Consider the following 493,020-nt stretch of genomic DNA (forward strand, 5'->3'; position numbering starts at 1 on the left):
CCCGTTGAGGAGAAGGTTTGGAGCATATTCCACCACGCTGCTCCAATGCGGGTTGGTGGAATACACATTTGGCAGAATTTCGTTGAAATTAGACACATGTAGGTTTCCTCACGATGTTTTCCTTCACCGCCGAGCACGAGATGAATTATAAACAAATTAAGCACATGTAAATTCAGTGGTGCCTGCCTGGGTTTGAACCCGAAATCATCGGTTAAGATGCACGCGTTCTAACCACTGGGCCATCTCGGCTCTGCCACTTCAAAATTCCTCGTAAGAGTCTACTGGAATAAAGCATTATATTGATTTGAGTATGTTAATAAGGGTGTCACAATAATGTAATCGTAAAACAAGGATGATCACACATCAGATCAAACTTGACACAATAGAAAAATACACCAGATCAACACGTTTGATGTTAGACGTCGACTAACATACAACTTTTATGCTACGCCCCCGATTGTAGTCCGAACCAACTTCGACTACTGCTCACAAAAACTCAGTTTAATCGCAACTGAACGCCATTTCGACTTATTTATATCGGTTACGATTCTATTCCGATCTAACTTTGACCGAATCGCAACTAAATCGTTGTGTTAGTAGAATAGAAGAAATTGGCTTAGCTTATCTATAAAAACGGCAAAAACGTTTTTTGTTTGGCATTAATATTTATTTTATACTGTTTTTGAGATTTTTTAAAATTCCAACTGTCTAACTATCACGGTTCATGAGATACGGCCCGCTGACAGGCGGACAGACAGACGGACGGACAACAGAGTCTTAGGAATGGGGTGCCTTTTTAACTCTTTGGGTATGGAACCCTAAAAAAATGGTAAAACGGCTACGATAATGTTTCGATTCTATTGCCATGAAGTACAAATTTGTTTGTAGAACTGTTGCCTTGGATATAAAAAAATAAAAATGCAGATAAAACAAAATAAATACTAACATAATACGGGTGAAACTGAATTGATATTTAGTTTCCTCGCTTTCAATATACAAGTTTTCACTACAAAGACGATACCTGCTCTTGATCGAATGTGTAATCTTGCACAAGTTTGCATAACGCTATCCGTCTAGCGTCTATTGAAATATTTCCTAATAATAACTAATGATGTTCGGCATGAAATTTATTACGATTGCCTTATTTATTCAAAATTGTTTTACAAAAATAGCATTGAATTATGAATTATATATCAAACTAGCTGAAGCTGCGGTTTAATCGAGCGAAGTTTATAAGACACAAACTTCCAACCCCTGTTTTACCCCGTTAGGGGTGGAGTTAGGAGATGTCTACAACCTATAAGGTACCTTCCTGCCAAATATCAAGTTTGTACGTGTTATAGTTTCTGAGATTTCGTGATTAATCAGTGAGTGGTATTTCCCTTTTATACATATAAACATTCTACTGAATTTTGAAAATTTTAAAATGACAATCAAATTAAAGTCTTAATTATATACAGATAAAAATTAAAAATATTTACTGTACAAATCATGACCGCGTGAAACGGTAGCGACCCCGTTGATTCGAAATACTTAGTATCGTTCCAATATGGAGGGAGCTGAGATGGCCCAGGGGTTAGAAGAGCTGAGATAGCCCAGTGGTTAGAACGCGTGCATCTTAACCGATGATTGCGGGTCAAACCCAGGCAAGCGCCACTGAATTTTCATGTGCTTAATTTGTGTTTATAATTCATCTCGTGCTCGGCGGTGAAGGAGAACATCGTGAGGAAACACATGCAGCTGCATGTGCCTAATTTCAACGAAATTCTGCCACAAATGTATCCACCAACGCGCATTGGAGCAACGTGATAGAATATGATTCAAACCTTCACCTCAAAGGGGTCATCCCTTTTTTACCTATTTAGTGGGAAATTTACAAGCTGTTAATGTAAGGTTATGAATGGTGTGCCAACTACTGGGACACATGTCAAGATTAGCGGCGTATTTAAATGGATTGTTACTGCGGCAATGTGATGGTGGCTTTACTGGGGTGCTTTTGCCAGTCTGGTTACTTTTTTTTCGTCTACTTTAAGATTGTTTGGAAGAATTCGTTGTGTTAGTTTATTTTTTTTATGGCTTTGGTTGACGGACGAGCATATGAACCACCACAGCATGATGGTAAGTGGTCACCACCGCCCATAGACAAAGGCGCTGTAAGAAATATTAACCATTCCTTACATCACCTATGCGCCACCAACCTAGGGAACTAAGATGTTACGTCCCTTGTGCCTGTGATTACACTGGCTCATTCACCCTTCTAACCGGAACACAACAATATAGAGTACTGTTATTTGGCGGTAGAATATCTGATGACTGGGTGGTACCTACCCAGACGGGCTTGCACAAAGCCCTACCAAGTGAAAAGGTCACCTTAGACATGCTTGTATGTGAGAATACGGAATGTCGAAATGTTTAAATGACAATTGTTATTATTGTACAGTACAGTACTCTATAGTCATAGTAATTGGTGCTGATAAGCGACGCGATGAAATATCAAGAATAATGATCTCTTTACTGTTAATCTTTGTAATATATGACAAGTTTTATATCAATGTCTAATTGAAATAATATCTAAGCCAACATATATGTATATAACTTATACCAGAGTTGGCCACGTTTTTTCGGAGGTTTTATTATATAATATTACTAGCTGTGCCCGCGACTTCGAGCGCGTTTGAATTTAATAGAAAAGCCGTGACTTTATTATTATTTTACATATAATTCTAAAATAATATAATTACATCAGCTATCCGCCAGTGAAAGTCCCGTCGAAATCGGGCCAGCCGTTCCAGAGATTAGCCGGAACAAACATACAGACAGACAGACAGACAGACAAAAATTTGAAAAAATGTTACTTAGGTATATGTACCGTGTATACATACATATTTATGTAGTAAAACGAGGTTATTTTAATATTAATATAACAACATTAATATAACAAAATATCCCCATGAAACTAATGCAATCAGGATCGTGAGAATATTTTATTGAAATAAATGTTGTAATAATTTTATAATAACATGGAGTGGAACTGTTATGTCAATATTTAACCTTTTAATAATACATGTAGGTTACGTAATTAATGGCAGCCGCTTTCAGAAACACAATCCATATCGAAGTACGATCGATTGCAAGAGCAGTGAGGCCGTCGGAATGAAGAACATTTTCAAAAATATATTATTCTTAATATCAGTTGCTGTTTCTGAGGCCAGCTTTAATGAACAGTATAGAGGTATATTGTTTTAAATTAAATTTATTCATTTACATAAGGATTATTAACATTAAGTCCTTATATATAAAAATATGAATTAAAAATTGTTACTGTATGAATCATGATGGCGTGGAATGGTGGCACGAATACTAGCAGCATTTCCCCGTTGAATCGCAATTCCGATCCTCTTTGCGAAAATAAAAGAGGTATTATATTTTTCGTTTTTAATTCAATGTAGATTTAAAATAAGGCCTTAAAATATTGTTTTGTATAAAACTGTATAATAATGATTATGATGATATCCGAAACGACTTCGGCCACGGCGGCTATTCTCAAAAAAGACCAACCAACTACGCAGGACATATAATAGTGTACACTCACTCTCATTATCCGATGGGACGGCAAATCTAACCCGGCTGGAAAGAGTTCAGGCGCAGGACTATTGGGTATACGTAGGCATCAGAGCAGACACGTGCAACTCCCACACTCCGGGCTGTTACTGAGTACATTTTGATTGAAGAAACCGATAAATTTTTATCCGCCTGAACTGCGGTCTTAAGCCAAGTACCTCGGGTTCTGCGGCCTCGTATCTGGTATACATTTACGAAGCTGTCAAGATAATGCTTGTTGACTTCCAGGCAGGATATATTACATACATATATAATTGTATTTAACTAACATGACTGTGTTTTTAGATGTTGAAAAAGAGTAACTACTGAGTTTCTTGCTGGTTCTTCTCGGTAGAATCTACATTCCGAACCGGTGGTAGCTTCACTTAATATAGTAAAAACTACTACAACACATGATGATTCAAAAGTGCTTTTATGACGTGTTTTTGATCTCGTTTTATAGATAGCGCCACGTCTTTTGCCCAGTCGTGGGACGTTCATGGACAGTATAATAATAATAAGCAATATATGATCTTTCAGTTCCGTATGCAGCGTCAGATCGATGGGAAACCTACATATTCAACGATAAAGAATATTTAATACAAAATTTACCAGTGAACTGGGAGAACGCGAAGATTCTATGCCGGTGAGTATATATCATGTGAGAAATTGGTTTTAATTAAAAATAAAACGATGTTTAGTAGGTTCTCTTAAAATATTTATTTACATGAATGAACATGATGTTTTTTTTTATGTAATAGGTAGACCGGCAAATGGGCCACCTGATGTTAAGTGGTCACCACTGCCCATCCCAGAAATATTAATCTGTTACTTCGCCAATGCGCCACCAACCTTGGGAACTAAGATGTTATGTCTCTTGTGCCTGTAGTTACACCGGCTTGATTGATACTTGGCGTGACCACTTACCAACATGGCCCATATGTTCGTCCGCCAAACTATACAATAAAAAAAATAAAAAACGTTCAACCGAAATACGTATCCCCGGGCAACCGCCAGCATGCGCCGCCATCTTGTTTTATGTGTAATATTAATAACGTAAACCGATTTTTGTCCCAGTGATTATGACGATACGATAGCTGAACATAAAAAGTCGGTTATGGTCTCATTTTGAAGAGCTCAAGCCTACAGATGTGTAGATAATGTGAGGAGGATTCTTGATTGCAATTTACTTTTTTTTTCTGTCATAGTTGGCAAACTAAAGGCTCATTTTCTAGGCTTTTTACCCTATATTACCACTAATATCACACTATTCATAAAATATAGAACTAACCTATTTTAGTGGACCCCCGGAAATCCGATAAACGTTTTGCAAGGCAGTGCAGATTATAGAGTACTGCCTAAGACCTCCTATAGTCCGGAGTTTTTTACAAAAGAGTACCTGTAAATCGACAAATTACAGATCCAATGATAAGATTCTGTATGTTATACTATGAAGTACCAATCATATTGTTACAATTTAAAAAATAATTAATTTTAGATACTGGAAAAAGTTACTGACCGGTTAGAGTATAAGAAAAAAAAACGTAGACAAAGTTAAAGTAAATTGTTATCGACAGACTCCAATTCTAACTTAACTAATTTATACTATTTTAAAAAAAAATCCAAATGTAAATGAGTGACTTGCAGCTTACATTGAAATTGAATCAAAACAAAACCTGTCATAGGTCTTGAAATTCATAAAAGAATATTTTGAATAAACGGGAAGTTTCGCGGGCGACCCACTAGTTTATGAATTAATAATGAACAACTTGACAATCAACCGAGCGTTGCTGACTGACGGTTGTCAGTATGCGCCGCCATTTTGAATCAAGATCGTTGGTGCGGTGAATGATGACGTCTTGCCCGGTGCACATGCAGATTAAAAATATATATATATCTGTGGTAACTTTTACACGAATGCGAATTTTTTTGAAATAACTTTGTATAAAATAAAAATAAATTGAGATCATTTAGAATCTTTACTTTGAATAAAAAGCTCCTATTGTGTAATAATCAAATCGTTCCTTTGTCTACTTTCGTCTTTTCACATTTTATAATTTTATACGACTACGTCATTATTTCACGCATATGTTGTTTTGAATGCCGGCTCTGCACTAGAAACAGTGCATTTACTCATTCACATATGGCTGACAGAGCAATGTTCTTCGTGCGGAACTTGTTAGGAAATTTAAAAAAATACTGTTGAATGTTTCTTATTTTCAGTGGTCACCACAATGGAACGTTAGCGGTGTTAGATACGAGAGAAAAAGCTGAATTTATGGCTGAAGCATTATCCGAACTACAGTTTTGTAAGTTTATTATTAGCCTACATAACATGCACACTAATTTATCTATATTAATATTATAAATGCGAAAGTAACTGTCTGTCTGTTGCTCTTTCACAGCCAAACCACTGAACCGAATTAGATGAAATTTGTTATGAATGAAGCCTGAAGTCCAAGGAATGACGTAGGCTTATTTTTTAATGCCTTAAACCTGACCTGAAAATATTTTCAGTTTCAGCTAATTTGATTAGATTTTTTCATGGTACACGGTCCATTTTTAAGTATGATACCCTATAATTCCACATTATTCATAAATTATACTAGAACTAATCTAATCTATATATACAGTGGACCCCCAATCCGACAAACGTTTTGCAGGGCAGTGCATATTATAGAAGACTGCCTTAGACCTCTTATAGTCCTCCTAGAGTATAGGATTTTTTACAAAAGAGTACCTGCAAACCGACAAATTACAGATCCAATGATAAGATTCTATATATTATACTCTGAAGTACCAATCATACCTCATTAACTTATTTAACCAACATGACTGTATTTTTAGATGTTAAAAAAGAGTAAATAATGAGTTTCTTGCCGGTTATTCTCGGTAGAATCTACATTCCGAACCGATGGTAGCTTCACTTATTATAGTTTGTTAAATGACAATTCAAAAGTGCTTATAAAAGCCTACTTGAATAAAGTATATTTAGATTTTTTGATTATGGCTGCACCGCTATCACATGTAGTCAAATTCAAACTAAGCAATCAGAATCAAAACAAAAAAACGCGTCAAGCACAATAACGGCGCGTACAAGTTGTAACCTATTCATCATCCTCCTGCCCTTATCCCAATTTTACTCGGGGTCGGCGCAGCATGTCTTCTTCTTCCATACTTCTCTGTCGGACGTCATCTCACAAGTAACATTCTTTCTAACCATATCGTCTTTCACACAATCCATCCATCGTTTCTTGGGTCGTCCCCTACCTCTATATCCATCCACAACCAGTCTCAAAACCATTCTCACAACATGGTCCTATTCAATCATGGCATTATCTACATTAGCGAAGATTGTCCAAAAAATATTCAATAATAATAGATATGTCGGCATACATGGGGTACCGGATTAGCCAGGCGCTGGTTACCGGGAGTCCACCGTACTATCGTTTTTCATTTAAAGTAGATTAACCAATTCTTTTTCAATACCTGATAAAATACAGGTCATGGAAACGTTTGCCAAGAATATTGTGAAATTTCAGCAATAGAATCTATATGGGTTGGAGCGAGACGTGATTCAGCTGAAGACCCTGAAGGTTACCGGTGGAGTCATGGCGTGGAGTTAAGGAGGACGGCTGGTGACGTACTACCGAATGAAAATGATGAAATTACAAAACACTATCCAATGGTAAGTATATATTTCTCTGGACGACATTCATATCTGAGAGACAATTATGAGGTCATGGTTCAGTCTTGTTTTGAAGGTCATATTTGGCAACGCAGAAGCTGGTATATTGTGGTAGATAGATAGTGTGGTATACATTTAATGCTGGCAGGTTAAACTTGTAGCAGTCCAATCTGCTCACCATGGTTGTCCGTATTGGCGGTTTCTCGCTATAGTAGAAGTGTGAAGAGGGATCAGGATAAAGCCAAGAAGAAACAGGGGTGAAGCAGTAAAAATATACTGAATCAATATAAATAGCTTTTCCATGGCTACAATTTGAAAAGAGATAAACGCTCTATCTCTGAATTTGGATTAATTTACATTTAGGGACAAATATTCAGCTCAATTAGCTTTTGTCCATAGAAAAAAACAATTTCGGTATATATACGCGTACGCATACGTTTAGCTTTCTGCGTCTATTTCGTTACAGCTTTCACGGAAATCAGGCATAAAGTAACGGCCGTCGATGACCGCTTGTGTTCAGCGCTGTTCCGCCGCGTTCAGCGCTGTACGTCATACGCCTCAACAAGTCGCGACTTGCACAGAGTTATACATTTAGTTTACCATTATGACGTAATCACCTCGCACCCAAATGACGTACAGACGGGCGTGGTTACTTGAAGTAATTTATTTTATTATGTAAAACGTTTCAGCGTTTCGTTATGACGATCTTTCAAAATCTTACGATGCGGACCTGACAGATGTGGAACCAAAATCGTTTAACTAAAGGCGAATTGAGCTGCATGTAATTAGTTCCTTTATGTAAATTTTTATGCTTTTTTTATTTAAATCAACTGTTTATTGATCTTGCATTTGCTTGTGTCCTAATTTAATTTTGTATTAATTTGTCATTTGATTTCTTTTTTTTTTGTTTTTTGTACATACTAAATATTACCTAAACGTAATATTTTTTTTAAAGAGTTTCACTACTCTAAATGAGTAAAATAAAAAATGTTCCACAATCTTATCTCGAGATTCAAAGATCATAGATTTATCAATGAGATAAAATATAGTTGCGGTTAAAACTATATTTGAAAACCTGAATAAATGTAAAATATTGCTTAACGCAATGATATAAGTTTCGAAGCGAAATTCAACGAAAATAATATTACGTACTTTTGAGAAAATTGGCTTTCTATCGTTCACGCTCGTGTTGCCCGCGATAATAGGATGTGCGCTTTTCAGACGAAATATTTAACGTACTTTCCATTTTTATCCAACAACAACACAACTAAAGGGACGTTAATGCTTTTTATAAGTTAGTAAGACTAGCCCTTCTGAAAGGTTCCCCATGAAAATCATTTATTCCACTGCTAAAATTGACTACTTAGTATTATTGTGTTACAGTTTGAACGGTGAAATTAAAGGCACAAGGGACATAACATCTTAGTTCCCAAAGTTAATAGCACATTGGGGATATAAGGAATTGGTAATATTTCTTACAGCGGGTGGCCCATTTCCCTGATTTACGGTCTTCTACGTGTATTTATTTGGTCAACCCATACCCCTTATCTGTGTATATATAAATATATTGTTTTCTTTTTCTTTATGTTAAATATTAACATTAACAGCCTTTAAATTTCCCACTGCTGGGCTAAGGCCTCCTCTCCCTTTGAGGAGAAGGTATGGAGCGTATTCCACCACGCTGCTCCAATGCGGATTGGTGGAATTCACAAGTGGCAGAAATTCGTTGAAATTAGCCACAAGCAGGTTTCCTCACGATGTTTTCCTTCACCGCCGAGCACGAGATGCATTGTAAACACAATTTAAGCACATGAAAACTCTGGTGCTTGCCTGGGTTTGAACCTGCAATCATCGGTTAAGATTCACGCGTTCTAACCACTGGGCCATCTCGGCTCCTTCTTTATGTTACAGTTAGAAATCAACTGAAATCAACTGGACGTATCGATATGAAACTGACAAATCGGCGTACGAAATCGTCCGTAGATAGTTATAAAGGATTCATTTGTTTTTTTTTTTTGAATGTCGTTGACCCGGCCTTACTTTTTCGCCCAGCGAAGTGCTAGGTATGACAGTTTTTTAGCTGAGATAGTAGGTATACATCCCTAATCGCCCGCAGTTTCGATCTAGTTTTAGGGATTGGTTATCAGCTGTTGGACAAAAAGCCATGTGATTTTTAATTAAAAAAAAAAAGTTAAAATATATTTTTTTTATATTTTAGTGGTTAAATCGAACCCATGTCCCAGTACCGGAGGGGGGAGCGGATTGTGTTGCGGTTGAGAGGGTCCACCATGACAAGCCTGTGTTCCTCGACTTACCTTGTCATTTGGAGAGGCCATTTGCTTGTGAAAGAGGTAGAGAGTATATTCATTATTTTATTTCATCAGGTCAATTATTACTGTCATCTTGTATATTGATATATACAGCCACTTGATGGTATGAGACCATAGACAGCCCATAGACTGCCCATAGACAGACCATTGCCAATGGCGCTGTAAGAAATATTAAACATTTTTTACACAGCCAATACGTCACCAACCTCGGGAAGATTTTATGTTCATTGTGCTCATACCTACGTTACACTGGCTCACTCGCCCTTTAAGCCGGAACACAACATTATTGAGTACTATTGATTGGCAGTAGAATATCTGATTAGTTGGACCTACCCAAACGTTGGGCTTGCTCAAAGCCCTACCAACAACTGAATTTAATTCATACTAAATTTTTAATATTAAAATTGAACACTCTAAACATTAACAATTCTACAATATTATTGATTAAAATTATATCGTAACAGAGAAACTTTAGAACTAATTAACTTAGCTGTATGCACAATGAAATTGGACCTTACTCATTATTGAAAAGACGATAACAATTTTCAAATTTCGAACAGTTACCTCCTTCTAATTCCATTTTCTTTTTTATCAATTACAATAAGGCTCATGAATAGCTACCAAAATATAAACAAGGCGCGAATTTTAAATTTCGAACAGTTACCTCCTTCTAATTCCATTTTCTTTTTTATTAATGACAATAAGGCTCATGATTAGCTACCAAAATGTAAACAAGGCGCGAATTTTAAATTTCGAACAGTTACCTCCTTCTAAATCCATTTTCTTTTCTATCAATTACAATAATAGCTACCAAAATGTAAACAAGGCGCGAATTTTAAATTTCGAACAGTTACCTCCTTCTAATTCCATTTACTTTTTTATTAATAACACCTTATTGTTATTGTTACTCACGAATAACGGTAAAAGGTCAATTCTACTAAAAAAATCATTTTATAGCAGTCGAATCGAAATGGAATCATTGCCTTTCTATTCTACTAACACAACGATCAGTTGCGGTTCGATCCAAGTTGGATCGGAATATAATTAGGATCGTATCGTAATATCATTAAGTGCTTAAATATATACATACATACATACATACATACATAATCAGCCTGTAAATTGCCCACTGTTGGGCTAAGGCCTCCTCTCCCGTTGAGGAGAAGGTATGGAGCATATTCCACCACGCTGCTCCAATGCGGGTTGGTGGAATACACATGTGGCAGAATTTCGTTGAAATTAGACACATGCATGTTTCCTCACGATGTTTTCCTTCACCGCCGAGCACGAGATGAATTATAAACACAAATTAAGCACATGAAAATTCAGTGGTGCCTGCCTGGGTTTGAACCCGAAATCATCGGTTAAGATGCACGCGTTCTAACCACTGGGCCATCTCGGCTCTCGGACTTAAATATATACAAATATGAATTAAAAATAGTTACTGTATAAATCTTGACCGCGTGGAATGGTGGCAAGAATGCTAGAGCATTTCCCCGTTGAATCGCAATTCAGATCCTCTGGGCTAAAAACGAACCAGCCCTCCTGTCACCAGTGGAGGCAATAAGGCGAGGTGTTATACTTTTGATGAAGCTTCTTGCACCATTACTCCAAGGGCCAAGTGTTTCGAAAGCAAATGTATCGTAATCGAAGCTAAATTGATCCTGAGTTACAATACAGTTGGAGCGGATTAGAATCTATAAAGAATTATAACCGTTATACGTTAGTAGAATTGGCTTCCTGAACTATTTTGTTTTTGCCTAATTAATATAAAGACTATTTGTTGCCCGCGGCTCCGCTCAAGTTTTAGGGGTTGGTCAGGTGCTAGGTGTTATATTATTAGAACTAGCCGAACCTGCGCCTTTATCCGCGCGAAATTTATAAAACACAAACTTCCAACCCCCGTTTAACCCCCTTAAGGGTGGACTTTCGTAAAATCAATCAATGTCTACACCCTATAAGGAACCTACCTGCTAAGATTTCGTGATTAATCAATGAGTGGTAACTCCCCTTTAAATAAATAGATATTTTGAACAGTGTAATATTATCAATGTTTTTGTTGCTTATAGACGCTCGAATCGAAGTGAAAGTGCAGAACTTGAAGATGGTGAGGTGTCGTACCGGCCTCTACCACCTGTTTGACGGTCGGATGGACTGGCACCAAGCGGCTGCGTACTGTCTCATGAAGAAAATGTCGTGAGTATAAATCATTTAAAATATTATTATTAATCTTATATATTAATAGAGTAAGCCGATTGTCCCAGTGATTATGGGACCATAGCTGCATATAAAAATCCGTTATGGTGTCATTTTGAAGAGCTCCAGCCGTAGATGTGCAGAAAAATGAAGAGGACTCTTGATTGCAATTTACTAAATTGTTACATTTTAACAAAGAATTAATTTTAGAGAGTGGAAAAAGTTTACTGTCCGGTTAGAGGTTACGTCTGTATAAGAAAAAAAATGAAAAACGTAAACAAAGTTAAAGTAAATTGTTATCGACAAACTCCAATTATAACTGAACTAATGTATACTTTGACATTAAAAATTTCATTTAAAACGGTTTCATAATTTGGCGCGAACTATGAAATGAAATCAGAACAAAACCTGGCATAGGTTTCGAAATTCCTAAAAAATCTTTTGAATAAACGCGAAGTTTCGCGGGAGACCCACTAGTAAAACACAAACATAAAATACACAAACAATACTAAAAATAGAAACAAAAGTGTGGAATGTGAATAAATAAAATATTATTATTATTATTATTTAAATACGAAAGTACGGTTAGGTTACTTTTTAACTTTGACGAAACCGATTAGTGTTCAATATCGAATCGATGTTATATTACTCTGAATCAAAAAAATCAAAATCAAAATATACTTTATTCAAGTAGGCTTTTACAAGCTCTTTTGAATCGTAATTTAACAAACTATTTAAAGTAAAGCTACCACCGGTTCGTAATGTAGATTCTACCGGTTAGAACCGGCAAGAAACTCAGTAGTTACTCTTTTTCAACATCTAAATAAATTAATAAAATGTATAAAATATAAAATAAAATGTATGAATTATTTTTGTACAGGTTGGCCAACATCTCGACGATGAAGTGTTTGAAAAAATTGGGTTTAACGATGCTGAAATCAAGACCGAGTGAGTCAAAAATTATATATTTACTACAAGTGTTCGGTCATCGATTCGAAACTTTATGATATCATTTTAAAGTTTTTTTTAATACTAATATATTCGAAATGTTCTAGTATAAGTTTTTTTTTTTTTTATGTATTATTTTTATTTCACTAGGTATCGAAAGTGCATGGGTAGGAGCCAAAGGTTCATTGGGACATTGGACTTGGACGGATACTGGATTAAGCATATTCAATCCGGGACTGTTTAGCGACGCCCAACCTTGGCCGCCACTGAGGTTTTGGATATTATCATTTTATTATATTATGTTTTCGTTAAATGACTTATAACGTAATTATATGATGTATATTAAATACTAGTTTTCAATGGAATTTCTTATACATAAGAGTTATTTAGGATAGATGATACTAGATGTATGACTGAAGTTGGCAATAGTGACCAATCTGGAGCGCCAATGTTTGGGGGTCATTATTATATAACCTAGTATATTTTTTTTCGTTTTTCGTATTAAATCTTATAGAGGAGGCTTAGGTAAATGTAGCACGTCATGTCATCCAACGCATGCAGGTTTCTTTCACGATGTTTTCCTTCAACTCAAAACACGCATATGAACGTCCAATAGTAGATGTGTTTAGACAATTTATCCATCTCGAGTCTAAAATAAATTGCAAGACGTATTTTAAACGGTTTTTTTTTTTTAATTTTAGTCATATTTAAATAACTAGATATTCCTCATATGGGGACAGGGGTTATATTAACATTAGTTTTATTTATCGTATGCAATAATATAACGGTTTTACATAACAATAAAACCGATATTGTGTGCCGAGAGGAAAACATACAGCATTGCTGTGAAGAAGAAGTCGAAAAAGCGATTCGCCAGAATTCTCCCCGGGATTCATGTAGAAATGCAGAAAAACACTTTTTGCATTAATAAATTTAATGGTCTGAATAGTGAATAGTTCTACAATTGTCCGAGGAATGCCCGCCTGAACTTACTTTTCTACTAACTAAACTACGACATCCTTTTTTTATATCAACAACAAGACCATATTTATTTTGTTACAAACATAATAACTATTAATGGCTTATAATAATAAAAAAATAATATAAAATTATTTTTGATCTTAATTAAAAATCGAAATATATTGTAATTAGCTTAATTATTTATCAATTTCTTTATTAAAAATATAACGGACAAATTAAATTTACACATTTCTTGACAAAAAGAAATCATATTTATATTTCAATATTATTAAAACAAATTTTATGACAAAAATAGATCATATTTATATTTCTAAATTATTTAAACAGTATTAGTTAATAATTGCCATAACCAAAACTTCTATTCAATCTTAATTTATTTAATTCCTTACTTATTATAATAAATCTGTCCGGAAATCGTAGGCTCAACGCCATAGGTACAAAACAAATGTTAATGACTTGCTTGATACTTCTACATTCCAAAATAAGAAATTTAACTTAGTATTATCTAAGATTGATTCTAAAATATGAAAAACAATTTATTAATCAATCCCTTTTAGTTACACTGTATTCAGCAACACGTGGTTTTTTTTTATTATCATGATGATCGTTATTTGACTTGACGGACAGTTCTAGTTTTCGTTTACGATAAGTTTTTAAAATAGAAATTAATTTAGGCAATGATTCAGGCGTATAACGCAATAGGCCTGAGCGAATATATTCCGGATGAATAAATACCTGCGAATAAATACCTGTAACCACAGCATCAACCACCAGTAATTGATTATTTCACAGGGACAGATCATCAATAAAACAAAGCGGTTGTCTTCAAGTCGACAGACACGCGACACGGACTCCAGTGTTTTTAGAAGCGCGCTGCGAGAGAAAAACGCAGTTTATATGTTACGAAGGTAAATAATTTTTCATTTGTTCTTTTTTGGTTCGAAAAATAAGATAATTATCGACACAAGACATTAACTCTTAGCTTTTATGGTTAGCGACGCAATTATATCGTGAGGAAAAGTTATATTTTTACAGTGCCAGTGACTATGTAGGGCTGTGATACTGCACAAGACAGCCTAAATAAGACCGTGGTACGATACACCAAAAAAAACAGAATTTTCCTGCCATAATTATATGTACCTAGAGTTAACTTTTTTAACGATTATCGGCACAACTAATTATAAGTTAAGTTTAATTAAACATCATTTAACTCTAGTGCTGTGTCTATCTATCTTTGGAAGTGATTTTAACTACGGAACGTCAAGTTTTGTCGTTAAAGGTACTTTGCAATGAATGTCGTAAAACGGTATACTTGTATTTGTAACATTATTACAATATTAAAAACCATTTAAATAAACAACGATCTTAATTATTTGCAGTATGTTCTTTTAAGCATTTTTTTCGTACTTTTCAGGTTTACCGACATTAAAAACAGCACTAGCGACACCTAGTGACGACAATTATTACTACATTCTAGTAAGACAACTATTTTATTGGCAACATGCCTTTGAAAATTGTCAAAAGATGAATGGATCCCTCGCAAGCATTGATAGTAACGATATTATGATACAATTGCTACTAGCGATGGGAGAAAATAAGGATGAACGTAAGTGATCAAAATCTTGTTTAGCGCCACCTAGTATTGAATAGAAACATTAATTTAAAGTTTTCTAATAATTAATTAAATAATATTATTATTATTTTATTACTAATAAACATTATTTCATTATATATATCAGACGCGGCTTTACACGGGTATAATAAGGATCTACATAAAATGTTTGTGTCATACTATACATCTCTATTGGTCGGCATATTCGACAACTTCAATAATCGTCGTAATATTTACTACATACGTATTGATTCACATATAATTATGTATGTGTATTAGAATAAAGGCTGTATGCCTACAGCCTAAAACTACTAAAACCATATATATCATATACTAGTCAACTTAAATCGTATGTACGATTTGGTAGTTTTTGGGTTTATCGCGTACAGATACGGCAGGAGGACTTAATATTTTAATATATGATATGATGAATAGTGACAGTGATCAAGAGCCGAGATGGCCCAGTGGTTAGAACGCGTGCATCTTAACCGATGATTTCGGGATTAAACCCAGGCAAGCACCACTGAATTTCCATGTGCTTAATTTGTGTTTATAATTGATCTCGTGCTCGGCGGTGAAGGAGAACATCGTGAGGCATGTGTCTAATTTCAACGAAATTCTGCCACATTTGTATTGCACCAACCCGCATTGGAGCAGCGTGGTGGAATATGCTCCAAACCTCCTCAAAGGAAGAGGAGGCCTTAGCCCAGCAGTGGGAAATTTACAGGCTGTTAATGTAATGTTATGTTATAATAGTGATTATGAAATGGATAATAAGAATAATTATTATTGACAAAAAAAATCTATAACGAATTCTTCGTATTAATTATCTACTAGGTTATATAGTTTTCCTTACTCGTAAATATTATGCAAGCAGAACATGTATGAAGCGATATTTCATTGCAAATTGCAACGGTGACAGGAGTTTTTGTTGCGTATTATTAATCATAAACTTAAAACGATTCTTGCTTTTTACCCGACTTTAGAACGAACCGTATGTTTGAATGTGCGATTTTCAAATATTACGCCATCATTACTTTATGTATAGATTAATTTAATTTAAAAAAATAACACCTATTTTTTAATAAAGTTAAATAAATACTCTTTTTTTATTTAAGTCTAAGCGCACGTCGCATAAATACATGTTTTGTCTAACTCTACGCTGAATTGTATGTTATTCTTTACTTGGTGGTAGGGCTATGTGCAAACTCGTCTGGGTAGGTACCACCCACTCATCATATATTCTACCATCAAGCACCAATATTTTGTATATTTGTGTTCCGGTTTGAAGGATGAGTGAGCCAGTTGAACAGGCACAAAGGACAGGAGGAATAAGGAATGATCAAAATTTCTTACATCGTTAATGTCTAAGGGCGGTGGTGACTACTTACCACTGAGTGGCCCATTTGCGTGTCCCAAATAAATATTTAAAAAAAACATATTATGTTGTAAACGATCAATGTTGTTTCAAAATCAACATATACTTTATTCAAGTATGCATTTTTACGAGCACTTTTGAATCGTCATTTAACAAAATATATTAAGTGAAGCTACCACCGGTTCAGAATGCAGATTCTACCGAGAAGAGCCGGAAAGAAACCCAGTAGTATCTCTTTCTTTTTTTTTATTTTCTTTTACTTTCAACATTTAAAAATATAAAGTCATGTTAGTTAAATACAATGATATACCTATGCAAATAATACATCCAACCTGGAAGTCAACAAGTATTTAACAAATAACCTAATTATGAGTTATATTTATTCATTTTTCATTATTTTAGCTGTGGAACATATTTGGATATCCGGTCGCCTGAATATGACTAAAGACATCGCTATTGATGCGATAACGTATTCGTGGTATAATCCCGCTAATAACAAAAGGATACTGGACCCCAAAAGTTTTGGTGATTCTTCGATAGGATTGTATGTAAGTTAGATAATTTCAAATGTGATATACATTTTTTTAATTAAGGTTCGTAGCAAATAATTTTCCCGAAACGCAATTATAGTTACAGTTGTATGTACAAGACTGGTTTGTAAAATACGATGTTCTTATCGTATTGGATTAAAATTTCTGAAATTAAGAGAGAAACTACAGGTTTTTCTTTGAACAATATTTAATTTTTATTCTTTCTTTTCTAACGACTATAAGTCTTCTAAAGCCTTACTTTTATCAAAATCGGTCTGTTTTTTTTCATATTTTGTAACTTAAAACCGTTACCGAATTTGTAACTATTTTTTTAATTTATTTTTCTGTGTGGCAAAATTTATGTACCTCCCTTTGGCTATAGTTTAAATCTGAAGATATATTATTAAGTATTTTATACACCTTTTACAAATTTAACTAAAGATCCATTTTTGAGCTACAGGTCATTTTTTTGTCACTAGATGCCGCCGTGGCTGGATGGAGATTTCACCATGGATAGCTCCTGTTTGAATCTTGATAGACAAGACCACTTGAATGGTTTAGTTTACGGATTGCCTTGTGACACACCGCAGTATTCAGTATGTATGATAGGTGGGTTTACAAATTATCTAAATTAATTATATATATCTTTCATGTTGAATCTTGTTTGTATATGCACTGATTTTAATAAATATTTTTACGGTGCGTTCGGTACAGGTCACGAATCCCATATGAATTTTTATTGGTGTTAGACTTTATTCAATTTTTGTTTCGGCAATTTTTATAGTAGTATTTTTAATGTGATTTTTTTTGAAGAAATAGTATTATAATGTCGATAATAAGTGGCTGAAGTGAGAAACTCCTTTGCCAGTTTGTCATTTTGAAGTAATTAAAAAATATAATCATATTGTTTTATTCATATTATTATATTGTTTAATTTCTATGTGAATACAAATGTAACTTATCAAAATGAATCAAAACTTTACTATAATGCTGTTGTTGCTGAAGACGTCTGGTAGTTTATAATTATATAATACTAGCATGCCACTGCAGGCTGAGTATAAGCTAGTTCATATTAATAATAAAAATTATATTATAAATATTGTATTTTATGACATATAACCTAAAAAAATATCTAATTTCAGAGAAATCTTCATCAAAAGTACATCAATCGAGTGAGAGTTATAGCTCGGAATCTCAATAACACTAATATTTTAACACCATTTACAGATAATAATTAATATTGATGCTTTATTGATATATAACATTTTTTTTTATAAATTATATTTTCTAGTGTGTTTTTTAACTATTTTAAATAAAATCATATTTATGAAATAGTGTTTTATTTAACAGAGAATTAACAAAAACTTTATATTAAAAATGCTATGATGAACTAGATTAACAAACTAAATTACAGACAATATTTTAATCAATATTCTTACAATATTGAAGAACATATATTTTTTATTAATTGTACAGTTACAAAATTGAATTCAGAACCATTAAATGAATTTTTATCCATTGAGAGATAATGATTTTAACTCGAATATTAAATACTCTGCGAGTTGAACCTCGATAAGTCAAAATCTCAAAAATTCTAAATTATATTTTGTACTTTACCTATAAAGTCACAAATAACATAATTATGTTTGATTTTACAACCTTTGCAACTTGACATTTTAGAACTAGTTACCTCGATTACTCAAAGAAACAAAATAAGTTACCAACTTTAATTTGCCGACAATGTCTGTTAAAGTTATTTAGAAAACAGTGTACGAAAATAAATAAGTTTATTACTTATTAAGTATATTACTCAATGAATAAAAATAAATCTAAACCTCTACAAGTCGAATATTTCCTTAACAATTTCATACACATCGACACACCTCTACAACACAAATTATTTGACATATCCCTGGAAATCCAACTTACAGAAATTCTACTGTATATGTAAACTTAATATACCTATAAATATTATAGATAAATTACTTAAAACTATACAAAATTTGTTCAGGGGGTTATTCAATAAACAGTGCTATCTTCCTCTTTCAAATCACAATTCAATGATAACAGAAAGAGAGCATTCAGTGTTCTAAACACCCTAAGCAACTATTCATTTCTTAAATTATTAACTGTTTAACATTACACAATATGGTTTTAAGATAGTAGTGAGATGTCATTTCATTAAATTAATTGTCTCGATCCATTGCGAATTAACTTTGCTTAGTTGTTTGCAGTTTTCGTTAACCGATGTTATGTTTTTTCTAAAAGATCGCAGATGTTCTAAATACACTCGTAAGCTGCTGTTTAGCGCTCGTACTGATTCTATTTCTTGCATTAGTTCTGTTGTTACTTTCTAAAAGAAATATTGGAATATATTTAAAAATTCGCAGTACCATACATAGAACTTTAGTTTTGTTTTTTTTTTACCTCAAGTTTAGAAGATGTCACTGATGCACTAGACATGTTTATTATAATATTTATAACGGTTTTAATATAACTATTTGACTAGAAGGATTTACTAAAAGGTTACACTCAAAGTAGTAGGTACTTTTATTAAAATTGATTTTTGTTTATATTTGAAATTCAGACGTTAATAACTTTAAAGTTTAAACTTTGATTAATTATTTCACGGCTCTGAATACAAGTATTTTTACCTTTTACATTAAAGCAATGTTGCCAGGATAAAATATTAATTTGCATTATTATTCGGTTAGCAAAATTAAATTCGATTGTCGAATATAATAAAGATAAAGAAATATTTATATCAAATTTTGGCTGCAAAAGCTCTAACATAATATTTAGATATAAAATTTGGTAAATCTTAAAATAAAAATCATAAAAATGTAAGTTGTTTATTTTGACTGAACTGATCGCTATTCACCCACTACAAGAACGGGAGTCAAGTCAAAAGTTTCACGTGTTCTCCGGGGCAAGGAAGCAACAAGGTAGGTAAAAAGATAAATAAAAATTCTACATTTGATTAATATTACTTGGTGAAAAGGCTTTGTGAGAGCGTTTCTAAGTAGTTACCACCCAGGAATTATATAGTCTACCGCTAAACAGCAATACTTTGTATTGTTGTGTTCTGGTTTGAAGAATGAGTGAGCCGGAGTAACTATTGGCACAAGGGACTGATGACAATTCATTATTGAAGAGAAGGAAATTTGAGATGAAAGTTTATATAGAACTCGAAGTAAAATGAGAGTATGAGCAAAGGTTATACTCGTATACATATTACACAAGAAAATTATAGAAATAAAGACGGTGCGTTTAGAATATTGATTCCGATAGGATATCCTATCGGGTACACGACTAGTTTATACAATTTTTATTTTTTCAAGAATTTTGGCAACATTATCATATAAATATATTCTAATTATAAAATACTTACTTATAATATATGTACCATTTAAATTACTCATTAATTTATTGATTTATTACAAAAATATTTTTGACTGCCAAAAACAATTCTAAATTTTTTCTTTATTTTAAAAGTATAGTCAGTAAAACGTTTGATGAAAAAATCACTATTTTTACTGCAGTATTCATGTGTGTCTATGTCTTATGTGGTTTAACATATCGACTTTTAAAGCAATATTAAAACGCATGCGCAGTTCCGCAACGCCATCTGAAGAAAAAAATCTTCACCTAGTAGAAGAAACGCCGCCATTTTGACATTTGTTTGGCTTTGTGTGTTTTCAATATATTAATTATCATTTAATTACATGATTAGAGTGAAGCGTATATTCACTTCCGTCATTTAATTGCTTTAATAAAATATTTGACAATTAAAACTGTACGCATCAGTGAGAGTCTTTTTCGGTTACTGGCGCATAAATCAATAATGTGTTAGCGCCGCTTTTTTCTTTTTCGCGAGAGTTATTTTATAGTTATTTCGTTAGTGCAGTGCTTATATTAATAGTGATTATTTAATTAATACTCATCAGAAAATTTCGAACGAGTGTTTCGTAAGAAAATAATTGAAAAAATATATAAAATTGTCGTAAAAAAAGGCGCGAAGTTGTTTGCCGCGCCGAATTTTTTGGGTTGAAATTTTCTATTTAAACAAAGAATATTTCTTACGTATCTGTCAATAAGATCTGTGTATAGAATAAACACATTGTAATGCATAAATATAAACTGTTACATCATTTAAATGTCTGGAGTAAAACTTAACTTTCTAATCGTATAGAGTTCATGTAAGTATTTGTAACACTTACGTATTACTTTATATTTTATATTTATATATAAAATGTGACTAGCTCTTGTAGCTTCTGAAGGAATTTTTGTAATGTTTATTATGTAAATTGTTTTTTTTTGTTATTGTTGTATCAATCAAAATATTATCATTGATACATGTTATAAAATTCCAGGTTAAATGCCCCATAATCTTGCGATGCGGTTAAGAAGTAGGAAAAGGGAGCGACCGCTCTCAGCGACAAAGTCTCAAAGATCGAAAACTTTAAAAGCAAAATCTCTTAACAAGCCTCTACTGAAAAACAAGTCAACTTGGGAAAAGGTTTTGAGTGGGGAAAATGGTCTATCATCTGGACCATCCCTGCATTGTATTACACGATCTCAGAAAAATCTAGAACTCAAAACAAGGCCAGTTAGAACGAAAATCGTCAAAAAGATGGAAAAACCCGTGGAGATAAAGAAGTCTAAGTCGAAGGAGGAATCGTGTGCTAAAAAGCCAATCTTTCAAACTGTTGTTCGTAATACGAATAAAGACATTGTAACATCAACGACTAAGCCTAAAATGCAGAATGATAAGGTTACAACCACATCAAAGAACAAATTAAAAGATGTACGTACAACGAAAAGTGTTCAACTACGTCAAAGTTCTCTGAACAGGGAGTTGAGAAAGACAGAATCTGTGTCATCAGCATTGAGCTCACCAAGAAAGACCAGAAGAATGGATAAGCCTGATAAATCAGCTTCATTAAACAGCTCTCCCATACGTAAAGTTCGTCAATTGGGTGTACCTTCAATGAAAATGAGCAAGATAGCGGTGAGCTCAACTAATGAAAGTCCCAAAAAAAAAATTAGATCCAAAGCTCCAGTGGTACCAGAACAATCCAATTCCTATCCAGATGACAATGACATCACAATGTATGAGCCACATACAACTACATTTGTCGATTTCTCAGTTCCGAAAAATGAAGACTCCGACTCAGATGGCCAAGTAGAATCATCCGAACTTTGTCTTCCAAATGACTGCCTTAATGATTTGATGGCTATTGCGGAATGTGCAAGACTAATGACCAATAAAGTACCGACAGAGGATGAGGATATTGACCTGCTTGCCGATAAAGCAGCCAAGGTGATGACCACTGAGAAGGATGATATGAAAGGGAATAAGATAGCTATTGACAAGAAGATGAAGCGTCGTAAGTCTAGCAATGACCTTGAAATGTATCAACCTACTTCAACTACGGATGATTTGGACGTTTGTGGGGATTTTCTAAACTCTGGGGATAAGTATGTTAAGGTAATTATAATTTTTACACACAATTATGGTGAAAAAAGGAGATGTCTTAGAGTATTTTTTTTCGTTTATGATTCAATTTTGGTGATTCTTATGGTATTGGGCTCGGTTGAGCTCCAAAATGGGATTTTTAATTTCATTGATATAGGATGTTATCTATTCAGTACTTAAAATATACATATAAATAATAAAAAAATTTAATCTGGATGTTTTCTACATTGCAGCCTGACTTTGTGTCTATGCTAGAGAAAGATGTCTATGTTCGAGATCCAGAATGTGAAATATCATCAACTTGCGGTGATACCCAGGGCACTGCAATAGAGAGCCTTGAAGCTTTGTCAGCAAGGAACCCTAGTACTGGATTTTTGGCTGAAATAAGCCAGAGTCTCGCTGCTGAAGCTGCAGGATGGGTGAGTCCAATAAAAAACAATATGAATATATATATTATAAGAACAAAAATTTTTGTTACATTATGATTTGTCTTCTTTAAAATGTCAAGTACCTGATGATAGAAAAAGAGAAAATGTTGTCTATATCCACCAGATATAAGGTAATAACTTTTGAGAAAAAAACTGTTCTTTTAGAATATTATTTATTAATTTTTGAGGTTGCCTTAGTTGTGCCATTATATAATTTCGACTATGTCATATAGTCAGGAGAAGTTTACTGGGTGATGCAATTAATAACTATTAGCCACTGGCATCGCAAGTGGTAGTGACCACCATTAGATGGCCCTTTAACCTAACAATTATAATTTAAAAATAATAATACAAATTAGTCGTCAAAAGTACAACTATATTTTTTCTCCACAGGGTGCATCCGACGTTGTGGTGGATGAAAATTCTTTGAATTGTCACGATGAACCTGCTCCAGACATTGAGGTATGTATTATAGATAATTTATGTCACATTTATGTCTCATCTTTCCAACATAATATAAAATAGGACAAAATTATTTAACGTTTTACAGCGGCTCTTAATGCTCATAGACCAATGATATGCCATAACAATCTCTTTCAGACATTTTGAGACTATTTAATCACTTTTTTTTCAGTACATATTAGGTAGATACGTGCATGTGGCAGATTTTCATCTAATTTTTATTTAATTATTATATATTATATTATTTAAATTTAATTATCTGGATAAATCAATATAGTAATATGTAATTAGTGTTCCAGTAGTTATCCACGCTGCCATTTCTTTTATTTATAATTTAATTCTATTTATAGGAGGAAGCAGCGGCTGTGATATCTTCCTGCAGCGTCCGAGCTGAATGCGAGCAGATATCTTCCTGGGCGGATGCTTTCGATCCATACCTCTTCATTAAACAGGTGAGACCTCACTCCTCACGTCGATTCCATAAGAATATTACTTCAATTAGGTAGAATTAAGGCCTTAAGGCTTGTACGAGCACTTTTGAATTGTCATTTTACACAATTGTATTAAATGTAAAGCTATCACTGGTTTCGTTGGGGAAATCCATTTTTTTTATACATACATTTCATAGATATACCGTACTAATGTAATACCGCAAACTACCATTGGTTAAGTTCTATTAACGAAAGTAACTCCGTGTAGTGTAGTGAATAATGTATGCAATGTGTGCGCGTGCGCAGCTGCCGCCGCTGGAGTCGGTGTGCTGCGGCGCGGGGGCGCTGCGCGCGCGCTGCCCGGCGCTGCCGCTCAAGACGCGCACCAGCCCGGACTTCAGCCTCGTGAGTCCTCCGCGCTTATATACCTCGCAGTGTTCATCTCTTGGTCGAAATACACATAATCACATCATTGAAACTTTGAGAAAAATATAAATAAATTTGCGAGCTTCGAACATTTTTTTTTTCTATTCTTATGATTTTTTTATTGATAACACTCAAACTCGACTACAGCTACCGAACAAAAAAATAAAGATAAAATCTGTTGACATTGTTGCCTACAAGGATATTCTAATATGTACATGATTATTAGAATATCGTTTTGTATTTTAGAGACTATATACGCGCAAACCAATACTTGCTCGTACACAAACGCATGCGCATATAAAAATTACGCACACGACCATTAATACACGCATACATCAACCCACACACGCACATCCATATAAACGAGCCTGTATACAGCATATTAATATATTAATGTAATGTCTCATTTCAGGTGTTAGATTTGGACGAAACATTGGTGCACTGCTCGTTACAAGAACTACCGGACGCCAGCTTTCACTTCCCGGTTCTGTTCCAGGACTGTCGCTATACGGTATGTTACACAAATACTTACTAGAAATAAACTAATATTATAAATTTGTTTGTTTGTATGTAGGGGGTTATAATAGAGATTTTATTTTATGTAATAGGTAGACGGACAGGCAGGGTAACCTGATGGTAAGTGGTCACCACTGCTCATAGACATTGACGCTGTAAGAAATATCAACCATTCCTTACATTACACTTGTCCCTTGTGCCTGTTACGTTGGCTCACTTACACTTTAAACCGGAACACAACAATACTTAGCATTGCTGTTTGCTGGTAGAATCTGATGTGGGTGGTACCTACCGAGACAGGCTTGCACCAATCCCTGCCATCAAGTAAAACCAATGATCCAATTCAATTCAATTTTACTGGTAGAATGCTACATTATTCCTGAGAGCTGGAAGTTATAAAATGTAATGATATCAAAAAATTGCAACATTTCATCCGGTGGCCATTTTTGACTTCTAGTTCATATACATCACAATAAAGTGTTCATTAGTGAGCTATTTATAGACATGGTCATAAATAAGGAATATTTCCAGGTGTTCGTCCGCACCCGGCCTCATTTCGCCGAGTTTCTGTCGCGTGTATCTCGCCTGTACGAGGTAATCCTGTTCACGGCCAGCAAGCGAGTGTACGCCGATCGTTTGCTCAACCTGCTGGACCCCGCGCGACGCTGGATCAAATACCGGTGAGCTCACACTTTATTAGCCAATCGCAACGCGCCTTACTGAAATGACCAATACTGATTGTAGACGATTGACCAATCGTAGCGCACGACGATTCCGTTTTAGTAAACGGTAACCAATGGTGTTGTTTGAATTATACGATGGGAATGTGTTGGATTGGGTCGTGATATAGAAAATTACATGTGATGTGACAGAATATTGTCCAATAGCAACGCAAGGAAGTCACGTGATACCAAGCGGTAGCCAATAGCGATGCGAAATGAATGTGATAGGACTATGCTTAATGGACACGCTTAATGTATAGGCGCGCATTTTTGAATATGCCCTGACGTATTTTTTTTTAATTTAAATAACATGTCAATTCAAGGTCAATGATTTTACTCCTGCCATTGAAATAGCCTATGTAACCTTACTAAGTATTTTTTTAGCTCATAAAAATGTTTGTTGATGTTTGTATTCTTTTTACTTCATTCGAATGTTAATTGGTCCCTTTGTTCCAGATTATTCCGCGAGCACTGTCTTCTCGTGAACGGGAACTATGTCAAAGATCTCTCGATACTCGGCAGGGACCTACGAAAGACCGTCATAGTTGATAACAGCCCTCAGGTAGGACAAGGATTATTACTTTTTTACAAACAACTATTTAACAATAGATGACTGTACTAATCGAAGTGGTCACCAACTTTGGAAACTAAGATATTATGTTACCTGGGTTAGGGCTTTGTGTCTGGGCGAGTACCACCCATTCAACATGCTTCTACTGCCAATCAACAATACTTAGTAATTTTGTGTTCGCGTTTGATGAATGATGAAGCGAGCCAGTGTAACTACAGGCGTGAATTTAATTTTCTTCTAGTTAAATATAAAAACATACAAGTATTTAATCTAAGTTTAATTCCCAGGCGTTTGGTTATCAACTGGAGAATGGCATACCAATCGATAGCTGGTTCGTGGACCGCAGTGACAACGAACTGCTGAAGCTGCTCCCGTTCCTAGAAAACCTGGCTACTGTAAGTATAATATATATGTTATATGTCGTATGGTTATTGTGAAATCGATATCTATACTTCTATGATATTAATATTATGAATGCAGAAATAACTCTGTCATGGCTAAAATGATCTAATTCTCATGATATTTAGTAAGTAGCAAGTTTGAATCACAGGGAAGGATATATGCTTTTTAATTTACACATTCAAGGCGACTACAGTTATATATCGAACCGAAAAGGGTTTGATATTATGAAAGTTCTGAAATGTTTATGTTGAAAATGTTGAAATGAGTACATAGGACCCCTGGCATATATAGACCCCATAATAGACCCCACGCAGGCGAAGCCCACGTAAAACAAGTCCTTTATATACCTATGCTAAGAATTAGTTAGAGCAATTTTAATTTCTACTTCAATAGCAGCAATAACTTTGAAGAACAGCTTTCTACCTAATTAGTCTTTAATAACATAAACAACCACATAATATTTGGAATGTGTCAAAGATTATTATAAATGATTCATGTCCTGATATGATGAACGTCTGGGTAGGTAGCACCCATACATCATAACCATTTTTTTTTATGATATAGGTAGGCGTACGAGCAAATAAGCCACCTGATCTTAAGTGGTCACCACCGCCCATAGACAATGGTGTTATAAGAAATATTAACCTTTCCTCACACCGCCAGTGCGTCACCAACCTTGGGAACAAAGATTCGCCCTTCAAACGATCACAACAATACTAGGTACTGCTCGTCAGCGGTAGAATATCTGATGAGTGGGTGGTAACATAATATCTTAGTCACCATCAAACTGCAATAATTAGAATTGTTATTAATAGGTTTTGATTTGAAGGGTGAACTGATCCAGTCTAACAAGGGACATATCAGTTTTTAATGAGAATTATATGAGAAATGATGAATATTTCTTACAGTACTATTTTTATGGGCAGTAGTGATCGTTTATTTGATGATTTGGTGACCCATGTTAAAATCCGGCAAAAAATGTAAAAAGTCTTAAAAATGTAAGTAATTCATTATTAATTTGCTAGATATCGTGAGCAACATTTGTTCGTTGGTGTTTTAGGGGTCGTCAGGTGTTAGATATTAAAAAAGCCTATGTCACTGTTCAGCCTACGTTTAGGTGTAACAGACAGACAGACAAACAGACAGTCAGTTACTTTTGCACTTATAATATTAGCATAGATTAGTATAGATTGGTTATCAGTCGATTGCCATGTTCTAAGAAGAGTTGGGATGTTATCAGTCGTATATCAAATATGTTTCTTTGAAATTGATTACAGAAGGACGACGTACGACCATATATCCGTGATAAATACAAACTATTCAGCTATCTGCCTCCGGACTAAGATTCTACGCAATAATTGTTTGAAATCGTTCTTAAATTGTACGCGCAATAACACTATATTAACTTGAAGCCCTATCTACTATCACAGAGTTTAATCACACTGGAGGCTTTTGAAATTAAACCAATTTAATGTTTTTTTTTTTTTTTTAGTTTTTATATGTGAAACTATTTTAAAGATTAATTGTTAGTGCAACGATTCTGTGTGTATTTTTTGTTGTTCTTATTTCAAATGTCACAAGGATTTTTTTTTTAAATTTATAATTGGAAACAATCTGCATTCAAGTTAGTATAGTGTTAACTGTTTTCTGTCTACCAGATGTTTTTTTTTTTAAATATGTATGAAACGCTGGGCCGTTTTCAGTTCTTTTTTTTATAATTGGTTTACATTTATGCTTAAGGATGGAAATTTGTTTTTTTTTTTTTTAATTTTTTAAGTTTTATTAATGTATAGAATACATTATATTGTATTTTTTTTTATTATTTTAATAGGTTTTGGAGAAATTTAAATGTTTCTGTTTTTTTTTTATTCGCGTATAATAATTCTAAATCGGTATTAATTCACAAATCGTAATTATGTAAGAAAAATAAATAAATTATTATTATAATATTATAGATTAATTTATTTAAAATTGGCAGTCTAATAATTATATTATGTATAAGAAAAATAATACATAAAGTATTATATATTATGTAAACTAGATTATAAGCTTTCTTTTAATCTGTGATTATTGCTTTTTTTTTTTTAATTATGCTAAGCAAAGAAAAATATATTCAGTACCGATTTGTAAATACATTTGTGCATTTCTTTCTAACTATAATATATAATGTATGATAGAAAAGGATGATGATTATATATAGGGGTTTAATAGTGACTTTCGTAGTTGACAATATGTTTGAAAACTACCATCAAGTCACATATACACATTAAGTCTAGTAAAAAAAATTATATGATGTTGTTTCAGCTTAAGGCATTGATATAATAACTACTCCTCTCGTTTTGTTTATATGTAAGAAGTCGAAAATAATAATGTAATCTTTTTACATGGCAACACTTAATACTAACAGTATTCCAATTTGAATTGAAAATCGAATTAGATCGGAATTTTGTCTTCATGACCAAAAAAACTGATTAAGCTTAATACACGAAAATTAATTCGATGTTTCTTTAAAGTCGGAAGCGACAGTAAATAGTAATTTCATTTTGTCTATAAGTTTTTCTGTCGTAAAATTATTAGCATTGTAATATTGTGTAAGACTAATAAATAAGACAGAATTCACTTTTTGGAAGACTTGTGCCTGGTTAAGGTTTAAAAAAAAATCAAAAGTCACCAGGAAAATGTTTATTTAAAAAAAAAGTTGGAAACAAGAGAGTACTTATAAAATAACAATGTGTTATCTAAACGGTTTGACGTCATATCTACAAATTAAAACTTAATTATATTTGTTTGAAAAATTACATACCCTGCTAGTCTTCTTTGCTTCTGCCTATCCTTGGAGGGCGTGGTCTCCACACGCCTATTCCAACAGTTGCGACATACGTGACCAGACCACTGCCACATCAGCATACTAATCCCATATAAATTAAAATATATATGTATTATAAGTGACAGATATATACCTGCCATCTCTTTCTCTCATACATTGTATTAAACTATAGCAATATATATTTGAAATAATATTCTAGAACGAAATGACAACAAATGACGTATTTACATTTTTAATCTGTTAATTTTGAACAAATCAAACGAATACTCACCCATGGACGTAAATAATATGTATGTAATTGAAATTTTGTTATTTATTAATCAGATATCTTTAATTGTTTAGTTTATAATTGTGCGAGTAGCTATAGATCGGTCATATGTACAATTGTTATGTAGTTTTAAATGTTACGATATATGAAAACTCATTCGTATTTGAAATTACCTTTTTTTTATGGGGATCGAGTACAAGTCAACGATGAGAATGTATTCAGCCGATGATTTAAGTGTTTTTTGGATTTTGTTGAAATTATTTGTATGACTATGTATATCTTAAATAAATTGATAGTTACCGTCGATCGTTGAGGAAGTCGTCGAAACGATCGGTCGAAATCGAAACCGTCGTTAGAACTGAACTCCGTAGGATAACAGGAATTGATTCTAAATCCGCATTGCAAGGTTAGTCAAACGATCATTCCAAGTTAAATTAAACCTTATAATTGACGCTAACTTCGTCTGTTAAAAAGATTGCTATTGTGATTACAAGTGGGTTAAAATATCATATATTTTAGTCTTTTTATTTGTGCAAACAGAAAGACTAAAATATATGATAATATATTATATATGATATAGTACAACCATATTGAGTTGAATATAAAAACACTTGTGCATATGACTGTACTGAATGTCTATTCTTTTAATTTCTTGACGAGTGTACTCGAAGTTACTTAGGTGCTATAATTTTAATTGTAATCATTTTGTGTTGTTTTGTTATGTTATGTAATTTGTCATTTAATTCGTGTAAACGATTATTTAATATTTTTAATTAAATGTCCTGTACAGTAAGTAACAAAAACTATTCCGATTAAAAGTTTTACTTAATATAAACAGTTACAAGAAAGACGTTATGATTATAAAATAGGCTTTAAAGATGATTACCTATGATTATTATTATATGTAATCCTCCGAAATAAATTGAACAGATATACAGACTATATAAAATAACATCTAAAAATAATCTAATTATAGATTAAAAAGAATAACACATTCTGTATAAAATATCCCTTGGACAAACATACGCATAAATAAAAAAAAATTACAAATTGTTTCTACTTTCTTGCAATGGATAAAGATTTGTTACATACTGTATAGTTCACTTTTTGGACATATTGGACTATCACATATATAGCCTGGACTTTGTTTCACAATATACTGAAAATCAGTTCATTGTTTTATACTAAGTATATATATCATATTTAAATAACAGAGTTCATGTTATATGTTAAGATATAATATATAAAATTAATTATTATATAGTTTGTTTAAAAATCATCGATTAATCGCCACAGATTAATAATACTACAATAGATTATAAATAAAAAGTGAAATAGATCTTGCATTCAGTGTATAGTGTTATGTTGCAAATGTTTTGTCGATAAATATTTTATTTATGAATTTTATCGATCATAGATAAATTATAACTTCATTTTAAGTGAAGATGTGTTCTGTGTTTGCTAAAAATTCCGAATAATTTATCGTCTTTACTACAAATTATAAAAAAAAAAGATGCCTGTCTGTCTTAAGGCTATAAACGCGAAAAGTAATAATATACTTTTGAATACTGTAATGAATATATTGATTCTTCTTAAATACACAACATAGTAAATAATAGTACTGTGGAGTGAATTGAAGTGTACTTAAATTTTATTTAGTTTAAAATAAATAGTAATCTTAAACCATAAAGTAAGAAATAAGTCGATTTAAATTATGAAATATTTTTTTATATCTTATCTATATTTTCATCGTAATATCGAAAACTACTTTTTAACGCACACAGAACCTTGTAAATAAACATTAAAAGTATAGTAGATATGAATTATCTATGATCGATATAAATTCAAATATTTTACATAGAGTATTATTTTCAACAAAAAAAAAAACCAATGGTCTCTTGAATTCGATCGCCGCCTATTTCTTATTTTATCACTAGCTAGTATATAAGTATAGGTATTATACAGCCTTTGATGAAACGACTTTATTTACAATAATAAATATTAAAAACTTTTTTTTAAGTGGACCTCATTTTTTTATGTTGTCAGATTTCCAGGTCAAGTTTGTTTTCTATGAGTAACGTTGAAATGAAACGGTACTGTCGCAGAGCAAGTGACTTATGAATTAAATTGTAACAATAATAGACATTAGTTTAATTCCCGCCATTTTGCTCCGAATGACAGCGTATGTTAAATTGTTTTTGGTAGAATTCTACATTTCATTATTTCGCTCATATGATAAAAATCTGTTTGGTAAATAAATAAATGTCTCTTTCTCGCTAATAAACGTTGTATATTTCCGCCTCTCTCGCACTTTTTGCAAATGAGAGGTGTATATAAAGACGTGAGAGAGCGTGAACAGTTCTTTTTTTTTTTAATTAAGATTTTTATCATAGGCTGTTGTATTGTAAAGTTAGATAGTTTTCAAAAAGTAAGGAATTTCTTAATACTTTGCCTTTGAGTAAACTAAACTAAAATAAAACATTATATGTTTTTCATATATTCATATAAATCAATTAGAAATATAAGTATATTTCAATTTTCTTTTTTTTTTTAATACAGAGGGAATAATAGTTGGGGTTGCTAGTTACATAAATAAATGTGACAACGGTGAAAGAAGTTAAGATGACCTGTGTCAAAAATACTAGAGCTGGAGTTGTCAGATTAATAAATAATTAAGCAATAATAATAATAATAATAATATTTTCATCATTATCATTCATTTAATTTGAATTATACATAGATAAATGTTTGTACAAGAAATTCCTTTCTTTTGTAATATAGATAGATATTAGATACGAATAACATATTTCTATTAGATAAGTGAATTGAAGTCTTTATTAGCTAGCATCAGTGATAGTTACGAGACGGTCCGTTTGTTAATTTGTAATGTAATCTTATGTAATCTATTAAAATATCTAATTATTTCGGCGTTTTAATTTACCATATGGTAACTTTGTTGTCAGATAAAAAAAAGTGATTAAATATAATTTATTTTAAAGTTATACATACATTGACTACCTTCTTGGTGTAGCTTACATAGCCTATAGAACCCTGCGTCAGGCCAGTAATTAAAATTTTCGTTGGATAAATTGATGTAGACTGAGAAGGCTGATTTTTAGACATTGCTTAGTGAAGATTTAGATAAGCTTAACACTTCTAGTAGTATACATTAAATAATTAGGTATACTTTATTCTAACCATAACAGGAAAAAGTCAAATAAACAGAATTTGACAGCAAATTGATGCGATATCATTGGTCGAGGGTTTGATTAATCTATGATATTCACTATGGATTTGCGAAAAAATTGACTTTTGAACGTCGATGAAACTTATCGGAATTTTGGAAGTAAAATTGAAGTGGAATTACGAGTAAGTTAAGTGGAAGAGTGTTGTATGTTAAATAAAGACATTAATCATAAACTCTCAGTAGTTCACCATATAGCTGAGTTATTGGCAAATCACATGAAATACGTAAATCTGTTTGTTTATCTTTTTACCTACTTCCATTGGAATAGGCTATATATGTTTGATGAATACATATATATATATATATAATGATTCAATAGTCGCTACAGCATATGAGAGCCGGCTTTGAGATTCAGAGCAGGGAGGCTTTAAGAGTTTTATTGTTATTTAGATAGGACATGATCGAATTTTGTATGGATAGGAAAAATATATGTTTGTACAAATGTTTATTGTCTAAATTTGTTAATTTATGTAGTTAATTCAAACGAGGTAATTGTAAGGAAGTATTTATCTTGTAGAGATTTAGTTGCATTCTAATTTGTTTTTGAGTTAGGGGTTTGAAATAATTAAAAATTTCAGTTTAAAGCGGTATTGAAAACTAAACCAAAATCAGAATATACTTTATTCAAGTAGGCTTTTACAAGCACTTTTGAATCGTCGTTCTATACAACTGTATTAAACGCAAATCTACCACCAAAATGTGATGTCTACCGATAAGAACCGTCAAGAAACTCAGTATTTACTATTTTTCAACATTTAAAAATACAAAGTCATGTTAGTTAAATACAATTATATATGTATATATATAATTCATCTTGTTACCCTCCAAAATGGCGCGTACAGAGTTATAAAATTTAACATTTTTTGGTGACTAGAGTTAGTGATGGTCTAGATGTCTATGGGGGGTGGTGACCACTTACCATCAGGTAGCCCAGGTCTGTCCGTCTATCTTTCTCCTTACTCATAGATCTCTGGCAACTGTCTCTGACGCCATTTTGAAAAGGCATCTTTAATCATTGTTGTGCCTCAGAAGTAAGCTTCGGTAAATGTAGTGCGAAGAGTATAAAATGATTACGTGATGTAGTGTCCTCTTTTATTATAATATAAATAGTTAATAATAAAAAATACTTATGTTGTCGCTACGATTTTTGAAGCGGGCAACATTAAAAAAAGAGAAAGTTGGATATCCGTCTTCTTCTGTTAATCAAATTTGCAGTGTTGGCAACCTCGAAAATTGTTCCGTAGTCTCTCACCCTTCTAATTCCATTATATTGTGTATGATATAAAATAATACAGATATTTTGAAAATAAATAAAGTATATTATCATTACGACATGTTAGATAGACAATTAATTAAAATAATCAAAAATCGGACATTGTTATTTGTTAAAACAATGACTTGTTCAGTCGTAATTATCTGCTTATCAATAAGAAGTAGAAAACAATATGCGTATCAACATTTTATTAAACAAAAGTAATACTAAATTAATCTTTGGCTTAAATTATCAATTTTATTGCTTCCTTTAATAAAATAAGACTGCATTATTTATTGAAATCGATAACATTTTTTATGTTAATAACATCTGATTATGTTACTGTCATAATTATTTATGGACAGATTATAAACATAATAATGGCGGCATTTTAAAATAGACATTTGATTCGTTTTGATTTTTTTTGTATCATTGCATATTTATTGAACTATGCAGCAAGCAAAGATAATTATTAAATGAGCACAGATAATATAAAAAAGAGCCGCATACTTCTTGCAAATTTGTTATTCCATTTTTGAACATAAATTGACGTATATTTTTATTCAAATCTGTATCTTTTCATATTATATTTTCTGTTACATTTACCAAGGGTTTGTATTTATCTAACGTTAATTGCAAAATTTTCAGGTGTCTCAAAATGTTACGATAATTTGAAATACAGGATTGCTGGCCTGCTGGGTATCTTACCATTGCTTAATTAGAACAAAATGATTAAAAGAAATTAAATTTGAAAGTAAATTTTTCTTTTTAAGCTAAACAAATATTTTGAAAATAATGGCAATCTACATCTACCTACATATTTAACTTAACTTTACTTACTTTGATTACAAATTTGCAATTTTTACTGTTATTTTTTGCAAAGGTTTCTTTTGGTTGATGTTTGGACTATAATTTCAAGTACCTAACAGTTGCAGTTTAGGCAAAATAAATAGTAATTTTTTTATTGTAAGCTTTTTATTTTTATTTTTTTTTATTTTTTATGTCAGTCAACACAAAATGTTTACAGGCTAAGGTTAGTTAGAAGACTCCCATAAGCTCTACGTACATTGTTGATGCGAATTACGTGCGGCTATACCTATGCGAAACTTAATCTGTACTCCTATAATACTATTATAAATGCGAAAGTCACTCTGTCTGTCTGTCTGTTACTCTCTCACGGCCAAACCACAAAACCGAATTTGGTAGAATTTCGTATGACGCAAGTTTGAACCCTAAAGAAGGATATATACAACTACTATTTGTGAAGGCGCGGAGGACAACAAGTGTTAATGTTTTTTAAGAATATAAATTGTGTTTTCATGATAATTGAAAAGCTATGATCATTTCCAATTCCCAAAAAGTACTCTTGTAATTATGAGATCAAGAATATTATTAAATCTCTCTAGACTATTATCTAAATGACTGATTAATATAGTCGACGTAACGAAAACTAATGTTATTTTGATACCGATCGACGAATACAAAGTTATCGTTAAAATTACAAATATAAATTAGACAGATGTTGTTATGTACGTGAAGTTACACGTACATAACATTTGTGGTTACAATCTATCACAAAATCTCAGATAGTATCGCTTTGCAATCAGATTTCATCAATTGTTTTTTTTTAATACACTTTTGGTCATTTAACAAATATACTCGTATATTGTACATTGGTAAACAACGATTTTTATAAATAATCTTGATGTAATTTTACAATACGCGTCTCGTAATGATAATATCAGGTACATTCAACCTAAATAACGTTTTCTATAGTAAATATTATTTTTATGAAGCATGCCATGATGTGACCACCCATTTGTAAGTTATCTGTTACATTACATTAGCAGCGTGTAAGGCCTCCTCTCCCTTTGAGAAGAAGGTTTGGATCATATTCCACCACGCTGCTCCAATGCGGGTTGGTGGAATACACATGTGGCAGAATTTCGTCGAAATTAGACACGTACCCCGTACCACCGAACACCTAAAAGGACAATCGTAACGCTCAGCCATCGCTGCCGCAGTCAGTGTCACAAGTCCGTGCGGGCTGTAACTTCAAAGTTAAGGCTCTGGGGTAGAGGGGGGTGGTATTTTTAGAATCAGGATACAAAATTCTATCATGCAATGATGTTAACACCTAGGCCGTTACGCTCGACTTTTTATGGAGTGCAGTTGCACAAGTTGCAGCGTGACGTCTATATCTGTCATGTCGATCAGATGCACATTGCATGTAGCCTAGTGGGCCGATCGTGACCTAGGCTCTGTTAGGCATATACGTGAGTTGGGATACCTATTGGACGCGTCAGATTTTACGTCAATGATACCAAAAAATATTGCATAATTATTTTTATTTTAAAAAAGTTCTTTTTTTTTAATTTTGTTTTTCTTCAAGTTTTCGGAGCTTGCACCGGTAACGACTTATCTTTTCATCGTTTCTTCGTTTTGTCATGATGGAGATAACAAATTTTTAATAAATTTCCTAGGCCCGTGCGAACGTCGCCTCACTCGGAAAAAGAATGAAGTGACAAGTGACAGTGCGACATGAAAAAATAAGATAAAAAATAAAATTAAAAATTAAAAACGATTATGAATCGATTCTCTAAACGTGCGGACAATGCCTGTGAGTTAAAAGGACTACAAGGACTACTTAGTTAATTGTATCTTCGAATGAAGCGACTCAAATAATAATGATCGAACTTCACTTCAAGAAGTTCATTTGATCAAATAAAATATTTCATAATTATTTTTGTTTTAAAAGTAAAACAAATAAAGCATTGAAATGATAATAAAACTTAAAGACCACACAGGTGACATACTATATGAAACGAACATCTCAAACAGAACGAAGTAATTTATGGTGATGAACAGCTTATAGATAGTACTGATTCGTGTCTGAGGGATCCAATTCGGGATATCATCACCGGTGCTATCTTGGTGACGTGGGAGTGCACTTCGGATGGTTGGTCTGCTTCGTATGCTTTCGTGCAGTCGTGGGACTTGGTGGGATCAGTGACCTGAAAATAAAAAAGTCACATTCATTTCGTTAGAACTTACAAGATGTTCTGGAGGGTTGGGGCACACGACAAACTCTTTGCTCAGAAGTTTCAACAGTAATAAGGAACTTGGACGGATCGTTGATATGAGTTTGTAGCAATGATTAGAATTATACTCACTTCTCCGCGGCCTGTTCATTTACAAATTTCACAAGAAATAAAGTATGAAATTCAGTTATTAAAAAGGTGCTCCATCCTTCATAGGAACGCGCTGGATAAGTTTGAGAATATAGAAAATAATTAGTTTAAATGTTGGATACTTACGTAGAGACCGGACTATGATGTTGAAGTCTTTGCTTTGAAGGAGCTTGGTCACAGTGTTACTCTGGTCGAACTTGTTCATGCAGAGTGGCTGTCTGTGAGCTTATGAATTTTTCAGAGCATTCAGGAACGTTATATAGTTTCCTGGTGGCAGTTCCCGCATAAAAAAAACAGGACAATTCAAACGCAAAAATGACGCCAACTGAGATAAAAGAGCAATTAGGCAATGATCCTGATTAAAAATAAATAAATTATTTTTACGTGTCGTCGAACAGTAATCAATTAATATTATCGCGTCGACTGTTATGCCACAATTTCATGGTTTTCCAGGAATCCTGACGTCAGTGAAATTTCAGCGTATATGTATGGCTAATTAATTGAATGTTTTCACTCAGGTTGTTTTTAAAATGGAGTAGAGTTTATACCTACTGTGCGCTCATACTCCGAACGTACAAAGTGCATACGTTCTGTCATGCTAATTGTTTCGAACTCCGTACAAGATGAACTTGCACGCCAACCATCAGGTGCTCCGTGTCTTGGCCGCACCATCGAGCTACTGATACGACCGCGGCGCACGTGACTCTCCAACGCCGCCTGGAGTTCGTGGTCACACAATAGAATGAGGTGCAATGACTGTGCTATCTTCGAAGAAAAAAAACCATGTATTCTATACTCAGGCGTATCAACAGCGACTTGGGCCCGTCGGAGAGCACGTCGCAACTTACGAAAAGTTGCGCTCGCAACGCCTTGTTCAACTTTCCGGAATACCTACAGCCTGAAAGTTCTGCGGAGATTGTTTTCGCAATAAGGTCATCGAACGCATAACGAAACGCGCAGCGATGTATCATTCTTAATTAACTTCATGACGCAGGACTACAGCAAGGCATGTGCCTCGCTGCAATTCGGTCAAATTCCTGATGATGTCATTGTGGTTAATTAAACCACATCTAGCGATCATTTAATTTACCGTTATCCTTATCGTACGACGGGAAGATAACATTTTCCTTTACCCACGTTCAGTCGTTCGGCTAACAGGGAAATTACGCCACAGTTCCTGTGGGTTCATGCCTCATCCAGAAGCAAGCCAGAAGGCTAGCGGCCATCGTTTATAGTGAAAAAATTCAAGAGCATTCTGAGTCAAATGCATCCTGATGTATCAGGTTGTCATTGCAATGGCGAAATTCCTACTCTCACCTAAAACTGCATCTAGGAATTATGGATCGTTTGGTCTTGTGTTCCAGACTGTAGATGTGTGTGCGTGCGTGTGTATGTAGATATCTGTATAGTAAGAGACCTTAATTTTTTTTACGGAGAACCCCTCTATCTCACGAGTAAGACAAGAAGCGAGATCTTAATTAACAGCTGTTACAGTTCGATTCTGTAAGAATTAACTTCGTATTTCACTGTTAACAATGTTGACAACCGATTTTCGGTGATACGTCATTTTGTTCCGTTTATCGTATAAATATTACAATTATTACGGTAAATGTTGGACATCATACTGAAATTTCTCGCTCGTGTTCTCCAGTGAGCTTCGAGATTCTTCTTACAGAATATTTTTAATATATAAACTACCTATATTGTCTAATTAATGCGACAAATGTAAATTGAAACAGACTGAGTAAATGATAATTTTGTATAAATATTAATTAATTATTCTTTCAAATATCATTCTACCTAAAACAACGGATTACAATGAAACGTCACGATTTTTTATCTAACTAATACTTTAAGCCGGATTAAAACTATTCAGTTTTACATAACGAAAAATTACTATTTTTATGATTAGTTCATTGAAATTCTGTATTGAATTGTAATTTTTTTTTAAAACAAACCAGTATCGTCTTTGGTGTTGCTAGTTTATACGCTTTCAAATGATCCAAGGTCCAGTCAATGAACTTGAGTGATTGGCAGTTTTTTGTCTTATTTCCGTGCTACATAGAACACGTTTTCAGATACGAATTATTTCCTTTTTGGTGTTGCCAGTTTATAAAGCTGCTGGGAAGATATAGATCAAAAACTAAGGTGATTATCGGGCTTCGGAAAACACTAAATCCTCTTCCAGATGAGTGTGGGATGATATGGTGCATGGTTGATTTTACAAGAAAAATCAAGAGATAAATTACGTGACCGAATGCCCTGGAGCGACAAACGAATGGAGCCCCTCATTATTTTACAAATATTAATACCCTGACCGTAGAACCTTGTCCCTCTCCGTGAAAGATAAAAAAAAATCAAAATATACTTTATTCAAGTAGACTTTTACAAGCACTTATGAATCATCATTTAACAAACTATATTAAATGAAGCTACCATCGGTTCGGAATGTAGATTCTACCGAGAAGAACCGGCAATAAGCTCAGTAGTTACTCTTTTTCAACATTTAAAAATAGTCATGTTAGTTAATTACAATTATATATGCATTTAATATATCCTGCCTGGAAGTCAACAAGTATTAACTCCACGCTTTTTTATCATCTGTATAATCTTTGAATAATATGCCGTCTTTACTAATGTATTTTTACAAATGATTTGAATTTATGAAACGGCAAAGTTAAAACTTATTACAAGTTATACAATTATGTTTTATACGGAACAGTATAGTGGGGGGGACTGTGAACGGTTGAAACAATTTAGCTTTTATCGCTTATAATTTTGTTATTTATTACCAAGTGACGATTTTGACACGTGAAATTCAAAGGTATAATTTCAACTACGATATGGTTGTATCATTATAGCTCCCGGATTAATATTTTTAGAAATATATGAAATTTGAGATAATTGTTTCAACCGTCCCAATGGCAGGGGCGGTTGAAACAGCGTTTGAGGGCAGTTTAAACAGGTAGAAATAATACAATAAATACTAATGAAATATTGTTTATCTATCATTAATAGGTATTAATTATTATTATTATGAATAATATTATTAAAATCATGATCTTCAATCTTGACTGATCTTCAAGATTTTACACAATTATGTTTCATTTTCCACCAAGACCAGAATGCTTTAATTATAACATAGAGGTAAGATTTAGTGGAAGTGCGTCTTGGTAAATTCCAACCTCTAATTCTAACCTCAATTATTAAGCCTTTGTGTTGTTTTCATTAAAAAAAAAAAACACACGTTTGACCGGACTACATTGCTTTTTTTAATAATAATAAAAATTGCTTTGAATTTAAAATTCTTAAAACAGATTAATACTAAATATGTACGAATAATTATGAAAAAATATTACTGTACAAATCATTTCCCCGTTGAATCGAAATTCTTATTCTCTGAGTTAAAAACGAACCAGCCCTCCCTTCACCAGTGAAGTTATACTTTTAATTAAGATTTTTGTACCACTACAAGGAATTGAAAAGGTATTACATGGCTACGTTAAAAACGTGCTACAACTGTACTAATCCTTATTTCTAGAGTTAGTTTATATTACAATTATTTTCATTATTAATTTAAATAACTTAGGGTTAACTTAAAATACCTCGCTTCTTCACTTAGGAAAAGTTGGAAGTACTTTCTTGGTATCCTAAGATGGATAATATGTAATGAACTCAGAAAACCGGAGGGATCGTTTCGTAAGCTGACAGCTTATAGCTAAATTTAAATTTAGAATATCAAATTATCATTGTTATCTAATGAGAAATAATGTCAACTATCTACGTGGCATTTTTATAACATTATATCTGAGTCTGATTTAAATTTGATTATAATTATTTTGTAAGTGTAATACGATAGTTATTATACAGAAAAGGAGTCACTTAAAGTATCTAAATCTCTTACAAGCAGGTTGTAAAAAGTTTTTATTGCCAGGTTAAAAAAACTAATAATTTGTTTAATCGTGATTAAATTGAAATAGATTTCTTAAATATTAATTTACTATAATAAATTAGTTAATTAACAATTAATAAAGGGTCTCGCAAAGATGATTACCATTTACATCATATACCAATGGAAGTAGGAAATAAGATAAACAAACCGTAATTTAAGTATTTCATACGATAAGCTAATAACTCGGCTATATTGTGCACTACTAAGAGTTTACGATTAATATATCTTTATTTATAATACAACACTATTAAACTTAACTACTTATTTCCACTTTAATTTTACTTCCAAAATTCCGATAAAAGCTTTTTTCCTCTTATGGTTGGTTCCCAAGTCGTATCGGTTCCACAGAGTAGTTGTGCGTGGCCGAAAAATGTGATCAGGCCCGTCTTAATCCAGAGTACAGACGGATGACAACACCCAGGCGCTGTGCGTTGGGGGAGCGCATAGTCAATGACCAAGTGTTGGACCATCGAAATTCAACCACTGTTTCTTTTTGTCGTGACGGAAGACCGCGAGAACAGTTCCGTCCATATTCACGAAATCACTCCCACGAATTGAAAGCAAGTGAGAGGAAAAATGTAACACATCCGAAAAAAAATGTTCGAAATATAAATTTTCAAACTATATATATATATATGTCTATATTTTTCTTAAACTTTCAGTAATTATATTACAATTTATGTAGCTTTCAATGTATGATCGTCACATAGCTAAATTTTAAAACTTTTAAATTATTGAAGTTATCACAAAACTGTTTTTACAGCACGTACGTATTGAAATAACGATTAAAATGGCATAACAATCTAAAAATAAGAAATAAACACATAGCGACTTTTGCCCCAGTGATTATGGGACGTTAGCTGCACATAGAAGATCAGTTATGGTCTAATTTTAAAGAGTTCAAGCCATAGATGTGCAGAAAATGTAAAGAGGATTCTTGATTGCAATTTCCTAAATTGTTACAATTTAAAAAAGAATTAATTTTAGAGAGCTCCCTTACATCACGCTGTCATGTAACATTGCACGTGCCCCGTATGCCCTTCACATTCACATTAGCAGCCTGTAAATTTCCCACTGCTGGGCTAAGGCCTCCTCTCCCTTTGAGGAGAAGGTTTAGGGCATATTCCACCACGCTTCTCCAATGCGGGTTGCTGGAATACGCATGTGGCAGAATTTCGATGAAATTAGACACATGCTGGTTCTGGTATAAGATGCACGCGTTCAAACCACTGGGCCATCTCGGCTCATTATATAAGAATGGTTGGTACTTTTGACCAGACGATCGGAATTGCGATTCAACGGGAAAATACTGCATTTCCGCCAACATTTCAAGCTGACATGCTCCCCCCTACAGTTTTATAAATATTATGAAATTGATAAGAATTGTTTTGTTCAAAAAAACAAAACGCATAATGACTAATTTTATTTCGAACTATATTTCGCAAATGGGAATGCCATTGACTTGTATATTGTAATAAAATAATATACATATATCGATAATAATTAATCTTTAGTAGCGAATACCTTCCTCGTGTTTTATCTGTGCTATTGTTTACCTACAGATAATAGAAAGATTCTTATTCCAAAGATATAGATCATATTTTTCTATATCAATTTTTTTTTTAAATCATTCTTTATTAAATGTATATATAATTAAATGAAAGATGTTGTATGTGTATAGAAATATATATATTTTTTATTATATCAGGTAATTATTATATATAAAACCTTTTTAATGTTGTTTTTAATGAACATAATAATGGGAATTAAATTTAATTGGCTGTATTTTTCGTACCTTCTATTGTATTGTATGATAATAATTAAAAAAAAGTGAAATTCCCCATTCTAGTTAATCACTTTAATTAAATTTTTCATATAAATTAACTCATTAATATTGTTTATATTTCCTCAAAGTGCGTTTGAAAACGAGCTTAAATATTGCTTTAGACTTGAGCATATAGACATATCCAGGAGCACGTTATAGTTTAATCATTATATATATAAGATTAGGAAGCTAAATTAAAATTAGTTTCTTTGGTATTCAGTGAAGTGTAGTGATAGTGCTTAAATATATTTTTTTTTAAAATGTCAGGTAAATTACACAGATCATATTGAAATTATTATTTTAAAAATTTCCAAATTTTAATCTAACTTAAGTATTATATTATTTTATTAATTATACATATTGAGTTATTAGATCTGATCAGTAACTGGAATTAATAATATTTGAAACACTTAAAATGTAATTGTAATATCGACCGTGTTTCTAAACTTATACGCTAACTATAAAACTATAAATTCAGTACGGGATTAACTTTAAAAAAAAAACAAATACATTGGTATTTTTTTAATAATGTCAACGTCGAGAAAAGATTATAGATACAGTATTTTTTTTTAATTTTATAATTGTTACAAATAAATGTTTTTGTACGACTATCTTCAGCCAAAAAATATTAAAAAGCTTATACTTCAGCAAAGGTGATTTTTATATTTGGCGCTCGACCTTGAACTAGTCTATGGGATGATTAATGTCTACGGTTAGTAGGATAGTGTAACAATAATGAATACGTAGAATGTATTAAGAAATAAATAATTTAAAAGTCATTTCTAATATAATTTAGCGATACTATTACTGATAATGAAAATAAGGTGCCTCGGAGACAGGAAACCTGCCTTCAATTTGACATATTTGTAATTTAATAAATTTATAGTAAAATAAACATTTTTAATTTTTTTTTTTAAATATTTTAATAGGAGAAAATAAACTTTGGAGTGTATCAGACTGATCATTCTGTTAAATTATACAATTTTATTTGATATATTTTATATGATAAAAGGTTTTCGTGATAATATCTACAAATTAGGTATTTCTTGACACAATTCTAAGTATAATAATATAATATTCATTATTTATAAAAAAAAAGACGAGTAAACGTAAATGTAAATAAAACCTATTTTATGTTTTTAAAAAAATAATTAAATATAAGTTTATTAAATTAAAAAAATAAGTTATTACAAAATATATAAAATAACAACAAAAAAAATATTCGACCTAAATATATAATTTACCTTATCTAAATATAGAACTTACGGGGCTGGGTAAAACATATGTTTGTTTTAATACAATTCAAAATATACCTTTTTGCATGTAAAATACAAAAATGAAAAAAAAAAAATCATGTCGTGTATTTGAAATACAAAATATATTAAATGTTAACCATTTGTTTATGTAAATGTTGAATACGTTACAAGTACTATATAATTCTACAATTCTACAATTTTGGAGTTGTTACAATTTTATATAATTAATGTACCTAACGGAATCATGACTTTTTATTAGGTAATTTTGAAATTCTATTTTCTCCTTTTTTGATCATTTCTATAAAAGCTTCCTTTAAAAATGTTTTTTACTTCTAATTGGACATTTTTTTAAATCATTTCAATTAATACGCTGAGTTTCTTTCGCCGGTTCTTCTCAGGTCCGAGGTGTTAATTTCCGAACCGGTGGTAGATTTTTGACTATCAACTATTATTGACAATAAGTCACGTATCAACGTAATCACTTCCATATTGAATAAAGATTTTTGATTTGACTTTGTCCCTATATCGTTTTAATGACTTAACCATACTTAAAGACTTAACCATACTTTAAGAGCCGAGATGGCCCAGTGGTTAGAACGCGTGCATCTTAACCTATGATTTCGGGTTCAAACCCAGGCAGGCACCACTGAATTTTCATGTGCTTAATTTGTGTTTATAATTCATCTCGTGCTCGGCGGTGAAGGGAAACATCGTGAGGAAACCTGCATGTGTCTAATTTCAACGAAATTCTGCCACATGTGTATTCCACCAACCCGCATTGGAGCAGCGTGGTGGAATATGCTCCATACCTTCTCCTCAACGGGAGAGGAGGCCTTAGCCCAGCAGTGGGAAATTTACAGGCTGATTATGTTTATTATGTTATAACCATACTTAAATAGACTTGACCAGCACCGAAGAGCTTTGAGCTTAGATAGACAACGGCCTGGTATTTTTTTATAGATTTTATTATATAGGTAGGCGGACGGGCAAATGGACCACCAGATGGTATGTGGTCATCACCGCCCATCGACATTAGAGCAATAAGAAATATTAAACATTCCTATTATGAACTACGATGCTACGTCCCTTATGCCTGTAGTTATACTGGCTTACTCACACACTCACTTACGCAGTGTTTTGTTGATCTCCCCTCTTCCCAAAAAAGTTTGTCCAATCCTTGACCATCAAGGCAACCGCCCCTAACGGGTGATATCGAGTTTATTGAGCCCCATACACCCTGGGTTAGGACGGGTTAAAATTAAATGTCATTATGAAATATTTACACAATTTTTTTGTTGTCTGTACTGTTAACCCTTGAGTAGTTCCTTTACTTGGAGCCAATCATAGTCATAGAATCAGGTCAAACTAACGGCCTGTTAACGTCCCAGCTTACTCTACAACGCTGCTCCAATGCTGGTTGGTATATTTTAGACACTCATGGTAGATTCTCATCTACCACATGCAAGGTTTCCTCGCGATGTTTTCCTTTACCGACGAGCATGAGATGAATTATATTCAAGGAGCTTGCCCGAGCTTGAACTCAGAATCATCGGTTAAGGTTCACGTCTTCTAAAAACTGAGCCTTTCCTTCTAAAAATCCGTTTTCATCCTAGATGAACTATCATGCAAAGTTTCAAATCCGTAAGATAATCAGAAGCGTCATTAATCCCACCTAAAAGAACTAACAAACATTACAAGTGAAATAAAAAAAAAAACATTAAATCAATTTATTATTTTAGGTGAACATAGAGGAAATTATATTAAGGTATTTTTACAGTTTTTAAAGACAGAAACGCAAAACGATTTTTTTAACAACATCATAGTCTATTTCGGTCATACTGATAAATGTCTAGACATTTTATTTTTGACCAATAAAATGCAATCTTTATGATTAATTTATTTTGATGCAATTGGTTTGCTACATTTTTAGGTTATCTGTGACGTATCATATAGGTTAACCAAGATTATTTGAAAAAAAACTGTTATTTTGTTTATGTTAATTTTATTGTTTTTATTAAATAATTCATTTTTAATCATAGCTTAAATACTCGCGATAAGTATAGTTAGTTTTTGACTAATCTAAATGACTTATTATAGATTTTTTTTACGTTATCTGTGATCACTGTCATAAGCTTAAAGTTAAAGCAATAAAATAAAAAACTGTTAGAGATTTTGTTTTTTCTTGTATTTTTTTAAATATTTTTTTTTTTTTCGTTTTATAAATGTCGACTTTTGCTTGATACCCACAACTAACTAAACTAATGATGCTTTCAATGACCAAAAACATTTTTATTTTAAATTTCATTTTGCATATTAGATTTATTACACATATTATTGTGTAATAAATCTTAGACTGATTTTTACCTATTCCTTCAAACAAACTACACGTATATTGTTATAACAGTGGTTTTATTTTTCTAGGTTAAGAGCGTTGAACTATATATATATATATATATATATTCGTATAATTTTCATGCTTATAGCTTGGCTATTTTAGTCTTGCTTGGAAGAGCTGAGATTGCTTCAAACCCGAGCAAGCACCTGGGTTGCAGTAGAATTTACAGATGCTTAATTTGTGATTATAATTACATCTTTAGCTCATCATGCATGTTTCGGACGAAATAAAACAAAAAATGATAGGCTAGGGCTACTCGTAACAGTATCTTTATTTATAATACAACACTATTCCAGTAAACTCAATGACTAAACTATTTAGGTATATTCAGTTAAAATAATTTCGTCGAAGTTCAAACCGCAAGATCTGCAAATCCATAGTGAATATAGATTAATCAAGCTCTCGACCAATGACATCGTGTCAATTAGATGTCAAGTCATATATTTTGCTTTTCACCTCTTTTAAATGAAAAAAAAAACCCCTCATTCGTTTATTTAATTCTCATAATGGGTTCATTGATACCGAAAAAAAAAAACAAATATTGTTTATTAAACTTATAATATGCATAAATATTTTATTTTTACATAACTTCAGCTGATAATCTTCACATCGATGCATTCGTCACCCTCCATGTCTAAATCCCTAAGCGTCTCAGAACCTGAAAAATAAATTAAAATTATAAACGCACTATCTTAATCTATCCGAAGGATAGTTTACGTTTACGTTTTATTATAAATCAAATCATTATTATCAGTTTCCTATGTTGACTTGGGTCTGGGTGTTTGTGGTACCGTCGTTACTTCTGATTTTCCATAACAAAAGTGCTTTAGCTACTTACATTGGGATCAGAGTAATGTATGTGATGTTGTCGAATATTTATTATTATTATTTATTAATGCATGATTGAGCAGGTTACTACTTGTACGCGTCACTATTGTCCTCGAAGCGTCTTTTGTTTTGATACTGATCGCTTAGTTTGAATATGACTACATGTGATAGCGGTTTAGCTATAATGAAGTATGATTGATACTTCAGAGTATAACATATAGAACTTAATCGAAAAATAAAGAATTTCATTTGTTCTCAATTCTAATCATATGGTTTATCTTATTAATTATTTATTATATAATAGTTTAAAGAATGTATTATAATTCTTATTTTTAATTATTATGCTTATGTTTAATTCATATTTTCAATAATTACATTGTGTAATATGATAATGCATGGTGAGACTACCTGTAAGTAGTAGAACTTTTGCCTTGATAATTTTGAAATGTAATTTTTTATTTTTTATTTTGGATGTGATATTGTATCTACTGTTGGTTGTCCTAATGAAAATAAAATAAAACTTTTCATCGGATATGTCATTTGTCGGATTATATGGTACTCTTTTGTAAAAAAAACCGGACTATAGGGTCTTAGGCAGTACTCTGTAGTCGGACAATTCAATAGTCCGATACCTCCCTGGAAAACTACTGTATAATGCTAATAATATAGGTAGGTAGAGGGGCCAAAAGGTCAAGCTGATGATCAGATGGTCAGTGGTGACTGTAGCCCATAAACATTGGCCATGTAGGAAATATTAACAAATGCTTTCAATACCAATGTGCCATCAACCTTGGGAAATAAGATTTAAAAAAAATTTAATAACATCTATTATTTTATTAGTCTGTATTAAAATATTTTTTAATTATTATTAATGGTAATTATTTACTACCAACGGGGTTCAATATTAACTATCAATCAAAAATATACCAAAAAAAAATTAAAAATCACAATTGATTCAACCATTTCAGAAGGGTTCAGTAACATAAAACCCTACAAAAGATTTATATATATACATACATACATTAGCAGCCTGTAAATTTCCCACTGCTGGGCTACAGCCTCCTTTCCCTCTGAGGAGAAGGTTTGGAGCACATTCCACCAGGATGCTCCAATGCGGGTTGGTGGAATACACATGTTTTAGAATTTCGTTGAAATTAGACATATGCGGTTACGATACACGCATTCTAACCACTGGGCCATCTTGGGTTATTAAATATATATATATATAAAGAAAATCATTCCACAGAATAAATTCAACTGAGTATACATATGGACCTTTTTTTTGGCACCAATATTATTAATAATCAATAAATATTATTAAATACCTTAAGCTATATTTGTATTGTTGAATTTTTACTTTTGAAGTTCAACAACATTATTTTCTTTCAGACATACTTGACCATGACCCACGGGCAGATAAGGGTTACATTGCTTATATATTGAAATTATTAGAGATTTCATTAATATAATTCTTTTTTTTTATGATATCGGTAGGTAGACGAGCAAATGGACCAACTGCTGGTAAGTGGTCACCACCGCCCATAGACAATGGTGTTGTAAGAAATATTAACCATTCCTTACATCACCAATGCGCCACCAACCTTGGGAATTAAGATGTTACGTCCCTTGTGCCTGTAGTTACACTAGCTCACTCACTCTTCAAACCACACACACACTGACACAACAATACTGAGTGGTGCTGTTTGGCGGTAGAACATCTGATGAGTGGATGGTACCTACCCAGACAGGCTTGCACAAAGCCCTACCACCAAGCAACTTCTAAGTTCTGTAAAATGATCAACCAAAATTGCTCGTAAAAATCTACTTGAATAAAGTATATTTTGATTTCATGGATGGTAGCACACCTATTTCTTCATGATATTTAATATGTAATAATGTGCAAGATTCACAACATCTTCTCCGAGTACTTGCTTCAGTGGCCATTTCAATGGTGGTTCATCATTTACCATAAGATGGCTCATTCGTCTGCCTACCTTTTTCAAATAAAATTAAATAATAAACCTCTCCTATGTATATTTACCTGTGATGATGTCACCGTCGAATTCAAATTTCAACTTCCTTAATGGCAATTCAAGGTGCTCAGCACACTTAGCCAATGCCAAAGTCAGCTTATCATCTTGTTCAATATAAACCTCAAACGGCCGTTTAGATTTCGAATATTGGAATTTTATTTTAATTCCCGTACAATTTTTTTTTAATGTTTTTGTTGTCGTTGTGACATTATTGTAAACAATACCGCCATCAATGAACTTAGCTATATTATAATCTATACAGTCAGGTGTGTGATCTGGTTTTAATATTATATCATTATATGTGAACAATAGTTTGTCTATGCTAACATTTTCTTTTTTGGCGAAGTGTTCAAAAATCTGTGTTAATTTCTGAAACTTCCTAATTTTAAATTTATATATGTCTATGCTCTGCCAGTAAACCTTAACAGATAACTCTTCATTTTCTTCTACGATTGTATCATCCAGAACTACTTCTATGGTATTCTGCTTTGAACTAAATAATGCTACATCTTCCAGAGCATCTGGATATTCCTCAGTGTTGCCAATACTATAAATAGGAATTTGGCTCACTGGACTAGGTAGGTGGTTGTTTCTGCCTCTACCAGTGCTGGCACTGCCTCTTCTTCCTTTGCCTCTACTTCTACCCGTGCCTTGACTTCTAGGTGAGCTTCTGTTTACACCTCTTTTACCACTAGATCTTGTTTTTCTAGCAGTTTGAGTAATTGTAGTAGTTTCGTTTATAATTTCTTCTAAACTACTATCACTAATTTCGGAAGACTCAAATTGCTTTGATTTTCGAGCTCGTTTACTTGGTCTTCCCTTATGTTTGGCTTTATTTTGAGTTTGTCGTCTTACAGAACTAATATCGGGTTCTACATTTGAAACAGGTATGTTTATTGGTTTGTCAATGATTTCCCTTAAAAAACTGTCATCAAGGGATGATTTGTTCGTTTCTGCAAGATTGGCGTCTTTAGGATCTTCGATTTGAAAGTTTCTACGTATTTTGTCTAGCCTTTTCCCAATATTACCGTAAATATCATCAGAATCCGATGATGACATTTTGAATTCACAAATTCTTTTTTCAAAACACACCTCACAAGTTCGTTTCAGTTTTTTTGGAATGCTAATAATTTTGATTAAATAAAAATTCTTTAAAGTAATGTTTTTGATAAATTTTAAAGTTAAAACATTTTTTACGGTTAATTATTAATTACAGTTAGCTTTAATTATAAAAATATTGATTTTATATTAATAAACTCACGCAAAAATTAAAAATTCGTGGTTATTTACAATGTCTAACTGTTGCCCTTTTGACGTTTGTCAGTGCTATCGGTATCCGGTGTTACTAGATTGTGTTAAATACAAATCCCGCCTGAAGCTTTCACAATATTCGAAAATTTATTTAATTTAAATCATTTTAGGCTTGTTAAAAATTATTATAAAGTGAAGTAACAATTTGGTATTGAAAGAGATACTTATTTTGCTATAAAGCATTTATATCTTGATGAATAATGGTTAACCCACGCGCGTTACGACTATTAATATTAATCTTTTACATTTTATACTTACAAAGCTGCGTCAAAAATATTTTATCTCATTTTATTTTGATGTTTCAAGTTTCTAAGTAAAATTTGGCTTTATTGTGCAACATAGCCTTTTCAAAGGGCAGATAATAAAATATACATATATTATCTGTAACTTATTAAAAAATATATTTGTTTAAAAGTAAAATTAAATATCAAACCGAAGTCAGATAACGTTTAAATGTCCTGATAACAATCATAATTAACTCATTACACTTACTTAAATTTCTAATTTATAATCACGATATATACATTAGAATGAATATTAAAATAATTGTGATATTATAATATACTTATTTTTTTTATTTAATAACTTCTATTAACTATTTTAAAGGTTCAGTTTAAATGCAAGAGGAAGATCATATTTTCCGTATTTATTTTTAGGTTAAAACAACAAATCTCTTCAGTAGGCACTAAACAAAAAAAAATCGCTTGTCAAAGAAATATAAATAGTCTTTTAACTATTTTGCATTTGCCTAGTTATATATAAAGATTACGACTGTAATGCTTACCGATTACCGGTAATTTTAAGTGGAAAAATATGCAGTTTGTTTATGGTGATTGAGAATTGAGATTAATTAAATTGTAAGTTTTGATTAGAAACATGTGCGTAATTGATCGATATCGAAAATAAATATCTAATGCACTGATAAAAAATGTTAATAAAATTTTATTAAGTAGATCAAAAGTGTACCGCAGTGCGATTAAAATTACTGATTTTTTTTTAGTTATCTGTGTAGATCATAAAATAATACAATATAATAAACTATATGTTAATAACCATATATAGACTATATTTTATAGGTGTATTTAAAGGAGGTGTGTGGCAGTGCAATAAAACGACTGATTTGTAGAGAGCAGTATTGTGGAATGCAATGGATAAATGAATGAAAATGAGTGTTTATTTAGATAAATGTTTCGGGTATATATACAAAAGTTTCGGTAGCAAAAACGACCAATTCCAGAGTCTCTAATGTTTCAAATACGCAGTTTTTTTGTGCATAAATGTGTTATGCGCTTGGAGTAGCCTGTGGAGTTATTTACGACGTAATGATGGCGTGTAGATGTTGTATACGCTTGGAGTGGCTATCTAGTGGCTAGCGTCGTAACGACAAACAGATGTGCTGCATGTATATTTATAAAACATTTATATAATATGTTAATCAGTGTCAAGCCCACTCAGTGTGTAACTTTTTTTAAATAGCTAACAAAATTGTAGACACATATCTAGAAATTAGATAAGATAAAAGTGGATTTCCTGTGACGGGCTTAGATTTATAGATAAGTCGAAACTTTGAAAAAGTTTTTTTTTTTTACATATTATAAATTAACTTGAGACAATAGACATCGTAGATGGATCCCATTTAATGATATATGTACAGAATACATAAATAAATTTGTATGTAATTATTTACATACTTATGTATAATAATTTATTAAAAAAGTATATTTTTTATTGATGGAAATGAACGACAACGCTATGACAGTCCTTTTACATTCCGAAGCAATCGTAACTTAATAAAATAAAAAATAAAATTAACCTTGTAAATTTACTGTAAGAGCCTACCTGAATAGAGTATATCTTTTTAAAACATATATATATACATACAAAAACAATATGTCAAGTGTAATTAGTTATACATTAATTAAATTAATTTCTTCAAACAACACCGCCTTCAATACAGAAAACGCATTGAAAGATAATTTAAATACACGTGTTTTTCAAATTCTGTTAATTCAATTTTGATCGTAATCTATATCATGATTTCTTTGTTTTTCTCGTGATTGTAATACGATAAAAAAAAAAAGATTTTGAATCATGTTAAGGTTTTAGTTTCTTGGCTAGATTGCAAAAGAGATAAGAGTTTAATTTTTTTTTATATTATTCTAGAATTAGGTTTCTTTGAGTAAGTCTTAATAAATTTATCACAAAAAATATTAACTAAAATACTTATATCAATTTCGTTTGCGAATATTATTTACAAAACAGTATAACAGTGAAACGCGCCAAATACGCGCTATCTCCCGCCAAAATTTAATAAATGTTAAACCAATCCGACAGCTCGGCGTAGTGACATTCGTAAAGTTAGACCAAATCTCATACTATGTATTATTATCACAAGTTTTATTTAGTCTGTTATATCTGCCTACCGAGTCCCCCGACATAAAATAGTATTCTGGGGTACTCTTTGCAAAGAAAATTAGATTTACACATATACAATATTTCTACTTTTTACTAATACGATATATTTCTAACAATATTATTCTGACATTTCACGCTCGCCTTCTACGGTGACTTTCGAGTTTCTTATTGCAGAATATCTCTACAGAGCATGCACATAATGGGACTCCTTTACTCTTGCCTAACTTCCTAAAATATATTTCGTCTACAACAAGAAACGATGTTTTTCTTTACTATATTACGAAGGAAAATCATCAGCACTTTCAAATAAGAGATGTTTTGGCTGTAACAATTTGAAACCTTATTTCCCATTTTGCCTGTCCAGACCCTGCTTCGGCTAGGGGCTAGTTGCCAATCACCGTAATAAACAATACACAACTATGTGAAGTCAGTCAAAAATCCAAAAAAATGGTCCATGGGCATTTTCTGCCTCGCACAGCCACTCTGTGGTACTTCGCCTTGGAAACCTTTACGAGCAACGGCTTTACGAGCTTTCTGAGAGACGAGAGTGTATACACTACCAACTTTCTAACTTCGGGCTGTTACTGAGAATTTTTCGACGGAAAAACCAATGAATTTTTATCAGCCCGACCTGGGATTTGAACATCGAGGTCTGTGGCCTAATAAAAAACGACTAGACCAACGAGGCAATCTTTACTCCCCTTGTGGCTGGAAGATGTTAGACGTTATAATTTTCCTTGTGTGTTATATGATATATGACATCTTAGGTTTAAGCGCTGAAAGTACAAACTCTCTGAACTCCTAATTATCCATAAACTAATCCAGTAGTTTCCGACCGCAAGTTGCATGTTTTTGATACTTTTATACAGAATAAAAAGTATAAGTGATATTCTTGATTCTATATTGACTATATTCACAGATATGTGACAAATTTAATTCAGATTTGTTCAGCCGATCTGTCTTATATGACATGCGTTGAAAATAGTTTATTACCAAACTAGCGACCCGCCCCGACTTCGCTCGGGTGCAATGCTGATAATGAAAGATGTCACAGAATGTCTTACAACGTTCACAGATTTTTTGTTGTTAGACAATACAAACCGCTATGACCCTGCGTTTTAAATATTCGAAAATATTAATTTATATTATATGCTGTAAAGGGCCATATTGGTTTATATTAAATGCTCAATATATTTAAGTACTAATTTAGATAAGGGTAACTGCTGTATTGCTTAAAATCGCTTCGAAAATAAGCCATTATTTCTCGTAAAAAGTAAAGGATAAAAAATGGTTATTGTGGGTTATCAATCTATCTATTGAAAACAAAACGCACCAAAATCCGTTGTGTAATTTTAAAGATCTATGTACACAAGGACAGCGGTAAGCGACTTTGTTTTATACTATGAAATAATAGTAAATTTATTAAGTTTATAATAATGATTTATTAAAAGTAAATCCTTTTTAGAGTTTTATCTACGGCAATAAATTAATTAACTGTGTTTCGCAACATTAAACTACTTATCAGTGTTTTTTTTTTCGTTGAAGCTTAATAAATTCTCGAATTCTTCATAATCTAGAATTATAATTAATACTCAAAATATTCATATTACATATAATCTTCATTTTAATTCGTAAATGTGATAAGTTTATTTTTTCTAATAATCGATATTATCTTATACGTAACAAGATAACTTGATGGTAGGGCTCTATGCAAGCCCGTCTGTGTATGTACCGCCTACTCATCAGATATTTGACTACGAAACAGCAATACTTTGTAGTATTGTGTTCCGTTTTGAAGGGGAGTCAGTTTAACTACACCAGAGAGATAAAATCTTAGTTACCCAGGTTGATGGCGAATTAACGACGCAAAGATGCCACTTATACTGCCATTGTGTATGTGTGTTGGTGACCACATACCATGTGGCCCAAAAACACGTGAGACTGAACCGATTACGGGTTCAAACCCCAAGCACCGCTGAACTTTAATATGCTTAATTTATACTTGTAATCGTTTCATGCTCGGTGAGGGAAAGCATGGGTAAAAAATCAAGGGGTTGGCTGGAAGACTATCCAATCCGTAATTAAGCAGCGTGGTGGACTAAGCTCTAAACCTTCTCAATAAGAGACACCTAAGCCAAGCTGCGAAACAATCTATGCTATTATTATAAATTCAAAAGATACTCTATCTGTTGCTTATTCAAGGCAAAGCCACTGAACCGAATTTGATGGAATTTGGTTTGCAAGCTATTAACTCCAAGGAACGACAATGGACCATTTCATGCCTACAACCTGACAAACGACCCACAAAACGCGAGAGAACCCACGAACGAAAACTCGTTATAGATAAAAATAGATTTCGATATGTTTTTTAATATTAATTAAGAACAGTTTATTAACAGCCATTTTTAAATATAAGATACAAATAAAAACATATGTAACATGACATACTTAAATCGACCTTATCATGTTATTTACCGGTAATTACATTAAAATTATGAATTTAACATTATTGTCCTACCTTCTACATATGTTTTTTTTTAAATATCGATTTCAATTTAATCGTTATCGGAATCGATATCGATAGATCGTAATACGATTATAATTTTTTTTGCATTTGCAATATTTATCGGACGAATCTTATTTAGTTATCGATAAATTAATATTGATTGTATCGCAAGCTTCGTTCAACGGTGCTTTGTCGTTACAATCACAAATGAAAAATTTAAGAAATAATTGAAGTCACATGCTTTGCTTTGTGCAAGCTCGTCTTATTGTTGTGTTCCGGTTTGAAGAGTGTGTGAGACATTTAACTACAGGCACAAGGGACATAACATCTTGGTTCTTAGGGTTATGGGCCTATATCTATGGGCGATGACCACTTATCATCTGGTGGCCCATTTTTCATAAAAAAAGATAAATCATACGAGGAACATAACTGGCATTCAATAAAATTGTAATCCTGACATTTTGATTTTGACGCTGCCTGGAAACAAAAACACGCAGACTTCAGACTCCCGAACTCGGTCAAATAATATAAAGATCTCTCTGTCCAAAGTCATAATAACACGTCTGCGAAAATTAGTCAGAACGATTTAAAAAATAATCTCAATAATATAACATTACATGCGCCTCGGGAACAAAGAGGACAGTGGCTCACTTAGCGTTCAAATTTGAGCACAAGAATACTGAATATTGTCGTTCGTTGGTAGAATACGTCAGCCAGACTTGCACAAAGTCATATCAATAAGTTAATTTTTCAACATGAGTTTAATTGAATCTTAGATTTTAAACGCTAGAAGCGCTAACTCTCTGAATTTCCAATTACCATCATTACATACATTACATTAGCAGCCTGTAAATTTCCCACTGCTGGGCTAAGGCCTCCTCTCCCTTTGAGGAGAAGGTTTTGGAGCATATTCCACCACGCTTCTCCTTTGCTTGGTGGAATACACATGTGGGAGAATTTCGTTGAAATTAGACACATGCAGGTTTCCTCACGATGTTTTCCTTCACCGCCGAGCACGAGATGAATTATAAACACAAATTAAGCAAATGAAAATTCAGTGGTTTGCCTGGGTTTGAACCCGAAATCATCGGTTAAGATGTACGCGTTCTAACCACTGGGCCATCTCGGTTAGTCAACTATCATCATAATGGTCTAATGACGTAGATGTAGGTAAAATAATAGTTCACTCATAGTCCACTAGTTTCCGACCGCAACTTGCATGTATTAAATACATTTTTCCCGAAAAAGTAACCTATGTGCTATTCTTGATTCTGTAATGACTAAAATCTATCATTTTGTCAAATTTCATCTAGATCCGTGCAGCCGATCAGGCGTGATTGGCCAACAAACATCCATACAAACTTTGCATTTACGACCTCCGTGGTCGAGTAGTGTGTACACCGGTTTTCACGGGTACGCCACTCCGGGGTCCCGGGTTCGATTCCCGGCCGATGTAGAAAAAGGTAATTAGTTTTCTACGTTGTCTTGGGTCTGGGTGTTTGTGGTACCGTCGTTACTTCTGATTTTCCATAACACAAGTGATTTAGCTACTTACATCTGACTAATGTATGTGATGTTGTCCAATATTTTTTTTTATTATTATTATTTATAATAACTCCAAAACCAAAATCAAAATAATCTTTATTCAAGTAGGCTCAATAAAAACACTTTTGTATAGTCATGTTAGTGTTGAATTAAATGTAAACCTACCACCGGTTCGGAAAGTGCATTATATCGAGAAGAACCGGCAAGAAATTTAGCAGTTGCTCTTTGATATTAATACATATATCTAAGAATTATGATTCATTAATATATTCCAAAGACAGGAGAAGTAAAGAAGAATAAAGAGCATTGACCTTGAATTCAGATGACGCGATATCATTGGCCGACATTTTGGATAATCTATGGTATTTGTTACGTATTCGTGAAAAAATGGCGTTTGTGAAATTGCTATCGAAACTTTGACAGTAAAATAAAGTCGATAAAGATAGTTAAGTGGGATTGTGTTGTATTATAAATATACATATATATTATTTAGATCAATACTTATCAGAAAATTGCATTGTACGTGTGAATCTATTTATTATTTATCTCTTTAGTACTAAGAAACGATATTGAAATTTGTAATTAGTGAATAATTGCTATGTCTTCAGTGAATCGATTAAAGATAATTGATGATTGATAATTATATTTTGATGTTCGAGATATGACGCCGAAAGACGGCGTTCCTTTGCATAAATATAGATAAAAAATCAAATACGGATAATCCTATTTAATACGCAATTTGATTGAAAATATACAGTAGTTTTGTAGGTGACCGTCTAATTACTCATCAGCTGTCGGAACTTTGCTGATGAGGATTCCATTTAAATGAAAATGTAACAGTCTGTAGATGTAGGGCCGGAAACGGGGAAAGTTACAGGGGCTTCAGCCCCGAGGACTCCACAACAAAGTAGTTTCTGTATTATATTATATATGTATAAGAAAAAGAACATCAAAACGTTCACATTTCTATAGTATTTTTTCATATCATTTCCATTTTGTTATTTTTATTTGTTGTTTCGCCTATTACAATAATATTTCGGAGCACTTACTTTGTATTGTACCAGGGCCTTAACCTATAAATACGGCCCTCTGCAAATGTCCTACTGCTGGACTAAGATCTCTTTTGAGGAGACTTTTTAAAGTTTATTTTTATTTTATATATGTATTCCTTAAAATATAAATCTTGGTACTTGATGATAGGACTTTGTGCATTCTCGTCTAGGTAGTTACTTGTGCCTGTAGAAACACTGGCTCACTCACCCTTGAAACCAGAACACACCAAAACTAAGTATTGCTGTTTGGTGGTAGAATTTGTGATGTGAGGATGGTACCCAGACTGACTTGTATAAAGCTCTACCAACAAGTAAAACATAATATTAAGATTAAACCAAATCTTGTTTGCAAAGAGTTTTTATTGCTGTGAACTTTTTGGTTTGTCTAATTAATGATTCTTGTCTTTACAGTAATAATTCTACCATTTGTTTTCGTGCTGTTTGTTGTCGCCAACGGGGATTTTGCAGGCGTCGATCCGAATAGCCTACAATGCGATCCTCGGGGACAAGTAAGTGGTCTGAGTTTGGTGTTAATGTAGGTTTTGTAGTTAGTTTTATGGTCACATGAAGGATTTTTTTTCTCTAACTTCCTATATAATATTTCCAAAAATTAATTTAGTATTCCAATAACAAAATCAAGGAAAACTTTATTTTTTTATTTTTACCAAACACGTCTGTCTAAATTTTGACTCTCTACGCCATCACCTAATTTACCTTTACAGAGAGCTGAGAAGAGAAATTATAGAAATATCCTCCCCTATCGCCTTTTAGGAATATACCCAATTTGTTAATAGAAATATTGATTTTATAGTAGATTATATCTTTGATACGTGAGTATTCTGGGCCATTAAGTTCGTTCAAAGTATGTCCAAACATAGAATTGATTCTTAAAAAAACACCCTCCCTGTGACTCTGTCAAAAGCATGGCCGAAAGTAAAGAATTGATTCTCGTTCGGAATATGTCCCATTAATAAATAATTAAACATAATGATTGTTTATGGAATTAACTCAATATCCATGATAAGATTGAATCCAATAAGCATATTAGCTTGTAAGGATTATACCGGATACTCCATAATATTTTCGTTTGAATTAAATTTTATAGTGAGAAAACTTGTTTTAACTTGTTTTAATTTAAACATAGTTCAAAACTGGATCATAGATGATAAAAAAGCGTGAAGTACTTGTTGACTTCCAGGCAGGATATATTACACACATATATCATTGTATTTAATTAACATGACTTTATTTTAAAATGTTATAAAAATAGTAACTACTGAGTTTCTTGCCGGTTCTTCTTGGTAGAATCTACATTCCGAACTGGTGGTAGCTTGACTTGATATAGTTTGTTAAATGACGATTCAAAAGTGCTTGTAAAAGCCTACTTGAATAAAGTATATTTTGATTTTGAATACACTCAACTCGGAATATCCTTCTACTAAATTCACGTACTATAAACCATTGGGCTATAATATGAAGAAAAAAAAATTATGTTGAGTTTCGCCGATTCTTCTCAGGTCCGAGGTGTTTATTTCCGAACCAGTGGTAAATTTTTGACTATCAATAAGCGAGCTTAACACTGCTATATTGAATAAAGATTTGAAGACAAAACATTTTTGACTTGGATTTTAATCTTTGACCGATTTCTGTGTATGTATGTAGGTATTTGATTATAACAATTTATACCTGTATTTATTTCTAGATATTCCTGCTCCTTCCACATTTTACGGATTGTTCCAAGTTCTACATGTGCACACATGGTGAAGAAGTTGAGTTCACCTGTAGCGGTGGGCTTATTTTTGACTTCGTTTTACAAGTAAGTCAAACCAGGTTTAAAACTTCTTATTTAACACTTCTTATTAGACGATATGATAAGAAAATATGTATGTTACTAAGAATAGTTGGAAGAATTACATTTCACTCAAGTTTAAAAAAATAAAACTAAGTTTAAATTGAAAAGAAACTTAGTTTTTATAAAGCTGAAGATTTTATTCGAACGCGCTAATATCTGGCACTATTAGACATATTTAAGACAACATTTTTGCTTTGAATAGCCCGTTTATTGAGAAACGTTGCAAGACTATATAACATCGGACTATTTTTACGGTTAACATTGAGCTGATCTTTAGTCCTTTTATTATCATATAGTGTATTTGAAGCGTCAATAGCGCAATGGTTTACGGGCCGCCTAGCCATGTAAAAAATCGCAGGTTCGCCGCCCCCTTCGGCTATTGTCGTCCCCACTCCTAAAACAAGTGATAAACTTAAAAGGAGGGGTAAATAGGAATATTAGTAATTCCTTCATTAATTTGGGGCATTACTTTTTTTTTTTTTTAATTGTTTATTTTAGAATTTTAATCGTTCGTGATAATTTTTTCATAACCATTTGTTTCTATATTATATATTATGTTATTATTTCGTTACGACATCTTTAAATGAAATTTATAATGGTTATTTTTTATTGTCTAGACTTGTAACTGGTCTTGGGCCACAAAGTGCAATCTCCGCACGCAACCGGAGGAAGATGACATCGAGGGATCTGGAGAGGAGGAATTTGATTGGTTAATGGACAAATCCAACGATGGTACACATTTTTTTCTACATTATCATTATTATTATCTATACCTCTGTTTGTAATATTAAAATAACCGCTTTTTACTAAATACATATATGTATATACGGTACATATACCAAAATAACATATTTTACAATTTTTGTCTGTCTGTTTGTTCCGGCTAATCTCTGGAACGGCTGGACCGATTTTGTCAGGACTTTCACTGGCAGATAGCTGAAGTAATAAAGAGTAACTTAGGCTACTTTTGTTTTAGAATTATTTATTAAATAATAATGAAGTCACGCTGCAATGTCCAAATACTGTCCAATATCGCGCGCAGCCCTCTCGACGCCGTCACTTCCGGTGCCTCCCACCGTCGACTTACTGTCACAAAAGCTGCCCAATACAAAATTAATAAGTTATAGTAAAATCTGCGAACCGAACAATAACATTTTTGTTAAATTAAAACACGCACGAAGTCGTGAGCACAGTTAGTTTATAATATATATATATATAGGCGGAAAGGCAAATGGGCCACCTAACGAGAAGTGTTCACCGCCCCTGTTAGACAATGGCGCAGTAAGAAATATACACCCTTCCTTACCTTGAGAACTATAATCTCATGTCCCTTATGTCGTTACTAGTGGAACACAAGAATACTAAGTATTGCTGTTTGGTGGTAGAATATCTGATGAGTGGATGGTACCTATTCAGACGGGTTTACATATTTTCCAAATATTTATTCCATGCTTGCCTTCAATATTGCAAATAGGGCACACATTATTTCTCTTCAATCAAGTATAGACTATTCTAATAGCAGAAGTAGTAAAGATAAAAAATCAATATTGATATATGCCGGAATGTTCCTGAATTAGAAAGTTGGGAATGTCATATTCCCGTGCCTTGGATAGCGTATAAATCAGTATACAGTAAGCTTGGATCTCGAAATTAACTATTCTTTGAAGATGGCCGCCATAATCGAATTTCTATCAGGATGCCTTCTTTTCCCTTTATATATTTAAAGTCGCATCCGCTGTGCCTGCTGGGCTAAGGCATCCTAACCTCTTGAGGCTCATCTGTTTGGGATGTATTCCACCACGTTGTATAAATAACAGCTAATGCACACGTGGCATACTTTTATCCAACACGTACGGATCTCTTCACGTCGTTTTCCTGCACATAAAATCCTGCAAAGATGTTCACTTTTGTTAAAAATAAATGTGAATTTGTTTTTCAGGCTCTGTTAATGGTTTAACAGCAGAAACTATCGTCAACAGCGTGAGGCCTTTGAGCATCGAAACACCTGGAAAAAAGTCGAATTTCAACACCGTATTGAACTGTTACCGAGCTGATTCCGCCGCGAGACTTGTTCCCTACAAGTAAGTATATTATCGAAATATAGTAGCAATGTGTAAATGGCACCTAGGTAAAAATTTCGTCTCAAAAATAACGTTTGTAGTTTTCTGCCCATCCAATACTGTAATGCCAAAAGTGTCTTATTGCTTGGCAATGATGCCGTTTCAATCAGTATGCTTGGAGTTTATTTTAACCCTGTTCCAAGGAAGGTTCGATTATCGGACGTGGAAAAACCGTCTAAAAATGCCCCATTCAAGGGCACAATACGTCCTATCAAATAGAAGTTTTGGAGTTGACGTCTTCAGCAGAAGACCTTAACCTTACTTTAGAAGGAAACATGTCAGATTGTTAGGTAAAGACATCAACAGCAGAAGGTTTTCAATTTATTTCCACGCTGTTCCCATACGGTTAAGGGATATACGAACCCATATGTTTGAATTTCGTCCGAAATATGAATGTTTACGTGTTTTTTTATGTCATTTATTATATTTCATATCATCTAGGTAAGCTCACACTTTCACAGACAGTTCTTGTCAGGTATGGTCGTGGTCGAGAGTAAGCCAAACGGTAAAAGAGTGGTGTGCCCAAAACGAATGCTCTATTTCTCTGAACTGCTCAAGTCTTCGAGTTAAATAAACGCCATCTTGATAATAGTGGTTTTTTTTACAGAGGTGACTGCCAACGGTACTGGCGTTGCATGAATGGCGTACCACAATCAGCATACTGTTCAGATGGATTGTACTTCAACGATAAATCTCAACAGTGCGACTTTGAAGCAAACGTCAAATGTGAGGTGGTAGGTGAAGACGAATTAAAGAGCGAGTTTATTGTTTACAAGTAGAAGGGAAGATACTGATACTAAAGGATGGGATTATGAACTAGAAAAGACCGAGGCATTATTAAATAAGAAAATGCTCTAGGAAGATTTTTATAATTTTTTTAACTGGCAATACTGACAGTTACTTTTTATTCTGTATTATAATTATTTATTTATTTTTATTAAAACAGTTTAATGTAGTTTAAATAAGAAATTATAAAGTCCATTTCATGTATAAATTTCTGTGAGCACATAAATATAAGGTTCTTTTGTAACATAAAAAAAAATATATTTATCTGTACTTAATGTAAATAGTGAACGTTTTATTAAAAGTGTTACCAGCTTTTTAAATAATCATAGCGTTATGTTAATTGTTTTTATAATAAAAATTGTTTAAAAAAAGGAACTTTATTATTTATTCCAATATTGGTGTGATTGTATGAAATTGCAATTATAAAGGGGTTATATGTGGCACAAATCATATATACTCTATTCCAGCCATAATAGGAAAAAAGTCAAATAAACAACATTTGACAGCAAATTGACGCGATATCATTGGTCGAGAGCTTGATTAATCTATGATATTCACTATGGATTTGCGAAAAAATGGCGATTTGGACGTCGACGAAACTGTTATTGGAATTTTGGAAGTAAAATTAAAGTGGAAATAACTGGTTAGTAATAGTGTCGTATTATAAATAAAGATATATTAATCATAAACTCTTAGTAGTGCACAATATAGCTGAGTTATTAGCAAATCGCATGAAATACGTAAATCTAAGATCAGTCTCGTGAACAAGACATTCGTAGATAATGTCGAAATATCGAGCTCCACCAAATAAAAATAAAAAAAACATGGTAAATATCACGTTTTAAATACTGTTAGTAATAAAAATAACCATGTCAATTTAAAATCTTATATAAATCAAAGATTTGTTTATCTTATTCCCTACTTCCATTGGATTAGGCTGTGCTGTGTCCTTGATTAATATATCTTTATTTATAACACGAACCTTTTCCACTTACCATTTATTTTTACTTCAAAAATTGCTATAACGATTTCGAGCTATTCAAAATGCAATTTAATCACGAATTCATAAGCAATACAAAATGTCAACCGATGATATAAAATCGATATGTTATTTTCGGTAGTGAAAAATATTTAAACATTTTGATATTGAGGCATAAAAGCGCATTATTAATTTATTATGTTAAAATTAGAAGTAGTAATTTTTAGTCTGTATATCACGTGACCTAAAACACGAGCCGCCACGGTGTGGCGTCTGAGATGCTAAAACTGACATTTCTATATCATTTGACACTTTGATAAACAACTTTTAGCGATTGTAATTCATTATTTTCCCAAAAAACATCAAATATTTATAGCTATGTTAACGTTGAATTAGTACCGGTCGTATATACAAGACTGTTGTTTTTGACAATCTGACGTCATCAAAATGACTGACATCGTTTTTGAGGGAATAAGAAAGGTTTAAAATTTAATTTAATTTTATGGCAAGAAAGCGTGTTTATCTTGCCGAAATATATTTTTTGTGGCTTTTATTAGGAAAATCAACATTTTGAAGTACTTTTTCAAACACGGTAGAATCTCCTATTCAATGTCAAAGTTAATTATTTGTCTAAAGGTGTCCTGTTGGTAGTTTATACTAGGCGTAATTCAAGAGTGTCGATTGTTCATATGTGACTCAAGAACAATCGGTTGATGTAAAATAACGATTCGTTTAAAACAAGAACCGGATAGAAAAAAAGGAAAGATAATTAAAAAAAAACAATGTGTTAAAAACTTTTTAATATGATTAAACATGTCTTTCTAATTCCTCCGAAATAAAAGGCATCCAAAATGCAAATTTTAAGATTATTTAGTTTCAATCTGCATGGAAGGGATTGGGGTCGGGCTTAGATTTTTTCTCGAAGGGGTAGTAAGGATGGTCCTGCCAAAAGCTCGGCCATACCAGTCTGTAGTCCTTATTAAAATTACCTGAAAAAAAAAACATCAAAAACGATTCATATAATATATATTTTATTTTCGTCAACAACCACAACATACAACATTAAAAACTAAATCGTCTATGGTTTGGCCAAAAATAACACTGTAAATTGTACATATATTCGTTTTAAAGCAAGTTTAATTGATGGTCCTTCGAGCCGGATAACAGCAGTGCATACGCTACTCAAACCAATTGATAATAAGTACTACACTTAGGCTGTACGAAGTTTCTACATTTATATTATATATATTTCATAAACCCTTTATTAGGGCTTTATGTGAGTCCTTTTAGGTAGGTACCATACACTTATTAGATGTTTTACCGTCAAACAGTAACGCTTATAGTATTGCTCTTTTTAGTTTGAAGGATGAGTAAGCCAGTGTAATTACAATCACAAGGCGATGTAAAAAATGGTTAATATTTCTAACAGCGCAACGTCTAGACCGCCCGTCTTACGAACAGGTGGTCCATTTGCCTCATCCCTAGCTATAACATTACCCTAAATGAATTGACATAGTTGTATTGTCTTACTTAGCATGTCCATTTCATCCGGAGATAGTTCAAAATCGAAAATGTCGACATTTTTCTCGATTCTATCCTTGTGTGTCGATTTCGGGATTGGTACAACGCCTCTTTGGGTCTACAACAAATGAACAGTAAATATACTTAAATTATAATATTATTAGCTGTGTGCGCGACTGAAAACTGAAAAATGTTATTGTTGTAGCCAAAGTTACTCCTTATTACATCAGCTATAGCCAGTGAAAGTCCCGTCAAAATCGATCCAGCCGTTCCAGAGATTAGCCGAAACAATCATACAGATGTCCAGATGTGATCCAAGATGACCAACGCTTTAAATATGATAATCTTGACCGATGATTGCTGGATCAAACGCAGATAAACACCACTTCATTTCCATGTGCTTATTTGGGCTTTTAGAAGGAACACATCGTGAGGAAACCTACAAGTGTCTAATTTCAATGAAATTCTGCCACGTGTGTATCCAACAAATTGCATTGGTCAGCGTTGTGGCTGTACCAATATTCTCCGCAAACGGAGAAGGCTTTAAGTCAGCTATTATATTTCTAAGCTTTTTTGAACAATTCAAACTAGGCAAGAACAAAGGCATTTGTAACTATGATTTTGTTGTCATTGGCAGTATACATACGCATACTATGAATGTTCCATATTAAATATTATGTTAGTTAGATAAGTTTATTTTTATTATTTTCATGTATTTCTAATGCATATTTTATAATATACATTCCACATAAACTTTAACAGTAACGAATTTCATACATCTCCGTCCGCGACTTATTGGTAAAAAAGGGATCCAAAGTTATTGCTTCGTGTTAAGTGTTAATATATATATACTTTATTGCACAACATTTAAAAACTAGATTCATTGTTTATTTTTACGCCCCCAACTTGTATTTTAAATTCTTGCTTGGTATACTTACAAGGTATCTTAAAACAATTTGTGGTACAGTCTTGCGATACTTCTCGGCCAGAGAATTGAGCAAGGGATCATGGACCCTCGGAGGGGGAGGAATGGAACTGTTTGAGAATAGAGATCCAAACGGCGAATACGCCATGACCGTTATACCATTATCCTTTGCGAACTTTATAAGTTTGTTTTGAGCAAAATTTAGATTGACCTGGAACAAAATATAGTAATTTAATCAATGTATTAAAATATATATTGTTGGAATAAACATCTTAGCCGAGCAACATCTGCGTCATGTCAAACAAATACACTTTAAAAAAAAAAAAAAGGCGGGAGTTGTTTTTGGCGGCAGACAGATTGGATCGCAATTATCATATTGACAGTGTATTGTTGATGGTTATTTGTCTTGTAGATTAAATGTTTTTTTTTCTTTTGTGGTAGATTGATTGTTATTGTAAATTAAAGGTCATTGTTGTAAAGGTTAGCCTATTTGTTTATTTTTTTCTTTTAGTAATTCCTATTTCTGGTTCTAAAAATATATATATATATATATATATATCTTTCATAGGAGTCTGAACTCCGAAGCACGGGTAGGTCGCTCTGCGAAAATCGACCGTGTTAAAAGTAAATTGACTAGACATTTAGGCTTTGTAAGAGGATTATAAAGTTTATAGCCCATTGAATGAATATGGCATGAGAAAAAGTAAAATGATAAAATAAAAGTCAGGTTTAATAATCATTATTTTTTCAGCGAAGGATTGATATTGATTATTAAAAAAAAAAAAACAAAAGCGCTTGACAAATAGAGAAAAATAGTACTGAACTTTTTGTATTTGACTTATATTTAGATAAGCAATTCTAATTTCAAATAAATTTCAATTTATTTTAGTGTAACCGCAGTCCACAACTAGTATATAAATAATTTACCTCAACTTGCAACACGGCTGGTTTTACCTCGGAGTGAGCCAATAATCTTTCAATTTGACTAATATTAAAGTTGCTTATGCCTATTGACTTGGCTAAGCCTTGACGTTTCGCTTCTTCCATATCCTTCCAAGTGTCCAAGTAGTCAATCACATCAAATTCCTCTGAATTCGGCTGAAAACAAAAAAACAAGAAAAAACAAGAAGCATAGAATAGTCTAAAATCCATTAAAAATAATTATATTCCTTTTTTAAATTTAAATTATTCAAACATTTCCAATAACTGTCAATTTCTGTCAATATCATTTCGACAATTAAATTTCAATGACAGAGTTACCAAACGAAAATACGGAACGCTGATCGTTCGCAAATTGCTCCATCTTCTGCCATTAACCAATGACCGTTCAGATTCAAGTTGTAGAACTCGGAGAGATTAATGTCATACCTTAAAAGCAATTGGGAAATGAATCAAAAATAAGTCCACATAGGGCGTATTGAGTTGATGCAGAGATTTCTTCAGTGCTGATATGACGTTTCTCTGGTCGTGCATGTCCAACTAAAAAGGTAAACATAAAATGAGGATCTATCTAACATTTATCGTTCATCAAAATCATTTACAAACTTAACCAGCTCTATAGCCGATCATGAATCACTACACTAAAAGTAAGTTAATGATAAATAGAATTATTTTTATGTAAAATATTTATCGTGATTTGAAGGTAAGACCGAATCCCATGACGCTATCTTATGACGTTATATCCCATCTCTGCTCCCTCGTATAGAGTACGTGGTGCATGTGTTGTATACTTCGTTGCTATATATTATTAAAGCAATAGGAAAATATATATTTATTTTAATAACAATATTCTGTTTTATTTACTTTAGTCCAATTTTATTAATTTATTTTATTTTTGAATGATATAATTCTATGTTTCACAGATGCTTTTACTTTTTACGTCTGCGGTGCAAGCTTATCTGGGTAGGTACCACCCACTCAGCATAAATTCTACCGCCAAACAGCAGTACTCAGTATTGTTATGTTCCGGCTTAAAGGGTGACTAAACAAGTGTAACTACAGGCACAAGGGACATTACATGTTAGTTCCCACTGGTGGCGCATCAGCGATGTAAGAAATGGTTAATATTTCTTACAGCGCCATTGTCTATGGGCGGTGGCGACCGGTGACTTACCATCAGGTGTCCCATTTGCTCGTCCGTCTACATACAACAAAAAAAAAAAAATCAAGAGCGTCCAGTTACAGAAACATTTTTAACATGAACCGATCATTATGATTTTGATTACATTAGTTTTGGTAAGAAAAGGACATCCACGAAATTATGGTGAAATCTAGATAATATATATTACTTACTTTGGTTACGATGAAAATGTTCTCCCTGGGGACATCTGATTTCCGAATCGCCACCCCAATTTGATCCTGATTTCCATAGATGTATGCTGTGTCTATTAACCTAAAACAAATACATGTTATGGCTTTTCACTCTCCTATTGGATAATTTGTAGTGCTATATTCATTAAATCGCAAATTCAAGCTTTCTATGCGTTGAAAGGCTCAAAACTAATACGATTTTGGTAATTTTTTTTTAACGTAATACGAAGATTACTTTTAAAAATCTTTTATTGACTATATTCAGAGATGACACGTAATTGAAAATTGTGCAAGAGATATTTCCTAATCAAAGAAAATGTATTGAATTCAAAAATTTAAACCACTCTGCAAATACAACCGTGTTCTCCATCAAAGCTCGTGCAAATTACATAGATTAATTCATCCTGGCCAATAATGGTTTAAGTAGCGATTAAGAAATACAAGAGAATGATTATATTTTAGTAAATAATTCAAATCTCTAAATATCCGTGTATAGATTTATGCGCAAGGCGCGCCCCTCCATATCAAATATTGACGTTCATTAGTACTTACTTGGTGGTAGGGCTTTATGCAAGCCCGTCTGGGTAGGTACCACCCACTCATCAGATATTCTACCGCCAAATAACAGTACACTGTATTGTTGTGTTCCGGTTAGAAGGGTGAGTGAGCCAGTGTAATCACAGGCACAAGGGACATAACATCTTAGTTCCCAAGGTTGGTGGCGCATAGGTGATGTAAGGAATGGTTAATATTTCTTACAGCGCCTTTGTCTATGGGCGGTGGTGACCACTTACCATCAGGTGGCCCATATGCTCGTCCGCCAACCAATGCCATAAAAAAAAAAAGAAGTATTGCGTGATGCCCGTGCCTACACGATGTGCATGAAGGCCTAATGACAATCATAAGACCATTAATATATGAATGAAGACAGACTTCTCCGTATTTTTTATTTATTTAATAACATCCACGGGGTCAGTGTTGCCTGTGCCTTTAATTTTTTCATGTTTTTATTTGTTTGTAGCAGTTTAAAATGTTCTTATTTTATAAATATTAGCTTATCTTCGCTGGGGTTCGAGCTCGCCGTTTTTCTCGAATACCGTGGCCACACTGACTTGATTTTATATTTTTATTTTACAATATGTTTCACTATGATTTCACTGTAAATCAGCAGATCCAGTTCTTCGCTGAATCATAGACAGAACTTCTCCCTCTGGACCCATTTTAGTTTGAAGAAACTACTGAAGTCGGTTTTTTTTTGTTCAAATTTAAGGTTATATATATTTATTATGAATCTAATGATATCGAAAGAGCAATTCTGAAAATCCGGTATGCTCTACCAGGAACAGTCACAACTTACCTATACCCTGCGTTAAGAGCCCATGTGACTGGAATTTCTATTTCACGAGGTTCCACTTTCTTCTGGCCGTGCTGTAACAAGTTATTGAGTAGATTTACATAACAATTTTCAATATTATAAATTTAAATGGGTATATATAAATGAATATAGCTGCAGCACAAATCAAAATCCTTTCGAATTAAAATAATTCCAATTCCAGATTCGGAATAGAAAATACCCTGATCTGAGGAGTACCAAAGAAACTCAGATTTTTTTCCGTTCGTACGTATTGTTGTTATTTTGTACCGGTTTTAAGGGCGAGTAAGGCCGGGTAACTAAAGATATAAGGGACATAATATATTAGTACCCAAGAGTGATGGCACATTGGTGATATGAGGAATTATTAATATATTTCAGGCCGAATGTCTATGGGCACTTACCATCAGGTGGTCCATCTGTTAGTCTGCCTACGGGTACGATATATAAAATAGTTTTTAATTGTAAGAGTAATTTCCTGTAAATGTTTAACTTTTAGGCTAAAGACTCCATTGTTTTCTTTTAAGATAAGTTAGTAGAGAAGGTTTGGTTGTAATATTTGTTAATATTAATATTTGTCAGGCTGCAGGGGGGCAAAAATTAACAAACGCCGTGGGCTGATGGTTGCCTCGCCGAAGATGGTCTTGGACAAGGATGAGCCGCCCAAAGAGGTCCTTTAAATTGATTACTGGGCGAGATCACCAGAATACTGCTAGCATCAGAGGGGTTGTTGTGCATAAGATGGAGCTGATTTTAATAATTATTTCTACAGTTAAAATTACTTACTTCGTCAAACCCTAAGAATGTGCCAAGTCCAATAGCTGGTATAGTGTTGCCATCGTTCAAAAGTATCCTTGGCGCTTTCCCGCCATCTGTTTGTTGGCACCGCTGCAAAAAATACTAATTAGAATTCACAACAGTAGCTAATTAATTGTGATTCGTCAAGTTTTCCTATCGTATTACGTCGATATTTTAATTGTGTAATATTTTTCCTAACTGTCTCGTTCATAGAGGTTTTCTGTCAACAAATTTTCAGTAGCATCCCGAAGTTTCTGAGTAGTAACGCTTGATTTTGGCCGGAGAGCTATTCTGGAAGAACACTCGCGGACTATCGTGAAATTTCAGAATATGTTATTCGATATTGACTTTAATAATTGTAACGCTTAAACGACACCCGTATCAAAATAGCGTATCATTGTAAATCACTTGTTGTCATTTCACGAGTGATATACGAAGTGAGTTCTTTCAGATCTCTTTCCGGTCGTATCGGAATGCCGTCCCATCGGATTATGGAAGTTATGGCACAGAGACTGTGTCTAATTCATTTTTATGTGCGAATGTTTATTTCGTCTCACATAACTCGATAACAAATTATTATTTCGACTTATAATCAATTTAATTCCGTTATGTTCCATAGTTAAATAATTTTTCATTAATTTTTTATCGCTATAGCAAATTAATAATTATAAAAACGCGCGCCTTACATTAATGTTACATCGTCTCGCAAAATGGTACCAACGGACAGCCAACTCTAGCACGGCGCGCGCTCATTGGTCAAATCAAATAGCGCGCGCTTCAACGGTTCCTGTTACATGCTTCCGTCCCTTTCACGAAACCACTTCCACAGATAGCGGGAAAGCGAGAGGGAGGATTATACACGTCAAAAAATTAAGTAACAACGTCGAAATATTCTTTTTTTTATGTTAGCTCTTACTAGAGCTCACTAATTGGGTTCAAACCCAACATAAAAGTTGAATGGTACGTTACGTACGTGATGGTAGATTGTGTTTGCGTATGTACATAAATTTGTTGCTTATTTCTCTTTAATATTTCGTTTTTTTTTTGTTGTTTTCTGATAGTCATCTGTTAATGTTTAATGTCCTTTTTTAGTTTTTGTATTTTTACTCTTTTATTCCTTATGTTTGCGATGTATGTTTGTCCTGAAAAAACGTTTTCTGATTCTGATAGAGTTTGGTACGTAATTAAACTGTTGATCTTCCGTAATTGCTTAACTTAAAGTACAGTTGCTACGAGCTACAATATATTTCCAAAATTGGTTAATTTTATCATTTCTGATTATTATTATTAATATGATTTCGTATTTAGCCATCGATGCCATGAATGTACATGACAGGGAAGATCCAGTTAAAATTTCGAATGTTTATTGATTTAAAATTACTAATAATGTGTTCTGTAACATGAACATTAGAGGAGAAAAATGTCAGCTGAAAATAAACGGGAGCAGAGCACACTGACCAGATCGACTGATGATTTAAAGAAGATCGCGGATTCGTTGGAATCAGAGGTACCTAGTTCAGAGCTGATTACCATAAATTGACCTTTGAAAGCAGACGGATGAAGAGTTCGGTAAGATGTTTTTGAATCCAATACTAGCACTGGTTTGGAATGTAGATTCTACAGATAACAAATATCATAAAACTCGTCAGTAACTCATTTCCTTCAATTAAGTTACGTTACGCAAAATAAATACGTTAAAATGTATTTATAATAAAAAAAATCTATAATAATCTAAGCCATTAGTTAGTAGCCACGTTTATTTATTATTATTATCAGACGACCTCCGTGGCCGAGCACGTGTGTACACCGATTTCCATGGGTACGCCACTCCGAGTCGATATAGAAAAAGTTCATTAGTTTTCTATTTTGTCTTGGTCTGAGTGTTTGTGGTAACGACGTTACTTCTGATTTTTCATAACACAGTGCTTTACATTGGGATCAGAGTAATGTATGTGATGTTGTCCAATATTTAATTATTATTTATTTATTTTATATTACAACGATGATTTGTAGCTATCACTGCTTTTCGTGTGATATCCTCTAAGGCGGTCTCTGAATCTCAGCGTTGTACTTTTGGGGGCCATTGTATGGTCGCCGAGTTTCAACATAAGTCTCTTTTCAAATATATTTTTCTGTAGCAGTGTGTGTCCCAAATAAAGTTACTTCAATTTCATTGTTTTTATCCTACCTGACAACCTACAAATATTGATTCCACGCCTACATTCCTTATTTATTATTGACTAGCGACCCGTCCCGGCTTCGCACGGGTTCAGTCAAATTTATTTTTACTGGTTTATAGACCTTATTAAAAAACATGTTTTCAAATTCGTTAATTGATATATATATATATATATTAACCGCCTAATGCATGCAACCTTGAAGCGTAATATATTTAAAAAAGTAAATGGACGAGCGCCTGTCACTGAGTTTACTTTTTGTCGCGGATTTTGGGTGGTTCGGACATACAACTTCAATGTCATAATATGCGGTTTTTATTGGTTTTTGTTATTAATTTATAATAAATCACGATATTGTTGATTCTTATTTGTAATAATTGTCATAAAATCAGATAGTTATTAGACTGTATTTTTTAAAAATAAACTTTCATTTGTGATCGCTATTAATATTTAAATGAACATTAGAGAATTTCTTGCCGGTACTTCCCGTTTAAATCGATTGTTACCCCCGGTACAAGTATTACGAGATATTTTTTTTACCCATGTTAAACTAAAATCGTTGTTATTTTTTTCACTACGATATTTTTTCCAGCAAATAATATTTGTATTAAATAAAAGTTGAATATTTACATATTATAGGTACTAAAAAACAAATCGTATGGAAACCAAACGGCTTAAAATAGAATGGCTACTTGTTTATCGTACTTACAAAAACGGAGGTCACAAATTGTGAGAAAACTATTCCACTGCGGTGTGACAAAGCTATTATACCAATGGCTCCATTTACATTCCGAACCGGTTCTAGCTTTTTATCATTGCATAGTGTAAAACAAACTTACTAACCAGTGTCTGTCCCTGTGTATGCTTAGATCTTTAAAATTACGCAACGGATATTGATGCGTTTTTTTTTAAATAGATAAAGTGATTCAAGAGGAAGGTTTATATGTATAATACATGCACAATATAGTAGAGAAACACTGATAATTTTAGAGGTTTCTAATGTGATGTCGCAAATAAACACATTTTTTTTTGCGCTTCCATTGCAAACGCTGGCTGAACCCTACAATATAGATCAAAATAATGTACTACAGTATTTTACACCATCAAAAGATCTACGAAAAAGTGAGCAATAGTATATGTCTATCTCTTAGGAATAACCCACAATAATATTTTTACTTTTTACGAGAAATAATGGCTTATTTTCGAAGCGATTTTAAGTAATAAAGCATTAATCTTTATCTAATTAAAGACCTTAAATACATTGTGCATTGAATATAGATCAATATGGCCCTTTGCAGCATATAATTTAAATGAATATTTTCGAAGATATAACAGTTTTAAAATGCAGGGACAGGTTTGTATTGTCTAATGACTGAAAAACTGTGAACGTTGTATATAAAGACACTGTAGAAGCCGGTGCTGCTCGCTAGTATTTAATATAATCCTGTTAAATTACGAAGTGCTTATAAAAATTCGTATGAAATATTTGGGTTTGGTTGAGTAAAATACCTGACCTAACCTTCGATAATTTTCCGTTATAGGTAGAAATACGTTACATTGCCGACATTTATTTATAATTGATTTCATGTTTACGAGAAAGTCGAAATTCGAAAGTGAAATATCAATTCGATATACCATATATATTTACTATAAAGGTTGTAAGATTTAAAATACGTAGTAACACGTTGGGTACGGGACCTTAGGCGAGTCACATTACGGAGCCTTTTAAACCTTTTCCACCTTCCAACAAATATATTGTATTATTATTATTAATTAGATTTTATTGTTATCATGAAGGTATATCTAATGAAGATATATTTGGTTTCAACAAATTTCTTAAAAATGCTCGTTTAAATTTCCCAACTTTTTTTTATTCTCCTTGCCTTAGCTTGAGCCTTAGGCAGTTGCGTATACAGCCTAACGGATAACTCGGCCCTGGATACACGCTAAATAGCGGTTCAAACATTTTTCTATATTTCACGAGTGAGTAACAGAGTTGTCTGTCACAACTGTGAGTATATCTTTGTATTAAATAAATGAGTTACACTTACCCCATTTATGATAAAACTTGCCAAAATTATAGAGAAATAAAACATTATTACACTCTCCAACTCAACTCCACCGGTTATAAGATACGATAATGCTTAGCAATAGCTTGGTTATTAACGATTTCAACATTATAATGTTGCCAATTTATATATTTTTACGCTAATAAAAAAAAAACGGACTAATTATAAGAAGTGATCTAGATGTAATCTCCTTGTACTTACATTCAGGTAGATAAATTATATAGATTAATGTTAATACATCTATTTTAACATTGTCTTGTTTCTTTTTTTTTTAATAACACGAGCCGTCTTCCTTGTGCCTGTAATTACTCATTCGCCCTTCAAATTGGAACAAAACAAGTACTACAATAACCAAATCAAGTAAACAACTTCTAGACAAGTATATTTTGTTTTATTTTTTTCTTATTAAATATGTCTTTAAAAATTAACCAAGAATGAATATATACTTACCATGACTAAGGAAAATGTTTCGTACGTAGCAACACCTAATCTAAACCGCAGATATATATCAATTATGTTTAGAAAAAGACAGCGTAATGCGGGACAGCTCCAAGATGAATCATTATTATTTTGCATACATGTCAACGTAAGATTTATTGAATTAGGTATTTCTTATATGGCGCACGTGGACATGGAGATGTTGATGAAGATGGCGAGATCTGTCCGTTACTAGTTATGATACCGATACTCTGAAGGAAATTGGGGGCATGATTCTGAAGAAGTCGGAAGGGGCTGATCCTGTTTAACAGACACGCTCAAGGCGTCGACACGGTCCTCCTTAGGTATGGAACTATTACAAAATCTGACTAAGAATCCCGCTGTCTTCCTCTCACCAGTTCCTCTCAGGTCAGGTACTTCCGTACTCGCAGTAGTATTTAATCCGATTATGAATAAGTATATGTAATTCTTCTATAATAAAATATTCTTTAATCAATGAGGCTCATAAAATCAATTTTAAATCGTCATGTTAGAGGATTGAATGAAATGCAAAGCTACCACTGGCTAAATATAGGATTTTGAGTTTTAGTTTATCTATATATTTTGTTATATAAAAGCGAAATATCATATACTGATTAATCACGAACTCTCAGAAACTATAACAACTACAAACTTGAAATTTGGCAGGTAGGTTCCTTATAGGTGTACATATCCGTTAAGAAAGGATTTTACGAAACTCTTTGTTTGAAAACACAAACTTTGTAAGAAAGTGCTGTGTTTTTAAAGTCAGAGACTACGGGTAAACATAAATTGGTATTATTAAATTTTATCTATTGCAATTTCTAAATAATCTAATATTCGTATCTGAAAGAAACCGAAAGAGTCGGAAAATCCGAAACAATTTCAGGTCCGCAACCGTATGTGAATTTGGTAAAATATTATACACATATCCGGATCCGAATATTAGATATCCATAACATCCCTGATTTGTATTATTCCTTAAATAAATGCGCTTGGTTCAGTATTGTATCTTACCGTCCATTATGTTTACATTTCTTAGTCCATTTTGTTTCTATTTGAAGTATTAATCAGTCAATCTTGATAATCTTCATTGTTCTTAAGATTATATTTAATATACAACGAAACGGTCGCTAAACACTTATCAGTTAATAAAACTTTAAGATCTATGTAACCAGGGCCGGACCGTAAGTTTAGACATATCTGAACGTAGACCTGAATTAATTGAATGGGTTTGATTAATTGCAGGACTCGCAGGGCTGCAAATTATAGGATCTGTTTAATTTAATAAAGTTATGGATTCTTTTTATTTATTTATTTTTTTTATTTATTTATTTGATCACCAACAAAGTACACACTGATACATGACAGCACACAGTTCATAAAATAAAAAATAAAAGAAGTGGTACCTCAATTACAGGTGATAACTGCATGAACAGTAAGGCAACATATACATTAAAGCACAAAAAAAAAACAAATAAAAGACTAATCAAAATTTCAAGTTACAAAACAAAAAAAAACAAAACCATGAATAAAAAATTAATAAACTAAAATAAAATCTTTCGCATTATCGTCTATTTTTGACTTTGACTTGACTTAGCTGGGGGCCCCTTGAATCCACGGGGCCCTCGACTGAAGCCCAAAAAGCCATATGGTAGATCCGGCCTTGTATGTGACAATATTTTCGATTGAGTTCAATTTAAAAAAAAACACAGGTCGTTGACCTTTACGCGTCGGACATTGGATTCTAAGAAACACTTTTTTTGCATAGCTTCGTTCAAGTTTGTTTTTCGATACCGATAAAAGGTCAATGGAAATTTACCAGTATGGCAGCTTTTAAGTAACGAATGTAGACTATCATATGAATATATATTTTTGTACTACATATTTTTAAAATCATATTATAGACGAAGAGGCCTAGATATATAAATTTTTAAAACGCGTTTATGCGTCTCCCCTTACACGAATTTACTGTGGTGTTGAGCTCATTAAAAACATTTTTAAATCCTAGGAGGAGTCACAGGATATCTTAGGAGTGTTTTGTGATTTATTTAAGGTCTTCGATTGTGTGCAACACGAAACTTTGGTCGGGAAGCTACGACATTACGGCATTAGCGATACAGCACTCAATCTTCTTATTTCGTATCTGAGCAATTAGATTCAAAGGGCTTACGTAAATGGTAAGAGATCTCTCGGTACTCCAGTTACTGTGGGGTTCCCTCAAGGATCTATTCTTGGTCCATTTTTCTTCCTCATTTAGATACATGACCTGCCATATCTTTTAGGTAACAATCACGAGATAGTATTGATTGCTGATGATAATTATTTAATTTTTAAAATAAAAAGACGTCTTTCAATATATGAAGATGTAAACAATGCTCTCTCTTAAATATCAAATTGGTTTAGTGTTAATAATTTACTGATAAATAGTAGAAAGACACAATGTATTAAATTCACTACTACTAAAGTAAGATGTGTCAAAACGTATCTATGTACTTTTAAATGGGGAACCATTAGATATTTTAGAAAAAACAAAGTTCCTTGGTATCACAATAGACTCTAAGCTTCAATTGGTCCACATAAATAGATTGGCAAATAAAACTTTTAAAAAAAATTAGACTATTGACTGATGTTGACACGGCTTGCCTAGTATATTTTAGTAATTTCCACAATATAATGTCTTATGGTATTCTACTCTGGGGTAATGCAGCCGATATTAATAACATTTTTGTATTACAGAAGACGGCTATTCGTGCAATCTATTATATTGACCCAAATGGTTAATTAAGATGTAAATTTAAAGAAATTAAAATATAGACTGTCGCTTCTAAATTTTTTTTAAATAGTTTTATGTAAGTACGCAAAAACATAAATGATTTTTTTAGAAATGATGACGTACATAGTATTAATTATGGATTTATACATACATATATTATATATAAATAATACATACATTATACATACATGACTGCATTTATAGATGTTGAAAAAGACAACAACTACTGAGTTTCTTGCCGGTTCTTCTCGGTAGAATCTACATTCGGAACCGGTGGTAGCTTTACTTTAAATGGTTTAATATATAGTGTTAAATATTATATGTTAATAGTGTTAAATGACGATTCAAAAGCGCTTGTAAAAAACTACTTGAATAAAGTATAGTTGATTTGCACAAAACTGTCATCGGAACTTTGGAAGTAAAATTAAATTTAATTTATATAGCGTAACAGTTTTGTATTATACTTTAAGATATATTAATCATAAAACTCTTAGTAGTGCACGATATAGCTGAGTTATTAGCAATTCACATGAAATACGTAATTCTAAGGTTTATCTTTATTTATGGAATAGGCTATAGAATAAAATATGATTTATTGTCCATACAGTTATAAATAAATAATAAAATCAATGTTATGTACAAAAGGCGATCCTATAGCTTAGAGCCATATATCTACCAGACCTTTGGTTAAAGGATATATAAAACACATATAATGTAAGCAATAAATTAAAAAAAAAAAAAACAAATTGACGAGATTCATTCGAAACAGTTTTTATATATTTTTTAAAATTAATTTTATTTTCAAAATATACATTTCTCATTATCATTTGGTATTAGTTTAAAGCAATCATTGTTTTTTAGTAATTTAAAAAAAAAAAAAGGGAATTTTCAATTGGTTAATAATTGTATATATCTTGAATCTTCATGGTGGTCCCTATTTTCAGTACTGACATTATAACTAAGTTAGATTTGCAGTAATTTTAAAACAGTCCCAAATTCGAACACGTTGATCGGCAATCACAGCGTAGAGCGCTCCTTAGCCCAGTGGTCCGATAACTTGCAGAAGATGGCGGGACTTGACTGGATGAGGTACCAATCCACCAGTGGTGTACGAATGACTGATGTTAATGGCAAAATAATGTAATCGTTAAATCTTCAAAGTTAATCGATATCGAGATTTGCACCATTCTTCCATTTCCTCAAACTGAGCGGTATTTCAGTTATATCGACGTTGACCTTATCGAACGGATAATTGTTAAAGTTCTGCCAGAAAACAGGACGAACGGTACGATAATTGTTGTCGAACTCTCGCAGCGTGGCAACATCAGCATCATCGATTTGGAAGTCGAAAATTGAAGCGTTTTCCACGACCCTGGTCTTGGTGAGGGTCTTTGGTATGCTGCATATGCCGCGTTGGTACTGAAATTGAACATTGATTTTTATTTTGATGTTGATTTTAATGGTAGGGCCTTTGTGCAAGCCTTTCTGGGTAGGTAGCACCCACTCATCAGATATTCTACCGCCAAACAGCAGTACTCAGTATTGTTGTGTTCCGGTTTGAAGGGTGAGTCTGCCAGTGTAACTACAGGCACAAGGGACATAACATTTTAGTTCCCGAGGTTGGCGCATAGGTGATGTAAGGAATGGTTCATATTTCTTACAGCGCCATTGTCTATGGGTGGTAGTGACCACTTACCATCAGGTGATCTATTTGCTCGTCCGCCTACCGAAATCATAAAAAATAGTAGCAGCAATACTTAGTACTGTTGTGTTCAGGTTTGAAGGTTGAAGAGTTTAATTTCAGGCACACATATAACATTTAAGTTCCCAAGATTGGTGGTGCATTGGCTATATAAGGGGCTGGTTGAAATATCTCACAGAACCAATATCAGGTGACCCATTTGACTGCCTAGTTATTTTCCGTTGCCGTTAAACGTCTCTTGTGTGCGGCTGTTTGTTTTAAAATAAATTAACGCCATTAAGATACTTACAAGATATCTCAAAGCGACCTGTTGCACGGTTTTTCCATATTTCTTTGCGATGTCTAACATGATAGGGTCGTCGTGTCTGATCGCTGGGCAGGTGGTATCCAATCTGCTTGGTACCATCCTACCAAATGGTGTGTAGGCTACCACCAGTATGTTGTTCTTCTGGCAGTAATCGACCAGTTCCTTCTGACCGAGGTTAAGGTTTATCTGAAATGTAATTAATCGTTTTTTTTAATTATTAATGTAATTATTTCTAATAGTTACAAAGGAGAGCAATGAATCTTCTTTTTACTTGAGATTTGAGAACTTTTCAACGGGCTGCTCTTCTGTAAGATGAGTACAAATACTGCAGAGTTACTGTGCGGTGCTTTAAAAGGCTTCGAGGTCTGTGCCTTCATCAGGCCTCACAAGACCAATAAGTGTTTATAATCAAATATCAGGTTATCGTTAAAATAATTATTACTGGGGCAACATGGTACCGATCAACGATCTAAGGGGTTCCTTTTACCTCAACTTGATTGACCACTGGAACTACTTGACAGTTAGCCAGAAGACGTGTCAATTGTTCCACATTGAAGTTTGAAACACCAATCGCTTTGACTAAGCCTTGCTTTAACACGGATTCGAATCCACTCCACGTGTCCAGGTAGTCGATTTTTTCATCTACACCTTCCGCCTAAAAAAACAATTTTCTTGATTTTAATAATTTATGATGATAATGTCGTTCAGGCCGATTTCGGAAATGGTGGCCAATCTCAATGGAGACCAGCTAAAGTGTGTTCGCTACCACAAGTACACTCTAGTCTCTAGCTCTTATAATCTGCTGGGACCGCAACGACTCCTAATCCGACTCGACCGGAAAGGGTTCAAGCGCAGGACCGAGCGGCTTTTCGTGTTTCCCGAGACACTAATCACACACATCCAAAACCAATAACTTTTTGTGACCCAATCTGTGGTTCGAACCTTCATAGCCACTGGACTAACGATAGATAGTACAATTTTTTAATGATCTTTATTGATGTATGTCTGAAAAGGATTTTAAAGCTAAATAACCTTTTAAATGCGAAAGTGTATCTTGTTACTCTTTGACATCTTAACTACTCAAAATTGCAAAATACAGTACAGAAAGGGTATGTCGATTCTTCTGTTTTGCAAATTTCGTATCATCTTCCTCTGCATACAAAATTATGGTGTACATAATTATTGTAATGTTCTCGTGACTGATTAAGGTGTTGATCATTCACCAGACAATAATACGACTGTGTAAGATATATCACAGTGCCTAGATTTGTTGCGAACTGTGAGAGTGAGACCACATATTGCGTTTAATCTGTGGTCTTACTCTTACAGTTCAATTCGATAGCAATCATAATAAATTGAACATAATTTAGGCAAAGGATTAACTACTTTATGCCAACTTTAGCTTCAAGCAGCTACAATTTTGTGTGTGCTAACCCATTTTGGTGGAAATTAGTGGAAAATATACTAACAGATACGGATATCGGCCAATGCATCAGCACCAAGTCCAGGTAATTCAGACCCATTCGTCTTAAAGATGCTTTCACGGATTTCTCAACATCTTCAGGACGATGTTCGCTGTTCCAAACCTGTAAAAAATGTTCTACATAAGTCTTTTTTATTATTTAGTTTATTTTTTTTTTTATTTTTATCTCGACAGGTTCATTCTCCGTGGCTTTTGAAGGATTACAATTTTTACGTCTTAAAAAAACCTAAAGAAAAGTCTACTACAGCATGTGCCTTGTGAGCAAACATAGTATTACTGTTTTTATTTATTTAACTTTGCCGTTTCATAAATTTAAATCATTTTTAAAAAATACATTGGTAAAGAAGGCATATTATTCGATACAAGATTATATTGATGATAAAAAAGCGTGGAGTCAATTATTGTTGACTTCCAGGCAGGAGACACAACATAAATATATAATTGTATTTAACTAACATGACTGTATTTTTAGATGTTGAAAAAGAGTAACTACTTATTTTCTTTCCGGTTCTTCTCGGTAGAATCTACATTCCGAAACGGTGGTAACTTCACTTAATTCAAAAGTGCTTGTAAAAGCCTACTTGAATAAAGTATATTTTGATTTAATTTATTCCAGATTAGCAAGTCCTTTACGCATAAACAGCAGATTAAATGCTGGTTTCTATATCAGAAATGATTAAGAAATTAATTTTGAAAATGGGATTATTTTGTAAAATTTAGGCGTTGCGTTGTATATCATTCAGACATATGAAAATTTAAAGGAAATAAATTTCACCCGTGCACAACCGGGGCTTGTTACTAGTGAAGTATAATATATAAAGTAACCAAGTATTAATGTCTCTCTGCGGCTGCTTTTCTACTTTTGATAAGGTTTAGAGCTTATTCCACAACGCTGCTCCAATGGTTCTTGGTAGGATCACGTAGAAGAACAGACACATGCAGCTTTCTTAAAATTAAGCCCATTAAAATTCATTGTTGACTTGCCTCGATTTGAACCCGCAATCTTCGGTTAAGAATTACGGTGTCTAACTGTTTATACAACTCGATTCTTCAATAAAGTCATAGTAAATACACCTATTATCATATATAAATACATATAATAAAATTGGAGTGTCTGTTTGTAATATTAAAATGACCCGTTTTTACTAAATGCATATGTATGTATACACGGTACATATACCAAAATATATTTTTTTACAATTTTTGTCTGTCTGTCTGTCTGTTCGTTCCGGCTAATCTCTGGAACGGCTGAACCGATTTCGACGGGACTTTCACTGGCAGATAGCGGATGTAATAAAGAGTAACTTAGGTACTAACCTACTTTTATTTTAGGATTATATATAGAATAAAAATACACACGCTACAATATCCAAATGACTTAAATTCAAACAACGCGCACGAAGTCGCGGGCAGAGCTAGTATGACAAATACGGAAAGGATGATTAGTAGTCAATCACTGCCCCATAGAGTACTCTTTAAACATTTTCCATATTCATTACAAAGTGCAGTGATTGTGTGCTAATTCAAAAGTAATTACAGGAAAACGCTCGTTAGATGATAATTTACACGTCTATCTGACTTCGGATTTGAATTACAACTTCATTACGATTCAGTAAATAAATTTAAAACTTTAAACGTCGCTAATTTGAAGAATCACTCGATACCTGACGACCTCCGTGGTCGAGTAGTGTGTACACCGGTTTTCATGGGTGCGCCGCTCCGAGGTCCCGGGTTCGATTCCCGGTCGAGTCGATGTAGAAAAATTTCATGTTTCTATGTTGTCTTGGGTCTGGGTGTATGTGGTACCGTCGTTACTTCTGATTTTCCATAACACAAGTGCTTTAGCTGCTTACATTGGGATCAGAGTAATGTATGTGATGTTGTCCAATATTTATTTATATTTATTTATACCTGTTCCAGCTTGGTGTGTAGATTGAGGGTCTACAAAAAACGTTTATTTCATGTAAACCTGTTTAGGCGCCAAACAATTTTTTTTCTAAGTGTGTATGCTGTTCGCCCTAATGGCCTCTAAAGCGTCACCAGACGGGGAGGCGAGTTAAAATACTGAAGCCTAGATGTTGACAACGCACTCAAAGGCTTAGAGTACGCGCGTCCTAAGGGTGCCTCCTGTGAGGCCGGACCTCGGCTTAGGACGACATCGGTTTTGGAAGGGAGGAATGACGTTTGCATTCATCATCGCCTAGTCGTCGACGAGTCGGTAAATAAAAGGGACCTCGACCCCGACGGTGGGGTCGGTGTGTATTATCTGTGTCTCCTAATATATTTATGTTGTCGGCAGTGTCTGTCGACGCTGTTGTGAAGACGTGCTTAGGACGCCTACAGATCAGATAGGGGTATTCCGCAACGTGACGCTTAATCCCCTACCTCTTTCTATATCTGTTTCCTTCCTCTACCCTAAGGTTGACTGGAATCGATCGCTGTTTAACGATAAGGCCGCCTCATGTGCATCTTTCTTAAATGTGATTCAACTTTATGTTTACTGGTGTACAATAAAGAGTATTTTGATTTGATTTTTAATATTACATATATCTACGTGACCCTGCAACGTAGCAGTGTCCCGCAAAATTGTACGTGATGCGAAAACACGTTGCACGCTCCTGATCCGAGAGTGAGCCAAGTGTGCTCGCTTCGTAGTCGCGCCAGTATGTAGTACTGCATTCAACGTGCCTCTCAATGTGTCCCGTAGGGTTACTTTTCATCGATCTCGGAATAAGAAACACAACACTTATCACCCCAATCTCCTCGGACGACATTTCTATAAACACTGACCAGTGATCTACAAGATGTTCCGCGGCATTTGTCTCGGGTACATTCCAAGTTGTTTTGGGGATGTCCCGCAACGTGTTGCTCCAATTGGTTCCTCGTGTAACCGGCTTAAAGCTTCAAGTCGGCGTTTTTTCTATATCTTCAACAATCATCCTTCTAATAAAAGTCGTATTTGTATATTACACATTCTATATTTGCCGTTCGGAATTTAGGCTACTTGTAAATAGTCATATTATCTTATAAATTCAGCTATTTTATTATTAAATTATCATAATTTGCATATATGTATTAAATAAGTATTCTGTCTGCAAGTCAAAAAGACAAAATTATGATTTAAGTCAAGAAATAGTTTTAATTGAAGCATCAATAGCGCAACAGTCGCCTGATCCCTTGGGCTATAGCCTTCCCTGTTTCTAACACAAGCTTTAAGCTTAATTAAATAAGAAAGAGTAGGGGGGGGGGGTAAATAGTTATTCCTTCCAAGGGGGCATTGATAAAATTCTTTAAAAAAAAATTAAACTAACCTTAGTAGTGATAAACAAATCTTCCCTCTTAACAACACCTTCCTGTATTTTCTGCTTCACGACGCTACCAACCTCCGGTTCTACTCTGTAGAGATGGGCTGTGTCGATGTGTCGATAGCCGACATCGATTGCATAGGACAATGCATCGACAAGTTTTGGCGCATCTTCCACTATGAATTCTCCCTGGAATTTATGAATAAATAAATAACTCTGATATTGTATACAATAAAGAAACTTTACACTTATCGATGAACAAATCCATATCCAGAAAATACGTTGACCTGAGAACTGGAGAGAAAAAATCTGCGATTTTTGTTTGTCAATTTGTAATCGTTTAAATAGATTCAATATCACGAAGAATTAGCCATTCAATATCACAGATATAGTCTTCAATGTCATTTGCGCTGTCTTTGTAAAGTTACGACATTGCCTTTTTTAAATAGGAAAAAATTATTAAAATATTTGGCGTTATGCACCACCAGAAGTTATAATTTGTCTCGTCTTGTCCTCGTAAAATTATGGTTTCGGTCTTGCACTGATCGTTTGAAGGTAAAATAGCAAAGTCTAGTGTTCAATTAAACTTATTATATCATTTTTACACATAAGTTTTTCGACTTATGCAGGACACATAACTACATAGGTGAGCTGGACTAGGAGTTTTCGAATAAAGAGGGGTTCCGTATACGAACATCCACTACAGGGTGGTGGAAGGATGCGTGGCATACCCATCAATTCTACCCTTCATCATCTTCAAGATATATCGAATAGAATTTTCCCACGGAAAAAAAAGAACAATGGAATCGAAACGAATCGAAACAAAGAGAACTTATTATAGATGCGTTCTATTTTAGTTTAAATGGTAGCGTGCAACTTTACAAGGCCTAGACAAGGTTTATAAGTAGGGGGGGATTAGTATTAAAGTACTCACCTTTTCATTTAATCCGAGCCAAGTTCCATAACCCAACGCTGGAATTTCCAGACCATTGTTGAGTTTAAAGTTTGGAATTACGACCTGGAATAAAAAAGCAATAGGTTATGTTATACACGATGTCCTTGACTGTTTCCCCCTTTTGGGTTATATGTGATCGTTTTATTGTTTCCTGAGTTCTTCAAAATCGTAATAAATTTTATTCATCTAGGCTCATAATCACCATATTACAGTGTTTACTTAAATCTCAAGCTACTACCGGTCCGAAATGTAGATTATACCGTAAATAACCGACAAGAAACTCAGTAGCTGATCTTTTCTATCTTTACACCTTTAAAACAATTACATTTATTATTTACTGAGAATACCTTTCAAGGTTTAAGTCTAAAGTGAAATTATCAGTGAAATTGGATAACGCAAACTAAATAATTATACCATTTAATGTACACAAACTTTGTATCAGTGATAAGGCTTTATTTCAAACGTCATTATCAACAAACAACGACACAATATGACAAACACCTTCAACGTGGAAAGAATACTTAAACGTCGTTTATATATACGAGAAATAAAAATGAATCCAAAATTGATCCTTGTGAAACACCCGTTCTCGATTGAAGTAGGCTAAAGATAACAAAATAATAAAAAGCAACATCTAGTTAGGCACAATCTTTGATTTCGTTCGATTATGTTGTTATAAATTTTAACGAACTACAAAACAAGATATATATTAAAGGATGTATTATATATCAATAAGCATGTGAACTAATCGTGACATATTGTTATATATTTTGTACATATATTGATTTCTTAAGCCACGGAGATGCTGACGTCATCCTAACTACTATAAAACGCAGGACTTGTAATATGCACCCCGTGTAACTTACGTTGTGAGTAAACTTTATCAGTGATGTTATGGATGTGTCATTTCGGATCTCGATATGGATACGGATATATAAATAATATTTTTCCCGGTTTCAAATACGGTTACGTATACGAAATTATTTCGGATAATCCGATTGTTTCGAATAGTTTCGGTTACGGATATAAGATTGTTTAGAAATTTTAAAAGAAAAAATAAAATTAATTTGACTTTATTTCTAGGCTATTATTTAGTATATACAGGATTATTGATAATTCGACGTATTCCCGTTAGGAGGTAATAGGGGTGATTATTTGGAATATTAACATGCATACCATGATGAAAAAGTGAAGCATTTTTGAGTTACCACGTTTTTTAGTTTTTTTTCAAAATAAGTCAAAAATTCAACTTCAAAAATGTATGCACATAGTATCTGTATAGTAGTAGGTATAATACCAGAAAAAACGAATAGCTTTAAAATACAATTAGCTACTCTCTTTAAGTATAACAAACTATTTGCAAAAATCAAAATTATAATTAAAAAAAAAAATTATCGGTTTCGGTTACAGTTACGGATACACTATTATTTCAGATATCCGATAGATCCGGTTACCGTTACGGAGCTCCGTAACATCCCTGATCTCTATAAACGTAAATCTTCCGTCTGTGTGTGTGTTTTGTATATTTGAGTGGGTAAATGAAGGGTTTTGGATCGGACCCGGTAGGTGCTGTAATAAGTAAATACAATTCTTAATTCACCCCGACTAAGTCAGGACAGTCACCTAGTATATATTAATACGCAAACTTACTAATAAAATATTAATATGCGAACACTTTTAGGAAAATACGAGGACGTTTTTCCGAACCGATACGACTTGGGAACCTTCAAGAAAAGAGCGTACTCTTTCCTGCAAGCCCCCCGGTGTTGCAGATGTCCATGGGCGGTGGTAGTCACTTTCCATCAGGTGAGCCTCCTGCACGTTTGCCACATATGACATTAAAAAAAAAAATATATGAAATTTGGCACGGTTATGTTTACGCGAAGAAGCGTGCAAAAAAGCTAATATTTTTACAAAATTTTCAATTGAAATACATTTTATTAAAACAAAAACCTTTACACACAAATATATACTTATTTAATATAAAACATTCATAGTTTACGTTCAGACTGCCAATGTCAACACACTTCATGACAAAGTTTGAACTCAAAGACGTTTTTCTTTTACATTTGGATTTTTTTATTATAATAACCACAGGATATTAAATACCTGAGCCTCATTTAGTATCTATCAATCAATCTTATATTTTTAACAGACGATCGAATTTCAACCAATGAGCGAAGAGTATTAAAATAAATTTGACCAATTCATATTTATTACCGAGCCTACCGTCAACGGTTTTTAATTCTTTCATTGCATTAAATTAAAAGACAATATTTTTTTACTTAAAGAACAATTCGATTTAAAGTTTTATATTTATGTATACAGGACTATTGCCTCTAGCCACTAGAAGGCCGCAGATCTCTAAGTCCTGGTTTTAAACCGCAGGTCAGGTTGATTGAGTTACTAATAGCCCGTGGGCCGAGTTATATAATAATATTATATACTGACATATTCTCCGAAACGTGCAGCTTCTTCTGGTTTTATGTATATTGGTTTAGAAGATTTTTGTTGTTAGGCGTTACAACGTATTATATATTAGTAGTTTATTTTTTCTTTTGCGAAAATCTTTATTTCAAATAGTTGAACTATTTAACAAGCTTCTAAACTGTATAATTCCCGTGACAGAAATCTGTTAAAATAGATTATATCAAAATGTATCAACTTTGTTTTGACATGAAGACATACGTGATTAAACGTATCATGTCGCCGATATTAAAATAACCTATAAATAATTTTAAATAGAACAATATTACGATTCGCATTCATAGATATATTGATGATAATATGGTTTTAAATTGTAATGATCTTGTTGATGAATTTGTTCATGAATAGCTATAAATAAACACTAACCTTTGACATGATTGGCGCGTCAACTGCGCTTGCGTACTGTCTGATTACTGAAATACACTAATACAGAACAACACAGTGATACCAGTTTAAAAATTCAAATTTCCCGTCGATAAGCATTCCCCCAATTTTATTTAATTAATTCGCCATTATCAATTCTTTACCGTTGATAAGAGTAAATAAAAAAATAAATCGTTCTACAATGTTAGTATTTTTTAATAATTCTTTTAAATAGAACTCACTTAAATCAATAAAATTAGTAGTGAATTTTGTCTCAAAATATACTTTATAAATGTTCGCTCTTACAAGCACTTTTGAATTTTCATTTTAAATCAGCGTTGCAGAACTATCGATAGTCTGACTATCGATAGTTGACCTCGACCTATTCAGGATATCGATAGTACTATCGATAGTATCGTATTGATCAATACTATGGATACTATCGATAGTATCGATAGCTCTCCGTGAGCAATACTATCGATAGTGGCAATACTATCGATAGTATTGACACGTGACAATACTGTCGATAGTATCGCTTACACCTTAACTATCGATAGTCTATCGATAGTGGACTATCGATATGCAACACTATTTTAAATAATTATAGAAAATATAAACCTACCACCGGTTCGGATCTTAGATATTAATAACAATTCTTTATAACAATAGTTTTGATATGTTATGTCGGTTAATATAGCGTGTGTCATTTCAATGATAATATTATTAGAGATGTGCCGTACATAACATTGGCCGACTTCAACCAGCCGACTAACCGACTAGTCGGTCGAATAATCGACTAGGGTTGATTTTTGCTTTGCACAGGTCAGAGCGGTGTCTTGTCTAGAAAATTAAATGTTTAATATATATAATTAAATATTATTTTTTTAGACAATTAAAGTATTCACTTTTCACATTCACAAGTTTAAGATATTAAAATGTATTAATGTCAAAAAGAAAGTCTCAATGAATTATTTTTGACAAATTGGATAATGATTAATTTAAAGTCAAGTGATAACTGATACTTTATCTAATATTCATTTATCAAGAAAAATATATGTATACGTAATAAAAGAATTTAGTTAGTCGGCACTATTTGCCGAATAGTCGCCGACTACGAATGCGGCCGAATAGTCGGCTAATTATTATTTTTTCTAATGTAATCTATGTATATGTTCCAAGTTACAGAAACACGTAAATATAAATAGAATTAAAATTAAATAATAATATCCTTGTGAAATAAAAAAAAATCATGAAATGTATGTTAACGTACCTAATTTTTACATTGCATTACGAAACAACTACTCTTAAAATATAATACAAAACTCACAATGAGATAACATGTTTCTCCGCACAGAATCTGCATCTGGCATAGATCTCTCTATCAAGTTTCATCTGAATGATTTGTCAATTTAAAGCAGCTTGTCGACTACTGTGTTCCCTTGAGGTAGCCGATCCCACAAACAAGACGTTCCAACAGTATAATCGATTTAAAGTCAGGTTATGTACAATAACTCTCCTTAAATGAGCAAAGGGGGGATTTCGAGAAGTTGTTTTAGCGCACACGTAGCAGATTTTTATAAGGCAAATAGAGGTTCCTAGTGAGGTTCTTTTAGAGATGAAAATTCAAATTTAACAAATTAAAACTCAGTGATGCTTGATTAAGTTCCATCTAAGTATAACAAGCTTTACTTGGGTCTTATTTTCCACTGAATATAATAGGCGCCATTCATTTATTACGTAAAACGATTTAGGGGGGTCGACTATTTCTTATGTTTTCTTACAAGGGGGTGGGAAGGAGTCTCGATGGTTCTTACGTAAAAAACAAGCGAAAATAGTCTTACGTAATAAATGAATGGCTCCATATACGAAAGTTTTTGTTCCAAGTATCAATCGTTATTGTAGAGAACACGATAACATAAAAACTTGTATTGTATTCATTTTAAAATTTAAATAACAATTATATATTGTTATTAATTGATAAGTTCTTTAAAATATAATTAAATAACATTAATATATAGGGAACACGAGATAATATATGTTATATAGTTGCTTATTTATTTAACATTATTTGGTAGGGCTTCGTGCAAGCGTGTTTGGGTAGGTACCACTAAGTCATTATTCTACCGGCAAACAGCAATACTTGGTACTGTTGTGTTTCGGTTTGAACGGTGAGACATAGCATCTTGGTTCATAATATTAAACCCAAGGTTAACATTTCTTATGGCGCCAATGTCTGTGGATATTAGATGCATGAAATAGGATTACGAATTAGGAATGTAAAAAGACGTACGAGTTTTCAAGAACTGTCTGTGTTTACATATTAGACATCATATAATTTTATATAAAAAATTCAAGTTATTATTTTAAGTTTATCAACAACAATAGTTTTATAATAATTATTAATTTGTATAACAAGTGTGTACACACATCTTTATTTTTTTAATAATTTGTTTGAAATCTATAATAGATGGCGTTACTGAAATTACTACTTGCGCCATCTAGTGTATCATTGTACTACTTTTTTTAAACTAGATGTGTTTTAATAATATTACAATAGATGGCGCTATATGTTCTATTGTTAAAACTTTTCGACGCAGGATGTCATTATATTGTCCATAAATATCATTATTATTATCAGTCATTAATTGTCTTTTGTAAAAATTAAATTAATAGTTCACTATGTTTCTTGATGATTTATCGTTTTAAAAATAAACAGCTACGTAAAGAAACACATTGTTTACGTTTTTCCCTTTCGTTTGCAAAAGTATGTGATGTTAATAAAATACAATTAGTCATTTATACAATAAATAACAAAGAAAACTTCAGAAATACCTTCAAATCAATACTACCAGAATATTTAATAACAAATCGTTCCTAAATCATTTAACACAATCATATTATTTTGTAAATGTGTGCTATTCGACACTAGATGGCGCTACATGTACCACATTACAATTGTTAATTGGTTATGAGATTGTGTCTTGGCGAGATCGTGATAAGTGATATGATCTTAGTTTTTATGCCTTTATTATCGCTTCATATAACTTTTTCAAGCAATTATCTGCTGATGTATGTAATTTGCGATCAATTATTGTTAGTAATGTAAACGTCTCGTGTTGATTTGATAGACAATCATTGTACTTTTTTCTAATTTAGACATTGTTATTTCGATTTCGTTTAATAAAAATTTTATTACTGATATTTACTTTATATGTATTATCTAATGTTTTTAAAGAATAGTCATAGGTATTAAAATATTAGTTATTAAGGAAATGTTCGGTAAATTATATTTTGTCCGAATAATCTACGATCTTTGTTCAAACAAATTTGAAGTTTAAAAATAATAATCTATCCATGTAACTTATAAAAATATGTATTTATTTATTGTTTCGAGGACTTAAAGAAAATGCGATGAAAAATAAAACGAATATAATTAAAAAAAACACAAATTATAGAAAAAGTCTTCCATGTTCTTTTATATGTCATTCAAAATATTCATACGAATTCTAAGATACTAAATAGTAAGTTTTATTTAAAACCAAAATAATATTGCACAATAAAGTATTACAGGAAACATAATATGTAGATATACTAAGAATATCTTACAAAAAAATATCACTTCTAACAATTCGTAGCATAGGTACTAGCACCATTTTAAATATTTTTATTGGCAGATGTACACGACGCTAGAAAATTCCGAACAATATTATTGCCAGTAAAAATATTTGGAACATAGACCGATTCAAATTACTTTTACGTCTGAAATAATAATTGATACAGTTCTCCTGAATTCAGAGAAGTGACTTGTAAAAAAGTTTAATTAAAAACGTTCCATCCAGTCTTAAATTGTTTTTAAGAGCAATTTTGTTTTATAAGATTCTTTTTTCACAAAGGTAAGGTATGCTTCGTTTGAATTCGTGGAGTTTGACTGTATAGTATCTTTAAGCCTTTGAGTTCGTGAGGAATATAGTACTGATTGAAGTGCTTATGTCGTAATGTTGCATGTTTTAATAATCAGTTTTTTTTTTTATAGAAAATACATAATATAAATAAAATCTATAATAAGTATTTAGATTAGGCTCAGTGTGAGATACATCAGCTTTAATTACAAAAAAAAAATTCAACTACTTTTTATTAAAATCTCTATATGAAACATTCTAGGATTAAGCGTTTAGTAATTTTAAAATTAATATCTTTATTTGCAGATCAATTGTTCCAACTACATCATTCATCGAATTCTCCTCAAGAAGAATTGAATTAGAGAAGGAGAAATGAAAAAGTATTCCTTTCACGTATTATAGACAACACTAACACTAAAATGTAAATAAAAAATTAAACTATTTTCTTAAAAAGAACATTTTGTTTAACTGTCGTAAGGTATCCACTTTGAAAAGGTATTAAGTCACTTCATGTACAAAATGTTGAAATTCTAATCTTACCAAAAAATGTTTGATTGACGAATAATTAATCAATCAAAATTATTTTCAAGTAAACTTGCCATTATGAACGTGGCAGGTCTCAGGAGATATTGTGACTAATTAAAAAAGCACCCACCCTTATCCGCTAACAGGGGGTCGGAGACGGTATAATTGTTTTAAAGAATTTAATGAAAAAATCGTAAGGGTGTTTTTCATTCTAGCAAAATCTAACACGCCTGGTTATGTCTGTATAACGTTAAAATTTATCTATTCTAATATTATAAACGCGAAAGTAACTCTGTCGTTGGTCTCACGGCAACAGTGATTTGCACTGAACCGAATTTGATGAGATTTCGTAAACAAGTTTGAACTCCAAGGAATGACTTTTACTTGGTGGTAGGGCTCTGTGCAAGCCCGTCTGGGTAGTTACCATCCACTCATTAGATATTCTACCGCCACATAACAGTACTCTGTTTTGTTGTGTTCCGGTTAGAAGGGTGAGCCAGAGTAATCACTGGCACAAGGGACATAACATCTTAGTTCCCAAGGTTGGTGGCGCATAGGTGATGTAAGGAATGGTCAATATTGCTTACAGTGCCTTTGTCTATGGGCGGTGGTGACCACTTACCATCAGGTGGCCCATATGCTAAAGACAGCACTATATATGCTTAGCACCTGACGACCGATCCTTAAAACGCGAACGAAACCGCCGGTGATAACTAGATTTAAATATATATTTTGATCATGTTTTATTTATGAATGAACCGTAACATAAATTGACATTACGGACTCTTAGAGATCTTATTAAGCTTTGAAAATAATCAACGTATCTCTTACGCTTAACGCAGCGTTTGTTAAGGCATTTCGACTGCTTTTTCGTCGCTTAACTTTCAAAGTATCAATGAATATGACTTTTGTTATGGATATCTACGGCTTTCTAGAATGTTCAATATAAGTATTACTGAAATGGGATGAGTAGTTTGTTAGATTCTCATACAACAACAAGGCTTACCCCTCTATGTTATATATCTATATATTAATAAAGATTATTATATGATATAGATATAATTTATACCCTATAGAATTAATGTCTAATGTAGCTTTTACCAGTTAAGAAAATTTTAGAATTGGTTCATTAGTTCATGAAATTACCCCCCCACAAAACACAATCAAAATGGACCTCTTTTTAAAATTGTGTATAGAATGAAACGTTGATTTTGAGCGAATTCGAATGTAAATAGACAAGTTTATCTTGCGTGTTTTAGTAATCTATGTGTTATTCCAGACTACAATCTATCGTTCTACAAAATTTCATTCGAATCCGTTCAGCCGTTCTAGCGTGATTGAGTTACAAACACCCATACAAATTTTCCCATTTAGAATATTAGTAAGAACATTTTGACATGTCTCGTTTGACTCATATAGGCTAAAAATATGATAACCCTTAAAACAATACAATAAACATGTTATATATCAAAAAATAATGTTTGTTTTTATTCGAATTTAACGCGTTCACGCATCCGTCGCCTATATAATAATGTTTGTAAACAATTCCCCGATACGAGTCACGCGCAATCATAAAAACTTTGATTATTCCATATCAGAAAAATTCAAACGGAAAAAATGCACAGAGTCTCAAATCAATTAGTGTTCATCTATCTATATTTCTGGGCAGAATCTACATTTGCAACCGGTGCTAACTTCAAACTAAGCCAATGTAATTACGATTCAAAATAATGCGTTTTTAAATATCAATTTTTCTAGATAATAAACTTTATTGAGCTTAAATAAAGTTCATAAATAAACTTAAAAGTACTTATTTAATCAATGTTAATTACTTAAATAAGGTATATTAATGGTTTTGATTGATTATTAAGCATTTATGTAACCTGACTTGTATACTTATTAAATATAACTTGGTGGCAGACTTTGTGCAAGCCTGTTTGGGTTCTACTAGCAGTACTCAGTATCGTTGTGTTCCGGTTTGAAGGGTGGTGTAATTACAGGCACAAGGGACATAACACTTTGGTTCCCAAGGTCGGTGGCGCATTGGCGCCAATGTCTATGGGCGGAGGTGGTTATCACCAGGTTGCCGGGAACCCTGATATTGGAATGGTGGGTGCTGATTCTTCTCGGTATCTACATAATAAACTTTATTTATTTTTAAATGTTGTTTATTTTTAAGTGTCAGCTGTTACTACTGCTCGGCTAAGACATTCTGGGAATTTCCTCGTTTGGAGTTTAATCCACCACGCTGCTCCAATTCGAATCGTTGGACACAAACGTGGCAGAAATATCACGAGACACATGAAACTGGCACGAAATTAATTATAAACAAGAATTAAACTCGGGTTCGAATCTACAAACTTCGTTTATAATTCAAGCAGCTTAACCACTAGGCTATCATCAGTTGACCTTTTTGAATTTGATTTGCTTTTATTAATGTACACCTACCTAATTCGGAGAGAGCTACTGATATTTAAATGATTGCAAAATTTTAATTATCTGTGCACGTTTATTAATTATTTAATCTATGTTTTATTATCTGTATTTAAAGGCGGGAAATTGTATAAAGATAACGTACTTGGAAGATATTATGTTTTATTTTATATCGGCTTATTAATTAGGCGGTATTTTTTTAATAAAATTTGAAAACCGAATGCGCGTATCGTTAAAGAAAAATGTTTTTGACGCAAACGGCTTTGAAATTATATTGCATTTTTTAATTAATTTTTTATTGTCGATGTATTAACTACTTAAAAAAAGCTTAGATAGAGTTCACCATCGAATCACCTGACAACATAAATAAACTGTTAACCTGGGTCATTAATAGTTTATTGATGTTTAATATTACGATTATCATATTAAAAAAAAGAAAGTTTTTTTTTTCTATATAACCTACCCTACATACATAAATAAAATATTTTATTTATATTTAATTTTCTCTATAGAAGCTTTAAGATAAGATATTTTTGTATATTCTATAATTTAAAATTATTTTACATTTATTTTATTTACTTATTTAATACAAACATTGTTTATTAAATTAGTACGTACCTATTGATTGTACTTCAATAGGCAAAGATTGAACCAATTTTTTAAAATGTTAATATTGGCTGTACATATAAATACTTTGATCACTCTATTATTAAAAAAAAATAGAATGTCAAAATAAATAACACGTAATTTATCCTAGCCGATGACATGTTATCTCGTTAATATTATAAATGTGCATGGTTGTGTGTTTAAATGTTTGTTTCAATCACGCTTGAACGGTTGAATGGATTCTAAGCTAGAATAGAAGGATATTATGTCATGGGAATGGAATATATTATATAACAGATAATATATAATAAGATAAAAATGTCATAATAGTATCTAGGCATATAGTTCCAAGATATTTATAACCAAGATAATAATAATTAATTTATATAGGTATATTCATACGGTTAATAATATTTTGTTATTATTGGGTACTTCAAAATGATCATTTACATTATAGTTGATACTTACCTGTAGTTAATCTGTAATAATTAATTTATTGTTATAATTCCGTTGTATTACTAATAAAAATAGTTACATATTGATAGTTACTTAATTTTTTAAAATAAATAACACGTAATTTAATCCAAAACATCAAACCTATTTTTTTTAAGGCTGAATATATTAACACCGTTGATTATGATATTTTTTAATCGATAATGACAGATTGTGATTAGATATTGATTGAGTATCTATTTAAAGTTCATGCAGACACAAATTAAGACATTTTGTACAACATATAGAGATTTAATACTGTAAAATTTAATATACCTAATTATATATCGAGATTTAATATTATATCAGTTAATAATTATAATTAAAATATAAAGTTTTCTGTATTTTTAGCTAGTTTAGTCTTTTTATGTTGAACACGGAACTAATATAAGTAGTTACATACTAATTTATAACGTATAAATTACTTAACTACTTATTTATTTTCATAAAGTTGAAATTTTCCGGGCGCTTTGCAAATATAGGTACGAACTCGTTCTGTACCGTAGGCAACACAAATATATTCTTTCAGACACACATTTAAAGTTTTAAGCAATTTAATTTAAATTATTTTGTACAAGTTAGGTATCATTTTTATTTTTAATCTCATCTAAACGTAATATTCCTACTTAAGTGTACGTTTATCTTTTCGCTTTTAAGAGTTTTAAATAAAAATAAAAGTATATAGTTACCTACCTACCCCTATTCAGTGAGTTTAGAGATATACTTACAATAATATAAAATTTAATACCTACCTAATAATTACTTTTACAATTAAATTACTTATAACATAAATTAAATTAGTTAGCTAATATTACAAGATCAAACTACACTTATATTCCAATAGCTACCTATATAATAAATATAGCTATATCAATTACAGATTAAAAAAATATAATAAAAACATATTCCATCAAAATGAAGACAGACACAAACGTTGACAGTATATATCTATATAAAAATAAAAATATAAAAGTCACTAAATTAAGACGGACACACATCATACAGCCCGTCAATCCACAATGACGAAACGACATTTAAAACGTACAAACAAACAAACATTACAATATAATAAACGTAACCGAAAAATAAAACAGTTAATTTCTGAATATAAAATAGGCAAGGAAAAAATCGCTCCGCCTCTCAAGCGGGTCCGTGAAGCCACGCCTTTAGGTGGTGGGGGTGAAGTCTTATTCGCCAGTCTATACTGGCTTTCGCAGTTCACACAACGTTTCATAATAAAACCTCTTTTGATTGAACTGTCAAAAATTGTCACAATAATTAAAAACTCTTTCGTATTACGTTTGAAAAGTTGTCACCTAAGTTTTTAATCTGTGCGGTTCCCGCGCTTTTTTTATGACAGTTTAAAATGCGAGACTGTGCGTGTGTGAGTGGGTTTTTTACGTACTGCCTTTAAAAAAGGTTTTTTATTATGTCGTGCTAGTGATATTTGCTGGATTATTTTGTGAGGTATGTTTATAATATTTAATAAATAAATGTAAATACTATGCAATAATTGATAGATAAATTTCTATATGGATTGATAATTTCTATGTACATTAGTAATTTGTGCCCAATATATTATTAATAATAAAGAATTTGTGTATTATGCTTTTAATAAAAAAATAAAACAAAAATTAAAAAACCCAAATTTAAGAAAAAAAGTGACAAATTCTAGAAATATTATTTTAAAGTTTTATAGCGACTGAAATAAACATTTATATTAAACTATGGCAATTAAAATAATATACAATTACCTCTTTAAACGGTTACTACAACCGATCATTTAAAACATCGCCGGATTTACGCCCTTAACACGAGTACACTTGCAATAAACACGAATAATAGCTAACCTACTTGGAAAAATCTAATTGAATTGAATAATTTAAATAAACGTAATATTTTAATTAAATTTGTGCATAAATATGTATAGAAAAAAAAAATTATTCAACAAATAAAAAACCCATACATTTTTTTTTTAATATGATAATGTTATAAATTCTTGTTAAGTACGTTTACCTAAAATAAAATAAATGTATTTTTAACAAAACGCCATCATAATTTAATTTATGATTTTTTTAATACTCAAATTCTGATATAAGATATTAAATCACGATTATAAAAACGCATTAGTTTAAAATGGTTTGATGACGTTTGTAACGAAATACCACTTGATCGATTCTCTGATAATAGTTAGTCTTGGTTATCTATGGTACAGTCATAAGCGTAGCCAGATACGCGTAGGTGCACTAGCTCTTCAGGAAATCCGGTTTTCGTCAAAAAAAAAAAAATACGTTAAAGTGAAATCCGATTTCCGTCAAACAAAAAAAAAAATACGTTAAAGTGCCCACGAAAAACCTATCACGAATAAATTAATAAACGTTTTAAAATATGACGAAATGATTTGTTTAGTCAATATATTTATAGGCGTTAAATGGATACGGTAGGTAGCAGGACTACTGCGTTTTTTTTTTAAATAATATCTAAGTAAGATTCACTACCTAAATTTATTACGATTTGATTTTGTTGTTTATATTCTCTTGTAAACATTTTCCATTAAACAAGCGTTTGGTAGTGTTTGGCGGTTTTACGTTAAGATACCAGAGATTATGCTTAAGTTTAATTAAATCAGTTAAAAACTTATAAGATCATTATAGTATAAACTGGCGCTTTCTGTCTGTACGCTTCGATCTTTTAAACTACGCAACGTATTTTAATGCAGTACTCATCACCAAACAGAGTTATTCAAGAGGTTTATATGCATGCAGAGAAAAGTCCAGAATTCCGACTTTTCTAGCCGGATAAAATTTTATGTTGTTCTTTAATCTAACGGTTATAAGATCCTTATAGTACCCGTGCGAAGCCGGGACGTCTAGCTAGTTTCAATAAGATATTATAAAATAAAATGCATATATTATTTGCTGATTTTTGATTGAAATAATCTTGATAGAGTCAGAAAAAAGTCTTAATATATGAAAACTCTTAATAAGAAAATAAATAAACTGAGTGTTTAGAAAAGTCGGTATTACTAGTTTATACCAGTAATATCGACGGTCAGGGGAAACCATAGAGATCCAAATTACGGAACATTCGATATTTAAAAAAAAAAAAAAAAGCAACTGTAGAAGAAAGACTACCTAGTGTGTAGGGTAGAAAATGGTACACCGTTTTGATACAGTTGATATAATTGTCAATTTTGTATTTAGAAATTGTCAGCGTCACTTCCGTGCCTAGGAAAGGACGTAATGCCATTGCTTCTGTACCTGTTTTAAGATAATACAATTGTAATGTTTTATCCGTATATTTAACCGGGACTCTTGTTAGTGTAACATCAGACAGATTTTAAAGAAATTCTGCCACATGCGTAGGTAACCCGTATCTTAGCAGCGTAGCGCTAAGCTCCAAGTCTTCCCAAAGGAGATATCCAGTGAGACATAAGCTCTGTCAGAAGACCCGATAACTTTCTATCGGCACACTTGGGTTTGAGACCAGAACCTCGAGATCTGTGGCTCTATGTCTAGCCAGCCAATTAAAAGTTCAGTATAAACCAGTATGAACCGGTCTGAATGAGTATAAACTGGAATAACTAAACTTCTTACCAATTAACGAATCGAAAATATTTTTGAATATTGATACCGACGGCTTGAACTTAAATAGTGCGATTTAAAATAATATTTTAACACTTGTATCACTTGAAGATATTTAGACAAAATCGAGCAAAGCATTTAAAATTAATCATTACCAATAATGTATGTGTTTGTTTAAGAACACGTGTTCTTTCGTTACGAATAATGGGCGAACCTTGTTCAAATTTACTTTTGTTCAATTGTTAGTTATGTGGAATTAAATAGTGGCTCGGAAACATCCCACAGCTGGACATTATCACTATCTTGCGATCCAGGTTATGTTACGTTTTTCGTAAACTTGTATATATAAAAAAAAATCACACAAAAATTTCCGTAAAAATGTCAGTAAGCGGAATAATATAACAAAAAGGGTTGAGTTAATGCTTATTGACTTCCAGACATGAGACATAACATACATATATAATTGTATTTAACTAACATGACTGTATTCTTAGATGTTGAAAAAGACTAACTACTGAGTTTCTTGCCGGCTCTTCTCTTTTCTACATTCCGAACCGGTGGTTGCTTTACTTTAAATAGTTTGTTGATTGACGATTCAAAAGTGCTTGTAAAAGTCTACTTGAATAAAGTATATTTTGATTTTGTTTTCTTTGAATAAACTTTGATATAATATCAACTTCTTCTTCTTCTTCTTCGAGTGCCACTCAGACTAGCGAAGGTTGGCAGTCAGCTTTGAATACTCATCATAATATCAACAAATTGTACAATCCCGTCTGAGTACCATACATTCATTACATATTTTACCGCAGAACAGTAATACATTGTATTGTTATTTAATAAGTCGAGATGGCCCAGTGGTTAGAACGCGTGCATCTTAACCGAGGATTTCGGGTTCAAGCCCAGGCAGGCACCACTGAATTTTCATGTGCTTAATTTGTGTTTATAATTAATCTCGTGCTCGGCAGTGAAGGAAAACATCGTGAGGAAACCTGCATGTGTCTAATTTCAACGAAATTCTACTACATGTGTATTCCACCAACCCGCATTGGAGCAGCGTGGTGGAATATGCTCGAAACCTTCTCCTCCAAGGGAGAGGAGGCCTTAGCCCAGCAGTGGGAAATTTACAGGCCGCTAATGTATAAGCAATACAAGCAATACTCACGTTTAAGGGGTTGGTCGTCAGGCGTAAAAGCCTGCGTCTTTTCTTGCAGTTCAAGCTTACTTCGTAGCTTTTATCAAAATCAGTTCAGTGTTCAGTTAGTATAGATGATAAAATTCAGCACATTTCAAATGTAGAATATTTTTGGGTTTATGTGTTTGTCAATTAAATTTATTATAAAATAATTTGTTTGCAGAAGTAATATGTTAAAATGATAATCGGTCATTAGTTTTTTCGTATTTAATAAAGATTGCGTTTCAGAGCAGCCTTCAGCGAGAACAAAAGAAACTCGTATAGTTGCTGTTTTCAAATAACTTAGCTATATAGCCTATTTTATCCAAAACGTATTCTTTTAAATAATAATTAATAATAAGATTTATCGCCATAGCATTGAATGACTACACATATATAAATCATTGTTTAAGTACTAACGTAAATATATAATTTATGAGTTATTTGTTTTTAACACAGATTATAAATATCTACAATCTTTTTTAATTATAATAATTTAAGCGAGTAACGCCATTAAACCAAATATTAATTATATTTTTTTATTTAAAAACATTAATTTGTATCGCTGTGTTTGTTACTGACTAACCACGAGTTAAACAGGGAGTATATTTACAATTATAAGGAATATTTAATTATTGATGATTAAAAAAACTGTTACAGTCTCTAAGGGCTAAATTCTTTCAGCTTAGTAGAATCAAAATGAACACATTTAAATAGTCATATTACAAGAAATAATACTTTAATACTAGCACCGGTTTCTAATGTAGATTCTAGCGATGAAACCGATAAGAAACTAAGTTGTTCTATTTCATATTTTAACTCGGAGTTAAATAACTCCACGAGAAAGGAAAATCAATTCTTCTAGTCAGCCTCTGGGCGGCACACACTGGCTGTTCAGCCTGCATTCCTAAATGAGGCCTTGATCGATGTCGTGTATTCCTATGACACATAACCCCGTTACGTTTTACTAAATTAAGACAAACAAACATAATTATATATATATATGTTTAACGATATATTAATTGTTTTACGTAATTCTTTGTATATTAAATTGATTTATTAGACTCTTTTGTTTTGTCAATAATTATAATTCAACATCTGTTTAAACATGATAATAACATTTCTTGTTTAACATATAAATTAAAATTATTATAATACGCGTAAACGAATAACGTTGATTTTAGTTAAAAATTATGAGATTATTTCTTTGTAGTCTTACTTGTCCTGTGTCCCCTAAGAGGGCGTCCACAGATGTCTTCCATCGCGATCGGTCTTGAGCTTCACGCTTCACCTCGCTCCTCGTTGTTCCGATGCTCGTCGCCTCTGCCAACACGGTGCTTCACCAGGTTTAACGGGGACGGCCACGCTTTTTTTTCCCTTGGGGAGCAGTCCAACGCTTTTTTTTAATGCCTGACTGAAACTCCTAGACCAATATGTATAAAACTATAATTTATACCAGAAGACGGAGCGCTTTGGTTGGTTTTAGTACAAAATATTATTATATTCGTAGCTAGCTGCGATTCGTAGTATCACTAGGTTTAGACTATTTACATGACAAGCGTTAATTTCATATATTCTCTTATGTACTAAACTTATATATATATATATATTGAATAGTGAGAGTTATTTGTTAGCGGTTCTCGTTAAACATTTGAACTGTTGGTTTATATGTGCCGTTGAGATGTTTTGAAGCTTCCAACGAGCTGTTCCAATGCGAGTTGGTAGAACGTGTGGTCTGATCTTCACAAATACGCTCTCACGTTGCTTTCCTTTACAAAACACTTGTAAATGGTAATTAGCTGATGTTCGATCAGGTTTGTGTTGCAACTCCTCAATCTCAAACTCAAATTCCTTTTTTTTTTTTTTTTCAATAAAAAAAAAAGCATTAACACTTACTGATGGTCAAACTAAACACTGCCACCGGTTCGGAAAGGAAATACCCTGACCTGAGACGAACCGCGAAAGAAACTCAGCGGATCGTTTTTTGTCGTAAATATGTATTGCATATGAGATACAACACTCGTCACAAGATATAAATACTATTGTATATTTTTTGGTAGCTGGACTTTGTGTAAGTCGGTCTGGGTAGATACCCAGATATTCGACAAACAGCAAAACTTAGTATTATTACTGCGTTCTAATTTCATGGGATATTGTCGCTGTACTCCACTTACCATCAGATGGTCCATTTGACACCTAACTATGTCATAGTTAAAAAATAATGAAGCTCATTAAGAGAGAATTTTAGGAAATTTTATTTGTACGAATTTCCGGAAAACCCGGTTCTTCTCGGTAGAGTCCGAATTTGAACCGCTCACTCAGCCTTTACTCACTTTCTGACGGTAGAATTACTGATCAGTGTTTGGTTTCTACCCAGGCGGCCTTCACAAAGCACTCCACCAAATAACATCAATTTATATGATGATGTTATCCTGACCGCTTGCGGCCACGGCGGACAATCTCAAGAAAGACCAGCGAACTACGCAGGCCATATTGTAGTGAATACCGCTGAACCGTTTTTGATGAAATTTGCTATGGAGATAGTTTGAGTCCCGGGAAGGATACAGGCCAGTTTTTTAATTCAGTTCAGTGAGTATTTATATAAAACTAGCTAGTGAGTTTGCACGAGAAGAATACAGGTCTACATAGTTTATATTTAAGGATTATTATACGAACGCATTTAAAAAACGTACAAACATATTTTTTATTTATATAGATAACGGGAAAAACCAATAATTAGCCCCGTTTTCATTCATTTAACGTTATAATGATAATATGACGTTATTACGACTTCAACGTCACGTTTTCAGAAACGTCGCGTCGTCAAATACAATGTATCGAATCCAAGAAACTGTAAACGCACTATCTGCCTGTCTATTATAATAACAATAATATACAGATACATCTATGTCATACATATGTATATAATTATATGCTTATATTTGCTGGACGTTGAAAAATAATTATTTATCAATTAAAAAAATATATATAAATTTGACACCTTGATCTGTATAATTTTAGGGCTAAAATTTAAAAAAAAAACTCGATGAATTATTGTCGCGCGTACTTCACAGTTATTTTTCTTTTCCGAACCGGTGATAGGTTTTATGGGTGTCTATGAATTCAATAGCACATTAGTTGATTTTTCAACGAATTATATTAATAAACATTTTATTTTAATAATATTCGAGGCATTCCTTAATTAAATTTTTATTGAGTATTGTTTTAAAGATATAATATTATAGCAAGTGCAGTTTAACAATACAATTCATATAATTTTTAATCACGCACTGGGTCACCTTTAAGGAGTATACATTTTATTTAGATCTTGCAGCAATTTGTAGTCTATTCGAAAATGACAAAAGATTCGTAAGGTATATAAAACGAAAATTAGAATCGGTAACAATCAGACAAACCTACTGTGTTATTATAAAATGATATTACGTTACGGAGATTGAAATTCTAAGCCACTAAAATATAATTAGACAAACCATATAATTAGATAAAAAAATATAATTTTAATGAAATACAAACTTATAATTAGCTAAAATTACATGTTTTAGAACTACAATATAATTATGTGGAATTAATTAGGTTTATTTTTTTATCTATTATTAATTTTTATATTTCTTTTTTTTATTGCGACGAGGCAAAGGTATTGTTTCATTTGTACGTAAAAAAAGTTTTTATATATTTTTTATGATGTTTCCTCCTTTCCTTTGTAAGTGATTGCTTGTAACAATAAGTACTTCTCACTCGGCTTTTATGTTTTTCTTATTGTTTTCTTGTGTTGGTTGTACGCTTGAATACATTTAAAGCCACTGACTTTTATTATGAATGAATGTGATTGATTTCAAAACAAAAATTTAATTTTCATAGAGATGATATAAAATTAAAAATTTACATTTCGTATAAATTACTTTTGTTTATGATACACATTTTAAATTTAAATTAATTTGATAGCTTTATTAATAGTGACGATTTGTTTCATAATAAAATAATAATAATGACAAATCGTTTTTAATAATAGTTTAATTGTGTTTCACTAGATGGCGCTAAAAGGTCTGGGTTCTTTATAACGATACGTTTGACGTTACATTTCACATTTTTGTATACAGCCAACATTAAATCTTTAAAAAAAAAGTATGTAAGTATTCACCTGACATTGACGAAATGTTATTCTTCGTTAGCTTTAGAGGAAGTAATAAATTTAAATAGAGTAAAAACTATGAGACTGTTTTTATTACTGATGGATTCAAATGGTTGTTTTCTTACAAATTAATGTAATTATATATGAATCATCAACTGTACGTCCTAAAATATTTAGTAAAAAATACAACCTAGTTTTTCCAATGTTCGTCTAGGCTGTATGTTGTAATACCTTTGCGCTTTCCATAAGAAGAGGACTAAACAAAAATATATATTTGTCTGTTTTTTACATCGCATTTGAATCATAAAGTTTTAAAGTTCTAAATATATTTAAGACTCTTAATTTACATTTCTGTGACTAAATTTTAAATTACAACTACAAATTAATCACTATGTTAAATTAATAAACATGAAGTTAAAAAATTACTGTACTGATAAAGAACTTAACGTTTAAATTACTAACGATCATTCGATGATAAAAAACCTACTTATGGGTGAAAAATGTTAACCGGTAAAATAAATCGTTTTAAATAATTATTAAACAAAAATAAACAAGTTTAATCAGTTGCAACCTTATTTAAAACTCAAGTTTTATTTTAGCTGTATGGTATTAACAAACATTTTAGAAATTACAGTTTATAAATCAAACAAATTTGATACGCAACGAGTTTTCAATAATTTAGTTTAAATTCTTTAAAAAAATAACAGTAGGTATTTTTTTAAAGAATTTTTGGCGTCCTTCCATGAATATGAGCTTCAGTCATTAGAGATTCTAGTCTGTTCTTATAGAATCTAGAAAGTGACAGCTTTAATGAAACTTGTAAAATGACATTTCAAAGTATGTTATTTTTAATTTTGACGTATGAAAATAATAACCTCGAAGTTTTATATATTTAAGTGTGAGGGAGATAGAAAATCAGCCCAGATAATAAATTATAATTAAGTTAGTGATGTGATTGTACAATGCGGGTTACATTTAGAGGTTATTTGTAACAAGATCGAGGGTTTAATTCGTTTATAACAATAACTGTTGCGTACGTCAGTACCTCCCTGCTTGAAGTGCTTTAGTATTTAATTCAGTTTTATTATAGAAACGAGGGCCATAATTAACTTCCTAGTTATTAGTGATGTTAGAAATAGTTAAAACATATCACAGAGCGAATGTCTATATGCAGTGGTGACCACTTACCATAAACTGACCGATTTCACCGTCGATCTATGTAAAAAAATATATCCAAAGCTTATTTCGTTATATTTGTCTTTTTAAAAGGCTCAGAACTTTAAATTGAAATAAAAAACGGAAAAATATGTTTAATCTCCATGATATTTAATTAATTCGATAGATTATTTTATAGCGTTTGTGATTCAGTATAATTTCGTGACGTGACATGAGGCCGCTGTGGCACGTACATGGCGTAATCTGGACGTCTTTAGTATACACGTTGTCAGCACAGAAATGATAATCCAATGGTGCTCGCCTGGGTTTGAACCCGCAATCATCGTTTAAGATGTACGCGCTCTAACCACTGGTCCATCTCGGCTCAGTACTTTACCCCCTCCCAAATATTAGTAACCGGTTAATAAGACATAAAATATTAAGTTTTTCTGTCAATATATTGTCTACAAATTATCCAACAACCCGCATTGGAGCAGTGTGGTGGAATATGCTCCAAACCTTCTCCTCAAAGACAGAGGAGGCCTTAGCCCAGCAGTGGGAAATTTGCAGGCTGTTAATGTAATGTGTATTATCAACAGACATGAGGCTAAGAAGCACCGGAAAGATCCGGAAGTTCCGGAAAGCACGTAGAGCCGTTCGTCCTGCCTCTTGTGTACACAATTGTGCCAAATAATATATCGTAAGTTAGTCTTGTTGAGTTTGAACACGGCGATTTGAATCGGTGAAGAGATCATCATTAAATTTTATAGCAATATATCTTCAATAAATATGCTTAATTTTATATATACTATAAATTAATTCGTTCGTCGTTCTTGATGTTAAAAAACAAAATAACAGTATCGATATATCTCACGATAAAACTTTATAAATCTATCAATTAAGATCTACCTGTTTATATGTATATAAAATAATATTGTACATTTGTCTGTGCGTTTTTTTACAAAGTAATCGTTGTAGTAAAGCCTAAGTTTTGATTTTGATATGTTTATTTTTAAGGCTGTGTTTTTGTGTTGTATTTTATGCTAAGGAGGAGAATGCAGGAGATATCTTTATTACAAATAAAACTATCTTTGAATTTTTCTTGCATTTAAATTGTTCATCAGCTATGACTGCGTCTAGTGGTTAAATATAAGGCTGCTGATCTCGGTGTCGTCGGTTCAAAACCCGATGAAAAATTGGAAGTTTGGAAATTCCAAGTGGGTACACTTCCGTGCCTCGGAAAGTACGTAAATCGGTTGCGTGAATTACATCCGGTCGAGTCGGATTTGCCATCGGATTATGAAAATAACGGAATGGATGGTGCGCCTGGGTTTTCCCAAAATTGCACGTGTCCTGTAGTCGGCTGATCTCGCATGAAATTCTCAGGAAGGTATCAATTTAATTCTAATCGTCATTTTGAGTTTTTATTTTATTTATTTAATTTAACAACGTCGACGCTTACAGTTGTCCGTGCCTTTTTTACATTCTGCTTAAAAACGTTTTGGCGTTTTATATTTTATATTATTACTGAACATCAGCAGATCTTCGATGGACTTTGAGCTAGTCATCTTCTTGGAATATATTAAGTCATATTAAGTTAGGTCGGCTTATTCCGTTACGCTACTTTAAGGGGGGTTAGGGGTAACACATATGTGGTAGATTTTAATCCAATACACCGTTATAATGTATTGATTCATTCAACATAAGATGAATTATAAATACACGAGTACATGAAAATTAAGTGTTGTTTGTCCGGATTTGAATCCACAACTTTCGGTTATCTGAGTTAATCAATGAGTTTCTTGCCGGTTCTTATCGGTAGATTTCACATTCTGATTGTAGATTTGCGTTTAATACAGTTGTGTAGAATGGCGATTCAAAAGTGCTTGTAAAAGCCTACTTGAATAAAGTATATTTTCATTTTATTTCAACACTGGACTGTCTCCGACGACGACCTCCGTGGTCGAGTAGTGTGTACACCGATTTTCATGGGTACGCCACTCCGAGGTACCGGGTTCGATGTACAAAAAATTCATTAGTTTTCTATGTTGCCTTGGGTCAGAGTTTGTGGTACCGTCGTTACTTCTGATTTTCCATAACACAAGTGCTTTAGCTACTTACATTGGGATCAGAGTAATGTATGTGATGTTGTCCGATATTTATTTATTAATGTTATTAATATCATCTCGTATGTCGCGCAGATGTAAGAAACCCACGTAAATACAATACAATAGTTATTAAAACTGTTAATAAGTTTATTTAAGTTACGATGAATTACTCATTAGCGTTATTAAGTTACGATAGTACTGAATCTCTTATTAAGTAACTAGCTGAACCTGTGACTTTACCTGTACGAACTTTACTTGTAAGAAATAAAACTCTACCCATAGAATACAAAACGTAACCCTCAGTTTTATTCCGAATTAAAAATGTAGCCTATTTCCTTCCCGGGACTCGAACTAACTTCATACGAAATTTCATCTAAATCGGTTCAGCAGTTCAAGCGTGAGATAATATATATATATATATATTCATATATATAATTATAAAACCAACAAACTTGTAATTTGGCGGGTATGTATGCGGATTTTATGAAACTCTAAGCGGCTAAAACGGGGGTTGGAACTTTGTGGTTTATAAATTTCGTGCGAGTAAAGCCGCAGGTTCAACTAGTATTAGTATAGATTAGTTTGAGATATAAAATGCCACACTCGTTGACAACCTCCTGCGTTTATCTACGAGTATAAACAGTTTTTTAAATAACCACCGAAAATTTGTGGTCACTGCCTATAGACATTCGTACCGTGAGAAATACGTCGAACTAATGTTATATATGTTACTATAAAAGCTCGCACTAAGGTAAATCTTAAGATTTTCCAGTAAAACCTAAGATTTACCGACATGAGTTGGTAAATGTAAGTATTTATTATAAAGGGACGACTTTTTCGGACTTTTACCATTCCAACCTAACCTAACCTGACATGTAAATCCTAAGATTTACCAAGTGAATGATGGTAAAAGTTCGAATCTCAAAGTTTTATGGACATTTACCATTCATAATCGGTCAATCTTAGGTTTTACTGGAAAATCTTAAGATTTACCGTAGTTCGAGCTTTTACAGTAACATATACATCATTAAATTTATTTATGGAAAATCAATGATATCTAACTTCAAGCTAAACAAGTTTACCATCAAAACAATATTATAACTGATCAAATCGTACAGTATGACTTAATAAAAAAATATATATATATCACCACGAGCGCTATCACGGATCGAAGCTAGTTTAAAGTTTCTATATCAATTCAATAAATCTATATAAAACCGATTTTTCACGCGTTAAAACCGAAACTTAATTTATACTTTAATTAAACGATAACACGAAACTATATTTTATTACCGGTTTGAAGATATATATGTATATATGTTTTTTATCGGTTTTCGGAACTCGTTTTCTGTAATGGTGCTAAAACATCGATTAGTGAATTTACTTATTTACATTTATTAAATTTATATTTTATTGTGTAGAGTTTGAATTTGATTTGGATGAACTGTTGCGTGATCGAATCAGAAACGAGGAGATCCGTAGATGAACAAAGGTAACCGTCGTAGCGAAGCGAGTCAGCGAGCTGAAGTGGCAATGGGCAGGGCATTGCTCGAAGGACTGATGGCCGATGGAGCAAAAAGTTCTCGAGTGGAGACCACGTACCGGCAAGCGCAGCGTAGGGTGTCCCCCCGCGAGATGGATGGACGATCTGGTCAAGTCCGCGGGTTATCGCTGGATGCAGTCCGCTACTCACCGGTCAAGGTGGAAATCATTGGGAGAGGCCTATGTTCAGCAGTGGACGTCTTACGGTTGATATGATGATGATTATGAACTGTTGCATTGGCTCAGACACCCTTCAAACCGGAACACATTGATATCGCTGTTTGGCGATTGAATGTATGTTGTGTAGGTACCCAAACGGTCCTGTACGAAGCCCTATCAACAATGCCATGGGCAAAAAAGCCCTCTGATTATGAGGCATCTATTATCTATTACATACAATAAAATTGAAGTGTCTGTTTGTAATATTAAAATAACCGCTTTTTACTAAATACACGGTACATATACCAAAATAACATTTTTTACAATTCTTGTCCGTCTGTCTGTTTGTTCCGGCTAATCTCTGGGACGGCTGGACCGATTTTGATGGGATTTTCACTGGCAGATAGCTGATGTAATAAGTACTAATTAAGGCTACTTTTATTTGAATTAGAATTATATATAAAATGATTGCCCAGTGGTTAGAACCGATGATTTCGGGTTCAAATCCAATCAAATGCTTAATTTGTGTTTATAATTCATCTCGTGCTCGGCGGTGAAGGAAAACATCGTGAGGAAACCTGCATGTGTCTAATTTCAACGCAATTCTGCCACATGTGTATTCCACCAACCCGCATTGGAGCAGTGGTGTAATATGCTCCAAACCTTCTCCTCAAAGGGAGAGGAGGCCTTAGCCCACCAGTGGGCACCAGGCTGTTAATGTAATGTAAATGTCAATTTTGAAAATTAAGATATTATGTTCCTTGTCAGTTACACTGGCTTACTTTTCAAACCATAACACAACAATACTGATTGCATTGCGGTAGCATATGTTGGGTACGAATAGTAAAAACAATCCATCAAATTTGATAAAACTTTTTAGTATCAGACGCACAGATAAAACTAATTTACGATTCACGTTTAATTTTCTTAAAATAACTATTAAAGATTTAACAACATTTTGATGTCGGTTTGTTTATCATTTCAGATTTATTTATGATTTTCGTTGGTTTGTTTTATAATATGTCTAAATGAATGTATTTACATTTAAAATCTTGTATAATTTATATTTATATGTAAATATATAATAAATTACAATTATTTTAAACAAATGATTCGATATACAAGTCCTTTTTTTTTAATTTGGTACATTTGCCACGTTTAAGCACGACTTCCGTTTGCCTCAAACTACATGAGGATCTCTTATAACGTTTGTAGTTTGTAACACAATAGTGCGTTTGTCCAACACTGGGCGTATTTATACATACGTAAAATAATAGTTCGATACTATATTTATTAAATAAATTAAATTTACTATTTCTTAGATTTAAGTTTTCGCATCTGTTAATTTCAAATGCACTCCTATGGTTATTTTTTTTTTTGAGCCGAGATGGCCCAGTTTTTAGAACGCGTGCAACTTAACCGATGATTTCGGGTTCAAGTCCAGGCAAGCACCGCTGGATTTTCATGTGCTTAATTTGTGTTTATAATTAATCTCGTGCTCGGCGGTGAAGGAAAACATCGTGAGGAAACCTGCACGTGTCTAATTTCAACGAAATTCTGCCACATGTGTATTCTACCAACACGCATTGGAGCAGCGTGGTGGAATATGCTCCAAACCTTCTCCTCGAAAGGAGAGGAGGCCTTAGCCCAGCAGTGGGAAATTTACAGGCTGCTAATGTAATGTAATGTAATGGTTATATTTTTCTGCTATACATACAATCTCGTCTAAATAGCTGCGTGGGATTTTGGTGATGTTCGCGCTGATACCTGCGACGCCAGCGAGTCCAGCTGACTGTGGAAGAGATTTACTCGTAGCAGCTCAAAATACTGCCTATACATTTCCTCCCTCACATGGAACGACAATCCAACACAAAACAGACGTATGATTTAAGTGCTCAAATCGTAAGCACTGCAGAGTTCTGCTTAATTTGGATTTATCTCGTCCTCTCTTTTGGAATATAGAAAGGCGGACTGGCCAATGTTTCACTTGGCAAGTTGTCTCCACCGGCCATAGACATTGGAGCTGTAAGAACAATTCCTTACACAACAAACCAACCAACCAACCTTGGGAACTAAGATGTTATGTCCCTTGTGCCTGTAGCAATTTGAAGACCTCCACGGTAGAGTAGTGTGTACACCGGTTTTCATGGGTACGCTGTAATAATAATAATAATAATACTTATAAAATAAATACTGTTATGATACTTACAATGACATTACTGTAATAATGAAGTAAGTACTCAATATAGAATATTGATATAAAAATTGTTAAAAAATCAATGAAGCGTCTCGTTAACGGACGGACATATACGGATATTTATAATTTTTTCTATGTTATAGGGTTAAGTTTTACTTATATATAATGTATGTGATTATTATATCTTTATTTAAAACTTGTCAAGACATATACATTGATCGTACACGTATATAATAAATAAATAAATAAGATATCGTCAAACTAAGAGCAGGTAATAATTACGTTGCAAACGTTACATCTAGAAACGTTGATATCATACGTTATACGCAGAAACGTGGCATTAAATGTTAGCATTTTAGCATTAACAGCCTGTAAATTTCCCACTGCTGGGCTAAAGGCCTCCTCTCCCTTTGAGGAGAAGGTGTGGAGCATATTCCACCACGCTGCTCCAATGCGGGTTGACGGAATACACATGTGCTGAATTTCGTTGAAATTAGACACATGCAGGTTTCCTCACGATGTTTTCCTTCACCGCCGAGCACGAGATGAATTATAAACACAAATTAAGCACATGAAAATTCAGTGGTGCCTGCCTGGGTTTGAACCCGAAATCATCGGTTAAGACGCACGCGTTCTAACCACTGGGCCTTCTCGGCTTTATTAAATGTTACATAAATAAAATTATCCCTTAAATGATGACATAAATGTTACGTATGAGAACGTAAATATAATAATCGGTACATTTGAAATAATCTTAATATCAAGTCTCATTGCACTTAAACTGGAAGTTGTGTTAAGTTGCGTTTGTATGTTAACACTTAACTCAAAAACTCTCTCATTAAAGCCTATGTAGGTACCCACTCATCATGTATTCTGTCGCCAAGTATTGTTGTGTTCCGATGTGAAGAGGCACCGGTAACCTAGAAGCTATGTGTTAACCGGTTGTCATGGTATGGGCTTATGAGGAGGAATGAGGACCATGTTGTGAGTAAGGTCTTAAGCATGGACGTGGGTGGATATAGAGGAAGAGGATGTTACTTGTGAGATGACGTCAGATAGAGAAGTATGGAAGAAGAAGACATGCTGCGCCGAAGCCAAATATAATTGCGATAAGTGATATTGTGATGTGTTTCGGTTTGAAGCGTGAGTGACTCAGTACTAGAGACACAAGGGAAGTTATATCATAGTTCCTATGGTTATCGGTGCACTGACAACGCAAGGAATGGTTAACATGTCTTACGGTACCTAAGTCTATGGGCAGTGTTGACCACATACCACCAGGTGGTACTGTTTACCATATATAGTACAAATAAGCAAATGCCTGTTTATCGCAAAATTAAACATTTGAACGTAATAATATATTAAAGTTAATTTCACCTAAAGGATTTATAAAATTTTAATAAATTCCCCCCCGAGTCATAATTCAAGCTATAATATATCTTATCGCTCGCGATCAAACGTCGGCTTGTAAGTAATTTTTCCACGCAACCGTATGACCACAGTGACGTTAATTAATACAATGCAAATCATTAAAAAACACACTCAGACACCTTGAAATAGAGTCCAAAGTCGTTCGTATTCGTTTATAATGAGGAATGACCCCACATAAAGTAATTTTTTTTTCGACTTCGCGACAAAGGTGTTGAAATTGATGTTTTTCAGTAATTTTTAATTAACAATATTATTATGTTTTAAGAAAGAAGTAAACTAGTTAAGATATATACACGGCAACAACCTGTTCATTTCCCACCGCTGGGCTAAGGCCTACTCTCCCTCTTGAGGAGAAGATTTGGAGCATATTCCACCACACTACTATACACATGTGGAATTAGACATGACATGCAGGTTTCCTCACGATGTTTTCATGTATTCAATAACACAATGAAATAAATAACTAACGTTCGTGCATAATTCGATTAGAAGAAATTAAAAAGCCGTGGGAATTAAAATAATAACAAAAAATAATATATAAAACTGTAGACAATAGAAAGAGATAGACAGAGAGTGACAGAGAGGGAAAGGTTGCCTGTGAAATATCGCTTTCTTCCTTACGCGATGATTTCTGTCAATTCGCTCTACTGTGAAACGTAAAAGAACTTCGTTCAAATCCACGATTCAAGTGACAAGAATGTCTTGTCAGAATTAATTATTATTGGGATTCGAATCTAAGACCTCTAGTCATAAGACTATCGAGGTACATGTATATATTTATCAGGTAAATAGCTTGTAATATTATATAAGGTAAAAATAATAAAATTTTATGTTCGATCCTATTGACACCTTTAACAACGATATTGAATAAAAAAAAAAACATTATCATTCAATATTGAGTGTTAATGTGTATGTCCGGCATTCATTTTTTCTAATAAACGTCATTTTGATTGATATTATGCGCGGATATTTATTTTATTACTAGTTATTGTTATAAAAGCCGAGATGGTTTAGTGGTAACACGTGTATCTTTATTTATTATTTATGTAATGTGTAGGCGGACCGGCAAATGGGCCACCAGATGGTAAGTGGTCACCGCTGCCCATAATATTTCTAACAGCGTCATGTCTATACATTGGTCAGTGTGATACATGCACCGCCAACCTTGGGAACTAAGATGTTTTAACCCTTGTGCCTGTAGTTACACTGGCTCACTCACCCTTCAAACCGGAATACAAAAATACCAAGTATTACTGCTTGGCGGTAGAATATCTGATGAGTGAGTGGTACCTACCCAGACGGGTTTGCACAAAGCCCTACCACCAAATAATGTGTTGTACAGATTCAAATCACCGAATTTTCATGTGTTTAATTCGTATTTGGTAGTGAAGAACATCGTGAGGAAACCTGCTCGTGTTGATAATATACAGCATTGATGCAGCGTGGTGTTCACTTCAAATGTTCTCAAGAAGGGAAGCTGTCCTCACTATAGGAGATTTAGGTTTTATTTTCGTCTTAAACTAAATTATTCAGTCTTTTTTGCGTGATTTAGTGACAAGCATACAAACTACATATTTATAATATTACTCGAACATAATATTATATCTAATATATTCAAATCTCGAGATGACTAAAAATAAAATATATAAATATTCTTTATGGATTTACGAAAAAAAGGCGTTTTGATCGTCGACGAAACTGTTATCGGAAGTTTGATTGTAAAATTAAAGTGGATATAAGTGGTTAATTGTCTTATAATCTTATTAATATTAATCAAGAACTGTTAGAACACGAAATCGCATGAAATACGTAAATCTAAGTTTTGTTTATCTTCCGGTGGTAACTTGCTTGTAACATTCAGGAGTGCTCGTAATAGTCCACTTGAATAAAGTAAATTTTGATCGCGAGTCTTCTAGTTTGAGATCGTGTTACAAGTCTTGACCGATTGGTTTCGTGGACATACTATATGTGTTCTGTAAATACGAGGCTTCCTGTTATATATGTTAATGGCACTGAAGTGAATGTGGTAACAGATTCCATTCATCATCATCACCCTCCTGCCTTTATCCCAATTTTACTCGGGGTCGGCGCAGCATGTCTTCTTCTTCCATACTTCTCTGTCGGGCGTCATCTCACAAGTAACATTCTTTCTAACCATATCGTCTTTCACACAATCCATCCATCGTTTCTTCGTCCCCTACCTCTATATCCAGCCACATCCATGCTCAAGGCCTTCCTCACAACATGGTCCTCCTTCAAACAGATTCCATCATAAAACAAAATGATATATGTCCAGTGTACGTTTGATTAGAGCTGAAAAAGGAATACACAAAATTTGGACCCGATGGGGACTGACTGGGGAGGAGGGGGGACTGTGGTAGTTATAACTAAAAATCAAAATTTTTACGCAAATAGAGTCATGCAATTATACGTACTTTAAGGTCAAAATATAAAGCTCGCTTATAACATTTCGGAATTTAGATTCCTTCGCGATCAACCAGATACACCGAAACTTCATCGACAAAAACGTTTCACCGAAACGTTGCACGAAAATTCGACTTTTAAAAACACTCATTCCAACCAAGTACCAGTTAAGCAACAAATTATTATTCAACATAGACAGACCAACGTTGCATTTAATATATATATAACGATTAATCATACGCCATTAAAATTAATAATCTGTGCAAAATCGATATAAATGAGATTTATACATTATATATAATAATTGTAAACATACTTGACACTTATACAAGATAAATATGTTGTTATAAACGAATAACATATATTATAACAATTAATATTTAACACTTATGATATAGCGGTAATTTATAGATTTTAAAACGGCTTCAAATCCGGAAAACAACCTAGTGAACTTAGTGACTTAGTGTAAGCCTGGGTACCACACACTCATCATTCTACCACCGAACAAAACATTAGATTTCCAAGATTGGCGGTGCGTAAGGTACTTTTTTATATTAGCGGTCGGTCAAAGGGCTACCTGATGTTAAGTGGTCACCACAGCTAGACATTAGCGCTGAAAGGAGTATTACCAATGCGCCACCAACCTTAGGAGCTAAGAGGTTATTTGGCGGTAGAATATCTGATGACTGGTTCGTACCTACCCACATGGTACTAAACCCTACCAACAATTAATAGATATAGTCTATCTTGCAATTACAATGTTAATAGGTGGGCACCACTTACCAACTCGTGACATATTTGCCCGTATGCCTAAATTTAAAGTTGTCAGCTGAAACGTTGGACTTTTTTTTTTAAAAGTAAGTTATGTTACTTGTTAAATTATTCAAGTTTCGAAATTGTCGTTAGACATAAATTCAAAATTATTTTAAGCGTCAATAGCGCAATGATTTACGGGCCGCCTAGAGATATAAAAAGTCGCAGGATCGATCCTGACCCCTTTGGGCTATAGTCGTCCCCACTCCTAACACAAGTGATAAGCTTAAAAGGAGGGGTAAATAGGGATAATAGTAATTCCTTAATCAATTCGGGACATATTTAGCATTCTTTAAAAATGTTACATAAATAAATTAATCAACTTCGAAATTCTGGGACAGAAGAAACCTAAGAATTGTACCCAGGTCTTCGGAATTTGCACCATTTTGTGACATCTAGTCTTAAAGGCACTACGAAGAATTTTTTAGTTTGATATTTGAACGATGGTTCATGTAAACGGAATGTAGAACAAAAACTATTATGAAACAGCAGGAAGGTATAACTTTTATCTTTGATAGATCAATATTTAAGATATGCAAGTACACGGTTTCATTGTATATACTAACAAGAAATCAACAGTGACTTCTATTCATACACGATTTAAGAATATTTTTACAACTCTGACGTTGAAAAGAAATGCTTTGAACGAAATACTTAGTACAGAAGAAATTTTTAAAAAATTATGTCTAGACTGTCAAAGGTGTTGGTTACTAAGTATGTTGAAGTATGACGTTCAGCGATTGTCAAGCGTAGCTGTCACGCCAAGACAATAAAGTTGGCACGTCTGTATTAGTTATTCTGTAGTGCGACTCTATATGTTTATATAAATAATTAAAGGTGAAAATTTATACAGATAAAAAAATAAATTTATAATAGTCAGATGTTTGGCAAATGCCCTTAAGTTGTGAGCCTAAAAAAATCGATTTATTTAATAACATAATGCATAGTTCTCATAACAATGAAATAATTTAAAATACAAGTAAACCCGTATTAAAACCTTAGTAATAAAATACACACCTCACCTTTGTTTGAACAAAGAGAAATAAATATTGCAAATTAATATGATAACGATCATCTTTACCTATTATGAGGTAAATAAAAAACAACACAAGGATCGCCCTGTATATAAACGACATCAAACCTTTGCCTTACTATGTATTAAATAAAAATAAATTACAACATATATATTTTTTTAAATTACAATTAACATACGAGGAAAATAAAAATACTTTACAAGGGTCGGTCTGTTTATAAATGATATCAGATGAGACTCTATGACTGAGAACATTAGCATTATTGTAGATTATATTAAAATAAAGTATCATATTATGTTGTAATAATGTATATTTTTTTAAATTAAAAGCAATATTTAAAAAAAAAACAAAGATCGGTATGCTTATAAATTACATCAGACTGTATGAGTGAAAACCTTTGCCTTACAATGAAAAAAAAAGTTTAAATTATACTAGTAAATAAAAAAGGTTATATAGGTATTTCAAGCAGCTCAAATTTTTAGAACCTTTAAATCATCGGTAGATTTATTTTATAAAAAAAAGACTGTAATTCCTAAGAGTGAATAAATCAATTTGAATTTGGAAACGTGTTGGATTTTAATACAAGAAATCATTTTTTTTTTATTATTTGATTGTCAATGACAATCACCGCCGAGCTTAAATAATGAAAGCTATGTAGTTTTAATATTATATTATGTACAGTGACAATAAATTGATTGGAGTAAAGTTAAAAAAATATCCAAAACATTTCCACATATACTGTGAGGTCCTAAATAAAACTATTTAACACTATATGTATTGTCAAGTATAAAAGTTTTTAACCGACTACATTCATAAAAAATGTTTATAAGTATATATTAACAGAATTATCGCGCAAATTCGTGTATAAAAATAATTGTTTAACTTTTATGGTCGTATAATATTATACGGAACGTACACTCCCTGCTTAACGTCCGTAGTCGTTAATGCGTCGTCATCTGCTCACTATAAAGAATCTAAAAAAAATGTGATCTGTCATCTTGACATTTGTTCGCGCTTCTTGGCGGGAAATGTAAAATGGTAACACGATGGTTTTATGACATTTTTATAGATGACTATTTATAAAGTTATTTATTATTATTTTTGCATTGAATTTAAATATATGTTTAGATTATTTTATTGCGATTAACTATTACATAAGCACATATAAATACACAGTGCTTTTTTTTTTTAATACGGCACGCATTCTTTCATTTTTGCCTTATGTATAACATACTATTACATAACCTAGTTAAATATAACGAAATGAAAATGTTTTTACGTAAAGTTTTCTATTTAATTTGTTTATAAGAATAATATTTAATTGGAAATTAATGGTAAGCGTACTTAATGTCACGTCTTAATCATATAAACATATAATTGTAAGGCTCATGACATATATACATACTACTGGGGAATTATAATTGATTCTGTTATTTATTTTGGGTTTTATAAATAAATAAATATACTATAGAGAAAAATTATAAAAAAAAAACTTTGATACTTGACACAATAATTTATGTAATTATTAGGTAAGTGGTCACCATCGCCGATAGACATAACTATAACTTACATCTTCAATGCATCACCAACGAGTGTTATGGGCTTGTGTGCCAAACTGACACAAAAATATTAAGTATTGGTGTTTGGTAGCAGAATGTGTCATCAAGTTAATTAATCAGGATAATCTTTCATAGATTGAATCAAGCATTTCAACTCTTATATTTGGTAGAGTGAATTAAAAAATAATATATTAAAAACCGAATTACGGGAACACGCTATTTAACGCGTATAATATAAATCTTATAATTGCATTATAGTTAATGTCGCATATCACTTTATGTCATTGAACGAGATTGTACTGCGTTGAATTTCGAGATTGTTCTTATATAGTATCTAAACTAATGGCCGTTAATACCTTCTCATAAAGCAGAAGTAATTTGCAAAAAATGGGTTATTGTTAATTGCTCAGATATTTTAAGAGCATCTTTTAAAATTTCCAATTCTAAATCAAACTGTTCGCCATCGAAATTTATGACTTAAAAGATGAATGATTTATAATATTGATAGCACAATTACGGATGCTGCGGGAATCAAAATTCGCCATAACATTATAAATCGGTAACACCTGAAAATTGCGAGATCGTGATATTGAAATAAAACAACCAATTTTCATTATAAATCGCAACTCTATTGCAACGGAATAAAGTTCAAAATAATAAACGAGAAACTTTATCGCAAGTTCAGTGACGACAAAATTATATTTTCACTTTTAAAAATCTTACTGTTCTATGAATAAGGTTTATTATCCTTTGTGCTCGTTCGGTATGTATGGTTGTGTGTGTAAACGAAATGCTCGATTCGAGAGGCGCGTGCGCAACGTGTGTGGTCGACGCGTTAAGGGAAGTATGCTCCACTTGCTTAATCATTTCTTGGTATTTTGTCGCGGATTCGATACTTTGCGATTTAAATTTTTAAATGAGTTTTAAATATTAAGGATGCGGTTATTCGCCGGTTTTGATGGTTTTATAATGAGAGTATTTTGAATTAAATGATCATAAATATATATACTAAACAAATTCTTTATCAACGCACCACTTTTGGGGTAATTTTAATTGAGCAAATTTTTAGAGATCCGCATAATGATAAATTGACCACGTTTTGAGATTAAGAATTGGTAAACGTGATATGTGCGTGTGTGCCTGTGTGTGTATTATGTGTGTACTTATCGAAATAAGTAAATGTATTGTATTCACAGACCAAGACTCATCTGGTCTAATTCATATATTGTGACTCTTTTCACTTTATGACTTTGAGATATTTTTTTAATCTATTTAAAGGTTAAGGACTCATCAAGTACATTGTGTATTTTTATGCTGATCTTTGTAATTTAATAGTTTTATAATTATCGATCAGTTCGAAAAGGTTAACAAGTATTACCGAATTATTACTTGTCAGATAATATTAGATGATTTTACATTTAGGTCTGAACTAGATCTAAATTTATAGTAATTTAAACGACAGATCTTCATGAGAGCATCTTCATTCCGGACAAGTCGAAACTTTAAATTTAACACAATTGACGGTACGAAAGAATTTCGAACACCTGAATAAATTTATCTCAAGAAGAGCTACAAGTTAAAGAAAAAGTTGTTATACTAGCAGAACAACTGACCTGGTTTAATCAAACGAAGTCTACTTGATACTTGGTAGGATTAATACATTTTCATAGGCTTTAACCCAATGATTGCATAGGATGATAATATCAATGGAAAAACAATGTTCTACTTTTAAGTCACGCCGACTGTCTAAAGACGACCAAACGAGTCAATTCTCAAAAAAATTAAAAGAGGTATTTACAAAATATGACAAAAACTTGATGAAACAATTCAAATAATTCGTTTTCTTCGTAGCGAATGGCACCTCAAAACAAGAACTGTCTTGCTTCATTAAAGAATAAAATGTCAATTATAATATTGTGTGTGCTAGTACCCACATGACTAGAAAAAGTAAAATAGATAAACACTTCAGCTTATTCTGTAAAGACTGTAACGTTAGATTAAATCTAATCTTCGTAGACGAATCCAAAGTACTTATAATAGCTTATGTGAATAAGATATATATTTAATTTTAATTTTGAGGCTTCGATGGTCGAACAAAATAATCGCTTCAATAAATTGCAAAAGCAAAAAAACACATAAATTTAATTAATCATGACATGTTTCGACCACAGATAATTATAACAATGTAATCCAAGTAGAGCATGTATCATGTGTGTCCACTATAACTCGTTTTGTCTCTGGTAACCGCAATGGTTGCCACAACCATAGTGGTTAACTTGTTAGGATTTCATAAACAATATCTCGGTAACATTTTAAAATAATTTTACGATTTCCGATTCATCTTTTCACTTGCATTTTGTTTGTTGCTTTTTTTTTTAATAAGAAAGAATCTTTCAAATTAGCCACTTAAGCCTTTGAGCCACTTTGGTAAGTTTTTTTTGTCACCTTTGCCCTTCAATTTATGATCTATAAAGAAGTTAAATTATTTCTTTTTATAGAGCATAAATTCAAGAATCTTTATATAATGTTTGTCGTTAGTCCGCAAACTAACTGTCAGTTCTCGTTGTTTATAATTATTTCCGGAAAAGAGAATTGCAAGTGTTAACTAAAACTCGAAATATAAATACTGTTCGAAGACTATCTATTTGAGTGCAGCATAATTACTTACGGAGTTTAATTAATTGAGTTTAAATTGTCTCCTTCTCGCTTCTTATACGACTTATGAAAGTTGATTCTATAATTCACACGTTTATAATTATTTAAATCCGACTTACAATAATATAAAGTATTATTGCTTATCAGTAAATATGTATGAAAAAAAAATACGTGTGCGTCCCGGGACGCCCGACAGAAGTGATAACTTAAACTGTCTCAAATACGGTTTGCGCTGTTGGTGAGAGTGAGAAAGGAGCCCGTCCTCCGCTACCGTACGCGCAAGAGAAAGGAAACCCAGACAGAATGGCGCCGTAACGCGTTACGTAACAAAGCGGTTTACCCTTCCATAAGAATTTACCACTTGAAAACCTGACTTTTACGTATTATGTATATTATAAAATAAAAAATGTGTTTACTTAAATATATTATCTAATAATTTATTATTGTCTTCCATTAGATGGCGTAACGAAATCAGCAAAGATGGCGGCGGTTTCTTCCGCTCATTTACAAGATCAAATCAAAATCCAAGACCACAGCGATGATGACCAGGATCCGTACTCGCCCAACACAAGAGACACCATCAGCCCTGACTATCACGATGAGGAAAAGCAAGAGGAAAGACCCTTACATACGTCCTCTTTTTCCATTCACAATGTCTTAAAGAAAGAAAGAGAAACGAATAGTCCCGAAAATGTTTTCTCAACAGATAAATTATTGCAGAATACTCCGAATTTCGAGGAAACTTCGAGGAATTCGGAAAGCGTCAGTCCGAGGATAGATGATGAACATACTGACAGGGCGGATATAAGCGTGGATGATAATTCATGCTGCAGCGATGATACGGTGCTATCAGTTGGAAACGAGGCTCCTGTGTCGAGTTATCACAGCGAGAAGTCTCAAGACACACAAGGACTGACTTCGTTTAAACACATACAGACGCACTTGAACGCGATATCACAGTTGAGCCAAAACTTAAACATTAACCAACCGATCCTTCTTCGACCGAACCCAATAACACCAAATCCTCTAATGTTTCTGAACCAACCGTTGCTATTCCAAAACCCATTGATGAATCAGGTCGATCTAAAATCTGGCATACCAAGAATGGCATTACCGCAAAACAGCTTAAACTTAAACCAGCAGTTCAATATGAATTTCGTGAGAAAGAGTCAGGAGTCCTTGAACAGAGTTGACGAGAATCGCCGACAGAATCATAACGTGTCCCCCAAATCGCCAGATAATGTATCCGAGAGGGACTTTATCAATCAGAACTGTTTGAAATTTAGTATAGACAATATATTAAAAGCTGATTTTGGTAGACGGATTACTGATCCGTTGACGAAGAGAAAAACTATCAAGTCGAGACAGTTTGAAGTAAAAGCTTCACCTGTGAAGGAAACTTCGCCAGCTAAGGAGGTCGAGGCAAGGGTACCAGAAGTTAAGCCAGGTGATAAAGGTGCAATAGATCTATCTAAAGGCGATGACAGTGGAAGCAACGCTTCATCAACTCCAGGTAAATAAATCTTTATATATACACTCAGGTATCGTCGTCAGCTTCGCTCGCGTTTTAGGGATATGTCTGGAGGGGTAATTAGTATAAATTAATTACCCGTCCCATCATAAGGGTGAAATAAGAATTGTATTAATATAATTTAATTTGTTTGGTACATATAAATACATTTTTACACACGAAAAAATTCATCAAAATCGTTTCAGACGTTTCTGAGGAGTTGAGTGACATACATACGTACAGAACAGTGATATATATATGTCCCTCGAGGTGGTTAATGGGGGGTGACTGTTTGTGTGCTATAGGTTAAGTCTTCTAAATTTCGTGCAGGTAAAGCCAGAGGTTCAGCTAGTATATGTTGTATAAGCCACTGTGATCTTTACATCTTTGTAAATTTCATAATTGATCACAGGTACAGCAAGCGACGGTCCGATGGTGTGGCCCGCGTGGGTTTACTGCACAAGGTACAGCGATCGACCCAGTTCGGGTGAGTTTTTGATATTGTTTACTTAATTATAACTTTGTTATGTATACGTTCACCTGACGTTTGTTTAGGATCGGTTGGTAGACAAAAAAATAAGGCCTGATAACCACTAACCGCAGACATTAGCATTGTAAGGTAAATTAATAATTTCAGCGCCACCAATCTTGGGAAGATGTTATGTCTTCTGTGTCTGTAGTTACAGTGGGTCACTCACCCTTTACCGCAACATAACAATACCGAGTTTGGTGGTAGAGTATGAGTGGGTGGTACTTACCGAGACGATCTTGCACAGAACCCTACCGAGTAGCTGGTAATCTGCGAATTATTAAGTGTTAATTCACTTGGATTTCAGCCCCCGCTTGTAACGCAAAGTGCTATCAAGGCCTCTGTCCACTGCACAGCTCAAGCGATACTATTAAAAATCTATGCTCTATAATAACCTTGACGGTATTTTGTACTTATCATAATTATTTACCCAATAGAATACAAAAAAAATACTTAAAACTGGTAGTTTAATATTTTTAATTAATCTCGTACTCAGCGGTTACGGAAAACATCGTGAGGAAACCTGCATGTGTCATTTGAAATTCTGACAGCTGTCAAGTCAAGTTGACAAAACAAATGTAAATCATAATTAAATTAAGCATATCCCTTGTCAGGGTTACAAAAAAAAGGACAAACTAACTTAACTTACCGCTTACATCCTCTCTCCTACGCGAATCCGTCTGGTCATAAATGGGTTGATAATTTCAACAATTAATTCGCTTACTATAGCTATATATAGCGTTATGTCATGTGAAAAGCTACCCTAATGTTTAATGTAGTAAGAAGGATCATAATTTGATAAGTGTCGTCAAGGGATGTTTCCCGAGATACAAGGGGCGTGTCAGTTTATTTAGGGGTTGTTTAGGGACTGTGAAATTGATAAGGTTTTCATAAGCTATGCGATTTTATGAAGGGATGATTTTTATTTAATAGGATATATTATCTGGTTATTTATTTAATCTTGTGATGACATGTGTTTTAATAAATAAATTAATAAATAAATATTGGACATCACATACATTACTCTGATCCCAATGTAAGTAGCTAAAGAACTCGTGTTATGGAAAATCAAAAGTAACGACGGTACCACAAACACCCAGACCCAAAACAACATAGAAAACTAATGAACTTTTTCTACATCGACTCGGCCGGAAATCGAACCCGGGACCTCGGAGTGGCGTACTCATGAAAACCGGTGTACACATTACTCGACCACGGAGGTCGTCAAAAATTGTCGTATTTTTTTTTTTTGGAACATATATTTATATGTATGTTTATATATACATTAAACTCATTGATATATAAAATATTTTTTTAATTACAATATATAATTATTGTCATATAAAAAAATTATTACTAATAAGTTATGCTGAGATGACCCAGTGGATAGATTCATGTCATCCATCTTGATCAATGATTGCGCGTTCAAACTCAGGCAGGCACAACTGAATATTCATACTCATTTCGTATTTATAATTCATCTCGTGCTCGATGAAGGAAAACATCGTGAGGGAACCTGGATATGTCTCATTTAAATGGAATTCTTCCAATTTTATAACCATCAATCCACATTGAAGCAGAGTGGTAGAATTAGCTCCAAACCTTCTCTTAATACATATAATTGAACTATAATACATTCATATACATACATACATACATACATACATACATACATACATACATACATACATACATACATACATACATACATACATACATACATACATACATACATACATACATACATACATACATACATACATACATACATACATACATACATACATACATACATACATACATACATACATACATACATACATACATACATACATACATACACATACATACATACATACATACATATAATAAATACATATACGGAAAGTGAAATCAGTCCGCATGTTTTCCACCGCTGGGAAAATGCATCATAATGGATGTAAAAAGAATTAACTTACTCGAATTATAAATAATACATTACATTAACATTAACAGCCTGTAAATTTCCCACTGCTGGGCTAAGGCCTCCTGTCCCTTTGAGAAGGGTTTGGAGCATATTCCACCACGCTGCTCCAATGCGGGATGGTGGAATAAACATGTGGCAGAATTTCGTAGAAATTAGACATATGCAGGTTTCCTCATGATGTTTTCCTTCACCGCCGATCACGAGATGAATTATAAACACAAATTAAGCACATGAAAATTCAGTGGTGCCTGCCTGGGTTTGAACCCGAAATCGTCGGTTAAGATGCACGCAAAATACATATTACACGGAAATGTATAAATTTGTTTTTAAGTTAATGAGATAAGGTTTAACTAAAACAAACAAACGTAAAAATCTAATCAAATTAGGGACTATTAGACAAAAGTACTTATAAATATTAAATGTAGCCGCACGGAGGGTTTCAGACTTTTCTAGTGATGTGCATGTTCCTTATCGATATTTTCTAATTTAATTTTAAATTTCGATAAAATTATTTACTTAATTACCATCGTTGATGCGTGCATAATGTATTATTTAAATTGTAAACGATTTATTACTAAACTTCTGAGATTTATTCTGGTAGATCTACATTCAAAACTCTGGAGGTGGTCAGTTTTAAGTACTCTAGATTGTGTTGTCATCAGCAAACGATTTTGCTAAAGTTAAGCTTGTCTGGAATTGGTTTAAAATATATTCATAAGATTCGATTCACACACAAACATCTAAGTTAAATCTCTGTAATATTCAAGAATAATATAAATATTTACAATAAAAAAAAAAACTGTATAAATAAGGCTCGATGGCAAGAATACTAGAATTCCTCATTGAATCGCAATTCTGATCGTCTGCACGAGAAATGAGAACTGTCACCAGTGGAGGCAATTAGGCGAGGTGCTGTACTTTGAATGAAGGTTTTTGCACTACTTCTCCTAAGTCCAAATCACGTGGGTGTCACCAGACTGTCACTGTCACCAGTATAAATAAGAATCAGTATTGTATTGCGTCTATTTATTAGCACTGTACTCGAACGACTATATACAATATATAAGTAATTAAAACGTATCGATGGACATCACATACGAAGAGTTTGACGACCTCCGTGGTCGAGTAGCGTGTACACCGGTTTTCATGGGTACGTCACTCCGAGGTCCCGGGTTCGATTCCCGGGCGAGTCGATGTAGAAAAAGTTCATTAGTTTTCTATCTCGTCTCGGGTCTGGGTGTTTGTGGTGCCGTCGTTACTTCTGATTTTCCATAACACAAGTGCTTTAGCTACTTACATTGGGATCAGAGTAATGTATGTGATGCTGTCCGATATTTATATGATATTATATTAAGTTTACATTGCATCATTATTAGAGCCTGTGCACACGGCACAGTCTCAACTGCAAATAATTAGGAAACTTTGGTCAGATTTTCATACAAATCTTAATACATTTCCATATGCCCTTACAAACATTCTATAGCTATGTTGTAACAAACAGTACAACTATCAATTAACGAAGAATAACTTCGCTACCGTAAATGGTATAAAAAAACGACGAGCCGTGACGCGTTTCTGCGCAGCAGGTCTATGGGAAACGGTGAAAAAGTGGCCATTATCGTACGTGAACCTCACCCTTCTTAGGTAATCTTGTTTAACATTCATGTTCTATTAAGTTACTAACACATGAACGCGAGTAAACTTAAGTTAGTATATATTTTTTTTATCGTGCTTAGATCGATCGAGGTTTAAACGCATGTTAGGTTTGAATGCAAGCACTGATTTATCATGTGCTCAATTATTTTTTTGTAACTCATTATCCATGTGCCTAATTTCATTGAAATTCTAGTGTTTGTCACCAATCCGTATGGGAGCAGCATGGTGGAATAATCTCCGTACATTCTCAACGATGGAGGAGAGTCCTTGCAGTGGCAGGCTCTTACTCGACTTCAATTACGGCCTTATGTTATCTTGTCCGTGATATATATTTGATAATCCCATAGCCGGTCTTAAATATGTTTTTGCTGGTACTATTCATTGGAAACCGGTGACGATTCAAACGCGCTTTTTTTTTATTAAATATAAATTGTAATTATAATTGTAATTGTAATTGTAATTATATATATATTGTCCATAGACATCGAAGCCGTAATATACTGTAAGCATTCACACCACACAAGTGCACTACCAGGTCGTAACACTGACTCACTCACCATTCGAACCTGATCGCTGTTTGGCGGTAGAATTTATGATAGGTACTTACCCAGAGCTTAGACAATGCCCTCCACTTTTATCTTTTCCTATCCTTCTAAATCTAACATACAAACATAGATATACATTTTCAAGTCCTATACTAGTCTTATTGAATAAAATTTTATCATAAACAATATTTACCGACATATTTTACATAAACGCGATATCAGAGTCGCCGAAGCTGTACTCTCTCTGATCGAGTACGGAGCAGGGTCCGCTGGATTGCAGTAAATAGGATCAAAAAAAGTTACTAAGTCAGTTAAAAAGTCAGTGTGGGCCACGTCATCCAAAAAGACAAGCTCGAAGTCCAGCGAAGATCTGCTGATGTTCAGTAATAATATAAAAACGCTAAAATTTATAAAAGTTAAATGTAAAAAAGGCACGAGCAACTGGGAGCCGTGGATGTTGTAATTTAAAAAAAAAAGCAATACTTACCTTTAACATGAAATGGAAATAATAAAGTTTTTTATATGTTTGTATTATTTAATAATGGCCTCGCCATTTACTTGTGACTATGCATGAGCTATGTGATATCATTTAATAAAATACAATGTATTTCATACAAGTGACATGCTCCGGCTTTGCATGGATTCAATTTATTTATAAATGAAATTATATGATATGATTTATGCACTCGGGAATAACGTAACCTTATTTCAAAGAAAAACATTTTTGAATTGGATATCTTTATTTCAAGATCTTACTCCCTACATACAAGCAATGTAATGCTATAACATTATATTATTAGAATAGATTTTTTACATTTTTTTTACATTAACAGCCTGTAAATTTCCCACTGCTGGGCTGAGGCCTCCTCTCCCTTCGAGGAGAAGGTTTGGAGCATATTCCACCACGCTTCTCCAATGCGGTTTGGTGGAATACACATGTGAAAGAAAATAAAAAATGTTTATTGTGTTACATACAATACTTAATCTATAACAGGTTCGGAACCAAAACCTAGTAAGTTACTAGTAAGGACTAGTACGTGAGTTAAAATTAAAAAAAAATATTTATAATATAAGTTTTATGAAAAAAGTAAGATAAGATTATTTATTTAATTGGAGAACATACAGCTGTTGATGAACAAAAATAACAAATACTTAATAACTATTAGGCCAATAACAGTTCTCACATATTACATCAAAGAGACTGAGAATTGGAAAATAAATGAAAAAAAAAACAAAAATGATAACAAAAATACATATAAAATTAAGTGTCTGTAATAAAAAAAGCCAGTGAGACCACAAGTTAAAAATTACTATGTCTTTGCAAAACGGTTCTGTCATGTATCGCTTTATAATGCTTTCTGCAGAAAACCTCAAAATCTTCACAAACTTCGACAAGCTCATTAAGACTAGCAGACGCTCTTATCAGAAAAGAATTCTGCCTATAATTTGTCTTAGCCGTTGGGACATTAAGTACGGGCTGACGACGTCGATTTATGGTTTTAGGTTAGTCTGCAGTCAATGCGGCTATTTAATAAATAACAATAACATTATAGGTACTAAAATGAAACAAAGTATCCGAACATATTAGAAAAGCTACCTCTAAATTTACTTTTAAAACTCGTCTACGTGAGCACATATTGTCAGAAAGCCCCTAACTCATGACTTCTGTTATGAACTATTATTATATATAACGGGGCGAGATTACTTTGATTGTTGATTTGGATAATTAATTATTAGTTAGCAATAATGTTTGATGGCTGATTTATTTTTAAACGCGGGTCACCCCGAATGGAGTTGTAAGTGTCATGGCAACGCGAGTCGTTATGTTTTGACAAGCGACTCGAATGCGACGGTTGCTTGCAAACCCATTTGCTCTTAATCGAGTTGAATCATTGTAATCCTTTGATATTTGTGGTGTACGATTATTGAATCAATTAATACAGTAATTAGACGATATTAAATATGTTTTATTTTGTGAATATCTCCATTGCACGTCATAGTCTTCCAAATCTCGGATCAATCCCCGAAACCAACTGTACGGCATCCTGCTCTAGGTCAATATTTATTTTGTAGAAACTATATTGAAATGTATGTATATGTTTTTTTTAATGTATTTTAATATAAGTATGTGCATATATTGTTAATTCATTTTTAATTACCGCCTTCATGGTTTTCTGTTTGACCTAAAGGTTTACTGGCAGAGAATGCCTTCAGGTTTTAGGTCCGCCTTTTGTCCCATTTGGTGGTCAATAAAGTATTTAAATAAATAAAATCATTCTCAAAACGCGTTATATCCTCCCGTATAACTTTTATGTATATCTATTAGTTTATCCAGACAGATATAATATACTTCTCCTTAAATAAATTCTATAGAAAGAGTAACAATATCTCATAATCAACACGAACGCCATTGCGTGTTTTTTTTTTAAACTAACAAACGTTTACAACAATTGCGAAAATGATTTCTTTATTTCCCGATGTCCTCGCGTGACGTTGCCTTAAATCGTATAAATATAAAAAAAAAAACTTAATAAATCAATTAATCCATTAATAATTCAATTAAATAAACAAGAATTGCGTCCGTTTTAATTAAGACTTGAATTACAAATGCGTTTTGAATTATTTATAAATTCGCTACGTGTTATTTACTTAATACTGTTTTGAATTTATTAATAACGTTTTATAATATAATAATTGTATTTCTATGTCCGTTGTTATGTATAAATATATAAAATGATCTAATAAATGTTTCAACATTACTTAACATACTTGGTGGTAGGGCTTTGTGCAAGCCCCTCTGGGTAGGTACCACCCACTCATCAGATGTTCTACCGTCAAACAGCAGTATTCAGTATTGTTGTGTTCCGGTTTGAAGGGTGAGTGAGCCAGTGTAACTACAGGCAGAAGGGACGTAACATCTTAGTTCCCAAGGTTGGTGGCGCATTGGTGGTGTAAGGAATGGTTAATATTTCTTACAACGCCATTGTCTATGGGCGGCGGTGACCACTTAGCATCAAGTGGACAATTTGCACGTTCGCCTACCGATATCATAAAAAAAAACAGCACTGTTAATATTTATATTGGGTTACAATATTAAACAAAACGAATATGTACGGTAAATAAAAATAAAAAAAAACACTTGTGACACGGATATTAATTACCACTAAGATCCGACAAGAAACTTAGAAGTAACTTAAGTATTCCAATCGGCAATCTATACTAATATTATACATGCGAAAATAACTGTGTGTCTGTGGCTCTTTTACTACCAAACAACTGAGCCGATTTTGATAAAACTCGGTATTAAGCAAGCTTGAACTCTAAAGAAGAACATAGGTTTATACAACTTTTTCATGACTAACACCAGACGTCCAACCCCTAATACAGACGACGGCTGCTTATATATAAATATACTTATAAATTCAGTTACGAAACAATTAACATACACAGTGCCTTATTATAAATATATATATATATATATATATATATATATATAAAATATTTTCGTATATCTGTTTGAGATTAAAATACTTCACTATGACAGACAGACAGTACAATATCTATACGATTTATTTCATTATTATAAGCGTATGAGTTAGACGTTTAGTATATGTATGTATTTCTTGTGATTTTGAATTATTGAAAAGTAAATAAAATGATGTAAAGTTTGTTTGTCTTTATTGTTAAATAAATAATAGTATGTGTACCGATTATGTACTACAGCCTCAAATGTATATTGAATCGTAAACCGTGACGAAAACGATTGATTAAATTAACAGGATTTACAATTCAAAACAAAAAAAAAAGTCTTACATCCATAAATACAACATTAACAATAGTAACGGTTGTAGATTTCCCACTGCTGGGCTAAGAATCTCCCTCTGAGGGGAAAGCTTTGGAGCATGTTGCACGATGTTTCCCTTCACCGCCGAGCACGAGATGAATTATTAACACAAATTAAGCACCTGAAAATTTAGTGGTGCTTGCCTGGGTTTGAACACGCAGTCATCGGTTAAGATGCGTTCTAAACACTGGGCCGTCTCGGCTTGTCCACTATAAATGATTTTAACAAAAAAAAAATATCGATAAATATTACATCGATATTTTCTCTCCCCTCACTATGAACGTATGTTATCCCGCCACAAGCTAATGTTTAAACATCGCAGCACCCTCTTATGAAATTAAATTGTGTTAATTATTTAAACAATCACTACAGTGTCTCATTTTGTTGTTTTAGAAATGTATTGACAGGTTCTTTTATTAATAGACATGGAATGTTTAGAAAGACAGGTCTCCTAACATAAGTACTGATAGTACAAACGTTCACTTAGCATATTCCAATGGAAGTAGGAAAAAAGATAAACAAACGTTAGATTCACGTATTTCATGCGATTTGCTAATAACTCGGCTATTTTGTGCACAACTAATAATTTATGATTAATATATCTTTATTTATAATACAACACTATTACACTTAACTACCTATTTCCACTTAAATTTCACTTCCAAAGTCCAAATCGCCATTTCGCCATAGTGAATATCATAGATTAATCAAGCTCTCGACCAATGATATCGCGTCAATTTGCTGTCAAATGTTGTTTATTTAGCCTTTTCTCCTGTTATGATTGGGATAGAGTATGTGTCTGGTCAATTATTACGATTAAGTTGGGTTTTCCGTGAGGAACAGTCGAAGTTGAAACGTATCGCTACTGTCATCAGATAGTAGAAATGTCCCTGCATTTTAAATCCGTAATATCTTCGAAAATATTCATTTAATTTACATGCTGTTAAGGATCGTATTTATCTATATTAAATGGTCAATGTATTTAAGGTACTCAATGGGATAAGAATCAATGATGTATTGCTTAAAATCTCTGCGTAAATAAGTCGTTATTTCTCGTAAATAATAAAGGATAAAAAATTGTTATTGTGAGTTATCCCTATATACCGAAAACAGGGACAGACAGTCAGCACGAAGCGACTTTGTTTTATACTATGTAGTGATTACTTACTTGGTTTGTCAAAATGAAACTACGACTGATTCAGAAGAGGCCACACAGGCGTGGGTAAAATGGCAAAAGGTACGAATTTTAAATGTTAAATTTCTAATATTTGGTCAGGAGGCGATCCATCCAAAGGAGTAGCTACTAAGTGATTCGAATACGCTTCGTTGTGAAGTTTACTTGAATAAAATACATTTGATTTGATTTGATTATTAGAAAGGCACTAATTGTAACATAAAATTGAATCTTGAATGAACGTAGCGGCTTTAAACACACGTTCAAGACATTGGAATTGTTTCATGTGCCTAATCTGTGTTCATAATTCATCTCGTGCTCAGCACTGAACGAACATTTTTAACATGTGTCGAAATTCATTGAAATTCTGCCCGTTGCTTAAACATAAAACTCCATACCTCACCAAGAGAATATGATTCCGTTGCCCAGCAGTGGGACATTAAAAGTTAAAAACACTGCTAATATAAAATTACTACACACTTTATCGAAACTTGCCCTATAATTTGTCTTAATTAACACAATAATGAAAAGTCAGTGTTAATTATACGTACGTACGTATTGTTAAATCATAATGGTGGGCTACGATCGTTTTTATATAGGTGTGAAATCGTTACGAGAATGTGATCGTGCTTTGTTAAAGCTATGCTATGATATAAACATGTATGTATTACATTACATACATTAGCAGCCTGTAAATTTCCCACTGCTGGGCTAAGGCCTCGTCTCCCTTTGAGGAGAAGGTCTGGAGCATATTCCACCACGCTGCTCCAATGCGGGTTGGTGGAATACACATGTGGCAAAAATGTTGAACAAATTATTGACATTGAATTTGGAATAACTTTATTTGTGTCATACAGCTACAGGAAATAATATTCATAAAAAAAAAAACAGCAAAAGACAATAGCTCTGGTAGAATTAAACGGATTTTAATACGTAAAGTTAACTATAAAAAAAAAAAAATCTGTAAATCATAGTTCATGTTTGTGTGTAACCTAAGACACTCATCCGAATGTAATGCAAGTTTTGTGTTTGTTTATGCGTTCCCGAAGATTTCTGGATTAATCAAATCCTATAAAAAAATTTTTTTTCTTCTCGTAAAAGCAAGTAGTTGGTCTTTGGTAATCTTACTAATATTATAAATGTGAAAGTTTGTATGTATTGTTACTCAATAACGGAAGAACTGTTGAACGAATCTTATTCAAAATTGGGATAGATTATACTCTATATCACATACTTTTAATTCCTAATAACCCCCCACCCCCCACCATCTCGTAGAGGGCGTAGATCAGTACGATTTACTTTTATATTATAGCCTATAAAGCGATGGTCGTACGTCCTTAACTTATAACAGTTCACGCCATAGGAGAAATCACATCTGTACATACATTATTAATTAATAAGTTTGTTTGTTGGTTTGTTTCTAATTAATACGCAATTATTTTATTAAAAAAATTGGATTTTTTAATGTCTTACGTGACTTCGTTAGTTATTCGATTTTTATTGGGACTTAGATTACCTAAATACGTTCCACCATATTTAAGCAAAGCACGATCTGCCTTGATAAGGGTAGATACGGGTAGTTTCACCACTCATCAAATATTCTACCGCCAAACAGTACTACTTAGTATTGTTGTGTTCAGGTTAATTATTATGAACATCTTAGTTCTCAAGGTAGCGTATTGGTGTTTGGAATCGTGCATCTTAACCGATGATTTCGGGTTCAAACCCAGGCAGGCACCACTGAATTTTCATGTGCTTAATTTGTGTTTATAATTCATCTCGTGCGCGGCGGTGAAGGGAAACATCGTGAAGAAACCTGCATGTGTCTAATTTCAATGAAATTCTGCCACACGTGTATTCCAATAACCCGCATTGGAGCAACGTGGAGGAATATGCTCCAAACCTTCTCCTCAAAGGGAGAGGAGCCCTTAGCCCAGCAGTGTGAAATTTACAGGCTGCTAATGTTAAATAAATCTTAGTTTTTAAGGGCGGTAACGCATTGGCGTTTGGAATGGCGCATGACGTCAGTGTCGATGTTTATGGGGGTGACCACTTATCAGGTGGTCCATTTGCCAGTCTGTCTTTATATTTACAATAGAACAATACAGGTAAACGAAACGAACTATTTGTCTAATATAATAACCGAGTTACATCGCTATTGGTAGAAATATCATGAAGTACGTATTGGAGTGATAACTTCTTATGGGAGGCTAAACTTCGTTACGTAACGCGTTACGGCGTCAATCTATCTCTTTCTCTTACTCATACGGCAGCGGTATGTCTCCTCTCTCACTCTTACCCGAAGCGCTAGCTGTATTTCGGACAGACATTTTTTTAAGTTGTTTCTTCTGTCGGACGTCATGAGACGCACGCGTATTTTTAAATAAGTATTTATTGAGAATTAAGCTCCAAATGCAGGGCCGGACCGTAAACTTAGGGTCCCCTGGGCTAATATTTCCTAGGGGCCCACCTAAGACATATCTGAACGTAGATTTGAATTAAATTAATTGAATGGGTTTGATTAATTGCAGGATTCGCAGCGCTGCAAACCATATGATCTGTTTAATTGAATAAAGTTATCGATTCTTTCGCATTATCGTCAATTTTTGACTTTGGCTTGACTTAGCTGGGGCCCCTTGAATCCACGGGGCCCTGGGCTGAAGCCCAAAAAGCCATATGCTAGATCCGGCCCTGTCCAAAAGTAAGAAAATTTCTGACATATTAATACTAAACTACATACATTTACATATATTTACATATATAATACATTTGAGAGATTACATATAATCATATAGCACAGCTTTATATGACACGTGCTAATTTAAAAAAAAAATGAATTCCGAACAAATTAATCACATTAAAGTTTTAGTAAAGATACACGCGTTAACCACTGAGCTATCAGTTCAATTCACAATAATAGTCACGAGATTTAATATGTATAATCATTATTAACTTTATTTTCCCATGCATTTTCCATAGATTGCTGTATATTGTACATAATGGCTTACTAAGAAATAAACTGCGTGATTTGTTGACATAACGCATCAAAGATTTACGGAAGACGGCGTTCGTGTTATTAGTTAAAACGTTGATAGCTTTTAACCGATTACATTCATACAAAGGTATGTATGAAATATCTGTTCATGATATTTTGTAAACGAGAATTTTCGACTTCGAACCCCCTTTAATAACTAGACAATTGTTATAATAATAAAGCCCTTTTTATTTCCTTAACATACATGGAAAAGTAAAAAAAAAAACAAACATAATACATACATTTCTTCTGTGAAGGACCCTAACGGGTATAGGCCTCCTCCAACAGTTTCCAGGTTTTCCTTATCTGTTCTTTGTTCATCCAGCATTTTTTTTTAATTTCAACTACCCACCTTACATTAGGGCGTCTACTGGCTCTGATGTCTCCTCTTCTAGTGGCATGAGACAATTATTACGTCATATCAATTTCTCATACGTTATATAATTAAAATTTGTATTAACTTTGATTGGGAAGGTACCAAATCAAAATACATTCTACCACCAAACAGCAATACGTAGATAGAATACCCCTACCACCTACATGTTCGAAAATCCAGAACAGCGTAACCACTCTGTGGAACCAGTCTTGGGTACCTTCAAGAAAAGAGCGTACTCCTTCCTTAAAGGCCGGCAACGCACCTGCAAGCCCCCGGTCTTGCAGATATCCATGGACGGTGGTAGTCACTTACCATCAGGTGAGCCTCCTGCCCGTTTGCCACCAATAGATTTAAAATATATGCATATCTGTATGCCGGCGGTGTTGTTCTTGTATCAATAAATAAAATTAGTATCAAATAACGAGTACCTTATCTGTTTCGCGTTGTCTTAAATTTACCAATGAATAAATTTAAAGCTCATTTTAAATATATATATTAATAAATAAGCTATGTTATTATTTGTAAGATGAAGACGATAAAATATATTGGAATTGTTATTCGTTGATATATACTAAGGATATATAAATATATTAGCTGAATCTGCGGCTTTACCTTCCAAAATTTATAAAATTTTACCTAAGTACAGCACGTATACCGTCTCCCTCCATTTGAGGGATGGGCGTATTAAAGTAGCCTATGTCCATTGACGAGACTCAAACTAACTCCATAAAAAAAATCATCTACAACGGTTCAGCAGTGAGGAGGTAACAGACAGAGTTACTTTCGCTTTGTTTTCGTTTAATAAAGTTTTTTTGTTTTTAAATTTAATTTATTCCATTTAATTCAATATATACTAAAAAAATACACAAAATTCATAGCCTCAAAACTGTACGATCTTTGCTATGCGATAAGAATTTAATAAAAAAAAAAATGCCTAATCCTTTTCAAAATCCGGAACGGATATCGTTCTGTTACCATTTCGTTAAAGTACAAATGGCATTTCAAGTTAATAAAGCTCTTCGGTGGCGCGCTGACGTTTGAGTGACTTTTAATTGGTAAAGTTGCCACCAATTGAAATTTCAGAAGGGTAGGGGATGATTCCACTAACGAAATTGTACAACTAGACGATTGAATTTACTACATAATATATATATATATATATATATATATATTGTTTTGAACAGATTAATTAATTATCAAATACTTCTTTTTTTTAAATGTGTTTTTATAGGCAACTGTCGAAAAAAATTAGTATTGTATGAAATTAAAAAAAAAGCAATTCGTATATGTTCCATTGCTGGGCTAAGGCCTCCTTTTTGAGGACGAGGTTTCGATTACTCTACTATTGGTGCTGTTCATCAAAACAAGTTTATTGTCGTTGCAAATTGAACCCTTTTTTTATCAAGAATGACATGACTCGATGAAAATCTTTTGCCCAACTGTGGAGAGTTTCCGTATCGTATTATAAATCAGTTTTTGCTCACTGACATTCTAAACTACACAAATATGAATGTGAATATATCTCTGTCTGTTGTTCCTTCACGGCCAAATCGTGGAACCGAATTTGAAAAAAATTGATATGAAGGTTGAACTACAAGGAAAGTCGTAGGCTTTTATGGCAAACACCAGACGACCAACTTTAAAAAACTCGCTCACTTCGTCCTCATGTGAGAGAAGAGGTCAATCTCTGTCTCTATACCTGACAAATTGAATGCATAATTTTATGATGACCCCATGTGTGTAACAAACAAACAGATTTCGACATATGGTAGGGTTATATAGGATTAACTCTGATGCAATATGTTATCTACTGCGAGAGAATTACTACTTACTTAACATATCAAATCAAAATATACTTGATTCAAGTAGGCTCCTGCAAGCACTTTTGAATCGTCATTTTACAAACTATATTAAGTGAAGCTACCACCGGTTCGGAATATAGATTCTACCGGGAAGAACCGGCAAGAAACTCTGTAAACTTTTTCAACATATAAAATACAAAGTTATGTTAGCCAAATACAATTATATATGTTGTTACATTAAAAAATATTTTCATAATTGTAACTTTTTTTTAAATTATATAAAACGTCACAAAAGTGTCAATTCGCTAAAATCCGTGCCGTTAACCCGTTTCCCACTTCCCATATATCGGTATTGCTAGCCCAATACCTCATTTTGGCATTTTCTTATTAGTGCAGTGAAATAATTATTAAAATTAGATTTTATTATCTGTTTCGTTTGTTGGAAGTCATTTTGCATCGTTTCAGATTAATTTGTTAGCTGTCATTCAATAAAGGGTTAGTATTTGTTTGAATGTCGGAAATTTATTTTGCCTTATAATTAACTTTTATTAAATAAAATAATTATTCCATAATTATTTCTTTGATTTGAATATGGATATAATTCGTATTTAATTTTGGTGGTGATGCGGCCACACTCCCGCACCTTTCAAAGTTTCAAGAACATTCGATTTCGTTATTTTTGTATTTTTACATCTTCAGTTTAACGCCGAATTCAAACTTCTAATTCGATATACTGAACATATCGGTGAGTTACCTTGATAGTTGAGTTTCTTAATTTGTGATTGATTATTACTTCAGTGCTTTAACGGCATATATCTTTTCAGAATATATTTATAATGGAGTTTTGAAGTTTGATGAAAACTCTATACAACATATTTCTACCGACTTTAAAAAAATCTTGTTTTTGCTTAAATACGTTGGTTTGCAATTCAGAAAGTCGTAGTCATGTTTAATTTGTGATTTGAATTTTTTTTTTTGAATCGTCTGTGGCGCCTAAATTTTAATATTTAATAAGATAAATTATAATGCATTGAATTTTCAAACATTCCTTATATCCCAAGTGACCCACGCTGAGTCTAGCTGGCATATTTTTTAATTATCCATATTACAAAAGCTGTAACTAAATTAAATAACAAAAGCTGTAATTACTTATTGTAAGATTTATAAATTTTGGTTTCTACAATTAAATAGTTATATAACAAAACTGTTTTCTTCAAATCCATACAATATATATATATATATATGATGTGAACCGAGATGGCCCAGTGGTTAGAACGCGTGCATCTTAACCGATGATTTCGGGTTCAAACCCAGGCAGGCACCACTGAATTTTCATGTGCTTAATTTGTGTTTATAATTCATCTCGTGCTCGGCGGTGAAGGAAAACATCGTGAGGAAACCTGCATGTGTCTAATTTCAACGAAATTCAGCCACATGTGTATTCCGCCAACCCGCATTGGAGCAGCGTGGTGGAATATGCTCCATACCTTCTCCTCAACGTGAGAGGAGGCCTTAGCCCAGCAGTGGGAAATTTACAGGCTGATTATGTTATGTTTTATATATACGTAACAATGTATATAATATATTCTGCCTGGAAGTCGACAAGTAACGACGGACGAAGACGTTTTATCTTGGTAACATTAAAATATACCCAGATTTTGACGATAACTGTTAACGATCAATTAATGTCACAGATTATAAAAACGTAACTTTAAAAACAATGTAACATCGAAATTGATTTATTAAAAAAACACGATCGATCGCAGACGGTTTTTAATTATGGGTATAAACATTGAAAACTAATCTTGTTTTAGACAAAACCTGTCGTTGATTCGTCTCGGCAACCATTCTAAGCATAATCGAGAGAACACCTTCGATCTCTGTGCCGTAAGTGATGAGGTTTTAGCGGGTGACTTGGTCGGTATTTATATAAATTTATTTGAGTGAGTCGCCAATTTTTTTTTTAATTTTATTTTTAGGCAGAATGATTTTTTGTTACGTCATGTTTATTGATCGACAAAGATGCTTTAAAAATATTAGTCAAATTTAGTATTAGTTAAAACTAAAGTCTAATTTAAATTTAGCTATATATTAATATTACTGAAACTAAAGAGACAAAGTAATGAAATAATCGATTTTCTGTAATTTGTAAATTTCATAATTGTTTAATATTTTCACTATAATTAAGAGTGTTTAATTTCCAAGGTTTCGGAAAACAGGAAAACAGACACATATATAAATATACTTTAAATACAGAATAAGTAGAAATGTTTATTAAAATAGTATTTAGTAGATAAAGATTGTACCACACGTAGGATTTAATAAAATTATCCGCCTATTAAGAGTTAAATAACTCCCAGCCCCTATAAAAAGGTTAAAAGTTTAATCTTAGCTGATGTCAGAATTTACTGTTTGTCTGTACGTTTAAAAATATTTTTTGCAATATGTGTAAAAATGTCGTACATAAGTCAACATTTGTAAGGTATTGTAAGTTCAAATTACTTATTGATTCAATCAATTTAAAATCAATCCTATTTATGAAATTTCAATTAATTATATTATATACATAATATAAATTGAATATTTCATTCATAAATAAATAAGTTAAAAAAAAATGATAATTTAAAATATATATTTTTTTTAACTTCTAAAACAATTTTGACGGAACTCAAGAATTATAGTTTAATTTCTAGAAAAGTCAATAGCAGAGAATACATAAATGAAATATCTTCCAACATAAAACCCGTAGTCACGGGCCTCGCTAGTATGTAAAAAAAAAAAAACTATTAACAATTCCATTCGCGTGAAATTGAAATTAGAAATAGTCAGAGGGATACAAGCTATAAAACAATTAAAAAAACAATTTTTTTCATTGCAATAAACCTCTTAAAAAACGTAAAAGCACTTTAAATCTTCAAACGACACACAGACATCAAAATTCACATATATCTTGTATTAACAATGGAATAATTATAACGATTGATAATATCTCGAAGTTTAGACGATATGATGGAACGTATGCTGGAACGGTACGTATAGTGTTATTTCAGACTCGAAATGGTTTACGTAAAATAGCACTAGTAGGCCGTAACCAATGCGCTGCCGGTGGTCTGGGCAATTAGGTTTACGTTTTAATTGAGTTTAAGCGGTTCCTTCGCCATTTTGTTGTTTATTCGCTCGTATATATTATATAGCTCTTATGTACCAACTTTTATATATGACGGCGACTGCGATTGATCAGCGGCACGCCCGTCATCGGTATGAGCTTCTGGTACAGGGTTCATGGCGTAGGACTCAGGAGATTAACTAATGGATTTTGCTAGTAATATTATAAAGATGCAAGTTTGTTTGAACACGCTAGTATCAAGTTCTTCCGGTCCTATTTGTTAAGATCTTTTTGACTTAAATAGCCTATTTATTGAGGAAGGCTATAGACCAGTGATTCCCAAAGTGGTCCAGGTGGACGGCCAGGGGTCCACGGGAGACTTGCTGGGGTTCTACGTAGGCGTGAATAAAAAATGGGGGTGCATAAGATGTTAATGGGGGTCCATGAAAATTTATCTGCTTTTGATAGTAAAGAGCAAAAATGTAAGCATAGTTTTTGTAAGGGCCTACCTACATTGTTTTAAGTACCTAACTAAGCAGATAATATTTTAATAAGGCAAGCGACTGTTACTTGTACAAACTTGCGTATTCGATATTACGTACAATTTCGTGTACAGACAGACTTGCAAAGCGCTATCCGCTCGACAATGCTTAATGCTTGTTCAGACATGAACTTGATCACCACTATAAATACTTAATGGCAAAGGTTACCTTTTTTTTTCATCTGTTTGAGAGAATCACTAACAAATTCATAGATTTTAATTGCTGAAATAATCGTAGGGTTACTAAGGATAGAATTAAAAGCACCAATATTAAACAAATTTAAATTTAATTCATATTTTAGTGTTTCTCTCAAACTGTGGTTACGGACACATGCCAATAGGTGGTCCACGAGAAAAATAAGTTTGGGAACTACTGTAGTAGATTATAAATATACACTGACTAACTGTCCGGTCATTTAAGCTAGAGTAATAAGTAAAATGTACTAATAATTAACAGACGCCATTACGGATACCTTGTTCTAGCGGCAGCTGTCACACCGTTGAATATTATTTAACTGTAGGTATATAATGTAAATAGTTTAATTAGAATGTGAGCAATTGTATTTTATTTAAAAAAAGGATATTGTGAAATAAGGTTGATTAAAATATGTAAAGAAGTTTTTTTTTTTAATTTTAAAATTGGAACATAGATTTTAACTTTATTTTGAACTAGTTGTTGCCCGCGGCGTGTTTAAATTTATATGGAATGTTTTTTTTTTTTAATATAGATCACTGGTTTCCGATCACAGCTTCGCCCGCGTTTTGGCATGGCATGCGTGATACTATGCCACGTGCACTATGCCATTTTCTAGTTCATTACATATCGGATAAAAATTAACTAGATTACATTATCGATACTGAATATAAGATTTGTTAGCTACCTTACAAATAAACAAAATCAAATTCATCACAAAACGTCATATGTCAAAATTTGGACTTAAAAATTTGACCCTTTGCAATGATTTCAAAATTGCCAAAAAAAAACATTGTAGTTCAATTTTGTTCTAAATTGGTGGAGCATTACGGTGTAAACAAACTTAAACTGAACTTGACTAATCGTTAAAGTAATTATCAAGGAGCTGTATAGAGACTACAAGATGGCGGGCTGTCAGTTTGACAGTTACGAGTTTCGCGCCCTCCGACTTGAAACAGATCGATATTGAAATGTAATTGCTTTTGCAAATATTCCAACGTTCGAAATTTGAATGAGGATTCTTTGATTCTTAATGACATTTTCTTTTTAAATTAGGCAAGTTAACTTTTAGCTTTTGCTTTTGTTTATATTTCATTCTATATAAATATTAATATGTATTATATAAAGTCCCAATACTGCCCTAAGAGCCTTTTTAAGGAAAATCTAAGGGCATCTATGTGGGTTCATAGCAGGTTTTCCTTAATTCCAAGCACGAGATGAATTATAAACCCAAATAAACTATTTGAAAATTTTATTGTGCTTGTCTGGGATTGAACTCATAATCATCGCTTAAATTCACGTATTATAACCACATGTTCGTCTAAGTTCGTATAAACGTAAGTATAATAAAAATATATATTTATAAATATTTATATGAACCAAGTATTATATATGTAGTCTCTAGTGCTATTCTCTATACTAGTGTTCATAACACTTGTCTGTTTGTATGTAGGAGTTACTTCTGGAATGAATGAAGCAATTTAAAAAAAAAAATCATGTAATCAATTATTTTTATACCATATCATTTTCTTTATAAAAAAATTGCACCCGCGCGAAGCCAGGACTGGTAACTAGCATAGACTATAAAAATAAAACACATATATTTTTTACAAGCGTTAACGTTGCAAAAAACGTTATAATTAACGAAATAAATCGTTAATTAATACGAGGAACGTGACGACAGTAACTAATTATAGAGTTTAATAAACTTTCGCGTGCCCTTACATGCAATTAATCAGACAATTACTGTAAACGCAACTAGTGTTTAACATAAAAACTAACCTCCATAGTTGAACGGTTGACGGCGCATGAAAGGTAACTGGTACAATTCTGTTAACGATTCATAACGCAATCTTTATCTATATTCAATGCTAAATGAGTTTTTATTTTAATGCCTAAAAGAAAAAAAACTGCACCAATATACATAAAACTTATACCATAAGACGCAGCGCTTTTTGGAGAAGTTTTTAGTATATAATATTATTATATAAGTTGCATAGCAGTCAATTTAGACTACGTCATCAGCGTGAATTTAATATTTCTGTAAATATACATAAAAAAATACGTTGCATGAAAAACGTTACAGAAACGTTGCGGTCAAATTGTACCTCGAAATTAAAATCCTAAAGAGTCTAATAATATGTTTTCTTAAAACAACATCGTTTATCAAATATCGCATCACATACAAAAAGATATACAAAAAAAAAAACACAAAGGGCTTCGATATTTGAATACGGTACCCTAAAACGTAAAAAGCTTGCCTTTATCTACCTTTCCAGTCCCCCCCATTTCTCAGTCTATTAATCTTGTAAAACCCCATCAATGAAGAGTCCGCAATAAAATACTATATCAATGTACTGCTGTACCGGAATTGATTAAACTCTGTGCTTGTTGCAGATAAACGAAATTCATTCCGGGTCATTAGTCACCCCGCTATTTTTAAGGGGGAACAGGCTGTTTGTATTTTTACACTTGTTTTCTCGTGTTTTTGGGGTGGGTTTATCTATATGTAATCTGAGATCGTTGTTTTGTCTGTATAACATAAAATTACTTTGATACATTTGTAATTTATAATAGTCGTTTATTGTAAATAAACAAAGTCGCTTACCGCCGTCTGTACGCTTGGATCCTTTAAACTACGCAACGGATTTTGATGCAGTTTTCATCAATAAACAGAGCGATCCAAGAGGAAGGTTTATACGTATAATACATGCATATTATATCAGAGAAAAGCCGGGAATTTTCAATTTCATTTTTCTGTATGCAAATGCCAAAATTTCAACTCGATCGGGTAAACTTTACGTGAGGTATACAAAGGGAAACTAGCGGTCATTTTTAGTGTTATATATTTTTATAGTTTATATATAATAGTAAGAAATATTAATGTTAGAGCGAAATAACTGTGACGTCATGTTGCGTCTCGCTCTTTCATTTCTTAGTTTTGTTTTGCTGCCACGGTGTAAGATGCGCGGGCCACCCAGAGGGCAGCTAGGGTTGGCACTTGCAAAAAATTTAATATTTTTATTTTTATATTAATTTTAGTGATACTTAAAATTTGTTTGTTGTTTATTAAAAAAATAAACATAAATATATAAAGTTTAATCAATAGCGTGGGATTTCAATAGTATTCGTTCGTTTGTTTGTTCGTAATGAAAATCTCTATTCAGGATACATACATTCAATTGTATATTCTTGACAACGTACCTTTTTCGTTTAAGAAAAAGCTTAACGATTAACTTAGTCGTCAGTTCTAGAGACCATATCGTCTTGTGATAAACAATATACTATCAAGAGATAAACAATATACTAGCTCAAACTTTACGGTATTCTTGTGGAATTCTGAGCCCAGAATCACATACTAGCTGTGTTACAACGGACGTCAATGTACAATAAATAATTTATTTCAACAACAATAACACAAGAACAGTATGTCATTAATTTATAAGAAAACTAAACTATTATAAACTGCTCATGAGTTTAAGTTAGTTGTAGAGTTTTTATGCTGTGTTTGCAAATGTTTAGAACGCAAATAATTTCATATGTAAAGTTTTAAGAACGAATCTAAGGAATATACCTAGATATATTTTTATTTACTGGTAGAGTAATATGCGTCCTATCTGTATAAACACTAGGCACATACCTATTATTTATTCTACTACTAAAAAGTACTTAGTATTGTTATGTTCCGGTTTGAAAGGTGAGTGAGCCAGTGTAATTACACATATACTTCGTAAGCTTCATAGTACAATTGTAAAAATGTGTTATTTTTTTAAATATATATATTTTTTTAAATTGGCAACCCTAGCTTGAAATATAATTACCAGTATGGCGGACGCAAAATGAATTTGTCAAAACATACGTACGCTAAGCGAGTCCGTTCCGATGAATCGACGGATGAACGGTCCGATCTCAGACAACGTCCCACCACGGATGCTGATTTAAGCCGACAGAACAAGCTATAGACACTGCGTTAACAAAACACTATGGATATCCATACCAATATTATAAATGCGAAAGTAACTCTGTCTGTCTGTTGCTCTGTACGCAGCCAAAACATTGAACCGAATTCAGTGACATTCGGTATGAAGCAAACATAGATTTTTTATGACAACCCCCCCCCCCTCAAAACTAAAATACGATACTAGTAGTTTTTTTTAATGATATAGTTTCGTGGACGAGCAAATAATCCACCAGATGGTAGGTCACTACCGCACGGGGTTGGAAGAAATATTAAACATTTCTTACATCGCCAATGCGCCACTAACTTCGGGAACTGAGATGTTATGTCCGTTGTGCCTGTTACACTGGCTCACTCACTCTTCAAACCGGAACACAATAATACTGCTGTTTGGCAGTAGAATCTGATGAGTGGGTTTTACCAACGACACAAAGCGTTTCCTAAGTGAACAATAAAAACACAAGTATTATCAACAATATAAAATTCACGCACCTTAATAGACTAATTTTATAACGAGTGCTATGAAGCACTGTTACTTATACAGTAATATTATACACTTAAACCTTTTCCGAAACGTGCTGTATCTTCCCGTAAAAGTTTAACGTATATTGGTTTAGTCGTTTATTCAGTATAGCATTACAAAAAGAGATTTTATCAATAATAACAGTCGTTTAATGTTTGTTCGAATCAAAATGTGTTCAGATACGATTAAATACTTTCAAAGTCTTTAATGCAACATTTCTGGATGTAATATTATTCTGCTATTTTATATTGTCTATTATTAATAATAATATTATATTAAAAAAATACTCAAGAGAGAGGCGGCCTTAGGTAGTTTTTATTATTATTGTACATTTGACGTTTCGCCTAGGAGTCATTTGATGGGAAATATTGACTGATGCTTTATAATTGAAATGGTGGAAACTACACTACTGAGAATCTTGCCGGTTCTTTTCGATAGAATCTGCTCTCCGAACCGGTTATAATTTACATTTAATTCAACACTGTAACATGACGTTTCAGAATTTTATGAGCCTACTTAATAATATTATATATATAAATATATAAAAAACTAATTCCAAACTGCTACTGAGAACTCCTCGACTGAAAATCTCAATTTTATTTGATCGATTTGACTTAACCTGCTCCTCAAAACCTTTTTTATATAAAATTTGTAGACGGACGATTAATTGGACCACTTGATGGTAACACCATCGCCACCACCACCAATGCACAGTTCTCTTCTTTGTGCCTGTAGTTACATTGGCTCACTCACCCTTCAAATGGAAAAACAACAATACAGGATATTGAAGTTTGGCGGTAGAATATATAATAAGTGGGTGGTACCTAACAAGACGGTCTTGCACAAAGCCCTAACCAAGTCAATAGTGGCTATGAGTACGTAGTAACCAGACCAGCAAGTCTTATCACCAGATAAGTCAGTGGAAACAAATGATCCCACCATTGTCAGCTCGCGACAAATCATGCAGTATATATCATGCAAATACGACTTGAGGAATGGACATTTTTATGATTATATACAGAATGTTCAAAATAATGAATACTTATATACAAATTGGAAAAGACGCAGTTCAGTTTAGGTATGGCTGCCGGGAGGATTATTTTCAGGGAGAGAAAGAACTAGTATAGAATTGTAACAACACGTACAACCTGTAAATTTCCCACTGCTGGGCAAAGGCCTTTGAGGAGAAGAATAGGAGGGGCATATTCCACCACGCTACTCCAATGTGGGTTGATGGATTCACATGTGGCAGAATTTCGTTGAAGTTAGACACATTCAGGTTTCTTCTCGATGTTTTGCTTCACCGCTGAACACGAGATGAATTATAAACACAAATCAAGCACACGAAAATTCAGTGGTCAGTCTAGGTTTGAATCCGTAATCATTGGTTAAGATGCGTTCTAATCTAAGGCTATCTCGGCTCAATAGAATAGAATTGTAACCGAATCATTTATTAGATACATTTTCAGCATCCGGATTTTAACATGCAACATTCTTAAAGTCTTAATAGCGAATCGAACAGGTTTATTTTTAATACGTAGATACAAAATTGTTCGTTATTTGTCGCCGTTATGTTTTTAACACACCATGTATAGTCAGCTTATTGACATCTTTATCTCATGTGTGGTCCGCCCACGCGTTGTAACTTTAGTATGATTTATTATGTAAGATTTTAACACTTTTTATTGATATATACAATATATAAAAGATACGAAATCTTTGTTTTGTTATATTAATGCTAAAGTGTCTATGTTTTAATGTTGCTGGGACACGCGCAATTATGTCCAATCTAGAAGTTAACGCCCTTAACTCGTACGGCCTGAAGTTTAGGCCTCGACTTGAAAATCCCTACTAAAATTCAGGCCAATAAAATACTATTTAAGTTTATATAAATAAAATATTTAAGAAACGAACATTGGTATGATTTTTTTGATAGATTTTATTCATTCTTTTGCCATTAAAAAGCTTTTTTTCCAAAAGTTTACAAAGGCTATTTTAATTTCGACTTGGTAGCGAAAGTGTTCCCGTGACGCCCTCCGATGAGACGGGGAGGATACCGCTGGTTTTTTAGTGGGTATTTCAGGCGAGTCCCATATACACTCCCCCCCCCACGTATCAGAGAATTGCGTAACGCATTTCAAGCGAGAAAAAAGGCTCTTTTGAATTTGAGTTATATTAATATTTCAGTCTGAATAGTCTACCGAACTGTTATATCCGCGTGTCACAAATTGATTACGCAGACGAAGCCGCGGGAACAGCTACTCCAACATAAATCATAGTCACATACAGAATAATGTCACGATTACTCTCCAATAAAGGTTGTATTACAATATATTCGTCGCTCAAGTTGTGATTGCATAATTTCCACCTCATAAATAACTTTCGAGAAACCCAGAGAAATATAAAAAAGCGTAACTTTATCTTAGTTCATATTTTTTTATAAAATAGACGTCAATCTTGAGTTTCTTTTAAAACGTTGGTTCCGTATGCCGTCTCACTAATATTATAAATGCGAAATGTTTCGATGGTTGGATGTTTGTAATTAAATCACGTTAGAACTGCTGAACGAATCCGAATGAAATTTGGCACCGAGATAGATTATACTCTGGAATAGCACATAGGGTACTTTTTATCGTTAACACTTACACCCCTTCCCCTCTCACACGGACGTAGTATTTTTTAATTTTTCATGGTTAAGGTTTTTATCGATATTAATGCAAGATAATAACATAAATAACATAATCAGCCTGTAAATTTCCCACTGCTGGGCTAAGGCCTCCTCTCCCGTTGAGGAGAAGGTATGGAGCATATTCCACCACGCTGCTCCAATGCGGGTTGGTGGAAATGCAAGATACATACATAATATATTTATTGAATATTATTTAATTGATACAGCTGTGTTATTATTCGAAAAGGTTTAGCCTAGACTTTGTTATCGGTTCTTTTCGGTCGAATTTATATTCCGAACCAATGATTGTTTTACGTTTAATCGTAACACGATGTTTGTTGTGTGCGCTTATAAAAGCCTACTTTATTGGTGAATATTTTGATACGTAAAGCCCTTTGCCGGTTAGGTTCTTAATTCCAATATTGTAAACAAACAATCAGACAAGTTCATATCTCACATTTAATATTAGTATTTTCATATAAAACACAAGAAGAATTGAAATTAAAAATATATATATTTTCGTCATGGCAACGGATCCCTAAAAATAATTTATAAGTTCCGGGAAATGAATAATTGAACGAATCAATCAAATCAAAACAAACGACAAGATCATTTATAAGATAAAATACGTTTTTATTTATTTTTTTCAAAATTATTTATATTCGCGGATGACTAAATATTCCATTTCTTAGTAACGCAACTAGCGTGATTTGGTATTTATTATTACTATATTTCTCAATATAGGTTGGCAGGCTGACAAAATGGCCTACCTTACACCTAATATGAGTTCACCGCTGCCCGTGACAAAGGCACAGCAAAATTCACATGCGTCAATCACTTTAACATCTTGGACAAATTTTAACTCATTATGTATTTTACAAATTATACCTTAATACTGCTGATGTAAAGTCTTCCTAACCGGGTACCGGGCCGGCTAGGGACGTCAGTCTCAAGAAAGACCAGCCGTCTATGGAGGGCATTATAGTTGAAAAGTTTGCCCGCGAACAGAGATGCAGGTGCACTCTCTAATTCCTCACTCTTATAATCCGATTCCGAAATTCGACACGACTCAAGAATTCAAGCACAGAACCACACACACACTTCCAAGTTGCAAATTCTGGGCCGTTATAGAAAACCCAAAACTTGTCATCGGCCAGACCTGGGGTTTATATCCAGGACGTCGTGATCTGCAGCCTAATAACTAGTCACACAACAAACGAGGCAGCTATGTTAATTCTATCTGTAACTTAAACATGAATCTGCATTATCTGTGACCTCTCTGTGTAAATAAAAAAAAACTAAGCATTTAAATGAATATTGGTTTTTTTTTTACATTTCTCGGTATTTATTGAAATGGTTAGAACATGTGTTTGTAATAATTAATGTAAGAAATTATATTAATTTGCAAGCAATTTGTACAAAAAATAACCTAACACATATATTTTTTAAGGAATAATATTATATACCTTTGCCACAATTATAATGATGTGTGTTTAAATATGAACATATAAATTCCATTAGTAATGCGTATAAAATGTAATAAACAAATCACTAGAAATTTAGCATTTACGATCACCATAAATTTATAATAATGTTACCGGACGCTACTATAAATTAAAAAATAAAATGTCATTTTATAATCTGTGAAATCGCTTCGAGACGAAACGATTAAGATTGATAAGACGAAATAGTCACGATAGGGAACCATTTATCTAACGAAGTTTATATTAATGCTACCATTAAGGCTTTCAATCAAGTTTGAGTTAACCGTGTAGAATAGCCCTAAAAATATCAACGATGACGATTTGTCAAAGCATGGAAAGACCTTCGTCTATCGATTAAAAAAGTTAGAAGCAATCCCTCGTTCCTTTTTTAAACACTCGAGAAAGCGAAGCGATTAAAAATAACAAACTCTAAACATTCTTCAGGAAGTCTAAACAATATTAACAGAAATGAAAACAATCCCGACTTCAATCCGAAAGCATCGTGATGTGTGGTCGGCCATATTAAATTTTATTAATTTACAGCACTTTTTATTCGTCTCCGCTTAATGGTCGCGTATTTATTTTATCCCCGCTTTTGCCGCGTAAATCATACAGAACTGTCAAAGTGACAGCGAATTTGGCGCCAACTGCAGCTGTCAATTCCACAGTTCCATTTCACGGAGTCGAGTTTAGTTAATTTCGGATGAATTTTAATACGTGATTAGTAGAACTAATGCCGTCGCGAACATATTTATGCGACAGTTATTTCTGTAAAAGTATTCGGTTATTTTTGACTCAATATCTTTGAAATAGGGGCCATTATAGTTCGTGTTCGAGATAAGTGGCGTTTTATTCCCCATTAACGTGTAGACAAATTTGTTCTTGCTCTGTGTTCTTATAACATTTATTTACCGTTAATTGATAGGCCGTTGGTGTTGTCAACAAATTAAAAGTTGGCGCGAAGCGGAACCCGTTTGTTTTCGATTTTTAAATTGTCCGTGGGCGGATTACGGCTAGTTAAATATAATTCTCTATGATTACCAGCGAGTATCAACTACTGTGGGCTAAAAGCGGTCTTTAGAGGACGGTATTTTTGCTTCGGACCCGCGTAGCGATATTAAAGTCAATTATATTAAATTATAAGTTCAAACTAAATTCATGATAGTGGCTTTGGATAAATTAGTCATTAGTCATCGTTTTGGATTGAATGATTATAAAAATTATTCAAGTCGTTAATATCGATCGTCAATTTTAAATCTTGAGATTAAAGCTTCTTTGTTTTTAGATAATTCGCGCTGTTTGTGACTAAAGGCATAATATTTCATTTCCTTGTTTCATTTCAATGTTTGCTTAGATTAAGCAATTATGCAAAATGAAATGTCATATTTAGTATTGTCAAATTATTTAAAAAACTCACACATTTAGTACAATACAATGGTTCGAGGACTAAGGATAAACAAACTACTTTATCGTTAAATTTGACATGACGTCATTGATCAATATATAATTTAATCTATGGTATTCACAGTGGACTTGTAAAAAAATTACTTTTTGAATGTCGCCTGAGTTGCTATCGAAACTTTGTAAGTAAAATAATACGGATTTAAATGGTTAAGTGAAATAGTTTATTGTATTAAAAATAATAAATATATATTAATGGAGAGCGGTTTATAGTGCGTAATATCAGTTCTATTTGCGAAACCGATTTGACGTGATGGTAGGGACTGTTCAAGTCCGTTTGGGTAGGTACTATTTACTTCAATCTTTTTTCTTAAATCTTTATTTAATAATTTAAGGTAAAGGTATAAGTTCCAATTATATAAACGAAGTGACAACAAGCTATCAATCATGGCGGGTAAATAGCAATTTGACAGCTGTCAAATTAAAGAAAAAAAAAATGGCGGCTTTCTTTTATGTATAAACGATATTGTCGTTTTTATTGATATTTAATGATTCACTTGGAATTTGTACTGTTGGTTATTAATGATCTAACTAGAGCTTTTTGAGAAAAATAAATGTTTTAAAAAATATTATTTGTAACTAAAATTTATACAGTTTTTATATGTAAGCTTAACTTTTTGAATGATTGTCACCGATGATATTACTCAGATGAATACTGACGATTGGGTATCGTGTAGTAATTCTGAACAGCGTCTAAGAATACTTTCAAACCCTTTGTGAATTAACGAACAGTTTTTTTTTTAATTTATTCTTCAGTACTATTCTGTATACGATTCGCATCTCACTCTTGAACAATCTTAAGATGATTCGCTATTTAGATACGTATGTCCCTTATATTATAATTATTATTATATTATACGAATATCGAAATAAATAATCGGTATATATATAAGTATATTATACTTTAAATTTGTATCCCAGAGAACCGGAATTGCGATTCAACGGGGAAATGCTGCTAGCATTCTTGCCACCATTCCGCGCGGTCGAGATTTATACAGTAACTATTTTTACTTTTATCTATACTAGCTGAACCTGCGGCATTTAGTTCATAACACTTTACATATACACACAAACTGTCATCTCCAATTTCCACCCCCGAGGGGTAAATTAAAAAAATCTATGTCCCCATGACTCAAACTATCTCCATACGAAATATAATGTGAATCGGTTAAGGGGTTTAAACGTATAGAGGTAACAGTCAGAGTTACTGTCGCATTTAAAATGTTAGTATATATACTTAGTTAAGTTTTTTAATAATTCTTATGTAAATAAGTTGTATTAATTTATTTTATTATCATCTAACAAATACAATTTGAAAGATGGCATGTCCAATGGCATTACAAACCAGAAACGACGAAATAAACAAGTTATTATTTGAAAAACTAAAACTCATACAAAAAAAAAAATAAAAAAATTCTCAGTACCTCGAAGTCTGGAAGGAATACTGCGCTGGAAGTATTTCCGGTCGTGTCGTTGTTCCAAGATTATTAGACTGAGGGAATAGAGACTATCTCTGTGATCTCTAGATCCATGTGCATTACGTGAACCATCGGTAGGTAGACCGGTGAATGGGTCACCTGATGGTAAGTGCTCACCACCGTCTATAGACATCGACGCTGATAGAAATATTAACCATTCCTTACATTATAGTGGAGTTTATGCTCGTTGACTTCCAGGCAGGAGACATAACATACATATATAATTGTATTTAACTAACATGACTGTATTTTTAGATGTTGAAAAAGAGTAACTACTGAGTTTCTTGCCGGTTCTTCTCGGTAGAATCTACATTCCGAACCAGTGGTTGCTTCACTTTAAATAGTTTGTTAAATGAAGATTCAAAAGTGCTTGTAAAAGCCTACTTGAATAAAGTATATTTTGATTTGATTTGATTACCAATGCGCCACCAACGACCGGAACCCAACAATACTAAGTATTGCCGTTTGGCGGCAGAATACCCGATGAGTGGGTGGTACCTAACGGTCTTGCACAAATCCTTACCACTAAGTGAAACTCCACAATCGTTTAACACACAACTACTGCAGTGTGGTTTACAAGTTTAGAAATCATTTTTGAATTAATACAAATAATAAATTTAAAATCAGACGAAACCGCGTGATGAAGCTAGTTATATGATATATATAGTTCCCCTTGCTTTGCGCAATTAATATTGAAAACAAACTATAATAACAGTATAAGATGTCATCTGTCTTGATAACATATATCACTCGAATGTTTTTTTTGTTCAAAGTACAGGCGCTGGCGCATATAAATTTTGACATGGTGGTTTTTTTTTTAATTTTTTTTTTATGTATTGGGGTAAGAAATTAGGCAGTATTTGTATTTAACTATTAAATTGAATAATTTTTAAATAGGCTTTTATAAATAATTTTATATCATCATGATACTGGATTAAACTTAATGGGCATCTATCTTTAACTGGTGCTTTGTGCAAGTCCGTTGGGGTAGTTTTAAAAATGATAATAAACAATAAAATTCTTAACAGCACGATCAAATCGTAATTGCACAAGATAAATTGAAATTTAACCACAGTTTTCCGAGATGTAGATTCTACCGAACCGGTCAGAAACTTAGTACTAATTTTGGTTATAGTTTATCTGTCGCGATGCCACAATCCCCTGCGTCTGTGCGTCTCCGGTTACATTACACTGCGGTGGTTCGAAAAATTAAGTCATCACTCACAACGATCTCTATGTTTCTTTTTTATAAATACCATCTGGGACAGTATTATGCAACCGTTAGATGATATTAAATGAGAATTAGAAAAAAAATTTCATGACAAAACTGTTAGTGACACTAGTAACTTCTTTGGTCTTGTCTTCAGCTCATGTTGAGCTTCAAACCCCGTATCGGGCGCATAAGTAATTTTCTCTGCTAGTAGATTCCTAATAGCAGTTGTATGCTTGCCTCGGAGAGTAGGTGAAGTGTTCGGTATTGGGTTTGGGTCGGTTGTGAGAGTGAACAAATGCACCTGTGTTTGTAAGCTATCGAAATCTATATCTCCTGGGTTACATCGCCGTCAAAAAAAGATATAAAAAAAAAAATTACAAGAGAAAAAAACGACAAGGGTATTAGTAAAAACAACATTCAAATTTCCCGAATAATTTTCTAAATTAATTCAATCAAAACAAATTATATAAAAAAATGAAGAATATCTATTTGAATAATAAATCACAGTCATGTAAATTTTGCATAAAACCGTTCAAATGCTTTTATAATCCTTATTTTGACAGCAAACTCTTCAATGGAGGTAAAAAAAAAAACGCGCGACCGAGACACCGCTATACGAGAGACCGAGACGGGTGACGTTCAACTCTTTGGGTGGTATTATGAATCATGGTAGCAGGGATTATATGACAGATTAAAAGTTTTTTTTAAGCTTCAAAGTCAAAATGTCGATTAGTAGTCCAAACACAGATTACATTGACAATTTCAATATGTTTAAATAGTTCTTAATAAAATTAGGAATTGGAGTAGAAACAAAAAAGTCGAGCATATCTTTTGTGGATATTTATAATTTTTTGTAAGTGAATCAGTCTGTAGATGTCCCAAGCTAAGGTAAGTTAAGGTAAGGTAAGCTACGGCTAAGATCTCCTCTCCCTTTGAGGAGAACGTTTGTAGCTTATTCCAATACACAGTTTATCGGAATGTGATTTTGGCGATATATATGTGGCAGAATTTCGTTGAAATTTTACTTGTCATACTCATGCTGGTCTGGGCTTCAACCTGCAATCATCGGTTAAGATGCACTCGAACTAACTTGGGCACCTCATCTATAAATGGGGACCTATTATCTTTTATAGAAAAAAAGGCTAAGCCCTTTTTGAGGAATATATTTGAAACCACCAAGATTCGCCTCAATACAGGTTCCACAATGTTTCTTCGCCGAGCATTACATGAATTATTGATACAAATTAAGCACATGGAAACTTAGTTACTCTTAATTTGAAAAAAACATCGGTACCCTATCTGTTTCTTCGGTGGGTATCATGGAATCGCCTTGACATGCTACCATGTCGCCCAGACAGTCGGCATACATGCGGGCATTCAGTTCCTAGAGGCATAGCGCTTTCTATCCCCTGGGCAATCTTAGCTGGCCCATTCATGGAGCTACCATACAGACTTGTCTAGTTTCATCTAGCAAGTGCTAATTTCACCCGACGCGGTTTTTTCACAATGCTATTCCAGTGTTGTGCACTAAAATGTGCTTCTGCGTCACACTCTCGTACTTAAGAAAGCACGGTAAACCCGCATCTGTCGTGTCGAAGTCGAAGTGAACCTGATTGGCTTCCCCTAAGAATGATTTAAATGTCCTAGATTGTACCAGCAACCTTTTATAAACGCTTAGCTATTGAGCTTAAACAACTTTAATACTGCGATGGCCCAGTGACAGTGACACACGTCATAACCGAAGACTGCGGGTTCAAAACCTCGTATTTAATTTGTGTTGGTAATTCATGTGAAGAAAGACATCGTGAGGAAACCAGAATAAAAACCTGCATTGGAGCAGCGTGGTGATAAGCTCCAAAAGTTCTCCTTGAAAAGGAAATGAGGAACTTAATCCAAAAGTGCAGTTAAGACTTTAATGCAAAACTAAAATGTTTATGGAAGACGACTTTCCAGAAAATATTTCACACGGTAAATATTGGTACATTGTGACAGATTATTGCATTATTTGTTTTTTTTTTTTTTGCAAAAAGAAACCTGAATTTGAACCGGTGAACTTTTAAGGATATCATTTTATTTGGATAATAAAATATCGACGACGAGGCTGAATGTTGTATTACCTTTAACTTATTCGAGACAAGAAAAAAATATGTCATTCTTGACAGTTTATAACGTATACTAATATTATGAAGAGGTAAGATTTGTTTGTATGTAGGGGGTAATCTCAGGAACTAAACTTTTCTAAAAAATATTTCACTGGTAGAAACCTATATTATTTCTGAGTGCTATAAGCTATAAATTATGGTTAAATTTTATTCATTAAGAAATTGCACCCGTGCGAAGCCGGGTCGGTTCACTAGTGTAAAAAAAATTGATACACGTGTAAGTAAAAAGTTCATAAAACCTCTTTCGAGTTATAATAGTGTGCAATAAAATTTATAACCTTAGATATACCAAAAAAGTATTTATCAAGACTCGTAAAGATCTAAAAAATCATTAATACTAAACGCGAGATCACCGCGAGCCAGACAGACGGACAAAAAAAACACAAACGGAAGACAACTCAATTACTCCATAAACACGACCCGCAAATAGAATAATTATCGCGGTACAAAACACAACCTTAAAACGTAATTAGTAAGGTATAAAATACAACAATGACTAAGCCGAACAAATTCCTTAAAACATTAACAAATTTATCGAATCTATCAATTATTTATTGAACCTTATTTAATTGTAATAGAGCTTAATTTATAATTACTAGTCAATTCATTGTTATGCAAATTTGATTCTTATATCAATGACGTTAAAGTACAAATATTTCCTATTATCACTTCTCAAAAGCGAGTTCCTTTTTTCGAAATGTTCGTTCGAAAATGGCTACAATTAAAAATAAACATTCAATTTATTACGATAAAGTTCATTTTCAATTGTAATAATTTAGATTCAAGTGTGCATGAGTGATGATTTGATACGCAAATTTGAGCTGTAATTACTAAGTATAAGGTGCTTATTTCAATGTTTAACATCAGCCTGAGTTGTAGCTCTAACTTGGAAATGTTTTGGTGACAGCGTACGACGCGTGGTTCGGAATACTTGGAGTCGAATTACGCAAATATATATTTTCCAATTGATTAAAATAGTTTATATATAATAATATATTTTATTGTCTGTACCTACAAATTTTACTATTTGGTGGAGTTACTAAAAATTAACTATATTTAGTATTTTTTATTCTAATAAAAGCAAGATCATATTTTGCTTCTATTTGTTGATAAGGCTTTGTGCAAGAGCATTCATCAGATATTCTAACGCCAAACATACTTAGTATTGTTGTGTTCCTATTTGAAGGGTGAGTGAGCTAGTGTAACAGGCACATCATATGATCATCAACATACACACATATTTAACAGTCATTACAAAAAATCGCTACAAAAAATACATTGCGACAGGATTTTCACTAAAACTGTAAAAAACAAAAAACTACACAACAACCAAACAAAATCGCGTAACTCTGTACATTCGCAGAGTAAAACGTATATAAGTAACGTTAGATATGGAAACGTTGTATATAAATTCAAATAACTGTCATTTTATGAATATTGTTTTATAAGAACTATTTACAATTGTTTGAATATAGAATAGCACCACGGCCAAGGTTTAAAAAAAAACAAACAAATTTCATCCATACCAATATTACAAAGGGGTTAAATTTTTTTGCTTTGTATGTTGGTAGTAATCTCGTGAACTAATCATCCAAGTCCAAATAATTTTTGACGCTATTAATTTATTGTTAATTAATTGCACGTTACAAAATCGGATCGCTAGTTAGATAATATATTTGTTAGAAAAAAAAATATTTGACTTTTTTTTTTTATTGCACAACAAACATGCACCAGTGCTAGAACAATTGTAATTGCGCAAAAAAGGATTCAGCCCAACAACAGACTTTGCTCAAATACAACAAAATATATCACGTCACGTGATATTGGTTGTAATCGATGTTATGTTACATATATAAGCACGTCTCATTCACATACTTAGTAACTTAAATTGAATTAAATAATGTATCTTTATAGGAAACGACTCCATGCCTTCGACCTACCTGGGTGGTCGCCCACCCAGGCCAGCGTTTGTACGAGAATTAGGCGCCAGTACACACTATTGGTACTTTGCTTTGAGATATTTTCAGACTTTTCAGATGAATTTAGAATACTAGGTACAGGTTATGATGACTTTTTATCGTAGTTTTGTTACAACATAGGACGATAACTACTAAATTTTATATGTATGTTTGTTTACCTTCCGATATTATAACCGCGAAAGTAACTTAAGAATTAGATAAAATTTGATGGAATTGTTTGAGTCCCCGGATAGGAGATATGTTACTAATTCACCCCCTGTAAAGGGAAAATGAAGGTCTGTGTGCTATAAATAAGGAGACTTTTGTAATGCTTATCTGAAACTACTAAACCTATATAAGTAAAACTTATACGAAAAGATGCAGTGCGTTACGAAGAAGGTTTAATCAGTAATATTGTTATATAAGTGCCGCCTGACAAGCGTGATTTCATGTTATTGTTATATGTATAAATTGTCTTGTGTTATACAAAATTATACAATATATTATACGTGCGGATTGGATTTTTTTTTGACGGGAATAAATAAGTCTTTCTATGTGCAAAAAAATCTGATTCGTTAATTCGTTGCTGGCTGAATGAAGAGCAACTAAACAAACAAGCAAATAAACAAACATTTACACGTCTTTAATAATCACGAGTTGTGACGTTAGAAATATCTAGAAGTACCCGCTTTGTTTGGAAAAAAAATGAACCCGTAAATGTCCGACTACCAAATACCTCATCCTCCTTTTGAGGCGGTCTACTCACCAAGCTGCTTCAGTTCCTGTTTAGGGAGACACAAGCAGCAATAGATACAGATCTTATGATGTTCTTCCATCACAGCAATGTCACCTTCAAGAACATGCAACTTTTCAACATCTCGGATTCTAACGACTAAACTCAACATAAAGACTCAAGTCAAAAGTATTAATTTCGTATAATTTATTAACCAAATTATACTAATATTTAATTGAAATATTTATTGAACAGCTGATTGATTTGTGTTATAAAAAGCGGCGAGTTTACCAGCGTAATTACAAGTAGTGACTCAGGTGACATACAGAAGATACTGTCAATAATAAACTGTCAAAAGTGTTATTTTTAAAGTGTACTCTGTAAACATTGTCGCGATGAGAATATTTCTAACGGTCGGATCGGATGGTATTTAGCGGATATATTTTTGAAGTAACCCGAATTAACGATATAAATATTATTATTATGTATTTCCTAATTAACCATTTAGGAGCCGAGATGGCCCAGTGGTTAGAATGCGTGCACCTTAACCGACGATTTCGGGTTCGAGCCCAGGCAGGCACCACTGAATTTTCATGTGCTTAATTTGTGTTTATAATTCATATCGTGCTCGGCGGTGAAGGAAAACATCGTGAGGAAACCTGCATGCGTCTAATTTCAACGAGATTCTGCCACATGTGTATTCCAACCCGCATTGGAGCAGCGTGGTGGAATATGCACCAAAACCTTCTCCTCAAAGGAAAGGAGGCTTTAGCCCAGCAGTGGGAAATTTACAGGCTACTAATGTAAAAATAATTACTTCAACGTACACTAAATGTTATAGTTTTGAGATAGATTTTTATTTTACGTATTTTTAAAACCACTTTGCACTGTTACAAAGTTATATCAGCCGTTTGTGTTTGTCGTATAGTCGTGACAAACCGACAGGCATCAGTAACGGGCCGGGAGTGTTCTTTAGGCGTGATTTGTAAAATGATATTGAGTTAGCCAGTGTAACTACAGGCATATCTCAGTTCCTAAAATTGGTGGCATTGTAAGGGTTCGTATTTTACAGTGCTCATTTGCGAGTATACCTATCTCCAATAACGTAAAAATGATATGAAGGTCAGATTAGAGAGCATAGTTCCATGTGAAACGTTTCTGACGAATTGTATATATATTCATTGATATAATAATTCTATAGATTATATATATATGGCAACTTTTACAGTAAAAATTAAAACAAAATTTCCCAATGCTGGGCAAAGCCTCTTGTTCCTTTAACATAACGTGGAGTTAATGACATTAATCCACTACTGCATTTTTCAATCGAAGAAATAAAAAACACTTAGATTTACGTATTAAAAAAATATTGGAAATATTTAGACTGTAATCTTTTTGATAAGTTTCATCATAATCAGTCCAGTACCTTTTTGATGGACTTAGAAGACAGTCGGATACTTATAATATGTATTACGAGTACGTTTAAATAATTCTAATGTTTATTTAATAGTTTTAATTTAAATTATATTTAATAATAATAATAATTTAATTAATTAACAAACTGCAATTTGTTTTTTTTTGTACGTATAATTTTTTGACAAGTTTCGTTTTTTTATCAAAAATATATTACAGTTAAATTCGCTCATTAACAGTTAACTATTTTAAATATACACACAATCAAAACAGTAATAATTGATACTATAATTATTTAATGTAACAACCGGTGTGCATCAAAGCCTGCGCCCGCGCATTCCACGCGTGATCCGAATGATTATTTACGAAGAATTCCATCGGTATCGGCTAAGCATTTGGATTGATTAATTAAGACTCATTTAGTATACTGATGCGAATTTTTAACCGACTTTAAGTAATGTGTGTGCTGTTATAAAAAGATATACTGTTTGTGTATCGTAGGATCGAGGGGAATTCTACTAATTTATAACTGTTACGATATGTTACCGATTCTTTTTCGATCTAACTTCGACCGAACCGACCGAACAACTGTTTTAGTAGAATAGAAAAACCTCCTAAACGTCAAAGATTATGTTTGGATTACGATGACATTGTAATTTGTTAGCAGACAGCTGTGCCTGAGACTCGCCAAACGTCAAACTACTTTACTAGTGTGCGTGTCTTAGTAGCCAACAGCCACTTTTTTTTCGTTATGAACTTTGACGGTCTATCTAGACATATACAAAGTTCTTTATAATATATAAATCTAGTCTATATTATATTAATAAAAAATTTTGTTTCATTTATGTGTATGTACAAAATTAACAATATTATTACACGCAAAGACAGACAACGTTAATTATATATAAATGATTAATGTATAGAAATTCTGCAGTATATATTCAAAATAAACTTAAACATACCAACATTTTTATTGCACAGTTACGCTTCAACTATTTTTATAACTAAATAAGTAATTAAAAAAATAAATAAACTAGAAACGTCAAAATTAGCATAAATATTTACGCGCCAACCGAATTTATAAAACCAATATGGCCGCTCATGAGTCGGCACAGGTAATAAAATAATAAACGTCACAATTGCTTAATTTATTATGGCTAGCTGTCAATTTATTTGCATAATATCTTGATTCTAGTATTGATACATTAAATAATGAATTATAATCCGGAGTGATGTATCGTTTTTGATAAAGTTTGAACGGTTTCGTATGTTAAGTAGTTTTTTTGACTTAAATAAAGACATGATCTGTTTTCAGTTTTAAAATTGTCTATTTTTGCTACACGATTTTGAACATATCCAGCTGATATACAGATAACATATATGTATGAATAATGTCTGTCTGTAATTTTGAAATGAATGCATTTCTTAATTTAAAAACAAAACAACAGTTTTATTTTTAATCTGTTTGCTTTTCCTAGGTAATCGTCTCGTGGAAAAAAAATTGATATTTATAATTGGATTATCATAGGAAATATTCCAAGGAACCTTTTAATCTTTATTTCATCAAAATCGTTTCAGTCTATCAAGAGTTATATCACTTATAGTACTAGTAAGTTGGTTTTTTTTTATATCCGGCCAGGAAAGATGAACTTCTCGGATTATACATATAAACCTTCATCTTGAATCGCTCTGTTTATTGATTAAAACCGCATTAAAATCCGTTGCGTAGTTTAAAGGATCTAAGCGTACAGACGGCGGGAAGTGACATTGTTTTATACTATATAGAGTTTGTTTTTTTATGGCATTGGTTCGCGGACGAGCATATGGGCCACCTGATGGTAAGTGGTCACCACCGCCCATAGACAAAGGCGCTGTAAGAAATATTAACCATTGCTTACATCACCTATGCGCCACGAACCTTGGGAACTAAGATATTACGTCCCTTGTGCCTGTGATTACACTGGCTCACTCACCCTTCTAACCGGAACACAGCAATACAGAGTACTGTTATTATTAAGGTAGCCTGTCCATAAAATCAGAAATACTTGAAAATTTTAAAATACATATAAATATATAATGAATAAGATTTTGGTACAGTGTAGCTGATTTGTTGATGTAGCTGGCAGCTTCGACTCTTCGGGGAAACCCTTCAAGTTTACCAGCTTCCGTTACTGACGAGATAGTAGCTGTGTTCTGTTCTCGACAAACTGGATAAGGATTTAATAAGTTGGCAGGTAGCCTCCCTTGCCTCGGACAACACGTAAAACCATCCCTCTATCTGTCGTCGTATTTTACTGTTGTAAATTGTTATTTATGATTTTTATATTGATTTAGGTAAGTGTCCATCTTGGTCAATGATTGCAAATCTTTTAATGCTTTTTTTTTTTTAAATGTGCACCAGAAATACCGGCACCCGAACATCGGCTTCCGTAACCGCCTTTGATGCTTAATAGACTCTATAAACCATATCTACATAAATACCCCTTAATTGCTGATTTTATTAATAATTTTTAATTAATAAAACCTAAATCAAATTAAAATCAACTTTAATACCAAGCAATAAAAACATTTTTGGCGTGTCGCTTATTCACAGAAAACTTTATAATCCTTTTTAGTGAAAAATATTAATTTGTATCTTAATTCTCGTGAAATAAAGTTTAAATTTCTCAGTTATAAAGAACTAATATTTTAAATTATAGAAAATCAATCTTATTAAAAGCGAATACAGATAAAATTCGATTGTAGATAAGAATAAGAATCAAATAAGACATTTAAAATTAAATATTGATTTCAAATTACGAACAAACCAAAGTCAACCTTAATATTTAAGCATAGAGTTTATTTTCCATTGTGTTAATTATTAGGTTCTTTATCATTCAAACAGTTATTAGTTGTATCGGAGCAAAATGTCTTCATTAAACAACTTCGTTGGTGGCATTTACTTGTAAAAAGACCCAGCTGTTTGTGTACCGTAAAAGTATTTGAAAAATTGTCGATAATTTTTTTTTGTTTATTGTTTTGAAATTTATCGTTCGAAATTCAAACTCGATATCAAGAGCAGTGTTCCTTTCTACTATATATACGGGTTCTAATCCAGGCAAGCATTCTTTGTTATCTATATCGGTCGTGTTTTAGGCGTTGGTTGACAGGTCTCAGATATAAAAAGTCTATGTCCTTTGGAGTTAAAGCTTGCTACGTATCGAATTTCATCAAATTCGGTTTTGTTGGTCAGACAGACAGACAGACAGAGTTGATTTCGTATTTATAATATTAGTAAAGATCTTGTAAGTGTCTAAAATAAGTTTATTTTAACATGCAACACTAGATTAAACAACTTTTTGTTTCGTTTTTAAAGATATGGATTCGAGTAAACTGTTTAACAAGAAAATATCTTTATCTAATTCAAAATCCCTCTCAATTAACAATTATGTAATTATATTATAACAAAAACCTATCATTCGGGGTGAAAAAATATAATTACACAATCGGGTATATTAAGAAAACATAAGTATGACGTAATAGAAAAAAATATATAGATACTTTTTTTTGTAAAAACATAAGGCAACATATTCTGACTGGCGGGTATCTGAATAATCGTTACGTCACAAATTATAGTTCATATATTTACTTGGTCGAAGGCTTTGTGCAAGCCCAGAGGTTATCAGTCATCACTTATTCCACTGCGAAACAGCAATGGAATAAGTGATGACTGAAATCGAGTGAGGCAGTGTAACAGACAGTTGACGTAAGGAATTGTTAATATTTCTTACAGTCCACTGGGTGACCCACTTCTTTATACTAACATAACTTACATTTTTTTTTATTTACAATTAGTTGGTTGTAGGCTTCGTGCAAGCTCGTCTGGATAGGCACCACCCACTCATCAGATACTCTACCGCCAAACAGCAATATTTAGTATTATTGTGTTCCGATTTGAAAGGTTAGTGAGCGTAACTACAGGCACAAGAGACATAACATCTTAGTTCCCAAGGTTGGTGGCGCATTGGCGATGTGAGAAATGCTCTATGGCCACTTAACATCAGGTGGTCCCTTCGCCGGTCCACCTACCTATTAAATTATATATATATATATATATATATTCAAAAAAATTATTAACATGAAACCAGACGTGCTGATTCTCTCAAACCTTTTATAAATAAATATTGGACAACATCACATACATTACTCTGATCCCAATGTAAGTAGCTAAAGCACTTGTGTTATGGAAAATCAGAAGTAACGACGGTACCACAAACACCCAGACCCAAGACGACATAGAAATCTAATGAACTTTTGCTACATCAGCTCGGCCGGGAATCGAACCCGGGACCTCGGAGTGGCGTACCCATGAAAACCGGTGTACACACTACTCGACCAAGGAGGTCGTGCAAATTTAAAAATAAAATTTACTCAATCATGAAAGATTTGAGAATTGAACCGGGATACTCGGACTTTAAAGTATGGATACAACTATTATATTATAAATATTTAAATCATTTCGACATTCCAATGATATCACCATAGTGCATGTATGTTTATCTTCGTAACCGGATCAGTGACGTCACGGACCACCCAGGCTTTCACTAATTAAGACATTATATTACGTGATACGGGCGCGTTTCAAACGAGTTATTTTAAGCTCACAGTGGTCAGAATATAGCTTTAGGGATCAAAGGTTTAAATATTCATACGTACACTTGTTTATCAGTTAACGTCTGTTCGTGCAGACATTAAGTTTGTTTTTATATGTAACTGAAAAAAAAAAACTACTAAACCAATATAGATAAAACTTAAACCAGATGATCGAGCACGTTTCGGAGAAGGTCTTAGTATACAATCTTCGCTGCTAATCTATACTTCTATACTAATATTATAAATGTGAAAGTAACTCTGTCTGTCTGTCTGTCGCTCTTTCACAGCCAAACCAAGGAACAAAATTTGACGAAATTTGGTGTGAAGCAAACATGCACTCCAAGGCTACTTTTTTGTCAAACACATGACAACCGACACCTAAAACGCGAGCGAAGCCGCGGGCGGCAACTAGTATTATAAATGCACATGCAGGTTTCCTCACGATGTTTTCCTTCACCGCCGAGCACGAGATGAATTATAAACACAAATTAAGCACATGAAAATTCAGTGGTGCCTGCCTGGGTTTGAACCCGAAATCATCGGTTAAGATGCACGCGTTCTAACCACTGGGCCATCTCGGCTCTCATGTAGCTCGAGATTAATTATAGAGACAAATTAAACACATTAAAATTCAGTTTTTGCAGGTTTGAACCCACAACCTTTGGTTACGATTTATAGCCACTCAGTCTAAATATCACCATCAATATCTTAACAATCCTCAGTGATTAAATATACAAAATATTTATCTGTAAAGGTATTCTCTGAATTCAATTGTATTCGATCGACATAACTTCGTATTTGAAAATGGTGAAAAACTACAGAGATTCTTGACGATTCTCGCTAGAATCTATATTCCGATTTTTATTGATTTCTATTTTATTATATAGATAAATAGTTGTCGTTCTGGCCTTGTGTCTTGGAGTTCAAGCTTGCTTCATAATAAATTTCAACCAAGTTAGTTCATTGGTTTTGCCGTGAAAGTACAACAGACAGACAGACAGAGTTACTTTCGAGTTCATAATATTAGTATAGATTTGTAAAGACTCACTGAACAAGATTAATTTAACTGTAAAGCTACCATTTAGTAAAGCAATTTAATGACAAGTTACGTTTCAACTTTGTGATATAATGATTATACCTAATGACATACAAATATCCCAACTGAAATTGTAATTGCGGAAAGGTTTCGTTTGTTTGTTACGCTTTTACATCTTAACTACCAACCAACATCTTAACTTCAACCACGAACGAAAGCCAAGTAAACAACATTTGACATCGAATTCACGCGACATCATTACAAATACGGATTTGCGAAAAGATCGCGTTTAAACGTCGACGAAACTGTTATCGGAACTTTTGTAGTAAAATTAAAGTGGATTTAAGTGGAATAACTTCGTGCTATAAATAAAGATATATTAATAGCGTCGAATACGTAATTGTAAGGTATATCTTCATTCCTTCTTTGATTAGTATATTTTATACATCTGTAATATATTACTGGACATATACAGGCTCAACTGAACAAATATTACTTAAAACTGACGACGTGATGACGTGATGACTACCTCCGTGGTCGAGTAGTGCGTACACCGGTTTTCATGGGTACCCTACTCCCGGGTTCGATTCCAGGCCGAGTCGATGTAGAAAAAGTTCATTAGTTTTCTATGTTGTCTTGGTCTGGGTGTATGTGGTACCGTCGTTACTTCTGATTTTCCATATGTGCTTTAGCTACTTACATTGGGATCAGAGTAATGTATGTGATGTTGTCCAATATTTATTTATAAAACTATTTTACTTCTTCTATCCGTAGACGTAGAGCCAAACAACCCGATGTTTTATCGTAAGAGTATTGTAACTACGTATCAAATTTTAATTAAATTAAGATATATTATGTCATACTATATATTATAAAAACGTAGTAAAATATATAAACATATGTAGGTAGACTTTTCAATCATAGCTCGTTAGTTTATAAGTTTTAATTAGTGGAGAAGTGTTTCAATAGGGTGCCCACGTTAGGGGCAGTTACGCGTCCCCGACGCGTCCCCCTTGTGGCCACCCTACATGAAAGCAACGCCCCTGTGCAATACATAGTATTAAACGAAGTGTCTGTTCGCATTTGCGAACCAATCTCTAAAAGCATTGAATTAAATTTTATCATTTCACTTTAGTTTAGTATTCTTTACCTCAACGTTTTTGTTTAGCGGTGTTAAGTGGTCAGCACAATTAAAATTAAGATGTTATGTCTCATATACCTGTAGTACACTGACTCACTGACCCTTCAAAACGGAACACAATCATACTAATAGCTATTTGGTGGTAAAACATGTGTGTGGGTGGTACCTAATCAGACGGGCTTGCACGAAGGCCTACCACCAAGTTTATAATAAGTTTTTCGGCGTGTTGAGTGTTTTTGACTTACCGACGTAAATAAGTTTCACTTGTCACGTAATTCTGTGTGTATGTAATTTTGTTATGTATTTTAAATGGGTTTTTTTCTTTTGTTACAGGACGAAGTAAGTACGGGGCCCGCTCAGGGACACAACGTGAGACACAATGAATTAATTTTTTAAAATCAAATCACACTTATTTTTTTTGGAATTAAACTATTTTTTTTAAATATGAACAACATCGAACAATTTATTAATCATTATATATCGATATTTTAATTAAAGTTTAACGTGTTTATTATCGTTTGAATATATTAATGTCTGGATGTATGTACATTGTTTATACCTAAAATCAGTTTCAAAAATTACTTATATTAAAAAAAAAAAACAGTCTAAATCAATAAATAATTATTTATACTTATAAAGTTTAACACTTTTTGAAGATTAAATCATGATGAATAAGTTTAAAGATAATTTTTTTAACAGCAAAAGAAAATGGTTTTTTAACTGACTGAACCGTGAAGCGTGACTCGAAAAAAAAACCGTCAAATTAAGCACCTATAATGGGCTAAGGCAAAAACTGTCTCCAGAAAAAAAAAGCCAAAGGCCATTGACCTTAGATCATCAATCATTGTATACTTAAACGTAAAATGTGGAGTAATTTTGATCATTTATAGTTCCGTATCGTGAATCGTGTAAATGTTTGTGCGTTAATAAAACTTTCAATTTCATCAAATTTAATGCCCTCTGTGCTTGTGTATAATAAATTAAATATACGTAACAATTCTTCAACCGTTTTTGGGATTCAAATTAGGACCCTATTCAATTTACGATCATTAAATTTCATGGCATTTTGCAAATTAATGACTGTATTATAGAAATATTATAGATTAATGATAAAAATAATGAATGAAGAATTCCCAGTGGAGGAGGTAAATTAAAACTGGACACATTTTTAACTAATGAGTAAGACGGGAACGTTGCTTAGCATGGTTTTATTACTTTTGTATTCAATTAACCTTTTTTTCGAGATTACTACTAAATGATTAATAATAAAACTAAATTTCAATCAAAATTATAGTATTGTATTGTCAAATATTTATATGTTTCTAATGTTTGATATATGTTACTGTAAAATCTCGAACTACGGTAAGTCTTAAGATTTTCAAGTAAAACCTGAGATTTACCGATTATGAATGTTAAATGTCCACAAAACTTTGGGATTCGATGTTTTACCATCATTCGCTTGGTGAATCTTAGGATTTACATGTTATGTTAGGTTAAGTTGAAATGGTAAAAGTCCGAAGAAGACGTCCCTTTATAATAAATACTTACATTTACCAACTCATTTCGGTAAATCTTAGGTTTTACTGGAAAATCTTAAGATTTACTTTAGTTCGAGCTTTTGCAGTAACATATACATACATTGACAAATATTATTGCTATCTGTAATAATTTTCGCGGTTTTGTTATAGTTTATTTGAGCACTTTGTGATAAGCAGCTTCCCGGTTTATGTAAACAAAATTTGCATCTAAATTTCTTGCAGTGTTCAAATGACTCAAGGAGGTTCGTAGCTTTTGTAGCTTCACGCCTCTATACTGCAGTTAGGTGTCTTTATGTCAACCGACATAAACAGTTTTCCTTTTGATGTTTTTCGTAATTATCGATTGCATTGCTGTTTACAACGAAATTGATTTTATGAAACTAATTACGCTTATGGAACTTAATTACTCTGGAATAAAACACTCGTTTAAGTTCCACCTGTTTGAGCTTTTTTATGAGTTTTTGTATGATTTTTATCTATGAGATAAAAAGTAAAACGTCTTTATTGGATATAAAGGTAAAAAAACCTTGAAGGGTATACAGACAGACTTGTTTCTTTAAGCAATTTCTCGTAGCAAAAAGAACCAGTATAGTGCTAATGCTGTTATGACATACAGTACCTACAATTAAAGGCATTAACTGTTACTAAGATCTCATAGATAAAAATTTCGAAGCATGTATATTTTTTTCACAGGAGCAGATGGAGTACCCGTGAGGCGATCGGTGCAATATTTTGACCAATTTTAAAATAAAATAGCGTTGTATGAATTGGTTAAGATATTGCATCGTCCGCTTTACGGGAATGCCTGCGAGGATGTGTTTTATATGTGCTTTTCGTGTTTTGTTTACGCTTTTTTCGTGCCTGTTTTTTTGTGTTTGTGTTTTTATATAACATTTGTGTTTTAATCATTATTTTATTGTTGAATTTTTGTTTTCTTGTTGTGTGTTGTGTTTCGATTGATTTGAATCGCTTTGTTACAAACATTTTAAATACCTATAGTTTAAACAATTGTATATGTTATTAATCTTGGTCAACATTCGCCAATTTACCGTATTTGCTCGCTTGCGAATTAGTGTTAATTGGTAGTCGTCAACACCTAGATGTTTTCAGTGAATCTGTTGGTTCTCTTAAAAATAAACTTAAAACAAAATCACATTATTTTATGTAATAATTAAATAATTAACTAGTCAGTAATTACACAAGTACTGTTCTTGTTAACTAAGCTAGGTATATGTTTTTTAAAGCATGCTAGGTTTACATCCAGAAGACTGCAACTTAATAACACTCTGTTTAGCTTAGATTTTATTTTGTATGCACTAGTTGTAAGTCAGTTTTGTAAACTTAAAAAAAAAAAAAAAGAAAAAAAAAAAAAAATAGTAATAATAATAATGAACAAAAATTATTAATTCACGTTTAAATACCAATTCAATATAAACAACATGAGTCTCGACTAAAGATAGACCAATGAAACGCTTTTACACTTAAATGGAATCATTATTTGTTTTGTAAATTAATGATTTTCATTTGCAAAATTAAACGTTCGAAAATATACATGCAATAAAATTATACCGGGAATTAAACAATTGTAATAAAAAACGTCCAGACATTATATATTTCATTGTATAATTTAATACTATTTTTATAGGTGATAAAACTCTTAATTCTATGTCCCCACTGTTTGTGTATAATTATTCATTTAAAAACTTGTTTCTGTATTGACAATTGAATGTCTTAATATACTTGGTAGCTTTGAAATTTAGTCGATAAATTTTACATTCCTTAATACTACACAGATTTAGGAATCCATAATTTTACAATTTTTGCTTTCCTTGTGCGGCTTATACATGTTTTTTTTCGTAATTTAGGTCCTCGCACCAGAAGACCTAAGAAGCCGCCTGGAGATGGGACTCCAACTGATGAAAAGAGGCCTAGGACTGCATTTTCGGGACCACAGCTTGCTAGACTAAAGGTAAAAATTAAGACTTCAAATAAAAATAGCATTTCTTGTTAAAATATTAAGAAAAAACTAAAATTTTATTCCGTATACGTCTTACAAACATTTTTGATATTATTTGTTATTATAATATAAAAATCAACCAACGATCATTTAAAAATAATATCATTTTAAGTAATTTAAGTCTTTCATAAAAATATCTGCATTTAAAAAAGCATAATTTCCACACAGCACGAGTTCGCAGAAAACCGTTACCTCACCGAGCGTCGAAGACAGAGTCTCGCTGCAGAACTGGGTTTGGCGGAGGCACAGATCAAAATATGGTTTCAAAATAAACGAGCCAAGATCAAGAAGGCATCCGGACAGAGGAACCCGTTAGCGTTGCAATTGATGGCACAAGGGTTGTACAACCACAGCACGATACCGCTGACGAAAGAAGAAGAGGAATTAGAAATGAAGGCAAGAGAAAGAGAACAGAGTAATAGACAATGAAGTGTGACTCTTATTGTGAAGAAGTTAAAGTAAAGATTAAAGTAGAAGCCTGTGTTTCCTTATCAGGAGGTTTTGTAGCTTATTGCATCATGCTGATCCAATGAAGGTTGGTGAATACGTGTTGGCGGATTTTCTTTAGAAGAATTCAGTTTTTCTCACGATGACTCTTTGCAAATTAGAGCACGAGATGTATATTCTGTACATGAAAGTTTAGTGGTGCTCACCCGGATTTGTGTTCTAGCCGCTGGACGATATCAGCTCGTAAAACATCAAAAATGTAACACATGAACGAACGTATTAGAGTTTTTTTAAAAAATCCAAAAGAACAAGTCAATATTGATACGCTCAAAATGCTTCGATTTATTTGAGCATTTTGAAAACCATACAAAAAACTCGAAATAATTACTAAACAATCCGTGTAATGCGAACTGTCGACCCTAAATATACTAAATACGAGAAATTTGTTGCACATAGACCAGATTTTATTCTGGTTACATTCAAAGGTTTATTTAGGACAACATACATTGGACAAATTTGAACACAGTCCAATAAATTGTAGACTTGTATTAAAAAAAACTAGAAAATAAGTCATGCAAATTCTGAAATTAAATGTATAAAAGATGATAAAAATTTACTGCTGTTTGGAATTCATTTATTCAATCATTGAATAGACCTAAACCAATAATTAAATCATGATTATTGTGACACAATATTACAAGTTACGCCTAAAGCGTAATAACATACCCATAATGAAAAAACGATATTAACTACATTTGGAAATAAGTGATTGTAAATAAATTGTCATTTAATGGTGTATATTTTTGCAGTATTTTGTGCAAAAAATATTTCAAGATGTCATGTAATTTTTATTGCACTTAAATAAATCGTAATCATTGAATGAAACTGCCGTTAAAATCCGTATATTTATGCCCATATATTAGAAAATCAAAATTAAATACAAAACAGACATGACAAATTACTCGTTCGTATGTAATATACATTTTTGGGGTTTACATAAACAAGATTACTATTAAATGCAATTTACTTTGATTTAAAGGAACTCATTAACAGATAATACTTGAGTATATTTTTACACCAAATGTTATCTAAGTCTTGACTTGGATAGCCAACGTGTTTTCACCGTAATATATTAATGTACTAAGAATTTATAGACAGACATTATGAATAGCTAAAGATGATTATTTGTAAACTGTGGTTAGAATAGCTGCTGTTGACTTACATCAATGACTTGAAAAATAATTAATGACAAACATCGTAGGCATTGAAATAGTTCATTAAAGCTTAAAATTATTTGCAAAATATGTGTAATGAAACATCATTAAGATGCAAATTTTCATGACCAATTATATGATATTATTAATTCATATGTTAAGATGGAGAATATTCTCTAGTCTGTGAATAAATTCAAATATACCAAGATAAAAAGAGGGGTCATGATATCTGTATAATCTAGCTTATGAATTAATGATCATTGCCTATTCCGATCACTGGTTACGTCATAAATCCTTATCTGTCTTAATATTTCTAACAAACATGTTAACTATGTTACTTTTAATCTACGTTAAATACACTTAACACACAGACATTGTTATTGTATAATACTATGTTTTACTACACGAGGCTATTATTTTATAAATAATGATAATGAAAAAACTAATCATAATAACAATGGGACGAACTGATTCATTAAAAAAAACCATTATTGTGACAATTTAAATTCAAATATGAAGAAATTCATACAAATTACTTAAATAACTACTAACGAAATAAAATCCGAAAATTTTATAGTGTAATTAATTACAAAATAATAATAATTATGTCATTAAAATAAATAATTACATGACATAAACGTATCATTAAATAGCATTTCGTTACAAATTATTGTACCATATTTATTTTAATTATATTAATGTGTATTTATTGTAATTAATACTTATTATGCATGTCATTAATTTGCAATTAAAAACTTGCCATCAATAAAATTAAATCGTTAATAATGAAAGCGTAGTTCTTTGTACTTATTTGTTAAATTCGCATTTGAATTGTAAAAATAAATAATTAATTATATGTAAATATTAATTAGAAATGGTTTTTAACAAAATAATTAAGTTATTTATTGTGCAATGTAGCAGTATTAGTTAGTTGAAAGATATTTATTGGCAATATTTTTGGGTACGAAAAATGAAACATAAATAAATGTTTTTTTTTCTTTATCATAAAGTATATAGAATTAACGCTAAATTCTCGAAAATATTGCCAATAAACGAAGTAGTGATTTATAAAAAAAGTATTAAAAAGGAAATTACAAAATTAATTTTACGCATTTTTATTTCGTGGTACCTTACTTTTCTCCTTAGGAGTTTAACGCTTGTCACGTCGATAGTCTAAATTTAAAGCAAGTGAAACTGCTAAGACCAAATACTTGTATAATAACACTAGGTTTATACGATTTTAAAGACACGTTCTGCTTTGCACAACCCGTTTGTGGAACTAGATAAATCCTTGGCGATTTTTCGCTTCAACTTAAGAACCTTCAAGAAAATATATGCATTTGCAAGCTTATAAAAACATTTGTTAGTATATATTAATAAAACTGTCCGTACATATCCTAGTATTATTTTATTAATAATCGTTTGAATATTGTATGGGATGGATGACTGTTTTATTTTTCTGACTGTGTAAATGCTGCTGACGCTACTGACTTTAAGAGCGTGTCGGACGAAAGGTGAGTATCAGATTTGTTAAAAGTTGAGTCACGTTGACGCTCCTAACGATATCCTAAGGGTATATTCTTATGATATCATTTTGGCTCAGGGAGTTGTTGTTAGGGGGCAGAGTTGAGTGAGGTCTTGCCAATATATGTATACGTTGGCAGGACCTCACTAGCCAGGTTTCTGTTCTAAACATAATTTGTAAAGTTTACCTGCCTGCCTGATTCTACTTGGAACTATTTCCGTAATGAGATCGCCTTTTGCACTAATGTTTTATTTGTTTTGATGAACAGTAATACGTCTTTTATATCTGGATAGACTAAAGATGAGAACACGTCGAAGTATACGAACACTAGTGAAGTATGACGTTCGGCGTGTGTCAAGCGTGGCTGTCACACCAAAATAATAATAATGGCTCGTTTATTGTAGTTATTTTTTAGTGCGGTCACGTTCATTCTATCTAGATGTACCGAGTCATAAATAATTCTTTTCTATGATATAGACGGACATTATCACTGGCCATAGACATTAGCACTGTAGGAAATATTAACCATTCCTTACATCACCAATACGTCATCGACCTTGGGTGCTAAGATGTTATGTCCCTTGTGCCAGTATTTACTTTGGTTCAAACCGGAATACAACATGCTTGGCGATAGAATATATGAGGAGCGAGTGATGCCTACCCAAACGGGCATACGCGCAACCCCACCACCAAGTAAGCAATCAATGATAAACTCGCTGAATCGGCAACGCCTTGCTATGACTTAAATTATATATTGTCTAGCCAAAACTCTCTGAAACACGCTGAATATAATAGTACAAATTTCATTTCAAACATTGAGCGGTGTTTGCATGATGCGCAAAAAAATCAGTAGGTAATCTTCTTATAAATATATATATATACAGTTATTCCAGTAAAATAAAATTTATCTATCTGCAATATAATAACGGATAAATAAATAGATTACGTTAGTCTAATGCAAAGATAGATTTGATGAGTGGAGTTGATGATGATGATAACATTATAATAAGTCGGTTAAGTGTGAGTCGGACTTGCGTGAAGATTTACATTAAGTAAAGGATATGTTTTTTTTTCTATCACGTTGCGTTTTGGCGATTTTTTACCATGAAATAAATTATGCCTGCTCGGGTTCGGATTGGGTCAAACTGGGTTAAGATGTGACTTAAACGAGGCGATCAAACATGTATATCAGGGATGTTAGGAGCTCCATAACAGTAACAAAGATCATCGGATATCCGATATAAAAATCTATCCGAATCTCTATATTAAGTAGCTAATTGTAATTTGAAACGCGCCATTTACAAATAAAATTAAATTATTTCCTTGTAATTTTAAATCTTATAATTACTAAATAATATAATATGCGTTAATTTGCTTATCTATCCGAAGCAATCGGATAAACCAAAATAATTTCGTTTGCATAACATCCTTGATATATATAACCATAAAAACCACGTCAAAGTAAAAATATCTTTTCTATGTGTTGTAATTAAGAATATATTCAACGTAACATTTTTAACTTTGGCCATACGTAAACATAACATATGTCCCTTATGCCTGTAGTTACACTGGCTCACTCACTCACCCTTCACTGGGCACTGCTGTTTAGTGGTAGGATGAATGTGTGTATTTACACTGGCTTACTCAGCCTTCAAATTGGAACACAATAAGGCTAAGTATTGCTGTTAGCGGTATGCACATCCCGACCACCAGTTGAGGTTCTTTCACCGGTTCCTCTCAGGTCAGGGTATTTTCATTTACGAACAGATAGTGTTTAATTTAACAAACACTATGCAAGTGTAGAGCTTATAAATTTAATAAACTAATTTGTATTTGACGAATGATTTCTAAAATAAAATTTTCAACTAAGTATTTCTTAATGTTTTTTTTTTTTATAGTGTGTTCAAGGTATTATATTGTACGTACAATTTCAACCCCTTGGCACGTTTTCAACGAGGGTGTGGGGCGTATTTTATTGGAATTTTTGGAATTTTTTATTGAAATACTTGCGGCGGCATTACGAATCAGGAATTCGATTCGATAAGTTGTTTTTTTAAGGGCGAGAGGGTAAGTTTAGAGGGGTGGGTTTTTTAATACAGTTAGAAGTAATTAAAGACGTTGACATTGTTCTATAGATGTTTTTTTTTTTAATTTTAAGATGTAAGAAACTCTACCGTGTCAATTTACACCTTTTTTTGTAATTAATTAGAATTTCTATGTAGAAACGGCAAAAGAATATTAAAAAGAGTAAATTAAGGTAGTAACCCTGGAAATGTCCGGAGCTTGGCATCCCCCCCTCGAAAGAGAAGTTTTGTTTTGATGGATAAACATATGGGAGAATTTCATTGGAATTAGACACATCCTCGCAATGTTTTCCTTCAACGAGCACGGGATGAATTAAAAACACAAATTACGTTCATAAAATTCAACGGTGTTTGCTTGGGTTTGAACCTGCAATCATCGGTTAAGATGCACGCATTGTAACCACTGAGCCATCTGGAAATAATGATATGAAATAAATGTGAGTAATTAATTCATTACTTCGATATGTTTCTGTAGTCCTTAATTTTATAAAAATCGGACTTTTAATGTTTCTAAAGTCAAAGAATAATTAATATTTAAAAAAATACTAAACCAATGTAGATATCCCACTGTTGGGCATTACACCACGCTGCTTAAATGTGATCCGGTGTCACATGCAGGTTTCCTCGCGATCTTTCCCCTCAAAACATGAGATGAATTTTAAACTCGAATTAAGCACATGAAAATTCACCGTTTTTTAAGATTTGAACTCGATATCTTCGGCCGAATTTCACGCAATAAATCCACTGAGATATCTTGGCAAAAATTTTTTTATAACGCTTATTTTATTTTGGATTTAAGATATGACACTTTCCTTTCGACTGGTAGAAAACAAACACATAATCATTCGACAAAAAACATCTTGACAGTATCGAATATTGTGCCATCACGAATCCATCCTAAATGAAATTGCCAGTGTTAAAAAAAGCAGTTAATTTAAGCTCGAGGGCATTTGAAATGCCTTTAATAACGGCGGGGCTACATGGCGACATTCTGGTCTCCTTTTTACATTACATTAGCAGCCTGTAAATTTCCCATTGCTGGGCTAAGGCCTCCTCTCCGTTTGAGGAGAAGGTTTGGAACATATTCCACCACGCTGCTCCAATGCGGGTTGGTGGAATACACATGTGGCAGAATTTCGTTGAAATTAGACACACGCAGGTTTCCTCACGGTGTTTTCCTTCACCGCCGAGCACGAGATGAATTATAAACACAAATTAAGCACATGAATATTCAGTGGTGCCTGCCTGGGTTTGAACTCGAAATCATCGGTTAAGATGCACGCGTTCTAACCACTGGGCCATCTCGGCTCGTATCTCCTTATTAGAACTAAATTAATAACTTAATTACTTCTACAATTAGGGCTGAAATAAATAAACCTATGTATAATATAAGTAGATAAACCACCAGATGGTATACGATTACCGTCACATAAACACAATCTTAGGAACTATGACGTTATGACCCTTGTGCATATAGTTGCACTTTACGGCTCACCTTTCAAATATGAACGAAACAGCACAATGTATTACCATTTGGCAATAGAATATCTGTTAAGGTGGTACTGTTACTGTTAAATAATACTATCGATATTTAATTTAAAAAAAAAAGTGTCTATGGACGACAGAAGTGATAACTTAAACTAATCTTAAGGGAATACAGACTGGCGTTGTAACGCGTTACGTTATGAAGCTGTTTACCCTCCCATAAGAAGTTATCACTTCAAAATAGAGATGCTAATTGTTTCTTTTTTATTGATTTTTAACTTTGCCGTTTCATAAATTCAAATCATTTGTAAAAAATACTTTGGTAAAGAAGGCATATTATTCGATACAAGATTATACAGATGATAAAAAAGCGTGGAGTTAATACTTGTTGACTTCCAGGCAGGATATATTACATACATATATAATTATATTTAACTAACATGACTGTATTTTTAGACGTTGAAAAAGAGTAACTACTGAGATTCTTGCCGGTTCTTCTCGGTAGAATCTACATTCCTCACCGGTGATAACTTCACTTAATATAGTTTGTTAAATGACGATTCAAAAGTGCTTGTAAAAGCCTATTTGATTACAGTAGATTTTGATTGGATCGATTTGATTTGATATTATCACCATTATTTTCTGCCAGTTTTATTAATGAAATGTCATTGCTTTGATAAGATCAACATCGCACGTGAAAAGTCAAAGCATTGAAGCTTTCAACGCGGCTTGTTTATCTAACTCTAAAAATACATGTATGGACATATTTATTTGTATTTGTTATAAAATAAAACAAGCATCGTTTAGATGAATTAATACACTGTAGAGGTTGCACGTGTAACATTAGTAATTTCGCATCTCGTAGTGAGTCTCTACGTTACAAAACAAATCTATATATTTAGGACGCTCATTTCTACTATATTAAAAAAAATCTTTATTAGGCGGCGTACTCCCGTACTAAGGGGCGTTCTCCTCGTTGACTTGGTACAGAACGGTAGTTAAAAGTATTTTTGTTTGTATAACCGATTGGTGTTTTATTTTGATGTAAATAAAAATTATGTATGAAAGTTATGTAATTAAAAGGATACATGAGTTTGTGTTTTTGTTTAATTTTGAAATTATTTAATAAAATGTAAGATTATAATTATTTTTTTTAATAATTTCTGCTTCGAACTCCTGAATCTATATATTTCAAAACTCATCAAGGCTGGCCCGGTTACTTGCTGTTCAACCCAATGGAGTAATTTTGATCTTTCAACAGATCCTTCTTTTAAAAAGAAAATATATTTTCTATTGTTTAATATGGAACAAAATTATACAGTCATGTAAACCACCCTTTAAAGGTCTTCCGACATTCCACCGAGAGTGGCCCTGTCTGTTATTTCTACACTTTGCACCCCCTCGGTAACGCTTGCCACGTGCTAAGTAAGAATTACTTTTCAAAGAAAAAGTATTTAAAATAAAGTAATTATTATTACTTGAACATACACACGATACTTAGATCAAACTCGAATTGTAATTAATTAATTTAAATAAGATTAATAAGGTATCTATGTATCTAATTGGTTTTATTCAAAGTTTAGATCGTCGGATTGTAGAAGAGTTAGGTTAGGTTAGATTGCCAAAACTCTAGCGCCGGTTCCGAACAACTCACTGAGAAGAGGCGACTTAAACTCAACGGAATTTTTTGATACCTCAAATGTAACAAATATATTGTATACTTTTATTTCAAAAATGTTCGTAATAATAATTCTTTACATCGACATCCATTAGTTAATACGAAAAATGCACGTTTTTTATGATTTATATCTATTTGATTTTCGTTGGATTTATTTATCATTTAAAATAGGTAATTACCTTTATAGTTACCACTGTCCATAGACATAGTACTGATAGAAATATTAAGGAGGTAATAGGGGTGACTATTTGCGATAATTTTAACCCCCATATTGACCATTACATTGACATTAATACCATTTTTGAGTTATCACGTTTTTTAGATTTTTTCAGAATAAGTCAAAAATGCAACGTACAAAATACAAGTAAAAAAGTATCAATTAAAATCTATTTTTTTTCTTCTGATTTACAAAAATGATTAAACACTGATTGTTTGTCAATATTAAAACAATAATTATCGGTCGAAATTAAAAAATGCGAGGCGGAAAACGATATTATTTCAATATGAATATAATATAGTAAAAAAAAAAAATACTTAAATTTAAATATACTGTTGATGTCCTGACTGATATCGGCCACAGCAAATCTCAAGGGAGACCAGACAAATACCAAAGACATATGTGCACTACACAAGTGTGTGTACAAGTACAGTTGCCCTCTCAATTCCCTCTCTCTCGTAGTCCGATGGCAAATCCGACACGCTCTGTATATCTAAGCTCTCCTAAAACAGACAGACAGACAAACACGATTTCATTCATAGATAACAATTTGATTCCAAATTAAAACAAAAAACGGACAAACATCAAAATCAATTTATACATATATTTTTTTTACATTAACAGCCTGTAAATTTCCCACTGCTGGGCTAATGCCTCCTCTCCCTTTGATGAGAAGGTTTGGAGGATATTCCACACTGCTCCCATGCGGCTTGGTGGAACACACATGTGGCAACATTTCTTTGAAATTATACACATGCAGGTTTCCTCACGATGTTTTCCTTCACCGCCGAGCACGAGATGAATTATAAACACAAATTAAGCACATGAAAATTCAGTGGTGCTTGCCTGGGTTTGAACCCGAAATCATCGGTTAAGATGCAATCTAACCACTGGGCCATCTCGACTCAATTTACACACACGAGTTAATTTCGAATTTTGACGTTTATCAAGCTGTGCCATTGTACCCGTAAGACCTGGACTCAGGCCAAATACCCCCACCAATAACCATGCGGTGTATTCAATCTCGCTTGATTCGTGAGTGATATATTACAACCTTTAGTCTAAACCAATAAAGTAAGGATAAACAAACGTTATAATAGAAATTCCATGCAGACGACCAGTTCTTGATTAATTACTGATTACTGAGTTATTGGAATCTACATTTTTTTTTTTTTATTTGACAACATCACATACATTACTCTGATACCAATGTAAGTAGCTAAAGCGCTTATGGAGAATCCGAGATGGCCCAGTGGTTAGAACGCTTGGTTAGAATCATTTCGCGGTATGTCGATACAATACGACATTTAATACATACAATATCCGGTTAACCCCGACCTTGTCCTACCACAAGTGTAAATACACGAATATTTTGACACTTATACTTATGCTAATTACGCTTCGTCTGTGTGTTTGTAATTATCATTTCTGTGTAATCTCGTTACTGTACGTGTATTTGATACTCTGGAGTTTATCGATATCGTTTTTTTTTTTTTTTATGAATATTGTCCTAAGATTTTAATTATATTGGTGCTTGGAAATTAAAGAACGCACGTAAATAAAAATGAGGAGTACTCTTATCTACTGACCAGTAGAGATTACGGGAGATAAACACGATAGTCCTTCCTTATGTATCTGTGAATGGGAATGACAAAATTGGCAATAACAGCCCGGAATCCGGAAGTTGGAAGTGCGTTGCCTCCCGTGTGTCGGAAAGCATCTAAAACAGTTGATCCTCCCTCTGAACTCTTTCCGGTCGCGTCGGATATGCGGTCTCATCAGCTTATAAGGGTGCTGAGTGAGATATGTCCTGCGTAGCAGGCTGGTCTCCCTTGAGATCAGCATCCGTGACCGATATCGACATCATACTAACAGCATCACTGTTCGATGGCATAGAATAAGGCTTTACATTCTGAGTTTCTTGGTTCAAATACTGGTTGCATACATTTTTTAAATATAAGTTTCCTGTGATCGAAAGCACTTTGTGTCGTTTGGAGGACTCCCTCCGATCATCTTGGCATCATATTATGACATTTTTTTTTGCTCAAAAAATATACGTACTATAACGTCTGCTAGCTAGAATCCATTAAGAGTTTGTATTTACTGAAACCGTTCAAGAATCAAGACTAAACAAAACATAGATCGTTTTTTGTTTGTTTGTTTTTCAGACGTAACTCCTAAACTTATTCCTGGCTAAGGATAATTATAAAATCTAAATAAGTGGTAGATGTAATTTTTAAATATCTATTGAAATAACATTCATATTCAACACAGGATTTGAACAATAATTGCGATTAATATCATTGTAAATCTGGTTATTTGAAAAGATCACTATGCGGGTACCTTGAAGTTTCTCGCTGGAGACTTTCCGAAACGGTGGTACAGTTGAATTATGGACGAAAAATTCTAAGCTACTAACTTTACTGAGCTATAATATCGATAAAACCAGAGAGAAAATTGCACCAAAAACAAAAAACTGACACAAAATTCTAAAGAAATCCATGCTTAACTTAAAATTCGAGTGTCTGTCTGTAATATTAAAATAACCGTTTTTTACCTATGTATGTATACACGGCACATACACCAAAATAACATTTTTTTAAATTTTTGTCTCTCTGTCTGTTCGCTCCGGCTAATCTCTGGATCGTCTGGACCGATTGTGACGGGACTTTCACTGGCAGATAGATGTAGTAAGGAGTAACTTAGGCTACAACAATATTTTTTTGTTAAATTTAAACGCACACGAAGTCGCCGGCACAGCTAGTCTCCTATAAAGGGTACGGCATAGTGCATTCCATCATGCAACATTTTGGTAAAGCTATTAATACTACTATGTTATATATTTTGCTAGCTACCGTACTCGGCTTCGCACGGGTACATTGAGGGCATATATCAAATATTTTTTCCGACAACTTTAATAATCATCATTATATTTAAGCGAATTTACACAATATCTTAATGAATTATACATCTTAACCTTCCTTTTGAACGACTTCGTCCATTAGTGTAAACAGATTAAAAATCCGTTTCATAGTTTTTGAATTTATTGTATTGTAGTTATGTATATATCGGTTCAGTCATTGTATATTAATAATAATATTTATTAAGAGTACTTCTTAGAAAAAAACGCCTGGATCTAAGCTCGGGTTCCATCACAGGACACTAATTATTGTAAAAAAACAGCATTGTAAATCTGTTTATTTGAAAAGGGCAACTATGCTAGTTTCTTGCCGTTTCTTCTCGCTGGAGGCTGCTTTCCGAAACGGTGGTAGTATTTTAATATCGACGCTTCAAAAACGCTTCGTTGTGAAGTTTACTTGAATAAAATTGATTTTATTTATAAATAATAAGCTCAGAAATGCAAATGAATCAAGAAGGCTGATTTTTGGATATGTTGTAGGTGTTAGGGAAGCTTAACATAAAATTGTCGACTTCGATTTCCAATGTGCTTTCGCCGCCATCTTGAAAAAAAGAGTTGAATTTAGTTTTTTTGCAATAACTCGGCCTTGTGTCGTGATACGAGAATTATGATGAGATACATTTTTGTTGCTTCGTTTACGTTGTACAATTTAAGTCTTATACATTTTTAAATCTATCGTTGATGGTTATTGAGATATTGATCGCGAAAACGAAAAATAAAGTCCGATATTTGCATTTTTCACATTTTTCAAATTTTCGATATGTATATTGAAAAATTTTATACTACAAATTTGCTCGTAGAGCACACTGATGTATATATGTTGTTTGCTATGCCAATATGTTGCCTAGTACAGAAGACCCATCAAATATGTATATTGCGTCTAATTACAATGGCTGAATAACCATGAAAATCGGAATTGTGCGTGAATTTATTTAAAATATACATTATTATATAAGAAACGATGTAATTTTAAGTCCTGCGGTTTAGACTTTTTTAGTAGTTACTTCATAAACCTGGGTGGCCGAGCAATTTCTATTACCTATAAACGTCCAAAATAATACTAACCCTACTGTCTCATTATATGTTAAAAATAACAGATCATCTTATTTTGGTCTTTGAAAAACCAATATAGAAAGATCGTTTTTACTGAGAAACTATATTTTCAAGCGAGTTTAAGTTTAATTGGTCGAAGCAGCCAATAGCGAAAGATCTCGTATCTAAAAGAAATTGTTTGTAAAGAGAGGTCTATTAAAATCGGTCCGATTACCATTTTATGTTAGTCTCTGGTAGCATGTAAATAGTTCGTGTTGTGAGATCAACTTAAATCGGTGAATATATGAACCCGCGACGTGGGTGGTCAGCCATTTTTATTTCGCCGTCAAAAGGTCCTTTACCCCGTCGATTACTTTCAACGTCACACCTGTAGTGCTTAGTTTTTTAGTATTTTTAAAGATCATTTTATTATAAAAGAACCATCTGGTTAAATATTAATATATATATTTACTTGTAAGTTATTTTATTTATTCAATGTAATGAAATACCATATATGTTATTTAATTTCTAAAGTAATACATTTAACCAATCATAAATCTTTAAAAAAAAAACAAAAGTTAACAAACACTGTCAAATATTTTCCTTGCCTATCAAAAGGGCGTCACAAAAAAAAAACGAATAGGCGCCAAGTCACATCGTATCACTGATCAAAATAAACATAAAAAACAATAACAAAGTATATTATTGAAAATGTGATCTTTATTTTTATTACTAGAAAAATCATATTAGAATGAACAATGTTTTACGAAATACAAAAATAATCTTGTAATTAGTTCAAAGCAATCGAACGCGATCAATACAATGAGGAATTTTGAAAATAGAATGCGTAAGGCGCCGTTTTCAGGGCTACCACAGTTGAAAAAAGGCTTAGGCTCGGGTTCCATCACAGGACAGTAATTATTGTAAAAAACAGCATTGTAAATTTGTTTATTTGAAAAGAGCAACTATGCGAGTTTCTTGCCGTTTCTTCTCGCTTGAAGCTGCTTTCCGAAACGGTGGTAGTATTTAAATGTCGACGATTCAAAAACGCTTCATTGTGAAGTTTACTTGAATGAATTGATTTTGATTTGATTTGAAAAGATTGTATCAGAAATAAGTTTTTATATTTCATTACACATTGTTATTAGGCTATGTTGATCTAAAGGCTATTATTATTATTATTATTAAAACGAAGTTCTTTACAGCTTGCAGTAGAGTGACCTGGCATCGGCATAAGTAAAATGTCTTATGCACCAGGCGAACTATTCTTCTCCTTTACTTTTTATAATATTCGGTTTTATATAAAACATATTTCTCGTTACAGTTCTAATTAACAAGATTTTAATAACAATTTTACCATTTTCATTTAGGTAATGGCGTTCCACAATACCTAACGTTTATTTTATGTGAATCTCCAAGTACATATTATAATATTATGTATTTATTTAAAACTCCATTTTCTAGCAAACCTTGCAACCATAAATTCTAGTAATAAATTTAGCCTAGTTTCTAGATAAAAGCACCGTCTAGAGTCTAGACCATTAAGTAAGTTGTTAATTAAACCGAAACATAACATTGAAATATTATTAGCGTATATTAAATAAATTATGACTGGTTTCACTAGAGGATTATTATCCTGTCTCGTTTAATAACTACCGATTCTGTTCTACGTAATCTAAACCAATAAAATTATATAGCTATCTCTTTCTCGCGTGTCATGTTAGAAACGTATAGCAATATATATCGATATGTCAAATAAGAACGATTTTAACATACCGTGTAATCTAACTGTACCGGTCAGTATTAGCAATGAGTGTACAATTAGTGGTAAGTGAGCCAGTGTATTTAGTTATAAGGGATATAAGTTATAGTTCTCAAGATTGGTGGCATTGACCTTGCAAAGGGTGGTTAAAATATCTTGCAGTGCTAGTGTCTATTGGTGGTAAAGACCACCTACCATCGGATAGCTTTGCTTTGTGCTTTGCTTTAGTATTGTGTCTGAAAAGTAACTCTAGCAAAACCGATCGTTACAAGCCGTTAAGGCGGTACATCTGAGTGTGAATGCTCCTTTATATAACAAGTTGGCTAACTATAAAATTAACAGTTAAATAGATTTGACAAATTAAATCTAAACAGATTTTATGTAGTAAGCAAATATAATGTTTTTGTTTTAACTGAATATTTTAAATTCGACCTTGCCCTTAAATACACAATGTATTTAAAAATAAAAATCAAAAAGATTCGTGAAAGTTGTTTTGAATCGTCACGTTACAGTGTTGATTTAAATTTAAAGCTACCACCTTGTAACTTAATAGACACACTTCCATCATTTTAATTAAATATTATGTCAGTAAAGTACTCTAAAATTTATACATAACCACATTCCCGTGTAAATATATGTTTTAATATACAGTGAAATTCTAAAGAGAATATGTTATGCTAACGGTATAAATAACAATGAAAATAACATAGAGGCAACCCTATCCGTCAGCCAATCGCGGAGCTGCGCGAGCGCAATCTATCACGCGCAAATAAAAACAAACATGACGATATGGGTGGTCGCGGTTTAATATATCAATTTACGATTTAGTTTTTTTATCGAATTATCTGTAAATTCAGCGCTGTGGTGCTCATTATCACTGCTAATTGGATAAATTATGTTTTGATAAACAGACCGACTAAATATATAACTACATTATTAATAATTTCTTTATTTTCCCCCTTAAATTACAAAAACTACATCGAAATCGATTCATTCGTTTATATACGATGCCACATAGACATTAGACTGGAATAGAATAAAAAAAATCCTTAATAATTTTTAAATAATCCCCCCCCCCTTAAACCTGTGAATAATATCAAGTTTGTTCAAAATCGTTACAGCAATAATAACTATGTACAATTATTATTGTTCATAATTAACGATTAATGTATATTTTTTTTCGTTTTTTTATTATTAATACAACGGTGAAGGATTCAATGGTATCCTGATGGCAAGTGGGCAACGATTTAAAAAAAAAAAGAAAACAAATGTTCCACAGTTGAACCAGGACATGCCTAAAACACAGATGTTCCAATAAGAGTTGTCGTATATTGCAGGATATCATTCGACACAAAGTTTGCCAGGATATCTCGGGCAACTTATGTTATCAAATTGTAGGTCATTCGACGCCCACAGCCATAAGAGAGAGTCAAAAAACACCATCAAAACAGTTTAATTGTCCATGGTTATAAAAGGATATTGCTTGGTATTGGTACCCATCTGGGTAAGTATCACACACTCATAACATACTCTACCGCCAAACTTAAATATTCTGTATTGTTGTGTTTCAGTTTTAAGATTTAGTGAGCCAGTGTAACTACAGGCAAAAGAGAACATCGTAGTTACCAAGATTGACTGACAATGTAAGGAATGGCTTATATTTCTTACGGCGCCAATGTCTATCGTCGGTGGTGACCACTTACCATCAGGTTGCCCAATTGCCTGTCCGTCTAGAAATTTCTTGAGCTCCCAGTTAAAGCTCAACTTGGTCAAATTAAATTGAGATACCCAGTCGAGGAGTTCTCAGTAACAGTCCAGAATTGGATACTTATATACCCTTGTTTTGGAAAGCACTAAAGCCGTTGGTCCTGAATCATTATCGCCAATAGTGTGGTTGGGTTTCGATTTGAAAGGGATAGAACATTAGTTTCCAAGGTTAGTGTCTAGACGTTGTAAGGGACGGTTAATGTTGTCAACAGTATTGTCTATGGGCAGCGATGAAAACTTACTATAAAGTCCATTATCAGTATACTATGTAAAATGAAAAAAAATATATCTAAAATAAAATCATGATTAAAAGCTACAAAGCGTGGAGTTCTCATATTCACTGATTTCCATGCGAGATGTATAAATTTAATTGTTTATACTCAGGTGACTCCCGAGTCTGATCTCGTTTGAATCTACATTCAACATTGTGGCCGTACGTTAAGTTTAATCGAAAATTCTCGTTAGATACAATTTTAATAAAGATATTCATGATTATTCATGGCATAATTTTGGTGTTGTTCATTATTCAAAATTTCGTTGAAGGTAATTGTTACCATAATAAATAAATGACTTAAGTGCACTAGTGTGCGCGTAAACACAGTACACAGTAACAATAAATTACCCACCGCTGGGCTCTCTTTGAGGAGAAGTTTTGGAGCATATTCCACTACACTGATCCAATCATCGGATAAGATTCACGCATTCTAGCCACTTCATCTTGGCTCTCAAAAAAGCAAACACAAGTGCACTCTCAATCATAATCCAATGGGCTAGCCAATCAGACACGACCGGAAAGAATTCAGGCGCATCTATCCGAGGGTCGGGAGTGTACACACTTCCAACTTCCACATTCCGGGCTGTTACTGAGAATCGGTCCGGATCTGCGACCTTATATTTAGCCTTTACGCTAAAGAGACAGTCGACATACGTGTAGATACTAGGTCTAAACTGTTATTTAATTCTTGGGGGTAGGGCTTTGTGCAAGCCCGTCTGGGCAGGTACCACCCACTCATCAGATCTAACGCCAAACAGCAGTACTCAGTATTGTTGTGTTCCGGTTTGAAGGGTGTGTGAACTAGTATAACTACAGGCACAAGGGACATAACATCTTAGTTCCCAAGGTTGGTGGCGCATTGGTGATGTAAGGAATGGTTAATATTTCTTACAGCGCGATTGTCTATGGGCGGTGGTGACCACTTACATCAGGTGGCCCATTTGCTCGTCCGCCTACCGATGTCATAAAAAAAATGCAAGAAAGGGATAAAATTTCAAGATTTGATTTCTAAATTAAAAAAAAAAACCATCCCATCGCCAATAACATAATCAGCCTGTAAATTTCCCACTGCTGGGCTAAGGCCTCCTCTCCCGTTGAGGAGAAGGTATGGAGCATATTCCACCACGCTGCTCCAATGCGGGTTGGTGGAATATACATGTGGCAGAATTTCGTTGAAATTAGACACATGCAGGTTTCCTCACGATGTTTTCCTTCACCGCCGAGCACGAGATGAATTATAAACAAATTAAGCACATGTAAATTCAGTGGTGCCTGCCTGGGTTTGAACCCGAAATCATCGGTTAAGATGCACGCGTTCTACCATCGCCAATACCATATACTAATTTAACAATAGTAAAAACATTAAATACATATCTTACAATAACAAAAATATTTAATAAAAATAAAAAAAGGTTTTATTTATTTGGTAAATTAGGAACATTCACGTCTTTGCCTCAGGGCCTATAGACCTCTAAATTTAGCCCTGTTTAATACATATATTAATACACAGACAACCGTCTAAACACACAGATTAAAACGTAACGTAAGTTCCGTGTGTCCGAGCAAAGCGAGTTTGTTCACTAAATACCAGCAGTCTCGTCTCCGCCAGGATTTCGCAATCATCACCTACATTTCCTTCAGTGAATCCACGAAAGTATACAACGCTTCATTTTATGGGTCATCTAACAAGATACGATCTCTACTGTAGATCTATTCTGGATGAAGAAACTCGGAACTCACTGTAGATCACGAGCGCAAAATATTAGAATTTAATCTGCGACTTTAATCTATGCATACAATAAAATTGGAGTGTCTGTTTGTAATATTAAAATAACCGTTTTTTACTAAATGTACGTATACCAAAATAAATTTTTCTACAATTTTTGTCTGTCTGTTTGTTCCGGCTAATCTCTAGAACGGCTGGACCGATTTTGATGAGACTTTCACTGGCAGACAGCTGATACGTTTTTGTTAAATTCAAACGATATATATATATAAAATTAAAAGGACACACTTATCAAAGTCGCGTATCACCGTAATTCAATTATCAACATTTCCTAAGTTATATTAACACGAAAACCTCAAATCTATTCGCCCTCAGGGTTTGAGCTCAAGACCACAGAATCTGTAGTCTGATCTGCCGCTAGACTGACGAGGTGATAGAAATAACATATGATCCAGATAAATATCGATGAATCGATAACGTTCCGAATAATTATTCGAATAGCGTGACATGTTTGACAGCTAACAGGTCTCATGACAGGCAGTGTCAAGCTCAAACACTCGCTATGACGTGTTTTGATATGTATAATGAGTCTGTTTGAGACATTTTTTTTATCATTGATAAAGAATTGTAAATGAAAAAAAATGTGAATTTACATAATTCGGATCTGAATATGGATACGGATATATCCGGTTTCGGAAACGGTTACGGATTAATTATTTCGTTTTATCCGATTGTTTTGGATAGTTTCAATTAAGATTATTAGTTTATTTACAAATTATTAAAGCAAAAAATACAAGTTAATAAACGTAACAGCCTGTAAACTGTCCACTAAGGCTAAGGTCTCCTCTCGTTTGAGGAGAATGTTTGGAATATATTCCACCACGCTGCTAACCAATGCTGGTTAACATCGGGTCACCATTTTAACATAAAAATGTAAATTAATTATTCAATTTACGATTGGTTCGGAATGTTGATAATCGGCTACACTCAAAGATTTTAAAATTGACTCGTTGAAGTCTATATCAATCGTGTATTGATTTTTGATACTTATAGAGTAGGTCTTTGTGCAAACCTGTTGGGTAGGTACCATCCGCTCATCATATATCGTACCGCAAAGCAGCAATACTCACTGTTGTGTTCCGGTTTGAAGGGTGAGTCAAGGCACAGGCACAAGGGAACATCTCAAGGTTCTCAATTTTGATGTAAGAAATGGTTAAAGCACCCAATGTCTAAGGGCAGTGTTGAACACCTATCAGGTGATTCATCTGCCTGAACGGTAATCTACGCCATAGAGAAGCTATATTTTATTAAAAGTAAATATAATTTTCGAGAATGATTGTAATGATTCTCTATCAATATTCTAGAGATGAATTGTTAAAGAAATTTGAAGAATCTTAGAAGATTATATTGGTACAGTAAAAGTATTCTGTGAGAAGAAAATCTCTTCACTCACTCACAGTGAAATGTTAGAGTAATATGCGACATTGATCAAAATAATTATAAAATTAAACATTTCACGAGTGAGGTACGACGTGAGATCTTACAGAATCGCACAGCGCACAGCAACGATCTTTTCATTGTGTATTCGTTTATATTTCAAATAGGTAGGCAGACTGCCAGTTCACCTGATGTAATCACTACCCATATTAACACGCCACCACACATGGGAACCGATACGTCGTGTCCCTTGAGTCGTTTACAAATACACCTTAAAACTACAGACAGATTTGGTTTTATTATATATATATATAATTTAATAACGTGTGTTTATTTATTTATTACATATACACATACAACACATGCATTTGAGTCCATTTTAGCTGAGTCAGTGAGTCAGTTTCGTCAAACAAATCACGATCATATTATGATAAAACTTTTAAGGTTTCACGAAAATACAGATGAAAAAATTACAAAGGGCTTTAAAAAAAAAAATCAATCGCATTTTATCAGTTCGTAATGAGCTTAAATTAAGAAATAAAAAATTACATTCCGTATGATACCAAGAACGAGACGGAGGACTTTCTTCATACGTGCGAGAGAGACGCTAGATCACTCCGAGAGGTCACAAGTGCAAGTGTGTGAACGGAACGGGATATCTAGTAATCGTGTGTGCGAAAAGGACGGAGCTAACGAAAAAGGCTAACGATATAAGGTGAAATTCAAAGATTAATAATACAGATGCGAAACATTCTTTATTTAAAAATAATTTATAGATATTATTAAAAAAAATAATAACGGTTAATGTGACACTTGACTAAGACTTGGAGATTATTACACCAGGCTGCTAAAGCGGTGGTGGATACAATTATTAGATTTTCGTCTGATAATTGCAGATTTTAACGAGCACGAGATTAATTCTAAATAAAAAATATGCTCGTGATAATTTAGTGCTTGCTGGTGTAAATGTTATTAACCAGTTATATTTAATTAAGAAAATATCACTATATGACACGGAGACAATGATAGTTTTAATATTAATTGATTGTCTCGTGTGCCGTTACGTCAAACGCCATGACGCTCAATTAAGCCTCCAAGCTCTTCGCTGCAATCTACTATTTTATATAGCAACGAAGTAAAATATATTTATTTCATTAACGAATCTATATGTTTTCATTTAAAATACTCTACATTTATTTATTGACGTTTATTTAATGATAAATACTTTCAATAACTAGAAAATTTAGATATGTCACATCTGTTGGAAAATATGTTTTTACTGGTGAGAACCGGGGCTTAAACTCAGTACCTCAGACCTCAGGACCCTGGATATGGGGCCTTTAAGGCACTAGACCAATAAAGTCTTAGTTATATATACTAGTGTTATAAATGCGAATGAATGGTTTTTTTATGAAACAAACTTGAACCCCAAGGAAAGACATTTGTCTACTACTAATACAACTATTTTGTTTACCTAAAGCTGTACAACCAAACCCTACACCTCGAGCGAAAACGCGTGCAATCTTTAGTACAATTATAAATTACATTATACACACGTTCGATCTCACGACAATCTCGCTTTCCACCCGTAAAACTCAACTTATCCTAACGCAAAATAAGTTTAATATAATTTTTATCTATAAAACTCTAATATATATTTACTTTAATATATTGTATATTACAAAAGATAGAATAAATTTACTTATATTAAACTAAAGTACATTTTAAATTTATTCCAAACTATTTACTCTTGAAATATCTAAATTAGCTTTATCGGAGATTGTCTAAAATTAATGTATTCTTTGACGAGCGAACAACGCGTGTAAAAGAGACGGGCTATTGTAATATCAATGGGATGGACAGAGATAGCGATATCCGATACTGTTGGACCACCCAAGTCGACGCGGTATTCGTGTTCTTTGATAGAGCTTAGTTAGTCTTGATAGTTACTTTTTTTCGCGATTTTTTTTTTGTTTTGAATTTAGAACGCTGGTCTAGGTTTTCGATATTTAAATTTTTGATTCGAGTTGATTGTTTAATGATTTCGTTCGTTAAATTAAGTTTGATGCTTCTTAATAAATACTTTTTATGGATTTTTTTTTTAAATTTTCTTTTGACTAAGTTGCTTTTTAGACATATTTTATATTATTAAAATTTTCTAAGAAAATAGAATTAATTTTAAACAAACAAAAAACTATGAAACCATATTATATTGTAAGTTTTGTTTATTATTGATAGTTGTAAAACAATAATATTAATTGATTGAATCTATTTTAGAATTATTATCATTAAATTAAAATGAAAAAAATTAAACAAATATCTAAATCAGTAAGTATCAAAACCACTCAACGTTCAAGTACTAAAGTCGCACGTCGCGCTACACAGCCAGTAATAGTGGAGCAATACATTTTTTGATTCGATTGTACTTGCCTTACTAGGGATTTGAAAACATACGGGACGGAAATATGATTAAAAACTCTAAGTTTTAACTCTAAGTCTAAGTGTTATATTGAATAACATTCTACGTAGTGGGCTAAGGCATCTTCCTTGATAAGAATTTCCGTTATTGTCAATATTTCTGAGTAAACCTTTTAAGCCACGAATCTGATTGAATATCAAAAGCTATTTATTTATAATATTTTACGTAAACTGCTGGTTTAATTTTTGCATTTGTAATTTAAATAAAACGTATGTTAATATTCAACTATAAAATTATATACATAGGTATATTTGATTTTTTTTATATAAGAAACGCAGCAGCAACGTCCGTGTTACAAGCCCGTATGTTTCCACTGTTAGTTTAACGCCTCACTGTGGATAATCATCGCATGTCTGATCAAGTATTGCTTTGATTACCGAAATAAAGCGGACAGACGGACGGACATTATTTATATATATACAATGAAACATGTTAATAATACTGTCATTAATATAGCAAACGTATTCGGGGTTCTGTTTGAATAATATTTTTATTGCGTCCGATTTAGAAATAGATTTATTGGGTAGTAGGACTGTCTGGGTAGGTACTCAACATGATTTCTACCGTCAAACTTGAATTGGTATTGTTATGTTTTGAAGGGTGAGCCAGTGTAATAGGAGGGAAAAACATCTTGGTTTCCAAGGCTGGTGCTTTGATTATGTGTGGTATGGTTAATACATCTTAAAGTGACGGTCAGGGGGTGACCATTTACTATAAGGTGACTAATTTGCCTACATATTTAATATATAATATATTTCGTTATGTTTGAGGTCATATCGTATGTGTTCGTACTTTTATATATTTGTATTTTGTATGTATTGATAACATAATTTATTTATTGATATATATATTATTTATTACTAGCTGTGCCCGTGACTTCGTGCGCGTTTGAATTTAACACTAATCCTAAAATAAAACCAAGTTACTCCTTATTACATCAACTACCTGCCATTGAAAGTTCCGTCAAAATCGGCCCAGCCGTTCCAGAGATAAGCCGGAACAAGCAGACGGACTGAAATTGTAAAAAATGTTACTTTGGTATATGTACCGTGTATACATACATATGCATTAAGTAAAAAGCGGTTACTTTAATATTACAAACAGACACTCCGATTTTATTATACGTATAGATACCACCACCCACCTCATGGTCTGTGAACTATCACCCACACCGTTGGTTGACCACAGCCTGGAAGAGATCGCTATGAAGCGATAAAGACGCCAAAATTGTACCTCCTTTATTTAGGCTGTTTCCATGTTGTGTTTATTTATTTACTCTGTGTGTTAATAAAGTATAAAGTTAAGTAAAGTATATACCTATATATATTTGTATACAATAGTATTCATGGGTACGCCACTCCGAGGTCCCGGCTTCGATTCCCGGCCGAGTCGATGTAGAAAAAGTTCATTAGTTCTCTATGTTGTCTTGGTCTGGGTGTTTGTGGTGCCGTCGTTACTTCTGATTTTCCATAACACAAGTGCTTTAGCTACTTACATTGGGATCAGAGTAATGTATGTGATGTTGTCCGATAATTATTTATTTAATACAACACAATTGCTGTTATTCTTGCCACCATTCCAACCGGTCATGATATATACAGTAACCTATTTTTAATTTTTATTTATATATATAGTTAAGGGCTTAATATTAATAATTATTATGTAAATATAAAAATAACATCAATACATACATATTTTTATTTAAAGTATATTGTAGAGCTGAAAGATTGTTTGTTTGTTTGGTCGAACTCAGGAACTACTTGTCCGATTTGAAAAAATATTTTAGTGTTAGATAGACCAGAGACTGAAATAATTAATATAAGCTATATGCATATCATAAGGCTTTTTTTCGCTGGAAAAACGCCCTATGCGTTACCCCCACGTGAAGCGGGTATGTGGGGTTACCTACCAATACCCACTAAAACACCAGCGGTACCCAGTATGTATCTTCAGAGATTACGGGATCGCTTGCACTTGCTACCGTGAGGATACCATAACCCTACAATGAATGTTAGTAAAAAACGTTGCAAAAACGTGGATTTTTTTTTCCTTCTAAAAGCTTCCGTTGCGTGCGCCGCGTAAACGGTTAGTTTCGCAAAAATCGCGCGAAGTCAGGACAAACGGCTAGTATAAATATAAACATTGTTGTGTCCAAAGGTTTGTATGTTAATCTTAACCGAAGAGAAGTTCAAACCCGAGCAAGCACCTCTAAACCATGTGATTATAATTAATCTCATTGTGGAATAAATTTCACATCATCTGTGCCCAGCAGTGGGAATTAAAGTATTTCAAGTTACGCATGACCTTGAAATTTTGAACAAATTCGCCACTGGGCCATTTAGGTTCTGACCTTATTATGTTACACCTCGTGCTCAGCGGTGAAGGAAAACATCGTGAAGAAAACCGCAACGGAGCAACGTTGGAATATGCTCCAAACCTTCTCCTCAAAGGGAGAGGAGGCCTTAGCCCAGCACTGGGAAATTTACAGGCTGCTAATGCTGTATGTTGTTGGACGGTAATACGATACCAGTGACGCATTGACGGACACCAGGCTGGTATTAATAGGACGGCTCAATGGCTCACTTATCTGAAGAGTTTATTATTGTTATATACACAAATGACATAATAACGTCATTTCCGTTTGGATAGTAAAGATTTGAAAACGTAACCATATAACATAATTTATATATATGGATGATAAAAAAGCGTGGAGCTGACAGGTACTTGTTGACTTCCAGGCAGGATATATTACTTACATATATAATTGTATTTAACTAATATAACTTTGTATATTAAATGTTTAAAAAGAGTAACTACTGAGTTTCTTGCAGGTTCTTCTTCGTAGAATGTGCATTTCGAGCCGGTGGTAGCTTTACTTGAAATACTTTGTGAAATGACGATTCAAAAGTGCTCGTAAAAGCCTACTTGAATAAAGTATATTTTGATTATGATCGAAATAATTTCATAAATAAAATGAGTAATTCAAGAGGAAGGTGATATGTACTAGCGGGTCACCCTCGAATTTTCGCGTTTATTCAAATGATTTTAGGATTTTTTCTTTGTAAACTGAAATTCGCTCATCTACGTTTGGCGCTAACAGGATGAAAGTTTATTTGAATAATTTTTTAAATTTCAAATAGTATACATTAGTTCAGTTGGAATTGGAGTCTGTCGATAACAATTTACTTTACTTTTGTTAACGTTTTTAGTTTTGTTTTTATACAGTCGTAGCACCTCTAAAAGGCCAGTAACTTTTCCTCTCGCTAAAATAAATTATTTTTTAAATTGTAACAATTTAGTAAATTGCAATCAAGAATCCTCTATAATTTTCTGCACGTCTACGACTGAAGCTCCTTAACATTAGACCATAACCAATTTTTTATGTGCAACTATCGTCTCATAATCACTGAGAAAAACAGTTTACGCTATTAATATATAAGATAATATATCCATATCATTGTAGAGAAGAGCCGAGAATTTCAAACTTTATTTTAATGTGTGTTCTGCTATCGGGGCAAGACGGGAAACTAGTACAACATCACTCAACTTATAACGCAGCTTCAGTAAAGCGTGGTCGTGTCTGTAAACACAAATTAAGCACACGTGAAACTTAAAATTTAGTACTTCTAACCACTGGGCCATCAACTCTCAATTGCATGCATAATTAAAAAATTATACTTTAACGTCTATACATTAAAAAAATAATGTACATCGCCAAAAATCGACTCAAACAAACAGACGATAAGTTAAGTTAATATTAAGTATACGTTATCTGTCGGTCAGAACAGCGTTATTAATGAAACGACAACTACTGAATATTTTACGGTCATAATTAATTTTACAATATCAACAAAATAATCGCAAAAGTTTCCCCGATGATATTATCGTCAATAGTCAGACTGGAAAATGGATCACGTGGTCGTAACCAACACCCCACCCCCCCCTCCATAGACGTTACTGTTGCAGCGTTTTACTTAGCCATACTAAATGCGAAAATCCGTCTGTTACCTGTTCACGCTGAACCGATTTAGTTGCTATACGGTATGGAGATTGAGTCCCAGGGAATACAGGCGACTTTTTCTAATTCACCCCTTGAGGAAGTCAAATGTTTGGTCACGATTTGTGGGATATAGGTAAAGTTTTATTAATTTTGCCTAGATTCAGGTAGTAGTAAAACTAACTAGTTGGGAGACGAGCAAATGGTCCTGTAGTCAATACGGTTAGTCAGTAGAGATCGGCGCTGTAAGAAATATTAACCATTCAAACTTTGGAACTAAGATGTTACGTTCCTTGTGCCTGTAAAACATGCAATAAGTGTATTTATTAATTATATCTTACTACACAAAAGACGACTAACTGCCTCCACTTCAAGTCTCCACTAAGAAAATGTCCCAAAAAAAAAACACTACTCGTGTAAACATGAAAATTTGAGGAAAAATATTTTTATTTTAAATGTTTTAATTCAAATATTTATATTTTTTAATGTTATTTACATTTTTTTACTGACAACACTGAAGCTCAGTCAGTCAGTGGGTAGCGAAGAAAATCACTTAACGAACAGAAAACCGTTTCGTCTCTGGCTTTTGAAATATAGATATATTATCTCTGACTACCTCGTTGGTCTAATAGCCAGATGTAATGTCAGAGATTTGGATTTTGCTGACATAAAAATTCCCAATAAAAGTCCGGAATCTTAGAGTGAGAAGTGTGTACATTCCCGCGCCTTGGAGAACACGTAAAGGCGTTTGTCCTGCGCGGGAACTCTTGGATTTGGAACTGATCACGTCGGATAGTGAGGGAATATAAAATGCCCTGCGTAGTGGCCTGGTCTCCCTTGAGATTAGCCGCCCTTATGGCCGAAATTAGTCAGCCGACATCATCATTATAAATATATTATAGGTAAATATTTATCGAAATAAAATCAAAGTATACTTTATTTAAAAAAATATAATCATTTTAAATCGTTATTTCATTGTATTATTAAACGTAAGCTAAGCCGGTTCGGCATATAGATTCTAATCTGGCTATTTTAAAGGGCAACAAGACTCGCAAGTCTCTTGCCCATTTTTCTAGCTGGAGGCTGCTATTATTAAAGTATATTTTTTTTTATTATTATTACTCAAATTGATAACCATTAATATATTCCAAAAGTAAACCTTCATTAACACATTCGTTAGAAGAGAAATTTTAACTTGTCATAAAAAATATATAATTAGTGTAATGTCCATGCAATTCGATCGTCCGCTTCGTGTGTGGTCTTTAGCTGCGCGCGCGCACAAAGTATTATGTTTTCGTTATTTCGAACCATTATACTGTAAAGTTATATGTGTGTATAAATTAAAATACTTGTCCGATAATCAATTGTTTTATAACTTTGATACTATTGACTTAATTTTAATTTTTTACGTATTTATTAAGATATTTATATTTTAAATTCGTTTCCGGATTAAGGAGTTATTTTTTGCGTTCAAGAACTGTTAAAAGATAATAGCTTACAAATGCAGCCATATCCCGTTCTCACAATTTTAATTCTTATTATACATAATATAAACCCTTCAAAGAGGACCACATCGTAGTAGGCTCTTGCTAACCCTTAAGCGGATTTAGATCTAGTTTGTGATGCCTGACAACACAAAAAAAAAACACGCAGGCACACTAAATAACATACAAAAAATCTAGAATAAGATTCCATGGTAATTTTTAACTTGGCCTAATAGAATTTTAAGGCTCATGTCAAAAATACATTGGTAAACAAGAGATATTATTCAATGTAATACTATATTATTTGACTTAGTATTTGTTGATGTTTCGGCTGATTTATATATTCATATAATGAGTAACCACTGAGTTTCTTGCCGGTTCTTCTCGGTAGAATCTACTTTCAGAACCGGACGTAGTTTTACATTTAATTCAATAAAACACGTGCGTTGTGATTCAACTTGAATAAAGAATACTTTTAAATTTTTTGGTTTTATAAATAAAATATTATAAAGACACGGATTGCGTGGAGATGCTGATGATTCAAGTTGTATTCGTTAAGTAGTCAAAGACAAAATCGTCGTTCAATAGTGAAAAGTGACGCTTGCTTATGACACTAAATAATAATCAACGAACGTTTCGAGATAAGATACCTCGGGTTCCCGAACAGACGAATGAAATTAATGATCTTTTTTTAAATGCGTATAATAATTAATTTTAACAGACAGATCGATGTATATGTTACTGTAAAAGCTCGAACTAAGTTAAATCTTAAGATTTTCCAGTAAAACCTAAGATTTACCGACATGAGTTGGTAAATGTAAGTATTTATTATAAAGGGACGACTTCTTCGGACTTTTACCATTCCAACCTAATCTAACCTGACATGTAAATCCTAATATCTACCAAGTTTATGGTGGTAAAAGTTCGAATACCGAAGTTTTATGGACATTTACCGTTCATAATCGATAAATCTTAGGTTTCACTGGGAAATCTTAAGATTTACCGTAGTTCGAGCTTTTACAGTTACATATAAAATTTTTGTAGGGTTAATTAAAATATCACCGTAAACCTACAGCGAGATGAAGCATTGAGAAAGGATCGTGTAGCTCGCCGCATCAGATCGCTCCAGAATTCTGACATATTACCTGTTTTCCTTGACCGACGATCACGAAATTAATTATAAAGAGCATTCTATAAACTGGATCATCTCGCCTCTGTGTTCAATAAGACTGCATCTATACATATGAATACGAAAGTGACTCTGTCTGTCTGTTGCTATTTTACAATCAAACAGCTGAATCTAATTCGATGAAAATAAGGATATATACTTCTTTTTTATCTATACCTAAAACTCGAGCGAATCTGCGGGCGATAGATAGTTAGAAATTAATAAATATAATTAATAATTGAAAAGATTATTCGATATAATTTATATACTTTTATTGAGGTGACAATCATTGTATAAATTACTAGCTGAACCTGCGGCTTTCAAGCTTCCAACGCCCTTATCCTCTTAGGGATGGAATTTGATAAAATTATTTCTTAGCTGATGTTTACACCCTATAAGAAACCTGTTTCAAGTTAGTGGATGTTATAATTTCTGAGATTTGAATTGGTCGTATTTCGCTTTTATATACTGAAGACCCAGCTTCAAGTAAACAGGAACGTCAAGTAATTAACAATATTTAATATAGTTTACAATAGTTATTTTTCCAGTTTTTATTACAATCATCCATTATCTTCCGCCTTTCAACCCAGATTAACGATTCCCATGTCAAATTCAAAAATATTCTTCCTCGACTTTTATTATAAAAATGTCAAACCAAAAAGTATTCATCAGATTTATATAATTCTGTGATTGAATATAACTCAATAGCTAAAAGCTATACAACCTGAAATAATTATTTATAAATATTTTATATAAACCCAGGCAGGCACTACTGAATTTTCAAGTGCTTAATTTGTGTTTATAATTAATCTCGTGCTCGGCAGTGAAGGAAAACATCGTGAGGAAACCTGCATGTGTCTAATTTCAACGAAATTCTGCCACAAGTGTATTCCACCGACCCGCATTGGAGCAGCGTGGTGGAATATGCTCAAAACCTTCTCCTCAACGGGAGAGGAGGCCTTAGGCTGCTAATGCTAAGTTCAGCGGTTTCGTGGGCATAGAAAAAAGTTAGATTATTACCGTAAACAACCTGTATTTGACCTGATTGTTCTAATAACACAATTCCACAATTGCCCGCATCAAGTACATTAGTACGTTATAATTGCTAAACCAAATCTGATACAGTTTGTCCATTAGCATCAATCATTTGGTTTCTCCTTCTGTTTGGTTAACGTTTCCGATCATCAGTAATGAATGCTGTATCAATATTGATGTGTTCATAACGTTTTAACGTTTACTGTTTGGAGAAAATATGTGTGATGTATTTTTTTTTATGTTCAATGATTTTTTACTCTTAACTTTGACTGCCTCGTTGGTTTAGGCTCGATATTAAGCCACATGTCTCGGGGTTCTGGGTTCAAACTCCAATTCGGGCCGATGAAAGTTATTGAGAAATTTTGTCGGAAAAAATCTTCTGGTCAGAATACGATGGCAGTATTTAATGACAATCATTTGGGTAGGCGGATTGAATTGGCCACCTGATGGTAAGTGGTCGCCAATGCCATATACTCATCATAATCATGCTCCTGCCATTATCCCAATTTTATTAATGTCTTCTTCCATGCTTCTTTGACGTCATCTCACAAGTAACATCCTCTCCAGCCATACCGTCTTTGAAAAAAACAAAACCGAATTTCATAATATTTGGTATAAAAACCCATACTACTTTTTTATACTTATAACCTGACGATCAACCCGTAATACATATTCGAAATACACAAAGCATAACTCTCATTCAAGCGACGTCGGTTGAAACTGAACGGAGGTTATTATTAGCCTCCGAAACTCTTTGCCCTCTCAACGACAGAACGTGTCAAACTGTTATTAATAATATTTATAAACAAACAAAATACTTCAATGTTTCATCACGTGTTATTAGCTGAAAGGGTTTTTAATTTGGTTCTGGAATAAGGGTCGCGGGTTCGATTATTTTTAAACTCTCATTTGGTTTTATTTAGCTGGACTTATATTTACGTTTAAAATTGTTTCAAAGTTTATCTAATCTATTCGAATATCAAATAGTCCAGAACAGATTTCAGACAGCTGTTTTTTTTTTATTTGAGATTGGAGCAAACACATTAAGTGTTTGTTCCAATCAAAACCAGTTTTCCGTAACGTTGGTAGAGTTGAAATATTGACGGTTTAAAAATGCTTTACTGGAATAAAATACATTTGTTATTATTTGATTCAATCAAGTCGACGAGATATATATATATAAATATGAAGTCGACCATTTGACTGAAGAACAAATGCCCCGCCTTGCTAAATATATTCATTAATTATATCCTCCCTACCAACTCCATGGAGGATAATCAAATGCACAAGTGTTTGCACAAGCACAGGCGCACTCTCTATTCCCTTGATATAACTCAATTTGAATCTTGGATCTTGGGACTTGACTAAAAGTCTTCCACTAGACCACCGAGGCTACTAGACGATCAAGTCTACTAAACCACCGAGGTAGCTCTGGCCACTAGACCACCACGGCAACTCTGGTCACTAGACCACCAAGGCATCTCTATTCAGCACATCTACTATGGACAAATAATCAGAGTTAAATAGATTCAATATAGTATATATCTATATATTATTGGTAGCTGTATGTCTGTCGCGAAGCTAAAACATGCCCCTGACACAAGATTCACTTGCTTTGATTTATACAGTATGATGTTTATACAGGATGTTCGTAATATACTAGTTGAGTTTCGTGGTTTTACTCGGATGGAATTACCAACAAGAACTTCAGTAGTCACCCTATAATAAATAATTATTTTATTTTACATACATACATACATAGATTAAGTTTTCTGTGCTTCTGTCAACCAAATGAAATACAGCAAATCGTAGCCTACCGCTGGACATAGCTCTCTCAAGATCCACCGCCATCCTCATCCAGTTGGTTTTCAGGTCATTGGTCCACCTGGCTGTGGGATACCCGTAGTTGCGTTTGCCGAACCCCAAAACATACATATTACAATTGATATCTTTTGTAAACACGAAAAGTTTCATCACAATCGGTCAATTTATATTTTTCGTGAAATTCAAACATTCAAAAATTGATATCATCATAAATATATCTAAATTTAGGAAATCTAGAAGTCATTATTAAAAAAAAAAAAAAAACTGTTGTAGATCTTGTGAATCTAGATAGACACGCAAAGTGAGCACGTACGTATCTTGTAAGATAATCACTGAGCGTCGAGCGCACGCGCGTTTTTTTCATTGAAAAAAAAAAACTAACATCTTTTACCTTTTAAAATAGGCGTTTTTAAGCAAAGCGTGGCACGTGCGAGCTTTTTACGCTACGCTACGGTTTGAACTTCAATGCAATACATAAACTAGAGAGCCTTACAAGGATGTGCAGACGAGGACTTTTAAAAGCTGTTCCGTGTGATGCGATGAGTTTATTAATAAAAGGACTTACCATTATTTAGATATTTCTAGTTAGGCGTGAATTGATCTCCCGGTGTTAAATGATTTTCAAAAACATTGGCACATTTACTTGGTGGTAGGGCTTTGTGCAAGCCCGTCTGGGTAGGTACCACCCACTCATCAGATATTCTACCGCCAAATAACAGTACTCTGTATTGTTGTGTTCCGGTTAGAAGGGTGAGTGAGCCAGTGTAATCACAGGCACAAGGGACATAACATCTTAGTTCCCAATGTTGGTGGCGCATAGGTGATGTAAGGAATGGTTAATATTTCTTACAGCGCCTTTGTCTATGGGCGGTGGTGACCACTTACCATCAGGTGGCCTATATGCTCGTCCGCCAATCAATGCCATAAAAAAAAAAAAAAAAACTCTGAGAAATATTCATCATCCTTACATCACCAAGGCGTCACTAAACTTGGGAACTAGGGTGTTATATCCCTTGTGCCTGTAGTTACACTGGCTCACTTATCCTTCAAATAGCAACACAATAATACTAAATATAATTATGTAGTTGTGATATACCTGCTTTTTGTTTCTTTTATATTTTATTTTGTTATTACTGTATAGTTTTAAGTCTATAAGTGTTGACAACGAAAATAAATGTACGGATAAATCCAATAGGGTTTTTGTTACATCCTTCTTAATACAGTACAATATAAATAAAATGTATATTAACTTAAAATAAATAAATAAAAATAAATAATCAATGGGAGGTACCTTCCCCGACCTAGCGCAAAACCGTCAAGAAAAAGGCTTGTAAGTCGTCTAAAATTTCACTGTCCTCTTTCAGTAATTAAATAATTTAACAGACTTGATAGTCTTTTTTTATGTTATTAAAGTTAATTTTTTTAATATATCTGAACGCGCATCGCAGGCGCCATCTTTAAAACGTGGAAACATGATTTGACAGCTGGGCGGTCTGATGAAGCGTCGTATCTATGTTTGGCGGGAAAGTTGAACATTACATACATTACATTATCAGCCTGTAAATTCCCCACTGCTGGGCTAAAGGCCTCCTCTCCCTTTGAAGAAGGTTTGGAGCATATTCCACCACGCTCCTCCAATGCGGGTTGGTGGAATACACATGTGGCAGAATTTTGTTGAAATTAGACACATGCAGGTTTCCTCACGATGTTTTCCTTCACCGCCGAGCACGAGAAGAATTATAAACACAAATTAAGCACATGAAAATTCAGTGGTGCTTGCCTGGGTTTGAACCCGAAATCATCGGTTAAGATGCACGCGTTCTAACCACTGGGCCATCTCGGCTCTCGGAAAGTTGAACGCCGCCATGGAATACAAGCGCCACCACGTCTGAGACGAATCGCCTTTGTTCCTCATATTTTTATATGTGTATTATTGTATTTTTTTTAAAGGATAAACATATGGCTTACGCTGATGGAAGTCGATATCTGCCTTTATATCTATACAATTTAATTATCAGAAAAAAGTGTCTACTAGTATCAACTTTTAACTTTGAAATTAATTTTATCTTCGAAAATATCGAATCCAAGGGCTTGAAACTAACTAAATATTCCCACTTGAGTGAAGTATATATTTGTTTTATTGAATCCTTACAAAGGTATTCTTAAAACAGTCTATTGCAATTTAAGATGAATATGACGTCCATATTAAGCATTGACAGCGTAGTAGAAAAAAATATATTATTTAAGCGTTTTTTACGTAACGCTTATTTAAACTCCCGTGTGAACGATGCCTTAATAGTTAAAATTGGTTTTTAGAAAATTTCGTTTTAAGTGTCAAATCGTGACCTTTTAAAAGTAAATATCATTTTTACTGATATTAAAACGGCAGATGACATAAGTATTCTGATGGTAAGTGGACGTTGGTATCTATATTAGAAGAAAGAGATAACTAATGATACCATAATCTGCTGTCTCTTTGTTCCTCTCGCTGAATAATTTCATCGATATCTGCAGCATAATTCTTAATACTGCTCTACTTAATCATTTTTCCGAAATTTTGAACGAATATTTTTATGTCCGTTTACTTAAAACATTACAAACATTTTTGAGCTTTTAATCAACATATAATTATCAATCACTCTCATATCAATCACTGATATTATAAATACGAAAGCAACCCTTGCCTGTTGCTTTATCACAGTCCAACCGCTGAACCGAATTAGATTAATTTAGCTAAGAAACAAGCTTGAACTCCAAGGAAGAACAAAGACTTTTTTATGCCTTACACCTAACGACCAAACCGTAAAACGCAACTAGTTTTATATATATACTATATACATATAGTCTTAAACATAAAAAACATAATCAGCCTGTAAATTTCCCACTGCTGGGCTAAGGCCTCCTCTCCCGTTGAGGAGAAGGTATGGAGCATATTCCACCACGCTGCTCCAATGCGGGTTGGTGGAATACACATGTGGCAGAATTTCGTTGAAATTAGACACATGCAGGTTTCCTCACGATGTTTTCCTTCACCGCCGAGCACGAGATGAATTATAAACAAATTAAGCACATGAAAATTCAGTGGTGCCATGGGCTTGAACCCGAAATCATCGGTTAAGATGCACGCGTTCTAACCACTGGGCCATCTCGGCTCCACATATAGTCTTAACAACATAAATATACGCCGTTTTAAAGCTAAACCGAAAGCTCAAAATGTGCTTTTATGAACAGCCTGTATAAGCTCATATCTCAAAACGGTGACACTTGTAATTGGCCCCCAATTAGCATGCGTCAGACGATATATCACTGTTTAACTCCTAAACTGACTTCAACAAACTTCAAATGACTTCAAATGGACCGTATGTTGTGTTACGCTAATTAGAATTGTTTCTTTTCATATATTTACTAATAAATATTTCAAAGCAAACCGAATTCGAAGGGACGAAGTAGTCTTGGAAAGTCTGTCGTGTGTTTCCGAAGGGTTCGAATCCAGGTAAGCAAATAATTCGGCCAGTTCAAGTGTTAAATGTTTATGTACAAATGAGCTGAACCTGCTTTACCTGCGTGACATTTATAAAAGACATACTTCCAACCTCTTTACCCCTTTAGGGGTGGATTTTAGTAAAATCCGTTCTTAGCGGATGTCTACACCCTATAAGGAACCTACCTGTCAAATTTCAAGTTTGTAGGTGCTACGGTTTCTGAGATTTCGTGATTAATCAGTGAGTGGTATTTTGCTTTAAATATAGAGATTTGTTAAAGTAATTGAAGTTGTTAATGAAATTGCAAAGCGCAGCTACTTCTATAATATTATTTTATACTAAAATCTTCTATAAAACGTGCTGCACCTTCCCGTATAAGTTTTATGTATATTGGCTTAGTAGTTTCAGTTAGACATCATGAAAATAAAATCACTTAAATTATAATATAAATATAGATTTCAAATAGCCTGGAAGGCTTTCATTCCCTAGGTCTGTTGCTGTTACCTATTTATATCAGCCTGTAAATTCCCACTACTAACGCCTCCCCTCCCTTTGAGGAGCTTGGAACTTATTCCATCCCGCTCCATCCAATGCGAAGTTAGACGCATGTAGGTTTTCTCACGATGTTTTTCTTCACCGAAACTCGAGATGAATGAAGTGATGTTTCCTTAGATTTGAAACCGCAATCATTGATTACGATGCACGTGTACCACTGGGCCATCTCAGCTCTAACAGAGAACAGCAAACACATTTGACAAAATATATTTCACAACAAACATTTCTTGGAACCGGTTTAAACCAGATTTAAAAAAAAATTAAATATTTTCACAAAACAAATAAGAACCGATGAACTTGCCATGCTGAAAATAGTCTGAACTATTTTCGATGCAACTAATAAATAACTGATACGCGTCTAAATAAATCATGCAAGCGCTGTAAATCATACTCGCGTAATGATTTAACTGTGCGCTACTCGGAATCGAACCCGGACTAATTGTTCAAAGCTTTTAATTCATTTGATCTATTCTGGATCTTGGAGTTTTTGCATTTATCCCTAATTTTTTTTTTAATATCTATCTTTCTTACATTCAAGTATAAAAAGAAATTGAAAAATTCAATTCGTATCTATTTTGTAACAAATACTTAAATAATAATTGTTTTATTAAAAGTTATAATATCACATCGAATTCCATTTAATAATAGTGTGGGGGTGGGGGGAATATAACTTTTTTAATGTAATAAGTCAACGGACGGCCAGATGGTCCACCTGATGGTGAGTGGTCACCGCTCAACGACATTGGCGATAAGAAATATTAACCATTCCGTTCTTACATTATTATTTAGCAACATGTGAGTTAGTATTTAATAAAATTGGGATACAATATCGCAAATAGACAGGAGGAGGAGGATACACCTAGTTTCCGACTTGGCAAAGTTAATAACATCCTTCCTGGAGCTCGGTATTCGTTTCCACAGTTATTTTTAACTTGGCCTATTAAAAATTTAAAGCTCACATAAATAAAACTTTGATATATAAGCATTACCATCTTTACCATAGGGCACATGGGGCACGTGCCCAGGGCCCCCGTCCTGAGGGGACCCCGCTCAACCAACAACTTCGTTGACACGTTTATTCCCACGTTGACTGCTATGTATATTTTCGAAAGTGATATATTTGTAAGAAATAACTAACATATTTACCAAAATAGCCATAAGATTGTACAACCAATCAGATTTCTACGAATATACGAAAATTTCCACACCGTTTATTTGAATCTATACTTAAGGGCTGGCCATAAGCAAATTATTTGTACATTGTAGTAAATATCTACCCAAAAGGGCCCCAAATTCATGGGTGCCCAAGGGCCCCAGCATAGCTTGAGACGGCTCTGTATATAAGGCATATTACTGAATACTAGATTATATTAATGATAAAAAAGCGTGGAGTTAGTATTTGTTGATTTCTAGACTGGATATATAAAAATGTTTTTGTACTTTATTAACAAACTCTGTAACTAAAGTGGATAAGAGTAACTAGTGAGTTTCTTGCCGGTTCTTCCCGGTAGAATCCACTTTCCGAACCGGTGGTAGCTTTACATTTAGTTTAACTTTGACATGACTCATGATTCAGAACTTTTATGAACCTACTTGAATAAAGAATGTTTTGATTTTCATCTGAAATCATTCTGGAGAAGAACCAGAGCTGGTCACGTATATCGACGAGTCCTAGACAGCAGATCTCGGATAACAGTCACATTTTTTCTCTACAGTGATTTTTAGAACGCTCTTGTTCCTTCATTCATAAAGGCTGTTTTAAAACTTTCAATTCTTATTTTATGTAGTAGTTAATATATCTTATAATTATACATATATGTATATAGAGGCAATGCCCCAAATTAATAAAGAAATTACTAATACACCGACGTCCCCCTCCTTTTAATCTCATCACTTCTGTTACTAGTGGCGGTGACAAGAGACAAGAGACAAGGGGTCAGTTATATGTGAAATTTTATATAATTTATAAAAAACTATGGACAATTACAACTAATTGCACTTACCTTGATAACTAACTAGATAAACCTGCGGCTTCACCCGCGCGAATATTTAAAATATACAAACTTCCAACCCCAGTTTTACCGCCTTAGTGGTGGAGTTTCGTAGGAACCGTTTTTAGCGGATGTCTGCCTGCCAAATTTCAAGTTTGTAGGTGTTATGGTTTCTGAGATTGATCTTAAATTGGATAGCTTATGTTCGTTACGTAGATCAAGATTACAATATCACGACGAACATCTAAGTATTAAACAGTTGTATTAAAAATATGTAATACTGTTTGTCGCTGGCTTCTCGTGTTTCAGGTTTCGGTTGTCAGGTGTTAGACATAAAAAGCCTATGTCCTTCCTTGGAGTTCGTTCTTCATAGGAACTATCATCAAGTTCGGTTCAGTGGTTTCGCCGTGAAAGAGCAACAGACAGACAGAGTTACTTTTTTATATATTATTAAAATCATTCATTTATATATTTGTTAATATTACTAATACTAAGCATTTAACTTAAAACCCATTCGTAACAGGGAGGAGTTAATTGGAACAGCGTGGAATAATCTTCAAGCTTGAAGAGGTGACAGAGTTACTTTCGTATTTATAATATTAGTATAGATTCTTCAGGATTATGTCGTGGTTTTAAAAATGGACAATAATAGTCTAGACGTAACACTTTCGTTGGACAGATAACTAGATCAGAAAGATCTTGAAGTCCTCGGCACGAACCCTAGGTTGCTTAGATGTTGAAGGATGTTACTGTGGAGAAGTTCTCTATACCAGTACCCAGGACTTGTCCTAGAGATACCGGACAGGACGGCAAAATTAAATGACGAAAAATAGATGTCTGCGCAGTATCGTAAATGATTTTCTTATCTTCGAAAACATGAATAAATCAAGTATATTTTTAAAAATATTTATTTAAATTCGATAATAAGGCGCCGTTCGTTTATTGCCCTTAGGGCGCTAATCCATATCTGGCAATATCACTAGCTTGGAATTTAACTTGGAAGTCAGCTATACTCTCTTCGTTAAGCACATCTGAACTAGTTCCGATCGTGTCGGATTTGCCATCCTTGATGTGAATGGAGAAGATAGGAGAAGAAGAGTTATTACTATATCCTGTCCATCATCATCGCCATCATCAGATTATAGGAAAAGACAATAAAACAAAATAAATAAATTTCGATTAAATCATTTATATAATTTATAATAAATTGCATGTCTGTCTTAAACATAAAAATAATCATTACATAGTACGATACTATATTTACAAATAAAACAAAATGGAAGATGTGTCATTAAACTAAAGAAAACATAAATATGACTCTCTATTTACAATATGGACATTAAAATACTTAAAAGTTTAGCCTCAATAACGCAACGGTGACAATTTAGAGATGAGATACAAGCTGGCCGATTGGTTAACGCCATAATCTAAGCAAGCAGCAATTTCGATTAGCTTAATTTGTGTTAATAATTCATCTCGTGCTCGGAAACCCGTATAGTAGCAGTGCGGAGGGACAACTCCAAACCTTCTCCTCCATGGGAATGGAGCAGTGATATTAACAGGCTGTTTCTATATTCTCAACATTAAGGCTTTAGTATTTGAATGGGAACATTTGGTAAATAGGATAGTTATCTCTTAAAAGCATTAAATTTGATGCATTAATTTTATTTTCGTATTTTTTGGACGTATAAATAGTTACCTTTGTATATTCAACAACATTCAAAAATAATCTGTCAAACCGTCCGAGCGTAATTGAGTCAACGTCCAAACGTTCGCATTTAAAAAGTATAAATGTCAAAGCCTCTTCTATTATTACCTAATATGTTATATACAAATTTATTGATTGGTTATTTATTACATCGCAACATATATACACTAACAATATAATATATAAAAATTAATGTTTTTGTTTACACAGTCGATGTTGATACATTTCAATAACAGGAGGAGTTTGGATGAACAAATCTTAAATCTACATATTCCATGAGATTTATAAATATATCTTTATTTATAATACAACACTAGTTCAATTTAATTTTATTACCAACATTTCTATAACAGCAACGATATTAAAATAATATATTTTCAAGAATACATAAATACCAAACACTATTACAGATCTCGACCAATGAAATCACATCAATTCAAGGTCAAAGTAGTTCATTTATAATTACTCCTCCTGCAATTGAAATAAACACTAGAACAATAAGAAACACGTGTTCTTTTTTTAAATTAAATTAAAGAAAATGGCAATACAGAACAGTTACTGTCGTACATAATGAATGACAATTATATTATTATACATGTAACTAAAGCCCAGTTAGAAACGAATTCTTAGTCCTTAATGTGGTGGATTAAGGTCTAAATTTCCTTAATAGAGATTCCTTTAGAGATTTTTTAGATCTATTCACGAAAGCGCGCCCCTCCACATTGAACGACGTGCGTTAGTGTGAGTGACATTCTTATAAAATGTCTTAGTGTGCGTCGTGACTAAGGTACGAATAGAGATGATACAAATTAAATAATATTCGTTAATGCAAGATTATTTAACGTGAAAGGCGCTTGCATGAACAGATCTCTAGGGAGAATTTAATATGCGAGAAAAGGACGGTATTAACATGACTTACAAAACGCAATCAAAAATTATTACGAAATAAATACTCATTTTATTCTACAACTATATTACAGGAACGATTTTATTATATTCTAAGTCTATAAATATAGATTAAATTGAACTACTATTTTTGACAGGTTTTTTTTTTTCTATTCCGACAATTAAGCCAAAGTATTATTAGATACGGTTTTCATTAATTATATATATTTTTTTATCTCTTTATGTACTTTATTTCATTTTAATAAGCTAAGTTATATTCGATTCCCAATTTGAGAATACTTTTATGTCAATAATTTAACAATAAAAAAAAAAATACAACAAAAGTCATCCTAAAAAAATACTTCAAAGAATCTAGTATTCGAAATTCAAATAGCATAGTTTATAATCATTTAAAACAAATCAGGTTGTACGGTAGCTAGAACGGCCAAGTTCATAATGTCAAGCCGAATGTATGACGTCACATACGTCACTTCGTCACGCTTACGTCACACTTATCTCCTCTTCTTCGTCACTTTCTGTCACGGTGCTATGGTTGTATAACCCTTGGGCCATCAATTGCATGGCAAGTGGGTTTCTTTGTCCAGTTGCCTTCTTGATCTTGGCTCGCTTGTTTTGGAACCAGATCTTGATCTGGGCCTCCGCCAGGCCCAGTTCTCCAGCGAGCGCCTGTCTCCGGCGCTCGGTTAGGTAGCGGTTCTCAGCGAACTCGTGCTGTGGACAAGTTAACTATTAGTTGATGAATTTCTTCTTTATTTGAAACTACGTAAGATAAGTAGAATTCTTAAGATGATTCTCTTTCTCTAGATGGTGGGTTTTATATTGCTATTATATTATAAATGAGAAGGATGACTGGAAGTCTTCTTCTTTTTAAACAAGACAGAAGCAAGATTAATTTACGTTTTATGTCAAACGTAAAACGTAAAACGTAAAAAATAAGTTATAATACGAAAAAAAAATGTTTTCAGTTTACTTTCGAATCGGCAAGCATTAACAGTAGACTTTCAATTCATTAAGTTTCCTTAAGTTATTTATAAGTTTGAATCTAGTAAGGTAAACTCACCTTTAATCTAGCGAGTTGAGCAGCACTGAATGCAGTCCGCGGTCTCTTCTCTTCTGGATGCATCTTCTTCTTTACCCTTCTACTTCTAGGACCTGATGACAATTAAATATATATGTTAAAATTTCGAATATTATATCATAAACTTAGAGTAATTTCAGATAGATACGCCTTATCCAAAATCAATATTTTAACCAAAGACGCAATTTTTAGTCATTTCAGAAAATTCAATTAAAATAAAAGACAATAAATTAATTAGTCACTAAATACATATTACTTTTTTTTATCGCACCAAAGATATGAAACTTTGTCGAAATGGATGCCAAATATTTCCAAAATAAATGAACGGATCTGTAATTGGACGCGTTGAAATTACTGTACTTATTTAAGTCAAACAAGCCTTGAAGATATTTATATTAACTGCAAAATAAAATTGCGTACCAGGGAACGATAAATAAAGATGTACCGACAAAGTCACGAGCAAATACAAAACTATGAGAAATGCTTAACAAATTAAACTCGTTTTAAATTAAATTTCCGTTATAAATTAAAAATGGAAGTCAAATAAACGTTGTTTAATTAGCGGTTATTATCAACTACAAAATGGCGTCTATCCGAAAACAGAACAATCATTTGTGTATAATTACGATACAATAACGGAATACATTGTTTAATACGCGTATTATTTAGTGTTACCAGTAAAGCAAGTAATTAAATATATATAAACTATACTTCTTATAAAGCAATAAATTTCCCGTAATACTTTTTTTAACTTGTCACTTTTTATAAAATTTTATAATTGGAAGTTTTTTTTTTTCGAAACTATTAATTTCGAAATATTGACTAAAGTCATAATAAAATATAATTTTAAAGTCACCCTACGCTTCGTTATGTACAAAAATTGAATATCTTATTTATTTATCTTTTTCAATAAAAGTGCTAAAGATCTTATAGTTACATAAATATATGTAAAATTAATCATATGTCTCTGATTAAATCTGTTAATGGCTATAAATATACGTTCAAACAATAATAATTAAGATTTCATAATAAAAAACCTTATCGCGAATAAAGGTTATGTTTCATGTTAATTACCATAATTTAATTGAGTTGTTTTAACAATACATTTTTAATACTCTGTTTTATTACAAGCTTAAATCTTTGCTTGATATTTAAAAAAAAATTACGTAAAATTATATGAAATTAAACAACATTTTCATTACACGAATGTAATAAAACTGAAATGATTTTAATCACAAAACGTAACCGTTTAAGTACGGTAGCATGAAAGAGTTTTTTTTTTTTTAATAATTAATACATATATTCAACCTCATTTCGTTAACATAAGTGTTATAGTCCCGTGCGTGTGGGAGTAGCTTATATTTGAACACTAAATTTTATTTTATCTGTGGCGAAGGATCGCAGTTTAGCGTGCGAGTGTACTCGTAATAAATCTTTACGCGGGAACCCCTATCAGCGGAGGAACAGGCTATAAACACTTTTGCGCTTTCCTGTATAGTCAGATAAAGGCAGATTCAAGATGCGCTGGTATCGATTTTATTTCACTATAGAATTGATAAATTTAATTTAAAATAAAACTGCCTTCATTTCAAATTTAAAATTCGAATTTACGTGTGATATTTTTAATTCGTCAAATGATTCGCTTGACACGTACAATTGACTTTATGCATGCGTCTACACAATAAGCTATAATGACCTTTAAATTAATTCTATCAAGACTCGAATTGCCGTGAAATTGATTTGACTTATTACGTTTTAAAACTAAACAATTTTATTAGCGACACATTTAACGCTTCTGAATTTTACTACGCAGTTTTACGATTCAAATTCGCTTGGGGGAAATCTTTTGAAATGGAAACGATGTATATTTAATGAATTCTGAGTTTTATTGCTTTAAGAATAGAACAGGAAATGGTGTAAACACAAATCTTTTAGAGTTTGAAAAATGGAACGGGCGTGTGATAAACGATTATTGAAATTGGGTTTTATTACGTTCGAATAAGGTTTATTTTCGTGTGCTGCCGAGTGTATGTTTCAGGGCCGTTCATCACCCGATAAAAGCGGGCAGTTAGTTTTTTTATTCGGCTTTTTAATTAAACAAACTCTTGAAATAAAGGATTTTCCGTAACGAGGCGTAATGTTTCTGGACGCGGAAAAATATTGCTTTCCGAGCGTTCTTTAACCGTTTAAATACCTTTGACTTTATTTTAAAACGTTCTCTTTTTAAATTCACAACTGTACATAATTATGTACATAGATAAGAATTAAGAATTAAAGAGCCTTGTTAAAAATATTCGAAATTTAAAATGGAAAATAGAATATTAAATATATTGAGCAAAGAAGTTTTTTTTTTAATGTTTATTTATATAAAAACTTTTTCTTTCCACCTTACATTGGATAATAATAATTTTTATTTAACTTACATTGATTATTAAATATCCCCCTACTTTACATGGTTTTAAGTAAAAGCAATAACAGTTAGTGGTTAAAAATAAAAACGCACTGACAAATTGTGTAACTTTACATATTAACATACCATCCCTGCTCGTTAGTGTAATGGCGACAATTTATAGGGAATGTCCATGTGGCTGTTACCCTATAAGCCCCCTGAACTTTTGTGTGTTCTATATTTATTGTCCAATTCACACAAAAAAAATGTATTTAAAATAAATATATTTGGACTTATAGATTTACATCTTCGTCATGAAAAAAAAAATTTAAAAAAAAGAGTTTTGACATTTAAATGAAATAATTGTTGTAATTAAGTCATTAAATGCTTAATTATACAGCCACCGATCTTTCAACGATGTATTGTTACAACTTACAAAAGATGTCTTTAATAAATTCCACACTAAATATATACTTATATAATAAACCTACACAGTTCTGTCCGTTCATTGTTAAAGGAACACAAGGGTATTTTGTTTAAATATTTAAATAGTTATTTGCGCAATTAAGCGAAAATTACTGAACGGATTTAATGAAAAATATCAAATGTGGCTATAGATGGCCCAGTAGTTAGAATTCGTTTACGCAACGATAGCGGGCTCAAACCAATACAAGCACCACTGAATTTTCATGAGTTTAATTTGTGTTTAGATTTCATCTCGTGCTCGATGAAAACATCGTGAGGAAATCTGATATATGTGTATCCATCAACCGGCATTCGAGCAGCGTGGTGGAATGAGCTTCTTCTTCATGCTGCTGATCACATGCACATCTTTTTCATATAAATTATTTTTCATTTCTCAACTAGAATAGTACGTATTAATATTTATTGGTAACACAAATGCTTGTTAAACCGAAGACAAGAAAAAATATCACTTAAAAACAGCTGAAAAATATACTGAACTGTTTTATCTTTGCCTATTTATAAATAGATTATATTTAAATTAAAAACGCTTGAACTTATTAATAATATAAATGAAACGAATTATTTAAAAAATATATCTACGAAAAAATTTAATAATAACGTTTAATTGAGCAAAACATAACAATATTCCGTGCAAACATTTCATCGTTTTAAAAGAACTTAAACAACATAGAGTTCAGAAATATAGTTAATTGTTGTAATCATATAATAAAACTACTTATAATATGTCTGTTTGTTGTTCTCTATAGATAGAAAAACTGATGAGTTTTCTCAGGAATCTACATTTCCAAGCCAGTGGTAGTTATGACTTTGACTATCAATAAGTAAGTGTAATAATCATAAATTGAATTAAATCAAGGCCAATTTTAATGGATGGTTAGCTTAGAGTACATATTAGTCCAGGCGTTTGTGCGCAAACCCCTAATTTATCATTATGGTTCTCATAATAATCACATGAAACAACCAGAAATTCTTTAAAAAAAATCTTAAACCGATTCATTGTTTATATAAAGACAACAAAGTCGCGGTTATAAAGATCGTATAGTAATTATTATTACGTCAGAATTCGTTGAAATAATTCATTCCCTCGGCTCGATAATTGTCCGCCATTTTGACGTTAAATAACAAAATGGCGTTATTCCAAGTAAGACATAAATGTTAAATTGCATTCAAGTCACATAACTTTAGAGGTGTAATTTTGAAAAATCTTAAAATATGTTTAAAATCTCGTATTATTTTGGCGATATATTTAAAAGGCGTGCGCTATTTTCGGAATGATGTTGGTGTTACGAAGTGTTTTTATGTCTATTTAATTAATTTTATGGTGATTTTAATTATATTACCAGATAGCTTTCTCATTAAAATACTTAAATAAATATCAAAAATATTTTTTTATAACATGGCTGTTCAAAGGATTTCTCTGTTCTAAGGAATAAAAAAAAATCTTTGAACATTCACGCATTTGTAACTATTGAAGTACATTGATTTTGCGGAGTTAAGAAATGTAGAGGTAATAATGGACACGGCATTATTATTTCTTATCAATACTTTTTCATGACTTTTAAATTCATTATTACTATAATAATCTATTTTTAAGAACTAAACTTAAATTAAATATTAATCCTTAATTCTCATTATGAAATATTTTCGGAGAAGAACTCAAATTTATTTGTTTGAATTAATTCAAAACTGAATCTATTTACAGAATATTGAATAGAATATCCAAAAATGTATTATATTTCTATTATAATGCAAAATAATAATAACAATATAAATACCGCATCCCTCATTAACACCTCCATAAATTATATTACATATTCACTGCGTGTTACGAAAGTTTCCTCACATACAATAAACGACCTTAACAAAATCCTATAAGATTTAGTCTTCTTTAAACATACTTTCAATAAACGAAAAATCGTTCTATTTTCAAACTTGTACTTTTGTTTTAAGAATCACTTTTCAATACATTTAAGGACTTAATTTTATATCTATCGGCAGATAAAAAACAACTTTACGTCAAACTATATAAGGTTCATTTTTGTATATATAAGAACGGCTTAAAGCTGATAAATATAGAAATAATATACTAATATGGGCTCTATTTCATTAGCTATAAAGGTTTATTTTCTTTGAACCTAGTATGTCCATGAAATTGATTTTTCTTTAAAGCAGGGGTGATAGGGTGTGTTACGTAATAGGTACAATTTCGAAGATTAAAAAAACAGGTGTAATACCTTTTGCGTGACTTTTATTATGAGATATTTTTTCAAGTTTAAAAATAGAATAAGAGTTCATATTTCATATACGCATAATATGATATTTACCCTTTTTTTTTTATTTCGCAATGAATAGAACAATCGGCCTCAGACTCATCAAATTCGGCCAAAAAGATCGCCTTATTAAACTCCTGTATTTTTTTAAATTAAAAATTTGAACGAAATCATTTTAACGCATTTTCGCTGCAACTACAATTCTTATACGATATTCCGGAAATAAAAAAAAAAAAAATTTAATATATCATTAAAACAAAACAATGTTATAAAACTGTAAAACTAAATCAATCATGAGTAAGCAAGTCACGGACAGACATACGTACATTTATATAGCCATTATCCTTAAAATGGTATCAGGAAATTTACATTCACCAAAATCGGTTCAACATTAGTGGTGTGCAACAATGCTGCGCTATTAAAGTTTATTTTGTCAAAACAATATTTCTTATTCGACTTTATCTGTTGAGAAAAAAAATTGATAGAATTTTTTATCTATACTTGGTAAATGGTTATGGTAATATACCGTAGACGTTAGTATCGTTAGAAATATTAACCATTCCTTTAAAAACGTCGCTCCCAAAAGTTAGTCACAAAACACCCTAACGTTACAAAATACACGTCAAAAAAAACGTTGCAATAAAATTAACCAAAACTTTTTATACTTACGTTACAAAATACACGTCAAAAAAAAACGTTGCAATAAAATTATCCAAAACTTTAACGATAAAAAAAACTTACATACAAAGACGGACAAACGTATGTAACTATATGTAATTGAGTATTTAAGCGTTATTAACCACGTAGAGACGAAACGATCGTATTAAAGTAAAGTAAGAATGTTGGATTATAAAAAAATTGCAAGACAGTTTGAGATCAAGTTATTAACGAATACTTTGAGAGAAAAACCGTAAAACTTGGTGGCCGGTTCCCGGTAGGTGGGATAGTGATGCGCTTTGACGAGCTAAACGTTTATCGATAAAAACGTGGGGTGATTTTGATTGAATTTTAAATATGATTGATATTTAATTGATATTCAATTTTGTAAATTAATATGAATAGCTTTTGATATATTAAATTCTTATTGTTGTTATTTTTATATAGTAACGAATCGCCCCGAGTTATTATTAACCCCGCGTATGCAGTTTATTAATAAAAAAAATGTTGCGGAATAATGCAGCTTTCTACCATTAAAAAATTTGTAAACTATGATCATTAGATCGAATATTGAGATGATAGAATGTTTTTTACCGGTTTGAAAGATAAGTGAACCAGTTTCCAAGGTTGGTGGCACATTGAAGGCCAATATATTTGAGCATTGGTCACCACTTACCATCAGGTAGCCCATTTGCCCGTCGACCTACCCATGTACAAAAAAGCAAATATATATATTAAAAGATAATTTGCCAATGGTATGCCAAGCGATGTCTATTACCAAAACAACATATCAACATATACAAAAATCATCATCCAACAATAAATAAAAAAAGTTTTTTGAACATTACACATCACTCGCATCGATATCGATAAACTAGTGAAGTCCTAACACACAGCTACAACTAGGTATGTACTAATTATTACAATATTTCCCAACGGAAGCGTTTAATTAGGTAAAATACCCAAGATTCGAATACTTAATACATGGTACACGTTATATTTTTGCTTTAATTTAGCAAATGAACGCATTGCACGGATTCTATTCAAATAGCGCGGCCATATTTGGTGTTAAGAAATAGTAATTACTGTTTAATTATTCGATTACGGTACGATTTTACAATATGGACGGACTTCGTTGATTTGTTTGTGTAATTGATTGGAAAATAAAAAAAAAATCAAATAATTCCTCATCATAATTGTGCAATGTTGATCTATTATGTAGATAACTAAAAAAAAATGTTTAAATTAATTTATAATTAGGATAATAATGCATAGTTTTCAACGACTATTGTAATGTAACCTATTTCTTATTTATCGATAACTCAATCAGGAATACGTATCCCATCCCTACGTTTCTCAAAAGCAGTCGTCACAGTAGCCAGAAATGATCACACCAATTAAATACATCGAAATACTTGTACAAGTACAGTGAACAGAAAAAGTTTATTTATAGACAATACGAGTATGTATTATTGTTTAAAATTTAAAACAAAATCTGTATCTACAATTTTCGACAGAATTCTAGTTAAAATCATTCGCCATATTGGATTTCAAATGACGTCACAACATCCTAAATAGTTTCGTCTATTTCCTAGTTCGTTACACTACTGTGATTACTAAACACCCTGCATTCAAGCCGGTGGATGCCAGATAATTATATTATCGAATAATAAACTACTAAAGCGGTATATTAACACGTAACTATTTATCAATATATCGTTTAATGTTCCGTGGAGACAGTACAAAATGGCGTCGTACCTTTATAAAGTACGATTACATAATAACTACATATAAGCACGACTCTTAATAGCTAACATTAACATAATTAAGTACTACTAGTCTTACTTTCCTTTTTTATATCTTTTACTATCTATATATAACGTTTGTCTGTCTATAACTGTAATATAACCTCATTTATAATAATAAAATACTAATATTATTAACATTTAAACTTTACTTGGTAAATAGAGTGACTGACTGTCCAGTCTCGTCTGGGTTTACCGCTAAATAGTATTGTTGTGTTCTTCAAGTGAGTCAGTGTAACTTCACACAAGGGACATAACATCTTAGTATCTTACAGTGCCAGTCGTGACCACTTACTTACCTAACTGGCTCACTCACTCTTATAACGTACACAACATTTTTAAACTCTTTGAATGATGAGCTGGTTGTATCCAAGAATTGATATTGCATTTTACACCTATCAACGATCTAAGTTATATTAAATATAATATATACTTCTATGTATACAAGGAAATAAAAACTATTTATACTGACGTTCGTTTATTTATACTGACCATTGTTATATTATATATGTAGTTTTAAGCATCAATGGCGCAATGGTTTACCGACCTAGCGATGTAGAAAGTCGCAAGATATATCCTGACCCCTTCGGGCTATAGTCGTCCTCACTCCTGACACAAGTGATAAGCTTAAAATGAGGGGCAAATAGGAATATTAGTAATTCCTTAATTCATTTGGGGCATTGCTAGTATTCTTTATAAAATAATAATAGAAAAAGGTGTATTTATAATATTTAACTGTATATTACCTATTTTTTTTACGCTTTAAACTAAACGATGCCGTGATATTTTTTTTTAATTTATATTGCACATGTAATTCACGCTTGTCATGTCAAATTTAAATTTAAGCCGTATGAAGTTCCGCAGTTATACTTATATAAAAATATTATTTACTAAAACCTTCTCCGAAGCGCGCTGCATCTTCCCGTATAAGTTTTACGCATATTGGTTTAGTCATTTTTTTTTAAGTTAAGCATTACAAAAATAGCCTTTTATAATTTACAATATATATAAAATGTTGTCCGTCTGACTGTATTCAGACAGACGGAATGGGTGATCTGTTGACGTCTTCATATCTTAGTTTTTTGTATCGTCCGTGAGTTCGTCACACCTGCGTCGTGGATACCGCGGTTTTCAAGCTTGCGATAAACAATTAGAACTTCAAACGTTTTAAAACAAAAAGCTTACTTGACGTTGACATTTATAAAAAAAAAAGAATTGCCCGTTGAAAAAATATTCTTTATAATTTTTTTTTTGTAAAAATAGTCTTACATATGTAGATTACTTTCCTCTGTACATATTATTTATTTCAATTTAAATAGTCTGAAAGATGTTTAATTTCAAATCAGTAAATTTAATAAAAAAAAAATTTAATTTTCCTTAATTTTTAATTTCAAATAGAATAAATTCTAAATCTTTTCTTCCATAGAATAGAAAGTTCTTGTCCAACAATGGGACATTGTAAATGTTCTTACATTTGTTTGTGGGATAAGACAAAAGTGTCGCACTGAAAACGCCTTAATAATCAAATATAATTACTTACTTTCCGCAAGCAAAAGGTTGGTTAGTCCTGCATTAACATTATACATACAAAACAATTTAATAACCCTTAAAATAGACAATTTGAAACTAAAATATCCACAAAATGTACTTATAAATTGAACTTAAAACAAATGTCCACAAAATGTACTTATAAATTGAACTTAAAACAAAAATTAATTTTAAAAATTAAATACAATCCACAGATAAAAAATAAATACGCTTAAAACAACACGGGGCGTGTCAACAAACAAGATGGCTGACATTACGTTAACGAATTTAATGTCAAAATGACAACTCAACACGGACGTATTATTCGTAGCGAATTTTTTATTATACTAATATTATAACTGCAAAATTCTGTTTGTTGCTTATTCACGCCTAAACTAAACCGAATTTGATGAAATTTATTGAAGCAAGATTGAACTACAAGGAGAGAGATATAGGTTATTTTTTATCCCTTACAGCTGACGACCAAGTCCTGTGACATCCTGTGACAGTACCAAATATGTATGTATGTATGTTTTCATATACATAACATCCCTGATTTACTAAACAAGAATAAAAATGAAAAACAAATATTAAAATAAATATATGCCAGTGATAGATATACTAAATAGTGATCCATACTATATCTTTATTTAAAGCATATTATTCAATACAAAATTATACAGATGATAAAGTGTAGACCTAATACTTGTTGACTTCCAGGTAGGATATATTATATACAATTATATTTAACTAATATAACTTTGTATTTTAAATGTTGTATAAGAGTATTACTCAGCATCTTGCAAGTTCTTCTCGCTGGAATCTACATTCCGAACCTGTGGTAGCTTAACTTAATAAAGTCTGTAAAATGACGATTCAAAAGTGCTTGTTTTTTTTTTTAATAGTGAGCCAGTATAATTATATGATCGAGTGTCGTAATATAGATCCCATTGTTGACGGTGTATTAAATGCTAATTATCTAAAGATTCATTTAAAATTCCAAAATTTATTTGCATAGCATTCTATTACTTGGCTTCGTGCAAGTCTGGGTAGGTACCACCCACTCATCAGATATTCTACCAACAGTACTCAGTATTGTTGTGTTCCGGTTCGAATGATCAGTGAGCCAGTGTTATAAGTACAAGGGATAACATCTTGGTTCCCAAAATTGGTGACGATTTTGGTGACGACTTTACATAACTATGTTTATCTCATTTAAACCAAAGACAGACTTAATTAAAAAAAAAACTAAAATAATTATAGATGCCGAGATGGCCCAGTGATTAGAACGCGTGCATCTTAACCGATGCTTTCGGCTTCAAACCCAGACAAGCACCACTGAATTTTCATGTGCTTAATTTGTGTTTATAATTCAACTCGTGCTCGGCGGTGAAGGAAAACATGCTTGTGTCTAATTTCAACGAAATTTTGCCACATGTGTATTCCACCAACCCGCATTGGAGCAGCGTGGTGGAATATGCTCCAAAACCTTCTCCTCAAAGGGAGAGGAGGCCTTAGCCCAGCAGTGGGAAATTTACAGGCTGTTAATGTAATGTATAACAAATATAGTGTTGACAAAAAAAAAACAGTATTCATTCAAAGGCCACGAATAAAATATATCTAAATGCTTATAAGAAGAACAGTTTGAAAAGGCATAACGGTAATAATGGTCGAATGGTATTTCTGTTATTCAATTCTGTTCAAAGCATTTCTCAACTCTTCGCTTTAACTTAACTAATAACATGTCTACTTTGTAATTATAAATTTAATACCGTTATAATTACATTCAAAACAAACAAACGTGTAATTTTTATATTATCTGTTAAGCGTTGAGCATATGAATAGGTTTTTGTCTTCGACTATATACCTATATAAAAAAAAAAAAAACGGAATGAGTTGAACAAGTTGGGTTCAATAAATCTTTTCGTGTGTGTTAATTAAGAAATTATTTAAAAAAAAGAACATTAAAGCTATTAATTATATTAATATTTAATTATCTGTGGCCATAGTGAAAACTATTAGTGAAGATTTACATGTTAATTTACAATTTATTTTTAACAAGCATAACGCGAATTACTACAGTTTGCAAAATCTTTATAAAAAAAAACTGGTTCGTCTTTAGCGAACGAGTTTTAAAAGTGATAATTTAAAATTGGAACGAAATAAAACGTAATTATATTGTCATTGGTTATCTTTTTAATCTGCGATATGACATCTGTGGGAGGCGGCTGTTTGTATGAATGAAGTATGTTTTTTTATCGTAACGAAAGTTTATACAAGGAGTTTTGTTTAAAGAGTTTCTTATACTTTCTTGAATAGCTTTTTTTTTATTTATTGTTATTTTTATTAATAGCTACTAAATTAAGTTTTTTATTTTAATTTGTATTTATAATAATTATTTTCATTACAAATACGAATAAGATTACTTTGGGTCTTTTTTTAATCTGATTCTTTTTGATAATCTGATTTTCATGTGTTTAATTTTATATTTTTTTGTTTAGGTTGGTAGATACAAACGGGCCAATTATGGTAATTGATCACCACCACACATAGACTTTGACGCCATAAGATATTTTAATAATTACTTACATCGCCAATCCACTAACCGTTTGCCTAGTTACACTGGCTCACTCATCCTTCCAACCGGAACACAGCAACAATACGTATTGTTGTTTGTCTACCACCGAATTAATCATTTTTAAATTAATCTCGTTTTGATTTCTCGATAACATAAAATATTTTAAGGTTTCCTTGCACCTACTTATACAGGAACTGCGTCGTGGAATGTACGAGCAATACACGATGAAAAATATCACTGATAAAGTTTCTACTAAGACTGAATATTCCGAGAAAATGAGATGATTATTTTAAGGAGGTTTTAAAGTTTCACATAAAAAAAAAAAAAAAAACTTGTAAAAAAAGGCAGATTTGTTAAAAAGTCTGACAAAACATATAAAATGTATATTATATCGGCACCATTGTATATTCTATTGCAATATATACAACAATAACCACTTCAAACGAAATAGGAAAAATATTTTATTAATACATAACGCCATGTTTTTCTCAGTTGTCATGTCTTGTCAAGTTGACAGCTGTCATCGAGGCGCCAACGCCATCTTGGATTGGTACGGACGTGACATTTTTTTCATTGTCCTAATATAGTATTAGAACAATGTCTATGCGCCATACAGTATCCTAGTTAAAAGTCTAGTAACAAGTATGTCTAGATATGTCTAGATAGAATATCAAAGCTGAGAACGTGTCGAAAAAAATAGTGGCCAACAGTTGGCTACTAACACGCACACTAGTGAAGCAGTATGGCGTTTGGCGATTGTCAAGCGTAGCCATCACGCACACCAAGGTACTAAAGTTGGCTCGTTTGATCTAGTTCTTTTGTAGAGCGACACTATCTAGACATGTAAATACTCTTAGCAATAGAGTCTTAATAGATTTTAATGTTCATTAATGGATGATCTTCTCTGAATTTAGTATCGATTCGATATTTCAATCGACGAGTCTTGATGATATACCAGGAGGAATTCTTAGTATTGTTGTGTTTTGATTTGAACGGTGACCCAGGGTAACTGGAAGCACAAGGGACTTAACATGGTGTAAGGTGACGTATGGAATGGTTAATATTTTTAACAATACCAATGTCTATGGGCGGTGGTGACCACTTACCATCAAGTAGCGCAAAAGCCCGTCCGCCTTCTTACATTTTAAAAAACTTGGTTCAATTTTAGCAACATTCGTGACTCAACGTAAAAACGAAAACGAATTCGAATTAACTCGTTCCGAGGGTTCAATTATAATTGATAAACACCTTTCGTAATCAAGATGGCGGTGTATGAAAAATTAATAATGCTATCAGTCCATTTTGTTTTTTTGTTGTTATTTTTTTCGCTGACCTTTTGTGATCGCGTTCAAAATAATATATAACAATCAACGGGGTGATTAACGTGGACGTAGACTTTATAATTTAAATTTGACTCGAATCCACAAAAGTTAAAAGTTGTTAAACGGGTGGTAATATATTTATAGAATCGAATTTTGTTACTTTCATTCCATTAAACGTCTGCTAAGAGAGTTCAAATCGCTTTCAATTAAACAGTTGAACGATTATATCAACTCGTACGATCCCGTTTTAATTTAGTAAGTTCTGAAATCATTGACGTTAAGTCTTTGCCATTATTGTGTTCACTGAATTAAAAAAAAAAAACATTTAAAAATAGCATTGGTATTTATGAAAAACGATCCAAGTAAAGATAAACAAAAAAAAGAAGATAAACAACTATTTAAATTTAGAACTAGTGTTAACAATTATGTTCAATACATTCCAGAAAAATTATACCTATTAATTCAAACATGGAACTTCTGGTAAAATGGAACGTTACTAATAAAAAACCTTCTCAACAATGAAATGAGAAAAAGCAATTTAAATATGGAACTAGTGTTAATAAGGAATGCCATAAGTCGAGCACATTCTCCACATTAAAAAAATAAAAAAACTATTTAAATATAGAACACTGAAATATGGAACATGTTAACATGAAACTGCTATAACAGCAACTTCGAAACATTCCAAAAATTTAAACCTGTCAATTTAAATATGGAACTGGTGTTGCAAAGGAATGTTACCAATCAAAAAATCATTTTAAACAGCAACCCTAAAACAGCTGATCCGATCTGACTCTACCTTAGTTTATTGAGATGTAATTATTCATATGAATTAAACATTATTTTATAAGTGAAACAGGTTTAATACTTTGTTGTCACGCGTATAATTTAAAACGCCTTGAACTCTCTCTGTATAAATTCAATGTGTGTATAAATATACGAGAACATGTTCAATTGACACGATTGTTTGAAAAAGCGAGTGAAACTGCGAAGCGTACTTACTTATATAATAATATTATATACTAAAACCTTCTCCGTAACGCGCTGCTGCTTCTGATATAAGTTTTACGTTTAGTAGTTTTATTAAAAATACGCCTTCCATTTTTTACTAACTAGCTACCCAATGTGTCAATGACCCTATACAAAACTCCTAGATAGAAGAGCGAACATTAAAAAAAAACGTTTTTTTTTTTTTTCTGGTTAGAAAATTTGAAATACTCGACATTTCTCTACTATAACATATGTTATACAAATAAACCTTCATCTTGAATCGCTCTGTTATTTGATGAAAACCGCATTAAAATCCGTTGCGTAGTTTAAAGGATCTAAACGTACAGACGGCGGGAAGCGACTTTATTGTATACTATATAGAGATCGATATATGACGTCATTTTTATTGAAGCCCAGCGGATCACGGAGGTCACGTTGCTAAACTAAACACGTTGTGTTAAATACCTTCAGTGAAACACGTTAAATATATTGGTACAAATTTCATGTCAAATAGTTCAGCAGTTTTCGCGTGATCTGTATTAAAAAAAAAAAAAAAATCTTTTTTTTTTATTAGATATTCATTGAAGTTATATTAGGTACACTATGTTGTAGTGATAGTGAGATATGTTTATAGCGAATTATGCAGCTTGTCTGATTCGATTCATTTTTTTTTTAGGTAAATATTAACCTATGTCCTCCAATATGTTTCAATTTTGTTTTATACAAAATTACGTCAAATTCGGTTCAGCGAAGAGCAACACTAACAGACAGAGTTACTCTCCCATTTATAATATTAGTAAAGATTTCTTTTTTACTTGCGTTGGTGCCATTTTGTGTAATAATGGAATTCTACAAGCCTATTGGGTATGTACCACCCACTCATCACGCCTAATCCTACCGTTAAACAGCAATATTTAGTACTATTGTTTTCCGGTTTGAAGGGTGAGCCAGTACAACAAGGGAAATAACATCAGTTCCCAATGGTGGCGCTTTATCGGTTAATATTTCTCACAACGCATACTGGCATACTTGCCAATTCATCTACCTACATTAAAAAAATTACTTCGGGTAAATAAAAGAAGCAACGCTTCTCTAAAGTTACTATTTACTAGTAAAATACATAATCTTAGATTTATATAATTGTACATATGTTACGTATCGTGATAACTTCATAAATTTTAATTAGAATGTTTTCACGGCCATCGATCTAAATTAATAGACAACTACGCAGATTTTATAAGGCGTGTTCGTATAGAAACACCTTTCTCCCTTCCATAATTCTATTGCTGTGTTACACTACTAACTTTAAATTACTGAATTTGGTAAATCATGGTCCGCAACTGGACAAGATAACCACTAGACCGACGAGGTACTTTGTGACAGCAATGTAGTATCTCTCAGTCCTGTGTCATTACGGATGCACACGCTTAAAAAATAATTCCTACGTAATCCAAGATCAAGTCAAAAGTAAAAGTCGTTAAAGTTTTGACAAGAATACAATTTGTTATCAATAAATAGTCCGCTCAATAAATATATCTCGTAAATTTTAACTAATAATAACGGATTCAAACGTGGCCTAGCTAAATTATAACAAATAACGATTATTTCTTTAAAAAATATAACCGACGGCTTAACTTTATACAGCCTAGTTGTAACTTAATTATAAAATACAAATAATTCCATTAAAAACAAAAAATAAATATCATAATAAATATTCAATATAAAATATATTGCTATAAAAAATATTTTTTTATTTTTCGGACGAACTCTTACACGTTATTTTCGGTGCCATCATAATCACAGTTTCGGTAAAGTTACCACAGACTTTAAAAAAGCCGCGAAACGAATTCCCGGGTTTTTTTACTTGTCATTTCTTTTTTTTTTTTTTATCGTAACAATTTTAGTGCCTTGGTGTCATCTTATTGTTCCCAAATTCGTTTCTTATAGCAGAAATTTCTTAAGATTATTCAATAAGTTATTTTAATGACTGAAAATGTTTTAAAAATACTTAACTACTAATTGTTTAAATAATTTTCTTGTTAGAGTCTAGAGAAAGTTGAAACCTATCTTTTATTTCTTAATGAAAACGTTTTATTTCAACATATTTAAAACATAGATACTAAAAACAAATACTGCCATTTTGTATAACCTTTAATAAAAAAAAAAAAGTTTTGCTACACTAATTAGAACATAGAAATCTGTTGAGCTGTTATAGCTTAACATTATCCCATTTAAAAATGATATTGTAAAATTAACTTATATATATAAATAAATAAATACAAAACTAAATTTATCTGTTTGTACGGTTTAACGTCATAACTACTTAACCGAACATGACATTTTACATACAACACCCACCCCTCACCCCCCCCCCCCCACCACACGCAAAGCCGCGAAAGAAAACTAGTTAATAATATCAAATTATCTAAAACATACCACAGCATATGTTTGACGTTAAATCTCATAAACTTTTCAAAATGACTCGTGAAAACTTACCTGAATAACATATTTCTTTGACTTAACATCGACATCCCAATTTAAAAAAAAAAACTTCAATGACGTAAATATTTCGAAATCCCAATAAGAAAATATTCTTGCTAAGGAAATTACTCATCTCCTTACCCCCTAAGCTATTAACATGCGCGTGAGAGAAAAAAAACTGTATCATAAATTGCTCAGCTAATGCAGCATGATACTCATAACTTAATTAGCTTAATACTAGTTAAAATACAGCCCGTTAAGGTCCCTTGTTGGACCATCCATCCGTGGCCACCTCAGCTCACCAGTTTACAATTATAAATGCATGATTATCAGCTGAGTATTGTGTTATAGCCTAACCGTTTAGGAAATCAAACATTATTTAAATATATATGTTGTCATTCAATGGTTCAGCTATTTGGTAGTAAGTCTGGATACCACCCACCATCATATATGATATCGCTAAGCAGCAATAGTCAAAATTAAAATATACTTTATTCAAGTAGGCTTTTACAAGCACTTTTGAATCGTCATTTAAAAAAACTATTTAAAGTAAAGCTACCATCGGTCCGGAATGTAGATTCTACCGAGAAGAACCGGCAAGAAACTCAGCAGTTACTCTTTTTCAAGATCTAAAAATACAGTCATGTTAGTTAAATACAATTATATATGTATGTTATGTCTCCTGTCTGGAAGTCAACAAGTATATTTATTGTTGTGTTCCGGTTTGATGGTACAGTGAGCCAGTGTAACTATACAAAGGACATAATATATCAATTCTCAAAGTTGATAACGCTTTGGTGATGTAAGGAATTGTTATCAAAATCAGAATATTATAATTTAAGTAGGCTCATAAAAGCACTTTTGAATCCTCATGTTACACTGTTGAAAGAAGCTACCACGCCAGTTGGAATTTGTAACAACGTATAGTCTATAGGCAGTGGTGACCACTTACCATAAAAAATAAAAAAAGCTAAAGTTAATAAAAATATCAGCTATATATACTTAATATACTAATCTTCACTTTTTATAAACTGTTCATAACTAACTATAATAAATTCCACTGGCTCACTCGTCACGTTTAACGGTGTATAGAACTGTATTATACAATTAAGTTTCCAATTTATACACATACAAAAATAGGTAAATATGTATAATTTTTTTAATGTTGTCATTTAATTTTAACAAATTAAGCGATAAACCAAATATTAAAAAAAAAACTATAATATTGAAGTGTTTTTTAATTTTGTTTTCAAATGAAACTCGTAATAAAAAAAAATTAAATAATTATAAAGTCGAAAAAAAGGTAGCAAAATATTTACTTAAAAAAAAAAAAGTATACTGTATTGCCTAATATATCAGTTGTATAGTCAACGCACGAAATAAGTATTCATATTCCTACTAAGATGTAAATTTAAAAACAGAATTTTAATTACGTAGATAATAATAACCTACGTTACTTTTTTCCAACTAACATTATGCCAAAAATAATACATCCCTTTATATTAATTAAAAAAAAAAACCAAATGTCAAAAATGTACTTACCAGAACTAGGTCTATCGCTGTATCTGGTGCAGTACACCCAGGCAGGCCATAAGTTTGCATTTCCTTGTGACGTCTGGCTGTTTGTATCTGTACTCCCGCACGTAGACAAAGCACCGCTGGACGTGGACGAGACCATAGAACTGGCAGAATCTGGCCTCTTTTGTGCCTCCATACTCTTTGATATCTCCTTCTCTTTTTGAATTTCGCCAATGTTCGAAACCGTTTGACGTAATCCGCCGAGCGGCGGCAGCGCGCCAAAGTCATCCTTCGATTTCAAATATTCGAAATTGAATTTCGAATACTCTTTTGAAAGATCGTACGGCTTGTACAGAATACTGTGATTCGGTCCAACCGCTTTCGGGCCTTCGATTTTGTTCGTTTTTCGAATCGCGTTCAAACCGAATTCGGGGTGAAGGATGTTGCTGATTGAAAACGCTATGGACGCTGGCGGCTGCTGACGGTTCCGCTTGTCCGGGTCGAACCTGTCAGCTGGTAGAACCGGTTTGACGTCCGGCGTGTCAGGTCTGTAGTAGTTTTGGTAATCCATTTCGTTTTGGTTGTGCTCTGGGCTGGGAGGCGGTGAGTTTGGCTGGACTTTGACAACAGTCATATTCGATCTATCAAATCTCGAATCGATCGTAGTGCAGGTGTACTGACTCGGCGGGCAGTAGCTCATGTTGCCTGGGTTCGCGTGCGGTGCCGGAACTCTTCCAGTAACCGGACCGGGGCTGTTCGCCTGATTCGGACTGCAACGGTCTTCAAACGCCATCACAATATCGTATACACGGAACGACTGTTATTGACACGTAATATCAGACGCGTTTGTATAGCATTAATATTAATGGACCATGACTTCTTAATCGCACTGTTTTTAAAATTCGAATCGTGACAGCCGCTGTCAGATTGAAATGTCAAACTTTGACGCGACAATGCGCTCGCGGCGGCGGCCACCGGTCGACTGCGCCCCACGCGCCTCACAAAAGACACGCCCTAGAACAAACAAGATTTTCATCCCTTCCACTTTGCATTTGTAGGCGTCTCCGTGCTCCATTGCGCGACGGAAAACATCTTCCGTCTCTGTCGCTCGAACGCGAACGTTTTGCGGTTAGAAAGGGAGGGAATAACGACAATTGATTTAACCTGATTGTGTATTTAGTTGTAAATTGCTATGGCTCGTTCGCGAGATCATAATGTATCAATAATACTGCGGGCGCTTTGAACGCGGCGCAGAATTTCAATTAAAGTTTGACAGAATTATTATATTGATAGAGGACGCCATCTTGTATTAAAATTATTTGATATTTAGGTATTTTTTTACAAATTGCTCGATTGCGTGTAATTATGTTGTATACGTGTAGATTTATAGTGTGTCGTTAATGGAGTAGTTTTGATACTTGCTATGTAAATTGTTTTATTAACTTAAATACCATGTTAATTTAACTTAATAAAAAAATAATTGATAGGATGCTTTAAAGTTCACTTTAAAGAGGAAAAACTTCTTTCTTTATTATAAAAACGGTAATATCCTGTACAATATCCACTGCTGGGCAGAGTTCTCGAATCTTTTTAAGAAGGTTTGAAGTCTATTCCATCACGCTGAAGGTTAGGGTCATTTTCCTCACGATGTTTTCCTACACCGGGCATAAATTAATTACTATAAAAAAGCTAACATCACACATCATTTGGACCCCCAATTAAGTAAACAGTTTCGCTGGTATTAGGGGGGTACCCCCTCTTCCATATACCACAACTTTACAAGAACGAAAAAAAAGCATGTAGCTATTTATCTATGTGTGTAGGTACGCATGTCTTTGTGTGAGTGCGTGAAGCATACCCGCAATCTTCTTTAAGGATCACGTTTTCTAACCACTAAGCCATGACGGTTCTAAAATATTTTTTTTATAATACCTATTTAGACCAATTGTTATATAACGCAGATTGTAACGTTTAAGTCAATAGACCGATTCCGATGTCATTTTGATACACAACCACCGGAGAAGGTCGATGTTTATGTTAAATAAGTAGATACCTACTAATTTCACTATACGGAAGTTACGACTGAAACAAATTTCGATTTGTCGAAAAGAGCTCTATCTGACCTTCTTATAAATGTTTGTACAAAAGGCGAACATTATTCGGGATATGTTCTCGAAGTCAACATTTACAGGGAGCTTGGAAACCTGCCTGACACCAGGGAGCTGGTTCTATAGGCTAACAGTATGATCTGTAAAATATTTCTAAAGAATTAATATACTAAGGAGAGGGAGTAACTACTTAGTCATTCACACCTTAAGTTGTTATTCAAACAGTACATTTACATAAGAATCATGATTAAGTATATACCTACAAATTAAAATTAAAAATAGTTACTGTATAAATCTTGACCGCGTGGAATGGTGGCAAGAATGCTAGCAGCATTTCCCCGTTGAATCGCAATTGCAATCTTCAGGGCAAATATGAACCAGCCCTCCTGTCACCAGTGGAAGCAATAAAGTGTTACTATAATAATTTAAAAAAAAATGACTATCGGTATATTTTCTTTCATGCCAGGAGCGTTCACTCCCTCGCACCCTTCACCCCGCGCCCGCGAATATCAGAATAGCTGCTAATTTTTCGCAGGTGCTAACGCTTCAGATGTAGGTTTGAATTTTAGAGTTCCGTAGCATGTATAGAAAAACCGTCAATACCTATTTTTGTTGAATATGTTTTCAGTAATTAAATCATTGTTCTTCGGTAGTCAGAATCGTGACTTGATTTTTTTGTATTGTAATTTATAATTATTACAGGTGATAATGATTTAATTTGTACTACAATTTCCCACTACTGGGCTAAGGCTTCCTCTCCCTTTGAGGAGTAGGTTTGGTGCATATTCCACCACAATACACATGTGGCAGTATTTCATTGAAATTATACACATGCAGGTCGCCTCATGATGTTTTTCTTCACCGCCGAGCACGAGATGAATTATAAACACAAATTAAGCACATGAAAATTCAGTGGTGCCTGCCTGGGCTTGAACCCGAAATCATCGGTTAAGATGCACGTGTTTTAACCATTGGGCCATCTAGGCTCTTCATTTGTATTAAGAAGACATTATGAATTTATGATTAAATATTAATTAATGGTCCATTGCCTTACCATTCCAAGATAAACAGTCAGGGAGAAAGTACAAGTGCAGAGCAATTATTTTCACAGATGACCAACTTAAACAACAGTCTATCCTTCGTTCTATTTATATCATATATAATATTATAAGGAAGTAATGTTTGTTTGTTGGTTTGTAGGGGGTAATCCCCAGAAAAATTAATCCAATTCAAAATTTTTTCATTGGTAGAAAGCTACCTTATTCCTGAGTGCTGTAGGGTATTCATTATATTTCCATTATATCATTTTCTTTATTAATAATTTGCACCCGTGCAAAGCCGGGGCGTGTGGCTAGTATAATCTATATATATAAAAGCAAAATACCACTCAATGATCTAATCACAAAATCTCAGAAACTATAGCACCTACAAACTTGAAATTTGACAGGTAGGTTCCTTATAGGGTGTAGACATTCGCGAATTTTATGAAACTCCACCCCTAAGGGGGTAAAACGGGGATTGGAAATTTGGGTTTTATAAATTTCGCGTGGGTAAAGCCGCAAGTTCAGCTAGTATAAAATAAATACGGACCAGTCTTCAAAAAATCTAACTAAACCAATACGAGTTAATACAATAACGACGTAACTTCATTACTATTCAACACTAATGGGGCCCTTTAGAAATAATAATGGCAGGAATTAGCTTTAATAATGAAGCAATCATTTACATCTTGTATAGCCTTCTATAGTTCTTACACACGACTTTGTCTGTAAAATATTTCAACATCAAAATAAATACGTATGCTCTCCGATAAAATTGCTCACAAACTTTTCAAAAATTATTATAACAACATATTTGAAGGTTCCAACGGTTCGCAATGTAGATTCTACAAGGAACCGGCATGAAAGTCTTTTTGGAACGAAGTTCTATAACGCGGCTTACAGTCGAGTAAGCTGACAGAAATCATTACGTGAGGAAAAAGCGTTATGCCCCCTAAAGGGAGGTCCCCATTAGGGGTCAAAACGCTTTTTTCCCACCCTTTCTTTTTCTCTCTATCTCTTCATATTGTAAACGGTTTTATATAACGTGTATACATTTTTTGTTATTGTTTTTATTTGCACGAGATTTTAATAAAATCTTTACCACTGTTATTCGGTTACTCCCAAACTTTGTGACTTGATCGCTTACGTGATATTTTCTACAAGTTCACTCTACTGCAAGTCGCGTGACAAATCTTGTTTCCAACAAACAAACTTTCAAGAGCATACTCTTAACTCCTGAGAAGTTCCTTGAGAAACCAATTCTAGTTATAGTATCATGGTTTGCATATACATTATCGTTGGAACTGAATCAAAATTGTAAAATTTCAACATGGGAGGAACTGTTGGTTAGTAGTAGCAAGGTTTAACTAAACAATTTGTATTTAAATAACATAACTTTGTATTTATAATGAGTTTCTGGCTGGTTCTTCTCGGTAGAATCTGCATTCCGAACCGTTGGAACTTAACTTAATATAGTTTGTTAAATGACGATTCAAAAGTGCTTGTAAAAGTCTACTTGAATAAAGTATATTTTGATGTTTTTGAATTAAACAACGATTATTAAATAAAACCTTATAATAACCAAAATTTCTACTGATTTAGTATATTGAAAGGTAGGAAAACCTCTCCTGGCATAGGTTGTTGAATAAGTTGTAACTCAGATGCAAGTTAAACGAATAAATTATTTTGATTATTTATTTCTTTAATCCAACATGGCCGAATGTTTTTCTTTACGTTAATTACAATAAAACAGACGCGATGCGAGGCTTATCGCAATAAAAATGGACGGAACCACAGGCGAGAGTGATGTTTACAGAATTACGCGATACACGAAACCATTTAAGGCGATCAGTAAATATATATAAATAATCAAAGATATACAAAAGTACAGTTCGGTGGCATTTGTCGTCGGTACCGTCGTTACGGTCGTCTGTTTGGTAGCAGTTTTTTTTGTATTATAAAGGTAGGGGCAAATGGTCCACTTGATGGTAGGTAATCACCGCCCATATATATTGACGCTGTAAGATATATAAATCATTCCTTACATCCACCACCTTTGGGAACTAATATTTTATGTCACAGGATGGATCACAGCAATACAAAATATTGCTGATTGGCGGTAGAATATCTTATGGTCAGTAGCTACCCAGACCTTCCACAAAGCCCTACCTAACAGGAGTTTATTTAATACATAAGAGCCATTAGTACATACACACTCAAAACTGAAAGTGCACGGTCGTGAAATATCAGCACCTGATAGGAAGTGACTTGAAGGACTCGCAGGTGCGTTTTCGGTCTATGAAGAAGAAATACGCCGTTTTCTTACAGGCGAAAATCAGTTGTACGAGGTAAAAAATGCCTTGAAAATGTGGATCGCCAGATATCAGGGTCATCGATGGGGATGGAATAATTCTCTAAACTGGATCCAACGTCCTACACAAATAATCTTTGATAAAATTTCAACCATCGTAATAACGATCGAATACTCAAAATTTGAGCCATGCTATTGGTCGAACTAATAAGCACGAAATTTAAAATTCGAACGAATATAATGAAGAATGAACTTACGTATTAACAATTAAAAAACGTAACATCATATGCACAAAGATCTGTATAGTTAATGATGATGATATAAATACTACTTTAAAAGTCGGCTAAAAAGATCTTCCCCTTAACACGTACGCATTAGCTCATAAACCGACCGGACCACACACGACGTCCAAACTTCCTCAAATGTACGAGCATCGCGCCTGAAAATTTAATTTATATATTTTTTTTGTTTAATTTTATCACATACCCGGTGAATAGAAAACATGGATTTGAACCGAAGGTCGTGACATCAAATTATATGAAAAAAAAACTACAACCAGTTTTTTAATATCTGTATATTGTATTAAGTACAAAAAGAAAATATATATTGTATTAATTAAATGCATGTATCTGTCAAGAGCAATCATCTAACCATCATCTTATAAAAAAAATTACTCAACAGAAATACAATGCGCGATCTGAATAAACAAAATTACTGAACAATTATGCACAACAATAGCGCCCGCGGATTGACACTTGACAGGTATTTAGGCGGGAAAGCAGAGTGACAGCCGTCGGCTTGTTAGCGACGCCATGTTTCTTTATACTTTTTTTTATTATTCATATTAACATTGTCTAGGTTCCGATCGCCGTTGATGTCGCCGCGTTCGATACTTTTTTTATATTACAAGATTACAAGGTTAAAATTAAGTGTTTCGATTGAAACTGATACATTTTTTTAAGATAAAAAGTAGTCTATTAATGTAAACTCTTTGGTGAAACTTTACCTGATTGTAAAATGAAATTTATGAATGGATGTTTTTATACCGGTATAAAAACTTTATACTTCATACCGTAGGTAAGTGTAGTGTTACATTCGGACTATAGTCAAGAATTAATAAGTCATATCAATGCTACCGTACCTACCTAATTTAGGTACTTTACACAACTGCCTAAAAAATAAGTTAAATATTTACAGGGTTAATGTATGTATGTATGTATATGATTTTTTATAATCCACAATAACTTTTAAATGACTCAACAGATTTGGGGTACCGCTGTAATCCTTGCACAATCCCCAGTAACATTAACTATGAATTAATCATACAGAGCAGTGGTGATAAAAAATATTTTTTATTTTAGTTACAAACTTAATAGCTCACTCACCACTTCTCATTAACAGCCTGTAAATTTCCCACTGCTGGGCTAAGGCCTCATCTCCCTTTGAGGAGAAAGTTTTGGTGCATATTTCACCACGCTGCTCCAATGCGGGTTTGTGGAATACACATGTGGCAGAATTTAGTTGGAATTGGACACATGCTTTCCTCACGATGTTTTCCTTCACCACCGAGCACGAGATGAATTATAAACACAAATTAAGCACATGAAAATTCAGTGGTGCCTGCCTGGGTTTGAACCTGAAATCATCGGTTAAGATGCACCCGTACTAACCACTGGGCCATCTCGGCTCATATTCCACTCTGCTTCTCAATAAAGCAATACAATAAAAAATTAGATGTTAAGATAAATTAATAAGTTTGTGGTCATTCCCATTCACAGATACATAAGGAAGGACTATCGTGTTTATCTCCCATAATCTCTACTGGTCAGTAGAAGAGTACTCCTCATTTTTATTTACGTGCGTTCTTTAATTTCCAAGCACCAATATAATTAAAATCTTAGGACAATATTCATAAAAAAAAAAAACGATATCGATAAACTCCAGAGTATCAAATACACGTACAGTAACGTGAGTAAACAGAAATGATAATTACAAACATACAGACGAAGCGTAATTAGCATAAGTATAAGTGTCAAAATATTCGTGTATTTACACTTGTGGTAGGACAAGGTCGGGGTTAACCGGATATTGTATGTATTAAATGTCGTATTGTATTGACATACCGCGAAATAAAAAAAGATGAATAATGTTTAACTGTTATCAAAATTAATAAAAAAAAAATAAACTTTGACAATTTATTTATAAGAATTAAGAATACTTCCATATTCAAATTTTTCTTTCCAATAAAGCGTCAGAGTATCTTTATATATACATAAACAAATCTATTGTACGTTTGTATGTAACTCTTAAGCAGTTGGTCCGATTTCGATGATATTTTATATGTGTATTTCAGTCAAAACTTACTTGGTAGTAGGACTTTGTGCTAGCCCATCTGGGTAGGTACCACCCACTCATCAGATATTCTACCGCTAAACAGCTGTACCTAGAATTGTTGTGTTCCGGTTTGAAGGGTGAGTGAGCCAGTGTAACTCCAGCAACAAGGGACATAACATCTTAGTTCCCAAAGTTGGTGGCGCATTGGCGGTGTGAGGAATGGTTAATATTTCTTACAGCGCCATTGTCTATGGGTGGTGGTGACCACTTAACATCAGGTGGCCGATTTGCTCGTCCGCCAACCTATAACATGAAAAAAAAACTCCTGTCATTCAATTGCATTTTAATTTTTTGGTATATGTTTGTATTGACAGTGGCGCCAATACGTCACCAACCTTGGAACTCAGATGTGATGTCACTCGTGCCTGTAGTTACACTGGCTCATTCACCATTCGAACTAGAACACGGCAATACTAAATCTTGCTGTTTGGTGACCGATTATCTGATTCACAAAGCCTTACCAAGTAAACTGATTAATAAAAACAATTCCAGCAATCTATAGCCCATTCCAACAGTAGAAAAGCTAAATAAACAACATTTGACATCGAATTGACGCGATATCATTGGTCGAGATCTCGAGTAATCTATGATACTCATTTTAGATTCACGAAAAAGACGTTTTGAAAGCCGACGAAGCTATTATCGCCACTTCGAATGTAAAATAAGTAACATATAAGTTGTTAAGTGGAAAAATCTTGTATTATGAATAAAGATATATTAATCGAGAACTGTTTGTTGTGTATCTGTAGAACAACTGTTAGGAAATCACTCGAAATATGTACATCATACTATCTTTACGCGTGTTTCGAGAGGAATACGCTGCAGAGGCATTGTTAGAATGCATTATTGTACAAAGCTAGGCAATCACTACTGAATTTATATGTGTTTAATTTGTGTGTATCAACCAATGTGCAAGATCCTTGTTAAAGGGAAGGAAAGCCTTAGCAGACGGAGATTTTCCCTTAAAGCGCAGCCGTGGCTAAAATTGGTCTAGGCGACATCATATGTAGGTATACAGTATTGTATTTTATTTATTTCCTAGTTATGTTATTTTTATAAATTAACATTGTTTAATTATAAATTCTTATTGTAAAGTTTATTTCACAAAGGTATCGAAAAAGCTGTAAGCGAGGAAGCCTTCGCAAGTTTATGTCAAAAAAAAAATCGACCTACAATAAGAATCGATTAAAATACTTCATTGACCACTATAAATGAAAAAGATGTCATAATTATAATTAAAAACACGATCAAATATCAATGACGAATGAATATAAAGGAAAAACAAATCGAAGCAACATCAGTCATATAATCAATGTTTTTGAACGCAATCAATTTACCGCCATTTCTGACAGCTGTCACGGTTCCCGCGGGCGTGGCGGCCATTACGGCGCTCTCTGTAAACACGGAAACGCTAAGGTTGATCACTTCTAGAATAATCGTTTATAGGTAGCCATTTTATAATTTTAAATAAAATTATAATCTCTGATTTTTTATTTTATTTTTAGGAAGAATCCCTCGAGTCATTTACATTAAAAAGTTTTTACTGAGAGATTGCCAATGCTTCAAGCGTAGGTAGGTAATAACTTAAGTCCCTTATGTAAATTAAACTGGATCACTCAATGAAGGAATTACTGGAATTCCTACAATTACCGAGACACCCAGACGAGCAAAGCATCTCATTATTCATTTATGTACTAACCATTATGCCTACTAATGTGTCTCTTTAAATTATATTTGAGTCACCTATATTAATATTATAAACGCGAAAGTAACTCTGTCTCTGTGTCTGTTGCTCTATCACAACCAAACCACAGAACAGAATTTGATGAGATCTGGTATGAAGCGATCTTGTACTCCGAGGAAGGACATAGATTTTTTTAAATCCGTAAAACCCGTCCAATCCATAAAAGTCGAGAAACGCCGCGTAAAACAAATAACATCAAATAATTTCAAAATCTGCCCTTTTGTTTTAATGACATAATTTGTCCAATAGTTTCGTTATTAAATAAAAAAAATAGAATTATGTACTAATGCCAAGGTCAAGTAATCTAATATTAACATATTATGTTATATATTTTAATCTAATATATATTCTCTTAATAAAAATTGATAATGGACAACCCTGAACAGATATTTAACAATGAATGGACAGTTTTAACTTTTACGTAGGCAATGTGTACTATAACCATTAATTTAGTTTTTGGATAACAATATTTAAAGTAAATTAAGAATAACGTTATTTTTAACAAGCGATAACGAATTCGTTTTTATTTAGAAACGATATTTTCGTAATGTTTTTTTTTTTTCAGCCACTTCTCGAGTACGGTCTCATCTCATTTCAGAGATTTGAAGTTTATCCTCTTTATGACGCTGTTCCAATGTTTCGTGGAGTATATACATATTACAGAATTGAATCAGATACATGCTGGTTTCTACGCCATATTTTTCTTCACCACCCCCTTACCCATCCTCTCACCCATCCCCTTACTTGATTGCAATCTTCCGTCAAGTTTAACGTGTTAACAAATTATAATAATTCAAGATCGATAAGCTACGTAAAAGTCTTATCAGGTTAGATAGGACAATGCCGGTTGAAAGTATCCCTTGACGATCCCCACTCGTGGCTAGAGGGACTCGTCTCAGAGCAAGGAATGTCACGTCCATGTTTATGAGGACCGCTGGATGACGATGTTTTCCCTTAAGGGCAGCGGCGTATCACGTATAGTTTCGTACCAGAGCGTGACACACTAATAATTTATTGCCATAGCATCACGAAGCCCAAACTTATTTCCTTCCATACTTCGACCTTTCTACACTTTCAATAGATAATAAATCAACAATTCATATTTCGAAATTAAAATATTCGTTGTTCAAATTAGCAGGTCACCTGACATTGGCGCTATAGAAAAAATTAACCATCCCTTAACTTGGGAGTTAGAATTTTATCCCCTCATGATATATAAATACTATTATTACTTATATCAATTGACTGGATAGATTCAATACATCTTTATAGAAAAGTATATGTTCTAAGTGTTTTTAATCTGTTTCGACATTTATTTGTACGAGTTAAATAACACCACGCTTTGCTTCCACTGGTGACAGGAGGGCTGGTTCGTTTTTGCCCAGAGGATCGGAATTGCGATTCAACGGGGAAATGCCGCTGGCATTCTTGCCACCATTACACACGGTCAGGATTTGTACAGTAACTATTTTTAATTCATATTTATTTATATTTAAGGACTTAACTTAATAAATGTATATTTAAAAAAAGAAACCTTTATTTAATATATTATTAATGTGATCTTTGACGAAAATGATAATAATTCTAGACTGTAATATAAATGTATAATCTCGTTACATAAACATACTTTATTATTATTATAACAACTACTAAGTTTCTTGTCGGTTCTTCGGTAGAATCTACTTCCTGAGCTGGTGGTTTTACATTTAATTCAACATCGTAACATGACGATTCAAAAGTGCTTTTATGAGCCTACTTGAATAAGAAATATTTTGATTTTGATATTAATTCCCAGCGAAGTCATTTTCTATTAAGCCTCTATTTTTTTTTATCGCATTGGTTGGCCAACAAGCATATGGGTCCCCTGATGGTAAGTGGTCACCACCGCCCATAGACAAAGGCGCGGTAAGAAATATTAACCATTCCTTACATCACCTATCCGCCACCAACCTTGGGAACTAAGATGTTATGTCCCTTATGCCTGTGATTACGCTGGCTCGCTCACCCTTCTAACCGGAACACAGCAATCCGGAGAACTGTTATTTGGCGATAGAATATCTGATGAGTGGGTGGTACCTACCCAGACGGGCTTGCACAAAGCCCTACCACCAAGTAATATTTATCTTCTCCTTCTCTGTTACGACTTCAAAAACATCAAATATATATTAATTCTAAAAAATACCTAAAGTCTGTAGGAGGATATTGCTCTTTTAATTATAAGGCGCCTTTGTAACATTCTTTAACTCAAAATTCTTTCAACGCTAAAATAGTTAAATTTCAAATTTGTTTTTAAGTAAAACGTTTATTTATGTAACGTTGCATTAAGTGATGTTTGGACGCAACACTTCTATTTGTAACGTTCACGTGCAACGTTTAAGTGATATGTTTTAATACGTAAAGTATGAGTGCAATTTCTACGATGATATAATGTTTCACAGTTGGGTAACAGTGAATATAATTAAACAGTAAAAACATTGACACTGCTGCTTAAAGTAACAGTCTTTAAATGTCCCACTACTGGGCTTAAGATTGCTTTTAGAAGATTTGCAGTTTAGTCCACCACGCTCCACCACGCACCATACTCCAGTGTATACATGTGGCTTCATCCGAAACATGTCGGTTTCCTCACTCTGCTTTCCTTGACATGCAAATTCAATAGTACTTCCCTTGGTTTGAACGTGTCATCTTGAATTTCATTTTACATGTTCTAAACATTGGACCTTCTTACCTCCGAGACCAGGAACGAAGTCAGAGATTACCTCACACACATTTCTTCATATAAGTCCGTATAACCATTTGTTTTAAACTTATACTAATATTATAATACTATATTTTCCTTTATGAAAAACACAGACTTTAAAGAGTTGATTAATATTTTTTTTAACCAGTTTCACTCAAAAGAGGCAACGATTCTAATGATACATCCAGAGCTGTTCATTTAAAATGTATGTTGAAATAAGAAAATCACATAAATATACGAACTCCGAAAATTTTGCACTTCTTTTTTTGAAAAGTTGAAAATCAAATCTTGTCCGGTTACCCTAGAAACTACAGTCACCCTACACTAACCCGAAACTGAGGCACTTAAAAGAGCCACCATTACGAATTTCAATGGACTAGTGTTTGAACCGCTACAGTACTAATGGTTTCTTTGTTCAAAATGAATACATAAATGAACGGACGGACGGAATCGTTGATGACGATCGAATAGAGAAATTTACATATATATACATATATTTATATGGTTTTCGAAGACATTACAACGAATGATCAAAAACTAATTATAGTTAAATAGTTACCACTCAGTTCAAACAAGAAACTCAGTAGCTACTCTTAGGTTCATATTGGCTTTTCAATTTGTGTACTTGGTGGTAGGTGGTAGGCAAGCCCGTCTGGATAGGTAAGAAACTCGATAGCTACTCTTAAATTCATATTGGCGTTTCAATTTGTGTTATCGTACCTAATTTGTGTACTTGGTGGTAGGTGGTAGTCAAACCCGTCTGGGTAGGTATGAAACTCGGTAGCTACTCTTAAAGTCATATTGGCGTTTCAATTTGTGTTATCGTACCTAATTTCTGTACTTGGTGGTAGGTGGTAGGCTAGCCATCTGGGTAGGTAAGAAACTCGGCAGCTACTCTTAAATTCATATTGGCGTTTCAATTTCTGTAATCGTACCTAATTTGTGTACTTGGTGGTAGGTGGTAGGCAAGCCCGTCTGGGTAGGTATGAAACTCGGTAGCTACTCTTAAAGTCATATTGGCGTTTCAATTTGTGTTATCGTACCTAATTTGTGTACTTGGTGGTAGGTGGTAGGCTAGCCATCTGGGTAGGTAAGAAACTCGGCAGCTACTCTTAAATTCATATTGGTGTTTCAATTTCTGTTATCGTACCTAATTTGTGTACTTGGTGGTAGGTGGTAGCAATCTGGGCAGATACCCACTCATCAGATATTCCACCGCGAAACCGGTCATATAGCCACTGAACATCTAATAAGAGATCTACCAACTTCAATATTCAAATGGATGGAAGGAATAAAATTGTCTTCTCATCTTTGGTACGAAGTTCTTTTTCGGCTTAGGAAAAACATTATACCACAACTTCCGGTAAGTATAAGTTTTATATATATTACTAAAAGTATTTAAACGGGATATTTACCATGTTTTTTATTTTTATTTATATAATAAAAATAAAAAACATGGTAAATATCCCGTTTTAAATACTTTTAGTAATAAAAATAACCACATTAATTTAAAATTTTATATATATTGTTTAACAGTCTCTTAAGTTAAGCCGTATAAAAAAATCGTTACCCCATTAATAAGTACAGATTTACATGCGTAACTATTGAGTGCGTTGTCGATTCGGTAGAATCTGGTAGAACGTTCCAAGCCAGTGTTAACTTACTTGTACTTCAGGACGCGGGAAAAACGCTTTTATTTGTTTCTCCCACATTAAGTGGGGGGGATGTGGGTCTCATTGGTAATCAGAACGCTTACTGCGCCCCAGCTCACGGAAATACCGATGTCCTTCACGGAATTGCTGGGAAATGTCTATAAATAAAGTATACTATATATTATATCTAAATAAACATATATTTTTGTGTTTGTAATTTTTAAATTAGTACGAATTTAATAAATGTTATCTAGAACATTTCGATCTAATGTTCCACGTGACAGAATTAAAACCTTTTTACGTCAGAAACGTTTCACTAAAACGCTACGTACACGAAATGCGACCAAATATGATTCGCCTCGATTTCACCTTCAATTAATTCCATAGAAACCCCGCGGAAGTTACCCAGGGGATTACAGAGTGCCATAATATCCAAACGCACAAAGCTGTGTGTATTGCATCGTTTTTGTAAATATACGTTATAATAACCCATAATGGAGGGCACCTAAAATAAATTAAGAAAAATATTCGCTCGCTCGTGAAATATGATGATTGGCTCGTTTTAGGGTTCCTTGTAGGGTGACCATGAGGTTGGTAAGGTTTATTTATTTAATAAAATAATACGTGTGATAATACACGAGTCCCTGTGTGTGAACAGTCACACGTATATTAATATTTCCTATATAAATAAATAAAATATATAAGGCATATATTATGTTACTAAGGACCTGGATGACAGAGTGATATTTATTTATTTATAATACAAAACTGTATACATATCATTACAAGACATGTTTGTTCTTATTTGATATTACAGCACGTTTATGAACAATACTTAAAATATGTCTACGTTATATTCCAAGTGGCTATAGTTCTAAGTTCTATATATATATGATGCCGTTTACGCGAAATGAATATATATGCATATAAAAACTAAAAAGTATGTCTTTAAATTATGTATAATATCACTGTCAACTATGAACTATTTATAAAGGAAATATTAATATTCAAGATTTTATGTAATGCTGCTAGCATTCTTGCCGCCATTCCACGCGGTCAAGATTTATACAGTAACTGTTTTTAATTCATATATATTTAAGCACTTAATGTTATCAATTCTTATGTTAATAAATATATGGTTATTTGATTTCAATACCAATGAAAAAAGATTTTATGTGTGTATACATATGTACATATGTAAATAAAGAATAAAATAAACATAAACAGCCTGTAAATTTCCCACTGCTGGGCTAAGGCCTCCTCTCCCGTTGAGGAGAAGGTATGGAGCATATTCCACCACGCTGCTCCAATGCGGGTTGGTGGAATACACATGTGGCAGAATTTCGTTGAAATTAGACACATGCAGGTTTCCTCACGATGTTTTCCTACACAGCCGAGCACGAGATGAATTATAAACACAAATTAAGCACATGAAAATTCAGTGGTGCCTGCCTGGGTTTGAACCCGAAATCATCGGTTAAGATGCACGCGTTCTAACCACTGGGCCATCTCGGCTCTATTTCATCATTTACATATGTAAATAAGGTTGCGTTATTCCTGTAGAGTTATATTTGTAAGAGGAAACTCGAAACTCATCGCAGGACATGAGCGTGAAATTTCAGAATTTAATAACCGACATTGATATAAAACTTACAGGATACAGGTAACAAAATGGCGTATCACCGTAAGTCGTTCAACATTTCACGAGCGAGATACGAAGTGAACTCTTACAGAATACCAATAATGTTGCCATTGCTTAAGAAATTATTATGGGTATATGTAACTTACTGATGAAATATAGCTTTTCGTGAGCTTTAATTGAGACAATCTATACCAGGTCGGTAATGTAAAGCTTACATTTAATTTAAGCTTGTAAAATAACTACCCCTCTTTACACATTCTAACGTGAAACAGCAATATTTATTATCACTGAGTTCAGATTTGAAGGTCGATTGAGTGTACTACAGGCCTAGGAGATCTAGCGTCTTAGTTCACTGGTGGTGAATTGGGGATGTTAAGGGTGGTTAATACTTCGTACAGTTCCAATGTCTATGAGCAGAGATTACCACTAGATTTGGCTGTATGATTACATATTTAAAAATGTAAAGAAAATTATTAAACTAGAATCAGTATCACCCGCACCACCTAGATGTCCGAAAATCCACAACAGCGCGATTTTTAAGACATTTTCTGCCTCGCACGACCACTCTGTGGAACCAGCTTTCGCCGGCGGTTTTTCCGAACCGATACGACTTGGGAACCTTCAAGAAAAGAGCGTACTCTTTCCTGAAAGGCCGGCAACGCACCTGCAAGCCCCCCGGTGTTGCAGATGTCCATGGGCGGTGGTAGTCACTTTCCATCAGATGAGCCTCCTGCTCGTTAGCCACCTCTAACATAAAAAAAAAGAATCATATAAATAAATGTCATATGGTATAGAATAACGCAACCATTTCGTATTCGTGTATCGCGTGGTCACCCCACCCTGGGAGAGGCCAGGTGTGATCACAATGGGTAACTAATGTAACGCAACGTTTAGTAGATATGATTTTATGTATCGGTCTTTTATTTACATAGTGTTTTACATTACCCGTAACTGTCTACGTTTGTAACATTACATTTGTAATGTGACTATTTATATCTTGCACTTGGAGTTTACTCGTTACAGTATAACGTATGATTCGAATCGGAGATCGTATAATTGAGTTCAGTTGACACGTTCGTGCCTCGGAAAGTAAGTTAATATTTTCGTCCTAGACCTGAAGCCTCCCTGGTCAAACTCAGATTCATTCCGAGACTCGAAATACCTTTGTTCGATGAAGCATTACACTTAGTGATCAGAATAAAATGAATTTAATATAATTATAAATAAACTGGGACCGGAAGTGTACCGAATGAAATTTCGCGGGTTTTTAGTCGTGTCACATTGACATCCCATTGGATTGGAAACGAATGAAAATACAGGGAACGAATGAATGTTGTAATTATATAACACATTTAAACATATTCGAGTATGTATCGTAACTGGGTTTTCTACAATTTTTGACAGCCGTCGGCCATTTTATATCAACGAACAGTCCGATTCAACTTTTCTAGTATTAATAAAGCAAATGAAAAGTGCACTGTGCCAGTGTGATATAAAAATAATTAATACCCAATAACACTCAAGAATAACCTAGCTTTCTAGCAGTGAAAAAAAAAAGAATTTGATCATTAATTCGTAGGATTACACCCTACGGACAAGCAAATGTTACCTCTATATAATATTAGAGCAGATATGATGATGCTATGGTAAGCCCTTAAATTGAAAATGTACTTACCTAAGAGTTTTAACCATTAATAAGATTCAGATGGTGGTTTACCTAAATATTTATCTTGCATAAATTCAAATCATTTGTACAAAATAGATTAATAAAAAAAGCATATTATTCAATACAAGTTTATATAGATGATAAAAAAGCGTGGAGCTAATACTTGTTGACTTCCAGGCAGGATGTATCATATACATATAAAATTGTATTTAACTAATACTTTAAATTTGGAAAAGAGTAACTACTGAGTTTCTAGCCGGTCCCTCTCGGTAGAATCTACATTCCGGACCAGTGGTAGCACTAAATAGAGTTTGTAAAATGACGATTCAAAAGTGCTTGTAAAAGCCTACTTGAATAAAGTATATTTTCATTTTGAGTATTGGTAATTATAAATTATTTAGCTGTTAATTTTTAGCCACTTAAGAGCTATGATAAGCTTAAAGTGTATATTATAAATTATCTGTGGAATTGTATTTCATAAACGAATGCATATAACCGTTTTGCATATAAGTAATTCTTTTTTTTTTTTTCAAGTGTGACTTGATTGAGAGCCTTTTTAGCTACGATTAAAGAACTGTTCATTTGTTTTAATGAATAGGTGTTGAATGGTTGTATATGCCTATATAAATACATGCTTTATTTAATTTTATTTTTTTAAGATTTCTATATCAAAATCGTAATCTACTAAATTCAAATACTATATTACGGCTAGTAGAGTTTTAGTCTTTGTAGTTTCATAATTACTTTTGAAAATAAGTTTAAGCGTAAAGCTACCAACGGTTCGGCATGTAAACTATTTGGAAATTATATATAATAAAACGTAACATACTACTACCAATTTTTAATATATATATTTTTTTTTAATTAAAAATAGTTACTGTACAAATCACGACAAAATCTGAGCAAAACATATTTAAAAAAAAAATGTCATTATTCTTATATTATACTTTTACGACAAACTTAATCGAAATCTGTTTAGAGGTTTAGTTGTAATCCTTTAACAAACATTTACGTTTATAATATACACACATATAGTAATGTTTAAGTCTAAAATGAATTTTATATATTTCATATAACTATATAAAGATTATAATAAAAAAAACGATCATCTGTCAGTCCACATAAACAAAACGTAATAATCTGAACGGAATTAGATAAAAAAAGAGACTTAACCACAGAATATATTATACGGCGTGATCAAAAACATAACTTAACTACAAACTAGTATGTGTTACTAAAAACTACTTAACGCGTTTATTAATGCTGTGGGATTATGTTAGATACATTTTACCAAAAATCTATGTGATACTCCAGACTACAATCTATCGCTATACCAAGTTTCATTCAGATCCGTTCAGCCGTGTTCTGGCGAGACTGAGTAACAAACATTCATTTATCCATTTTTTTGCATTTATAACATTTAGTATGAACCGATTTTTTAATTTGATTATTTTTTAAATTGACTGTTCAGATCAAAGTGAATCTATTTAATCTAAGTATCAATAAACTTAATAATAATATTTAGTAAAAATTACTTATTTAAATAATTAATTTTAGGTAAATCTTTTACGAAGATTTCCATTGATTGTATTTTTTATTTTACATAGATATATATATATAATGGTTCAGTTTATTTGTATTACTCTGTCGATAACAGTAACCTTGAAACTGCATGCTGAACTATTATAAGTATCAAAAGATAAATTCAATTATATATTGAATGATTTAAACAATAACAGCCTATATAAGCCAGCCCATCAGAAGACGCAATTTACCCAAATGACATTCTACCGAAAAATATAAATTTCTCTCCGAAAAAAAAAATTAGGCAGCCGCATTAAGTATGTTCGCTTCGAAACATTGATAATTAAAAAAAAACCGACAACATGGCCGTCGCTTTCAACGTCCTTCGGCATCGATAAAAAATAAAAAGCTTCCAAATTCAAATCGGGCGCGGCTGGAGATGAAAAAGCGGGACTAATTTCATGCACTCACGCAGTGTTCCATTTTCAAAATGACATTAGAGGAGGATAGATAATTGTATGAGTGCGTTAGAAAGAGATGGGTATATTATAAATGTATTAATCGGGTCGTAATTTTGTTGAATATGTTGTTTATGCTGAGGTAAATTATATTTTAGGGATCGTGGGGTGCTTGATATATAACTTTTTTTTAATATAAAAACTTTTTGGTTTAATAACATATTTCTGACCTCACGTCCCGTTTGCCATTTCCCGTTATCCATCTTTTTTTTTTTTTGTTTCACGTATAATTAATTATTTATATATTTTTTTAAATGAATTCCATTTTTTTAATTCAAACTTATTTCAAAATTCATTAAGAATAAAAAAAGCTTGAGTTATGATTAGTAATTACCTGTTTATTAAATTTAAAAAATCTTGAAAACATTTTATATTACCCAAAATATATTTACTTTTTTATTGCACATTTAAATACATGTGCTGTAATTATAAATAAATAATATACATAAAAAGTATGTCCGATTGGATAAAAAAACTTTAATTTTAAACAACAGTTAACATAAAAGTGTCGCAATAAAAAAAAACAATAAAATTATAAATATAACAGGCAAACCCACGTGAGACAAATAGTCAATTCTGATTACTATATCCCAAAATGATCTTCGCTAACGACGAATAAAATTAAGTTTTTAAAACGAAACAAAAGTGGCAGAACAAAATGGCCGCTACATTTTTTCACCGCGATAATTACACGTTAAGGCGGGAAAGGCACGGATGGGAGTGATTTGGAAATATAAAATCGATTCTGAAAAGTTTTAACTTTTTAAAAAGTAATGAGCTTGTCTCTGGTAGCTGTTACTTTTTTTTTTTTAATACTTAAATAAGTTTTAGTAGAGAGGTAAGTGTCATTGATGTAAAATGTCTCAGAACTTTAAATCTACGACCAAAATAAAAAATAAAAATTGTCTACGTTTACTAATAAACGAGAAGACATTTACGCCTAACTGGTAAAAAAACTACTAAACCAATATAGATAAAACTTATACCAGTAGCAGCAGCGCGTTACGGAAAAGGTTTTAGTATATGATATTATTATAAGTATAAGTAACTCCGCTTTGCAGGTTCACGCGCTTTATACGAATACTTAACGCTTGTCACTCTAAAGCGCTAAGTGAAAGGAGGAACCGCAGTATTTTTCTATATCTAAGTGAATCATACCTACTTAATGTTATACTTTTGATTTTTTTTTTATGGCATTGTTTGGCGGACGAGCTTATGGGCCACCTGATGGTAAGTGGTCACCACCGTCCATAGACAAAGGCACTGTAAGAAATATTAACCATTCCTTACATCACCTATGCGCCACCAACCTTGGGAACTAAGATGTTATGTCCCTTGTGCCTGTGATTACACTGGCTCACTCACCCTTCTAACCGGAACACAACAATACAGTGTACTGTTATTTGGCGGTAGAATATCTGATGAGTCGGTGGTACTTACCCAGACGGGCTTGCACAAAGCCCTACCACCAAGTAAACTTTTGATGAAGAATTTTGCACCACTACTCCAAGGGCCGAGTGTTTCGACAGCAAATGGAACAAAAAAGTAATTTGACATAGGACACGAATATTTTTTGCTTCAGCTTTTTCCGCAGCGGCACCGGCTCTTAACATTGTTTCCCGGATACGAGACGGGGCAACGTGTCAACGCATGTAGCATCCCACGCAAGGGCCCGTCCTCGTTCCCAGGGAACCGATGTTGATCCATCAGGTCTCTTACTAGCATTGGGCAGCATCTTATGGAGACCAATCAACTACGTAGGATATATTAGGTTTAGTGAACAAGTGTGTGCACAAACACAGATGCCCTCTCTATAAGCTCGCCCTCGTAACCCGATGGGACGGCAAATCTGACCGGAAAGAGTTCAGGCTTTAACTCGGTGGTAGGGCTTTGTGCAAGCCCGTCTGGGTAGGTACCACCCACTCATCAATTATTCTACCGCCAAACAGCAGTACTCATTATTGTTGTGTTCCGGTTTGAAGGATGAGTGAGCCAGTGTAACTACAGGCACAAGGAATCTTAGTTCCCAAGGTTGGTGGCGTATTGGTGATGTAAGCAATGGTTAATATTTCTTACAGCACCATTGTCTATAGGCCGTGGTGACCACTTACCATCAGGTGGCCCATTTGCTCGTCCGCCTACCGATACCATAAAAAAGGGAGGATGGCTTTTCGCGCTTTCCGAGGCACGGGAGAGTACACTTCCGAATTCAAGACTCCGAGTTGTTGCTGAGAATTTTTCGTAAGAGAAACCCAATTACCCTTGTCAACCCGACCTGGTATTCGAACTCCGAACCTCGGTGCCTGTGTACGAGACAGTCACAGGACTGCCCCACTAATTACAAACAATACGGCCCAGGGATTTGAACACGTGAATCCAACTTGAGATTAAAGATACGATACTTTGTACGAATGTTCGAATGCCCAACGAACCAAGGGAACTAAGACGTATGTCCTTGTAGTCACACTGTCCCTCTCCCCCTTCAAACCGGAACACGACAATAATGGTGATGGGTTAAAACAGGAATATGAGATCGGTTGGTTGATCAATCCCAAGCGACCTTTGTAGCTACAATATAAGATTCATATTGACCGCCTTATTCGTCGAGCCGAGATGGCCCAGTGGTTAGAAAGCGTGCATCTTAACCGATGATTTCGGGTACAAGCCCAGGCAGGCACCACTGAATTTTCAAGTGCTTAATTTGTGTTTATAATTCATCTCGTGCTCGGCGGTGAAGAAAAACGTCGTAGGAAAACCTGCATGTGTCTAATTTCAACGAAAATTCTGCCACATGTGTATTCAACCAACCCGCATTGGAGCAGCGTGGTGTAATATGCTCCAAGCCTTCTCTTCAAAGGGAGAGGAGGCCTTAGCCCAGCAGTGGGAAATTTACAGGCTGCTAATGTAATGTATGTATGCCTCATTGGTGTGATGGATAACTTGTATTGCACAGTATGCGTTGAGCACTTCTATCACGGAGTTTTCACAATCTGAAATTCGAAAGTGTTTAGTGTGTTGGAACACTTTTGAGCCTTGGAAGGCATAAATGGACTCACTAACTTTGCACATGTATTCTCGAATTGTGGTGGTCACATTGTAGTATGAGATGATATTCGGTTTGAAGATATCAAGTCAATAGCGCAATGGTTTACGGGCCGCCTAGCGATGTAAAAAGACGCAGGATCGATCCTGACCCCTTGGCTTATTGTCGTCCCCACTAACACAAGTGATAAGCTTCAAAGGAGGGGTAAATGGGAATATTAGTAGTTCCTTATTTAATTTCGGGTTTTGCCACTTTTATTTATAAAAAAAAAATAGATAGATAGATAAGTTAGTCTTGAGAATGACAGCAGTGGTCTCAACTCAATATATAATAGATATATCAATGTTATTTACAAAAAAAATAAAGAAATATACATAAATATATATATTTATATTTAACACCATCATTCATTTTAAAAGAACTAATTAACTAATGATTCTGGTCGGTTATTCTCGGTAGAATCTACATTCCGGACCGGTAGCTTTACTTTTAATATAGTAAAACGATAATTCAAAAGTTCTTGTAAAGGTCTACTTGAATAAAGTATATTTTGATTTGATTTGATTTCATAATGTGCACGAGTGTGTGAGCCACACATACCTACTCCCTCATAATTTGATGGGAACACCTGGACTAACGTTCATGGATTATTTGGCCACCTGATGGTAAGTAGTCACTACCATAGACGGTGTAAGAAATATTAACAGTTCCTTACATCGCTAATGCGCCACCAATCTTGGGAACTAAGCTTTTGCAAGAGTGTAACCCTGCCAATTTCCTTAAACCAGACTGTTATTGATAATTGAGGTAACTATATCTCGCTTTGCAATACATTAACATAGCACACCAACATAGTTAGCTTAGATCAACCTCAGAGATAACCTAAGATTGTAGACCCGTAATTATTATCCAAATAAATTGGGTACTGAAAAAATATTTTAAACAATTCATTTCGGAACGACCTAACTCAGTAAATACACATAGATATAGTAAAAGCATTAGACATGTATATAATCATATATGTGTGTACTATATTAATTATGTTTACTCATTGAAATTGGGATGCCTTTCGGGTGGGGAATCCAGGACTGCTCCCATCGCAAATCCGGTCCTGGCTTAGACAAGTGAGTACTTCTGACTATTTCAGAATTTAAATAAAACATGTTCGGCTTGGAGTAACAAAGATATTTATAATTAATTAATTTTATGTTATTTATTCACTGATAATAGTAATATTTTAAATGATCGTTGTACCTAAGTTATACGACAGTTTATTATATACTGCCTTTAAGCAGTAGAGTGTTCTTCCAAGTTTCTCTTGATAGTGTCTATATTCCTAGGTCCTATGCTCTACACATAAATTACGATTTATAAAAGTCAACTTAAATATATTTATATATATATGCAACAATACCTTTTTTGATTATAAATAATGCCATTGCCAAAATAAAAATAATCAATTTAAAAAAGTTTTTTTTTTAATATAATGTGTTTCAGATACAGTGTCACTAATCTTATCTACGATTAAGAAAACATAAATAATTTATTGTTTAATAGTATTATTAAAATACTTACAAGGAATTTATTGATAAATATTTAATAAAGACAATTTTCATCCCTCCAGGTAAGCACGTCTAATTAAAATGCAATCGAAAAAACTGTCAACGCAATTAAAAATAATCAATTATCTAAATCAATTTAGCTACGCATCCACCAGATAACAAGCAGGCTTTCTTATAAAAGTGAGAAAGAGATAGAAATCTTAACTATATACAGTTTAAAACGAACTAAACAGAGATAGCTAGATGTGTTTCCGTGCCTCGAAATGCGAGGGTCCGATAAACGAATGCGATTGGTCGATTGTGGCGTCGCAGAGGGCGTCACCGTCGACTTCCCGCCATAAATTGAGTTGTTGACAGATTAATAAGAAAAGGTTATGTTTTAATAATTTTTTTTCTCTCGGTGAGCGCGAAATTATAAGCCCTGTGTATGAATCCAGTTTTAATGAACTACGTGTGTGGTCCGTAATTAAACTGTTCACCAGTATCCGCGGCCATATTTCAGGCCCGTTTATACCTGAAGATATTTTTAGTACTGTTTAAATACCTACGGTTGTTGGGGTTTTTATGGATTGTTTTTATTGCTGTGTTTTGTTTTAATTTTATTGCGTAGATTAGAAATTATTGATTGTTTTCGTTCAGGAATCGTTTTAATAGCGGAGACTTTATTGTTTTGATACGTCTAAATGCATTTCAGTTTTAGATGTGAAATTATAATTACTATATAAAATACAATTTTAATTGGTTCTATCGAAAGGCTCGCTTTGTTAATAATTATAATTTATCTTAAAATAACAGGTCGTCGTTATTATTAGCAACGATAATTATATACGTATCATAAATATTTTTTTTATCGTTATTTTTAATAATTATAACGCAAAGGCATACGTACATACATACCTGGAGTCCGTAACTGTGTTTGTTTATAACTAATATGGAATAATGGACGAATTAATTACTTAATAGCTATCTAAACTGTTTTATTAAATAATTAATCCAATCTTAATTGACAATCAACAATGTTATTTTTATAAATTATTCGTTTTAAAATTAATGAATATCTTTTTAATAATGAAAATATGTTAAGACGATGTTCACCTGACCGATTTCATCCATGACAGTTAAGCCAGTATAAAATGACCGGAAAGAGTTCAGCAAGACCAGCGACTTTACGTGCATACCGAGGCACAAGAGAGATAACAATGACCATATTTATTTGCTACTTATTAGTAGCTAGTAACTCGATAATTGAACCCAGGGGCAGCTTAGTTACTTTATTCGAACAAGGCAATTACCGCATCTAAAATATACCTATCTCATTTGAATCGTTATTTTTTATCTATTTCATTAAACGTACTACGTAGGAACAGTCTGTAAGTGTCCCGCGATTGGGATGAGGTTTAATCCACCACGCTGCATTTTAAGCTGGTGGATACATTGAATGTTTTCATTCATAAATAATTCCTGACGATTTATCTTTAAAGTAATATCTTTCAGTACAAACACAAAGAGACAGATCTTTTAATTAAACTTGATTTAATATCCAATGACGCGTGACGGAGCGACCGATGTCTTGTTTAACGTAATTGCGAAATCATTTTGTGAAAACTTACAATTACCGTAGGTGTGATTAATTTCAATGGCAAGGGGACTAAATATAAACATAACTTAGATATACAAATTCCATGTGATTTACTAAGAGCTATCCTATATTATATACTAGAAATAGTTCTTGATTAATATATCCAAAAGCACACATTTTACACCTTCGAGAAGTGAATTAAATAAACATATGTCCTCCCAAAGCACTTAAACTATCTTCAAACCGAATATCATCTAAATTGGTGCAGCGGTTTAAGCGCTTAAGTATTGATACAACACTCCACTTAACTACCTAAATTCAATTTAATTTAACTGATTAAGTTCTAAGCAGCGCCGACATTCGAGACGCCATTTTTTCACGAATCCACACTGAATACCACGGATTATTTAAATTTCGAATGACGTCATTTTGTTCTCTTGCCATTGGAATTAGTTATATGTTACTAGGATTATTTATATAACTAATTTCCGACCGCGGATTTACTCACGTAAGAGTTCTTATGGACCCTATGTCATTTTATGCACCCGTGACGTTTATGCCATTTCATGATAATCGGTTGAGCAGTTAACGTTAAAACTAACTCTCGTATTTATTATATTACTAACTAAACCTGCGGCTTTACCTGTTGGACATTTATAAAACTACCTATAGCACACTAACCATCCCCCTTTAACAACCTTGAGCGTAGAATTAAAAGATTTAGCCTGTTTTGTCCACGGGACTAAACCTATCTCCACACCAAATTTCATCTAAATCGGTTCAGCGGCTTAAGCGTGTAGAGGTGGCGGACAGAGCTACCTTTTATATTAGTATAGATTTAGAATAAGTAATGATTATTAATATATGGTTCATTTTTAAATAATAACTAGAATACAATTAATGAATATTTACGACGGTCATAATTAAAACCTTTTTGATATTTATTTATGTTTTTATACGATATTATCTGTGTCATTATGAAGCCTACGCTCGGCGCTATCATTAATATATTTAAAAAAAATAACAAGTTCATAAAAGTGCAGAGTTGAATTCCATGGTAATTGTAAATAATATGTTCAGTAATTTTAGAACAGCTGCAAATTGTTAGCCTTATATATTTTTTAAAGTTAATTCACATATGTTATCACATATATTCGGCCTCTTTTACTGTTTGTCTGTTACGTCAAGGAATTTCAACGTTATTGAAATACAGTTTTAACACCATCTTCAACTATCTATGCGTATAAAATCCTATGTCTGTCTGTCGGACTGTCTGAAAATTTTGAAATTAGTATAAGTACATTTTTCTTTGCGGTAATTTCAACTTTAAGGCGTAGAAATGGAAAGGATGACTTTGTATGATTTAATTTTGTTTTTTAATGTTATCTTATTTAAAAATTTAGCTCGATCGTTTTTTGTTTATTTTGCTACGAATGATATTTTTAATTAAATAACTTAAAATGTACATGTCACAAAATATTTAATGTTATTGTAATTATAAAAAATTTTCACAAAATCTTCATTAATACTTAAAGAAGGTATAAAAAAAATATGAAGCTGTCAATTTGAAACAATAGATACAGGTTGTCAACCGTCTACAGAAGTTATATCTATATATCTAATCTAAAAAATACATCGTGTTCAATTCTTATATAATCACGCGCGCTATTGTGTTTGATAATATTATTTATATTTGAAAAGCCGACTCAGATTAAACTCAGTTATTATTTTAATTAACTAATTTCCTGTAATAAATTGATTTAGATTTCTCAATATTTGAAAGTGTTACAAATTGAACAGCGCCACGTCAAATCAAAATAATTATAAATTAAAATGCCTCACAGAATATTGAATTAATTAATAAACAAACTATTCTGAAATAATTTATGATGTCTGAAATAAAAATGAATTACAAAACGAAATTCAAGATGGCGAAGTATAGATAAGAAAAATCTTAATCAACGATGGCGATAAATATTGTGTTTATAATTATTATCTGATTGGTTACGGAAAATAAAAACCTTAATTAATAATAAACCTTTCTACTTGTAAAATTAAAATAATAATAAAAAAACACTTCTTACTAAATAATAAATTAATTAAAAATAATAATATTCTAAAATAATTAATGATGTTTAAAATAAAAATGGATTTAAAAATTCTCACAAGTACAGTCGCCATATTATAAAGTTCAGCAACAATATAAATAACCCTTTGCGGAACGTGTTATTGTACATTAAATGGTTTTAAACTTGGAATTGAGAAATAAATTACGTTTTATGGCGCAAAATTGTATAGTTTTTACACTTTTGAGGTTATATATCTGTCGATCTGCTAATTAAACCCATTATTAGAATTTGTATTATTATTTATATTATAAAGGTGTTAAGACTTGCATATATGGTGTTCAGTGGCTTGTGAATTTTTTAAAATAATTAAGAGGCCCCGACTTAACGTCCTAAGTCCTTAAAATGCTAAATTTGTATTTTAATTTGAAATCGTTTTTGTAAAGTATTTTACATATTATATCCATAAAATTATTTAAGATTTTAAGATGTATATTTATTATAGCATACATAATCAGCCTGTAAATTTCCCACTGCTGGGCTAAGGCCTCCTCTCCCGTTGAGGAGAAGGTATGGAGCATATTCCACCACGCTGCTCCAATGCGGGTTGGTGGAATACACATGTGGCAGAATTTCGTTGAAATTAGACACATGCAGGTTTCCTCACGATGTTTTCCTTCACCGCCGAGCACGAGATGAATTATAAACACAAATTAAGCACATGAAATTTCAGTGGTGCCTGCCTGGGTTTGAACCCGAAATCATCGGTTAAGATGCACGCGTTCTAACCACTGGGCCATCTCGGCTCAGCATTATAGCATAGGTATATTATAGCATAGGTCTCATAAATGAGTCTGATGGTAAGTAGCCACCACCGCCTATAGACATTGCCTACTTAAATCGCCAATGCAACCCATATATTCTACTGCCAAACGGGAATACTTATTAATGTTGTATTCCGATTTGAGGCACAATGGATATAATATCTTAGCTCCCATGTTTGACGGCGCATCGGTGTTATAAGAAGTGATTATTTCTTTCAGCTCCAATGTCTATGGTTGTTTACTGCCAGAGAATATTAAAAAAAAAATCTACAGGGAAATTAAATTAAAGGCTGCAAGAAGGTTTTAGTAAGAATTACCTAATTATACAACTAAAAAGCTGTAAAGTCGCTTTAATCGCTGATATTAAAATTTGAAAGTGTTACAAATTGAACAGCGCCACATCAAATCAAAATAATTCTAAATTAAAATGTCTCATAGAATATTGAATTAATTAATAAACAAACTATTCCGAAATAATTTATGATGTCTGAAATAAAAACGGATTACAAAATTCAACAAATTTTAAAGGCATACCAATTTAAGACTAGCGATACGTAGGAATACTATATTAGTTTGTATAAAATAATCATGGACAAACAGGGACAAAATAAATAAATAAATATTGGACAACATCACATACACTAATCTGATCCCAATGTAAGTAGCTAAAGAACTTGTACTATGGAAATCAGAAGTAACGACGGTACCACATACACCTAGACCAGAGACGAGATAGAAAACTTTTTCTACCTCGACTCGTGGCGTACTCGTAAAAACTGGTGTACACACTACTCCACCACGGAGGTCGTTAAAAGTAATGATTGTATTGTCTTTGCTAATATGGTAAATTAAAGTCAAAAATTAAGACAGACAGGCATGTTGAACTCATAGGCACAACCATTTTAATTATGAATTAGCTGCCCCGGCTTCTTAAGAGTACAATTTCTTAATAAACAAAATGATATTCTATAAATAAAATTTTATTGCACTCAGGATTAATCACTTTCTCAGTGAAAATATTTTTTAAATCTGGATCATTTGTTCTGGAGAATACCCCCTACATACAAACAAACAACAATAGTACAATATCAGTATAAAAATTGATATCTAAACTACCTCGTAATACATTTTCTCTTCACAATAGCAGTGGTTACTTACCATCGGCTGTTTCATATATCTGTATAAAATTTATTAATAAAAACGCTTGCAACTACACGACAGATAAACCGACATAGGCGTTTTAATTAAACTTAAATCACATAAAACACAATCAACATTTATGATTTAAAAATATTATTTTGGTTTATTAAAACAGTTTAGATGTAATATATTATCCGTCGCACGCGTAAAACAGTAGAATAAAACCTTTACGGATTGACAATGCAATGAAAACAGACAATGAACAAAAGAAACAAAATAAACTCACCTTAGCAAAAAGGCCAATTTGCGACGGCGTAAACACGACATTGTCTATGCCCAGGTGAAATATTTAAAAAAAAAAGTCTATATTGTTGCGAGCTGTCAAACTTAATGTCAATATTTTGGCGCGATTCGAGACGCAGTGGGTGTAACTTAAGGGTATAATTTGTTTAAAATCCAACCTTTTTGGAGTGGAAATAAGGTTGTTGCAAACGTTTTAAAGTATTAAGGATATATTTTGACAATGCTCAAATGCCTAATATGCTACGCTCGAAGTTAATGAATCGGATTTAAACTGAGCGTATTCTTAGAACATTTCGTCAAATATTATGCATTTAAGAAATATTAAACAAACAAATGTTGCCATGTTTAAGGTTGAATTTCGCCTGTTTTAATGTAAATATAATTTTGTTTGGTATCAGTTTAAATTTTTGCGGCAAATTGATTATCAGGTGGGTTCGCACTGTGACCGTTAGCGTGTTTGTTGTATTGTTAGTGTTCATCTCGGAAATATTTGGTTACTCCGTGGTGAGTATGAAATTGCTTTGTCGTTTTAGTAAAAGGTTGAAATACGATCGTGACTTGGATTTTTTTATTTCCATATTCTTGTTAAAATTTGACGCACCATGTAGGTCTTACATTATAAGGTTTTATGGTCTTATTTTTTTTTTTGCTTAAGTTTAAAATATTTGAATTAAGAACGAAGTCTCACTGACAAATATTAAGTATTTATTTATAGTTGAATCATGTCACTCAACCGTCATACTTTCATTATACCGCAGGTTTCCTCACGATATTTTCCTGGACAATTATTTAGTAATGCATCTACCTACTATCACTTGGTGGTTGGGCTTTGTCTGCACAAAGACGGGCTTGGCCTGGGTAGATATCACCCCCTCATCATATCCTCTACCGCCAAACAGAAATACCATTGTCAGTTAACCAGTGTAACTACAGGCTTAATGGATATAACATCTTAGCACCCGAGGTTGCTGTCTATGTCTATGGTGGTGACCACTTACCATCAGGTGGCTCATTATTCCGTTCACCTACCTATATTACAAAAAAATAAATCATATAACTTAAAATTCGAATTCATTATAATAACGTGTAAAACGAATTACGAAACGATTTTTAAAATTAATTTAAGCTGAGTTGCCAGATCTCGTTTTTTCCCTAATATGTTACATTTTACACGGTATAAAGGTACGTTTAATACTAAACTTTAGGGCAGTTTAGAAAAAAACGCTAGTATTTTTTCTAAGTTTTTTTTGTGTTTATTTCTATAATATATGTTACGACTTTAACTTACATACCTATATCTATACTAATATTATATATGCGAAAGTAACTCTGTTACCTTCACGCCTTCACGCCTAAACTGCTAAACTGATATCGATGAAATTCGGTATGGAGATAGATTGAGTCCCGGAAAAGTTCAAAGGTATATAAATTACGCGCTGGTAAAGCCTCTGGTTCCGTTAATATAATATAACATGTCATAAATATTACCCATTTATATTATAAAATATAATAAATAAGGAATATTACTTATAATTATATATATTTATTTTTTATTTTAACGCGAATAAATAATTACATTGATATCTATTAAACTTATATAATTTGATTCGTGAAGATTTGCATCTATTGATTTCCTCTCCGATTATTCGTAGAATCATCATTTCCGGTGACAGCTCTATATTTAATAAATTATGATTTAAAAGTCTATTTAAGAGCCTACTTGAATAAAGTACATTTAAAAATATATATATATATATATTGTACAATATAACTGAGATCCAGTGGTTAGAACGCGTGCATCTTAACATGTGACTGCGAGTTCAATACCAGACGAGCAGCACTGAATATCCAAGTGTTTAATTCGTGTTTATAATTCATCTCGTGCTTGGTAAAAGATAACATCATTAATATTCATAAATTCAAATCATTTTCAAATAAAAGCACATCATTCAATACAGGATTATATAGATGATAAAAAAGCATGGAGCTAATACTTTTTGACTTCCAGGCAGAATATATTACATAAATATATAATTGTATTTAACTAACATGACTGTATTTTTAGATGTTGAAAAAGAGTAACTACTGAGTTTCTTGGCGGTTCTTCTCGGTAGAGTGTGTATTCCGAAAGGTAGCTTCACTTAATTTAGTTTTGTAAAACTACGATTCAAAAGTGCTCGTAAAAGCCGTGCTTGAATAAAGTATATTTAGATTTTTGGACGGGGAAATGCTGCTAGCATTCTTGTAATTACGCGTGGTCATGATTCGTATAATAACTATTGTTAATTTTTATTCGTATGTAGTTAATGCGTTAATATTCATAATTCTTATGTAAATATCAAAGATAATGCAACCGGAGCCTTAACTATATACTGGTTGAAACAGATTCTTAACAGACGACTGTGACTTCAAGTCCGATCTAGCAGCTCCTGTATTTTTATAATTCATATCATGCCGTCTCACTTGCACGTGTCATTATTGCATCGTGGTAGAATGTGCTGCAAAACTTCTCAAAGAAAGGTCTTGGTTCTGCAATGTGATATTTTTTATGATATAGGTAGGCGAACGAGCGAATAAGTCACCTGATGGTAAGTGGTCACCACTACCCAAAAAGAACCATTCCTTACATCACCAATACGCCATCAATGTTGAAAACTATGATGTTATGTCCCTTGTGCCTGTAGTCACCATTCAAACCGGTAAACAACAATACTGCTGTTTGGCGGTAGAATGTTTGATGAGTAGGTGGTACCTACCCAGACGGCACAAAGTGCACCAGCTGGCACAAAGCCCTACCACCAATTTACCAGCTTTACCGATTGTTATTTTTTCTCTGAGGAACACCATAGCCTGCTGATTAATCAGTCAAAGCTGGATCGCAATAGAACCCATAAAAATAAAAAGGTCGTCACTTGTAATTGAGGTTAATTTTTGTGAGGAACAGTCGAAGTCGGATCGTAATACATTCGAGTAGCGTTATAAGTTAGAACAATTGGCCCCCTGCTCTATGATACTGAACAATTTGAGTGTTACCATTATCTGAATTAAAGTTGTATCTTACTTTAACGCAACCTCAAAATATTTTACAATAATATATAACCCGACTGTAGCAACAATATAACCGCGCTGCATGTGGTCACGCCGTCCATTGTGTTACCTGTCTAAATGTTTTCTCTGTTTTGAGCGGCAAAAATTTGAGATTCATCGCCGTATTCCATTTATTTAAATTTCTATTGAGTTCGAAATAAAAATAAAAACGAATGATACGAAAATGTTTTTATATGTTTACATCTTCGGTCTTGTGGTTAATTTCTATGAAGAACCGGGCAAGTGCGTTTTGAAGTGCACTGAGGGTTCCGTAACAATTGACAGATAAACAAAGAGACGCTGATGTGACAACAGATTTACGTTTTTCGGAAGTATTCCGAAACGGCAATTCATTTTCGTTGCGTAGACTAGGAGGTTCGATTTTCTCGGGCCCTCTTAGGGACTCTATCTCACAGCTCTAAGGGACTTCAGTTCTCAGTATTTGGTGTTATTTTCAACTTTATTCCTCTAAGCGACATTTGAAAAGACGGACTTCAAATCGCCTTATACGGGTCCATTTATTCCTTAAAAGGAACTCTAAAAAGTAGCCTCAAGTTTGAATTTTTCCACTGTTTCTTCCCCAAAACCTGACAAACGCTTAAAAATAATTTTAGTAAAGCTAGATATGTGTATTGTGTCAAATAATGAGTAATAAAGTAAGTGTACTTTTGTTTACGCACAGACTTTTTTAAATAATAAGTAGGCGGACGAGCAATTAGGTCGTGCTTCTTAAAACATAATTAAAACACAAAAAATGCATATATGTTGCAAAGGACCATTCTTCAACGAAACGCACCGAGGAATAAACAGCTTGAGAAGCGAATGCTCCCCTTAAGCAGGGATAGTTGGTCCAACAGTGGGACTTATGGGCCATTAAAGCAGAATAAAGTGACTCTAATTATGACTGAATCGATACTTAACATATAATTAACTCTCTTTGAGAATTAACTTCGTAATTAACGTAATAAAGATAAAAACGTTCTCTTAGACAATTTGCACACACAAAACTGTTTGTATGACTGTCCGTCTGTTAAATATATACTGTTACGAGTATATATTTAATATAATTTATCAAGTACTTGTTTCGTATTTGCACAGGTAAAGTTCAATAACGATTTATGGCTAGAAGAGAAAAGTTACCAGCGTGTGCCTTTCATCAGATATTCTACCAGATAGCAGTACCCAATAATGTTGTGTTCCGGTTTGAAGGGTGTGAGCCAGTGTAACTACAGGCACAATGCACATCTTAGTTCCCAAGGTTGGTGGAACATTGATGATGTAAAGAATGGTTAATATTTCTTACAGCGTCATTGTCTATGGGCGGTGGTGACCACTTACCATCAGGTGGCCCATTAGCTCGTCCGCCTACCGATATCATTAAAAAAAATTGCTGACTTGGACTAGGGTAGAGTTATAACGCAGGGCACCCCCCAATCAGGGGAACAATACTCTGAAAGTGATGGGAACCGATTGGATTTAATGGAGACTAACAAATCTTGGAAGAGGTTTATGTCCGGTCTGTTTGTGATTGACTGATAATTATAAACAAATATGTCGGGCTGTGTGTCTGATGCTCAAACAGCTAAACCACTCAACCAAAGTTGTTTGTTTTGGTATGAAGCGCAGCTCAACTCAAACCAAGCGAGACGATGACCAAGCCCTAAAACGATAGCAAAGCCGCCGGTAACCAACCAAACCAAAGGATTGGAACCTATACTATTGGTTTGTTGCGTATAAATGTTTTCTTGAGACGTAATAAAAGGGGGTATTTAGGATACTGCACTGGTGGTCCTCTATCATTGTTGAAAACCAATCGTGCTGCTCATAGATCTCAAAACAAACCCCCAGTATTTTTATTCTCTTGTATATATTTTTTTAATAAAGAACAGTAGCAATAATTAATATTCTTTGCATTATTGCATTAACAACCTGTAAATTTACCACTGCTGGGCTAAGAAGGTTTAAGGCATATTCCACCACTGCGCTCCAATGCGGGTTGGTTGATACACATGTGGCAGAATTTCGTTGAAATTAGACACATGCAGGTTTCCTCACGATGTTTTCCTTCACCGCCGACCACGAGATGAATTATAAACACCAATTAGGCACATGAAAATTCAGTGGTGCTTACCTGAGTTTGAACCTGCAATTATCGGTTAAAATATACGCGTTCTAATCACTGGACCATCTCGGCTCTTAATAAATGAATTACTAATATTCCTATTTAATTTTGCAAAATACGACTTATTTTAACCATAAATGGCGCGCTTCGGCTAATAGGATAATTACAGTGTTGCCAGTTAAAAGCATTTAGACGGTAATTATTGTACGTTCGATACGGCAACACTGAATTCCATTTTCGAATATAAGTTTAGAATGCAGGCCTGTTTAAGCGCGAAAGTTTAATACGGTATTCAAATGAGCCTTGTGAGAATTATATATATACATAATTTTATACGACGATATGTCTGTTTGTAAATATATTTTACTTTAAAATCGAAATCAAAATATAGATATTTTCAATCACGAAGAAAACACCCATGCCTCTTTTAAACAACAAACACCCCTCTATAAACCTAAAAACAAAGGTATATCTACTCTTATGTCGATCTTGTAAGTCTTATGAATACCTCCCCATGTACATGTTAAGTTTTTTTACCACGAATACATTTTCGAAATGATTTGGCAAATCACAAAATGTGATTCAATGAATAAAAAAATATAATTCGCCCCTTTAAGTAACAATCAATACATAGTATAAAACAAAGTCGCTTACCGCTGTCTGTCAGTTTGTATGCTTAGATCTTTAATATTACACAACGGATTTTGATGCGGTTTTTTATAATAGATAGATTGATTCAAGAGGAAGGTTTGTATGTATAATACATGCACAATATAGTAGAGAAATACTGAAATTAGTATATTTAGTATCAGCATTGCACCCTAGCGAAAATGGGGCGGGTTAGTGATAAATAAATACTAAACAAACGATTATTAAAAAAAAAAATCAACAAACAAAGTCGAGTGCAAAGTCAGCTATTACGGATAGCGTTAATTATTAAGATAACAGCATCACTACTTTGCTTAATACGCAGTTAATGGCCATCCTGTTATGTTGCTTTAGCATGTTAATGTCTGCACCTGTATCTGTCTGGTTTTTCAATCGTTTACTGACTAACTCAGAGTCGCCCGCTTCGCTCGTTCTGGTGGTTCATAAAATTCAGTTCAGTAATTTGGTCGGAGAGCAACATACATACAGAATTACTTTTGCATTTATAATATCCGTATACATTAAGTGAGGTGGGAGATTGGAGATGAATACCTCATGCCCCTATCCGCACGGTAAGTATTTAACACATGGAAACACAACAAACATTCGTATCAAGTTTAATTTAAGACAAAAAATAACGGATTCGCTTTTAAATCTAGACTATGAAGAGACGGATAAAATATTAATTTAAGGGCTAATGATGAGCTAAAAACACAAGCACTATCAAACACAAACACACACACAGAGCCGTCTCGAGCTACGCTGGGGAGGCAGCCATGAATTTGGGGCCCATTTGGTAGATTTTTGCTACCATGTACAAATAATTCGCTTATGGCCAGGCCTTAATTTTCGTAAATTCGTAGGAATCTAATTGGTCGTACAATCTTATGGCTATTTTATAATATATCTTTTCCTGTCATGAAGAGCACGTATTTCTAATTTTATTATCGACTATCGTCAATAGCCTATTCTGATAAATATGTTTGTTATTTCTCACAAATATATCACTTTCGAAAATATACATAGCAGTCAACGTGAACACAAACGTCTGAAGGAAATTGTTGGTTCTTCGGGGCCCTCTCAGGATGTGCCCTATGGTTAAGACGGTAACACACACATATACAACGAACGCTCGCATACACACACAGCCATTTTCACGAACAAGGATTACTTTATTTTATTTCTTATTTCGTAATTCTTATGTTTCGTCTGTCTTTTACATTTACATTACATTTCCCACTGCTGGGCTAAGGCCTCCTCTCCCTTTGAGGAGAAGTCTTGGAGCATATTACACCACGCTGCTCCAATGCGGGTTGTGTACACATGTGGCAGAATTTTCGTTGAAATTAGACACATGCAGGTTTCCTCACTATGTATTCCTTCAACGCCGAGCACGAGATTAATTATAAACACAAATTAAGCACATGAAAATTCAGTGCTGCCTGCCTGGGTTTGAACCCGAAATCATCGGTTAAGATGCACGCGTTCTAACCACTGGGCCATCTCGGCTCTTTCTTTTTTTTACTGTAAAATAAAATAAATAAATTACACCCTACCCTAGATTAGCCAGGAGACCCTTAGTGCAGTTAGTTTGAGCTCCTGCCTTCCACACACAAATGTAATTATATTAAGGCTCATTAAAATTCATTTGTAATGTTTAGTCGACTGGTCTATTGACTGGATATAAGGCAGTAAGTACACGATGTCCTGAGTAATGTTAGTAACTGATCACTTTGAGTATCATTGATAATCATTGCGTGTACACGAGACCTAAGGTCAAGCTTATAACGCTAAGTTTCTAATAAAACGATTTCTTAGCCAAGCTTTTAAATTTTAAAGTCAATTTAGAGCGTGATGGAAAACTATATTTTTTATTAAACATAAGATTCCTTATCTTACTGTCTGTAAAGTGGAGGTGAATGTCAGGTGGCTACCACCTGCCGTATTACAGTCCATTAAATTTCGTCATTAAATTTATAAAGTGATATCTTTTAATGAAACAAGATCATTAAAAATTATATCTAATTGAAATTATATATACATATAGAATTCTAAGAACTGTCGGTCTGTTGATTGGGTCTGTATAAAATATTATGTACAGACAAAATCAAAAATATATTATTTGAATCATCATTTTACAGAGCTATATTAAGCGAAACTTCCACCGGTTCGGAATGCTTCTACCGAGAAGAATTCATAGACTACAAATTAGTAATCATGTTATATTGTGTACTAGGTGTGCCCGCGACTTCGTGCGCGTTTGAATTTAATAAAAAACCGTGACTTTATTATTACTTTACATATAATTCTAAAATAAAAGTAGCCCAAGTTACTCCTTATTACATCCGCTATCTGCCAGTGAAAGTCCCGTCAAAATCGGTCCAGCCGTTCCCGAGATTAGCCGGAACAAACAGACAGACAGACAAAAATTGTAAAAAAATGTTATTTAGGTATATGTACCGTGTATACATACATATGCATTTAGTAAAACGCGGTTATTTTAATATAACAAACAGACACTGCAATTTTATTATACGTATAATTATGTTTATATACCTATTAGAAAACTTATGTACAATATGTTTCACGAATATTTTTAAATAACATTAATTATTATTATTATTTTACGTAATGGGTAGGAAGACGAGCATATGTTCAACCTGATGGTGAGTCCTCATTCGTCCTTACAACAGCGCCTTTATTCCTATTCCTTAAATCGCCAAAGCTTCTGTAATTCACATTCCTAATTTAACTATAGTAAGTAATTAAAGTAATTCTGTATTTATAATTAATATCATGCCGTCTCATTTGCACGTGTCATTATTGCATCGTGGTAGAACGAGCTGCAAAACTTCTCAAAGAAAGGTCTTAGCTCAGGAATGAGATATTTTTTTTTATGATATAAGTAGGCGAATGTGCCAACCTGATTGTAAGTGGTTACAGCCACCCATGGACAGTGGCGCTGTAAATATCAACCGTTTTGTTACGTCACCAATGCGCCATCAAAATTTGGAACTAAGATGTTATGTCCCTTGTGCACTGTAATTACACTGGCTCATTAACCCTCGAACGGAAACACAACTCAAATTCAAAGTCAAATTCCTTTATTCAACATAGAAGTATTACACTTACTTATTGATGGTCAAATTAAACACTACCACCGGTTCGGAAAAAGGAACACCCTGACCTGAGAAGAACCGGCGAAAGAAACTCAGCGGATCTTTTTTTTGTCAAATTAATTAGATACATAATTGTATATAAATAGAAACAGCCAGGAGGCGATCGTTTCATTCCCAAGGTGTGCTATCAAACATAAACTCACTAATTGTATAGTGACCTTTCGCACACAAGCGTTCCTTAACAAATTTTTTTAAATTTGGCAACAGAAACATTTTGAACGCTTTCTGGGATCCTGTTGTAGAAGCGTATACATTGCCCCACGAAAGAGTTACTGACTCTATGCAGTCGAGTAACAGGAGTAACAAGATTGTGTTTGTTCCTTGTACCAATGTTATGAGAATCACATTTTGTGATAAAAACATTAATATTTTTCCCTACATACAAAACATTACAGAATATATATTGAGAAGCAACAGTTAATATTAATTTCTTTAAATTTCTACCTTAATGATTCCTTGGCTCCTACGTTATAGATTGCGCGAATAGCCCTCTTCTGCAGCACAAATATAGTATGGATAGCGGCTGCGTTACCCCAAAGCATAATACCGTAGGACATTATACTGTGAAAGTAACTGAAATAAACTAGGCGAGCCGTATCAACATCGGTAAATAATCTGACTTTTTTAAGATGTACAATACTGTAGTACATTATTTCGATCAATCTGCTATATTGTGCATGTATTATACATATAGACCTTCCTCTTGAATCAATCTATCTATTAAAAAAACCGCACTAAAATCCGTTGTTTAATATTTAAGATCTAATAGGGACAGGCAGCAGTAAGCGACTTTGTTTTAAACTATGTAATGATGTAATCTAAAGAAAAGCCGAGAATTTCAACTGTCATACAAAATTTGTATAGAGATTGGAGACCCTTATTGTAAAGCCGGGACTGGTTACTATTAGGAAAAACTAATTAATTTTAGTATATATATACTAAACGATATTTAAAAATATTAAAAACAATTTGAACTAAGTCAAGAAATACAAGATTGTTTAAAATGTCAATAACTTTTGCTATAAAAATTATCTTAAACATTAAAACACGCTCGTATCTAATATTAAAAAAAAAACAACTTTAATGAATTTTAACTAATTAATAACACTAATACGCTAATGGTTTCGTGTTATTAATTTTAATTTAATTATTAATTTTGACGTTTGTTTTAAGTGTCAGACTTGTTTAAGTAGAAGGAGATGTGTCAAAACGAAGTTGCTTCGCTGTTTTTTAGAAAGCAATATATTATAAATATCCCACAGGTGGGCTGAGGCCCTTTTGGGAAGGTTTGGAGCCTCCAAGCGGCTCCAATACGATGTTTCCTTGAAGAATTTCATCAATTCTCAATGTTGCAATTAAACTGTAGAATATTTTTAGTAGTAGATTTTAATTTGATTGTTAATAAATAAGTGGAATCTATATTCAATGAAGGAATTTGATCTTAATTTACTTGGTGGTAGGGCTTTGTGCAAGTCTGTATTTGTAGGTACCACCCACTCATCAGATATTCTTCCGCCAAGCAGCAATAAATAAATAAATATAAATATTGGACAACATCACATACATTACTCTGATCCCAATGTAAGTAGCCAAAGCACTTGTGTTATGGACATCAGAAGTAACGACGGTACCACAAATACCCAGACCCAAGACAACATAGAAAACTAATGAAGTTTTTCTACATCGACTCGGCCGGGAATCGAACCCGGGACCTCGGAGTGGCGTACCCATGAAAACCGGTGTACACACTACTCGACCACGGAGGTCGTCACGTCAATACTTGGTATTGTTGTGTTCCGGTTTGAAGGGTGAGTGAGCCAGTGTAACTACAGGCACAATGGACATAGCATCTTAGTTACCAAGGTTGGTGGCGTATTGGCGAAGTAAGGGAGGCAATGTAAATGGACGGTGGTGACCACTCTACACCAGGGGGCCCATATGCTAGTCCGCCTACCTTATACATTAAAAAAAATATATCTTAATTTACACCTTCCATTAATACCTTCTAAGTTCTTTATTTAGTTTTAGTTCTGATTTAAGTTCAATTACAAAGTATACTTAATTAGGATTTGTTTAAATTCAAGAAGTAAAATATATTTTGTAAGTTAAATTTCTTGTTCTTACCGACGGGATTTTAAAATGTCAGTTTGTCTAAGAACTAAACATGTCTTGTGTTATTTCACGTATTATTTTTGTTTTATTGCCAGTGATGTTATTAGTTTTAAAAATTATAAAATGTGAAAAAAAAAACATTATCAAGTTAAAAATTGAAAAATTACCTCTTTAGTCATTTAAATTAAAAAAAAACAATTAACATTATAAATTAATGATTAAACATAAATCTTAATAAATATATTAAAAAAAAAGTTTTACAAAAATAAAGTATTCAAAATTTTAATATCATATTACCGAATAGAGAAATATCTTAGTCAACCTTTTTTTTTTTAATTTACATCGACCACAGAAACACATCGTAACTACCTATCTCTTATAATATTTATTTATAAGTATATATTAATTGCTATGAATCCTTATTTACATTTTTATGACAATACGTATACTTAACTCTCTATTTAAATACAATTAAAGAATTTAAAAAGTATTATTAAATTTCATTGACGTTTAAGTAATTATATATAATAACAAAATTTTAGTTTCAGTAATTTCTTACAACAAGACATCGAATAAAACCTCTTTTATATTATAAAATTACCCTAATTCCCTCATCCTCATAAGAATTTAACGAATAAATACCTTTAAATACTCCTTAAACGCATATTAAAACCTCATAATAAACGACTTAACCCGTAATTTTACAGATAATTAAAAAAAAGGCTAAAACGAAGTCTCATTCATTAGCTAACATGCAATTATATGAGCCCTCCTTACTCTAAACAATGCTTAATTACTAGTTAAAGTTATAAAGTCATACGAAAATCATGAGCAAAATTACGTACAGTCTTCGAACGAAAATTACAATTAAAAAAAAATAATAACAACAGAAGCGCGCGAACAAAAATGGAACGTACGAACTCGGAATTGAATTTCGAATTCCATATTTCGTTAAAGATCGGACCACACACGTCGAGCGGCGGGGTTTTTAAAAAAGGAACGCACCAACCGCGCCGCGTTCGTTACCTCATCATCGGTTCTTTTTTTAAAACCACTAGCTTTATACATAGATGTGTGATTCGGTCTGCGCGGGACATGCGTTACGATGAGAGAAAAAAGAGTGAGATGGAAGATTGTTGCCGATGTTTTTATAAAAAAGTATGTAAACGCTGGAAATAAAATTGTACGAACTTTTGTATCATTGTTCAAGTATTTGCTTACTTATGTCTTTTATAAAATTATTGTTATCATTATACGCTTCTATTGAATAATATAATAATCATGAATTGTTTTTCTAGAAATTATTATTAAAAATAGTTCATTTAATTTTAAAATGTATTTAACAAAGAGACTAGGCACTCTTGATTATTATTTTCGCGCGAACCGCGCTATTAATCTATGCTTTATACATAGCGAGCACGCCTCCGAGTTGTCAGTTTAAAAAATATTACGATCCGAATAATGTTGTTGCGGTATTATTACAGTGTGGCCAGTTTTCGGTCCCGATATAAATTAGCCTGTTTTATTAGCCCGCCGCTTCTGATCCCCCGACAGTGTAGGTAGGATACATTTTATAGTTTTTTAAATATCCTTAAGATGCTTACCCTTTGAAGATTAGTTTGTTATCGGCCAGCAATAAAGTAGGTGAGGCTTATTTTTTTTAGGAGGTTCGAAGAATAAGAACTTTTTGGTGGGAATTTTCTTGATTGCCCGATAAAGATGGTTGTGGAAATTTGTTTTTTTTTTAATAGCGCGGTGACTACACGAAGGTCGTATATAATTTGTTCTTTTATTTAGTTGTCAGATGCGTTGAAATGTTTTATACAGGGGAGATTTATTATTTTAAACGTTATATATGATTTTTTTTTTAATATAATCTGATATGAATGTTGAAGTCTGATTATTTTGTTTAAATATAATATAGTTCTAAAGGAGGTTATTTAACCGGCTGTTTTATTATTAAAAACAAGTGGCACATTAGGTTCTAAACAGGATTCTTTTAAAATGGTCGTATGCGAATCATTTTGTTTTATAAAAGGTGAAACGCCACTGCGGTTTGGCAAAAAAACTTACCTGAACGAACGAATTTAATATAATCGCATATAATATTAGGAAAACACCAAAATGATAATCACGTAGTATGTAACAAAGTCGCTTCCCGCTGTATGTGCGCTTATATCACTTGAACTACGCAACGGATTTCAGTGCGGTTTTCATCACTAAACAGAGCGATTCAAGAGGAAGGTTTACATGTATAATACACGCATATTAAACTAGAGAAAAATCGAGAATTTCAAATTTCAAAGTTCGTTCTTGTATCTAAAAGTTGTATATAGGCCCTTTGTAACCGCGTGAAGGACGGTAAGCCTGTCTTATCACAAATAGTCACCACTATCACACCATCATAAAATCACGGCCCTAGACATGACCCCCTCCTAAGATCTACCCCCCCTCTAGAGTTCATATAACAAATTTGAAATCTCGTTGTATTTCTTATACTCAGTAATATATCTTTACATTGAACGTCTTATACTGAACCCGAAAAATTTATTATTATATGGCTTCGGACGTCAATGCTGATACTGAATATACTACAGGATGTCTTACAACGTTCACAGTTTTTCAGAAATTACACAAAACAAACCGCCATGTCCCTGCATTTTAAATCATATAAACCTTCCTCTTGAATCTATTAAAAAAAAACCGCATCAAAATCCGTTGTGTAATTTTAAAGATCTAAGCAGACACAGGGACTGAATATATTCATGTGCTTAATTTGTGTTTATAATTCATCTCGTGCTCGGCGGTGAAGGAAAACATCGCGAGGAAACCTGCATGTGTCTAATTTCAACGAAATTCTGCCACATGTGTTTTCCACCAACCCGTATTGGAGCAGCGTGGTGGAATATGCTGAAACCTTCTCCTCAAAGGGAGAGGAGGCCTTAGCCCAGCAGTGGGAAATTTACAGGCTGCTAATGCATGTAATAATATATGTCGGTGGACTGTCACTCACTGATAGATTTTTCTTAATTAACTTCATTAATTAAAATATAACATCTGTAAACTAATACTATAAATGCGAAAATAGCTCTGTCTGTCTGTTACGAACATAACACTGAAACGATTTTAATGTAATTTGCTATGCAGCATAATCCCAAGGTAGTACATAGACATTTAACACCTAAAACCTATCAAACCCCCCCCTCTCCCCACCCCCCTATCACGCGGGCAAAACGTATATTATAAATCTTCATTTATCATATTATATACTCGTATGTATTGCAAACAAGACTAATAACTCATAACCTTTACTTACTCGCAATTGAACCTGCGACCCTTTAAATCAGATTTACAAAATACAATTCCTAAATTATTATCACGAATTATCAACCACATAACAAACCGCATCAAATCGGGTTCAGTATTACAAGAGTAATAAATTGAAAGGATTATCATTGGGTGTGATCCCTCTGGGAGGGTCATTATTACCCTCAGAGGGGATAATTACCCACATCTCTCGAAGCGTACGTTTTGTGGCGTCAGTGATAGCGTTAAGTAAGGTTTGAAGTTCATAAATTATTTTTGCTTTTGTTATTTTAGTAAGAAGTACTTACTTAGTGGTCGGACTTTACAAACGGAACAAAACAGTAGTATTATGTTTGAGGGGAAGTTTTGTAAATTTTGTGAAGTTCGTTATTTAATAGTGAGTGATCCAGTGTACAGGCACAAGGGATGATAACATTTTAGTTTCTGTAGTTGATGCAAAATCAAAATATACTTTATTCTACAAACACTTTTGAATCGTTGGTTTACAGACTATATTAAGTGAAGCTACCACCGGTTCGGAGTGTAGATCCACTGAGAATAACCGGCAAGTAATTCAGTAGTTACTCTTTTTTAATATGTAAAACACAGAGTTGAGTTAGTTAAATACAATTATATATGTATATAATTATTATATCCCGCCTGGAAGTTAACAAGTTCAAAAGCTCTACGCTTTTTTATCATCTATATAATCCTGTATTGAATAATATGCTTTTTTGTTGATGTATTTTTTTAAATTATTCGAATTTATTGAATCGGCGAAGTTAAAACAAACGCTTTGGTGATAGTAGGAATTAATAATATTCATTACAATGCCAATGTCTATGCAGTAATCTGCCTGCCAATGTGAAATAAAAAAATAATAATTACACGAAATAAAAAATGAATAAAGGCATAAGGCCTTCGACAACTAACAGTCGGTCGTAGCAATTAAAAAAATATAAATCTAAATATTAAATAAAATTTTTACTCGATGATCATGTCGTCCCGAGAGATTTCAGCCGAGGCTTCTAATCTCATGGAAAACCGACGCAAGATATATTAAAGTGTATGAGTGTGCCAAACAGTGCCCTCTCTATTCCGTCACTCTAATAATTCGAACAGACGGCAATACCGGCACGACCGGAAACAGTTCAGGCAGGATGGCTTTACGTGTTTTCCGAGATACGGGAGTGTACACACTTCCAACTTCCAGACTGACTCAGCTTTCAGTGAGAAATTTTGGCTTGATAAAAAAACACCAATATATTATCTATGAAATCAAATCACTTGGTGGTAAGGCTTTGTGCTAGCCCGTCTGGGTAGGTACCACCCACTCATCAGATATTCGACCGCCTAACATCAGTACTCAGTATTGTTGTGTTCCGGTTTGAAGGGCGAGTGAACCAGTCTAACTACAGGCACAAGGAACATAACTCAGTATAACATCTCAGTTCCCAAAGTTGCTGGCGCATTGGTTATGTAAGGAATGGTTAATATTTCTTACAGCACCATTTGCTCGTGCGCCTACCGATACGATAAAAAAAACCCTAATTAATAAACGCATTTTATCGCTATTAATGACACCATACCTTTACAGTCTCTAGAGAAGTAACAATAACACGCTTTGGAAACATACGTGTGATATAGATTCGGTTTGTTTAATTGTTTTAACGTTCCGTGGTAGCTCCGAAACTACCGCCATGATTATTGAAATCGTTTCATTGAACATCGAATGTAAATGATTTCATTTTAGCGAAAAGTTGTTTGTGATTTTTCATATCCAAGTCCGTTCGGATTACATTTTACAAAACATTACATTAGCATCCTGTAAACTGTAGCCTGTTTCCCACTGCTGGGCTAAGGCCTCCTCTCCCTTTGAGGAATAGGTTTGGAGCATATTCCACCACCCTGGTCCAATGCGGGTTGGTGGTTTACACATGTGGCAGGATTTCGTTGAAATTAGACACATGCAGGTTTCCTCACGATGTTTTCCTTCACCGCCGAGCACGAGGTGAATTATAAACACAAATTAAGTACATGAAAATTCAGTGGGGCCTGCCAGGGTTTGAACTCGAAATCATCGGTTAAGATGCACGCATTCTAACCACTGGGCCATCTCGGCTCACGATCTCGTTTGGATATTTTAAAGAAATAATGGAACAAAATATAAACATACATACTGTTAATGTTAATATATTATTTTATATTAGAATAAAACAGAACACACATCATATTTACTTTTATAAATCACATTTAAACATTTTAACTTAATACAATGAACATTATAATCAGTACAATAAACTTACCTTAAAAAAACTTTCGCCATCAAAGCCCCAAACGAACTGAGAACTAATCTATTCAGACACGTTATGTAAATAACCCGTAAAGGATAATAAGTATTACTCTTTTTAAAGTGTCAAACCACAGGCAAATAGACTACTTAGCCAATAGTAATATTTAAACAATAGTCATACTTATATTGTAAACTCGTATATATAAACTTCTTTTTTAATATTTACTTTTGCACCAGTAAATTATAAATATTTACAATTTATTTGACTGCCTTGCTGATTTTCTCAAATTTAAATAAATATAGTCAAATCATGACCATATTTATGTACAATATATGTAAAGAAAAAAATGTATTTTTCTTTAATTTGAATTCCGCGCATCAACCGTCATCGAACGCGCAGTGACATGACAACTAAATTTTGTTAGCCATGAAAAATATTAACCTAAAATCAATCTCGTGATTGTGAAAAGTAAAGTATAAAGTATCTTGTGATTAGGAACAGACATTGTTAATAAATAAACATTAAATGTCGTTTCTCTTTTTACAGGCGCGTAAATATTATTTTTGTAAAAATTCGTAGGTAAATACAAACTTTTATTTTATTCTTTCTTATTGTAAAATTAAACAAATAAATCTCTTTTTACAGAGAAACTCAATTGTGTTTCATTAACTGTGTCGTCCTAATAAAAAGAATACTAGAAAAAATCTTATATATATATTACTTATTTTTAAATAGCTTACAATACATACGTACATGAACCCTGAACACATAGCACTCTATTTTTGAGATATATATATATATATATAGCTGTTAAACATTTTATCTGAACTCGTCCGACGGCGTATTATGTTTACGATTTTGATTCGATTCGCGGATTAAAAAAAGAATCGTTAAATTTTAACTTGAAATTCGTTTTCGTATGTTAGGGTATCTATTCCTAGACCATCAATCCCAGAGCGCGCGCTGAGATATTATAATAATAGTAACAGCCTGCAAATTTCCCACTGCTGGACTAAGGTCTCCTCTCCATTTTGAGAAGGTTAGGAGAATATTCCACTATGCTGTGTAGTTACACTGGCTCACTCAAACCGGAACACGACAATACTGAGTACAGCTATTTGGCGGTAGAATATATCTTCGTAGTATTAATATTCGTAATTACGAATAAAATTGCCGTAGAAACGGGAAAAGAAGCCCCTACTGTGCATTGCTTAAAAACCCCGACGTGGTTCCACGCGGTTACCAACGGTTCGGAATGTAGATTCTACCAAGAAGAACCGACAAGAATCTCAGTTGTCACCAATGCGCCACCAACATTGGGAACTAAGATGTAACGGCCTTGTGCCTGTAGTTACGTACGCGTGGTAGGTACCTACCCAGACGAGCTCACACGAAGCCCCACCAAGGAGTATTTATAATATAACCTTTTAAATAAAAATGTAATTATAACAACAGCAAAATTACAGATTTAATTAACTCCGAGTTAAACTCAAAGTAAATCACACACGATACTCAGTACCGACTCAAATTACCTTTACAACATCGCCGGCCTTGCCATGTTTCATTAATTTTGGTTTAAATTTATGAGTTATTTCGGGAAAGACAAACCGTCGGCTAGCACGCGACGCTACAAATACACACTTAATCTGCGCCAAATTAAATGAAAATACTTCGTTATTTATTGGCATAAAATCAAAATGGCTGCCGTTTTTTATAATTAACATAATCCGACTTATATTAAACATATATTCAAAGATTTGCCTAATTGATTCTGGTCGTCTTGATTAGGTTCTTGTTAAATATAAAATATTGTACGTTTCGTTAGAAGTTTTTTTTGATTAACCGGGTAGGCGTATGACCCTAGTCCATCTGATGGTAAGGGGCAGTGGAGTTCATACGCGAAGACGTCCAGTACCAGGGATAAAGAACTGCACTAACAGCCCTCGCAATGCCATGCAAGATGCCTCTTCACGCCTCATTTGATAACATCCAGGTTACAGGAGAGGTGCTGGTAGACATATTCATTTTTTGGCGCTGCGACAAATTTGCCAAATTTCTTATAATACAGTAGGAATTAACTTTATGCCTGTGTTTTTATTTCGAAGTGTATATACTGTTGGTCCTAATGGCCTCTACAGCGTCACTTAGGAGGAGGCGAGTTATAATACTCGAACCTGGATGTTGGGTGTCTTTGTGATTAAATCTCGTGAAAACTACTAAACGTATCGGTATCATATTATAACCAATCAAATGAAATCGTTCATATGTCGCTCCAAATCTATGAAACTTCACCTATAGCACACAAAACAACCCCCCCCCCCCTAATTACCCCATATGTCCTTCCCCGAGACTCTTAAAAATCAAAATCAACATATACTTTATTTAAGTAGGCTTTTACAAGCACTTTTGAATCGTCATTTAACAAACTATATTAAATGAAGCTACCACCGGTTCCGAATGTAGATTCTACCGAGAAGAACCGGCAAGAATCTCAGCAGTTACCCTTTTTCAACATTCAAAAATACAGTCATGTCAGTTAAATACAATTATATATGTGTATAATATATCCTGCCTAGAACAGTCAACAAGTATTAACCCCACGCTTTTTTATCATCTCCACATTAAGTTTCATCGAAATTAATTCAGCGATTTAGGCGTGAAGAGGTAACAGACAGAACTACATTCACATTAATAATATTAATATAGATAAGCTCCAGAGATGACCCATATCTACTCATACAGCTCAAATTAAAGACTATCAAAGCATATGCTTTGTGCAAACCCGACGGGTTCTCTTGGTACCCACTCATCACAAATTCCACCACCAAATAACAATATTTGTTAATAATTCATAATGGTGATGAAAAATTATTAATAATAAATAAATAATAAATAATATTGAACAACATCACATACATTACTCTGATCCCAATGTAAGTAGCTAAAGCACTTGTGTTATGGAAAATCAGAAGTAGCGACGGTACCACAAACACTCGGACCCAAGACAACATAGAAAACTAAACTCTTTCTACATCGACTCGGCCGGGAATCGAACCCGGGACCTCGGAGTGGCGTACCCATGAAAACCGGTGTACACACTACTCGACCACGGAGGTCGTCGTGACTGCACACAGGAATACCATATTACGGTTGCATGCATTCCCAAGGTTAGAAATCCCAATATACCACATACTATAGACAGCCCATTTGCCAGGCTGCCTACATAAAACACCTCGTGTTTAACCACTCAACCATATCAAATAAAATAGGTATGCATTTTTCACACAATTCTACCCTCGCTGTTTGTAATGCAAATACGAGTGCCATGTGGACCGCTTAGAATTTCAATAAACCGATAGTTTGATTTCCAAGGGTCAAAGAGCCACTTGGAATCCGTCTTTCTGTAATGTGATATTGTTTTGTATTAAAACTTCTTCAAAATCGTTTTTGTGCACTCGGATACTTGTCAATTAAAGTTTTTTTTTTTTTTATTTCAAGATGTCATGTCATAAGGCCTAGATTAGTCTGTTAAAGAGAAGTGTAAAAAATGCAACAGATTCAATGCATCAATTTATTGTTATTGATTTTGCGTATTTGTATAGACAACATTAATCTTACAAGCATGCGATAAAACCATAAAGAATACAATATGATAAGCATTTGGAATAAATACATATGTATCTTTTTATGTTATTATTTTTAATTATAAAATAAAAACAAATAATTTTTGACCCAAACAGAATTCGTGAGTTAAAATAAAAACAACACAAATCTATAAAAAAAAAATAATAAAAAAAAAATCTATAATCTATTTAAAATATATTCCAATATAATATGTTTTTAAATTGTCGTCAACGAGTAAATAAAGCTAGTTACAGACTAATGAGTAATAGAGTGCCCAAGTGTAGCTCAGTCATTATAAAGTATATATTTCATGGAACCCTAATTTTGATTTAATTACTGGATATATAAGCACCTGTTATCCCAAATATAGGAGTGGCCCGGAGCGTGCTCTATCTCCGCCGAGCGAGGCGCGTCGACAAATATTAATTTATATGTTAATTTCATGGTTTTATAGCTCAGGGAAAGCTCTGGAACATCAGGATTGAACACGTGGATTTTAAAAAACGGCAGCAACGTGTGGTTGGACAGAAACTCCTTTGACATGAAAGTAAAACCTCAAGGAAAAGACCAGTTCTGGCAGAGTAGATTAGTCATCGCGTTCAATTAAAAAAAATTGTTTTCCTTATTAAATTGAAAATTGTCAAAACAATTTCCGAGAAACTAAATGTAAATAAAAAAAAAACCATACCTGCTTTTTTTAACGTATCTCAATAAACACGCGAGCGATGAAAAGATTGTGAATATGTTAATTATAATTAAAAAAAAATGACACCGTTTTTTTTTTAATCTGTAAAAATATAATTAACTGTCAAAATACTGTGTTTATTTACGATCAATTAAGTATGATTATTTAGTTTACTTAAGGCTGTAACTTTGAAACAATATTTTTATGCGTAACACAATGACATGCGAATGTAATTAGAAAAATATGTATTTAACGAAAACGAAACGTGTGATAACAATTTTAATTAAAAAAACAAATTTGAAAACGTAACTTTTTTAATTCATATTTTTAAATTAAGAACGCAACGAGTGTTAATATTCCCGCTTAACTTGAAACTATATCGACTAATTTTTTTTTTCTTATTACTTATAATTAAATATACGTCCTAGTTTCCAAAAACTGGACTCACGGCAAACCACAGCGGTTCGATGGAAAACTTATTGATAATATAAAAACCATATAACATAAGTACATTTTGATATATATTTTTAATTATGGAGCTTTTATTAAACTGAAAATAAACTTATATAAAGATCTACACTAAAATATTTACTTGATGGTAGGGCATTGCGCAATCTCTTCGTCTCATATGAACCCAGTACCACCCACTCACCAAATACTACCAAATATAGTATCAGTGATACTTTTTGATATTGTTTCAGTGAGCCAGTGTAACTACAGGCACAAGGGACATAACATCTTAGTTCCTAAGGTTGGTGGCGCATTGGCGGTGTATAGAACGGCTGTTATGATCAGTGTCTATTGTATTTGTGACTACTTACTATCAAGCGACCCTTTTTCTTGTCCGCCTACCAATACGGGTTTAATTCACTAATAAATACTAAGATACAAACAAAATGATCAAATATACTCTTTTCACGGCCGTCGCAAGTAACATAGCGCTAGGCGTCACTTTAAAATGGCCGGTTAAATACGCAGTGGAGGATTGTATATGACTATATTTAATTTGAGAAAAAGTGCCGGCACTCATTTGAAAATATATCGAACCGGTGGGAGGTTGTATTCAAGTGAAACCTCCTATATAACGATTCGAAAGGCATTCGTGGACGCTTGGATAAAAACGTATCTTGAAAATAGACTATGAACTACTACTTTTGTATGTGTTACTTTTATTTACATATATATATATATATATATATATTAAATATATAATACTAATAATAAATTTACGTTCTCATCTAAAGACATTGCAGTATATATTTTTCTTTCGTCATAAATACAGTTGTGTGTGGAAGTCAGGAGCCTAAACTAGGTTGCCCTGTAGTTACTAAGGGTCTCCTGGTTCCCCCTCTAGGGTATCCACTATTTACATATACCACTGCATAGTGCAAAACAAAAAAGTCTGCGATTGTATATGCCTATCTTTTAGGGATAACCCACGACATTTTTCATCCTTTACTTTTTACGAAAAATAATGGCTTATTTACGAAGCAATTTTAAGTAATATCAAATTAATCCCCTTCCAATTAAGCACTTAAATACATCGTGCATTTAATATAGATCAATATGGCCCTTTACAGCATGCAATTTAAATGTATATTTTCGAATATATTACACATTTAAAATGCACGCATGGGTCATAGTGGTTTTAACTGTTTAATGTGGAAATAATAATAATTATTTAATTTCGTTTTTTTAATTAAAAAAAATTAAATGTTGCCCAGTTACGGTAACTTTGATGTAATGTAAGTTTTAATACCGATGGTAGATATTTATAAATTATACCGGAGAATGTATAAATGGATACATTATACATGTATATATTTTAATCGACTGTTCGGTATTTATATAACTGTTATAAATAACACATCGTTATTTGCAAAAGGCGAGTTATTTTTACGGTTATTTAAATGCGACACCTGGTACTGGCAACTTCAACTATTCGTATAATTAGTCTGTATTATTAATTAAATGTTTTCGTCCGTTTGTGTATTTCATAATAGTTTGTATGTGTAATTGTAATACTGTTGTTTTATTTTTATCTAACATATCTCATAGTCCAGGATCGTCTTGGACAAGTTTGGTTTGATTCGGCAAAGTTTCCTATGAGTTTTCTCCGCCATCTTGAAATTTATAAAACATTTTATTGTATCTGTTTATGTAAATAATATTTAAAGCCTTCTAAGTTCAGTTTTATTTATGTACATTGCATAATTTTCATGATTATAGATTTATTAATTATCAACAATACTATAACGGAAACATAAACATATACATACTTTTCAACGAAAAAATAAAAAAAATAATGTTTATAAATGACATAAAACAAAGTCGATATCTGTCTCACTTTATCTCCGATTACTTCTTCTAAAACCTAAAAAGTGACAGTGTCAATTTCACTTTTTGGTTTTAGTTAAGTGTACCGCTTTACAGTTTTTCTTATGTACTAATCAACAGCGGATCTTCGCTGGAGTGGGAGCTCAATCTTATATATTATTTGTTTATTTTTATTTCTCTGTTTCACATACATTAAGGTTTGAATATATGTAAATATTTTGTACAAAATTGATAAGCTGTGACGGTGTTCTTTCAATGAAACTGTTTTCGCTTACATAGCTAAAGTTATCTAAACTTTTAGGTATAGGTACATCAAAACAATTTAGCAGAATATTGTAGATCTTAAAAAGGGCCATAGAAAAGCCCACAAAGGCATATATCTATCTTTTAAGGTATACTCATAACAACAATTATTTAATTTAATAGATTGGAAAAATGCTATTGTTTTTTGTAGAGCCATTTTCTTCCATTAATTATTAATCCGTGTTAATATAAATATATCAGTTACCTTGGGCATATAATAAAGATAAAATTTATCATATACTATATACCTACAGTATATTAGAATCAATAGTTTACTTTATATCTCCGATTCCGAAGTATTCTGCGAAATGGGTGGTAACAATAAAATATTGATCTTGGCCGTTAAAATTACTCATATTTGAGTATGAAGCCGTAAACAAATTTTGATACAGGTTACAAAAAAAAAACAAATTCAAGCTAATTTTTATAACATTTCCATTCCTCTTTATGACATATTTAAATACAGTGCAGTCATTGCGTCGGGAAAAACGGCAAATTTTTGATGCTATATGTGGAAAATACAAAGGAAAAAAAAGCCACCTAAAAGTATTCCACAAAAATTTAAGTATCTCAACGGAGAACCGAGTTATTATGAAAAATAAAAATTTAACCCTATTTAAAAGATGGCGGATTCTGACAATTTAAAGTTAAGCTTTTTTAGGCCTGTATTTCATGACTGGACTAATATAAATAGACGTTATCAAAATATATTTCTCATTTCCTTCATTAATAGCACGCATGCGTGCGAAGCCGGTAGTGTTCGTTAGTTTAAAATATTTAATAATACTACACACTAAAACTTGACTATAAATATACCTATGTCTCTTTCTTATGTACAGAGTTAGAAAGAGTAGCAACATGTAAAGTTCTAAATGACATATACAACAAAATGGCGGCTATCTTTCCCTGTTACACATACGAATTGTACAGGTAAGGAAAGTCTGTGTGTTTGAAACAGCCGTGAAATTGCGTTGAATTAGTTCAGCGCTTTAGTATCAACAGGATTTAATTTCGTACTACGTAAACAGTTGATGATTTGTATACTGGACTACCACTAACTTTAGTCCAAGTAAACTTTAGAATAAAGCATTTTTGAATCGTCAATATTTCAAATTCTATCACTGTTCCGGAAAGCAGCCTCTAGTGAGATGAAACGACAAGAAACTCGCACAGTTGCTCTTTTAAAATAAACATATTTACAATTATGTTTTTGACAATTATTGTTCTATCTGTTGAGTTATCTGTATCTATTGAGATTATCGTAATCAAAGAAACTCTTATAAATATGTTTTTGTTATATTATTATAGATTCATGTTGAAATAATAATAACATATCTCTACAAAATATAAAACAAAGTCGCTTCACGTAGTACGATTAGATCTTTTAAGCTAAGCAACGGACTTTAATGCGAGTTTTATCAATAAGCAGAGCGATCAAGAGAAAGGATTTTATGTAGTATATAATATAATCCAAATAAAGATATATATAAAAATACTATAATATTCATTTACAAGATTCTTATTTTTAATAACAATTTAAAATCTAATTTAAGATTGTAATCAAGAGAACAATTCGATTTTGGTTGAACAAAAAAACCACCCTACCAAACCCATCCCTCGCCGCAATGTTTATAAAAACACCCAATAACAAGCGTTAATAACATCTGTCGACAATAAAAAACCCGGCTCTGTGATTGGTCGAAAAATGGCGGTAACATTAACCGCATCTGTCAGTTTTCATATTGTCTATGGGCGTCACACATATGTTATTTATGGGGAATTGTCGTAAACTTTAGTTTTAGTGTTTTGATATAATGTTTTTGTGATAAATACATTTGCTAATATTTAATGTACTTATATTTAATATAATTTTAAACAATAAAATCGTAGCTAATTATAAGGCTCCATATTTTAATTTACGTTAATAATCTATTCTTTAGTTACACTGGCTCACTCATCATTCATACCACAGTACAACCATTTAACTAACTATAGTTGTTTAGCGGTAGAATATCTGATGACTAACTGAAGTGGATTTTTATAACATAAAACAATGCAATTTTTTTTATTTAAATTCTTTATTATGAACTACAATAGCTTAGTAACAAAGCGAAAGCCTATTTACTTACGAATTAGCGCCCCTGCTTTAATTACTTAGCGTGTATTTATATCAGATAGCTCATACATAACATTATACATATCTGTTAATAAAGATTATATATGTGTGCGTCAAACGCTTTCGTGAATAGATCAATACAAGTGTTTATAAGCTATAGATCGAATATTAGTGCAACATTTTTGTGTTTATGTATGTAACTTGTTTGCCTGTTTCGATGGTCTAGTGGCTTGATACAAGGCAAATCCCGAGGTTATGCGTTTAAAGCCCAATAAATAATAATTGGGTTTCTCTTTGAAAAAATTCTCAGGAACAGTTTGAAGTCTGAAAGTTTGAAGTACACTCCCGTGCATAAGACAGCACGTAGAGCAGATCCTGCGCTTGAACTCCGGTAGTGTAGTATTTGCCGTGCCATCGGATTATGAGAGTGAGGTAGGACAGTGTGCATTTGTTGGCAAACACACAAGTACACTATAATATGTCATTTTTCCACGTAAAGTGGGGGTATGTGTGACTCGCCGGTACCCAGGACTGCGCAATACGTACTAAAAAACTAGTGGCACACGGTATGTTCATATGTCATATAAGTATTTAAAACGGGATATATACCATGTTTTTTATTTTTATTTGGTCGTAACTGGTCTCGTAAAAACCGAATAAAAATAAAAAAACATTGTAAATATCCCGTATTAAATACTTATAGTAGTAAAAATGACCGTGTTAAATCATTCGTTTAAAATCTTATATGTCATATAATACAATATTACATATAAATAAAATCTAAAACAACAAATAAAAGCAATCCCATTAGATAAAGAAAAAAGAAAAGTAATTTCGAAACATATTTACGCAATCTCACGAGATATTATATCAGAAAACACGAGAGAAGTCCCGTCGCCATGTGCCGCCAATGGCGGGACGGTCTCTGTCTTATTGAATTTCCCGCCTTATTGCGTCCCCGCGCTGACTAAGATAATGTACTTTTATATTAGACTTTAGATATATTATCTGTGGATTCGGAACATTCTCGCAACGTCCACAAATTTTATAATCTATGTCAAGTAATAAAACTATCACGAATGCGATTTTATGTACGACAATCTAAATTCTTTTTTATTCAATACTAGATAATACCAGCGGTTTCGCCCACGTCGAACGTGTACCGCAGGTAAGTCACAGTCATGTTAAATAGTCTGTTAACTGCCTTCCTCAACGGTCGAGCTCTTAGATGCAAAAAGTCCGATTGATAGTTCCAAATCTATAAACACTTCAGCAATATGATATCAAGTATTATAACATTAAAAATTAAAAACAGTTACTCTACAAATCATGATGGCGTGGAATGGTGGCAAGAATGCTAGCAGCATTTCCCCGTTGAATCGCAATTCCGATCATCTGGGCAAAAAATTAACCAAGCTTCCTGTGTCAAGCGGAGGCAATGAGGCGAGGTGTTACACTTTTAATAAAGGTTTTTATTGAGTATATATTGAACTAAGTCTTATGCTTACGTATCGATAATCATACTAAAATCATAATTATATACATGTGATGTCAGAGATAACATGGACTCCAATTTTAAAGGTGTCTCTTTCCGAATCGGTGGTTTTTCTACTATCAAAACACGGGTATTGTTTCTGTATTGAATAAAGATTTTCGTTCTTTATTTGCCATATTGTGGCAAAATTTCATTGAAATTAGACACATGCAGGTTCCCTCGAGATGTTTTCCTTCATCAAAGACTAGATGAATTACAAGCACATTAAGCACATGAAAATTCGGTAGTGCTAACCGCTGGGCTATATTGGGTTAACGAATTGGTCATTAACAACTGACCTTTTTTTTATAAAGAATGATTTTTAAAGTCATTCCTAATAGTGTACTCTAACATTCGTAAGCAAAACGAATCATTTCTAAATGTAACCGGATATACAAGAATCGTGTAACAAACTGTATAATTAAAAATACCAATCAAGACTTACAAACACAATTGAACAAATAGATTAAAATAAATATTACCCCATTTCAAATAAAGAATACCTTTTAATCCGATGACTTTAAAACATCAAAACGTAATGTAAAGAGATCACTTTGAAATGAAATAAAATTAATTCGTTCGGACGCGCAACAATGACATTCGTGCAAAAATCACAATATCCAATTTAAGAATTCAACAACGATTTTCCGTTACATTTAAACACAATTCAAAAGTCAATGTTGAAATCAGATTAAACCGACAATAGCTACCTACCGCAACGTAAACCGAAAAAAAAAAAGAAAGTCAAATTGTCTATGGTAAAAAAAAGAGTTCTTTATAACGTCCATTCAGCATTTTGGCGGGCTTTTTGACACGCCCGCGTAAACATCTTGTTAGTGCGAACCAAATACGAAGATTTATAAATATAAATAAGGCGTGGATATAATACTTACAATACAATGGAAACTAACAAATGTAAGTCTGTCGTTGTCACTTTTTCTATGTAAATTGCGCGCGTAATTTGTGATCGTACCTTTATATTGGGTTCTTTTTGTGTCGACGTCTCAAAGAATATGTGAGGTGGAAACAGTATTGAAAAGAACCGGTGATTCTTATTCGATTCGAGTTTACGGTATTAATCGTATTGTTTGTTACTTGAATGGCGGCTTTATTTATAAGTTCAACTTTTAAATTAAGTTATTAGTTAATAAGAAACAAAATCTTTTATTGAAATATAATAGAATCAGCATTTTCGTCTCAAATCAAAAATGTCCATAACTAGTGGTCGCTCGCGGCTTCGGTTGCGTCTTAGAGATTTGCCGTCAGGTTGGAACTAATGCTTGTTAACTTAAAGGCAGAATATTTTATATACACATATAATTGTATTCGACTAACATAACTTTGTATTTTAAATTTTGAAAAAGAGTAACTACTGAGTTTCTTGACGGTTCTTCTCGGTAGTATCTACATTCCGAAACGGTGTTAGCTTCACTTAATATAGTTTGTAAAATGACGTTTCAAAAGTGCTTGTAAAAGCCTACTTGAATAAAGTATATTTTGATTTTGGTATCAAAAAAGGTAGTCTTTGTCCTTTCATGAGATTCATACTTGTTATGTACGGAATAACATCAAATTAGGTTCAGTGGTTTGGCCGTGAAAGAGAAACAGGCCCTAAAGTCTCAAGAGTATTTGTCCGCACAAACCTATCACAATATTAAATTCAATACTAAAAATACAACAATAAAATAAGTATATCTCATATAAACAGAATATAATAAGGGAGGGTGTGTTTTAATCACGTTCAACCCCTCCGAACAAACAGGGGCGTTTTGTTGTCTATTCGTTAGTCGGATTATATCTGTAATAGAAATATCATTACACGTTTTTAATAGCAAAATTAGAGTACTGTCTAAATACGATGACGTGTTTACTTGTATCTGTCAAATGTAAAGTATTGATGCTGTTCGTCTGTGATTAAAAAAACTATCGCAATAAATGTGGAGGCATCATCAAAATATTTACTAAACCTATATGCATTAAACTTATACCAGAAGATGTAGTGCGTTTCGGAGAAGGTTTTGATGTGTAGTTATCGCAAAGCTTCGCGGGTTTTAGAGGCTGGTTATCAGGTAAAGTGTGACCTATGTCCTTTCTTGGAGTTTAAGCTTGCTTCATTTTCATCAAAAAGAACAACAGACGGACACATAGAAAGACACTTTAGCTTCTCTTTTAGTCAACGAATAAAAACAATTTGAAAATAATTTTTGATAAATTCAATACATGAAAATTCATATCTTTCAAAATTTTCAAAACTTATTACGGTCGAACTTCGACACTAAATAATTTTAATATTGGGCAGTATCCCAAAGTATCATTTAGTCTTGTCGATGAATAGTCATCAAAAAAAAACTTATTATATTTTTAATCTGTAGATAATACTTTAAAATAAATAATGTTACATTTTACGTGATATTAAAAGCGTTAAAGTATTTATTCAAATGTATATAAACAGTAAGTTCGTCTACACCACAACGATAAGGGGAGTTCGTGTTTATGAATATATTGTTATTTCGAGTGTATGAGAATATTTATGATTGGCTGCCATTTTGTGGGAACTATTCTGACAGGGCGGTTAAAAAAACGCAACTAAGTTATTTAAGAAGGTTTTTTTTATTTTAAGAATATGTTTGTAATTGTTTATTAATTATATGTTTATAGATAAAACAATAACTGAACAAAACTATTAAACCAATATACATGAAACTTATACGAGAAGATGCGACGTGAGTTTGAGAAGGTTTTAATATATCATATCATTATATAAGTAACTGTGTTTCGCAGTTTTACCAGCTCTAAAGCTCTTGTACAATATGTAATATATTTTACTGGTCTTACAATTGAGTGTTTAAATAAACGTCTTAACTGTGTCTGAAGTTTTTTATGACTTTTCAATTATATATTATTTTATAATGTTCATCATTATATCGTATTATAAGTTTCTAAGCATTGCATTGTATTGTAAGATTATTAAGGTTTTTTTTAATAACCAAACAGTCAGTTTGTGGCCTGTTCTATATTAAAAAAAGTAAAAATTTATGAAAAATACGTTCAATATAATTTTATGTAACGCTGATACTAAATTTATCACATTAATCCCTTTACAACGAGTCTCGCTGTTTAATAATATAAAAGCTACATGTGAAAAAGCCTACAAACCACCGAACCCAATCCGCTTAGTTTGTAAAGGGATTTGCGGCGTGTATTTATTTAATGCTCGAAACCGGATAATTGTTTTATTGCTAAGGGTGCGGTTTGCGAATGCTGTAGTGTCACGTCACTGATTCCTTGTAAATATGACTCCCCTACACAGGGTGTTAAGGGTCTAGAAATATTAAGCTCAAAAAATTAATAGCCAGAACACCTCGTTGTTGGTAATAAAAGGTAGATTCAGATTTACTTGGTGGTAGGGCTCCGTGCAAGCCCGTCTGGGTAGGTACCACCTACTCATCAGATATTCTACCGCCAAATAAAAGTACTCTGCATTGTTGTCTTCCCGTTAGAAGGGTGAGTGAGCCAGTGTAACTACAGGCACAAGGGACATAACATCTTAGTTCCCAAGGTTGGTGGCGCATAGGTGATGTAAGGAATGGTTAATATTTCTTACCAGGTATCATCAGGTGGCCCATACGTCTACGTCCGCCAACCAATGCATTAAAAAAATGGATCTGGCATCAATAATAATATGTCTGGGATCTATCGACGGTGCTCACACTCCGTGCCTCGCAAAGTAAGGAAAACCGTGCGTCCTGTCTCTGAATTATTTTCGGTTGTGTCGGATTTGACGTTACGCTAGAATATACGACTGAGGAAGTATACTATGTCCCGTGCAGCCAGTGTCGAGAATGGCGGGAAAATATTCGGAAAAAATTGTTCTACAGAAATTTGCTCATTAAATCTAAAATAATCAAATCTAATCATTAATCTGCAAATAAATAATGTGTATTGTCACAACTACATTACAAAGCACGTAATACAAGTAGCAAGACACTAAAAAAAGCCCTTCAAAATATTTGTATGTAGGACAAAGACCGCACGCGTCAAACTTCAAACAAAACGTCCAACTTATAGAGATCCTTTGTGTCATACATTTGTCTCTGAACCATAGCTCAACCTAAAATAGTAGTTATTATTGAGAAATACTAATTTAAAAAGGCCTTATAATGTTGTAATTTCTCTAAAAAACAAGGGTCAAGTTAAATTCGATTTGTTTTTCATATTGACTGACACTGTTTTTGTACTATCAAATTAATAAGTCTTAATGATTCTATGTTTTTGTGGAAAAAATTATCTACTCATAATAAAAATAAAGCCTAAATTGTTATCCATTTTGTTATTGTCCAACAATATATTCTTCTAATGCAGCTATTGTGTTCCCGCCATTACTTTGATCTTTTGCGGTTGACAGCTGTCCGGCCATTTTGTTTGAGGAGTTTTTTTTTTTAATTTACAATTGCTCTCAAGTCGTATAACTTAGGATTTGTGTTGGCGGGAAAATGACAGATGTATTTTTTTTTTTACATTGTAGTGGTCAGCGATTTCCTCTTTGTAGCATTGTTTGTTATTATACAAATTGTTTGGACACGTGTTACAAAATAAACAACTTTTTTCATAACCAGGTGTTATATTACACCAATTACATGAAAGCTCTCGGAAGCTTAATGTAAAGTGACACGCGAGCTTTTGAAATTTTAGAAAATTATCTTTGCGGCGTAAGCTTTGAAATGATGTCGCACGCTTTTGTTAAAAACAAAAATATTTCTTACAAATTACACATCTCGTTCATATGAATATAATATTTATTAATTTGTACAATAACTTAAATATACAGATATAATATAATGTATATTTATATATGTGTGTGTATGGGTGTGTACCAACAAAAGTCCTTTTGAGCAAAGCCTCTTACAATAATCTAGTTAAAATTTTCTATTTCCAAATATAATTGCGTAACATACATAAATAGGCTTAAAAGCTTAAACCTCACAAAAAAAGTGTAGTTTACATCCGAACGCCTTTACACCCAAGCACTTTGATGTTATCGCCGATAAAAAAATCAATACGTCACCGAACGTCACAAAGGCGGCCATTAATGTCAAAATATTTTCAAAATAAGAACGTTCGACGCTGGAGGCATCGCTTTGCGAATACCGCTTAACTATTTATAAAACGGTCTTTGTGTTGTGTTTGAGAAATTTATAGAATGAGAGAAAGGGATGGACTACATTGCTATTTTAATCTAGCGACTGAATCAAACAGAAGATCAATTTTTGTTTTGATTTAATCAATTGCATCCGAATGAATGTATTTATTAACGATACGATATTATATATAATTATTCCTTAAAATACAGTCTATAAATAAATTCATAAAAATAATTAAAATCTGAAAACATTTAAGTCTGACAAAACTGCATAATAAAGTGTACCATACCTAAATATTTCTTACCTTTTCTGTTTTAATCACAAAGCTGTCCTGGTAACATGTTTGAGAACACGCCTTATACTCCTTCTCGCTCTTATTCCCAGGAGAGAAAGAGATACAAAATTCATATTTTTCTATAAAAGTCAAAAGGTTCTTAAACTGTTACATTTTTTTTTTCACAGCTGGGTACTTTTTCGTGTGCCGCGGTATCACTTTCGCAATTGTCAAATTTTACATTTACACAGATAATAAATTTAACTTTGAATGCCATTTTAATTCTTCGCTGTCATTAAAAGGCGTCGGAAGATATTTGAAGTAAACAGTCTGGTTACCTACAATGTATATTGTTAGATTTTGTTCAATATTTTTTATTTGCTACGTGAGTTGCTATTTTTTGCATAGAAATATTACATATACAGTATTCCAACTATAAGAGGAGAAAAGTCAAATAAGCTACATTTACATTTACATTGACAGCAAATTGACGCGATATCATTGGTCGAGAGCTTGAATAATCTATGACATTCACTCTGGATTTGCGAAAAAATTGCGTTTTGGACGTCCACAAAACTTTTATCAGAATTTTGGTTAAGTAAATTTAAAGTGGAAATAAGAAGTTAAGTATAATAGTTTTGTATTATAAATAAAGATATATTAATAAGCTCTTAGTAGTCTACAACATACCTGAGTTATCGCTTTAAATACGTAAATCTAAGGTTTGTTTATCTTTTTCCTACTTCCATTGGAATAGGCTATACATATAAATTTTAATTACTATTGGATATGAAATACTCTTATTAAGACACAGACAAGAATATCTATCTGTCCTCATTTTGTGTTAATATTAGTCAAGTATGTTACTCGCCCGATCTCGTCCTGCAAAGGTGAAGTTAAATATATAAATAATATGTTTTTCTACATGTAGAGGGAAAGACAATTCTCTCTTCATTTATAAGAACCTACCGGAAGAAAGGAATAGACAAAATTATTAAGTAATTTTTGTGGGTTTTTTATTCGAAACATATAAATATTTAGGTAGTCCCCCCCATATTTATACCATCGTAAGGGCGGATGGCCATTTGTAATGGCTATTATGATGTGTAAGGTAGTTTTGATGTTACAAATTCACCCTTCAAACAGAACGGTAAAATTGTTGTTTAGGGTAGTGGTGGGTGGTACCTTCTCAAGTTATCCTCCTGCTAGGTATTTGATTATGTAAATAAAATAATGTTATAAGTTTAAATTTGGAAATTTTAACAATATACTACATTTTTAGGTCGAACTGTGGGTTCTTTTAACGTAACGTCATTTTTAAGTCAAAGGATCAAAGTATTAAATCAATCAAAGTAAAAGCAAAAAAATATTAAAGTAGTTCGAGTATCAATTTCTAAATTCTCAGAGTATAAAGTTTAAAGTTAAATTATCTAAGATGCAAAATAGCAATTACATAAGCTTTCGTTTGAAACGATTTAACTTATTATCTTTTTAAAATTAATGCGTATTATAATTTTATTATATTGAATAATTTAGGCATTATGATTAATTTATTATTTTCGTTCGGTATCTGTATCAACACTGATAGTAAATCTGAATTTAAATTAAGAAAAAATAAATACGTATTTGAAACATGCCTTTCAATAAAGAACAAGGATTAATTACGCCATTTTGTTCAAATGTCACGCTGACATTAGAATTGGCGCGAATGCTACCACAGATAGGGTTTAAATCTTTTATTTGACAACATGCGAAGGTATTAGGGTTGAATGCTTAATAGCTCTGTAATACTACAATTTCTATTCGAGTCACATATTTTTAAGAGCGGAAGTAACTTTTTTTATGTATGTATAATCGGGCCATAATGCCACTTTACAACATCCGGTTAGGTTTATAATAGTTTCGGATCAGTGGAACATAATGTAAGAATTTTTTTTATTCACAGATAACGGTTGAATTGATCTGTTTTTTTTTTTTATATCGTTTGATTTTGGTAATTTCACACATGACGACATCAGTTATGTAAAATATTTATATAAAATGTTATTTTTAACGTAATATGCTTCTTGTAGCATCGGTTCTTTAAGATATTAACGTGATAAACGAGATGTCGAGCATCTACGAATAATTAGAGTCGATACAGCCAGTTGGAATGTCACACGTTGTGAGATCGGTACCTTTAGTTATGTCTGTTGTGCCTGCAATTACTGGTAGCCATACCAACAATTTTGTTTACAAACCTTGTAACTAGAACATGTAATAATAAGTATTATTCCATTATCAATTCTGTTATATCTATTTAGACAATGATTAAAATGCTAACACATCTTTGCCGTATATGTGAACAATATTATACCGGTTTCATATACGGTTACGGATACGAAATTGTTTCGGATTATCCGATCGTTTCAGTTCGATCTGACGTATTGTTTCGGAATTGGAAAAAGGTAATACAAATAACGATTTCACATTATTTGTAGGTACACAAAAACAAAATTATAAGAAAGATTTCTTACATCGGGTTCGTATTTAAATTTATTCGTTTTTTTTTTTCATGACATATGTTGGCGGAGCATATGGGCCACCTGATAGTAAGTGGTCACCACCGCCTATAGACAATAGCATAATAAAACAGTTCCGTACGAACTCACTTCGCATCTCACCTATGCAATATTGAACCGATATACGGTGACATATTTAAATACCTTATTAAAGTTAAAAGTACCATAGTAAATGTCACATAAAATTTCCTGATATTTCAAGATCATTTACACGGTTTCTTAGCTTTACGATCATCATTCATCACATCATCTAAGTTCAATAGTGTAAATAATGAACTTAAAAATGATATCAGTACATTTTCACGTTCAACAATTTCTATATGTTTCAGGTGCGATCCGGCTTCGCACGAGTCATCGTTACAGCCAGTTATCCGTTCGCCGATTCGCAGCGAATTTTGAAAATTTGGTTGTTTTTTTTTTTTTGCTTTGATTTTGTAATCTGTTTATTCATAATTAAATTGTGTTTTTTTTTGTATAAATATATTTAACAAATATGTGCAATTTAAGTATGTGTAAATAATAGAACAATGTCGCTTTGTTGGCGGGCGTTAATATCTGCACCACAGTTTTGTACTATCGCAGTTATTATCGTTCACATCTTGTTTTTGTTCAATATTACGCTTAAATAAATTAAAAAAAAAAAAAAAATTTTTTTTGGTTGCAAATTAATTTAGTGTCAATGTTTTTCTGTCCGACTTGTAGGATAAATATTGTGATAGTTAATATACATACAAACTATAGAAATATATTTTATACCCTATACCCTTTCTACTTTTTTTTGGAATTATATCTTTATTTTCGAGGACAACCCTTACATACAAACAAACAAATTTTCCCGGTTTATAATATTAGTATAAATTAAATTATGTTAATTAATATTAAGATATTGTAACATTTGTAACCCATATCACAATACAAAACAATACGGGATGGATACGGGCTGCCCAAGATCGACATGGGATCTATGAGGGAGGCTTTCGTACAGCAGTGGTGAGCGAAAGGCAGAAAAGTCGATAGAATTGGGAAATCTTAGTTATTAAAAAATCGACATAGTCCTCTACTTTCTATTAAATATTTGAGAAAGGAGATTTGTCATTAAATATAAATTTGAACTTTCTTGGAATCATGGAAAAGCCTACTTGATAACAATATATTTTTTTAATTTAAATTAAATATATATGTAGATTAAAATAAACATAAAAAAACGTTCAAGAGTTTGGTATGGCCCATAGATTGCGTGGGGATAAGATCAAAGATTGATCAAGTATTTTATAACTTTATCACAGCAGAAGCGATAATGAAGAAACAATAAAAAAACTAAACAGAATACCAATTAATTAAATCCAACATCATCTTATAAAACTATTCAACTCCAAGAAATATGCAATTGTTCCTTCGACAATTAATGTAATTGAAGTTAAAAAAAAAACATGGCGTGCAATATGTTCGATCGATTAGAAATAAAATTGCAAATTGTTGGTATTTTAAAATAAGAACACATTCTTCGTAAAGAATGGACGTTTATTGTATTTTAAAATATTTACAGATGTGTGACGAAACGGCTATATGTTGAGTCCTTTTCTGTCCTAAAGACAGGGCCGGACCATGAGTTTATGGGGCCTGGGCTAATACTACTCAGGGGCCCCACTTAAGACACATCTGAACGTAGACTTGAATTAAATGAATTGAATGGGTTTGATTAATTGCAGGCTTCGCAGGGCTGAAAACCAGGGGTACATGTCAGTCACCTCCTCGTGGTGTACCCTGGGCAACGGGGCCGGCTTGAGCTTGCTCGTCGGCCACGGCTAAGACTGGCGGGAGGGAAGCCGCGGGGCCGCTCCTGGTACGTCCCTGATCGGCGTCAGGGCGGACCATGTGAGTGGCCTCGTTGGCTAGGAGGGAGTGGGAGGGCTCGCTACTCGAGCCTCCCAGGTGTTTTACACCGGCGGTCAGCGGCGGAGCCTACCATCTTATCCGCCGCAGGGCGTCAGCTTCGTTGACGCCCAGCCTCCAGTGGCGGACTCGGGGGAGTTCGTCACATTCACACGTGGAGGATGAGGGGGAAGGCGCGCACTAGGCGCGCTTTCCATGTATATTCAGCCGCCTTACGGCGGCTGCCGCTGGTGGGGTCGCGGTTGCATGCCCTTGGCGATCCCGTTGCCTCACCACTCGGCGGCATGGTGGAAACCCGAGGATGGTTTTAGTGGGTAGGACAGGGCATTAGCATCAGCGTGCCCTGGCACGGGGCATTAGGCCCCGGTTGAGTCCCACATACCCGTCCCGGTCCCCCGACCGGGCGGCATGCGTAAATGCATTTCCTCCTCGTTAAACAAAAAAAAAAAAAAAGGGCTGAAAACCATACGATCTGTTTAATTTAATAAAATGATGGATTCTTTCGCATTACCGTCTATTTTTAACTTTGACTTGACTTGACTTAGCTGGGGGCCCTTTGAATCCACGGGGCCCTGGGCTGAAGCCCAAAAAGCCATACGATAGATCCGGCCCTGCCTAAAGAGTAGCATATAGTATTCACTGACGAAGGCGCGCCCCTCCACATTAATTTCCTATCGACGTGCATTAGTATGAGTTAGTGACGTCTGTATTAACAAGATGTCTCGGTGTGCGTGAGAATAAAAGTAAAATTAGCAAAGAAATCACAAATTAGATCGTATGCGTTAAGTTTATTCTATTAAAACCTCCACAATTACGAACAGAAATTTATACTGCAGCGAAAGAAGAATCTATACTAGATAACATAATTATGTTAATAACGAATGATATATATTACTATATAAATACGTAGTTAATAAATAAATCCTATTTTAACGACCAATTTCTTGTTCTGATGAATGATTTCGTTCTTTTTTAGCAGCAGTTAGTCCGCAAACACGAAAACAATCAAATGAACTTCCTATTCGCCGATAAGTATAGTACGATGGCATCACGTAAGTTACAATCGGAATAACGCGAAGGACTTACTTCATGTTTTCCTTTCAGAAGCATGAATGTGTAACGCTACAAAAATGTGATTTTCTTGCCGGTTCTTCTCGGTAGAATCTACATTCCGAACCGGTGATAGCTTTACTTTAAATAGCTTGTTAAATGACGATTCGACAGTGCTTGTAAAAGCCTACTTGAATAAAGTATATTTTGATTTGATTTGATCTCAAGAGTATTTCATGACGGTAAAACCCAAAACTTCTATTGGCAAGCCGGTTCAACCCTTCAATCACATGACCTGCAATTGTCACACCAGTTCACATCCAGTGCGCTTGATCGCTTTGAGAATGAATGAGGAAGCAGAGATACAGTATGTTGCAGACGCCAAATATTTCCACAGAAAGAAACCCAAACACGGCGAACAGGATACCATGACAAGAGAATGAATGAAGAACCGAATCATGATCTGCAGTTGTGCAAGCTGGCCTTTAATTACTAGATCAACGAGTATGTGATACAGGGATTAAGATTATCACAGATGAACGGTATCTCTTACCGTCAGTTTAATCTTCCTACTATTAATTAAAAACAAATCAAAGTACCTCCAATTCATTCCACGTGACATAAAGTTAATATGTTTTGAATCAGGAACATTTGACCCAAATTCAACTAAGATTAATGATATCTCAGCTAAAAAAGTATCAGTTAAATTAACTTATAGTTGTCGCCTATAACCAAGAAATCGAAAAACAACACTTTATAAATATACTGTAGAATATTTTTTTCTATGACTAAAAACCACCCCGCTTAGACCACGCTATATCTATGTCTTGCACCGTGCGTGCACGATCGACGATCAGCCATTCGCGACGTGTGCGGTCCTTTCGCGCCTAAATGGCATTCGAAATTCAAAATAGACTCTTTTAAATTCTCTATGCATGTTAGCAAAAAAAGCATTTCTCGGTAGAACGAAAGATCTACATTTTATTCATTGTCATTTTTAAAATAATTGATTCAATTTATTTGAAATATCTTAAACTGTTATGCCAATAAAATTTTATTGACCACAATATAATATTAAAAGAATATTCCAATTTTAAAAAGCTGCACTCCATCGTTGGTTTAACTAAAAATTTTAATTCAATAATCGAACGTTAATTATGTTGATCCATTCTATATTACATAAAACCAAAGCGTCGCGATTTGAAGCAATTCAAATTCGTTGCCGTTCCAAATTCAATCTGTAATTGGAATGCCGGTTCCATTTCCAAATCGTTAGCCGCAAAAATCGACACCACGAGCGGAACGCGATAGACTCGTTTCATACAGAGCAGAGATCACATAGGTATTTTATATCAATGAGTAATATAATATGCATGCAACAACCCACTGCTGGACAAAGGCTTTCTTTGTTAAACAAAGAATTGAATCCACGATAGATAGACGTGTGGCAGATTAACACACGACCTTTTAAAGTTTCTTTTTAAGATAATAAACGAAATTAAAAAAAAAATTAGTAGCTTCTAGGATTTTAACCCGAAATATAAAATCTACGCATTCGCTCCACTACGCCATCTTGACTTTTTTATTGACGATAAAAATTATCTTAACGTCGGTCAGCTGCTGAAAGCAATTAAAGATACAATAATAACTTAGTTCTAACAATTGCTCCTATAGACATTGCACGACTGACATTTCAAATGTCCATCGATAGAGGTGACTTTTTACTATTCAATAGGCCATTAGCCCGTCCGTATCCATAAAAGTCAGATAGTACAATCTATTATATTAATTACTAACTCTTGAAGTAAAATATCTGGTCCGCAAGATTCTACAACAGAAATATCAATATCTGAAACGGTTCAATGTAAACACGGCTTTTAAAAACAGAACGCGCCTCTAAAATTCAAAAAAGGAACTACAATTGGGTCGTAGATACTTATCTAATGCTCCTAATGGGCCATTGTCTCCGTTCGGAATCCAAACTTTTTCGTTCCATGTTTAATTGCGGCAATTTTTACGGATGTCACTTGACGCCAGCCTTTTTAAAGTCGACCGTTTCATTTTCGAACGTTGTCTAGCTCTAATGTTTATTTATTTTTTCATAAACATAGACGTAGGATGTATATTATTCAGCCGGTTTAAAATAATTGTTTAATAAACTGTTGTTGCGAATGTGAAATATTAAATAGACCATATGCTCGTGTAAACAATTCTTGGTAAAATGCACGTTATGGTGCACGGATCGGATAATTATTCATTAATTACTCGCCATTAAGAACTTGAGCAATTTGTAAAGTTAAGTAAGCATAAATAAAAATATATATACTAAATGATTTGTAATGAATAATTAAACCATGTTTGCTTAAACATTAATGTACCCAACGTTCGTTGCGTTCTTTTTTTGAATTTAACAAGTATTCTATTTTCGAAATAAGTAAAACTAATACTAAATAATACGACACGGAAGTTAGTGCATAATAATTTTGTCAGTCTGTAATATCGACAAAATCACAGAATCATGAAATTTGATTAAGAGTTACATTGTATTTTAAATGTTGAAAAAGAGTAACTACTGAGTTTCTTGCCGGTTCTTCCGACAGAATATATATTCCGAATTGTTGGTAGTTTCACTCAAAATAATTCTGTAAAATGACGATTCAAAAGCGCTTCTAAAGGCCTACTTGAATACATTATACTTTCATATTTATAAACATAGAGGTTACTTATATATATATATATATATATATACCAGTCCGATTCGCTGGGCATTCAATAAACCTGAAAAATGGGTACGAGCCGGAATTCTTCAAATAATTAGCTTATAACCATCTACGGACGATTCCGCGTAGATTGGTCATAATCGTATAGCGATACGTTCATTAGCTTTTACGTGATTAACGAACGAAGAAAAAAAAATTATACACAATTTTTTTTTTTTTTTCATTTTGGAAAGACGGCTACAAATTCTTGACTTTTCTGTACTATAATATGCATGTATTATACGTACAAACCTGCCTCTTGTATCGCTCTGTTTACTGATCAAAACAGCAAAAAAAAAAACAATTACTTAAAATAGATTCTTAAGAATTAAAAAATTACAAATAATTGTTAAAAAATATATCTTAAAAAAACACTAAGCCTGTTGAGTTTCTTAAATATGCGGTGTCTCTTCCCCTGACGATCCAAAACCAAGTAATTTTAACGAAATATCCAAAACTATTTTACAACATTTTGAAAATAAACAAGATCAAAACAATATTCAATATGGCGAACAGAAGTCAAAGCAATTAACATTATAAATTATAATATTCATTATTTCAATACAATAAATTTAAAAAATCAAAGGTGCCGATTTGAACGGACTCAAAACACACACAACCGAAACAAGTCAGCTGTTAAAAAAAAAAGTGACGTAAACAAATTATCTCTGAAGGCAACAGGTTAACATTATACAAAAACATATTTCGCGGTCACAATAGCTTTTGTTAAGTTTACCTTTTCCAATTATTTGTGTGACTTTACGCCGAAGACGTTTCTTTTTTCGTCGAGGCAATCCTTGACATTACGGGTGGTACCCCTGTGTGACTGCAGTTTTACCGCCAAATTCACGTAATAAATTCGAAACGACTCTCAAAAAGCCAATGAATAATCATGAGTTTAATTTCTATCTACTCGGCGAAGGAAAATATCGTCAGATTACCAGCACCACTTTTATTTTTTAAATTAAATATATTTTTTAATAAAAAAAAAACCCTTATCAAATTGTATATATACTGATCAATACTAATATAAATAGGAACTGATGATCCAATTTCAAGTGATTATTCCTGAGTGCTATGGGGTATTCATTATATTTATATAAAATCATTTTCTTTTTTTATTAATTGCACCCATGTGAAACCAAGGTCGCAAGTTCATGATATTTTTGCACAGCCGAAGCGACGAGTAGAGCTGTTTAGTCTATGGTTATGTGATAATGATAAAAAATAACACTAATAAACAATTCAATCACAGTAATGAGTTATTTATTTACAATAAAACTTTAAGTAACTGCACTGTTACTGTGTTGAAAGAAATTGGTACAGTATTAAATACAAAACAAAATAAAAATCTAAATGTTCTTGTCTCAAGTAGACTCTTAAAGGCACTTTTGAATTGTTGTACACATTGTTTATTATACCTAAAAAATGCAAAGATTTAAAGAAAGTAATTCAGCATTTGTTTGACTAAATTTCGATATACATATTAATAATTATAAAATTAAATTTAAATATCTATTTTATTTCAACATCATCAGTCTGAGTAAGTTATTTCCGTAACATTACTATTAAAAAATTGAAATGTCACTGAGATTTTTTTTAAATACATATTTATTAGTTCCGCGGATCACTATTTAAACATATTAAAACAAACACAGAATACTTATATCTAAAAAGTTACATTAACATAATTAAATTCATACGTCAAAATCAACGCGCCTTTTAAAAAGAAGGTCTTTTTATGTCCCACCTCATATCTATATTATAAAAAAATCTTGGCGTCAAGGAATCGTTGCATTAAAAACACCCAAAAAAAGTTAGTTTTTTTATTAAAAGGGACCCAATGAAAAATCGCGCGCGATACGTGTATTGCCCTACCGAATTTTGAAATTCGAAGCTTTTCTGGACTACGAAGCTGTAGAGTCATTTTAAAGATAATAAAATTACATAGAAAAAAATTGAAAATGAAAACAATTATTAAAAAATAAATGTCTAATGAGAAGGAAGATAAGTTTGCAGTCATATTGATTTCCAATATATCCTCGAATTTTTGAATCTAAAATACTTTACAATAAATTAGATGTTTATCATTTATAAAATCCATCTAGCAATAGTTTTTATATACATAATAGAAAAATGTCTATACAACGTTTAAACGTATAGACATTTTTCACAATGTTCAAAAGAGTAAAGATGAGCGGTCACATGAATGGATATACAAAAATATTCCGCACTAGTGATATTACATTCGATTGAATATTGTAAAATGACGACTATAAAATACTTTTAAATATTTTATATTTCAAATAAAGAAATAATATTATAATAAGTTTTATACTATTTATAATAAGCTTTATATATTTGAACTCTTATTTAATTTTATTTGAGAACTATAATACTTAGCCTTTACGTCTTCGTTAAGAATGAAAAAAAATCGTCTCCATTCCTTCCTTAATCGTACAATATTGCCGCCGCATTTCAAAATAAAACAATTCCAAATTCAAATCTTCGCTGAGCGGACATTTTGTCTTTTTTTTCAATAATTTAAGGCGACGTCGTTTAACTCGCCGTGCGATAAAGTGTTTACCGACTTATTTGCGGCCAATATCATTCCAAGTTTAAAAATATATTTATTATAATGACTTTTTAAAATGTTTTGGCGGCATTAAGATCTTCGTGGAAAATAATATTTTTTGTAGGTACAGATAAAAATCTTTAATATAAAAACATAAACTTAATATTGAAACTCAAATTGTATTCTTGTATTTTACAAAATATATTTTTGTATTTTTTTTTAATAATCACATCCAAAGAGGTTTTATATTGTAATGAAAACGTAATTTGAGAACCAAAGCGTTACAACTCATTTCTATCGACAAAAAAATATTGAAGAAAAAAGCATTGCAGCTCGTAGGTTTATAAAAAGAAAAAAAAAGACAATTTGGAGAAGTAATTAGAAACACATCGGTGTCTAAGCGTCCATCTTTTTATAGGGATCCCACGATAGTTTGTTTACAGGCAAGAGTGAACTAAATATATGAAATTGAGTTCCGTACATTATTTTTTTTTAATTTTTTGCTCCTACAGTTTATAATAGACATTCGTATTCGGTTTAACAGCAACAAAGTGGATCCCTTATAAAATAACTATATAATAAATAAAATCATTACACTCTGCGTGTCTATCCGTTTGTGTGCGTGATCTCAAGAAGAAATTATCACACTTGGTAGTTCTCCATTTCGTTATACAGGCTGTATTATATTTATTTTAAAAATAAAAAATGATTTTTAATTTAATCTATGGATAAGCTACATTAATCAGACAGCCAGCAGGATACGTGAATATAAACTGAATCTTTGTGTATATCGTAGTTGGCAAACGTAGTCAGGCCTGGTGTGGAATAAAATAAAAATTAAATAAAGGCTACAACACTTAAACCTTAACCGGAAATCGCTGGTCCATACTTGCTATTCGAAACTTTTGGTGGACTGATTTTTCATGTGTTTAATTATTTTTATTTAATTGATAATCAGAGGCAAATGTGCCACCTGATGGAGCTGTGATATTAACCACTCTCTATGTCTTGTAAACTAAGATGTTATGGCCCTTGTACCTGTAGTTATACTGACTCACTCACAGTTCAAACCGGAACACAACAATACTATTGCTGTTTGTAAATGTCTCATGCTTGGCGGTGATGGGAAACATCACCAGGAAACCTGCATTAATCGGAATTTGCCACGTGTATTTTAAAATCTCGCATTAGAACAGTGTCGTGGAATAACCGAAAACCTCCTCTCCTCTCCCCTAAAATTGAGGGTATAGCCCAGCTGTGGGAAGGGAGTTTAAATGGTGTTACTTAGATATATAATAATTTAATATATATTATGTACAAATATATTTTTTAATTACTATATAATCTAAAAAAAAAACATTTTATTCCAACTATATAGCACATGATAAACACCATTTATATAGAAGTAATAATCACAACGCCGCCCATACACTCCAAGTGAAATAAAAAAAAAAATCAATGCATCCCTCTCTAGCACACTATAATAACTAACACCGTCTCTTTCACTCGCCCAAAATGGTGGATTCGATTTTAATAACACCATTCTAATTTGACCTTTTTGATAAGGATTTCATGTGGGCTTAGGGGTCAATTTAAAATGGTATATAGAGGCTTATAAGAGAAAACATATAATTTACATGATCGCAGTAAAATAATAATTATCTATAGTTTTTTGTATCGAAGGGATGTAGGGTGACCATGAGTTTTATATTAGTAGGTCGGGCAGGATAGATTCGTCATTGGTCATTTCATAGTACGTCCCGGTAGTATCTTTAACGGCAGTCGTTTTCTTTATTATCCCTGATATATGGAATCTCATCAGTATTTTTACAAAGAGATAATAAATACAAAAATAGCTCATTATTATTATTAATTAGATTCGAGCATTGAAAATATGAGTGAGAACTGAACTGATTGAGATAGTTACAGGTTTATAATGATACAATAACAAGATATATTTATAGCATTGTAAGCGTGCTGCCAGTCAGAGCCCTTGCGTGTATTCAAAATACCTACTTATATACAATAGTTTAGTGGAGACACAGCTTGCATTAATAAGGTAGAATAAAATAACTAAATAAGGAATATTTAAAAAATAAAACACTAACGAGTTCAAGTTCTTTTGTTTAAAAAAAAAACAATTCTCGATTAAGGCCAGGAAGGCATTAGGAATATATATCGCTCGTACACTATCAATGCATGGGATCTAACATTACACAGACCCGTCTTAATTTAGAGGGGAGCGATGAGGCCCTAGTTTTGGGTCATCGGAATTTGACTGTTCAAATCATTTCTGGGACGGGAGGTGACATCGTCTGGACACTCCTTGCTCCCGGGTCTGATGTTCTTTAGCTGGGGCTGACATTACGTATGGGGCTGATATTACTTATTGATTGTCAAATTTAACACCACCAAAGGTTCGGAAAAGAAAGCACACTGACTTTAGAAGAATCGGCTAAAAACTCAGCTTCATGAAAGAGTAGACTTCTAGTAAACTAGCTTAAACGAATAACCCATTTAAACAATGGAGTAGAAGTAATATTTACAAAAACAACAAAACAATTTGATAACTACTACACGATGTTTGAAAACATATCGAAAATATGTCATACCACATTGCACCGTAATTTCAAAAGTAGGTTACTTAAATAAGAAAAAAAATTACATACTTACCGTCAAAACCGTAATGGCTGACCGCTCGGACCACAGACTAAATATAATATTTATGTCAAAACAGACAGTAATTTCGGCATCCGCTAACCGATTCACGTCCAACTGACCAGTAATTTAAAAAAAAAAAACACTCAAAAGGAGTATTTATACCTTCATTTCGAAAGTGCACAACAGACGGACAAGTATCGTTTATTTATTCAAATATAAAGACACAAATATATGAACAGGACGTTTAAAAAAGGTCCTTTATTCTGAGACAATAGCTAAATCTGTTGGTAATACTGCGTTGGAATCCTTAATCAGCCCATATTATATTCTTAATATCAATCCGTAATTAGGAAGATGATAGTGTATACTGTGCCTAATAATTTGCCTGTCATGACAGATTGCTTGCTTATCGGATGACAGTAACTAGACCTAAAATAGCCCTTCATCTGTAATATGGCCATTATGCTAGGCATATTCGTCGAAATTGACATCGTATGACAATAGTCCTGCCATTCAATCTCACTCTGTGAATCTCAAAAGATGACCACAATTTTATTTTTTGTTACTATTTTTAAGAGGCTTATGCTCCCTTCACTTTACGCTGGAATCAGCGCTGATGACAGTAAGGGAGTAATAATTACGCCTATGTCTTGTGCTCTGTACTTGTACACTATAGCTCTGCGTAATTGGGTAGTATCCTGTGGAAATGGTAACTGCTCCGAAATTCGGTTAACAGGATAAGTACAAACTAACTGCGCCAAATTTCATTATTATCTATTAAACGGTTCCCACGTTACTGTCTTACGCACATACAGTCAAACAATAGTAAAAAAAGTATTGAATCTATGTATTTTTTTGTAATAAAATATTTAATATATTTTTGTAAGAAAACTTAGGTCTTAAATTCTAAAAGCTAAGTAAAAGTAAGAATTATGATGGAATACAAGAATAATAATTATTACCAATAGAACTAATTATTATAACAATTATTTCAATATCAAATGGACGCTAAATATACGCACACACAGACTAACACACGTGAGATAATTTGGTAATCATAGTTATATAGTTATTCCTGATCAGTAACCATATATCAAAATATATTATGTACAGACAGATTTCATAGACAAAGTTAAATAAATCACCATAGAGCAAAGTCCAAATATTTCTCCTAATTAAAATATATTTACATAATTTAAAAAAATACGCTAGACAAATAAATGAAGATAATTTCTTATCTTAATTAATAAGCTTGTTTAAAAAAATAAATAAACATGGTCATCCTACTGCCAAATCTATCCGCCATGTTGAATTATATATTTTTTTAATAATAATGGCGTCGGTTAATCTTTGCCGCGGGATGACTTCATATAATCTATGGCCCACGATGACTCTATATTATCTATGCTTTTTCCACAAATTACAACTCCACAGATCTTTTGTTGTGTTTAGATTATTTATGGCCGAAACAAAACTGGTTCTATCGAAATTATATGGCTGTATATATATTTAGACGTAACTATAACACTTTGAATATAGACATACATAATTTATTAAAATTTAAATATTTATGAGATGATTGTGTCAATAAATAATTATTAAACGACTCCTTTGTGTCTTTATTTAAAAAAAAAAACTTACATTTTTTTTAAATATGTTATTGTGCATCTAACTCAACCATACTTTTCGTTTAATTTAGTACAATATTCAACTCGAATACAGTACTCCACCGTAAACAACAGACAACATATTTTCGGTGTTAAAGAGTAACATATACATTACTTAGTAATTTTGTTTTGAAGGGTTAATTAGTGTAATTATTTTCGTATCTGCTTGTCTCATTAAATACAGAGAGAATAGTATACGCACACACGTGCACACACTCGTGCACAATCATATGAATATTACACCTAATTACATTAATTTATTATTAAAAAAAAACATGATCTTGAAAGAATATCAATGAAAACTAAATTCGCGCCTTTTTTGACATAATACATATCATAGTGACAATTGATTTTCTTGTCGTTTCTCAAAAGAATTTACATTCCGAAACGCATTTATAAATACTTGTATAGAAAAAAGTCTATTTCAATAAAGAATATTAGTAACTTCGCGTTTATTCAAAAGTTTTTTTAGGAATTTCGAAACCTATGGAAGGTTCTGTTTTGATTACATTTTCATTGTAAACTGCAAGTCACTCATCTACATTTGGCGCCGAAATGATGAAACTTTATTTAAATGTTTTTTTTAATGTTAAATAGTATACATTCGTTCAGTTTGTATTGGAGTTTGTCGAAAACAATTTACTATAATTTTGTTTACGTTTTATGTACCGTAGTACCACTTTCTAAAATTAATTCTTTGTTAAATTTTAACAATTTAGTACTTTGCAATCAAGAATCCCCTAAATTTTTCTGCACATCTACGACTGGAGCTTACAAAATGAGAGCGTAATCGATTTTTTAAGTGCAGCTATCGTCCCATAATCACTGGGACAAAAATCGGCTTACGCTTTTAATATATAAGATTTATTTTGACATTTCTTTTTTTTTAAATATGTATCTTACTTATTACGCAAAGGCTAAACTAATAAAGAGCCTAAACACCAGAGATTCTTACTCAGCAGTGAAAACTATGCATTGCAAATACGCGTTCAAAGTCAAAGCGTTATTTGAAACTAAATCAAAGCTTATAACGTCAATAAATAACAGTGACAGGCCACAGAAAGAGGAACAATTACAAAATGTTTTGACATTTCCATTTGTCTATTAAACGTTTTATTTATGGGCGTCGGTGTCTTTACCGCCTTTTTTTATTTTCTTTTTTTTTTTAATAAATGTTACCTGTGGCATTGGCGCTTGCTTGGGTGGTCTGAGAATGATATATTTTTCCTTTTTATATGTATTTTAAATAGGTTTCCTTGTGTTTGCGATTTCCTTTTAAAATTGCCGCGGTATTTGATTATAATCTTATATTTTGAATTATTTTTATTTTTATTTAAAATATTTATAAACAATAATTATATTACAAAGAGCATGAAGAATTATTTGTACGTTTATTTTGTATTATGAATGGCAAATTACCTACGCCTGAAAATAGATTTAAAAAAAAAATCTTTAAGGCACTAAGGTAAGAACCTAGTCCTCAGTACTCATTGGAACTATAAGAAATACCTATAAAATATTCCATAAGTTGTCCATAGCCCAAAAAAGTTAAAACCTCTGAAAGTAACTATGAATGTAACAATAAAATAACTTAATTCAAAAACCGAGAAGGTTAACACGTTAAACATTATTCCTACAATAAAAAAAAAAAAACTTACTTTACTAAACGCGACGGCGTTTGTTTTAGTATTATAGAAAATCGATCTCATTCTTTAACTTGTTGACTTCCAGGCAGGATATATTATATACATAACTGCATATAACTAAAATAACTTTGTATATTAAATGTCGAAAAAGATTAACTATTGAGTTTCTTGTCGGTTCTTCACGTTAGAATCTTTATTCCAAATCGGTGGTAGCTTAACTATAGTTATGTAAAATGGCGATTCAAAAGTGCTTGTAAAAGCTTACTTGAATAATACTTTATTTTTTATTTTATTTTGATTTTAATTAAACAAATTATAACGCTAGTATTTGTTTAATAACTAAGTCACATGAATTTATTATATAATCTATGCTGTCAGGAATCTTAAAATTAAGATGGCGAGGCTGCGAAATCTAACAACACATCTGTGCAGATATGATTATTTAAGAAGAAAATAAAATAAGTTTATTCATTCATATAAAATTTATTATGATACAAGTTTTCGCCATCAGCTTCGCCCGCGTTTTAGCGATCGTTCATCAGGTTATATGTTAGAGTTAAAAAAGTTGTCGTGAAAGAGCAACGGACAGACAGATATGCTTTCGAATTTATAATATTATATATAATAGGTTTGTCTGTGTATAACCTATATAAATGTGTCGGAAATATTATGAATATTATATAAATATATGATTTTATGTTCGGCTAGAAGTCACTCGCGGCTTCACCATTTAAAGGTAATTCATCTGGTATTAGTATAACCTATGCCATTCTTTGAGTTCAAGCTTGCTCCATAAAATATATCATCAAATACAGTTGAGTGTTTTAGCCGTGAAGCGCAACAGACAGACAGACTCACTTTCGAAATTATGTATCGGCGACATTTGTTACAAACTAGTTGCCCGTTCAAATATTTTAAACTAGTTGTTGCTGTTGACTTTGCTCGCGTTATAAGGGTTGGTTGTCACGTGTTTGGCAATAAAAGTAGCCAATGCCCTTCCTTGGAGTTCAAGTTTGCTTCATAGCAAATTTCAGTGGTGTGGCTGTGATAGAGCGACAGACAGACAGACAGACAGAGTTACTTTCACATTTTTAACACTAAGTATAGACTAGTATAGATAAAAAATGACATAACTATTATAAACAGGACTGTTGGCAATATTAATAAGACAATCTATCTATTTTTATATAAACATAAAAAAATATATATATTATATTATTATCTCTAAGTAAAATACAATTTGGTGGTAGGGATTTGTCCAAGCCAGTCTGGGTATGTAGTTACCATCTATTCATCAGATATTCTACTCCCAAACAGCAACAGCAACTTAGTATTTTACTGTTCGTTTGAAGGACGAGTACAGGCACAAGGGACATCTTGGTTCCCAAGGTTGGTGGCGCGTTGGTGATGTAAGAACGGTTAATATTTCTTACAGCGCCAATGTCTATAATGTTGGTGACAAATTACTAATAACAATATAATCAATTATTATATATGATATGTTTGTCCAGCCCGGAGTAACTATCTTTTCCAACCACAAGATGACTTGACAGCGAAATGACTCGATATTAGTGTTAGGGGAAGTACGGACAAAATGACAGGGTGTTTTGTTTTTTAATCATATATTTTTATTTAATGGTATTATAATCAGTCTAAATCGTTTTTATTCATCTTAGGTTTATTGACTACCAGTATAACATAAACATAATCAGCCTGTAAATTTCCCACTGCTGGGCTAACGGCTCCTCTCCCGTTGAGGAGAAGGTATGGAGCATATTCCACCACGCTGCTCCAATGCGGGTTGGTGGAATATACATGTGGCAGAATTTCGTTGAAATTAGACACATGCAGGTTTCCTCACGATGTTTTCCTTCACCGCCGAGCACGAGATGAATTATAAACACAAATAAAGCACATGAAAATTCAGTGGTGCCTGCCTGGGTTTGAACGCGAAATCATCGGTTAAGATGCACGCGTTCTAACCACTGGGCCATCTCGGCTCTTTTTGACTACCAGTAACACAGTGTTTTAATTAAGTAGGGACACTAATAAAATATATGTAAAGAATAAAATGTAACTAATCACAATAACCATGTTGTCCATATAGTACGGACAAAATGACATATAAGGTGAGAACATAATGACATACTATTTTTTAAGAACACAGTTCACAAATAAATCGTTGGGACATCAGCACATGATGCACGAGCCCAAAGGAAACAAGAAATACATCGTAACCAACTTTCTATTTCTTCCCAGAAAGCCTTCAAGCCATTCTTGTGCAGCACGTTTCTTGTTGATCGAAAGCATTTTTTTCGGCTAGTTCAAAGGCGAGCTCTTGGATTGATGTACGCGTCAAACCAAAAAGTCGTGTTTCTAAAAACTTTATGCGTTCGACTTACTCCTGCTCAACTTCAGAATGAAAATGTTTTCTTGAATCTTCCTAATCCTTTAGAGTTAGAATTCAAAGTTTTGTTTATATTGAGTGCATGTCTTCTAAGCGTCACCTGAGGAACACCAAATGTTTTTGCGACCAATTCCCATCCCATTTTTTTCTGCTTCCATGCTTCAATAGCCATACTCATGTATTCTTGGCTCCAAGACCTGGTATGTCATTTTGTCCATTGTATATGTATGTCATTTTGTCCAAACAAAAAACAACTAATGATTGCAATAAAGTTAATCGAAATCATGGAGTACTGGCATAGTTGATTGATTTTAATAGAAATAATTACAAATAACAATAAATACCTTAACAGAAAATAGGACAAAACCATCTCTAAAATAAACTTTTAAAGGCGCGAAATACGTTTGCACTGATTACTGCGACGAGACTGTAACAATGGCGCTCAAAATCTGACAGGATTTTAAATATGGCTGCCGTCACGTGATACAGTAGCGGAGACGAAACGAAAACCCGCCAATTTCTAAATAAGGTGACTATGTCATTTTGTCCCAACTTCCCTTATTATATAATTGATATGCAAAAAAAAATACGAAGAATTAATTAAAAGTTAATTAAATTTAAGAAAAATTGAGAATTGTTTTTAATTAAGAGAATTAAAATTTTATAAATACGAAGCCGTTATCGAAACTTTGGAAGTTAAATTAAAGTGGATATAAGTATTTAATGCGTTAGTATTGTTGTTCGTATTAAAAACAAAGATATGTTAATCAAGAACTGCTTGTAACGCACAATATAGCTGAGCTATTTGGCAATCGCATTTAATCTAAGGTTTGTTTAACTTCCTTCCTCGATCGGTATAGACTGTAGATAGTTAAGGGTCCTGATTAAACTGGTTAGAGCAAGCCACTGGACCATACTTTAGTCTACCTACCACATTTTATTTAATTTACGAGTCACCAACAAAATTGTAGTTTTATATAAGTATGTTCATATATTGTTATATATTGTTAATTATTTTTAATTAATTTAATTACCGCCTTCGTGGTTTTTCTGTTTGACATAAAGGTTGACTGGCAGAGAATGCCTTCAGGCATTAAGTCCGCCTTTTGTCTCATTAACTTTATGGTGGTCAATAAAGCATTTAAATAAATAAATAAATACAAGACACACTTAATATTTTCAAATAACGAAGACATCGTGATGCACTGTCAACCAAAAAATATTTAAACACAGTTACGTTAAAAAGTCAAAAAAAAAAATTAAATTAAAAATCGAATAAAAGTTGGAAACGTATATCAAAACTTTAAACATAAGATTTTTTTTTTTATCTTAGAGGTGGCAAACGAGCTGGAGGCTCACCTGATGGAAAGTGACTACCACCGCCCATGGACATCTGCAACACCGGGGGGCTTGCAGGTGCGTTGCCGGCCTTTCAGGAAAGAGTACGCTCTTTTCTTGAAGGTTCCCAAGTCGTATCGGTTCGGAAAAACCGCCGGCGAAAGCTGGTTCCACAGAGTGGTTGTGCGAGGCAGAAAATGTCTTAAATCGCGCTGTTGTGGATTTTCGGACATCTAGGTGGTGTGGGTGATATTTTTAACATATCATTGTTCATTTAAACGAGGTGCCAAAGTTTAGCGAGACACTCAATTCGAACAAGGAACAATGATGTTGTCTACAGAGGCTTGGAACAGCAGTATTATGTCCTCCAGCCTATTCCAATGGAAGTTGGAAAAAAGATAAACAAACTTTAGATTTACGTATTTCATGCGATTTGCTAATAACTCGGCTATATTGTGAACTACTCAGAGTTTATGATTAATATATCTTTATTTAGACACACTTTGATTTTACCTCCATAATTCCGATAATAACAGTTCCGACCATTTTAAATGTCATAGATTAATCAAGCTCTCGACCAATGATATCGCGTTGATTTGCTGTGTTTATTTGACTTTTTACCTCTTATGGTTGGAATAGAGTATAAGTTTGATTTAAATGATTAGGGCTAAAATGTGGTCCATTATGAACATTTCATATCAGAACTTACAAGACCTTAACTTAAAAAACCTTAGTATGTGTCGATTTCCAGACAGAATATATATTAAAATTGAACTCAATGAGTAACCACTGAGTTTCTTGTCGGTTCCTCTCGGTAGAATCTACTTTCCAAACTGACAGCTTTAAATTTAACTTAACACTAATAAATTTAACTTACGCTAAAAATTAACATGACGATTCAAAAGCGCCTTTATGGGTCTGCTTGAATAAAGAATATTATAATTTGATCTGATAACCTTTGAAATATAAAAAAATAAAAATAAACAAAACCACGACACAACCAATCCGTCCAGAAGTTTCCAAGAATACTTAAACAGTAAAAAAAAAATACCAATTCAATACTTATATTTACTTTATTGAATTGACGTATTAAGTATCAAACAAACAATGAAACTGATCAAAGAATTCCCCGAATATGTTATTAAAGACTGCCCACATGACCACATTTGACCACCGGAAGTCACCTGTCGCGTGTGGTCACGAAATCCTTATGTTTATTGTTAAGAACTTTCCAATATATAACTTGTATCATCTGTCGTGGTGGTTTATAATTAGATCGCTGGACGTTCACTGGTAAATTAAGCTTTGTTAGTTTACGAGGCCCCATTGAGGGCCTTGGAGGATATTTTATAGAATACTTAATAATACGATGATCTTTATGACCCATTTTTGTTACGATAGTTCTCAATAGCAATAGTGTAAATATTTTTTAAATTTGAGTGCAATAAATTTTATTTATTGCCAGCTTTCGCCGGCGGTTTTTCCGAACCGATACGACTTGGGAACCTTCAAGAAAAGAGCGTACTCTTTCCTGAAAGGCCGGCAACGCACCTGCAAGCCCCCCGGTGTTGCAGATGTCCATGGGCGGTGGTAGTCACTTTCCATCAGGTGAGCCTCCTGCTCGTTTGCCAACTATAACATAAAAAAAAAAAAAAATTTTTGTGCACTCTCTATACACAAACACTCGTGCTAATTATAGATTTATTTTTTGTGGTCACCACCGCCCATAGACCGTGGCGCAGTAAGAAATATTAACCATTCCTTACGTCGCCAATGCGCCACCAACATTGGGAACTAAGATGTCATTGTGATAAGATCCGTTGTGTAGTTACACTGGCTCACTCAAACCGTTACACGACAATACTGAGTACAGCTATTTGGCGGTAGAATATATCTTCGTAGTATTAATATTCGTAATTACGAATAAAATTGTCGTAGAAAAGGCAAAAGAGGTACCGTGCATTGCTTAAAGACCCCAACGTGGTTCCACGCGGTTACCACCGGTTCGAAATGTAAATTCTACTAAGAAGAACCGACAAGAATCTTAGTTCACCTATCCAGCAAATTACGTAGCTAATATCAAATCGAATCAAAATATACTTTATTCAAGTAGGCTTTTACAAGCACTTTTGAATCGTCATTTAACAAACTATATTAAGTAAAGCTACCACCGTTTCGGAATGTAGATTCTACCGAGAAGAACCGGCAAGAAACTCAGTAGTTACTATTTTTCAACATTTAAAAATACAGTCATGTTCTATAAATTATTATTTAGCAGACATCAAAATCAACGCTCTTATACAAGCCTATAGTATTTTAGCGACTAATATTTAATACGGATTATTTATTAATTGCAATTTAAACGATTTGAAATTATATTATAAGGAAAGAAAATTTACAAGAAGGTAATTTGCGAATCTATTAATATTATTTCAATTCTTACCCCAATGTTTAGAATGTACTTTCAGAGCGGATTTAGTATGAATAAAGGTTTTCGTGGAGACCATTTTTACAACGTGAGATGATGGTCGAGGTGCTTGTACAAACGCTGCCTTAACATTAAAATATATGTACATTCCATAGAAAACTTTTATATATTAAAACAGAAATGAAAATTAGCTTATGTATGTTTAACGATGATATAATATATTCTTTAATATGTTTAAATATAAAAATAAAATATTAATACAACATTATTTAATAAGTATTTAGGTATCGTGAAAACCGCAGCGACTTCTTTCAGGATATGTATTTCGTTGTTTGACATTGATTCACGGGGAGTTTTTTGAAATATATAATATATAAAAATGTCGTACTAATCGACTAATATTTATAATATTTAATACTAGCGACCCGCCCCGGCTTCGCACGGGTGCAATGCTGTTACTAAATATACTACAGAATGTCTTACAACGTTCACAGTTTATCAGTCATTAGACAATACAAATCGCTATGTCCCTGCGTTTTAAAACTGTAATACCTTCGAAAATATTCATTTAAATTACATGCTGTAAAGGGCCATATTGATCTATATTAAATGCACAATGTATTTAAGGTACTTAGATAAGGTTTAATGTTGTATTACTTAAAATCGCTTCGAAAATAAGCCATTATTTCTCGTAAAAAGTAAAGGATAAAAAATGGTTGTTGTGGGCTATCCCTAAGAAATAGACATATACCATCGCTGACGTTTTTGAAGACTTTTCTAAGGTTTACAATACTGTAGTACATTATTTTGATCTATCTCGTTGAGTTCAACCACTGTTTGCAATGTAATCGCAAAAAATGTGTTTAATTACGACGTCACTTCAAAAATCTCTAAAATTATCAGTGTTTCTCAACTAAATTGTGCATGTATTATACATATAAACCTTCCTCTTGAATTAATCTATCTATTAAAAATCAATAAAGTTATCTAGTTATATTCAAATCGATAAAGTTGTATGCATTATTTGAGATATAATTAATAGTAAAATTATATTTAGAACAATTCTTTAAAAAGCATGTATTAAAATTAGTGCCAAACATGTAAAGACAAATTACAATGTCATTATTTTCATTAACTAACGTATTTCTCCAAAACAAAGAATGTTGAGAATATTTTTTACAAAGTTCAACCGTTGTTCGATAATTCATTCATGTAAATCAGTGACTTCTATAGTTTTGCAAGTACTGGCTAACAAAACTAAACTCAAAACTATATTGCACACAAAGCACCTCCATTTTACCTATCATGACAAACTTCCTGTACCGACATTGATTAATTCCCCACACAAACTTCCCCTGTTTTCACAGCCTTAAGGTCGCGATACAACCTAACGCATGTCCGTCGAAATAGTCGCAGATTCAAACTAACCCCATACCAAAATAATAGTGATACTATACAAATCTCTATTCGGATATACTATAATAACATAAGTTCTGAATTATTTTTGTACATTTTTTTTTTTTTTTTATAATATAGTTAGGCAAATCGGTGAATCACCCGCCTGGTGGTTAAAAGATATATATCATTCCTTAAATTATTCATCAACCTTAAAAGTAAGATGTTATATGCCTTGAGCCTGTAGATACAAATCAAATCAAAATATACTTTGTTCAAGTAGGCTTTTACAAGCACTTTTGAATCGTCATTTAACAAACTATACTAAGTGAAGCCACCACCAGTTCGGAATGTAGATTCTACCGAGAAGAATCGGCAAGAAACTCAGTAGTTAATCTTTTTCAACATTTGAAATACAAAGTTATCTTAGTTAAATACAAATATATACGTATAATATATACTGCCTGGAAATCAACAAGTATTAGCTCCGCGCTTTTTTATCATCTATACACACTTCAAACCGGAACCGGATAAGAGGCTATATCCAGGCGGGCTTGCACAAATCTTTACTATCAAGAAAAAATATATTTGATGTATTTCCTGACTATAAACCTAAAGCTATAACTACTGAGACTAGAAAGCTGAAAGGTGAGTTTATTTGATAACGTAAGCATCCGCTTAGAAATTTGGACTTTAAGAGTATAGTTAACGTTATCAGAACCAGTAATATTATTGAGCTCCATAACCGAAACCGAAATTAAAATATTTATTATAATTTAATTTTTGAATATTATAACCTAAAATGAGTTGTTAATTTTATGTTAACGTTATTAGTTTTTTTTTGTGATTATACATAATACTAAATCTTTGGCGATTTCTAAATAATCTAATATCCGTAACCGTATCTGAAACCGGTAAAATATTATTTATATATCCGTATGCATATCCAGATCCGAAATGACATCAATCGAATCTTATCTGTATTTTATTCCAGTAAACTTCATAATGAAGCGTTTTTGTATCGTCAATATTAAAACACTACCACCGAAGAAACGGCCAGAAACTCGCATAGTTGCTCTTTTCAAATAAACAGATTTACAATGATGTTATTCCCTCGAACTCGAGCTTAATTCCAGGCGGGTTAACTAAAAAGTATTATTTTAATTAATAATAATATTTATTTATTAATTTAGTCTTATTAAACTTTTTAAATTTGTTAAATGTTAAATTGATTACATTTTCCGATACTTTATTATGAATAAGTTGCCAAAAATTACTGTACCGTATGCAAGCGGTATTCTTGGTGGTAGGGCTTTGTGCAAGCCCGTCTGGGTAAGTAGGTACCACCCACTCATCAGATATTCTACCGCCTAACAGCAGTACTCAGTATTGTTGTGTTCCGGTTTGAAGGGTCAGTGAGCCAGTGTACCTACAGGCACAAGGGACGTAACATCTTGGTTCCCAAGGTTGGTGGCGCATTTGTGATGTAAGGAATGGTTAATATTTCTTACAACGTCCTTGTCTATAGGCGGTGGTGACCACTTACCATCAGGTGGCCTATTTCCTCGTCCGCCTACCGTTATCATAAAAAAGCGCTTATTTCTTGTATTAGTAGTACGTATATCATCATTGCCGTATTAAACAACTATGTAAACTAAAAGTTAATTTTATCGCGAATGGAAACGCAACAATAAGATAGTTATACTATAAAATATAATAGAATTATGTTAACAAAGCTGGATATTATCAATCTCATTGTTTCAATTGTTAAACAAATTGGTGTATAGTTACCTTGTTACGCTTTGCTCGATGGACGAGTAAATTGTACGCTTTTGACTTAAAACTGTATTATTAAGGCAGCGGTTACATGACCTGCTTGCTTAAGTATTGATTATAAGCTAATATTTCGCTTTTTTGTTGTTGTTGTCATTTGTAATAAAAATAATCTTTTTTTCAGTGAATTAAATTAAGTGTATTTTATACTTACTTTTCGAATAATTTAACATATGTAACAATAAAATAAATTTTATTTTGACATCTATATTGATTAAGAAACATTACTTTTTATTACTCATTTGATAATAATTTCACAATAGTTTTAGTTTATAATATTCAAGTCTTTTAATTAAAAATTACAAAATATTTTTAAGCTTATGTAAAAATAGACTACAACGCCACCTTTTGTTGAAAAGATCAAACATGATAATTTTGGTCAGTTACGCCACCTTTTGGTGAATAGAAGACAATTTAAAATAATAATTTAAATCATAGATGACGCCTTTAGTAAGACACCATTCGTTTGACAAAATATAGATGGCCTTAGACCTTAGTCATAATGCCATCTATTGACAATTTATAACTTTGTGTCTTCGAAACTACTTATAATTTCTCATAAGGCTGAGTCTACACTAAGCTTTACATTTTTTTGATGTTTTCTTGAAAATTGACTGACTTAAATATGGTGTAGTTTAGAAATGTAAGCACAGAAATTACCTTTGCGACGTAGGTGAGCACTAAGAAAGGATATTTCAAATTCGTCCCTTAATACAGGTAGGAATGAAGGAATGGGGGTTTAAAATGTAAATAAACCGATATAATACATCTCGATTTCTTCTTACAAAAGTATATCGTCAGTGTTTTTGGGAATTCATCACTTTTTTAGATCAGTGGCTGAATTGAGGTGTGACATTTGGCCTGCGGTTTTTAAACCTAGCCTAACCCTACTACTGCGACCAAAACGTAAAAACCGGCCCTGGAAGGCTGGAGGCCTGATCAAGCAGATCAGTACACATTACAAATAAAACAATACATCATTTAACAAAAAATATAATTCTTACAATCTTAGCACAGATAAGCGATGTTAAACTTAAACGAATCCCATATTTAAATATTCGGAATGTAACATTTTCGACATCAATTAATATAACTCACTTTTAATTAACAATCATAATTAGCTTGTATTATTTTTATTATAACAATTATACTAGCACTATTAAAACAGTATTTTAACTGAGAAAAGGCATTTAATTTAAAAACATGAACAAGTATGAAGTAACAGCGTTTAATATCCCACCGCTGAGCTAAGGCCAGCTCTCCCTTTGAGAAGGTTTACTTTCCTTCAACAAGCACAAGATGTTTTATAAACACAAATTGTGTTTAAAATCACAATCATCGGTTAAGATGCACCTTATGTCCATTAACTACTGATCCATATAAGATTTTCCATATTAATATTAATTTTACTATATATATTCTAAGAAGGAATACTTCCCAGAAATGATTATTATAAAGCTCGAGCTATAAAAAGTAAGATATTCATTCTTCAAAGTGAAATTTGAGATGTTATGGCTCACTTTACATTTAAGCCCGAGGACAATTGATAAAGAATACTTTATGAATCTGTAAACAGAATCAGGCGTTTACAACTGAAGATTTACTAATAATTTTAAATTTCGAGTCCAATTTTCACAAAGATGTCAAACAGTGTCGACTTCTATCAATTTCTAATATTCATAAACAAATTCTTTTATATATAAAAACGTATTAATAAAAGCCTTTCGTCAGTTAACATACTGCTTACGTACAAAAGTTAGACAGATCGACAAATATAACACAAAGTCAACAATCACAAATTGCAAATAACTTTGCGCTTTGCGGATGTTTGCAAACGAATTTAGTAATAAATTTCTTTCCTAAGTTAATAATTAAAACATGTGTCAATCAGATAATAATGAAGTAGAACTTTTTACGCGCGTTTAGAGTAATATTTCAAGGTCACGTGCGTTGTGCCGGTGTGTGTGTTACGAGCGTTGCGTCTGCGTGTTACGAACGGTGCGTGTATGTATAAAACATTGTTGTAGTATTGCATATCGATAGACTGTCGATAGTTAAGGTGTTAGCGATACTATCGATAGTTTTGCAAAAACCATTACTTTTTTCCTAAACTATCGATAGTCCAAAACTATCAAAAAAAAAAATCAATTGTATCAATAGTATCGCTGCTTTTAAATTTGCTTACAGAGAGCTAGCGATACTATCGATAGTATTGATCAAAACGATACTATCGATAGTACTATCGATATTCTGAATAGTTTTCGACGTCAACTATCGATAGTCAAACTATCGATAATTCTGCAACGCTGCATTGTTGCAAGGAACGTTTGGACGTTTTAACGCGTAACGCGGACTGCCTCTGTATGATGTTTTTAAAATTTCCGTATAAAAACCCTTGCGTTACCTTTGTGTAAGGCGTTTTGCCTTTGTGCAACGTCCCTATGCGTCACGTACGTTGAGTTTGTGTAACGGGTGCAACGTTTGTGTAACAATTCTGACGCAAAAAAGTTTCAATTCACACTTCTAATTGCGCACACTATAATTATAACTTCACTATTATTAATGCTTCCCCTTTTTTTTCTTCTTCCGTTTCCTGTCTGAGTAATCGCATTCGACCGTCCCCGTCAGGTCCTGGTAGCCTTCCAGCTTGTGAGATTCGTAATTCGGAAAGTTGATGCCGTCTGTCTGCTGATAGTTCTCCGTGAAGGTCTCGGAGAACTTCGTGCTGAGGGATTCGGAACCGAAGAACTTGTTCGTCATGTTCTCCGGCCTCTGTATGTTCTGGTAGCGTTCGTTCTGCGAGTATATCGTGTTGATGATGTTCGTTGCTATGGCGACGGGCGAGGCGGGGTACGCCTGCTGTATCGGTCAGAATTTCAGGTCCTGGTAACATATAAAACAAAGATTATATATACAATTAAAGATTCGTTTCCATCCAATCGAACTTACGACATTGACATACATCGTTGGTAGTAATTATGTATGTATGAATGTGTTGCTATCGAAACTTTGGAAGTCGAATATTAAATCGGATAAAGTAGTTAAGTGGTATATCGTTGTATTATAAACAGAGATATATTAATCAAGAACTGTTCGTCGAGCACAATATATAAATATAAGATTTGGTTATCTTTTATCTCCGCCATACTATTTTGTTTATTAATATTATACTGGATAAACGCTCTTAAGCGTTTCCCCCACGTGAAGGGATATGGGCCGGCTCTGAGAACGCCTGGTAGCACACTTCATCAGGGTGTGACGCGCCCTGTCTAAAGGCTGGACAAAGTGCTCCATCTTCCTTCCAAGATCAGGCGCCCCTCGAGGACCTTTGCCATACTATATTCCAAGTACAAATCATTTGTACTTAGAAAAAATCCTTATTTATATTATTAGAGTATATACAACAAACCTTAATGGCCTGCGGTAGGTCGGGAAGTCGCATGTCCCGCAACTGCTGGGGTAGGTTCATGCTCTTCACCGCGGATACTGCCCTCGCTGGGGCAGCCGATATACCGGCCTGGGACACAAATATAATAAATGTATACTCTATTCCAACCATAACCGGAAAAAAGCCGGAAATAAACATCATTTGACAGCAAATTGAAGCGATATCATTTGGTCGAGAACTTGATTAATCTATGATAATCACTCTGGATTTGCGAATAAAAGGTATTTTGTACGTCGACAAAACTGTTATCGGAATTTTGGATTTAAAATTAAAGTGGATAGAAGTAGTTAGGTGCAATGGTGTATTATAAATAAAGATATATTAATCATAAACTCTTAGTAGTGCACAACATAGCTGAGTTATTAGCAAACCGCATGAAATAAGTAAATTTAAGGTTCGTTTATCTTTTTTCCTACGATACTTAAACTTATTTTTATATAAAATAAATAAAAATAAAGATTTCTGTATGGGAAGCCAATCTCAAACATAAACACTACAGACTTAACTATCATAGTCCGATACAACATGACCGAAGATCAGGCAGGAGTAATGGCTTTACCAATGCCACAAAAGTGTAAATGCTGCTAAATTCCTGGTATCAGGCTCAGAATTACTCAGGATTTCTCCACAGATAAAATAAAACCTTTGATGGCATAATCCAGGTTTTGTTTCTAGGACCTGCAACCTTAAATTCCCAGAATTACATAAACCTTTAAAAACTCACCTCGGCCTTCTGCATCTTGTTCTGTTCGTGCAGCCTACAGAGTATATCAGCCATATTGGTCTGCAGCACCATACCGCCCATCACCAGCTCATCGAGCACCTGGTGCGCTGCGTCCGCGTGGAAGATCAGATCCAGCTCGCAGACATTCTCGAAGCACTTGTCTAGAGTCTCCACAAACACCTGGGAATCACAAAATTACAAATTTAGATGAATAATCACAAAGTTAGATATATTAAAGATTTATTAGAGATGCACACACACACACACCAGTGTACTCCCATAGTTTGTAACCAGGATTATCGGTTTAACATGTTTTTAAACAGTACAACTATATGCTCAAGGGACATAATGTCTTAACCACCACAAGATTTCTGGGGTAATGTAAGAAATGTTAATATTTCTCACATCGCCAAGGTCTATCGTGGCAACCACTTACCATCATTGCCAAATTGGAAAAAAAAATACATTCAATCTCTACCTGAATAAGGTCTAAAATCCCGAGTTCGCTTTCTGATGAATCCACGCAGAACACAAAATACAACGTCGCGTAATGTCTGTAGATGAGCTTGTAGTCAGATCCACCGATGAGACTGAAACATACATACGTTATCATTGGCGTTGCAACGAAAATTCGGTTGCGAATACGAAACGAATACGAAACTAAATAACGAAATAACGAATAACGAATATAACGTAATTCTTCGCCGCCGAAAACTTAAACTCCCGGTTCCTTTTATGAGTTATTATAATAATTAAAAGTTATTATATTATTATTCTACCGCCAAAGCAGCAATATATAGTATTGTTGTTTCGGTTAGAGTGAGTGAGCCAGTGTAACTACAGGCAAGGGATATAACATCTTGAGGAATGTCTCAGGAATATCTTTTTTTTTTTTTTGCTGCGCCAATGTCTATGCGCTTTATTTATAATCAGGTCGCCCATTTGCCTGTCTGCCTATTTATGCAATAAAAAAAAGATAAATTAAAATAGATGAAGATTAGATTCCATAAAACAACAAAAGCATATACTTAATTGGCCTCTGTGAGTAGTGTTGCCATCTCCAAAATCTACCAACCAAGACAAGAAGCATTGAAGCCCCAAAGCTTAGAACCTGGACATCACTACTATGTTTTTATAAAAACTTACAGAACGAAGTATGATACAGTAAAACTTTTTATTTTAAACTAAATTTTGTCTTCTTAAGAAATGAATAAACTTCTCAAAGTTTTAAAAAACTGGTAGCAGTATTACATAATTTATTTAAGAATTATACTGCTTGACAGAAAAAGATCTCGACAGACAGTGACTTCAAAACTTTTAAGCCCGAACTACAGATGAAACTGGCCCTAGATAGACATACACTAGAACAAATCTGAGGAAATCCGAATAAATAGCAACCCTATTCATGTATGAATAGATCTATAACAAAACTTAAATATAGCAAAGAAATGAAGTAACACAAACCTGCCGCCTTCAAGGAAATTACAAACATTATCATCTCTCTTGGAAACAAGCTGGAAAGTCTCTTTGATTATCTGCTGTTGCATGTCTTCATTCTGCAAACATTTATTTACAATTTCAAATATAACCTCAGTATCTCAGAGGAAACTGACTATTTTATGAATGTTCGTAATATAATAAATAATTATTCTAGAAATTGGGCTGTACATGCTAATAATACAAGTAAACAAAATAAACTTGTCTCTGTTTATGACTATAGATAAAAAAATGCCTCCAGATTGTGAAAATTAAAAAAATCAGAAAAAGAAGTTCTGCTTAGTTCCTTTCTCAGCACTGAGGTGTTTCTCTCTGAACTTGTGGTAGACATTTGAGAATCTTTTGCAACTTTAGTGCTTCTATTTTGAATAAAATATTTATATTCTATACATTTTTTTTCATTTGTATTTGAATGATTGGCGAGATGGAAACTAAATTAAATTTATGAGAGGCTTTAGGCGAATCTATGTAGGGAAGTAGGTATGTTCAAATAAATTATGAGTATCATTTTATTCGAACACCAACTAACAATGCTTTGTATTAAGATGTTCCATTTTAAAGGTTTAGTGTAATTACAGGCACAAGCAGTGCTGGATTGACGCAAGGGGCACTCGCAGCTAGTGCCCAGGGTGGCAAAATTAGGATGAGAAAACTTATCCTCCGATATATGAATAAATAAAAAATATACAATCAATGTTCTGCTCTGGATTCTTTTTTTTTAATTTCGGTAATGCTGTGGCACAACGGATATAATTAACAACTACAACTCCATTAGTTTTGTTAAAAATGGTTAACATTTCTCAGTGCTTATCAACGTGCAGTCTATGAGCGATGGAGCCCACTTCAAATACTATCAAACACTCATTTACCGAACTACCTTTATATTATTGATTAAAATTAAAAATAATTGGTTAGAATTTGAAAACAATATGGATTGTTGTTAAAAATCGCTCGATCGATTGAAATAATCATTAAATAAAACATAAAACTTTCACTCACAAAATACTGATAAAATTTAGATAATCGTGGTTTTCCATGATTATTGAAGACTAATATTGCCTTAATCATTGTTCACTTAAACTCGTTTAGGTTTTAATACTACAGTATTATCAACTTCATTTATAAACAATGCGTCAAAATCAAATTCGTAACTCTCATGTGAAGTTATTTTAGACTTTACTTCCGATATTTTTTGGTCGATTCAATACTCATTGATTGTAATGCTTGACGTTTACTTGACAGATGATTTTTTTTAAATATGTGTAATAGCTCCGGATACAAGTATTTTACAAATATACCAGTCAGATGTAGTTTTACTGTTTTGTTAGTCTAGTGGCTAGATATAAGGCAGCAGATCCGAAGGTCCTGGGTTCAAATCTCAGGTCAGAAGAGTGTACACTCCCGTACCTCGGAAAGTATGTAAAGCCGTTGGACCTTCGCCAGAACTTTTCCCGGTTGTGTCGGATTCGCCTTCCATCGAATTAAGACTAGAGGGAATATATAATTCGTAAAACATTTTATTCATTCTTCATGGTTATTTGAAAATGACAAATGTATATAAAAAATGAATAAAGTGTACATTCATTTAAACCAAAAGTTTTATAGACCTGTAAACTATAGTTTAGAGTGCGGCATTTATCAAACATTGCTATTATCTATATTGTACATCATCTTAATTTTTTTATACTATGTATAATAGAAAAATAAACTTTTTAGAAAACTTAATATAAAATGGAGTTAATAACTGTATTTATTTTTATTCATCAGAAATTTAGGGGTAAAAATTGGAAGTTGGTATCACTTTAATTTTTTAAATATTTTCACAAATAATTATTAATTTTATAAATCAAGTTTTAAATAAAGGTTTATTATTCATATAATTATAGAAATAAGTTAGATAAAACAACAAAATTATTTGGTTTTGCAATGTGTCATGAAATAAAAAAAAATGTATGATTAATCTGTGTTCAAAAACTTGACTTATATTTACTTTATAATCTATGTATGTCTTGCTCCAGCGGTCAGCGCAGTGCTGTCTCGCGAGTGTCATAAAAAGAAAATCGTAAAAAACTGTATGAGTATTGTGTTAAATAAACTGTATTTGTTGACGTCTGTGTTTATTATTACGTAAACTATTGAATGGGAAATCGTCAAGGTGCCGGCAGATCTTCATCTCGTTTATACAGGTCAGTGTAACATTATGGTAATAACGAATACTACGATGTCTTTATTTGGATGCCGGATCGCGTCTCTTCTCCAGTGTCGGCTTGCTAAATATCGCATTTATTGCGGCCGTAACTAGCCTCAATATAGGCACGTTTAGCCCACGCGCTTGGCCGATATCTGACTCGTTGAAATAATTATAACTTTCGGTCAACGAAATATTACTCAATTAAACAATAAATCTAGCAGAGATCTGTTAGTATACTGCCCAAAAATCGGAAATACGATTCGATTTTTGCACTGTATTCATTGAATAGTGTCATTAAAAAATCGGAAGTAATTTTTTCTATCTGTTACTATTGTATTTTGGCGCGTTTACAAACAATCTCTGCCCTTTACAAAATTCATTGTACTTTTTTAGGTGTAATATTTTTTTAACCCTTAAAAAACTTTCAGTGTTATTTGTTGATATCAATATAAAATACGTATTTTTAATGAAAGAAAATCTGAACATTACTACTTATTATATTTTTTATTCCAATAAATATGAATATCAGTATGTTAAACATATTAAAATTTTATAATTAATTTCTCTTTAAACCTTAACATTTAAATCAATAACATATTCTATAAATAAACCCTTATATTATATATGTACATGTTTTTTTCTATAACAATATATTTACAAAATAATATTAATAAAAAAATGTGAACATACAAAAATAAATACATTGAGGTAAAATATTCTTAAAAGTTGTATATATAGATTAAGTAATACTCCTAGAATTCCTATTGCTTTTCAAAAACAGTGTTGTAATGGTTTAATGTAAATGATGGCAAAACTAATTTAACACCACACAGCATTAAATGAATTCATTTGGCCTACATAAACATTTTAAATCTGTATTTGCATAATATTTTGGTTGTAGAAAGTGTATTCAGTATTGTATATGAAATTAACAATAATAAACATTAAATTTTCTTAAATATAAGAATGTCATATGTTTTATTGGTATTTAATATTATGTTGGATAAACATTGAAAGTCGTGTCATTTGGTTTATGGCAGAATAGAATACAGCCATTTAATTAATGGAATAAATTTGTTATGGCAATATATGTCTGAGTCTGAGCGAATAAGATTTTAAACTGTATTAAAAAAAAATGTTTGTTCCCTATGTGTAGCTAAACTATTCATCCAATTGAAAAAAATGAAGATTCCTGGTTAAAAAAACACAGAATTTTTCATACTATATTTGTTCTTTAATATATATTTTTTTATATAAATCCTTATTTAAGGGAAGCTCCTATTTCATATAGATATAACATACAATATTCAACACTAGTGACCAATTCTGACTTTTCACATTTGTAATTTATTAATAAAGAAAATTATATGATATAAACATAATTATTATACTATATAACAAATATAGTACTCAGGAATAATGTAGCTATCTACCAATGAAGAAAATTTTAGAATTGGATCATTAATTTTCTACATAAAAACAAACAAATTTTACTGAAACTACTGCTATTTGCTGACCTGAATTAAGTTAGGCCATTTTCTGTCATCAAAACATTTTGTTAATCTATGTTGTAGAAAGTTAACCTGTTAGAATATTTCTTCTATATATGGAAAATCCAGAATGTACATGAAGTCTATCTACTGTATAGACTACTGGTTCATGTTTGATAATATTTAAAGATAATAATAAAAAAAAAATTGTATCTATGCCAAGTAACATTGTATATGGTAAACTTTTTCATTTGAAGATTTCCTTGAAGTTTGATTTGGCAAATAAACCTAATTATTAATTCCGTCGAAATTATCTTGACTCTTGATATTTAAAATATTGTTGCTCATTAAATAATCTAACAATAACAGAAACTATGAATAAGTTATTCGGATTTTACATATTTTAATTTTTTTTTTTAGATTACTTCCTTTTTTAGAATGGATTAAATTAAAATTAAAATATATTATATTCAAGTAGGCTTTTACAAGCATTTTTGAATTGTAGTTTTAGAAACTATATGAAGCGAAGCCAGCACCAGTTCGGAATGTAGATTCTACCGAGAAGAACCATAATTTAGACAGACTGGAAAATAGACCACCTGGTTGTAAATGAGAACCGATAGTTGTTTTTGCCTGTCAGCTTAACTATTTTAATAATCATTAGGAGGTTAGAGTAAAAATAATAAAGATAGATTGACAATCCACTGAAGTAAGTAATAACCAGTAATAGGATTTTTTTTTTATAGTAAAAGATATATAAATATCTACACTATAATATATAAATAAATAAAAAACATGGTAAATATCCCATTTCAAATACTTACAGTAATAAAAATAACCGTGTCAATTGAAAATCTTATATATAAATACTATTTACAAGTTTTGCGTATAAAAATAATTTTATAATTCAATGATAATAACAATATTTTTATAAATGAGTGCAGAATTACAAATAAGAGTAAGTAACTTATTTTATAAAAATATTTTATTTGATATTATGTTTGCAGAATCCGAATTACAAACATATTGTATCATCTAACTGCCATAAAAGTTATAAAATTATCATTCAGAAGCGCTTGTAATAGCCGACTTGATTAAAATATTGTATTTTTAATTTAATTAATATAATGAATTAATTTTAACCGATTAATTATAATAAAAAAAAAGTGTGACTCACCCTTTTTTTTTGATATAAGTAAATTAAACTCTAATTAATTTACTTCAGTATGTGTATACAGTATTGTAGGTATATTCATTATCGGAATAACGACGTGTGAAAATGCTTCGCTAAAATCAACTTGAAGCTGCTTTCATCTATTGAGCATCCAGTTCTATCTCCCTCAATACATGAATGTGTTCACTGAATGAAAGAGCCGAGATCTTGAAAGAGAAGAGTGCGTTTTAACCAATGATTGCGGGTTAAAACCCAGGCAAGCACCACTGAATTTTCAGGTGCTTAATTTTTGTTTAATGCTTGAGGAAACCTGCGTGTGTCTAATTTCAACGAAATTCTGCAACATGTGTATATCCTCCAACCCACATTGGAGGAGCGTGATGGAATATACTCCAAACTATCACCTCAAAGGTGGCCTTAGCCCAGTAGTGGGAAATATACAGGCTCCTACTGTGTGTTTACTGTACGATGCTTCCGACGATCCATTACAGCAATGAGGCAGATAGTTGGTGCTATACACACTCACGAAAGCTCCATCAGTGTCCTGACCGCGTTATTATCTCTGAATCGCCAGTCGCCTATTCATGCCAGCCGAGTGTAATTGACCTGGATACTGCAAGTGTAAAATGACTGGCAATTAGATTTAAATAGCTTCTCAAACTTACTTAAGAGCTTGAACAATGTGAAAATCTACGAGCAAGCTTGTTAAAGCGAAAAGTCAACGACCTCCGTTCCCCTTTTATATCACAATTTCTTTAATCCTCGAAGACCTTAATATTTAAACTAGCTGATTCTTAGTTGTATTTGAGTTCAGGCCTCGCCGCGTCAAAACCACAGACCGACAGAAGTCTTCTTTGAACATTAATCGATGAGCTGAGTAGCAATGCACCATCAGAGCATATCTTTTTTGAGCTGATTTTCGTACAGTTTCAAGAGTCTCGTGCTCAAAACTAAGATACTGGTTTAGTAGCCTAGGAAGTCGTGATTTTTGTCTCTCATTTCCCCAGAGATTTTCCTTGCTTAAAATCTGTGATATAGTGTCGTGAATTATTACGTTTATTTCGTGTTCATTGTAAAGCTGCTTTTTTAATAATTCTTCTGTGCTAAGGAGAGGTTTAACGTCAAGGTATGTGCTCGATCTTCAGTGTAAGTATGAATTCCCACTCATACTGGGCTACTCAGGTTGGTCGACGACTCATTTACATCCTTGTTTCACAAATCATGCACAACAACGCCTTATAGTTGGTAGACTATATCTAAACTTGCTTTGACGTCCACAATTTGCAGACGTATAGGACCGCTGTCCAGATACATATGATATTTCTTAAGTTCACTGTTAAATGAAATATCTACAACGGTGTTTCTTCTGTTCTCAACTCGTAACCTTCAACTCAACCCAAATGTTAACAGACGAATGATCACGTGGAGTACTTGTATAAGTAGTATTATGACATCTACGTGATCAAATCTAACAGGTAAAATTTTATTAACATTGAGTCCTTTAATATATGCAAATATGAATTAAAAAAAAAAGTGAATAAATCTTGACCGCGTGGAACGGTGGCGCAAATTCTAGCAGAATTTTCCGTTGAATCATATCGGTAACCTGATTTGCATGAACTACCAACTGTTAGATCCAAATATTCGTGTCTTATGTTCAATTTTTTTTTGTTCCATTTGCTATTGGACCTTGGTGTAGTGCAAAAAGCTTCGCCTTATTTCTTGGTGACAGGAGGGCTGGTTCGCTTTTTGCCCAGAGGATCGGAATTGCGATTCAACGGAGAAATGCTGCTAGAATTCTTGCCACCATTCCGCGCGTCACGTTTTCAACAGCTATTTTTGAATTTGGTGTGTATAGTTATCGTCTGTTTATTTAAACGTGTGAGTTTTCTAAAACAAAATCGTATTTAATTTGAATTGATTGTGACGATTTTTCCCCTTACTACTGGCTGTCTTATAATCAGATCGCAGAAAAAGATAGACATACGAATCCTAATTAAATTAGTATTAGGCAGGCTGTCTGACCACTGAATTTTCATTATTTATATTAATTTATGTTTGTAATTCCTATCGTGGTCGCCGTTGAAGCAAAACGTCGTGAGGAAAATTGCATGTTAAAACCGCCATTGGAGTATCGTCGTGCATTTAGCCTCATACCTTCTTAGGGAGAGGAGGTCTTAGCCCACAAGTGGGGTATTAACAAGCTGTTACTTTCCCTTTACGATAACATAACATTAAATAATCACTGGAGTGATTGACACAATTATATTAGTTAAATTTTCTCCTATTTAAAATATATTGACCGACCACCGCGTGTAACAGGATTTACTTGTAACGGGTAATATCGTATTAGGTATACAGCTTGAAATCCATTTAAAATGGCTTCATTTCAATAATATACATTGTTCTCATAATCGTTTTCAAGTTCATCGTCTACGTTTTCGCTGTGTAATTGCTTAAGTTAAATATATATGTATGTATCTAAATATACCTAAAATTATTTCGTGTCTCTTAGAAAGGACACTTTACTTTTTGTTTTTATCAAAACATTCAAACAACGCCCGCGTCTTCCCGTTTTAGGAATTGGTCTTCTTTTCTCGGGCTCCAAACTTGCTTCATAACAAATTTCATCGAATTCGGTTCAGTGGGTTGACCGCGAAAGAGCAACAGACAGACAGATAGCCATACAGGCAGACAGAGTTACTTTCGCATTTGTAATATTAAATATTTAGCCTATGTTCTTGGAGTTCAAGCTTGCTTCCTACAAATTTCATCGAATTCGGTTCAGTGGGTTGACCGTGAAAGAGCAACAGACAGAGTTACTATCGCGTTTATAATATTAATATAGATCACTTAGAACCGCCCAGGTATTTATTTTTAATACAAAAAATATATATTAATGACTATTTTTTTTTTTTTTTATATATATCTGCACTACGAAATTGGATTGTTGAACAGGTGGGCTTAACGCTACTACAATCTCGACCAGCCACCTCAAAAAGTATAAGATCATTTGTTATTAGATGTACGAAATGAAAGTATATATTATAACATAAGTTATATAATATATATACGCACATATATAAGTGATCCTAGGAATATTAAAAAGTAAGAGACTACGGAGGTTCGATTATATGGTATCGTTTCTGTTTACCGAGAACTGTATATGCTGAATTCGCAGAAGATTAGACGATCGAAAATATTTGCGCAATGAAGCGACGAGAAGTATAATGCATCAGCCACACTGTGCGACCAAGCGTAACAATTAATCATCGGTACGATCAAAATGTTGTGGAATGTCTTTGTTCATATTTTACTTATTCTATAAATCGAATATTTAAATTAAATCAAATTATACTTTACTCAAGTAGGATTTTTTTACAAACTATATTAAGTGAAGCTACCACCGGTCCGGAATGTAGATTCTACCGAGAAGAACCAGCCAGTACCTCAGTAGTACTCTTTTTCAACACTTAAAATACAAATTTTGTACATGTTACTAAAATCCATGTATCGATATTTGAAGTAGATCAGTAAATAGAGAAAAATGTACTGATTATATTCAAACGCAGTGTTTATCTGACCATGTTATGAAATATAGACCATGTCGGTACTTAGTGAGCGTACTTGCAGTTGCTGATTATAAAAAAATCTATTATCAAACTGTGTTTCGCGTATTAGCGTAGTTAAAATCAAACTTAACCGGTTAAAACCGGAAACCCGGTAACGTTAAAAGTATGTCTGGAACAGTCTTAATATATCCTTGAAAACGGACAAACGTCGGTATTACTGAATTCTATTCGCGTGATATATTTTTTTTTCATTGCCGAAAGTTATATAATGTTCTATATATAATAATGCGTTATCGTCCAATGCTGTCTGGGTGTGTCATGTACAATTTGGCGTAGGTCAGTGGGCCAGTAATGTATCGCGTCATAAGTCACATAAATATCTCACATGCTTAAAGATACATTGCGTGTGTGCGTGTCTATAATTAGGCACGTAGAATTTGTTCGCGATGTTTTTTTATTGATTAAATTTTTCGGATTTTTTGGAAAAACGGTGTTTTTTTATTTTTTTGGGAATTAATTTTCTAATATTCTATTCTATGCTAGTAGATGAAACGCTAAAGATAAATAAACCTTAGACTTATGTACGTATTCCATGCAATTTGCTGTCTCCGTTATATTGTACACTACTAACAGTTCTTGATTAATGTATCATCATCATCCTGCTGCCCTTATCCCAATCTACTCGGGGTCGGGGCAGCATGTCTTCCTCTTCCATACATGATTAATGTATTAATCTTCTTGATTAATATATCTTTATTTATAATATAACACTATTCCACTCAACTGCTTATATCCAGTTTAATTTTACTTCCAAAGTTTCGATGACAGGTCGACGTTGAAAACGCAATTTCTTCGCAAATCCATAATGTATATCATAGATTAAAAAAGCTCTCGACCAATGATATCGCGTCAATTCGATGTCAAATGTTGTTTATTTGGTTTCTGTCTTTTTGTGGTTGGAATAGTCTATTAGAATATATCTGTTAGTGTTATATAGTGGTTAGAACGCGTGCATCTTAACCGGTGATTTCGGGTTCAAACTCAGGCAGGCAGACCACTGAATTTTCATGTACTTAATTTGTGTTTATAATTAATCTCGTGCTCGGCGGTGAAGTAAAACATCCTGAGGAAACCTGCATGTGTCTAATTTCAACGAAATTCTGCCACATGTGTATTCCACCAACCCGCATTGGAGCAACGTGGTGGAATATGCTCCAAACCTTCTCCTCAAAGGGAGAGGAGGCCTTAGTCCAGCAGTGGGAAATTCTGTAAATACTGTTAATGTAATATATGTTTGGCAGTATGGTGGGGTGGGGTGAAGTAAGGATACAATAATTGAGGTTTTCACCAATCAATCAAAATTTTACACAGAATAATGAACTCTTGCGATATCGATATCCTAAAATAAAATCTACGAGCGTTTCTACGAGTATTTATGACTTCCAATTAAACTTATATATCTTGCACGAGTTAACTAGTATTATTGTGAAGAAGCCGGTATCTGGAAGACCAAAATATTTCTGCAAGATTTCTGCAAAAAGATAAAAGATTTCTGCAAAAAAATAAAATAAAAGACTGATGTTATCTTTGTTCTCATAATATATTGACGCACTTAATATGGTTTTGGCCGAGATGGCCCAGTGGTTAGAATGCGTGCATCTCAACCGATGATTTCGGGTTCAAACCCAGGCAAGCACCACTGAATTTTCAGGTGCTTAATTCGTGTTTGTAATCCATCTCGTTCTCGGCGGTGAAGGAAAACATCGTGAGGAAACCTGCATGTGTCAATTTCAACGAAATTCTACATGTGTATCCAACCCTTATTGGTGATGAATCAATAGTGTGGTGGAATATGCTCCAAATCTCAAAGGGAGAGGAGGCCTTATTCCAGCAGTGGGAAATTTACAGTCTGCTATTATTAGTATAAGATGTTCTTGCGATTTTTTTTTAAAGTCATATTTTTTAACACCAAGATAAGTATATAAGTTTATATACAATACATTTTAGATGACTATCAAACGAAATATATATCAGGTACTGGCTAATCTACCTAGGCAAATAATTATCTGATATTATTAAAACATCCAGTGAATATTCAAGTCGGAAATGTAACGATACGTTCATCACGGTCGCCATTTTGTTTTAATTGAGGAAAGTCGTATTTAACACGTCAAATGTCGAAACATTATTATGATGTATTGAATAACAATAGCCGGCAATGAATCGTAACCGTGACGGAGGTCACGGGTTCGATTTTTGACGTCGCGTATTCTTGTCGATATCTCGCGTCGACTAATATAGATCTGATTTACTTGTAATGTTTAAATTAATTCATTGGCAACGCCTAAATGTCATTGAAATTTTCTTGTATACATATATATCTATGTACGTATAATAAAATTGCAGTGTCTGTTTGTAATATTAAAATAACCGCTTTTAACTAAACGTATACACGATACTTATACCTACATATTTTTTTTCCCGGAATCTCTGGAACGGTTGGACCAATTTTTTTTTGTTTAATTCAAACGCGCACGAAGTCCCAGGCACAGCTAGTATAATTATATATATGACTTAATTAAACTGGCCGTCAAACCGTTCGGAAAACAAAAGCTTTGTTGATTTTTTTTTAGAGTGATCGACTATGAAAACTAAGTTAAATACTTACAAAGAATTTTCTACTTGCTAGTGATATTATTCGCTTGTCAGAATTAGCCGTGACTAAAATGATAATGTTTTTAAATTTTGTTATAGTCGTGCCCTCTGAGCGACAAACAGACATACATAAATTAGCATCGAATTAAAAATATCATCATTTAACGTCCTGTTGATGGAAATTTTTCACTTGAAAAAAATAACCTGAAGTTTTTATTGGAACGAAATTATTTTATTCGTCTTACAGTAGAGTGGACTGGTAGAAATCGTCACGTAAGGAAAGCTACCTCACCCTCTCTATTTCTCTTTGTCTCTGTCTAATTTATACGGTTTTATATACTTAATATGCTATTTGACAATGCGGAAAATAAAGTGTCAATTATTGTAATCAGTATATATTATGAGTTTAAAAATTGTTATTTATTAACAAAAGTTGAAAATAATAATTAATTTATTCAAAAATCCATAAATAAAAATGCATTATTTTAAACGTTTGTCACGTGACACAAAACGCTCCTGATTGGTCGGGTTTATGATGACGTCACTTGCTTTTTTTCAGCAAATATGTACTAGAATTAAAAAAACAACTTTTACTGGGTTCCTTAACCTCTACTAAATAATATAAAATGGATTTTAAAAACCAGTCAAACAGCCTATTATTATTTTTTTGTTATATGAGGGATAAATAGGAATATTAGTAATACCTTAACTAAATTGGTTGGGCGTTGCTACTTTTCTTTAAAGAAAGAAAATCATTTTCTTTGTTATATAATTATGAGTTTTGAACCCTCCGAAAGGAATAGACTTTTTATGCCTCACACGTGACAACCGACCCCCCCCCCCCCCCTAAAACGCGATCATATCTGCGGGTGATAACTCATAATCACGAAAACGACTATTATATTTTAAGTCTGTTAGGAATTGGTGTCTGGGTAGTAACCACTCAGTCATCAGATATTCTACCGTCAAACAGCAATACTTAGTATTCTTGTGTTCACGTTTGGAGAGCGAGTGAGTCAGTGTAATTACAAAGGACACAACTTTAACCAAACGTACCAAGTATTGGCTACGTCAGGTATAATTAATGTTTCTGACATTGCCCTTGTCTATGGGCTCAACATTTAGAACATTAGCCAGATTTCGTATTTAGTTCATTAAAAAAAATAAAAGTGAGGGAAATAACGACAGGATATTTAAGTAAGTGTATTTTTAGTTGAACAACTAAGAATCTAGTTGACGCAATATTGAATGAACTCACAGACAAGTATCCACTATATTGACATAATCCGACCCAGTGGGCCGACTGCCAAAGTTACTCACGACGTTATATGTGATACGCAGCCAGTGGCTCCCATATTTTTTATTATATATCATCATTGAACGGCTCACCTGTAAATATGTCGCTAGAATCTTTTCCAGTCGAAGAAGGATTTAAGGTGAATGAGGTCAGCCAACTACGCAAATACAGTTGCGTCCTCTATTCCCTCACTCCCATTACGCAAATCCGACATGGAGGGAAGAGTTCAGGCTCAGAGCGAACGGTCTCACGTGCTCTACGAAGCACGGAAGTGTACACACTTCCAACTTCTAGACTCCAGGCTGGTAATGAGTATCTTGATTATGATGACCACCGTAGTAGGGTGTACACCGGTTTTCATGGGTACGCCACTCCGAGGTCCCGGGTTCGATTCCCGGCCGAGTCGATGTGGAAAAAGTTCATTAATTTTCTATATTGTCTTGGGTCTGGGTGTATGTGCTACCGTCGTTACTTCTGATTTGCAACAACACAAGTGCTTTAGCTACTTACATTGGGAACAGAGTAATGTATGTGATGTTGTCCAATATTTATATTTATTTATATCTTAATATAGAAAACCCAATAGGGTTTGAACCCAAAACATCAGGATTTGCAGCCTTATATATAGCTACTAGACCAATAAGGCTAAATAATTATTTCATTCATCCTTATTTAGATTATTCTACGACTTATAAATACAAACATTTCTTCCCTGTAATGAATATTCCCTGTAATCATATAAAGTCCTAAGTTGTAGTATGTTATGTGGACGGAAAACTTGTTAAGTTTAAAAAGAGGTTTGTAATTAAAAAATATGAAGATTTATAAAACACGCGCGTGTTTATGTCATTTAAATTTGAATTAAGAACAATCTTTAACGATTACTATATTATAATATATTAAATTGTTCTTTTTTTTTTTTTGTTGTTTATGATTTCTTAACGCTTATTAAATGTTGAGAGTGTGGGATGAGGAAATGCCTCTGACTTACAGAAGTCAAAAATAATCAAAAGAAAATATATTCATCATCATCAGCCCGTTTTGGTCCACTTTTATTTTCACGCTGGAAAAACCATCTTACGTGTTTCACTTGAAATATGGGGGTAGGGGAGGGTTAAATAACATTGCTAACATATTCACAAAAACTATTGTAATATTTGTAAATTGACCTTGTGTGAACGCAGCTTTCATGGTTCGCGCAAGTGTAACCGAGCATTCATTCATTTCATTCATTAGCAGCCTGTAAATTATAACATAGGAAACTAATGAACTTTTTCTACATCGACTCGGCCGGGAATCGAACCCGGGACCTCGGAGTGGCGTACCCATGATAACCGGTGTACACACTACTCGACCACGGAGGATATATATTATATTTAAATATCAGCTCGCTGTCCAGACACACCGCCTTCACCGCGCGCCCATTTTTATATATATCTTATTTTCCCGCGCTTTTTGCGATGTGTGTCACTCGAGATGACAGACGCATATCTACACAGATAATATATATTTATATAAAATATAAATCTAAGATTCAATAATATGCTAATATTATAATTCTATGTATACTACAGTAGACATTTGAGATAAACTCGGAAATAAAGTTGTGTGCAATAAAGTGTTTATAAATAAATAAAAAATAAAGTTTTTTTTTTTTTAATAGTTGGGCATTGTGGCACAGGAACGATTAGATAGTGACCAATCACAGACATAGGCTTCGTAAGACATATTAACCATTCCTTACTAGGTCAGTGCGTTATGAATTGGTAACTAAGATGTTATGTCCCTTACGTCTGTAGTTGCACTGGTTCACTCGCCCTTCAAACCGAAACCCAGCAAAACTAATTATTGCTCCTCTTATATACCCATGCACAAAATTCTATCACCAGTTCTATAAACATACGTGACCGTTTTCAGCAATGGCGTCGGTCTGCACAAGTGTGTGAAACTTCGAGTTTATACAACAGGTTGTTTTGTTTTGATTTCATTTCATTGTAAACTGCAAGTCAATCATCTTGTTAAATTTGGCGCCGAAATGATGAAACTTTTTAATGTCAAATAGTGTACATTAGTTCAGTTAGAATTGGAGTTTGTCGATAACTATTTGTTTTCATTTTGTTTACGTTTTTCATTTTATGTAAATTGCAATCAAGTGTCCTCTTTAATTTTCTGCAACAGAACATCTACGGCTGGAGCTCTTTAAAATGAGACCATGAGTGATTTTTTTTATGTGCAGCTATCGTCCCATAATCACTGGGATAATCGGCTTACGCTATCAAAATATAAGAAACACTATTGACATTTACAAGACTTGTTTTCCCTGCCCGGGTCCCAATCTATTTGGGGGGCGCAGCATGTCTTTCTCCTTCCATTCTCCTCTATTATTCGTCATCTGATCGTTTACATCCCTCTTCCTTATCCCTCCTCACACTCTCCATCCAGGTTTTCTTAGGTCGTCCTCTCCCTCCCTCCATCTACGCCCATGCTCTTTCAATTAAACAAATTTCTTTCTTCTTTTTCTTTAAAAAATCAAGTTAAGTAATTCTAATAAAGAGTGTATATACGCTGATAAATCAAATAATAAAATCTTAAATTAGCAGAATCATAGAAAATAAAAATAAATTATATAATTGAAAGGATAATACCTGATACGGTCGGAAAGAGTTCAGGTGCTGGACCGAGGGCGCGGCAAGTCCTGTACTGATGTGTTTGCTTTTTCCGTTGGTGGTGGCTTTATGTACGCCATTTGGGTGGCAATAATTATAAAACTTCGCCTGTTCTGTGTCTGTTACTCTTTTTTGAACCGATTTTGAATCTCCATATTATTTGTAAATACATTAATTATTTCAAACTAAATACTACCAATAAAAAATAAGTAGGTAATCTTGTAATCTATAGAGTATTAAATGGGAAAAAAGTTTATATAAAACCTTTTTTTGTTCAACGTCGTCTAATTGGCTTTAAGAAAAAAAAACGAATATAATTCGAATTCAACAAGAGGGCGCGAACAATTCGCCTAATGGAGCGTAATTTGAAATTGGAACTGTCGCAAAAACTCATCCTTCCTGCTTCCGCATTGGTCAGTTGTTCCCGCGAATTTGTCGTATATAAATGCTGTTTGTTGTTATCTTTAATCAGTCGTGGGATGAACGTCAATCCTGGATTGCTTGGATTATATGATAATTGGTAAGTATTTTAGAATTAATATTATAATTTATTAGGAGCAAAATTAAGAAGCAAATAATAAATGTTATAAAAAGCTTTATATTCTAACATAGCCGTTACCAGTATATATATTTTTTGTTTTTAATATTAGATTTTATAAATTTAAAAGTGGTTTTTGGACTTTGTGCAATCCCGTTTGGGTAGGTACCAGTCAATTATAACATGTTACCACCAAACAGCAATACTTAGTTTTGTTTCGGTTAGAAGCCTGAGTGAGCCGGTGATCGACATCATTGTCGGAAACTATCTGGTACAATCTGATTCTAGAATATATTTTTTCAATTCAATAAGAGCGTATGTCGCTCGTGTAATGTTCGTAAGCCGATTTACGGTATACACTTTAAATGTTATAATTGTTACAGTGAATGTCGCTTATCACTTTCTGATATTTTCCGATCGTGTTCTGCGGTCAATTAAGAGTAGACGAGAAAAGTTTGGACGTGATTTATCTTTAAATACTAATACATAACTCGTTGGATTCTGAAACAAATGTTATTATTATGACTGAAACCTTAAAACGCGCAGAATTTTCCGGTATCATTTTTATGTATATTGCTTTACTAGTTTTTTTTCAGTTAGACTTAAAGTATCAGAAATAGATTTAAAAAATATATAATTACATATCTCTAACTTCTAATTTAAGCTTAAAAGTCTAAATAAATACAACACAATAAAGACTATTAAAAAAGTCGCTCTAATATCGACCTTTATGTCCGAGCCCAAAAAGAAAAAATAATGGCGGTTCGATTCAGATTAGCGCGCTTTTTTTTTTTTAATATTTCCAGTCAGTTTTATGGACAAAGGAATCTTCTCAACATATTTTATATAATACAACTCGACTTCACGTCCGACGCGACTCATAACATGAAAGTCCAAAGTCCAAGTCCGTTGTAACTGTTTTGTTTAAATTAGGCTACGGTTACAAAAGTTACATTTCTCGTCTTTCAAATATTATCACATGAGCGCTTATTAGCGTAAACGACTTGTATAAACAAGATATTCTCTGACACACAAAACTATAACGTATGAATATGTTCTCGTTATACAGCGTGTTTAGATTTAGGTGACTTGTATTGTCAGACGGTCTAGTAGATTGTAAGGCTGTAGATTCTTAAGGCGGTGCCTCACATTTGTCCAATTTTACTAACAAATTGATAGTTCGCAATCGTATCGGAACATAGTCGTTTTCGTTCAGCTGTTTTCCTACTCTACTAACGCAACGATCGAGGCGGTTCGGTTAAAGTTTGTTCGAATTCGTATCGTAACCGATAAGTAGAATTAGTCCTTAGTTGTAATTGAGGTTGATTTTTGTGAGGAATAGTCGAATTTGGATCGAAATAGAACCGGGTGACGTATTATTACCAAATCAAGTCATCAAATATCTTTATTCAATATTAAGCATTACACTTTTGATTGCAAAATTAGTAGTTGTCTAGTTAGTTAAATTGTGACACTTTAGATTCGAGTGAATTGAGTGAAGAACTGATCATTAGAATGTAACGATATTTTTTTTCCGACATTGTACAACAACTGATTTGAGAGCAGGCGACTGCCCAAAATCGAATCTTAGATAGTTATTTTGCAGGTGAATGCTGTGAGGGACCGCCCTGGTTCTGGGTTTTATTTTGGGGGTGGGTTGGTGAGAGGTGTTTTATCTCATATTCTCAATAGCCAGGAGTTCACAAGTCGCGCCTCGGAATGAACGTAAAGCTTTTATTCCAGTCTCTGATATCCTGTCGGATTTTCCATCTGATTTGATTGTGTTTGTGCACTAGCATCGAGAATTTCGCTAATATGTCTGAAGTCTACCAGTAGAACATCATGACTACTATAAATAAAACGATGACCTCCAAGGTCGAGTAATGTGTACACCGGTTTTCATGGGTACGCAACTCCGAGGTCCCTGATTCGATTCCCGGTCGAGTCGATTAAGAAAAAGTTCATTAGTTTCCTATGTTGTCTTGGGTCTGGGTGTATGTGGTACCGTCGTTACTTCTGATTTTTCATAACACAAGTGCTTTAGCTACTTACATTGGGATCAGAGTAATTTATGTGATGTTGTCCGATATTTATTTATTATATTTAATATTATTATTTTAAAATATGTAAATTGCCCGTTCGTTTGACCTATCGCAATTTTCAATTCAATACAAATACTAATTGTAAAAAAAAAGTATTGTAAATCTGTTTATTTAAAAAGAGCAACTATGCAAGTTTCTTGCCGTTTCTCTCGCTGGGGGCTGCTTTCCGAAACGATGGTAATGTTTAAATATTGACGATTCACTAACGGTTCATTGTGAAGTTTACTTTATAGGTAAGGTTATGTAGGTAAAACCTCATCCCAATTGATTAAACGCAATGTATCCACTTTAATGTTTCCTCCTTAGTGCCGATAAAAACATCGCTGTCAATCAAAACGCCATTTTTTCACGTATCTATTGTATCAATTCAAGGTCAATTTTGTTTATTTATCTCTGCCCTTGCCGTTGGTACATACTATAATTATATGTGTATATGAACGTGGTATGTAGTTATATCTGTATATCACGCGTTGCTCGGTCCGATTTCATGTTTGGAATTTTTTTTTCGTCAGGTTTCAAATGGATCGATCACCGATCCTAAGATTAGTTCGGGGAAATCATATTTATATTTGAGTATCTGATTATCGTATGTTGCAAATATATATCTTTGAATTTGTGGTGGCTTTGATTACAGTTCACGTGTTCTGGCCAGGGATGTTATGGAGCTGCGTAACCATAGCTGAAACTATCGGATAACCGAAATAAAAATCTATCCGTAATATATCGTATCTAAGGTGTTATGTCCCTTGTGCGTTACACTGGGTCACTCATCCTTTAAATTAAAATTATTTTTTTTATTATTCTTTTCGCATTGTATTCAGTATAGCTTGAGGTGCTCAATTAAAAGCATTTATTCAAGAGGTAAATTTATATAATAAATTAATATTCATCTAACTATAAAAATTGTCTCTTTTTCGGAATCGTATTCTACTAACACAACGATCCAGTTACAGTCAGTTCCAGTTCGGGAACGTATTGTAAGCGTTTTAAATTATTAGTATTGGTATACAGCTACGATTCAGCTGAGGTTTATTTCCGTGAGGAGTAGAATCGATGACGTATCGTAATCGTTATAAATTAGTAGAATAGACCAAAGGCAAATTTGTATAGTTTGGTTAAAAAAAAAAAATTAGCTCATAGTAATTATATTTTCTTTCCCGTATTATGGGTTTAGGTGTTTCTGTGTTGCCTGATCTTGAAAATCATTCACCTCGGTCGTTGATTAATTCGCGGACGTGTCTTTGTTTAAGTGGACTGACGTTGGATAACTTTTTCTTTTTTTAATAGTTTAAACAATATAATTAATTCCGTAACGTTTTTTTAAAAGGTTCGAATTGTTTTTGTTCTAAATTCGAATACAAAGTATCTTTCGTCGTTCTATATGAATATTAAAGATGTTATTGTAGAATTGTTTCAAAACTTTATTATTCTAGTTTTTCTTTGGCAAAATTAGTCTATTTTATTACGGATAATAAGACAGACTAACTTGAAAAAAATAATTTAAAAAGAGATTATGACCACAGATGGTTTAATAATCTATTTTTAAATAGTCAAAGACACGACAGTTAAATGCCATTCTTCCTCTGTTCGTCAAACGATTATTACTTTTTACTCGTAACATTGAAACGATCGACTATTGTCGATGTGCAATAATTATTCGTTAAATATAAGTATTAGGAGACGTGTATTAACTAATTAGTAATGTTTTTTTTTTTAATGACGACTTAACAATGGTATGTTATGAATTAATGATGCTTAATTTAATTTGATTGCTGTAATACTTGGCCACATATCCCGAGGTTCTGGGTTCAAAACGCAGGTCGGGCTGAAAAATAGTTTATCTGTTAATTCGACGATGGCAGTGCACGTTTGATTGCGCAAATAGTTGTGTACTTACTTATATTGTACATTGTCTTACTCTATAAGGGCTAGTCCCGAAAAAAAAGTTTATTATAATTAAATGTTATATTTTTTATCTGTTCTCTCAATCTATTTCTGCACTTACCTGTTTTCGATCTATCGTCGCTTCTGTCGCCAAAGGTTGACTGCGAGAGATCGTTATAAGCGACAAGACAGCCTTTGCGCACCATTTATATAAAAAAAAAAAAAATCTTGCTTCTCTTATGTATTTGTGTATCGTGCAATAAGTTATTTTAAATAAGAATAAATGTCCTGCGTAGTTGACTGGTCTCCGTCGAGATTCGCCGCCGTGACCGAAATCAGTCTGGGCATCACGTGTATCAATATATGTATGTAAATGACGATATTATATATCTTAATTCTATATGATGTTTACTCACGTAGGTAATGGTGTATGTGATATTATGTAATAAAAAATCGCCTCGGTTGATTAATTATCGTGAATAATTAAATCGTATTAAATCACAATAAAACTGACATACAATGATATCTGTAGGATATTATAACGATAAAGCGATTCTGATATTTTCCGGTTTTTAATTGTTTTCAAGGTCATTAGGTATTATTTCATTACGCTCATTAAATTAATTCATTACGCTCACGTTGATTGAAGCCAGCTAGTTATTTCCAGCCATTTCCAGCCTCGTGAACCTCTCAACTCTTCAAAATCAAAATATACTTTATTCAAGTAGGCTTTTACAAGCACCTGTGAATCGTCATTTAACAAACTATTTAAAGTAAAGCTACCACCGGTTCGGAATGTAGATTCTACCGAGAAGAACCGGCAAGAAACTCAGTAGTTATTCTTGTCCAATATCTAAAAATACAGTCATGTTAGTAAAATACAATTATATATGTATGTTACGTCTCCTGCCTGGAAGTCAACAAGCATTAACTCCACGCTTTATTATTTTTTTCGATGCGAATTCAATCCTGGAAGAACCAGCTCATCTTGTTAAATCCGCTAAGGTTGTTGCCGATATTCAAGTCCAAAGATCATCTGATAATCAGTAACTATAGGCTAGTGGCAGAAGTAGTGATGAGATCGATAGGGCTTAAGTTTACATGCCGAAAGATTTACCGGTTTTCGGTTTTTCTTTTATATTTCTGCTAAGATATTGCTTCTTGTTAAATTTTAGGATTCTAGGGATACGGGAAGTACCCTATAGGTTTCGATTCCCTGAGTACGACATTACCGGCCATTTTATTGCGTTGACATCTCGGTAGAATCTGCATTCCGAACCGGTGGTAGCTTCACTTAATATAGTTTGTTTCAAAGGTGCTTGTAAAAGTCTACTTGAATAATGTATAGTTTATTTGATTTGATAGAAGCTAGACCTCAGTATTTGTTATTATTTGCAGCTTTATATTATATCTGTACACGTTCCGAAGATAAAGGGTCTTGAGGGACGAACAGACAGCTTCAACTAAGTGATCTTATATCATTTTTTTTCCTTAAAAGTAAGGGACCTTAAATAATAAAAGACTGTAAATATCCTGCTGCTAAGCTAAAGCCTGTTTGAGGAGAAGGTAAGGAGCTTGTTCCATTAAGCTCGCAGCATCCGTTAAAAAAGGAATACGGAAAATTCGACCTTAATTTTTGTGAAAATTTTAACCATTCGAAGCTGAGACGTAACGGTAGCTCTTAAATATTTTATCGAGAAACGCCTTATAGATTAATGTTTGAAACGTCATTTATATTTATATAAATATGCTTAAATATTTGAATACCAGAAACGTGAGAACGCTTGTCACGCCAATTGTCTAAACCTGAAGGGGGGTGAAACTGTGAACTGTATGAATTTAAATAATAATATCGTATTCTTAAACATACAAACGCGCTGTAAATTCTCTTATAAGATTCAAGTACATTAGGGAACACGAAAATGTTAATTTCAAAAAGACTTATGTAAAGGTAAACGTAATTTCAAATAACGCGCTGCGTTACGTCTCATCTGACGTCTACGTAGAGTATAACGTCGTATATTTCACTTGGACGACTTTATAAAATATGGAACTTGCCGTTACGTGGAAGAAAATCTAAAGTAGGTATACTGTTTATGATGCTCTGTCGGGCCTGTCGCTCTCAAAAAGTTTTGCCATTATTTCGCCCGATATATTCAGTTTTCGTAACGATATTTTGATTGATGATTTGATTCTGATTATTGTATTCCATTAGCAAATTTAAGCTTGTTTTTGATATGGCATCTTATTGTATGATTTATAATCTTTATAGTACTTTGTAATCTTATGCTTGACAAATGATAAAATATAATGTAACTGTTGGCATTAGTTATTAATTAATTGTAATCAATTTTTGCATGTCGCGTTGTTGACTAAACATGTATAATTATGTATGTCGTGTTTAATGCAAATTAAATTATTATTTTTATCAAGAGATTCGTTATAAACCCAAAATAAGGCAGTCCATAGTGCTCATCTTGCTCTGAACCCACAATTTTCGATCAAGATTCAAATGATCTCATTTCCATCGTCGCTTTAGACGAAGACAAATTTATTCAACTATTTGTACATTGACAGAAATCTACCACAGAGTTAATTTAAATAAAAATTTAAGGGAATTCTCGGTGTTAAGTACATCCATTAATAAAAAAAAATTCATATATACATAATCAGCCTGTAAATGTCCCACTGCTGGGCTAAGGCCTCCTCTCCCGTTGAGGAGAAGGTATGGAGCATATTCCACCACGCTGCTCCAAAGCGGGTTGATGGAATACACATGTGGTAGAATTGCGTTGAAATTAGACACATGCAGGTTTCCTCACGATGTTTTCCTTCACCACCGAGCACGAGATGAATTATAAACACAAATTAAGCACATGGAAATTCAGTGGTGCTTGTCTGGGTTCGAACCCGCAATCATCGGTTAAGATGCACGCGTTCTAACCACTGGGCCATCTCCGCTCCATTAATACCATTAGCGCGTAACACTGAACCCAAGAATCCACGTGGTGTCAAACGAATCCACCATTGAAAAATATTGTCAAGGAAACGACAACTAACCGATCGTAAAATCTACCAATGCCATTGTTCTTCAATAATTTTCTTAATGATGATAATTTTATATTAATACTAATTTCCTTAATATGCGTAGTGTGTGAGGGGGGGGGGGGGGGTCGAGTGTTACGTAAGCTGTGTCCTTTTTTGTAAACCCGATTGCGGGTAGGTATGTAAATTTTCATGATAATTACTCGAGCGGTTACTACGTAAAAGCATAACAAACAAACTTACTTTTGCATTTATAATATTAGTAAGGATTCCATAAAGTTTGATATATAACAATGTTCTCTCATGACCTCCATAGAGGACTGCAGTTTCAATTTGTTTTCCTTACGTATGCCTACGTCACGACCAATGATGATGCGTCGACGAATAGGTATTAATATAACAGTTGTGCATCAGCCTCCTCAGTGAGGCAAGTTGCGCTCGAGTTCGCGGCGATCGTTTGCTGCGAAGCGCCCATTGTTTATTGGTTAGTAAAATTTTTTAAAAATAAATTACATAGGTTGTCGTAGGTACTGTAAGCTAACAGTACTTTTATAAATTAATTGTACGCACTACGTCATACGGATATCCACAGATAAACTGTTGATGTGACGGTGACGCATAAGATTTTTCGCTACTAAAAATCGCTCGACGCGATTCACCTCAAAAATCTATTGACTCTCAGTCTTTGAGGCTAGTAACACTAGGAAAATAAATAGATACGAATCGATAGACGCTCGGGTCAAGGAAGTAACAGGAAGTCACGTCTACGCTGCGTACTCTGTGCCACGTAACGCCAGCGTCGTTAGTTCCGTACGTCGTACTAACGACGGTTATCGCGACCGATAGCTTATCGTTTCGTTCGTGCGCGAGCGCGTCTCACTGTTCTAATTTTAAATTTTGCCTCTCGAACTCGAACGCCGACGCTAGTATATTGGTAAGTATATTATAAACTTTTTTTTTTTTTATTTCAATCATTAATCTGTACTTTTATTAATCTCTGCAATATTTTTTTTTTTCTTCTATGTAATATTTAATGGCAAAGGTTATATTTTACTATGTTTGATAATTATATTATTTTATAGCTGTGACGTGTTAATGTTTTGTGTCGCTAAGTCGTGAATTGTTTTCGTACGCTTTGTTTTATCGAGTGAAATGCATTATGCAACGTTTTTATGTGTTTGTTGAACAAAAAGGTTTTATTGCGGTTCGATTTTTAAAAACATTGTTTTTTCTGTTGTTTTTTTTTTAAATGGAGGTTATATTTTCGGTTTTTATATTGAGTTATATTAAGGCATAATAATTTGAAGGAAGGGTGAGTGCTGCACTCTTTCGATCCTCAATAAATCGGTTCAAAGTGTTCTTATTTTATTTTCTAATTAAAAGAGATTATTATTTTTTTTTTTAAACAAGTCATCTACACACAACATCTTATCACTTATTGAAAACGCGTTAATATATTTATTAACTTTTTTTCCCGTCTACGTTTATTCAAATAAAGAACGTGATATTAATTTATACAGACTTCATTTATGTAAACTATTTTAAGATTCATTAGAGGCGGTCTAAATCTAAAACGTAGGTCTCGTATCGGCACGCGTGTGCCCCTTTATTTACCTATTTTATAAGTATCGAATCAGATACGCGTTGGCTCAGTGGAATTCAACCGCAGCGAGCAGGTTCGTATCCGGGCGAGCGTAATTATATTACTGTTTGTGATTCATCTCGTGATCATCTGTTTGTGAAGTGAGATATGGTTTAGACATGTATACTGGAATTTCTCCTTAAATTGAGTTAAAGCTCTTCTCCACGTGCAAGAGATAAATCGAGATTCATAATGAATTGATTGAATAATTTTGTTTATTTTTATTGGATTGGAATTTGGGGTTTTTTTATTCGTCTTCTCTTTGCTGAATGAAATTAGCATGTGTGTTTTGGAGCAGCGTGCTGGCGCTCTAAACCCAAATTTAAAACGAGAATTCCTCAATCCCACTGTGGGATATTTACTCGACAGTAGTTTTAGTTCAAAAGATCACTAAGTTATCTAGTATAGACTAATAATTTATATGCAAAAGTAACTCTGTCTGTCTGTCTGTAACGCTTTCACTGGTAAACCGCTGAACAGAATTTGATGTAATTTTGTTACAAAGCAAACATGAACCCCAATGAAGGATATAGGCTGCTTTTTTATAATACGTCTCAAAAACGTGGATGATGTCACGGACGTAACATAGTACGATATAAAGTCACTGAAATTACATACATACACTAGCTGTGCCCGCGACTTCGTGCGCGTTTGTATTTAACAAAAAAAGTTATTGTTGTAGCATAAGTTACTTCTTATTACTTTATCAGCTGTCGATCAGTGAAAGTCCCGTCAAAATCGGTCCAGCCGTTCCAGAGATTAGCCGGAACGAACAGACTGACAAAAATTTTAAAAAATGTTATTTTGGTATATGTACCGTGTATACACATATGCGTTTAGTAAAAAGTGGTTATTTTATTGTTACATACAGACATACCAATTTTATTATACGTATAGATGAAGGCAGTCCTCCTCTCGTCGTTTATCACAACGAATTCTTTCATACGATACACGATAATACACGAAACAATCTCTAAGTCATATCTCGGGACTTCTAAGAAACGTATTTTTAATATAATTAGGGTTGCCACCGTTTAAGTCAATTAAATCATTTAATTTTATATTTTAAAAACTTTACGTTAAGTAAATATAATACACGTCCCAGTGGTTGGGACACTTGTGTCTTAACAGAAGATTACTTAATTCACGTGCTTCATTTGTTTTTATTTTTTTTTTTTCAATTCGTTATCTGTGAACCATCGTGAGGAATTTTAGTGTAATTCTGTCACATATTGGAGCAGTGGCGTTGGTGGGAGTTTTACACCTTATCCTCAAGAGAGGAGGCCTTGGATTATTGTGTGAATCTCGACTGGTAAATTCGTTTCGAGGTTGTGCGATGACTAACATAGGCACCAAAGACTTGTCTCGATGAAAAGTAGTTTGGAATTAATGTACGGTGTATTTTATACAGGCTGGTCTATTATATTTATATTTATAAAAAGGAAACTGTACCCGTTTTAATTCCATGGATATGAACGTATTTCAAATGTTGGGAAAAGGTTACTACTGAATTTGACAAAACCCAGGCAGGCACCTCTGAATTTTCATGTGCTTAATTTGTGTTTATAATTCATCTCGTGCTCGACGGTGAAGGAAAACATCGTGAGGAAACCTGCATGTGTCTAATTTCAACGAAATTCTAACACATTCCATCAACCCGCTTTAGAGCAGCGTGGTGGAATATGCTCCAAACCTTCTCCTCTAAGGGAGAGGAGGCCTTAGCTCAGCAGTGGGAAATTTATAGGCTGCTAATGTATTTAATGAGTTTGTAGGTTCTTATCGATTCGACACTGTAACGTGACGATTCGTAAGTGTTTTTAAAAGTCTACTTGAATAAAGAATACTTTGATTTTGATTTTTTTATTACAGTTCTGTTAAATGACAATTCAAAAGTGCCTATATAGTTGATTTCATCTTACCGGTTCTAGATAGAATCTGCAATCCGTAATAGGATAGGAATCCGGGATAGGTATTACATTGACATGGTAGTGTAAATTGACGATTCGGGACTTACGTTTCAAAGAGATACGTCAGGTTCAACACGTGGCGAGATTTCTTCAATACATTTTCTTTTAAAAAAAATTAACGACATAGACAGCCCTGAGTTGCATTTTAATGATTGAAAAAACGAAATCGCGCACTCGATTTAAGCGAATGAATTTTAACTATAATATTGTTTAGTAATACGAATTATAACTCTATTTCAATGCAATAAGGACTATATTCAATTGAATTGGTATTGAAAATAATGCACTGTTTTAAATAATTTTGATCGTTCTGCCAGAAGGAATAAGATATATTTTTGTACGTGTTTCAAATGTTATGCAAAAAAATTACATCTTGGTTCATTGGTCGTTGGAAGGACGGACAGGAACAGTTTTTTATTTCGTCTGCGATTATTTCTTAGTAAGTATTTTTACGTTGTAACAACGTTATGTAAGATGTAGGTATGTGTATCAATTGATTTTGGAACGAAGTTCTTTTATGCGGCTTACGTAGAGTGAACTGGCAGAAATCGTCGCGTAGAGAAAAAGAAGTATGCCCCCCCCCCAGGCAACCTTTGCCACTCTTTCTCCGGCTCTATGTCTCTTTCTATCTTATATTGTTTTACGTAATAGTATTTTTATCTGAGCGTAGGACCGGGATAGTGTAACACGCCATTTGTAGGACAATGTGACTGTAAAATTATATAAATATTAACTAAGTAAAAAAAAACTGCTGGTCAGTAATCATTTTTAATGACTTCATTATCGATACATTTTGGAAGGATGGGACTCTTTGATCAAACCATACATAGTGTAGGACAGATATTTTTTCAAATAATTTAAATAATTATTTTGAGATTAAACAAATAAAAAACTAGTTAGTAATTAATTTTTGAGAATCATCAAATCGACATATCAAATCCTCGATGCCTCTGTTAGCTACCACGATCGAGAGTTTTCGTACAGGAAATTGTTGAGCGTCTCATCATAATGAAGCTTCTCACGAAAAATTAGCTTGATAGTAATCAAGTGCAAAAATGGACCATGGATGCTGGACTAATATAATGGCTATTAGCAAATTGGAGTATCTAAATCTAAGGTTTATTCATTTAGTCTTTCTCCCACTGGAATAGACCAGGGATTCCAGGGTTCGATAGAAATGAAAACTGATTTTGGAAAACGGTATCGACCCCTATTAATACAAGTTATAATTACAAAGTTTTCTTACGTTGGTACGTATAAACACTTACCAATATTGAAATAAATTTAGCTAGATTCGGAGAAATCACCAGGTGTTTTGTTTTTAAATTATATTAGTACATATGGAATATACCAACATTTTTTTTTTTTTACAAAATTGTTGATTATTAATTACACTTGATATTTACTGAATTTTAATTTTGTTGACAAAAATGATGTCAATTTTACTCACTAAACCGACCGCCAATCTTTACCAACTGCCAAGATATAATTTTTAAAGTAATCTCTGAGGTATCAGTTTATTTTGGAAGAAGGTCTCTTGTCCAAAATAATTTGGGACTCCCTGGAATGAGCTATGCAAGTCTATACTTTTTAAATAATAATATTCAGAACATAAATTCGTTACCGATTTTTTTTCCAAAATCGTCTCATTCAATGACTCAGTACTACTTGAACACTTTTTTTCGAAACGTGAAAATTCATAAAAAGAACGAAATTAAACTTTAATTATTTGATTTAAGACTCATTTTCCTTAAAATAAAATCGCACAATTTCTATTTAAATAGTATAAAATTCGATGTTTAAATTTTATTAATTTTCTTAATTGTTATTTGTCTTTTTAAAATATACTTTATTGCCAATGAGATAGGAGTGAAATTAGAATGACAATTGTATACACCTTAATCACAAACTGTATTTTATTTTAGCTTGAACCATATTCATGATAGTCATAAAGTAGAAATTTCATTGAAAACATTCCTGATTCCAAATTCAAATTCGACATGTAATTTTAATTCTTAAAGTTAGCTGAATAGAGTATATTTTTCTTCGACTCGAATTTATTTTGTAAACGAACATTAACTAAGCAGAATTATATTTAAATTCATCAGATATTTTAAAACACCGCGAATTTCGTTTTTTTAAATTTGGAACGTTATTTTATTCGCTTCGAAATCGCCATGTTGGATTTTGTCACCGTGTCCACAATTCTATTTAAAGATTTGTATGATGTTATGCAACTTGTTTAGGATGTGTTTCGGCTTACCTATATTAATATTATTAGTGAGAAAGACTGTCTGCCTGTCTGTCTGTTGCTCTTTTACGGCCAAACCTTTTGCATTTGTAATATTAGATAAATAAAGATATTTTACCGCCAAAAAGTACATATTCTACTGCTAACAAGCAACACTGACACTGCTGTGTTCCGGTTTTGAAGGTTGAGTGAGCCAGTGTAACTACATGTATTCGGTTGTAAAAAATGGTTAATATTTCTTCTGGAGCAAAATGTCAAAAAAAACGCCGGGGAGAATTCTACTAATAAATAGTCACTATATCGCAATCGAATCGAAACGTTATTGTTACCGTTCAGCCCTTCTTATATCCTACTAACACCACAATGTATTCCAACCATAACAGGAAATAGGCAAATAAATAACATTTGACAGCAAATTGACGCCATATCATTGGTCGAGAGCTTGTTTAATCTATGATATTCACTATGGATTTGCGAAAAAATGCCGTTTTGAACATCGACGAAACTGTTATGTTAATTTTGGTAGTAAAATTAAAATGGATATAAGTGGTTAAGTGCAATATTGTTGTATTATAAACAAAGATATATTAATCATAAACTCTTAGTAGTGCATAACTGATTAGCAAATCGCACGAAATACGTAAATCTAAGATTTGTTTATCTTTTTTCCTACAACCATTGGAATAGACTATAGTTATGGTATTTTCCGATATAAATTAGTAGATTTTATTCCCTGTATGTTTCAAATGTTCCGCCTTTGATAGTACTCTAAACGGTCTATCATTGTCAAAAATACGATGAGAGAAGAGTCTCTCGAATATAGTTTTGTTTAAACACGACTAGCTACTCGTCCCGGCTTCATACGGATACAAAAAGGGCTTACATACAACTTTTAGATAGAAGAACAAACACGAATATTATATACTTGGTGGTAGGGCTTTGTGCAAGCCCGTCTGGGTAGGTACCAGCCACTCATCAGATATTCTACCGCCAAACAGCAGTACCCAGTATTGTTGTGTTCCGGTTTGAAGGGTGAGTGAGCCAGTGTAACTACAGGCACAATAGACGTAACATCTTAGTTCCCAAGGTATGTGTCTATGGGCGGTGACTTACCATCAGATGGCCCATTTGCTCGTCCGCCTACCGATATCATAAAAAAATTTATAAATTGTTTTTCCGGCTAGTTTAATAAGTTGAAAAATCTTGGCTCGTCTCTACTTTAATATGCATGACGCGTGTATTATACATGTAAACCTAATGCCTTAATCGCCGCATTAAAATCCGTTGCGTAGTTTAAAGGATCTAAGCGTACAGACGGCGGGAAGCGACATAGTTTTATACTATTTAGAGGTTCGTTATAACGATAGGCGCCCAGCGTTTGTTTCGTTAGATAACTCTTATCGCTGCCTGTGTTAGATAAACGATCAAACAGTAAACAGTATCATTGGAGTTTTTTATGTTATCTGTAATACTGTTGAATTCGTTTTTATGTAAAGTGTTTGTTTTTATTTTTTGTGACTACCTACGCAATACAGCTTCGCACGTGTTGAATATGAGTCTTAAAGTCTGATTAAAAAGATAAATGAGGCATATTACTCAATACGGGATTGTATTAAAGATATAAAAGCGTGACGTACCGTGTCATTCAAATGGTGGGAAAGGGTAACTACTGTGTCCCTCGCCGGTTCTCCTCAGTAGAATCTACTTTACGTGGTAGTTTTATATTTAGTACAATACCTGAATAAGGAATGTTTTTTTTTTGTAGTACAAATAACGGCTATTGGGTTACGCGGCTCTCGCCAGTATATTTCCCAGTCGCCGTGAATTTTCCCTTATTATAAACAATTTTAGTTACGTTTTAGCTAATTTATTGAAAACTAACTGTGCCCGCGACTTCGTGCGCGATTGAATTTAACAAAAAAGTTATTGTTGTAGCCTAAGTTACTCCTTATTAAATCAGCTATCTGCCAGTGAAAGTTCCGTCAAAATCGGTCCAGCCGTTCCTGAGATTAGCCGGAACAAATAGACAGATAGACAAAAATTTTAAAAAGTGTTATCTTGATATATGTATTATGTATACATATGCATTTAGTAAAAAGCGATTATTTTAATATTACAAATAGACATTCCAATTTTTTTATACGTATATAGACGATTATAAATCATACACTTAAACCGTACGATATGATTTTGTCTTATACAGACAGATAGATCGACGCGGCTAAGGGTCGTTTTATATCATGGCGCCCAATCTCAAGGGACAAGCCAACTACACAGGACATATAATGTGCGAGTGCGTCCGCAAAGAGTTCACCCTGTGTATAACCAATACCTATAACCGATCAACGTTTTTCCAAGGATTAGGTCAAACGTTAAAAAACAAATCACTTGATTCCACAGATGTACCGTGTTTGTTTATTGAATCTGTTTACTTGCAATGTTTCTATCGCGATATCAACAGGATGTTGATAAATTAATCGTCGTTTATTCGTGCCACTGACCTGGCGTGGCGCGTGTTTTCGCAATCGATCATATTATATTTTTGCAATGTTCTCTACGGGGCACACCTCGACGCCGAAAGTATGGGACGATAACGGATCGAAAATATTTTCGTCGGATAACGACTGTCTGGAATTGATTTATACGGCTCGTGGCTGTTATCTTTGTTTATCATTTTAATTGGGTTGACATGTCTTTATTATTTTTTTTTTAATCTGTAAGAAGGATGACGTTTTAGCGTCCTGTTTTCATCACTATCGTTCGTTGTGGATGTAAGTAGTATTAACCATACCTTCCGTGGTCAATTTGGCATCAAATTTTGAACTAATTGTCTCTTGGGGCGGTTCAGACTCGCTCACCAGCCCCGTCTTAAATAAAACAAGCGATCGGCTTTTTGCACCACTGCACTCTGAATTAAGATGAGCCTGTCATCCTTCAAACTGGAACGGAACATACTAAGTATAGCTTTGGCGGTTGAATTCCTGATATTCCAGATATTCCTATCCAAATGAACTTGGCGATCCAAATAAGTACAAATAGACTTCATAGCTTCATGTTATTCTTTTAAACAGGAGATCAGGTTTTTCCTAATTTTTTATGACATTGTAGGACAGGCAAATTTGCCACTTGATGGTTAGGTCACCGCCCATGGACTAGCGCCGTATGAAATTTCATCAATTTCTTTGACAACCAAAGCGTCATAACATTGGGATTTGAGATGTTACGTCCCTTGTACTTTGCCTTGTGTAGTTACACTGGCTAATTCACTCATCAAACCGGAACACGACATTACTAAATATCGCTGCTTGACGGCCTGCACAAAGCCCTACCACCACGAAGGACCTTCTTAGTCTTTTCTTTTTTTTTTTCGAACTGTCTATTGCTGTTGGCCCTATTGGCCTCTACAGCGTCACTGGGCGGGGTAGGCGAGCTAAACTACTTAAGCCTCGATGTTGAGAACCCACTTAAGGGCTCAAAATACACGCGTCCTAAGTTAGGGTCGATGTGTGTTGTCTGTGTTGCCTATCGAGTTGGAGTTGTCGGCAGTGAGTCTGTCGACGGGATCGTATAAGACGTGCTTAGGACGCCTACGGATCGGATAGGGTAAGATCTTCGCCATTGCAATCGTCCATGAAACATTGGAGCTATTTCTCGAATCTAAAAATATAACCAATAACATTTATGACGCATGATATCGTCAATGTTTGGCTTAAATACGCCACTGTGATGTTATCAACTTAAATTATTGGGAACAACACGGATCTGATCACGCGATACGTTTGCACCGACGGAGACATCGCGATGTAAAGGTCGACGGTTAAACTTAGACAGTTTTCGCTCGTTTTATTTCTATTTACAAACAAGACAGACATGCTATTAAAATTCAACAATGTTTGAGTTGAAGGCGAATTGTTAAACGAGTCATTGTAATAATACTTTACTAATTCTCTACTTTTGGGCTAATATATGTTTAATTAAGAAGTTCGGAAGACTGCTCCAATTGGATTTTGTTTAAGTACAGAGGGTAGTCCTCAGCCTTGGCCTTTTTGAAACGACGTTCTTTTACTTATAGTAAATTTGGTGGTCTTAAAACTGATCTCTTCCATGTGTTTATTTGCCGGTCAGGAAGATATCACCATACCAGTAGATATAATAGGTTCATGAATGTGTTATACCATGATGATTTTATTAGAAATCATATCTTAAAGACATATATTTATCATATTCTGGAATATTAAGATATCAATAGTGCTCCGTTGGGCTAGTGGCTAGATATAAGGCCGCTGATCGCGACGTCCTGGATTCAAAGGGTGAAAGAGTCTCAGTGGCACCCCGGAGTTTGGAAGTGTGCCTCGGAAGGAACGCCGATGTCCTCAGTCCGGCGTCTGAACTCTTTCCGGTCGAGTAATATTTTTTTGGAGGGAATAGTCCCTCTATTCCCTTCATGCACTTCATGCACATGGATTGTGCATTACAATATGTCCTGTATTATTACCTGGTTTTACCTTGAGATTAGTCTTCGTGACCGAAATCAATCAGAAGGACATCATAATAAATGATAATTTATTAATTCATATAAAATCCATCGTTCCTTTCGTTCGAATTGAATGACATGTTTTTACGATGGAATGATATAAAATTTAATCGATGACCAATCATCGGCCGATACTAATCGATCAGTCGCGTCGATAGATTTGTTCCACTTAAGCTCTTTATGATATTAATAAGAATGAAATGATTGCCTCTGATTGATGATGATGGTTATATAATATTCATAGTTTCATATTTGAAAGGGCTTATCTTTCCTACTGGGTTTGTATGGTTAGTAGTTGTCGCCCTCGGCTTTGCTCTCGTTTTAGGGGTAGGTCCATTATATAAGAAAGTAGCTTATGTCTTTCGTTGGCGTTTAACTTGCGTCATTTCAAAGATTAATTCTTATTTAAATAATACTGTACTTAGTACTCAGTACGTTGTTTTTGTTGTCTTAAGCAGATTATCTTGTGTTATTCCGTTCATGTACTGTCTTACATGGCTGTATGAGCTCCGGTTACATAAATTATTTTAGTAAGGCTGTCTAGCAAATCTATCAGCGAATGTTAAGTGACCTTTTCGCTCGTAGATGCTGGCATTGCAATTAATTAAATACTCCTTAAACCGTTAATTTTCTGGCATTGTTAGAGATATAACAACCCCAGTGCCTGTTACGTTAACTCATTGACCCAAGTCAGAACACTGCTATACAAAATAATTGACGTTAGAAACCCAACCAGACGTATCTGCACAATATCCTTCTATTTCTGAATTACATTTTACTTGGTGGTAAGGCTTTGTACAATCTCGCCTGAGTAGGTGCTATCCCCTCATCACGTATCGTCAATTTGAAGAGGGACTGAGCTTGTGTAACTACGATACGATACACGATCGTGGTCTTCGTGATTGTGCTGTTGGTCAAACCGGGTAAGGGCCTCGAGTTCTGAACTCCAAGTCCTTGCCCGAGTTTTGAACTCCAAGTCCTTGCCCGAGTTTTGAACTCCAAGTCACGGCATGATTGGTCCAGTGGTTCGTCCTGTCCGTGGGTTGGGGCAGGTGCTCGCCGACAGCGGGAGCTCACGAGGTCGAGGACGTGACGAGAGACAATAATAGGGTCTTAGCTTCCATATAGATGGCACATTGGTGCTGTAAGGAATGCTTAGTGTTTTATACGACATCGATGTATGTAGGCAATGGTGGACCACGTAGGGGGGAAGTATGAAAACTATCAAGTAGTCTATTTGATCGCCTATCTATTTTATAAATATATTTAAAAAAAAGCATTGTATTAAATGAGCGTATATTTACGTACGCGTGTTAGAGGTTATACTTTTTTTTTGTTTAAATTTATTTATCTGCAACGAATACAGTTAATCCCGTTACTAAGTACCATAAATAGCCATAACGTAGTGTATACATAAGTAGTCGTACATAATACGCACGACAGTTATGTGTTTTTTTTTTTTAATGTTGATTCATTTGTTTTTATTTTAATGTTCGTAAGAATTCATAAATGAAGTAATCGAATGTGATTAAGGTGTTTAGATAATTATAACAACTTTGACGAGTGAACACGTGTACGACTAAGTAGGTCTGTCCGTCTGTTACGGCTATACCTCTGAACCGATTTTAATGTAATTTGTTGTTAAGCAAGAACTTCAAGCTAGGGCGGAGACATTAGGAGCGCTAAACCGATTTTGATGAAATTGAAAATTGGTATAGAGAGTCCCGAAGACATAGGGCACTTTTTTTCTAAGAATGACGTTTTTTTTTCGGCGTACGAGCATATGGGCCACCTGATAAGTGGTCACCACCATGCGCCATTAACCTTCGGAACTAAGATATTATGTCCCTTGTGCCTGTAGTTACACTGGCTCACTCACCCTTCAAACCGGAACGCAACAATACTGAGTACTGCTGTTTGGCGGTAGAATATCTGATGTGTGGGTGGTACCTACCCAGACCGGCTCCAAGAGAGGTTTATGCGTTAAAGGTAAAGTTTTATAAATTTCGCACGGGTAAAGCAGCAGGTTAAATTAGTATAACTATATGTTTAGTTCACTTTCGCAACCAACTTCGTAATGTCGCTGTTGACGTAATTTCCGTTCCGCAGTAAAATCTTAATGTCAACCTAAAGAATTATAACCTCAAATATGCATAGAGTCTGTCTATTATACTCATATAGAACCTTAAAGATAATGGCATGCGATAAGTTCTCGAATCTTCCGATGGGTTTTAAAAGAAAAAATTGAAGCTCATGTCAAAACAAGACGTTGATAAATAAGACATATTATTCGATACAAGATTATATTAATGATAAAATCGTGGACTTAGTATCTGTTGATTTCTCGGCAGCATTTATAAAAATTGATTTGTTCTTTACAAACATAGTCTGTAAGTAGAATTGGGGCAAAGAGTAGCTACTGAGTTTCTTGTCGATTCTTCTGGACGGAATCAATTTCCCGAACCGGCGGTAGTTTTACATTCAATTCTGTAACATGACGATTCGAAAGTGTGTTGTCGGCGAACTTGAATATATAATATTTTGATTTGATTTTGATATTTGCACCGAGTAAGACGAATCACTGCGTTCCGGATGACAAATCGCTCGTTAGTTTCGTCTGTCGCTTAACTGGTACAAGGCCGATTGTTAGACGATGGTGCATAACACTAGGGCGAAGGATGACGAACGACATTGATACTTTAATACAAATTTGGAGGGAATTTCATTGTCATATATAGTAGCTGTGCCCGCGAATTCGTGCGATTTTAACAGAAAAGTTATGTTAGCCTAAGTTACTACTTATTACATCAGCTATCTGCCAGTGAAAGTCCCGTCAAAATCGGCTCAGAGATTAGCCGGAACAAACAGACAGACAGAAAAACATGTTATTTTTGGTATATGTACCGTGTATACACTTAATATGCATTTAGTAAGAAGCGGTTATTTTAATATTACAAACAGACTCAAATTATATTATAAGTTTATATATATGACCCAACGAAAAGAGTAGACATTTATAAGTCTTCTATATTCACTTCTCGCTCTTTTCTTCTCAATTCTCGATTTATAATACAACACAATTGAACTCAACTCATTTGCTTTGATATCACTTAAACACTAATTTCGCACGAGTCCCCAATAATGATTGCAGTTCTCGATCAATGATTTCGTGTTGATTCAAGGTCGTTATTTTGTTTATTTATCTTTACTGCTGTCATTGGACTGGGTTATACAGACTGCTCAACGCCTTAAAGATTATAATCTCATATGTCGTGTCCCTTATATTTAAAACGTTAAAGTCGTTCCATGCATATACAAGCGTTTTCGTTAGGGCGTGTCCGGGTTACAATCCGAAATGTTCGGTCAATGTTCTCGTGTTGTGAGCATATTATGCTTCAAAAGGTAACGTCCATTAAAATCGGTTCATTAATTTAAAATAATCTACGAGAGGATAACACTAGCACTAATTAGTATGAATGTGACACGATCTCATTCAGAGGTCGGTACTGAGGGTCAGGACTTGGAAGATAGACGTGGCGATACAGCGTGCAATGTCATTGATGATGAATATTCTGCCAGAGTACATAAGCGATATTGTTCGCTTGGTCTGTAAATAATGGACCAAAATTTACAAGAGCCATCTCGAAACTCACCAAAGAACGTGGTCGTGAAACGTCAGAGTGTAAATAGTGAAATTGACTATAGTAATTGAAGATGAAGATCTACCCCCTTCTGTTATTATAGATTTAAAGTTGAAGTGTCCGACCGAAGCCGAAATCGATTAATCGGCTATCGCCGCAACCTTCGGCGGGAGGTTTATTAATAACCCGAAGAAAATCAGTTTAAGATTCGCTTGAGAGTAAAGAATCCATATACCCAACTTAACGAGATGATGATAGTTAATGGGGGGACTTTAGTCATGGGGGTCCTTATATGTATGTATGTCAATAATGAGAACACAACTAAATAATATCAATTATAATATAAATTTATTTAGAAGTAATTTACTCATCACAATGAGTTTCAGTTTTTGTCATATATTGTTCATTTTTAAATTGTTGGTAGGGCTTTGTGCAAACCCGTCTGGGTAGGTAACACCCACTCATCAAATATTTTACCGCCAAACAACAGTACTCAGTATTGTTGTGTTCCGGTTAGAGGGGTGAATGAGCCAATGTAACTACAGACAAAAGGGACATAACATCTTAGTTTCCAAGATTGGTGGCGCATTGGCGATGTAAGGAATAGTTAATATTTCTTACAACGTCATTGTCTGTATGGGACGTTGACCACTTACCATCAGGTGACCCGTTTGCTCGTCCGTCAACTTAAATTATAAAAAAGTAATTTAAAACTAGACCAGCAGAGTCTCAAACTTTTTTATTTAGATGTACATTTTCGGAAAATTGAGCAAAACGAAGTAATAACAATGAATCAGTGTCTTACAGGCAACAGGTTACAATCATTTAATTTATCATTAGATAACACTCAAGTTAAGTTCGTTACAGAATATTATTGTCCTTAGCCTTCTCAAGGACTTCTTAATTAATGTCACGTTGATTAGGTAATCAGTCGCGCGAACAAACTCGTTTTGTTTTGTTTTCCTCCTGTCCTCTGCGATTCAGTGTGACCGTCCTTTCATTTTATCTTCCATTGCGCTCACGCGTCATCGAAACGGTTCGTCCAATTTAGAGGCTTACTAAGAACCTTTGACTTGGCAAATTTTGGCTGAAGCCGTAGTCTTGACAGAAGATTGCAACGCCGAAGCTTTGGTCGGACACAACTGAATTGTTAATTTTTTTCACCGATTGAATTACATCGGTATGTTAATTCTAATAGTACCTTTATCAGTCAAGTCAAGTAAGATGACAAATCAATAGATAGAATCTAAAGTTATCGATTCTAGAATCGATTACGACGACTGTTATCTGTGCCGCCTTTATGAGATAATTATCGAGGACGTCCATTTCTATGTTTCATGATTTTCCTCGGAACTATAATAGTTTATTATTTGTTACCACTTTTTGTTATTAATTTAAAAATGGCTGAATAATATATGTATATGTCTTAGTATGGAGTATATTTCTGTGGTCTCCTGCTAAAAGGGCCAAACGTGTACTCTTGGAAGTAAGGGCTGTTGACATTGGTCAATTGGCATCTGGTTACAGATTCGATCATGTTGAAGTAAAATGGGTTGGATATACCCAATATACGTAGATACAGTATACATATGTGCCATTGCTGGGCCAAGGAATCCTGTATTTTTAGAAGGTTTTGAGATTGTGTCATCACAGCTTACCTATTGCGAATAATCACTCAGATTTTCTTCTGATTATAGCTCGTTTCTTGTATCTTATGCTTGACTTACGAACACAATAGGAATTATAAACTCAACTTACGCTTAGTAAGTAAATTTTGGGGTACTTGCCCAGATAAGACGTCACAATATTTTAGTAATGTTTACTTGGCTAACTTGGCCTGCCATCTTCATTCCGAAATATATATGAAATAAAGTTTTATTGCTTTTATGTATGTAAATAACGAACAATATCGGTAGCTTCGTCTGTCCGTTCGTCGGCATTAAATAAATGCATCTGCGTTTTTAGCAAGAATTCCTAGAATACTGGTAGTTCCCGTACGATACATATATGATTCTTCGAAACTTACAAAACACTTTATAGGCGCTCTTTTGAATTACGTTTCATAGGCTACGATGCGTAATCAAAACGAATAGTTTATGCATATAGTCTTTAATTGTTCTCAACGAATGAGCTATTTCTATAAAAAATTTGCTCAAATGGGATTGTTAGATCCTAAAATCAGTGCGTTAAAACAAGCTTTAATACTAGTAGCGACTAAGAAGGTCGTAGTTGTAGTCTCAGAAATTAATGGTTAATATCAATTGTCAACAGATCCGTCAAGATATGAGCAACCAATCCTGACGCCGGGCTAGCCGACGAAGATAATTTGAACCAATCAAGATGTCACACCATTTAGTAACAGTTTGCATGTTCTGCCTCTTATGTGCAGCACACACATGCGGGTCACACGTTGATATAAATAATGATTTACACACTTACGAGCCAAAGCTCCAAATTGAACATGCAACGTTTAACCTTGAGAAAAGAAAGATAGAGTCCAAATTGCGATACCACCAGCGACACCAGAAAATAAGACAGCGAAGGGAAGTCAGAAATCTCAATCCAGAAGCGTATGTTGAACAGATCTTCAGGATATACGGTGATGCTGGCTCCATGACGATGAACATGACAGGTTTTAATAAGATGCTGGAAGGATTGGACTTTCATAAGCTCATCGAGGGTGGTCTCCAGAAGATAGAGAAGAAGGAATATATTTATGGGCAGAGTGGAGCCAAAGAAGATATCGTCAATGTGAGTATTAATTAAGCAAATTCTTTTAATAATATTGATGTTCCAAAACATTTAACATTTTTGTCATGACAATTGTTGGTTATCGAAGCTGCTGTTACAATGCGCAACCAAGGAAGCTAACTAACACACATTCCAAGTCAATGAAGGAATCCTCTTCATATGAGTCCAATTCAGACTAATATTTGCAAATAACCATTATATTGTCATCGATAATATTCGATAATGAAAAAATTCAGGCTTATTACTGTAACTTAAATCCAAATACATACATACAAAGTGCAATACTCATATGAAACGATAGTGCACATCTGGAACGCAAAGCGGTAAGAAGGTGTACTAATATCGCCACAAAATGGCGCTTCACAGCTTTTCTTTTCATTATTCGGGATTATTATTTGTAAATACTAGGGTAAAGGGTAGGAGAATTTTACAGTCTCAGAGTAATAGTTATTTCAGTTAGTTTAATTGTAGGCACTAGGTTAATTATTTTTAGAGCATGACTTTCACAATATCAAGAGATGATATGACTTTTTATAATTAAGAAAATGAAATCTATAACATTTCTTTCACAGTGTGTTAGCAGTGTAGAACTGGTCACAACGGTCAACACGAGGTTAAAACCTCACGGTCATGATCATGATCACGATGACCACGAAACAGAAGACCTCATTTCTGAGGAAACTTTTCAAGCTATTTGTCCTATATTGTTATACCAAAAATTAGCCAATTCCTCTATAGAAAGGTACGGATGCGTGAAAGAAGCATATCTAGACAGCAGACGACAAGATAACAGAGAGATTAAACATGTAGAGAAAGAGAACGCGTACTCCAAAAATATGTTCGCAGTATGGCTCTACTCGTCGCTCAGTATAACAGCGATCAGCGCCTGTGGACTGTTAGGTGTCGCTGTCATCCCCATCATGCATAAAACATATTACAATCACCTCCTACAATTCTTGGTAGCTTTAGCTGTAGGTACCCTGTGTGGGGATGCATTATTGCATTTGATGCCTCACGCCATGAGCCCCATGGAAGATGATCACGATAGCGGACACGCCCTTGAATCAAGAGTATCCCACGACGATGGTATGTGGAAAGGATTAGCTGCCATGCTTGGTGTTGTTTTCTTCTATTTCATGGAAAAGGGCTTAACGGTCGTCGTTGAATGGCGCAAACGTAGACAAAAGTTGGAGGACGATAAACTACCGTCTAGAGTAAGGGTTTTGAAAGACGAGACAGTTGGAGGCTGTTCAGGGGGATCGAAGGCACCAATAACGAACACAACATCGAATTCCCTCATGAAAATATTCAAAAGGGACGAAAAGGGTGATCCCACGACAAAAACGTGTAAACACAAATATTCGGAATATCCGTATTGCTATGACGAGATCGATACGGACACTCATGATGACCACCATTTGAGGGACGGTCTGCCCCCAAGTCCGAAAGCGAATAAAAACCACAACAATTCAGTGAGTGTTGTGTCATCGAACGCTCTGAACCCAGAAGGGAAAGAAAACGAGCCGACGGCAAAGGATTGGCTTCTGAAAGCCGAATCGACTCCAGCGGTTGTTGAAATGAATAATATTAAACATAAGGAAGACGGCGCGAAAGATTTGAAAGATGGCGACAGCTACACTGTTATACTCAGGTAAGAACGTGTTCCAATGGCAGATACACTGAATATATACTTAGATTTACATATTTTCGATTTGCTAAATCTCTGCTATATTAGGCACGATAAACAGTTGTTGATTAATATAACTTAATTCAAAATACACTTCTACACTTGATTACTTAAACTTTAATTTTACTTCCAAAGTTCCAATAACAACTTTGCGGTACTGAATACCATCGTGAGAATTGCCAGTCGCTGAAACAAAAAAGCCAGACTTTTTTTGGACCACCTGATCTTAAGTAGTCACCATCGCCCATAGACAATGGCGCTGTAAGAAATATTAACCATTCCTTACATCGCCAATGCGCCACCAACCTTGGCAACTTAGATGTTATGTCCCTTGTATCAGTAGTTACATTGGCTCACTCACCCTTCAAACCGGAACACAACAATACTGAGTACTGTTGTTTGGCGCTAGATTATCCGATGAGTGGGTGGTACCTATCAAGACGGGCTTGCACAAAGCCCTACTTTAAGCCCGAATTTAAATTTAGTGTTTTTCTATAAAAGCAAAACATATATTACACAAGTTTTCGCCAGCGTGTGGTATAAAAAGTAGCATATCTTCCTTCGGGTTCCAACTTACTTCATACCAAATGTCATCCAATTCATTTCTGACACTGAATGTCAGAAGTCAGAAACAAGTTTTCCTTAAATATCAATTAATTATTTCTGTCACATTTGCACACAACCCTTGTTCTGCCGCCCCCGTGCAGGGAGCACTCCCGCGCGCACCACGGCCACTCGCACGCGCACGGCCACGTGCACGCACCGCCCTCCTCCCTGTCGTCCGTCGCCTGGATGGTCATCATGGGGGATGGATTGCACAACTTTACGGACGGAATGGCTATCGGTGAGTTTTACTAATTTATAAAGTTTGTGTCTTGCAATACACTTTTATAATGCATTTCACGATGTAGATCAAATACCAGGACCTGATCTGATAGAGTTTCAGATCGGGTCCTGGGTTCAAATACAGGATCGACATCTTAAAAAGTGTTTAGTCCTATGCGTGCTATACTTTGTTCAGTTTTAGTGGAATCGATATTCCAAACAAATCGTAACATTTTTAATCTTGTAAAGTGCTCGTGCTCGCTGCTCGATATCTAGACTAAATATAAAGTTGCAGATCCCGAGGCCCCCGATTCAAACTCCATGTCGGGCCTGTAAAAAAATATTCGGTCTTCTATCTTAAGATACTCAATAACAGCCCGGTGTCTTGAGTTTGGAAGTGTGTGCCCCGTGCCTCGGAAAGCAGGTAAAACCGTTGGTCCTGCGCCTGAACTCCTTCCGGTCGTATCGGATTTGCCGTCCCATCGGGATTATGAATGAGGGAATAGAGAGTGCACCTGTGTTTGCTGCGTATATCCTGCGTAGTTGGCTCGTCTCCCATGAGATTGGCCATTGTGCCGAAATCAGTCAGGACGTTATTGTTCATAAATATACATAATTCGCCTTTTTACCAAATATGTTTTTTAATTATTCGACTCTTTAATTTCTTAATCTGTATATATATTAATGGCTGCCTGTCATGTTTCCAGGAGCCGCATTCGCGTCTAATATAGCCGGTGGATTTTCCACTGCCATCGCTGTTCTGTGTCACGAGCTGCCGCACGAATTGGGTATGATTACTTGAATAGTATATATCTACAGAATTGAAGCGTCACTGACTTCTCTGACCGACTGTCATTAATGAAATCTCGGATTCCACCAATGATTACCTCGGGTTGTTTTCTGTTAAGAAATTCTTGGTAGCTGATCGGAGTTTTGAAGATGAAGATGGCATTGTTCGCATTGCTCCTACACCTGAACTATCGTACTTTTTTTTGGTGGTAGGACTTTGTGCAAGCCCGTCTGGGTAGGTGGCGCCCACTTATAAAATATTCTACCGCCAAACAACACTGTTAATATTGTTGTCGTCTGGTTTTAAGGGTGTGTGAGCCATTGTAATTACAGGCACTTCACAACTTGGTTCCCAAGTTTGGTCGCGCATTGAAGATGTAAGGGATGGTTATATATTCTTATCTATGGGGTTGTTTTCACCATTTCATGGCCTGTCTACAGAAATGACAAGAAAAAAAATAATTGTCAGTGAAAAGAAAACTTACTTTAGATTTTGTTATTCATAACTTAATATTTTTATTCTTCAGGTGACTTCGCAGTGCTCCTAAAAGCTGGTATGTCGGTCAAACGCGCCGTTTGCTACAACGTTCTGTCGTCTGCACTGTGTCTCGCGGGCATGGTGTGCGGAGTGCTGGCGGGTCACGCTCCAAGCGCGACGAGGTGGCTGTTCGCGGCTGCGGCTGGCATGTTCCTCTATATCGCACTTGTGGATATGGTAACTTAAAATACATATTTATTTACTTCTATTGAAATATAATAATATTCAAAATCTATGATCATAGTATTCTATGATTTATTAAAAAATTTAAAGCTCAAGTCAAAAAATCATTGATTAATAAGGCATATTACTCAATACAAGATTATATTAAAGATAATTAAAGTGTGGACTTTGTAATTATTGATTACTTTATGACATACTCTGTAATTAAAATGGTGGAAAAGAGTGACTACTGAGTTTCTTGCCGGTAGAGTCTACTTTCCAAACCGTTATCGTTATGATAGCTTTACATTTAATTCGAGACTGTAACGTGATTACAGTAGTACTTTTATGAACCTACTTGAATAACATAAAAAAAAAAACATAATCAGCCTGTAAATTTCCCACTGCTGGGCTAAGGCCTCCTCTCCCGTTGAGGAGAAGGTATGGAGCATATTCCACCACGCTGCTCCAATGCGGGTTGGTGGAATACACATGTGGCAGAATTTCGTTGAAATTACACACATGCAGGTTTCCTCACGATGTTTTCCTTCACCGCCGAGCACGAGATGAATTATAAACACAAATTAAGCACATGAAAATTCAGTGGTGCCTGCCTGGGTTTGAACCCGAAATCATCGGTTAAGATGCACGCGTTCTAACCACTGGGCCATCTCGAATAAAGAATATATAAATATAATTGTATAAACTATTCCAATGACCGAAGAACAAACCATAGATTTACATATTCCATGCGATTCTATAATAGTTCTGATATATTGTGCAGAACAAACAGTTCATAGATTAATATATCTTTATTTATAATATAACAGTTTCACTTAACTACAAATATCCAATTTAATATTACTTCCAAACTTCTGATTATAATTTCAATGTTGTTTATTTATTTTTTTTTGTTTTAATTTCTATTAGAATTAACTATGATCAACTGCACAGCCATGGAACTGATTAAAAATAAAATTAATATTAATATTATTAATAATGAGGTTATTTTGTACTCAGTACTTAGGTACAATTGGAATGACCATGTTAATTAATATAAGTTTATTTATTACTTTACAGATGCCCGAACTAAGCACGTCGCACAGCAAAGAGGGTACACTATGCCAGTGCATCCTACAGCTAATGGGATTAGCGAGTGGAATTGGCATAATGCTCGTCATAGCCCTCTACGAGCATGACTTGAAGAATTTATTCGGTTAATATGGAAACAGTGCAACTAACCAGAGATAGTGTTAAGTGTCAAGTGATTGGAGATATGTGTAAAGTGATGAGTTCCCATGTAACGGTCATATTGATCGTCAATTGAAAATGTTAATGGATTTGTGATGAACTTAGGTAAAGCTCAAATTACTTATTTTTCTTAGGCGTCAAACTTAAACAGTTCTATGATGATTTGTACTGTAATTTTAGAAATGTCTTCATAAATTCATTTTTATTTATGTCAATTCTATAATTTTTTAACTCTGTGTTTGAATTGTAAAACTATAAAAAAAATTATGGTACAAATTATTAAAGTTACCTATTTCTTCTCGAATATGCTCCGTAAATGCTACTTAACCTAACCATACATAATTGATATACATAAATATAATTATTAATTATTAAAATGGTCTTAAGTTACTATTATTATATATATATAATGTTATGTATAACAATAAATAAATAGATTAGCTTCAAAGAGTTACTTTGACAAAATTCTGTGTGTTAATATTTGCCTCACGTCCGACAAAATATATAACTGTATAGATGAATACATTTTCTAGATTAAATATTCAAAATTTGCCTTTTAATTAAATTAATTTAAATGTCAAGCATTGGGCTAAACACGAATTAAGTGTTAATTATAGCTTCATTAGGTATGATTTATTTATTTTGTTATGAATAAAAATACATATTATATGCCTGGTACTGATTTAGGGTACATAAATGTACTACCAATAAAAAAATAAGGAACCGACAAAGTATAAAAAGTAATAAATAATTGGGACAACCCTACCGCAATAACCAAAAGCCTTTTGGGAAATTCAAAGGTGATGGTCCAATGGCAGTTTCTCTTCACTCTGTAGTTTTACTATATATAACCAGCTGCTGGACCAAAACAGTTCTCTATAGGAAGTAAGTTCTCCCTACTTTAAAACTGATCAGTTGCTGGTTCTTTTAGTCGGGGTATTTTCTGTTTTGAACCTGTGATAGATAGATTTTACTTTGTCTATCAATAATCACTTATAATGCTCATATTGAATAAATAAATTTCAGTTTAATCGAAAAATAAACTAATTATCAACCAACATTTCCCATATTCGTATAAAACTAGTTGTCGCCGGCGACTTCGCTTGCGTTTTAGGGTTTAGTCATCTGGTGTTTAGGGTTTTGACCGAGAAAGAGCAAAAGACAGACAGACAAAGCTTACTTTCGCATTTATAATATTGAATTAAACAGGATTCTTATAATGCTTGATGTTTCATTGTAAATGTATATACAATGGTACATTAGAAATTTTTTAAAAGACACTTTGATATATTTGAAATATTACTCTTTGTCAAGATTAATGTGCATGTTTTATTAAATGATGATTTATATAAAAACAATGACACAATAATTTGAACGAGTCTATAGCTTAGGAGATTTATAAGCATGATGAAATGTCTATTGTATTGACGGTTCAGGATTTGTGTTGATAACATGCTCAAACATGCCACATAGTATAGATATAATATGAATATATGGTAGCTAATGTTATCCCAAATGGTAGTCACCGAGTAATCAAGGTCAAGACTTATTCATTCTTAGTAGAAGATACGTTAAATTATGGTACTGCTTGTAGGTCGAAAAAATATTGTATTAACCATAAATATGTGTAATGTAAAAATATGACTTTTTATGATTTAGACAGAGTGGGAAATGAGATGGTTACTGTTCTAGCTAATCATATATATATATATATATATTTCTTTATAAACACATTGAAATGGTTAGAATTATATATTTTAATGGTTGCTATTAAAGATTCAACCATACAATAAAAATGGTATTGCAGTTATGTTTTAAGAAAACATATATTTCATTGCACTGATTGACTTCGACAGAGCTGGGTTAAGATTCATGAAAACCCGTAGTAAAAATTTCTAATATATATATATGAATATTCATAAAACCCATTATAATAACTTAAACTCGGTGATCTGCTAACCCTCACATACCTGTATGCATCTAATATGATAAAAACAATGCAATATAATTAAACAACAAAACAATTGATAAATTATTATTCTAGAAAATGTTTTTGTCTATATGCATGCTAAGAAATATCTGCTTACGATTCAACTTTTAAATTATTCTTGCACTACACTACTTATTTGAATAATAGATGTTTAACGAAGGTATGTTATATATATCTTAAAATGGAATAAAATGCTGTAATTGAATATCTTATTGGATTTAATGTACTTAATACATTGTCAAATTTTTTTTGATGACATGAAATTTTTTAACGAATACTTAATTTTCTTATATGGTATATAATAAACTACATTCTATAAGTTTTTCTAAATATTAATTAGAAGGATTTATTATAATCGATATATTTGGTTAACTGCAAGAATTCATTAACTTCAATAAATTGCGGAGTACTTATGTTAATTATTTATGTACATAATTTACACTATTATCACAGTATACAGTCATATTATTAATTTGTAAAATAACTATATAAAAACTATATACAATGTTTGTATGGTATTGATGTGTATTGCAGATATTTTTGCAATTAATGAATTCTTGCAGTAAGTCATAAATATTAAATGAATAAATACTATTGAAAATAAGTTTTTTTGTAATAATAACATGTGAAACTGATAATAACTGATGCTACGAACAGAGTATCATACCTATTCAATGTATATAATCTTTCACATACATACATAGTATATATTTGAATAATTTATTGCATTTTCATAAATTTTTCTTTTATATGTGGGCATTTGATTCTCACACTTTTTTAATATTCGAAATTTTTGACCTTTAACAATAAATATTATTCAACTCGGTAAAAAGTATATTTGTACTCTATCAGCAGTCTTCTAAATCAATTTATTCCATACCATTATAACGTAAAATAAGTAATATTAACAAGTAGATTTTCTATATCAATATTTTCTATACTTACTGAATGTTAGTAAAATTGTTTTATAAAAGAAAACATCGAAAACTTATGTATGTAAAAAGTACCCAATGCTGATTGTCGTACACTTGTAACCAGAATTGTTATCAAATATAATTTAATTCCAAACTTTGAACTTGATAAATATTTTTTATTATATATTTTTAATGAAAGATGACTTGAGTTAAGTAATATTTGTCCCTTTTAGTTTGCAAGCTTTTAAAACAATCTCAGAGTCAGGTGAAATTGTTCACAGACATTTGTTTATAGTACAAACATACAGTTAATTCAATTTATTTCAGTACAGGGTTTAAATAAATACTTATCTGAAGATGATATATATCTTTATTAGATAAGCATTTATTTAAACCCTGTACTTTAAAATGTTCCCATATGTATTGAGATTATATAGACATCCTTATCATCGGTTCAGCTGATTTGATAACATTATGATTACAAGTGTGCAGTTAGCCTACCATTATAATCAGATGAATGATAAGTCAATTGTCTAATTATTTTGATATATAATAATATTTAAGGCCCGCTGAGAGATTGTCTTCTTGACAGGTCCATGATTGAATGTACAATGTAGCTTGGGAAGCGGTGAACAGTTTACAATAAAACAATATTATTGTTTATTTGCCTACTTTGTGCTAGTTTTGATTTAAAAAATATTAGAAATGTTTTTTTTTAATCCATACAGCGCTATTACAAAGTTATGTCAGCTGTTTATCTTTGCAGTGCATACAGTCGGAGAGTCCAAGAAACGGTTGTCAGAAACTCATTCTCTCAGCGGATGAACGTTAAAGAATGAATGAATGACTGTCATCCTATCATACCTTGCCCATCATTATCGTTTTAAAAGATTTTAAACAGTATTAAGGCATCGATTTTGAATTATTTTTTAATATAAGTTCGATAAATAATTTATCTGTATATGAATTATAATTAAAACAGTGTTACCACATGTCTAGCAGTTTTTAACACAGTTTAAAGAATTATGTCTTTTTTTTTTAATTATACATTTAATTTAAATAAGACAATAGGTGCTAAATTAAGTTTCTAACATAAAAACTATAAATATATCTACGTAACGTTCCTACATATAATTTTTTTTGTTTTTAAAATAGTTGTTAATTTAACGAAAAGTCAATTTTAATGGAGGCTAATTTATCTGTCGACCATGAAAGAATATTATCCATGTATGACTCCATTTTAAGGCATTTAATGTTGAAAAATGCGTTTAAACAATATGGCTGCTTTTACCAACGTCATTATTTTAATTAAGAATTAATTGTATTAAGTGATTATATAAATGTATACTTGATTTAAGCGATTTATTTAAGAATTTCATTGTTATTGTGTTCAATCGCAAATCATGAATGTTTTGAATGGTCAAATATTGACATCACTGACAAGTCGCGGCCATTTTCTGAAATATTACCGCCAAAATGTTGTATAAAGTTATCATATAAAAAAAAATGTTTTCCCATGTTACGGAATTAATACTCATTACTATATGGGATGAATCAAGCGTTTTTTGTAATTAAAAATAATACGACTTGTCAGTAATGTGCAATAGTTTGAGAACGCGTGAATACGTAATGCTCTGCGAGCAAGTGTGATAATACGGACATACGGTAAAAAACTATATTGTAATATATGGATTATTCATACGTGTATCTCGTTTCATTTAACCTTCAAAATACAAACAATTTAAATAAATATTTAAGTTTGTATATACTACACCATGATAAAAAAAAACATTTTTGAATTATTTTTAATATTCAAAAATAGTACGTAATAAATGACAATTAGTTTCGTGAAATATAGATTTTACTAAGCATTGGCAGGGCCAGACAAATTTTGTAGAATTAAAATCATAATATTATTTATTCATATAGGTTCATAACATTTTTAAATCGTCATGTTGAATTAAATAAAAAGCTACAAGCGGTTCGGAAAGTACAATGCACTGCGAAACTGGCAAGAAATTTAAAAGAACAGAATATGAAAATAAAGTGAAATTACATTTATATCTTACCTAAAAATCAACAATGTATATTCGGACAGTACTGTAACGTAATGAGTAAAATCGAATCTCAGATTGTTATATTAGTGACGAGTGGCTTTACCAATAGGCTAAGTCGTAAATTTAAAATTATTTATTAGTTTTCATAAATCTCGAATTAAACATTTGAGCCGTTCTACATTTTTAGCTAGCAATGTGTTTTTACCAAATATTAGTGCTGAATTTAGAATTTATGTGGATCGGATCATTGCGACGTGGCTAGCGTGAGTTACTGATGTAGATGGTTGCTTGTTCAGTTTCGCTTAGAGGATTTTTTTATATTATTAAGTAAATTAATATTTTTTTGCTAACCATACTATATTTTTAGTGAAGAAAAACAATTGTTATTATTGTTATTTTTTTTTTGTTTTATTATCAAAGATTCCTAGATCATAACATAAGTTTACAATTAATTTAGGTAAAATTATAGTTATTAAAATTTTAGTATAAATTACTCTATTGCTTATTATACTTTTTTGTTCGCGTCAATCCATTGATATATAAAAATGGAATTAATCAGATAATAAAAATCATAATAAATCATGAATACATTTTTATTTATAAACAATTTTCATCAATATATATAATGTATAAAAACACCTAGGGGGTGACACGTTTGGGGTCGCGCGGGAACATCGACGTCTTGCGGATGTTGTCCAGGCCCAGGAACAGCATCACCACACGCTCCATACCGATACCGCCGCCTGCAAACACACAATCATTATTCAATTATACCGAAAAAATATTTTGACCGAATTTCTCAATAAGTGATGATGTGAAAAGGAAATCCAAGAATAATTACAGTTATTAATTTTTAAACCTGACCCGGGTTCCGAATCATTTAGCAGTTTAACTAACTCAAAATTCCGAGTCGATTCTACCGAGGATAAATTTGTTTAGATTTTAATGTGTAGTGAGCTAAAGGGTACTTTTTGTTGGTGTCTCTTCCTTGCCCTAGATATAGCAAGTATAATTACTAGCACAAGAGACATTTTTATCCTATATATTAAAAATAATTTCTAAAATACAGTATGAGTACTCTTCAATCTTATATTTAAAAAGTAAAATATATGTTACCTGCATGAGGAGGACAGCCCAGCCTGAACGACTCTATATACGCCGCGATTTTGCTGATATCTGAAAAAAAAAAACCAATATATTCATAGACTTGCCCAACAGATCTTCTGTGATGATGAAGACTTCCTGTGACGTTACTGATAATATTTAAACTTCATTCTACCCCACTTCACTACCACTTATATGAGTTTACAACAACCAGAATTGCAACCAACTTGGTCTGGTTTCCAGGCTATACCTCACCGAGCTCGGCTCTAGTCTGATAGTATAAAAGGTAGTGGTTACCAATCCCGTGGTGCTTCGCCCTCTCGGTGAGGAAGTCCGGGTCGTGTATCCGCTGCGCTCCACTAAGGATCTCCTCGCCTCGCATGAACATGTCGTACGAATTCGACGCTTTCTGTAATACATATTAATATTAAGCATATTTTATCACTTAGTGGTAGGCTTGAAGGCCGTCCGGGTAGGTAACACTCACTCATATAATGTACCAAACAGCAATACTTAGTTTTGTTGCGTTTCAGTTTGTCTTCAAACCTTCGCCCGCTCACCGTTGTGAGTGAGCCAGTGTAACAACCAGTGTCAATGATACCAAGGTTGTTGGCGCAGTGGCAATGTAAGGAATGATCATGACCGGTGGTGACCGCTTACCATTAAACAGTCTATAGTCTATTTCAAGAGGACAAAAGCCAAATAAACAACAGACAGGTCGAGAGCTTGATTAATCATTATTATAATATTAATTAATATTCACTATGGATTTGCGAAAAAATGGCGTTTTGAACGTCGACGAAGCTCCTACCGGCAATTTTGAAGTAAAATTAAAGTGGGTATAAGTTTGATAGTCTATTATAAATAAAGATATACATATATTAATCATAAACTCTTAGTAGTGCCCAATATAAGCGAGCAAAATATATATCTAAAAATTTTATCTTTATACCTTCGATTAGAATAGACTGTATCGGTCAGTATGTCTAACTATTTAAAGAAAAAATTATGTACATACATACAATTAAAATTAGACTATCATGGTAGCCCCACTAGTGGGTGGTTTAAAACATTAGCACATGACAAGTTAGAATACTCAAAATCAAAATCAAAACATACTTTATTCAAGTAGGCTTTTACAAGCACTTTTGAATCGTCATTTAACAAACTATTTCAAGTAAAGCTACCACCGGTTCCGAATGTAGATTCTACCGAGAAGAACCGGCAAGAAATTCAGTAGATACTCTTTTTCAACATCTAAAAATACAGTCATGTTAGTTAAATACAATTATAAATGTATGTCATGTCTCCTGCCTGGAAGTCAGCTTTTTTATCATCAATATAATCTTGTATCGAATAATATGCCTTCTTTAACAATGAATTTTTTACAAATGACTTGAATCAATGAAACGGCAAAGTTAAAAATGTCTGTACTCACAGGATTGTTCGGATCGGGCATCGTGTAGAACGGTCGAACGGCTAGAGGATACTTGTCCAAAATGAAGAAGTCTGTTTCATATTTAGCTTTGACAAGACGACCCAGCAGCTTCTCGTCTGGAGTTGACAGGTCATCTTCCTCCCCAACCGTTACACCTGGAACAGAGAATAAATAACAAATCTAGTATTCCTCTTATGAATGCCAACGTAATAATTTAAAAGACAGATAATGTTATAAGTTGCATGTGTGTGCATAAACACAGATTATCAAAGCGTGGTAGTTACGACCGGAGAGAAGTCAGGTTAGTTACCAATGTTGGTGGCGCATTTTCAATGTAAGGCCTATGGGCGGTGGTGACCATCAAGTATTAAAGTATTTAATAATTGCAAATCCTCACCGGCTTCCTTCAACATCTGTATGGCACGAGGGAACTCGAGTCTCAGCGGGGGTTCCAGGAACTTGAACGGTGCCACGGGGTACTGCTGAGCAACTGTTGCTATTTCGTTTTCAAATCTGTTCAGAAATATAAAACATACTTTATGAAAGTTCCCTCATATATTGGAATGGTCATCGTAAAACTAAGATAAGTCCCGTTGACTCACTCTTCCTGGAGCCCTCGGAAAATATCCGTAAGGGTCTGACCGATGGTGTCCAGGACTTCATGGTAGTGCTGCTTGAAAGACATCTCCAAGTCGAGACCAACGAACTCTGTGAGATGACGATGCGTGTTCGAGTCTTCAGCTCTGAATACAGCTCCCACCGTGAACACCTGCAAGTTAGCATGACATTTTTAGAGATCTAATTAATCTGTGGTAACTGCCTCATTCAATAATATATTTTATTCAAGTAAACTTTTGCGAGCACTTTTGAATCGTCATTTTACAAACTATATTAAGTGAAGCTACCACGTTCGGAATGTAGATTCTACCGAGAAGAACCGGCAAGAAGATTCGATAGAAGGTCTAGTGTCTAGATTTAGGGCTGCAGATCCTGAGGTCCTGGGATCAAACTGCAGTGGGCAATTCTACTAACATATAACGTTGTGATACGTTCTGGATTCTATTTCGATTCAACTTCTACTGACCAGCAACTGGATTAGTGTTCAGATTAGGAAAATGGCTGAAAGGCGTTATTTCGAGAGTGATCATTTGTTGATAACTTGTAGAATTAACGCTCCGGTGGGGCCGAGGGTTTGAACAGAACATTAGTCGACAAATTCCGTCATTTTGCTAGGTCATTAAAATCATATGATTTATGTTTACTTGGTGGTAGGGCTTTGTGCAAGACCGTCTGGGTAGGTACCACGCACTCATCAGACATTCTACCGCCAAACAGCAGTACTCAGCATTATTGTGTTCCGGATTGCAGGGTGAGTGAACCAGTATAACTACAGGCAAAAGGGACATAACATCTTGGTTTTAAGGTTGGTGGCGCGTTAGCGATGTGAGGTTAGTTAATATTTCTTACAGCGCCCTTGTCTATGGGCGGTCGTGACCACTTACCACCAGGTGGCCCATATGCCCGTCTGCCAAACTATGCCATAAAAAAAAGTAGTTTGCTCGCACCACCATTATTAAAATAAGCTAAGATATTATTAAAAAATTGTGTATATTTATACTAGTCCGTCTTTAATAATACCTAATATTCAGAGAGAAGAAAAGATTATTGATTTATAATACTGATGAAGTAATATTAAGTTAATCAGATGCTAAGTTTGTGTTTTGTTTATACGGGGATGACAGTCAATCTGATGACTGATTTGCCAGGCAAAAAAAAAAGTTTGGTGGTTTGGTTGCGTCCCCGGGCCTCAGAGATTATTACAAGTAAAATCGTTATTACTGCGTGATCTCTAGCCGTTTGTCGGAATTGCCGTCCCATCGGATTATGGGAGTCACGAAATAGAGATTCGAGTATCTGTGTTTGCGAACGCACTGGTAAAATATAATATGTCCTGCGGAATTTGTTGGTCTCCTTTAGATTGGACGCCATAGACGAATCCAGTCAGGACAACAACATCAATCACTGGTGTTCATCATGGACCTAAAAAGTCACGACGACGGACTATCTTCTTTCTCACTCGCTCATCTTACCGCTCGTCAGTTACGAATACACGTTTAATGTACTAACCTTGTCGAAGTCAGCAGCGATGGCCATCTGCTTGTAGAGCTGCGGACTCTGCGCGAGGTAAGCGGATGATTTGAAGTACGACACCGTGAACACGTTAGCGCCGCCTTCGGACGCAGCCGAGATTATCTTCGGGGTGTGGATCTCGACGAAACCTTGAAACAATTTTGAGACATAATAGTATCGTCCAGACCGATTTTGGCTACGGCCTAACATATGAATGTTTACATATAGACTGTAAATTCTTGTCTTAGGTGAGATGTAACGCAATGGATTAGACAAAAAAATCCAAGACACTCTTGAGCGAGAGAAAAGTATCCTTTCATCCACTATCACGAACTGCCTCCTAGAATAGAAACCAATGAAAGCAAATCATCATACATTTCTAGCTCGCCAAGCTGGCTGATGCATTCGTGATGTAAATACCAACGCGTTCAGAAAGAAATATAATACTGGCTCTAAGTCCTTCAAAAACGTTATTGCTGAGGCGAAGACGTCTGCGTTCAGGAACACGTACGTTCTTGTCTCTCGCTAAGGCTGTCTTAGGTAATTTCTATCAGCCTTTATTTCCATATCTGCACGGAAACGTTGAGTCATTGGCTCATATCGCGAAGGAGAACAATCCCACGATGTGATGGCATGACGGCGAAGGTTAAATTTATGTGAAGTGCAGATCATTAAGCAATTCTTTCCCTGGTGGTCCTGATGGTATGATGTATGATATCCCCCGACCGTGCTAACGCTACAGAGCCAACACCGGTTTTTACGCGTTTTTTCCGGCCATGCTACGCATTAATCATCGTCTCGAACTCCTGGAAGACTTCGTTGGTGCACCCGGTCCCTAAAAATGGCAACCGCTCAGACCCGTGCAATTATATGTATATAGCCATCACCTCCTTGTTCTCCAAGATAATGGAGTCCATTATAAACTGCCAGCTTCTGCGGCACCTAGAGGAGCATCAGCTGATTAGCAACCGGCTGAATAGTTTCAGGTCGATCAGCTTAACCGGTAATCTTCTAGTTTACCAGACACATAGATGGGGGGAAGCAGTTGAGACCAAGGTTGTGGACCAACTTGACCAACTTGGGCACTACGCAGACCTTCGATCGGGTAAGACACTAAGGGCTTTTCAAGGCTTTCTTCTTAAGGGCTGCCTGGGTGATTTTGCAATTAGATCACCAGCTTTTTGGCTGATTGAAGCATCAATGTTGTTGTCGACGGTGCTCTGACTTAAATTCGTCAATTCTGGTGTTCTTCTTCTCTGTTTCTTCAGCATATCAATATTCAACAATATTTACTGCTATGTGAACGACAGGACTGTAGACTCCATATACATCGGCTGCGCTAACATTTTTAGGAACATGTAGTCGAAAACCAGAACAAAGTTTTTAGTATCACCATTTGTCGTATATCCACGTGTACGCGCGAGAGATAAGTGGACTGGACTTGAGTAAAAAGGGGAGTTGTTACCTCAAAATCTGGGCTCTTACTTTAGACGACACGTTATTCTTGGGAGCGCTCCCTTGGTCTTAACACACTCGAAGAACACAGTCAAGTGATGGGTGTTACAGGAGAAGGATAACAGTCCGTTACACTAGCTAATTTCGAAGCGCGACGCACTCACAATGCACGCGTTACCGCGGGCCACATGAGAAGGGAAGCACGTCATACATCAAAATCATACCATCGACAAAATTATTGACGTTTCAATACATGCATAAACCTAAATACGCTACACCACGATTTGAGAAAATTTGCCTTGCTGCGACAGCTAGTATCGGAATACTTGGCGTCGATATTTCAAAAGTCGTTCAGTTTCGCGGTCAATTGAAAAGTCTTTACTTTCCAAACTGGCATCTAAAAAGCTTGGTGTACTCAGCAAAATGCGACAGTACTTCATGTCGGCCCATCACCTAAAACTATACAAGACGCAAATTCGGCCTCACATGGAGTACTGCTGTTATCATTGGGCGCACCGGCACCAGCTTTTTCCATTTGACCAAGTTCTTTGCAGAGATGTTGTTTGACTCCGCGTCTACTAGGGCACTTTTTGTTTTTTGTTCCGAGGGATTATTTAGATTAACCTCGGCCGCTGAATTTCACCATCGGACCACCATCATTGTGCCAGACTTCAAAATTTCAACCATAAGCATCACATTCAACACGCTTCAGAATTCAAAGCATCCTCATATCCAACGAGGCGACCATTGTCTTAGCGGATATTCCGCCATTGTTCTGGCGGATATGGACGCAGGCCGCAAGAGTCTCTCAGCAGACCCGCATCCTCCGTCAAAAAGGGAAGTCAAAATACACTAGAGACGTTGAAGCGGATAACTTGGATTGATAACATAATTGACAATAACTGTTACAGTCTTTGGGCAAATGTGACCCTAACATGGAGCAAATATGACCTTTATACAAAATATACATATGAAATAATAATGTTTGACTAAAAAAACTCACCCCTCCTAGTCAAGTGGTCTCTGAATAATCTGCAAACGCCAGCTTCGATACGGAATATCGCTTGGTTGGCCGGAGTCCTCAGATCCAATACCCGGTTGTCCAGCCTTGTGTCCTGGTTGACTCTGATCTTGAGACCTTCGGGGTCCTGGGATTGACGATGATCATATAAACATATATTTTTGTAATAGTATATTTTTGTTTTTTCTTTATTTATAAATTATGCAACGGTTGACACGATGCCAAGTTTCACAGGGAAAATGTGAAATCATCAAATAACGACAACTAGAACGAGCGAATACACACACAATACAATAACTATAACTACAGACTCTGTGAGCATTCAAGCGTTAGATACCCTATGTTACCCTATGTATCTCAGGTGACGTGTATGCTATCGTTGAGTCAAGACCACTCCGCCAGCGTACCTCGGGGAGGGGGCGTTTATGTGTTATCTTAAGTACTTCTCAGTACCGCTGACGCCGTGTACGCTAGACTCACGTCGGTCTCGGGGCGCGCCGCGTCCTCCACGAGCAGCGGCAGCTGCGCGCGCGCCGGCGACACGAGCCACACCTCGCGCGCCGACAGCTCCACCTCGCCCAGCGAGCACGCCTGCACGGGGCTGGCCGTCGCCACCACCACCGCGCGCACGTCCACGATCGACTCCTTCGGGATGCTGGAAGTCACTCGTCCCTTGGCCTCTGTCGTTGCAGTCGCGAGATCCGAGTCGGACACTCGTCGGCGGGATAGTCGAATGGAAACGAGATAATCCGCCTACAGAACTTCCGATCGATCGGAGCGGCTACCGTAAAGATTTTCATTACGAGGTAGATTTAGGTACGTAGATCGTTAACATTTCGTGCAAATTAGCCATTTAACCAAGTGAATAAGAACTGAGCTTCAATAATATACGCTGTATCAATTGATAAAGTTCTATGAAAACAATATATAGTCTATAGCAACCACGTGAGGACAAAAGCCATATAAAAGAACAATTTAGAATATTCATTATGGATTTGCGAAAAAAATGCGTTTTAAACGTTGACAAAACCGTTATCGGAACTTTGGAAGTAAAATTTAAGTGGACATAAGTAGTTTACTTGAATAGTGTTGTATTATAAATAAAATTATATTAGTCGAAAACTGTTAAGGTATAAAGAACTTTATTTCTCATAAGAATTTACCATTCACTTAAAATGAGATACAATGAACATTTCTATACATTTGCAAGAAAACAGTTTTAACATCTGGGCCGTTGGATATAAAAGGCTTTATTTACTATAGCGAGGATATTAAATGATTTTTTAGTTTGACTTTAAACATCCCTATCACATAGTTTTATTTCATCTGGTAGTTTGTTGAACAGCTGTACTCCCTCAAACAGAACAGTTGTTTTTTTTTTTATAGTAGTGCACAATATTGCTGTCCTATTAGTAAATCGCGTGTCATACGTAAACCTAAGATTTGTTTGTCCATATTCCATCTACGATTGGAAATATACTATATAGTTGAATTGATCACCAAATACTCCTATAAAGTCTGTAACGAAGATTAGCTATCTACTAAGTACGCAAGCGAAGCTCGAGCGTTCGCTGATCGCTTACAATAATAATTATAAAAGAATTGTTTAATCTGTAAGTACATTTAATTTTAATCTTTATTTATGTTGAAATATAATGTATTCAAAATTCAAAAAGGAATTCTTAAAGGTTACATTCTTGGGCCCAATCTTTTCATACTTCATATGATTGTCACATATAATCAAAATATGTTTCATAAAACAGAAACTTTCTTTTAAATTAATATATAATATTTCTTTATTTTGTAAGTAAGATCAACATTGCCAGACTATTTATCCTGTAAATTAACTACACAAGTGAAGTGCCTACTTAAGTAATGTATATTTTAAATAACTCACTTTCCAGTAAATTTCACCATCTGTTTGCTGATATAGAGCTCCTCGTTGACACTTACTATCAATTGAATGGTACTTGAGTTCTGCCGAAGAACAGCAAAACATTGCTTTCCTTTAGCACGGGATGTTTGTAGGCGAGCTAAAATTAAAATGTTATATTATTAATATTCAATATCACCGATGTAATATAAAATCTAAATGGGAGATCAAAATATTTGAAATCACAATGAAATCATAACTTAACAAGAAGTTTAGGGAAAATTGTAAAAGTAAAAAAAAAATGTTTCTTTAGAAATTTTATATATACATAAACCGTCAAAGAATGTTTGTGTGCTAAAGGTTACTATTAAGAACTAGGCAGGCTGTATGGATGACCACTTGACTGTGGGCGGTCTTTTTTAGGTCTGTGTTTGTTTCCGAACCACACTCCGTACCGAATTCACAAAATATATTGTTACTTAATCACTTATGATGCCAATTTATTGATATCACATACTGTATGTAGTAACATATGTATCCCTCTGTTGTGCTGTTAGTTTAGGAGTCTATTTGATCACATTGCTCCAATGCAAGCAGTATCGGATTTGATACACCTGTGATAGAAATTTATCTGAGACTTTTATCAAGATTTTCAATGACCCAAATTGTGAAACCTTAGTGGTAGTAGACTGGGGTTGAATCAGCAATATTTAGTCAACGTTCATGTGTTAGACACTGGGTCGTCTTTGAACAATGTAGCCAATACAAATACATTAAACATATAATACTTTGTATTAAGAAAACTAGAGCAAACAAAGTTAAAACATTTGTACCATAATTTTTCTTTGAACTAAATATATAACTTTAACATTTTTTAAAACAAATAAAATTCATACCTCTGACCCAAACAAATTTTCTGTCCAAATGTACACCAAGATCTTTGACATCTGTATACACACGGTCTCTATGCTCACCGGTTGATTGTATCATTTTTATATTGCCATATTTCCCTTCAGATATATCTATTTCTAATATACCGGATTCAGGAGCTGACACCTGATGAAAAAAAAAAATACAAACATCTTACTTGCTATCACAGCCTATAACACTAATTGATTAAACAAAAGCTGAAACTTGGAACAAATTACGAATATTTTATAACAAAAGCATTTGTTACGAGAGTATTTTTGGAACAAAGTTTTTGTATGTGACTGGAACTGGAAGAAATTGTCACCTAAGAAAAAGCGTTAAACGTTATTCCAGGCGACCTATCCCTCTCTTTCTAATACATATGGTTTTAAATAATACCATTTTACTTATTGTAACTTATTGTTTGTTAATGTTACAATTCTCACTGGATTTTTAATAAAAAAAAAAATCTTGTTCTTTTTATTATTTTAAAATGTTATTAATTTATTTGATTTTATCTGTTATTTAATAAATACATAATATATAGAGAGAGTGTCTTTGTTTCTAACCTGGTACCCAACACTTATTTTTTTTAACTTTAAACGGTAACTTTGTATGAACAAAGTTACAAAATGGACAGGCAGCTAGTCTGTGTATAAAATTATTAATAAATGTTTAGACTACTTTTTAACTACTAGCTGTAAACTGTACTAAATTTGTATTAAAATTGGCATCATATTTTTTATGCTTTTGGCATCCAGAGGGCAAATGGGCCGCCCATTAGTAAGTGGTCACCACTGCTTATAGACATTGCCAATGTTTGAAATTTTAATAATTTCTAATACAATCAATGCTCCACCAACCTTGGGAACTGAGATTTTACTACTAGAGCAATATTATTAAAGTTATATTTTTATGAATTAGGTTTTATAAACACCTTATGTTCTGCCTTTTTCTGTTGCTTTTCAGCAGCTTTGGCTGCTTTCTTTGCTGCTTTTTTACTGGTTGCTGCATCTCCCTCAGCAGGTGGTTGATTTACTTCTGATAGCACCATTGCAACTGAGAAAATATTGTATTTAATTTATTATTGCAGAATATATTTCTTCTTGACTAGGTCTTTATATATTAGGTAGACAAACTTTTGGAAATCGAGTAAAAGAAATTGAATGGTAATGCTTTTAACAATATTTCAGTTTATATTTTGGTCTTTTAATCAAAGACTTTCGAAAAAATGATGATCTTATGTTAACATAAAATTTCACCTATAAAAGATTTTTTTGCATTTTAATCAAATTTACTTCATGGTTGTAAATGTAGATTTCTTTAATGAGTAAAATCTAGTAATAACCATATTAATTAAAACACTGTTTAAAAAAGTTAATTATGAATTTTAGTCATATTCATTTCTTTGCCACTTCCTGTTTGAGGTGTTCTATATAATGGAATAACATATTTTATCTGTCTCATAGAATTCAATTAAAGTTTATTAGAATTTAAATACACTAAATGAATGTTCAAATATACATTATTGGATTCCAACTAGTATTCTATGACACTATATTAAAAATAAATGTATATTGGCTGTATAATGTGGATAACTAAATCAATTTTTAATTAAAAATCATAAAAATAAAACTCAGGAACAAAGCTATTTATTCACACAACTTTTCATAAGTTTCATAACAAGAAAAATCAATAAGTTTTTATTAAATCTGCAAATAATAAATTTACTTTTTGGTTAAGTACGCTATATTTAAGTACATATTACAAATAATTAGATTTAGTATGTTATATGTACAAATAAAAAAAAACCTTAAGGCTGAAAATTATGGACAAAAAAAAGGAAAGCACTTACATTTTTTTTAATCTGTTAATATTATGAACTGATTACTCACAATCAAATGACCTATAACATATAATTTATTTATAGTAATTTAACTTTCCAACAAAGTCAAAATGATTCAATTAAATGAACTTCACAACATTTCATCATAGTTTTAACAAGTGTTTAGCAATTGTTACCTTATTTGTTATTTTTTAATTTGTACTCTTTATTTGATAAGGTAATAGATAAAACTTAAGTGTAGAACAAACTTTGGATAAGTTATTATTAGGTGAGGTTATGTTCCACTTTCCGGTGAAATTGGCATTTCACACTAAAGTCACAGCCCACAATGTATTTTTGGCAGGTCGCAAATATAGATTTGACAGTTTTGTCAAACTGTCAATGTCAAGCATGACAGTTTGTAACGACGAATTCAAGGTTATTTGGAGTTTTGGTTCAGTATCAAAATATTATATAAAAAAAAAAAAATATTTCTTAAGTACCCACATTAGTACAGTAGTGTTACTTTGGCGATCAAGCATGGCTGTCAAGCACACCAAGATAATAAAGATGACCCGTTTATAGTTTTTTGTAGTGCGACACTCTATCTCGATGCATCGATCGATCTCAATGTAAGGTCTGAGTACGTTTTAAACAAAGACTACCTTATTATATCTCGCATGTACAAAGAAAAAGAAGGAGGAAAAAGCATTGCTAAAGTCTCTTACACTCTATTTTCTAAAAGACACTAGAAAACCGTCTTATATTTTTTTATCGGCCATATACCACTTGTCATTTTAATAAGTTAACCTGTGGCCTTAAGCCTATTAACCTGCTGATAAACCGACTGCATTTGTGATTTGCCGTAAAGTTTTGTTGGGCCATCCCTATTTCGAAGACAAGCATAACAAATAGTTCATCACTCTGGCCTTACGTGGCGTGGAGACTTTATTTTTTGTACGACGACGAACGAAAAACAAATGTCGAAAAATATAGTGGAGAAAATACTATTTTTTATTTTTGAAAAAAAAAAATTGTGAGTTTTATTTTTTGACATTTGTCAATCTACTCTACCTAAAAAAGTAAATTAACAACAAACATCAAATAAATCGGTGTTATGTATAAATTTTTCGTTCAAAATGACCAAGAATATAACCGGCCCTGACTCGAAGAGAACTGGGGCGCGTTATAAAATAAACTCAATAGATTTAAAGTCAAAATGCCGGTATTCACTGCAAATATTCCAGGAGTGCTTAGTGTTGGGGACAGAATAGAAATAGGCGGTAAAATCAAGGAAAATGCTAGAAAGTAAGGAATTTTCTATATATATAATAATTCAAAAAATATTAAAAGAAAGCAATACTTAAAAATAAAACAGCGAAGTACCATTTTTAAGCACAAGATATATCAAATTTATTAAAAATATGCCTTTTTTTAAAATGTAAGTGTCCTTTAGAGGCAAGCAAGACTACTTTGGTATTAGAAAATTTTTCATTTAATAAATAATAAAAATGTTGCTAGAGTAAAATTAACAAATCTCTGGTATCCTACCAATGATTAAATCCACATATTTTAATATTTACATTTAAGCAGCTGCTCTACTGGCCCTTTAAAGCAGATTTTTAGCCGAATGGTCATTTATATTATGCAAAATTTAAATTTTATTCAGCTTTCATTAGAACTCACAAACAATAGTCTGTGCCAAGCATAACAATTTGAATCATATAAGATCGGCCAAGGCTAAAATTTATGATTTCTTTACGTATCTTAATAAAAAAACAATTATTATAAGAGGGACAAAATTATTTGACAAAGTTCATGTTATGATTATTATATCCTGTGATAGATGGTAGATTTCCATCCTTTCTTCATCCTTTCTTCACCGTTTTTTTTATTTTAATGAGAGGCACTCTAGTAAAAAGTTACATTTATTATATTCTATTTTAAATCCATTCATTTAGAATGTCGGTAAATCTTTGCACCCAAGAAGGCGAAGAGCCCCGAGACGTGGTCCTTCATTTCGACGTACGGTTCCATAGGGATAACATCATATCCCTCTCAAGGAGAAATGGCGTCTGGATTGGTAGCGGGAATTTGGATACTAATTATAATATGTTTGTCCCTGGTTAGTATTGAAATATAATGAATTATTTATAATCCTTTATTATTGATATCGTCGAAGATAGGATCATAAAAAACACAAGAAGACGTCCGTCTTTTTGTTTTTTCGGGGTAAAGTAGATCTGGTTGAAGTAGTAGTTGACATAAAAATCTGCAGATGCCAAGGTCTCGGATTCGAAGATCGAGTCGAACTAATAAAAAGTCATAGGGTTTGTCTGTAAAAAATATCTCAATAGCAGGCCAGAGTTAGGACCGTGAAAGCACGTACACTGGGTTTTCCCTAATACTGCAATCCGAGGGGATTACGAAATAGAGGGAATACCGCGTACACCTGTATTTGCGCATACACTTTTTGATTATAATATCTCTAGTAGAATTGATGTAGATATTCTCCCTTGAAAATAGCACTGTACAATCGGTCAGCAGTGAGATTCTGTAAGAATTCACTTCGTTCCTCAATTGAATATTGACAAGCAAGTTACGGTGATACATTATTTATACGTGTATCCCATAAATGATATAATTATAATATTCAACGTCGCGCAGAGTTACAGTACATCACTCATTGTCTGTTTGAGATGGCATGTTCATTCTGCACTCATATTTCCGTCGTGATGGACTGTCCCATCGGACTATAAGGATGAAGAGAGTATCTGTGTTTGCAAAACCTTCAATCTCCTGGGCTCGTTCGTGGATTATTTTCGATATTGGCTGCTGTGATAGCTTGCTTGATTAAAATCCTGTAAAGAGGACCAATTTTTTTTTATATTAAAATAACGTTTTCAGGCACTATATTTCGAATAGTCTTCGAAGTGAAAGATACTGACGTGATCACGATATACTGCCAGGGGAAATTTCACTCCAACTTCCTACCCAAGATTCCTTTAACAATGGCACGATTTCTCGTCGCTTGGGCAGATGTGGAGAGGGTCACTCATTGCTATTTCCACATGGCTGGGAAAGTAAGTGTATTTATTAGTTTTGCTGAATTTTCACAATTATACTTATAATAATTGTCAATGCCTTCATTTGATCATTAATTGAGAATTTTTGGCTATTGAAGTTGACTCAGTTTTATTTTTTATTTTAATGACATTTCTGACGAAACAATAAGTAGGTTGTATAAAGTAAATACTCAATAATGATTAAAAATATTACTATTGTTAGTAAACCAACTAATTTATTTATTTATAAAAGGGTGTCGGTGATGAGACTTTAGGTGGTGTGGTACCACCACATTCGCCACGGACTGGGGTTGCAGCCGTAGTTGGAGATACTAAGAGGGGGTAAGAATATTGTTTTTAAATATAATTATTTTTGTTGTTCTTATTGTGTAAGTTTAGGTTTTATGCAAATAATAAGGAAGTAAAAACACGAAAGTGAATATTGCCAGAATTCTTCAAGAGAAACGTCACAGTTAAAGATTAAAGGCCTGTTATTAATGTACTGGTTCTTAGCATATTCGAACAGTTGGATAGTTTAGAGAGCGTTTATGCATTTGAAAGTGATGCAATGTCCTCTAAAATTCTACGTCACATCGGAGTCCTTATTCGTCAACCGACCCTGAAATCCGAGCGACAACTTGTTTAAATTAAAAAATATATATTATAGTAAATTTATTTTCGTATTTCCAGTCAAAGGATCAAGAAACAATATTGCCAAGGTTCACCCCACTCTTCAAACGAAAGTTCTGACGACGATCAAAAATCCCCGGCAAAAGACTGCCGTGCCGATAAATACTTTTATGACACGTTGATGTGTCAACCGCCAGAACAAAAGTATGGGTCACCGGAATCCCTAAAATATCGTCGTGAATATAATCAAGGAAAATCTAAAATAGACAACAGAAAATACAGAGAATTATCAGATACAGATAAAGTCGACACAGATGCTTCGGAGGAAGTTATGTCAAAAAATATGGATTCGTCGTTGGCTGAATCGGATGATATCGTGCCCGAAATGTCTATGAAAAAAAGAATAAGGCGCGGGAAATTCACGCCGTTCGCTCAAGTCGTTAATTTCATGGGTAAGAATGGGAAACGAAATTAGTGTGTTTATGAAAGGAGATTCTTATGATGGTTTTTTTTTTGTCTTTGTGATCAGTGATTTAAATATATACATAAACATATATATAAACATAAAAATAATAAAAAAGATATAATGTCAGATTTTGCAGTTTTCTATGATTTTAATTTTGGAATAAATGCTTTCTTTTTCTGATTGGGATCAAGGTATGAAAAAAATTTTATATCATTATTCATTTTATTTCATTTTAATTTATATTACAATTTTTAGACAATGTACAAAATTCAACTATAACACTTACTGGAAGACTAATATTACACCCTTATCCATATTTACATTACTTATTATTAAATTAATTACATTTAAATGCTAATCACCACATTCATATGAAACTTAAGTGCACGGCAGTGAGGAGGCCAAGATCGAAAATTTACAAACATAGATAATTTATAATTAATAACAATAACATTTTTTTTCTATTCCTTAAGTCGTATTTTAGAGATCAATTGCCCATTGGAAGATTTTTTTTATAAAATATAAATTTTGTTGTATGTATTTCCTGTTCCGAGGACTCTGTAAGAAAAAACTTCAATCTTGCCGCAGAAACACAAGCGGGAAATGTCAGAATGTTATTTAATTTATAGGCTATACGTATCAAAATGGCGTAACCGTAAATCATTAATCAAAATTTTACGAGTGAGATACGAAGTGATTTCTTATAGAATCCTGCTGTTATGATAATACCTTTTAAAAATTTTGAAGGTGTTGAAATTAGAACAAGATAAAAAAACGTTCAATGTTTAATTTAAAAATCATTATCGGTTTACTCTCCTACATAAGCATTTTTCGCACGCGACTTCCGAAGTCGAATTGCTGTCCGTACCAATAGCTGTCAGATGACGTCATACGGTGCTCTATTCATAAAGGTAATAACAGAACAGCTTTGGTATCGAGTTATTAACATTTATGTCCGTCGCATGTTGAAGAAACAATAAGTTTTCCTTGCGGATGTTAAAATTGTCTAAGAATCTAATTTAAAAGCGTCCCAGCGTAAAAACTTTTCGTTAGTTCCGAAGTCGCGTGTATTGTGATGTATAGAAAGACTAACGCTTCATTATTCGTAAATCTAAAAATTGTTTACGTATGTACAATGACGATTCGTTAAATATAACAGGGCGTTATCAGTGCAAAAGTTCTCAGTAACATTGTTATATAAATAAAATACTATCACGAACTTAACCAATCTTAAGTATTATTTTCGACGCCTTTTTTTAACAGAAAAAATTAGCAAAACACTTAATCTGAGGCCGACATTTGAACACTTTTATAATTGCAGTAGTTAAGACCTTAGATTGACATATTCCATGAGGCTCATAGCTTTATTATATAAGGACTAACTGGCGGCTGATTCTATTAAATTATAACGGTGATCATACGTTCCCGATTCGAATATTTCGACTATTTATCACAAACAAAAAGTAAAAAATAGTAGCAAAGTCCCTTTATTAATTAAGGTATTGCTAGTATTCCCATTTACCCCTCCTTTTAAGTTTATCATTTGTGTTAGAAGTGGGGACGACAATTGCCCAAGCCCGAAAATATCCTGCGACTTTTTACATCCAGTCCGTAATTTTGCGCTATTGACGCTTTATCAGTTTAATCGTGAGGGAAACCGAGGACTTATTCCACTTATTTATATCGGTCACGGTATGATCCCGATTGTACTCTGATCCAAGTTTGATAGTGGAATTTAGAACTAGTTCTCATTTAATAATACAACACTAATTCAATTCAATACTTGCAAGGTTCCAATAACAACTTAATCGAAATTCAAAAAGGTAGTTTTTGACAAATCCTCTATGAATATAACTGACTTTTTAGATCTCGGCCAATGATGTCAATTCAAGGTCACCTTTGTTTATATATCCGTCCACCTCTTGCCATTGGAATATACATTTACTACATGAGTAAAGACAAATAACATTAACTCTTAACGAAATGGCTAATAATTTCCGCGTGTTCATCTTTGACACCTATTGTTAAGAGTTGCCCTTTCGATACTAGTAGTAATGACTCTCCATCGATTTCGTGTTCTTGCAACACCGATACTGTTTCGTTCCATCCATACTTTCTCAAATGAGTTTCTAGTTCTTCGGCCTGTAAATTAAGAATGATATTTATATGATTATTATTGTTATTTTAAATTGATTGTTAATTGTTTTGTAGATATAAGAAACGTTACGTTAAATCTTCCTCATAATCGTCTCGTTCTGGGCGATTCAAGAAAGCATCGTGAGGATACCTGCATGGATTCGATATAAGTTTGTCATATGTGTATTTCTAAACCTTCTCTTCAAAATGAGAGAAGGGGGGGAAGGAGAGAGTTTAGCCCAGAAGCAAGACATTTACAGGCACTTTTTTTTTAAAAGTTAAGCTAATGTTGTATTAATTTTGTTGACGGTATGGTCAGACGATTCCGTTGCCAGTTGAGTAAATATTGTCTCGAGTTGTAATATTATGAATTTAGAATAACATGTAACTTGGAAAGTAAATAGAAATATTTGTCTTACCGTCCATGTCTTAACGACGCTTGGTTGTAGTGTATGGAATGGATTTTCTGAAATTTCAAAAAAAGGAAATTGATTAGTTAATGTTGTCGCCACGATTTTTGAAGCGGGTAACATTAAAAAAAAAAGAAAACATTGGCGGGAAATTTAAGCGCTCTTCTGGATACGCTAGAACCGGGAACATTGTTATAACATTATCTTACATTACTGTATTGTTTTACTTTAATTCTTAACTTAACCAATAAAGAAATACCTTATTAATTAATTTCGAGAGTGACACATACAACTTATATAAATACACCGTACAAAGAACTAGCAGCAGTTAATTAACAAATAACTTTCTTTTACATTAAATACTTTAAAATATTTCAAATAAGCGTTTTGTTTATTATAAATTAGAGGACAAATTGGCACTTCGGCATCTGATACCATTGGCACTGTTAAAAAATATCAACCATCCCTTAGATCATCAATGCGTAAGCAATCTCGTGTATTAAGACGTAATGTCTCTTTTGCTTCTAAATGCACTGGCGCTCCCACTCTTTAACCGGAACGCAATAACATTATTTTATTTTTTTTAAATCTTTATTTGAAAAGAGGCTTTAGTCGCTGAGCGACTATGTCAGCCCCATCGTTCTAATTTACAAATCACTAACTTCTTAACTTAATTAATTTGATTATCATAGAGTACACACTAATGGCCAATTTGGATGAAGGATTAGACAAAATCAAATTACATAACCCAACATCATGTAAATTAATATCAAATTCTAATTCTAATGTATCACGTTCAGCTCCAATCCGAGCACACTCCCGCAATGCGTGGAAAACATCTTCTCTTTTATGAACGCAATAACATTAAGCATAGCTGTTTTGTAGAGTACTAATCTGACGGGTTTCAATTAAGCATTATAACTTAAAAATATTTTAATACAGGTGATAATTACCCTTGTCCTCCACACTATCGTTCTGAATAGATTCTATATCTTTTATCTGTAAGTATGATATGTTTAAAATTTTGCTATTATTCTTAACCCCTCCATCGGTTTTCACCTCCTTCAAGTCTTTCGGTTCAGTCTCATCTGAATTGTTTGGTAATGGCTTCTCTTTTAATGGTTTTCTTATCTGAAATGAAAAATAAAATTGTTATATTGTTAATTGGTTAAATTCCAAATGTATCATATAATCGTCTGTTACTTGTAAATCATTTATTAGTAAAGTAATAGCCTGTAACTATGACACTGCTAAGCAAAGCCTTCATTTCTTCTACCATGATGTTCTAATGTGCAGGTTTTTTCATATGCTTCACTACCGAGCGCGATATTCATTAACACACAAATTTAGTTCATCACGTATTCTAACTATTCGGTATCACCATTGCCATCATCGCGACTAATTATTTTTATAAATAAATAAAAGCTAATTATGTACTTACAGGAAATGCTATATTTGACTCTTGAATCACATAACCGTCTAATACGTGTGTCAGTATAAAATCTCTATCTTCTTTTAATTTAACATCGTCCGTTAACTTTTCATTAGAGTTCACATTCGGAACTACACTCTCTTCGGTATTTAGGGACTTCTTTTCGACTACAATAGGACTAATAGCAGCATTAATTGTGTTATTAGGTTCGTCAGATTTATGTTTTTCTTCACTAGTCTCGTTAGTATTTGTTTGTTGCTTTTGACATACTTCAGTTGATAATGTTGGAACAGGACAGTTTGAAATTATGTTGATTGGTGGTATTTCTGGTTTGCTAGTTTCAGCAACTGTTTGTTTGTCATTCAGAACTCTACCTCGAGCTTGAGTGTAAACAGTGTTTCTTATCAATTTATCCTTTTCAGATGGTACACTAATAGGAACTGAACTCGGGACTATACTATTTCTAATGACATTCTGTGGTTCTTTTGGATAACTAATGGGTTTTTTGGCTAGTTCCTCTTTTATTTTTGCGTTTTGAGTGTTTACCGGATTTAGTGGTGTTATTTGTAAATTGTTTATAGTTATCCTACCGTCTGGTTTGTGTATTGGACTCGTATTTACACCGATATCTGAACAAATTACAGGATTTGTAACGTTTTCAATCTTCTTAATGATAATTGGATTCTCAGGATTATTACTAATCGATATCTTTTTATGTATTTCATCGGGTGATTCGCTTTTTCTTTTTCTGTTGAATACTATACTATTTCCTTCAATTTTTCCATTGTTTGATATAGCAATGGTATTTGTCATTTGACTAGCGCTATTGGACGTTACTTTACGAGGAACATTTTTGTTTACCATACTTGGCATAGCCGATTGAATTAAACTAGTAGTAGGTTGAGCTGAGATAAATTGTGGTCCGCTGTTTCTTATTTGATTAGTTCTTGGTTGTATTGGTCTAAATGATTGTGGTCCCTTTACAGATATATTAGGATGGACAACATTACAATTAACATTTTTATTAATTGTAGCCGGCAATTTTCTTGATTCTTGTACATTCATCATGGCGTTTTGATAATTTTGAATGTTTGTGGCGTTTTGTTGTGGTATTTGCTGCATTTGGCTAATGTTTTGCTCATACATATTCGTCGGTCTTTGTATATTATTCGGAACTATGGTAACAGTCTGTTGCATCTGATTCCTTGGGTCCTGTGGCAGAGTTTGGGGGACTTGTCTGTAAATGTTTTGTCCTAAATTTTCTTGTTTAACGTTACTGACGATTTCATTTATATTCGTCATTTGATTATGTACAATTTGTCTATTTATAAGGTTATTTTGATTCTGTGCTGTATTTACTAAATTGAGGGTATTAGACATTGCAGTTATATTTGGTACCAATCTTTGAGTTTGTACATTTTGACCAATAGCGGGCTGTGTTCCTTGGCTTACGTGTGACGGTGTCATCTGCATTGGCCGAATTTGTTCCTGCGGATTTTGAATCAACATTTGTGGCATGTTTTGGTAACTATAGTTTTGTATATATAGTTGATTTGGATCGATGTGTTGTTGTGTCGGTAGTACGTAGTTTGTTGGCATCTGTTGGACGTATATTACTTGATTCTGTACTGCTCTGTTTTGTATCCATGGTGGTGGATTTTGAGGGTTGATGAATATGGTTTGATTTTGTTGCATTTGTTCTCCTGAAAATATAACATTTATTTACTTTAATATCTAATTACTAATTTAATATACTTATTATTATTGTCACGTACATAAATATATTAGATCAATTAGAATGGCTCAGATTGTTTTTAATTCTGTATTTTATGGGCAAACAAACTCTCCAGAAAAAAAATCTTTCACATTTTCTACCTTAAGATGCGTGAGATGAAGAATTTTATCATCCACTCGTTTGATTCAAAGATTGCTTATCAGAAGAAATAGATAATGAATTCATTCAAATATATTTTAACCTAAATTTATGTTTTGTCTCACCTTGTTGAACTAACATCGGAGTCTCATAAACCACCCGTACAGGACACAGTACCATCTGATGTCCTGCTGTATCTTGTGTTCTGAACAGGAGATGAAAAAAATCATCGTTAAAGACAATAATGCAGTTTTTAAAGAAAATTGTATGAACGGTCACCGTTACTATGTTGTTATTATCATTCGTGCTGAGAATTCTATTACGAGGACATTAGACTAGCTTTTATCCTGTTTTATGGCCTTAATTACCCTTTCACAGTTTGGTTCAGAATACAAGTTGTTACGTTAAGTGCTCGTCTGATGAATGCTCTTAATATAATTTACCCAGGAGTTGAGATGGTGTGTCTCAGTCTTAATTTGCTAGTATCAGACACCATTATTAATTTAAATGCATACCAAGAGTGAGGATCGAACTCACAGAACTAGACGCGGGAACGATAACTGCTTTAAAAAATAACAAATATTTCGTGTATTCGTTTCGCTTATTACTTAATTAACAAAAAGTGGAAAGTGCTAAAAATTAAAAAAAAAACAATTAATGCGAATATTTCCAATCCATTAAGAAAAACTTTAGCCCATATTGTCCAGAGGACGGAAAAGTATCTTAACTGAATGACGCACGTCGATCATTTGATTATTTTTAAGTAACAATGTGAATGCATATGACGATAGAAATTCTTGAATATGTATTGTTTATAACGTAAATGTTGTAGCGACTTAAAGGTACGTTTTTAAAAAAAACTATACTTAATCACATTAAAATTGGTTCGGTATTTTGAAGCCAGTATTGTCTCATCAAACTGATTCGCTTGCAGTTCCGATATAGAATAAAGATGTGTGGTTTTCAATGTTATATTAATAAAATTATACATAATATACATGCAATAAACATCCATATGTAAATGTATATATTCAGAAAATTACGTATACGCACGCAAATGCAAAACAAAACTAACAAAACTGCGCAGAGTATTATTATATTGTGGTATAATTGTAATTGTTGGCGCTTATTTACGCCAAAAGATTCGCGTGGCAAGCGAAACGCATTTTATATTTTATGAATTTCATCGTTTAACTACGCATTGGAAAAATGCAAAATTATTACGCTTAAAGTTTCAACTGTATTCGCGTATTTGCTAGAAAACATTGAAGCCAAACATCTGAATTCTATATTCGATTTAAAAGTATTGGACTTTCTCATTGATAGTCAAATGTCTTCGTTTCGAGAGAAATACAATGTCAATCCTGAAAAGAATATCTAGTACACGTTTTTGGCGATCAGCCGAGCTTTTAATAGCTAAGAAGCTAATAATTGCGTTATCTTTTCGAAGAAAAATATTTAATTACTAAGATGTATTTTTTTGTTAAACTAATTTCGGAGTCCCTATAAGTTACTTGACTTAAAAAATTCATACGGACCAATCTTGTATAAACTTTTTTTCATTGATTTTAAAATACTTAGTTCAAACGCATATGCATATTTTTAAATAAAAATTAAAAGCAAAAGAACAAATTTTTCCGAGTGACCAAAGAAAAATAAAGATTTTTATTGAAATCAGTACGAAAAATACTAATTCAAGAAGAATTATGACAACATCTGTACACACCAGAAACCCCCTTTGAACGCGCAAGTATTAAACAACTTTATGGGTTATTTTTTTATTCTAACTCTTAACCCATGGCTAAATATTGTTAGTAAGTGTTAATTGATAAGAGGATCCATATTCTACTAGGAAATAAGTTAACGTTATTATCTTCATGTCAAGACCTCCGACCAAAGTTGTGTGAGAAAACATCGTAAAATAATCTACATATGTCTAAAACATTCCGTCAACCGCTTATTAAAATAATTAACTCAAAACAATATCAAAATAAATGTGGTAAATATTGTCTACGGATAACTTTTGAACTAAGACTGCCGCCGTAAACGCTTCCGTCACTTGGACAGAGTTTAACGTTCCATTTTACATTTAACGATACTATTATTTGAAAAAATTCTCACCCGGGCTGTTCCTGTTGATACAATTGTTGTTGCATCTGTAAGAAATTAAAAAAAATATATTAAAGAACGTCATGGCAATGAGTATTTAAGATTAATTATTGAAACGTCTTATTTAAAAATGAACTCGAAACACGATAAAGATTTCTATCGTTTAAATTTAAAAAATGAAGTGGCATTTGTTTTATTTTTTTATAATGTTTAAAGCATGCATTGACGGAATAAGTATGGTCAGAAATTGCAGTATCTAAAGTCGTTATAAAAAAGAGATCAGTACAAACCACATTATCTTAAAAGCAATTACCTTAAAGTCTGTTTTTAAAGCATTTACGATCGATTGAGTAATAAATGACTTGTATTCTTACGGTTTTGAAGTCATCAAAATGTCTTATAATAAAAAGGTGAATTTTAATAAATGTAACTGTTTCGAAAGAAACTTGATTTTTGAAATTTAATTTTTGGCCGTTATATAACCCGTGCATTTATGACAGCAAAATTTGTTTATCGTTATAACGTTAATATTCTAAAATTAAAATCATTAAAATTTGTTTTTTTTTTTTTCCTTTTATTTACGTACATGCAAACACCAGACTAATCTATGCCTCCTTAAACATTTTCATTGTAGATATAAGTTTTCTAACAATTTCAATTCGTCAACCATGCGATCGAAGATGTTAAATCACTTGTGCTTGTAATAACAATAAGGTAGGTACACTAGTACACTGATCTAAGTGAAATACAGCAAAATTAATTCGTTAACAATGTTTGACGATAGCTAATGGCGGTGTACCGTACGCGCTTGCACAGTCACACCAACGGTAGATTCATATAATTGTCCTACTAATGGCTAACTCGAATATATTTTCTAAGAAATAAATTTATCTTCATGTCATTATCTTAAATAAATTTATCTTCATAAGTGTCGGTTGAATATTGTAAATACATTTTCAACCAGTTAAACACAATTAATGTTTTGCATACTATTTTTTGGTGCTCGTAAGTTGTGACGATACAATCTTGATTATTAATTTGGCGGCAATTCAAAATGGCAGCCAAAACGAAACTTGTTTTTTTAAATTCAATTTTGACGGCGGAATCAAGTGGTTTTACATTAAGGATTTTTTTTTTATATTTCTACTGTATTAAGAAAAATATCAGTTTTAAATAAAAATTGTATCTATCTTTATCTCCTATTAAACTATCATAATACTCAATTTCATAAAAATACATCCAAACTTTCTCGTCTTCTTTGAAGATACCATTATTAAATATATTTGTTTCGAGTTTTGGCTGAAATATTTTAAAAAAATCACATATCAAATTAAAAAATGGACCTAAATATTTAATATTATAGATCAAAAAAGAACACGACCCTCTTATAGCCCTTTTTGACCTAAGTCTTGACGTGATTTTTTGTATTTTCGCGCGTAAAAGTAAAACGTCACAATCGTATAAGCGCCATCACGGGGCTAAGAATTTTAACATGGCAGCACAATGTTAATTTGTTTTTTTCAGATTAATATAATATGAAATATTATTGGCATTAAAATACAATATTTTGTTATCATTATTTATATGAAAACTTTAAAAAATATTAAGCGAAGTATCAAATATGGCGACGAAATTATTGAAATGTTTGACTTGTCAACTAACAATGACACGTTGAAATGATGTTGCCTTTGTAAAAAACGTAATATTTTTCAACATGGCGAATTATTCAGTATATATCTGGTTATAATGATAATTACATACGATTTCCATGTAATTCCTATTTTTTTAAGTTATTACAAAATACTATTTGTGTTTTTCAAATTATTTGTTTTGACAATAATGAGAATGTTTTAAATATAACGTAATTTTCAATTCGCATACTATTTTTTATAATAAGAAAAAATACTAGCAAAGTATTTTTTTGGGACTAGTACGAATCGACATATGTTTGTATATAATTGCCTAGTGAAACGGTAGCCATTTTATAATTCACTAATAGGTAAGTACTTACAATAGAGAAACAAAAAACCCATAGAAAAAGGGATTATGCCACACAAACTTTTTACCTGACTAATAATAATCGTCCATCTCTCTCTAACAAATATGTCCTTTTCCCCCGCCCTATTTAAAATATCCTTTCGTAATATTCGATAATATATTTATTCAATATTTCAATACAAATATTATATCCCTTAGTGCTAAGTCATAAGGTTCAAAATTGCTTCAATTTTAAACCAATTTATAGAGATTTATGAGATATTGAAAATTAAACTTTATGAAGAAGGCGATAGGGTTCATTTTAATGTTTGTTAGTTTTTAATAATGGATGGAGCGGTTCCCCATCGGTAGACGGCGGACATTTTATTTTTTGTTAGTGACGTCCTACTTTTAGGTAGGAATGCTATCGATGTTTTTATTATTATTATTATTTAACTTTTTGGTTAATAAAATTATTGCTCGTATTTATAAGATTATAAATAGCTCATGATAGTAAATAAAATTTATTTAAAGATTGAAATTAATCGTATTACAAAAAAATACCAACTGTTTTATATATTCGCAACTTTAAAGTTAGAATAATTATATGTATATTTTAATATCTTGTTAAAATTTTATTTTTATAGTTTACTTTTTTTAATAGAGTATAGATTTACGAACACATTTTTACGAAGTTAAGTTATTTTTATAGATTAAGATTTTAAATAGTAAATCATAAATTATTATATACGTTCATTTTATTATAAATCTAGATTCCAAAAAAATATATCGATAAAATATTCAAAAATGTCCCAACACTAATGCCAATATAGAGCGCCCCGGGGGCGCAACAAATCCCAAGCGAACTTTATAAATAAGCTACATGAGGGACAGGAACAGACATAATGCACTTACATAGTGTTAGAAAGAGACAGGTAACAAGTCCAATTAACATGATATGCATAAAATAGTGATTTAACTGTTATTGCTTTATTACCAATCCAGCACAACCTCGTAATTATAGCATATATAAATTATAAAATATCATACAAGAGATTTTTTTATGTTGAAAATAATATACAAAAAAAATGTAAACAAAAAACGTAAACACGATAAGTGTAACTCATGACAGATGATATAATAATGTACACACAATACCACAAAACATATAAAAAAAGTAATTTTTAAGAAAATATCGATAAAAAATCTCCAAATGCAGTCCCGTGACGTCACTATCCCAAGTCAAAACTAAATTTAGTGTGGCGACACGAGTCGATAGAGGATAAATCGCTACATTCGTCAGAAAACGAGTTATAAGTTATAAAGTAACGTATAGAAACACATAAAATGATATAAAAATCTTACCATTTTTGATTTCCGGCTCAGAACTTGTCGTAACACCGAAAAAACAGTCTAAATCGAATCAAAACGCCCTAAATACGCTCACTTCGGATATCTTTCCCGACGAAATGGCTGCTTCTGTAACACAAAACACCCATTCCACAATCGACCGCCCCCTTACCATGAAACCGCTAGCGATACCAAAATAACGACAGTATCGCTCCGTTCCGAACAAAACTCCAGACGAGAATATCGATTTTACAAAAACCAAGCAACGTGGTACCGTTTTCGCCTAACCAATGATGGTGTTGTGAATAGAGACGCATCGCATTGGACGGGACGTGTTTCGAAATTCAAACACGTGCCATGACCCCGTTTCACTCCAACCAACTGAAAAGTACGCGACAACATTATACCTATCTCTTTCTCGCATATAAACAATTTATATATAGAAAAACGAGAGATGTGATTAGTTTTTACCGCTTTAAATGGAATGGTTGAGTAATAAACTGGCTTTGTCATTTATAATTTATGAATAATGTATTTTATTGAATCATCATAAGGTTTATATTACATTGGACTTTATTGTTCTCAATGTTGACGTCACCCGTACAGAATGGCTGATGTTTATTTATAAAAATAATTCATCGAATTGCTTATCTGTAACGAGTTGGATGTGGAATTTTATGTCGTCGTTATAAAATATAACGGCTTCGTAACCCGTTCATTGTTATATCCCTGAACGAGACGATAAATGGATAATTATTTACTAAATAAATGCAATAAATAAAAGGCTAGTCAAACTTAATAGACCGGATAACCGAAGAGGTTTCATATTTCAAAGTGAATAGGTATTTTATTGACACATCATAAATTAGGTTCTTTAAAATGTGTGGTTTAAAATTTGCGTTAATAAAAGGCAAATTATTCATGTATTGAATGTTGGTAATACTTTTTCCTTTTGTAGATATATCAAATACCTAATTTATTTAGGGAATACTGTGTAAGCCTTTGTCATAATTTTGGATTTACGTCGTTATAATTATTATCTGTAGAAAGACTTTACTTCTCGTATTACACAAATTTTCGATTAGATTACAATGTGTGAAATCAAATACATATTATCCATTTAAATCTATCTTTAAGAAAGAAACAGTCGCTACCTAAGTTTATAATATAATTCTGTTAAAGTACGATTTAATAGTGCTGGTAAGAGTTTTGGAAAAAATAATTTTGATTTCGATTGAGTTTTTATTCTGAGGCTATTTGAATAATTTAATTTTTTAATTTTCAATTACTTTAATGCGTATTTTTTTTATATTCAAGTAAGAACGAAGGGATAGGTAGGTAACCTTATTAATATTCCTGTAAGCCAATTTGTGATTTTTATCTTATTTTTTTTTTTATATAAATTAATTTCTTACTCAAACGACTTTTGTTTCTGCGCCATTTTGAGTTCCAATTCGTATCGTAGACATTTACGTGTTAATCTGTTATGGCTTAATTACGTTTTCATTAAATTAAATGTACTTAATTAAATAATTATTTTATACAATTTATTGCATTAGGTGGTATTTAATAACGTTCTTAATTGCATTTTTTGTAATGTATCTGTGAATACGCTAACGATCCTCGCGTTGAGGGAATTATGACATACTAAGACTTATTTGTATTAAAAACTATCTTTATTATACAAAATATAATCATTTGTTAATAATTTATCTATGGTTAGAATCTCCAGACACTTCAGTAGAGTATTTGCGTTCGGTAACAGTAGCGTTATATCTAAGTAAATATAACAATAATTTCTTGGTATATCTATACTAATATTCAAAATAAATAAAATTGTTTGTCTGTATGTAGGATGTAATCTCCGATAAACCCTTTTTTTTTCATTGGTAGAAAGCTATAAGTATTATTCCTGAGTGCTATAAGGCAAAAATTATATTTATATTATAACATTTTATGTATTAACGAATTGCATCCGTGCAAGCTGTGGCGGATATTAATTTAGGTAAGTATATTTATTAAACGCAAAAGGAACATTTCTACTTTAGTGTTTCTCTAATAATCTTATGTAAGTATTTTTGATGTCTGTGTGGAACCAGCTACAAGTACAAGGGATAAAACATCTTAGATATTATGGGTGGTAGTGCCATTATTTCTGATAATGTTGCTGTGAATGCTACCGGGCTTTATAAGATTTTTTTTTTTTATGACATCTATAGGTAAAGGCAGACGGGCGACTGGGCCACCTGTTATAGGTAAGTGGTCACCACCGTCCATAGACATTGGCACTGAAAGAAATATTAAATTGAAGTTATGTTCACCTTAGAAACCGCAAGACAAGAATACATAATAAGTATTGCTATTTGGCGGTAGAATATCTGTTGAGTGGGTGGTACTACCTACGGGATTTCCATGGGGATAAGTACCAGTTCATTGTTGTATTTTTTAATCTATGTCCCTGGATACCGGAATGGAATAACTACTGAGTTTCTAACCGGTTTTTTTCGGTTGAATCCAAGTTTAAATTAATCATATAAAATTACGATTCGAAAGTGTTGGCAAGAGTTTACTTGAATATAGTATATTTTGATTTACACCACAGATTAAAAATAATCATTCACCTGACAAAATAGTTTAAGTACTTATTTAAAAAAAAAACTTGGTGGTAGGACTATGAGGGAGTCCGTCTCGGTAGGTACAAAGTCTTCAGATATTCTATTGTATTCAAGTGTTGGTTTGAAGGGTGAGTGAGTCAATTAAACTACAAACACATCGGACATAAAAATCTTAGCTTCGAATGTAGCGTATCTATGGGTAAATATATTGTGTAATGCTTCGGTTCGGAAAATAACATCACTTGAGAAGAACCGGCGAAAGAAACTCAGCCGTTTGTTATTTTTTATATTTTTAGGCACTATGAATTTCGTCTGCAGCCATAAAGTCCGCACAATCCTGTTCCCATCGTGTATCAACAGTCCTATTTATACTAAATATGCCGTTAAGCTGATATACTTATTATTAAATATTTAATTAATTAATTAAACCTTGATAGGAATATATAATTTAATGACAATTATTATTATCCGAACGACCTATATATCTGTCAAAAGTATGATCATGATGGTGATTAATTCTACTCGACATACAGCAATGATCATCATAATTCTAAAGAATGAAACTATAGTTGATTAAAATTAAAAAAAAAAAGAATATTTAAAAAAGTCTTCCGAGTTTTGCTGGTGTTCCTCGCATTTTGTATCTGAATGTTGATTCTACGATATTCCGAAACCTCAGTGTGATTCTGTAATAATTCACTTCGTATATCATTCGTTAAATGTTGACGACCGAATTACGGTGATACGCCACTTTGATACGTAAGTCCTATACATTTTATAATTTTTCTAGTTAATATCAAATCAAATCAATTTTATTCAAGTAAACTTCACAATGAAGCGATATTAATTTTTGAATCGTCGATATTAAAACTACCACCGTTTCGGAAAGCAGCCTCCAGCGAGAAGAAACGGCAAGAAACTCGCATAGTTGCAAGTAGCGCTTATTACATTTTGATATTTCAACGCACGTGTTCTGCGATGAGTTTCAAGTTCTTACAGAATACGCTTGACACTCAATGATACGAGAGTAGACAGTTCATATATATATTTTTTTAATTTGCTACTAATTCTGTAAGTGCGAACTATACAGGCTGAATCATTGCACCGATATTGTTAATCCCGAAGCTCCAATTGGCTGCTAAATTTGCTTAAATAATTTGTGATTGACTGTTAGGTATATCTGTTTATTTAATATATAGTAAAAAATGTATCTAATACTAACAAAACTAAAAAAAAATACTGTTATTTTGAATATCTAATTTAATAAATGACATAATAACATAGTTTGATAGCGGAACATGTTGCCATAGATTTTATTTTTATTTATTTATTTCAGGAAAACAACAGCATATTATAAAAAAATATAAACATATAATACAGTATACAGAGAATAGAGCCAATTACTGTTTTCCATTGAATTATGCAAACTTAATATTAGTTAACAGAAGTAGCAACACAGAGTTTTGATAGATAACATGTAAAAGTAATAACAACACAATGAATTAAAAATAAATAAAAAAAGGAATCAATACAAATTAGGCTACACAGACCATGTTGTGAGTGTCGGTTTGGGTGTTGGATGTGGTGGTGCAGTTACACTGTTATTTTGTGCGTGAGTGATTGATGTGCCGAGATGGCCCAGTGGTTAGAACGCGTTCATCTTAACCGATGATTTCGGGTTCAAACCCAGGCAGGCACCACTGAATTTTCATGTGCTTAATTTGTGTTTATAATTCATCTCGTGCTCGGCGGTGAAGGAAAACATCGTGAGAAAACCTGCATGTGTCTAATTTCAACGAAATTCTGCCACATGTGTATTCCACCAACCCGCATTGGAGCAGCGTGGTGGAATATGCTCCATACCTTCTCCTCAACGGGAGAGGAGGCCTTAGCCCAGCAGTGGGAAATTTACAGGCTGATTATGTTATGTTATGTTATGTTATGATTGTATGTGTGTATGTGTTTAGATGTATACAAGTTTTGTGTGAGTTTGAATGGTTAAATTGAATTCTGAGCCGTAAGAATGTCTTTTTTATACGATTTAATCGACCGATGAGATAAATCGATTTGTGAATATTTTTTATTATATAGTGAGAAAACGCGCCGCAATGTAGAGTTTGCAGCGTAACGTGTATCGGATAAACGAGGAACAGATTAGAATGTGCATTACGGGTTCGCTTGTTAGTTACATTGAGAAGTACCCGCGAGCGCAACTCAGGCGAGGCAAGCTCACCAGAGACTAAATCATATAAAAATATCATGTCAAATGTTTCACGTCGATCTGTCAAGCTGGATATGCGATAAAGATGACTAGCATCCCTGTAGTTTATGTTACTGTAAGTTTTAAAGTTAAGATGTTTAATATACTTCTTTTGTATAAGCTCAATTCTTTCAATATATTTATCGTATTGTGGGTACCAAACACAACTAGCATACTCTAATATGCTTCTAACATAAAATAAATAGGCAGTTTTTAGACAATCAATATCGCGAAAAGGTTTGAAGGTTCTAATTATAAAAGATTTTAAATTAACATGGTTATTTTTATTACTAACAGTATTTAAAACGGGATATTTACCATGTTTTTTATTTTTATTTGGTGGAGCTCGATATTTCGACATTATCTACGAATGTCTTGTTCACGAGACTGGTGACACGGGACAGTCTCGTGAACATGATAAATATCCCGTTTTAAATACTGTTTCTAATTATAAAGCCTAGTAGTTTATAATCAATGTGTTGATTGAGTAATAGTTTCGAGTCTAATAGAACACCTAGATCACGAATCAGGTTAATTTTCTTTAAAGGAACGCCACCCATTGTGTAATTAAAAGTACATGTCTTAAGTTTTCGGTTAAAAGAAATTTGCGAGCATTTATTTACATTAACGGAAATCCTGTTCATTGTATAATAATTATATAATCTATTCAAGTCACTCTGAAGTAATACACAATCTTCTATACTGTTCATTTTTCTATATACTTTTTTATCATCGGCGAACATTAAGAAGTTTGAGTATTTAAAGCAAGCACCAATATCAAACAGATAGGTATTATAGAGCAGAGGTACTAAATGTGACCCCTGAGGTACACCAGAATTAATATCAACATAGTCAGAACAAGAGCCACCAATTCTTACAGCCTGCCTTCTATTGGATATATAAGATTTCAACCATCGAAAGAGATCACTACGAATTCCTAAGCCGTGCAATTTGTGTAAAAGGATAACATGGTCTACACGGTCGAAGGCTTTTTCGAAATCAGTGTAGACCACGTCAGCTTGAGCCCCTGAGTCCATATAATTGTAAATATCACTAATAAAAATTGATAAATTGGACACTGTAGACCGATTTTTCATAAAACCATGCTGATTATAAGGAATAGCTGTCGCAAGGAAAGGGTATAATTTGTTGTATACTAGCTTCTCTAAGATCTTACTTGGAATATTCAAAATAGATATAGGTCTATAATTTTCTATCTCTGCGTTGGGGCCTTTCTTATGGATAGGAACTATAAGTGCCTCCTTCCATTTAGCGGGAAACACGCCTTCCGTCAACGACTTATTAAATATTTGTGTTAAAGGTAAAGCTAATTCACTAACGCAAGATTTAATAGAAATTGAAGGTATGTTATCACTACCAGAGCCTTTTTGAATATCGGGAGATGTTAACAATTTTAAGACTTCCTCTTCGGTCACAGTGAAAGAGTGGTAAGTATCGTCCGCCACTGAGGGTATTACGTGTAATATTTAGGTTGTCGTAGTTAAGTGCACTTTTAATAAAGACGTTCTTGAAGAAATCGCTAAAACCAGAACATATTTCTTTTTCGCCATTGTTAATTTGATTACTTGGATAAGGGCTTTGATTTTTACGTTTGGATAAAATATGTTCGTGAAGAAGCTTAGGTGAGTTTTTAATGCCTTCTTGTATACCAAAAATGTGGGAGTCATAGCATTCAGCTTGAATACGCTTTTGTCTGTCATGAAGCAATTTGAATTCATCATAATCGAGTGGATTATGGTGCATCTTCCATTTGCGATGTGCAGTATATTTTTCTTCAGTTATAGAAATCAACGCTTTAGAGTACTAGACCGGATAGTTATACTTCCCATCCGAAAGAGACTTAGGCCCGAAGGAGTTCCTTATTTCATACAATAATTCATAAAAACTATGAAGTGACTCCTCACACGACTTATCAATGAACAATGCATTTCAATCAACACTAGACAGATAATCCCTAATTTTAATATAATCTGCTTTATGAAATTTGTATTTTATATTTTTTAAAGGGCGATGACACGATATTAATATATCAGAACAATCAATTTCTAGCGCTGGATGATACTTATCTTCGATTAATAAGGGATCGCACGAAAGATACACTTTTGGTGTAGTATTCGTAATAATAAGATCTAATATATGATTGGAACTATTGCGTTTATTCGGTATATTCAGTAATATTCAGTATCGGTTATATTCAGCAATAAAGATGAAATCGAAATCATGGCTAAGAATATTCTTATGTAAGTCATTCAATTTAGTGCGAAGACCACGGACGTTCTGATAATAACAGTTTATCGATCGTTTCATGATGGTTGGCTAGATATTAAAGCATTATTAAGACCTTCATTAAAGAGGACTAAAGAATTGCAAAGATTAATGTTCTAATTAAAGATGTATGTGTGTTTGAGTGTTAAGTAAAAAGGTCGTGTGTGTCGCCTTTTAGTGTTAAAATGTGTTTCATTACAAACAAAAAGTAAAAAACTCATAAAAATATAATACGTTGCGGAAAAGGTAAAATATTTGATAATACATACAATATTTTAATTATTAAATCATTTTTATAAGGTCCTTTTCTGAGTTTATTGCGAGGGCCTGTGATTTTTCATGTTTTCGAACAAAAATTAAACAGTTTTTTGTCCACACAAATTTGTATGTTTTCGGATGCAGGTGATTTACATTTCTGAAGTAAGTAGATAAAGTAGGTAAAATGTTATTGAGTTCACCTGACGAGTAATTAAGAGTTACGTTGATTCCCTCTCCAGTCTTCTTTCTTCTCTTTTGTCGTGTCTGATTCCATCCCTTCGGATTAAGAGCGTTAAAGAATAGTTATTTGAACCTTTTTTTGGGCACTCAAGAAATTAAATATATACTGTATTCCAACCACAAGAGGAGAAAAGCCAAATAAACAACATTTGACAGCAAATTGACGCGATGTCATTGGTCGAGAATTTGATTAATCTATGATATTCACTATGGTTTTGCGAAAAAATGGCGTTTTGAACGATGACGAAACTGTTATCGGAATTTTGGAATAAAATTAAAGTGGATATAAGTAGTTAAGTGTGTTGTATAATGAATAAAGATAAATTAATCTCAAGCTCTTAGGAGAGCACAGTATAGCCGAGTTAATTAGCAAATCGCGTGAAATACGTAAATCTATGGTTTGTTTATCCTTATTCCAACTTCTATTGGAATAGAGAGTATCTTGAACAGTTGGATTGCTTCATTGAAATTGGTCGTTGTCACAAAATCGGTTAGGACATTGACAATTAAGGAGTACTTGTGAGTCTCCTGTGAAACTTTGCGTTTCTTCAAAAGATTTTCTAGAAATTCGAAACCTGACAGGTTTTCTTTTGATTTGATTTCATTGTAAACTGCAAGTCACTCATCTTCATTTGGCGCCGAAATGATGAAACCTCTTTTAATTATTTTTTTTAATATTATATAGTAAGTACCTATACATTAATTCAGTTAGAATTTGATTATGTCGAAAAGAATTTAATGTTGTTTAGGTTTTTAATTTTTTTTCTTATACAGCCGTAGTAATGCTATCTAGCCGGCCAGTAACTTTTTCGCTAAAATTCTTTGTTAAATCGTAGCAATTTAGTAAATTACAATCAAGAGTTATCATTAATTTTCTGCACATCTACGGCTGGAGCTCGTCAAAATGAGACCATAACCACACTTTTATATGAGACCATAATCACTGGGACAAAGATCGGCTTAAGCTTTTAATTTATAAGATATGCAATGATGACGTCACTTTGTAAATTATACTTTACTTTATAGAACGCTTTATTGTCCTTAGAGCCGAGATGGCTAAGTTATGCCTAAGCCTAAAGTGGTTAGAACGGGTGCATCTTAACCGATGATTTCGGGTTCAAACCCAGACAAGCACCACTGAATTTTCATGTGCTTAATTTGTGTTTATAATTCATCTCGTGATCGGCGGTGAATGAAAACATCGTGAGGAAACCTGCATGTGCCTAATTTCAACGAAATTCTGCCACATGTGTATTCCACCAACCCGCATTGGTTGGTGGTGGAATATGTTACAAACTTTCTCCTCAAAGGGAGAGGAGGCCTTAGCCCAGCTGTGGGAAATTTACAGGCTGTTAATATGTGTATTATCCTAATGGCTTGAGATGGCGATATTATTTTTTATGATATAAGCTATAAGTCTTTATTGACAACTTGTGGGTTTAAATCGGTATAGTACGACACAATTTAAATGTAGCATGGAAAAATTAAAAAAAAACCTTCGTCAACATGGCGAATGTGTTTGTTTATGTGATATCACAAATTATTACGTTTGCGTAAAGATTATTTTCACAATAAGTAATAAATAGTTTAATGATTTTGATGCACCAACCCGCATTGGAGCACCAAACATTCTCCTCAAAGGGAAAGGTCCAGCTGTGGGAAATTTACTAAAAAATAAGTACGTTATGTATGTATGAAGATGCACTTAATTTTGATGCTACATCTAAGTTGTATCGTACAAGCTATATAATATTAGTTATATACTTAGTATTACATTTTTTTATAAAATTTTAAAATAGTAGGTAGGTACAAAAATCTTTCATAAATTAACGTATATTACGTATGATTCGATTCGATAATACGAGAATCAAACGTTGAAATATTTATTATTTTATTGGAATTTAAATAGTTGTATGTTGAAATGTTTGTACTTTTTAATCATTATTATTATTAAACATTATTATTATTATTATAAATAATATACGATTTAAATTGAGTGATAATATATTATATTGATAGGAATAATTAAATTTAAGGCCTTTGAAAATAGTTATATTGTCTAACTTTTTTTTTTATAATACTTACAATAAATTCTACTATAGGTTATAAACACAATAAAATTCGTTCCATATTTTCAAACTTTTTTAATTTTATTTAGAAATTTTAAAACAGTTTAATAATGATAATAGAGAAAATAAAATACCTTTATTCAAAATAATATCCTTTTTAGTATGTGTAGTCACAATATAATACTTAAAAACAATATTTCACAATAAACACTAACATAGGTATTTTAGGCTGCGGCCTTCGGCTTCATTTTCGGCGGTTTGATAATCGAACCAATGCTTTTTCTCTTCATCATGGCGGCCCGTTTTTTGGCGGGAGTTTGCATACCTTTCGCCATCTTGCTTGCCTTCGATTTGACAGTTTTCTCTTTTTTATTTTTAGATTTCTTCGTGACGTCTTTCTCTTTTTTATCTGTTGTTTCGTTTTTTTTTGAGATCTCAACTTTTTTCGGCATTTTCTTCGCTACTTTTTTACTTTCATCGTTCGATTCAACTTTTTTTTTAGTTTTAGTTTTCTCCGGTTTTGATTTTTCTGTTATCTCAGATTTTTTTTCTTTCTTTTTCTTCGTTTTCTCTAATTTATCTTTGCCGACCGCCAGCTTGAACGATCCGGTGGCTCCTACCCCTTTAGTTTGGACTATCGTTCCGATTTCAACGCTTGCTTTCAAATATTTCTTGATTAAATAATTATTTTTCTCAACATCAACGTGATATTTCTCTTCGAGATATTTCTTAATGGCGTACAGAGATGTTCCTTTGCGACTTTTCAGATCGATCAACGCTTGATTAATCATTTCTTTCGTACTGAATTTTTTCACTTCTTGCTTCTTTAAAATATCTGCTGTTGGACTTTTTGGTGCTTTCTTAAATGTTTTTTTCGGTAACGCCGATTGCATTTCGATGTCCGACCCATCTGACGACATCTTAAACGATTTATTGAATGCGACGAAACCGATTTATTTGTTTGTTATCGTTGAAGATGGAACGAGCAATACCTTAACGAGATCTCCTTGCTAACAATTTAATTTAATACTAATTTGAGGGTAGGTCTATGTATTTGCTAATATCTCTTTTACGCATAACTACTTGATAGGGGTTGAAGTGAGACAGATAACAGATTCGTATTTATAAAATGCAATTTACTTTTTATAATGATAGTTTATTAATTTCTTACGTAATTAAGTGCAGTATAGTACAAGATAGAAAAAAAAAATTGGTGTATACTTAGATCATTTTTAAGGTTATGTTTTTTTTTCTCGACGTAAAGTTGGAAATATCTCATGAAATTCGTTTTTAAATAATTATGATGTCAATAATCTAATAAGGTATTATTTAATATTAGGTAGGAAGGTGTACGGCTGTAATAATATTATTATATACTGCGTGCGTAATCGTGTACGATATTTTGATATAAGTTCTACGAACTTTGATTAAGTACCCTACATATTTTAACTTATTCTTAACGAAAAAACGTCTTCTCGTTAATAAATAAATAAATAATAAAATAAAATAATACATGTATGTCTTTTTAAATAGATTTATTTATTTAATTTAATAAAAATTACAGTGCTACAAGTGTTTATATTTTAATATTATTATTTAAAAAACGTACGTAATATCTAGATGGACCTTTATAGTCAACTTCTAAAGAACAATATTGGAATATTTTTACGTATTCGAAATATTAAATTAAGAATTTATTAAAACATCAAAAGAAAAATAACGAAATATATAAAGTTCATTGAACCAAAAACTCGTTGATATGAAACCTGACATAAACTTGATTAATTTTATTTATTAGTTGATAATGTTGATTTTCAAATAATATACCTTTATAAGTTCAATTATACATATTTAATTTAATGTTATTTAATTATTAAAGTACTGATTTATTGTTAATTATTCTTTGAATGACTTAAAAATCGAAGCTAACTTATGTAATCAATAAATATAAATAAATATAAATATTGGACAACATCACATACATTACTCTGATCCCAATGTAAGTAGCTAAAGCACTTGTGTTATGGAAGATCAGAAGTGACGACGGTGCCACAAACACCCAGACCCAAGACAACATAGAAAACTAATGAACTTTTTCTACATCGACTCGGCCGGGAATCGAACCCGGGACCTCGGAGTGGTGTACCCATGAAAACCCGTGTACACACTTCTCGACCACGGAGGTCGTCAAAATATACGTCGGGTAACAAAATCGCGCGCTCGAAGCCGGACCACAGAAAAACAAATTGTTGCTGATTAACGGTTGAATAATTATTGAATTTGATTGCTTCATTGTCCTAGTGGCTAGATATAGAATCACAGATACGAAAGATCTCGGTTCAAACTCCAGATCGGGCAAAGTCAAAGTCAAAAATCTTTATTCAATATAAGTAGAAGTGTTTACACTTTCTTATTGATAGTCAAAAATCTACCAACGGTTCGGAATTTAACACCTCGGACCGGCGAAAGAAACTCAGCGGGAGTTGTATGATCTTTCACTATAAAGTTCACACAACCTCTGCCTACTCTGTGAATTCCGACAGTCGCCCAATCATAAAATTTAAGAAAATTCCTAGAATTTACTGTCTTGGAAGTAAATATGCCATTAAATTCTGTTTTAATTAATTTAAAAAAATGTTATAAAGGACATTTGAATTATCATTTAATTGTAAATATGAGAGCTTTGCCATGATATTACTTCTGAACTTCTCAATTCGATACAAATTGATTGGAACAAATGTCTGTTTTAAATCCTTAGCATTATTTTTTATTTAAGAATTAAATGAAGCCAACTGTCCACAATGATCAGAACTTAACATATTTATAATACATTTATGATTAGGTATACAGTTGGTAAATATGTTGTCAATACATGTTGCAGTGGATTCAGTGATTCTAGTTGGCTCTAAGAATAAGTTAATGAGGTTATATGAATATAATAATGATCTGAATCTGATACTTGTGCTATAGTTTTTTAATAAATTTATGTTGAAGTCACCACAAATAAAAATATATTTACTTGATCCAGATAATTTCAATAATGCACTAGCAATATTTTCTCAAATGCTTCATATAACCCGCTAGGTCTGTATACGCATACAACAATGACTATGCTCAAGCTCTGCACAAGCTATTTCAATAGTCTGCTCAATAGAAAGGCTCACAACATCCTTACGTTCTTTAAATTTTAGATTTTTGTCAATAAGTATTAATGAGCCACCACGTATAGCTTTTTTTCTACTGAACATACTAGCCATCTGGTGACCACTGAAGTTAAACATAAACTGATAATTTACAAGCCAATTTTCTGTTATACATAAAATATCGATGGCATTACTGTTTATGAATAACTCAATTTCTAAATCTTTTCCTGTCATTCATATCATATCTTGTCAGTCAGTTGGAAGTGTGTATACTTCTGTTCTTCGGAAAGCACGTAAAGGAAGTTCTGCGCCTTAACTGTCCAGTTGGATTCTGAGTGACCTGTGCTGTTAAACGCGTCCCGTGTGGTTGGCTGGTCTTCCATGAGATTCCATTAGATTAGAGATTACAGTATTTTTTAAATTCTTGTTATGGTATAGATGGACGGGAAAATGGTAAGTGGTTACCACTACCGATAGACATCGGCGTGGTTAGAAGTATTAACCATTAATTACATCACCAATGTGCCACTAAACTTGGGATGTTGTGTCCCTCGTAGCTGTAGTTAGACTGACCTTTAAACCGGATCACAAAAGTACGAATTATAGTTGTTTGGTGGAAGTGTATCTGATGAGTGTGTGGTAGCTACCCAGGCGGGTACAAAGCCTACCGCCACTAATTTGTTATTAATCTAAGTCGGCAATAATATAAAACGTGGTGAAGTAAATACCTTACGTACGAAACGGCCTTTGTTCGACAGTGGAATATTGGCTTTACTATTGCAGGTCCTAAAACTTTTTGAAATGAATGATTTTTTTGTATGGAGACATTTTACATAAGGACATTGCTTTTGACTTCGAACACACAATTAATCTCTTTCGTGGTTGCAGCATAGACACCAACTTCAAAGTGTTTTAAGTAACTGTGGTACTATTGTATCTGTTACTATTATTGAATGATTTCAATTGTACGTTCTCGCACTGTTTAACTGGATTCACGGATCACAGCGCATGTATCTAGAGCAAAGATTGAACGACTTAGTTATTGAATATTTTTAAATTTTATATTACTTTAAAATTTATATTGTTTTCGATATTTCGAACGTTTTTTTTTCTATTTTGACTGTGAATTCTGCGAACGCGTCGAAACGAACAGTGGCCAACGGTTGCTACAAAAACAGACACATTATAATAAAACACCAATATAATAAAGTTGGCTCGCCTATAAAAGCCAAAACAAAAAAAAGAAAAAAGTTGACTCGTTTGTTTTAGTTTTTTTTGTAGTGTGACGCTATAAAAAAAAACTTAAAAAAAAAAAAACAAAAATCAAATCAAACAATAAGCAATCTAGGTATTAAAACCTATTATGATTTAAAAAAAAGATACTGTTTGACTTCATCAGGGAAAGTCATCTTTGAATTTCACCGAAGTTCTAATAGGGTATATATTTGGGTATTATGTTTGAAAAAGTACTTCAAGATTTTTCTAATAAAAAGCCACAAAAAAAGTATACTTCAGTAAAATAAACAAGTTTTCTTAAAACGCTGTCAGTCATTTTGGAGACTTCACATTGTTAAAAACAACAGTTGTATATTTACGACGGGCACTTATTCAACGTTAACAGCTATAAATATTTGGTGTTTTTTGGGAAAATAATGAATTACAATCGCTATGGTTGGAGTGTAATGTGCAAATACTAGCATTGAAACTCCAGAAAAGTTGTTTATCAAAGTGTCAAATGATATTAAAATGACAGTTTTTGCCTATGTGACGTCACACCATGGCGGCTCGTGTTTTAGGTCACGTGGTATACAGACTAAAAATTACGACTTTTAATTTTAATATAATAAATTAATTTATGACTCAAAATAAAATATTCAAGTATAGTTCTCATATATTTTAATTTGAGGACTGTCTTCCATAAATTAAAGTTTTCTAGTTGTCAAAATTTTTGTTGATTTTATAAGTATGTAAGTATATGTTTATCGATTGTCGGAAAATATCACAATACATATTCTAAGAGTAAGGGTTACAAAACTACTGGCCGCCATGCGTTGGGCCCTAGACAATAGTGAAGTCTTTGACCATCGAAGAGACGTCCGGTTAGTCTTTTAAAGTCATTTTTGTGGGTAAGGGGATCGACAGAACACTACTTGTAACCGGGCGCTTTTAGAAGTCAATTATTTTTAACAATAACATAGCCTTTGGGTGTGTAATGCACTCGTGAATAAAAACATATTATTTAAATTAAAATTGTGGGAAAGATTAACTACTGTGTTCTTGGCGATTCACACAAATTCTACATCTGCATATCAAAATGATAATTCAAAAAAATTCGTAAAAGCTTACTTGAATGAAGTATATTTCAATTTTGAATGGCTAGTCCTATTGTCAAATCGTTGTGTTGCCATCGTTACGTATGCCTGTAAAGGGAATCAATGTATAGAATTCGGTTAAAATCTCGTTACAAAAACAATAAGACTTAATTTAACTTCTCTGACAAGCTCTCTTGACTAATTATATAAAATAATAAAGTTACCGGTTATGTATATTCTACAGAACGGTTTTACAGTATTAAGATATACTTAGTAGATATAGATAAGTATTTATGCTCCTAAATCCTTTGTTTAATATGTATAATAAAGTAAAAAATAAAACTAATTAAACTTCAGTGGTGCTGTTACGGTTATAGGATAGCAACTGTTGCTGTTAAATATTTTTTGCGGATTGATGATGATCTTATGTCATTTGTTATATCTTTTGATTTTGATTATGCAAATAATTTTGTCTCAACACTGATAAATTAAAAGTAACAAATTTAATTTAGTCTTTATCGCATGTTTAAGGTTATGTACACAATTTAATGACCATCAGTACTTATATAAAATACTTCCTAATTATGTGACCATTTATATAAAATGCTTTGTTTCATTGTTATTACGGATTTTTTTTTTTTTATTTCTATCATGATTTGCATTGTGCAGTGCAAGAAGTTAGTCTTTTCCGGTCCCTTACTAAATAAAACATTGCTATAGAAACTAAACATTTAATTTTTTTTACAATTAAATACTAAACTAATTATCACAAAGCAATCGTGTACCCTGTACTTTATAATGCACTACTGATATCGTCATAATTATTTTTAGTTGTGATAACTTTATAAATAATGATAAAATACATTACAATAGTAGGGTTACAATATCACAAACACGTACTATTTAAATTTAATCAATGTAGCTTTACTTAAAAAGTTCGTGAGGAGGCAAAATACACAGAGCCGTCTCAAGCTATGCTGGGGCCCTTGGGCACCCATGAATTTGGGGCCCTTTTGGTAGATATTTACTACCGTGTACAAATAATTCGCTTATGGCCAGGCCTTAAGTATAGTTTCAAATAAACGATGCAATAATTTTCGTAAATTCGTAGGAATCTAATTGGTTGTACAATCTTATGGCTATTTTATAGTATATCTATTTCTTTCATGAAGAGCACGTCCTTCTACTTTGAATATCGACTATCGTCAATAGCCTTTTTTGATAAATATGTTAGTTATTTCTTACAAATATATCACTTTCGAAAATATACATAGCAGTCAACGTGAGCACAAACGTGTGAAGGAAATTGTTGGTTCTTCGGGGCCCTCTCAGGATGGGGCCCCTGGGCACGTGCCCCATGTGCCCTATGGTAAAGACTGTAATGAAAATACAAAATATATCTGTTGTAGCGAACTCCATGCGAATATGATCTACTTAGGTAGTACTTAATTTAATTATTTTCACTTGTTAAAGCGCCGAGTATTCTATATCGTTCAAAATGATTACTTTCATTTTTAAAGAGTTTAGAAAGAGTTCATTTAATTTAAAAAACTGAAATAATTTTCATGATGATTGTTAAATTACTTTTAACTAAATAAATATTTTAAAAAAATTGTTAATATTTTGAAGTGTTATTTTTGACAAGTTGTAAGGTGATCTTAATCATTTCTCTAAGGTGTTTATAAACATCGTTATTTTAACACATAAATATTATTATATTAATCACTTTTAGCCGATCTTGAAATTAATTTCTTGGGGTTATTAAACCGTCGGCTTCAGTTTCGGCCGAAGGTTGTGGCTTCTGCCAAAAATCGACCTGTGGTCGAACACAAATAATACGATGGAACTGAATATTACAACTTATCAGTGTACAGCGCCATCTACCGAGGTATAGAGTAAAATAGGCAATGTACATCGAACAATTCCATTAAAATCTTATATATTAATAGTGTAAGCCGATTTTTGTCCCAGTGATTATGGGCGGTAGCTACACACAAAAATTCGTTTATGGTCTCATTTTGAAGAGCACCAGTCGTAGATGTGTGAAAAATAAAGAGGATTCTTAATTGCATTTTACTAAATTTATTAAAATTAATTTAAGGGATCGCAAAATAGTTGCTGGCCAGTTAGAGAGCGGTACTACGGCTGTATAAGGAAAAACAAGAACGTACCAAAATTAAAATAAATTGTTATCGACAAACTCCAATTCTAATTGAACGAATGTATACTATTTGACATTAAAAATTTCATTTAAACAAGATTTTATCATTTTGGTGCCGAATATTATAAATACAAAAAAAAACTCTCTGTTACCTCTTCCAGCTTAAAGCGCTTAACCGATTTAGATGAAATTTAGTATCGAGATAGTTTGAGTGCTAGAGGACATGGGCTATTTTTAATTCACCTTTCGAAGGGGCAAAATTAGGGGTGTCGGTTTGTGTGCTGCAATGTCGAAGTTTGTATTTTCTAATACTTAACTGAAAAAATTACTAAACAAATATATATAACTGAAATGGTTAATATATATTATATAAGCACCCCGTTTTGGAGGTTTTAGTATGATATAATATTAAATTAAACATATTGATCGACTATCAACGTGATAAGTGGGACTATCATATTCTTTTAATATAATATAATATTTAGAAGACAAAAAATTGCGGTAACTTTATTTTTCTTAGGTCAATATTAACGAGCTTTAGTGTTGTCAATAAAAAAAAAAAAATTAGAGTAGGAAAGAAAATGTCCGAAACATGCAAATGAATGCTTTCCTCAATTTGGATTAAATAGTTCCTATAATATTAGTTATATGTATAGATTTAATAATCGTACAATAAAATCAATATTACGCCATACTACACGAATAACGTAATTTACTTAAATTAAATATCATTTATATAATTATTATTATATAAATGATTAATGAATTAACGTAAATTAAATATCATTTATATAATACTAGGTTGTCATTCGCTCGCGGGTTATGTCCTTCCTTGTGGATCAAGCTTGATTTTTACCAAAGTTTTGACCGTGAATGCGTAACATACAGCCAAAGAGTTACGATCGCATTTGCAACATAAATATCATCCATGTTAATGTTATAAATCCATATTTATGTAATAAAATAAAACGTATTCAAACAAAAAAAAATACGTTTTTTTTTTACAAAGTTTTAAAGCTACACAATTTTCAATGACTTGCTACCAGAAATGTCAGTTCGTTCGAATAAAGACGCCAGGATTACTTTCTGCTCGGTATCCAACAAAGAATTGATTAAACCATAATAATTGTGAATACTAACATCATTGTCAATCTCGTTATCTAAAAGAACTTTACGAGTTTCTTGCCTTCTCTTCTCACTGGAAGCTGGAGTTGAAATAATTGACAGTTCAAAAATGCTTTATGGTATAGTTGAATAAAATACATTTTGATTTGTTAGCACCTCATTATCATGCGACGGATTGTTCACATACAACTGTCTACGAAGACCAAAATCAAGATCTATATCCGCTTCTGCCAGGTGTTTGAGTCTCCAGCTTACCAGACGAAGGAACAGTACAGTAGAACCTATTCCACCACCCGATGTAGGAGTAAAACAGCGTTGGTCATACTTGGTTGAGGACGATCACAGCCGAGTGATGACGTCAGCAGTCGTCGGCTACATTTATTGGTACAGATATTATGCTTATATTTTATAAAGATATTAGAAATAATGGTGTTACTATATAAAAAAAACTATGAAATATTTTATTGATTATTTAATTTCGTATAAAATCTTATTTATGTACAGATTTTTACATAATTTCTTATTGTCTATTCTATTCTATTTTGACGTAATGACTATGTTAACAAAAATACACGAGTAATGAAAATATAATAATTTGTAAACCTAATTCAATATTGTATAGAATTATGGTGGGTTAAACTGGTATTTAGTAACTATTTTTTTTTTATTAATTGAGAAAATATATAAAAATGTACAATACAGCCTAAAAAATTTTTTTTTATACGGTACAATTTGGGTTATAATAGATTTATATCTACAAAATCTCTCGGAACATGAAAATAATTGTCTAATTCATTATAATTACATAACTAATACAGGACTAATATCAATTACACATAGCATGTTTTTTTTTTAACCTTAAAATTATTTCGCGCCAATTTCATGATATACGTAAAAATATCTATATACATTTAAAATTAGAACACAAAAATGTATGAGAAGATTATTTTATTAAATATGTATTATACAATGTTTTGAATGCATTTCGAATTTTGAGAGTCTAGATTCTAGTGTGTAGATAGACTATCAAAGTTGAGAACGCGGCGAAAAAACCAGTGACCGACAGTTGTTTCAAGTACACACACACCAGTACAGTAGCTGTCACACACAACAACATAGTAAAGTTGGCTTGTTTTAGTTCTTTTGTAGTGCGACATTCTATCGAGATAATACATATGAATAAGGTAATGCTTACTACTATATTATAGGACATTTTGGTTTCAACTATTTGAAAAAAAAAAATATATGTATATAAATATTACACAGACAATATGTATTTATAAATGTTTTGTTCCCTATTTCTAAATAAGTTTTATTAAAAAAATAAAATCATTATCTCATACAAAGAGGAATATTACTTCTTGGAAGGGTCTCAAAGGATGGTTATGAACATATTAGATTTATCTGTAAATATTCCTTGTAGTAGTTTTGAAACAAATCATTATAAATTGAGTTTAGTATTTATTTAAATGTATATATTTTTAAATGGCACTAAATTAATTAAGGATTGAGCAGAAATTGTTGGGGAGGACTTGTGTGACGATCATTGCTTGATGATTAGCGTCTTCATGAATACGATTCCGGATTTTGAAATAGTATCCCTTCTTTTTTAATATCTAAACAGTCCATCGAGCTATCGTGAGCTCACTTATAATCTATTCCGACCATAAGAGGATAAAAACAAAAAAAACATTTGACAGCAAATCGACGCGATATCATTGGTCGAGAGCTTGATTAATCTATGGTATTCACTATGGATTTGCGAAAAATTGATGTTTTGAACGTCGACGATACTTTTATCGGAATTTTGGAAGCAAAATGGAATAAAAATAAAGATAAATTAATCAGAAACTCTTAATAGTGCACAATATAGATGAGTTATTAACAAATCGCATGAAGGACGTAAATCTAAGGTTTGTTAATCTTTATTCCTACTTCGATTGGAATAGGCTATATACTGTTATCTATATAAAGGCCAAGACTTATGTCTTGTTAACATCGTTGTACAGAAAACGAATTTCTATAAAAAAAACTAAACTATATAACTATTCGTTTAATATATTTAAACTTAGAATTTTTTTTTTTTTATAAAAATACTTGTTATATATAAAAGCATTCCAGCTTTACAATTTGTTTTTATTTGTTTAACAATAACCCTCCAACTATGGGCTACTAAATAAAAAAAACCATCAATATTATTAAAAAATATATTATATATAATTTAGATTCTTTTTATATATATTTAATAATATATATAAAAAGAATAGATAACATAACAAAATATCACATGGAACTGTTCAGAACAAGCGAGTCGGGCTACGAGAACAAAGCAGGAGGGTTAACTAACTTAGACTGAGCAATTTTAGAACAGAGTGAATTGGAAATAGAATTCATTCTATTGATTATCTTTATTGTACAAATAGTATTCTATACATAATAAATATTTACAAAGTAAAAAATGAACCCGTTAACATCTCAGCGCTGGCCATAGGCCTGAAGTAGTCGTTTTAGAGCTCATTATTTTCCTTTACACATGCATCGTAAAAGATGACAGTGGGTTCAAACCCAAGCCAACCATTTAATTAATTCATCTCATGATGAAGGAAAACATTGTGAGGAAATCTCCATGTGTATCAAGACTTATTAGAGCAGCTTGGGTTTAGCTCCAAACCGTCTCCTCAAAGACCTTAGCCCAGCATTGGGAGATTTACAGGATGGTAATTTGCTTCATATGTGTCATTTCAGGTCGTAAAGATATGGCAACGGTTTATCTAAATGCAGGTATTGTGAAAGATGTATTACATTTGTACAGGTAAATGTTCAACGGCTTGGAAAACACTAGTGATTTTTAACTTTGTCATTTCATAAATTCATATCATTTGTAAAAAATAGATTGGTAAAGAAGGCATATTATTCAAAACAAGATTATACAGATGATAAAAAAGCTTGGAGTTAATGCTTGATGACTTCCAGGCAGGATGTATTAAATAAATATATAATTATATTTAACTAACATGACTGTATTTTTAAATGTTGAAAAAGAGTAACTACTGATTTGCCGGTTCATCTCGGTAGAATCTACATTCCGAACCGGTGGTGGCTTCACTTAGTATAGTTTGTTAAATGACGATTCAAAAGTGCTTGTAAAAGCCTACTTGAATAAAGTAATATACTTTATGATTTTGAATTTTCAAATGTACTGTTTCCTTATTTATAAAATGATTGTTATAATATTTATTGTATTAAAAACGTCATCAGAAGCGGTCACAGTTTTAATTCCATATCTTATTTTAAACAACTGATCTTTGATGCCTCTCTTATGAATCTATGTGTAATATACTTGAAAAATATATCGTAAATGATGCTTTAATGTATACAGGCTTAAATATTACTGAATGCTGTTTCCATAACACTTAAATCTAAAGTAATTATGTATAGAGAGACAATTATAGCGATGCCAATGAGTTAGTAACGGTAATTCAATTAATCTAACAACACCACTTGATGGTAGACTGACATCTGTAATTATATATTGGCACTTGAAGGCATTCTCACATTGCCAAAACGCTGCCAATACACATCATGAACTATTATTCTTATAGCTATAATTACACTGCTTTTTTTATAGTGGCTGCCATTCGTGCCAGTAAAATGCCAATCAAGATAGTACGTCCGTATGTGTTGCGTATGTGCGTCTGAGATAATTCTCGTATTAAAATAGACCCTTTGCTTTGCTATCCGCTGCGAATTTCCTAACATGCACTATGTAGTCCAACATTACAGTTGCGAACGCTGCGTCCAGGACGAATTGAGGTATTTTACCTGGAATAAACAATAATATCATTATTAACGGCTTGTGTGTCCCATTTGTGGGCAAAGTATATTTTTAACGATATTTTTTTAATTCGTGTATCATAATTTGTTTAGTCCAAATTCATTTTCAATGTTATTTTATTTTATCAATATTGAAAGAAGATTTCATTGCATTGATGACTTTATTTATAATGTATTTAAAAAATGAATTAATTTCTTCTGTCACTTCATTTCATTCATTCATTCATTCATTCATTTTTTTCTTTTAGTACTCATGTTACCTCGCTCAAATCAAAATCGTTTTTAATTAATTCTATATTAATATTTCTAAACATAATATAACTATGAGTGGTCACCATGATACCATCGCCCATAGACAATGGCGCTGTAAGAATTATTAACCACTCCTTGCATCAACCTTGAGAACTTAGATAGATTAAATATCTAGTTATATCAAAACATACTTATTTACAATTGTAACGTGTGAGGCTTGATAACTGGATCACAAATTTACCTTTAAGATCACAACACATGAGCCACTGGAACACGGTGCGCTGTACAGTCTTCCCGCCCTCCTCCACGGCTTTGGGGGCGAGGCACCAACAGCCCACTTTATTGTGACCTCTGTGGAAGTTTTGAAAATTGAGCATCGTTATGTTTGAACTTATTATATGTATAGAGTGTCGCAGTACAAAATAACTAAAACAAAAAAGCGAGCCGCTTAACACTCGCTAAACGCCATACTACTTTACTAGTGTGCGTGAACTTAGAGACCAAACGTAGATCAATATTTTTTTCGACACGTTCTCAGTTCTGTCGGTCTACATATCTAGATATATAAATTATCAAAGTGAAATAATGTTTAAAAAAAAAACCAGCAAACCGGATTTTTCCAGTATATAATAATGCAGTTTTAATTATCATTGAAAGCTGTCTCGAGATTCGTTTGAGCATTTACACTCACCTGACCATATCTCTGGCGGGTGGGTACCCGGGTACGGCCACGCTGACCCCACTAGTGATGTAGCAGGTCGCGTCACCAGCCTCCACAACCCGTCCGTCAGGCCCCAGCGGCGCCAGACGTCGCAGGATGACGAAGTCCCGCGGGGCGATGATCCCGCGCCCGCCGCCCGCCGTCACTTGGTACGACAGGTCTATGCCGGGGCCGATCTCCTGGAAACCAGATCGAGAAGATTATCAATAAGGTTCAAAGTCAAAGTCAAAAATCTTTATTCAATATAGAAGTGTTTACACTTGCTTATTGATTGTCAAAAATCTACCACCGGTTCGGAATTTAGCACCTCGGACCTGAGAAGAACCGGCGAAAGAAACTCAGCGGGGTATATATATATATTTTTTTTTAACCATTATTATGTACAATGATAATTATATTTTAGTTATTTGAAGCAGCCGATAACGATTAACTTATTTTTCTTTATTAATTAATTCGGAAAATGAGGTAATATGTAAAATATTCTCTTGCCGTTTCTTCTCGCTGGAGTCTGTTTTACGAAAAGGTGATAGGGTAAAAATATTGACGATTTAAAAATAATTTATTTAAACTTTATTCAAATAAAATACATTTGATTTCATTTCATTTGAACGGCACATAGTCACTTTTGATAATACATAATAAAGCTTTATTGAAATAGTTTTTTGTACATACATTCAACGATACCTGGCACCTATACTAGGAAGCCCTGTATCTAAGGGTCCAGTGCTATACCATACAATGATGACACTGATACTGTACACTGCCATACACCATCCAACACGGAATTTTGAGACTTTATAACCCTGAGTTAGCTACTGAGAATATTTTAACACTTTTATAATTACTTAGTTTTAAAACCCAGTGGCTACCCGAAGTAAGAATCTTAGCAGTATTTTCCTGAGACTTGAAGCTGTTGAACTGATGCCTACTAATACTGGTCCTGTTATTTTTCTTTCCATCGGATTATGTGATACTATAGCCTATTCCAACGGAAGCAGGAAAAAAGATAAACAAACCTTAGATTTACGTATTTCATGCGATTCGCTAACAACTAAGCTATATTTTGCACTACTAAGAGTTTATGATTAATACATCTTTTTTCCAATAAACCAATATTGCACTAAACCAATCATTACCACTTTAATTTTACTTCCAAAATCTCTATAACAGTTTCGTCGACGTCCAAAGCGGAATTTTTATAAAGATAGATTTAACAAGCTCTAAACACCAATGATTTTTTTATGATATCGGTAGGCGGACGTGCAAATAGGTCACCTGTTGGTAAGTGGTCACCACCGTCTATACACAATGCCACTGTAAGAAATATTAACCATTCCTTACATCACCAATGCGCCACCAAACTCGGGAACTAAGATGTTATGTCCCTTGTGCCTGTAGTTACACTGGCTCACTCACCCTTCAAACCGGAACACAACAATACTTAGTACTGCTGTTTGGCGGTAGAATATCTGATGAGTGGGTGGTACCTACCCAAATGGGCTTGCACAAAGCCCTACCACAAAGTAAAAATAGTAATTTGCTGTCAAATGTTGTTTATTTGGCTTTTCTCCTGTTATGGTTGGAATACAGTAAATGTACACTTGAGTTAGGACAAATATTTGTGCTTTATAATTTGTACTGTGCAGTTGGCTAATCTACTGAGGACAATATCGTTGCTAATAGAAGCATTACCTTAATCAATTCACTCTTTAATATGGTAGGGTTCCATTCGGGTAACTTTGTGATGTTATTTTTAAATTCTTCAAACAGGTACTTCGCCGGACAGTCGACTATACCCTTGAATAGAAAACAAACATTAATTTCATACTGATTTATTTTCCATGGTACACTTCTTGGGACGTTTAGTAAAATTATGGTAGACTGGCGAATAGGACCCGTGACAGTAGTTACATCACCAATGCGTCACCAATGCGGAACCAAGATGATGTTACACTGACTCCCTCACTCTTCAAACCGGAACACAACGATGCTAAGTTTTTCTATTTGAATAGGTAATGGTTGATGGGACCTATTCAGACGGACTTAAAGGAACTTATCATAGGATGTAAAAAAAAATCAAGTAAATACTCCACTCCTGGGCTAAGGTCTCCCCCGTTAAGGTTTGGAGTTTATTTCACAAATATGCTCCAATGTGGAAAGACATGCAAGTTTACCTTCACCGAGAACAGATGAGGTATAAGCCCAAATTAAATGGATATGTGTCTGACCTGGGCTTGCGTTCTAAGCACTGGGCCATGTCCATGTCTAATTTAAATACCGTAATAATTTACCGTAAATCTGTAAACTTTGCCGAATTGTTCGCACTGTTTTGACTCGACTATGTCGCCCTTCTGCGAGCCCCGTTTCTCCAGCTTCCAGTCTGGAAGGTTGATCGTCCTCCATGCGTTCTGCATGCCTTCCTCTGCCATTTGCTTGTATTCATCTATCTGGAAAGTAAAACATGTTTAAGGAGTAAATATGTGGTTTCGGATATTTTTGGTTAAATGTAGTCATTTTTTTATTTTGTGACTTTTGTCCTACACAGGTACGTCAGTCCTATTGTCCCTTCTTCCTTTTGTTAAAACATTATTTATTATTAATAACCATTAAATTGAATTCCAGAAGCATCCTAGCAGATTCTGATAAAGGATCTGATAGAATACTCTGAACAAATCCAAATATAAATTAGTTAGAGTAACTTTCTCTTATTCTGAGTCTTGCCACATTCGATCAACAAGTGGAATGCAGTCATGCTATGCTCTATCAAACTGTTTTATACAGCTGACTGTCTCGTTGGTCACGAGACCAAGTAGCTTACTGATAAAGTTGTAATACTTGAACTTTTGGATTTAAGCTCCAGTTCAGGTCGATAGAAAATTATTCTGTGCTCGAACTCTCTCTGGTCGTGTCGGATGTACAATCCGACGTCACCGTCACCGAAGACGAGATGAATTATAAGCACATAAGTGCATGAAAATTCAATGTCGAATGCTCGGGTTTGAACCATATTTTAAATTTGACGTGTTCTTACAACAAGACGATCTCAACTAGAACTCTCTATGAATTTAACAAAAAACGAAATAGAACAATCAATTGGTTGATACTGGTGGTCACCAATATCAACCAACTAATTATGCTACCAACATTGGCCAGCTTGGTCTAGACTTCAGAAAAGTAATTGGGTTTTCTATCGAAACATTCTCAGTATCAGCCTGGAAGTTGGAAGTGTGTACACTTCTGTGCCCCGGAAAGCAATTTCCGATGGAATTTGCCGTCCCATCGGATTATTAGTGTGGGAAAAGACAGTGCATCTGTGTTTGCACACAGACACGTTGTGCACTAGAATATAACCAGCGTAAGCTGGTCTCCCTTGAGATCGACCGCTGAAATCAGTCAGGACAACATCGTACTATCAATAAAAGATTATGTATAAATTATCAGAACTATGTATATATATGTATATAACGCACATATGTAAGTCGAAAACATAATAACTATGACTAATCGTAAACATAGCGCAGCTGTAAATGATAAAGTTATTACATTTGTCGTTTGACACAACCTCTCTAATCAAAACTCGATAGCTCTTTGTTTCAAATTAGTAATAACAAGATTACTATTTGTTATATTTACACGACTGTCTATAAAGGAGTGTAATGCTTTCAGGGTGCAGGCTCTTAAATGTCTGAACAGATTTTGATATATGGGGTATTGTTACAATCCTTAAATCATGCCGAGTGACACTGGCAATGAGTTCGTTCATATAGGACGGGATTGTTAATTTTTAAGGTTATTTTATTTCGGTGTTGGTAGAGGTTTTTGTGAGCCCATCGAGGTGATGTAGATTCCGACATTTGTTCACAGCAGCATTCCTAACTGATATTTAGACTTGGGAAATATTAGTCTTTGTGTTATTATAACACTCTCCTAATCAGATGGGAATGATATCCGACATAACCTGAGAATTCAGGTGCAGACAATGGCTTTGTTTCGAGGCGCAAATGTATTCACACTTCCAGCTTTTAGATTCGATTCGAGATTTTGGCTACTACTATGGAATTTTAGACAGAAAAACTCAATAGGTCTGCACATTCCGATGTTTTGGGTTTAAGCTCTAAATCGGGGCAATATCGTTATTGAAATTTTCACCGGTAAATTCGCAAAATAAACCTATAGTTTAAATGTTGGCAGTGTAACATTCATGATTCAGAAATCACGTAAACTCGATGATCCTGCATCCAAACTCACGGCGTGTCCGACTGCTGACCCATCACCATCAGAGAGAATTGTGATGGACCTGCATTTGAACCCTAGATTGGATTCAATGTTGGGAAATAATGCGTCGTGATTGTAAGGTTTTAATAGATAACTTGTTAAAATTGTTATGTATTTTGTATAGTATGTAAATAATTGTGTTTTATACGATCAATTAATATTTCGACTATTGGATGTTAATTTGACTAAATTTGCGATAGCCAATCAGAAGCGTTCGCCAATCACAGCGATGACTTGATCATAGTTGAGAACGGCTGGATAACAGCCAACGGACACAACCATAAATTGTTATAATATACAATTGTCAGAGAAAGTAATTACTTTGTTTAAATTGACTGACCTAAGACCCACTTTATGATTATGTAGTCAGGACATCAACTCCAGAGTTTCTGACAAAGATCAGTTGAGCGATGGAACACTCTTAAACTTTTTCATAATAAGTCTTAATAATAATTAAGACGACCTCCTTGGTCGAGTAGTGTGTAAACCGGTTTTCATGGGTACGCCACTCCGAGGTCCCGGGTTCGATTCCCGGCCGAGTCGATGTAGAAAAACTTTATTAGATTTCTATGTTGTCTTGGGTCTGGGTGTTTGTGGTACCGTCGTTACTTCTGATGTCCATAACACAAGTGCTTTAGCTACTTACATTGGGATCAGAGTAATGTATGTGATGTTGTCCAATATTTATATTTATTTAATAATGTTTATTCTCTAATATCTTTATCTATATTTACGGGAAAAGGGGGACGGGATAACTTACTGTCAACCACTCAGCTTTAAATGGTTCATCATTGTCTCGGTTGAACAGATGTTTCATCCAGCTAGCGATGGAGAAACCAAATCTATTCATATTATCCAATTTCTTCTGTAACTCCTCTTCGGTTCCAACGTTCTCAAGTTCTCCGATATGTTTCTCCATTTCGGTTTCTGTTAGCGCGGGAGTTTCGGACTTGGACGCCATGTTTGTTTCGACAATTCGTTTTAATCGACTATTTTTGGTTAAGTTTATTTATGACCTGTCACGTTTATTTTATATTTATTTTAAAAATAAATAAATTATAGAATATTCAAATATCATTTTAATTTAAATACGTTTTTAAAGTAAATTGATATTATTAAAATAAAAGGTCGGTTATAATACGAATCGTTTCGCTTACGAATAGTAGATATGACATTTATTTATAGATCTTTTCGAAAGGAACGGTAATATCATTCTATAAAAACGAACAGTAAAGGTAATAAATAACACCTACTTAGTTTCCGAATTCGCAAAGTTAAAATCCTTCCCTTCCTGGATCACCGTATTCGTTTCTATAAGTGTTAAATAATCGCTACGACCAACGCGTATATAATTTCGTATTTATCTAAATATAATTTTAAATGTATTTAAGTTAAGTTGATTATAAATTGTGTTCAATGTTATTTAATTTCGTGATATGATTTTTACATCTACCGTCTACGAACATTAATTATTATTTGAATTTTGTATAAATAGCGATATATTTACAATGAATGATTATAATTATTGTCGAACCTGAGCAGGGTGGTCACTCTACCGGCTTAATAAATATTGTTTATAACAATACGACAATTCTTTCGCTGTCCTGGACCACCTTCCGTTTCATAAGATTCCACAGCAAATTAAAAAAAAAAGCTAATGTCAAAAAATCATTGTTAAATAAGACCTATCACTCAATACAAGATTATATAAAAATAAAAAAGCGTGGACTACTGTTCTTTACTGACATATTTTGTAATTAAAATGGTGGAAGAGTACCGAGTTCCTTGCCGGTTCTCGATAGAATCGTTGGATTCAAAAGTGATTAAAGTATATATTGTTTTTTTTTTAATACTTTTGTCGAGCGAAGCGGGTCGATAACAGACAGTGTAGGGTATTACAATGTATGTAATCTTTATCCGATAATGTTTATATTTTATAATCTCAATAGATGTAAATAATCGCTACCGGCTTAGTTGATTGTTGATTTGATTGATCATATAAATGATTGCAATTGCAATCATTTTAATATTCTACCGCCGAACAGCAATACTTAGTTATTGCAAGAAACTTACAAGTTACTTTCCAAAATTTATATTTCACTATGTTAGTTAAATACGTATAATAAAATCGGAGTGTCTGTTTGTAATATTAAAATAACCCATTTTTAGTAAATGCATATGTATGTATACACGGTACATACACCAAAATAACATTTTTTACAATTTTTGTGTTTGTCTGTCTGTCTGTTTGTTCCGGCTAATCTCTGGAACGGCTGAACCGATTTCGTCGGGACTTTCACTGGCAGATAGCGGATGTAATAAGGAGTAACTTAGGCTACTTTTATTTTAGAATTATATATATAAAGGAGCGTCAGAAGGGGCCCCATTGAGGTCCCGGGCGTCGCCATCCATAGTGGGCGTTGTAACGGCAGGACTTTGATAATAAAAAAAAGGCACACTCGTATTGTATAGTCTTATTATTTCACCGTTTTACAATTTCACACAAAAGGTACACAATCAACACTTTATTATAACTAGATTAGAGCCAATAGATTAGCACGTGTGCACCTCGTGCGGCAGCTGTCAAACGAATGCCGGCCGCTATTCCTCGAGGCGACACCCACTACTCTATTCGGAGTTACCCGCTCATATTTTAATAACATCACATAATCAACTAAAACTAAAACATTATTAAAAAATCGTAAATAATAATTTCGTAATTTTTATCATGAAAATTAATCAAAAATCAGCGCGCCGTCACGGCCGTCCTGCATTATCACACGTCCTCGTGTGTCCCATCTGTAAGCCAAAGACATAGTATTTTTTTTTTTATTACTTTTTTTTTTTTATATAGCACACTCCGTTCGGTCACCCTGACTCTTCAAGTAACTTCCTTTGTTAATCTTATACAACAACTCACAGTGATTACAAATATTTGCGTCCAGATACAACAAAATCTTTCGTAAATTAAATAAAAAGTACACATAGCATAGGGACCTACAAATGTCTCATACGTTATTCAATGCCACACAGGCCATTTGCTGCCACACAGGCTAGTCGTTGCCACATAGGCTAGTCGTTGCCACACAGGCTAGTCGTTGCCACACAGGCTAGTCGTTGCCACACAGGCTAGTCGTTGCCACACAGGCTAGTCGTTGCCACACAGGCTAGTCGTTGCCACACAGGCTAGTCGTTGCCACACAGGCTAGTCTTTGCCACACAGGCTAGTCAATGTCACATATATCAAAAATACAATTGAAAGAAAATGTAATTACTTACTATGGCCGTCATCGGCACATTCTGTCTCAATTTGGTTGGTTGGGATTTCTAGTCCGCCACGTAACTCTAATGGAACATAACATTCAGGCATTGCACGCACACGATCGTGCGCATACTTATACGTCCTATTAGAGTTAAGGGCCCGCAGTAAATACCGGTCACCATCCAACAGCTCAACTACCTTATAGGGGCCTTTAAATTTTGGGTCAAGCTTGGTTTGGTTACGCTCGTGATTTTCAAGAAGCACATAATCACCTACTTGAAATTTTTTTTAAAATAGCTTTTCTTTTATCAAACCTTACTTTCTCCGAGGAAGCGTTAATTTCTATTGCTTGTGCCGATTGCTCTCTAATATGATTTAAATCTATTTCTATGTCATCGGTTTCTAATGACATTAAATTTAGGGGCCTAGCAACCTTTCCTATTAACAATTCCAAAGGACTTGCCTTTGTAACCCTATTTATAGTACAGTTAATGGCCAGCTGAATTTCAGGCAACGCATCTTGCCATGACTTATTATTATCTACCTCAACAGCAGTTAACATATTCTTTAATGTGGACATGACTCGCTCTACCTGCCCGTTTGCGCGGCTTGTGGCGGTAGCTATAAGATGTAGGTTAATGTTATGTGTATTGCAAAAGTCCCTAAACTCTTTTCCAGCAAAGCATCGACCCTGATCAGCTATGACGCGTGTAGGAGCACCAAACAAGGAGACATTGTATTTTAATGCCGAAATGGCACTGTTTGCGTCTATGTTGCGTGTATGATGTAATATCACGTACTTGGTAAAAGCATCTACTGATACAAAAACATACTCTTTTGCGTCTTTCTTACCGCTTAATTTACCCGTTGCATCCATGTGAATGGTATGCCATGGGATTGGAGTTTTAGGGATTGGATGTAGTTCAGCTTGAACTTTTCCCGAGTTAGACTTTGCAATTCTGCAAGTTATACAGTTTTCTACAAATTTTCGTACGTACTTGTTCATATTTGGGAACCAATAGTGGCAATGGGCCTTTTCCAATGTTTTCTCCCACCCTAGGTGCATGATATTTTCGTGAACATGATTAATTATAGCCCACTGAAATTCCCTAGGCACTATTGGCAACCAATAGCTCTTGTTATTCCTGTCAATTTTGCGATAAAGAAGACCGCGCCTAATTTCGTACGTTTTAGCGATATCACTACTAAGCTCATTTGCTTGAAGTTTTGTCATTATAGAATTAATTTCATTATCCTTTTGTTGTTCAGCCTGTAACCAATGGTCTGAAATCACAGTCAAATGGATACGTTTTTGTTCAGCTTTGACGGCTGAACGCACTGTGTTTGGCAACGGGTTACGGGAAAAGAAATCTACGTGACTCATTTGTTTCCCCAGTCTATATTCGACATCAAAGTCAAACGCTTGCAGGAAACACCACCATCTATGAACACGAGGTGTAAGGTCAACCTTCGACTTAGAAGCCTTGACAGCATTGCAATCAGTAACAACAATAAACCTTCTACCCTGCAAATAGTGACGGAAATGCTTGACAGCGTTCACCACTGCAAGCGTTTCCAGCTCGTATGAGTGGTATCTTGATTCAGCGCTGGAGGTTCGGCGACTGTAGTATTCGACTACATGCAGCTTGCCATCAACTCGCTGCATAAGTATTGCACCATAGCCTTCAGCGCTGGCATCTGTATGTAGCTCCGTTGGGAGTTTAGGATCAAAGATCATCAATACAGGTTTATCAGTCAAAATGTCTATTATATCCTGACGAACCTTCTCGAGTTGGGGATTCCAATTGATTTTACCTTTTCCCGAGGTAAGCCCATAAAGAGGAGCTGCCTTTTGAGAGAACCCAGGTACGAATTGCCTAAAGTAGGAAGCTAAACCAATGAATTGTCGAAGTTGAGTGACATTTTGAGGTGGTGGTAGCTCAGTAAGGGCTCGAATTTTACGAGGATTTGGTCTTATTTCACCGGCCGACACCTCATAACCCAAAAATTCAACCCTGGTTTTAAGAAAACTACATTTTTTTATATTTAGCGAAAATCCAGAATCAGTTAACGCTTTAAGAACTAGCTGTAATCGTTCGATGCCCTCGCCTACTGTTCGTGATGGAATGATGACGTCATCAATGTATACTACAGCAAATGACTCAGTTAATGCCCCAAGGGCTTTATTAATGGCACGTTGATACACTGAAGGTGCATTGCGAAGCCCAAAAGGCATTGACAGATACTCAAACTGGCCATCCGGTGTAACAAACGCGGTACGTTCTATGGAATTTTCTTGGACAGGAATTTGATGGTAGCCGCTAGCCATATCTAAAGAAGTAAAATAGTTTGCACCCACTAAACGCTGTATTTGATCCAAAATAAGTGGCAGAGGATATCTATCAGGCACCGTATTGCTGTTCAGTTCCCTATAATCTACGCAGAGCCTATCGCTCCCGTCCTTCTTCTTAACTAGGATAATTGGACTCGCGAAGGGGGAAGAACTCTCGCGTATGATACCAGCTGATAAAAGTTCTTTGACTTGACGGCGTACTTCCTGTCTTTCGTCTGGACTCAACCTATAGGGTCTACGTTGAACCGTGAGATTAGGGTCAATTAGTTTAATGACCAGCTGACCAGTACTAACCCTACCAGTGGGTGTACCCTCAACTAAATAACTAGAATGATTTTTCAGTAAGGTTATTAATTGCTCTTTCTCACGATCGGATACGTCGCACTCTATAGTCTCGAATTTGTCTACCTTTTTACCTATGTCACAAATAGAAACTACCCTGTTCTTTTTAAGAATAAGATTGTTTTCAGAAATCTCTATTGAAAACCCTAATGCAAGCAGATCCCTTCCAATCATTATATCGTTGGAAATACACGAATCGGGCACCACGTGAAACAGTATCTGCACTGAATAACCCTGAATTGAAACTGTAGCGAGAATTTGGATATTGCAATTAAGGCAAGCGTTACCTATACCCAATAATGTTACTGCATTATATTGTCTTTTACCTGGAAACCTATCTGACAGAACTTGTTTTATCAAAGAGCATTCGGCACCCGAGTCAAAATAAAATGAAAACATCTCACCGGTTTCATCTATGAGCTTATCCATAGCTGGTTGGATGGAACAGACATTCACTCGCCGTTCGGTCCGTACATCGCTGCCCTTAACATCCACACTGGGACAGCGCGGCGCGATGTGGCCTCGTTCACCACACTTGAAGCAGGTCGGAGTGATTGTCTTCTTCTGCGCGCCAGCTTCCTTCGACTGTTGAGAGGTGGTTGTATCTGATATCTCAAGTCGCGTATTAGTATTACTGTCACGACTACTGTTGCCTCTACAATCACTAGACACGTGACCCATCTTGCCACAATTATAGCATCGCCGCGTATTCTCCATACGTGGCTTCTTCGCTTCTACAGGCGTAGTAGTCTTCTCATTAGGCGGAGGCCCTCTTTTTCTAAAGCTAAAAGCCATGAGCTCTTGTTGTAATTTATTACGAGTGTCAATCTCAGTAGTAAATGTTATTCTTTGCAATCGCGGCTCAATTTTTGAAGCATGTGCTAGAGTAATCGCGATCGCAATCTGCTCTTTCGACAAAGACTTCCACTGCGCTAATAAAGTACTCATAAATCGTCCGGCATATGCAGACAAACACTCGCCTTCCTTTGGAGTACTATTCAGTAATCGCCATAAACTCGCAGCTGGAGTCTCAACAGTGTCAAATCTTGCCAAGAACAGATTTTTTAATTGCGGCCATGTAATTCCCGAAAAACTAGATTGGGCTAGCCATGGTGACGCCGATCCCTTGAGTGCCTTGCTCATAGTGATTATCAAATCACTGCCAGAAATAGGTTTTTCTTGTAAACATATGTCCACCGTCTCACACCAAGCGCGAGCGTCGTGCTCTGGAGTATCAGGATTAAACTCAGGCAACGTAATCATGCTGGATACACGTGGTTCTCGTATAGCACGAATTAACTCCATCATGTTTTGTTGCTGCATTTCAAAAAGACTTTTCCAACGTTCACACTCATTTACTTGTGAAATATTATTGCACTGGCCTGTATTCTGTTCCTGATTCGTCACAGGTAATCCCACTTCTGATAAAGGAGCGTCAGAAGGGGCCCCATTGAGGTCCCGGGCGTCGCCATCCATAGTGGGCGTTGTAACGGCAGGACTTTGATAATAAAAAAAAGGCACACTCGTATTGTATAGTCTTATTATTTCACCGTTTTACAATTTCACACAAAAGGTACACAATCAACACTTTATTATAACTAGATTAGAGCCAATAGATTAGCACGTGTGCACCTCGTGCGGCAGCTGTCAAACGAATGCCGGCCGCTATTCCTCGAGGCGACACCCACTACTCTATTCGGAGTTACCCGCTCATATTTTAATAACATCACATAATCAACTAAAACTAAAACATTATTAAAAAATCGTAAATAATAATTTCGTAATTTTTATCATGAAAATTAATCAAAAATCAGCGCGCCGTCATATAGAACAAAAATAAAATCACGTTACAATATCCAAATAACTTAAATTCAAACAACGCGCACGAAGTCGCGGGCACAGCTAGTATATAATATATCCAGACCGAAACTCAACAAGTATTAGCTCCACGTATTATCATTGGCATAATTTTGTGTTGAATAACTTGCCTCTTTTTAACAAATGATTTGAATCTATGAATCGGTAAAGTTAAAGGGGGTAGGATCGACGGAATTCAAAACATTAATAGCCTTTGAGCATCAACGAGCGATTGCTGGTCGATAGGCGTTTTAGTCTTATATCGATGCGTCCGATGAGAAAATAATTCATCTATATAATATCATAAATGTAAGTAACTCTGCTACGCTTTCACAACCAAACGACTTAACCCAATTTGATGATTATATAGATGATAAAAAAGCGTGGAGCTAACGCTCGTTGACTTCCAGGCAGGAGACACGACATACATATATAATTGTATTTAACTAACATGACTGTATTTTTAGATGTTGAAAAAAGTAGCTACTGAGTTTCTTGCCGGTTCTTCTTGGTAGAATCTACATTCCGAAACGGTGGTAGCTTTACTTTAAATAGTTTGTTAAATGACGATTCAAAAGTGTTCTTAAAAGCCTACTTGAATAAAGTGTACTTGATTTGATTTGATGGAATTTGTTATGAAGCAAGCTTGAACATCTAAGGACATAGATTTAAGCTTAATCCGCAATGCGTATGAAGACGGGTGCCACAACTAGTCACTAAGGTTATGTTAGTGTTATGACGTCATAGGTAGTGGGACTGGTCTTTATATACCGAACATCTGACGTCCAACACCTAAGACGCGAGCGAAGCCGCGAGCAACAACTATAGATACATAAACAAAAATATATTATATAAATAATTATTACTTGAACTATATACAACATTTACGTGTTTATTTTTATTGATTATTTTCATTTGGCCTAGTTTTCGGAACGTAGTTTCTCATCGTACGATAAACTACAGATACTTGAATAAAAGATAATCACATCACAACAAACACTTCACGTGACCAGTTATAAAAAAAAAAAGTTAAAAAGAAAACTGCCATTACATTTACGTTCTTAAGTATGGTTTTGTGTGTGTGATTTTTTATGGTATAGGTTGGCTGACGAGCATATGGGCCACCTGATGGTAAGTGGTCACCAGTCACCACCGCTCATAGACAATGGCGCTGTAATATTAACCATTCCTTACATCGCCAATGCGCCTTGAGAACTAAGATATTATGTCCCTTGTGCCTGTAGCTACACTGGCTCACTCACCCTTCGAACCGGAACACAACTATTAAATTTTGCGAGGGTATGTATGTATGAATGTTATCATACGTTTCAATTTAAATTTAATTATTTAAATAATTAACCACAATGTAATTACCATAAATTCATTGATTCGAAAATCAAAATATACCTTAATCAACAACGAACACTTCAATGGTGGTTTACAGGTTGTTCTTTTAAAATTAACACCGGTTGGACACCTAGATTCTACCGAAAAAAAAACGGTAATAAAAGTTAGTTACTTTATTCAAAATAAAGTATATAGATAATTAATTAAAAACTTTTTTTTTTTGGCAAAAATCAGAAATTTAATAATTTTTGTCAAGAGGATCGGAATTGCGATTCAACGCAGAACAGCTGCTAGCATTCTTGCCACAATTCCAAGCGTTCATGATTGATACAGTAACTATTTTCAATAACAGTATTTAAAACAGGATATTTACCATGTTTTTTATTTTTATTTGGTGGAGCTCGAGAACAAGTCTCGCGAACAAGACATTCGTAGATAATGTCGAAATATCGAGCTCCACAAAATAAAAATAAAAAACATGGTAAATATCCCGTTTTAAATACTGTTAGTAATAAAAATAATCATGTTAATTTAAAATCTTATATTTTCAATAAATTAAAATGATTCTTATCTAAATAAATATTGCAAATTCTAACGAATTAATATTTTTCCTGTATGGAAACGAAACGGATTCCACGCTTTTTTTTATCGTCTATACAATCATTAATCCATTTATACAACTTATTAAAAGGTTTTTTTATTGTTAACGTGAAATTTAAATGTAAATTAAGCAAAGCTAGAATATAATTCGGTTTAAATTTATTTACATGTATCAAAACTAGTTGGATTCAAGTGGTTAGAAACATAATCACGAGGTTCAGTTGTGCCATTACGGTTAGAGCTTAGCGAATGTTGCTATCAAATATTTGTTGGGGATTGATATAAAATCAAATCAAATTAAAAAATTATAAACCACTAAGTATGGACCTATGCAGTAGCATAATATTCCTTAATACTGATTTATCGACTGCAAAATTTATGAATACGCAGCAAATATTTCATAGCAACAGTTGATATGTCACTATGATCACATATAGTCAATGTAGGCACTTGAATGGTTATGTTCTATGCAAATTGTGTAAAATATACTTCATTCGAGTAGGCAATTGCGAGCACGTTTGAATGGTTATGTTCTATGCAAATTGTGTAAAATATACTTCATTCGAGTAGGCAATTGCGAGCACGTTTGAATCGTCATTTTACAGAACTGTATTAAACGTAAAACTACTACCGCTTCGGATTGTAGTTTCTACCGAGAAGAACCAACAAAAACGTTTCACCTTAGTAATTAATCTTTTCCAACATTAAAAATACAAACTCATGTCAGTTAAATAATACTGTTTGACGGTAGAGTAGGTGATGAGTAGGTGGCCATGCACCACTACCACATTATAAATACGCCAAATTGATACGTGTATAATTTATACGTTGCGACACGCCCCGGCTTCGCACGGGTGCAATGCTGATACTAAATATACTACAGTATGTCTTACAACGTTCACAGTTTATCAGTCATTAGACAATACAAACCGCTATGTCGCTGCGTTTTAAAACTGTAATATCTTCGAAAATAATCATTTAAATTTCATGCTCATGGCCATATTGATCTATATTAAACTCACAATGTATTTAAGGTACTTAATTGGATGAGGATTGATGCTGTATTGCCTGAAATCGCTTCGAAAATAAGCCATTATTTCTCGTAAAAAGTAAAGGGTAAAAAATGGTTATTGTGGGCTATCCATGAGAGATAGACATATACCATCGCGGAGATTATTTTTTTTAAGACCTTTTTAAGGTATACAGTACTGTAGTATATTATTTTGATCCATCTCGTTGGGTTCAGCCAGCGTTTGCAATGAAAGCGCAAAAATATGTTTTTTTTATTTACGTCACCACTTTAGAAACCTCTAAAATGATCAGTATTTCTCTACTATATTGCACAAGTATTATACGTTTTAACCTTTCACTTGAAACATGAGAAAGACATGAGTCGATAATAATAATATCTACACAGTATAAAAAAAGTCGTTTCCTGCCCACTATACGTTCAGACCTTGTAAATTACGCAACGGATTTAAGTGCGGTTTTCATCAAATAACAGAGCTATTCAAGAGGAAGGTTTATATGTTTAATACATGCATATTCCGATGGAGAAAACCTGAGAATTTCAACTTTACTAACCAGGAAAACAACAAGAATTTTCCTTTTTATGTATATTTGTTAGTTATTTTAACCATGTAAAGCTGGGAAATATAGCTAGTTATAAGTAAAGAAAACGTTTAGGTTATGGTATTATCATCCTTGTCGCACTGAGTATTGCTCGATCACAGCGCTAACTTGCCGTGTTAAAAGGCCCAAGTCGAAAACCAGACTAGTTTCTAAAACTTGGAAGACCTGTTTGTATACACGTAGTCTTAGCTCTTGTTACACGACTGTTAAATATATAAATTTATTTATCTGTGCTAATATTACTAACTCGAATTTAAGTCTGTCTGTTGCGGTTTCTAAGCTAAGCAATTGAATCGATTTTGATGAAATTTTGACGGTAGGTTTTTTATTTTAATTCACCCTCTAGGGGTGATAAGATTTGTTCGCAAGTTCTTCAATTTGAAGTTGAAAATGTACAAATGTGTAATATTAAATATACGTTTTTTTTTTTTAATTACTTCAATTAATTTAAAAAAAAATGGGAAAATATTATTGAAAACACAAACTGAATTCGGACTCAAAAAAGCTAATACGCAAATCAGTAAAGACATTGTTTAACTTACGACAGTACCCGCATTAAAAACTTGTGGCAATCGTATATTTTTACAAAAGTAAAATAATGATGTTTAAATAAAAATCTTCAACGATTTGAAAACTTTTAAACCCGAACTACGAACGAAACCCGAGCGGACGCGAGAGCGTCTAAACTAGGACGAATCCGAGGAATCCCGGACGAATAGGAACCGTTATTTCAAAATGACAATAGACTTTCAATAGTTTTAATTCTATCAACCGTTAAAATCTATTAAAAATTAAAAGACTACAAGTTCTAGTCGATAAACTTATATAATAAATTACCTCGTAAGCGAAATAATTCGTTATCTATAAATAAATATCCACATTTAAAAAATAACGGTTTAATTTACAATTATTTATGTAATACACGTTACCGGGTAATTGTTTGGACCATTTGTTTATAATGAATTAGTTGTCGCCCGCAGCTTCGTTCGCGTTAGGGATTGGGCATAAAAAGTAGCAAATGTCAAGTTTGCTTTATACGAATTTATTGCAACAGACGGACTGACAAGCAAATAAGAAATCATGGCAACTTGTCAAAATATTTCGTATTAATTCTCGCAATGTTTAGATCTAATCTAATTGTACGATCTAGCACACCTGAAACCGCCTCAAAACTGTGAATGGAGCCTTTAATCTACACTATACTTATAAATACGAAATTAACTCCATCTCTCTGTCTGTATGTTGCTCTTTCACGGTGAAACCATCATCCTCCTGCCCTTATCCCAATTTTACTTGGGGTCGGCGCAGCATGTATTCTTCCGTACTTCTCTGTCGGACGTCATCTCACAAGTAACATTATTTCTAACCATATCGTCTTTCACACAATCCATCCATCGTTTCTTTGGCCTTCCCCTACCTCTATATCTATCCACATCCATTCTCAAAACCTTTTTCACAACATGGTCCTCACTCCTCCGCATAACATGCCCATACCATGACAGCCGGTTTCCAGATAGCTTCTCGGTTACCAGTGCCACTTTCAAACTTCCCTCTTTCACGGTAAAACCACTCAAACGAAATTGGTATGAAGCATACTTGACCTCCAAGGAAGGACATAGGCTACTTTTTCACCCCTAAACCCTAAAGCGCGAGCTAAGCCGCTGGTCACAACTAGTTTACAATAAAACGGACAATATGATCTTTAAATCAGATTGGTGTCTTTTAAGACCACCTGATAGCAAGTAGTCACCAATGACTATAGTAATTAACTCTCAAGTACTGAAAGAAATATCAAGTTTTTTATATTATTAATGCGCCACCAACCTTGGGAACTAGAATGTTATATCTCGTGTCCGAATTTACACATGAGTTCACTCACGGTTCACGTCGGAACACAACAATTAACATTGCTGTTTGGTGGTAGAATATGTGATCAGTGCGTACTTAAAGGAGCTCGCAGAAAGTTCTAGCACCAAGTTTAACACAAAGCGATCTGTAATATTTACAACAATATGCGACAGTTCCCAGTCGAGCTATATTTAATGACACTTAATATATCATATATTATGTTTTGTATAAATATATGTTAAAATAAACTACACAAAATATACTGAAATAAAAGTCACCTACATTTATGAAACACTAACGGTCCCTCCATAAAATTATCCGGTAACATATAATATACCGCGTGTAAAAAAACTTAATTTAAAATTCGAATAATTTCGACATTTACATTCAAATTAAAAGTATTTATAAATTTGTTCATTCATTTAAAATTGTAACGTTTAATATTTAAATTTAGAACAATTTGCAACGATTATTACTTATCACGTTTTAGTTGGAACGTATTCTATTTTTAAATTTAAATCATTGATAGTAAAAACACTATTGAGCACTTGTTTTAAATGCACTGACACAAGCAACTCACACGGCACACGGGTGGCGAGCGACTGAATCAGAAATCAGAAATCAACTACTATAACCAAAGACAAATTAATAATTCTTATCGACGCACCACATTTACACTTCGTGAGATATTAATGGTAAAACTGTGACTCATATATTTAATAATAAAAGTAGTTTAAATGATTTATTATTATTTTAAGCAATTATTGTAATAATGTTATTTTAAATTTAACGTTTGTTTACTAATAGATGAGCCATATAGAGCCGAGATGGCCCAGTGGTTAGAACGCGTGCATCTTAACCGATGATTTCGGGTTCAAACCCAGGCAGGCACCACTGAATTTTCATGTGCTTAATTTGTGTTTATATCTCGTGCTCGGCGGTGAAGGAAAACATCGTGAGGAAACCTGCATGTGTCTAATTTCAACGAAATTCTGCCACATGTGTATTCCACCAACCCGCATTGGAGCAGCGTGGTGGAATATGCTCCATACCTTCTCCTCAACGGGAGAGGAGGCCTTAGCCCAGCAGTGGGAAATTTACAGGCTGATTATGTATGTTTATTATGTTTACTAATAGAATATTTAGTAAGCTTATGAGGTTACAGAACCTAATGAACCCAAGAATCGTGATGGGCCGTGGAATTACCGGACATGAATTTAGGATTTGTAATTATGATAAAATGGTAATTAAATTTCAAGTTCACATCTAGAAAAAATGTAATATTTTTACGTTTATAATACGAAAGAAGAAATATTTTCCTACCATAACTTGAAATTTGAATATTTGGGTGTTTTAATTATTATATATATTATACATAGACTAAGGACGCAGTTCTGATAGAACAAAGTTTATCCTCTAATGGCCTACCATTTAATATCCTATACCACTCAGGAATAATGTACTTTTCTGCCAATGAGAGAAATTTTGGAATTCGATCATTTGTTTCTGAGATTTATATAGATAAGATACAAAGACAAGATTTTTCATATGATTTATATTATATTATCAGCTATATCATTTATTTGTTTCATGGTGTACAAAACTCACCACAGTTGACCTTGTCGAAGTTTAAACAGATTAAAAATAAAAAGTTATTGTCATAAAACTGAGATGAATAAAAACAATAGTTAAACGTTTAATTGATTTTTGTTTGTTTTTAAGCGATTGCACACTTATTCGATAAATTTTTAATGTATTTTTTTATCGAATTTAAATTTTATTAAATGATAAATCAAAGAATTTTCGTTAATAATCCGATTACAATGCTTATCTTGGAATATTTATTATCTATAAATATACAAGAATGAATATTTCTACTTTTATTTTTAATTTTAAGACTATTTTTTTTTTTTAATTGGCATTTTAAAAGTTTCAATACGAACCTACTTGAATAAAGAATATTTTGATTTTGATTTTTTAACTAATTTTAAGATCGAAGACGTGGCTACTTCGCCCATTAATACTGGAATCTAAGGTGTTGGGGCTTAGTGCACGTCTGTCTTGCTAGGTACCTCCCACTCACCATAGATTCTACCGCCAAGCAGCAATACTAAATAATAGTATTGTAGTGTTCCTGTTTGAAGGTTAACTCATTGTAACTACAGGCATAAGGATATAACACTTTCGTTTTGCATCTGAACGTGGTCGTGTCGGATCGCCGTACTATCGGATTACTGACCGACGTACGCGATCTGTTGGGCTGAAATAGGCTATTTGATTGGTTTTTAAAATGCATTTTATATTATTTAGTAGAGCTTAAGGAACCCAGTATACGTTATTTTTTTAATTCTAGTACATATTTGTTGAAAAATATAAAAATAAAAATTCTATATTTAAATAGCGCGAGAAAACGCTACTTTGACAATATGGCGCTGCAATGGGGTCGGTGACGTCACTTGCCTGTATTTTAATCTGTGGCACATATAATCCACATACAGTAGGCAAACGAGGTTAATAAGCAAGTGATGTTATCATAAGCCCGACCAATCAGGAGCGTTTTCACGTCACGTGACAAACGTTTAAAAAAATGCATTTTTATTTATGGATTTTTGAATAAATTAATTATTATTTTCAACTTTCGTTGATAAATAACCAATTTTAAACTCATAATATATACTGATTACAATAATTTTTCGCATTGTCAAATAGCCTATTGTACCGAAAACCGTCATCCATAAATCTCTCACCTATACAGGCGAGAGATATTAATATATTATGTAAATAACAAAACTGTTTGTTTAGTTATTTACATAATATATTAGTAATCACCATTCGTTTTTATTATAGGCGGCATTTTCATTGTCAAATCATATATTTAATTTATCATTGCGTTGAACAAAGTAACCTTTGACCCACACTAGTCTGATACAAAGGTCACTCATCTTGATCAAATTTACTCATCGGTGAAATTGAATGTTCTTATCGAGAGTGAAATTTAAAACAAACATTTCTGTTTTATCAAAGACTACCTTACGTCTGTGGCTTTAGCTGCGCGCGTGTTTGTGTGTGTGTGTGGGGGGGGGTTACTATGTGTCTTTTCTGCTCACCTGTGTTTGCAAATTTTCATGATCATTGATGAGTTAAGACGTGTAATCGTAACAAACAAACTCTAATTCATACATTAGTCAGGATGGAAGAGTAGTTAAAGGATATCTGTCTCCTTTTTTCGAATGTCAAATCAATGGTGGCTGAACGAGATAGATATAGACAATAGTTACAAAGTTTTAAAGTGAGAACGTTTATTTAACAGTTTAAATTAAAAAGCCATTGGTCTTGTGATTCAGTCACAAGACTAACGGCTTTCTTCATTTTCTCTCATCAGATGTAACGCCCCATTTGATTTTGAGATTAGTGTCGAGCTATTTAGAGTTGTACACTAAATAGCTGGACACTCCCGAAGTATGGCAGCCGCAGCCAAAAAGTCAGTTCAGGTCAGAATATATATTATGACATAGCAATTATTTTATTTTCCTACTGTTATTGTTTTAATTTTGTTGATTCATTGTACGTTTAAAGATCAATTTAGATTTAATTAGTCATTATGAGACCAGCTGCGGCATTTTAATGAGGTCATCAATATGACTGATATTGTAAAAAGGGCCATCGTTGACCACCATTGTTCTTGCTCTAATTGAGCTCTCTGTAAGTCCTGATTGCTAAAGATCTGCTGGAAACTAGTTCCCTGAAGACGAAGATGGACTTATCGTGGCGCTACACGTTGACCCATTGGCTTCGTCATGTAAACCTTCCAAAATTGAACGAAAAAAACTGTCATATGGCTGGTAAAGTGTGTCGAAGGACCAATGGCCGTTGGAGCAGACGAGTTCTTCAGATTATCCGAAGAAAAACTGGAATCACCGATATTGATTCTAAAATTGGCAAACAGAACTGTCAGGGGGCTGTCACGTATGTTGAAGGACCAATGGCCATTGGAGCAGACGAGTTCTACAGTATCATTATGCCAAACGGAAGATAAAGATAAAGAAGCGAAACGCAACTGAATACGGCAAATGGACCGACAGCTACCTCGGGAGAGAGTCATACGCAACAGTGGAGTACGAATGAGCTGATGTTCATGAATTAAATGAAGGTTCTTTGGATAAAAGGAACACTAAATCTTCATATCGAATACGTTGCTAAAATTTCTGTCTAATTGCTTCGGATTATAGATTAACTGGCAACAGATTAACATTAATTAAGGTCGATCGTTCGTTCATACGTTACGTATTTATGTTACAGTGAACGATGGCCTCGAATTAGTATACACAATACAAGATGATGAAATCAACGCTTCTCACGTCATTGGTCTAAATTAAAAGCGGGGGAAATTGCTAAGCGCGGCTTACTTATACACTAAAACCTTCTCGAGACGCGCTTCGTCTTCTGGTATATTGGTAGTAGTTTATCCGTTCTGCGTTACAAAAGAACGCTTCCTCACATATTTATATATATATACATATATGGACATATAAAAACAAAATACCACTCACTGATTAATCACGAAATCTCAGAAACTATAACAAAGACCTATAAACTGAAATTTGGCAGGTAAGTTCCTTATAGAGTGTAGATATCCACATTGGATTTTACGAAACTCCACTCCTAAGGGGGTAAAGCAGAAGTTGTAAGTTCGAAGATTTTTTTCGTAAAAAGCCGCAGGTTCAGCTAGTCAGTATATATAGATAGGCTTAAGATTTCGAGGACTTGTATTCGAACGAGTCCGTCCAATAAATTAAAAATATGATTTTTTAATAAGTTTTTCGTTGGGAAATACTCGGAACAGTTTATTGAAAATATGTACACGCTTGTGTTTCGGCAGAATGTAAAGCCGTTCTTCGATCAGACATATCAGATCGGGAGGGTTATCCGACAGAATCGAAAAGACTGCAACTGGATTATGAGATTTAGGGAATACATTGCACTTGTTTTGGTGACGAAACGCCTGCTCTATATATTTCAATATCAACCCAAGTTTTATTAGAAATGTCTATTGGAGAAATTGAGTCATGTGTAATACAACCATCAGGATTGGAACGTGTACATAAACCCAAAATCGTGGTATTCAAACCCACCCAACACAGTGTTTTCATATGCTTCAATTGTGTTTCTAATCATTCTCTTGAAGTAGGAAAACATCGTGAAGAAACCAATCCACATTGGAGCGGCAGAATTAGCTACAAACCTTCAACTCAACCGTCTCTGTACAGTAATAACACAATAATAACATTGTAACATATTGATTATATTTAAAACGATTCGTGTTCGAATATAAGGATTTATGCAATCTATCTGTAAAGATAAGATAGAAAAACTTTGATTCTGAAACAGATTTATCGTAATTAGCTTCCATGTTGATAAGATACAATATATATCAATGACATACGTCAGTAGTTGATTTTAAAGGCTACTACTTTGTTCTATACAAGATTATGTCAGGACTGCGTTGCAATGGATTTTAAAACGGCGTTTATACATTTGACATGAAAACTTTTTTTAATGTCTCAGGACTTTTGGATTTCTGGAGTTTCGAGACTTTTCTAAATAACCGTTTTTGTGTCGTAGATTTTACAATATATCCATTTCCGTTTGTGAAAAGTTGTCTAAATAACAGTCACAGCATAAAAAAAATTTAATCTGACCTTCAATTATGAAGCAAATCTCGAACGTCTATCTGAAATTCTTGGACTATACTTACATAGTTATAAACGGACAAAGATATACATACATACATAAATTGAAATTCAAATATCTTTATTCAACATATTTATAATTGTACTGTATTGAAGATGAAATATGTTAATTCACAAAAAAAAAACACTTGCGTAATTCCTGTTGGCACTTAACATTATAGTCTATTCCAACCGAAGAAGGAATAAAGATAAACAAACCTTTAGATTTATGTACACGACGCGATTTGATTGGTTCGGTTGTATTGCGCACTACTAACAGTTCTTGATTAACATAATAACATACATAAACATAATCAGCCTGTAAATTTCCCACTGCTGGGCTAAGGCCTCTTCTCCGTTTTTGAGGAGAAGATTAGGAGCATATTCTTCCACGTTGCTCCAATGCGGGTTGGTGAATCCACCAATCCAGGTGGCAGAAATGTGTTCGTTGAAATTAGACACATGCAGGTTTCCTCACGATGTTTTCCTTCACCGCCGAGCACGAGATGAATTATAAACACAAATTAAGCACATGAAAGTTCAGTGGTGCCTGCCTGGGTTTGAACCCGGAATCATCGGTTAAGATGCACGCGTTCTAACCACTGGGCCATCTCGGCTCTTTAATATATCTTTATTTATAATACAACACTATTCCACTTTACCGCTTATATCCACTTTAATTTTACACCCAAGTTCCGACAACAGCTTCGTCAACGTTCAAAATGCCATTATTTCGCAAACCAATGAATATCACAGTTTAATCGAGCTCTCGACCAATGATATCGATTTGAGACCAATTACACTGTGGTTCGAATATTATATACGTAACCAGTCCGTATTCTCGTGACCTTGAAAGATTTCTTACAAGATCTTTCTTTCTGAAAAGTAAATTCTTACCTGATCTTGTGTGAGTATGACGTCACCGGGTCGTTTTGGACGGGGACTCGATTCCGGCGTCTCGACGGGAGAGAACCAATTGACCGTCGACTCGCCGTGCGTTGATTGGACACGGTGAGGCCTCTGTGGGCCCAAGAGAGGGGTCCTCTCTGTACTTTGACTAACTGCGAACAAAAGTAGGGGGTTAGATGATTGACGACCTCCGTGGTCGAGTAGTGTGTACACCGGTTTTCATGGGTACGCCACTCCGAGGTCCCGGGTTCGATCCCCGGCCGAGTCGATGTAGAAAAAGTTCATTAGTTTTCTATGTTGTCTTGGGTCTGGGTGTTTGTGGTACCGTCGTTACTTCTGATTTTCCATAACACAAGTGCTTTAGCTACTTACATTGGGATCAGAGTAATGTATGTGATGTCCAATATTTAAAAAATATATATATATATTTAAAACATAGTATTTAAAGTCCATATTCGTATACCACGGAACACAGCCTAGTACAGTACGATCGCTACATAAAAAAAAATACTTCAAATATAGTGTAGACACTTTCATTTCCTCTATCACGTGGAAAAATGCGCTTTAGCGGTTCATTGCGGCTCATTTTATGTAAATTGTACTTAAAAGCCTTGTAATAAGGAGAATTTTGTTTTTTATTAATTGAATTCTTGTAATTGGCACTCTTGTAAGAACGAGAGGGTAGATATGGGCTAAAGAGGGGTGCTCTGGGGTGGAAGGAATCAGCGTCTCAATAAAGCATTTTTTGATATATTTCAAAAAGGTAATTAAACTCACCCATTGTCTCCAAGATCTGCTTGGCTTGCAGCTCTTGCGGGAGGACCCTAAAGTCCAAAAACCATGCTTCACCCCAAGCGATGGTGAAGGAGGTCAGTATGAGGAAGACTTGGTACACTGGCTGTGATGCATTCGGCCACTTTGGACAAAATATATTTATATTTTAATTGTAAAATAAAGGCGCGCCTCCACGTTTTATATCGACGTCCATTAGTATGAGTGACGCTTGTGCTCATAAGATGTCTTAGTGTGCGTAAGACGGCTAAAAGTAACGACAGAAAAACAATACAAATTATATTATATTAGTTAAGTTTATTTCATTACAAAAATAATTAATTATGTTTGATGTTTGTAAATATGTGTCTGTTTTGATGTATTATATACAGGATGACTTTACATCGTCTCGAAAAAAAATATATTTTGTTAGCGAATTATATTAGAGGAATATCGACTTTTACTCGGTAGGGCCTTGTGCAAACCTTACCAAGTCTAGGTAAATACCACCCACTCATCACATACTCTACCACAAAACAGTAATTAACAAATAAACATTACTCGATGAACGTTTTTAAATAGAAACAAATAATACTTACATCGTACACAAATACTTTTCCTATTAAAAAGGCACAAGTTCCGCTTGTTGAGAGCTGAAACAGAATGGCATGACGATAAATATAGATGAATAAGGAAATTAGGATGTGCCATAGATCTGAAAATAGAGGTGCCATTATTTATATTTGTGTTTGAGAAGTTCTTATCTTTCGGTGCAAAATAATAATAATATTTTTATTAATATTAAAATTATTATATTTTTAGTACTGTTGTATTTCTTATTTTTTTAAAGATGTGTATATGTTTATATTTAAATATAGTATGCACCGGCCTGAACCAATTGGATATCTGACTGAGTTCGCGTTATTGACTAGTTCCGTTAAAAATTGTCGTCTAAGAATTTAAATGGGAGGCCGTCGTGAGTCTATACAACTATACATTTGGGAAAATAAATTTGAAGTGAACACTTTATATTTCATTTCCGTATAGTACAATTTTGGTGCTTATATTTATATTTAGTTTTTTAAATGGAAATAATATGAAGGCTGAACTCAATTGGTCGTAAGCCTTCCAATTTTATATTAAAAAAAAAAAAAAAACAATTGACATGTATATAATATATTCAGCCTCACTTACCGCAATAACACTCCAATTATTAATATATACTATGGCATAAAATACTATTAACAATAGAAACCTCAGTACTGCGACTATAACTATGTCGAATAAAGATATTTTAATATCGTAATGGATTATTTCTCTGTTGAATATCTGTATTAACGATTCGCCTTTCATCTGAAAAATAAAATATCGAATAAAAACTCTGTGCAACGTTTTTTTTAATCTACATTTTGACAGCGTTATGACTTTTGACAGTTTAATTTTTTGTATCTAAATTAGGCATGGACGATATCCGATTTTTGTGGCATCGGTTGTGTAACGGATATTTGCATTAAATATCGGTGTTGACATCCGATATCAGATGTCGCCCTGTCTTTGTTTAACTTAACATTGCACGGTTTGTGAGAAAGAGATGAAACGAATGTGATATCGAAATCGGTTTAACATTCGCTTCTTCTCTTTCTCACATATGGGTTACCGTAAAGTTAAAGAGAGATAGGGCGAATATTTCATGAGTTTAATTTTATCGTACTTTGGATGCTTTGACGTATCAGAACGATATTCGTAGTTTTTTAGATGCGGTGAAAACGGTTACCCATCGACATCAAATCGGTTACCGATGACATCCGATTTTAGATTCGTTTCGATATATCGGACATATGCCTAATCTAGATTGAGTGTCGCACTACAAAAGAACTAAAACAAACGACCAACGAGCCGACTTTATTATCTTAGTGTGCGTGACAGCTACACTTGACACTCTCCAAACGTTATACAACTTTACGAATGTGCATGTACTTGGCAACTGTTGGTCGATATTTCGACGCGTTCTCAAGGTCACAGTTGATAATTTATCTTTACTGCTCCTACCATTGAAATAAACATGGATTATCTCATAGTTTCAAGATAACCCAATACATCAACAGTTTTGTTAACTAATTTTTGTAGTCTAATGGCTATATAAGCAGATCCTGAGGTCTTGGGTTTAAGTCCATCTTAATATTCCAATCATGAAACATAATTGCAGTATGATTTTACAGTATTGTGAATTGACCATTTTCTGAATATCTTTGTAAAGCAGATGTTATAATCTTTACATAGTATAAAACAAAGTCGCTTTCCGACATCTAAACGCTTAGATCTTTTAAACTACGCAAAGGATTTTAACGCAGTTTTCATCAATGAACAGAGTGATTCAAGGGGAAGGTTTATGTGTATAATACAGGCATTTTATAGTAGAGAAAAGCCGAGAATTTCTTCCCTAACCGGAAAAAACAAGAATTTTTCTTTAATTATGTTTGTTCTTCAATTTAACAGTTATATATAGATCCTTATAATACCCGTGTGTAGCCGGGTGGGGTAGTTATAGGACCGGATTTGGAGGTCTGGAGGCCACAAAGGAGTGGAGGCCCTGCGCAATTATTATTTTACAAATGAATTTGAACAATTTCATTTCTATCAGTAAAATTTGCCAATAATTTATTTACTGTTTGTAATCAGTGTCTTGTAAAACAGTATTTAGTAATATTGTTATAATTTGCTTTCTCCAAATAACTAAACGTTAAAATTCTCAACTCGTCCGAACCTCTATTGTACCCAGGGTTGCCCTCCCCTAAATCCGGCCCAGGTAGTTATTGTAAAGTATATCGATGTTGGCAAAATCACTCACCATGACGCATATCAACCACATCAGGCTCGTGAACAGTATGTCGAAGGTTACGAATAAACAAAAGAATCTGCGTACAGAAGACATCTTCCCGGGCGGCATGTAACCCGCCACCAGGTCCTCAGACATCAGGTTTACGGACTGAGAATGAGCTGAAATACATACAACACAAATACCATTAATATTATTGATAATTTAATGTATTTTTTTATCTGTAATTGTTTCTATAACGTATTGTTTAATTCGCTGAAAATCATTGGTCTGTGACTCTGCTTCACTGATCTTTCTTTTTCCCAGACAATATTAAATGTATAATTTAAATTGTGATTATTTGTGTAGTTCTGTAATGTGTGGCATTTAAAGCACAATTGGTGATAAGTGGTCACCCACAAAATTGGAGCCAAGAAATATTAACATACATCGCCAACGCGCAACCAACGTTGGAAGCTAAGCTGTTATGTCCAAATTAAATCAGGCATGTGTTTTTAAGTCACAGGCGGACTTGCAAAAAGATAACCTGCTGGTCAATGGTCACCACTACGCATAGAGATTGCTAAAACAAATTAACAGCCTGTAAGTGTCCCACTGTAAGGTCTCCTCTCCCTATGTAGGGATAATTTGGAGCTTATTCTACCACGCTACTTCAATTCGGCCTGGTGGATTCACATGTGGCATAATTTCATTGAAATTAAAGACAAATTTTACACGCGATGTTTTTCTTCACCGAGCACGAGATGAGTTACAAAGATATGAAGATTCTGTGGTACTTGCCAGGGTTTGAACCCGTGCCTCTTGGAACTAAGATGTTACGTCTCTTGCCTGTACTAACCACTGGCTCTAACCGAAACAATAGTACTACTTACTAATGGTATTGTTAATATATCAATAACGTACTTGTATGTCTATATGGTGGACTTGAAACACTACACAGAATCGATTCAGCCGCTTCCCTGATGTGATAGTCAGCCATATTTGTGTCTGAAACAATGAATGAATCTATACTAATATCTGTCTGTCTCGTCACGACCAAACGACTGAACCAAATTTGATGGAATTTGGTACGAAGCAACCTTGAACTCCGAGGAGACATAGGTTACTTTTATATGCTTAATACTTGTCGATCACCGAACGAATCCGTGGGCGACTATTTCTTTGTTAAATTATTTTTAATATTAATGACATTCATTAAGATCATTGTGATAATTTGCTCAATTAATCTTATATATTTATGGCGTAAGCCGATTTTTGTCCCAGTGATTATGGGACGATAGCTGCACATAAAAGATTGGTTATGGTCTTATTTTGAAGAGCTTCAGCCGTAGATGTGCAGAAAATTAAAAATGATTTTCAAACTCAAACTCCTTTATTCAATATAGAAGCATTACACTTACTTATTGATAGTCAAATTAAACACTGTCACCCGGTTTGGATAAGGAAACACCCTGACTTGAGAAGAACCGGCGAAAGAAACTCAGCGGGTCTTTTTTTGGCAAACTAATTAAATACATATATTGAATATGAATTCTTGATTGCAATTTACTAAATTGTTACGATTTACGATTAATTTTAGAGAGCGGAGAAAAGTTACTGGCCCTGTAGATAACGGTGCAATGGCTGTATTAAAAATATATAAAAAAAAAAACAAATTAAAAACGTCAGTTTACAATCACATCAAAACAAAATCTATCATAGGTTTAGAAATTTGTAAAAATCTTGTTGGATAAACGCGATGTTGCGCGTGCAACCTACACCAGAAAAATACGCAATTCATTTTTACCAATTGAACAATGAAAAAATGCTTATCTTAGATGGCATGCCAGGGTGACAAATAACTTCCTAGAAAAGTAAGAATCTATTTATTATGGTCATAAAACACCTGGTGATTGAAAACAAAGGATTTGGTTTTTTTGCGTTGTTATCGGTCAATGTTGGTCACTTGTGTACAGGACTCTAACGAGTAAACAAGCTTTTATTTCTAACACAGTGATTAAATTGACGCGTAATTTACTTAAAAATGCCGAAAAAAAGTAAAATTCGTTTGGAAAATCGAGTAAAAATACAACTTTTCCATGAACAAGGGAAGTCGCAAATACAAATTGCTAAGTTAGTGAAATGTTCGCGTTGCGCCGTGCCATTTGCCATCAAACGGTTTGCTGAGACTGGCAGTCACGCCAATAAACCAAGAACAGGCAGAAAACGTGGGACTTAGAAGCGCGAGGATAAAAAAATAATACGCGAATCTATGAAAGATCGAAAGAAAACATCATCAGAGCTTGCTGCTAGTTTGTCAAGAAGAGGCTGGAAAGCGAATAAGTGTTCGGACCACCACAAGACTTCAAGAAGTGGGCTTAAAAGGATGCAAAACCAGGATGAAGTCCTGGCTTTCAGAAGCTAACAAAAGAAAGCGGCTTGAATGGGCTCTACGGCATCAACATTTTACTGAGTAAGATTGGGCGAATGTGGTGTGGTCTGACTAATCTAACTTTGAGGTACATAAGTAAATTTTACTGTTTTTGTTATTAATAATCTTAGACAGTTATTTTTTTTAACTAAAATAATAAAAGTTAAGACAGTTTAAAAAAGTTTGTTTTCTTTTTTCAACCGATATTTGGAACACCAGGTGTGACCTTCGTGAGGCGACGTGTAGGCAAGAATACCATCCTGATTGCGTTTTACCGACATTAAAGCAGGGAGGGGGCAGCGTAATGATCTGGGACTGCAAGCCTGCTCAAGGAGTTGGCGAAATGTTTGTTTGTGAAGGTCGTATGGATAGCGAAAAGTACATAAAATTGCTTCAAACTGCACTTATGCCTTAGCTAACGAGTATCTTCGGCGGTACCAACTTGGACGGAGTCATATTCCAGCAAGATAATGCACCTCGTCGTTAGTCAGCGACTACAATTCGTTGGTTTACTGAAAACAACACTGTCTTGTTGGATTGGCCAGCGTAGTTCCCAGATTTGAACGCAATTGAACATCTTTGGAGCATTTTGAAGCGCAAGATTAAAGAGCATAGTATCACATAGAAAACGGCATTCAAAAATGCGTTAATAAAAGAATGGCATACCATTACAAGGGAGGATTGTTCTAAGCTGGTACGCAGCATGCCAGCTAGAATTACTGCAATTAAATCCAAAGGTGGACCGACTAGATTTTAAGTTAGTTAAATGTAGTGTGCCTAATACTTTTGGCGGAGGCTGTATATTATAATTGAATAAATAAATAGTATGTTATGTACCTATATATATGGGATACATACATACTGCCTTGTAGTATTGAGTAAAAGTAATAGTGTAAAGAGTTGATATAGAGCCATAGATTCCGAGATTCTAAATTCAAACACCAGATCAGGCCAAGAATAAGTTATTAAAGATGATAATTTTCAGTAGCCCCTTGATGCTGGAAGTGTGTTAGCACCTGTGCCTCAGAAAGCATGTAAAGATGTTGGTCCTGCGATTGGACTCTTCCCATTCATGTTAGACTGACTCATATCAGATTGGTTACCACATTGGATGATGAGAGTGGGACAATAGAGGAAGGTCAAGTATTTGCCGTTCAGTCCCATTAAACATTTGAAGCACAAAAACCACATTTAAATTTATGAATAAATATTTACATTATATTATGAATATAATTTATTTTCACCAAGTATTATAATTGTTTTTGGTCTGGTACTTTGAGTTTTATAAATTAAACCAATGAGGCATAGCTGACTGGCGGACTGATAATATTGTATTTTAAAATCCTAATATGTATACTATGTGCGTACATTATTACACGTAGTTGTAATATTAACCTATTTAAACAGTAGACGGCACAAAAACATGTTTTATCTACACTAACATAATCAAGGCCAGTAAAATTGTAAACCTAGAGAACAAATTGACACAGATTGTATTAATATTTTATTTGAAATTTATAATTTGTTCCTTGGTCTTATTTGCATTTTATAAAAAAAAAAATATACATAGACATCTCAGAAGGAAAAACTGTTTGATTTTTTTACCTCAAATGTTGCTCAAGAAATGTAGCAATCAAAGTTAACCTTGAGACTGTTTCTAAAGAGCCAACATGTTCACATACAATTTATTTCAACATTTTCCGACCCTACCTTTACTTAATTAAAAATATATATATATTTATATATATTACTATACTTTAAATTATATATTAATTATATAGTAAATTGGTCTACTCTACACATAACAAATAATTATGCCCATAAAAAATGACTCAAAAAACATATAAACAATACAAATTCAACATGCTGTCTACAATGGGATACCATTATTATACCTTGTAAAAATCAATATTCTATTATAGGTGTTACAATTATGTCTCTTGAGAGATAGGCTTAACTAAAATACCATTGACTTAATTCAATGGAAATAAAAACAATCCCATTTCTTCCATTAGTTTAAATGTTAGTAAGAAATAGCACATAAACATATACTTGGAGAGCTTTGTGCAAGTTCGTCCAGGTAAGTGGCTACTTATCTTCTATCTATCTAGTTATCTATATACTTGGTATCACTGTCAGTAGAATATATCATATGAGGCTTCTTATGATATATTCTACTCATTAGTATTCTTGTCTTCTGGTTTGTAGGACGAGTGAGTCAATATAACTAAAGGCATAAGGGAATTTTACGATGTATTGTTGATATAAGGGGTGGTTAATAAGGCATATAGAGCATGTCTGTGGATGGTGGTAACCACATATTATCAAGTGGGGTGGGTATGTGCCAGTCAGCCTACCCATTTTAAATTAGAAAAAAGAAATTATTGATGGTATTCATGCAGACATTTTTAGGAAAACCCATATTTTATTTGTCATGATACTTTTGATATATTTGAATAATGATACAGCATATGAGGGAAAATTATTGTGACATAATTATGTATAACGATTAGTGTAAAAATGTTTAAAAAAAGTACAAACTCAAAATAAATAATACTGTTATTTTTAATATTATAAACTATTAGGACCACAAAAGTCAAGGCTGCCTCAGCATACCAGGGTCATCGTAAAACATATTAAATCAAAATAATTATTATATTCATAAAAGTTTCATCGTAAACCCATAGTCAATCACGACAAATAACAGTATTATTTAAATACACTATTCTAAATTACGAAATGTCAAAAAGTTTGTCAACTTTTTTTTTAATAAGCTAAGTGCAAAGGCCAGATTCAAATTAATTTATAGCATTTGAATTAGGAACAAAGGCTTACTTACTTGTTGTCGTCTATCTAATGCCTAAATAGTGTAGAAATGCATGTTTATCTTAATAAAATGCGTCTCGGTGGGATTAAGTTGTTTTTAATAACATCTGTTTACACTTTTCGTGTTACTGAGAATTGTTATGAAATGAATTACTTCCCGATTGTTATTAAATAATCTAAAAACAATGATTGTACTTGAAATACTTATAGCTAAATGACATTGACATATTGACAAATTGGTGATTGCGTTGGTGTTGCTAGCTAGAAGTAATTCCCGGTTTACAGAGTTAGGAATATTTTGGTTCTTATTGGCAAAAAATAATGTGATTGTTACACAAAATACGTATATCTATGAGGTAAGAGATTTGCGGTAAGTATGAATATTTTTTATTGGTCTTTATACCACATTATACCTACTGTGGCTTAAAAACTTTTTTTTGTTTGTATTTATTCAATGAATCAAATTGGAATCCAACAGGTATAAATTCATTATAAAATCTATTTAAATGAGATTAAATTATATCATATTAAATAAAACAATATAGGATTATTACAAGATAGAATTTATTAGTTCAACAACATGTCCACTATAACATATAAAATAATGACTAAACTTTTCGAATTCAATACGAGCTTATTATTTATATAACTAAGCATCTAAATATTTTGTACCAAAAGAGGCCCAAGCTTATCTCTTGCATTAAGTATAATTCATTATTAAATTAAACTATTTGTGTAAATGATCTTTAAGTAGCATAAATGTTAATTTCAGAAAATAACTCCAGCTAAAATAGCGCCATTTTGGTTATTTATGAAATCTTTAAAACTACAGATTACGTCTGATCCTTCGGGAGAAGACGTTTAGGAAACACATATTATTTTTTATCTCTAAATAACCGCTAATATAATTTATTTTGCATTTTAAAGTCTTAAACTATTATTTTTTTCACAACTCTCTTGATATTACAATTTATATAACTTTTAGTTTAATAAAAGGAATAGCTTAAAAACTTTTTGGTCTCATGCGTTAGAATACTCATAAATTACATACAGTAATTTGATCATGTACACAGATTAAAAATAGTCTACATTATACAATTAAATTTATAAATAAAAACATAGGTACCAAAATTAATAATATCAGCTGTTTTTATTTTCTTTGTTATCAAACAAAGATATGTACTTATCTTTTAAAAGTAATTAAAATAATAAAATAGATATACAATATGAATTATACATATTCTTAAAAATTTATTTTACGTCTATTTGCGTACATTATTTGCCATTTGTATTAAAAACCTTTGGAGAATACTAACTTTAAATTACTTATTTGTATCTATTACATTTATATATTAAAATATAATTCATGTTTAAAACACATATATTTTGATAAGAGAACAATCTTTATTTACATAATATTAAATAAATATAAACATGCCGGAAATACCGATGAAATTAAGCATCTATAAATATAAATTATTATAAGAGTATTCGCGAGATAGAAGTAATCTTAGCCTTAAAAAAAACTTACATTAATATAATTTATAATTTTTAACCAAGTCTTTCTAAATACAGAATTTAAAATGTACGTTTAAAAAGAGTTTAATAATATATCACAAGAGAACCTCATTTACTGACTAACCTAACCTAACCTAACGCCATCTGTTTTCGCGAAGTTAAACATATATTTTACAAACAGATTCACATAATTTCTATTGGTAGAACAGAAACTGACCAGTGGCTATTTCCGGAACTAACGCATGACTAAAATATCAATATGATTTGAAAATTAGCTGTAGTTATATAAAAAATAAAAAAAATATCAAAAACATTTAGACATTTTACATTTCTAAATACAAATAAATTTAAATTAGGTACACTAAATTCTATACAAGTTATTGAATACTTTTTATAAATAACTAGTATTTAAATTGTTATGAATTTATTTTAAACATACTTATAATATTTAATAATATTTTTTTAACATATAGTTACATATATATTTATTTATCATGAGTTAGTTTTGTGATTTTTCGTGAGGATACTAACATAGACCTGGGTAAAAGTAAAGTAACAGACGTTCAATGTTTTACGACTGGAAAAAGCCTACTTCACTAAGTTATTCATTGTGGGCTGAAACACGTGGACGATTCTCATCCGCCACGAGCCGGTACGAGATAAATATTACAAATACAAATTAAGCATACTAAAATAATTGTACTTGCCTGGACTTGAACTCAGAATCATCATTCAAGATTCATGTCTTGTAACTTTGGGCCATAGCGGCTTTATAGATCTATCTATTTAGTAAAACGTTTACGAATAAATAATTTTACTTAGGTAATTTACAGTCAATTCAAATATTTATTCTTAACTATAAAGAAAAAACACAAAATAAATATATTTACAAGTACATTTCTTATGAATACAGTAGTCCAACTGATTCGAACTAAACGGACCGAATCCGCTTGGAACACCGAAAGTTTAACGGGCTTTGACGTAAATGCACACATATAAAAACATTTCCTTTTTTCATGTGTCATTTCAAGTGGTCGGGCAAGTAATGGTACCATCGTGGTGAATAACAATACTAAGTATTGTTATATTAAAATAGAATATCGAATTTTATATATAATAATATTAAATAAATTACAAATTTGTGTACATTGGCCTAAGATTTCGACTACGAATCTTTCAATATTACAGTCATATCATATTTAAAAAAAACTAAAAATGATTAAACAGTATACTACGTCCTTTCTGGATTGAGAAGAAGCTGGACTACAGTAGTCTAAAACTAAAAATACAAAAATAACTATGGTACAACTAACGCCATCTATTATCATCAATTATAACTAATACCATCTAGCTGTTCCGACCCTGTTGTCCGGTGGGTCTCTCGCGCAGCAGTAAGATACCAAAATACCGACGGTAGCCAGACATAAGGATATTACACTGACGCTGCAAACGGCACCTGAAGTGATATCGTTAAGCGCGGTCCCGGGCTTCGGTTGGATGGACAGCAGGATGAGGAGACCGAATGCGCTCAGCAAGGAAAATGACGAGAGAACGATGTAACCTATAACAAAGAAAATCAATTAAAAAAAAATGAACTTGTGTAATTATACTTGTGACAGATTATTTCAATAACGATTTTAAAAAAAAATACATTTTGTCAAAAGACTTCCTGCCGTGCCGTTAATTGCTTAAATGCTCCCATGAAAAACTTAAGCATTTGTGATTGGAAACTCAAACGTAATATCTTTTGTTTTAATTCGCAAAGTTATGCAAGACAATATATTAAACAATCTGGAAACACAAGATTACTAAATTATAGACATTTTGTATCCAATTATACTCAAGGCATTTTCATACTAACTGCTGTCTCAGGAAACGATTAAATCGAACATTCATGAAAGATATGACAAAAAATTATAACTCGAAAATTACAAAAATCGCACAGAAGGATGTTTCGGATACGCCTCTAGTTCGGTTTGACAATATTTTTTAGGACAGATTAGGACAGCAGCGTTTCGTTTTCTCACGCTTTGAATTAAGACATTGACAAGAGTGATATTCATATAATTATTCGTATTTATATATTATAGGTCGTTTTAAAAACTGAGTTTCAATTTCTAATTTAGTCTATAGTGCACAATAAAGAAGAGCTATTGGCAAATCGCATAGAATATGTAAATTTAAGGTAACTTAACTCATGCAAATTAAATATATTTTATAGGATATAACAGAGGATCTTGTAAAGATCTTATCATCGGATACAATAGTATAAGATTATACCTGATATGTAATTTCTATTCGGCAATAGTTGATGTCGCCTAGACCTTAATCCCAAGAGACCTAGTAAGAAGCACGTGAATCCAGACAGCACGCAAAAGTCCAAGTAATAACGACGTCCCATCTGTAATGAAAATTTTTAAAAATATTGAATGTAACTGAAAAGATGAATGATAATTTCACCACGATGCTTTAAAGTCGTTTTTTTTTTAGTTTCAATGTGACAGATTTTAAACAAACGAAAGCTCCTTTTGTTTTATAATCTGTGACTGTACCGTACAGTAAAATTTGATAGATGAAGTATAAGTAATGAAGATACAATTATAGATTTAGAGTAGGCTAGATACAATTCGTCCGACCAAGCGTAAACGATATTCTGTGCATTAACGAAGCGCTACTTTAGTCTGTAATAACTTTTCAAGGGTAGTAAGTCGAGTCATCGAAGGTATTACCTACCAACGGTAAGGAATTTTTTACTCAAACAGTTGTAAATAATTTTAAAATATTTATTATGATGTTCAACTGTGACATCTTACGTGTAAAAAACCTGATACGGGCGGTATTCAGCATACATGAACTCTGTTACTACAATAAAGCTGTACTAGATCTTCGATTAGCGTTTCAGTTGTACGACACTTACACTATACATCATATAGAAACTCAGTCCGGATGTTAGTCCGCCGCATAAAGTTAATATTAAAGCAGCAATGGTGAGCGAAGTAGTCGGTCCGGTCGCGCTTTTTATACTTGAAAATGATTTGTACGTATCTTCCGAATAAACTGACGGCGACTGTGGCGCCACCCTGTAATGAAAAGTTGTAATTATTGTTTTTTTCTTTTTCAGAAGTAGGCACAAGGTTTGTTAACAATCAAACTATAGAAGTTACAAAAATAACATCAAAATACAGTCATCCAGAAACAATAATAATTGTTGAAATTTGATATAAATAATGTTATTTGATATAAATAATAATGAATATTATAAAAAAATTGTAACATAACGAATTTCATGCCTTATGAAAATTAATTTCTTAGTGGTGGTAAAAATGTAAATAAATAAATTTAATAGCACATATACGTAACTTTTTAAAATAGTATTTAGATAGGAATTGCAGTATATAAAATATACTTTGAAAAAATAATAATACAAAAAGATATGCCCCGGGTGAGGATCGAACTCACGACCTTAAGATTATGAGACTTACGCGCTGCCTACTGCGCTACCGAGGCTGATGACGAAATAAGCGAATTTATGTAATAGTATACAACATTTAGGATATTTTTATCTATAAAGTATGTGATGCACCGACTTAACTGACCGACGATGTATTCTATGAAATAATTAAAACAAACTTACGATAATACCTTACTTTTATGCGTGATATTATATCGTTTAAATGATATTATTGTTATAGTTAATGTTGCTTAACAATAATATTTACGCTTTATAATATTTCATAATAGTTTTCAATGGTGAGTTTCGAATTTGTTACTATAGAAAAGCACTACTAGTACTTTAATAAAATTTGAAAGAAGAATTCGAACTCAAGAATATCGATGTAACCACGTAGTTTAAAACCGAATTATCAAATGCTAATCTATATTTAAATTATATTCTGCTATATTAATATTTTTGATTTTTTTACATTAATCATGTGAAAACTACTAAAAGTATTGGTATGAGACAATGACAGATCGACACGATCAACTACAAATACACAACGATCAAATAAACAAACAAACTCTTCAGCTTTAGAATATTAGTACAGATTAAATAAATATATATAAATGTATACAGGACCGGATTTAGACGTCTGGAGGCCCGGGGACCACAAAGGAGCCCCTTAATTATTATTTTACAAATTAATTTGAACAATTTCATTTCAATCAGTAAAATTTGCCAATAATTTATTTACTGTTTGTATCAGTGTCTTTTAATACAGTAATTAGTAATATTATTATAAATTAACTATATCTAAACATATATTACTTCAAAATTTTTAACTAGTCGGAACCTCTATTGTTGGTGCTCCTCTCTTGTGGAGGCCCAAGGGCAGTTGCCCCGGTTGCCCTCCCCTAAATCCGGCCCTGTACGTATAATCCTCGCTTATGTTCTAAAATATGATTATTATGTAAAATATATAATTATAGTTCAAAGTGGTTAAACAGAGGTCGCTCTGTTAGTGATACGATCCGAGGTCAGTTTTTTATTCCCTCCATTTAGAGTAAATTGTGGTCTTGTATAAATAGAAAAGGTAGAATTATCATTAAGTTGGTATCGTGTAGGGACATGTCATAATCATTTCATAATATAATTTATTATCGTTTTTAATGTAGTCAAGTTTCGGGAGCTTCAATTAAACTTTTTAAAAATTATTAAATTTTATTTAAAAATTAAATCGAATTTTAAAAAAGGAATTAAAACTTAATTATAAAATGAATACATGTGACAGAATCGGATGCCAATCATGTAATGATTTGTTACGCTTAAAACTACTTATACAATGTTAAATTTAAGGAATCAGCAAGTTATCGGAATCTCACGGAAGGTTTGGTTCCCGGAGATTCCTTAGTTGGCAGAAACGGTGTACAGTGTACAGCTTGAGTTAGTTTTCAAAATTGCGATAAGTTATTATACAATTAGTGAGTTTATGGTTGATAGGAAATAAAGAAATAACGATGGCTTCGTAGCTATTTCTTTTGTGATACTGAATATATTTAATAATAAATAAAAGTATATATTTAATAATAATCACAAATTGACAAAAAAAATCGTCTAATTTCTTTCGTCGGTTCTTAGTACATAGTATTGTGATGGTAGTATTTAATTTGACTTTAATTTTGAAGTCAACTAAAAATTTGTTCAGCAGTGCGATTCTGTAAGAGTTCACTTCGTATCTCGCTCGTCAAATGTTGACAACCGACTTACAGCACGCAATTTTTCAAAGCCGATTCTGCCATTTCAAGTTTTTGTTTTGCGGTGAGTTTCGAGTATCTTACCGAATAGCTCTACAGAAATCGATCCTAATTCCTATGTTATTAATATTGTATTCAATAAAATAATTATTTAATAATGTTATGAATATTACTTAATAGTGAAATTTGTCTTAATTATATTTGTCAGTATACTAGAAGGCAGGACCGGATTGAGGGGAGGGCAATCGAGGCAACTGGCCTTGGGCTTTCACATGAGAGGGGCCCGCCAAACAGAGAATCCGACGAGTTAACAAGTATCAGAACATACTCAAATTATAAAAATGTTATTAATTACTGTTTTAAAAGTTACCGATGTAAGTAAGTATATTATAGCTTACTGATTGAAATTAAAATATTCAAATCAATTTATAATATAATTTTATCAGAATCTCCACGCCTCTTTTGGTTTAGGGCCTCCACTCCTTTGCGGCCCCACGGCCTCCAGATCTTTAAATCCGACTCTGACGTAAGGCCATGTTAGAGTAGAGTCAATGCTGGAAGACTTTTAAGATCAGTATTTAGTGTAAATAGTTACTGAACAAGACAATATATTACTTACCTTGGTATTATAACTGCGGTGTTTTTATCCCTTTTCTGAGTATCAATTCTTCTGTCACTCTTGTTTCTTACGTCCCTTCTGTCAAGATCAAAGCTACGTTCCCGCTTGAAACTGGTAACGAAAACGTCTCTGTCTGGTAAACTGTCTCTATCTGGTAAGCCATAATTCAGCTTCTGTAGCGCCTTTGGTGATATCGGTGATGTTGCAGCTCGTGTCAGAGTCAAATTGGCACAGGATTTCGATGGAGTGACCTGTGTCGGTGTACTGGATATCATCTTCATAGGCGTCCCTGGGTATCTGGAAATATCTGATTTGTTCGGCGTTATCCTAACCGATGGTTGGCTAGCGTAACTTTTCAGCTTCCTTGGCGTCGATAGCAGTTCGTGTAGCTTCTGTGTCGCGATGAGACTGCTCTTCGACATAATCGGTGACGTCGCTGTGAACGTCACGTTCTTCCTTTCTTCGTCGTCGGATGGAACGATGGCATATCTAAGCGTTTTACCGTTTACAGTCTTCACGATTTCCGTTGGTATTTCCTTCATTTCGTTTTCGTCTGGACCGTCGACGTTGTATTCTTCGACGTCACATTCCTCGGCTTCGACGATTCTCTTCTTCGTCGGAGAATAGTCCACACTATCATCCATGTCAATTACTTCATACCTATGCCTCATTCTTTCTTCTATATTATCACTTCTGTCATGTCTACTCTGTCTAAACTGGGCCATTTCTAAATCTTCGCTTCTTGTCCGACATCGTACGATGGAGCGAGACGGCTTGACGATCAGCGACGTCTGTCTTTGATATTGTCTTTGGTATTTGGGCGGTTTTGGCGGTAATTCCGGTGGCTCGTCTCGTCTATTTGGTATTCTTAGAGGATTATCGGATATGTCCGTCCGCATGATCCTGTTGCACTCGATTTTTCTCGGCGAATTCCCGCCAAGCGGTGGCATCCTTCGGTCCGGCGATACGACCTTTGTTAAACATGATTTTTTAGCGAAAATCACTTCACTCTGTGAGCAGAAAGCGGGATTAGAGTAATATTTGTACACAATCTTAGGCGATTCCATGTTTAAGCGTAATGGTTCCCCGAGGGTCAAGTTCTGTTAGACCATAGTTCCTATAGGGTGACTTTTGAGCGTAACCGTTAGGGTCTACTGGTTATCTTGAACCTGTTTAGTGTTAAACCTACGAACTGTAACGTGAAATATTTATGGCACTTCTACACTAGTATGTATAACTATATCATTGTTATATGTTAATTTACAGCAAATCACAGATAAAGTTAAAACTATTACAATTAATAATAATAACGTGTTAACGTTCCAACGTTCAACGGTCAACTGAAGTATTCCTTTTTCGAAAAATAGTTGGGGTCGGAAACGGCGCGCGCGCACCCCTGTGTAGCACGCGCTATTCGAAATTTAAATCTACGATTAAATTTGTTCGCTGTATTGTAAGAAATAATGCTCAAAATCATTTGAATTAAAATTACACGAAATATTTCTGAATTGAAAAACGACGTATGTCCATTTCAGTTGATTTTCTATTTTATATCATATATACGTGACGATAAGAATGAGGTGTTTTTTTTAAAGTGTTGTGCAATTATTGAATGAGCTTTGAACGGAAGCGTTTTTGTAGGGTGACAATTCAGGGATCCTCTGTTTATTGTAATAATTTTTATTATGGTTCCGTTATTATTTCAAAGTTTATTATATAAAGCTGCTCGATGCGTTTCAACAGCTTTAAACTCCTGAAGTTAAATCTATAACATATCTCATATATATATAAATACTTATTATATAAACATGGACTATCTAGCACTTTATTTTTTCAAATTAAACCGGTAGATTTTGTTCAAACAAACATACTTACCAAATTCATTATTTTAGTACAGATAATGAATAAAATAATTGTAAGAATTAAAATTAACTCCGAAAAAATAAAAGACAACATTAAAAAAAGTAATTTAATAATGATATTAAATTAGACAAAAACGCGGGAAATCAATATATCAACTTTTTAAATAATATTGACAAACAATGCTTACAGGGAATACTTACGTAACTATATTCCCCTGACATTTAGCGTGAAGCTGGTATGTTTAGCCAGGGTTAAGATCGAGTCATTAAATATTAAGACTCATATTTTTTAGTAATAAATAATCAGATTAATATTAAAAATTATATTTCTATGAATAATTGTTGAACTTTAAAACAAAAGCAATCCTTAATGTTGTATAATAATAATTATTAAACGTCCCTACATGAATAAAAGAAAAATCTTTTATTTTTCAATAAGATATCTAAACTTATTTCATATATTTTTTAAATTACATTTAACAGTCAATGTCATAAGTATAAACAGCCAATAAATAAAATATTACATTATTTAAACGACTTACCAACTAATTACAATAACATTATTATTTTTTGAATCATTTCGTAAGTACTAACCTACGCATATTTTTTTTTTATTATAGCATTAGATATGAAGTTCACTTCTACCGGTAACACGTGCCAGCGACCGTTACAAACATCTGCCTGCCAGCTGTGAGTAGGGAACATCAACCTTTTCGGTTTCAAAGTGCTTTTACAATGCAATACATTCCATTGAATTAATATTGTAGCGTACTTTACGTACTTAGCATTATTTAGTAATTTTTTTAAGTTATAAATTATTCTCATGAAATATATAAATATATCATATTATTAGTAACATTTATGATATATTTTCAATGATACAAGTTTAAGCGAAACAGCATCACTCTGTGATTAATCACGAAATATCAGAAACTATAACATCTGCAAACTTGAAATTTGGCAGGTAAGTTCTTTATAGTAGACATCCGCTAAGAACAGATTTTACGAAAATCCACGTTAAAACGGGGGTTTGGAACTTTGTGTTTTATAACCGGTGGTAGCTTTACTTAAAATAGTTTGTTAAATGACGATTCAAAAGTGCTTGTAAAAGCCTACTTGAATAAAGTATATTTTGATTAATATCGCGCAGGTAAAGCCGCAGTTTCAGCTAGTATACAAATATAAACCAACATGTGAATTACACTCTAATGATTGAACACTTTAAATTCGAAATTAAAATAGTTTTAATTTTGAACTGGAATAATTGTGAGAAAAGTTGACAACGTCTGCATATGAACTGCCAGAGGACCCGCATTTTTACATCCAACTAGTTATTACGTGCGGTTTCGGCGAAGTCCATTGAGTTTATTATATTCATCCGTCTGTATAGATACCGGTCACTCCTCACCTCTTCATCATTAACAGCTTGTAAATTCCCACTGCTGGGCTAAGGCCTCCTCTTCTTTTGAGGAATGCTGGTTGGTGGATACACATGTGGCAGAGTTTCGTTGAAATTAGTCACATGCAGGTTTCTTCACGATGTTTTCCATCACCGCCGAGCATGAGATGAATTATAAACACGAATTAGGCACATTAAAATTCAGCGGTGCTTGCCTGTTTGAACGCGTAATCATCGGTTAAGATGCACGCGTATAACTGGACCATCTTGACTCTCCTCTTCATCGTCCTGACCGATGTCTGACACGTCCTACTATATTATGGACCAGCCAACTACGAAGAACATACTTTACTTTACTCTATTTTATACTGTTTATTGTACACCACAAAGATAAAATAAATAAACAAACCATAGACACAGCCTAAATAAAAGACGCGTACAATTTTGGCGACCTTATTGCTACATAGCGATGAGCCATTTCTTTTATAGCAGATTATATAAAACGCAACTAGGTAGGTATTCCATCATATCGAAATTATCATTGATATACAAACCATCGTATTAAAGTAAATGATTTAGACATACGTCACGACAGTCGCCCCCAATTCAATCGAAAAATAAAGAATTTCATTTGTGCTCAATTCTAATCATACGGTTTATCTTATTGGTCTTATTAATTATTATTTATTATATAATAGTTTAGAAAATGTATTATATTTCTTATTTTTAATTATTATGCTTATGTTTAATTTATATTTTAAATAATTACATTGTGTAATATTATAATGCATGGTGAGGCTGCCTGCAAGTAGTAGAACTTTTGCCTTGATAATTTTGAAATGTAATTTTTTATTTTTGGTTGTGATATTGTATCTACAGTTGGTTGTTCTAATGAAAATAAAATAAAAATATGTAGCGATCTCTCGCAACCAACGGTCCAGGTTAATAATAAAGGTAATAATTAATAAAATAACATGAATATATAACTAAAACTAATAAATAAATGATGTTTTTTTAAGTAAGGGGCTTTTATGTATACAAAATATGTCAGTCCCAATGTTCTCTTACAATTTACCTTATCTAATACAGTATAATTACAATTTATTTCTAGAAATTACATGATTATTAATTAGCTACATCTTAAAAAATATCTTTAGAGAGGCTGCATGTGTCAGGACTATATCATAAATAGTTTTATCCGATAATGTCCTTGGTTCTAGGATACTTTGGAAAACACCGATATCTAATAGATATTTTAATATAAAATATATTTGTGCATATATTTATTAACATTAATTGCTTAAATATATACAAATATGAATTAAAAATAGTTACTGTATAAATCTTGACCGCGTGGAATGGCGGCAAGAATGCTAGCAGCATTTCCCCGTTGAATCGCAATTCCGATCCTCTGGGCCAAAAACGAACCAGCCCTCCTGTCACCAGTGGAGGCAATAAGGCGAGGTGTTATACTTTTGATGAAGATTTTTGCATAATAATATATTCATATTTAATTTAGTAATTTCTGCAGCTCTCTCTATTCAGTTCTTGACATATTCTGTTAAGATGTGATATAAATCTTCCACTTCGTTCCAATATTCACAATTGAGTGATTTTGGTGACTTTTACTCATCAAATAAGAAAATTTCTTTGATGGAATGTGCCCAGAACAAAAACGTAAATATAGAATACACGAATTATATATCAACAAATCAATTATATTATCAATATATATAAAATTACAAGTATATAATCTAAGTACACACACCTCGAACATAACGAAAAAAAGAAAAAAAAATAATGACAAAATACAAAAAAGGATAAAAATAAAATAAATTATTGGTGATAAGGCATTTAAAACGAAAAGTGATCTTTTACAAGTTTTTTAAAAATGTCTATGGATTTGGCTTCCCGAATATTTAAAGGGAGTTTGTTCCAGAGCTTAATAGCCTGAATTGTAAAAGAATTTAGTGAAAGTGATAACAAATAGGTACAACGTACACAGTTTTCACTCATTAGGAAATACAAACCGCTATGTCCCTGCGTTTTAAAACTGTAATATCTTCGAAAATATTCATTTAAATTACATGCTGTAAAGGGCCATATTGATCTATATTGAATGCACAATTTATTTAAGGTACCTAATTGGATAAGGATTAATGCTATATTGCTTAAAATCGCTTCGAAAATAAGCTATTATTTCTCGTAAAAAGTAAACGATAAAAAATGTTTATTGTGGGTTATCTTTAAGAGATAGATATATACCATCGCGGACTTTTTTATAGAAATTTTTGAGGTGTACAATTCTTTAGTACATTATTTTGATCTATCTAGTAGGGTTCAGCCAGCGTTTACAATGTAAGCGCAAAAAAATGTATAAATTTACGACATCCCATTAGAAACTTTTAAAATTATTAGTGTCACTTAACTATATTGTCTTTGTATTATACACAAAAACCTTCCTCTCGAATCACTCTATCTATTAAAAAAAACCGCATCAAAATCCGTTTCGTAGTTTTAAAGATTTAAGCATACAAAGGGACATAGGGACAGAGAAAGCGACTTTGTTTTATACTATAATAAAAAAATAATATAATATAATATAATATAATATAATATAATATAATATAATATAATATAATATAATATAATATAATATAATATAATATAATATAATATAATATAATATAATATAATATAATATAATATAATATAATATAATATAATATAATATAATATAATATAATATAATATAATATAATATAATATAATATAATATAATATAATATAATATAATATAATATAATATAATATAATATAATATAATATAATATAATATAATATAATATAATATAATATAATATAATATAATATAATATAATATAATATAATATAATATAATATAATATAATATAATATAATATAATATAATATAATATACTAATACTAAAGACTAAAGATACTTGTATTAGTTTCCAAATTAATCAATATAAGTATATTCTAATTCTTAGACAGCAATATACAGCATTAACCATTAATAATGTGTACCTCGCTCCAGACCCAATCAGTTGCCAACCCACCAATGCTTATATAACACACGCAGGGGCTGTATAAAGCTCAGTCACTGCCAAACCACGCTCGAAACAAGTTGATTTAACATATTTGTATCACGATCAACAACCAATCAGTTGCCACACACCAGAACGTATATAACACGCGTAAAAGCCGCGTTCAGCTCAGTCATTGTCAAACCGCGCTTGTAACAACTTCAAGTGAAACACACAATGTCGTCTAAAAAGAAAAGCAAATCCAGATCATCACGGGCTGGTCTCCATTTTCCAGTTGGAAGGATTCACAAGATCTTGAAGAAAGGGAACTACGCGCCGAGGATTGGGGGAGGAGCTCCTGTTTATTTGGCAGCGGCCCTCGAATATCTTTCAGCAGAAATACTGGAGTTAGCAGCGGAAGTTGCTAAGGAGAATAATAAGTCTCGTGTCATCCCACGCCATATACTTTTCGCTATTAAAAATGACGAAGAGCTGAACAGGATGCTGTCCGGTGTTACCATATCGCAGGGCGGTGTGTTGCCAGCTATTCATTCGCAATTACTTCCGAAGAAAACCGTAAAGAGTTCTCAATCTCAATAAATTGTATGATATTATTATTTATGTATTTATTTTGATGTAGGTCGAACGAATGATCTGAATGACAAAGTCCTTTTAAGGGCTGCATTTTTGTGTTTCAAACACTTGACGTTAAATTGTTGATAATTTAAGGCATTTTTTTTTTAAATTTTGCAATTAATTAATTAAATAAGTAAAATATAAAACCTAATTTAACAAAACTTTTTCGGAACTAGGTAAATAAATATACATTTTTTAAACTTATTGAAATATTTGGAGTATGGCTTTGTTTGTCTAGGTACCACCAACTCATCAGATATTCTACTTAGTATTATCTGTGTTTCTGTTTAAAAAGGTTGAGTCAGTGTAACTTAACTACAGGCGCAAAGGACATAATAAATAAATAAATTGGCACCCAGGGTTGGTGGCGCATTGCCTTTGTAAGGTATGGCGATGGTGATCACTTATTTTATTATTATAAATGGCCCATTTGCTCGTCCGTTTACCTATATTATAATATTTGTTTATAGATTTTATTTGTGCGTATATGGCAGATTGTTTGCCAATGTCCCGTGCGTTGGAAAAGACACGACGTAGATTGAACGGTACGGTCGAGATTACATATTTAATTTAATTCTGAAGCCGTAATAGATATGTTACTAACATATTCTATATGATTATTCGTGCGGAATAAGAGTAGAAGGTAAAGAGTAATTGTCAATAATCGTAGTTTAAACTTGACTATTCGTAGTGTTTTTTAACTTATACCCTCTTACAGCGAGATATGATATATTAGAATTGGTTTCATTTGAAATACAACTTTTTTTTCTACTGGTATCTGTACTGGGTATACTGTACCAAGCACTTTGTATTTAGTATTTAAATACATTTTTGATAAAATTTATTTCTTTGAATCGAGAGATATCTGTATATATAAAATATTCTGTATGTGTGTATGTAACTTAACATCTAAACGGGTGGACCGATATCGATGATTTTGTATTTGAGTTGGTTTAGATTGGACCCAGTAGGTGGCGCTGCAATCGGCTATTAAATCTTCACACCACGATAAATTCAGAACGGGTAGCTAGTACTGTATATGACATAAACAGTTAAAACAAAACACTTTCTTTTTGTAAATGTCTCGTCGTGAAACGTCAATATGCAGCCCTGAAAAGGGCTTTGTCTAGTTACTAGTTACTCTCAGTGTATTTTATTCAGTAAATCTTTATAAACATAAACATATTATATATTTTTGTAATAATGTTACTACGCCCTCTCACCGCGAACTCTTCTCGCTAATTGAATATCTTTAGGCATTATCGTAACCCTCTTCGCGTGAATAGCGCATAAATTCGTATCTTCAAACAGTCCAACTAAATACGCTTCACTCGCTTCTTGAAGCGCCATAACAGCTGAACTCTGAAATCTCAAGTCCGTTTTAAAATCCTGAGCGATTTCTCTGACTAACCGCTGGAACGGTAGCTTCCTTATTAGCAGTTCTGTACTCTTCTGGTATCTTCTAATTTCTCTCAAAGCGACGGTTCCTGGACGATATCTGTGAGGTTTCTTGACACCTCCAGTCGCTGGAGCGCTTTTTCTAGCGGCTTTTGTCGCTAGTTGTTTCCTAGGCGCTTTGCCGCCTGTTGATTTTCGAGCGGTTTGTTTCGTGCGCGCCATTTTGGTGGTTATGCTTAATCCTTGTCGTAATGCAACTGGAATGTTTTGATGTCTTATTTATAGTTTTTTCTCATCCCCACCACTAATTATATTTTTTATTATAAAACAAATACCCTCCTTTTTAATTATTTCTCTTTGCTTTGTTTTCTTAAATAAAATTATGAAAGACGTAGTTTGGTACCAATAATTATTTAGTATTTTATTATAAGTATATCAGATGACATTTAATTTTTTTTTTCATTTTTATACTTTAAGGCTTAAATACTTGTAGTGGGTAATTTTGTTCTAGTAATTATGATGTGTTTTTCAGATATACCCCAAAACTTACTTAATACTTTAAATTGTTTCTGATTCTTAATTCATTGTATTGACTATTTTTTATTAAACTTTTTCGAAAACATTGAAAATGAAAGACCTTTTTATGTCAATAAGTAAACTGCACGTTAAAGTTAATTTAGTAATATTGTTTGTATTCAATGGATATCCAATAAATATGTACTTGGTGCCAGGGTTTTGTGCAAGACCGTCTGTGTAGGTCCATCCACTCAAAATGTATTCTACCACCAAACAGCAGTACTCAGTATTGTTGCGTTCCGGTTTGAAGGGTGAGTGAGCCAGTGTAATTACAGGCACAGGAGACATTACATCTTAGTTAACAAGGTTAGTAGCGTTGTAGGAAATGGTAAATGAATAATAATATTTTTTTATTTAATAAAAGGGCAATTTTATGACTTAACGGTTAGTTGTTAGCACCGATGAGTATGACATTCACTACCGACCATATGAACTGAGATTTTACATATCTACCTTCTTCCTCTAATAATTATACTGTCTCATTCACTCTCGCTGCTCAATGATTATTGCTTTGCGGTCGAATAATGTTTTTAAAAATATTTAATCTGTGTTCTGATTGGTTGATTATGTTAACTAATCACACAACTATAATATTTGTTGTCATCTCAGAATGCATAAAAGAGTCGTACAAATACGATATCGACTAATATAAGGCGAAATACCGAATAGTACAGAAGTGATTTATAAAAATGGTACCTAAAGCAACATTACACGCGAAGAAGAAGAAGGAAGTCATAGAGAAGCCCATAGCAAAAACAAAGAAGATGAAAAAGAAGAATTACCAGAGCTTCTCGATTTACATATTTAAATTATTACGAAGCGTTATAAAAGAAAATTTCGGTATATCGCGGCATTCCATGTTGATTATGAACAATTTTGTCAATGATATGTTAGAGAAAATCGCCTCTGAAGCTGGGAGGTTGGCGAGTCACAGCAAAAAGACGACATTAGGTAGTCGGGAGATACAGTCGGCGATCAAATTGTTAATACCCGGTGAACTAGCGAAACACGCGGACATTGAAGCGATGAAGGCGATCACGATGTACCACAACAGTCAGGAAAGGGACTCGAAATTGCATTGACGGAAATCATTGCGATTGTTTGACATTTAAAATATTAATAAATTAATTGTTTTGTTTGATTATTTAATTATTTATAATTTAACAAGGTCCTTTTGAGGACCGAATTCTTTTCATGTTTACGATGAGTTGACGTCCAACACCATATTCAAGATTTATCAGATTTTTTCTATAGCCTGTTTTAAAGTTATATATAATATATTAATTACGATTAACCTTTGAAATAACGATTCGAATTTCAACTAAATTTTTTGTTATTATTGCCCACGACTTTTACAAACACATTCAAACATTTCCGAAGACAGGTAGACGTCTCGTTAAGAGGCGAGGTGAAGTTTCTTGATATTAATCATTGAAAAGGGGATGATGTACTGTAGCTGTGACTATGCGTTTATTTTGCTAATCATATTCGTCAAAATATTGTCAATCAATTAAAAAATTTAGAAAAAATTAAAGGTATATTCAGATCTTTATCATATACAAGTAAATTTAGTTTATTTATGTTTATAAATTAATCAAAGACAATGAGATTTAGAACATAAACTATTTTACTAGTATTAACTAATTTGATATATTTCTAACAATATTGTGATGTTAAACGGTTTTTTTTTTTCATTACCAACAAATAACGTTATCGCAGTGTCTTTTTTAATGTTATCATTCAAGATATATTAATAAATTCGGTATGGTAAAATAAAGTTACCTACCTCTTTCCCTAAGCTATAGAATTATTTATAGACAGTTGTTTACCAGAATGATTATTTTCTGTAAATAATAAATACTTTAAACCAAAATATTATATGACTCCATTGTCAATGTTAATCATATTATTGTTAATTAAATATACTTTAATTTTAAAATCATCGAAGTTCTTAGACAAAATAATAAATTCAATTAAATGTTCATAGTTTTGTCTCAATTCTATTTATTATTTGTCAAGAAGTTTATTTGTGTCACGTTCTTTTTTTAAAATATTGATATTTACTCATTGATGGATTAAAAATATTAGAGCAAGCAATTAGATCTTTGCACGTTTTTAATTATCTGTTTCTCCTGTTGTATATTAAAATTTGTATTGTATCAATAACGTTTATTAATAAGGAAATGCTAAATATTCTATAACATTCAGAATGATTCTTGTCTATTTTTCTTAAAACTAGGCATACTATATGTTGCAAGATAAAAATGATATAACTATTATGTTAAATATATTTTAAAAATAATTTAAAAATATATGTAATAACTGATAGAAAATTTAATTAAAAAAAAATCCCTGTCAAATTTAATCGATACAATTGCAATTCAATTGCATTTATAAAAATATATAAAATAAAAATATTCTTACTTTAACTGTATAAAATTCTGCATTAAAAATAAATTAAAACTACCGTCACAATAAAAAGCTTCCTCGTCTATAAATAGCGACGCGCAAACCGAAACCGCGCCATTTCAAAATTGTCCATCAAAATGACAGGTCGCGGTAAAGGCGGGAAAGGTCTGGGAAAAGGAGGCGCGAAGCGTCACCGGAAAGTGCTCAGAGATAACATCCAGGGCATCACGAAGCCTGCGATAAGAAGATTGGCCAGACGAGGTGGAGTTAAAAGAATATCCGGTCTCATTTACGAAGAGACCCGTGGCGTTTTGAAGATATTTCTAGAAAATGTAATACGCGACGCAGTTACGTACACAGAACACGCGAAGAGAAAAACCGTGACAGCGATGGACGTCGTCTACGCTCTGAAACGTCAAGGGCGAACTCTTTACGGTTTTGGCGGGTGAATTAAAATTTTAGAAATATATAGATTATAAATATTAATAAAGTGATGTTATTTTGGTTGTTTTATTTATTGATTTCAAACAAGGCCCTTTTAAGGGCCGCAGTATTTTGTTTCTTGATGAGACGTCACTTTTTTTTTTTTTAAATAAGTAAGTAAGCTATAGTAAAGGCAATCCTTGCGTATTATTTTGCAATTGCATTTTTATAAGAAATCAAAGTTCAGTTAGGTCATAAGTAAGGAATAAGGTTTTTGCTCTATAGGTATGTTTTTTTTTTAGTAAATGTATTTTGATTATTTCTCGAACATATTATAAATAAATAATTAAGCGTTCTGCTTTTGTTCCTATCATGAGTTTTTTTATAGACTTAAGATAGTATTTTAATTATAATGATATTTTAACTTAACTGAAGACTCAAACATTCTATTGTGCTGTTTTTGAAATCGTTTAAATTATTTTAACCTGAAAGATACCAAACAACATTTACAATAGGTGTAGGTATACAAGATGTATAGATACTTTTTTTTAACCTTTATTCGTAAATTTGTGTAGTTTTTACATTATTTTATTTTTTAACTGGGGCTTTTTATAGGAGCTGCTCAGATGAAACGGTTCAAGTAGCGTGTACCTTAGCTAATAGTCTTATATTTAGTCAAATCTTTATCTTATAATTTACATGGGACTACCCTCTTTGTTTAATCTTTTTATTAAAAAGTATTAAAACTTGAGGGTTTTATGAAATTAAAAATACAGTCCAATAATTAATACACACAGTTTATAATATTCGGACATCTAACGTTATGCCACCCGCTTGAGTGGGAACAATCGGATACAAAAAATAATCGGAAGTCAGTTTACGAACTAGTAAAGTCAAATTATTCTTTACTGTGTATATCAATAATATGATGATTAACGAAATTATTATTAATAAATTATAGACATAATAAGATATAGGTAAATAAATCACCAAGATATATATCATTTGGAGAAGTTATACGCTACAGAAGCTGGGCGTCTATAGGCTACTTGTTAACAATAGGTAACAAATTGAAACTGATTTTCCCGTGTAAAACGTGTCATATATTAATAGATTGTCGTTCGAAAGCCTCGTGGATCTAGTGTTATAGCTTCCGCCTACTCCTACGACGGTGCGATGGCTTGCGTTGACATTTTGCGTTGTGTGTGCGATGTGCGACGTTGCAACGCAAGCTTGGCATGCAGTGTGTTAATCCGTTGGAACGATGCAACACAACGTATTATTAGTTTTACTACAGGTGGCACATTTGCCAATCCAATCAAAGTCACGGGTTAACTCGCCAAGTTATCTCGGGCTGTTTTTAAAGATAATTTTTTTTGCCAGAAAATCCCAATCACGTCTGCTGTGATATTCGAACTCTGGACCTCGATATCTGCTGTCGATCAAGTCGTTCATTTAAAATAATATTAGTCTGTTAAATAAAACACATATCAACATAAATGTTTTAATATATTCCAATATTATTGAGTATGTGTGTCAATATCATCTGGTGCACGTCTCGGAACACGGTCCGTACGTTGTCGGTGTCTGTGGCGGTCGTGAAGTGGAAGTAGCACTCGCGCGGCCGGCTCGCTTCGAGGATCACGAAGCGCTCCGCTGACGACGTGAAGTTGCGCCGTTCTCGCTTCCTCGTCGTCAGCTCCTTGGTTATTTTAACGTAGACGATCATTTATTTACAAGAAATACTCGACTGATTCTGATTAAAATAAAATTAATTGTCATTTAAATGTTATAATAAGTAATTAGGAAAATAAGTGATTACGGGACATAGTGTGCTATGCCTTAGCGCGGACGAGTGGTAGTGAAAGAGGGTACCTCAACCCCACCGCTGGAGTCGGTGCGTATAACGTGTAGCCTAACGAGTTAGCGGTCGCTGATGTAATAAAATCGCGCTTAAAACCTCTATGCATCGAATTAACCCACCATCCCCTAAACAGGGAACATCTAATAACGATATACTTACAACAAACATGCTCCGTATGAACTGCTTCGTCCGAGTGTACTCGTCGCCCTGGCAATCGAAATCTGTGTACTGTGGGAAGTATGGTGCGATGCTGCGACCTTGGGATATCTTATTTTGCAGTAGATCTTGCTTATTCAGAAAAACAATTAAACCGGCTTCTATTAGGAATCTGTAATCAAATATTGTATGAATAAATTAAAAATATTCGTTACTTTTTTTATCAGATAGGTCGGCAGAGGTGCAAATGGGCCGCCTGATGGTAAGTGGTCACCAAAGCTTATGAGATAAGGTGTTATGTTCCTTGTGTCTGTAGTTACTGACTAACCCTTCAAACCTCAACTTGCTGTTTATAGGTAAAAAATATGATGAGTGGGTGGTACTCACCCAGATGAGCTAGAAGAATGCCCAACACTAATTACTTCAAATCTTATATGCCTTATGAGATCTATTAGATATTGTCCGAATTTATTAATTTAAATAACTGTGATTGTCCCACATGTGGGCTAATGTCATTTGGGGTTTAAGTGAAAACTCGATATGTACCCCAAAATATAAATTATTGTGACAATTATTATACAGTTGATATAAGGCGGAGAAAGTGCTCAACACGAGGCGTCACTGTGAACTGTCGTTGTAGAACGCGTGTATGCGTTTTATATGATCGCGGCGGCAACTGCTCAAAAGATACCAACCATACCGACACCCGCGGTATCGGGCGGTGTCGGTCGGCGGCGCGATCGATGTGTGCCGCGGTATTCCCCGTCGGCGAGGACAAACACCGCACCGTTGCGGGACGGAACCGACAAAAGGATCGCGTCGGCTTGTCGGCATTAGGCTGTGAATCGCCGACACTAAGAAGTGCGGTGCTTTGATGTACCGCCACAGTCATATCTTAGAATGTATTTTTTAATGTTGCATAATTTTTACCCTTAATTTAATCATTTAATCTACATTTTAGTCCCCAAATAATATATACGCCATCATCACCTGCTTTGCCAGACATCTTCAAATAGAACCAGTGATTCTTGCAGCCTGTTCTGGGCGTTGTCTTCGCGTAACTTTTGGTCGAAATCGCTGCAGGCCACCACGAACCAGATCGCGTGGATACCTTCGAACACCTGGAATAATATTACTAGAACTTGTATTAACTTGCGTGATCGTACTGTAAACAAAAAGGCCTCTCGTCTTTAAGGAGAAATTTTGCAGCATATTCCACAACGTTGATCTTGAGCTGGTGGTGTGAAACGCTAAAGAAATACTAACTAACTAATTTAACTAAATTCCTCACAGATTTACTATGTACATTTTAGATAATAATTTATAGTCTGCAATAAAATAAACCCATTAGTGGGGTACAGGGGCGGACTAACAGGGGGGGAAGGGGCGGCTCGCCCCGGGCCTCCAGTCTTGAGGGGCCCTCAAATGCATCCGCGTTCCCCTGATCAAATCCTAAACAAGATTTTAAAAATGTGCTTTTGTATAATCGCTATAGTTCGATTAGTGTCATTAGGTGTGTAGTGTTTGTATTTAAATAATAACTATGGTAATAGTTATTAACATTGTCTCGTGCTCACGGTGTGGGGGGGCGAACGTCATTCGGGCGAGAGCCATTGGCGAGAGCTGACGTGTCACTTGCGCATACCGTGTGTTGTCGAGCCAGTGAACCATTTAACATAGTGTACACTACAAGGTGTAAGTTTTTAAATACAACGTCAGAGCTATATATGCATCTTTGACGCCCCGGGCCTCTGACGGGTTTAGTCCGCCTCTGGTGTGGCATTGGACTCGAGTCGGATTGATTTCCATCGGCTTTCTTCTATAGCTTTGGTAGTGTCTAGAGACGACTTTGGTAATTTATATAAAACTTAATATTTATTATATTAGCAATAACCCATTTTAAGGAATTACTAATATACCTATTTACACCTCCAGTTAAGCGTATTACTTTAGCAATCCAATTAGATAACACCTTAACTCGTGCTAAGAATGGGGTCGAGAATAGCCCAAAGGTCAGGTTCGAACTTTTCACTATAAACAGTTGCTTTATTGACGTTTCAAAGTTTGTATAAATTATGATCTTGTATTAAAAACACAATCACAAAGTTACTTACTTGTATCCATTTCTTTCTCTCCCCCCTCTGGCCCCCGACGTCGAACATCCAGAAATCCTGAACACCGCCGTGCATTGACTTTGGTACCTTAAAGTTAAAATAACAAGCTTAATTTAATTAACGCAATAAATTAATAAAATTATGAATTGATGATGATGTCCCCCTAATCGGTTTGGGCCAAGGCGACCGTATTCAAGGGAGGCTGGTCTCCCTGGGCCAGAGATTGTGGCATATTTATAATGGCATAATTCCGGAACCGACAAGAGTTCAGGCCAAAAGGCGATAACTGCGTTTCCAGCCACGAATGCATACGCTATAAACTTCCAGGCAGAGCAAAAGCTCAGCAGTAAAAACTGAGAATTCCTTGATGGAAAATTCCGATAACTGTTTTATTTCCGAACTTGGGGTATGAACTCCGGAACTTGAGTGTGCGGCCTATTAACTATTGCAGAACTAAAATTATATTTAGCTCATCTCATGTTAAAATGATCTGACAGAGATTGCTTAAAGCATTTAGACTGTTTTTTAAGTGACATTTGTGGGCAGGCGGAAGAATGGGCCACCTGATGGTTCCAAAGATTACTGGCGCACTGTCCATGCAAGGAATTAATAATATTTGTTTCAATGGCCATATCTGTGGCGATGTTGTCCATTTGCCAGTCAGTATAAGCATATTAAATAAAAATTACTTTTTTTTAAAAAATAACTTTTTTTTAAATATTTAATACGGAATCAAAATAAATCCCTTTTTTTTCGAATCGACAGTTGCTGTTAGCCTCTAGAGCGTCACCGAACGGGTATTGAATAATTATCATCATAAATCCTTATTACCTTCACTTTGAATTCAATCTTCTGTATTCCAGTAGTTTTCTGACGACAACGCAGTATGTCCGAGTCGGATGGCAAGTAGTCGGTCTTCGCTATGAGATCTATTCGATTCAAAAAGCTGAAAAAAAATTACAATCGTAAAAGCGCCATCTATTACCACAGCGCGCTATTAAACTTTAAATTAGTAACGGCCGTTTGACAATAGATGGTGCTAGTTTACAAGTTGCAGTCAATTTTTACAGTTAGCACTTTTGAATAACTTCTGGATTCGTTTATAATTATTTAACTTTTATTAAGCTGTGTCTTTTTATCAAAATCAACAATTATAAGTATAAATCCCGTCATTGTTGTAGTTAAACTTACTATTCTGCGCTGTCTAGTAGTTGGTATTCATTGGATCTTTTGAAACATTCCCTAACACCAGCGTCCTTCCACAACGCCCTTACGTGATCAAAATAGTCCTATAAAAAAAGTAAATTGATTATCATCAACAATATTAACGATGTTAATAATCTCAAGATTAATCTCGTATTATCTTACGAGCTTGCGTCAGCTTTCGTCATACTAAATTTTATCAAAAGCGATGTAGTAGTTGAGTTTTGAACGCGTAACAGGCGGACAGACACGAAAGGTATGTATCTCATATTACCGCGGCTCGTCGTAGAAGTAAATCAATATAATTACAAGGAATACAAAAGACATAACACCTTGAATCTAATGGCGTCGGTATATTAACGGTGTAGGGTATGGTTTATATCCAGCGCCGGATTTACACTCGGGGCACCAAATTTTCAGCGGCGATCAAATTTAGAGAGTGAAAAAATATCATATCGTTTTCGCAAATGCATATCTTATATTCCAAAAATGTATTATTTTATTTATTTATTAATTGTATATCAAAACCTTATCTGTTTTAGGTAAAATTTCGAAAATGGTGTGGCATTTTTTATTCTGAATCCGTAACCGTTTATACCCCTTGCAGAGTCTATATTTATGAGCGAAGGTCACCATTACGAATGTTAACAGTTTCCCCATGTGCTCGTCTCCCTTCTCTGAATAAATATTTAAAAAAATATACCTCCGTATACTCAGGGGGCCCGTCGGGACCGATCTTCAATATATACTGTTGAGAACGGACGTTCTTGTTGTTCTGCAACGCGATGCTTAATGTCGGCATGTTGTGTACAATGTCGTATATCGACTCGTGTGTATTGTGCCTTATGTATTTGATTTTTTCTGCTCTTTCACTGAAAAGGACCGGATCCGTAACAACTTTAAGTCTAGACTTCGAGTTCTTTATATAATTATGTTTTCAAATGTATTGTGAATGAATATTTCTCAACACGAATGCTCGTGCATCTGAGTACGTATAATTAAAGAATTGAAATTATTGTGGAGTGAAGTTATATAGTATATTTATTAAGAAAAAGGTGAGTGTTCTCATTTTTACGAGTGAGATGTTCTAATTCTTTGGTGTAATTAAAAAAGTTTTCAATTGCATGCAAATAATTCATTAAATGATAATCAAACTAATTACAAGTAAGTTAGTAATTTTTTCTTTTTTCGCAACTACAGAGACACTCTTAAGCTTATTATTATAAGATATTTTGTCAATTTCATGGGACTTGACAATTCATTGGCGGTTAAGCAAGCTCATCGTATAACTTTGATGTTTCATGACATCAAAAACTTTTAAATTTTTAACATAATTTATATACCTGGCAGAAAAACCCTGGACATGAAGAATTTTCATTTGTTTTATTATTGTCGTTTTGCCACTCTCGCCTGTTCCCAACAGTAACAATTTGATGGCCTGTAAAAAAAAAAACAAATATCTACGGTAGTTTGATGAATACAAAAATATTCTGAAATAAAAAACTAAATTGCCCGTAAATGTTCAACTCCTGTGAAAAATGCCTTCCTTATTGCCTAGCGTACTCCACAAATCAGCTCGAGCGTTGATTGGTACAAAATAAAATAGTAATGGAATTTGAAGCAGCACATTGTTCCACTAAAATGTCATGACATTCTCACGATGTTTTGAAAAGCCGCCGAGCAAGAGATGACTTATAAAGAGCAATTATAAGTCATCATACTTCATTCATATACTCAACCAGCTGCTGCTTTTCTAAATTCTCAAATATAATCTTTTTATACCAAGATATATATAAATCATTTCATTGTCGATGCTAAGGAAAAACATTTTTTAAAGGAAACCTACAGGTATTTTACTATAACAATGCGGTTCTCCTGATTTTTCTACCGTCTTTTTTTCCGTAAATAGTGATTCGCTTTTTTTGAGAATGCTGAGAAATTACAATAATTTAATTCGTCTAACTTACTTCATTATACGTTTTGATCCAATGCTTTATCTCTCTGTCTATCTGTTTGGAGTTATATTCGTCTTCATTGTACGACTTCACACAAGGTAGTATCCTCATTGTTCCTGCAACAAACAGTAGATTCAAAAAGAGAAAATCCAAACGACAGTTATTAAATATAAATGTCAAATTAAATTATAGTGTCCTTATACTATCATTCGTCACGATTTTCTTGCCCTTATCCAATCCCATTAGGGCTTAGCGCAAGCCCATCTGGGTAGGAACCTTCCACTCATCATATATTTTACCGCCAAAAAGCAAGCAATTCGGGTGAGTAAGCCAGTGTAGCTACAGGCACAAGGGACATGCTATCTTAGTACCCAAGTTTGGCGGCGCTTTGATAATGTAAGGAATGATTAATAATTCGTACAGCGCCAATGACCAATGTGGTGACCAGTTAATATCAGGCGGCCGAGGTGCTCGTCTGACTACATATTAAATAAAATAAAAAATGAAAGATGAACGGAATGGCATGTCTGGGACATCTCTTCCATTAATACTATCTCTCTTATTCTGAAATACTCTGCATGTCATTTGTCAAACAGCCAGTGGCTGGTAGTTTATTCAGTTCAGCCACCTAAATTATTATTTAAGACATTATTGTATCTTTACTATTGCAAATATAACCTCAAATAGTAATATATATTATATTTATATATATAGGTAAAGTAGGACGATATTAAATAGTTTTCATTATGATTCATCATCCTCATCCCCCTGCCCTTATTCCAATTTTATTTGGGTTCGGCGTAGCATGTCTTCTTCCATACTTCTCTGTCTGACGTCATCTCACAAGTAACATTCTTTCCAGCCAAATCGTCTTTCACTGAATTCATCCATCGTTTCTTTGGTCGTCCCCTACCTTTATATCGATCCACGTCCATGGTCAAGACCGTCCCCGCAACATGATCATTATGATTAAAGTATCAAAAATGCATTTATCTATTTCTAGTAATTTATAATATAAGCGGTACTTATATCATCATCATCAAATTTTTTATATCTTTTATCTTTAGAATCGACGATAAACCTACTTCCTCTGATTGTTTTTTATTCAAAAAACTATTATTTGATAAAACAATAAAAAATCACACGTGACAACTAGAATAATAAATAAAAAACATTTATACAAAACTATTAACACGTAAATGAAAATATTGCGCGGTAGGGCTTTGTATAAGCCCGTCTGGGTAGGTACCATCCACTCATCAGATATTCAACCACCAATCAGCAATATTTAGTATTTTGTGAGTCAGTGTTATTACAGGCACAAGGGACATAACATCTTAGTTTCCAAGGTTGGTGGCGCATTGGCGATGTACTTAGTGGTTAATATTTCTTACAGCGTCATTGTCTATGGGCGGTGGTGAATTTTTATAATCCGTGTGCCGATGTACTCGTCCTTCTACCTACATCATAAAAATAAATAAAAAAAACTTACGGGTAAGCAAAAAGTTAAAATGGACTCATCAAATATATTAATTAAATATACCTCGTTTTAATTAAAAAAATTACTCATTTTACTTTAATCACAAAATATAGTTACTGTTTAAATAAATATTGGACAACACCACATACATTACTCTGATCCCAATCTAAGTAGCTAAAGCACTTGTGTTATGGAAATCAGAAGTAACGACGGTACCACAAACACCCAGACCCAAGACAATATAGAAAACTAATGAAATTTTTCTACATCGACTCGGCCGGGAATCTAACCCGGGACCTCGGTATCGCGTACCCATGAAAACCGGTGTACACACTACTCGATCACGGAGATCGTCCTCATAAATATAAAGCCATAAGCACAAGCTAGATGTTATCTCAGAAAATAAACAAGGAACGAATTAAATAAACAATTCTGGCAACATGTGATTATTTAATAATTTCGATTTGTAAATAGAACGAATACGATCTTAATTGTCACGATGAGGTACAAGAATATATATATTTTAATTTCTTGAGTACGTCCAAAGCTAACTTTTAACTGAATAGGTTTTAAATCAGTTTTAAGAAATAAAATAACATTTTAACCAATAGGAAGAAGGTAACCCAAAAAAAATATTGTGTGTTATCTATGTATTGTAACAATAATATAATTTATGTAAATTTATATGTAATTACACATGTAATAACATTTAATATTACTTTGACAAGCATTTACGAATGTAATGAACCGATTGAAATTGTATTACACAAATTAAAAACAATTTATTTATAGTCACATGACTTTTTTTTAATGAACTGTAACATTGTTGTTGAGATTTAAATAAAATTATAAATGAAATATAATTTATTCAATAATTTATTTTACTCTGAAAGTTATTTATTGGTTACCGTTAAATTTTTTTTTATTTATGAATCGCTCGTATACTTATATGATATGCCCTGTACTGTATTTAAAAAAAAAATACTGTCACAGACACAATAAACTGAATGAAATTGTAATTGTGAATTTGGTTCATTTATTATGTATAGAGTTTTTTTCTTTATTAATTATTTAGTATAGTCCATGATCCTAGGCTTCTTCGTTCGTATATTTGACTTATATTTACAGTATTTTGTATCGTAATTCGAAATAAACAACAACTGTACATTGAATTAAAAAAATAAACAATCGTTTCTATGATTTATCACTCACAGTTTAGACACGATTGTTTTTGGTACACTTGTAATATAAATAAAAAACAAATTGTTATTTTTACCTTGTATGCAGTCGCCAAAATGTTACAACACAATCAAATCTCAGTTATAATTTAATGGCGGCAAGATATTATTTATCTGTGATAGCGTTATCGAAGATAATATTGATTATTACGATTACAACTGTATATTTTTTATTTTCAAACAAACATTCGGATATTACCGAAAGTGCTATTTTTTAGATTGTTCTATCAAGTGCATTTATAATTTATATCATCAGTATCTTGTTAATCTCTTAAGGGATATACGTCGTTGACCTTGCACGATTCGGCGTTACCGATAAATACAGAGGGAAAAATGTAACCTATAACGGTAATGATACGTTTCCGATTCTATTTCGATCTAACATCGACTATTTCTCATAAAAATAACCTCAGCTTGAACGAAACTAAAGACCAATTCTTAATTTTGTTGGTACGATCTAACTGCGATTTTACACTTCGATTTAACTGCGACCTAAACGCAAGTTTGCGTTTTTGAATATGTTTTTTTTATGGTATAAGTTGGCGGACGAGCATATGGGCCACCTGATGGTAAGTGGTCACCACCGCCCATAGACAATGGCGCTGTAAGAAATATTAACCATTCATCGCCAATGCGCCACCAACCTTGGGAACCAAGATCTTATGTCCCTTGTGCCTGTAATTACACTGACTCACAAAATACTATGTATTGCTGATTGGTGGTAGAATATCAGATGAGTGTGTGGTACCTACTCAGACGGGCTTGCACAAAGCCCTGCCACCAAGTAGACCAAGTAGAAGTACTCGACTGAAGGGAACCATTACGTTTCGATTCGATTAATACTCGATATTCGATATAATCTGATGTAGAGTACCCTTAGTACGAGTTTGACAGTTGAACTATAAAGTATTTTACTTTCGTTTTTCTTCCATACTAATCCTATCAGCGCCCCAAGCGAAAACGCAGATGAACTAAATTCGGTAGTACGAGTTTTTATAACGGAATTTATCGACTTTGAAGTCGAAATAAGGCGAGGCGTTCGACATTTTGCGTTGTTCAGCACAATGTCTCGTGTGTCTGGTCATCAGTGCAGGACTGATTTATTATTTTATTAGGCGACAAAGGATTTGATATCGATAACATAAATAAAAATCGTTAAAAAATATACGTATTATGTAAAATATATCCGAAATCATAAAGGAAATCAAGAAGAAATTTTACCTATCTAAAATATTATAAACACGTTGTAAGTTATGTTAACGTTTCTTACAAGTGGGAATAGGCTTTTGCCCAACAGTGGGACAGTTACAAGTTTTTACTTTACATATATATAGTTGAATCATATACATTGCCACCATTGCCCAGTGGTTAGAACGCTTGCATCTTAACCGATGCCAACCACTGAGTTTTCATGTGCTTAATTTGAGTTTATAATTCATCTCGTGAACGGCGGTGAAGGAGAACATCATAAAGAAACCTGCATGTGACTAATTTCAACGAAATTCTGCCACATATGTATCTACCAACACGCATTGGAGCAGCGGTGGAATATGCTCCAAACCTTCTCCTCAAAAGGAGAGGAGGCCTTAGGCCAGCAGTGGGAAATTTACAGGCTGTTTATGTTGTTCGCCGCCATCTCACCGCCACCAATGAAACCTTCATATGTGGTTAATGTCCTGATGAAAATGTCCATTACTTATGCCTTCCACGATTATCAGGCAACGGGACCTGGATCTGGTAGTCATTTCATGAAAAGGGACGGAAGCGTGTAACAGGAATTTAGGAAGGGCGCTTTAGTTGATCTAGAGTTCGGAATATCCGTTCGGTAGTTTTTGAATTTATCGCGTTCCGACAGACAGACATACGTGACGGGGGTACTTTGTTTTGTAATACTTAGTGATACGTGAAAAAATTATGGATGGGTTTTGAAAACAATTCAACAATTAGCTTAATTAATCCCTGATAAAATCGGTATTTGTTTCCGAAACACTAATTTACTAATAGCGAATTTATCTAAGAAGTTCGATCAATTTTACTTAATCGTATATCATTAGAAAATCATTAAATACAATTAATGATATTTAATATTGTGTACACTCCCGTGCTTCGGGAAAACCCGTAAATTCGTTGCCTGAATTATTTCCGGTCATGTTGGGCCTGGTTATGTGGAATTCTTAATCACTGAATGGCCGTTTGCAGCACGAATCGGAGAAGCTGCGGGATCGTGTCCTTCGCGTGCTGTGCTCGGCTCTTCCCCGGGGGCAAAGGTAAGTCCCCACTCACGGACTCTTCAGGGCCGTCTGAAACAGGACACGTGAGGTCCGGCAAAGATCCTACTCTGACATAGTGTTCTGGCGTACTGTCAAATAGTATAGAAGGCAATGATATTTAAATAAAGACAATTTTAGTACTTCTTATATTCCTAATAGTGCCTCGTACCGCACGTAAAGCGGTTGGTCCTGCACTTGAGCTAAAGTATCTATAGTCAAGTAGACGATTAGAAAGGATTTAGCGAAATCTTCAATTTCTATTAGTCCGATAGTGTTATTATTTTTAAAAAGTTACAAGTTTATCATAAATAAACCATATACGCTATAATGACCCGTATGACTTACGCTTAACACATATATTTCTACGACACACTGGTTGTTCTTGGAGAGTTGTAATATTTGGTTGATGCCGACGTAACGAGAAAAAACTTTATTGATACTTACATTGTCACGGATGGTATTGACCGCACTTCAATTATCTAAAATGTTTAATATACGTATAGTACGACAGAATTATTATAATAGCATCGACAAATTAAAAAAAAAAAAACAATCGAACGTCAATTTGACGAATGTATTTGGTCATATGACTTTAGAAATTATTACGTTTGCGTAAAGATCATTTTCGCATAAGAAATAAGAAAAAAAAAAAGATTTTGAAGGCGTATTTAATTCAGATGTGATCGGTTTTACGAATTAAGCCGATGCTACATCTACGTTGTGTCGCAGGTTACGCAGGTTGTAAATCATATTTATTTATTAATCAAATCAAATCAATTTTATTCAAGTAAACATCACAACGAAGCGTTTTTGAATCGTCGATATTAAAAAACTACCACCGTTTCGGAAAGCAGCCTCCAGCGAGAAGAAACGGCAAGAAACTCGCATAGTTGCTCTTTTCAAATAAACACATTTACAATGCAGTTTTTTTACAATAATTAGTGTCCTGTCATGGAACCCGAACCTAAATCCAGGCGTTTTTTTCTAAAAGTACTCATTTAATGAATAATAAGACTTATTATTCATTAAATGAGTACTTATCGTACCTTTGACCACGAGCTGGTACAAAGGTACGATAAGGTACAGGTACATTGTATCCTTTGTCAGCTTAAAATTAAATATAAATTTATTGATGTCAAAGTTACAAATTTAGAGTATGGGAAAGCACAAAGAATAAACTTACATTTAGAATTCTTATTAATGTCAAGTAGTATGTCAATTGATTTTAAGACATCTTTTTTCCTAACCGATAAACTGTCTCCATATAAAATTATAATATTAAAATTTTCATTGTATTTAAATTGCTTAATTTTATTTATCATTTCTGTGTATGATAGTCCTGGACTATATATATTAAGTACACTTTGCTTCAAATTATTGCTTAATAATGAGCCCATCCCTTGGCCCACCTTGTCCGAATACATACATGTATTATAAGGATTACAGGCTGGGTCAGACATTGTACGCATTAATAAATAATTTGTATGTTATCACTAACTTTGAAGAACAAAGTGGCAGATAGAATCTATTACCATATTAATTACTAAATGGGGGGGTAAAATCATAAAACAATTTCAAATAAACTCATTTATTTTTCACTTATATACTATTCAACAATGTAATCGAGACACCATTTATTAAACTGAAACTATTTAAAATCAAAAAAAGACAACTCTGTGACGTAACAAACAAAAAGAAACTCTTATAGTATAAGCTGACTAAGCGCTTTTGCGCGGTTAAGCGTTTGAGAATAAAACGGTTTGCTCAAACACAAACAATAGGCTATTTGATAATGCGAA

The 493,020-nt window shown here is 33.3% G+C and overlaps 21 protein-coding genes and 1 non-coding gene across 26 annotated transcripts; 9 read left to right on the forward strand and 13 right to left on the reverse strand.

The window, feature by feature from the left end:
* The first annotated feature begins 2,993 nt into the window (after positions 1-2,993).
* On the forward strand, positions 2,994-18,483 carry LOC113391810 (macrophage mannose receptor 1-like). Its single transcript, XM_026627895.2, has 13 exons — positions 2,994-3,232; positions 4,141-4,246; positions 5,824-5,909; positions 7,143-7,288; positions 9,507-9,639; positions 11,688-11,814; positions 12,695-12,762; positions 12,913-13,033; positions 14,536-14,651; positions 15,158-15,349; positions 17,136-17,281; positions 17,743-17,872; positions 18,406-18,483. The coding sequence occupies exons 1-13, from the start codon at positions 3,037-3,039 to the stop codon at positions 18,462-18,464; spliced, it is 1,626 nt and encodes a 541-aa protein (XP_026483680.2). The 5' UTR covers positions 2,994-3,036; the 3' UTR covers positions 18,465-18,483.
* A 2,410-nt stretch (positions 18,484-20,893) lies between these two features.
* Positions 20,894-28,898, forward strand: LOC113391791 (uncharacterized). Its single transcript, XM_026627869.2, has 11 exons — positions 20,894-21,462; positions 21,637-22,754; positions 22,976-23,161; positions 23,564-23,632; positions 23,983-24,084; positions 24,370-24,468; positions 24,902-25,000; positions 25,537-25,685; positions 26,184-26,289; positions 26,586-26,693; positions 27,978-28,898. The coding sequence occupies exons 2-11, from the start codon at positions 21,642-21,644 to the stop codon at positions 28,041-28,043; spliced, it is 2,097 nt and encodes a 698-aa protein (XP_026483654.1). The 5' UTR covers positions 20,894-21,462; positions 21,637-21,641; the 3' UTR covers positions 28,044-28,898.
* An 18,562-nt stretch (positions 28,899-47,460) lies between these two features.
* Positions 47,461-51,076, reverse strand: LOC113391792 (DNA repair protein Rad60). The gene is made up of 2 exons (XM_026627870.2): positions 49,783-51,076; positions 47,461-47,571 (listed from the first exon to the last, which is right to left on the reverse strand). The coding sequence occupies exons 1-2, from the start codon at positions 50,831-50,833 to the stop codon at positions 47,504-47,506; spliced, it is 1,119 nt and encodes a 372-aa protein (XP_026483655.2). The 5' UTR covers positions 50,834-51,076; the 3' UTR covers positions 47,461-47,503.
* A 7,958-nt stretch (positions 51,077-59,034) lies between these two features.
* Positions 59,035-63,464, forward strand: LOC113391782 (uncharacterized). Its single transcript, XM_026627856.2, has 5 exons — positions 59,035-59,112; positions 60,306-60,419; positions 61,073-61,187; positions 62,395-62,536; positions 63,183-63,464. Exons 2-5 carry the CDS (start codon positions 60,351-60,353, stop codon positions 63,352-63,354), a joined length of 498 nt encoding a protein of 165 aa, XP_026483641.2. The 5' UTR covers positions 59,035-59,112; positions 60,306-60,350; the 3' UTR covers positions 63,355-63,464.
* A 1,678-nt stretch (positions 63,465-65,142) lies between these two features.
* On the reverse strand, positions 65,143-75,583 carry LOC113391906 (aldo-keto reductase AKR2E4-like). The gene is made up of 9 exons (XM_026628035.2): positions 75,495-75,583; positions 71,255-71,356; positions 70,454-70,524; positions 69,079-69,178; positions 68,155-68,265; positions 67,714-67,884; positions 66,800-66,997; positions 65,871-65,979; positions 65,143-65,329 (listed from the first exon to the last, which is right to left on the reverse strand). The coding sequence occupies exons 1-9, from the start codon at positions 75,537-75,539 to the stop codon at positions 65,217-65,219; spliced, it is 1,020 nt and encodes a 339-aa protein (XP_026483820.2). The 5' UTR covers positions 75,540-75,583; the 3' UTR covers positions 65,143-65,216.
* Positions 75,584-79,615: 4,032 nt separating this feature from the next.
* On the reverse strand, positions 79,616-317,069 carry LOC135194233 (aldo-keto reductase AKR2E4-like). Of its 2 annotated transcripts, none has more exons than XM_064219464.1 (7): positions 316,999-317,069; positions 86,476-86,559; positions 85,548-85,730; positions 82,223-82,339; positions 81,241-81,408; positions 80,736-80,939; positions 79,616-80,163 (listed from the first exon to the last, which is right to left on the reverse strand). In XM_064219464.1, exons 1-7 carry the CDS (start codon positions 317,050-317,052, stop codon positions 79,906-79,908), a joined length of 1,068 nt encoding a protein of 355 aa, XP_064075534.1. In that variant the 5' UTR covers positions 317,053-317,069; the 3' UTR covers positions 79,616-79,905. The 2 variants fall into 2 exon arrangements, with proteins under 2 accessions (XP_064075534.1, XP_064075535.1); XM_064219465.1 differs by lacking the exon at positions 316,999-317,069 and adding an exon at positions 89,350-89,403.
* On the forward strand, positions 98,508-173,580 carry LOC113391888 (homeobox protein invected-like). The gene is made up of 6 exons (XM_026628016.2): positions 98,508-98,768; positions 123,741-124,796; positions 125,206-125,280; positions 169,753-169,788; positions 172,823-172,926; positions 173,143-173,580. Exons 2-6 carry the CDS (start codon positions 123,764-123,766, stop codon positions 173,401-173,403), a joined length of 1,509 nt encoding a protein of 502 aa, XP_026483801.1. The 5' UTR covers positions 98,508-98,768; positions 123,741-123,763; the 3' UTR covers positions 173,404-173,580.
* LOC113391874 (polyhomeotic-proximal chromatin protein-like) lies at positions 133,155-403,858 on the reverse strand. 2 transcript variants are annotated; one of them, XM_064219460.1, is made up of 8 exons: positions 403,604-403,857; positions 400,274-400,308; positions 398,278-398,357; positions 396,289-397,982; positions 395,801-395,978; positions 394,857-394,903; positions 394,269-394,443; positions 133,155-133,164 (listed from the first exon to the last, which is right to left on the reverse strand). In XM_064219460.1, the coding sequence occupies exons 1-7, from the start codon at positions 403,604-403,606 to the stop codon at positions 394,270-394,272; spliced, it is 2,211 nt and encodes a 736-aa protein (XP_064075530.1). In that variant the 5' UTR covers positions 403,607-403,857; the 3' UTR covers positions 133,155-133,164; position 394,269. The 2 variants fall into 2 exon arrangements, with proteins under 2 accessions (XP_064075530.1, XP_026483782.2); XM_026627997.2 differs by lacking the exon at positions 133,155-133,164 and having other exon boundaries at positions 394,206-394,443; positions 403,604-403,858.
* Positions 213,513-233,257, reverse strand: LOC113391890 (segmentation polarity homeobox protein engrailed-like). Its single transcript, XM_026628018.2, has 3 exons — positions 232,297-233,257; positions 214,232-214,323; positions 213,513-213,882 (listed from the first exon to the last, which is right to left on the reverse strand). Exons 1-3 carry the CDS (start codon positions 233,063-233,065, stop codon positions 213,652-213,654), a joined length of 1,092 nt encoding a protein of 363 aa, XP_026483803.1. The 5' UTR covers positions 233,066-233,257; the 3' UTR covers positions 213,513-213,651.
* On the reverse strand, positions 323,636-328,013 carry LOC113391891 (AP-3 complex subunit sigma-1). Its single transcript, XM_026628019.2, has 6 exons — positions 327,772-328,013; positions 326,740-326,831; positions 325,754-325,865; positions 325,276-325,455; positions 324,513-324,620; positions 323,636-323,986 (listed from the first exon to the last, which is right to left on the reverse strand). Exons 1-6 carry the CDS (start codon positions 327,838-327,840, stop codon positions 323,972-323,974), a joined length of 576 nt encoding a protein of 191 aa, XP_026483804.1. The 5' UTR covers positions 327,841-328,013; the 3' UTR covers positions 323,636-323,971.
* LOC113391887 (zinc transporter foi) lies at positions 328,785-371,889 on the forward strand. Of its 2 annotated transcripts, none has more exons than XM_026628014.2 (7): positions 328,785-328,958; positions 365,693-366,172; positions 366,745-367,823; positions 368,567-368,703; positions 369,392-369,472; positions 370,001-370,188; positions 371,254-371,889. In XM_026628014.2, exons 2-7 carry the CDS (start codon positions 365,762-365,764, stop codon positions 371,392-371,394), a joined length of 2,037 nt encoding a protein of 678 aa, XP_026483799.1. In that variant the 5' UTR covers positions 328,785-328,958; positions 365,693-365,761; the 3' UTR covers positions 371,395-371,889. The 2 variants fall into 2 exon arrangements, with proteins under 2 accessions (XP_026483799.1, XP_026483800.1); XM_026628015.2 differs by lacking the exon at positions 328,785-328,958 and adding an exon at positions 350,200-350,320.
* On the reverse strand, positions 376,967-388,519 carry LOC113391799 (aspartate--tRNA ligase, cytoplasmic). Of its 2 annotated transcripts, none has more exons than XM_026627879.2 (13): positions 388,338-388,519; positions 387,253-387,374; positions 386,303-386,462; positions 385,431-385,566; positions 384,014-384,188; positions 383,516-383,660; positions 381,055-381,206; positions 379,530-379,696; positions 379,325-379,440; positions 378,928-379,082; positions 377,787-377,898; positions 377,502-377,561; positions 376,967-377,128 (listed from the first exon to the last, which is right to left on the reverse strand). In XM_026627879.2, the coding sequence occupies exons 2-13, from the start codon at positions 387,367-387,369 to the stop codon at positions 377,025-377,027; spliced, it is 1,599 nt and encodes a 532-aa protein (XP_026483664.1). In that variant the 5' UTR covers positions 387,370-387,374; positions 388,338-388,519; the 3' UTR covers positions 376,967-377,024. The 2 variants fall into 2 exon arrangements, with proteins under 2 accessions (XP_026483664.1, XP_064075537.1); XM_064219467.1 differs by lacking the exon at positions 388,338-388,519 and adding an exon at positions 388,171-388,190.
* Positions 389,205-392,351, forward strand: LOC113391800 (uncharacterized). The gene is made up of 5 exons (XM_026627882.2): positions 389,205-389,448; positions 390,102-390,265; positions 391,048-391,223; positions 391,459-391,547; positions 391,896-392,351. Exons 1-5 carry the CDS (start codon positions 389,360-389,362, stop codon positions 392,308-392,310), a joined length of 933 nt encoding a protein of 310 aa, XP_026483667.2. The 5' UTR covers positions 389,205-389,359; the 3' UTR covers positions 392,311-392,351.
* Positions 403,859-413,378: 9,520 nt separating the features above from the next.
* Positions 413,379-414,298, reverse strand: LOC113391905 (histone H1.1, embryonic-like). The gene has a single exon (XM_064219534.1). It carries the CDS (start codon positions 414,234-414,236, stop codon positions 413,541-413,543), a length of 696 nt encoding a protein of 231 aa, XP_064075604.1. The 5' UTR covers positions 414,237-414,298; the 3' UTR covers positions 413,379-413,540.
* An 11,393-nt stretch (positions 414,299-425,691) lies between these two features.
* LOC113391802 (steroidogenic acute regulatory protein-like) lies at positions 425,692-460,070 on the reverse strand. The gene is made up of 12 exons (XM_026627885.2): positions 459,875-460,070; positions 455,529-455,612; positions 454,638-454,786; positions 452,984-453,142; positions 452,389-452,442; positions 451,796-451,934; positions 451,007-451,170; positions 429,156-429,311; positions 428,557-428,661; positions 426,835-427,043; positions 426,385-426,494; positions 425,692-425,879 (listed from the first exon to the last, which is right to left on the reverse strand). Exons 2-12 carry the CDS (start codon positions 455,602-455,604, stop codon positions 425,770-425,772), a joined length of 1,431 nt encoding a protein of 476 aa, XP_026483670.1. The 5' UTR covers positions 455,605-455,612; positions 459,875-460,070; the 3' UTR covers positions 425,692-425,769.
* Positions 460,071-462,626: 2,556 nt separating this feature from the next.
* On the reverse strand, positions 462,627-468,314 carry Spdo (sanpodo). Its single transcript, XM_026627925.2, has 4 exons — positions 467,192-468,314; positions 464,297-464,459; positions 463,660-463,780; positions 462,627-462,940 (listed from the first exon to the last, which is right to left on the reverse strand). The coding sequence occupies exons 1-4, from the start codon at positions 468,256-468,258 to the stop codon at positions 462,717-462,719; spliced, it is 1,575 nt and encodes a 524-aa protein (XP_026483710.2). The 5' UTR covers positions 468,259-468,314; the 3' UTR covers positions 462,627-462,716.
* Trnam-cau (transfer RNA methionine (anticodon CAU)) lies at positions 464,814-464,886 on the reverse strand. Its single transcript has one exon. It is a non-coding gene; the product is annotated as a tRNA-Met (tRNA).
* A 5,422-nt stretch (positions 468,315-473,736) lies between the features above and the next one.
* Positions 473,737-474,099, forward strand: LOC113391844 (histone H2A, sperm-like). Its single transcript, XM_026627946.2, has one exon. It carries the CDS (start codon positions 473,737-473,739, stop codon positions 474,097-474,099), a length of 363 nt encoding a protein of 120 aa, XP_026483731.1.
* Positions 474,100-475,236: 1,137 nt separating this feature from the next.
* On the reverse strand, positions 475,237-475,778 carry LOC113391843 (histone H3-like). The gene has a single exon (XM_026627945.2). The coding sequence runs from the start codon at positions 475,753-475,755 to the stop codon at positions 475,345-475,347; it is 411 nt and encodes a 136-aa protein (XP_026483730.1). The 5' UTR covers positions 475,756-475,778; the 3' UTR covers positions 475,237-475,344.
* A 1,020-nt stretch (positions 475,779-476,798) lies between these two features.
* On the forward strand, positions 476,799-477,191 carry LOC113391904 (late histone H2B.L4-like). The gene has a single exon (XM_026628033.1). The coding sequence runs from the start codon at positions 476,799-476,801 to the stop codon at positions 477,189-477,191; it is 393 nt and encodes a 130-aa protein (XP_026483818.1).
* Positions 477,192-478,655: 1,464 nt separating this feature from the next.
* On the forward strand, positions 478,656-478,967 carry LOC113391847 (histone H4-like). Its single transcript, XM_026627952.2, has one exon. The coding sequence runs from the start codon at positions 478,656-478,658 to the stop codon at positions 478,965-478,967; it is 312 nt and encodes a 103-aa protein (XP_026483737.1).
* A 1,477-nt stretch (positions 478,968-480,444) lies between these two features.
* On the reverse strand, positions 480,445-489,084 carry LOC113391835 (guanine nucleotide-binding protein G(f) subunit alpha). Its single transcript, XM_026627934.2, has 10 exons — positions 488,990-489,084; positions 486,246-486,349; positions 485,622-485,716; positions 484,982-485,150; positions 484,267-484,364; positions 483,907-484,021; positions 483,076-483,162; positions 481,952-482,082; positions 480,965-481,133; positions 480,445-480,643 (listed from the first exon to the last, which is right to left on the reverse strand). The coding sequence occupies exons 2-10, from the start codon at positions 486,342-486,344 to the stop codon at positions 480,446-480,448; spliced, it is 1,161 nt and encodes a 386-aa protein (XP_026483719.1). The 5' UTR covers positions 486,345-486,349; positions 488,990-489,084; the 3' UTR covers position 480,445.
* Positions 489,085-493,020: the final 3,936 nt, after the last annotated feature.

Source organism: Vanessa tameamea, chromosome 28, assembly GCF_037043105.1.
Source record: "Vanessa tameamea isolate UH-Manoa-2023 chromosome 28, ilVanTame1 primary haplotype, whole genome shotgun sequence".
NCBI lineage: Eukaryota > Metazoa > Arthropoda > Insecta > Lepidoptera > Nymphalidae > Vanessa > Vanessa tameamea.

Excerpts from the sequence above, each read along its gene's own strand:
- LOC113391835 (XM_026627934.2), bottom strand. The coding sequence starts at position 486,344 with ATGAGGATACTACCTTGTGTGAAGTCGTACAATGAAGACGAATATAAC. Across the intron at positions 483,163-483,906 it reads AGATTGAATTCAAAGTGAAG|GTACCAAAGTCAATGCACGG; the intron begins GTAATAAGGATT and ends TTTAACTTTAAG. Across the intron at positions 480,644-480,964 it reads TCATACGGAGCATGTTTGTT|GAGCTGACGACGAGGAAGCG; the intron begins GTAAGTATATCG and ends AAAATAACCAAG.
- LOC113391844 (XM_026627946.2), top strand. The coding sequence starts at position 473,737 with ATGTCGTCTAAAAAGAAAAGCAAATCCAGATCATCACGGGCTGGTCTC.
- LOC113391847 (XM_026627952.2), top strand. The coding sequence starts at position 478,656 with ATGACAGGTCGCGGTAAAGGCGGGAAAGGTCTGGGAAAAGGAGGCGCG.
- LOC113391843 (XM_026627945.2), bottom strand. The coding sequence starts at position 475,755 with ATGGCGCGCACGAAACAAACCGCTCGAAAATCAACAGGCGGCAAAGCG.
- LOC135194233 (XM_064219464.1), bottom strand. The coding sequence starts at position 317,052 with ATGGAAAGTGACTACCACCGCCCATGGACATCTGCAACACCGGGGGGC. Across the intron at positions 81,409-82,222 it reads ATTGGCCGATATCCGTATCT|GCGGAAGGTGTAGATGAAAA; the intron begins GTTAGTATATTT and ends TTGTTTTTTTAG. Across the intron at positions 80,940-81,240 it reads CAGTGGTCAATCAAGTTGAG|ATAAACCTTAACCTCGGTCA; the intron begins GTAAAAGGAACC and ends ATTACATTTCAG.
- LOC113391810 (XM_026627895.2), top strand. The coding sequence starts at position 3,037 with ATGTCAATATTTAACCTTTTAATAATACATGTAGGTTACGTAATTAAT. Across the intron at positions 5,910-7,142 it reads ATTATCCGAACTACAGTTTT|CAATAGAATCTATATGGGTT; the intron begins GTAAGTTTATTA and ends GTGAAATTTCAG. Across the intron at positions 13,034-14,535 it reads CAACCTTGGCCGCCACTGAG|GGACAGATCATCAATAAAAC; the intron begins GTTTTGGATATT and ends ATTATTTCACAG.
- LOC113391905 (XM_064219534.1), bottom strand. The coding sequence starts at position 414,236 with ATGTCGTCAGATGGGTCGGACATCGAAATGCAATCGGCGTTACCGAAA.
- LOC113391802 (XM_026627885.2), bottom strand. The coding sequence starts at position 455,604 with ATGGCTGACTATCACATCAGGGAAGCGGCTGAATCGATTCTGTGTAGT. Across the intron at positions 453,143-454,637 it reads TGTGGTTGATATGCGTCATG|ATGAAAGGCGAATCGTTAAT; the intron begins GTGAGTGATTTT and ends TTTATTTTTCAG. Across the intron at positions 451,171-451,795 it reads GCAGATCTTGGAGACAATGG|TTAGTCAAAGTACAGAGAGG; the intron begins GTGAGTTTAATT and ends TTTTGTTCGCAG.
- LOC113391906 (XM_026628035.2), bottom strand. The coding sequence starts at position 75,539 with ATGTTTTATTTCTCTATAATTTTGGCAAGTTTTATCATAAATGGG. Across the intron at positions 70,525-71,254 it reads CATTCTTAGGGTTTGACGAA|CACGGCCAGAAGAAAGTGGA; the intron begins GTAAGTAATTTT and ends AACTTGTTACAG. Across the intron at positions 66,998-67,713 it reads CAGCCGTGTTGCAAGTTGAG|GTCAATCTAAATTTTGCTCA; the intron begins GTAAATTATTTA and ends ATTTTGTTCCAG.
- LOC113391800 (XM_026627882.2), top strand. The coding sequence starts at position 389,360 with ATGCCGGTATTCACTGCAAATATTCCAGGAGTGCTTAGTGTTGGGGAC. Across the intron at positions 389,449-390,101 it reads ATCAAGGAAAATGCTAGAAA|AATGTCGGTAAATCTTTGCA; the intron begins GTAAGGAATTTT and ends CCATTCATTTAG. Across the intron at positions 391,224-391,458 it reads ATTTCCACATGGCTGGGAAA|GGTGTCGGTGATGAGACTTT; the intron begins GTAAGTGTATTT and ends TATTTATAAAAG.
- LOC113391791 (XM_026627869.2), top strand. The coding sequence starts at position 21,642 with ATGCCCCATAATCTTGCGATGCGGTTAAGAAGTAGGAAAAGGGAGCGA. Across the intron at positions 22,755-22,975 it reads CTGGGGATAAGTATGTTAAG|CCTGACTTTGTGTCTATGCT; the intron begins GTAATTATAATT and ends TCTACATTGCAG. Across the intron at positions 26,694-27,977 it reads TCCTAGAAAACCTGGCTACT|AAGGACGACGTACGACCATA; the intron begins GTAAGTATAATA and ends AATTGATTACAG.
- LOC113391890 (XM_026628018.2), bottom strand. The coding sequence starts at position 233,065 with ATGGCGTTTGAAGACCGTTGCAGTCCGAATCAGGCGAACAGCCCCGGT. Across the intron at positions 214,324-232,296 it reads CAGCGATAGACCTAGTTCTG|GTCCTAGAAGTAGAAGGGTA; the intron begins GTAAGTACATTT and ends AATTGTCATCAG. Across the intron at positions 213,883-214,231 it reads CTCAACTCGCTAGATTAAAG|CACGAGTTCGCTGAGAACCG; the intron begins GTGAGTTTACCT and ends ACTTGTCCACAG.
- LOC113391891 (XM_026628019.2), bottom strand. The coding sequence starts at position 327,840 with ATGATTAAGGCAATATTAGTCTTCAATAATCATGGAAAACCACGATTA. Across the intron at positions 326,832-327,771 it reads CTAAATTTTATCAGTATTTT|AATGAAGACATGCAACAGCA; the intron begins GTGAGTGAAAGT and ends AAATGTTTGCAG. Across the intron at positions 324,621-325,275 it reads ACAAGATGCAGAAGGCCGAG|GCCGGTATATCGGCTGCCCC; the intron begins GTGAGTTTTTAA and ends TTTGTGTCCCAG.
- LOC113391799 (XM_026627879.2), bottom strand. The coding sequence starts at position 387,369 with ATGGTGCTATCAGAAGTAAATCAACCACCTGCTGAGGGAGATGCAGCA. Across the intron at positions 384,189-385,430 it reads ATGGTGAAATTTACTGGAAA|CATCCCGAAGGAGTCGATCG; the intron begins GTGAGTTATTTA and ends AGTGACTTCCAG. Across the intron at positions 379,441-379,529 it reads TTCCGAGGGCTCCAGGAAGA|ATTTGAAAACGAAATAGCAA; the intron begins GTGAGTCAACGG and ends ATTTCTGAACAG.
- LOC113391904 (XM_026628033.1), top strand. The coding sequence starts at position 476,799 with ATGGTACCTAAAGCAACATTACACGCGAAGAAGAAGAAGGAAGTCATA.
- Spdo (XM_026627925.2), bottom strand. The coding sequence starts at position 468,258 with ATGGAATCGCCTAAGATTGTGTACAAATATTACTCTAATCCCGCTTTC. Across the intron at positions 464,460-467,191 it reads ACCGCAGTTATAATACCAAG|GGTGGCGCCACAGTCGCCGT; the intron begins GTAAGTAATATA and ends TTTTCATTACAG. Across the intron at positions 462,941-463,659 it reads GAATAGAAATTACATATCAG|GTTACATCGTTCTCTCGTCA; the intron begins GTATAATCTTAT and ends TCTTTGTTATAG.
- LOC113391792 (XM_026627870.2), bottom strand. The coding sequence starts at position 50,833 with ATGTCATCATCGGATTCTGATGATATTTACGGTAATATTGGGAAAAGG. Across the intron at positions 47,572-49,782 it reads CGACGGTGACATCATCACAG|GTTCTGAGACGCTTAGGGAT; the intron begins GTAAATATACAT and ends TTTATTTTTCAG.
- LOC113391887 (XM_026628014.2), top strand. The coding sequence starts at position 365,762 with ATGTCACACCATTTAGTAACAGTTTGCATGTTCTGCCTCTTATGTGCA. Across the intron at positions 368,704-369,391 it reads TACGGACGGAATGGCTATCG|GAGCCGCATTCGCGTCTAAT; the intron begins GTGAGTTTTACT and ends TCATGTTTCCAG. Across the intron at positions 370,189-371,253 it reads ATATCGCACTTGTGGATATG|ATGCCCGAACTAAGCACGTC; the intron begins GTAACTTAAAAT and ends ATTACTTTACAG.
- LOC113391888 (XM_026628016.2), top strand. The coding sequence starts at position 123,764 with ATGGCGGCGGTTTCTTCCGCTCATTTACAAGATCAAATCAAAATCCAA. Across the intron at positions 124,797-125,205 it reads CAACGCTTCATCAACTCCAG|GTACAGCAAGCGACGGTCCG; the intron begins GTAAATAAATCT and ends AATTGATCACAG. Across the intron at positions 125,281-169,752 it reads CAGCGATCGACCCAGTTCGG|GACGAAGTAAGTACGGGGCC; the intron begins GTGAGTTTTTGA and ends CTTTTGTTACAG.
- LOC113391874 (XM_064219460.1), bottom strand. Across the intron at positions 394,904-395,800 it reads CGATAGTGTGGAGGACAAGG|AAAATCCATTCCATACACTA; the intron begins GTAATTATCACC and ends TTGAAATTTCAG. Across the intron at positions 394,444-394,856 it reads GCGTCGTTAAGACATGGACG|GCCGAAGAACTAGAAACTCA; the intron begins GTAAGACAAATA and ends CTTAATTTACAG.
- LOC113391782 (XM_026627856.2), top strand. The coding sequence starts at position 60,351 with ATGTGCACACATGGTGAAGAAGTTGAGTTCACCTGTAGCGGTGGGCTT. Across the intron at positions 60,420-61,072 it reads TTTTTGACTTCGTTTTACAA|ACTTGTAACTGGTCTTGGGC; the intron begins GTAAGTCAAACC and ends TTTATTGTCTAG. Across the intron at positions 61,188-62,394 it reads AATGGACAAATCCAACGATG|GCTCTGTTAATGGTTTAACA; the intron begins GTACACATTTTT and ends TTTGTTTTTCAG.